Below are 526,196 nucleotides of genomic sequence, written 5' to 3' on the forward strand. Positions count from 1 at the left end.
CCACCCCATGTTCCTTCCAGCCCTGCAGAGCCACATGTATTTTCCTAAAGCCACCATGTTATTCCATGTATTTCTGCCTTTGTACACGTGGCCCTCTTTGTTTTGGCAGGCCACCTTCAAAACGGAGCATGAGGGAATTCCCTGGCGGTCCAGTGGTAAGGACTACGCGCTTTCACTGCCGAGGGCCCGGGTTCAATCCCTGGTCAGGGAACTAAGATGCTGTAAGCCTCTCAGCGTGGCCTGGAAAAAAAAAAAAAAAAAAAGACCCCAAACTGAACATGAATCAACCATCTACCTTTGAAGTCTTCCTTGAGTCACACCACCCCTCCTAATGGATAATTGCTTCTTTCTTTGTGTGCCTTATAACACTCAATTTATATATTTATTATAGCACGTAATACAATTTATGTACTTGAAAGTCTGCCTCCTTCACTAGAGAGTAAGTAGGTGCTCAATAATTGCTGAGTGAGTCATTTGAGAGTTGCACAAACCAGTCTTGGAAGTGACTTGGAAACAGAGACTAGTCCCTTTATTAAACTTTCATCAACTGTCTGGCCTCTGAGTGTGTTTCTGCAGGTTCCTGACAGATTAACCCTGAGTGGCAGAGGAGGGTAAAATCAATATACTAGCATGTAAAGTTTGGGAAAAAGAATCTCCAGTAAACTCATTACTCTAACACAACTACTATTATCTCTGGCCAATTTCTTGATCAATTCTTCCAGACTTGTTTATGATTACATCACAAACATTTCATGTTACTACGTAGTCTTTGTATCAATCATTTGGAGAATGTCCTTAGGACAGATTCCCAGAAGTCGGGGTGTTTGGTCAAAAAGTATGAACATTTTTATGGGTCTTGCTACACATTGCCAAACGGCTTTTTGAAAAGTTGCGTCAGTTAACATCATCTCCCTGGAGATCTCTCCTCAGTTTTGGGGAAAGGGGAACTTTAGGCCAAGCGGGTGAACACCTAGCAGGTTTGCCACTTCCATTGGTACATTCATCCAGCAAAATGCCTTGGAGGAACTAATACATAAGTGATGGTGTTGGCTAAGTAGTGACTACACGGTAAAAACAGCATACGTGCATAGCACTTTGTTCCTCCCTGTCATAGAGAAGAGGGTCCTGTTGTGGATAAAGAAAGTGTACCCTCAGCAATTCTCTGGAAATAGAAATAGCCTCTAAACTAGGTTGTGTGGGCCCCCAGATTGCTCTTGCGGCTATAGCAAAAGATGAGTATGGCTGGGTGTCATCAGGACTGGAAGTAGAGAGGCTTTGCTGTAAGTAGTTCTTGAGGCCTCCTTCCTTCTCGCTAGATTTGCAGACATAAGGTCCACGCAGAAATAGATTGCTAATCACCTGGGCCTTGGGACTCTGTTTCCACAGCAGGCCCACCATTGCTAACAACTGTGGTAAAGTCTGGCACTTCTATGGATGCTTTCAGGGCAGGGCCTGCCTGCTGAGAAAACTTCTTGCCTTGTAAAGTCCAAACACCAGGGTGGGAGAAACTGGTCTGCAGTTCCAACAATTCTAACCCAGGGCCTAGTGCCCTCTGACTGCTCTGAGCTCCAAAGTGACCTTTCTTCTCCCCAAGAAAGTTGAGTTCCTAAGTACAGCTGAGCTCAGCCAGGGTGAGCTAAAGCCACAGACCCCAGGGAACAGGGAGGGAAGAAGCTCCTCTTTTCTCTCTATAAACAGCCTGCTTCAACTATGGAATAGCCTGGTTCACAGTCACTTCCACTGGACCTTGGTATGTGTCTTGGGCCCAAACCAGAGAAATTCTCCAAGGAATAACAAAAAGAGAAAAGCAATCATTCATTATCACCAAGGAAGTAAATCTCACTACTGATTGAGACAAATATTCCTTAAGGTCTCTTATGGAGCCACCCCTTTGCTAAGCTCTGGGGTTGCAGAGTACCTGATTTTTAGAAGTTCATAGCCTAAGAGGGAGCACAGAGACCACATGGTAAACCACTGTGAGCTGGAATACTCAGGGAGGTTTCCAGAAGTGAGAAGATCTGGATGGGAGAGGTGGGAGGGTGACAGAATCTAAAAGGAGAAGACATGGTTCAAGGTCTGGATCTTTCATTTACTGGCTATGAGATCTTGGGCAAGTCACATAATCTCTGACATTGCCCTAAGGATTAAATGAGATAATACATATAGCTGAGGAACAGGGCCAGGAAAAGTGAAGCAAAACACGCCCCCCCCCCACCCCGCCACACACACACTGTTGGGAGCCTGGCTTCAGGGTAGGGTCCATGAGGGAGCAGCCAGTGCAGGCCTTCTTTCCCTGGTATTCCCCAAGCTAGTCACTCACCATGCTTTGGGCTGGCTTCTGTTACCTGGGCCAGGCAGTCAATGACACTGAGATGTGGAGGAGGGAAACAGATGCCCTAGCAGCCCCCCGCTACCACCCATTATGTTTAGGGGCCAAGCCTGGGAATGTATGCCACTTCCCTCTAGGCAGATTTACTCCAGTAGCACCTGTCAAGTCTCTAGTGCTAGTGGCTGCAACCAGAGATCAGAGAATGGCCTTTTACCTTGATGGTGAGGGAAGGAGAGAGGATAAGAATCAAGGCAGAATTTCCCCATTTATCCATGGCAGAAGAGCCCCTGATGCAAGCCTTCTGGGTGGTGGCAGATGGCTCAGGCTGAAGACAGGTCATCCTGACCTCTAGTAGAATGTGTTCTCCTGCTCAGCCTCTTTATCTCCCTGTCAGCTCCATCAGAGCTGAGCTTTCTAGACCTTCTGTCTGGGTGGTCCTTCCCCACACCCCTCTCCCCCTTTCTCAGACACATTTAACTATTTAAAAAGCAGCATACCAAGACCTGGCTTATGTACCTTCTTAGGGGTAGGGATGCCTGTGGATTAAAAAAAGTCTACTCTTTGCAATTCTCTGGAAATAGGAACAGCTTCTAAACTAGGCTGTGCAGACCCCTAGATCACTCTTGGGAACCAGCTAGAGTTTTCCCTGACGCTTTCCACTGCAGATGGGAGTGGGCTAGCAAAAGTAATGTGGTGAAGAACTGGGAAGTTCAGCCTCTCGCCTTGGAAAAAGCTTGGAGGGCAGTCTTGGCGGTCAATCCCCTTACAGGCTCAGGGAGCTCCTGCTGGCAGGTAGGGGAGATGGGTTACTGGGGGAGGAGTTCTTGCACCAGTAGCCATCAAACTGTGTGTCTGATCTGGCAAGCTCCCAAAACCCAAAACCCTCAACACCTCCCCAGAGTCCTCCTTGATTTGGCATTAAAGGCCCCCTTCCCCCTCTCCTCCACTTCCCTCATGCAGCGTCACTGGGAGAGAGAGGCAGGGCAGATTCTGTCAATTCTTTTGCCTGCCTGGCTCTTCTGGCTTCTGTCCCATGGGGAGGTAGCTGGCCAGTGGACATTCAGTTGCTCACTACATTTCAAACCTCTGTAGATGCTGCCAAAAGGAAACAAAAGCTGTCCCTGCCTTCTGGCAGACAAATAGAGCAAAGAGAAGAGAAATCAAAGCACCTTGGGCACTCAGCCCGTTCTGGAGTTGTTGGAGACAATAGCAGCAGTGTCCTGAGCTGGGGGCTGCTCCCAGCTGGGACTCAAACTCAGCAAGGTCTTCCCCTGGGGGACTTTTACCTTGTCTTCTTTTTCTTTCTTTTTTAAACTCTTTATTTATTTATTTTTGGCTGCATTGGGTCTTCGTTGCTGCATGCCGGCTTTCTCTAGTTGCAGTAAGTGGGGGCTACTCTTCATTGCGGTGCACGGGCTTCTCACTGTGGTGGCTTCTCTTTGTTGTGGAGCATGGGCTATAGGTGCGCGGGCTTCAGCAATTGTGGCACGTGGGCTCAGTAGTTGTGGATCGTGGGCTTAGTTGCTCCGCAGCATGTGGGATCTTCCTGGACCAGGGCACGAACCCGTGTGCCCTGCACTGGCAGGCAGATTCTTAACCAGTGCACCACCAGGGAAGCCCACCCTGTGTTTTCTCCAGCTCCCTCCTTTCCTTGGAGCAGGAGTTGCTCGTGGGCTTGTGCAAGGGAAGGTAGAGCAGAGGCTTTTCCTCTACTTTACTGTCAGGGGTTCCAAGAGCTCAGTGGGGAAGATCAGAAAGGGGTATGGGAAGGCTCTGGGAGTTTAATCAATCCCTTCTCTTCCCCTACCCCACCCCACCTCCAAATCCACCCACCTTTATCCCCTTTCTGCGGTCAAGGAGCAGTCTTCTGGCCTCTTGGGCCACCTGGACCCCAAGGGTCAGAAAGCTCTGAGAGGGGACAAAACCTGAGAAAGTCACTTAAAAGTCACCCAGTCCAACTTTTCCATTTTGCAGATGTAGAAACTTAGGGACAGAGAGAGACAGTGATTTGGCCAAAGCCAATCAACATTCCACAGGGCAGGTCTTCTTCCATCGAGGCCAGAACTGTCTCTAGCATCATCGGAGTCCCACAAATTTAATATCACCTCCAAAGGGGATCATCTTGGGCACTACCACAGCTCTTTATTCCCACCTCCCTTGCAGTCCTATCAATGTCAACCACTCTGCTGGGCCATTTCAGCTCCTGTCTGATTAGGACAAACTTTCAGGAACCCTGTCCTGACCAGTGGGAGGAATGTGGAGCTCTAGAGCAACCAAGAAGGCTGGCGGAGGTGGAGATCCCCCAGGGTAGGAATGCTCATCTAGTCTCTGACAAGTTCAATAAAAGCAACTAAGTAAGATTCAGGCAAGATCACTCAAATGAACTTGAGAGACTTCAGATTTTTGAAGCAATGTAGAAACCAGTATTTCAAATCATTCTTTATAATTACAGCCACCCACAGTGAGCACATCAAGAGAAACGTTTCCCTTGATAATTCTAGGAGGTGAAATCTCACCCCAGGAACCACTTTCATCTTCCACCAAACACCTGCAGGCTGTAAAAGCAATGTAGGGAGAGGCAAGAGCAGAGTGTGTGTGTTTGGGAGCGGGGGTGGCGAAGGCAAGGTGCACAGGGCTCCAGAAGAGCTGTGAGTGCTGAAATCTCACTTCTCAATGATCTGAAACAGGAGAGTCTGTAATTAGGGTATAAAGGAGTGCAGTTGGAGAAGCCTCAGAAAGAATTTCAAACGATGATATAGGTTGCTGGCTCTTCCTTACCACACTGGGCAGACCTCACTAGGAGGAGGTGAGAAGGGGTCTGGCTTCTCTCAAACCATGGCTTTCTTTTATTGTTCTTTCCTCCACTAAAACCTGTGGGGATAGGCTTGTTGGCTAGGCAGGGGCTGCCTCCTGATTGCTTTAGGGTCTCCAAGGTATAATAGTTGAGCTGGAGAAACTGACCCGAGACTGGAAGGATAGGAAGTAAATGGCAGGGGTTAGAGGGTGAGGCTGGCGGTGGCGTGGTGTCAGGGGCCAGGAATCTGTGTGGTAGGTATGGGAGCAGAGCAGTCAAGTCCTGGACTGAGGTTCAGGGGCCAGGCTGCCCAAATTGACAGCTGTAGAGGGAACATCATATGCAGAGGTCGCAACGGCAGCAGCTAGGCCTATGGGTCTAGAAAGCCTGATTAGGGTCAGGGAATGAAGTACCCCCAGGTCCTTTCAGGTGGGAGATGCTTTTACGGACTAGGCTGGGCCAGCCAGTCAGAAAGTGGCCCTCCTAGGAACTTCACCACTGGACAGCTACTGCCCCTGCCTGATAACCTCAGTGTACAAGAGCTAGGCCACTGTTCCGCACGCCAGCTCCAGATGGTCTCTACAACATGAACACACACTGTGTATCTCTGGAGCCCATTTGATGTGGAGCTTGGGACTACTCCCTAAGTCTCCAGCATGCCTTTGGGAGCCCTTCTTTTATTGGGAAATAAATACAGAGTCAAACAGGTGGGCCAGCCAACATCTGTAGTTCTGGGGGCCAAGAGGAAGGAGTCTGACTTGCTCAGAACTCAGATCTCCATGAGCTGGTCATTCCCCACGATCACCTCATTCACTCGTTTGGCTATAAAAGAAAAAGAAAAGATTGTTTAAGAAATGGCAGCAAAATATGTCATTTCAAACCCAATTACTTCTAATTCTGTGTTCATAAACATTCATTCCTCTCCTATGTGGCTCTGCTCTTTAGAAGCTCTTGGGAATACAACTTGTCGAAAGGACTTTGGAAGAGACAGCATCTTCCCACACAGGAGGAGGGGACTGACTCTCTATGCACCTGGCTTTCAGGAGACTTCACATAGGAGGGGGACCGGAACTGAGTCATAAAGAATGATGTTTTTTTAGAAAGTATATCAAAGGGAAGGCATTCCAGGCTGTTAGAACAATGTGAGCAAAGACATAAAGATGTAAGAAAGAGGAATGCCAAAAACTGTGGTGTGGCCAGAGGATAGGGAATGGGGGAAAACAGTGAGAAGAAAAGAGACTAAATAGTTAAATGGAGATATTCAAAGGAGAAAGGGAGATGCTTCATATGTCACATGTAAATAATACCACATACTCGACAGGGTTATTGTGAGGATTCAATGAGTTAAAGAATCATTGAGTGTTTGACAAATAGTGGTCATCATTATTTTTATAAAGTCCAAACTCATAAGGCCCTCTATGACCTGACCTTTGCCTACGTCTCCAGCTTTATCTTCCATCACTCTCCATTTGTACCTAGAAGCCATGTTATTTTACAGCTCTAGACCTTAGTACGTGCTGTTCCCTCTGCCTAGAATGACTTTCTTTCCCTCCCTACTCACCCTAAATGCCCTAATCAAGCACCTCCACTACATGATGCCTTCCCTTCCAAACTGTCCATTTCCTGCTCTCTGAAAACACTCCACCTGATGTGTATCTCTATCTCTACTTCACTGTAAGAATCTTGAGGGCAGGGGCAGTGGATTTATGATCACACCTTAGTGTCTAGCACAGCTACTGGCACATGAAAGATTTCAGAGGTTTGGGGTAATGACAGGGATAGGGTATGGTTATGTAAGTGGAGAGCTAAAGTTGCAAGGGAGTGAAGGTTGGTGGAGAAGGTCAGGGAATGGTGAAGCTGAGGGGCTGGATGGTTCAGCGATGAATATGTTTAAGTTGTCCAAGATGTTTCGAAAAAGAGAGGGAGGAAAGGGGAAGACTGTGAACCCTCAATATATTTAGGCGAGTGCCCTGGGAGCTTACCAATGATGGGGTGAAAGCTAAGAAGAGGGTTAGCTTTCAAGGAGTAAGAGCTATAGAAAGGAGGCAGTGAACCAATGGTCTGGAAGGGGTAGGGGAAACCAGGAGCATGCTGTCTGCTTGTTCCCTGGAGGTATGGAGCAGATGTAGGAGGCAGGAGAGCTTTCAGTGCTCTATTGGCTCAGACAGAAAAGGCTGACCACCTGGCTGAAAATGGATTCCTTCTGGGTTAGCTTGGATTCTAAAGGTCCAACACCTTTCTTGCCACACATGGGGGCTTGAGAGTGACCCTGATAGGTGAGGCAGAAACTCTGACTTTCCTGAGGCTCTACTTCAGCCTCAGAAGGGTTTGGTGCAGCAAAATGAAGATCGTTAACGACGGGACCAAGTTTGATAGTAAGAGATGTTTTGCTCTGTTCATACTGCCCACAGCCTGGAGCCTACTTCTGCTCTGTCAGTAGAAAGGGGGTTTCTGACTGAAGCTTTGGAGACATTGAGATTTCAGACATGTCCTCTGTTCTATCCACCTTTCCAGTTTTGTTTCTTGCTATATCTCCCTTATACACTATACTCTAGATTTTCCAAATGATTTTCAATTCCCAACATATCAGATTGTTTTTTGCCGTCAGGTGCCTGTTTACATGGTTCCCCTCTGCTTGAGAGGTTCTTCCCTTTTGTATATTTGGTAAATAGCCAACAATTTTAAGATTTAGCCTAAATTCTCTCCTTTGAGATGGTGTTCCTGATCCTTGTGCCAGGAACTGACCAATTCCTCTCTTCTGTCCATAATTAACCCTGACAGTCTTCTACCATCATACCCGTGAAACTTTACTGCACTTATTTCTTTACTCATCTGAGTCTCTATAATAGACTGTGAGCAGCTGGACAGCAAGAGGCAAGTCTTACTCATCTTTACACCCCTAGTCTCCCAGAGCCTGGAAGATAGGCGGTAATTGTTTGTTGAAGGTGTGTGTGTTCTGGGGGTTATGTGAGGGTAGAGAAGTGGGAAAAGGAGCATGTATGGAGGAGAAGGCCTCCAATCCCCTTGTCAAAGACAATATAACTGACACATCTGGTGCATTACAGCAAAGGTCCTAGTGGGTCTAGAGCATCTTCGGGCCTATTTCTCTAATGTTCTCCAGTAGGAAGAGAAACCAAGGTCTAGGCCTTTCACAGAGTTTCTTGTTTCAGCATTGTATTTGACAGAGGCAATCTCATGTGAGAAGAAAAGGTGAGAGTGCAGAATAGGAGAGCTCTGAGCCATAGAGATTTGAATTCTATTGGTAATTTGACTTTGAGCAAATTATTTAATGTCTTTGGGCTTCAGTTTCCTCACAAAGTTGTGGGGATTCAAAAAGATAATTGATGTAAAGAGGCTTGATAAGTATTAAATGGAAGTTACAGGATGTGGCTGGGTCTGGCCTGTGTACTCCTGCCCTAGGAGGTGTTCTTTTTATACTTCATAGCCATCTGCTTCCTTCAGTGAGAGGAATGGGAGGGAGGCCCAGACACTGCTCAGGCTGCTAAATTCCCTAGGGCTGGGGCCAGTCCTGGAGTGTGACTGTCAATCAGGCTCTACCTTGAGGTAAGACTGACCAGAAAAGAACAAAGGAAACGCTTCTCTGGCTAGCTTCCCGGGCACCTCCAAAAGCTCCTCTTTGCCCTTTACCCCCCTGTAGCCATCAGTTAGCCACATCATCTCATAACCAGACTCTGACATTTGCTATTCCTTCACCCAGTCTCTTCCTAGTTTCCAGGGACACTGGAATGTTCTGAAGACATTGCCAGTTTCATTAACACTTCTTGGTCCTCAGTGCTCCAGACCAGAGGGGTTAATGAGGGGTTAGACTGAGGCAAACAACACCTTCTTCTGCTCTGTTAGGCTCCAAATAAATACCTGAACCATCTCTGGTTTGCTCACTGGGACTCAGGGGAGGAAGACTATCTGGCATTTTTGGGGAAGATGTATTTTTATGGAGATTCTGTAAGGTGGAGGAAACCTGAAGGGGAAAAACAAGCAGTACAAGTTCCGCTTGGCCAGGGCTGGAAGCAGGCTCCAATAAACACACTGGAAAAGTTCTGGGCTGGAATCAGGTCGGGAAAGATCCTAAAGCGAAGAGTACAAGCGAGGAAAGTAAGTTGGGAAAAAAACCAGTGAGGTAGAAGGGAATGACAAGTCACAAATGAAAAGCTGCACTGTTGGGAAGCTGGGGAGGACTCCTGCTAGCCAGGACTTGACCTATGTACCCATCAGGTCTACTTTCACAGCCAAAGGACTGATCACTGTGGGATCAGGGAAGAGATCCAAGTTCTCTCACTGACAGTAATAAAAGACACAGATGAAATGTCCAATTAGTTTCCCAGGTTTTGACTTTGTTGGCTGTGGCTTTTCAGTTGGCTTGAGCAGGAGGTCAAACTTGGTTGCCAGGACTTTTGCCAGAGATAATCTCATTAACTGAGCATGCTGGGTGGGGTGAGTAAAGCCAGAATTGTTAGAAAACGCCTTGTTCTCCTGGTAGTGCTAAAAAAGGGCAGAGGGGCCTATGTTGGGTTATGATAGTCCCATTTTTGGTGTAGAAGACTGCTATGGATGTGGTGGCTCTGTGGCATGCAAATGACTGGGATTTGGAGAGGGGACGGCATTGCTTCTGAGGATGAATGTTTTTTCCTGAAATCCCTCCATGGGAGGAAGACTGCCTGGGGACTTACTTTGCCATCTCCTGACTCTTTGCTAGTGAGGACCTGAGTTGATGTTTGTCTGGGTCATCCGTAGTTAACAGGTCTTGATTGCTGCACTGATGGTTTGGAATTTGCATTCTCAATGTAGCTCAGCCTCAAAGAAAAGTGATAGTGGGGACTTCCCTGGTGGTCCAGTGGGTAAGACTCCACGCTCCCAATGCGGGGGGCCTGGATTTGATCCCTGGTCAGGGAACTAGATCCCGCATGCATGCCGCAACTAAGAGCTTGCATGCCGCAACTAAGAAGTCCGCGTGCCGCAACTAAGAAGCTCACATATGGCAACTATGAGCCTGCATGCTGCAACTAAAGATCCCTCATGCTGCAACGAAGATCCTGTGTGCAGCAACTAAGACCTGGCGCAGCCAAAATAAATAAGTAAATAAATATTAAAAAAAAAAAAAGATAAGTGATAGTGGGAACAGGTGACTGGCCAGGAGTACCTGTGGCAGGAAGGCACTGACTACTGTGCTGGATGCATTGGTCTCTCTAGCATAGAGGACAGAGCAAGAAATGTTGGGGTTCTCCAGTTTAAAGTCCAGATGACTTCCCTGGCCATCTCTCCTTCAGGACCGTTAAGGAGAGGGCATGTACTTAGAGCCAGAAAGCCCAGGAGACGCTGCAGCCTGTGACATCCTAGGGGTTTGGCTGGCACATCCCTATGCTCCCTGATGGGAGATGTGCCTCAATACTGGCATTCAGTTGACATTCATGCATTCTGCACACAGAATGAAGAGGGCTCCTTGCAAAGTAAAAGAAAGGAGCACCAATACTTTGCTGGAAGTGGGGAGAAGAACAAGCAGAAACTGTGAGCTTCCAGGTTCCAGCAAACAAGAAAGGAGGGACACCCTAGGGCAGTGGCAAATGGAGTTCACTCATTCAAATATGCCAGTAAAAACAACAAAAGGAAGCAGCTCCTGGCTCCAGGAGGGACTGAAAGAAGAAAAGCACTAGGGGATGTTTCTAGTTTTTGCTGAGCAGGAGATAATTTACAAAGACAAAGAGGCAAGAAGGAGGTGGAAGAAACATGGTGTGGGGCCATAAACCCAAATAGGAGAGAACAAAGCAGGACAGAGAAATGCAATGAGGAGACAGGGGAGGGGATGGGATAAGAAAGCAGCCCCACAGACCAGCTGAGCGGCTGCTTTGGAGCTCTGGGGATCCCTTCCAAGGCCTTCCATGGAATTAGAGAAAAGGCTGGTGTTCTGAATCCTATCTTTAAGAAACAACCAACAGGCCTCAGATGCTCAAAAAACAAGCTTCTCTGCAAGCCAAGGGTAGGCCTGGGTGAAGTGGTATGCTGAGCAGGGGAAAGAACTAAGACCTGACGTTCCTGAGGAGAGTAAGAGCCATAATATGGAGGCCGAATATATTTTTCCTATTGGTCCGAGAAAGATGGACTAAAGGGAGAAAAAGGGTATCAGTGACCAAATTCTGCTAGGCAAGCCAGGAATGGCTTCTTCTTCTGATCTTTTTGGAGGCTGTCAATAGTTCAGGCTGAAGACCCAGTTTTGTCATGTACTAGCTATGACCTTGGGTAAATTTCAACTTTTCAAAGTCTCAGTTTCCACTTCACCAAATGGGTCAATAATGAATCCCTACCTTAGATGGCTGTTATGAGAATCCAATAAGACAATGCATGTGAGAACATTTTAAAGCTGTAAACAATAGCTGTAGGCCAGTGGCACTCTAGGCGGGCAGGGCCATCCATGCCTCCTGTGCTGGAGTTCAAGCTGGTGTCTCACCCCTCTCACCTAAGCTCATACTCTCAGCTGGTACGGGATCACAGCAGAAAGTACCAATAGCTGGGGCACCGCTGTTGACCAACACTCCTGCTCAAAGGTTCTTGGTGAGACACTGGGTGGAGTCTGTCTCCTACTAACTGAACTAAAAATGCCAGCCTTCCCTGAAGCTAGGGCAGGGGTATAGGATCTAGGTCTTGACCTGTTAATGCAGCCACCACAAACCTTGGGCTGGGCCACCACACAAAAAAGCAGGAACCAGAGAGAATCCACCTGCTGGGTGGCTGGAGTAGCACTGCCAGCTGTGATAACCAGTGTTGAGCAAGGATGGCAGCTGTGTCCTCACCAGAATGATCTGGAGTGTAAATCTTGGCTGTAACCCATTTTCTAAGCTTGATTCTGCAACTATCTTAGAGCTGTGAGCTACCTACCTTTACAATGAATTCTTTATCATCTTAAATCAGCCAGAGTTATTAGTTTATGATGCTTATAACAAAGAACCTTATTGGTAAACTAGTGACACCCAGGAAAGGCCTCTTAGAAATGACAATTCTCACACGTAGAAGAAGAAAGCACTTGAAATGTGAGAAGAAAGGCAATGAAGAGGAGAGTTGCATCTAGTCTCAAGTGAAGAAAAAGGTTGAAGCGTGGTTTCAGGCCAAGGCCACATCTCCCCAGTTCATTTATCGGTGTTGCATGTGGTTCTTTCATCAGCGTAAGTTTAGAAGAGAAGCCAGAAGAGATTTCATGATAACTGCAACTATCTCACAAATGCCTTTCTTGGAACCCGAACTCTCTGCCCTGAAATGCCTCCAAATTCCCTTTATGGATCCAAAATTCATTCACTCATCTCTCCCCTTCCCACTATCTATGATAAACCAGGACCTGTTCTGAGAGCTAGGGATACATATTGAAATAAGTCAATCCTTGGCCTGAGGATCTCAGTCTAGTAGGGAAGGTAGATTCATAAATAATAGCCATAACTTGTGTATGTACTTTAATAAAGGTATTGACAAAGGAGCAGAGGAGGAAGGAATGCTCATTTTGACTGTAGGGAATCATGGGAAGAGTCAGGGAAGGTTCTATAGAGAAAGCACTTGGGCAGAGTCATCAAGAATTCCAGAGAGGGGGCATGTGCAAAGGCATGGAGAGACACAAGAGCATCATGGTGTGTATATGGAGCTCTAAGTCCCCTGGTATGCTCCAGAAGCTGTGTGTACTCCTCAAAACATTTAACTGTATTTAATTCTCACAACAATCCTCCAAGATAGGTATTATTGTCTCAATTTTTCTAGTTTCAAAAATCTGAGGCCAAGAAATTAAAAACTTAACCTGGTGCACATCCAGTGAGTTGCAGAGCTGAGATCTGAACCCAGGTCTGTTTGAGTCTAAAGCTCACAAGGGAAGTATACAACTTTAAAAAGGGAAGGAGAAAAAACTGAAGAAGGCCTCTACTTACTGGGAGAAGGAAAATGATGTGGCTTACACCAATTCAGAATTGGTGGGTTTAGTTACTTCAGCAACTCCCCTATCCCATCCTATTTTAGGTTTAGGAATAAACTGAAAAGGAATGAGCCATCCTTACTGATCTTGAGCTTTGTCTACTTTCTGGTTAAAAATACCCAGCCAAATTATGGACCATTCAAATTTGACCAGCCCAGCAGGGAAATCCTGATGTCTGCATGTCTCTCAAGCACCATACAGTCTTTCTACAGCTACAGTGCAGAGCTAGCTAACAGTAAAGCTCACAGCATCATTGCTAAGCAGTTGAGGATGGCTCTGAGAAAATGGCTTCTGAAGAAGCTGCTAACCTTCTTCCAGGCCAAGAATCTATGGGACTCTCTCTCTTAACTATCAGGTCAGATGAGGTACTCAAGGACTGTAGGAGGCCAGAGCTAGTTTGTTGGATCACTGGCCCTTCTCTCTTATGCCTAACAGCCACTGTAGAGTATTGGTGCCAATCTGGGTCATCAGATCTTTCTGTTATGTTTTCAATTTTTTGGTAGTAAGGCTGCATAAATATATATGAGCTTATCTAACAAGATAAATTCTTAAAAATGGAACTGTAAAGTCAAAGTTAAAAAATTTGACAGTGATGCCAATCCCCTCCTAAGATAGCTTTATCAATCTATGTTCTCACCTGAAGTGTATGCATATGCTTGTTCCCCAATACTCACCAGCACTGAGCATTATCTGTGCTACTGTGATATGTAAGAAATGGCACCTGTGATTGTAATTTGGTTTCTGGTTTACCTTTGGCTTCAATCCTCTGGCTGCTTCCAATTAGGCAGTTCTTGATGTCTGCTCCCTTCTCGATTACAGCATTGTTGCAGATGACGCTGCCCTGGATGTTGCTTCTGTAACACAGTAACCAAGTTAGGGAGTGTCCATGGCTCTCATCACTATCCTTGTCACTATAGGTTGGGGGTTCTGGCTCCTCCATATGCCAGGACTAGCTGGCCAGTCCAGTTAATGGCTACAAGCTTATCATTAGAAGACAGAATGGCTCAGCTGGGCCAGGAGAGGACTGGGCTTTAGAGAAGACCAGAGTTTGTATATACTCATAATGATATTCCCCCAAAGCCTGAAAAAAGCAACCAGTCTGCCTTCAGTTCTTTAGGCACCCCAGACTGGGAGGTCTAAATTCCACCCAATCTCTCTTCCTTTGGTCTGGGGGTGGAAGCTGGCCCTGATCCCTGGGCTGATCCATTGCTCCTGTTTCTCATCTGGGAATATATACCAAATTTCACTGGAGGCTCAGATCCCATGAATCTTCCCAGGAGATCAGCTATGGAAACAGTGAGTGCCCCACAGCTCTCATCATAGACCCTGGTTAATCAAAACCATACTCGTTTAGGAAAAAAAGGATGCTTTTTAAACCAACTCCATAAAAGATTACTCATAAAAGCCACAATCTCAAGAGTAGCTCCACTGGCTCTTAGCATTTGAATGTGTTTAAAAAGCATCTTCTTGGCTTCTGAGGACTGGTGGGTGGGTGGGGGAAAAGTCCTTTTGAAAATCTTCACTAGCATTTATTGCATACCTACCTCAGGCCAGGTACTGTGCTAAATATTCTATATACATTACAGGAGTGACCTACAAATCTAGCCATTTCATCAGTAAAATCATGTGGGACATTCCTAAATCATTCTGGAAGTACCATTTTTACCTCTGATGCAGTAAAAATAACCAAATTTTACAGATGAGGTAACAGATTAAGAGAAGTTAAACCATTTACCTAAAACCACATAACTGCCAAGTAGTAATTTCAAAACTAAGTCTGCCTGACTCCAGAATTCATACATTTAATCATAATGCCATACCAAGAAATTAAGGGGGGACTTCCTTGGTGGTACAGTGGTTAAGACTCCACACTCCCAATGCAGGGGGCCTGGGTTCGATTCCTGGTCAGGGAACCAGATCCCACATCATGCCACAACTAAGAGTTTGCATGCCACAACTAAGGAGCCAGCAAGCCGCAACTAAGGAGCCCTGGCACAACCAAATAAATTAATAAGGTTTAAAAAAAAGAAAAAAAAAAAGAAAGAAATTAAGGGGAGAAAAGGCTAGAGGAAGTCTGGGACTGCCTAGTTTTTTTTTTTTTTTTAAATTAATTAATTTAATTTTGTCTGTGTTGGGTCTTCTTTGCTGCACGCAGGCTTTCTCTAGTTGTGACGAGTGGGGGCTACCCTTGGTTATGGTGCACAGGCTTCCCACTGCGGTGGCTTCTCTCGTTGCAGAGCACGGGCTCTAGGCGCACGGGCTTCAGTAGTTGTGGCACGTGGGCTCAGTAGTGTGGCTCGCGGGCTCTAGAGCACAGACTCAGTAGTTGTGGCGCACGGGCTTAGTTGCTCTGCGGCATGTGGGATCTTCCCGGACCAGGGCTCGAACCCGTGTCCCCTGCATTGGCAGGTGGATTCTTAACCACTGAGCCACCAGGGAAGCCCTGCCTAGTTGTTTTTTTGACCCAAGATGGCTCTGTGGAAGGAGCTCCATCCTAACAAGGGAATATTTAATACCCTAAAGAGTCAGAAGTGGGAGCTGGAGGGGAGAAAAAGGTGAGTAGGAAGGCTGTGAGTATACATTTAAACAAAACAAAACACCAACTAAAATAAAAAATCCTCGGGCTTCCCTGGTGGCGCAGTGGTTGAGAGTCCGCCTGCCGATGCAGGGGACACGGGTTCGTGTCCTGGTCCGGGAAGATCCCACATGCCGCGGAGCGGCTACGCCCGTGAGCCATGGCTGCTGAGCCTGCACGTCCGGAGCCTGTGCTCCACAACGGGAGAGCCCACAACAGTGAGAGGCCCGCGTACCACACACACACACAAAAAAAAATCCTCAAGCAACCCAGGAGGCATGGGAGATGGAAAAGAGGCCATTCCAAGGACTAAAACTATCATGCACAGGCCATTAAAAAAAAAGATTCTTCCTTGGGACTCCCATGGTGGTCCAGTGGTAAAGAATCCACCTTCCAATGCAGGGGATGCGGGTTCAATCCCTGGTCGGGGAACTGAGATCCCACATGCCGCGGGGCAACTAAGCACGTGCACCACAACTACTGAGCCTGAGTGCCTCAACTAGAGAGCCGCATGCCGCAAACTACAGAGCCCACGCGCTCTGGAGCCCACGCACCACAACTACAGAGAGAAAACCTGCACACCACAACTAGAGAGAAGCCCACACGCCGCAACAAAAGATCCCATGTACCGCAACTAAGACCTGACGCAGCCAAAAAATAAATAAAATAAAATAAAATAAATATTAAAAAGAAAAAGATTCTTCCCAAATGCCAAAACTTTAGTAAACTGCCAAAAAGGAATTTTAGCACTTTATGGCATTCCAGAGCCTTCTTTATCTCTATTCTTCTAGAAGGTTAAAGCTTGTTGGAAAGCAGCAAAAGGCCAAAGCCACAGCATCTCTGTGGTGTGGGCTAGAGATGGGTAGAAACAGTTATAGGTTTTTTTTGGCTGCATCATGCGGCATGTGGGATCCCAGTTCCCTGACCAGGGATCGAACCCATGCCCCCTGCAGTGGAAGTGTGGAGTCTCAACCACTGGACCACCAGGGAAGTCCTAGTATTAGTTTGTTTTTTGGCTCAGACTCAGGATACACTCAGTGGGTGGGCATTAAGGGACCTTCCAGCACTTTCCAATTTGCCCTCTGCCTGAGAAAAAGCAGTCCAGTCAGCGGTTAGGGTGACTCCTGCTCCTAGGGGAAAATTCACCCCAAGAGAAGAGTAAGGAAGTATAGAAAGCCTCAGACACAGAGGCTTCTGAGACATAGCAGGCTTACAACTGGCTACTAGTTTGTCACTGAAAAGTCTCATTTCTTTTTTCAAAGTGGGAGAAAGGAGATGTTTCCTACTCAGTAGTTTAAGAGTAGTAGCATGCTCTGGAGTTAGGCTAGGGGTAAACATAGTCAGCAAACAAGAAACCGCCAACAGGAACTCCAGCAGCCATAATTAGAGAGTACTAAATGGCTATTTTGGAATCTGGGACACAAGTTGGAACCATTTCTGGAAGGAAGAATCTGGAATGACTGAGGTCAGATTTCTATAGCAATGGATAGCCTGGGTTCTCCTTATGTTTAACAGGTTTGATTAAGGTCTCAGGAACCTCCCATATTGCTTTATTGCTTGTCTCATCCAGTTTGTGTGTAACTCCCTCTGAGACAAATAAACCACCACTAGAAATTCTGCAGATGTGATAGGGAAAAAGTGGGTTGATTGATGGGAAGCTGGGGGCTCTTCTGAAGCTCTTGTTCAGTAGTGGATCTGTGAAAGGCTTTGAGACGACAAAATGCTTAGTGAGTGTGAAATCTTTTCTACCACTTGTTTCTTCAACTGTTTCCCATGATCACTGTTGCAGTCACAAGTCACCTAGCAAGGCTGAGGTACTTTGGAAAAATTTTAAGCCAATTTAGCTTTCCTCTTGTCCAGGAAGAACTCCAACGTTAAGGATTTTACAGGTAGTATGTGTGTTTGCTCAGGCTGGAGGGGAAGGACAGACACTACCATATCAAACAAGCCCTCCTCCAGGTCGCCAATCCACAGTAAAGACTTTGCCTTTTCTCCTCAGTTCTTAAAGCAGGAGGGGAGGTGACTTCCTATACAGCTCATGAAAAGACCTGGCCCCAGTGCCAGAACTACAGTTTCTGAATCCTACTTTTAACTCTCAGCTTGGTATAAGGACTCTGCTGTGCCGATGCCTGGCTGTGTTCTCTAACAAGCTGCTCAGAGATGGCTAAGATTAATGGGCTTTTGGTCCTCACTTCTTGGTAGTGTCAAATTTTAAGCAAAGCTGCAGGCCTTGAGAAATTACCCCAAGAACCCTAATGCTTCAGTGGAGAGGAGGCCATGAGAAAAACAGATGCCTATTGTAAGATCACTGTCAAGATACCGTAACATATGACAGGAGGAAGAAGCCCTCACCTGGGAAGCAGGAGTGCCTCCAAATTCTCATTCCTCCTCTGGCTTTAGTTAGGACTTTCTTCAGTTTATTCCAGGAGAGAAGGGAACTCACATAAATCTAATGTTTAATACAGCTCAGTCACTACACAAAGCACTTTATATTCATTATGTAACTTAATCCTTTCAGCAAACCTGCAGCAATGGTGGTATTTATTCTAATTTTTACAAAGAAAAGTGGGGCTCACAGAAGTTAAGCAATGTGCCCAAGCCTACACAGTGGTAAGTGACTCTCCATGGTTTCACGGGCTTCTGCCTCAGCTGCTGACTGGCAGTGTTTGGTAAAGAGCCATGAAACTTCTTAGTTAACTCTGGGGACAGGCAGGTTCTTCTCTGGGGATTAGCTGGCAGGCTTTCTAAACTTACCCATAATCTTGGGGGAGAAAAGAGTAAGGAACTGGAGATACACGTAGCTTTTTTAGGCATGTGACTAAAGGTCTGCTTTAGGCCAACCCACTGCTTCAGCCCAAAGATTATGGCTGAGTTGCCTGTATCTCTCCAGATGCCAGAGCTCCTAATGGCCCAGGAGGCCCTGGTCCAGGTGTTCCTCTAGTTGAAAAACATTTTTTTTTTTTTTGCGGTACGCGGGCCTCTCACTGTTGTGGCCTCTCCCGTTGTGGAGCACAGGCTCCGGACGCGCAGCCTCAGCGGCCATGGCCCACAGGCCCAGCTGCTCCGTCATGTATTATTTTTAATGAGATATTTCAGGCATATGGAAAAGTCCAGAGAATATACAGAACACCTGTGTACCCACCAAAAAACAATACAAAAATAAAGTATTTTTCTTTATTTCACATTTCCCTCCTTCTCCTCCCAGAGGTAACTACTATTTGACTCTGGTATTTATTGTTCTTAAGCATTTTTACTACATATATTAGTAGATAATATATAGTATTCTTTTTCAAAGTTTAAAAATTTTATATAAATGCTATCATTCTCTATGTATCCTTCTGCAACTTGCTTTTTTCCCCTTCAACATCACATTTGTGAGATTTATCCAGGTTAATTCATGTAATGAGATACAATACTTGAAAAAACATCTGACTTTCTTCCTGTCTCTGGTCACTCTTGCTCTTGGGTCCTCTAGATTAAAATGTACTGGCTCCAGTGAGCAGGCTGAACATTTCTTCCTTTTAGTTCTATGTGCTTCCCTTTACTATATAAAGGTTTAGTAGTGAAAAATGTCTTCCTCCTCAGAAATCTAATTATATTCCCTAAGCAGAGGCTAAGAAAAAGGGCTCGGGGGGAATAAAAGTAAAGATGTAGCAATATTATTTTTAAAAATTTATTATTATTATTTTTGGCTGTGCTGCGTGTGGCTTGCGGGATCTTAGTTACCCGACCAGGGATTGAACCCAGGCCCACGGCAGTGGAAGTGTGGAGTCCTAACAACTGGAAAGCCAGGGAATTCCCAAGATGTAACAATCTTAAAAGAAATAAGCTGTAGTAGTCTAAGAAGATGGGCTTAGTGGAGCGGCTGGGCCCGTGAGCCATGGCCACTGAGCCTACGCGTCTGGAGCCTGCACGTCCGGAGCCTGTGCTCCGCAACAGGAGAGGCCACAACAGTGAGAGGCCTGCGTACCGCAAAAAAAAAGAAGATGGGCTTAGTGCAAATGGTTCCAAGTAGGGAATGAATCAAAAGTCCGAAGGAGCCCCTTAAGTCCAGGGGATCTTGCCAAAGTTTTATAATTTGGTTTTTTTAAAAGTGTGACTGAAGAAACATGGACAGAATTCTTTGAACAATTATGATCTTTTTTCAACTCTAACTGCCACAGACTTAATTTTATGTTTAAGGGAGTTCACTTTTATACTCAGCCTACCCATTTGTCAGTATTTTGTTTCATTACTTACTTGGCTATATTATGTCTTCGAGTAGAGTTTTCCAGAGGGTTCATGGGTGACAAATCTCCTGAGCCTTGGAGTATTTCTGATGATTTTATATTTCAACCATATAGGATTCTTAGGTCACAACTGTTTTCCTTCCAAATTTTCTAAATGTTGTTTCACTGTCTTCTGGCCTTAAATGTTGTCACAGAAAAGTATGAGGCCAGCCTGGTTTTCTCTCTTCTATGTGCCTTGATGTTTTTTTCTTTCAGTTCTATGTGCCTTGAGATTTTGCAAAAGTGGTGTTTGCCACTTCTCCTTTGGATCGTCCATGCCCCTATTCCTTATGCTGGTCAAATCTTGGTGTTCTCTTTGGATCTGACCTAAATTTCATTGTGTCTGGCAGATATTCTTTAGTCTGTGTATAGGTACATGGCAGTTATCTAGTTTTATTACAGATGAAGCTTCCTCTTCTGGTTTTGTTTGTTTTCATTTTGGTGAGTTTGAAGGAGTAAAGCACTTACTTCATGACTTTTTCTAGAAGTTGACAGGGCTCTTTTGACAGATAGTCAGTTACAGTAGGAGGGCTTAAATTAGGGATCTTTATTTTTCATTCAGTAAATACTTACAAGGTATCTAGTATATAAAAAGTACAGTACTGGGGGGACTTCTCTGGTGGTCCAGTGGTAAAGAATCCGCCTTCCAATGCAGGGGATGCGGGTTCAATCCCTGGTCGGGGAACTAATATCCCACATGTTGTGGGGCAACTAGGCCTGCATGCCGCAACTACTGAGCTCACGTGCCTCAATGAGAGAGCCCACGTGCCGCAAACTACAGAGTCCACGTGCCCTGAAGCCCACACACCACAACTAGAGAGAGAAAACCTGCATCCACGACTAGAGAGAGGCCTGCACGCCACCGCAACTAGAAAGAGGCCTGCGCATCGAGGCAACGACAGATCCTGTGTGCTGCAACTAAGACTCGATGCAGCCAAAAAAAAAATACAGTATTGGGAGTTAAGGGCTACAAAGACATATGAGGAATATTTCTGTGTTCAAGGAATTTACAGTCTAGTTGAGGAAAAAAGAAAGATGCAGTAAGTGTCACATGAGCATAAGTAAAGTGATGGGCGCACAGGGAACAGAGAGGTGGGAGAGATAATTTCTGGCTAGGAAAATTCAAGAAAACTGCATGAAGCAGTTAGAATACATATCGGACCTTGGAAGATGGGTAGGATTTCTACAGGTAAAGATCTCTAAAGAGAGGCAATTCAGGCACAGTGAATGTCAGGGATAAAGGGGAGTGGAAAAGTAAGGGGCTCAGTGTGTAGGGCAGTGAGTTGAGTGTCGGTAAAGAGGACACTCAGGGTAACAATGAGAAGCAGCAATACTGTATCTTGTTTGGCTTTGAGGGCTGCACTTGCTGCCTGCAGAAAGCACGGAAAATCCAGGTGAAATCCTGGTTCCCCAGCCTGCCTGCCTGTGAAGGTGCTACCCTAGACTGCCGCTTGGGTCATTCACCTTGGACTAGGAGGAAATGCAGGAGATGTCAATCAGGACCAGAGGACCAAAGATGCAGAACACAGGATTGACACTGAAGCCTCGACAATGAAGTTTTCACTACCCTTTCGATTGCTGAACATCAGCTGTCATAGAAATTGGAAGTGGTAGAAAATCAGAAAGACAGGCAGGAGGCTTCTCTGCATGATCTTGCCTACACCTTCCCCAAGTCGGTCCTATTAGCATCCTTTAAGCCCTGAGGACCTTGGGCGGGTGTCCAAGCCGCTATCCAGAAAGTCTTAGCAGCTCACCAATGCTGGCAGAGACAAGCAGACTAAGAATATGAGAAACTCCTTTCTAGACAAATTCATGCTCCTACTGTGCCATTTAGTCCAGATGTAATAGCATCAGGGTAATCAAGTCTCACATGACTGCAATTTAATCACCTTTCCTAAATTTACTATAAGTAATTAAAACTAAATGACCCGGGGCTTCCCTGGTGGCACAGTGGTTAAGAATCCGCCTGCCAATGCAGGAGACACGGGTTCAAGCCCTGGTCCGGGAAGATCCCACATGCTGCGGAGCAACTAAGCCCTCAAGCCACAATTACTGAGCCTGTGTGCCACAACTACTGAGGTCCACACGCCTAGAGTCCGTGCTCCCAACAAGAGAAGTCACCACAACGAGAAGCCTGCGCACCACAATGAAGAAGAGTAGCCCCTGCTCTCCGCAACCAGAGAAAAGCCCGCGCGCAGCAATGAAGACCCAATGCAGCCAAAAATAAAATTAAAAAAATAAAATAAAAAACAAAACTAAACTAAACTAAATGACCCAAAAATAATGGGAAAAATTTCATATGGGATGCAAGATGTCTCATCTTATCACCAGAAGCTAACTTGCAGGGTTGGGTAGTCTCTAATGGCCTTCCTAGTCATTAGTCCCATGTGGGCTGCCTATAGCTTCACCTAAACTTTTTTAGTTGGAAAAACAGCAGCAGCCACCATCTAAACCTTTACTGTTTCCCCAGCTAGAAATCTTATTAGGCTGTCCAAGATTATACCTCCCCCAAAACAGCAATTGACTCTGGGATATTATGCTAGGTCTTTCTATGAACTTCTCTCATATAAATAAGCTGGAGTTCCTTACAGAGCCTTAGTTTCCTTACCAAGTCTGCTCATGTCAATTCAGGACACTAACAGTGGGCTTCAGAGAGCTGCTCCTTTGTCTGTCCACCCACAGGAGGGGAGGGAGAGGTTACCAATTAGAGCAAACAAGAAAGTTATGGCACTGTCTTCCTTGGAAGGTCTGAGGCAAGATGAGACAGAGTGGAAGTTACAAAGCCTCATGAGCTACTCTAGAACTAGGTGATCAAATGGATAAAGGCGAGTGTAGTTCTGGTTTTTAAGAGAATGGTGACATCTATCAGTCTTACGCAGGAGTCTGGAATGGGATATGGAGTAGCACAGGAACAATAAGAAAAAAGTCTGGATTGCCACGATTTATTCATCGTAAAAATGCAGAAATTGAGCTGGATGGTTTCTAAGGCCCCATCTCATTCTAACATTCCAGGACCCAGTGTTGGAGCTAGATCATGAGAAACATGAGAAACTCTGAAGTTGAAACTTTATTCTAAAACTGAATCAAGAAGAAATAGATAACTCGAACAGACCAATCACTAGAAATGAAATAGAATCTGTAATAAAAAAAAAGCTCCCTACAAACAAAAGTCCAGGACTAGATGGCTTCACTGGGAAATTGTACCAAATGTACAAAGCAGAACTTAAACCGATCCTTCTCAACTTCTTCCAAAAGACTGAAACTTTATTCTAAAGGTAATGGGGATTCTTCAAAAGTTTTTGAATAGAACATGGATATGATCAGAGATATTCTTTAGGATGACAATACTGGCAATATGTCACCTCAGTGAGATGAGATAAAGTACTGAAGAAGATGATAATGATAACAGCTAACATTCTCTGTGCCAAGCACTGCTCTCAGTGCTTTACGTCTATTAACTCACTTAGTATTCCCAATAAACCTATGAGGCAACCCAGTTTTTACCCTATTTTGTAATGAGAAAATCAGGCTCAAAGAGGTAAAGCCAATCCCCTAAGTGACTAGTAAGTGACAGACCCAGGATTCAGTCTGGCAGTCTGACCCCAAAGCTCATGCTCTAATCAATAGGACCAATGCTGGAAGGGTGGATTTGGAAGAGAAAGAAAAATGGAGAAAGGAAAATAAGTTAGAGTTCAGGAAGAGGTCTCTGGGTCTGACCTCTTTTCCGAACCTTTACTCACAAACTGGCTACCAGCTACCTCCACACACCGGGATGTCCTACAGGTACTTCCAATCCCATGTGCCCCGCACAAGCCTTATCTCCCCACAGATCTGCTCCTCCCTCACCCTTCCTCATCTCAGTGAGCACACCACCATCTACCCTGTTTTCCCAACTAGAAACCTGGGCTTCACCGACCAACTGTCCTCTCCCTTGCCCCTTACATTCCTTCCTTGCTCGTTCCTTGTCAGTCTCCTTAGATTCCTTTTCTTATGTCTAAAATTACTGATGTTCTCCAAGGTTTTGTCTTGGTTTCTTTTCTTTCAATGCCACACACTATTCCTGGGTGGTCTCAGCTGTATCCATGGATTCGGTTACCACCTCCATGCCCACCGCCCCCAACCTGTACTTCAAGCACAGGCTTCTTTCCCGAACTCCAGTCCTATAGAGCAAGTGCTGCATGTCAGGCCGCCTGCCACGAGCTCAACTTGTCACAGATGGAACGTGTCATTTCTCTGCTTCCCACCCTGCAAATCTTGCTTCTTCTCCACTGATTTCTATCTTAGTGACTGGCACACCAGAAACCTTATTGCTCCAGCAAGAAATCTAAGAATTTTCCTTAATTTCTCTCTCTTTCACCTCACATACCCAGGCAGTCATCATGCTTTATAGTTTTTACCACCCTGTTACTTCTCCTCTCCATCTCCACTGCTACTGCGTTAGTTAAGGACCTCTTCCATTTCACCAGGATTATTTCAGTAGTCTTCCTGCTTCCGTATTTACCCTCTACAGATCGTCCTTCTCACCACAGCCAAAATGATCTTCATAAAATGGGAAGTTAATCATGCTATTCCTTTTCTTTAAACTCTTAAATTACCACTACCCATTAAACACCTTAGAGGATAGTCCATGATTTGGCTTTTGTCCATTTATATGGCCTTGTCTCCTGTCATATCCATTTCTTTCTGAATTCTATATTGTGGTCATTATGAATTGCTTACCATTCTTTCACGTAACAAATATTTATTGAGTTCCCGTAGGCTTTCAGGATATAACAGTGAAACGGAAAGATAAGGTACTTACCATTCTCAAACTAACATCTTCTTGTGATAGACAGGTAAACAAGATAAGGCAAGACAGTGATAACGTTATAATGAAGAAAATAAGATGTAACAGGGAGTGCTGGGACAGGTTATTTCTGAGAGGATAGTGAGCAGAGCCTCTTTTTAAGTGGTGAAATCTGAGCTAACATCAAAATGAGGAGCTGTTTCTGAAATAAGATATGCTCTCTCACACTTTATATTCTTGATGTCTCTAGAACATTCCTTTCTCCAGCCTGGGGGGCTCTACTCATTTTTCAAGATTCAGTTCAAGGATCATTTCCTTAATTAAGTCTTCTCTGACCCTTTCCTCTTCTGTGACCATACAGATTTCTATCACAGCACTTGTAGCTTCTTGTTGCATATAGCTTATGAGTTCCTTGAGGGAAGAGATTGAGCCTTACGTAGTTTTCTGTCTTCAGTTGCCTACTACATTCTTCAGCATAGAGTGAGTCCTTAAGTGTTTGATGAAAGGGTGAAATACTTGAGACAGGTTTCTATTATCAGTGCTGTGCTGGAGCCAGCTCGTCCTGCTTGGGAGAGCTGACTGGTAGCGTCTCTTCCCAACTCAGTGTTCACTGATATCACTGGTCATAGGGGGAAACTTTGTATCATGGGAATTGGCAAATGCTACAAATCAGGCCACTTATTTTTTCCTTTGGAGAACTGGTTGTTAACAATTTATCAGCACACCACTGGTAGCAGTGTACCAGAAAAATTTCTGGCATTTTTTTTTTTTTGCAATTAAAGTTATACATGCATGAAGTTTAAAGCAAATTGTTCTGACAGTTTTATTACGAAAAATAGTAGTCCCCTGTTCCCTCAACTCATTTCCTTCTTCCCAGAGACAACTCTTTGACTTCTTTTTGCTGAGTATTTCAGTATTTACTTCCATGTCTATAGATAATAGCATGCTTATATTACATCTTAATTTTTCAGTTTTAAGCATTGTCAATAGACTTCCCACAATGGAAGATGAAGATTTAGCTTTCCTTTCTCCCCACCACTGCTCCTTTTTTCCCTTCCTACCCTTCATCCTTTTAATATAGCTATAGCATAATTTTGGTCAATGCTCAGTGTTTATTATGACTATGTTAATTCTATTTCATAGTTGAGCCACATAGCAAACTCTGATGCCTTCTCCTTTCTTGTACAACTTTTTAAAAAACAGAGTTAATAACTGTTTTGTTTTTGTTAGTGTTCTATGTTATTACTAATTCAAACCTAACTTTTAGCCAGTTGTCTAAATTTTTCAAGATGTTTATATGTATCTGGCATTTTATCAGTTTCTTCTTCCTAAATAAGTGTTTCCTGGATTCCACTCTGGACTAACTGCTCCCTTTATGCTTCATGCATAGCAGTCACCCTTGGATCTGCCTTCACCATCACCCCATGGATTCTTTTTGCCTTATTTTGAGTTGGATCTCTTGTTTCTCATCTATCTCCTTTTGGTTTTTCATTTTGGTGGGACACAACTTTTCATGTCTGAAAATGTCTTTATTCTACTGTCACACTTCATTAACACTTACCTTCAGTACGGAATTCTAGGTTGAAATTAATTTTCCTTCAGAATTTTGAAGGCATTGTTCTATTATCTTCTAGTTTTCATTGTTGCTACTGGTAAGTCCAAAGCCATTCCGGTTCCTGATTAGTTGTATATGACCTATTATTTTCTCTTTGTAAGTTGGTAGCATGCTTTGTCTCTGAGGTTCTGAAGTTTCACAATGATGTGGGTTTATTTTTAGCATTGGGCTGGACCCTTAGTAGGCCCTTTCATTCTGTAAATTTGTATCTTTCAGTTCTGGGACATTTTCTTTTTTTTTTTTAATTTTACTTATTATTTTTGGCTGCATTGGGTCTTCATTGCTGCGTGTGGGCTTTCTCTAGTTGCGGCAAGTGGGGGCTACTCTTTGTTACAGTGCGTGGGCTTCTCATTGTGGTGGCTTCTCTAGTTGTGGACCACGGGCTCTAGGTGCATGGGCTTCAGTAGTTGTGGCATGTGGGTTCAGTAGTTGTGGCTCACAGGTTCTAGAATGCAGGTTCAGTAGTTGTGGTGCACAGGCTTAGTTGCTCCACGGCATGTGGGATCTTCCCGGACCAGGGCTCGAACCTGTGTCCCCTGCGTTGGCAGACAGATTCTTAACCACTGCGCCACAGGGAAGCCCTGGGATATTTTCTTATATTATTTCTTAAACAATTTCCTTCTCTGATTTCTCAGCTCTCTTTTTATGGAACTGGTATTCAGATGTTAGACATCCTAGACTAGTCCTCTAATTTTCTATCATTTCTCTTCTATGTCCCATCTCTTTATATTTTTGTTCTACTTTTTGTGAAATTTCAAATTTACCTTCCAATTCTTTTATTGAGGTTTTCCTTTTTGTTATCATATATATTTTTTTTGCAACACGCGGGCCTCTCACTGTTGTGGCCTCTCCCGTTGTGGAGCACAAGCTCCAGACACGCAGGCTCAGTGGCCATGGCTCACGGGCCCAGCCGCTCCACGGCATGTGGGATCCTCCTGGACCGGGGCACGAACCCGTGTCCCCTGCATTGGCAGGCGGACTCTCAACCACTGTGCCACCAGGGAAGCCCTGTTATCATATTTTAAATTTCCTAGAGTTTTTTTTTTGTTCTTTGAAATGACAGGTTGTTTGAAAGCATCTTTCTCTCCCTGCAGAGTCTCTATCTCTTTTTAAGTTGCTTTTTTCTATCTGTTTGATTTGGTCTCTATCTTTCATGATAGAGGCTTTCTTTAGATCTCTGGTAATCTTTGATTATCTCTTCATATTTAGGAAAGGATTCTAAAACAGCACGTGAATGGAATTTGCCATCCATAATTTTCACTATAGCGTGATTTGACTGGGCTGTTAGAAATCTCTCATGTAAATAAATTCAGGTTCTTCTTCTTGGGCTGGTCAAATTCACCAGAAAAGATTCTTTCAAACTCCTGACAGAAGGCTCTAGGCCTCTTTGCCAGGGTTCTGGGAGTTGTCAGGAAGTAGGCTTAGGGGAGGACAGGTCTTGGTGGCCAATATCCCCAATGGTCTCCAACTTTCCTGGTTTTTTATTACGGTACTTTTCATTTCCACCCTGTCTACTGTCTTCCATCAGCCACTCTTCCTAAAGAGCAAAGGCTTAACCTTTAGTTCTATCCCTATGTACTGCCTCTCCCCAAAATGCTTCGCTTAATCCCTCAAGGGCAGCTGTGAGAGGTAGTTCAGCTTTCACTGGCCTCAGTCTTCCCCTATCCTTCTCTCCTATCAGTTCCCGGACAGAGAAATCAACAGACGTCAGAGCTAGAATCTATCTCAGGCTGATCTAGCTTAGTGGTGTTTTTTTGTTTTTGTTTTTGGCTGCGCTACACAGCTTGTAGGATCTTAGTTCCCTGACCAGGGATTGAACCTGGGCCCCGGGAGCAAAAGCACAGAGTTCTAACCACTGGACCACCAGGGAATTCCCTAGCCTAGTGGTTTTTAAAATTTGTTTTATAGATCAGTTTTCACATTCTATAGGAAGGATAAGTGCTCCTTCCCCACTGTATTCCAAACAACTGTGCCTTTACCAGTTTTAAATAATGAGTTTCTGCTTAAGATTTATCTTAAGAAAAAGTTTCCTTTCTAAAAAGTCTGAAAACCATTTGTAATATCTTTCCTCTCTTCTACCACTAATGTTTGCATTTTATACAAGGAAAAAACCTGAGGTCCATACAGAGGAAGAATCTTATTAAGCATGATTCAAGTCTTACTCCAAGTTCAGGCTGTTCATAAACTAAGATTTTAGGGCATTCTAAAGCATCTTAAAATGGGGAAAGATTCTCTATAACTTGTAACAGAGAAGCTCTCCCTCAAAAGTGGAAAGTGGCTTATATGCCCAGTCCTCCTAGGCCTCTGCTTTCTTCAGGGCTGCTGTGGGATACTGAGATAGGGGAAGGTGACCCTTAGACAGTGGTACAGTGTCATTCCAGTCCTGCCAGTGGCTCACTACTGTGGCCATCCCATCATGTAGAATATCAAAGCAAGAGAAGGCAGCTTCTCCCAGGACTACAATTGTCATAAGTATGAGAAGACTGATGGAAATGCTTTCAGAGACCATATTAAATATTATGGAGCCAAAACCAAGGCCTAGGCACTATTCCTTTTTTCATCCTTTCCCCTTTCTTCCTCTCCCCAAGCTGATGCCTCTCCTAGGCTGGATTGGCCTCCAAAGCCTCCCAGAGATACCAGGGGCCTTGCCTCAAGTGCGTACAAGGGGAAACATACCCTTCCTCCACGGTAACTGAGTTCATGAGAAGGGAACAGGTGACAGTCACTCTATCTCTTATGACACAGGATGAACCAATGACTGAGTGCTTAATGGATGACTTCTCTCCAACCTGTGTATCTGGCCCAATGAGGCTGTCAACTCCAACCTGCAAAAGGCAAATATAAATATAAAAACTTGTCCACCCATCTCAACCAACTGCAAACCAACCCTCCAGATCCCTTGAGCTGGGTCTAATGGGATCTTTCCCTACAGACACTTTAGCAAGAGGGATCATCATCAGTATTTCTCAGGGCCACAAGGTCACATAATATCTCTGAGACCAACTCAAACTTACACACTCATGTACTTGTGTATATAGACGTGCTCTCCTGAAGACAGTGCTCAAATCAGGGTAAGAAGAGGGATAGAGATGGAAAGCTCCTGTGTCTGAGTCCAAAGACTATATAACGGACCTTCCTTACAGGGTTTGTGTGGCTGGGCTCAGCACCTGTCCAGGCAATCTTCTTGAGTGCCTGGGCTGGAAGGTAAGATTTTATAACCAGAACTCAGTTTGGGATTTCCCTGGGGCCAATGAGGTTCAGGGCTTGACCTGAGGAGAAGCTGGGAGAAGCTGGTTTGGGGAGAAGCCCCAAACCAGCTTCTCAAGGACAAGCCTCAGTGTACCCAGACACTGTCCCATAACTGCCCTGTCCAAGCTAGCACTTACCAGGTGTTTGCTGACAATCTGGGCTGATGAATGGACCAGTGATTCTTCCGGACAGATAACGGGTAGCAATTTGGACACCTTGAGGAAAGAGGTTTGGTCACTAAAGACAGACCAGAAAACACCTGAAAGCACCTTAAGTAGAACCCTGTGTCCAGCAGAGATGTGGGGAGTTTTCAGCCACAGCTTCCTGTCTGGATGAGGCAGGCTGATGCATTTCCCCGAGGACAGGGATTGTTTACAAAGCAGCTTCTAGATAATCTTATCCTCAGTTTCTAGCTGAGACTCTCTTCCCTGAAAGTAATGCCACCTCCCTCAGCTGGGAGGCTGTGAGACAAGCCTTTGAGATACCCAGGCAGCACTTGGGAGAGGAGGCCTAAAGAGATCAAGGAGCTTCCTGAGGCCTGACCACAGTCATCCTAGGTTCCTGCTCACCTCCTGGACCACAGTGGCCATGCATGAGGTGAGGATGGGAGTAATGTTAGACAACTCCACAATCAGGACAGACCCTGAGAAGGCATCCATGTTCTTCACCAGGCAAAATAAAATGCTGAAGGGGAAATTCACACTATTCTCTTTCCAGTATGAGAAAACTGAAAACGTTATGGGTATGGAATGTTTTATCTCTGGACCCATTAGGAAGGCACAGATAGTGTGTCTATCTGTGATTCTCCAGCATGGGCAGAATGCTGGTCAGAGCACTGTGTGTGGTAGAAACACTAGCTGAGGGAGGCCTTGCTAGACTGGCTACAATGGAGATGTGAAGGCTAATCCCTCAGTTCCTATCCCTGGGATCTCCGCTATTACACTTCAGCCAAGGCCATTCAGGCCTGTCTGATGCACAGCCCCTGCTGACACTTCAGAGGATACTTCTTGGGCCTCAGGTTATCTGTGGACTTGCTTTCAGACCAGTCGGACAGACTCTAGTCATAGAATTGAAGAAAGAGAACTAAAAGTCAAATTAAGGAAGCTTTCTATACCTTTAACCCTAAATTGGGGCTAACTTTACCCAGGACTGCCCTGAGCAAACATGGGAGTAGTTGTGGTTTCTCATAAACTCTCTAGCTTGGATTCCCTTGGATTTAACCAATCCAGGTTGAGGCCAGATTGAGGTCTGGGGCTGGGACCACATCTACCACATGGTGTGGGTCCTGAAGAGTCTTGAGTCAGGTTTTCTTCAGGGATTCAATACCAATCCCAGTGTTCCCTTCCTCCTGTGCCTGCTACACAATAAAGAGCTCCTGCACACACTCGGCCTCTCACTGTCCCCCTTTTTCACCCCTTGCCTTAACTAAAACCTGGCCTGCCTTTAGGGCACTGCTTCCCCTTCAATAGAAGCTACTCATTCTTCATATCTCACAAACCTCAGGATTAAAAGGGTGGATTGGCAAGACTCCTCATGCTCTAATGCTGTTTTCCAGACACTTCTCTCTCATGGACATTCCTTCCTTGATGCTTTGCCATCTGGCTACTCTATACTCTGCTCCTTTGCCTCCTTAAGAAAGCTTCCTCTGTGTGCCTATGTTTACGTCATCACAGTAATGATTACACAGTATTTATCTGCTTGTTTATGAAGTGCTGTAGATATGCCCATGCTGAGCAGAACAGAAGAAAGCTGTTCAACCCACAGGCCAGAAGTTAAGCCTTCTTGGAGATCTTGGCCTTTCTTTGGAGCCACAGAGGCTCTGCCTCTATGGACCAGACCCCTCACTTCCCCTTTTGTTGTACTTGGGTACCCCAATGGTTTCTCCTGACATGCCAGGTACCTTTTGAATGAGAGGGATTCTGAACAAGTCACTGTGTATCTAATGAAGAAATAAGACAAAAGGCTCAGTCTGTTCCTGGGACAGGAACTCCCACGATTTCCCTTCTAAATCCATCCTCTCACCTGTCTGTTGGCTTCCATGTAGAGTCCTAGGGTGCTCACTCGAGAGCAGAGCCCCTCTTTCATGATGTGGACGTAACAGCGCACCTGTGACCTGGACAAATCTTCCCAGCTGTCTCCTTGACAGGCATTCCAGCAGGCATCATAGGGAGCAAAGGTCAGCGTATTGGCTTCTTTTATAAAACTGTAAATATCTTCAAAACAAATACCCAAACCGAGCAAGTACACGAGAGACATGACAGAGAGGATACAGAATCAGTCAAGTTTTGAAAGAGGGTACAGCTCAAACCTCTTCCCTCGCAATGCACCCATGCAGCATGGACCCTGGGGAAATTCCACTAAAACCTGAAAGCCTAAGTCAAATTAAAAGAGGCAATGTGCTTTCCTGTACATCTGAAATACCGTATGATATAAAAATGCTTAAAAAGAGGTCCTATAAGCAAGTTTGACTGACAATCAAGCACTACTACGGAAAATAAAATAGATGATTCTTGTACACCATGGGGTAGCAGAAGCAACTGTCCAGGCTTTAGTGACCAGCCATGTTGGCTTTGTGCTGCTAGCCTCCATTATCATATCAGATAGTTGTGCTATGAGAGAAATAGCACAGGACTTGGGCTTCAGTTTTTCAACTCGTACAACAATCATTTGAAATCTTTTATTTTATGGTAAGAAAACTGGGGCTCAGAAGACTAAATAACCTGCCTTAGGTCATAGAGCTAATAAATGGCAGAGCAAAATTTCAAACCCAGGTCTGAGATGCTAAGCCCTGATATCTTAACCATCATGTTATACTGTCTCCATTTATTCCTTTGATAAGTACATTTTTTGGAACATCTACTATGAGCCCAGGACTGGGCCAGGGACCAGGCAAGGATATGAGAGCAAACAAGACTGACCTCGTCCCTACATCCTGGAAAGGTGATAGTCTGTTGGCTCTGGTTGGACTGTCATTATACAGCCCTTCACCTTTCTTCCCTTGACAGGAGAGGCTGAGTTTAGTCAGGAGTGGGGCTCCCAGAGCCTAGAGAATAGGGGAACTGAGAAGTGGTGCGCAGAGTTCAAAGTCAAAAAGGTCTAGAGAGGGACACAGCCAAACCAGAGCTGTTAACCAGAGAATGGACCTGAGGCATGATTAGCCTGTCCCTGAAGAGCACAGTGACAGGATTTGCTTGAGCAAGCCCACCCAGAGCTCAGGGAGTGGCGTCAGCTAGCCTGTCCTAACTGTTGGCTAGATGAAAACCTGCTGCCTTGAGACAGGCATCTTGGGCTGGACTAAGTTGCCCAGCCATTCTTCCAAAGGTATTGTTACCCCTACCTTACTGCACCAACTCAAGCACTGACCTAAGGACTTCAGCTCCTTTTTCTTTAGATCCTCTTCTTTTTCCTCTTGTCCTTGTTGTGATGAAGCTGAGGAGAACTGTTTTCTTACTAGGTATGGAATCAGTTCACTCCGGATGGAAGTGATTGACCTAGGAAGAAAGAGTGGTCAAATATAAGAAATCTGACTATCTGGATCCAATCAGAATCAAAAACTGTGCATCCAAGGAAAAGCTAAATTCCTTCCTGTCATGCCACCTTGGGACTGATAGAGATTAGAAATGACAAGGATTTGGCAGTTCTGGAGAAGCAGAGGACCTACATTCTCTCTCAGCTTCAGGCTGGAGGTGGGAGGGTAGTGTACTGAGTCTGAGACGCCCTTTCCCTGATCTATGCAGAAAATAGTCTTTTACAAGACTTATCTACAAAGTGTGTGCCTGCATGTTTGTATGTGTGTGCACGTGTGTGTATCTTAACATGGTGCTTTGACTATTAACTGGCAATAACCCATGAGAAGGTAGAATGCTCTGGCCTTTTGAAAAAAAGTTACTTAAAAAAACATAAAACATTTTCTGTAAAGGTCTTGCATATTTTCTGTAAGATTAATCTGGAGTATCTTAGTTTTTTTGTTGTTATAAATGGTGCCTTTTAAATAATTATTTTCCTCTTCTTTTTGGTCAATACAAACTCAATTCACTGTATTTTGATCTTGTAGCCAATTGCCTTGATAAACAATCTTAATACTGATATTTTATCTGTAGATTCTGGCAATCATACCAACTATGTAAACAACAATTTCCTTTCTTCCTTTCTAATCCTTATTTTTCATTATCTTACCATATTGGCTAAGACCTCCAATACACTAACGCTGAATAGAAGTACTAATAGTCATCCTTTTTTTTTTTTAACTTCATAACTCCATTCATTTTATTCACTTGACCGCTGTATGAACAGATACACCTGAAATTTAAAACAAGAGCTTATACAGAGACCTGTTCTTTTTATAGGCATTAGCTCAGAATATATGTGGTTAAGATGACATAGAAAAAAGTTTAAATGTGAATTTAGGACTGAGTTAAGGAGGTGCATACTCAGTCTCATATCTGGACATGCTTCAGATACCTCCTTAATGTCTATCTCCAAGACTGAAATGACTCTGTACCTCTTTGAAGACAACAGACCATTCTATCATCTCTTCATTGATGACCAGGCCTTGACCATATGGAATATTGGTGACAAACTCTCCTACTTTAACCAGCAGCCCAAGACCAGCAGGAAAATTCACAGCACTCTGGATATCCTATCATGTTACACGGTTCTGTTTTTCATCTAAGGATATGTGGTCTCCAGCACTGTTGGTAAATTGGACTTTCCTCAAAAACGGATGCAGTTCCAGATGCCATCAGGTGATCAATGCGGGTCCTGCTTCTGGAGGGCATTTATCTTTCTTCACCATCTCTGCTTCAGATACCAGAGGAACTGCTCGCCTTTCAAATCATCAGATACAAATAGCGCCACCCAGGTCCAGCCAAAATGCAGCAATAACCACATCATTCCTTGAGCCAGGGAGCTGTCCGTAGTGGCCATCTGATAGAGTGATGGGAACTGGTCTTTAACACTCAGGATGGGATCAAAAGGACCATACGTGACCTGTGGGCTTCTGTAGAGCTCCAGAACTGTTCCAATCTCGGCTGAAAATGCCAATGCAGTTCCTGTAACAATGGCCACAGATTTTCTCTGTCCCTGGCAGTTGTAGTTAGGGAGAGTCTGATTTCCTCCAGAGAGCCAAAACAGGGCACTTTCCAAGGTCCTTTGGTCACTGGGAAAGGCATTGTAGAGGTTGAAACCCAAGGACAGATTGGGGAGCAGATGGGAGTCCTTATTGATTTCCTCAATGGCCAAGAGAAATGCCGGGACGTATTGGTAGTTCTTCCAAAGCCACCTGGTCACACAGAAATCCACGGGTGAGGACAGGCGAAACTTGAGGCTGGTTTCAACTCAAACTTGAACTCCAGAGATAACTTGTCTTTAAGTTCATCCAGGGCTTTGAAGACTCTAAGACCTTAGAGCAGGGTTTCCAAACCCGGGCACTATAGATAATGCTTTGTCACGGGTGCTGTTCAGTGCGGTGTAAGCCGTCCAGCAGCATCCGTGGCCTCCACACACTAGATGCCACTAGCAGCCCCTCCCATTTGTAACAACAGAAACAATGCCTCCGCAGGTGACTAAAAGCCCCCTGGGGGCAAAGTCACACCAGTGAAAGGATGGGGAGAGGGGGAACTCTGAGGAGGGGACGGCAGCACCCAGAGCTAGGAGGAAACCGAGGCTCCAGGCCAACCAGTGGGGTGAGCCTGAGGCCCCAGGGCTGGAAACATGGCTCGCGGGAAAGGGGGAGGAATGCCGGAGCCTGTGATGGGGGTGCCCCAGACCCACACCCTTCCCTAGACTCCTACGGGAGCCCCGGGACTGCCCACCGCTCAGAGTCCTGACCCTCGCACTGAGGCCTAACGTACCATGTGAACCCAGCCCCCCGTGGAGAAAACTTTACACAGCGCAGTGAGCCACCCCGCGAGTCCTCCAGTCATCCTTACTTATTCTTGATTTTAAAGGGAATTCTTCTATTTTATCATTTACTGAACTTTTTTTTTTTTTTTTTTTTTTTTTTGCGGTACGCGGGCCTCTCACTGTTGTGGCCTCTCCCGTTGCGGAGCACAGGCTCCGGACGCGCAGGCTCAGCGGCCATGGCCCACGAGACCAGCCGCTCCGCGGCATGTGGGATCTTCCCGGACCGGGGCACGAACCCGTGTCCCCTGCATCGGCAGGCGGACTCTCAACCACTGCGCCACCAGGGAAGTCCCTATTTTATCATTTAGACTGATGATTGTTACAGTTTTTTTTCCCTATCATCAAAGCCACCATTTATTGACTGTCCTCTGTGTAGATATTGGGCTTCATGCTTTATAGCCAATACCTGGCACATGTTATTGGTTTTATAAATACCCTTTATCAGGTTAAGGAACTTCTCTTTTATTCCTAACTTGCTAAGAGCTTTCATCAATTAATGGGTACTGACTTTTACTAAAAAATTTTTTTTTCTTGCATCTATGGAGCTCACTGTATTTTTTTTCTCCTTTATTCTGTTATGGTAATGGATTAAAACATTTTCTGACACTAACAGGTTGAATAACACTTTTCAAAGACTATATACACAATTTCTACTCTACACTCCCTCACAGTAGAGGAATTACAGGTGATTCTTCTATTTTTATGCAAATTATCAGATTTTACAACTTTAGGCTCTTTTTTAAGTTTCTTGTCTTTCATTTTCTCACAGCTTCTACGGTACTACTCTCCTAGTTTGATTCAGACTTCGCAAATTTAAAATTCATTCTGATGACTAAGTATTTCCCACACAGATTTCAACTTCCCTTCTACTTAAGAGTGGGCTCCCTCACATTATAACAGTTGTATTTATTTACCAATGGCTATCAAAGAATTTCCACAACAAAGTTAACTTCAATTTACTTTCATGAAATCAGATCAGTCTAGGACACCACTTACAGAAAGAAAATCAGACCAAAGATCAATGTGTAGAAGAACCTCCAGAAGGCAAAAACATTCCTGTACTATATCATTCAGATACAAGCAGTAAGCAACCTTGGTCAAGAGCTTCGGAGCTCTCTTTCATTTGGCCTCGTTGGGTCCCTGGAGGCATGGTGCTTCCTCATGGGTATCGAGCCAGGATGCTGGGTCTAAATGACCAAGAATCTGTAACGGGGAAGAAGGAACCTGATCCTTAGTACAATGAGTATGCTTCTGATTCATACTTAGCAAAGGAAATGAAAGACTACCATATGATTTTTAGTTTTCTCTCTCATACTGTGATCTTGTTAGAATTTTAAATCACTAGTTAATTAATTTAGCATTTAATAAGACTGTAGTAATATGCCAGTCACTGTTCTGTGCCTTGGAAATATACTGTTTCTGCTCTCAAAGAATTCATAATCCAGTGGAAAGTAGCCTGATTATGGATTTAAGGAGAAGAGTAGGAGATGAGGTTGATTAAGGAGGCAATGGAGCCAGATCATGAAAGCCTTCTGTGGCAGTCTAGACAGTTTGGACTGAGACAAGCCAGTGGTTAGTTTTTAAGCAGGAAAGCGACATGATCAGTTTTATTTCTTAGGAAGGTAATTCTGGTAACAGTGAAAATAGGCTTGGAATAAGGAGAATGAACACAGAGAGACCAGTTACAAGACTCTGAAAGATGAGATAATGTGGGCTGAGAGAGGGGTTAATGTATAAGCAGCCCTATAAACCTGACTGCTGCTTCATACTTCCTACCCTCTCTCTCAGCCCCTATTCAAAGAAGCTCTGCAGGCTGACACAGGACCACACAGATGGAGTGTAGGTAGGAAGGCAAGACAGAGGTGGAGGCTGAGGAGGGTAAGCAAAATTAGGAACCCTGGAGCTACACAGTTCATGGTTTTTGTCATTTTTAAAAGATCAAGTCAAACATCTTTGAAGAATTCTGTGTAAGCTGGAAGCTCTTGTATTGAATTTCAATGTGCTTTTTCTACTGATCCTTTGATGGAGATTAAAAATTTCCATATAAATTCAAAGAATGAAATAACACTCTTAGCTTTTTTCTCCCCTTTTAATGCTCCTAACCAGTGTGGGTAGCAAATGTTCCTTGGCCCCCTCTGGTGGAAAACAAGTCAGTTCCCTTTGAAGAAATGACAAAGCATAGACAGCTGGGGGATTTCAGAGCCATGATATTTACACTATAGGCCAAACAGAACTGTCACTGCAAGAGGCAAGCAAACAAGCCTTGGCACACAGCCCTTTTAGGCAGAACCCTTTAAGGAAACCAGACAAGGATCTGAGGAGAGGACCTGAAGCAGTCCTGCCAGGTCCCACCTGCCTCTGCTGGGGCTCAGCAATCAGGTCAATTCTCATAATGCGGTTGGCCTAGCAGCACAATGGAGGACAAAATTACTCTTCCTGCATTGTACTCAAACTAGACGTAGCTCAAAGCTGTGCCAAGAAGTGGGACAGGCCACTGTGACCCACTGTGAGCATCCTGACCTTGGGGCTGAAGACCAGCAGCTGGATCCACTGCTCTGGGCCTCGGCAACCTCACTTTCTCCCTTCCCTCTCATACACAGCCTTCCCAGAAACACCTGCCTCATGTCATAAAATTATAAGCTCCTAAGAAATAAGAAATCACAAAGGAGAACAACAGATTTGACTATCAGATGCAAACAAATAACCCCACCAAGTGAAAAAGACAAAATAATTGTTACATACAGGACAAAAGATTAATATTTTTAATAGGTAAATAGATATAAATGTTCAAAAAAATATAAAAATATTTTAAAGAAATAAATATTAAAAAAAAGATGCAGGGCTTCCCTGGTGGCGCAGTGGTTGAGAGTCCGCCTGCCGATGCAGGGGACATGGGTTTGTGCCCCGGTCCAGGAAGATCCCACATGCCGCGGAGCGGCTGGGCCCGTGGGCCATGGCCGCTGAGCCTGCGCGTCCGGAGCCTGTGCTCCACAACGGGAGAGGCCACAACAGTGAGAGGCCCGCGTACCACACACACACACACACACACACACAAATAAATAAATAAAAATTTAAAAAGATTCAATTTCTCTCACAAATTAGCAGATTTAAAATAATTCTCATTAGTGATAAGGGTGTTTCTCATACAATGTATAAACTGGTAAAATTTTTTCTGAAAAGTAACTGGCAATACATAACAAAGGTCTTGAAGACATTCATATTATTTTATCCTATAATTCTATTTCTATAAATCTATCTTAAGGAAAATACATCATGCTCAATAAATATTTGCTGAATAAACAAAATAATTAGACAATAAAAAAGGATCTTTGAACAAAAAGGTATTCTTCTTAATGTTAAAAAATAGAGAACGACCAAATATCCAACAATGGAAGAAACAATCAAACACATATATAATAGAATAGCATACAGGCAAAACTCTGATCATAAAGAATTTTTTAATGACACAGGAAAATGCTCATGAAATAATACTGAATAAAGAAAGCAGAAAGCAGAGAGGGCAGACAGCAGAAGCAAGAACTACAATCCTGCAGTCTGTGGAACAAAAACCATATTCACAGAAAGACAGACAAGATGAAAAGGCAGAGGGCTATGTATCAGATGAAGGAACAAGATAAAACCCCAGAAAAACAACTAAATGAAGTGGAGATAGGCAACCTTCCAGAAAAAGAATTCAGAATAATGATAGTGAAGATGATCCAGGACCTCGGAGAAAGAATGGAGGCAAAGATTGAGAAGATGCAAGAAATGTTTAACAAAGACCTAGAAGAATTAAAGAACAAACAAACAGAGATGAACAATACAATAACCGAAATGAAAAATACACTAGAAGGAATCAATAGCAGAATAACTGAGGCAGAAGAACGGATAAGTGACCTTTAAGACAGAATGGTGGAATTCACTACCGCGGAACAGAATAAAGAAAAAAGAATGAAAAGAAATGAAGACAGCCCAAGAGACCTCTGGGACAACATTAAGTGCAACAATATTTGCATTATAGGGGTCCCAGAAGGAGAAGAGAGAGAGAAAGGACCCAAGAAAATATCTGAAGAGATTATAGTCAAAAACTTCCCTAACACGGGAAAGGAAATAGCCACCCAAGTCCAGGAAGTGCAGAGAGTCCCAGGCAGGATAAACCCAAGGAGAAATACGCTGAGACACATAGTAATCAAATTGACAAAAATTAAAGACAAAGAAAAATTACTGAAAGCAACAAGGGAAAAACGACAAATAACATACAAGGGAACTCCCATAAGGTTAACAGCTAATTTCTCAGCAGAAACTCTACAAGCCAGAAGGGAGTGGCATGACATATTTAAAGTGATGAAAGGGAAGAACCTACAACCAAGATTACTCTACCTGGCAAGTATCTCATTCAGATTTGATGGAGAAATCAAAAGCTTTACTGACAAGCAAAAGTTAAGAGAATTCAGCACCACCAAACCAGCTGTACAACAAATGCTAAAGGAACTTCTCTAAGTGGGAAACACAAGAGAAGAAAAGGACCTACAAAAACAAACCCAAAACAATTAAGAAAATGGTAGCAGGGACATACATATTGATAATTACCTTAAATGTGAATGGATTAAATGCTCCAACCAAAAGACACAGGCTTGCTGAATGGATACAAAAACAAGACCCATATATATGCTGTCTACAAGAGACCCACTTCGGACCTAGGGACACATACAGACTGAAAGTGAGGGGATGGAAAAAGATACTCCATGCAAACGGAAATCAAAGAAAGCTGGAGTAGAATACTCATATCAGATAAAATAGACTTTAAAATAAAGAATGTTACAAGAGACAAGGAAGGACACTACATAATGATCAAGGATCAATCCAAGAAGAAGGTATAACAATTATAAATATATATGCACCCAACACAGGAGCACCTCAATACATAAGGCAAATGCTAACAGCTATGAAAGAGGAAATCAACAGTAACACAGTAATAGTGGGGGACTTGAACACCTCGCTTACACCAATGGACAGATCATCCAGACAGAAAATTAGTACGGAAACACAAGCTTTAAATGACACAAGAGACCAGATAGATTTAGTTGATATTTATAGGACATTCCATCCCAAAACAGCAGATTACACTTTTTTCTCAAGTGCGCATGGAACATTCTCCAGGATAGATCACATCTTGGGTCACAAATCAAGCCTCAGTAAATTTAAGAAAATTGAAATCATATCAAGCATCTTTTCTGACCACAATGCTATGAGATTAGAAATGAATTACAGGGAAAAAAACATAAAAAACACAAACACATGGAGGCTAACCAATACGTTACTAAATAACCAAGAGATCACTGAAGAAATCAAAAAATACCTAGAGACAAATGACAACGAAAACATGACGATCCAGAACCTATGGGATGCAGCAAAAGCAGTTCTAAGAGGGAAGTTTATAGCAATGCAATCCTACCTCAAGAAACAAGAAAGATCTCAAATAAACAATCTAACCTTACACCTAAAGGAACCAGAGAAAGAAGAACAAACAAAACCCCAAGTTAGTAGAAGGCAAGAAATCATAAACATCAGAGCAGAAATAAATGAAAAAGAAATGTAGGAAACAATAGCAAAGATCAATAAAACTAAAAGCTGTTTCTTTGAGAAGATAAACAAAATTGATAAACCATTAGCCAGACTCATCAAGAAAAAGAGGGAGAGGACTCAGATCAATAAAATTAGAAATGAAAAAGGAGAAGTTACAACAGACACTGCAGAAACACAAAGCATCCTAAGAGGCTAATACAAGCAACTATATGCCAATAAAATGGACAACCTGGAAGAAATGGACAAATTCTTAGAAAGGTATAACCTTCCAAGACTGAATCGGGAAGAAATAGAAAATATGAACACACCAATCACAATTAGTGAAATTGAAACTGTGATTAAAAATCTTCCAACAAACGAAAGTCCAGGACCAGATTGCTTCTCAGGTGAATTCTATCAAACATTTAGAGAAGAGCTAACACCAATCCTTCTCAAACTCTTCCAAAAAACTGCAGAGGAAGGAACACTCCCAAACTCATTCTATGAGGCCACCATCACTCTGATATGAAAACCAGACAAAAATACTACAAAAAAAAGAAAATTACAGACCAATATCACTGATGAATATAGATGCAAAAATCCTCAACAAAATTCTAGCAAACAGAATCCAACATTGCTTTAAAAGGATCATACACCATGATCAAGTGGGATTTATCCCAGGGATGCAAGGATTCTTCAATATACACAAATCAATCAGTGTGATACACCATATTAACAAATTGAAGAAGAAAAACTATATGATCATCTCAATAGATGCAGAAAAAGCTTTTAACAAAATTCAACACCGATTTATGATAAAAACTCTCCAGAAAGTGGGCATAGAGGGAACCTACCTCAACATAATAAAGGCCATATACGACAAACCCACAGCAAACATCATTCTCAATGGTGAAAAACTTAAAACATTTCCTCTAAGATCAGGAACAAGACAAGAATGTCCACTCTCGCCACTATTATTCAACATAGTTTTGGAAATCCTAGCCACAGCAAACAGAGAAGAAAAAGAAATAAAAGGAATACAAATTGGAAAAGAAGTAAAACTGTCACTGTTTGCAGATGACATGACAGTATACATAGAGAATCCTAAAGATGCCACCAGAAAACTACTAGAGCTAATCAATGAATTTGGTAAAGTCGCAGGATACAAAATTAATGCACAGACATCTCTTGAATTCCTATACACTAATGATGAAAAAACTGAAAGAGAAATTGAGGAAACACTTCCATTTACCACTGCAACAAAAAGAATAAAATACCTAGGAATAAACCTACCTAGGGAGACAAAAGACCTGTGTGTATAAAACTATAAGACACTGATGAAAGAAATTAAAGATGATACCAACAGATGGAGAGATATACCCTGTTCTTGGATTGGAAGAATCAATATTGTGAAAATGACTATACTACCCAAAGCAATCTACAGATTCAATGCAATCCCTATCAAATTACCAATGGCATTTTTTACAGAACTGGAACAAAAAAATCTTAAAATCTGTATGGAGACACAAAAGACCCCAAACAGCCAAAGCAGTCTTGAAGGAAAAAAACAGAGCTGGAGGCATCAGACTCCCTGACTTCAGAGTATACTACAAAGCTACAGTAATCAAGACAATATGGTACTGGCACAAAAACAGAAATATAGATCAATGGAAGAGGATAGAAAGCCCAGAGATAAACCCACGCACCTATGGTCAACTAATCTATGACAAAGGAGGCAAGGATATACAATGGACAAAAGACAGTCTCTTCAATAAGTGGTGCTGGGAAAACTGGACAGCTACATGTAAAAGAATGAAATTAGGGGCCTCCCTGGTGGCGCAGTGGTTGAGAGTCCGCCTGCCGATGCAGGGGATACGGGTTCGTGCCCCGGTCTGGGAGGATCCCATATGCCGCGGGGCGGCTGGGCCCGTGAGCCATGGCTGCTGAGCCTGCGCGTCCGGAGCCTGTGCTCCGCAGCGGGAGAGGCCACAACAGTGAGAGGCCCGCGTATCACAAAAAAAAAAAAAAAAAAAAAAAAAAAAAAAGAATGAAATTAGGACACTCCTTAACACCATACACAAAAATAAACTCAAAATGGATTAGAGACCTAAATGTAAGACCGGACACCATAAAACTCTTAGAAGAAAACATAGGAAGAACACTCTTTGACATAAATCACAGCAAGATCTTTTTTGATCCACCTCGTAGAGTAATGGAAATAAAAACAAAAATAAACAAATGGGACCTAATGAATCTTCTAAGCTTTTGCACAGCAAAGGAAACCATAAACAAGACGAAAAGACAACCTTCAGAATGGGAGAAAGTATTTGCAAACGAATCAACGGACAAAGGATTAATATCCGAAATACATAAACAGCTCATGCAGCTCAATATTAAAAAAACAAACAACCCAATCAAAAAATGGGCGGAAGACCTACATAGCCATTTCTCTAAAGAAGACATACAGACAGCCAAGAAGCACATGAAAAGCTGCTCAACATCACTAATTTTTAGAGAAATGCAAATCAAAACTGCAATGAGGTATCACTCACACCAGTTAGAATGGGCATCATCAGAAAATCTACAAACAACAAATGCCGGAGAGGGTGTGGAGAAAAGGGAACCCTCTTGCACTGTTGGTGGGAATGTAAATTGATACAGACACTATGGAGAACAGTATGGAGGTCCCTTAAAAAAGAAAAATAGAATTACCATATAATCCAGCAATCCCACCACTGGGCATATACCCTGAGAAAACCATAATTCAAAGACACATGCACCCCAGTGTTCACTGCAGCACTATTTACAATAGCCAGGTCATGGAAGCAACCTAAATGTCGATCGACAGATGAATGGATAAAGAAGATGTGGTACATATATACAATGGAATATTACTCAGCCATAAAAAGGAACGAAATTGGGTCATTTGTAGAGACATGGATGGATCTAGAGACTGTCATACAGAGTGAAGTAAGTCAGAAAGAGAAAAACAAATATCGTATATTAATGCAGATATGTGGAACCTAGAAAAATGGTACAGATGAACCAGTTTGCAGGGCAGAAATAAGAGACACAGATGTAGAGAACAAACGTATGGACACCAAGAGAGGAAAGTGACTCGTGGGGGTGGGGATGGTGGTGTGATGAATTGAGAGACTGGGATTGACATGTATACACTAATATGTATAAAATGGATAAGTAATAAGAACCTGCTGTATAAAAAAATAAAATTCAAAAATTCAAAAAAAACAAAGCAGAAAGCAGTTATTTCTACAGCACAATTTGAAGTGTGTATATGTATATATAAAAATAAGTAAAATGATGGAAAGAAATACACTAAAATGTTCACAATTATCTCACAGTAGTAGAATTATGGGTAGTATTTTAAAAATATTTTTTGAATCTTCCAAATTCCACAGTCATAGGCCATTCTTCCCTTACTTTCTGTGGCATCACTCTCTTGATCTGTTCCTATTTCTGATACCTCTTTCTCTGTTTCCCCTGAAATATTTGGTGTTTCTCAGGATTGTTCTTTTTGCCTGTATTTTTCTCGTGCTATTCGTCTCCCTGAGATAGATCACTTGGTGGCTTCTTTGCAGCTCATTCCCAAATGTAGACCCATAGCCAAGACCTCTCTTCTTTAGTTTAGTCTCACATTTTCAACTGCCTGATGGACTCTGCCACCATTTAGATGACCCATAGGTACCTTAAACACAATGTCTAAAACTGAACCCATCATCTTTCTCCCAAACATACTTCCCCCCCCAACCCCAAACACTGATTACCTTGCTTAGTGATATGGAGATTCATTTAGTCACCCAAGCCAGATATGTGGTAATCATCTTGACTCCTCCTCCTTCCTCCACTCCTCATATACAGCCAGTCACCAAACACTGCTGATTTTTATCCGCCAAATCTTTCAAAACTGTCAACTCTCCACCTCTACCGCTACTGCCTAGTATAAGCCACTATCATTTGCCTGGATTCATTCAGCTGCTTTTAATTGGTTTCTCTTCCTCCAGTCTTACCTCTTGAAATCTATCCTTTATATTACAGACAGAACACCCTTTCTAAAGCACAAGCTGAACATGTCTCTTTTTCCTTCAATCCACCCTCTGTGTTGCAGGCACAGTGATTTTTCTAAAGTATAAATCTGGTCTTATCTTCTTAAATTTATTTAATGCTCAAGATAGTGGTTACTTTTGTGTGTTGGGGGGATAGTTGCTTGAAGGGAGCGTCTGGAAACTGGGTAATGTTCTATTTTTTGACTTGAATAGTAGTTACAAGGGAGTGTTAACTTTGTGAAAATTTATGGAGCCATAAGACTGCTCTCAAATATCATCTCTCCTTGGAAGGCTTTCATAACACTTGTAGGTTTCCGTACTCTCAGAGCAAAGACAATTATATGTATTTTTTTAACATCTTTATTAGAATATAATTGCTTTACAATGGTGTGTCAGTTTCTGCTTTATAACAAAGTGAATCAGTTATATATATACATATGTCCCCATATCTCTTCCCTCTTGCATCTCCCTCCCTCCCACCCTCCCTATCCCACCCCTCTAGGTGGTCACAAAGCACCGAGCTGATCTCCCTGTGCTATGCGGCTGCTTCCCACTAGCTATCTATTTTACATTTGGTAGTGTATACATGTCCATGCCACTCTCTCACTTTGTCCCAGCTTACCCTTCCCCCTCCCCGTATCCTCAAGTCCATTCTCTAGTAGGTCTGTATGTATTGTTTTTGAATCCATATCATGTGCGAGTTCCATGCTAGGAAATTAATACACATATCTCAAATTCTTACAGCTATCCTCATGGTAGGTATTATGGTCCTCATTTTATAAGTGAGGAAATCAAGGCTTAGAAAGGTTAGTTATCTTGCTTAAGGTTAACACAGCTTTTATAACTGGGAGAGTGGAAACTTACTCCACATCTATCTCAAAGCCTATGACTCTCTCCACTATACTATATTAACTAGTATCCCATGTTTTCTGCAACCACAGCACTTTCTACAGGATTTAAAATTTTCTGCTTACTGTCTCTCTATCAGTAAACATTTTGTCAGTGCTAAATAAATATTTATTTGAATAAACGAATGAGTGACTGTGTGAATGATTGAGTGTAATCCCTCTAGGCCAGACAGCTGGCAATAATTTTTCCTTCGGATTTTTGGAGATAGGAAGCAGAGCTTTCCTGATTTGGAAATGTAATGAACTCTAAATACGTTTCTGTATTATTAATATTACTAGCATTAAAAATCCAACGTTTGAAAAAACACATGTTTTAGTTTAATTCTGCTTAAATCTGTTATTTTTAGCATTTTGCCTTGATCTGTGATCAGGTCCTCCTCGTGGCTTTAAGTTTTCAGGGGAAGTCTAAAAATTATGTCCACGGCAAATGGAAAAATTTAGCTACTTTTGCATTCTGGCTTTTCTGTCTTTGTAAGCAAATCAAAAGAGACTTAAAATTCTCTAAATGTCTTCCATTTCAAGTCAGTCTTTCAAAATATTAGTTAGCAAAGAGGTAGAACAGAAAACCTACTTTTATAGGGCCTGGAACTCAAGTCTGCAGAGGAGAATACTAAGGGCTTAGGTTTTCTTGCCTCTTCTCTCAGCAGAGCTGTAATTGGGAAGAAAAGGTGACTGCTGCGTTAACCCTATGCTTTATTTTCAGTTTTTTTTTCCTTCAAAGAAAACAGATATAATCTGGAAGAGTAAACAGGGAATTGTTTTAGATTAAAAGATACTGACTTTAGAATCAAGTATTTGGTATACAGTATTCTGTGATATCCTTTTCCCCTTTTTAACAAAAATACTAAAAGCTTCTATAAGAATAAATTTTCAGTGTTGGTGCATATGTCTTGAGAAAGAAAAACAGGTTCAGATCCTACAGGCTGGAGAGACTGCTTAGGCTTACAGCAATTCAACTAACATTTTATTCATTTGAATTTATTCACTGAGTACCCAAAATGTGCCAGGCATATTCTAGACAGTGGGGATATGACAGCGAAACAAAACAGGTAAATCCATGCCTTCATATGAAGTTGATGGTTTGGCTGCCTTTATATTTACTGAGCATCTACTGTGTGTCACAAGATGAATCAGAGTTGGTTTTTGTCCTCAAGGGGTTCAAAAAAGTAGAAAAAACAGACATGCAAATTCAGTTTAATAGGATGCATGTAATAATTGAAGATTATACAAGATCAGAAGAGAGAATGATCTCATGCCTAATGGAGATAAGCACAGAATACTATGGTAGCACAGAGCAAGGTATTCTAAGGGGGGTGAAGGGAAAAAAAATTGAGAAAAAACTTCCTAAAGGAGTAATATCTAGGTAAGCTTTAATGGATATTTAAGAATTTGTCAGAGAAGGAAGAAAGAAGGCAAGCATACCAGTTAAGCATTATACTTATAGGGAAATTATTTTTAAATCCTCACCAAACTAAATACATCTTTTCTTCTGGCTTTAGACTTTCTGGTTCCATATGATTCTTCTTCCTAGGAGTGCTTTAATTATAAATATTATGCTAGTTTAAAAGTCTTCTTTAAAAAGGTTATCTTTCCTACCATAATCTGGCCCATGGTCGCCTATGATAGCTTAGGCAAGGCTCAGCTGGGGGGCTTATATTTAAGTTAACTATAAGTCAATACAATGTGTTGCTAGGCCTTTGTCCCTTTTTCAGCAGCAAGTTATTTCCAGAACTCCCAGAGATCAAAATGAGTGTAACCAAGAAGTCCAGAGGAGACTACCCTAGTTTAATCTTGGTAGCATCTACATCTTCAGATGTCAGTACACAGCTACCACATAATAGCTCTGGTTAGAAGGTTATGTAAACCACAAATTCTTAGCTTAATTTTGTTCTGTTATTTAAGTAAAGGATACTTCATGCAATCTCTAGGACATCTAAGGACAAGAAACCAAGTAGAGCTAAGTCATGGATGCTTGAACTGAACAGTAAGGAACCAAGGTTCCTGCCTATCTCCCATGGTCTCTCATCTCTGTTTCTTTTCTCTGCTTTCCTACGCCGACTCACGGGTTTCTAGCCAGTCTATAATGTCATCTCGCGTGTGGCTTTAATTATCACCCTGATTCTGACCTTGTAACATGGTTGCCTATCCTCAATTCCTGACTTTAGTTTGTGGGGCCCATCTGTACTCCTCTGCATCCCTGTGTAGCTAAGACTAGGAAGCTGTGACTATTCTCTTATCCCCCCAGGTATGTGTGCAGGTGTGTGTGTCTGTAACACAGAGACATCTGAGATACGTGGTAGATGTTGCTAGCAATCAATTCATCAACAGTGGCTGATTTTGTCGGGGTGCTGACTGTATGACATTGAGCAAATGACTTTAAGCCTCATTTCCCTCTTCTATAAATATGAAGATAATACCTAAATGAGAGAACTATTTTAAGGACTGAATGAAGTGTGAAAAGTACCCAGAATAGTATCTGGTACATAGTTGGTGCTCTGAAGGCCAAACCCTAAGACTGTATGTCCTACACAGATGGATTGGGTTCAAACACTACAAGAGGTTAATTATAACTTTCGGTTTTTCTGAACAGGAAGGAAGTATTCAGCTTTAATTCTTCCTTTTAAGAAGATTAATTTCCTCTAGGTCTCTTAAATAGCTAGCAGGTCTAGCAGGTTAGGAAAAGGGAGAGAAAGACAATGTTTTCTGGGTTTCTGTGGTAAAGGAAACCAGGACTAATTCTGGTATGAACTGCCTGTCTCTCCGGGCTTCAGCTCAGAGAGCCAGCATATTGCTTCAGTTCTCTACAGGACCACTCTCCTTTTGGAGCAACTCCTGCTAAGCCAAACAAAAAGTTCCTAAGAGGCCAGCTTCCTTAGGCTTAGATCAGATAACACTGTAAAAGAGGAGAAACTTTTAGCTCACCACTCAGCATCAAGAGCATCACAGTGACAATACTCAGTCTAAGCTCTGCTCTGGCTCTGGACATAAAATCCAAGACTTTTTTTTTTTTTTTTTTGCGGTACGCGGGCCTCTCACTGTTTTGGCCTCTCCCGTTGCGGAGCACAGGCTCCGGACGCGCAGGCTCAGCGGCCATGGCTCACGGGTCCAGCCACTCCGCGGCATGTGGGATCTTCCCAGACCGGGGCACGAACCCACGTCCCCTGCATCGGCAGGTGGACTCCCAACCACTGCGCCACCAGGGAAGCCCAATCCAAGACATTTTTGAATTAAAATTTTCAAGACAGTCTTTGGAACATCCATCTGTCATACTGCATTCAGAAATGGATAAAAAGACCTTCTAAAGCATATATATGTATATCTTCTTATTTCTTTAAAACAAAAAATAGAATATTACACTGAAAATACACGCTAATACTGCAACTTGCTTTTTTTAGTAAATATATCTTGGAAATCTTTCCATTATCACCACACAGAGTTATACTTCATTCTTTTTAACAGTTGCACAATAATATAATTAATTACCCTGTTTAAATTGTTATAACTTTTCCCTGTTATGAAGGATGTTGCAAAGAACATTTTGCAATGAATATTTCCATACTCTTAAGTAAATATTTCTGTGGGATAGATTCTTCGGGGAGGAAGTGCTTAGTCAAAGAGTATATAATTTTAAGTTTTGATAGGTATCATCAACTACCCTACAAAAAGTTTATGTAAAACAGTGTAAGAAAATTTCCCCTCAGCTTTACTAGCTTCATCACAAAATTTAAAAACCTTTGCCATACAATAAAGACAGTATTCTAAAACTGTTTAACATGCATTTTTATTTATAAGAGTAGGCATCTTTTCATATGTGTACTAGCTTTTTCTATGAACCAACTACCTATAACTTTTACCCATTTTTCTCTTGAGTCATTAGTCTTTTCCTTATTGATTTTAAAGTGCTCTTTGTAATGTGAGGAAACTAGTGTTTGGGCTATCCTGGTATTGCAAATATCCCCTCCCCCCACTTTTGTTGTTTACTTTTACACTATGTTTATTCGGTTTTGTTTTCCCCCCACAATACAGAATTTAAAAACTTGTTATTAGTCAAACTTACCAATCCTCTTTTTTTTTTAATGGCTTCTAAGATTTATTTGATACTTAGAAAGCTTGAGTTAGTTCTAAGATCACATACTGATGAAGCTAAGTGCCTTAATGCACATGTAGACTAGCAGACATTCAGCAAAAGATATCAGCATCCAAGCCGAACAGTGGCATCCCTAAGGAAACTCCTGCCTCATCCTTATTACCCCAGGCACTACTCCTGGGCCCATGCATTACTTCAACTGGTAAATGTTGGGACGTGGTAATGCTAGTCACCAAATAATGACGCAGTCAGATTTGCAATTTAGAAAGTCCTCTGGTAGTTTTGTGGAGGATGGATTAAAAGGGGAGAGCCTGGAGGCAGAAGACTACCAAGGAGAATGCTATATTAAGCCAGCTGAGAAATGATGGATTGTTAGCTAAAAATCAATATTGAGATACATTACCTTATTAATTTCTGCCCAGTTTTAGTGATGGATTTTGCCACTAAAGTTAATCTGAACCACTGATGTCAGTTCAGCTCAAACACCATTCAATCCCTCCCTCCCTCCCACTGCTGCTGGAACATCTTCCAGCCGTCATGACACTCCTGCTGCCTGAGGTGCCCTTTTCCCATTTATTAAGCCTGGGGATCTCTGGCTTTTTTTTTTTTTTTTTTTTCCTCTTGTTTCATAATGTAATTTTCTCAAGGTTACAGAGACAATGGCCTATAAGACTTTGTATTCATCTTGGTATCCTCAGCCCCCAACACAGCAGTTAGAATATATTTAGGTATATATTAAATGTCTGTTGCTTTGAATTTTTTTTTTTTTTTTTGCGGTACGCGGGCCTCTCCCTGTTGTGGCCTCTCCCGTTGTGGAGCACAGGCTCCGGACGCACAGGCTCAGTGGCCATGGCTCACGGGCCTAGCCGCTCCGCAGCACGTGGGATCTTCCCAGACCGGGGCACAAACCCGTGTCCCCTGTATCGGCAGGTGGACTCTCAACCACTGTGCCACCAGGGAAGCCCCTGTTGCTTTGAATTTTAAAAAATTGTGGTAAGTCCAATTCATTTTTTAAACTCTTAAAATCAATTTTTTTGGTAAATTTAACTTACATATAATAAAATGTACCTACTTTAAACATACAGTTCAATGAGTTTTGTCAAATGTATACTACTGTAATCACTACTGCAAATCAAGATATAGAGTACTTCCATCATTCCCCCCAAATTCCCTTGTGCTTCTAGTATACTATTATGCAACTCTACTATACTCTCATACTACTTAGCACATTTTATTGTAATAATTTAACCTGTCCCTCTCTCTCTAAACTGTGAGCAACTTGAAGGCAGAAACTCCATCTTTTTATCTTTAGCATCTAGCAACACAGTAGGTGATCAATTAAAAGTTCTTACTATGCACCAACTACTGCTCTAGGCTCTTTACAAGTATTTTTCACAACCACCATGTGTCAGGTACAATGTGTCCCAGATGAGGAAAGTGGGGTACAGAAAGGTAGACACCTGTCCAGGGTCACAAAGCTCACTTACTAAACTTCTCTTGTCAAAGACAGTATAAGTTTTCTTTTCTCCACAGCTTTCCCTATAGCTTTTCTACTTAGTCAACTGCAGAAATACTCGTCTCTTCTCTAACTATTGATGTACAAAATTACTTCTGCTGTCTAAACTGTCACCACATCTCCTTTCCTTCCATTCACCAAGCATATACTGAATGCCTTACCAATCCAGGTAGGTATCTAGTGTCAAGGAATTTGGGTGGAAGACATTAACATGTAGACAACTAGAAAAATATACAGGGCAGAATGTTAATTTTCATAGGTGAAACAAAGGATTGCTAAAGCAGTCCTTTCTTGAAGCTATGTCTCCTAGGTTTACTTTTTCCTTTCCATCCCTAAAGGAGTCCTCATAGTCAGATTACTATAAATGCCTCTTACTTACCTTGAAAGAGTCTCTTTCCCATTCGGAATAGTCTATGTTCCCCTGCCAGGTTGAATCGTTGCTCATTCCATATGGGACTATTCTGTTTAAAGACCTGTAACTCCCTGCTCAGCTGTTAAGGCCTTGTACACACTGCTCCCACCAACCTGTTCAATCCCATCTCTCAAAGCTTTGAGACATAACCTCCACTATTCCAGCCAGGAATAAAGAATCTCCCTCAAGTACCATTCTAATTTGTCCTGCTGTGCCTTTATACTTTTCCTAATTCTATATTGAAATTTACCAATTTTCAATATAATGCCTTTAATCCCAACAACTCGAAGAGGTAAAGGGTAGATGGGGCGAAGAAGAGATAAGGGTCTCTTTAACAGACCTTGAGATGGGGAGGTAGTGGAGCTGAGGCTCTGTATAATTCTTTATCACAGCAAGCTCTGGGAAAGCCCCATTTGGCAGAGCTTCTGGGCTGGAGCCACAGAATCACCAAATTTAGGCTTGTCCTCAAGGAACACCACTGTACTACACTTGTCAGGTGTGGGAGCTGCTAACTGGTGGTGGCCAAATGAGCTACAGCAGCCAGGATGAGGCTAGCTTTGTTGCAAAACAGTCTGCATATCCAGACACCAAAAGCTACAATCCCATTTGATAGTGTTAAGGAAGTACTGTTAGATTTTTTTTTAAAGTGTGATAGTAATATTGAGGTATTTGTTTATGTTTTAGGGATATATACTGAAATATTTATAGATAATTACAACTGAAATAATTACAGACGAAATTATATCATAATGACTTGCTTTAAAATAATCCGGTGTGACACTAGCAAGATTGGCGGTAGCAAATATAAAAAAAGATTGGCCATGAATTGGTGACTATTGAAGCTGTGTGATGGATACATGGGAGTTCATTACATCACTTTCTCTACTTTTGTATTTGTGTGAAATTTGCCATAGGAAAATAATTTTTAAAAAAATCATGATCTCTACCACTATTGTATCCCCTCTCAGCCTGTCAAGGGCAGGACCTATTTCACAGGACTTCATTTTCATTTGGGCATAAAAAATAAACCCTTTAGGGACTTCCCTGGTGGCGCAATGGCTAAGACTCTGCGCTCCCAATGCAGGGGGCCCGGGTTCCATCCCTGGTCAGGGAACTAGATCCCACATGCATGCCGCAACTAAGAGTTCACGTGCCACAGCTAAGGAGCCCTCCTGCCACAACTAAGGAGTGGGTGAGCTGCAACTAAGGAGCCCACGAGCTGAAACTAAGACCCAGAGCAACCAAATAAATACAAAATAAACAAATAAATAAATAAATAATAAACCTTTAATGGCAAAGAGTTAACTTCATTTTTATAGTATGGATAGCCTACACTGGTATGTGGAAAACGGGTCCTGGATCACTCTAATCCTGGTAGCAATTTCCTTGCTATTTAAAAAGCAAAGTCTCTACAATCCACTGTGGAGCTAAGGCTGTAAGTTCCATGAGGGCAGGGTCCATGTCTGCTTATTCACCATGGATCCCACAGTTGATCTAGCACAATGCCTGCCTCCTAACAGGTGCTTAATAAATATGTGTTGATTGAATGAAAAACAGAATAATAAATCAGAGGGGAGCAGGGCAATACTGTCCTGGTGGAAAAAATAGAGAAACAATAATCCCTGGGAAAGCTTTCTAGGAGTCCAGATGATCTGTTTCACCATTGGCTCTACATGGGCCTTTCTGTAGTGGTTTAGCAGGTGTTGTAGGCAGGTGAGGGTTAGGATGCTGCAAGAAATATTATACTGGGCATGGAGGAACAATTCCTCTTCCCCTTAATATTCCTGTATATATCCCCTTAATATTCCTGACTTTAAGTGCATGCTTAGCACTTAAACTCAGGTTCTCAGACTCCCTTCCCCAGCTGGTCTGAGGGAACTTGCTGCTGCAGTACCAGCCTGATTGCTTTCCAGTCTACCAGTACTATTCAAGGCAGAAACTTATCCAGCAGCCATCAAGGAAGACTAGCTGCTCCTCTTCTTAACCATGCAGTTATTAAATCTTTTCCTTCCTGTTCCTCTGAGGACTCTAGTTGAATTTCCTATCAAAAATCCTTGAGATCAACCACAAAAGGAAGTTTTCTCTCTGGAAATCCACGTCCTATGATCTGCCAGACACAGTCTCTGGGAAGTATTTAAGGCCCACAGTTCTGTTATCAAAGCAAAATCAGGGAAAGTACCAAATTTTGTTTCTCTGCATTTATGAAACTTTATTCGATGTGAAGGACTTTTCCAAAATTGGAGGAAAACTTGCTCTTCTTTCTTTCCTCCTCTTGGGTAAGTGTCTGGCCCTTTGCTAAGAGGGCCCATCTATAGGATAATTGCCTAGGGAAAGGACATTTGCTTGCAGACAAATAGCACCAGAGCTGAGGAGCTCACCCTTGCAGAAGGAAGGAAGAAGAGCCTGAAACTGCAGAGAGATGCTTCATAAGATACTATTAGTTTTATAAAAATAAATTACTGGTTTATCATAGCACAGGTCCCCAAAATACAAGCAGGAGACTCTGGTACAGATGAAATAACAGTATGCTGTAACATGAATTCATTTCTATAACAAACTGTGTTATTTATATAACTGGTTATTGTCAAGGTTTAAAACTGTTAATTAAGTCATAGGGTAGCTTAAGTGCTGTAGGTTTGACTCTATGCCCCTCCTTCTTACTTATTTTCCATTAGGAAGTCCACAACGTATTTTTTCAAGCAGTAGAGATGGGCGTCCACAAGGCCTGTGTGGAAACGTATTCTAGGGTGCCTGCGAAAAGAATAAGAGAGAAGAGGGTCACATGAGTTCTATCCTATTATTAGGTAGTAGGCATTAGAAAGTTAATAAGGGTGAGAGCCATGCTGCCTACACCCCACTCTGGGAAGACCAAGAAGGTGGATATCGGCTCTGATCCTACCACAGAAAAGGTTTTCTCTTTATATAAGCCCTATCTCACACTTTATGAGGTCTTCAGGCTGCCAAAGACATTGAAAATTTGTGAGCCATCAAATCATTGACAAGTCATTCTTCTATTTTACTACAAATTCCTACCCACAATTCTTGTAACTAACATTTTCCTGCTTCTACTCCAACTGCCCCACTTCCTGCAGGCCATACTCTAGCCATGCTTTCCTCTAGTATTTGGCATGTATTACTCCATGTTCATAGAAGATGAAGTAAAATTCTATGAATACTTTCTAAGTCCTGACTCTTAATTATTCATTAGGGCTCTCCTCAGGTATACTCCCTCTAGAAAACCTTCCCTGACAACCCAAATTTGTGTTCCCACAACACTTGGTGCCCACCTCTACTAGATAACTTACCATACAGTAAAGTAACAGCTTACTTACTTATGCTCTTTCCCACTAGACTAATAAAAGTTCCCTGAGGGCAGAGATTTATTTTTATAGTCTTAGCACTTAGCGTTGTACCTCACACAGAATAAATATTTAATAGATAGTTGTTGAATAGACAAATACATGAATAAATTAGGTCAAATTAAGGCATTTGCCTAGTTGCTATTTAGTCTGCCATCTTTGGTTTCAGCCTTAAGAAATGTCATGCTTATAATATAATGTTCAAGGTCATTTTATTTAATAAAATAAATAAAAGATAGCTGAAGGAGAGGAGGGGAGGAGTAGGGTGGAAAAATGGCAATTCCAGTCATAGCTGCCTGGTTGTCATCTTTCTTCTACTCTTGTGTTACTCTGCTTTGACTGGCTCATAGTCTTAAGGAAAATTATTCTCATGGGATCTAGATACCCTAGAAGTAATTTATCAAATAGATTAAGGTACACCACCCTGGGCTTCCACTCTTTTGGAAGAAGGGGGAACAAAATGCTTCCAAAAGAGCAAGAGAAGAGTCAGATTTCGGATCTCACACCCATAACCTACACAATCTCACTAAGCCAATTAATGTATACAATGAGGATGAAGAAGAAAGTAGAAGATACATCCCAATTCTAACTTCCTGAGAGTATTAAGTTCTAAGAAATTCTTCAGGAAATAGAATTTTGCAAATGTGAATGTGGCTACTTGCCTTGTGGTGCCTGGGTTTCATCTGAAGTTCACACCCTGATAATTCTATCCCTTGATCTAACCAATCTGGAAAGTTGAACTCTCCTGTTCAGTTCCTTGGTTTACAAATTCCTTGAATCATTCAACATACTCTACTTAAATTATTTCGTCCTTGCAACTACCTCATGAAGTAGATATATTACTCTCATATTTATAGCTGAAGTCAACTTGTATCATATACCCGGGAAAGGAATAACTTAAAAGTTTGGGGCTTCCCTGGTGGCGCAGTGGTTGAGAGTCTGCCTGCCGATGCAGGGGACATGGGTTCGTGTCCTGGTCCGGGAAGATCCCACATGCGGCAGAGCGGCTAGGCCCGTGAGCCATGGCCGCTGAGCCTGCGCGTCCGGAGCCTGTGCCCCGCAATGGGAGAGGCCACAACAGTGAGAGGCCCACGTACCGCAAAAAAAAAAAAAAAAAAAGTTTGAGTAATCATCTAAACTGTTACCAATCCCTAGCTCATATGGCACTAACATTCATACAGCATTTTACAGTTTATAAACTATTTTTCAGCTTTTTACTCTCATCACATAAAGTAGGTAAAACCAGAAAGTTCTTGCATTAAAAAAAATTTCCAAAAATTTACCTGGTATAATCAAAGCTAGAGATTTAGCTACAAATCTGGAATACAATGAAGGAACAGAGACGGGCAATTCAGAGATTTTTTTTCTTTCGCATTAAATTTGTATTGAATGTGAATCTTGGGACTGGGAGATCAATGCCATTTAAGTTGCCAAAAAAGTTGTTTCCTTATTTTATTTTTTCCCATTTATTTATTTATTTTTTAAATAAATTTTATTTATTTTATTTTTGGCTGTGTTGGGTCTTTGTTGCTATGTGCGGGCTTTTCTCTGGTTGTGGCGAGTGGGGGCTACTCTTCGTTGCGGTGCGTGAGCTTCTCATTGTGTTGCCTTCTCTTGTTGTGGGGCATGGGCTCTAGGCATGCAGGCTTCAGTAGTTGTGGCATGTGGGCTCAGTAGTTGTGGATCGCGGGCTCTAGAGCACAGGTTCAGTAGTTGTGGCGCACGGGCCTAGTTGCTCCGAGGCATGTGGGATCTTCCTGGAACAGGGCTTGAACTCATGTCGCCTGCAATGGCAGGCAGATTCTTAACCACTGCACCACCAGGGAAGCCCCCATTTAATTGTTTTTAAATGGTATTAGAAATAAGAATTGATATTTTAAAAGAAAACAAAATAAACAATACCAAAAAACCTCAAAGAGGCACCGGCAAGATCTGGGTAACTGGTTGATTGCTCTGGGCCAGGAAGATGTTTTGGATTTGTATAAAATAAAGTAAGAAATCAGTAAATGGAAATGATAAGACATTTAGAAATAGTTATAATTTTATGTTCAAAAAAATAATTTAAAACAAGTTGCCAACCATAGAAAAAGCTTATTACAATAAAAATAATCTATATATATGAAAAATTTGTGGGAATCCTTTCAGTGATGAAAACTCAGAGGAATGGTATAAAATTTTTAATCTTCAAAGTCTATAGGATCTTTGAAAAGCTTCCTAAGAAGCTTTTTCTTCTCTTCATCTAACATAAAAAGAATTTTAAAAATGCTTTCAAAAAGGTCTATTATAAAAAAAGGAGAGTGGAGAAGAAAAGATCTTAGAAAAGCAGAACAAATAATGGACAAAAATTTAAAAGTCTAGAAAACCTAGGACAATATAAGCCATTAGGATTATTTTTATAGACCTATTTTAAAAATAGTAAGTTGTATATTTTAGAATTTTAATTTGTAATGTTTAAAATTTAAGGGAAATCAAGCATCTTTTTATGCTCTTAAAAACAGGAATACCAATTTTTTTTTCTTTTTTTTTTTGTGGTACGCAGGCCTCTCACTGTTGTGGCCTCTCCCGTTGTGGAGCACAGGCTCCGGACATGCAGGCTCAGCAGCCATGGCTCACGGGCCCAGCCGCTCTGCGGCATGTGGGATCTTCCTGGACCGGGGCACGAACCCGTGTCCCCTACATCGGCAGGCGGACTCTCAACCACTGCACCACCAGGGAAGCCCAGGAATACCAATTTTTAAAGCAAGGAACAAAACCAATAGGTATTAATTATAACAATTATTAATAATATTATTTTAGAATAAATGAGGAATGTATACATGAAATAAATATTGGGAAAGATGCAAGGATAAGCATTTACTGTTTAACTGCAAAGACCAATGGCTTTTAAAGTATCTTCATAAAAGTCCTTAGCTGGTCTGTATAATTTACTATTTTAACCATTTTCAAGTGTACAGTTCTGTGGCATTAACTACATTCACATTGTAATGCAACTGTTACCAACAGCCATCTCCAGCACTTTTTCATCTTTCCCAGTTGAAATTCTGTACCCATTAAATACTAACTCCCCATTCCCTTCTTCCTCCTAGCCCCTTGCAACCACCATTCTACTTTATGTCTTTATGATTCTGACTACCCTAGGAATCTCATATAAGGAGAAGCATACAATATTTGTTTGTCCGTGTGACTGGCTTATTTCACTTAACATAACATCTTTACAATTTATCTATATTGGAGCATGTGTCAAAATTTCCTTCCTTTTGAACTCTGGATAATATTTCATTGTATGTATGTACCACATTTTCTTTATCAATTCATCTGTTTATGGATACTTGAGTTGCTTCCACTTTTTGGTTATTGTGAATAATGCTGCTATGAACATGAGTGTACAAATATCAATTTAAGTCTCTGCTTTCACACACACATTTCTTAAATTTTTATCATGGAAAATTTCAAACATACACAAAATAAGAGAAAAACATAATAAATTCCCATGTGCACATCAAGTAGTTTCAACAATTATCAACATTTTCTAATCTTTAAAAATTTTTTGCTGTAGTATTTATTATGGGTTAAACTGTGTCCCCCCAAAAGATGTTGAAGTCCTAACCTATAGTACCTGTGAATATGACCTTATTTGGAAATATGACGTCTGTAGATGATCAAGTTAAGGTTAGGTCATTAGAGTGCCCCTAATACAGTATGACTAGTACAGTATCCTTAAAAAGGGGAAATCTGAACACAGAGACAGACATGCTTAGAGTGAAGACAATATAAAGACACGAGGAGAATGCTATCTATAAGCCAAGGATGCCTGAGGTTACCAGAAGTTAGGAGAGACGGGTGGAACAGATTCTCCCTCATAGACCTCAGAAGGAACCAACCCTGCCAATACCTTGATTTCAGATTTCTAGCCTCAAGAACTCTTAAGACAACAAACTTCTGTTGTTCTAGGCCACCCAGTTTATGGCGCTTTGTTACAGCAAACTAATATAGTATTTTAAAGCATATTCCAGACATAATGTCATTTTACCGTGAATATTGCAGTATGTGTAGTATGCAGTTCCAACTGATAAGGACTCTGAAATATAATCACTACGTCATTATTACACCTAATAAAATTATCAACGACTTCATAATGTCATCTAATATCCAATCCAAATTCAAATTTGTCTTTTCAGTTAGTCTGTCTGAATCAGGATTCAATCAAAGCCTCACAATGTATTTGGCAATTTCATTTTTAAAAAGTTTCCCTTCCTGGGACTTCCCTAGTGGCACAGTGGTTAAGAATCCGCCTGCCAATGCAGAGGACATGGGTTTGAGTCCTGGTCTGAGAAGATCCCACATGCCACGGAGCAACTAAGTCCGTGAGCCACAACTACTGAGCCTGTGCTCTAGAGCCTGCTTGCCTAGAGCCTGTGCTCCGCAACAAGAGAAGCCACTGCAATGAGAAGCCCGCGCACCACAATGAAGAGTAGCCCCTGCTTGCCGCAACTAGAGAAAGCCTGCGTGTAGCAACTAAGACCCAACGCAGCCAAAAAAAAAAAAAAGTTCCCCTTCCTTATTCCCCTGACAAGCCATATGATTAGAGAGAGCAGATTACCTGTCTTGTAGAACACTCTGTTCCAAATTTGGCTGGTTGCTTTGTTGGAGTGTCTTTTTTAAACAGCTTTATTGATGTATAATTTATATACCATAAAACTCACCTGTTTTAGGTGTACAATTGAACGAGTTTTAGAAAATTTACAGAGCTGTACAACTATCACCACAATCCAGTTATAGAACATTTCTATCACCTAAATAAAATCTCACATGACTGTTTGCAACCAATAAATCCCCTCACTCTCAGTTTCAGACAATCACTAATCTGCCTCCTATCTCTATAGATTTGCTTTTTCTGTTTTTTAAAAAATTATTATAGGGACTTCCCCGGTGGGACAGTGGGTAAGACTCCACACTCCCAGTGCAGGGGGCCCAGGTTCGATCCCTGGTTGGGGAACTAGATCTGCATATGTGCTGCAACTAAGAGTCTGCATGCCACAAATAAAAGATCCCACATGCCTCAATGAAGATCTGTATGCTGCGACTAAGACCCAGCTCAGCCAAAATAAATAAATAAATATTTTAAAAAATTATTAGTCATTCTAGTGGGTGTAAAATAGCATCTCGTTGTTTAAATCTACATTTCTTTAGTGACTAACAATATTGAGAATCTTTTTATATTCTTATTAGCCATCTGTATATTTTCTTTGGTGAAGTGTCCATTAAAATCTTTTGCTTATTTTGAAATTGGGTTGTTTATCATCTCCTTGAATTCTAACAGTCCTTATGTTTTTATTTTCTTAATGGTGTCTTTTGAGGTTTGAATGGTGACTTTAATTTTGAGGATATAAAATTTATCAATCCTTCTTTTATGAATTATGTTATTGGTGTTTTAACTAAGAATTCTTTCCCTAACTCAATTTCACAAAGATTTTTTTCTAAAACTTTTACAGTTTTAGCTCTTATATTAGGTCTGTAATCCATTTTCATTTTTGTGTATGGAGAGAGGTTAGGGTCTAAATTAATTTTTTTGCATGTGAATATCAAATTGTCCCAGCACCATTTGTGTAAAATACTATCCTTTGCTCATTAAGTTGCTTTGACATCTCTGGTGAAATTCAATTGACCATAAATGTAAGGGTATATTTTTGCACTCTCAATTCTGTCCCACTGCTTTGTATGTCTATCCTTATGCCAGTACCATACTGTCTTGATTACTATAGCTTTATAGCAAGTTTTGAATTGGAGAAGTATGAGTTCTTCAACTTTTTTGTTCTTTTTCAAAAGTGTTTTAGTTATTCTGGGTCCTCTGAATTTGCACATAACATTTAGGATCAACTGGTCAATTTCTACAAAAACTTTACCGGGATTCTGATGGGTTTGTGTTGAATCTAAAGATCAGTTTGGGGAGAAATGCCATCTTAACAATATTGAGTTGGGATTAACATATACACACTGCTATACATAAAATAGATAACCAATAAGGACCTACTGTACAGCACAGGGAACTATACTACATATATATAACTGAATTACTGTGCTGTACACCTGAAACTAAAATTAACTATACGTCAATAAAAAAATAAAAAATAAAAATATTAACCTTAAAAGAAAAAAAAACCCAATATTGAGTCTTCCAATCCAGAAACACTGGAATGTGTTTCCATATACTTAAACTTTATTTCTCTTGCCTTTTGCCTCACTGCAGCCGAGAAAGCAAGATGGTTCACCAGCAGCTCTACTGGAGCCATCCAAAAAAATTTGGCCGGGGTTCTCGCTCTTGCCGCATCTGCTCAAACCGGCACAGTACGATCCAGAAATATGGCCTCAATATGTGCCGCCAGTGTTTCCTCCAGTACATGAAGGACATCAGCTTCATTAAGTTGGACTAAGTGAACTTCCTTGAATGGGTCATCCAGCACATCTACCTTATGCAGAAACAATGCTAGCTCTTTGTATATAAAATAAAAAATTTAAAACTTCAAAAAAAAAAAACCCCACACTTTATTTCTCTCAGCATGGTTTTGTAATTTTCAGTATTATGTCTTGATCTTCTATTAAATTTATTCCTAAGTATTTTATTCATTTTGATGCTATTATAAATGGAATTGTTTTCTTATAACTTCATTTTTATTGTCCATTGACAGTATGTAGGAATATAATTGACTTTTGTACATTGATCTTGTATCCTACAACCTTGCTGAACTCTTATTAATGCCAGTAGTTTTGTGGATTCCTTAAGATTTTCTACATATAGGATCATGCTGTCTACAGATAAAGGTAGTTGTACTTCTTCCTTTCCAATCTGAATGCCATTTATGTCTTTTTCTTGCCTGAATGAACTGGCTATAATGTTAAATAGAAAAAGCCAGAGAGGCCATTCTTGCTTTGTTCCCATCTTAAGGGAAAACATTCAGTCCTTCACTATTAAATATGACATTATTTAAGTTTTTTGTATTCTCTAAGTTTTTTGTAGATACCCTTTATCAGGCTGAGGCAGTTCCCTTCAATTCCTAGTTTGTTGAAAGTTTTTTTTTTTCTAATTTATTTTATTTTTGGCTGCGTTGGATCTTCATTGCTACGCACAGGCTTTCTCTAGTTGTGGCAAGTGGGGGCTACTCTTTGTTGCGGTGCATGGGCTTCTCATTGCAGTGGCTTCTCTTGTTGCAGAGCACAGGCTCTAGGCGTGTGGGGTTCAGTAGTTGTGGCATGTGGGCTCAGTAGTTGTGGCACATGGGCTGAGTTGCTCCACGGCATGTGGGATCTTCCCAGACCAGGGCTCGAACCCATGTTCCTTGCGCTGGCAGGCAGATTCTTAACCACTGGGCCAACAGGGAAGCCTTCTTGAGAGGTTTCATCATGAATGGGTGGTGAATTTTTAAAAATGTTTTTTTCTGTGTCTATTGAGATAATCATGTAGTTTTTAATCTTTTATTCTATTAACATAGTATATTAATTGTTTTTCAGATATTAAACCAATCTTGCACCCTTAGGATAAATCTCACTTAGGCATGGTTGCTGGATTCATTTTGCTAATATTTTCTTGAAGATTTTTTCACCTATATTCATAAAGGATATTGGTCTTGTGTTTTCTTTATCTAGCTTTGGTATCAAAGAGTTATACTGGTCTCATATAATACGTTGGGAAGTATTCCTTCTTTCATTTTCTGGAAGACTTTGTGAAGAGTTGGTATTATTTCTTTTTTAACTGTCTGATAGAATTCACTAAAGAAGCCATTCTTACATTTTGAAGCCTCAAAGACGTTTCTTTGTTGAAAGATTTTAAATTACTAAGTTGATTTCATTAATTGCTCTAGGTTTACTCAGGTTTTCTACTTCTTCTTGAGTCAGTCAAGATGTATAGCACATGATCCTTGTGGTTCAGACTATAGCACACTGATTAACCCAGGACTCTCCTATGCTCTCAACTCACATCTGTTCTCAGTATATTGCTATGTGTAAGCTTTTTTTTTTTTTGGCTGCGCCATGAAGCTTGTGGGATCTCAGTTCCCCAACTAGGGATCGAACCCAGGTCTCTGAAGTGAAAGTGGCGAGTTCTAACCACTGGACCACCACGGAATTCCCTGTGTGTGAACTTTAACCCAATACTCTAATTGATTCTAGTTACTTAAGGGAAGGAAGGACTGGAACCAGCATCTGCTGAATAGTTATTATGTGCCAGGCATTTTGCAATGTGCTTTCACATCTTCACAACATCTCCATCTTCCTTTTACAGATTAGGAAAACACAGACTCAGAGAGGTTAAGTAAGTTTCCTAGGTCACAGAGGTAGACAGTAGTAGAACTGGGATTGAAATGTAGGTATTTGTGACTCTAAGGCTTTTCTATTACCTCATAAGGTCTCTCAAGCAACTTCTTTCTTTTCTCCATACATAATCCTAGGAGTTCTATATAGATGAAGCCCTGTTCCAGTCTCACATCTAAATCCAAGGCAAGAAAGGTAGAATGCCTGGCTGTAATTTTTTTTAAAATCCCTGCTTTTGTACTTGTTCCCTTGCTGAATACCCTATTTAGGAGTTCATCAACCACTAGTACCATTCAAGAAGGAATTTGCTAAGGAATGGGGTTCTAAGTGTTGACCTAAGACAAGCCTAGAGGAACTCTATCATTCTGCTTCCAAGTTTCTAAGCAGATGTTAAGAAATGCTATCAAAGACGTAGCTGCCTGTTTTGGGCAAATTACTTTTAAATGTCAAGGAATTCAAAGACCAAGCTGTACCTGTGTTCGTTTCAATATTTACTTACCCAAGTTTTCTCCTCATATTAACAACTCGAAGTACTGTGTGTGAGGGACAAAGTTTTAAGATCTCCAGAGAAGCTGGAAGAAAGACTGCCACATGGACACTAGTCCTCAGGATTATGCAGAACTGAAGACTCAAGATTTTTCTGAGAGCTTTGCTTTAACTCAAAGAAAACTGAACACAGAGTTATGTGTACCACCAACATTGTACAAAACAAAACAATGTAAAATTACAGAGCTAGGGAATAAAAAAGCAGCTCAGAAAGGCAGCCCAGAAAGAAAGAAATATACCCATTAAAGAGAAGATAAATACTGAAAAAAAAAACCCCAGCCAAACCCCCAAAACCAAGTAATTACTATGGTTAAAATCATACCAGTTTTCTCCCTAGCAGAATAAACTTAAGAATTTAAATGCCCAAATCTCTTAATAACTCTAAAAAAAGGTCTGAGTTCCTTTAGTTAATAAGATCTATTAACCCCCATGCCCAACCCCAAAGATCTTAAGGGATTCAGATGCTCATTTCCTTCAAATCTATAGAATTGAGACAAAACTCCCTCCCCAGAATCATCATGTGTGCAGGAGAAACTGAGTTGTTTTTATCCTGCTCATTGCATAAGTTATAGCAAAGGCCAACTGGGAGTTCTATTCCCTGACGTGCTCATAGTACAACGCTCATTACCTAGAAGAATGAGTAGAAAAAGGCAGATAGGTAAAGAAACAGATTATGGTAACTGCATGTTTAAAAGTGAAATTCATCTAGATACTTCATGTGGACACCTTATTAGACTTCCAGCACTGCTATGAATGGGACTGCAAGGATTTCTAGCCTAGTGGGAGAACTGGCATATATGCTGAGACAGTCCACAACAACCTAGTGAAGAAAGAAAGCCTCCACTAACCTAAACTGAGTATGTCCTAATAGTTTATATGGCTATACAGAATGGCTTTTTCCAAACCAAACTGAGTCCAAACTTGGGGACAGGAGAATAGCAAGGAATGGGAACAGAATGACGAAAATTCAATTGGACAAAAACTCAAAATACAGAAGAAACTTAACTCTAACATACGCTTCTCTTTGCATAAATATAAATGTTGACAGGTGAAGGAAATGTCATGGATGCCTCCTGAATTCAGATGCCAGGAGATCTGAAACTTGAAACAATGATTCATAAGAACCAGAAGCAACAATTCCAAAGAGGATAAAAGCCTCCTATGACAACTTAGCCATCTTGAAGTGTTCAATGCAACAACATAAACAACTTCTCTCTTTGAAGACCTTCAGACAATCACCTTCTATTTTGTTTGGCAATCTTAAACATGTTCCAACAAAGAAGCATCTTCTCTCCCACTAGAAGAGCCAGAGCTAATTCCCTACTGCCTAATCATTACAATTTAAAAGAAACTAGAGACGAAGGTGTGCTTGAAACCACCAAGGTTGCTCATAAGTAGAGGAAAGAGAGTGATCTATGAAGCATGGCTACTTACTAGTTATCTATAATTCTAATGAGACAGATTTTGGAGTAAGCACCTATTACATAACTACCTGGTAGCTGTTTTATAGGAAGGCACCTGCCATACCACCCCAAATGCCTGATCTTGTTGACACTGTAAGTCGCAGGAATGACAAATTCTTGATTGTTACCTGAAAGAAAAGCAGGAGTTAGCCAGGTGAAAGGGGTGGAGAAAATGAGATGGGCACTCTGGGCAGAGAAAATAGTACATGCCAAGACTCTGAGGTAGACTGGTGAGTATGAGGAACTAAAGTCACCCAGGACCGCTAAAACACAGAAAACAAGACGGGGAGAGGCACAAGATGAGGCTGGAGAGGTTTCAGGCCATGTTAAGGATTTCTGTTTTTATTCTAATCTTGAGACTAATGACCACTTGTATTCTGTGATATCACTGGCTTAATAGTGAGCTAAGTCAAAGTTGAAAGGCAGCTTGGTGTAGTAAAAAGAGCACTGGACTAAGAGCCAGGATTCTAGTTCTGGCTTCATCACTTAAATATGGCATAATCTTTCTTGATGTCAGTTTCTTTGTTATAAAATGGAATACTGTGCTTCATAGAGTCTGAGAGTTTTCTGGAGCTGCTTCGGGAACTGCTACAGGAACCTGAATCAGAATAAATCCCTGTTCTATGTTTCATATCTCAGGCTTCTATGTAAGATTTTTTTTTTTTTTTTTTTTTGCGGTACGCGGGCCTCTCACTGTTGTGGCCTCTCCCGTTGCGGAGCACAGGCTCCGGACGCGCAGGCTCAGCGGCCATGGCTCATGGGCCCAGCCGCTCCGTGGCATGTGGGATCTTCCCAGACTGGGGCATGAACCCGTGTCCCCTGCATCGGCAGGCGGACGCTCAACCACTGTGCCACCAGGGAAGCCCAACAGTTTTTGTTTTTTTAAAGTTTATTTTATTTATTTATTTTTGGCTGCATTGGGTCTTTGTTGCTGTGCGCAGGCATTCTCTAGTTGTGGTGAGCGGGGGCTACTCTTCATTGCGGTGCGCGGGCTTCTCATTGTGGTGGCTTCTCTTGTTGTGGAGCACGGGCTTTAGGCAGGCGGGCTTCAGTAGTTGTGGCATGTGGGCTCAGAAGTTGTGGCTCACGGGCTCCAGAGAGCAGGCTCGGTAGTTGTGGCACACGGGCTTAGTTGCTCTGTGGCATGTAGGATCTCCCCAGACTAGGGCTCGAACACGTGTCCCCTGCATTGGCAGGCGGATTCTTAACCACTGTGCCACCAGGGAAGCCCAGTAAACGGTTTTTCGATTTTGTTTTTGAAGGCATTACCCCCAAGGACAAAGATTAGGAGAGGAGAGTACAGTAACAAAATTTTAGAAACTGTAAAGAAGGATAGTGGTCAGAGATTTAGCATATCTAAGAAAGCTGAATCCTAAACCAGCCATAAGGAAAGCTGATTTGTACTGCAGAAGCCCTGAAATGATCAGGAATTGGTAGCACAGCTTTTAACCACCTAGAAAGGAGATTGGAAGACTTTTCTCTGAACTCTGTCGCCAGTCAAAAAAAAAAAAAGACTTAAGAATACTGACATGGGGGTTCTCTTATAAATAACCCTATCTATCGTAAACAAAACCCTCAGAATGGGACAAAATATTTGCAAACAAAGCAACCAACAAGTGATTAATCTCCAAAATATACAAGCAGCTCATGTAGCTCAATATCAAAAAGAAAAAAATAACCCAATCAAAAAATGGACAGAATATCTAAATAGACATTTCTCCAAAGAAGACATACAGATGGCCAAAAGGCACATGAAAAGATGCTCAACATCACTAATTATTAGAGAAATGCAAATGAAACTACAATGAGGTATCACCTCACACCGGTCAGAATGGCCATCATCAAAGAAATCTACAGGACTTCCCTGGTGGCACAGTGGTTGAGAGTCCACCTGCCGATGCAGGGGACACGTGGTTCATGCCCCGGTCCGGGAAGATCCCACATGCCGTGGAGCAGCTAGGCCCATGAGGCATGGCCACTGAGCCTGCGCGTCCGGAGCCTGTGCTCCGCAATGGGAGAGGCCACAACAGTGAGAGGCCCGCGTACTGAAAAAAAAATCTACAAACAATATAGATGCTGAAGAGGGTGTGGAGAAAAGGGAACCCGCCTACACTGTTGGTGGCAATGTAAATTGGTATAGCCACTATGGAGAAGAGTACAGAGGTTCCTTAAAAAACTAAAAATAGGGGACTTCCCTGGTGGCACAGTGGTTAAGAATCCGCCTGCCAATGCAGGGGACACGGGTTCGAGCCCTGTTCCAGGAGGATCCCACATGCCGCTGAGCAGTGAAGCCCGTGCACCACAGCTGCTGAGCCTGTGCTCTAGATCACGCAAGCAACAACTATTGAGCCCCTGTACCACAACTGCTGAAGCCTGCGTGCGTAGAGCCTGTGCTCTGCAACAAGAGAAGCCACCACAATGAGAAGCCCATGCACCACAACGAAGAGTAACCCCTGCTCGCCACAACTAGAGAAAGCCCATGTGCAGCAACGAAGACCGAACGCAGCCAAAAAAATAAAAACAAACAAACAAATGAACAAAAAACTAAAAATAGAACTACCATATGCCCCAGCAATCCCACTCCTGGGCATATACTGGAGAAAACCATAATTCGAAAAGATACATGCACCCCAATGTTCACTGCAGCACTATTTACTATAGCCAGGACATGGAAGCAACCTAAATGTCCATCAACAGAGGAATGGATAAAGAAGATGTGGTACATATATACAATGAAATATTACTCAGCCATAAAAAAGAACAAAATAATCCCATTTGCAGCAACATGGATGGACCTAGAGATTGTCATACTGAGCGAATAAGTCAGACACAGAAAGACAAATATCATATGATATTGCTTATATGTGAAATCTGAAAGAAAGGGTACTAGTGAACTTATTTACAAAACAGAAGTAAAGTAGAAAACAAACTTATGGTTACCAGGGGATAAGGGGGGTAGGATAAATTGGGACATCGTGATTGACATATACACACTACTATATATAAAATAGATAACTAATAAGAACCTACTGTATAGCACAGGGAGGTCTACTCAATACTCTGTAATGGCCTATATGGGAAAAGAATCTTAAAAAAAAAAAAGAGTGGATTATGCATATGTATAACTGATTCACTTGGAGGTACACCTGAAACTAACACAACATTGTAAATCAACTATACACCAGTAAAAATTTAAAAATAAATAAATAAATAACCCTATCTGTGTCACTTTATAGATGTAAGAGTTAAAAGTATAGAACAGTTAAAGTTTCAGCGCCTATACTGGACAAGACACCTTGGGAAAGGCTCCTCCCCCCTCCCCTCAAAGAACTGCAAAGTGGAGAAGTACTCTAGGAGCTACAGCTGGTAAGTAGCAGTGGGGATACTAATATAGATAAACAGCATGTATTTCAAGACTTTCCACACCATCAGGAAAATAATCAAGAATGTGAACCCATTTTTCATCAGCTGTAGTCCCAGAAATAGAGATCTGGCCATGATCTTTGAGGCTCTGACTTAAGTTTCTGTCTTTTTTCCAAGACGAACGTGTGAACATTTTATTCCATTTTAAAAGATATTGTTGAGAAGCTTGTTTTAATATTTTCATTACCCTTCCAGTAATAAAACCCTTGACTAGTATTCAAAAGAAAACAACATAACATTGGAGAAAAGCTACATGATTTTCTTATTAAATATTTGGCACAAATACCTTTACTTATGAGTTATTAAAAACACATGTCGTTCAGAAATAAAATGGGAATTTTAGAGCTGAGCAGTGGGGGCGGGCTTTAAAGAACAACTAAGCCAATTTCAGCTGGGGAAACTGAGGCTTAGACAAGCAAAGTGATTTGCTCAGCGTCATACAGCTTTTGTCTCAAGACTAAATTCTAAATTCTCTGGACTTCAATTTCTAGTACCATGCTCTTTCTATCAGTAACATTCTTTTCCACTACATATAGTGCCTTTCCAAGTCAGTAATGCATCAATTCGACATGTGGCAAAGGTGTTGTGCTTTCTCCAAATCCACTGAGGTAGTACGAAGTTGAGCCCAGTGGAGTGAAGTCACCAGTACTGTCTGATGACAGAGGGAGAATGCCTCTGTACCTGACCATAGGCTCAGCAGGACTCCTATTCCAAGTGTCTTACACTATCTCACTTTCCAGGACCAAATATGCCTGAAGACCAACAAAACAGAACACTCTCTTTGCAATCAAGCAAATACTCCCTCCTCTGCTGGAAACAGAGAAAACAGACGGGATGTACATTCCATCATCACTGTCCTTTTCTCCTACAACCAATACGTATAAAAGTAAGAAAACTATAAAACAAGAGGTTTCTGGCTCTCTATATACACAAACGCCTTTTCCAAGATAACTTTGGTGACTTCCCAATAGGAACTAGCCCCCACCTTTGGAAATTCAGTTTGAAAAGAAAGACAGGAAGTATTGTATTCTGATATTCAAAAAGTGCTTGAAAATCTGAATCTAATTAACTATCCCACCATCTCACTGAGGCGAGGAGGAGCCATAGGAATAGTGCCATAGGAATGGGAGGAACATTTTTACTGCTCATTTATCCAGCCAGCTGCCCTATTACAGCTATACACCAAAGACCCTGAATCACTGGGGGGTAGATTACAAGTTAGAAGAATGGAATGGAGAGAAAAAAATCTGCCAACAATCAAATGTGCAACCTGGTCTTAGGAAACTGGTAGAAGATCTGGCCTTAATGGCCCCAGCATTTATCCAAGGCCCTGAGCTCAATAGGTATGAAGGAACAATATACCTCCATCTGCTCTTCATTTTCACCTTACCTCTTGGCTGTGTCCACCTTCTTTGATCATATCATGCTCAAACCTTGCTCTCTTTGGCAGGGACCACTGGGACTATGGTATTTACTAACGGTTCACCACATGGAGCAATAAACTAGTTACCAGGGAGGGTAAAGAGAAAGCAGGAGACAATCTCCACCTTCTAGCTGTAATTATAGGAACACATGACTCTGGCTTCTAAGAACTTTATGTCTAAACCTGCCAAATCTAATGTTGCATAAACATCAGTGCTTGATGGATGCATAAATGAGTCAGGTCCCTTGTTTCACATAATAATAGATGACCACAAGTAGTTCTTTCTGCATTCCAAAGGACAAAATCCTTTACCCTTTGGAATTTTGTCAACCTAGCAATGCAACACTGCATTTCTTTTTAGGTCTTATACCTTAAATCTATCCTGCGTACTGCTGTCAGACTACCTTTTCAGAATCCTGAATTATAAATATTATTTCTCTCCTCAAAATGTCTTTAATAATTCCCCAGTATTCAAGGCCCTCTATTTTTTTTTTTTTTTTTTCGGTACACGGGCCTCTCACTGTTGTGGCCTCTCCCGTTGCGGAGCACAGGCTCCGGACACGCAGGCCCAGCAGCCATGGTTCACGGGCCTACCTGCTCTGTGGCATGTGGGATCCTCCCGGACCGGGGCACGAACCCATGTCCCCTGTATCGGCAGGCAGACTCTCAACCACTGAGCCACCAGGGAAGCCCAAGGCCCTCTATTTTTTTAAAAAAATAATTAATTTATTTATTTTTGGCCACATTGGGTCTTTGTTGCTGCACGCGGGCTTTCTCTAGTTGTGGTGAGCGGGGGCTACTCTTAGTTGTGGTGCGCGGGCTTCTCATTTGTGGTGGCTTCTCTTGTTGTGGAGCACAGGCTCTAGGTGCATGGGCTTCAGTAGTTGTGGCACGTGGGCTCCAGTAGTTGTGGCATGCGGGCTCAGTAGTTGTGGCTCGTGGGCTCTAGAGCGCAGGCTCAGTAGCTGTGGCGCATGGGCTTAGTAGCTCCGCGCATGTGGGATCTTCCCGGACCAGGGCTTGAACTCGTGTCCCCTGCACTGGCAGGCGGATTCTTAACCACTGTGCCACCAGGGAAGCCCAAGGCCCTCTATTTTTGTACCAACTTAACTTCCCAGCCTTATCTCCTAGTGCTCCCCAGTAGGGATCTTCCATTTGGGCTAAACTGTTCCTAAACAAGTCTTGCATACCCTGCCTCCACACCTTTGCTCAGAGCATTCTCCCCACACAGGATTCAGCTTCCCATGTCCCTTTCCATATCAGATCCAAATCCATCCTTCAAGTCCAAATTATTCTATTACATTTTCCTGACCACCTCAGCCCCTAGGGTTTGATGCTTCCCCTGAGTTCTTAGAACACTGTTGGCCATAATTGTTCAGAATCTGATATTGTTTGCTATTATTCGTTAGGCTTTTATATGCATAATCTTATATTCCACCAAGGCTAATGAACTCTTTGAGATAGTCTCCTGCCTCCTTAAATACCAAAACAGTGGTTTAACAAGAGGAGGAAACTCAATAAACATTTGCCGGTTGAACACTGTGTTCCTGAAAAGTAGAAAGCATAAACTAACAGAAAAGGACCAGATCTGTCACTAACTAGATAATGATATGGAATAAACCCCTTTTCCTTTGGCTTTCAGTATCATTATTTGAAATATAGGGGACTGGACCAAACGACCTTCTAGATGTGACAGTTTATGATTCTAAAATATCTATAAATAAGATCATATTTTCAATACATTAAGAGATACTCTTTCATTGCATCTTTATGTTGAGGTCTTCTAAAATATAAAGAAACCCTCCTCTGTTTCCTAAAATTTGATTTTGATAAATGGTTTAGGAGAAAAAAAATCTGTAACAAACCCCTTGCTTCTTTTTTCACAGAAAGAATTCCAGATCCAGTCAGCTATATCCTGACTGCTGTAAGAAACAAGCTGTGTTAACAAGGTCCCATCATAGATACTCTTTATAGAGAGGGAGAGGAAAACAAACAAACAAAAACAACAACAACAAAAAAACCCCAACTCTAGTGGGGCTGGTAAACTACAGCCTGCCAGTTGGATGACCCTGCTGCCTGTTTTTGTAGATAAAGTTTTACTGGAACACAGTCATGCTCATCTGTTACATATCTATGGATGCTTTTGTGCTGTAACAGTGGTGTTGAATAAATGCAACAAACACCAGATGGTCTGCAAAGTCTAAAATATTTACTACTTACCCCTTACAGAAAAAGTTGGCCAATCCTTGTTCTATACCTCAACATTCATCACAGAGTGCCAAAGCCCTAGATTACAGCTCAATTATAGCTCAATTATAGCTGGAAATCACTAGGTGATTTCCAACTTATTCATTCAACAAATATTTACTGAGATTTCTTATTACTAACTAATCTTCATTTATTTCCTCATCTGTAAAATGGCATATAATAGTATCTACTTCATAGGGTTATTGTAAAAATGCCTTTAACACAATGCCAGGCACAAAATTTGAAAAACCATAGCTGCTATTGTCATCATAATCATCATCATCATCACCATAATCATCATCACTACCACCACCACCATCACCACTACCATCACCATCCTTTCCTGATGCTGTAAGAAAAGTAGGCTCTCTCTGATGGCCATGACCACCTAAGTGAAAGGAGAGAATCCTAGCATCTCTGTGGCTTGACTTCATACTTAGGAAAGAGCTATATGTTGACAGCACTCAGACTGCAATCACAAGAATACAGGAAATGTCCTTTTGATATGAAATGGCAGTTGACCCTATAGGCTTCTGACACCAGAAATAACAGACACTCAATATCTTTTCCAGAGTTTATCAGGAAGACAAATATGATTTGAATTTATGAACACCTCTCTTGAGGACTTAGAGCTTGCTTGTAGTCCCAAACTCAAGCGACATTAAAAAACAATGTGAGGGCTTCCCTGGTGGCGCAGTGGTTGAGAGTCCGCCTGCCGATGCAGGGGACGCGGGTTCATGCCCCGGTCCGGGAAGATCCCACATGCCGCGGAGCGGCTGGGCCCGTGAGCCATGGCGCCTGGGCCTGCGCGTCCGGAGCCTGTGCTCCACAACGGGAGAGGCCACAGCAGTGAGAGGCCCGCGTACCGCAAAAAAACCCCAAAAACAAAAAACAATGTGAAATTAAATGAGTCCACTGACTTATCACTACCTTCCAAATCAACCACCTATCCAGATTTGGTAACAAACAAATTTTCTCACTTTTTGTGAGAACTATGATTTTTTAAAAAGTCCAACAGCCTGAAATACGTATGTAGTTTTTTCTAATTCAATCCAACAAGCAAATGTTGGATTGAAATGGGTGTCTACTTTTCCCTATTACAGTGTTGGTCATGTCTCTCTAACATGCATAGAAGTTGTCTGAGGAAATAAGTATGCTCTATGTTCTTTTTAGGATCCTTCAAAATTCTGGATAGGAATCCTAAGTGATTCACTGGTGGAATAAAAGATGATTTAAAATCAAGTGCCAACATCAACTGATAAATAATGGATAACTCAAATGTGATATATCCAAACAATGAAATATTATTCAACAATAAAAAGGAATGAAGTACTGACATAAGCGATAACACAGATGAACCTTCAAAACATTAGGCTAAGTGAAAGAAGCCAGTCACAAAAGGTCACATATTGTATGATTACATTTCTATGAAATGTTCAGAATAGGCAAATATATATATATATATATATATACAAAAAGTAGATTAGTGCTTGCCTAGGGCAGGAGGGGAGAACTGGGGAGAAATTGGGAGTACCTTAATGGGTACCAGGTTTCTTTTGGGGGTAGTAAAAATGCTTTAAAAATGGACTGTGGTGATGGTTGCAAAACTCTGTGAACATATTAAAAACCATGGAATTGCACATTTTAAATGGGTAATTTTATGTTGTGTGAATTATACTTCAATAAAGCTGTTATAAAAAAAGGGAAAATCAAATGCTAGGACTTCTGTCTTTCATCTAAGATTTATAAAGCTGGAAAGAGAGTTGCTCTCATTCTAACAACAACAACAAAGAATAAACTACAAAATCATAACTTTTCTTGAGCTCATCACAGGGCAACCAAGTAGTGAGAAATCTAAGGAAAGACAAGAGACTCCAAGGAGAGATGAGATATCAACACTGGCTCACATATGGCACAGCACGGAAGGAAGACAGGGCTACCATACAAGTAGATAAGAAGAATTCAGTTGAAATTCTTAAAGTGGGCTTCCCTGGTGGCACAGTGGTTAAGAATCTGCCTGCCAATGCAGGGAACACAGGTTCAAGCCCTGGTCTGGGAAGATCTCACATGCCATGGAGCAACTAAGCCCGTGCACCACAACTACTGAGCCTGCATGCCTAAAGCCCGTGCTCCACAACAAGAGAAGTCAAAACAATGAGAAGCCTGCGCACCACAACAAAGAGTAGCCCCCGCTCGCCGCAACTAGAGAAAAGCCCTCATGCAGCAGTGAAGACCCAATGCAGCCAAAAATTAAAAAAGAAATAAAATAAATTTATATAAAAAAATTCTTAACATGTTTCTTCTTTGTTTCTTTTCCCCCTCCCTCCCTTCTCTCTCTCCGCCCCACCCCTTCTTTCTTTTTTAGCTGTGTCACGCATTATGTGGGACCTTAGTTCCCCGACCAGGGATCAAACATGCGCCCCCTGCATTGGAAGTGCGAAGTCTTCACCACTGGACCGCCAGGGAAGTTCCAAAATTCTTAACCCATTTCTAAAGGCTGAGTGGTAACTAGCCTGAGAGGATACCAACCCAGAGACCATAGACACATGAGGTATTTGTACTTACTTTTCTCAAAGACACAGAACTGTGTACTACAAAGAGTAAAGTTTACTGTAGGTAAATGATACCTCAATAAACCCAACTTAAAAAAAAAAAAAATCTAGTGCCAGGTAATTAGAAACAACCTAAATGCCCAGCAATACTAGATATGGTTAATAAATGATATATATTCATATGACAGATCATTATACAGCTATTGGAAACCATGTTAAAAAACCAAGAAGACTGTGGTAGTCAGGATAATGGCCCCTCAAAGATGTCAACATCCTAATCCCTGGAACCTGTGAACATGTTACCTTATATGGCAAAAGGGAATCTGCAGATGTGATTAAGTTAAGGATCTTGAGATGGGTGGATTATCCTAGATTATCCTGGTGGCCTGGTGGACTCGATGTAATTACAAGGGTCCTTATTAGAGGAAGACAGTCAGCTAAGTACTTTCTAACTGATACGTCATTTAGTTCTCCAGAATCACCCAACCCGGAATGCTCAAATGTCAACATATTAGGCCTGACTGCAACACCACAAAACTAGTGGGCTGCCATTTGATTTATTTGGTCCTGCAAACATATCTATGGTGTTGGGCAGATGTTGCCTCCGTTAGCTGGAACCCTCTCCTTCTGCTATGAACATGACCTGTAGCCCCTGGAGAATGAGAATCAGAGTTCCAAGCAGCAGTTTCAGGTGCTGGATCCACTTTCATCACTGCTTCCATTTATTCCTAGGGAGCTGGAAAATTCCTTTGCACTCTGATAAACCAAATAACTATCCCTTTATCAAATATTTATAGAGCAGCACTATAGGGCCACAAACTGGTAAATTGAAAGGAGTGTCTAGTACAGTGGTTTTCAACATTGGTACATTAGAATCACCCAAGGAACTTTAAAAAAACGCTCATCCTATGCCAGACTATTTAAATAAGAACCTCTAGGGTACATCAACATTTTAAAATATGCTCCCCAGGGTTGAGAACTGTTGGCCTTGTGAGAAAGACAGACAAGGAATCAATGCTTACAGGAATGTGAGGCTGGAAAGACTCTAATTGAATGGATATACATTTTTTGGTACATTCTCAGTCAGGAGTTATAAGAGGCACAAATGTTATTAGATACCATTCATCACAGTTTTTATACATGCAGAGGCCAGTGCAACAGGTGTGCTTTCAGAGAAAAAAACCATCCAGGAAGTTTTATTCTACAACTGAAAGAATGATCACTCCAAAAGTGAGAAAGTTTGCTTTATCAGGCAAGGCAAACCACAGGGAAAACCATGTTACTGTGTGTTGAAGACTGGATTCTCTAGAAGTGATGATGAGACAGAATTTAGGGAGCAAGATGTTTATAAGGGATCAACACCTGAGTAAGGAAGGGGAGGAAGCAAGATTGGGTGGAGGAAAAACTGAGATGTAGGTTCTACAAAGCCTTGGCCAATCCAGCAGAGTTCTGAAGCAAGTATTGCCTGTCAGAATGGCCGAGCCTTTACACCTCTTCCTCATTCAGTCACAGGATGCAGGCTGCACCAGCGAGGGCATAACCTCAGCCAATGTGATTCTGTACAGATGAGATAGATCCTGAAGTTGGTGACAGCTAGAGGCTGTCTGTGGACTACACTCCCTATTGCTAAGTAATGAGTCCTTCCTTCAAGGGGGACCTAGGCAGCTTATCTCAACGTTTATCGTTTGGCACTATAACAATGGACACCATGGGCGAAGAGGTAATTCTTCTTCTCAGGAATTTTTTCTAACCCAGGCCTCTCTCTCTCTCTCTCTCTAGGAACACAAGAAAGAAAAATTAGGACTATTTGTTGACAATATTTAAACAACAAAAGCCCTTGAAGTTTAGTAAGACCATAGGATGACTGTCCATTGTCCTTATGTTTTGGATTGAACTAGTGGTTTGTCCAAGGTCTCAGCAAAGGCATCCAGCTGAGGCAGGATGCATCCCACATGCAGCCACTGATGTTCCCTACTTCAAGGATATGTGGGGAGCAAACTGAGGTTGAAAGGAAAGGAACTATATCCTATTTGAACACCCCTCCTCCTCCCCAGATGTCTTTCAACTTCATTGTTTCTAAGAAACCTCTTGATTCAAAGCCTAGAGATTTAGGATTTTATTGGTAATCTATAATTGTATAACAAATTACCTCAAACTCAGAGGCTTAAAATAACAAACGTTTGTTATCTCACAGTTTCTGGAATTGGGGAGTGGTTTAGCTTGGTGGTTCTGACTCAGGTTCTCTCATGAGGTTGCAGCCAAGCTGTTGGTCGGGACTGCAGTCATCTCAAGGCTCTACTGGAGAAGAATCTGCTTTCAACATGGCTGTTAACAGGTCTCAGAATACCTGCTTCCAAGCTCATTCATATGGTTGCTGGCAGTCCTCAGTTCCTAACCATATGGCTTCTCCATAGCCTACCTGAATGTCCTCATGACATGGCAGCTAGCTTTCCTTTTCCTAGAGCTGTGTCATAACGCAGCAGCTGACTTCCCCAGAGTAAGTGATTCAAGAGAGAGCAAGAGAGCATGAGTGGGCACCAAAGACAGAAGCTGCAGTCTTTTTATAACCTAATTTTGGCAGTGACATCCCATCACTTCTACCACACTCTATTCACTAGAAGCAAGTTCCTAAGTCCAGCTCATGCTCAAGGGGAGTTTTCTTCAGAGGAAATGTATCAAAGAATTTATAAATATATCTTTAAAATTACAACAAAATTAAAACAGAATAGAAAGGTTTGGAGTTCAGTTAGGTTTGTTTTTGCAATCGGGTAAGAAAGAAATAAACAATCCAACAAAAGCCATTAGCCATGTCCACTGCAGAAAGTGTTTTAATTCAGCAAGAGTAAAGACTCTCCCCAGCTGCAATACTCCCCAGCAGGCATCTACGTCTACTAAACCAGGAACGCCACTTCCCAAAAGCAAGAGCAAAGTCAAATACAGTAAATCCCCTACATGCGAACGAGTTCCATTCCAAGAGCATAAAGATTTGTCATCTTTATGAAGATGACAAATTCATAAGTCCAATTTGTTCAAGTCCAACAAAGTTAGCCTAGGTACCCAACTAACACAATTGGCTATATAGTACTGTACTGTAATAGGTTTATAATACTTTTCACACAAATAATACATAAAAAACAAACACAAAAAACAAAGAAAACTTTTAAAATCTTACAGTACAGTACCTTGAAAAGTATAGTAGTGCAGTACAACAGCTGGTGTACAGGGGCTGGCATCGAGTGAACAGGCAAGAAGTTACTGACTGGAGGAGGGAGAGGAGGTGGTGGTGGAGCTGAAGGATCATCAGCAACAGGAGACAGAGGGCAAGGTGCAATTTCACTCACGCCTGACGCTGATGGAATGCACGTTTGCATCTTTGAAAGTTCGAAACTTGAAGGTTCATATGTAGGGGACTTACTGTACAGAAATGTCTTCATTCACTGGACTGTATCTTTAGAAATAACACTACCCTGAATCCTCCTCACTTTAGGTCCTTAGGCTTAATCAACAAGGTAGTACATGTTTTTCTTGTTTTTAATACTTTTTAAATTGGAGGGCTTCCCTGGTGGTGCAGTGGTTGAGAGTCCGCCTGCCAATGCAGGGGACATGGGTTCGTGCCCCAGTCTGGGAGGATCCCATATGCCGTGGAGCGGCTGGGCCCGTGGGCCATGGCCGCTGAGCCTGCGCGTCCGGAGCCTGTGCTCCGCAAGGGGAGAGGCCACAACAGTGAGAGGCCTGTGTACCACAAAAAAAAAAAAAAAAAAAAGGAGGAAAATTTAAAATACAGAAAAGTACAAAGAAAAAAAATAATCATCATCCATACTTTCACGTTCCAGAATTAATTATTACTGTCTCAGCAGAGATGTTTTATTTCTTTGTTTCTGTTTTAACATAAATATCCCATTTGTTTTATGACTACCATGGCTTCTCTATCACTAAATTCTTTATTTTGATCGAATTCTTGGCTGCCTTCATTGTCAAGAAGTTTTATTTTGTCCCCCCCCACCAAGAAGGACTCATAGGTGCCACATTCTTGATTCCTTTCATGTTTGAGAATGTCTTCCCATTTATATTTGAATGATACCTTCACTATTAATAATATTCGTGAGGTCCACTTTCTTTTTCTGAAAACACAGATTGTGTTCCTCTGCTTTGCAATGTAGTGAAGAAACTGGGGATATGCTTAATTTTTACTCTCATATAAGTGATTAGCTTTTTGTCTCTGGACGCTTGAAGAACTCTTTTTTTTTTTTTTTTTTGTGGTACGCAGGCCTCTCACTGTTGTGGCCTCTCCCGTTGCGGAGCACACGCTCCGGACGCGCAAGCTCAGCGGCCATGGCTCACGGGCCCAGCCGCTCCGTGGCATGTGGGATCTTCCCGGACCGGGGCACGAACCCATGTCCCCTGCATCGGCAGGCAGACTCTCAACCACTGCGCCACCAGGGAAGCCCTTGAAGAATTCTTTATCTAGGGATAAGTTTAGTAAGTTTACTAGGATACAACTGGCCAAATTTTCATAGAACACAATAACAATATACTCTCAAAATCTGTCGATTTTTCACTTGATTCAGAAAATTTTATTATATCTTATTTTTAATTAAAAAATTAAAATTTAAGTTAAATATGCATATAAAGAGATAAATAGTCTCTCAAGGTTTACAATGAAAAATTTCAGTCTTCCATTCCCTTTCTTTCCCATTTTCTGTCCCCCAGAAGCACACCATTTCAATTCTTTTAGTGAATCCATTTAGTATTTCTACTCATATTTCTAATAACATTCTAATATTGATATTTCTTCATTTTCCAATTCCGACATTATCTGTTGATTTCCCACTATGGAAGATGAGGATTTAGCTTCCTTTCATCACCAGCCTGCCTCCACTACATACACCTGTACTTCTTGTATTCTCTGCCTTTCTAATATAATTGTTTCATTATTTTGGTTAGCTTAATAATCAATGTTTAAGTTATTATGACTTCAGCTTTAGGTATTAGCTATTAACTATGAAAGAGGAAGTTTATCTCTCTTTTCTTCCCTCATACTTCCAACAGACTAAACTTCCCTCCCATTATTCCAAAGTAATTGTATCATAATTTTGGCTAGATAGTCAGTGATTACATTATTATGCATATATAACATTAGTTACACCTGAGCCATTTAGTAACTAATGGTTTTTTTTCCTGAACGTTTTTTTTTCTTGGCTGCGCCATGCAGCTTGCAGGATCTTAGTTCCCCGACCAGGGATGATTGGACCTGTGTCCCTTGCAGTGGAAGCTCGGAGTCCTAACCACTGGACCGCCAGGGAAGTCCCTCCTGCACATTTTTGTTCTTTGCCTTGGCATTACTTGTCTTTTCATTTCTTAGTTTTCTAGATACTTATCAATAATTCAACTCCAAATTAAGTGCTCAAAACTCCTCTCAAAATGTCGACGCACATCAAGTATTCTATCATTTTCATCAGAAGAAATATGAACATGTTGAAGAAAATTTTCTCAAATCTTCCTGACTTATTCCAATCTGGTCTGGTTGCCATCTATCCCATATACACAGGTGTTATCCTGGAATCTCCCTTCATCATTATCCTAGGGATTCTTTTTCCTATACCCTATGTCTTTCTCTTTCTAAGTGTATGCCAGGGTTTTGGTGTTCTATATCCTCTTGTAGCTTCCTGAAACAGATGCATGGAAAGCAAATGCCTGAAAGGTTCTTACTCTACTCTCATACTTGATAGTTTGACTAGATATAGATTTAAGAATTCTGAAAGCATTCTTCCCTTATTTTATAGTTTCTAGGGTTGCTGTTAAGAAACTGAAAGTTATTTTAATTCCTTTATATATGATATCCCCCCTCTTCTCTGGAAGCTTGCAGAATTTTCTCTTTGGTATCAGGGCTATAACATTTCACAATAACTTGCTATGTTTCTTTTCATGCATTTTGCTGCACACTTTCCTTTCAGTCTAGAAACCCAGCTTCTTTCATTCTGAGAAATGTTTTTTGTAACAGTTCACTGATGATTTCTTCCCTCTTCATTTTCTCTGTTTTTTCCTTCTGGAACTCCTAATATTCAAATATTGGACCTCCTTGGCTGCTCCTTTAATCTACTTATCATTTCTCTATTTTCCATCAATTTGTTGTTTTATTCTGCTTTGTGAAAAATTTTTCCAAAAAAATTTCCTAACTTTTCTATTAAATTTTTCATTTTAATATCAGCACTACGTGTTCTCTAAATATTCCTTTTTAAATATAGCATCCTGCTTTTGGGTTCATGAATGCAATATTCTCTCATCTCTCAATGAGGGCAAGGATTTTAGTGTGCTTTGTTCACTGCTGTGTCCCTAGGTCCTACAACGGTGGCCCTCAGATGCTCAAATATTAATAATAAATGTTACCTTTTTGAAGTTTTTTTCTCTCTGCATAATTTCTGTTTCCTTCAAGTTGATATTTTTCCTATTATTGTTTTTTTTCCCCCACCTGTTTATTTGTTCTGGCCTCTAAATCTGGTAATCCTTGCTTTTTTTGGGTCCAACTTCTAAGACTGGCACAATAAATATGTGATTGGGAGCACTGAACATGTGGTGGACTTTGTCAACTTTGAAATTCAATGTAGTTAGAGCCAAGAAGTATGTTATCTGCTGGGAACTCCCTGACGACTATATCTTTAGGTCTCTCCTTTTGGACTCTGCTACCACAGAGAAGAATCTTCTAATGTGCTTGTTTGACATGTATAAGCCCAGCTGCTAGTATTTAGGAGCCAAGTGGAAGAAGGAAGCTGAGGACCTCAGAACACACATTCACTTAATCCCCACTTTCCGCATGGTACCTCCAACCTTATCTATGCCTGGTGCCCCAACCCAGAGATCCTCTATTTTACCCTCTTCTGAGAATAAATCTCCAGTCTCTTACTAGAGTTGTGAGGTCTGGGGGAGGAAATCTAAGGATCTACTTTTTAGACAAACTTTGAAGTAATCCTGTTTTTAGCCTACTACTAGATGTACTTGGTGCTGTTGAATCTTAATTCTTTTGAGAGTTTTATAGTGCAAATCAGCTTGCATCTCAGCTTGCCCCACTTCTGGCTTAGCATTCAGCTTTCTCAGGTATGCTAAATTGTCCTGCTTTTCTGCTTCCCAATTTCTGGTGTTGCTATTTCCTTTTTCATTTTCTTTAGCCTTCTGGATTTACACCCTTCTAAAATCCCTTTACTGTTGTCTTAGTGGGGTTTCAGAAGTCATATTTACCCAATCCTTACAAGTTTATATTAAAATCCTTAAATTAAATTGCTTTACCAAGAATCCCTTATATCTTTGAATGCATCTTTTGGTCACATGATCAGTTCTCTATTTCAGAGACGTTAACTATATTGAATCATCTTTGTCTTTTATTTCTATTAGATTTTAATTTCAATTATTTCCATTTTCATCTAAATTACTGAAAATCTTAAACTTTTCCTCTATGTATATAATTTGATTTTCAGTGGTGTCAGTTCTGCTCTTTGCTATTTTTAAATTAATTAATTAATTAATTCTGTAATTAAGTTATTTGGTCCCCAATTTATTTTCTTAGTTCTATAATATCTTCTTTTATCTCATTTTGTTGTTTTTATCATCTCATCACTGAACTCTTATTTATGAAATTCATATTCTACTGAGTTGTTTTGCAGTGGTAGAATTGTATATTTGTAAGGAAATTCTTTCTATTCATTGAGTTATGTTTTTCTCAGGGCAGGTTTTTGTTTTTTTGCAAGGCATTTTTCTTGCTTTCATTTTTGCTATATATTTGCACAGCTGACACACTGATTCTTTTGGTCTTGTTCATGCTTGTTTTATTTATTTTGATATATTATAGATGAATTCTTATCTCTCATCCTCATGTATCTGAGACTGGCTACCATGTGAGTGCTGGTTATTTTGTATTCTGTGTACTTTTCTATGGCTTCAGGGAATGATGTGAGTGGGAGGGACGGAAAGGGTATAAGGAACTCACCAAGGTACTGTAGAGTCGTTGTCCAATTATTTCTCTTTCCTGAGATTCTGTTAAATATTCTTGTTTCATTCCACATACGTAAGGGGTTACCCCATTCCTATGGAAGGACAGTCTCCAGCTTCACATTATTTCACCTATTCATTTTTTTAGGATTACATCTTTTGTTTCTGTTAAAGAGTCAACCTCATTGTTCATTTTCCCTGCTGCACCATTTACTCCCTAGCAGTTGTTCCCATTGCTTCTCAGCCAGAAGAAGATAAATGTACAGACATGTACTCAGTTTGCTTCTTTCCAGACCTGGAGCTATTAGTGAGAACTTGCAGGGTTTCATTAACACATCAGTATGGCTTCTGGGGAGTGGTGATAGGGTGGAGTTGGGAGCCTACTGTTATTCCCTTCTGTTCCTCACCAGAATCTTGTTTCTTTCCTTGGCCACCAATTTTTAAGCTTTATTATGTTTGATTATCTTACTGTGTTTGCTACTGTTGAAATTTCTCCAATTTTTAAAATTAATTTATTTTTCACATTTAATTAGAAACTAGTAGTAGGAAGCTCTGTGATGCAATCTGAAGCATCCACTTTAATCCACAAGTGTTTCTTTGCAAGGCTCTAATATAGAACTCTTATCCATAGGGGTAATTGGGCCAACTGAAGCTAGAGTTTAATTTCATTTTCATTAAAATATATACTCTGAAATATGTCTCCTACCTCTGTTGTGCTGGATAGCAAAACAAACAAACAAACAAACAGGAAAAAACCCACCAACCAGTAAGACATTTTTCTTTCCCAATTTACTCCTCTTACATTCATTTCATCCAGGCTCCAAACATTTATTAAGCATTCCTATGTACTGGCATCAGGCAGTAAAGCTCTGAGTATAGTGGCTTCTGAGAAAGCAGTCAATAAAATGCTGATTGAAGAAAATGTGACGAGGTTGCCTAGGTGCAGCCATTAGGATGGCCACTGTCAAAAATATAGAAAATAACAAGCTTTGATGAGGATATGAAGAAATTATGTCGTCATCACGGTTGGTGTGATTGTAAAATGGAAAACAGTATGGAGGTTCCTCAAAAAAAAAAAAAAAAAAGGAACTATCAAATAATCCAGCAATCCCACCTCTGGATATATATCCAGAAGAATTCAAAGCAGGATCTCAAAGGGATATCTGCACATCCATGTTCACTGCAGCATTATTCACAATAGCCAAGAGGTGGAAGCAACCCAAATGTCCACTGATAGATGAACAGATAGAGAAAATGTGGTGTATACACACAATGGAATTTATGCAGCCTTAAAAGGAAGGAAATTCTGACACATGATACAATGTGGATAAACCTTGAGGATATTATACTAATTAAGTGAAATAAGCCAGTGACAAAAAGACAAATAGTGCATGATTCCACTTATAAATGGTACGTCAAGTAGTCAAATTCAGAAAAACAGAAAGTCAAATGGTGGTTACCAGGGCCTGGGGAGAGCAGATAAGGGAGAGTTGTTGTTTAATGGATACAGAGCTTCAGGTTTGCAAGATGAAAAAGTTCTGGAGATCTGCTTAACAACAATGTCAACATACTTTTAACACTACTGAACTGTACACTTAAATATGGTTAAGGTGGTAAATTTTATGTTGTGTGTTTATCACAATTAAAAAAAAAAAAGAAGTTCTATAACACTGTCGGAAAGACAGTCCTGTTCCCTGTTCTCTCCACAGCTGCTCTGCCCCGCTCCTATGCAGGATTTGATTCTACCTTGGCAGGAAAAGACACAGGGAAAAGCTAACCTTGTGTGGCGAAGAAAAGCCTCCATTCTATCTCATGGGAAAACATTCACATACTTTTGTCAATTTCACACAGTTTAATCTAGTTTTCATTCCCTCTTTCCCATCCACTGGGTGGCTTTATTTTGTTTTAAGACAAGGAGAATTGCCAAAAAGAAAAACCCCAGGGCTTACTTCTGCAGGACGGATCCCTTAATGACCAGCTCCTCATCCAAGTCTGCTTCATTAGCCATGAAGAGCAGCCTCTTTCCTGTGCTGTCCACTCCAATGAAGTCACGCTGCTCCACTGAATCACACACAAAAAAGGAAAATCAAACAAAGCCATTTGCCCCACCTGTATGACTAAGTCAGGGGAGAGGGCACCTGCTCACATTGCTTTTAGAACCAAATACAGGAGTGAGTGCTATGTAACACATACTCACCACAATGTTTAAAACATGGGCAGTCAAAGTTTTTTTGTATTGCTCTAAAGGATATTATTAGGTTAACTGGTGAAGCCTGAATAAAGTCTGTAGATTAAAGTATGGTACCAATGCAATTTTCTGTTTTAAGAGAGTGTGGGGTGTGGGGGAAAGATACACATTGATGTATTAAAGGCAAAGGGAATCATATCTGCAATTTATTCTCATAAATAGCTCAGAAAAATAATAGTTACATATATAATATGTTATATATTCATTAGATACACATGGAATATATAAGAGGGAAAGCGGGAGAATACTACAGCAAATGTTAACATTTGGGGAATCTGGGTAAAGGATATTTGCGATCTTTATACTACTCCTGTAACCTTCTGTAAATGTAAAATTGTGTCAAAAATTAAAAGTTAAGGAGGTGATGGATATGTTAATTAGTTTGATTGTGGTAATCATTTCACAACATCTACATATGATGTCAAAACATCATGTTGTATACCTTAAATACAGAATTTTTATTTGTCAAAACTAAATAAGTAGGGGACTTCCCTGGTGGCGCAGTGGTTAAGAATCCGCCTGCCAATGCAGGAGACATGGTTTCAAGCCCTGGTCTGGGAAGATCCCACATGCCGTGGAGCAACTAAGCCCATGAGCCACAACTACTAGCCCGAGTGCCACAACTACTGAAGCCTCCGTGCCTAGAGCCTGTGCTCCGCAACAAGAGAAGCCACCGCAATGAGAAGCCCGCGGACCGCAACTAAGAGTGGCCCCCGCTCACTGCAACTAGAGAAAGCCCGCATGCAGCAACTAAGACTCAACACAGCGAAAAATAAAAATAATAAATAAATTAAAAAAAACTAAACCAGTATATATCAAAAAAATTAAAAGTTAAAAAAAAAAAAGAGGGCCAGTCAAGATACTGCTTAGCCAAATTAAGTAGATGAACCACAAGCCCACTGCATGGCACAGAAAGAAATTGCAACTGTTTCTCTGTAAATAATAACCTAGGTTTGCTCACTGTGAAAATGGGAATAGCATTTAAGGGCATCCACATTTAACCAACATTAACTATATGTCTACTATGCACTAGATTTTGTGCTGTGTATGGGAGCACTGAAAGAAAATAAGGCAGATATTTACTAGATGTGGAGAGTTCTCTGGTAGACAATGATCTTATAGGATGCCATATTATTGCTGTCTTCTGTGTTAGATATTTCTTTTCCCCAACAAGATTACAAACTGTTCAAAGGCAGACTTAGGATTCCTTTAGATCTCCCACAACATCTAGTGTAGTGTTGAACATTTAATAAAATCTGCTACTAACATCCATACAGTATCTATTTATAGCTTACAAAAACATTTTCACATAGAGGCAGCATAGCATAACGATTAAGAAGAGAGCCTCTGAAGCTAGACCACCTGGGTATGAATCCCACTTATTAGTTGTATCTCTTTGAGGAAGATAATAAACTTCCATTCCTCAGTTTCACCTGTAAAATGGGGATAACAGTGCCTACGCCTACCTCACAGGATTTTTAGGAGAACTAAATGAGTTAATATTTGTAAAGCACTATTTAGTGCTATTAACTAAAACATTAAATAAAATGTTTAAGTTTAAAAAATTAAACAAAATACATGCTCTCATTTGATCTTCACAACAATCAAATAAAGCAATGATTTAATACCTATTTGAAAGGGAGAAACTAAAAGGTGAGCTCTAGGAAAAATGGTATCTCTAAAGATGAATTTTTCTACCTCCTATTGACAGACAATGGCTACTATACAACTGAACATGCTTCCCTGTTGGCTGCAGCTGCCTATATACCTAAAACCAAATGCTTTACTCAAGTGTATAATGTGTTTAGCTCAGGTTCTTGAAAGCATCCATTCCTTCAGATGGTCTCTGGTTATCTCATAGGCAGTGTTTTAATCTGAATAGGGAGAAACTATCATAAAAAATTACATGTTGTTTTTTTCTAATTACCAAGATAAGTGAACACCAAAGAAGGAAGGGTAAATAATGCCAATTTGAAGGTAAGTTTTACAGAGAATTTCAATTGAAACTAAATTTTGCAGAGAATTTCAAATGTCACACAGCAACTCTGACATATATCAATTCATCCATTACATGGAAACTTGAGAATATAACAAAGTCTGCAAAGCTCTGATTACGAGCCAACATTTCAAAAGGAAATAACACAGAGATGTTATTTTTGGATATATTTGGAGTGCTTACCCTATCCAACTCCTTAGGCCCACAAAAAACCTTGAATTACTGAATGTCCTGGGAGCAATAATTTCCAACAAGTCAATTTTTCAGCTATGTTGCACTTCAGTCACATTTCCCTCACTCTCAGGCCCCCCTCCTGGTATTTACTTCTTTGTAGCTACCATAGTAACTGGGACCTCAGAATATGATACAAATTATAGAAACTTGGACAGGTTTCTTTCTGTTCTGCTTTAACAAGGTGAATTCCACTTGGGAAGCAGAGCAAGAACATTAGAATGTCCATCCTAAGAGAAAGATTACACAAATAAGGTTAAGAAGGCAGTTAAAACTATGAACTTCCATCTTAAAAAATTCTGTCATAATCAACTATTCATATATTTTTCCAGTTGTTTTTTACTTCTCTGTCTCCTCTACAGTCATTTACTTATTCATTCATTCATTCAACTAATAAATATATTTGTGCACCACCCCAGTGACAGGCATTATGTTTGGAGTGGGGAATTCCATCTCATTTTATGAGGCCAGCATGATTCTGATGCTAAAACCAAACAAAGATATGACAAAGGAAAAGTACAGGCAAAATAAAACATTAGCAAATCAAAACTAACAGTCTATGTAGTAGATTTAAAAGGGTTACAAATTTGTTGTAGCTTTGCCCATCAAGATATAGGGTCGAGAATGTAAGATGGTAGCCACTGTGGAAAACAGTATGGTGGTTCCTCAAAAAATTAAAAACAGAATTACCATATGATCCAACAATTCCACTTCTGGGTATATAACCAAAATAACTGAAAGCAAGGTCTTGACGAGATATTTTTACACCCATGTCCTTAGCAACATTACTCAAAATAGCTAAACTGTAGAAGCAACCCAAATGTCCATCTATGAATTAAACAGATAAGCAAGATGTGGTATATACACATAAGAGAATATTATTCAGCCTTAAAAAGGAAGGAAATCCTGAAATATGCTACAACATAGATAAACCTTGAGGACACTATACTAAGGGAAACAAACCAGTGACAAAAGGACAAATACTGTGTGATTCTACTTACATAAGGTACTGAAAGTACCCAAAATCATACAGACAAAAAACAGATGGTATTTGCCAGGGGCTGGGAGGAGGGGGAAATGGGGATTTATATTTAATGGTTATAAAGTTTCAGTTTTACAAGATGAGAAGAGTTATGGAGATGGGTGCACAAAATTATAAATGTATTTATTACCACTGAACTATGTTTAAAAAGAGATGGTAAATTTTGTTATGTGTTTTTTACCACAACAAAAAAATTTGAAGAAAAAAAAAGTGCCCCCAGGGAAAACAAAAAAGAAGTAAGGTTAGTAAGGTTAATTCCCTATCCTTTATATCTAGGCTGGCCTAGCGACTAGCTTTGACTAACAGGAGTGCGGACGAAATGACACAGTGTGAGTTCTGAGTTTAGGCCTCAAGAGACCTTGTAGCTTCTTTCTTATTCTCTTAGAACCTGCTGCTGCTGCTGCCATGTGAACAAGCCTGGGCTAGCCTCCTGTATGATAAGAGACTAAATGGAAAGAGAAACTCAGCTGTCACAGCTAAGGCCCTAGACATACTAGTGAGTTCAGCTGTGGCAGGCTGGCTCTAAGAATGATAACTGCTTCCTGGCATGCACACCCTTCTGTATCCCCTCCCCTTGAGTATGGGCTGGCCTGGCTACTTGCTTCTACCAACAAAAAGTGGCAAAAGTAATCAGATGTTACTTTTGTGATTAGGTTACATAAGTTCATAACTTATGTGCTGCTAGAAGATTCTCACCCTTTCTCCTTGGAGAAAGGAGAGTCTATTTAATAAATGGAGGAAGGAAAAAGAGACATCTATATGGAAAACAAGATTAAACTGGATGCCAACCTCACACCATATACAAGACACAATTCTATTTGGATCAAGGAATTATGTGTCAAGCATAAATCTTTAAAATTCTTATTAGAAAATATGTTAAGGACTTCCCTGGTGGCACAGTGGTTAAGAATCCACCTGCCAATGCAGGGGACACGGGTTCGAGCCCTGGTCCGGGAAGATCCCACATGCTGCGGAGCAGCTAAGCCCATGTGCCACAACTATGGAGGCCTCCGCTCTAGAGCCCGCAAGCCACAATTACTGAGCCCACGTGCCACAACTACTGAAGCCTGTGCACCTAGAGCCCATGCTCTGCAACAAGAGAAGCCACTGCAGTGAGAAGCCCGTGCACCACAACAAAGACCCAATGCAGCCAAAAATAATTAATTAATTAATTAATTAAAAATAAAGAAAAAAGAAAACATAAGTTAACTTTGTTCAGAACTTGCAGTAGGGAGTTCAAGACACAAAAGATGCTTTTAAAATTTTGGTAAATTTGATTATATTAAAGTTAAGAATTTTTGTTCATAAGACGTTTTAAAGAAAGTGAGAGGGGCTTCCCTGGTGGCGCAGTGGTTGGGAGTCCGCCTGCCGAAGCAGGGGACGTGGGTTCGTGCCCCGGTCCGGGAGGATCCCACATGCCGCGGAGCGGCTGGGCCCGTGAGCCATGGCCGCTGAGCCTGCGCTCCACAATGGGAGAGGCCACAACAGTGAGAGGCCCGCGTACCGCAAAAAAAATTTTCCCATTTTCTTTTGGGAAACTATATTTGCAGTATATCCAACTGACAAATGAGTGGTAAGAAACAAATCAGTAAGAAATGTGCAAATAACTCATTGAAAACTAGGCAAAATATATAAACAGGCATTTCACAGAAGAGAAAATAAATACGACCAGTGAACAAATACTCAACCTCGAGAGACCAAGGGAATGTACACAAAGATCACAATGAGATAAGATACCATTTTACTTCTGCTCAACTGACGCAAAGAATCTGACAACGCCGAGTGCTGGAGAGTAGATGGAGCAATGAATTCTTTTAAATCTCTGGTAGTTGAGGAAACTGACATAACCACTTTGGAAAAGAGTAAAACTGTTTACCATTACCCCCAAAATTGAACATTCATATATTCTACGACCCAGCAATTCTATTAAGAAACTCTTACATGTGCCCATTAAACAATATGTACATAAATGTTCATAACAGCACTGGTGACAATAGCAAAAATTTGGAATCAATCTAAACCCCCATTGCTTGAAAAGTGAATAAATAAACTGTAGTGTACTTATACAGTGCAATTTTGTATAGCGCTCAAAATGAAGAAACTGTAGCTGCCCGTAATATAATATTGGAAAAAGTTAAGTCCCACTAGATTACATCCATCATGCTATCTTTTTAAATAAAATTAGAAGCAACTAAAAAATATATCAGGACTTCCCTGGTGGCACAGTGGTTAAGAATCCGCCTGCCAGTGCAGGGGACACAGTTCAATCCCTGGTCCAGGAAGATCCCACATGCCACAGAGCAACTAAGCCCATGCGCCACAGCTACTGAGCCTGTGCTCTAGAGCCTGTGAGCCACAACTACTGAGCTGGCGTGCCACAAATACTAAAGCCCACGTGCCTAGAGCTCGTGCTCTGCAACAAGAGAAACCACTGCAATGAGAAGTCCGTGCACCACAACGAAGAGTAGAGCCCCCGCTCGCTGTAACTAGAGAAAGCCTGCACACAGCAACAAGGACCCAATGCAGCCAAAAATAAATAAATAAAAAATTTAAAATACATACATATCAATATATATTTTTAGAATACATAAAGCTGAGATAAAGGAAAGCCAAAAAAAAGATAAATAAGATTCAGTAAGGTGTTGATAATTACCTTAGATGGGGACAATAGTGAGTTGGGAGGGGGTAAGATCCCATTGGTAGACGTTTTAAAGTTTGAGTTGAGTGGTGGGTTAAAAAAAAAAAAGAAAAAAGATTAGTATTTTCATTTTCTTTGGATATATACCCAGGGGTGGAACTGGTGAATCATATGGTAGTTTTATTTTTAGCTTTCTGAGGAACCTCCATGCTGTTTTCCACAGTGGCTACACCAGTTTACATTCCCACCAGCAGTGTACAAAGTTTCCCCTTTCTTCACAGCCTTGCTAACGCTTGTTATTTGTGATGACAGCCACTCTGATAGATGTGAGGTAACATCTCATTGTGGTTTTGATTTGCATTTCTGAAAAGATACATGCACCCCAATGCTCATAGCAGTATTATTTATAACAGCTAAGATACAGAAGCAACCTAAGTGTCCATCAAATGAATAGATAAAGAAGATGTAGTATATATATATATATATATATATATATATATGCACACACACACACAATGGAATACTAATCAGCCACAAAAAAGAATGAAAATTTTGCCATTTGTAACAACATGGAGGGACCTGGAATATTATGCTTACTTAGTGAACTAAGTCAGATGAGAAACACAAACACTGTATGTTACCACTTACATGTGGAACTTAAAAAGAAATAGACTAACAGATATAGACAACAAACTAGTGGTTACCAGTGGGGAGAGGGAAGGTGGAGGGGCAAGATAGGGGTAGGGGATTAAGAAGTACGAAGAACTATGTATAAAATAAGTAAGCTGAAAGGATATATTGTACAGCACATGGAATATAGCCAATATTTTAAAATAACTATAAATGGAGTATAATCTTTAAAAATTGTGAATCACCATGTTGTATGCTTGAAACTTATATAATATTGTAAACCAACTATACCTCACTGCAATTAAAACAGGCAAACAAAATAGAGAATTACAGTTGAAGAGAACATGAAATGTATTAATAAAAGTTCACTTAATTTTTTTAAAGGTAATTAATCTGAGAAAAAATTTTTAGAACTGAGGACTTGAATTTTCAGATTGAAAGGCCCATTAGCATCCAACACAGGGGATGACATTAAACTATACTAAGGCATATCAATGTGAAATTTTAGAAGTTTAGAAATAATAAGATCCTATAAGCTTCTAGAAAGGAAAAAAAATGGTCTCATACAAAAAGAATCAAGAATCACAATGGTGTTGGATTTAATAGAAAAGCTAAAAGATAGTGAAATAATACTTTCAAAATTTTGAGGGGACAGGATTTCCAAGGGAAGTTTATACCCAGCCACCCCCCGCAAAAAAAGTGGATATAAACTAAGAAAGAGGAAAATATGAGGTTCAAGATATGAGAGTGAAGGGTGAACCTAAAATGACAGTTACACAGCAGAGCAACTAGTCCAGAATCTAGGAGAGAGATCTTTAAGAATTTGAAATTGAGGGAAACAGTGTGTTGGAAAGTAATGAGAGGAAATTCACACAACTGGGGTTAAGGCTGAATTAGTAATAAATACATAGAAAACAAAGCAAATGAAAAAACGAGGGCTTTCCAGGTGGCGCAGTGGTTGAGAGTCCGCCTGCCGATGCAGGGGACACGGGTTCGTGCCCCGGTCCGGGAAGATCCCACATGCCGCAGAGCGGCTGGGCCCGTGAGCCATGGCCGCTGAGCCTGCGCGTCCGGAGCCTGCGCTCCGCAACGGGGGAGGCCACAACAGTGAGAGGCCCCCGTAACGCAAAAGAAAAAAAAAAAAAAAAGAAAAAACGAGACAATTTTTAGGAAAATAAAAGGAAGAAAGAGAAAAGTAATGACATACTACAGGTTCAGCTGTGAATACCATTTACACATTCAAAATAATGTAAACATCAAATATTCAGTTAATCAACACTACAATATAAGTAACTATATTAGGAAGCTGAGGAGACTGGAAGTTTGCATATGTGTGGTGGGGGCAGAAGGTGTGGTAAAATAGAACTAAATCTTTCACTTTCATAGTAGGAAGTAAATAGATAATTCCAAAAACTAAAAATATCAAGACATAACAAACAAAAGCATGTTATTTGAGAGGTGGGGTTAAATGTGAAAAAAAATTAGCTAAAAATGTTGAAAGTGGCCGCCCTCTGAGTGAGGTGAGGAGAGACAAGATGGGGGTTGCTATTTATTATAATATACCTTGGAGAATTACATCACTTTTAAAATTATGGGCATATAAAACATTGATAGAAATTAAAACTAAATTAAAGAAAAAAAGAAGTAGAAAGCCCAGGCTATGGAGTTAGAAGGCACGGGTTCAAGTTCTGATTCTACCACTTAGCACTGATGTGATATTGAACAACTATCCACAAAGTGCTATTAGGCCATAGATGGATATAAAAGTTGGTGAATAACAAAACTACCTAGCCCCATTCATTGGATTTTACCTTATGAGCAAATCTTGATTATTTATGCTTCTCATATAGGACTTAGCATAGATTTTATACATAGTATGTCCTAAATTCAATGACTACATCAAAATTTAATGCATTTGTTAGTCAGGGATCTGATTTCATACCAACTACCCAATCTGTACCTAAGTAAATTGCTCAACTCCTTTTTTTCAAATATCATGTCTTTAAAACATATTTCCCTGTAACTAAGACATTAAACTGTTCCCTGTATTTTGTACATGCTCCTATTATTGTACTTGTCACATTGTGATACACAATTTCTAGCATATTTGAACTTATTTCTGTATACTGTTTCCTCAATCACAAGAATTTCAGTTTTGAGTATGCAGGGATTTCAAGTCACTTCTGTTGGATATAATTAGGGAAAAAAAGGGGGAGGGGGCAGTGAGAATAGGATTGAGAAGAGAAAAAAGATAAGTAGAAGCCTAAGCAGGAATAGAAGGTTTTTGCTTTTTTTTTTTTTTTTTTTTTGCAGTAGAGCTTTGAGAAAAATCAAGGAAGCTGAAGCAAAAGAAATATAGGCTCAGAACTGCCTGCCAGCATTTGTTAATACAGAGGGAGCTAAGCTGATTGAGAGGTGACAACCAAGTGACAGCTTTCACTTGTGAGATTCTGAAGCACTTTGATATATACTAATTCTAGTCTGAACCAAAGCTGTATATAACTCTGAGAACTAGGAAGGAGTTTGAGAAATACTACAGTGAACTGGATACGTTAAAAAACAATTTCCTAGAACTTTTTCCATTTCATATATCCCAAGAGACATGGTGGAACTATAGAGATAATAGTCAATAATTTGTGTCATAAAATCATAGTAGCATTAAACATTTGCACACAGGAATGTCCAGGAAAAAAATAGCCCCTTAGTAAACATGTTAATCTGTAATTAAGCAAAATAAACACACTATGTTCTCACTGAAATTGAGAAAGAAGGAAATCTTGGATTTTCTAACAAGCAAGGGATGGTAAGTGGAAATTAATTATCTTTACACAACTGGTTGGTTGAATCCATATTGCGAAACCCGGATACGAAGGGCCAACTATAGTGTCAAGTAGCAGATCACATGCTTTACAAACATCTCATTTAATTCTCACACAAAAATCCCCAAAGGATTCAGTCTCATTTTACAGCTAAAGATAATGAAGTTCAGGTCAGTTAGACAATTTGTCCAAGACCACACAGTTTTTGAGTGTTGAAGCCCACACAGTCTGAACTCCAGAACCTGTGCTTTTAACAACCATGCTACAGCAGTAGCTGTTTAATTTAAAAATCTTGAAAACATTTCTAAACACAAATTAATAGGCAATGGGAATTCCCTGTCCAGTGTTTAGGACTACATGCTTCCACTGCAGGGGCCACGGGTTCAATCCCTGGTCGGGGAACTAAGATCCCACAAGCTGCGTGGTGTGGCAAAAAAAAAGAAAAGAAAAGAAAAAAAAAATTAATAGGCAATGTAGTGTCAGTGTGCTAAACCTATATTGCTGAAACTCGGGCTCTTATAATACCCACTCATGAATCTAACTACAGCTCAGACTCAAATTTTTAGGATTTAAACATCTAGGGCTTGAATTTACTTTCTCTTACCTCGGGGGCAAAAAGACCTACCTTTATAGGCAGGCCCTTCAACCCATTCAGTAATATCTACTTACTGGTCACCACCGGCCATAACTGAGCCAGACGCTGGGGATAAAGTGAACAAACTGGACATGACCCCTATTCTCACTGAGCTTATAGTCCAGTAGAGGAGAGAGTAAGTAAGAGAGTAGGGCTGCCATACGTAGGCAAACAAGGGGCTATAATTTCATATTAGAGGGTCAAGGAAGACCTCTCTCAGCAAATAACTTGAAGGCTAAGCTGGATTTAGAGTGCATGTGTTGTGGGTAAGGGGAGAGCATTTCTGGTAGAGAACATCATGTGTAAAGGCTTGTAGTAGGAAAAAAAAAAACAGTCCAAAAAATCCAAACATAAGTTTGATCCTGCCCTCCTCAGTAGCTACAGCTCCTACAAATCTGAGAAGGAAGTAGCAACAGGGCGAACGATGGCTCCTGACACATCTAGCCATTAGGCATTCTCCAATAAGCCAGTAAGAACACAGTTTGGGAAACTTGGACCTAAGGGATCTAGACTATATTGAACAGTATCTGAGAACGAGAGAACTGCAGGCTGTTCTGGCACGTAAGAGCAGCTAAGAGGCAGGCCAAATACACAATGAGAAATTTAGGATTCTTTTAAAAAAATGCTTATCACTGAAATGCATAGCATTCCATGGTAAGAATTTAAAACTCAGTCATTTAGGTGAAACTTAGCCGTCAAACATAACAAAATACAGATATTGAGAGGAGTTCAAAATTTCATGTTAAGAATGAAAAATCTTTCTATACGCAAATCTGATTATGACATTTTCTTGTTTAAAATTCCTCAAACAACTCCCCACTGTTTTGGGGATAAAGTTCAAACTCTTTAGTCTAATCCCTGTATTCTCTCCAGTACCATTTCCTGCTTCCCTGACCTCCATACTCACACTATAACCATACAGCGAGTTACCAGTATACATCATACCTTTTCAAAGAGAATAGAAGAGCCAACATAAAGTAACTTCCACTAACCACGTTGTGACAACTTAGGCATCAAAACATTTTAAACTGAATAGATAGATAATAGTTACAGTTAATTTAAAATAAAATTGTGAAAAGCTACACATTTATAATGATACTTAAGAGATAAAGGCTAATGTGTAACATAATAAAAAGTTATAATACCAAGAAGAGTAACTATAGTAGGGTATTTGATTTCCTAAAATTGTTATAAGTAGAGGAGTATGAAAAAAAGAAAACATTAATATTTGTAAAATATACATATGTTTATAAAGTCTGGATACACAGTTGTTTTTATCTGTATAGGTAGAAAAGGCTGAATACAGGGAATTGTAAGCAAACCAGACCTCACAGAAGTAGAAACTATGTCAAGAACAAAAGGACTGATCCACATGAGAAGCATACATTATAACAAGGTAGAAAGAGGATTCAACAATTGATCTGCACCAGTGATTGCTTTAGCACAAAAAGCAACTAGAAAGAAGTTTCAATGCTATAATCCAAAATTACAAGTTAACCAAATGCCCTGAAGAAGAGAGCTAGAAGTACAAACTACATTACTCAAATCCTAGGAATGAACATTCTAGGTGGCTCTATTAATAATAGTCAGATACTAATAAGCCATACATAGCTTCTAATAATTGCAACAGACTGCGTCAATATATAATGACAGGACAATGGGTTACATAATTCTGACTAAGAAAAACCTAAAGAACACATCATTCCAGGGAAAAACTCCAGGGAAAAAATACATCATTCCAGGAAAAACTAAAGCCTATATAAAAAGTATGATCTAACAAAGCTTTTTGGTCGTAAGTTCAGTTTTGGTTTTTTTTAGTATTTATTCAGTTGCACCAGGTCTTGGTTGCAGCATGTAGAGTCCTTAGTTGCTGCTCGCTGGCTCCTTAGTTGTGGCATGTGGGCTCTTTAGTTGTGGCATGCGAACTCTTAGTTGTGGCATGCATGTGGGATCTAGCTCCCTGACCAGGGATCGAACCCGGGCCCCCTGCATTGGGAGCACAGAGTCTTAACCACTGTGCCACCAGGGAAGTCCCATGAGTTCAGTTATTAAAAGTAGCCCAGTCATAGAATCAGTGACTCAGGTTTGAAATACTCTGGGAAAAGCAATCATGAACTATGCCTTAACTAAAAATCAATAAGAAGTCAGTAAGCCAAATTCTATAACCCTGGCTGGACCAGAGTATTATTCCTTTTCTTTTTGGACTGGTAAGATTACTATAACCCTCTGAAGATTAAAAAAAAAATAACCCACTACTAGAATTCTAGGAAATATCAAGATAAGTATGTTGTAATCCTAAGAAGACAAAGCATGGTTAATGACTATTTGTTTATTGGCTGTTCAGGGTGATTGGTGTATTCAGAAAAATCAACCATACTAAATTTGTAATAATAATTTTAGTTGCTTAAAGATATCTAATTTAATTTGTAATCAAATTTTAGTTATTTTTTAAACATTGATTTTAGATTTTTTGGTTTCTTAGTATATGTATTCAATTATTTGAGTTTTAAACACAATGCAAACAGTTCTGAGTGCTCCTCTCTGCAGACAAAAGCCTCTTGGATGGTACAGAATCTAATCAATAGTTATAAGCCTCTTCAGGGCTTCCCTGGTGGCGCAGTGGTTGAGAGTCTGCCTGCCGATGCAGGGGATACGGGTTCGTACCCCGGTCCGGGAAGATCCCACATGCCGCGGAGAGGCTGGGCGCGTGAGCCATGGCCACTGAGCCTGCGCGTCCGGAGCCTGTGCTCCGCAACGGGAGAGGCCACAACAGTGAGAGGGCCGCGTACCACACACACACAAAAAAAAAATAGTTATAAGCCTCTTCAAATCAGGGACTGTGTCTTATTTGACGTTGTCATCAACCTCTAGCACAGTAGAGTCAGTTCTCAATAAATGTTTCTTAAGTGAAAGCATGAATGATAATAATAATTATAAGAACCCAACAAACAAATAAATCAAACTCTAGTCTCCTTACCTGCTTTTTTTCCCCCCTTTTGACCTGGAACTGGTTCTAAGCCATCTTGACCTTTTCTCATTAACATGGCAAGTGATGCATCATGAGCTCTGAACAGGTCCACTACCTCATGTAAGGCAACATCTGTTATCAGATCACAGCTCAGGACCAGTACATCTGTCTGTCAAATGGAGAAGGGGAAAAGTCAATATCACAAAGGACAATGGATCACACAAATCATCACAGGATAAACTTACAATGTCTTCAAAGAACACAAACTGCACACTTGCCCTCAAACCTTTTTATAGCAGTAGCACAGGTAAAATAAATGGGGTCATTCTAATTGAGCTGTGTTGGGGGAGGGTCTGGAATTCCTACCTCCCCTTTGTGTACGCCTTACTGCTGCTGTCCCTGAGGCACCTCTGGAATCCTGGGCTCTAATGTACAGAGTATGAAAACCACCACATTGTCTATTTCTGTGAGTATGGAGTTAATGATCTTAAATTTATACATCCCTTTACAGTTCAAAAAGCACTTTGGCAAAGTTTGATGATTCAATATCGTTATGAAATACTTTATTTTAAAGCAGTCACTTTGATTGGAAGATTAGGATTGATACATATACATTATTGATACTATGTATAAAATAGATAACTAATGAGAACATACTGTATAGCACAGGGAACTCTACTTAATGCAATGTGGTGACCTAAATGGGAAGGAAATCCAAAAAAGAGGGGATATATGTATATGTATAGCTGATTCATTTTACTGTACAGTAGAAACTAACACAACATTGTAATGCAACTATACTCCCATAAAAATTAATTTAAAAAAACTTAAAGTCACTTTTCTACAATACTAGGAAATAAATAACACATGAATATATTATAATGTGCCCTTCTTTGGGAAATCAGTCTAGCTAATAAACAATTATAATACAACCTCAGGTATGTATAAAAGCACTCATTTAATCCTCATAACAGTACAGGTTCTGCTATTTTAAAAAGTCTGAAAAACACTGGAGTAAATTATTCCAGATTTAAGAATAAAGTAAATATCTACATGGAAACTTCTGTAAGTAGCTCCAACTTTTCTAAGATTTTAATTTAAAATCAAGATTCCTGGGCTTCCCTGGTGGCACAGTGGTTGAGAGGCTGCCTGCCAATGCAGGGGACACGGGTTCGTGCCCTGGTCCGGGAAGATCCCACATGCCGCGGAGCGGCTGGGCCCGTGAGCCATGGCCGCTGAGCCTGCGTGTCCGGAGGCTGTGCTCCGCAACGGGAGAGGCCACAACAGTGAGAGGCCCGCATACCACAAAAAAACAAAAAACAAAAAATCAAGATTCCTGCTTTGGGGGAAAATATAGATAATTTCAACTTACATTCTAGGAAAGCAAAGAATCATACTTGCTCAGGAAGTAACTCAACCATCAGAATGCCTTATCTTACTGCCTGCAATTTCTTATGCCGAATACAGAATCTGTACCAGAACCGTCATTTCTTTTTCTACATATAACTCATTATTTATAGCTTAAACAATTCCTTTTGAAGGCCTCTTAAGTTTAAGAAGTTCAAATTTGGATTTTTTTCTACTCTTCTACTTAAAGCTCTCTTAATTTTTTCTGGATCTTACCTGAGCTAAAAAAAAAAAAGTTCCTATAAACATCTTCTTCTTAGGAAAAAAAAATTCCTTAAGTCTGCAGCTCAACCATCCAGGAACTGTCAAACATTAACAGATCAGCCCACATACATGCAAGCTAAGGAAGAAATAGCTTGCAGAATCCTACTTCTTGTTAACAATGCTTAGAAGGGAGGAAGTATGGACCATTTACTAAAGACATGTCACTTACAGCAGTACAGAAGTTGCCCCATTTCTTTATAATGAAAATGACAGTTTGTTGAAGAAAAAAAATCCTTTCTATTTTTCTAAGTTTCTTTAATAAGATGACTGATTTCTGCAAGCTGACTGTTCCACAATAAATTTAATTATTAAGTGTACTCCAGAGTGAAGAAAACGACCCCAATGCAGATGCCTCTCAAGTGGTGACAATGTTGTCTTGGAATATAAATGCTGTTATCATTCAATATCTGCAAAAAATAAATCTGTCAGCATAGTGAAGGTCAAACAAGTCCTGCATAATTGTGAACAGTCTGCAGCCTCATTTACCTCTTTGCTTTTAGATGACTTTTTGCTAAGCTGAATGCAAAATCCCCAAGGAGCACAAGGAACAGAGCCCTCCCCTGTGTCTGGTTGCCATCTGTTCTCAGCGTGAGAAGAAAGGCTTCAGTCTGAAAGGGCAGGGCCTTGGATACAGATGGAGGTGCTATTCCATCAGGCCCTCTTCCTGCCTCTGCTCCCAGAGAATGCACCACTCTCACTGAGACCAAACACATTCCTGTCTTCTCTGCAACTCCACTTCCAAAGGAAGGTCTCTGCTGACAAACTGTACTTTGTTTCCAAAGCTAGAAATCCTGGAAGAAGAAACTAAAGTCTAAAAGGAAAATGAAATCATCCTTTCATCTTCGTAATGCTATCTATTTTTCTTTACATTTTAATAAAAGTTGTAACAGGAAGAAAATAAATGACTATTGTTTTTATTTTTATTCTAAAAATGCAAAGCCCACTCTAGAAATGCAAATGTTCTTCTACTAACTGGAGCCCAGAGAAAGAAAGTGGAAAAACTGTTAAGAGCCAGAAGTATTTCTGATCATGTGTGATCACAAACCATGAATAAACATAGACTGTTTGGACTGTGAAGCAACTGTATATCTTAACTTGAAAGTTCCTGGGACACACCAACCCTCAGCTGCCTTGTGTTTTGGGTGACCAGTTCTTTTCTAACACCACAGTATGCCTCATCTTCTGCAGAGACCAACTGGCATCTCCACAGACCTCCCTATTCACTATTCTAACAGTCCTCAGTGAGCTTTATCCCAAGCCTGCTCCTCTAGAGGAACCAGGGCAATGTCAAGGGCAAAAAGCACAGCTCTAAAGGACAGCAAATGTGTGCATTTTCCACCAAGTGGAAACATACAAGGTCTTCAAGGGAAAGTAGAAGATAGCACTTTAGTATTCAAGATACCCAGGAATTCAAAATTCAAACTGCTGCCAATTAGTCTTGGCTAAAGCAGACAAATAAAGTTTAGAAAACCCAATTACCAAGCCATGGCAAAGTCCAGAAATCTGTCATTATAAGAACATTTTCAATCAAGCCAAAACCATTGAGTAAAACTAGAAGAAAAAAACAAAACCGGATGTATGTGTGTGTGGTGGTAATGGTGGGGTAGGAGGTAGGGGGAGCTATGGGGACTAGCCTCTTTTCTTTTCCTGGAAGCTGTTCCATGACAGATTGTTATAAATAACACAATCTGGCAAACAATTTCCTACAGAAAGGAGAAAGAAAAACACACTTACTCCCCTGGAAAAAAACTGTCAGAGCAAGGTAACTACCATGCGTTTACCCACTCAGCACTTCCACAAACAATGGCTATGATCCAAATCACCACCCTACACTCCACCCCTGCCCATTCAGAACTAATGAATTCAGCTACTTGGTGTGACTGTGAATGGTCACAATTTACATTACCTATGTGGCCCAATCCCAATCCAGTCCCCAAGAGTAGTTTGGTGCTTTAATAATTACTAATGGCTAACTACAACGGAGACCTCACTATGCTCAATTTTGGTTGAAATACTTGGAAAAGATTCCCAGTCTGCAGTCCCCAAAGTGTTCAGCAAAGGGCCAACTGCCACTTTGTTTTTACTAAGGTCTGACCAGCAGGTGCAGGAAGGAATGACCAACTTAGTGTGTAAATAAGAAATGTGATAATCCTTAGGCTTAGAACGAAATATCCTTCCTCTGCTCCTTAGCTTATAGTGTCACCACCATCCAGGATCGGAAGACAGAAAGCTGGCCATAGCCTAGGGTTGAAGTCTTCTCTTTCCTACCCAGTACCCCTTCCTCACATCTCCTACCCAATACCCCTTCCTCACATCTCACTGGTCCCAAGTCCTCCTCTTTTATTTCCACTGCACTGTCTTAGTTCAGGCCTCAAAATATTTTTCCAGTCTTTTTTTTTTTATAAGTTAAAAAAATATATACTTATTTATTTATTTTTGGCTGTGTTGGGTCTTCGTTGCTGCGTGCGGGCTTTCTCTGGTTGTGGCAAGCGGGGGCTATTCTTTGTTGAGGTGTGCAGGCTTCTCATTGTGGTGGCTTCTCTTGTTGAGGAGCATGGGCTCTAGGCACGCGGGCTTCAGTAGTTGTGGCTTGCGGGCTCTAGAGCGCACGCTCAGTAGCTGTGGCGCACAGGCTTAGTTGCTCCGCGGCATGTGGGATATTCCCGGACCAGGGCTTGAACCCATGTCCCCTGCATTGGCAGGCGGATTCTTAACCACTGCGCCACCAGGGAAGCCCTTTTCCAGTCTCTTATCTGGTCTCTCTCACAGCAGTTTTCCCATATTCTAATCCATACTCCAATTTCCACTGCTTATTTAATTTTTCTGCTTAAAGACACCCTAAAATAGTGTTGTCCAAACCAAAAAAAAAAAAAAAAAAAAGATAAACACTTATCCACTTATTCCCACTTAAAAATATTTATTTAAAAACACACAAATCGGGACTTCCCTGGTGGCACGGTGGATAAGAATCCATCTGCCAATGCAGGGACTCAGGTTTGAGCCCTGGTCCGGGAAGATCCCACATGCCACGGAGCAACTAAGTCCACGCGCTGCAACTACTGAGCCTGTGCTCTGGAGCCCGTGAGCCACAACTACTGAGCCCATGTGCTGCAACTACTGAAGCCCGCACGCCTAGAACCTGTCTGTGCTCCACAACAAGAGAAGCCACCACAATGAGAAGCCCACGCACCACAACGAAGAGTAGTGCCCACTCACCACAACTAGAGAAAGCCCACACGCAGCAATGACGACCCAATGCAGCCAAAAATTAAAAATGAAAAAAAACCCAAAACACACAAATCACTATAAATGATATAATATGCTCTTTCTATAACATATATAAAAATAGATTTAAAAGAAGAGATAAAATTAAAAAGAACTAGATATTCTAATTTATTTATTTATTTATAGATATTCTAATATTTACCTCTGGAACTCCATCCTGCACACCTTCTGGCTTTGAGAACACTCCATTTTGGAGATCATTACTCCACAGGATTGAGTTCAAATTGCTTAGCATGACATTAAGGGTCTTCAAAATATGACTCCACCTACCTAATTCAGCCTTCTTTCTCACAATCCTCCCTCCACATAGTTAACGTTAATTTGTTAGAGTAAACTGCCAAGAATGCATTCCCTAGTCTCTCTTTCCACCCCACCACACATTCATCAATCAAGATTCTGGTCTTGTCACAGTTATCAGAAAGGGAAGAGCCAATATATTATCTCATCTAGAGATGAAGTCTTTTCTGATCCATTGACTGACCTTAAATCACTAAACTGGATTACAATTTTTTTCCCACCTAGACTTTGAGCTTCATAAGGAGCTCTTTTACCTTTGTATCCCCAGAGTTCAACCTGGTACAGGCAAACAAAAGCATCAGTAAATGTTGGCACACTTCCTGTTACCTCCTTGTCCTTGTTTAAATTTGACTCAAAGATTGAAGACCTAAATGTAAGACCGGACACTATAAACCTCTTAGAGGAAAACATAGGAAAAACACTCTGTGACATAAACCACAGCAAGATCTTTTTGACCCACCTCCTAGAGTAAGCAAAATAAAAACAAAAAATAAACAAATGGGACCTAATTAAACTTAAAAGCTTTTGCACAGCAAAAGAAACCATAAACAAGACAAAAAGACAACCCTCAGAATGGGAGAATATATTTGCAAAACGAAGCTACAGACAAAGGATTAATCTCCAAAATATACAAACAGCTCGTGGAGCTCAATGTCAAAAAAACAAACAACCGGGCTTCCCTGGTGGCGCAGTGGTTGAGAATCTGCCTGCCAATGCAGGGGACACGGGTTCGAGCCCTGGTCTGGGAGGATCCCACATTCCGCAGAGCAACTGAGCCCGTGAGCCACAGCTACTGAGCCTGCTCGTCTGGAGCCTGTGCTCCGCAACAAGAGAGGCCGCGATGGTGAGAGGCCCACCCACCGCGATGAAGAGTGGCCCCCGCTTGCCCCAACTAGAGAAAGCCCTCGCACAGAAACGAAGACCCAACACAGCAAAAATTAATTAATTAATTAATAAACTCCTGCCCCCAACATCTTCTTAAAAAAAAACAACAACCCAATGAAAAAATGGGCGGAAGACCTAAATTGACATTTCACCGAAGAAGACATACAGATGGCCAAGAGGAACATGAAAAGGGGATCAACATCAATAATTATTAAAGAAATGCAAATCAAAACTACAATGAGGTATCACCTCATGCTGGTCAGAATGGCCATCATCAGAAAATCTACAAACGACAAATGCTGGAGAGGGTGTGGAGAAAAGGGAACCCTTTTGCACTGTTGGTGGGAATCTAAATTGATACCACCACTGTGGAGAACAGTATGGAAGTTCCTTAAAAAACTAAAAAGAGAACTATCATACGACCCAGCAATCCCACTACTGGGCATATACCCTGAGAAAACCATAATTCAAAAGGACACATGTACCCCAGTGTTCACTGCAGCACTATTTACAACAGCCAGGACATGGAAACAACCTAAATGTCCAACGACAGATGAATGGATAAAGAAGATGTGGTACATGTATACAATGGAATATTACTCAGCCATAAAAAGGAACAAAATTGGGTCATTTGTAGAGACATGGATGGACCTAGAGTCTGTCATACAGAGGGAAGTAAGCCAGAAAGAGAAAAACAAATATCGTATATTAACGTATATATGTGGAATCTAGAAAAATGGTACAGATGAACCTACTTGCAGGGCAGGAATAGAGACACAGATGTAGAGAACAGACATGTGGACATAGCGGGGAAGGGGAGGGTGTGATGAACTGGGAGATCAGGATTGACATATATACAATACCATGTGTGAAATAGATAGCTAGGTGGAACATGCTATAAAGCACAGGAAGCTCAGCTTGGTGATCTGTGACAACCTAGATAGGTGGGACGGAGGTGGGGTGGGGTGGGAGGGAGGTCCAAGAGGAAGGGGATATAGGTATACATATAGCTGATTCATTTGATTGTACAGCAGAAACTAACACAACATTGTAAAGCAATTATACTTCAATTTAAAAAAATCAACAAGAAATCAGTATCTAAAACATATAAGGAACTCTGGCAAATTCAAGTTTTGCTTTTAGAACTTTCCAGAATTTTTTTCTGAATATATTTGATCCATGGTTGGTTGAATCTGTGGATGTAGAACCCACAGGTATGGAGGGCCAAAAGTGGATGTTGTAACTTGCATGAACGTTGAAAACATGCTAAATGAAAGAAGACAGACGTGAAAGTCCACATACTGGATGATTCTATCATATGAAATGTCCAGAACAGGGAAATCTACAGAGACAGAAAGTAGATTAGTGGTTGTTTAAGGTGAACAGGGAGTGCGGGGTGGGGGTTGGGGGGGAGAGTAATAGTGAAACGGTTGGGGCTTCTTTCTGAGGTGTTGAAAATGTTCTAAAATTGAGTATGACGATGGTTACACGCATTTGTGAATATACTAAGAGCCAGTGTGTTGTACATTCAAATGGGTGAATTGTATGATATGTGAATTATATTTCAACAAATATACATTTTTGTTTAAATAAACAAAAAAAATCCTTTTTTTTTTTTTTAAACTTTTGGCTGCGTTGGGTCTTCGTTGCTGCGAGTGGGCTTTCTCTACTTGTGGCGAACGGGGGCTACTCTTCATTGCGGTGCGCGGGCTTATCATTGCAGTGGCTTCTCTTGTTTTTGGAGCATGGGCTCTAGGTGTGCAGGCTTCAGTAGTTGTGGCTCGCGGGCTCTAGAGCGCAGCCTCAGTAGTTGTGGTGCATGGGCTTAGTTGCTCCACAGCATGTGGCATCTTCCCGGACCATGGATCGAACCTGTATCCCCTGCATTGGCAAGTGGATTCTTAACCACTGTGCCACCAGGGAAGTCCCAAAAAATCCAATTTTAGATGTTTAGAAACATCAGACTTTCTGACAGAGCTGAGTACCCTTTGTAGATACTGTGACCGTTTGGAGTTAGGACAGGGATCACAGAGGTAATTTGGCAGCTTCCTAAAGCAATGAGGCAGGGGACGAACCTGCTGCCTCCAAAGAAGAAAAGACAGAGATATTTCAAAGGAAAGAAATAAGATGCTGCTGTCCTGGACAGCATGGCTAGAGGGTGATATGCTACACTTATAATTTTAAAATGTAGGTTCAATACTTATAGTCATAATATTTTTAGTTGATTCACCTTCCTACATTAAGTTTTTCCTCTTCAGTACAGAATAGAAGAATTCTACTCATCTTTCCTGTGTGAAGCTAAGAACTAACTGAAAATGTGTTAATTTCTGTTAAATGAGTTCTACATAAAAATGCTGGTCACTTCTCTTCCAGGATTTAGATATCTGTAATTTAATTTTAATCTCCAAATGCACTGATAGTAATAGAGAAATAACAAAAGCTTTTTGTTCTCTCAAATCAAACCTTTGCTTTGAAATAATTTATTATTCTGAATTTATATTAAATAATTTCATTCTTTTTCTTCATGTCACACACAAATACTTCACAGGATAAATGCATCATTGCCTCATTTCAGACCACAGAGTATGCTCTTACATTACATATTTTCTGCCTGTAACATGAATATTAATTTTTATTTATTTATTTATTTATTTTTAGCTGTGTTGGGTCTTCGTTTCTGTGTGAGGGCTTTCTCTAGCTGTGGCAAGCGGGGGCCACTCTTCATCGTGGTGCGCAGGCCTCTCACTATCACGGCCTCTCTTGTTGCGGGGCACAGGCTCCAGATGTGCAGGCTCAGTAGCTGTGGCTCACGGGCCTAGTTGCTCCGCGGCATGTGGGATCTTCCCAGACCAGGGCTCGAACCCGTGTCCCCTGCACTGGCAGGCAGATTCTCAACCACTGTGCCACCAGGGACGCCCTTGAATATTAATTTTATCCTGAAGTATATGACATAGAAATAGTGTCTAGTTTACTTAGAAACCAGAAAGCTTGGAAGAAGATCAGCAGAGGGCTGTGAAAGAGGGGAGTTTATAACAATATGAGAAACAGACAATTAACTAGTTAAAAAAAAAAGAAACTAAAATCAAGGTTGTATCACCCCCCAAAAGTAACTTCTAAGATTAGATATGTTTATTTTTCCTATTAATTCCACATGTGACTTTGATAAGTCATTCCCTCTTTGGGCCTCAGTTTCCTCATCTATAAGATGAGAGGGCTGCACCAACTCTGAAGTCCTTCATGGCATAAAACGGTATGATTACAAGGGTCAAGCTATGCTCAGTTCTTTATCTAGAGCTATGCTCTGGGTTCAGTGGCATTAATGATGGTGGTGACCCTAAAGTCCTGAGTTTCTAATCCACTTTGGGAATCATGATGAAAGATTAAATCATGTTAAGTATAATTTTTTTTTTATATTTTATTTATTTATTTGGTTGTGCCCTGTCAGTTGCGGCAGATGGGCTCCTTGTGGCATGCATGTAGGATCTAGCTCCCTGACCAGGGATTGAACCCAGGCCCCCTGCATTGGGAGCATGGAGTCTTAACCACTGCGCCACCAGGGAAGTCCCTAAGTATAATTTTGAGGCTCAGCACATTTAATTAAACTTGAATTCTTTCTGCACGACATGGGGAATATAGTAAATATTTTATAATACCTATAATAGAGTATAACCTTTAAAAATTGTGAATCACTGTATTGTACACCTGTAACATATACTATTTATATCAACTATATTTCAATTAAAAATAAATTAAAATAAATAAATAAACTTGAATTAATTCAAAAGTAATAATCCATGTATGGCATGTATGGCAATTCTCAGTTAAGTCAGTTAGGCACAAAAATCCAGAATCAGGTAACCATTCTGGTTAAAGAGAATGCAACAATCCAAGTTAATTCATTAAAGGATGTGTCTCTGAACACCTTTTTAGCAACAGTCTGACTAACCACATACTTTTAGAATTCCAATCCATAAAGATTCCAGTTCAGAAACTAGTTACACTCTACCTGCTACTGTCAGTTCAACTGGTTCTCTAAGGCTATGCTATCTCTAAGTTGATGGCAAAGACAAGTAACTTAAAATCGGACAGCATTTTACCATTTACAAAGCTCTTACATATACTTTATTTCATTTAATTCTAAATTCATGTAATTCTAAAATATCAATATAGTTAAACTCATTTTATAGACAAAAAAATAGGCTCAGAAACACTATGTGATCTGCCCCTTTGCCATCACATTGCCTTCCAAAATACACACACACACACACACACACACACACACACACACACACACACACACACACACACCCTAACAATAATAGTGGTGCTAAACAAATCTGTGTCCTCTTTATACATACCCATGTTACATTTAAGTTTGGTCAGGCATCTTATTATTTAAAACTAAATCATACTTAATGAAAAACTAGAAGATAGGTTGTATTTCAAAATAATATGTATGATACTTGAAAACTGTAAAGTACTGTATGATTATAAGACTTTGCTTTTATTGAAATTAATAAATCTGTGATCATTTTGCAATGTATAAAAATATCAATCATTATGTTGTACAACCTGAAACTAATATAATATTGTAAGTCCATTAATTATACTTCAATAAAAAATTAATACATCTCTTATAATAATGACCTCCAGATCACAGAATGTAAATAACACCACTGTGACTTGCACTGTTCAGACCACATTTTTGAACATCACATTCTGAAAGAGACACTGACGAATCAGAGAGGTCAGAGGAAGTTACAGGGATGCTGACGGGTCTGTAAATTATGGGAACTAGCAATCCTTAAACAGGAGAAGAGAAGAACTTGGGGACCCAATAACTCAAAGGCTGCCACTGGAAGAGGAAGATCGTGTGTTTTGATTGCTCAAGGACAGAATATGATCAAAAAGTAGAAATTTAAGAGGAGCACTGATGAGGGACTTCCCTGGCAGTCCAGTGGTTAAGACTCTGTGCTTCCACTACAGGAGGCACAGGTTTGATCCCTGGTCAGGGAACTAAGATCCCGCATGCCACATGGTGTGGCCAAAAAAACAAAACAAAACAAAACAAAAAAGAAGCAGTGATGAGTTCAACATTATAAAAAACATTCTGATATCTAGAAGCTCATGAAAAATACCCATTGGAGGTTTTCAAACACAGCCTAGCATAACCTCCATGGGAATACATTCTTGTGGAGGGTAAAAGATTAGATTAGATGTCTAATTCTAAGGTCCTAACAGTCTATCACTCTTGATTATAAAAGAACCGAAGGAATTGTTTAGGACGTTTTCTCTGTCCTTCATACTGTCCTCCAACCAAAGGGCCCAGAGATGGAGTAAGTAAACTCCTTACTCATTATCATTTCCAGGCCATTTCTCTCACTCCATTACCCCAGTTCATGACATGAAGCACATGACAACAGACAAAATCACCTACTGCTCCTTGTTGCAGTCAGCTACAGAACTCCCTTGTCACCCTTCTCCTTCTTTAGAGATGGTGAAAGTTTTAAGTAAAGATGATAGATTGAAGAGGCACAACTATATTTCCCTTTCCCAAGAGATCAATGGAATAATAGTAATAGGATATTTTAAATGGGCATAAATGCACACAAACAGGAAAAATAGGAGAGAATACAACACTGAAAACAATGACTCCTAAGTCAGTCGTAGGAAAGCTGAGAACCAACTCAGTTTATAGCAGACTCCCCAAAAGGCTCAGAAACTGATATGAGTAGAAAGCTGGGAAGGGAGGGGTTAAAATAAAAAGGCCCTTTGAAAGATCCCTCTTTTCTACTCTGTGCAACCCAACTACTGCACAGGTCCCACCGCTGTAGATGGCTGAAGAGAATAAAATAGAGGATATCTGGACTGGGGAAGAAGCATAATCACAGCTGGCAGTAGGGAGAGGGGATGGACCTTAGAGAAAAGGGGGGATTAAAAAAAAAAAAAGAATACAGGGCTTCCCTGGTGGCACAGTGGTTGAGAGTCTGCCTGCTGATGCAGGGGACACAGGTTCGTGCCCCGGTCCGGGAAGATGCCACATGTTGCAGAGCGGCTGGGCCCATAAGCCATGGCCGCTGGGCCTGCGTGTCCGGAGCCTGTGCTCCACAATGGGAGAGGCCACAACAGCGAGAGGCCCGCGTACCACCAAAAAAAAAAAAAAAAAAAAGAATACATACAGGATTCTGAGACACCCACTTCCCCTCCCTGCCCTGACCCTCATTCATTTCCTAGAATGCCAGCAGAAAGAGAAAAAACCTAAAGATACAGATGTAAGAGATTCCCCTGAAAGAGCCCAACCACATTACCATATCACCCCTTACAGTGAAGCTCATAGTCGACATGCTCCACCCATACACAAAATTTGAGCAAAAAGATAAAAAAATGGAAAATATGAGAGAAAACATAAGAAAATTAGAGTACCAGTCTAAGAGATCCATTATCAGAATAGTAAGTTTCCAGAAAAAAAAAAACAGAAAAAAATAGGTAAGAATCATCAACAAAATGATTTTTTAAAGTTCCCCTAAACTGAAGGACATGAATATCCAAGTTGAAAGGTTTCACTGAGTGGAGGATTCACATGGATAAAACAGATTCACATGAAAGTACATCATCATGAAATTTCAGAACACTTGGGACAAAGAGAAGATGATACAAATTTCCAGAGAAAAAGGTGATCAGATTCAAAAGATTAGTAATTACAAAAGACTTAACAACACTGGAAGGTAAAAACAATGGATCAATGCCTTCAAAATTCTTAAGGATCAGCTTTTCAACTGAGAATTCTATACCTTATCAAACTATCAATCAAGTATGAGGGTAGAATAAAGAGATTTTCCAGGCATGCAAGGTCTCAAAAAATTTAGCTCCCAAACAAATTTTGTCAGGAAGCTCTAGTATGTTTTTCAGAAAAACAAGGGAGTAAATCAAGAAAAAGGAAAATATGGATTCCAGGAAATTGAAGAAAAGAGGCAAAGTAAATCCTCATGATGGTGAAGGGAGATGACAGAATGATAACTACACACACACCAGGCATGGAAGGCAATCACTACTACTCTGGGAGAGACTTCTTTAGGAAGATGAAATTGACAGAACAGCTGAGGAGTCTAAATATCTTGAAAGACGATTAGAAAACCAGTAAAAAGTTGGGGTTAATCAATAAGTTCACAGAAAACTAAGCATAGGAGAGACAAGCTATGATTATTACCTTGAAGGGAAAAAAATGGTGTGGCAAAGGAAAAAAATTGTAGATCACCACAAGGCTCAGCAGTTTACATGGTCAAACTACACAGTCAAACACTAAATACTGATCTTCCAAAATTACAATATAACTATATTAGAAGGAGCAAAATCCTCATCTGTCATAGTAGGGAATCATAAGTAGTGTCTAAAACAGAAAGTAACCATTTAAGCATGTTATTTAGAGATACAAAGGTAAAAAGCAAAATAATTAGATAAAAGAAGAGAATGTGATTACCTTTATGGTAAAGACTATGGGGAGAGGGCGACAGGGGACTAAAATTTTTAGGGACAAACTTTGAACTGCTGAACTCTTTAAATGATGTGTACACATAACTTTGATAAATATTCATTAAGATTTAAAAAAACTGCTTTAGAACTATCTTCCTCTGTTTCATTCCTTCTTTTATTACCTCAGTAATGTCAACATCCTTATGTTAGGGTTCCTTGACCTCACTTCTGATTATTTTTTGCTCCACCTCACTCAACCATTTTGTCATACTCTATTCCTTGGCATTACCAATAACTGCACTATCTCCAAAGTCTCATTTTAAAATATCCTATTAATTCATAAAACACATATTGAACCCTTAATATGACCAGGTACTATTTTAGGGGCTAAAGACATAGCAGTGGACAAAACAAAAATCCCTGTCCTCACTGAGCTTACATCCTATTCTTTGACCACCACCTTCTCCTATTTTTCCAACTCACTTACTTTGGTACTCTGAATCCAGCAATTCTGATTCTAACAGGATCCTTGATTCATTCACTACACTGATTTTTCACATCCTCGTTCCCCTGCTGACCTCACTTACACAGCTTATGGTGATCAATCACTATAATTACTCCCTTATATACATCTTTGCCTTCCTCGCCACTCTATACCTTGTACTCATCTGGCAAAGCTCCAATGTTGGATAAATCCCAGCTCTTTGCCTACTTTACACCTGAATCCAAGAAGCTGAACACAGGTGGAAAAAACTCATAACAGTATTTGCTAGACTTATTTTATTTATTTTATTTTTAAATTTATTTATTTATTTAATTTTTGGTTGCATTGGGTCTTCGTTGCTGTGCGTGGGCTTTCTCTAATTGCTGCGAGCGGGGGCTTCTCTCGTTGCGGTGGCTTCTCTTGTTGGGGAGCACGGGCTCTAGGCATGCGGGCTTCGGTAGTTGTGGCTCGCGGGCTCTAGAGCACAGGCTCAGTAGTTGTGGCGCACGGGCTTAGTTGCTCCGTGGCATGTGGGATCTTCCCGCACCAGGGCTCGAACCCGTGTCCCCTGCATTGGCAGGTAGATTCTTAACCACTGCGCCACCAGGGAAGTCCCGACATTGGCTTTAAATACTATTTAATTTGTTCATGATCCCCAGGTTTGTATGTCGAGCCCTGACTTTTTCATTATTATTGTATTTGTTATGGTGATCAGTGATCAGTAATCTTTGATGTTACTTTTGTAATTTTTCGGGGGTGCTATGAACTGCACCCATTAAGACTGCAAACAACAGATAAATGCTGTGTGTCTTCTGACTGCTTTACCAACTGGTCGCCCTCCCCTACCTCGGACTTCCCTAAGACACAACAATATTGAAATTAGGTCAATTAATTAATAACCGTACAATGGCCTCTAAGTGTTCAAATGAAAGGCAGAGCCGCATGTTTCTCACTTGAAATCAAAAGCTAGAAATGATTAAGCTTAGTGAGGAAGGCACGTCGAGAAGTGAGACAGACCGAAAGCTGGACTCTTGTGCCACAGTCAACTTGTGAATGCAAAGGAAAAGTTCTTAAAGGAAATTAAAAGTACTAATCCAGTGAACACACGAATAAGAAAGTGAAACAGCCTTACTGCTGATATGGAGAAAGTTTTAGTGATCTGGATAGAAGATCAACCAGCCACAACATTCCCTTAAGCCAAAGCCTAAGCCAGAGCAAGGCCCTTACTCTCTTCAATTCTATGAAGGCTGAGAGAGGGGAGGAAGCTGCAGAAGAAATGTTTGAAGCTAACAGAGGTTCATTCATGGGGTCTAAGGAAAGAAGCCATCTCCATAACACCAAAGTGCAAGGTGAAGCAGCAAGTTATCCAGAAGATCTAGCTAAGATAATCAGTGAAGGTGGCTACACTAAACAACAAATTTTCAATGTAGGTGAAATAGCCTTATATTGGAAGAAGATGCCATCTAGGACGTTCATAGCTAGAGAGGAGAAGTCAATGTCTGGCTTCAAAGCTTCAAAGGACAGGCTGACACTCTTGTTAGGGGCTAATGCAGCTTTAAGTTGAAGCCAATGCTCATCTACCATTCCAGAAATCCTAGAGCCCTTCAGAATTATGTTAAATCTACTCTGCCTATGCTCTACAAATGGAACAACAAAGCCTGGATGACAACACATCAGTTTACAACATGGTTTACTGAATATTTTAAGCCAACTGTTGAGATCTACTGCTCAGAAAAAAAAAAAAAAGATTCATTTCAGAATATTACTGCCCACTGATAATACACCTGGTCACCCAAGAGCTCTGATGGAAGTGTACGAGATTAATGTTGTTCTCATGCCTGTTAACACAACATCCATTCTGAAGCCCATGGGTCAAGGAGTCATTTTGACCTTATTATTTAAGAAATACATTTCATAAGGCTATAGCTGCCATAGACAGTGATTCCTCTGATGGACTTAAGCAAAGTAAATTGAAAACCTGGAAAGGATTCACTATGTTAGATGCCATTAAGAACATTCGTGATTCATGGGAAGAGGTCAAAATATCAATATTAACAGGAGTTTGGAAGAAACTGATTCCAACCTTCTCGGATGACTTTGAGGGGTTCAAGACTTCAGTGGAGAAAGTAACTGCAGGTATAGTGGAAATAGCAAGAGAACTAAGTGGAGCCTGAAGATGTGACTGAATAGCTGCAACCTCATGATAAAACTTTAATGGATGAGGAGTTGCTTCTTACAGATGAGCAAAGAAAATGGTTTCTGGAAATGGACTCTACTCCTGGTGGAGATGCTGTGAAGATTGTTGAAATGACAACAAAGGTTCAGAATATTACACAAACTTGGTTGATAAAGCAGCAGCACAGTTTGAGAGGACTGACTCTAATTTTGAAAGAAGTCCTACTGTGGGTAAAATGCTGTCAAGTAGCACTGCATGCAACAGAAAAATTGCTAGTGAAAGGAAAAGTCAATCAATGCGGCAAACTTCACTGTTGTCTTATTTTAAGAAATTGCCGCAGTGACTCCACCCTTCAGCAACTATCACTCTGATTGGTCAGTAGCCACCAACATCAAGGCAAGACCCTCCACCAGCAAAGATTACCACTTGCTGAAGGCTCAGATGATGGTTAGCATTTTTTAGCAATAAAGTACTTTTAAAATTAAGGTATGTACATTGTGTTGTTTTTTTTTTTTAACATTTTTAATTTCTTTAATGTTGTATCTATTTTATTTATTTATTTTTGGCTGCACTGGGTCTTCATTGCTGCATTCAGGCTTTCTCTAGTTGCGGCGAGCGGGGGCTACTCTTCATTGCGGTGCACGGGCTTCTCATTGCGGTGGCTTCTCTTGTTGTGGAGCACGGGCTCTAGGCACGCAGGCTTCAGTAGTTGTGGCACATGGGCTCAGTAGCTGTGGCGCACGGGCTTAGTTGCTCTACAGCATGTGGGATCTTCCAGGATCAGGGCTCGAACCCATGTTCCCTGCATTGGCAGGCAGATTCTTAACCACTGTGCCACCAGGGAAGCCCCTGTATATTGTTTTTTAAGACATAATACTATTGCACATTTAATAGACTACAGTATAGTGTAAACATAACTTTTATGTGTACTGGGAAACCAAAAACTTCATGTAATTCACTTCATTGCAATATTCAGTTTATTGTAGTAGTCTGGAACCGAACCCTCTGAGGTATGCCCGTACAGTTTTATTTTCCATTAAGCAGCTGAAGTAATCTTTTAAAAGCATAAACCACATGATGTCACTCAATATCCCCCAAAGTTTCCCAACAGAGAATAAAATCTAAGTTCCAAATTCTTACTACAGTCTATAAGATCCTTTATGATATGGTTCTTACCCAACTCTCAGGCCTCATATGCTACCATTCAACTACTTAATTACTGTGCTCCAGTCACACTAGTCTTGCTGCTTTTCAAACATACTAAACTTATTCCTACCTCAGGGTCTTTGCTATTCTCTCTGCGAGGAAAGATCTTCTTATGGCTCACTACCCTACATCATTATGGTTTCTTCTCAAATATTATCTCCTGTCTAAAAGAGCTCTCCTTCCTCCACCACTTTTTTTTAATTGAAGTATAATTGATTTACAATGTTGTGTTAATTTCTGATGTACAGAAAAGTGCCTCAGTTATACACATAACTGAGTGTACACATATATACATTCTTGTTTATATTCTTTTCCATTATGGTTTATCCCAGGATATTGAATATAGTTCCCTGTGCTATACAGTAGGACCTTGTTGTTTATCCATTTTATATGTAATAGTTTGCACCTACTAACCCCGAATTGCCAGTCCATCCCTCCCCCACCCTCCATCCCCCTTGGTAACCACAAGTCTGTTCTCTATGTCTGTGAGTCTGTTTCTGTTTCATAGATAGGTTCATTTGTGTCGTATTTTAGATTCCACATACAAGTTTGAAATATATGTTTGCTATATGTCTTTCTCCTTCTGACTTACTTCACTTAGTATGATAATCTCTAGTTGCATCCATGTTGTTGCAAATGGCATTATTTTGTTCTTTTTTATGGCTGAGTAGTATTCCATTGTATATATGTACCACATCTTATTTACCCATTCATCTGCTGATGGACATTTAGGTTGTTTCCATGTCTTGGCTATTGTTTCCTCTGCCACTCTTTATCCCCTTATCAGACTTCTTAAAAGAAAATATTTATTTATTTATTTGGCTGTGCTGGGTCTTAGTTGCGGCATGCGGGATCTTCGTTGCCGTGTGCAGGATCTTTTAGTTGCAGCATGTGGGATCGTTAGTTGCAGCATTCAGGTTCTTTTTAGTTGCGGCATGCGGGACCTTCAGTTGTAGCATGCGCACTCTTAGTTGCGGCATGTGGGATCTAGTTCCCTGACCAGCCCGGGCCCCCTGCATTGGGAGTGCGGAGTCTTAGCCACTGGACCACCAGGGAAGTCCCCTGACTTTATTTTTCTTCTTAGCACTTGTTATCACCTGAAATTATTTATTTATTGTTTCCTTATTTATTATATCTCTTTCTCTCCTTAAAAAGTAACTCCATGAGGGCAGGGATCTTGTTTATCTGGTTTACCACTGTATTTCTAGAATAGCACCTGGCATATAGCAGGTGTTCAATACATATTTGTGAATAAATGAAAAATACGAATATTTTATAGATGAATTAAATGCAAACTTGGAATGGACTTGTAATGTCATCAAAGGTGACATAGCTAGTAAGTGATGGAACAAGAATTAGAATCCAGGTCTACCTGTTTTTGTGAAAGTCTGTATTCTTTTCACTATGCCATCCTACCTCTTCAATAAAATAAAAGAAAATAATCCTCCCTCTGGGATAACCTGCTTGGGGTAGAGGGCCAGTCATGTCAGTAAACATAAGGCTTGGTGGGAACTTACAGATGTAGATAAAGTGAACACCAGACAGCCAATGTTATGATCCCTCCGGTCTACAATCACTGAATCTCATCCACTCACGCTTAGACTCACATAAACATCTGTGTCTATATGAAAGGAGTAAGAAGCTTGTTCCAAGTGTTTACAAAGAGCTTACCTCCATCTGTCATTCATTAAAAACAAATATTGAGGGGCTTCCCTGGTGGTGCACTAGTTAAGAATCTGCCTGCCAATGCCTGGGACAGGGGTTCAATCCCTGGCCCAGCAAGATCCCACATGCCGCGGAACAACTAAGCTCGTTCACCACAACTACTGAGCCTGCACTCTAGAGCCTGAGAGCCACAACTACTGAGTCTGCGCTCTAGAGCCCACGAGCCACAACTACTGAAGCCCATGTGCCTAGAGTCCGTACTCCACAACAAGAGAAGCCACCACAGTGAGAAGCGCAACGCACCACAACGAAGAGTAGCCCCCGCCTCCTGGAACTAGAGAAAGCCCACGTGCAGCAACAAAGACACAATGCAGACCCAACGCAGCCAAAAATAAATAAATAAATTTATTTAAAAAACCCCAAAACCAAACAAATATTGAACATCTTCTCTATGAGAGGCCCAGATATGGTTCTTATTCCGCAGTCTAGTGCAGGGAGATGATGATTTAACAGATAATTTAAATCCTCTGTGTGATTACAGAAAAATGGTGCTAATCCAGTCTTAGAAAGCTAGGGAAAGCTTGCTGGAGCAGATGATACCCAAGGTAAGAGCTGAAAAAAGGTTGGGTAGCTACAGGCTTCTTCAAATGAACTCTCTGGTCATGATGACAGAATGCTTACTGACTTCCCACAAATTGTACATAAGGGTCCATTTCACTGGTCAGGCTATGGTGTTACCTTATCATTCAGAGCAGGATAGGTGGCCCAACCAAGAGTTTCAAAAAACCTAAGCTATGTGGGCTGCTTGTCACCCAAAGGTAAAGAGAGTTTGTGATGACAGCCTGGGCTTTCTATCATAATCCTAATGATCACATTTCCCCCCTACCCTACAGCCCTCATTCCATGAAAGCTTCCCTACAGAAGGAAAGAGACTCAAAGGAATCAAGCTCACACAGAACTTGCAAGTTTTCTGGCTACCAAATGTGGTATAGGGCTGTAGAAATCCCATCCCACAGACCAGAGTTCCAACAAGGGTAAGATGAAAGCACTTCAAGCTTGTGGACACATATACTAGATTAGTACAGTCAAGAGAAAAGCTCCATCGAGATTTCCCGGAGGGGGTATGGGAAATGGAAGAAAAGGTTCAAAAATTCCGTCATCTAACTTTTTAACTTCTTTCTGTCGTAACTCCTGGGGTTTTCTCTATGCCACCAGCAGGCTCAACGGAGGCATCATCGAGGATACACTGAGCCCCTCCCGGGCAACCACAGCCTACCAAAGCAGTCATAAGAAGGAAAGTTACCACTTAAAAAAGTCTTCAAGCAAGTTGAGGCCAAGTTCTCAGATCTTCCCCTGACCAAAGTGTACTCATTTTTTTCAAGCAGATAGAAATCTGCCAAAAACAAATCCTTGGGCAAAATGAAAGGTTCCAGGAAAGAATGACAGAGATTTGTAATTTGATAAAGACATCAAGCACTCAACTGAAAACAACTTGCACCTAGCTTTTTGAACACCTAAAAATAGCACATATGCTCAATCTTTCTAATAAGCTGTCTCTCCAATGGGGATTTCATCAGCATAGTTTGTTCTTTGTTGTAGCATGTTAGCTGTTTTATAAGACATGTGACAATAGTTTTTTTCTACATCAAAGGACTTAAATAACTAAACCTCTAACTAATGTGTTGGTATCATTATCCCTATTTCCTTCACTGTGAAACTGAGGCAGGGGGTAAATGAGGTCTGCCTGACACCAAAGAAAGATTCCTGTCTAGATTTGATAGAAAATTATCAGCTCCACAATCCCTAAGTTAAGAGAAGCCATGAGACCTGCAATATAAGATAAGTGCTTTAAACACAGGCTACAGAACTCCATTATAGATTTAGTCTGCTGAGGCCTCTTAAATATACTTCACCAACCTGTTCCCAAAACATGTATCTAAGGCATACACTGTTTCTAAAGCACAAAAATGGCGCCATTGGCCACTTACTTCAGACAATCAGAGGAGCATCTAATGTAAGTTAGGCTCAATGTCCAAGGAATCAGCCAGCTTTGCTTTATGTGCTGACCACAGACTGCATCCTTACTTCCTGCACAAGAGATAAGAGATCTTGTTGCTCAAGAAGAGCCAGCTTTCTTGCTCATATGGTCTAGACAGGATAGAAAGTCTCCCTACAACATTGGATCTCCCTCCACTTAGAAAAAGGTATCATCGAGCAAAAGCAGCACTCTTGGAAGACAATGATACAACATAGTTCCTTGAGTCTTGTCAGGAGATTTGCTAATTTTTAAATGTTTTACACAAAAGTATTTATTTAAGAGTTCTAGGGCTTCCCTGGTGGTGCAGTGGTGAGGAATCTGCCTGCCAATGCAGGGGACACGGGTTTGAGCCCTGGTCCGGGAAGATCCCACGTGCCGCGGAGCAACTGAGCCCATGTGCCACAACTACTGATCCTGCACTCTAGAGCCCATGTGCCACAACTACTGAAGCCCAGGTGCCTAGAGCCCGTGCTCTGCAACAAGAGAAGCCACCCCAATGAGAAGCCTGTGCACCGCAACAAAGAGTAGCCCCCGCTCGCCACAACTAGAGAAAGCCCACACACACAGCAACGAAGGCCCAATGCAAAAAAAAAAAAAAAAAAAAAAAAAAAATATATATATATATATATATATATATAGTTCTACATATACTAAGAACCACTGAATTGCATACTTTGAAAGAGTTCTATATATAAAAGCCCATATATAAAAATAACTACCAACCGCACAGACCCAAAAAGAAGAGGAAAATATAATTTTGAAAAATACCAGACCAACTAAACCTCTTCTAAAGCCAAGAGTCTAGAGTTAGAGTAGACTATAAGGACTACTGATACTTGTCTTTTGGAGGCAACATGATTGAGTAAAAAAAGCATAGGCATTTGAAATTCATAAATGCATCTCAAAGTCCAGGACTGGGTTCTAGCTCTCGCTCAGCACCTAACCAGGTGTGGGATTTGGGGCAGGTTCTTTAAGCTCTCTGAGTATTAGGTTTCTCAACTGCAAAACAGAGTAATACCATCTACCTTTCAAGGTGGCTGTGGGGATCAGAAACCCAGGCCAGACACGCACAGTAACTATGAAAGCTCTCCCTTGCGATCTTCAGAGCAAACGTTCTAGGTAGCTCCAAGGAAAATAAAATTTACATCCTCATATTTAGCTAATAAATTAACTCCCTACTTTAGAGTAGTCTCTAAGAACAGAAGCTAAGGTTCTGAAGTAAATTAACTAATTTCTCAAATGTACTCATTTATAAAGCTTTAGCCAATTTAACTATCCTCAAAAGTGCTCAAATGGCTACAGATAGAGATCTTGTGTGAATAATCAGCTGTTACTGCAAAGCAGGTCACTGTTGCTTTTCGATTTTTTTTTTAATTAATTAATTTATTTATTTATTTATGGCTGCGTTGGGTCTTCGTTGCTGCGCATGGGCTTTTCTCTAGTTGCGGCGAGTGGGGGCTACTCTTCATTGCGGCGTGCTGGCTTCTCTTGTTGCGGAGCACAGGCTCTAGGTGCGTGGGCTTCAATAATTGTGGCTCGCGGCTCTAGAGCTCGTAGTTGTGGCACATGGTCTCAGTTGCTCCACGGCATGTGGGCTCTTCCCGGACCAGGGCTCGAACCTGTGTCCCCTGCACTGGCAGGCGGATTCCTAACCACTGCGCAACTAGGGAAGTCCCTCGATTTCATTTTTCATCTGCTTTTCTGTTCTCTCCCATTATTATTCAACTTTTAAAAAAATGATCAAATTAACCTTAAATGGATATAATTCAGGCTGCCACCCAGAGAGACAAAAGAATACCAGTTATTTAATTGGCATGTTTTCTTCTTTAGTATATTTCAAAAAAATATATAGACTTGGGTATAAGTTTTAAAGGTATATGCTTAATACTGGATGAGGCCTTCAGATCACACAATTTGGAGCTAAAAATACCCCCATATCTCAGTTTTATAGTAATTCTTCAACAAAATCTACCAACATTTTCATGTTTTTTTCTGGAGCTATTCTATCTCCTTCACACAAGTAATATCTATCCCTCCGCATCACCCCACCATCACAAATTCCTATTTTTCCACAATACTCCATTAGAAAGTGATATTCATGAAGCATTCCCTCTTCGATAAGCAGATCCAAGTAGTGTTTCCTGATACTCCTCTAGAGGGCGCATAGTACTCTTCTAACTCTTTACCATGTCCCTAACCCACTCCACTACTGCACTCTTGAATAAAAAGTCAGTTTCCACTGAGATAAGTGCCATCTGACTGTACCTAGCAGACAGGATCCTATTAATCCCTCGATTACTCAATGCACTTACCAAGACTTTGGCACCTAATGCACAGTCTTTCTTTCCACCGGAACTTTAGGCAAGTTATTCAACCTCTTTGAGCCCTACTTTTCTCATCTGTAAAATGGGAATAAAGATTCAGTTTTATATATATATATTATATTATATATATATATACATATTCTTAAGATTCTTTTCCATTATGGGTTATTACAAGATATTGAAAAAAACATAAGAAGAAAAAAATGATTCAGGAAAAGTACATTTTAGCTATTAGGGGTCTTTTGTGGTTCCATATGAATTTTAGGATTTTTTTTCTATTTCTGTAAAAAATGCCATTGGATCTTTGACAGAGATAGCATTGAATCTGTACGTTGCTTTGGGTAGTGTGGACATTTTAACAATATTAATTTTTCTAATCCAAAAACATGGGATATCTTTCCAAACAACAAAAAAAAGGGGGGATAAAGATAGCATCTACCTCAGAGTATAGTTGGAAGATTAAATGAAACAATGCATATAAAGTGTTCAGCACAGAGACTTCTGGTGTTGGAAAATGGACTAGGAACCCAAAAATGGTTATAAACACCTAAGAATTTTGGATAAGACAATAACAAAAAATTACTCCAAATGTATTCAAACTTATGAGAAAGAATAGGAAAATACCAAGTGCCAGGACTGAAGAAGGAAATGAAAACTAATTTGAAATCTTGGCTGCCCTAACTGGGGTTTTAAAGTGTTACATTGGGCCAAAAGATGTAGCTTGAAGCTGGTATGAAACCTGGGAGTTTGAACTGAGACCCTGCATAAATGGGACCTCAGTGAAAGGGTAAACTCTGGAGGAAAAAAAAAAAAATCTACCTATAGCACAGGTAGTCATCAAAGACGTTTGTCTGTTTGGTCTTGCAACAAAAAATTCTGAGAGAATATTTCTCACCTAGAATTCTATACAAAGGTAAGTTATCATTCAAGAGTAAGGATGGAATAAAACATTTTCAAACATGCGAGTTCTCAAAATATTTAACTTCTATGCTCTCTTTAAAAAGCCAATAAGGACTGGGTTCCTTCAAAATGAGGGAGTAAACCAAGAAAGAGGAAAACGTGAGATCTAGGAACCAGGGCATCCAATACAGGAGAGAGAAGGGAATTCACAGAATGATGGTGAAGAGAAGTCCCAGGATGATAGATCTGCCGCAGGCTAGAGAGCAACCAGTAGAAATCTAAAGAGAGAATGGATGGCTTCCAGGAGGGTTGTCTCAAAGGAAAAACAAAAGTGATTGACAGAATACCTGATGTGTTTAAACATATTGATATATTTATGTTCCTTTTAAAGGATCTGAGGATGAATGAGCAATAGAAACAGAAAACTAAGCAACTTTAAAAGTGAGGCAATTAATAACTAAGAAAAACAAAACATTGTATTTTAAAAAAAAGTAGGAGCTTGGAAAAGTTGATAGAACTTTTCTTCTATATCTTGATTGTGGTGGTGGTTATACCACCACAGTACATTTATCAAAACTCAGTATAGGGACTTCCCTGGTGGTGCAGTGGTTAAGAATCCGCCTGCCGATGTAGGAGACACAGGCTAGAGCCCTGGTCTGGGAAGATCCCACATGCCGCAGAGCAAGTAAGCCTGTGCGCCACAACTACTGAGCCTGTGCTCTAGAGCCTGCAAGAAGCCACAACTACTGAGCCCTTGTGCCACAACTACTGAAGCCTGTGTGCCTAGAGCCTGTGCTCTGCAACGAGAGGCCACCACAATGAGAAGCTCACACACCGCAACAAAAAGTAGCCCCTGCTCACCGCAACTAGAGAGAGCCCGCGTGCAGCAATGAAGACCCAATGCAGCCAAAAATAAATAAATAAATAAAATAAATTTATTAAAAACAAACAAAAAAACAAAACAACTCAGTATACTACACGCACACTACTATATATAAGATAGATAACCAACAGGGACCTACAGTGTAGCGCAGGGAACTCTACTTGGTATTCTGTGATATCCTATATGGGGGGTGGGGGAGTCTGAAGGGGAAAGGATATATGTGTGTGTGTGACTGGGTCACTTTGCTGTACACCTGAAGGTAACACAATATTATGGATCAACCATACTCCAATAAAATTTTTTAAAAATTAAAAAAAACCTCAGTATACCAAAAAGGGTGAATTTTATGTATGTAACTTATACCTCCATAAACCTGATTTAAAAAAAAATCAAACTGTACAATTTAAAATGGGTGTATTTTATTGTATACAAATTATAACTCAATAAAGTTGATTTTTTAAAAGGGGAATATAATACTCGTACACTATAAGGCTCAGCTATAAATAAGCCCTCATAATTGATTTAATAAAAATTATGATGCTACTGTATTTGGTAGATTAGGAAAGGGGGAGCTTGCATATGTACATAGAGAGGGGCAGACAAAGTGTTAAATGAGTCAAATCCTTACTTTCCATACTAGAAATTCAATAGATATTATCTAAAAATTAAAGAAAAGGACTTCCCTGGTGGCGCAGTGGTTAAGAATCCGCCTGCCAATGCAGGGGACACGGGTTCAAGCCCTGGTCCGGGAAGATCCCACATTCCGTGGAGCAACGAAGCCCGTGCGCCACAACTACAGAGCCTGCACTCTGGAGTCCTCGAACCACAACTACTGAGACCGTATGCTGCAACTACTGAAGCCTGCACGCCTAGAGCCTGTGCTCTGCAACGAGAGAAGCCAACGCAATGAGAAGCCCACACACCACAATAAAGAGTAGCCCCCACTAGCCGCAACTAGAGAAAGCCCGTGCGCAGCAATGAAGATCCAACACAGCCAAAAAATAATAATTAATTATTCTGTTTAATTAATTTATTTTTTGTTTTAGTTTATTTTTGGCTGTGTTGGGTCTTCACTGCTGCACGTGGCCTTTCTCTAGTTGCAGGGAGCGGGGGCTACTCTTCGCTGCGGTGCGCGGGCTTCTCATGGCGGTGGCTTCTCTCGTTGCAGAGCATGGGCTCTAGGCACACAGGCTCAGTAGTTGTGGCACACGGGCTTAGTTGCTCCGCAGCATGTGGGATCTTCCCGGACCAGGGCTTGAACCCGTGTCGCCTGCATTGGCAGGCGGATTCTTAACCACCGCGCCACCAGGGAAGCCCAATAATTAATTAATTTTAAAAAATAAAAATTAAAGGAAATAGTAGTATAAATATGATACTTAAAAATATTGAGGACAGGACTTCCCTGGTAACGTGGTGGTTAAGAATCTGCCTGCCAATGCAGGGGACACGGGTTCAAGGCCTGGTCCGGGAAGATCCCACATGCCGCGGAGCAGCTAAGCCCGAGCACCACAACTACTGAGCCTGTGCTCTAGAGCCCGTAAGCCACAACTACTGAAGCCCGCGTGCCTAGAGCCTGTGCTCCACAACAAGAGAAGCCACCACAATGAGAAGCCCGCGCACAGCAAGGACAAGTAGCCCCCGCTCGCCACAACTAGAGAACACCTGCACGCAGCAACGAAGACCAAACACAGCCAAAAATAAATAAATTTATTTAAAAAAATATTGAGGACATTATCAGAAGGAAGAAAAGGAGTTGAAAGCAGTTGCTTCTGAAGAGCAAAAATAAGGAACGAGGAATGATAGTGCAGGAGACGCTTGTCCTTCACTCTAAGTCTTGTAGAACTATTTGATTCTTTAAGTTATATATGTATTATTTACATATACAGTATATATACTAATAAAAAGAGCATACTAATAAAAAACACAATCTGGGAACAAATCTAACAAAAGATAAATAAGATTTTTATGAAGGATATTACAAAACTTTGAGATATACTTAAAAAGACTGAAATAAACAGAGATATTCTAAGTGAATTAGAGCCTGAAATGTGAGAAGCAAGACTAAACTTTTACATGAGATTATAAGAAAATATCTTTAAGACCTTAAAATAAGGAAGAATTTCTAAAGCAAGGCACAGAAATCACAAACCATAAAAGAAAAACTGAAAAATCAATTACAATAAAATTTAAAAGCTTCTATTTTTCCTAGAGCCCAGATTTTAGTCCATAAACATCATGTTCCACAAAAAGAAACCAGGGCTCTTTTTTTTTTAACCACTTTTTTGAGGTATGACTGACATCATAATCAAAATCAAGGCTTTTTAAAGAAATGTCTGATTTCAGATCTGAATATAATGAAATATGAAGTATACATACGAAGTATTACTGCCAAAAGACTTGAAACTGAATCTAATCAACAGTTAGAGCCAAACTCCAGTTTACAAGAAAATACTGAAAAAGAGAAACAAGTTAGCCAGTGTCAACTGCAATATTATTTACAATTGCCAAGATATGGAACAACCTGTGTCCACTGACAGATGAATGGATAAAGAAAATGTGGTATATGAATACAACAGAATATTATTCAGCCATAAAAAAGAGTGAAATCTTGCCATGTGCAATAACATGGATGGACCTCAAAGGCATTATGCTAAGTGAAATAAGTCAAACAGAGAAAGACAAACACTATATGATCTCACTTATACACAGAATATTAAAACAACAAAAACAAAGCCAAGCTCACAGATACAGAGAACAGACTAGTAGATGCCGGAGGTAGGGGGCGGGAGGTAGGAGAAATAGGTGAAGGGAGTCAAAAGGTACACACTTCTAGTTATAAAATAAGTAAGTCACGGAGATGCAATGTACAGCATGGTGACCAGTTAATGATACTGTACTGCACACTTTTTAAAGTTGCTAAGAGAGTAGACCTTAAAAGTTCTCATCACAAGGAGAAAAAATTCTGTAACTACATATGGTGATGAATGTTAGCTAGACTTACTGTGGTGATCATTTCACAATATATACAAATATCAAATCATTATAACTGTATACCTGAAACTAATATTGCATGTCAATTATACCTCAATAAAAAAATAAAACAAAATATCGATTAAAAATTAGTTAAATGACATCAATAGAAAGCAATCAGACATACTGGAGACGTGGGAGACTCTACAGGACAAATACTTGTTTTATTTGATAGGTCAATGGCATAAGAAAAAAAAGGAGGTGGAGGGGAGACTGTTCTAGAGTAAAAGAGACTAAAAAGACATAACCAAATATAATATGTGGACCTTTAAAAACAGTACCATTGCAATAACAACACTAGAAAGCATCTACTAGTAAATTCAACAAAAGATGTGTAAGACATTTTTATAGGAAATTATTAAACTTTATTTAAAAACACAAAAATAGCTTTAATAAAGAGAGACATATTATGTTCGAGGAATAGAAAGACTCAGTATCAAAAAATGCCAACTCTCCCAAATTAATCTGAAAATCACTGTAATTCCAATCAAACACTAAGATAAGATTTTTCACGGCTGATACTAAAATTCATACGTCAAAGGTGAAGAGTGGCCAAGACAACTTTAAAGAAAAATTATAATAAGGTGAGGTAGAGGGGAGTCATCCTACTAGACAGAATTTCTATAAAGCTATGGTAATTAACACAATAGGATATCAGTGAAGGAAAAGACAACTGGACTAGTGGAACAGAACAGAAAGCTTAGAAATAGTCCCACGTATACGTGGAGCTTGGTATAAGTCGGGGAAGAAAAGATTATTCAATAAATTGTGCTGGGATAACCAACTCTTCATTTGGGAAAAAGATAAAAATAGATATCTATTTCATGTCATATGTAAATATATATACTAATTTAAAAATCCAAATATGAAAAGTAAAATTGTAAAGTTTTAGATGGCAGGAGTCTATCTTTAATACTTTAAGTAAGACACAAAGAGCACCAACCATAAAGGAAAAGATTGATCTAGGTCACCACACAAAAAAAGTTAAGACTTCTGTATGACAAAAGATACTATAAACAAAGAGAAAAGAGGGGTAACACTGGGGGGAAAGTTGCAACCCATATAATCAGCAAAGGATGAGTATACAGAGCATAGAGAGTATATACTACAAATTAGCAAGAAAAAGACAAACAACCCAAACAAAAAGTGGGCAAATGATATGAACAGGAAATTCACTGAAAAGGAAAAGAGTCAATATACTTAGCAAAAAATTCTCAAGTAATCAAGAAAATGCAAAACTAAACCAACAGTGAGGGGAATTCCCTGGCGGTCCAGTGGTTAGCACTTGGTGCGCTCACTGCCAGGGGCCTGGGTTCAATCCCTGGTTGGGGAAGTAAGACCCCACAAGCCGCGTATCATGGCCAAAAAACAAAAACGAAAACAAACAAACAAAAAACCCCCAACACTGAGGTACCATTTCACACCCATATTACTGAAAACGTAAAAATCTTAGAACATCAGTTGTTAGTGAAGACAGGGAGAAATCAGAACTGTTCATTTATACTACTGGTGGGAATGTAGACTAGTATGACTACTTTGGAGAACAATTTGCCAGTATCCAGTAAACTTGGAGATGCACATAACTTACAACCCACACATCACTTCAGGTGTCTACCTTCACAACAAGAATGCAAATAAACCAGTGCAAGGATGTTCATTGTAGCACTATACATAGCAAAAGAAATGAAAGCAAACTAGCTATCCCACAGAAGAAGAATGAATGTATAAACTCTCACCCAGGACTCAGATCCAATCTGGAGGGACTGGCTCTGGGAGGAAAGCTTGTGCCAAGATCATGCCAGAAAGAAGAGAAGGAAGGGCTTCGTCCGTTAAGTCCTTAGCCAAATCTCATTCTTCCTAGCCTCAGTTTTCTCCTCTCTCCAGTGGGTACAAATGCTGACCTTGCCCATACCCTTGATCAATCCAAACATGTCTTCTCCATACCTAGACACCTGAGCAATGGTGAAAGGGGGGGAAAAAAAAAAGGAAATCCCCCCAACAATTGTGCTAACTGAATTAACTATAAATTTATATTCTTCAACATCAGCTACACCCCTGATGTTGCCACTAGACCTCTTTCTCAGTGTCTCTGGTCAGCTCTCTCCCATTTTCCAGTAGCAATTCTAAAGCTTCATTACTCACAAGTCCCAATCCCATCACCTTCCTCTTTCTACATTCTCAACAGACAACTATGCCTCCTACTTCATCAAAAATATAGAGGCCTCAGGAGCGAATTATTTTAATTCCTGCTCTCCTTCCTGATCTGCATTTGAGCCTTTTCTTCCCTCCTGTCCTCTCATTTCAGTGGAAGATGTAAGCCTTCTTCCTGCCCAAAACTGTATCTTAACTCCTTCTTGTCTCCTTGGGAAACTTATCCATCATTTATCTCCTTTCTTCTGTACTTTTCCACTGTCTCTTTTGCTCTCTTATAAAAATGTTCAAGTTGCTTCCATCCTAAACTGAAACACCCTCAAAGTATAAGAAACTAATAACATTGGCTAATAAGGAGAACTGGATGGCTGGTAGATAGGGAAGAAAGGAAAACATTTCTCCATAAACCTTTTTATATTTAAAATTTTTTTTTTTTTTTTGCGGTACGCGGGCCTCTCACTGCTCTGGCCTCTCCCACCGTGGAGCACAGGCCCCAGACGTGTAGGCCCAGAGGCCATGGCCCACCGGCCCAGCCACTCCGTGGCATGTGGGATCCTCCCAGACCGGAGTACGAATCCATGTCCCCTGCATCGGCACGTGGACTCTCAACCACTGCGCCACCAGGGAAGTCCTATATTTTTAAAATTTTTGAACCACATGTATTAGTTATTATTTATCTATTATTTTAAAACATCCATGATCATGAGTGTCTCTCTTTCAGAGGGTTCTCTTCTTCTAGCTGTCTGTTCAGTATTGGTGTTTCCTAAGGCCCTCTGGACTCCATCTTTTATTTACTCTACTTATTCTTGTGGGAAAGATGGTTCACATTCATAGCTTCAGCTATCACTTATAAGCTGATGACTCTTAGACCTGTATCTCTAGCTCAGATCTTCTTCCTGAACTCTACATAAGTTTATCAACTACCTGCTAGATATCCTACTTGAATCTAATTCTTAACAGGTCTGAAGCCAAACTCTTATTTTTTTATCCATCAATCTATTCAGTCATTCAGTCAGTCAGTCATCATTCATTTATCCATTCAAAAATATTTAAATTTTGACCAGTAATAAGTGCCAAATTCTGTGCTGGGCACTGTAGATTCTACAGTGAAGGTAAGTTTCCAACCACCTAGATCCTTATGGCCTTTAATATTTGAAGTGGCTGGTTTAATCCTTTACTATCCTTCAGTTTCTCTCATCTGAAACAAGAAAATTGTTCCCTCGGACTCTAATTCTATCCCAATCTATCAAGAGATAGGAAGAAAGGGAAACAGATAACAGGAATTACAATACAGTTTTATATAAAAAGTTATATAATAAGGATAAACACAGGGGTGCTTAGGGAACAATTAGATGGGGCAATTAATTTTAACTTGGAGGCTAAGGAAGGCTTCAGAGGCAATCAAAGTTTTAGCCAAATCCTGAAAGATGAGTAAGACATCTCTTGTGACCCATCTCGCATTCTGTGGGTCCATCTTTTTATTCCAGACATTTCTCTTGCATCAGCTATGTAACCTGACAGCATTTCAGTTCGTGCACCAGTCATCTCTCATTTTCTGTCCTGAAATTTCTAGCAACCACCATGTGGGATACTTGTGGGAACCCACTCAGCCATTCTGGCACACATACAAACCTTAAAGTGTGAGGAAATTTATACCCATGGGGCAACCTTTGACCAATGGGTAAAGGAAGCTAGTGAATAAATACTCCTCTTTTCCAAGTCTTGGGCAATTACTCTAAGGTACATTCCACATGGCCCCTGAGAAGGTCTCCAGAGCTAAGCTTCAGTTGCCCACAGTGGTAACCAAGTCCATAACACACACTTAGATGGCCATTCCCTTTTTCCCTATATCACTCTTTAAATCCCACTCCTGTTCCTTAGAATCACTTCTCAAAATAAACTACCCATACCCATACCCTTATCTCAGGCTCTGCTTTTGGGGGGAAATCCAGGTTAAGGAAGATCAGGAATTAGTTATTTAGGTATGGATAGAGGAAACTGAACATGTTCCAGGTGGATGTACAAGTATCCAAATTTGTGGAATTGCAAAGGCAGAGTATATTTAGTAAGCTAAATGTAGTTACACATCATATTACCCCTATAAATTTATTCCTTGTCCTGCAGTCTCTAACTTTGTGAATGTTACCACCATCCGTCCAGTTGCTCTTGCTAGAAACCTGGAAGTCACACTTGACCACTCCTTCTTTTCCTCCCACATCCAGTTAATCAGCCTTAAAGGTGTCCTAAATATTCTCCAATTTGTTCCCTTCTCTCTATTACCACTGCCATTGACTTGGTTTGGTCCTTCCTCATTTCTTACCAGGCTACTGCAAGAGTCTCCCAGGGTCTCTCTGGCACAGTATGGTAGTTAAGAGCATGGGCTTTGAAGTAAATGACTAAGGTTCAATCACTAACTCTTCCATTAAACTCTCCTAAGACAGTCCCCTTATCTATTCTCAGTAAGGTCTGAAGGGGCTGGTGTAGTCCTGGCCCTATGAATTCTCGAAATTAACGAACCAATACTCACTTTCAACATGAAGTCTTGCACTGAGGAGAAATCACTGGGAAAAGAATCCAAACTGGGCAGCACAGGGATAATCAGCGCAAAGGAAAGAGAAAGGCCAGATAAAATGGAGATAAGAAGCAGAGGAGAAAGATCTCAAAAGAGGGGGCTCTAGAGCTATGAAGCTAGAAAACCTATGCTGACAACACAGCCTTCCCTTCTAAAAATTTAGGAAAACTAATTTCAGGTTAAAATTAGTAATAGAAAAGGATTACAGTCAAATCCTATACAAGGTTATTGTTGAAAAATATAACAATAAAAGTTAGAATAACATTTCTACCATAAAAGCAGATGTCAGAAAGACATGCTCAAAAGACAGATTAAATTCATAGCCTAAGATTTCAAAATTATCTAAAATAAGAAAATGACAGAAAATTGAAAGAACAACATAAATCTGAATTAGAAAAGTTAGAAATGAAATGACAGAACTCAAGAATGAATTAGAAATAAAAGAAAAAAAACATTTCAGAAATAACAGCTAAACTAGGAAGAACACAAGAATGAATAAAACGCAGTTCTTAATGCCTTAAGGCAGGAGTCCTGGTCCATGGTCTGTTAGGACCAGGCCGCATAGCAGGAGGTGAGCAGCGGGCGGGCAAGCGAGCGAGCGAAGCTTCATCTGTATTTATAGCTGCTCCCCATTGCTCGCATTACCACCTGAGTGCCACCTCCTGTCAGATCAGCAGCAGCATTAGATTCTCATAGGAGCATAAACCCTACTGTGAACTGTGCATGCGAGGCATCTAGGTTGTGTGCTCCTTATGAGAATCTAATGCCTGATGATCTGAGGTGGAACTGAAGCGGTGATGCTAAGCTAGGGAGCACTGGGGAGCGGCTGCAAATACAGATTATCATTAGCAGAGAGGTTTGACTGCCCAGAGACCATAATAAATCAATTGCTTGCAGACTCATATCAAAACCCTACCAGTTGAACCTAGTTGCAGGGCAGGAATAAAGAGGTAGACATAGAAAATGGACTTGAGGACATGGGGTGGGAGGGCGAAGCTGGGGCAAAGTGAGAGCAGCATCAACATATATACACTACCGAATGTAAAACAGTTGGCTGGTGGGAAGCAGCAACATAGCACAGGGAGATCAGCTCGGTGCTTTGTGACCACCTAAAGGGGTGGGATAGGGAGGGTGGGATAGGGAGGGTGGGAGGGAGAGCAAGAGGGAGGGGATATGGGGACATGTGTATACACATGGCTTATTCACTTTGTTGTGTGACAGAAACTAACATAGTATTGTGAAGCAACTATACTCCAATAAAGATCTATTAAAAAAATAGATAATAACAAGGTCCTACTGTATAGCACAGGGAATTATACTCAATATCCTGTAATAAACCACAATGGAAAAGAAAAGGAAAAAAAAAAAAACCCTATCAGTTAGTGGCAAGTGAAAATAAGCTCAGGGCTCCCATGATTCTGCATTACGGTGAGCTGTATAACTATTTCATTGTATATCACAATGTAATAATAATAATAGAAATAAAGTGCACAATAAATGTAATGCGCTTGAATCATCCTGAAACCACATCCCCCACTCCCCCACCCCTGGTCCATGGAAAAACTGTCTTCCACGAAACTGGTCCCTGGTGCCAAAAAGATTGGGGACCGCTGCCTTAAGGGAAACAGAATGTAAAAAAGGAAGAAAATCCTAAAAAAAAAAAAAATTTTTAAGATAAAAAGGATTTGAGGCAAAGTAGCAGAAAGAGAAGATAAGCAACAAAGATCCAGCATACACATAAGAGTCCCAAAGACTAAAACCAAAGCAATGTAACAGAACGAATGCCTAAAACTGTAATTCTAAAAAACCTCTCTGAAGTAATAAAAAAGGCAGAAACTTCACAGGGAAAGGACATACTACATATCTAGAAAATATGATTCATAACATCAACGGGACGTATTATGTAGTAAAACCACAAGATTTTAAAGAAAAATAAAAACTCCTTTGGGAGCCTAGACAAAAGGACCAATTCACTCATAAGGGAAAGAAAAGCAGATTTTCACTTGGACTGTTTTGACAGCAACACTTTACAATAGAAGATAATGAAAGAATTCGTTTAAGATATTTAAGGAAAAAATGTGAGTCAAGGATATTATATCCCCATAAATTGGCTTATGAATACAAAGGCTGCAGATAATCTGTTGAGCACTGATATCATGACCACTTCTTAAGGAATCTACTAGTAATAAGCTTCAGACATCCAAACGACCAGAGAGGCAAGGACTAGGGACTGGTGGTAATGATCATTAACAGCTGCTAACACCAAAAAAAGACAATCAGAAAATGATTTGCCTCAAGATAGAAGACACCACCACCTACAAAAGCATCTTGCCAAAAAAATTCAAACTGGAATTTAATTTAGCATCTAGGTCCAACTACCAATTTATAGAAAATACAGAGAGAGGAGTACTTTTTAAATGACACCACACTGCTTCCCTGGTGGCGCAGTGGTTAAGAATCCACCTGCCAATGCAGGGGACACAGGTTTGAGCCCTGGTCCAGGAAGATCCCACATGCCTTGGAGCAGCTAAGCCCATGCACCACAACTACTGAGCCCACATGCCACAACTATTAAAGCCCACGCACCTAGAGCCCGTGCTCTGCAACAAGAGAAGCCACCGCAATGAGAAGCCTGTGCACTCCAACGAAGAGCCGCTCCCACTCGCTGCAGCTAGAGAAAGCCCTGCGCAGCAACAAAGACCCAATGCAGCCATAAATAAATAAATAAATAAATAAATGTATTTAAAAAAAAAAAAGACGACACCACAGGGTCACAATCAGCAAAATGCAGACTGTGGGAAACTCTACAAGAAAAATACCCAGTTCCTTCAACATATAAATGATAAGGGGGGGAAAAGAAAAAAGAGAGATGGAGGGGAAATCTATATATTAAAAGAGATATTTTAATCAATTATAATGTGTAGTCCTTATTTGCTTCCTGATTTAAATAAACACACTAAAAAGATTTAAAAATTCTATTTATGAGGCAACTAGAAACTCATATCTGATTGGATACTTGATGATACTAATGAATTATTAATTTCTTTTTTTAGGTGGTATAATGGCATTATACTTTTATTTTTATTTTTTAAAAAGCCCTCATATAGCAATGTTCTGAAATATTTACAGATGAAATAACATGATGTCTGAGATTTCCTTCAAAAGAACATGAGAGAGAGCAAGTTGGGTGGGAATACAGATGAAATAAGATTTGCCATGGGTTGATAACTGTTGAAGCTGGGTAACAGATACATAGGCAATGTTCCATGTACTTTTGTACATGTTTGAAATTTTCCATAATAAAAAGTTTTAAAAAGTGCTTGCTTTGGCAGCATATATACTGAAATCGGATCGAAACAGAGAAGATTAGTACGGTCCCTGCACAAGGATGACATGTAAATTCATGAAGCATTTCATATTAAAAAAAAAAAGTTAAAAAAAATAACTGGTCCACAATTGGTATTTAATAAATAACAATTTTTTTTTTTTTTTTTTTTTTTTTGCAGTACGCGGGCCTCTCACTGTTGTGGCCTCTCCCCGTTGTGGAGCACAGGCTCTGGACGCGCAGGCTCAGCGGCCATGGCTCACGGGCCTAGCCGCTCCGCGGCATGTGGGATCTTCCCGGACCGGGGCATGAATCCCTGTCCCCGGCATCGGCAGGCGGACTCTCAACCACTGCGCCACCAGGGAAGCCCCTTAAATAACAATTATAATCATTATTATTAGTTGACTGAACAAATATTTGCCGAATGAATGAGTTCAGACATAGGTAAGACTGAATCATTCATCAGCAAATATGAAACACAATTATGAAGAAAATATAAAATCTAAGAACTTTTATATTATCAGCACCAGTTATAAGAATGAAGCTCACTCACCCAGGGCCTGGGAGAATGAATGAGCCAATAATCTCTCTTGATAAGTCAGGGAAAGAGGTTTGGGCAGCTGAAACAAAAAGTGAAAAGCCAGTAAATCAGCAAAAATGTGGGATGAGATAAGGCAAAATGAAGTAGAAAACAGTGCCAGAAGAATAAAACCAAATGAAATATGTTGAAAAACCATAACGTAGCAGATATGATGTCCAGCTCCAATATTCTATAAGTACGCACAACAGAAGTTTCCACATACAAGTAGGACTGCAATACATTTGGCAAATGCAAGGCAAATGACAAAGATGATAAACGAAAACAATAAAACATATTTTAAACAAAGAAGCCACATAAAGCGAATATACTACTGTGGTCTTTCTCTGAGCAAAGCAGAAGCCACATGGGATAACCTCACAGTTATATTTGGGGAACTCAATCTGGAGGAAGTAGGTAAAGATAAAAGAACCAAAAGCAAATAAACTCGAAACTCACAAAGGGAATATTCTTATCTTACCTAAAATCTTATTGAAAAAGAGTCTCCAAATGTTTAGGAAGCTGCTTTGTGGGCACAGGGGAAGAGAAATAAATGGCTCAAAGTAGCACTACTTTTAAACCATGGCACAACCTGTGGGTACAACTTTCTCCCTTAAGGAGATACCTGTCGTCCCTCAGCAAACACTAACAAACTGCCTCCTCAGGCTGTCTCACTTTTTTAACTGTTTATACGTATTTCCACTGTGCTTCCTACAAGCTCATGTTGATCCCAATCAGACGGTTCTGAATTTTGGCTCAGGTTTTACTTTGTTCTTAATGGCTATTCAGGCGTCTATTTATGTTTCTCCACAGGTTAGCTTTGCTGCCTTCTGTTCCAGGTTGGAATGCAAGCTGATGTGAAGCCAGGATTTCAGGTGCCATTGGTATAGGAGAAACCAAGTGGAGATAGCAAAGAGAGCAGAGACTTGCTAGCCAAAGTCACAGCTTGAGAAGAAAGCTCAGAGGTAGGACTGTATATAAAGGATGCCGGGTAAATGATGTGAAAACAAAGGGGTAAGGGAGGAATAGAAATTAGACTGTGCAGAATGACTTAATGAGGATTCTGATCCTAGGTATAAGGAGAGCCCTAAAATAAGTAAGTGATCAAAACCATAAGAAGAGGTAGTGACTTGGGAGTAAAATGTCCTTTTGGCAGTTACTTTACCCTTCATCTCATGCCCTCTCCTATTTATTAATAGTTGCCCCTAGGGCTTCCCTGGTGGCGCAGCGGTTGAGAGTCTGCCTGCCGATGCAGGGGACACGGGTTCGTGCCCCGGTCTGGGAAGGTCCCGCATGCCGCGGAGCAACTGGGCCCGTGAGCCAAAATTACTGAGCCTGCGCGTCTGGAGCCTGTGCTCCGCAACAGGAGAGGCCGCGATAGTGAGAGGCCCGCGCACCGCGATGAAGAGTGGCCCCCGCTCTCCACAACTAGAGAAAGCCCTCGCACAGAAACGAAGACCCAACACAGCCAAAAATAAATAAATAGATAAAAGCAAACTGTCAACAAGTAAAAATAAACACTATTAAAAAAAAAAAAAAAAAAAAAAAAAAAAAAAAAAATAGTTGCCCCTATTATTTCTCAAGGCTCTAAGAGTTATAGGAACTTATTTGCATGAAACTCCCAGGATCTCCAGTTCTAGGCTAGGGCAAAAATAACATTTCTAAGATTTATAGATTAGGGAGCAGAGAGTTTAGTTTATACCTCCATACTAAATTGTTAGACAGTAACTAAAACAGCTCCTGGGAAGACCACTAAACACCCTTAGCTTCTTGGTAAACCTGGCGTCTATCCCTGTGAAAGAACAGAGTTCTCATGACCCTAGTGAAATTCCCCATATCTTCCCTAAAGAAATAAGCAGTTGCACTAAAGAAAGCAACACACCCAACATTATGGTATTAGAAATCCCCACTGTAATCAGAAGCACCAAAGCCTACTTGAGCGGAAGCAGAGAAAGACAAAAAGGAGGCCAAAAAGTGAAAGGAAATGCCTATATACATTGTACTGGAGGCCCTGGCCAGGGCAATAAGACAATAAAAAGAAATAAAAGGCATTAAGATTAGAAAGGAAGATATATTATAATACTGTTTTTATTTGCAGGCAACATGATGATGTATATAGAAAATCCTAAAGAATCTACAATTTAAGAAAGTCATAGGGCACAAGGTCAATATGCAAAAAAACAGTTGTATGGCTATATACAAGCAATAAACAATTAGAAAATAGAATAAAAAATACTAGTTACAATATCATTACATTGAAATGAAATAAGAATAAAATTACTGAAAGATGTTCAGAACCTCTATACTGAAAATTATAAAAACATTACTGAGAGAAATTACAGAAAATCTAAATAAACAGATATTCAAGGATTGGAAGATTCAATATGAAGATGTCAATTCTCCCCAAATTGACCTACAGATTCAATGCAATTCCAATCAAAATCCCAGAAAGCTTTTTTTGTAAAAACTGGCAAACTAATTCTAAAATTTATATGGAAATGCAAAGGACCTAGAATAACCAAGGCAATTTTAAGGAAAAGGAAATCCAAAGGACCTAGAATAGCCAAGGCAATCTTCAGGAAAAGGAACAAAGTTGGGAGATTTATAGTACCTGATTTCTAGAACTACTTTATAAAGTTAAAAATAATCAAGACTTTATTAAATGTGGTACGGGAAGTAGAGACAAAAAGACCAATGGAACAAAGTAGAGAGAACAGAAACAGCACACACAGGGACTCCCCTGGTGACGGAGTGATTAAGAATCCACCTGCCAATGCAGGGGACACAAGTTCAATCCCTAGTCCGGGAAGATCTCACATGCTGCAGAGCAACTAAGCCCATGCACCATAACTACTGAGCCTGTGTTCTAGAGCCCACGAGCCACAACTACTGAGCCTGTGGGCCACAACTACTGAAGCCTGCTTGCCTAGAGCCCCTGCTCTGCAACAAGAGAAGCCACCTCAATGAGAAGCTCACACACCGCAACGAAGACCAAAAAACGCAGCCAAAAATAAATAAATATAAATAAATCTAAAAAAAGAAAAAAGAAATAGCACACACATAATCAGTCAATTGATTTTCAACTAAGGCTTCAGAGCAATTCAATGGGGAAAGGCAGGTCTTTTTAACAAATGATGTTGGAACAACTGAATATCCATACAGAAAAAAGTAAACCTTTATACTTTTACTTTTAGAAGTAAATACAAAAGAATATCTTTATAAGCTTGGGGTAAGCAAAGATTTCTTAGGACACAAAAAGTACTAACCATAAAAGAAAAAATCAGTAATCTGGATTTCATCAACATTTAAAACTTCTGGTCATCAAAGTCACCATTAAAAATGTAAAAAGGCAAGCCACAGACTGGCAGAAAATATTCACAACACATATCTGACAAAAGGCTTGCATCTATAATATATATAAAAATTTCTATGATCAATAATAACAAGGCAAACAACTCAAAAAAAAGGCAAATGCCTTGAACAGACATTCCATGAAGATATACAAATGGTTAATAATCACATGAAAAGGTGATCAGTATCATTATTATCAAGGAAATGCAAATTAAAACCACAATGAGGGCTTCCTTGGTGGCACAGTGGTTAAGAATCCGCCTGTCAATGCGGGGGACTCGGGTTCGAGCCCTGGTCCAGGAAGATCCCACATACCACAGAGCAACTAAGCTCCTGCGCCACAACTACTGAGCCTGCGCTCTAGAGCCCGTGAACCACAACTACTGAGCCCACATGCCACAACTACTGAAGTCCGTGCTCTGCAACAAGAGAAGCCACAGCAAAGCGAAGCCCGTGCACTGCAACAAAGAGTAGCCCCCACTCGCCGCCACTAAAGAAAGCCTACATGCAGCAACGAAGACCCAACGCAGCCAAAAATAAATAAATAAATAAATAAATAAACAAAATATCATTAAAAAAAGAATAAACATAGTTATTAAAAAAAAACCCACAATCAGATAGTGGTACATAACACACACTAGAATGGTTAAAATTAAAAAGACTGACAATACCAAGTGTTGATGAAGATGTGAGGCAAGTGCAATTCTTATACATTGCTGATGAAGTGTAAAATGTACAATCACTTAGAAAACTATTTGGCAGTTTGCAATAAAGTAAGCCCTATAACCTATAATATTTTTACAAAAAGACCTGCAGAACAATGTTCATAACTGCTTTATTCATAATATCTAAAAATTAGAAACAATCCAAATGACCATCAACAGAAAAATGGGTAAATAGTGGTATATTTATTCAATGGAATACTACTCAGCAATAAACAAGAACAAATTAGTTATACCTGCAATCATATGAATGAATTTGAAAAATATTATGTTGAACAAAAGAAACCAGAATAAAATTATATGATTTCATTTATACCTAGTTCATGAACAAGCAAAATTAATATATGGTGATAGGGCTTCCCTGTTGGTGCAGTGGTTAAGAATCCGCCTGCCAAGGCAGGGGACATGGGTTTGATCCCCGGTCCAGGAAGATCCCACATGCTGTGGAGCAACTAAGCCCGTGCACCACAACTACTGAGCCTGCGCTCTAGAGCCCGCACGTCTAGAGCCCGCGCTCCGCAGCAAGAGAAGCCACCTCCATGAGGAGCCCGCCCACAGGGACGAAGACCCAACGCAGCTAACAAAAAATAAATAATAAAGATAAATAAATTTAAAAATATATATATAGTGATAGAAATCAGAACAGCAGTTGACTCTAAAGGTGCAGGATTGACTAAAATAAAGCACAAAGGAACTTTGAGAGGTGATGAAAATGTTCTAGATTTGGATAATGATAACCTGGGTATATATAATTGTCAAAACTCATTGAACTATATAATTAATACCTGTGTATTCTACTGTGTGTAAATTATTCCCCAATAAAGGGAAGGAAAGGCCGTGTACATATCTGCATTAATTTTTTGTTCTTTAGTGCATAGGTAGGTTGAAAATAATAATACGTCTGTTTGCAGTCACTAGAAATAGTAGGAGAAATTTTGCCCCCCAACACAAGTAAGATAGCAACATTGTCACACAGAATGAATTTTTTCCAAAGGACATCAATTTGAGAACAACTGACAGTGGATCTTTCTCAGTTTACGGGCCACAGGCCACTGGGGAGACTGTACCCTCATAACCATAGACCCGTGTTAATTTTTTTTTTTTTTTTTTTTTTTGTGGTACGCGGGCCTCTCACTGCTGTGGCCTCTCCCGTTGCAGAGCACAGGCTCCGGACCCGCAGGCTCAGCGGCCATGGCTCACGGGCCCAGCAGCTCCGCAGCATGTGGGATCTTCCCAGACCGGGGCACGAACCCGTGTCCCCTGCATCGGCAGGCGGACTCTCAACCACTGCGCCACCAGGGAAGCCCCCGTGTTAATTTCTTAATCAAAGGAGACTGAATATTCAAATATTATCATGTGGGGGAGCTGAAATTTTTGAAAGTTTCTTCGTACTTCTTTCCAGTTGATCTCTCATCTGCAGAGTCAACTACTGGTCTGATTTCTATTACTATATATTAGTTTTGCTTATTCAGGAACTTTATATAAATGGAATCTTTTTTTTTTTTTTTTTTTTGCGGTACGCGGGCCTCTCACTGTTGTGGCCTCTCCCATTGCGGAGCACAGGCTCCGGACGCGCAGGCTCAGCGGCCATGGCTCACGGGCCCAGCCGCTCCACGGCATGTGGGATCCTCCCGGACCAGGGCACGAACCCGTGTCCCCTGCATTGGCAGGCGGACTCTCAACCACTGCGCCACCAGGGAAGCCCCTAAATGGAATCTTTTGAAGTATATTTGAAGTATATCTTTTTTATAAACATGTAGTATGACTGAAAAATATTGGAAACTAGTGACTGTAACAACTGTCTAAATCTTCACTAGTAACCAAACTGAAAAGCAGTTGAAACATGGGCAAGAAAGTATGTGATGCAAGAATATGTTTTTTAAAAAACACTGTAGGGAGTTCCCTGGCGGTGCAGTGGTTAAGAATCCACCTGCCAAGACAGGGGACATGGGTTAGATCCCCAGTTCTGGAAGATCCCACATGCCGCGGAGCAACTAAGCCCGTGCACCACAACTACTGAGCCTGCGCTCTAGAGCCCAAGGGCCACAGCTACTGAGCCCACATGCCTAAAGCCCACGCTCCGCAACAAGAGAAGCCACTGCAATGAAAAGCCCTCGCACCGCAACGAAGAGTAGACCTCGCTCACCACAACTAGAGAAAAGCCTGCGCGCAGCAGCAAAGACCCAACGGAGCCAAAATAAATAAATAAATAAAACAAAATAAAAAATAAAATATTAAGAACAAAAAGCACTGTAAACTGCAATGCATTGGGAAAACATACAGAAACACACAGATGATATTTATCTTCAATGAACAATAAAAATCAAGAAATAGTTTTTCACCTTAAGTTTCTGATATATGTGGCGCAGAGAATCTGCAGTTCCCATGTCAGCTTCATCAGGAATACACACAATATCTAGCTTCATTTTCATCTTGAAGTCTGCACATAGAGCCTTTTGGACATCCCTGGTTGTAATGACAATGACTTCTATAGCATGAAAGAAAAAAAGAAGGAAAAATGCAAAAACTCTCATTCATTTAGACAATGGTTACACTTTTTCAATTAGATTTGGTCTGTTTCTAGATTTAGTAATAACAGCTAATATTATTGAGACTTTTCAAAGTATTTTATGTGCATTCTCTCAGCTAATTCTTACAGCAATCTCATTTTACAAATGAGAAAACTTGGAGTAAAAGAAATGTTCAGGGTACTAAAACTAGTAAACGAGATCTAAGATAAAACTCGCGTCTGTATGATTAGAGCCCACACTTTAACTAATACATTACACACCACTTCTTCCTGATGTAAAGAATTTAGAAGAGCATTTATCAAAGCATATACAAATAGGATCACATTTTAACTCTTCATTAACTCCAAAGAAAGAGCTATCACCACTCTCCATCAGACAGCCGTTAGTGCTTCACTGAGGATCACAATGAACCCAGTAACAGGCAGTTTCCATGTAATAGATGCCTTCACCTTATCCATGTAGCTATCAATTAATGACAGAAAACTTGGGGTTTTGTCATGGATCTTTGGCAGGGTAATGTAATCCACTGCAATATAACATGTGTTGCTGATATCTGAAGATCAGATTTTAGCATCTCTAAAGTATAACAATTTCCACTACTTGTTCCATGATAGTGCTAAATTATCTCTCCCTTTCACTATAATCATTCTCTTTTCTATTTTCTTCCCTTCTTTCTTCCTCTTTCTTTTTCAAATCATTTAACCTTTCTTCTTTCCTTCTCTCTTTCTTCCTTTCCCCATTTGGCTTTCTTTCAGTCACTAACTCACTCATTCAACCAATAAGTACAAATACATTTAATATATAAAGGATAAATAGGCACTGAGAATTCAGAAATGAACTAAACATGGTCCCTATTCTTAAGAAATGTAACATGGAAAAATCAGACATGGAAATGATTAAGGAAGGCTTCATGGAAGGGATCGCCTCTGAGGCAGGCCATGATGAATTCAAGTCCAACAAAAATTTCTTTAGTACATACTGTACATAAAATGCTGATGTTACAAAGATGAATTAGACACAGTACCTGCTCTCAGGGAGATCAGTCTCCCATGCCACTAACTACAGCATAAAGCAGGCCTTGAGAGGTACTGAGATAGAAAAACAAAGTGTGATGAAAGCATAGAGGATGATTATGCTCTGATTAAAACTGTTTGTGATTTAAACTCTTTGTGATTTCAAAGAGAAGGTGACACTTCCATAGGTTGGAGAGGACATTTTAGGTAGAGTGAAGGGAGTAACTATAAATACGGGACAGTCAGTCTCATAATTGGACCAGGACTCTTCTGTATGGAGAGAGACTAATGCTAAGCAGGGCCCTGTTAACTTCCCTAAAATCACAAACAATATGAACAGAGTGAACATAGAGTTTACTGTTCAACTAAAGAATCCAATGTTTAGGAGACATTCTCCAAATTCTGATTGAGCCTCACTGAGAAGGAATTTTCTATATACCACAAAAGGCCATCACCAAGCATAAATAAAGATATATAGCAAAAGTAAAAAGAAAAAAAAAGTTATAAATGACAAATCCATAAGAACTTAATAAAGGGAAGTAGTATATTTAAAAGTGTATTAAGATGTGTCCTTCACCTGTGAGACTGAGATCTAAAAAGAAAATCTTTTCTAAAACACATCTCTTTGGGACTTCCCTGGTGGCTCAGTGGTTAAGACTCCACGCTCCCAATGCAGGGGCCCCAGGTTCCACTACTGATCAGGGAACTAGATCCCACATGCATGCCGCAACTAAGAGTTCACATTCGCATGCCACAACTAAGGAGCCTGTGAGCCACAACTAAGACCCAGCACAACCGAATAACTATTTTTATTTTATTTTATTAAAATAAATATTTTAAAAAATGTTTAGTTAAAAAAATAAAACACATCTCTTAACGTCAGTGTCATACAGACTACTGCAAAGAAGTGTTCATGGGTCTGTCTCAAGAAGGTATGAGTGGAATAAACACTGGATCACAACTCTGGGGCCCAGGATCTGGCACCACTTCCATCTGGTATTCTGATTTGCTATATCTAACTATAGGACACCTCAAACTCATTGTGGCCAAAGCCAAACTCATTGTCTTCACTCAAACCTGTTCCTTGGGAAGCAACCTAAATGTCTATCAACAGAGGAATGGATAAAGAAGATGTGGTACATACATACAATGGAATATTACTCAGCCATAAATAGGAACGAAATTGTGCCATTTGCAGAGACGTGGATAGACCTAGAGACTGTCATATAGAGTGAAGTAAGTCAGAAAGAGAAAAACAAATGTCGTATAATATCGCTTATATGTGGAATCTAGAAAAATGATACAGATGAACTTACGCGTAAAGCAGAAATAGAGACACAGATGTAGAGAACAAACGTATGGATACCAAGGGGGGAAGTGGGGGTGGGATGAATTGGGAAATTGGGATTGACATACATACACTACTATGCATAAAATAGAAAACTAATGAGAACCTACTGTATAGCACAGGGAACTCTACTCAGTGCTCTGTGGTGACCTAAATGGGAAGGAAATCCAAAAAAAGAGGGGATATATGTATACATACAGCTGATTCACTTTGCTGTACAGCAGAAACTAACACAACATTGTAAAGCAACTATATTCCAATAAAAATTAATTTAAAAAAATAAAAGTCACCTGAAATGAAAAACAAAAAAACAAAAAACCTGTTCCTTGTCCCATATTCCCTTTCCTATTATTGGCATCACCATCCACCCAGTTACCCAAGCAAAAAGTAGAAGGAACTCTTCCCATTCTTTCTGCTACCCATCCCCATTAATCAACAACTTTTTCAGATGGTCCTTCTTCTCCATCCTTAGTGCTAATGCTTTAGCTCAGACCCTCTTCATTGCTAGTGTGGACTTTTGTAACAATCTCCTAATTCATCTCCCTGCTTATAGTCTTAACTCCTCCACACTGATCCTTCATGAAGCTTCCAAAGCAATTTTTAAAAAAATCTGAGTTGTCAAATTTATCACCATAAAGTTGTTCACAATATTTACTTATTATCTTTTTTGTTTGTTTTTTTGGCTGCACTGCATGGCTGTGGGATCTCAGTTCCCAGACCAGGGATTGAACCTGGGCCACAGCAGTGAAAGCACCAAATCCTAACCATTAGACCACCAGGTAACTCCCCTGCTCATTATCTTTTTAATGTCTATAGGATCTGTAGTGATGTCCCCTCTCTCATTCCTGTTATTAGTAATTTGTGTTTTCTCTCCTTTTTCTGATCAGTCTAACTAAAGATTTAATAATTTTATTGATTTTTTTCAAAAAACCCCCCATCTTCTGGTTTTACTGATTTTCTCTAACACTTTTGGTTTCTATTTCATTTATTTCTGCTCTTATTATTTTTATCTCCTTCTTTCTTCTTATTTGGGTTTCATTTGCTCTTTTTCCAGCTTGTCAAAGTAGAAGCTTAGATGATAATTTGAGACATTTTTTTCTTTTCTAACAGAGTGCTTAATGCTAAAAAATTTTCTCTAATCATTGCTTTAGCTATATCCCTCAAATTTTAATACACTGGATTTTCATTTTCAGTAAGTTCAAAATATTTTCTAATTTCCCTTCTGGTCAGATGGCCAAAAAGCACATGAAAAGATGCTCAACATCACTAATTATTAGAGAAATGCAAATCAAAACTACAATGAGGTATCACCACATGCTGGTCAGAATGGCCATCATCAAAAAATCTAGGGCTTCCCTGGTGGTGCAGTGGTTGAGAATCTGCCTGCCAATGCAGGGGACACGGGTTGAAGCCCTGGTCTGGGAGGATCCCACATGCTGCAGAGCAATTAGGCCCGTGAGCCACAATTACTGAGCCTGCGCGTCTGGAGCCTGTGCTTCGCAACAAGAGAGGCCGCGATAGTGAGAGGCCCGCGCACCACGATGAACAGTGGCCCCTGCTTGCCATAACTAGAAAAAGCCCTCGCACAGAAACGAAGACCCAACACAGCCATAAATTAATTAATTAATTAATTAAATTTTTAAAAAATTAAAAAAAAAAATCTACAAACAATAGATGCTGGAGAGGGTGTGGAGAAAAGGGAACCCTCCTACACTGGTGATGGGAATGTAAATTGATACAGCCACTATGGAGAACAGTATGGAAGTTCCCTAAAAAACTAAAAATAGAACTATTATATGACCCAGCAATCCCACTCCTAGGCATATACTCAGAGAAAACAATAATTTGAAAAGGTACATGCACCCCAATGTTCACTGCAGCACTGTGTACAACAGCCAGGACATGGAAGCAACCTAAATGTCCATCAACAGAGGAATGGATAAAGAAGATGTGGTACATATATACAATGGAATATTACTCAGCCATAAAAAAGAACAAAATAATGCCATTTGCAGCAACATGGATGGACCTAGAGATTGTCATACTGAGTGAAGTCAGACACAGAAAGACAAATATCATATGATATCGCTTATATGTGGAATCTAAAAAAAGGGTACAAATGAACTTAGTTATGAAACAGAAGCAGAGTCACAGATGTAGAAAACCAAGGGGATGGGGGGGTAAAATTGGGAGATTGGGTTTGACATAGACACACTACTATATATAAAATAGATAACTAATAAGAACCTACTGTATAACACAGGGAACTCCTCAATTCTCTATAATGGCCTATACGGGAAAAGAATCTAAAAAAAAGAGTGGATATATGTATAACTGATTCACTTTGCTGTACACCTGAAACTAACACACATTGTAAATCAACTATACTACAATAAAAAATTTTTTTTAAATTTCCCTTGTGGTTTCTTCTTTGGGTTATGTAGAAATATGTGGTTTAATTTCCAAATACTTAGGGATTCTCTTGATACCTCTCTGTTATTGATTTCTAATTTAACTCTACTGTGGTCAGAGAATATATTTTGTATGATTTTAATCTTTATAAATTTATTGAGACATGTTTTATTTTTAAAAATATGGTCAATTTTGGGGCTTCCCTGGTGGCGCAGTGGTTGAGAGTCCGCCTGCCGATGCAGGGGACACGGGTTCGTGCCCCGGTCCGGGAAGATCCCACATGCCGCGGAGCGGCTGGGCCCGTGAGCCATGGCCGCTGAGCCTGCGCGTCCGGAGCCTGTGCTCCGCAACGGGAGAGGCCACAACAGTGAGAGGCCCGCGTATCGCAAAAAAAAAAAAAAAAAAAATATGGTCAATTTTGGTAAAGGTTCTTAGCACTTGAAAAGGATGTGCATTCTCCTTTACTGGGTGGAATGTCTATAAATGTCAATGTTCTATAAATGTCAATGTCTACAGTTTGACCTATAAAGGTCAAACTGTAGAAAATCCTAAGGAATCTACAAGAAGCTACAAGAATTAATAATAAGTGTATTTAGCAAAGTTACAGGATGCAAGGTCAGCATAAAGAAATTGTATTTTTGTGTACTAGCAACAAACTTCTGGAAACTGGAATAATTACCATTTATGATGACATCAAAAACATCAACTACTTAGAAATAAATCTAACAAAATATGTGTAAGTCCTATACACCAAAAACTATAAAACACTGTTGAGAGAAATTACAAAAGACCTAAATAAATGGAGAGATATACCATGCTCCTGGATCAGAAGACTCAATATTATTACGCTGTGAATTCTCTTCCTACCAATCTATGGATTCAATTCAATCTCAATCAAAATCAAAGCAACCCTATTTGTAGAAACTGATAAGCTGATTCTAAAATTTATATAAAGATGCAAAGGACTTAGAATAGTTAAAACACTAATTTAACCATATTAAACCTCGGTTTAAGCCTTTCACTGGTTCCCCACTGCTTTCAGGAAAAAAATCTAAATTCATCAGCATGCAATACAAGGCCCTTCATAGCATGATCCTTGTTTATTTCTCTCATTACATCTACTCCTCCCCCCTTACACTTGATATTACAGCCAAATAAAATGAAAAGTAGCTGCCAGAACATGCTGTGTTGATCATGACTCTATCTCTGCATACATTATTACTTCTGTATGGAATGCTCTCTCCACACTGGTAGGCCTGGTAATCTATTTTTCAAGACTCAATTCAAGGGTCAGCTACTCTGTAAGCCTTCTCTGAATCCCTCAAGTAGAAACAGCAACTTCCTTATAACAAGCACTTATAATGTGCCTCTGTTATAACATTTATCACATTACACAACGATAATCTGTTTACATGTGTATCTTTCCAATAGACTTTAAGGTTCTAGAAATGAGGGTCTGAGTTAATATTTTCAATTCTGTACCCTAGTGCTTAATATATTACCTGGCACATACAGGTTCTCAGTAAGTACTGACTATGAGGCACTTGTATTCCTCATATCATGTTCTGACATCCTTCCAGGGTTCATCTTAGATCACTGTGGAGACTAGCTCTAAAAAAGTAACACTTAGCACTATCTTCTCAACATTTTTCACACAGCAATAGAGTACTCCTGAGTTCCTAATTTAAAGAGGCCAGTCTCCAGCCAACATTGAGTCCTAGTCTTCTTCCATTTGTCCTGTCTCACCCTCATAAAACTGACAAATCACTGGGATCAAACACCCTAAAAGTTTTATGAATACATCTCATTGCCATAACTCACCTTCAAATCCAACACGTTCAAGTAGATTCAATGGGTACCAAATTAAAGGTTTGTTCCCAACTGGAAGCAGAGGTTTGGGAATACCGGAAGTCAGGTCTGTCATCCGAGATCCCCCTCCAACTGCCATCACTACTGCTTGAAATTCCATTTTTACAAACTGCAATCACAGAGAAAAACAAGAGAAAAAGAAGTAACAAAAATCAAAGCACATACAGTATTAATCCTATTTTTAGTTAGGTTATTGATATCCACTTATGACAAATACATCATTTCCAACTCCAATAACCAGAATAAGAAAGACTCCTTAGCTGCAGTCTAAACATCACATTTACCCTATTCTCTTACTCACGGATATATACTCTCAGCTCCAGCCTGGGGAGATGGGCTGGAGGAGGGATATGAATTAAGAAAAAAAAAAAATCTGGCCCTGGTTCTTGAGTTGCTCACAATTAAGTGAAGACAAATAGAGTAAATTACAATATATTATCATTAATGCCATGGCAGGGATACAGCTAAGATGCAGTAGGCATGTATAGTGACGGTAACACCTAAGTCTTCCTAGAAAAGATGGAAGGTTTTACAGAAAAGTAATGCTTGAGCTGACTCTTAAAGGAGTAGGAGTTTACCAAGTTGGCTTCTGATATGTGAGTTCATATTCCTTGAAAAAAATTTTAAACTTCTGACTAGAATTAACAGCACAAATACAAGCACATTAGATCTCTGAGAAGTGTGAAATGAGTTAAGATTCTTCTAATAATCCAGTCATTTGCCCCCATTTTCTCATTACCCCCAACTAGAAAGACATCACTATAAACACAAAGGTAGGCTTGTATCTTAACCTAGATTTGCAGAGCCCAATTGCAGAGACAAATCAAATTAACTCCTTTTTTTTTCACACTCAAGGTAATAAATGAACCTGTCTGACATTCAAAAAAATCTCTTTACAGCAGCTACCACAGAAGAGAGGCACAATAAAAGATCATAAATCAAAACCTCAACAAAATACTAGCAAACAGAATCCAACAGCACATTAAAAGGATCATACACCATGATCAAGTGGGGTTTATCTCAGGAATGCAAGGATTCTTCAGTATACGCAAATCAATGAATGTGATAAGCCATATTAACAAATTAAAGGAGAAAAACCATATGATCATATCAATAGATACAGAAAAAGCTTTTGACAAAATTCAACACCCATTTATGATAAAAACCCTCCAGAAAGTAGGCATAGAGGGAACTTACCTCAACATAATAAAGGCCGTATATGACAAACCCACAGCCAACATCATCCTTAATGGTGAGAAACTGAAATCATTTCCACTAAGATCAGGAACAAGACACGATTGCCCACTCTCACCACTATTATTCAACATAGTTTTGGAAATTTTAGCCACAGCAATCAGAGAAGAAAAAGAAATAAAAGGAATCCAACTCGGAAAAGAAGAAGTAAAACTGTCACTGTTTGCAGATGACATGACGCTATACATAGAGAATCCTAAAGATGCTACCAGAAAACTACTAGAGCTAATCAATAAATTTGGTAAAGTAGCAGGATAGAAAATTAATGCAAAGAAATCTCTTGCATTTCTATACACAAATGATGAAAAAGCTGAAAGAGAAATTAAGGAAACACTCCCATTTACCATTACAACAAAAAGAATAAAATACCTAGGAATAAACCTACCTAAGGAAAAGTAAGACCTGTATGCAGAAGACTATAAGACACTGATGAAAGAAATTAAAGATGATACAAACAGATGGAGAGATATACCATGTTCTTGGATTAGAAGAATCAACATTGTGAAAATGACTATACTACCCAAAGCAACATACAGATTCAATGCAATCCCTATCTAACTACCAATGGCATTTTTCACAGAACTAGAAGAAAATATTTCACAATTTGTATGGAAACACAAAAGATCCCGAATAGCCAAAGCAATCTTGAGAAAGAAAAACGGAGCTGGAGGAATCAGGCTCCCTGACTTCAGACTATACTACAAACCTACAGTAATGAAGACAGTATGGTACTGGCACAAAAACAGAAATATAGATCAATGGAACAGCATAGAAAGCCCAGAGATAAACCCACGCACATATGGTCATCTTATTTTTGATAAAGGAGGCAAGAATATACAGTGGAGAAAAGACAGCCTCTTCAATAAGTGGTGCTGGGGGACTGGACAGCTACATGTAGAAGAATGAAATTAGAACACTCCCTAACACCATACACAAAAATAAACTCAAAATGGATTAAAGACCTAAATGTAAGGCCAGACACTATCAAACTCTTAGAGGAAAATATAGGCAGAACACTCTATGACATAAATCACAGCAAGATCCTTTTTGACCCACCTCCTAGAGAAGTGGAAATAGAAACAAAAATAAACAAATGGGACCTAATGAAACTTAAAAGCTTTTGCACAGCAAAGGAAACCATAAAATAGACGAAAAGACAACCCTCAGAATGGGAGAAAATATTTGCAAATGAAGAAACTGACAAAGGATTAATCTCCAAAATATACAAGCAGCTCATGCAGCTCAATATCAAAAAAAGAAACAACCCAATCCAAAAATGGGCAGAAGACCTAAACAGACATTTCTCCAAAGAAGATATACAGATTGCCAACAAACACATGAAAGGATGCTCAACATCACTAATCATCAGAGAAATGCAAATCAAAACTCTAATGAGATATCACCTCACACCAGTCAGAATGGCCATCATCAAAAAATCTACAAACAGTAAATGCTGGAGAGGGTGTGAAGAAAAGGGTACCCTCTTTGCACTGTTGGTGGGAATGTAAATTGATACAGCCACTATGGAGAACAGTACGGAGGTTCCTTAAAAAACTAAAAATAGAACTACCATACGACCCAGCAATCCCACTACTGGGCATATATCTTGAGAAAACCATCATTCAAAAAGAGTCATGCACCACAATGTTCATTGCAGCTCTACCTACAATAGCCAGGACATGGAAGCAACCTAAGTGTCCATCGACAGATGAATGGATAAAGAAGATGTGGCACATATATACAGTGGAATATTACTCAGCCATAAAAAGAAATGAAATTGAGTTATTTGTAGTGAGGTGGATGGACCTAGAGTCTGTCATACAGAGTGAAGTAAGTCAGAAAGAGAAAAACAAATACCGTATGCTAACACATATATATAGAAGCTTTAAAAAAAGGTTCTAAAGAACCTAGGGGCAGGACAGGAATAAACACACAGATGCAGAGAATGTAGTTGACACGGGGAGGAGGAAGGGTAAGCTGGGACGAAGTGAGAGAGTGGCATGGACTATATACACTACCAAATGTAAAATAGATAGCTAGTGGGAAGCAACTGCATAGCACAAGGAGATCAGCTCGGTGCTTTGTGTCCACCTAGAGGGGTGGGATAGGGAGGGTGAGAGGGAGATATAAGAGGGAGGAATATGGGGATATATGTATATGTATAGCTGATTCACTTTGTTATACAGCAGAAACTAACACACCATTGTAAAGCAATTATACTCAGATAAAGACGTTAAAAAAATCACAAATCCTTATTGATTTAAAATAAAAGTACTCTTTGACTTACAACCAATGATGTAACCTTTTAAAAACAAGTGTGAAATTCAATGTTTAGAAAAAAAAATTATTTAGCACCAAACTGGCAAATAATGTTGCACCTTTACCATAATTGTGATCAGTCCTGTGCTCCTCACGTCAGTATCTAATCTACAACACTCACACCCTATACACCCAAGCACAAAGTGAAGGCTCTTGCACAACATCCACAACTTAAAGATGTGGTAATTTCAATTCCAGCAGGCACTGCCTCAAGATTGGAATTTAACTTCAATCTGGCACTGTATAACTCCCATAACATCTGATGTTATGTTGAAAAGAGCTCTGGACCCTTAAGGGTCAAAAGACCTGAGTCTGAGTTCTGGTTCTGCCACTCACAGGTGAGGTAACAAGGGGCCTGACATTTAAAACTCTCAGCGTCCTCAGTTTCTAGAAGGGAGACTGGTGGTTAAGTTCACAGGCCCTCAAGCTAGACTGCCTGGGTCTGAATTCTAGTTCTACCATGAATTAGCTGTGTGATCCAGGGCAAGCTACATAACTTCACCTCAGTCTTCTTAATTTTCTAAGATGAGAATAATTACAGTTTCTAATTCACAGAGATTTATAAATATTAAATGAGTTAATCTATGTAAAGCACACATAATAATGTCAATCCCATGACAAGCATTATGTGTTTGATATTCGACAGGTCATGGAAGCCTTCTGTGCCAGCTGAACCATAATTCTGGTCCCTGTATTGCTATTCTTGCTTCTTAGGTTGCCTTTCTCCTGTGCCTAGCATTTAATCACCTATTAGACTTTTAAGACTCAGTTCAAGAACCACCTTGCCTAAAAAGCCATTCTTATCCGTTCCCACCCTTCTGGAGACGTAACTCTTTTCTCCTTAAGTGCTTCCACTCTACTATGTACAGATCATCTCTACCTTTACAGGCTGTATTGCGCATTTATTTAAACGTCTATTTCTTATGAGTTCCTTGACTGTCACTGCTGTATCCCCAGTACTTGACACAACTCCTGTCAGATGCGAGGCACTCAATCAGTGCTCTGTGGAATGAGCATCTGTGAACCTCACAACCCCGTGGTAAGACTCAAGCTCAAACATTAGAACCCAGGTCACTAGGTTCACAGAGGTTCCTGCTCTCAGTGAGGCTCTGGGTGATAATCATGAACATAACCATCCATGATACCAGGCAGCCTGTCAAATGTCTCTGTCACTACCACGACTCTGGGTGATGGGAATCAAGGCAAAGACGCGTTAGCCACTCAAGGTTTAAAGGGGGTGCTCATGGCATGCCAGACCTGCCTCCGTCAGAGCACACACTGCCTTCTCCCTTTGTAAACTGGTAAGATAAAACACCGTATCATAACTGACCTCTCAGCCAGACCTTATTGTATTTCACTGTCTTGCACCTAAACAACCAAAAACAGAATAAATGAACGAAGGACTTAAGTGTAAAGGACTAGGCACTGTGCTCAGGGCGTCTGGTCCTGGGTCTGGTGCTCACTCGCTGTGACTTCTAGCAGATCCTCCCCTCCCTGAAACTCAGTTTCCCCATCTGTTGCACGAGGTGGCTGGCTCGGATTCTCCCCGAGCTTCCGTCTAGTTCGGGCACTTGGCTCTGCGGCCGGGTCGGGCAGGCACTCGAGCTGGCGACTCAGACTCTGCACCCCCGCCAGCCGCTCAGGCCCTCCTTAACCAGGCTCGAGGAGCCCGCCTCCCTCCGGTGCAGCGAAGCCCGGCGGCCTCCACCGCGCGGCTCACCCCGCCAGCCAGCTCGTGCGCAGCCTGGCAGCGCACCAGCCGCAGCTTTACCTCAGGTCCCCGCTCGCCACAACCACTCACTCTGGTGGTTCCCCACGCCGCCGCCGACTGACAGCCCAAAAGCGCAGGCGCGCGATGGCCGGGCAGATCGATGGGACGAGCTGGGCAGGCCCGCGGAGGAGGAACGAGCACCGAGTGATAGATGCCGGCCAAGAAGGGCACGGCGGGGAGGAGGGGAGGAGGCGAGGAGGCGGGGCCGCCTGAGCCTTTTCGTTCATTCACACATCACCAAGGCCCACTGAGCGTCCCTCACAGGGCAGGAGAACTAGTCACAACCTCTTCCTTCAGGCAGTTCTCCTTCTAGGACCTGGCCTCAACTGCCACTCTGCGAAAAGAGAGCTCTTTGGGAGCTGCGGTTTGGGGCTAGCCAGTGGAGAACTCACCAAGGATTGCCAACGTTTTCTATGTCCAGTGAGGTCTAATGTGGCGACTCAGCGTTGGCTTTCTGAACCAGACTATTATGGTATGGAAAACATCCACTTGTAGCCATCAAAACAGTTGGTCGGGGGTGTGGGATTTGGGAAGATCTCATTGAGATGGTGACACTGAGCAGTGGCTTGGAGAGAGTGAGTCAAATGTGTATCTTGGGTAAGAGCCTTCCCAGAAGATTAGCCAGCAAGTGCAAAGGCCCTGAAGAGAGATGGCAAGTTCAAAGAACAGCAAGGAGACCAATATGGCTAAAGCAAAGTAAGCCAGGGTGAGAGTGGATAATGGCAGAGGAGGCTAGAGAGGCAATGGGGGAGAGGGTGAAGAATTCAGTTCCTGTGGGTCTTGTAGGCCATTGTGAGGACCTTGAATTATGCAGCGGAGCAGCGATATAACAGTTTTTAAAAGTATCACTTTGGTTGCTGTGTTGAAAACAGACTCCCTGGAAGCAGGGGCAACTGCACGAAAGAACCCAAACACCTGAGTCTAGACTCCAACAGTTGTGAGAGATAATAATAAAATAATTTTTTTGTTTTAAGCAGTACATTTTGACACAGATTGTTAAGCTACATTATCTGATTTTTTTTTTTTTTTCCTTTGCTTTGCTGCGTGGCTTGCGGGGATCTTACCAGGGATTGAAGCCAGGCCAGGGCAGTGAAAACACTGAGTCCTAACCACAGGACCACCAGGGAATTCCCTAAACTACATTAGATAGCAGGAACAATGGTCGTTCTCTCACACACACATTCCTGCAATTTCCTAATCTTTTGGAAGCTTCCTCTTTTTCTCTCCATCTCTTAAATCTTGAGTTGCCTTAGCTCCCTGCCATTTAGGAGGCAGAGTCTAATTTCTGCAATAAAAATAAACGAGTTTGACTTCATTCAACAATATTTATTGCGTGCCTAATATGTGCCAACCAATATCTTAGATGCTAGATGCTGGGGATACAGCAATCAATGAGAAAGATAGGACTTGTAATTTTCCCCAGACTTTCAGCCAGAAGAATAGGAGCTCAGCTTAGAACTTACTAAGAAAAAGTCCTGAGCCACATCCATAAAACCAGCCTATCCCTGCCCTGCCTCTCCTTCACTTTAGAATGCTGGTGATGAGTTATTGGAAAATTATTTGTTTTAACTCAAAACACTGAGTTGGTAAAAGGGAGCCGAGCCGTGAAGTGATTGATTTGGCCACAAGAGACCTGAAACTTGACTACCCTTTCCTTCTGCAGCAAGATTCTCTCTCTCCTTGGTATTAGCCCAAGCAAGCAGAAGCCTTGGGAATTATAGCATGGTTTTGAGGTAAGAACTAGTTATGAAGTAAGAACAGCATTCAACTTCATGTCTGTCATTCTTTTTTTTAAATTTAATTTTATTTATTTTTTATACAGTATGTTCTTATTAGTTATCTTTTTTATACATGTTAGTGTATACATGTCAATCCCAATCTCCCAATTCATCCCACCACAACCCACACACACTTTCCCCCCTTGGTGTCCATATGTTTGTTCTCTACGTCTGTGTCTCTATTTCTTCCTTGCAAACCAGTTCATCTGTACCATTTTACTAGATTCCACATATATGCGTTAATATATGATATTTGTTTTTCTCTTTCTGACTTACTTCACTCTGTATGACAGTCTCTAGGTCCATCCACGTCTCTACAAATGACCCAGTTTCGTTCCTTTTTATGGCTGAATAATACTCCATTGCGTATATGTACCACATCTTCTTTATCCATTCATCTATCGATGGACATTTAGGTTGCTTCCATGCCCTGGCTATTGTAAATAGTGCTTCAGTGAACATTGGGGTGCATGTGTCTTTTTGAATTACGGTTTTCTCTGGGTGTATGCCCAGTAGTGGGATTGCGGGGTCATGTGGTAATTCTATTTTTAGCTTTTTAAGGAACCTCCATACTGTTCTCCATAGTGGCTGTATCAATTTACATTCCCACCAACAGTGCAAGAGGGTTCTGTCATCCATTTTAAATGCTCATGTTTATTTTTTTTTATTTATTTATTTTTTTTGTGGTACGCGGGCCTCTCACTGTTGTGGCCTCTCCCGCTGCGGAGCACAGGCTCCGGACGCGCAGGCTCAGCGGCCATGGCTCGCGGGCCCAGCCGCTCCGCGGCATGTGGGATCTTCCCGGACCGGGGCACGAACCCGTGTCTCCTGCATCGGCAGGCGGACTCTCAACCACTGCGCCACCAAGGAAGCCCAAATGCTCATGTTTAAACTAGCAAATGTTTTCAGGGAGCTAGAGGACTTTCTCCTCTAGTTGAGGAAAGTCGTTGAGGGATTACTTCAGTTTAAACTCACTTTAAATTATTCCCTTAGGGCAGCAGTTCTCAAACGTTTTGGTCCCTGGACCCTTTACACTCTAAAAAATTATTGGGTGTAAAGCAACTATACTCCAATAAAAATTAGTTGAAAAACATTATTGGGGGCTTCCCTGGTGGCACAGTGGTTAAGAATCGTCTGCCAATGCAGGGGACACAGGTTTGAACCCTGGTCCGGGAAGATCCCACATGCCACGGAGCAACTAAGCCCATGCACCACAACTACTGAGCCTGTGCTCTAGAGCCCATGAGCCACAACTACTGAACCCTCATGCTGCAACTACTGAAGCCCACACGCCTAGAGCCCGTGCTCTGCAACAAGAGAAACCACCGCAATGAGAAGCCCATGCACTACAAGGAAGAGTAGCCCCTGCTCACCACAAATAGAGAAAGCCCGCGCTCAGCAACGAAGACCCAATGCAGCCAAAAATAAATAAATAAAATAAATTTCTAAAAAAAAAAAATGATTGGGAACCCCAAAGAACTTTTGTTTGTATAGATTATATCTGTTGATATCTACCATATTAAAAATTCAAACTGCGAAATTTTAAAAACAGTAATTCATAAAAATTGAAACAATTAAACCTATTACATGGTAACAGTAAAATTTTAATGAAAACATAACTATGTTTCCAAAGCAAAAAAATTAGTGAGAACAATGCAATGGTTTCATTCATCTTTTTGCATGTCTCATTAATGTCTGGCTTAATAGAGAACAGCTGAATTTTCTCATCAGTTGTGATACGTTGTTTTGGGTGATGAAAACCTGACCTCACACAGATACATCGTTGGAAAAGGGAAAGATATTTTAATAGCCTTTGTCAGATAACGTGGGTATTCTTCGATACTACACACCAAACTCAATAAGTGGTAGTTTGTTAAAGATCAGTTGCGATGTAGAATCATTTATATCAATGACCATTTTGTACTCTGTTATAATACTTGCACTCTGAATGGGCATTTTACCCATGCATGATTTTGCAACTTGATGCATTGATCATTTGTAAAATACTGGTTCACTAGGTTATGTAGATCTTCCCAATGTTGACTCATTATACAATATTTTTAAAGTCACATTTGTTAATATCACCACCAATCTCATCAGAAAAGTCCTTAAGAATGTTGGCAAGCTTGTGATGACAAATACAAGTTTCCCAGACTTCTGATTTTCTCTTGAAAGCTCCAATATTATCATTGTTAGTGGTTTTCCTTGAAGTGAGTGGCTTACTTCACTCTTTTTTTTTTTTTTTTGCGGTACGCGGGCCTCTCACTGTTGTGGCCTCTCCCCGTTTGGGAGCACAGGCTCCAGATGCGCAGGCTCAGCGGCCACGGCTCACGGGCCCAGTGGCTCCGCCGCATGTGGGATCTTCCCAGACCGGGGCACGAACCCGTGTCCCCTGCATCGGCAGGCGGACTCTCAACCACTGCGCCACCAGGGAAGCCCACTTACTCATTTTGATAATTTTTTGTCCACAGTTTGTCAGTTTTTCTTTCAAGTAAATATAGTGTTTTGTGAAAAAAGCAGTAGTTCAAAAATCAAACAATGGCCCAAGTGCCTTTCTGGAGACAATGATCATACTTCTTTCATATATGCACAGAAGTTTTATGTGTGTACTTCTTGTTTCATCACATAGAATATTAAAGGACAAAGATTTAATAAAATTATTTTATTGCCTCATCAAAGACATTAAGTGAAACTTACTTTGTTTTATTTTTTTAATTTTTATTTTTATTTCAAGTGTGTGGCAGTGAAGAATACAGTGACTATTAATACAGTTTGGTATCTCTGATTTGATTGATGCTAAAGCACCAGCAGTTTTATCCACCACTGCTTTTGTACCATCAGTGCAAATATCAGTGCAGTGAAAGAGGCAAGTAATGAGGCAGATAGTATTTAGTATTATTATAAAAATAGCCTTGGGGCTTCCCTGGTGGCGCAGTGGTTGAGAGTCCGCCTGCCGATGCAGGGGACACGGGTTCGTGCCCCGGTCCGGGAGGATCCCACATGCCGCGGAGCGGCTGGGCCCATGAGCCATGGCCGCTGAGCCTGCGCGTCCGGAGCATGTGCTCCGCAACGGGAGAGGCCACAACAGTGAGAGGCCCGCGTACCGCAAAAAAAAAGAAAAAAAAAATCCTTGACCTGATAGATCCCCTGAAAGGGTCTTGGGGACTCGCTGAGGTCCACGGAGCTTACTTTAAGAACTGCTGCCTCATGGACTTCTTGCTGGCTCCCACTGCTTCTAGTCCTTACATTATGGCACTCACCACAAAGGATTGTCATCTCCTTTTTTATGTCTTCTGTATCACACTGGGAGCTCCCTGAGGACAAAGGCTGTATCTTATTTACTTCTCTCTCCACAGATCCTAGCACAGGATCTGGGACATGCTAAGTAATAATATTAAACAAATTAGAAATTTCTCAGAAATTTCCCCTTGTCCTCCCGTTTGGTGGTAGGAAAGCTGGGCTGAGGGCCTGGGTCACTGACAACATCTCTTCTTCGAAACACTTCTTTTCACTAAGTCAATCTACATTATAAGCCCTCATGCCTAGCCTCATTCTTATTATTTACTTTTAATTATTAATTACATAGGAAGTATTTAATAAATGCTTATTGAATACAGGCTATTCCCTATAATGTTTGTTTCCTGTTCACATTTCTTCCCTAAGGGACATTTATGTGTATGTGTTTGTATGTGGTGGGGAAACAGTTTAAGAAGGTCAAGCTCTAAAGTTCTCTTTAAACTATGGGAGACAAAAGAAACCTTTCAAAAGTTGGGCCTTGGCTCAGAAATACTCTTCCCACGGTCTGCAAGAGATCTCTCTTTGGGAATTTACTGGCCACATCACAATATTCATCTACTCCATCTGGCTGAGGACTTGTCAGTGGGGCAGGGGATTATTATTTTTAGAGTGCTGAGTGAAAGATAAAAGTGAAAAGAGAAACTCTACTTTGGCAACCAATTGCAGGTCCCAAAATATTTGTGTTTTATTTTTGTACATAAGCCCAGCAGTTTCCTAATAGATTCATGACAAGTTAGAGAGCAAATGATGCTCCACTGTTTACATAAAGAGCTTGGAAAGAAACTTCATTAACTAGGAATTCAATCTTTCCTTTCAAGCACACAGAATTTTCATTGTTGGTGGTTTTGAAGGTCAGAATCTGGACATTTATGCTCTAAACTGATGGGCCAACTTTAAAAATAAGTGATTTAATCAATTTTTAAATTTTCTTCCTTTACTGAAAAACTTTTCAGATGGCTGATTTTCCTTGTTTTTAAATTGGAAAGTATGGTTTATTGGCCACAGTTCATTTATTTATTGAACAACTATTTATTGAGTGACTACTATGTGCCAAGAATAGTTTTAGGCTCTTAGGATATATTAGTGAACAAAAAAGGAGCCAGCCTTCATTGTAGCAGGGAGAGGCAGCATAAATTATAAGGAAGTTTAAATAATAAATGAGTAAACTGTACCATATACTAAAAGGTGATAAGTACTTTGGGAATACAAAGAAGTTAGGCAGGGAGGAGGGACAGGGAGAGGGAGAACACCATATTGACAGCATAAAGTCTTAGAATTTTATAGAGGTTATTGAAATTTGTGATCTATGTCTCATTTAAATCTTTCCACAACTTAAAAAAATATTTTATTTATTTATTTATTTGGTTGTGCCAGGTCTTAGTTGTGGCTTGAGGGTTCCTTAGTTGCAGCCTGAGGGCTCCTTAGTTGTGGCTCACCAGCTTAGTTGTGGCATGCAATCTCTTAGTTGCGACATGCATGTGGTATCTAGTTCCCCGACCAGGGATCAAACCCAGGCCCCCTGCATTGGGAGCACAGAGTCTTAACCACTGCGCCATCAGGGAAATCCCTTTCCACAGCTTTCTATCTAATAAATTTAGAAATAGATACAAAAGGAACAGGTGACATCAGTAAAAATGGTGAAGTTCTTCCAAAAATTCTCTCCTCCATAAAAGCAAATTGTCAGAATCAACTTGGATCATGTTGGATGTGCATCCATGAATGAACAATCATGTTACTTTTTAAAGTCTGTTGGTAATTAGTCACTGCACATCTCTTATTCAGTTCACTCACAGACAGCAAAGAATGTAGCTGTGTTGCTTCCTTGTCTTCCAGTGATAAACCCATGTGACATTAAAAAAAAAAAAGGATAATTGAGAATTGGCCAACAAAATGAAAGTGCAGCAAATAAATGAGAAGTGATAATGCTGCAAGTGAAATTCAAATTGAGCATAAATGGAGTCGTATCATGGGGAAGTTAACACTTCTGTCTTGAAAGAGTATAGATATGCAGCCAGAAGGACTTAGTGAGGGCAAGCTTATCCACATAAATGAGGAAAGTGGCTGTGACAAAAAGGATGAAGTTGTCCCAGAGGAAGTGATGTCAGCAACAACTTCACATGAAAGGAATTCTCAGAGAGATTTCATGAGATTGAAAGTACAAAGAATAAAATGTTGGAAGGTGATCCAAACTTAGAAAGGAGTATGACCATTCACCAAGACTTAAGAGTAGATGCCTGCTCCATATTACAAGACAAGAAAAAAGAGGCAAGCACTATTCAAACTACTCTTGATAGGCGTTTTACAAAGAAAGAAATTTAATTCTTAAATCTTCTAAATGCTTTAGATTTCAATGTACTAAATAAATATTAGTTTTACTAGTTTTTCGTTTCCTTGTACATTTATAATTGTAGGAGAGTTTTTAATGTTTTAACAAAACATTTGTCATGGAAGAGTGGTAATTTCCTCCATTGATTATTATTATTTTTTAAAGTTATTTATTTATTTGTTTGTTTATTTACTTTTGGCTGCATTGGGTCTTCGTTGCTGTGTGTGGGCTTTCTCTAGTTACGGTGAGCGGGGGCTACTCTTTGTTGCGGTGTGCGGGCTTCTCATTGAGGTGGCTTCTCTTGTTGCAGACCACAGGCTCTAGGTGCGCGGGCTTCAGTAGTTGCAGCATGTGGGCTCGGTAGTTGTGGCTCACAGGCTCTAGAGCGCAGGCTCAGCAGTTGCAGCGCACGGGCTTTGTTGCTCCGTGGCCTGTTGGATCTTCCTGACCAGGGATCAAACCTGTGTCCCCTGCATTGACAGGTGGATTCTTAACCACTGCGGCATCAGGGAAGCCCCTCCCCTCACTTGATTATTAAGATCTCTTTGCATGGTTTCAAAGTGCAGGATCATTTTTACAGCCTGGCACTACTGTGCAAAACGAAGATTTCTTATATATTAAAATTTAGCATACAGTGATGATAAGCACGTGAAAACGCAGCATTTCAAAGCAATGGTAAAGGATAGATACTTCACAAAAGGAAGCTGAGGGACTTCCCTGGTGGTCCAATGGGTAAGACTCTGCGCTCCCAATGCAGGGGGTCTGGGTTTGATCCCTGGTCAGGGAACTAGATCCCACATGCATGCCACAACTAAGGGTTTGCATGCCACAGTGAGAAGTGTGCATGCCACAACGAAGATCCCACGTGCCACAACTAAGACCCGGTGCAGCCTAACTAAATAAATATTTTTTTAAAATTACTGTTAAAAAAAAAAAAAGGAAGCTGAGGAAACTGGCAAAGGATTTAGAAAACCTGTGGCTGTTGTCTGCTGTCCATGGTCAACATGTGGTTAAGCCAGGATATGAATATAGACAAGCTAACTCCAGAGAATGTGCTCCTAACTAGTATACTACATTGCCTTCCTGTGGTGTGTATCCAATATATGGTTTCTTCCATAAAGAAAAAGAATTTTAATTCATAAAAATTTAAAATTTTGTATATTAGGAAAGAACATATATGAAATTAAATGGCAAAGCACAGACTGGAAAAACATATTTATAACACCTGACACAACAAGGGGGTTAATATACAGGACATAGTGCCTTAGTTAACATGTCAGCAGGCTTTGGAGCTGGCAGACAACCATCCAAATTTTAGCTTCATCACTTACTACTTACGTGACCCTGGGCAAGTTACTAATTAATCTTTGCTCTAGGTTTCTCATCTGGAAATGGGCATAATAATAGTACTTACTTCATAGAGTTGCTGAGAAGATAAAACAAGATAACATATGTATAGCATCTAGCACAGTGCTTTGCTGTGCTTATATTAGTACTATGCAAAGATTATTATAAATCAATAAGAATAATGAAAACAATAGAAAAATGGACAAAAATACATAAAGAGCAGTTCATGAAGAAGAAATTGTTCAATATAGTAAATAACCAAAGCAATGCAAATTAAAATAAAAATCATATAATTTTTCTGCACAGTAAATTAAATGCCCAAGGTTGGTAAGAGTTTAGGAAATAGATAATAAAGGGAGTGAAAACTGATACATCCTTTCTAGAGGGCAATTTGGCAGATTGATGAAGTGATTTTAGGAACTTAGTCTAAGAAAATAAAAAGGTAATCAAGGATATATGCATGAGGATTTTTTTTGTTTTTTTTCTTAGTTCATTTATTTATTTGTTTATGGCTGCGTTGGGTCTTCATTGCTATGCACGGGCTTTCTCTAGTTGCGGTGTGTGGGCTTCTCATTGAGGTGGCTTCTCTTGTTGCAGAGCATGGGCTCTAGGCGCACGGGCTTCAGTAGTTGTGGCTCGTGGGCTCAGTAGTTGTGGCTCGTGGGCTCAGTAGTTGTGGTTCGTGGGCTCTAGAGCGCAGGCTCAGTAGTTGTGGCGCATGGGCTTAGTTGCTCCGTGGCATGTGGGATCTTCCTGGACCAGGGCTCAAACCCATGTCCCTTGCATTGGCAGGCGGATTCTTAACCACTGCTCCACCAGGGAAGTACCTGCATGAGAATGTTTATTATAACATTTGTAATTTTCAATACGAAAATTTGTAAACAACCTTAATGTCCATCTGTAGAGGGTTTTAAATGAATAAAAGTTATGAAATTCCTTACAATGTAATACAATGCAGCCAATAAAAATAATGGTTAAAATGAGTATCCGCCTTGTTCCAGTGACCATTATTTCCTGCTTGGATTCCTCCTTGCCTCCAGTTTCTCTCCCTGTCAACTCATTCTTTACGCAGCTGCCAAAGGCAAATCTAATCATGTCACTCCCTTGCTTAACCCTCTCGTGGCTGCTCAATGTAAAACCCTCCAAGAGCCTCCAAGGCTGGAGTCTTAATCTCTTTCTTCCCTTCACACTCCAGTTAAAATGTTTCTCAGCTGGCCTTTGTACCGTTCTTCTCCCTAAGGATTTAGCATTTCTCTGAGCCACTTTGGTTAGAATCATCCTGTTCTGACTTTTAATGAAACCTTTCATTTCTCCTTTGGAGCGCTTACGTAAATGTTATTAAATGTTGTTTATGCCATTATCTGTTTAATATATGTCTTTTCCATTAAAGGTTAAATCCCGAGAGGGCCAAAATGATCTGTTTAGCCACCGTTTTACCCATTGCACCTAGTGTGGTGCCTGACATAGCTGTTCCATGCAGTCACTGAATGAATGAATGAAGAGCAAGCTACAAAATATACAGTGGAGCTCCAATTTGGTAAAAGAGGGACCAAAGACTCGTGTGGCCGGTACCAGACAGAAACGGACTACCTCCTGGAGGCGCGTGCTGGCCACGCCCTTCCCTGAAGAGGAGAGAAGGGGGAAGGCGCGCCCGGGCGGGCGGGACAAGGCGGTGGGAGGTTGGCGGGAAAGCCGAGGTGCGGGGGAGTCGCGGCCTCTGGGGCTCTTGCGCCTCCAGCTCCCTGGGCGGAAACGGGCTGCCGGAGGAGGGGGCACGTCTCCTGTGGACCACCCAAGGCGCAGGGCTCGGGGAGCCGTAAGGCGAGTGCTGACGGCGAGGCTCATCTGGAGAGTCAGACTCCGAATTACGAGGAGGCAGTCTTCAGGGTGCGCACAGCCCCAGCGGAGGGGCTCAAAGCCAAGGCCGAATTTCCCACCAGGGCAGCGTCAGGGCGCTCCCTAGAGGACGGCGTGGAGAAGCGATGGGAGATCGCGACTTCTGGGGGGGGGGGGAGGGGGGACTATCCGCACGGATGCTCTTCTAGACTGCACCTTAGCTGTGTGGTACCTGGAGGCGGCGTGGAGGGGGGGGGGTGGTGGCAGTGCCGCTGCCTCCGCTTCTGTCACATCCTGATTTGGGTGTCTCTCAGCCATTGCAAGGCTCTGTCCTCTAGGAGGTCAGATTTTTCTGCCCACCTGGTTACTGAAGGTGGACTCCCATCCTCTAAATCACCACACTCATTCCGAAAGATGCCAGTCCAGCTTTCTTTCCCCCTTCTGGGCAGAGGACGCCTTATTTCCCTGCTTAGCTCCAGATTTCATCTCTGCCATTGAGAAGCCCCACCACTCCCACGTTGACACACATCTCCTTTGCTCCCAGCAGGACCCTGAATTCCTGGAACAGTCTTCTTTAACATCCCTCGGGAGCCCAATAAATGCACTCTGAAGGAATGAATTCATCCATTTTATTCAACTTTCCCATGGACGAGAGCTTCTTTGATGGAGTATCACAGAGGCCCTTAAGGGAGGGAGGGCTGGGGCAGGGACGTGCATAAAGCCTAGGAGGAGGTTTAAAGTCTAGGCTTTATTTTAGAGTTGGGTAAAGAGGAGCTATTGAAGATTTCAGAGAGGACATAACTGGCCTTAGCCTGTGCAAAGTCTTGGGGGTAAGACAGCAGACAGGGAGTCAGGCTGGAGGTGATGCAGAAGTGATGAATACGGGGTGGCAGTGGTAGTAAAGATTTAATGTTGAATACATGTATGTTCTGAGCCAGGGATGGTGGTGGCACTTTGTCAGTTGAGACGTAGTTGGAGAAAGAAAGTCAGAACTCACACCTTGGGGTTGGAGGGAGAGGAGGAAAAGACCAATATGTGAGGGAGAGGGTGTTCAGCAGTTTCTTCATTCTTGGTTCAGGTGACCAAGGAGGATGGCTATCATTCCCTATCCATCCCTGGAGCCTTGTTTGGGGAGGAGCCTCCATCCTCCCCTCTCCCCCTGAGTTTTTAGCTTTGAGTCCAGGCTGAAACCAGAGAAGAACAGGACAGAAAAAAAATGAGCTGAAAACTGAAGCAAAGTCCACGGGGTGGGGAGCTAGAAGGCCCCCTTCAAGTAGCTCAGGCCTGGCAGCTTGTGCTGGGCTTGTGGAAGATTCCTCTCACAGATGCGAAATAATGCTGGAAGCAACCCGAGCGTGTAGGGCTTGAGGGTCTGTGGGGCTGGGCCACCAGTGTCAACCCACTGCTCCCCTCCAACTGCACCGAAGGGCGGAGTGCGCTGGCTTCCTGGGTGAGGCCGAGTGGGACCCTCGCAGGAGCAGTCCTGCCGGCCCGCGGCTGCCCCCTGGCGCCGACTCACTCCTCCCAAGGGCTCATGTCGGTGTCGATGGCCACACAGTTGTATGCAGCGTAGCGGAGCTTCTCCTCACACACCTTGGCACTGCAGGGGGCAGGGAGCTGATCAGCGCTAGGTGTAGAGGTCCCTCCTTCACAACCAGGGGCTTTGTGGCTCCCATTTGTGCACCCAGTACCTGAAGCCCTCCTCCACCCTAAGATGTCACCCTTCCCCCAACCCCCGCCCCCCCACTCCCCAGGCTGGAACCTAGGAAACCCACCTGGCATAGTGCGGTAGGAAGAGGGTGCTGGAGCAGGTGGAAGACTCAGGCAGCGCATCTGTGGTCTCATAGCTGGGGGCATGGAGGGACCAAAGATCAGAAAGTATTGCAGGGGCACAGGGCAGGGGTCTGACACGTGAATATGTTTGTGGGGCAGGGCAGAAGGCCAGCCACAGCCTCTCTCGACTGGACCTCCCCTCCCCATCCGCACTCACCCCAGCTTGTCCGGGTAGATGTAGATCCGAGCTGGCAGACGGCTGCGGCCTGTGACAAAGCGCAGGAAGCGGCTCCGGTCCTCTAGATGGAGGAGAAGGAAATCAGTGCCCGTGTGCTGATGGTGGAAGAAGTTCTTCAGCTTCCGCCCTGTCTCTGTATCCCAGGAGTGGAGTCCGAACCCAGACATTACTCTGCCCTTTCCACTGACCGTTGGTGAAGTTGTTCAGTGCCTCCCAGAAATACTGCACCCGTGTGTCAGATGGCTCGAAGTCCTCAAACCGGGCTGGTGGGGACAAAACCAGATGGAAGTAATTCTTAGGTCCTTAAGCCCCACCCCGGGACTGCGCTGCCCTGCCCTGCCCCACACTCACTGAGCTTGCGCAGAGCATCCACAGTGACCTCTGGGTCCCCGCACACCTTCTTCTCCAACTCTTGCCATGTTAGCAAGTCCAGCACAGCCTGTGGCACCACCTTCAGCAGACCTGCTTGCATGGCTGACACCTGCGGAGGAGGGACAGGGCCTGGCTGGGGAAGAGGGCACAACTCCCAGCTCAGTGTGTGGTGGGGACCTTTGGCCTCCACTCATGGAGACAATGTGTCTCTGTACTTCACTGATCAGCAGGGATGTGGGGCAGAGGGATGGTGGGGGCCGGAATTCTTGGGACTGGGTTCTGGTGGCCTATCAGGCTGGGCTCTGGCTATAACGAGCCCAAAGCTCTCTGTTCCACTGGCCTCTGGGTAGTACCTGCTCCTTGCTCTCCTCTAGCCGTGCCTTCTGCACCAGTTGGATGAAACGGGAACGGTCCTCAAATCCCACCACGATGCCCGCACCCCCAGGGATCAGCTCCACCACCTGCTGGTCACTCAGCACTGTGGTGAACGTTAGCTCCTTTCCAAATTTGAACTCAAATGTCTCCTTGTCCATTCCTTCCATCACTTCCAGGAGCTTTACCTGGGGGTTGAAGAGAGGCAGGAAGGTCATCTTTTCATTGTGGAGACAGCCCTTGTTTTTCCTCAAGCTCACAGGGAAGCAGGAGAGGCAGCCAGCCAAGGCAGTCCTCACGCAGGCAATGAGGGCAGTGAGGGAGTTAGTACAAGGGCTGTGAAAGCATCAAGATGATGCCTAACCGGGCTTGGAGATCAGGGAAGGTGTCCTGGAGGAAGTGGCAGCTAAGCTGAGACCCAAATGATGGCTGGGAATTGGCTGGGCCACCAGGAAGTCAGGAGAGAGAACATCTTGGAAAAAGGTGGAAAGAGCAAAAGGCATTAGGAATCTGTCTGGCTGGAGCCTGATCATGAACCAGGTGTCCAGAGATACAGGGGTCATGTAAGGCCTTTCCAGACTCTGCATTTTGTCCTAAGCCCAGAGTGGATTTACTGAAGGGTTTAAACAGGGAGAGTGAAATGAATTACTCTGGATGCTGGAGATCAGATGGGTAAGAATGGAGACAGGGACACTGACAACTTTTGCAGTCAGTGGTTGGGTCAGAAGTGAAAGTGGCTGAACCAGAGGGAAAGTAGTGAGATGGAAGAAGTGGACAGATTCCAGAGGCAGATGTGACAGAATGTGGGAGGTGAGCGAGAAGGAGGAGTGCAGAATGACCCTGAAAGGGCTTGGCGTGGGGAGGGGTGGGTGGTGGTGCCACTGTGAGACAGGGAGCCCTGGAGGGCAGTAGACTGGGGACAGGATGAAGAGTGTGTTGATCCTGAGGTGCCATCTTGGGACAGACGTCCAGCAGGTAAATGCATACGTAGCCCCAGGCTTAGGAGAGAGGTTGGGGCTAGAGGTAAGGAAGTAGGGGTCATGAGAATAGTGACCGTAGTTGAAGCTACTGGAGTACATGGGATTGGAGAGGGAGCACGTATGTGGTAAGAGAAGGTTCAGGACAGCCCTGGGGAGCAGCAACCTTGGGGGCTGGGCAGAGGAAACACTGGTTCTAGGCCCTAACTCACCAGCACAGAGTCCACAGCTGGGAAGTCCTTGCTCCAGCTCACCTCCTCACCAGAGAGCTGCTTCCACACGAAACCAGGCAGAGCCAGGACCTGTGAGACAAATACTACTGTCTTCTCACCCTGAGCTGCCCAGGTTTGGCTGGCTCTTCTTCCTTCCAAGAGCCAGGATTAATCTGGTGGGGTGCAGAATAGGCTACTCACCAGGAACTCCTTACCCCGAAGAGCAGCCCCCATCAGCTGTCCGATCCACTCGTACTTGGCAAAGTCTCGGCAGGAGGGGTTGGGCACATACATATCCCGGGCCTCACCCGTGCCATTGCCCTGTCCCCGAGACAGAGCTGTCAGCACGGCATGGGATGGACCCTACTTTGTTGCCCCGGATGACTCAGAGACTTCTCTGAACACCTTCCACTGGGGGCCCTGAATGATCCCTCTGAATAGACAATGGCTCCTCCTTCCCTGCCTGTCCAGAGGCTGCCCCAGGCAACTCAGTCTCTCCTCTGCCCCCTCTCTAGCTTAGCCCGGTACCTGGGAGGTTCGCAGAGACAGAACAGCAGAAACAATTTGGGAGATAGGGATGGGAGATTACCTGGTTGGCCGTTCGGACAAAGAAGGGCAGAGGCACAGGAGTGTCCGCCGAGCTAGGGCACAGCTCTTCTGACATGTCTGCCAGGCTATCCCGGAAACCACCCCCTGAAATGACAGATAGATGCCCTCAGCTGGGGCACACAAGAGCCTCAGCCCCCATAATGGGGTAATAAGCAAGTCCCCTATCTGGTTAGCTGGTGATCTCAGAAGCCTCTACCACTCGAATAGGGCTGGACCCTTGTTATCGTCCCTCAGGGCCTCACCTTGGTCAATGATGCCTTCTGCAATGAATTTACACTCCCACCACTGGTCATAGCGCATGGGCCACCTGTAAGTAGGAGTGGGTCTCTGTCACCACACTGGGCCAAGGCTCAGAATGATGCACCTGCCCAGAGTCCAACCAGGAGTAGGGGCTACAGAGGGGTAATGGTGAGGGGACCAGAGGCAGTGCGTGGGTGTACACGTGTACATGTATACCCTGAGCAGGTCCCTCGCCCCCATGCCATACCTGTAGTCCAGGGGCTTTTCATACTTGTCAGAGGGCTTGAGGCCTTCATAAACCTGGGGACAGGGGAAAGGGGAGGGAGTTGTGGGAAAGTCTGCGTCAAGACCTGGCCCCACTCTTGCCCAAAGGCCTTGCTCAGGTCCCTGTTGGCCCACCCCCCAGGCCCCTTACTGACCCTCCCTCAGTCTGACCCCAGGTGGTCCAAACCTGGGTGAAGACAGCGTTCTTGCAGGCAGGGTCCCTTAAGGGGCAGGCGCGGTGTTCCATGGCGAGGCGCCGGTTGATGTACAGGCGTGGCATGAAGCTGGGCTTGCTGCTCTCCGAGTCACGCAGGCACTGGGCCACCAGGCCTGGCCGCTGGCGTGACAGCAGCAGGAACTGCTTCACTTGCTGGGGAGGAGAGGTGGTCAGACCAGGACCATCAGGCAGTCAGCCTCTGTCCAGGCCCTGGAACCTTTCTCTATTCCTGGACCTAATCCCATGGTTCCTGTTCAAGCCTAGTCCATCCCTGGTCCTTGCTTCCAGTCTCTCCCTTCGTCTGGCCACGAGGGAGAGCTTTCTAAAACAAAAAATTCAACTTTGTCATTTCCTTACATAAAACCTTTCCAGTGGCTCCACTGACCAGGAACAAAGTCTGGCCCCAGGGCCCTCTGCTACCAGGGCCTGCTTCCTATCCACCTTCTCCCAGCCTCATCCCCATGTCATACTCACATCTACGGGCAGGCTTCTCTCATGTCATTTTGAGCTGCTGGTAACTCCCAGTGTCCACCTTTTATGCAACCTGCCCTGTCCATGCTGTAACCTCTCCTCCCCGAGCTCTGTATATTTCACATGCTCTCTGGGGAATACCACCCCAAACACGAAATTTTGACTATTCGTGTCTGGCTTTCTTCCTATGTTCCCAGAGCCCAGCAAAAGCCCAGGCCTAGAGTAGATCTAAGAACTCTCTGATGAAGAGTGAACAACTGCCTGGGCAGAAAGGGGGTGCCCAGTGCCAAGACCAGCACTGCATGTGTCAGGCTCACCTTAATCTCACTGAAGGTGCCCAGCGTGTGGTCCCAGGCAGGTACCAGGTGGTGCAGGACGCTGTCTAGGATCTTTATGAATCTGGGGTGGGTGGGTAAAGATAACTGCAGCTAAAGAGTTTGGTATGGATGCAAGACCCCCTCACTCCCCAACTCACAGGGACAGGAGAAGGCAGGGCCCAGGGACTGCTCTGCCTCTTGAAGTGGAACAGCTTACAGTGTAAGACCTTGGGGGCCTCTTCCACACAGACATACAAGGCTCAGGATGGGGGACAAGGAAGGGCCTGACTGGCCCAGGGCCACAGCCACCTCTGCAGGAGAACAGCTCTGCGGTATAGCACTTCCGGATCAGTGCCTTCCAGGCGTGGATATCGCACCAGACTGGTGGGCTGGAACAGGTCTGCATTCAGCCCTAGTTCCCGCTGTCTAGATGACTTGATCTTGACCCCTCGAAGACGCACATCAATCCCATCATCTGGAGGAAGGAGTTAGAGTGAGATCACTTACTGCACCTGCTGCCTTTTGGCCCTCAGACCTGAGAAAGGCCCCTTAATGCTCAGCCTTTTGTTACCCCTAGCCCCTAGAAACTTGGAACCTTTGGGATCCCCTCCTATAACCTGATTCTGATTATTATATTCTGTGCTAGTTCCTGTGTCCACCACTATAGTTTGGGGATGCCTGAGGGTCCCAACTCCGTTCCCCTTCCAGGTGAGCCCAAGCACTTCTATGGCTTTAAGGCAGCCCTCTTACCCAGCACCTTCCACCTGGCTTGGGCCCCAAAGCTTCAGATCCTAGAGTTAGTTCAGCTATCACCTTTACCTCAACTCCAAGCCCATTTCCTTCTCTCCACACTCACTGCCAGCTAACCCCCATCTACACACTGGGCTCCCTTTCCCTCCTTAGGGCCTTAAGCCCCACCTCGGCACTCGACGATGCGGATCTCGATGACTGGGAGGTGGACGGTCATGTCCTCCAGGACACAGACATCCCCGATCAGGGTCCTGAGAGGATGAACGTGAGGCACTTTGGAGACCCCTTGTCTTCAGGGATTGCTGAGGTCTCGTTCAAACTTTTGCTTCCGACGTGGGCCAGATCCTACTGCTAGGATCATGTCCCACCTCCCACCCCAGGCCAGTTCACTCACTCGTCAATGCTCACATCACTCAGCTTCTTCAGGTTGTCCCCTTCACCCCCATAGATCACCACCCGCTTAGGCATAAAGTTGTCATCTGTGGTATCCACCGTGAGTAGTAGCTTCCTGAGGGTTAAGAGTGTGCACGTGGGTCTTTTACACTCACAGGCATGTGGCTCACCCACCCTGTCCTACTCAGAGCCCACTCACTTCACAATGGTGCCCTTTTTCATGGTAAGCCGTACCCAGTGCTGGCACTGGGACCCATCGCTCTCCCAGTAGGTGTCCGCATTGCTGTCTGTCAGGCAGGACACATTGAACTCCTCCTGGGGAGGGGCAGAGAGGTGGAATCAGTGTTTACCCCCACTCCCTGCACTGGAGGTGTGGGGGTGTGCTTTGGGCCAGGGAGCAAGAGAGAAAGTACAGTGGAGCTGGGTTAGAAGCATATCTGGTATGGGTGGAGGTGTCTAGGGATTCCTACATGACTTCCACGATGGGGGGATGGACTGAGTATGGCCTGTGGGGATTCAGATTTGGCCCTGGCCTAGAGGTGAGAGTTCTGGATCTAGCAAGATGTGACTACATCTTGCTTGGGGTGGGAGGAGTCCCAGCACACACCGTGTAGGAGGAAACGTCTATGCTCTCCACATACTGCTTCACGCTACCCAGGTTCTCATCCTCCTTGCCCAGGTGGTCGTACAAGAAGTGGATCAGGTCCTCGTCGCACTCGTAGGTCCACGTCGGGGGCACATAGCTAAGCAACCCCAAGTCCCTAATTAGGTCGGGCCCAGACCTGGAGCTCCTTCCTCCCCATCCCATCCCAGCTCACTCACAGTAGCCTTTGTACAGCTTCTGTGTATGCCTCGGCCGGCTGAGGCCTTGATCCCAGGCGATGCGAGTATGTCAGGTCCACCACCTGTTCCCATCTGTGCGCACAGAATGGGGGACGGGATGCGGAGACATCAGCGAGCAGCAGGAGACCCTGGAGCCTTCTCCAGAGCTCTAGCTCCTCTAAACTGCGCCTCCAGAAGCCCCACCCCAGCTCCCTTCAGGTCCCGCCCCTTTCTACTGTAAACCCTGCCTCTGCTCCAGATCCCACCACCCGGGCTTTGCCACACTAGGGCACAGCAGTCTGACAGCAAGCCCCGCCCCTCCCAGTGCAGGACCTGAGCACCGGGCGGTAGTCCACTCCAAAGAGCTGCTGCTGCCGTTGGAGGTGGTCTGGAGTGTCGATGGGTACGAGCCGGGCCCCGCCTTCTGCCGGGCGGCACACCAGCAGCCAGCCTTCGTCCAGCCCGCAGTCGCCCAGGTGTTCCGCCAGCTGCTCCTGCCGGGACGCGCCAGACGGGGACAGCCATCAGGGAACTGCCGGCGGCAAGCCCTGCCCAGCCCATGGCAAAGGGCACCGAACGCTTTGTCAGCTCAATATGGGGGAGGGGAGGGGAACAGCCAAGGGCTTCCCTGGTCCCGGGCCTTTTGCACCTTGGTCAGCTTCACCCAGAGCCCGTGGCCGTTGCACAGCTCCTCGCCCGTGGTGCGCACGCAGGCGCCGCGCCGGAGCTCGATGCTGTCGCGGGCGGCGCGGAGGGGCCCGGAGCCGGTACAGGTGGCCGGGCCCGTGGCTCCCACACGCAGCCCCGGGCCCTCCGCCTCCCACACTGGCAACAGCACGCGCGACGGTCCCGCCGGGTCCTTGTAAAGCTTGTAAAGCACCTCGCGCGGCACGAAAGCTAGCGCCGCCGGCAACGGCCGCCCAGCGCGGAGGCTCTTCGCTGCCTCCGCCAGGAAGCGCACGCGGCCCAGCAGCTGCCGCGGGGACTCTAGCGCCGCGCCCGGGCCCGGACCCGCCATAGCGTGGTGGCCCAGGGAAGCCCAGGGGCGATCCGGCCCTAGGAGCTTCGGCCGGGAAGGCTGACGAAGCTTCCCACCACCTTCAGCCCCGCCTTCGGCCAGCCTTCGCCGTAAGTTCTGGACTAAACGCCCCTCACTTTCCCGCCGTATTGTCCTGTGTACTCGGATACTTAATCCTGTTATCTGTTTCTGAGCCTCCCGCTCAGCCAACCAGACCCAAGTTCAGTAGTAGTTTCTACCTGATCAATCTACCCACTCCAATCCCATTGCTACTACCATTTAATCCCCACTGCTACTACCCCATTCAAGCCACCATCCATCCTATCTAGCCCGGAAAGTTGCAACAGCTATTTCTCAGATCCTCCGGCCTTCTGTTTTGCCTCCGTGCCCCGAGTGAGTCACACTACAACCAGAAGAATCTTTAAAAATCTGTTAGATATCCTCTCAGGCTCCCCATCCTAGGGGCAGTGTGACTAAAATGTTTGGGAAAATAACCCCCTCCCCAGCTCGGCTGCTGACAGGAGTCTTGAGTCACTTAGGCTTGATCCTGGTGGTTACTCCTAATCCCAGGACACTGGTGATCACTATCCAGTTTCTCCCAGTAATCCTGAACCAAACGAGAGGAAAGGCCGATGTGGTTAGGGAGGAGGCAAAAAAACATGGACAGAAGCTGCTGGTGAAGTATAATCATGGAGGAAAAGGCAACTTGGTCCCGCCCCGTTTCTTTTAAAAGTTTACTGAGCTATAACTCACATCATGTAATTCACACATTTAAAGTGTACTACTCACTGGTTTTTGATATATTACATTAATTTAAAAAAACAGTGGAAAATATATATAACAAAATTTGCAATCTTAACCGTTTTTTAAATGTATAATTGTCTATTTCAAATACTTTTCATCACCCCAAACAAGAAACTCTGTACCCTTTAAGCAATGACTCCTCATTGCCCTCACTCCCCAGTCCCTGGTAAACTCTACTCTACTTTCTGCCTCTATGAATTTGCCTATTATAGATATTTCATATAAGTGGAACCATACAGTATTTGTCCTTTTGCGTCTGTCTTATTTAACTTAGCATGTTACAACAATGTTGTAGCATGTATCAGAATAATTTATTTTTATGGCTGAGTAATATTCCATTGTGTGTATATATATATATATATATATATACACACTACATTTTGTTTATCCATTCCTTGATGGACACTTGGGTGGAAAGTTTGTTTTGATATAGTTTTCAAATAATTGAAGTTATCAAGAAATAAAATGATCCCATGTAATTATGACAGTTTTCCATTTTTTTCTCCTTAATAAGTTGGGAACACAGTGCCTCTCTTCCTTTCTCTCCAAGCTATCTGTACGCTATTACACTACTACAAGATAAAGTGAACAAATGCACTTAACGAAGGCCTGCATGACCTGGACTCTGTAGACAGCTCCAGCCTCTTTAATTCCACCAGTTTGATCTTGTTTCCCATTAAGCCATTTGCTCTTTTTCGTCTTCTCTTTACACATGCCATTCGCTCTGCTTGGAATACCCCCACTGCTTTCCCCAGTTAAATGGAGCCCTTGCTACTTGCTTCTAGCGCTTTCCCTTTAAAACATTTCCTATTGAGGGCTTCCCTGGTGGCGCAGTGGTTGAGAGTCCGCCTGCCGATGCAGGGGACACAGGTTCGTGCCCCGGTCTGGGAAGATCCCATATGCCGTAGAGCGGCTAGGCCCGTGAGCCATGGACGCTGAGCCTGTGCTCCGCAACGGCAGAGGCCGCAACAGTGAGAGGCCCGCGTACCACAAAAAAACATTTACTATTGTGATTGCTGACTTCTCTGTTTCCACATCAGTCTGTAGCTCCTTAAAGGAAGGAAATATCTTGTTCTCCACTGTAATCTCTACACCTATTGTAGTGCCCACCTCTTCCTAGGTAATATAAGTATTTAATTATTTCAGTTCCCTGTACAACTTGGTTCCATAATTCACCATATGCCTGGTTTGGCCAGGCATAAAATTGTTAAAATCGTGAAGAGTGGGAGTGAAAGTGAGACCTGGGACGAGTTTCCAGGATTCCCAGGCCATCAGAGGAGAGCAAATTCCTCACGTCACTTGAAGTGTAGTTACAGCGAAGTTCTTTTGTGGGGGGAGGGGTAGGGAGGTGTTTGTTGTTGCGTCGCTACAGAGGACTTTACGGTGAAGAGACCTAGGAGGTCCTACGGGCAGCAGCCGGGGCAGCCCGGGAGCCGTTGCTGGAGTCTGATCATGTGACTTTCAATATGGCGACAGCCTTGGCTCCTTCCAGGAAGGGGCGGAGCCTGGGCAGGGGGCAGGCTCAGAATTAGGTTACAGCGGGGGCTGTGCTCGCGTTTACAGACAACTTATCATGGAGGCGAACGAGTGTGGGTGAGTTCTCTGTGCCACCATGCAGTGTGGCCATACGGGCTTCTGACCTGAGTCTTTCAACTCAGGAATCTGTCCCTATACCCCTCTTCCCCAACCCCGGAGAACCCAAGTCTCTGGAATCCGAAATCCTCCAACCATGGATTCCTGAGATGTTCATCCCAGGGACAGCCTAGCTGGACTGCGTACCCCAGACCTTTATTTAGGAGATGCCCTCTGGACTTTCTAATCCTCAACTAAGATCCCTTTTCGGACTGTCATCTCTGATCCCCCCCATGACCATCCCCCAGCCTGGAGATCTTCCAGCCCCAAAACCAGCCCACTGGTACCCTTGTTCCTGAGATTTTTTGGTCCAAAGACCCCCCAAACTCTCCTAACTGGACTTTCGTCCCCTTCCCCCACCCCCTCCCAGGCCCTCCAGTGGCTTTGAGCCTGGGGAAGCTGCGACTATGTGTAGGGTAGAGGCCCCGGCACCGGCCCTTCTAGTCCTGTTCACCACCTGATAGAGGGGAGGCGGAATCGGCGGGGAGCCACAGCTTGGTAGCTGGTCTGGAGAAGACAGATAGCTGTGCTGGACTGTATCCTCCTTTAGAACCCGAGCCCTGCCCAACCCCCAGCCTAGTTTACGGACACCTACCCTACCCGCTCCTGATCTCCAGACCTCAGGGTTTTCCGGAGCTGAAGAATGACACCTTCCTGCGAGCAGCCTGGGGAGAACAAACAGACTACACTCCTGTTTGGTGCATGCGGCAGGCAGGCCGCTACTTACCAGGTCAGGGTCAGGGCCTCGGAGTCTAGGTAAAACTCTGGAGGGTGAAAAGTTTTTGAGGGGCAGAGGAGGGCTCTGGAGGTTCCTCAAGGCTGAGCCCTGCTTTCCCTTTTTTGTCTGCAGAGTTTAGGGAAACTCGGGCTGCCCAGGACTTTTTCAGCACCTGTCGCTCCCCAGAGACCTGCTGTGAACTTACTCTGCAGGTGAGGGGTCCACAAAAGAGGAAGAGATTTATGCTCTCAGCTTGCCACCTAGCAATCTGTCTTCTGTTCCCTATAGCCACTGCGTCGCTTCCCTCTGGATGCTGCCATCATCTTCTCCGACATCCTTGTTGTACCCCAGGTACCTGCTCAAATCTGATTCTTTAATGGGTAACAAAGGGAAAAGACAGTCAAGGCTCAAGATAAGCACTTATCCTTATGGGACAGAGGGGGAAAACAGGCTGGAAGAGATGGAGTTTGGCTGAGTTTTATTCTCCTTTTCCTCCTTCCTGGCATGGGTTGAACAGATCTCCTCCTCCTGGAGTTACAGGTTGGGAACCTGGACGTTTTCTCCCCCACCAGGCACTGGGCATGGAGGTGACCATGGTGCCTGGCAAAGGGCCCAGCTTCCCAGAGCCATTAAGAGAAGAGCGGGATTTACAGCGCCTCCGGGATCCAACTACAGTGGCCTCTGAGCTGGGCTATGTGTTCCAGGCCATTACCCTCACTCGACAACGTCTGGCTGGGCGTGTGCCACTGATTGGCTTTGCTGGTGCCCCGGTAATATGGAACAGGGCAGGGACTTGGGCTTGGAGGAATTACTCTGGCAGGTCTGGGTGCAGACAAGGGAAGGAAGTGTCTATCTGGCTTCTGCCTTTTGCAGTGGACTCTCATGACATATATGGTTGAGGGTGGCGGCTCAAGCACCATGGCTCAGGCCAAACGCTGGCTTTACCAGAGACCGCAAGCCAGTCACCAGCTGCTTCGCATCCTCACTGATGCTCTTGTCCCATATCTGGTGGGACAAGTGGCTGCTGGTGCCCAGGTAAGTCCTGAGGGAGAGACAAATAGGCTGGGGTTTCATCTTTATTTATTTATTTTTGGCTGCGTTGGGTCTTTGTTGCTGCGCACGGGCTTTCTCTAGTTGTGGCAAGCGGGGGCTACTCTTTGTTGGGGTGCCTGGGCTTCTCATTGTGGTGGCTTCTTTTGTTGCAGAGCATGGGCTCTGGGCACGCGGGCTTCAGTAGTTGTGGCATGCAGGCTCAGTAGTTGCGGCTCGCGGGCTCTAGAGTACAGGCTCAGTAGTTGTGGTGCACGGGCTTAGTTGCTCCGCGGCATGTGGGATCTTCCCGGACCAGGGCTCGAACCCGTGTCTCCTGTATTGGCAGGCGGATTCTTAACCACTTCACCACCAGGGAAGCCCTGGGGTTTAGTGTTTAAGGACCAGAAACAATACAGTTCCTTATACCTGTGAGGGTAGGTGTCTCAGTACCAGGCACAAAAGAAGCTTGGCATGAAATGATCTGGCTGGAGCAGCTAAGCCCAGACACTGGCAGGGGGGCTTAATGCTCTGTGTATTCAAAGACCAAACCTAGCACTGGGATCTGGAGAAGGCAGAACTTTTTGACTGGAACTGGGCTTATAGACTTAGGCAGTCTCAGGGGTTGAAGTCACTTGGGGAAAACTGAAGGAAAACTGAGGCACATTCTGTATGTGGGGCCCGAGATACTTCCTCTTTGTGTGTTATGCATTTCTTTTCTAACTATAGGCATTGCAGCTCTTTGAGTCCCATGCAGGGCATCTTGGCCCACAACTCTTCAGTAAATTTGCACTGCCCTACATCCGTGATGTGGCCAAGCGAGTGAAAGCCGGGCTGCAGGAGGCAGGCCTGGCACCAGTGCCCATGGTAAGGATGGGGATCAGATGAGTGAAGGTGGGCCCGTGGAACTATCAGGTTAAGTCCTGCATGGACCGAAGTGACCACTGGGGGGCAGAAGCACAGCTGAGCTATATTAGGAGGCATAGCAAAGCCCTTGGCAGCCTGAGATTTGCCCTTTCCCCCAGATCATCTTTGCTAAGGACGGACATTTTGCGCTGGAGGAGCTGGCCCAGGCTGGCTATGAGGTGGTTGGGCTTGACTGGACAGTGGCCCCAGAGAAAGCCCGGTGAGTGATGGAAGGTGCGGTGGAGGGGATGCAACTGCCATATGTGCAGTTACCAGAACAGGGCACTGACTCTACTTCCAGGGACTGCGTGGGAAAGACGGTGACCCTGCAGGGCAACCTGGACCCCTGTGCCTTATATGCATCTGAGGTAACAACCAGGTCCCTGTGTGTGTCTGTGTTTGTTTCTGTGCACTCCCATGGTTCTGGATATGGTTGTGTTTATTACTATGTGTGTGCTTCTATTATCTGTTTATCCCTCCCCTCTATTCCACTTATACCATGTGAACTCTAGGAAGGCAGGAGTTTCTTCTCATTGATTTTGTTCATTTGTGTTTTCTTAGTGCCTGGCCCATACTAGGCACCTGATAAAGTTTTTTGAATGACTGTATGAGTAACACTGAGTAGAAGCACGCCTACATGTATGTGTGTCACTATTGTGTATAGGGAGGACAGAGGTGTGCTGGCCCCCCCTGTAGCCAGTGCCCTGTTGGTCCCCCCAGGAGGAGATTGGGCGGTTGGTGCAGCAGATGCTGAGTGACTTTGGGCCACAGCGCTACATTGCCAACCTGGGCCACGGACTTTACCCTGACATGGACCCAGAACGTGTGGGAGCCTTTGTGGATGCCGTGCACAAACACTCACGCCTGCTTCGACAGAATTGAGCATAATCCTTTTCTCTGAAGTACCACTAACACAGATGATTGTTTGCGGGAGAATAAAAGTTCCAGAGTTGGAGTCTTGCGTGTGGTTTTGTTTGTGAAAGATCTGTGCCCTTATCCTCAGTTCCTTCTTAGCCTCTTCCTTCCCTGGGCCTCTTTCTGCATCCTCTCCCACAAGCCATGGGACCTCGGGTATCAGTGAATATGTATGTAGGACTTAATGTCAGGACCTTTACCACCATTTTGCTCTCAGATCTCCAAGCCCCAGAGCTACATGGGGCTGTGCAGATCTTCCTAGGAGCTAGAGCTGTGACATTTGCAGGGAAATGGGGTCCCTATAGCATATGAGGCCAAATTGACAGGGCTTTGTTTCTGGGGAGGGAAGGGTGTATAGATCAGAGTGGGTCACAGAAATGGCTAGAATACTTCAGAAAGGCCTGTTGAGGAAGATGGAGTCTAGGTGAGCAGGGAGAAGCTGAGAGGCCTTCAGCTTTGACACCAAAACTTGGGAAGACATCAAGACTCGGTTAAGTTGCTTAGGATTAGAGCCTTAGACTTGCATCACTAAGGCAAGAAGCCTTCTGAAGCCAATAGGCCCCATGGTACTCAGGGTTGCCCTGCATTCTTTTCTGCGCATACCCTCTAATTTTCTCAGTATCTTGCTGTTTCCGCTTTTCATGGTGGTACCTACTTCCTGGGATCAGGCTCTGACAGGCCTATGAGCTCTGGAGAGGGGTGTGGTGCAGTAGGAAGTTCTTCATTTGTCATTCCACATCTTAGACCATTAGGAACCCACTGTGCTATATAGCCTAACCAGCTCCCTGTCCCAGCCAGGTGATGGAGAAGAGAGAAGGGCCCCATTTATTGAAAGAACACAATTTCTGATTTTAGAAAAATGATCTTTTCTGTGATCCATGATTTATTCATAGAAAAGCACTGTGAGGTCACACACTTGCTAAAAAACGGCAATTGTGATACAGAAATGGGAGTGGCATTGTCTTTTTTTTTTTAAACCAACCTACTGGGCTGAGAGGTTGTTGGGCCCATAGCTGGACGGTGAGACTTTGGTAGCCACAAACAGCAAATGCAACTTACTGGTTAGTGTGGAGAAAAAAAACGCGACACAAACAGTTTGTCAAAGACAGGAAAGTAAAGCAGACAAAGAGGTCCTTAGTTCACGCTCTAACTACCACCCCTTCCCTGTCACACCCCACCCCCTACTCGGGAACTAAAACATGAAACAGTAACCACCAAGACACTGGCATCTAAATGACTCTTCCAAATGCCTGTGCTACCTCCTATTACAATTCCAGGCTGAGCAGAGGGGTCAGGAAGGTAGCAGGAACATGATACACTGTGGAGGTCAGCCAGGGCTAAGACAGGGGTTGCCTACTAGAGCTAGAAACTAGTCAGAAAGGAAAAGGCCAAATGCATTCCAGCCGCAGCCTCCAAACCAATGGCCAATGGGACTGTGACAGAGGCAGGCAGAGGAAGCTTGAGGTAGAAAGGCAGGGGAAGAAAGCAAGTACAGGGTAAGAAGAGAAATGTGGCGCTGAAGGAGCCACTCAGGGCAGAGGGAGACTAGTGCTTAGAAGCTTGTTTGGTGAGACAATGGTGAATAAAGGAGGCACAGAGATGAGGAACATGTTTGGCTGGTGAGAGAATAAGAGAAATGGGGACGAGAGATCTGGCAAAAGAGAAGGGACACATTCAGGCAGATCCTCAAACATGAATTCACAGACAAACCTACATGTGGAAATATACACAGTTACACACAGACACAGACATGTTTATACACATGCACTTATATGTGCCCAGATACACAAACACTACACATGCATCGACAAACATCAACACACACACACACACACACACAGATATGTATTTTTATATGTTCACAAATGTGTATACCCTCACACAGAAACCCACCATCCAGTACACAGACATGTCTTCACACGGACACAAACCTGACACAGATACACATAAAAATACATGTGCACATGCAGGCAGGCATGCACAGATATATCTATGCGCACAGATGCACGTATGTAGCCATCCAGATCCACACACACACACGTGTAATTAGAGATGAAACCAGATGCTGTCTAACACAAAGGTGACCAGAGAAGATGAACCTTATGAGCCCAGTGGCCTCCCAGACCTTCACCTCCTGCCCTTGTTTCTCAGGAGCTCGGCAGGCCCCCCGAGAGAGAGGCTGTGTGAGGCAGGAGCAAGAGCTTCTGTGTCCTCATGGCTTCATGAGGTGAAAGTCTAAGTCAAGACCGGGCCCTGCCCCTCACCCATCACTGGGCTGTCAATGCCCATCTGCAGGCCGGGGTTTCTGCATAGACTAGACTTGGGGTTTACTCTAATGGCCATTTTTCTCTCTGCCACCCCCACTCTTCCACTGCCAATAGCATATCCTCTGCAAGGGAAACCTGAGAAACGGTTGTGAATCTCCTCAGAAAACAAGCCTATCTTCCCACCCACAGCTACCCATCAGATTAGAACCAGAATTATAAATAGTTACAATTTTACAATGTAATTGGCAACACATATACTATAGTATTTACAGTACCATAAATGCTTCTGTTTCTCTGGTTAAGCAATCCCTGAGACGGAACAGTGTTCTGTGTTTGCCAAGGAGGGCCAACGCTCAGGACACGCAGGATAGCGGGGCGTGAGGTGGCATGTGTGGGGTTTCTGATCGGTCTGCAGGGCCCAGCTCCTCCAGGAACAGTGGGCTGTTGTGAGAACCTTGACAAGGCATGTTGGCTAGAGTTGGACTCTCCCCATGCTTAGCCCTGTGGTCCTCTGGCTTCAGCCACAGGTGCTCAGAGTCCTCTCAGGGTGGACAAATGTTTGTGTCCTTGGCCTGACCGGATGGTACCTGGGAGCGCAGGATGCCCCAGCAGCGAGCTAACTGCTCTCTCAGCCAAAGCGCTCTCGCACCAGCAGCATCAGCTTCTTCTTGCCTTTGTAGATTTGTTTGAGGTTGTCAATGAACTGGGCAAACTGCAGGTGGCCGTCCTGCGGCAGCAGGAAGGTCTCCCGGGCCTTGCTCAGAAACTCAATGAACTCTCCATAGTGGCGAGGGCTGATGTGTGTCAGGCGCGAGTGTGTGGTGTTGATATAGGCATTGATGGTGGCATCCAGCAGCTGGCGCAGGGGAGCTTTGTCAGTGGACATAAGCTTTCCCGAGCTGCGGCGGCCTGGGATGCCGGCCAGGCCAGGTGCAGTGACCGTGCAGCGCCGTAGGATGTCCGAAAGCACTGTGGCACAGTGCACGCTCTTCACCACCAGGGGAATCAGGGCCGCCAGCTCATTCTTGCCCAGGGAGTGGCTGAGGGCACACGCCCAGAGCACATCGTTGATGGCCGGGTGCGTGTCCTGGTTGTAGGCCAGGTTGAGATGGCTCATGGCCAGCGAGGCCAGCTTGAAGGCACGTAGCGGGTAGCCACGGAGCTCCATGTAGCGGGCGATGGTGAACAGCTGTGAGTGAGTCATGCCGCCGGCAGCAGCATCGATGGCAATCTGGTAGGCTGCTTCAAAGGCGATGTGGTCCTTCTCACAGAGGGTAAGGGCCGACAGGGCGCAGCTCTGTGGATCCTTCATAGCACACTGCAGGGCCAGCGTGCGAGCACAGCTAGCCAGCTCCTCCCGCTGTGGATAGTCAAGACTGAGGCGCAGGATAGTGGTGTGGGATACGGCTGTGGCAGCCACGATGCTGGTAGCCTCGGTGGGGGTGAAGAGTGTGTACCAGCTCTGCAGGATGCTCACCAGGGCCTGCACACCTGTCAGGGAGAGCCTGAGCTCAGCCATGGCCATCCGGGTCCTGATCCACGTCTGCCCAGACTACCATTAGGGGTCAGAACTTGGCCTGCAGAGAGGAGTTCTCCCTCCTTCTCAGCAGCCTTGAGAGGATCTGAGGCAACCAGGGCAAGGGGGAACAACCCAGATGCCCAGACCCTGTTTGGGGTCTCTTCCCATCCCTTCCTTCCCCAGGTGAGAGTGTTGAAGGTTTCTGCAGGTGTTCTAAGCCCCTCACAAGGATGGAGCAACAGAGCCTGTGGTTTGCCTGCCCCAAGGCAGGAGTCGCAGATCTGCCTGGGGGTTCTAGCTGAAGTGGGGCCTCTCAGGGTAGAGTCTTGTGCTGGGGCTTTGGGCTCTAGATGGGGTCCCGAGCCTCCAAGTTGTTTGGGGTTTCTTAGAATCATGGACAGGGACTGGGACCAAACCACTGGGCCAACTACCTCCCAAGGCTACATACACTTGAGTACTTGTGGCTGAAAATTCACTCTCTCAGAATGTCTCTGATCAGAGGGTCAAAGTGCTGCTGACATCAGGGTATGGTCCAAGCAGTGAGGGCAGAGTTTGGTCAGGCTGAACAGAGGCCATGTTCTCCTACCAGCAGCCTCATCCTTTCCTAGCCATCAGTAATAGGAATATGAGAGCTCTAAAGATTCATCGTCCTGTCCCAAGAGTAGGGCCTAGGAATCCTTTCCCCTGGGGGTACAGGGAGCTGGGAGACTCACCCACTTCTGTAGCACATGTCACCAACCACCGCACCATCTCCCGGCGCCTCCAGTTAAGGGTTGATAAGGTCATCCTCATCACCTGGGCAAAAAAGCAGCCTTCCCAGTTGGCTAAGCATAACTGCTATAACCTCCCCCTCCCCACTCCCCCTTGCCATTCATTTATGCAACAAATATTTATTGGTGCCTTAAACAGCCATCTCTCCCCTGATAACTACAGATGGGTTTGTTTAATTTCTGCCCCACCCCTGCTACCAATCAGATAGAACACTCCTCTGATGACCTGTAATGAATAAAGCCCTTATTCCCACACCTTGCTTGACTTGGAGGAATGGGGGTGGGGTAGGGAGAAGATGGGGACCCTGTGGAGCCTAAGGCTACACTGCTTAACTGGCCTTAACTTCAAAACAGAGGCCAATGTTGAGTCCTTACCTTGTGTCTAGCCTAGAAGCTGTGTCCTGGGGACAGAGAAAGAACCAGTCCTGGCCCATGCCCACTCCAGTCCCCGTGGGATCTTATCTTCTACCAGTTGCCACTAGGCCAGAAGTCTAAAGAGGGGATGGCCCGCTTGTCCTCCATACCTGTAACCCCAGCTCCAGGGCCACGTTGAGCAGGGTGCTGTCTGTACTACTGTCCGTGGGTGTAGCAATCTTGAATGCATCTTGGGCCAGTTTGAAGATGAGGGAGGAAGAATGGATGTGCTTCTGTATTGCTTCCAGGATTGTGCGGAGCCTCAGAGTGTCTCCTACAGGTGCCGAGAGAAGGGGCAGGGACAAGGTCTTCTTTAAAGCTTCCCTGAACAGTCAGCTGATCACAACAGGCACTGGTTGAACTGGCGGCTATTAATGCACTGAGTGCTTCTGAAGGCCACCATCTCTTCTGGGTGGTCAAGCTCTGTCTCCACTGAACCCACTGGAGGCTCCTTCCTTCCCCAGGCACCCACATGAATTCACCTCTCTCCACCTTTTCATCTGCCTCTACCCCTCACCCTCTTTTCCCTCAGGATCTTTAGGTACCAGAAGTCATTTTCTCGAACACCTGAATTTTGAGAGCTACTTATATAGGAGAAGGAAGCCACACTATTGCCAAAAAAGTATGCCAGTCCATAGTTTGCTCCTCAGTACAGCTCCCTGGAGCAAAAAGGAGCTGGGCCACCACTTCCTATCCAGTAGGCAAGTATGAGTGCACAGAGTTAAGGAATACATTGCAGGAATGCCATGTGTACCATATGACGTGAAGGTCACTGTATAATGGCAGTAGGGTATATGAAAGATTGGTGTATCTTCTGAGGGGGTAAAATGTGAAGTAAAGATAGAACAAAAAGTAGGTCTTATGTTTTACCAAGAGGTGCAGTGGTAAGAGTATACAGACTTTGGAGTAAAATACATTGGGAAGTGAACCTAGTTCAGCCGTTTACCAGATCAGTTACTTCATGGAAGTAATGGAAACAATAACCTTTTAAGGTTGTTGGGGGAATTATAAAAAATTTGTGTATAGTTAATATTCTATGATTCTACTTTTATATAAAAAAGATAAGTAAGAGTCTGTGTGTGTACAGCATGTGTGTGCACACATATATGAACAGGAAATACCTGGGAGTATTTATTATAACACTGTCTTAGTAGTAGTAGTTATCTTTGGGTGTCAGGATTGAGAGATTACCTTTTTTTCTTCTATCATCTTTAAAAACAATTAAAACATTTAATAGACTGTTTTTTTTTTTTTGGCCGCACCGCGTGGCTTGTGGGATCTTAGTTCCCTGAGCAGGGATTGAACCTGGGCCCTTGTCAGTGAGAGCATGGAGTCCTAACCACTGGACCACCAGGGAATTCCCCACAAGTTTGGTCTCTATATCTGTGAGTCTGTTTCTTTTCTGTTATATTCACTAGTTTGTTGTATTTTTTTAGATTTCACATAAAAGTGCTATCATACAATATTTGTCTTTCTCTGTCTGACTTAATTTACTTAGCAGAACACCCTCCAAGTCCATCCATGTTGTTGCAAATGGCAAAATTTTGTTCTTTTTTATGGCTGAGCAGTATTCCATTGTATATCTATCTATACCATCTCTTCCTTTTTTTTTTTAACATCTTTATTGGAGTATAATTGCTTTACATTGTTGTGTTAGCTTCAGCTGTATAACAAAGTAAATCAGCTATACATATACATATATCCCCATATCCCCTCCCTCTTGGGTCTCCCTCCCACCCTCCCTATCCCACCCCTCTAGGTGGTGTACCATCTCTTCTTTATCCATTCATCTGTTGATGGACACTTAGGTTGCTTCCATTTCTTGGCTAATGTAAATGATGCTGCTATGAACACTGGGGTACATGTATCTTTTTGAATTAGTGTTTTAATATTTTTTGGATATATACCCAGGAGTGGAATTGCTGGGTCATATTGTATTTCTATTTTTAGTTTTCTGAGAACCCTCCATATCATTTTCCACAGTGGTTGCACCAATTTACATTTCCACCAACAGTGTACGAGGGTTCCTTTTCCACATCCTCGCCAACCTTTGTTATTTGTGTTCTTTTTGAGGACAGCCATTCTGACAGGTGTGAGGTGATTATCTCATTGTGGTTTTAATTTGCATTTCTCTGATGATTAATGATATTGAGCATCTTTTTATGTGCCTGTTGAGCATTCCAAATAGACATCTGGAAAAATGTCTATTCAGGTCCTCTGCCCACCTTTTAAATCAGGTTGTTTTGTTTTTTTGATGTTAGGTTATATGAGCTGTTTATATATTTTGGATTTAACCCCTTATTGGTCATATTATTTGCAAATATTTTCTCCCATTCAGTAGGTTGTCTTTTCATTTTGTTGATGGCTTCTTTTGCTGTGCAAGAAGCGTTAAGTTTAATTAGGTCCCATTTGTTTATTTTTGCTTTTATTTCCTTTGCTTTAGGATACAGATCCAAAAAAACATTGCTACGATTTATGTCAGAGTGTTTTCTTCAAGGAGTTTTATGGTTTCTGGTCTTACATTTAGGTCTTTGATTCATTTTGAGTTTATTTTTGTATATAGGGTTAGAGAATATTCTAATTTCATTCTTTTACTTGTAGCTCTCCAGTTTTCCCAGCACCATTTATTGAAGGGTAGCTCATTTCTTTTTATTGGTAAATAATATCCCATTGTATGGATCTACCTCAGTCTGTTTATCCATTCACCTACTGCAGGGCATCTTGGTTGCTTCCAGTTTTTGGCAATTACAAATAAAGCTGCTATAAACATTTGTGTGCTGGTTTTTGTGTGGACGTAAGTTTCCAACTCATTTGGGTAAATACTGAGGAACATGATTGTTGAATCATATGGTTAGACTATGTGCAGCTTTGTGAAAAAACTGCCAAACTGTCTTCCAAAGTGGCTGGACCTTTTGCATTCCCACCAGGAATGAATGAGTCCCTGCTGCTCCACATCCTCACTCGTGTTTGGTGTTGTCAGTGTTTTGGATTTTAGCCATTCTAATAGGTATGTAGTGGTATCTAGCTTTTGTTTTAATTTGCATTCCCCAAATGACATATCATGCTGAATATCTTTTTATGTGCTTGTTTGCCATCTATATATCTTGTTTGGTAAGGCATCAGTTCAGGTCTTTAGTGCATTTTAAAATTCAGTTGTTTGTTTTCCTTATTGTTGAGTTTTAAGAGTTATTTGTGTATTTGGGATACAAGTCCTTTATTAGATATTGTTTTGCAAATATATTCTCCCAGTCTGTGGCTTGTCTTTTCAGTGTTTTTCACATAAGTTTTAAACTTTAATTACGTCCTACTTATCAATGTTTTTTTTCATGGATTGTAATTTTGGTGTTGTATCTAAAAAGTTATTGCTGGGAATTCCCTGGCGGTCCAGTGGTTAGGACTCCACGCTTCCACTGCAGGGGGCCCAGGTTCGATCCCTGGTCCCGGAACTAAGATCCCATAAGCTGCACAGCGTGGCCAAAAAAAAAGTTATTGCCAAACCCAAGGTCACCTAGATTTTCTCCTGTGTTATCTTCTAGAAGTTTTATAATTTTGTATTTTACCTTTATGTCTGATATATTTTGAATTAATTTTTGTGAAAGGTGTAAAGTCAGTGTCTATATTCATTTTTTAAAATGTGGATGTACAGTTCTTCCAGTACCATTTGTTGAAAAGACTGTCCTTTTCTCCTCTGTCAAAGATCAGTTGACTATATTTGTGTGGGTCTATTTCTGAGCTCTATATTTTGTTCCATTGAACTATTTGTCTATTCTTTTGCCAATACCACACAATTTGATTACTGTAGCTTTATATTGTCTTGAAGTCAGATGGTGTTAGTTCTCCAACTTTGTTCTTCAATATTGTATTGGCTATTCTAGGTCTTTTGCTTTCCCATACAAAGAGTTTATCGATATCCACAAAATAAAATGCTAGGATTTTGGTTGAGACTGTACTACTGAATTTATAGATCAAGTTAGGAAGCACTGACATAATAACAGTATTGAGTCTTCCTATTTATGGACATGGAATATCTATTCATTTAGATCTTCTTTGATTTCTTTCCTCAAAGTTTTATCATTTTCCTCATATAGATCTTGTACATATTCTGTTAGATTTTTCTTAGTACTTTTTTGAGGGGTCCTAATGTAAATGGTATTGTGGTTTTTAACTTAAAATTCCAACTGTTCATTGCTGGTATATAGGAAAGCAATTGACTTTTGTATATTACCCTTGTATCCTGCAACCTTACCATAATCAGTCATTAGTTCCAGTTTGTTCTTGATTCTTTGGGATTTAACACAGACAATCAAATCATCTGCAAACAAAGACAGTTTTATTTCTTCCTTTCCAACCTATTCCTTTCTTGTCTTATTTCATTAGCTAGGACTTCCCGTATAATGTTGAATGGGAGTGGTGAGAGGTGATATTCTTGTCCTATTTCTGATCTTCAGGGGAAAGCATCTATGTTCTCTCCATTAAGTACGATGGTAGCTGGAGGTTCTTCCTAGATGTTCGTTATAAAGTTGAATCAGTTCTCCTCTATTCCTAATTTGCTGAGAGGTTTTGTTTTGTTTTGTTTTAAATCATGAATAGGTGTTGGCCTTTGTTAATGTTTTTTTCCTGTGTCTATTAGTATAATCATATGATCTTTCTTCTTTAGCCTGTGGATGTGATGGATTACATTAATTGATTTTCAAGTGCTGAATCAGCCTTGCATTCCTGGAATAAATCCCACTTGGTCATGGTGTATAATTCTTTTCACACTTTGTTGGATTCAGTTTGCTAATATTTTGTTGAGGATTTTTTGCATTTATGTCCATGAGTGATATTAGTCTGTAGTTCTCCTTTTCTGTACTGTCTTTATCTGGTTTTGGTATTAGGTAATGCTGGCCTCGTAGGATGAGTTAGGAAGTGTTCTCTCTGCTTCTATTTTCTGGAAGAGACTGCAGAGAGTTGGTATCATTTTTTTCAAGTATTTGATAGAACTCACCAGTGAAATCATCTGGGCCAAGTGCTTTCTGTTTGGAAGATTACTGACTCAATTTCTTTAACAGATATAGGCCTAGATTTATTTATTTATTATTTATTTCTCCATGTGTGAGTTTTGGTAGATTGTGTTTTTCAAGGAATTGGTCCGTTTTATCATCTAAGACATCAAATTTTAGAGAATACGGTTTTTCATAATATTCCTTATCTTTTTAACATCCATGGATCAAAAATGATGGCCCCTCTTTTCATTTAAGATATTAGTAATTTATGTCATCTTTTTTTGTTTGTTTTTGTTTTTTGGCTAGCCTGGCTAGAGGTTTATCAGTTTTATTGATCTTTAGAAAGAACCAGCTTTTGCTTTCTTTGATTTTCTCATGTTTTCCTATTTTCAGTTTCATTGATTTCTGCTCTAATTTTTATTATCTTTTTTTTTTTCTGCCAGCTTTGCTCTTCTTTCTCTAGTTTTCTAAGGTGGAAGCTTATTTTATTTTATTCCCCCTCACCTTCATTGAGACATAATTGACATATAATATTGTGTTAGTTTAAGGTGTATAATGTGACTTGATATATTTATTGCAAATGATTACCACGATAAGGTTAGTTAACATATTCATCACCTCACAGTTACCTTTTTCTTTCTTTTCATTGAGGCAAGAACATTTAAGATCTACTCTTTTAGCAAATTTCAAGTATACAATACAGTTAACTATAGTCACCATGTTAACTATAGTTACCATATTAGATCCCTGGAACTAATTCATATAACTGGATGTATCCTTTGACCAACATCACCCCATTTCTCCCACCCCCTAACCCCTGTCAACCACCAATCTACTCTCTGTTTCTATAGTTCAGCTTTTTTTAGATTCTCACATATGTGAGATCATACATTTGTCATTCTCTGACTTATTTCACTTAGCATAATGCCCTCAAAGTTGCAAATGACTGGATTTCCTTTTTATGTTTGAATAATATTCCATTGTGTGTGTATGTTTGTATGTACATGTCTGTATATATACTACATTTTCTTTATCCATTCATCTGTCAACAGACACTTACATTGTTTCCAAATCTTGGCTATTGTGAATAATGCTGCAATGCAATTAACATGGGAGTGCAGATATCTCTTTGAGATAGTGATTTCATTTCCTTTGGCTATATGCCCAGATGCGGGACTGCTGGACCATACATGGTATTTCTATTCTTTAATTTTTTGAGAAACCTCTATACTGTTTTCCAGAGTGGCTATACCAATTTACATTCCCACCAACAGTGCACTCCACATCTCTTATCTTTTTGATAATAGCCATTCTAACAGGTGTGAGGTAATAGATTATTGGTTGCAAATATTCCTTTTCTAACATTTGCATTTAACGCTATAAAATTTCCCTCCAAGCACTGCTTTCACTGCATCCTACGTTTCTGATTAGTTGTATTTTAACTTTCATTTAGTTCAAAATATTTAAAAATTTCTCAAGACATCATCTTGATCCATGTGTTACTTAGAAGTGTGTTGTTTAAGCTCCATATTTTGGGGGATTTTTTTCAGTTATCCTTCTGTTCTTAATTTCTAGTTTAATTCCACTGTGACCTCAGAGTATACTTTGTATGATTTCTATTCTTCTAAATTAATTGAGGTGTGTTTTATGGTCCAGAATGTGGTCTATCTTGGTGAACATTCCATGTGAGCTTGAAAAGAATGTGTATTCTATTGTTGTTTGAGGAAGTATTTTACCAATGTTAATTAGATCCAGTTAATTGATGGTGCTGTTCAGTTCAAGTATACCTTACTGATTTTCTGCCTGCCTGATCTATCAATTACTGATAGAGGTATTGTGAATTCTCAGTGGATTTGTCCATTTCTCCTTGCAGTTCTATCAGTTTTTTGCCTCACATATTTTGATGCTTTGTTGTTAGATGCATATACATTAAGGATTATTATGATTTCTTGGAGAACTGACCCCTTTATCATTATGTAATGCCCCTCTTTTAAAAATTAATTAATTAATTAATCAATTAATTTTTGGCTGCATTGGGTCTCGTTGCTGTGCATGGGCTTTCTCTAGTTGCGGCACGTGGGGGCAACTCTTCGTTGCGGTGCACGGGCTTCTCATTGCGGTGGCTTCTCTTGTTGTGGAGCATGGACTCTAGGCACACGGGCCTCAGTAGTTGTGGCTCGCGGGCTCTAGAGTTCAGGCTCAGTAGTTGTGATGCATAGGCTTAGCTGCTCCGCGGCATGTGGGATCTTCCCAGACCAGGGCTCAAACCCGTGTCCCCTGCATTGGCAGGTGGATTCTTAACCACTGCGCCACCAGGGAAGCCCTGTAATGCCCCTCTTTATCCCTAATAATTTCCCATGTACTGAAGTCTGCTTTGTTTGATTAACATAGGCATTCCAGCTTTCTCTTGATTTGTGTTGACATGGTATACCTTTCTCCATACTTTACTTAGTTGTTGTTGAAGGAATCTGACTGTGGTTAAGAAACAGTTTTTAAGATGAAAATAACAAACTGCCTCAACTAGTATGCATGCTTTCCTGAGAGAATATCTTTTCCAGACTCTTCCTGCTTTCAGTGCAGTTGGTTTGATAGTGAGTCTCCAAAGTATGGAAAGTGGGGGCCAGAGTGTTGACAACACCTCATATATGTGGTTTATTTGTTTAAGCCCTTGCCTCTGTTTTTAGTTCAAAATATATGGAAAGGTAAAGCATACAAACTCAGTCACAGAAGAGTTAAATATCTGCCTAAAGGTACAGGATATAAATGAAGCCCAGTGCTGTTCAGTGTTTGTACTTAGGGTGTATTTGCTTGTTTTAACACTGCCTATCTATTAATTGTGGTTATATATATATATATATATATATATATATATATATATATATATATATATATATATATATATATATAAAAAATAAAACTTGCTATTTTAACTATTTTAAAGTGTACAATTGAGTGGTGTTAATCATATTCACCACTGTGAAATATCATTCATTGTGTAAATACCAGCACCATCTATTTCCAAAATATTTTTATCATCTTAAACAGAAACTCTGTACTCATTAAGCAGTAACTCACCATTGTTTCTCCCTTTAGCCCCTGGTAACTTCTATTCTCTATCTTTATTAATTTGTCTATCCTAGACCTATATGTGGAACATACAGTAATTATTTGTTTTGTGTCTGAATGATTTCATTTAGCATAATGTCTTCAAGGTTACCCCATGCTGTAGCATGTTATCAGAACATTTTTTTAATGACTTAATAATAATATTCCATTGTATGTATATGCCATATTTTGTTTATCCATTCATATGCTGATGGACACTTGGGTTGTTTCCAACTTTTGGCTATTGTGAATAATGCTGCAATGAACACTGGTGTATAAAGTACCTGTTTTGAGTCCTTGTTTTCAATTCTTTTGGGCATATACCTAGGAGTGGAATTACTGGATCATATGTTAATTCTATTTAAAAATTTCAGGAATCATCACACTATTTTCCACAGCAGCTGAATCACTTTACATTCCCCCCAGCAATGTAAAGGGATTTCAATTTCTCCACATCCTCACCATAGGACTCCACACTTCCACTGCAGGGGGACCTGGGTTCAGTCCTTCGGGAACTGAGATCCCATAGGCCGTGCTGCGTGGCCAAAAAAAAGCCATTCTAGTGGGTGTGAAGTGGTATCTCACTGTGGTCTTGATTTGCCTTTCCCTAATGACTAATGATGTTGAGGTTTTTTTTCATGTGCTTATAAGCCATTTGTGTATCTTCTCTGGAGAACTGTCTCTTCAAGTCTTTTGCCCACTTTAAAATTCAGTTGTTTATCATTTTGTTGTTGAGTTGTAGTTCTTTATATATTCTGTATGTTAAGCCTTTATCAGATATACAATTTATAAATATTTTCTCCCATCCTTTAAGTTGTCTTTTCACTTTCTTGATAATGTCCTTTTTTTTTTTTTTTTTTGCGGTACGCGGGCTTCTCACTGTTGTGGCCTCTCCCGTTGCGGCGCACAGGCTCCGGACGCACAGGCTCAGCGGCCATGGCTCACTGGCGCAGCCGCTCCGCGGCATGTGGGATCCTCCCAGACCGGGGCACGAACCCGTGTCCCCTGCATCGGCAGGTGGACTCTCAACCACTTGCGCCACCAGGGAAGCCCGATAATGTCCTTTGATGAACAAAAGTTTTTAATTTTGATGAGGTCCAATTTATTCTTTTCTTTTGCTGCTCATGCTTTTGGTATCATAATCTAAGACTCTATTGCCATATCCAAGGTCATGAAGATTTACTCCTATGTTTTCTCTTATAAAATTTATGACTTTAGCTCTTATATTTAGGTCATCAATTCCTTTCCTTACTTTCACTCTATCTGTGTCTTTATATTTAAACTGGGTTTCTTGTAGACAACATATAGTTGGGTCTTTTTTTTTTTTTAATCCACTGTCAGTCTGTCTGTTTTTTTTTTTTTCCCACCCGGCCGAACCATGTGGCTTGCAGGATCTTAGTTCCCCAACCAGGGATCAAACCTGGGCCCCCTGCAGTGGAAGCATGGAGTCCTAACCACCGGACCACCAGGGAATTAACTTTTTCTTTTCCAGTCTGTCTTTTTTTTTTTTTTTTAATCTCAAAATTTCCTTTTATTTTTTTCCCCATAAACAAGAAGGCAAAAAATTCTACTGTAAATTCTTGGGGGAGGAAGCAATCATTCTCTTTTGGGATACAAAATTTATTAAAATTATGCTGACATGGAAAATTGAGTAATTGCTAGCAAGTGGCATTGGTGATAAATACTTCATAAGTATCCTTACAGATAGCCATGTAAATGCAGTAGGTCAACCATCGTTTCTATTATAGACTAGTGTTTGTTGATTAATCACTAGGTATATGTCATTAAAATAAGCTGAGAGGGATTATTACCACAAAGAAACTTACAATAAATCAAGAAAATTGAAATAATTTTTACTATGTAAGTTCTCCGGTCTGTCTTTTAATTGGTGTATTTAGACCATTTAAAAGAGATTTATAATGATTATTGATATATTTGGATTAATATCTACCATATTTGTAACTGTTTTTAATTCACTGCACTTGTTTCTTTCTTTTAAAAAAAAACAAACTTTCCTCTTTTCTGCCTTCTCTGTTTTAAACTGAGCATTTTACATAATTCAATTTTCTTTTCTCACGATTCTAATTCTTCAAAAAATTACTTTAGTGTTTGCCCTAGAGTGGCAGTATACATTTACAACTAATCTAAGTCCATTTTCAAATAACCATACCACTTCACAAGGTACCTTATAATAGTATTCCCAATTCTTCCCTCTGTCTATAACATCATTGCTTTCATTTATCTTTAAGCTATAGTAATCAAATACATTGCTATTATTATTTTGAACAAGCAGTTATCTATTAGTTCAATTAAGAATTTTTTTAAAAACCCAAAGGATTTATTTTACCTTTATTTATTCCTTCTCTAACACTCTTCCTTTCTTCACAAAGATTTGAGTTTCAGCTCTATATCATTTTTCTTCCCTGTGAAGGATTTCTTGCAACTTATTGTCTATAGCCTCTGTCTGAGACAGTCTTTATTTCTCCTTTACTTTTTTTTTGTGTGTGTGCGGTACGTGGGCCTCTCACTGTTGTGGCCTCTCCCGTTGCGGAGCACAGGCTCCAGACATGCAGGCTCAGCGGCCATGGCTCACGGGCCTAGCTGCTCCGCGGCATGTGGGATCTTCCCAGACCGGGGCATGAACCTGTGTCCCCTGCTTCGGCAGGCGGACTCTCAACCACTGCGCCACCAGGGAAGCCCTCTCCTTTACTTTTGAAGGCTAATTTATTTGGATACTGAATTCTAGGTTGGTGGTTTTTTCTTGCAACATTTTAAATATTTCACTTCACTCCCTCTTGCTTGCATGGTTTATAAAGTGAAGTTGATGTAATTCTTATCCTTGTTTCTCTATAGGTAAGGTTGTATTGTTCTCTGTCTTCTTTCAAGATTTTCTCCTGGTTTTTGATTTTCTGCAGTTTGAATAGGACATGGGTAGGAGAAAACTTTTTGGTATTCATCCTACTTGATGTTCTCTGAGCTTCCTGGATCTGTGTTCTGGTTTCTGTCACTAATTTTGGAAAATTCTCAGCCATTATTACTTCAAATATTTCCTCTGCTCTTTTCTTTCTTCTCCTTTGGGTATCGCAGAATATACTGCATATGTTATTGGGTTGGTCAAAAAGTTCATTCAGGTTTTTCCATAACATCTTATTTGGCCAACCCAAAATATATCTTTTGTAATTGTCTTACAGCTCTCAGATATTCTGTTCTGGGTTCCCCCACCCCCAATCTTTTTTAATTTTTGCATTTTAATTTGAGATGTTTCTTTTTACATTTATAATTTAAAATTTTGGAAATATTCACATGGTTCAATGTTGAAAAGGTACAAAAGGTAAATAATGAAAAATTTTTCCTCCCCCTTACCTCTGACCCACATTCATCCAATTCTAACTCAGTACACAACCAATAGTTTTTGTTTTACCTTCTAGGATATTCTATGCATAAAAAGGAAATACTTTACTTCCTCTCCTTTAAAAAAAATCCACAAATGGTAGCATAGTATATACAGATTTACATGTCACTTTTTCCCTACATATCAGTATATCTTAGAGATTATTCCACATCAGTACATAAAGAGATTCTTGTTCTTTTAAATGGCTGCATAGTATCCCATTTATGTACGTATAGGTCCACAACTGCTTATTCAAAACCCCTGGGTTTGGAATGCATTTGGAATTCTTATTTTTAAAGTTATATACAGATAATTTGTGCATATATTATATATAATACAGGAGGTCTGAGGCAGCATCCCATAATTAAACACATTACTATTTGTGCAGTGAAAGTATGAATATTCACACTAGGTAGGATAAATAGCAAAATTAGTATTGTAGTTTTTTGATACAGTAACAAACTGATGAATGAAATAGTGTGATACAGACCATAAATACTTGGTACTCTTTTATTTCTAAGGAAAAAATTCAATAAAACCTCAAACCAAGCTAAGTATCTGTACATATGTATACAGTAAATACTTCTTCCATCTGGTTTCTTGAGGATCTTGGACAAAAGGCTTCATCTGCACTGCTATTATTGTCATCAAAGATTAGAGTTGGATATTTAATGATGGGCCAGGATAGAGATTAATGATGAAGCAACTACAATAGATGGCCTTAAAAAAGGTGTACTTCTAGGGTAATGTGTCTCATTAACATAGATTTCTATATAAGCAGTCTCTTCCAATTAAGTAAGCAGCAATAATCCCTTTTTCACTGATAAATGCATGTTATTCAAGGCCAATTAACTGCTCATACATTTCCCCCATACTGTCTATGGAGATTATTTTTCATCTGTGTTACATCTCATCATTGTCATCATTACTAACCTCATGCTTATTTGGGTTAACACTATTTTAGCAATTTTTCTATCTTGCAAGGAATGTACAACAGGTATATAACTTATAATATTCAGTATTTTTTTGATGTCAGCTTGTTCTAACTCAGTGCTTCTACAATCTTAGTTGGCATAAAAGTCATCTGAAGAATTTTTTAAAGCATAAGATTCTTGGGCTATACCCACAGAGATTTTGATTCAGTAGGTCTAGAGTTAGTTGGGTCTGGGAATTTGCATTTCTAACAAGCTTCCAAGTCATGTTTGTTTTTTTGTTTTTGTTTTTGGCTGCATTGGGTCTTTGTTGCTGCACACGGGCTTTCTCTAGTTGCAGCGACCGGGCGCTACTCTTTGTTGCTATGCATAGGCTTCTCATTGCAGTGGCTTCTCTTGTTGCGGAGCGCGGGTTCTAGGCGCATGGGTTTCAGTAGTTGCAGCATGTGGGCTCAACAGTTGTGGCATGTGGGCCCTAGAATGCACAGGCTTCAGTAGTTGCAGCACGTGGGCTTAGTTGCTCTGCGGCATGTGGTTATCTTCCCGGACCAGGGATCGAACCCGTGTCCCCTGCACTGGCAGGTGGATTCCTAACCATTACGCCATGAGGGAAGCCCCTCCAAGTCATGTTTTATGTATTTATTTATTTATTTAGGCTGTGTTGGGTCTTCGTTGCTGTGCACAGGCTTTCTCTAGTTGTGGCGAGTGGGGGCTACTCCTCATTGCGGTGCGCGGGCTTCTCATTGTAGGGGCTTCTCTTGTTGCTAGGGGCTTCTCTTGTCGCAGAGCACAGACTCTAGGTGCATGGGCTTCAGTAGCTGTGGCACACGGGCTCAGTAGTTGTGGCTCGCGGGCTCTAGAGTGCAGGCTCAGTACCTGTGGCACACAGGCTTCATTGCTCTGCGGCATGTGGGATCTACCCGGACCAGGGCTCGAACCTGTGTCCCCTGCATTGGCAGGCGGATTCTTAACCACTGCGCCACCAGGGAAGTCCCCCAAGTCATGTTTATGCTGCTTGTCTGCTGACCACACTTTGAGTAGCAAGGTTGGTGACTTTAGACTTTTAGCCTATTAACTTTTAGTGTTAAGTAATAACACTATATATCTTCTCATTAGTGACACAAAACCCTTCAATATCTTCATATACAACTTCACTTTAAAAGCCAAAGTCTCTGAAAAATATTTATCAAGTATCAGCAACTGTGTAAATGGCAAAATTAAGGTATACCTGAACAAGCTTCTACAATAACTCTCTTAGAAAGACTTGGGAGTTACCGGCTGCAAGTATCTAGTATGAAAACAAATAAATATTTACATTTGCTCTTCCCTGGGAGTAAAATTTCTTGGTCACAAGAAGTTCATGAGGCATGTGTGTGGAACAGTGGTCCAGGAATGAGTATAGTTTTCTTCCATTCCAGCTTGTGTGCAATAAGCTCATGCCATTGGTACAGATTATTAAGCCAGAAATTATCTCTTTGATTACCCATGCTTTTTTGTTTACATACTAATAAATAAATCGTGAACAATTTTTTTTTTTTTGGCTGCGTCGCATGGCTTGTGTGATCTTAGTTCCCTGACTAGGGATCGAACCTGGGCCCATGGCAATGAAAGCACGGAGTCCTAACCACTGGACTGCCAGGGAATTCCCTGAACGACTTTGAACCATTGTGGATGTTGGCTTTTTCTAGCTTTACCTGTCTGCTGCATTGGCACATCCCAGAACTTGCAACCTGTGCTTAGAGTCCTTAAAACCTCGTTTGCTCATCAATCATTGTTAATTTTTTTTTCTTTTTAAGAAAACAGAACAGAACAAAGCTGTTTCATCCACCGTATATACACGTTTGAGACTAAGGTTTTCATTAAAAATTACCTTAACAAACTGTCAATATAATTTTCATCTTCTTCATGAAAAGAAGCTATTTCATCATAGTTGTCCAGATATTTTATACCGTGATGCTTCTGAAATTTCTGCAGCCAATCTCCTTTTTTTTTAGAAAAAAAAATTATTTATGTATTTGGCTGCACTGGGTCTTAGTTGCGGCATGAGGGATCTTTGTTGCGGCACGCGGGATCTTTAGTTGCTGCATGTGGGATCTAGTTCCCTGACCAGGGATTGAACCTGACCCCCCTGCATTGGGAATGTGGAGTCTTAGCCACTGGACAGCCAGGGAAGTCCCATGCAGCCAATCTTCTGATATTCTCTACTCATAAAGGTTCAGTCTTCCATGGCATAATCTAGCTTGTTTCATGAACAACAAACCAGTCAGTGGCATATTCACATTGCTTCATTGTTGAATCCATTCAATCATGGTCATGTCAATATCTTCATTTTTGCCCTCTGAAAAATTTCTATTCTTCATTAGTTCTGGTCATTGTTGTCCCTGTAAAACTTCAACTCTTTGTCCTTCTATTATTTCAAGTCATATGTGGTGTTAATTCCCATACCTTATTCTTTAGTAAGATGTCTCATAGACATACCTGATCAAACTTCGCACTAACTCTATTTTCTGTGCTATTGTTAATGACAGATGCTTCCTTTGCTTCTTATTCTTACCCACAGGAGTATCTTCAATTTTCTGGGCATTTTTTACAGGGCAATTAAACTCAAACTGACAAAATAACAACCATCTAAATGAAAAAGGCAAACAATATTAGTGAACAGCAGAGATGTCTGTGACTGGTAAGAGTGTTGAGAAGCAACTAATGCCTCATATCAGCTGAGGCCAGGTTTTGCTGTCAACTTAGAAAAAAGTTTGGATTTTCAAAGTTTTTCAGGTTTGTGAATTCCATGTTAAGAGATTTTGGAGCTAAAGTAATATATTTAATCAGTCTCCTATTGATGGCTATTTAGAATGTTTCAAGTATTTTGCAGTTGCAAACAAGGTTGGAGTGAATAACTTTGTACAGATACCATTTCACATTTGTATAAATATATTTGTAAGATAAAATCCTGGAAGTGAAATTGCTGGGTCAAAGGACATGTACATTGTAATTTTGAGATATGCCAAATTGCCCTCCACAAAGGATTACCGACCTATACTTCCACTCTACACCTTTCCAAACACAATGTTTTATCAAAATGTTTTCTTTTATTTTGAAATAGTTTCAAACTCAAAGAGAAGTTTCAAGAATACTACAAGCATCATAATTTTCTTCCCCCCGAACCATCTGAAAGTAAGTAACTGACTTGATACACAATCACTCCTTGGACTCTGCAGTCTATTTCTGGCAAACAAGGACACTCTTCTACATACCTGCCACATAACTATCAAAATCAGGAAATGTATATTGATGTATTACTACCACCAAAGGAGACATGACAAACTAAATGCAACACGTGATCTTGTATAAACACATATAAAGATTTTTTTTTTTAACATTTTTTTTTTTATTAGTTTCTGCTTTATAACAAAGTGAATCAGTCATACATATACATCTGTTCCCACATCCCCTCCCTCATGCATCTCCCTCCCTCCCACCCTCCCCATCCCACCCCTCCAGGCGGTCACAAAGCACCGAGCTGATCTCCCTGTGCTCTGCGGCTGCTTCCCACTATCTATCTACCTTACGTTTGGTAGTGTAACATATAAAGATTTTATACAAGATCGTGTGTTACGTTTAGTTTGTCATGTCTCTTCAGTCTTTTGACAATTTGGAAAAATTTCTGAGTCTTCCCTTGACATTCATAACCTTGACACCTTTGCACATTAGACTGGTTATTTTGTAGAATGTTCTTCAATACGGGCATGCCTAATGTTTCCTCATGATTAGATGAAGGTTTGCATTTTTGGTGTAATATAAAAGAAGTGATACTGAATTCTTATTCCTTCCTGTTAGGTAATATATCATTGTGACTTGACCCGTTACTGATGACATATCCATTGCCCCAAAGTTTCCTTGGGACCCTTGGTAATGCCTTCTTCCCTTCCATCCTAACCTGTCCCAGCTCCCATTCTCAGGAAACTGCTGATCATCTTTCTGTCACCATAGTGTGCATTTCTAGAATTTTACACAAATGGAATAATACAATAGGCACTGTTTTTTCTTTGGTCTGGCTTCTTTCACTCAGCATAATTATTTTGAGATTCATCCATGTTGCAGTATGTATCACTAGTTCATTCCTTTTTATTACTGAGTAGTATTCTATTGTATGGTTATATCACAGTTTTTATCCATTCACCTGCTGATGGATATTGAGATTGTTTCCAGTTTTTGGTTAAAAATAAAGCTACTATGAACGTTCATGTTGAAGTCTTTGTATGGATATATGCTTTCATTTCTTTTGGGTAATACCTATGAGTGGAATGGAAGGATCATATGCGCAGGTGTCTATTTAACTTTTTAAGAAACTGCCAAATGGTTTACCAAAGTGGTTGTACAGCTTATGTTTCTACCTGCAATGTACAAGAGCTCCAGTTGCTCTTCATCCTTGCCAGTCTTTCCTACAGTCAGTCTTCACTACAGCTGCTTTTTGTTTTTTAAATTTTAGCCTTTCTCTTATTGTGGTTTTAATTTGCATTTCCCCAAGGACTAATGATATTGAGCATGTTCATGTGCTTACTTCTCAGAAGAATATCTTCTTTGGTGGAGTGTCTGTTCAGATATTTTTCCATTTAAAAAAATGGATTGTTCATTTTCTTATTATTGAGTTTTGAGAGTTCTTTACATATTCCGGATGCAAGTCCTTTATGAAATATGTGATTTGCAAATATTTCTCCCCCTCTGTGGCTTATCTTTTCATTCTCAATAGTAACTTTCACAGAGCAGAAGTTCTTAATTTGGTAAGTCCAATTTATCAATTTTTTTCTCTTATGGATTGTGCTTTTAGTGTTGTATCTAAGAAATCTTTGCCTAACTAAAAATGAAAATGATTTTGTCCTGTGTTTTTTTCTAAAAGTTTTATAGTTTTAGCTTTTACATTTAGGTCCTTGATCCATCATGAGCTAATTTTTGTATATGTTTTACCACTTTTTGAAAGACCTTCATTTCTTCAACTGAATTGGCTTTGCCCCTTTACTGAAATAGATTTGCCACATATATGTGGATCTGTTTTGGGACTTTATTTTCTTTCACTGATCTATTTGTGTATCTTTACATCAATAACCCTTTGCTGATTACTACACCTTTATAATAAGTCTCGAAATCAGGTGGTGTTAGTCGTCCCACTTTATTTTTCTTTCACAAAGTTGTTTCTGGCTGCTCTAGGTCCTTTGAATTTCCATACAAATTTCAGAATCAGATTATCGATTTCTACTCCAAAAAGCCTGTTAGGATTTTGATTTGGATAGCACTGAATCTATATATCAAATTGTAGAGAATCAACATCTTAATAATACTGTCTTCCAATCCATGAGTGCAGTATGTCCCATTTATTTAGGTTTTCTTTAATTTCTCTCAGCAATGTTTTACGATTTTCATTGTATATGATTTTCTTGCACATATTTTGCTAGGTTTATTCTCAAGTATTTCATGTTTTCTTGATGTTATAATGATAATTTTAAAAATTTCAGTTTCTGATTGTTTGTTGCTGGTATATTGAAATACCATTGATTTTTGTATATTGATCTTATACCCTGAAACATTGCTAAATCTATTATTAGTTCTAATAGCTTTTTGTAGACTCCATAGGATTTTCTACATAGACAATCAATGTCATCAGAGAATAAAGACAGTTTTACTTCTGCCTTTCTAATCTGGATAGCTTTTACTTCTTTTTAGTGTTTTATTGTACTGGCTAAAATCATTGGTATGATATTGAAATAGAAGAGGTGAAAGTAAACATCTTTGCCTTGTTCTTGATGTTAGGGAGAAAACATTCAATCTTTTACCATTAAGTATAAGGGTAGCTGTATCACAGATGCCCTTTATCATGTTGAAGAAATTCCCTTCTATTCCTAGTTTGTTGAGGGTTTTAATTGTTTCTATTAGGAATAAATGTTGGATTTTATCAGGTCCTTTTTCCATATTACTGAGATGATCATATAGATATTCTTCTTTACTCTATTAGTGTGGTGAAATACAGTGATTGATTTTTGAATGTTAAACCATCCTTGCATTCTTGGGGGGTAAACCCTACTTATTACAATATATTATCCTTTTTATACGTTATTGGATTCAATCTGTTACAATTTTTATTAAGAATTTTTGCACCTATGCTCATGAGAGATATTATTCTGAGTTTTCTTTTTTCTTTTTTTTTTTTTTGCGGTACGCAGGCCTCTCACGGTTGTGGCCGCTCCCATTGTGGAGCACAGGCTCTGGACGCGCAGGCTCAGCGGCCATGGCTCATGGGCCCAGCTGCTCCGCGGCATGTGGGATCCTCCCGGACTGGGGCACAAACCCGTGTCCCCTGCATCGGCAAGCAGACTCTCAACCACTGCGCCACCAGGGAAGCCCTGAGTTTTCTTTTTCACAATAGTTTTTTGTCTGATTTTGGTGTGAGGATGATGCTGATTTTATAGACTGAGCTGGGAAATACTTCCTCCTCTTCAATTTTCTGCAAGAGTTTATACAGAATTGTTATGTTTTCCTTAAATGTTTGGTAGAATTTACCATTTAGTCCTGGATTTTCTTTCTTTTCTTTCAAAGGTTTTTATTTACCAATTCAATTTCTTTGAAATTCATTTCTATTTATTCTTTCCTTTTTACTGTGATAAAATATACATAATAAAATTTACCATTTTAACCATTTAAGGGTACAATTCAGTGACATTAAAGACATTCACATTGTTGTGCAACCATCACCACTATTTCCAGAACTTTCTCATCATCCCAAATTTGTAGAGAGATACTTTGAAACTATGTAAATATCCTGTTCCTCATCAAATGTTCAACCACTAGCTTAGCATCTATTGCTATTTCTTCACTGTGGCTATTCTAGGTAACTCATATAAGTGGAATCATACAATGTTTGTCTTTTTGTGTCTGGTTTATTTCACTTAGCATAATGTTTTCAAGGCTCATCCATGTTGTAGCATATATCAGAATTTCATTCCTTTTTATGGCTAAATAATATTCCATTGTGTGCATATACTCCATTTTGTTTATCCATTCACCTGTTGATGGATACTTGAGTTATTTCCAACTTTTGGCTACTGTGAATAGTGCTGCTATTAATATTGGTGTACAAATAATCTGTTTAAGTCCATGTTTTCAATTCTTTTGGGTATATACCTAGCTAATTCTTATTTATTTTTGAGTGAACTTTGGTAGTTTACGTCTGTGAAGAAATTAGTCTATTTCATTATGTTGTTTAATTTATTAGCATAAAGTTATTCATAATATTCCCTTATTAACATTTTAATGCCTTTAGAATTTGTTGTGATGTCACTTTTCCCATTCTTGATATTGGTAATTTTTGTCTTCTCATTTTTTCTTCATCAGTCTGGACATAGATTTCAATTTTATTTATCTTTTCAAAGAAACAGCTTTTTGTCTCATTGATTTTGTCTGTTTTTCTATAGTTTATTTCACTGATTTCTGTTCTGATCTCTATTATTTCCTTTCTTTTGCTTACTTTAGGTTTCATTTGCTCTTCCTTTTCTGGCTTCTTAAGGCAGAATCTGAGATCACTGATTTGAAACTTTTCTTCTTCTCAAATATAGGTATTAAGTGCTAAAAATTTCCTGCTAAGTAAAGCTTTAGATCCAATCCACAAATTTTTATATGTTGTGCTTTTTCATTCAGTTTACAATATTTTCTAATTTTCTTGTATTATTTTCCCTTTGTCCAATGAGTTATATGGAAGTGTGTGGTTTAATTTCCAAAACTTCGGTGGATTTTCCATATATCTTTTTATTACTGATTTCTAATTCAACTGTGGTTGTCTGGAAAAGATTTTTATTTCACCTTTGTTTTTGAAAGATATTTTCACTGGTATAGAGTTCTAGGTCAAAAGTTTTTTTTAAAAGCACTTTAAAGATTTTTCCCCACTGTCTTCTGGCTTACACTGCCTCTAATGAGAAACCTGCTCTCATACTTATCTTTTGTCCTTCTTATGTAATGTGTATTTTTTCCCTCTAGTTGCTTTTAAGTAAGATTTTCCCTTTTATCACTGGTTTTAAGCAATTTGATTATGATGTGCCTTGGTATAATTTTCTCCATATTTCTTGTGCTTAAGGTCATTGAGCATCCTGGATTTGCAGTCATCCTTATCCTGCTTGGAATCTGACACTCCATGCCAGGCCACTGCCACCCCCACTTCCAACATGGATGACTATTGTCATATTTATTACTTTTGCCAATAAGATTTGTGAAAAATGTTATCTCAGGGTAATTTTAATTTGTATTTCTCCAGTGAGGCCAGGCATTTTAATTGTTTAAAAGTCATCTGTATCTTCTTTTCTGTAGGCTTGCCTGATCATATTTTGTTCAATTTTTGTATTGGTTTTTTGATCATTTTTATATTGATTTATCTGTATCTTTTATCTTTTCTACAATGAGCATGCATTTTTTTGCAATAAGAAGACACAACAAAAAGTAATTTTAAATTTAAAAAGTGCTTTTAAAAACTCATGTAGTTTCCTGGTATTGGAAAAATATTCATAGTCCATGGTAGCTAGTATTTTATTATAACTTCTCAGGGGCTTATTTTCACTTCTCTTTGTGATTAAACCTACATAACTAACATGGAGTGTGTGAACTTAAAAGCCTGAGTCACTCTGGACTGCCTATCTTTTGACCAGGGGCCCTAGAAAAATCATAAACTCTCGTATCTGTAAAGAGATCTGGAGCTCCATCACTTCAGTAGATCTTCCAATGGCCCTGGGAAGCTGACAGGTCATTGACAATGATCCCCATTTTATAGATTTTTAAACCAGAGGCTTAGAAAGGTAAAGTGACTTTATCATATGGAAGGTTAGATTTAGAAGTTACCTTAAATATGATCTCATTCTCTGTACTCAGAGTCCTACAATTAGTAACTACAGCAAAACTTTGGCTTGGACTCATGTGTTCATTCTAATAGCAGTAATCAAAGTGAGGATCCCTATCACTATAAGTGCTTAGGGGAGGACAGATAGCTTCTCTTGTTCAGGAGACAGCAGGCTAAGCCTTTGATAGGCCATGACTGGGCAGGCATACTGGGGGTGCTGGAGCCTTAGGTCTTTCTATGCTCACCTTTGGCAGCAGTCAGCATGGTGGAGGCCAGTTCACACTGCTGTGATTCCAAGTGTCCAAGCGTGAACCAGCGAGGGTAACGGCTGGGCACCACAGATACCATATGGTGAGGGTGGGAAGTGTCGCCTGCAGAAGTTGAGTTTTCTAGAACAGGTAACCTAGAAGACCCAGGGAGAGTCATAAGCTATCACCCAGACCCTTGCCATTTGGAGCCACCTTAGGGCAGCTTGTTCTTTGCTGGGGAGGAATTGGGCAGGAAAGGGTTAATGAAGAACTTTGAAGGTTTTGAAACCTGTGGTACCGTACTTTATATGAGGTGAGTGCCTGGGCACTTGTAGAACTCAAGCTGAATAGTTCTTACTGCAGATGGATTTGAAAGACAGTTCAAAAACCATAAGATTATTTTTAAAAGCATAAGAAATATATGCCAAGTAATCCTCAGCAGTCCTTTTTGGTTGAGCTGAGGAGCTTTCTCAGCCTTATAGCCTAACTAAAATTCTTCTTCTGTATGTTCTGCTGCATCCTAGAGGTCCACCTGCCTGAACCAAGAATCCTATTCTAGTTTGGAAACAGGATGCCCATAGCTCATTGTTCTCAAGTCTTGATATAGAAAGACTTACTTCTACTTCCCCAGATGTATCTGGTGACCTATGCCTGGGAACCATTTCTCAGTTAGGTATGGAAAGGCTCAAACCCCTTGTGAAGCTGCCAAACTGGGCCCAGAACAAAAGAGACTCAGGCCTTGGGTGATCCATATCTGTTAAAAATTCAGAGACTTCCTCAGACAGTTCACTGAGAATGCAGCCAGGGAGCAAGTGCGTCACCAGCAAGGCATCCCAGATAGGAATCCTAGATCATATGAAAATATCTGAAACATTTTAGGGCAGGCTGATGGCAGGTCCAATAGAATAGAGAAAGAGTGAAGAGAAGAAAGTGTGACAAACAAAGAAAAAGAACATATGAGACTTCTGGTTTAGTGGAGGCATTTGGGCTAGGAAAGGGCTACCCACCTCATGGCACGTAAGGCTAATTTATAGGACAGGTCTGGATCATGAGGCAGTAGAGCTGAGAACAAATACTTGGCAAAGGTATGCATGGGAACACTCTCTCGGTGGATGACTTCTCCCAGACCACTGAAGGGGCCTCCTGCAGGAAGAAGATAAGCCAGCCAGTTATTTATCTGTATGCTTTTATTTGTCTGCCTGGACTTGAGCCTTAGGATCCCATATGTGTTTGCTAGCCATAAGAACCTTCACTATACTTTAACGTCAAAAATGTTGCTATACCTGTGCTCTGTTAGAGAGGGGAACCCAGAGTCACAGGCCTAAGACTCGGTGACAATAGCCCCTTCTCTACTTACCTTCCAGGAGTAAGATGCACTGCTTCTGCAGTGTTTGCACTAGCTCATCATCCAGCTGCAGCTCCTGGAGTCGACTCAGGAGCTGCTCCTCATTACGGCACACCTTGTCCTGTGCGTAGAGGCCTTCAGGCATCACCCTCTGTTGACCCATCCCCATCAGAGCAACTTCCATGGCCAATGACAGGTAGGACTCACTGCTGTCTGGGCAGCCTGCAGCCACAGGCACATGCTGGTACACAGGAGCTCTGCTTTCATTCATGTCTGAGGACAACAGGGCACCGGATTCAGTAGGTCAGGCCCCATGGATTTTTCTGCCTCTCTTCCCCCCACACTTTGGAATACAGCTTGGTCAAGAGCTAACACAGGGAAGCTGAGTCAAACACCAGAACAGTAAGACAAGTATACTGAAAAAAGGTTATTTTACAGGGTTACAAAGTTTCCTAACTCCTTCCTAATGCATTATCTGGCTAGGCCAGCTGGGGAAGAATACAATCATACTAATCTTTTGCTAGAATGTTATGTAATACTATAATTATCTATTTTTGTGTCTGTCTCTTCACGAGAATGTAAGAACCTTAAAGGAAAGATACTTTATCTTACTGCCTGAGGCACCTCCAGGGCCTGGTATGTGGATGGAGCTAAGTGTATGTCTATGGTAAATAAACCCCAAGTACAACTTCGGGTTTTCAAGATGTAAGTGTCACTGTGCAGATGAAACAGACCAAAGATGATGAGTCTTTTTTTTTTTTTTTTTGCTGTATGTGGGCCTCTCACTGTTGGGGCCTCTCCCGTTGCGGAGCACAGGCTCCAGACGCGCAGGCTCAGCGGCCATGGCTCATGGGCCCAGCCGCTCCACGGCATGTGGGATCTTCCCGGACCGGGGCACGAACCCATGTCCCCTGCATCAGTAGGCGGACGTTCAACCACTGCGCCATCAGGGAAGCCCCGATGAGTCCTTTTTCAGGGGATCAGAGGGAAGATAGGGTAGCCCCTACCTTGCACTGGGGCCACCCCTTGTATCTCTACGCACAGAAATCCAAATCCATCCAGTTAAACTATTACTTTTGTGACATTTGCAACTTTTATGTTATTATTACTTTATATGTTCCACCTTTGGGTTCAAAGTTTCAGCAGGAGAGCACAGGTTTAAAAGCCAGAGTCCTAATTTCTTTCCTTTCCCCTTCCTCCATCTGGTAAATATTTATGGAAGACTATTAAATGCGAGTTATTGCCCTAAGTGCTAGGATCACAATGATAAGTCATAATTTCTGCTTTCAGGGACCTGACAGTCTAGTAAGAGATACTTACTTGTAAACAAATTGTAATGCAGTGTGCTAAATACCGTAACAGATGTATGTATACAATACAGTGATAGCATAAAGGAAAGAAGAATCAGTTCTGTCTCAAGTCCTTGCTACTTTGAGACTTTATTAAATTACTTCCCTTTTATTTCCGTTTTGTAAATTTGGTACAAAACCACCATAAAGGAGAATGTTCAAGGGGAACATGAGAGTATTACACAAGGTATATACACTGCTGATGGAAGTTTTTGCCCCCTTCCAGACTCTGAGGACTACTTGGCCTCTGACTCCTCAAATCCCCCTAGCCCTTCTTATTCCCCTTGGATTACTCTTTAGGCATTCACACGGTAGGGAAGTGAGAGGAGCAAAGGAAGACTGAGGCTGGCACAGTAAAATGGGTGAGTAGGACAGGGCCAGTCCACAGAGTGGGAAAGGAAGGTGGGAAAGAGAGCAATCCCAAGAAAACCTCTCAGGGGAGGTCCAGTTTGGATAAGAGACCAAAAGGCTGCAAGAGGGGTAAAACAGCCTCTGTCATGGAGGAGAAGAGAGCTCCCAAGGGCAGTTTCGGCTTGCCTTGGGCTGACTCCTGTACCTGACACTTCCAGATAGCCATCATCATTCAGGCGGCAGGCCTCAGTCAAAGTGAGAAACAGGCAGCCAATGGGATCCAGGGGGTGGCCCACCCAGCCTTCTAGGTTTGTGATCGTTGTGGTTCCTCTCTGCAACAGTTCTGGAAACAAGCAGGTCAAGGTTTCAGAGAGTGATAGAGACACACTGCTCTCTGTCCCTGCCTGGTCTCTCCATTAGTCTCTTCACCAGTCTCTTTCAGACATTGGCCCTGAAACTCAAAGTAAAGCTTCCCTCACTGTCTTGCTTTGGGTTGATGAGACTGGTCACAAGCTCATCAGCCAGCTCTGAGGCATGTGGTATGTATTTAGGCTGCCTGCTGACAGCACACATATGTAGACACAGCTTTACAGATCTTCTCATACCAGATCTTAGTGGATTCAACTGTCCTGTGAGAGAGGCAGGCCAGCATTATTATTCCCATTTTACAGATAAGAAAACTGATATTCATAGAGGTAAAGTGAGGCACTCCACACAGCACGTAGAATGACCTAGAATCCCCTATCCCCTGTAACACCAGGAAACTTAATGAAAATTAAGTACTAGGCCTTGCAGCCCCTGAAGATCCTCATCAGCCTCAGCCTAAGGAGTTAAGATGGCTCTTGATCACTATACCTTTCTTCTGATGCTTGTAGATTTCCAGCTGCCGTTGCTGCTGCAATCTCAGAGTATTGATAATGGCCACTGTGAGTCTGAGGGCCTCTTTTGGGTAACCATGGGAACGCAGGGCATCAACCCGAGCACAGGCTGTAGGCACATGCTCTACCAGATGAGAAGAAAATATTTTGATTGAGTTATATTTTCAATTCAGGAAAATTCATGCTTGACAAAGGGAGACTGTATTCAGTTCAGTTCCTCAAATTCAACCTGACATCTACTGTGTACCAGAAATTGTATTTTATCTTTTAGGGATAGAAAGTTGAATAAGTCACACGTACTACCTCCAAGGAGATACCCTGCAGCCTCAGTGTAGTGGTTTGGTGTAGAAAGGGACAAAGAACTAGGATAATAAAATGTTGTACCTCTTTGTGAACATGTACTACAGGAATGCAATGTAGCAACAAACTGCCTTTATAGAGGGAAAGGCCTCATTTGTTTATTAATCCTATGCTTCCTGAGAACCTATTAAATGCCAGGTAGCATGCTGGGCAAAGCAACTACAAAGATGAATAAGAAATGGTCACTTTCCTCAAAGTGCTCACAAATGATACATAAACAGATCATTATAAAACAGTTGAAAAGAAACGGCATGATAGAAATATACACAGAAAGAAAATAATATTTGAGCTATATCCTTTGTAGGGCAAGTAATATTTTAAATATGTAGACAAGCAGGGAAAGGCATTCCTGGTTGCCTTCATATATAACATATAAACAGAGGCATATAAGTAAAAGCATAAAAAGTATTCTAGATAACATCTTCAGAGTACAGCAAATAGTTCTGTGTGGAGTTAAGTTATGTGGCTAGAGATAGCCTGGAAAGGTAGAGTCTGGGATGTTAAGAGCTTTGGATGCCATACTAAGGAGTTTGGATTTACCTTACGTATAACAAATGACTACCAAAGGCTTATAAATGGGGAAGTGATTATAATGAGATTTACGGTTTATTTTGTGATTTCTTTTAAGATAACATTAAAAATTATACAAATAATTACAGAAAATTTGAAAATACAGATAAAATAGAAAATAAAGATTGGAGATGACCATTATTTCTAGTTTCATATTTCATTTTATGAAAAAAATATATATCCAGACTTTTCTATTTAATTTTAATAAAAATGGGATATTTTAATTATTGTTTTGTAACTAGGTTTTTCCACTTAATAACGTACTGTAAATATTTTCCCATATCATTAAATACACTTCTATAACATTAAAAATGATTACATATCATTCCACTGAATATGCATACTATCCATTAAGTCAATCAATCCCCTACTATTGGACATTTAGATTGCTTCCAATTTTTCTCATCTGTACATTATACATCCATGCTCTAATAAACCCCATAACTTTATGCATATTTTTAGTTAATTATAGCTCAGGATAAATTCCTAGAGGTAGAATTCCTGGATCAAGGGCTATGAATGTATTTTAAAGGCTTTTGATAAATGTTGTTGAAATGTTGTAAGCATTTACATTCCTACCAGTAGTATATGAGATTACCTCTCCTACATGTAACCTCTCCTCTACCAAAACCTAATTATCTTTGTTTATAAAATTTCTGACTATTTGCAATCAAAACATGATAATTCAGTGTTGTTTTGATTTGCATCTTTGTTTATTAATGAGGTTATATTTTTTCTCATGCTTGTTATATATATGTTTTAGAAGTGTTAGATCAGAGAAGAAGAAATATAGTCAAAGGGAATTTCAGGTGGATTCAGCAAGATCTTGTGAAAGACAAAGATATGGGGTGAGGGATGGAGGTAGGGAATTGGGAGATGATAATAAAAATGTACGCTATTGTAGTAAGACTCAGAAAATGCGTATTTTTAAAAAGTGTCTAGTTTGGAATGGGCATTCTGTAATAGTCAAGAATAGATTGACAGAGGCTAGAGGAGGGTTTAAACTCACAATGGAACAGCTCTATTCTGTTATGATGACGGAAGGAATGAGGAAAGGAAGACAGCTTGGTGACAAATGCAGATAGTGCCTTAGCTACTAGTACAGAGTAATTTAAGTTTCAAAGTTCATGCCTTTTCAGCAAAATATGTAATTTCAGAGTAGATTACAATGTTGCTCAGTAACTGCTGACTAAGAGAGCCTGTGAACTAATGTCTAATGATTTTGTTAGTACTCTCTCAGATTTACTAACTCCGTTCCCCTCCCCAAACTTAGGGAACAATATAAATCCCTCTATTTGAGGTTACTGTACCTCATTTGTACACATGCAAATCGCGCAGGCTACACATAAATACCCTGAGGCCCTAGTCAAGGCCCCAGAAGATCTGTATGAAGACTGTCCAAAGTGTAGTTGTGTTGCTGGTACCTATGCAGATGGCTCACTCAAGCTTGGCATGAGGTGAGAGTGGGCTCTGAAATTCTGAGAGTAGGACAGGTACACTTACCAAGCCACAGTGGCTGGCCTTGGGAATTAAAGAGTAGTCTCTCACTTTCCTGCTGGCAGGCAGGAGCTATATATACATCACTGCTGATTATTCGCTGTAAGTGGCTGTCCTGCCAATGCAATTCACGGCCCTCGATGGCTCTAGTGAACACTGTCCGTCTTGGTCTGGATAAAGAATCTGGGGAAAGAAAGAAATGCAGCAGTTCAATGATGGGTAATCTGAAGCTCTAGCTCCTGTGTCTTCTTCAGGGTGGGAGGAATGGCAGAAGAATAGTGTATAGTTAGTGACAGCAGTCACTCTGCCATCTGTCTGGGTGTTCATTGTGTTGCTTCTTTATTGGATAGCTTTTAGTGTGTCTGTGCCCTCTATGGGAAGAACCTTTCTACATAGATCTATGGCTGAAGACCAATTTCTCCTAGGACCCAGAGCCACATGAAAGAGAGGAGGGACAGTGGTGCTCAGCTGCTCAATTATGAGGATACAAACTGCTTCTATAGAAGCCAGAGGAACAGAGAAGCAGCTAGGTAATGTCCCTGGCCAACTCATAACCTGTTTCTTTTACAGCATGACCCACATCAGACTAAGTACTTCTGTGACATTGATATAAAAGCTGAAAAAGAGCTGAAGCCCTGTGTATTCTGGTATCTTTATCACACTAGTGTCTGCGAGCTTACAACCTTGTTCTCCCATAAGAAAAACTGATGCTGACAAAAGACTAAATTGTTTTCTCACTGGAGCCCTACCATGCCATCTCTCTTCAGGAAAAGGGCTGCAGGGAAACAGTAGACAAAGTAAGCTCAATTCTTCAGGGTGGTATGTAGGAAGACCAAATGGAAGATACAATCATAAAATGTGGATATAGAAGGACTCATGGAAGTGACATTTAAGGAAATAAAAACATAAAACGATCATTTAACTGACTCTCTGCCAGACTAAAAACAGTTGAAACTATTTTGGGATCAAGAACTGAAATACAGATATTTCCAGAGATGCCCAAATGAGTTGTGAATCTACTGATCCTGTGCAAAAATATTGGGAGGGAAAGTCAGAGGATTCAGACTGAACATGAAAGAAATGAACATATTCATCTACTAAGCAAAAGTCCTTGGAATCTGGTCATCTCTTCAGAAACTGGTATATTCCATAGAGTGCAGGCTCAGAGGATTAAATCAGAATAGCACTGACAATATTTACTGAAATTGCTTCTCCTTCATGTCACCCCTCAGTTGAAGCACAACAACCCTTCTACTGGCTGCAGTCGGAGCCCCTCTCCTGCTAAACTGAGAATCCACCGTGGGTCTGCTCAGCCCACAGTGGGGATTAGGCTCCCAATATGTTTTGTATTTCATGAAGTCAGCAAATAATGACTGCCTACTACATGGCAGGTACTGTTCTAGGTATTGAGGATATAAGAAGTCCTTGGCTTCATGGACCTTTATATTCAAATGGGGAGAGACAGTTAAATGAATGTATAGTATAGTAAATATATAAGATGGTTATGAGTGCTAAGGAAGGGACTAAAGCAAAGTTAGGGAGAAAGGCAAGTTGGTATTGGGTGGGGGTTATTGTCTTGTATAGCATGGTTTTTAATAAGGTAACATTTGAACAGAGAACTGAAGGAACTGAAGAGCAAGCCTCAGATATAACTAAGGGAAGAGCATCCTAGGCAAAAGGAACAGCAAGTGCTACTGGTGGGAACAGATTTGGAGTGTTTGAGGGTAGTGAGGAGGCCAGTGTACCTAGAATGGAGTAAATAAGCAGGAAAGTCATAAGAGATGAGGTCAGAGAGATACTAGGAAACCAGACCATGGAGGGCCTTCTGGGCCATGAGGCAAAGATGAGAAGCCACTGGAGGTCTTTGAGCCATTGAAGGTATATGATCTGATATGCATTTTAAAAGGACAACTGGCAGAAGTATTGAGAATAGACTTTACGATGAAAGCAGTTAGGAGGCCACTGCAATAATTTGTGAAAGATGATGGTAATCTGTTCAGAGTAATAAGCAGTGGAGGTGATGAGAGTAAATGAACCCTGGATATATTCTGAAGGTAAAGGTAATAGGATTTGCTCATGGATTAGATCTGGGATGAGAAAGACAAGAATCAAGGATGACTCCAAGGTTTTTAAGATAGACTTGTCATATATGCAGACAGGGAAGACTGCAGGAGGAGCAGGTTTGGGTGGGGCTAGAGGGGTAAGAAATCCTACTGATATCCTATTAATATCTAAGCTGAAACATCAAAAAGGTAGATGAACATGTAAATCTGGAGTTGAGAGGAAAAGTCTGGGCAAGAGATATAAATCTGGATGTTATTAGTATATAGATGATTATTAAAACAATGCAATTACCAGTGGAGTAAATATAGAAAGAGAAGTGGTTTGATAACTGAGCCCTGGGTACTCTAGCATTTTAGGTTGAGAAGTGGTGGGGAGACAGTAAAGGAGATTGAGAAGGAGGGGCCAATGAAGAGGAGAACCAAGAGAGTAGTGTCTTGGAAATAAGGTGTTTGAAGGAGAGAGTGATCGATTGTGACAAATACTGATGATAGGTCAAGTAAGATTCTGACTGAGAACTAGATTTAGCAATGGTTAGCGTTAGTGACCAGTCCAAGAGATGTTTCAGTACTGAAGGGATGAAAGCCTGACTGGAATGAGTTGAAGAGAGAATAAGAGCAGAAGAAGTAGAGAAGATAAATATAAAATATTCTTTTGTTTTGAGCATTTTTCTTAATTCTACCACTTATTTCTACTACCTCAGAGAAACAAGGTGGTAGACAGAGAGTCATGTGTGGTCAACAAGAATGTTTTTTGCTTTGTTTTGTTTTGGGATGAAAGATAAAACAATGTGCTTGTATACTCAGAGGAATAATCCACAAAAATCTATGACGCAGGAGAGAGTAGAGATAGTTCCTGGGGTGATGTCCTAGATAAAAGGAATAAGATTTCAAGAACAAGTGGAGGGTTTGGACTTAGAGAGAAGCACAAACAAAAACAGCAGAAGAGGCAGAGTAGATGGCTATAGACAGAAGCAGATGTGGTGATAGAGTTTTGGAAATTCTCTTCTGATTGCTTCTATATTCTCAGTGAACAGGAAGCAAGTCTTCAGGATGAAAGTGAGGATGGGGAGAAAGTACAGAAAGTTTTAAGGAAAAGATGGTGTGAAATAGTAATTTAGAAGACTGAAAGAAGGCATAGACTAGGGAAATGTAGTTGATGTCTGGACAATACTATGGACCCACTTGAGATTAGTGGTCATAAACTTAAGATAAGGCCAGTTATCATAGTCATGTTTCTCTCCACCACGTTCAGCTGTGTGGGTGTGAGCACTGAGTAACTAGAAAGTTAAACTGAACTACTAAGGTTAGGGTTTTGCTATGTGAGTGTAACTAAGGGAACGAGGGGGTTGAGTATGTATGCAAGGTAGTGATTATAATGATGCACCAAGGAATCTAGTCGGGATAAGAAGGAAAATGAGGCTACCACAAGAATGAAAAAGTGATAGGATCAAAATTCCTAGTGGATCAAAGAATTACTGGAACTGGAATACCAGAGAAAATAACCTAGTAAGACTGGTGGTGCTAATTAGAGCTTCTTGAAATTGCGATTGTGAAGAAGGTGTAGTTATTGGTAATGACAAGCTTTAGGGTATGATCTTGGGGTTGCATAGCTAAGTTATGATAGAAGATAGACTATTAAAAGAGAGGAGGTCAAAGAACTGAAAGACTAGAATACTGAAAGTACCATCTATGTGGCTATTTAAATGATCAAGAATCATGACAGAAGTAGAGGCAGAGAGTAGTGTTAGTGAGCCAGTAACCAAAAATCTTCAAGGAATGAGGGGGATTGCCCCAGAGGTCAAACGACCAAAACCTGGAGGGCAGCAGACAGCATATTTTAACAGCACTGACTTTAAAGCTGGGGGGTATTTTAGGAAGGAGGGTAGGACAATGATGTAGAAATGGCAGTGAAGAATAAGCAGGATGCCTATTGCTCCATCAGGCCCAAAGGTAAAGAGATGTGAGAGATAAATCAGCCAAAGCTTGAGAAGACCTAAGAGGAAACAACATCCTCAAATAAGAACCAGTAACAACGAATAACCAGTATACTGTGACAAGGAAGAAACTGCCAGACTGGAGGCACGTGTTTATACACATGTGACTCTCTCTATGCCAAACCAAAGTTAATACTGAAAGGATAGATTCCTGTGTTGTGGAGGTTAGATGAATGCCAGCAAGGGGTAGCTTCAAGTGGCAAAGTTGTAGGCTTTTCATCTCTCATTATCTTGGTTGCCTTAAATACACTGATAATCAATTATGGTACAGTAGATGAAGACCAAGCAAGAACAATAATTTAAGTGATTTCCTCCTAGAGGTTAAAAATATCAGTAGATTTATCACTTAAAATAAAAGGGAGGACATGTAAAATCAATGTCTGATAAAATCTACCAATAAAGGATCCCCATGGGCTAAAGAGCAATCAGTTGCCAACAGCAAATGGCCTGAGTTAGATGAACTAAAGCTGATGTGAATGTTGATGTCCAGTGATACCTGGTCAGTGGGCCCAAAAGGCAGAGGGTACAATATCACTGTACTGGATTTGTCTTAAAATGGAGCAAGAGTCCTAGCCATATCTCGGAATGATGACCCCCTCCTATAAATCTGCTGTATCAAAATTTGAGGAAAACAGAGAAAAGTAAGTAAGAAAGGCAATTGTCAGGACATTTTTTTAAGTTGTTTTTTTTTTTTTCTCCCAGGTCTTCTATCATTCCCTTGAGGTAGGTCTTCTGAGCTAAAACCAACCCCAACTGAGGCCAAGATCCATTAGTCATGAAAAACTTGAAGGGTAAAGAGGATTCATGAAGAGGGCTCTAGGAATTTATGCTGGGCACTGTAAGGACACTCTAGATGTGGAAAAGGACAGCATCCTCAGTGTCAAAGATACAAGCTTACCCTTATTTAAGGTTTGGCATTTCAAGACAAACAAAAGAACAGGCTTTTCTTATTTAGGATGACAATTCTGACAGTCCAAAAGTTGTCCAGCTACCTTTGTTCTCAGGCTTTACCCTCCGACCTTTTAGAGTTCCAGGCATGAAGACGCTAAAATGATATCTGGCTCACCTGAACGGTGACTGGCATTCTGGGGAAGTGCGTTGGTGATGTTGGGCAGCTCATGACCATAGTTCCCATCCTCCAGGGGACAGACATCCAGGTCATTCCACTTCTGCAGTTGCTGCAGCCAACAGGATTTTTCCTCCAATTTGCAATGTGGATTTAAAATGATGCACACCCATAACGCCCCTGGAAAAGAAAGCAACCCACATTCTTGACATCTCTCCTTTGATGTATGTCTAAGCCTTAATTTTTCAGTTTACTCTTTTCTTCCATTTTTTGTTGGTAGGAAAAGTTTCCAAAATATCAGCTTTTCTCAATATAAAAAACCAAATCTGAAAAAAACCAGCCCCAGAATCAAATCTGCTAAAGTTTTCAGAAATGCTTATTTTTCCTTCCCGAAGTTTTCTTAAAGCAGAGTGACTATATTGATATCTGGATATATGCCTGTGATGATGAACAAGACAGATCTGGGCTTGAATTCTGAGCTCAGATCTGCAGTCCAACAAACATTTATTGAGAGAGTTCTTGTTGAAGACCTTGTATTGGAGAATAAGATCCTATTCCTACCCTTGAGGAGCTGTCCAATGGGGGAGATAGATAAATAAACACAGTGTCATTTGAATATGATAATTGTTAGATAAAGATATATTCAGGGTACAATAATAGCACAGAGGAAGGGCATTTAGCATAAGAAGGAAGGTGCTCAGAAAAGGATTCAATTTTAGTTGACCTTGGACTTTCTGAGCTTCAAATCCCTCAACTGTAGAACTGAGATCATAATGTAAAGGGCCTAGCATATTATTTGGCACAGAGTGTAATTTAGTATTTCCCTTTTCCAGGGAAAATCGTTTATTTGTACTTGGATTTTGATAATGTTGATCAGCTGTGATGCCTTAAAACTATCACATTCTTGGATCTTCTCTGTCACTATAGCAGAGTATCACATATTCCACATAACCAATGAGTACTGTTTCTTTGACCACATCACCCTTCTTTGCAAGCAAACCTGCTTCTTATTTTCAAAGTTGGCTATGTGGCTGAGACAGAAATATTCTCAATCTCAAGTTAACAATAAGCCTGGCTGCAGAGTGTCTTAAGTTAAACATCCTTTGGGATGGTGTTACATATATAGACGGCAGTATATTCAGACACTATTTCAAGGCCCCTCAAAGTCAAATGGGAATGTTTTAAAAGACCATTTAAGCCTCAATTTCAGGTACTAACTAGAGATGATGAAAATTCATTTCTATTGGCTCAGTTCAGTTTTTCAAATCCACAATGAAAAAGAAACTACACTACGTAATATAATAGTATTATATAATGATGGTTCTTAAGGGGATTATAGTTAGGAGTCCCTCAAAAAATAATTATACTAAAGCATAGTAAACGCTATTATAACCACATATAAAGTGCTATGAGAATATGTATGATGGAACAATTAACTCTGTAAGTGGGGTCAGGAAAAGTTATAACATTTGAGTTTGGCCTTGAAGAATAAACATGAGTTAATTCTAGTTAAAAAATGGCTAATTAAATACATATGTTCATCATCAGTCCCTCTTGATACTTCACTAAAATGAAAGTAGAGGGATAAAAACAGGCATAAACTCACACAGACACAGAGAATGGGAGAGATGAAAGAGAAGAGTCATAAAATTTGGGAATCTGGAAAGCATGTGGATGAGAGATAGCTGACATAGCAGAAGAAAGTTGAAAACTCCATCAGCAGTTAAGAAAGCCCAGCAGCAGACTGATTCATGCTGCAGAGCCCCGCTGAAAGTGGGGCCGAAATATAGTGGAACAGGTTAGAAGTTTGTCAAAGGTCTCAGGATCACAGACTTCCTCCTCTATTCAAGGTAGCTCAGTGCCTGTTCACTCCCTCTCCTGGAAGAAAACCAGAGCTTTACTCACTGGCAAGATAGATTCAGAGAGGCTCTGGATTGGGAATACTGTGTACAACTGAGGGTGGGGTTTCCATGCGAAAAACTGAGGGAGTAAGAAAAATATACATATTGTACAAATGGACACCCTCACCCCCACCATCAAACCCTTTCCCTATTTGGTTCTGAGAAAACTGTGACAGGCTTATAATCCAGACATGGTGTTCATGTCCTAGTGTTTTGTGGAAGGTAGAACTTGTGAGTAAAAAAATTAGCTGAGGAAATATCTAAGCAAAGTGTTGAAGGAGCAGCCTGGTTTCTCTTGACTGCTTATAGTAAAATGCAAGAAGAAAGAAATTATTTAAAGACAGAACTGTGAATCAAAAAGGAAGCAGAACTTAAAGATGTGGAACATGCTCAGCCTATCCACATTGAAAAGAATGAGAAAGCCTGTTTGGGAAAGAATATAACGGTGTGACCCTTAGAGAGGTAAATCTTCATTTTTTATTGTAGGAATAAAAAGAGAATACCTAGAATTTAAAAAATCAAGAAAGAACAGTTATTTAGAAATGTGGAGGCATGTTAGAAAAAGCAGCTAAACGAATTAAAAATTGCTCTTTCTGAGAAGTAGGAACTGACAATGTGAAGGAATATGGCATAGGAATATTGTTTTTTATTATAAAGTTTGTAGAACTCTTTGACATTTTAACCTGTATACATGTATTACTTCATTTTGAAAGAAGAATGAGAGATAAATAGGAGTGGTTTGGGCAGAGAGATTGAGGGAGGGTATAGACCCAAACAGGAGAAAGGACATAAGCGAAGGCAAAGACGTTCTTATGAATCATTTTAGTCTCTTTGGATATTTAGTCTATTGGATGTTTTTTCCTTTTGGTAGAAAATTTTTGTAATCTAGCATGTTAGCTTTTAGTACTATTGGGACTGTGAGTTCCTACCAATTACAGTGTCCTTTCTGAACACCAGGTGGCAGGAAATCCCTAATATATAGGAGGTAAAGGAGGTGAAAAATTTCTAACTGTGTGACAGTAAGAAAGATGCACAAATATTCAGATCATAGAAATTACTTTCTCTACTTTTAGAATTTAAGAATCCTAAAGGCCTGTATAAACCTCAAGAAAAAAATTTTTTTCTTCACATTGTAGTCCTTTCCTATGGTGTCTGTGTTACACTGTTTGCTGGTTCTTGTAAAATTAATGTAGGGATAGGGTCCCACCCACCAACAAACAAAAAAGATAAGAAAACCTCATCATTTAAGATGTGGGAAGAGGAGCGCTAAGAACAGAATTTTAAGGAAGCACCAATATTTAAGTTGTGAGCAGAGAAGAAGGAGGAATAAGCAAAAGAGATTAAGAAAGATAAGAGAGATGGAAGAACCAGGAGAAATTAGTGACCCACAAGCCAATTAGCAATGTCCAATGAGGCAGAGTGTCAGTATTAGTAACAAACATTTACTTTACAGTTTAAGATGTGCTTTTTGTTTATAGTGAAGTAAAAGATTTTCACATTTAATCTTCATAAGTATAACGAGAACCAAAGAGAGGCCATTAAACTTGGCCTTATGAATGGCAAAATCAATAGGATAACAGGAACAGAAAACAGATTGGGTGAGTTGAGAGAGGCTTAAGAGGTACAAAAAAAAACAGGGAACTAACTACAGTCATCACGGAGTTACTATTTCCCAGGCACTGAAATATTAAAAAGGGGATCCCTAGAAAGTGAGTACTTTCACCTGTAAGTTTAAAATGAGTTTTCTGTTTTATTAAGTCATTATGGATTTGTTTTAAAAAAAACTCGAGATTGCTGCATCTCTAAGAAAGAGACAAGGCAAAAAATCCTGCAGGTGCCTACATGTAATAGGCATGTAGGGACTGTGTTACCACGATCCAAAAGCAGATTTTCCAGCAACTTAAAAAAAGCATCACCTGAGGATACGGGGAGGGGGAAGGGTAAGCTGGGACAAAGTGAGAGAGTGTCATGGACATATATACACTACCAAATGTAAAATAGATACCTAGCGGGAAGCAGCCGCATAGCACAGGGAGATCAGCTCGGGGCTTTGTGACCACCTAGAGCGGTGGGATAGGGAGGGTGAGAGGGAGGGAGACGCAAGAGGGAAGAGATATGGGGACATATGTATATGTATAGCTGATTCACTTCGTTATAAAACAGAAACTAACACACCACTGTAAAGCAATTATACTCCAATAAAGATGTTTTTTAAAAAAAGCATCAAAAACTCTAACCAAGTGTAGGTACTATGGAAGTTAAAATTTTACATAATTATTATATATTAAATATAATAATAAACAATAGTGACAAGTTATTTCTTTTTATGGGCTACGCATTATAATAGGCACTTTATATATATTATCTTATTCAGTCTTCCAACTGTGCGGGTCAGCAGGTCTTGGATTGGGTGTAGAAGGTAGAAAACAGAGGGAACCTAGGATGACTCAGATTTTCTTCTAGAGCAGCTAGATCCATCTCACAACCCTGTACTGAGATGGGGAAAATCAGGCTTTGGCGGGAAAAATAAGAGTTCTGTGATGGTCATGTTAAGTTTGAGATGTTTCTTAGACACGGTGGGAAGCTGGACACTGAGCCTACAGCCCAAGAGAAAGGTCAGGGCTAGAGACATAAACTTGTGACTTGCCTACATCTAGATTATATTTAAAGCCATGGGACTGAATATAATCACTTAGGTACAGAATGTAGACAGGGCAGTGGGTACTGCAGAATACTCAATATTTAGAAAGGTTGAGGAAAGGAAGAGGAGCCTACAAAGCAATCTGACAGAAAGTAGCCAGAATGTGGGAGGAAACCCAGGAGGGTGTGGGGTTATGGAAGCTAAGAGAATACGTTTCAAGACGGGTATGGTCAATTTTATTGAAAACTGCTAAGAGGTCAAGTAAAATAACAACAGAGAAGTGGTCACTGCAATATGGAAGTCACTGGTGACTGTAGCAAGAGCTACTTGTCAGTAGAATGGCAGCAATGAGCAATGGAAGCTCAATTGCAGTGGGCTCCAGAGAGAGAATGGAGGTAAGCAAATGGAAAGAGTGACTGCAGACAAGGTTTTCAAGAAATGTTGTTTTGTGGGATAGGGAGGGTGGGAGGGAGGCTCAAGAAGAAGGGGATATGGGGATATATGTATACGTATAGCTGATTCACTCTGGTTTTTTTTTTAACATCTTTATTGGAGTATAATTGCGTTACAATGGTGTGTTACTTTCTGCTTTATAACAAAGTGAATCAGCTATACACATACATATATCCCCATATCCTCTCCCTCTTGCGTCCCCCTCCCCTCCTCCCTATCCCACCCACACTTCCAGGTGGTCACAAAGCACCGAGCTGATCTCCCGGTGCTATGAGGCTGCTTCCCACTAGCTATCTATTTTATTTTATTTATTTATATTTTACATCTTTATTAGAGCATAATTGCTCTATAATGGTGTGACAGTTTCTGCTTTATAACAAAGTGAATCAGTTATACATATACCTATGTCCCCATATCTCTTCCCTCTTGCGTCTCCCTCCCTCCCACCCTCCCTATCCCACCGCTCTAGGTGGTCACAAAGCCCCGAGCTGATCTCCCTGTGCTATGCGGCTGCTTCCCACTAGCTAGCTATTTTACACTTGGTAGTGTATATACGTCCATACCACTCTCTCACTTTGTCCCAGTTTACCCTTCCCCCTCCCCATATCCTCAAGTCTATTCTCTAGTTAGGTCTGCGTCTTTATTCCCGTCTTGCCCCTAGGTTCTTCATGACCATTCTTTTTTTTAAGATTCCATATATATGTGTTAGCATACAGTATTTGTTCTTCTCTTTCTGACTTACTTCACTCCGTATGACAGACTCTAGGTCCAACCACCTCACTACAAATAACTCATTTCATTTTTTTATGGCTGAGTAATATTCCATTGTATATATGTGCCACATCTTCTTTATCCATTCATCTGTCGATGGACACTTAGGTTGCTTCCATGTCCTGGCTATTGTAAACAGAGCTGCAACGAACATTGTGGTACATGACTCTTTTTGAATTATGGTTTTCTCAGGGTATATGCCCAGTAGTGGGATTGCTGGGTCATATGGTAGTTCTATTTTTAGTTTTTTAAGGAACCTCCATACTGTTCTCCACAGTGGCTGTATCAATTTACATTCCCACCAACAGTGCAAGAGGGTTCCCTTTCCTCTACACCCTCTCCAGCATTTATTATTTGTAGATTTTTGATGATGGCCATTCTGACAGGTGTGAGATGATATCTCATTGTAGTTTTGATTTGCATTTCTCTAATGATTAATGATGTTGAGCATTCTTTCATGTGTTTGTTGGCAATCTGTATATCTTCTTTGGAAAAATGTCTATTTAGGTCTTCTGCCCATTTCTGGATTGGGTTGTTTGTTTTTTTGATACAGAGCTGCATGAGCTGCTTGTAAATTTTGGAGATTAATCCTTTGTCAGTTGCTTCATTTGCAAATATTTTCTCCCAATCTGAGGGTTGTCTTTTCATCTTGTTTATGGTTTTCTTTGCTGTGCAAAAGCTTTTAAGTTTCATTAGGTCCCATTTATTTATTTTTCGTTTTATTTCCATTTCTCTAGGAGGTGGGTCAAAAAGGATCTTGCTGTGATATATGTCATAGAGTGTTCTGCCTATGTTTTCCTCTAAGAGTTTGATAGTGTCTGGCCTTACATTTAGGTCTTTAATCAATTTTGAGTTTATTTTTGTGTATGGTGTTAGGGAGTGTTTTAATTTCATTGTTTTACATGTAGCTGTCCAGATTTCCCAGCACCACTTATTGAAGAGGCTGTCTTTTCTCCACTGTATATTCTTGCCTCCTTTATCAAAGATAAGGTGACCATATGTGCATGAGTTTATCTCTGGGCTTTCTATGCTGTTCCATTGATCTATATTTCTGTTTTTGTGCCAGTACTATACTGTCTTAATTACTGTAGCTTTGTAGTATAGTCTGAAGTCAGGGAGCCTGATTCCTCCAGCTCCGTTTTTCGTTCTCAAGATTGTTTTGGCTATTCGGAGTCTTTTGTGTTTCCATATAAATTGTGAAATTTTTTTCTAGTTCTGTGAAAAATGCCAGTGGTAGTTTGATAGGGCTTGCATTGAATCTGTAGATTGCTTTGGGTAGTAAGGTCACTTTCACAATGTTGATTCTTCCAATCCAAGAACATGGTATTAGCTCTCCATCTATTTGTATCATCTTTAATTTCTTTCATCAGTGTCTTATAATTTTCTGCATACAGGTCTTTTGTCTCCTTAGGTAGGTTTATTCCTAGGTATTTTATTCTTTTTGTTGCAGTGGTAAATGGGAGTGTTTTCTTAAATTCACTTTCAGATTTTTCATCATTAGTGTATAGGAGTGCCAGAGATTTCTGTGCATTAATTTTGTATCCTGCTACTTTACCAAATTCATTGATTAGCTCTAGAAGTTTTCTGGTAGCAACTTTAGGATTCTCTATGTATAGTATCATGTCATCCGCAAACAGTGACAGCTTTACTTCTTCTTTTCCAATTTGGATTTCTTTTATTTCTTTTTCTTCTCTGATTGCTGTGGCTAAAACTTCCAAAACTATGTTGAATAAGAGTGGTGAGAGTGGATAATCTTGTCTTGTTCCTGATCTTAGAGGAAATGGTTTCAGTTTTTCACCATTGAGGACGATGTTGGCTGTGGGTTTGTCATATATGGCCTTTATTATGTTGAGGTAATTTCTCTCTATGCTTACTTTCTGAAGGGTTTTTATCATAAATGGGTGTTGAATTTTGTCAAAAGCTTTTTCTGCATCTATTGAGATGATCATATGGTTTTTCTCCTTCAATTTGTTAATATGGTTTATCCCAATGATTGATCTGCATATATTGAAGAATCCTTGCATTCCTGAGATAAACCCCACTTGATCATGGTTTATGATCCTTTTAATGTGCTGTTGGATTCTGTTTGCTAGTATTTTGTTGAGGATCTTTGCATCTATGTTCATCAGTGATATTGGCCTGTAGTTTTCTTTCTTTGTGACATCTTTGTCTGGTTTTGGTATCAGGGTTTTGGTGGCCTTGTAGAATGAGTTTGGGAGTGTTCCTCACTCTGCTCTATTTTGGAAGAGTTTGAGAGGGATAGGTGTTAGCTCTTCTCTAAATGTTTGATAGAATTCGCCTGTGAAGCCATCTGGTCCTGGGCTTTTGTTTGTTGGAAGATTTCTAATCACAGTCTCAATTTCAGTGTTTGTGATTGGTCTGTTTATATTTTCTATTTCTTCCTGGTTCAGTCTCGGAAAGTTCTGCTTTTCTAAGAATTTGTCAATTTCTTCCAGGTTGTCCATTTTATTGGCATATTGTTGCTTGTAGTAATCTCTCATGATCCTTGAATTTCTGCAGTGTCACTTGTTACTTCTCCTTTTTCATTTCAAATTCTATTGATTTGAGTCTTCTCCCTTTTTTTCTTGATGAGTCTGGCTAGTGGTTTACCAATTTTGTTTATCTTCTCAAAGAAGCAGCTTTTAGTTTTATTGATCTTTGCTATCATTTCCTGCATTTCTTTTTCATTTATTTCTGATCTGATCTTTATGATTTCTTTCCTTCTGCTAACTTTGGGTTTTTTGTTGTTGTTGTTGTTGTTCTTCCTCTAATTGCTTTAGGTGTAAGGTTAGGTTGTTTATTTGAGATGTTCTTGTTTCTTTTTTTTTTTTTTGCGGTATGCAGGCCTCTCACGGTTGTGGCCTCTCCCGTTGTGGAGTACTGGCTCCGGACGCGCAGGCTCAGCGGCCATGGCTCACGAGCACAGCCGCTCTGCGGCATGTGGGATCTTCCTGGACTGGGGCACGAACCCGTGTCCCCTGCTTCGGCAGGCGGACTCTTAACTGCTGCACCATGAGGGAAGCCCCTTGTTTCTTAAGGTAGGATTGTATTGCTATAAACTTCCCTCTTAGAACTGCTTTTGCTGCATCCCATAGGTTTTGGGTCTTCGTGTTTTCATTGTCATTTGTTTCTAGGTATTTTTTGATTTCCTCTTTGATTTCTTCAGTTATCTCTTGGTTATTAAGTAGTGTATTGTTTACCCTCCATGTGTTTGTATTTTTTACAGACTTTTTCCTGTAATTGATATCTAGTCTCATAGCATTGTGGTTGGAAAAGGTACTTGATACGATTTCAATATTCTTAAATTTATCAAGGCTTGATTTGTGACCCAAGATATGATCTATCCCGAAGAATGTTCTATGAGCACTTGAGAAGAAAGTGTATTCTGTTGTTTTTGGATGGAATATCCTATAAATATCAATTAAGTCCATGTTGTTTGATGTATCATTTAAAGCTTTTGTTACCTTATGTGTTTTCATTTTGGATGATCTGTCCATTGGTGAAAGTGGGGTGTTAAAGTCCCCTACTATGATTGTGTTACTGTTGATTTCCCCATTTATGGCTGTTAGCTTTTGCCTTATGTATTGAGGTGCTCCTATGTTGGGTGCATAAATATTTACAACTGTTATATCTTCTTCTTGGATTGATCTCTTGATCATTATGTAGTGTCCTTCTTTGTCTCTTTCCATAGTCTTTATTTTCAAGTCTATTTTGTCTGACATGAGAATTGCTACTCCAGCTTTCTTTTGACTTCCATTTGCATGGAATATCTTTTTCCATCCCCTCACTTTCAGTCTGCATGTGTCCCTAAGTCTGAAGTGGGTCTCTTGTAGACAACATATATACGGGTCTTGTTTTTGTATCCATTCAGCCAGTCTATGTCTTTTGGTGGGAGCATTTAATCCATTTATATTTAAGGTAATCGATATGTATGTTCCTATTACTATTTTCTTAATTGTTTTGGGTTTCTTATTGTAGGTCTTTTCCTTCTCTTGTGTGTCCTGCCTAGAGAAGTTCCGTTAGCATTTGTTGTAAAGCTGGTTTGGTGGTGGTGAATTGTCTTAGGTTTGCTTGTCTGTAAAGGTTTTAATTTCTCTGTCAACGCTGAATGAGATTCTTACTGGGTAGAGTAACCTTGGTTGTAGGTTTTTCCCTTTTCTCACTTTAAATATGTCTTGCCACTCCCTTCCGGCTTGCAGAGTTTCTGCTGAAAGATCAGCTGTTAACTTTATGGGGATTCCTTTGTATGTTATTTTTCCCTTGCTGCTTTTAATATTTTTTCTTTGTATTTAATTTTTGATTGTTTGATTAATATGTGTCTTGGAGTGTTTCTCCTTGGATTTATCCTGTATGGGCCTCTCTGTGCTTCCTGGACCTGATTAACTATGTCCTTTCCCATATTAGGGAAGCTTTCAACTATAATCTTTTCAAATATTTTCTCAGTCCCTTTCTTTTTCTCTTCTTCTTCTGGGACCCCTATAATTCGAATGTTGGTGCTTTTAATGTTGTCCCAGAGGTCTCCGAGACTGTCTTCTTTTCATTCTTTTTTCTTTATTCTGCTCTGCAGTAGTTACTTCCACTATTTTATCTTCCAGGTCACTTATCCCTTCTTCTGTCTCAGTTATCCTGCTATTGATTCTTTCTAGAGAATTTTTATTTTCATTTATTGTGTTGTTCATCATTGTTTGTTCGCTCTTTATCTCTTCTAGGTCCTTGTTAAATGTTTCTTGTATTTTCTCCATTCTATTTCCAAGATTTTTGATCATGTTTACTATCATTACTTTGAATTCCTTTTCAGGTAGACCATGTATTTCCTCTTCATTTGTTTGGTCTGGTGGGTTTTTACCTTGGTCCTTCATCTGCTGTGCATTTCTCTGTCTTCTCATTTTGCTTAACTTACTGTGTTTGGGGTCTCCTTTTTGCAGGCTGCAGGTTCGTAGTTCCCGTTGTTTTTGGTGTCTGCCCCCAGTGGCTAAGGTTGTGTAAGTGGGTTGTGTAGGCCTCCTGGTGGAGGGGACTAGTGCTTGTGTTCTGGCGGATGAGGCTGGATCTTGTCTTTCTGGTGGGCAGGACCACGTCCCGTGGTGTGTTTGGGGTGTCTGTGACCTTATTATGATTTTAGGCAGCCTCTCTGCTAATTTTAGGCAGCCTCTCTGTGGGGTTGTGTTCCTGTGTTGCTAGTTGTTTTGCATAGGGTGTCCAGCACTGTAGCTTGCTGGTTGTTGAGTGGAGCTAGGTATTAGCGTTGAGATGGAGATCTCTGGGAGAGCTTTCTCTGTTTGATATTACATGGAGCCAGGGGGTCTCTGGTGGACCAATGTCCTGACCTTGGCTCTCCCACCTCAGAGGCGCAGGCCTGACACCCGGCCCAAGAACCAAGACCCTGTCAGCCACACGGCCTTACTACATGTGATATATTCTGATATTTTCTATTCTTCCAACCTCACGATTGATAACGCTTGGGGGAAAGAATGATATTCTGTTCAAAAGTCAGGTCAAAAGCTTATCCACGCATTGATTTCTCAATCCAGGATCTTGATAAATAACCACCAAGCCTTTAAAATCCTTGATAGGTCTGTCTCACTGAATGGTCTTGATCTCATTACTTTCTTTTTTGAGCTAATGGTTGAAAATGGGGATAGCTTGTAAAACTGGTAAAATATTGACTTTGATGCTTCCTTATCAATATATACACTCTACATGAAGATTCTTGGGGAAACAGAAGGCTGCTGGGTACTGGTACAGACGGGTAACAGTGCCTCAGGAAGTGATGGAATGACTGCAGGCACCAAGAGTGAGATCACAAAACAAGTTTGTGCTGCCTCCTGATGACACCTGATTCACAGGTGCTCAATAAATGGCCGTTACTTTCACTAGTCTGTAAATTCACTGGGTGCTCCTTGGTTTCTTTCTTGAACAGCCACAATGGGAGTCTGCACGCTCTGCGGTCTGCACGCTCTGCAGTCTTCACACAACCAGAGAAGCGGGGTGACTGCACCCCCTGTGCCACATCCACGTGGCAATCTACATCTTTTAGACCCCCCAGCCCCGCCCAGAGACCTTCCACAAGGCTCTAACCCAGGCCTTAGCCGGGCCCTGAGAGACAAGGCTGTGAGGGTGCCCACCTGGAGTAGAAACCCAGATTGGGCACCGCGCTTCCTGGGACCCAGGCAGCCGTTGTCCTCGGGTTGGAGGAACTGCGCGCAGCTTGGTTCACTTTGTTATACAGCGGAAACTAACAAAACATTGTAAAGCAATTATACTCCAATAAAGATGTTAAAAAAAAAAGAAGAAAGTGTTGTTTTGAATGGAAGAAGAGAAATGGGGCAGTAATTAGAGGGGGATGGGACCATCAAAGGCACTTTTTTTTTTGAGACGGAAACTATCAGAGCATATTTGTATGCTGATGGAACTGATCCAGTATTGAGGGAGAAATTAATGACGCCAGAGAAGGGAGTAACTGAGGAGCAAAATTCTTGAGAAAAGGAAATGGCATAGGAACCAGAGCAAGTATGTAAGGAGTGGCCTTTTATGGCAGCAGAGATACTTTATAGATTTTAAAAGAAGATTTCTAAAAGCATATGTGGGGGCTTCCCTGGTGGCGCAGTGGTTGAGAGTCCGCCTGCTGATGCAGGGGACACGGGTTTGTGCCCTGGTCTGGGAAGATCCCACATGCCGCGGAGCGGCTGGGCCCGTGAGCCATGGTCACTGAGCCTGCGTGTCCGGAGCCTGTGCTCCGCAACAGGAGAGGCCACAACAGTGAGAGGCCCACGTACCGCAAAAAAAAAAAAAAAAAAAAAAAAAAAAAAAAAGCTTACGTGTACAGTCATGGAGAGATGAGAAAACTTCATGTCTGATTGCTTCTGTTATCTCTGGTTCAGGAACTGAAGGTAGTGAGCCCACTCCTCTAAATTCCTACAATCCCTGTCGAGGCCCTCCCCAGAGGAGCAGGCCTTGTTACCAGTAAGGAACCCGCAGAGTAGTCAAGGGAAGCATGAATGCACTTGCTCTAGTGTCTGACCCAATAAGGCTTCTCTTAGTGCAGTGTTTTTCAAAATGTGGTCTCTGGAACCGTGGCATCAGCATCCTCAGGGAATTGGTTAGAAATGCAAATTATCAGGTCCTACTCCAACCTATGTAATCAGAAACACTGTGGACAGGGCCCAGCAATCTGTTTAAACAAGTACTCCAGGTGATTTTGAGAAGTTTGGGAACCACTGTCTTTGCAGAATGCTGAGAGTTTCTTGGAAGGTTGATATAGCAATTTCATAGATATGAAAATATCACAATCAAGAGCTTTTCATAATGAACCTAAGTATATGACAAAAGCATTAAAAGCACTGGGATCTAGCTCTGCTTACTTCCTCTTACCTACCTTTGCCCCAAAGGCCAAGCCCAAATCCACAAAACAATCCCATGACTGTCACAGAAATTATTCCCAAGAGATTCAGGCCTCAGATGAAACTGACTCTCTGAAGGCTAATTTCAAATTCTTAAGAAACATGCACTTTGGGGGAAAATAGTACATAACAAGGTGAAATTGAGGGAGATGTTGCAGAAGGATGTTTGATTTGGATTCAGACAGATTGGGGTTCCGGTGTTAGAGCCACCACTTACTAGTGTATGACCTTGAACAAGTAACTTTTTGGAGCTCATTTGTCTCCCCTAAGCTGATATGTTACCCTAGAAGGAAGTCCATGCCTACAATTCCTTTTGAGGAAAGAGTATAAGAAGCTGTTCCCAACTTGCCATGCACTGTGACCCTGGTCACAACTGGTTGGACCGGTAACTTTAGACTAATAGTTCAACATTCCTGTACTTCAGAAAGTGTGATTGTGTCAGAGAGACAGTTTTCTATAATTCTTTATTTTATTCTGTATCCAGAAGTAACCAGAGCTGTCTCTGTTTCTTTGCAACAAACACACAATTACCTCATAGGTTTGTTATGAGAATTACATGAAACAGTGTGTCTACAATCTTTAACACAGTGTCTGGCACATAACGCTCAATAATGTAGCTCTTCCTTATTAATGAGAACTCCAAAGCCATTAGTGCCCCAGGTGATATCAAGAAGCCTTAGCACCCAAATCAAAACCCCACACTCAGTAGCCCCAAAGTAACCAAGTATAGTCCCAGAGTCATTAAGCCTCATTCCCCATGGCTTTTAGCCCTAAGACTATAATGTATATGCTTCGGGGGAATTCGCTAAAATCCTAAACTGTAGTTTTTTTCTTGTGCTATTTTGTATGAGTGGAAAGTTTGTCGTTGCTTTCTGGGCTGGAGGGAGTATGGAGAAGATATAATAGAACTTTTAGAATATGTCATATGGAAGTTTTCCAGTATAACCCCAGAGTGGGGCCATGACTGGATAGTGAGTTCAGAGTATGGAGGATTCTGCAAACAGGGGGAGGAGCTGAGTATTAGCCCTGAAAAACTGGCCTTGGAACAGGGGAATGATAAAGAGAAATAATGACTAAAGAAGATGGCCTTGATGAGAAGAATCTAGAACAGAGAAGCCATTCAGGAGGCCACAGGTCTAATTTAATCTAAAAGTCCCAAGGCCCTCAACCAGATCAGTGCTGATGGGAAGTAAAAAGTGTGAATGGACACTAAATTGCATTCTGAAGGTCAAGGAATCAAATTAATTTGATGACTGGATGTAGGGAATGAATAAAAAATGAGTGCTTGACAACAAGTTTGGTAGAGTAAGAAATGGTGGTGCCAATGCCAGGTTCAGGGGAATCTCTTTTCATAGAAGCCCTGATTTCATTTTTGGGTTTCTCAAGTTTGAGGTGATCAGGAGATTTTTTTCAGTAGAAATGGTCATAGGGCAGCTGCTAATATGAGACTGGAACTCAGATAAGTGGAAAGAAGAGGAGGATGAGATCACCATAAAGGAAACTCTGAAGCCATGCTATTGAAAAAAAAAAAAGAGTTCTCAAAGGAGTATAGAGAAAGAATAGAAGTCCAAGGCCCAAGTCTTGGAAACTGCCTTATGTCTAAGAGGTTTGTCTGGGGGTGATAAAGAAAAGCAGACCCAGGGAAAGCAAGAAAAGTGAGTTTGGTAAGTATCTGGAGAGTCAGGCTAATGCCATGGAACAGAAGCCAAGGCAAAAGGCTTTCTCTCACCAAAGGCTTCTATGTGGTAACATCTGGAACAGAATGCAGAACAGAATGCAAAGCACAATGCTGTGGAAGAAACACAAGTGAGTTCAGAATTACTCTGGGTAGCCTCTGTAGAGCCTAAATCTTCTGCCAATTGGGCTAAAGTTCACTTAGCAAGATCCATGTAATGACTGATGGCAAGTGTTCACTAACACTATTGCCACGGGGCAAGCTGATAGGATAGACACAGCACTTCTCTGAGATATGCAGACTTACCTAGCTCATCCCAGAGCTGCCTGCACTTATCTGTCATGGTTGTTCCTTGCTGCCTCCAGAGTGTGAGTCGTGGGTCAGCCATAAACTGCTCAGTTATTAGCGTCAGCATTCTGGCTCCATTGGAATCTCTCATCCGCAGCATCTCTCGAACCTGACACATAAGGAGGGGCAAGAGTTGGCGACTGCACATCATAACAAAGTAGGAGGAGAAAGAAGGGGAGGAGGGGGAGGAGAAGATGAAGTAACTAAGCACAGCATATCCAAAGAGCCAAAAAGAAGGCCTCTTGTTCTGTATGTAAGTTCTTTGCATGTATCAAGAAAGCCTGCTGTGGGCAATGAGATACCACTTCACACTCACAAGGATGGCTAGAATCAAAAAGCCATATAATAAGTGTTGGCAAGGATATAGAGAAATCAGAACCCTCATACATTGTTTGGCGGGAATGTAGAATGATGTAGCCACTCTGGAAATCAGTCTAGAAATTCCTCAAATGATTAAACACAGAGCTACCATATGGCCTATCAATTCCACTCCTAGAGAGAAATGAAAATATATATGTCCACACAGAAACATTGTACAAGAATGTTTATAGCAGCATTATTTAAAATAGCTAAAAAATGGAAACAATCCAAATGCCCATCAACAGACAAATGGATAAACAAAAAGTGTGGTATCCATATAATGGAGTATTACTTAGCCATAAAAAGGAATGAAGTACTGACACATGCTACAGCATGGAGGTATGTTTTTAAATACTTTAAAATACTATTCCAGGAGAAAGAAGCCAGTCCAGAATAGGGAAATCTATAGAGACAGAAAGTAGATTACTGGTTGCTTAGGGCTGGGGGAGTGGGGCATGGGGAATAGGGGAGTGATAGGTAAAGAGTATGGGGTTTCTTTTTAAGATAATGAAAATGTTCTAAAGTTGACTGTGGTGATATCTGTACATATCTGTGAATATATTAAAAACCATTGAATTGTACACTTTTTAAAATGGGTGAATTTTATGCTATGTGATTTATATTTCACTAAAGCTGTTGCGGAAAAAAAAAAAAAAGAGAGAGAAAGCCTTCTGTGAGAGTCCCCAGTTCCAAAATACTAAGACTCTTTAAAGCCTCATGGGGCAGCCTTGGGTTCAAAGCAGAGGGAAGGTAGCTTCATTACTAATCCCCCCAGGAATGCTAACTCAGAGAGCTGAGCAGAAGGAAGAGGACTGCCAGGGTGAGGCAGCAGGGGTCCCTGGATGCAACCTGCTCAAGTCTGCTCTGCTCAGCTCCCCTCCCCACAGTTAGTTTTCAAGCATTTAGTACAGGTAGGTCAAGTGAGTTAGCTACAATGCATGAAGCCAGAAGTGTGGTAAGCCCAGTTTACTTAAGAAAAAAAAAAAACTTTTCATATCTTACCTTGGCAAACATTGAATTGAGTTGCTTTCCAGAGCCATAGTAACCTCCCTGGGAGAGAAAGAGCTTCACTTGTTCTTTCACCTGTTCCTCGTCCAAATGCCAACAGTTCTCATCATCAATGCTGGCCCCAGCTGTGGGATCAGGGGCACCTGTGAGGAATGGGAATGATGAAATGAATCCCTTGAGTTCCTACCCTACACATTCAGCAGGAGGGGCCCTCTGTGAATATATTCAGAAACAGACGGGTATTCTGCCTTAATCTGGGCTTTGTCAATTGTGTGGGCCTAAATAAATGTAAGAGAGCTAATGCTAGTTTCCTGTTCACTAAACTCTCAGTTGTATCCTCTTCCAAAGTCTACAAATACCATCCTGGGGGAAAAAGCCCAGAAGGAAATACAGAAACATGAAAATAGTGATGTATTTTTTTTTTCCCTAAGAGAATGATATTTTTTTTTCTTTTTTGTTTTTCTATGAAGTTCAAATAAGCCTTAAAGCACACATATTATTTTAAAATTAAAAAATACTTTCTTAGAAAATAAAACATTCTCTTTTTAAAGTTCACTATAAAACTGTAGCTTCTCAAGTGGTGTCAACACGTCTACATTTCTAGAAACTTGCCCCTGGGGACTTCCCTGGTGGCCCAGTGGTTAAGAATCCGCCTGCCAATGCAGGGGACACGGGTTCGAGCCCTGGTCCAGGAAGATCCCACATGCCACGGTACATGGGCCTCTCACTGCTGTGGCCTTCTCCCGTTGCGGAGCACAGGCTCCGGACGTGCAGGCTCAGCGGCCAAGGCTCATGGGCCCAGCCGCTCCGCGGCATGTGGGATCCTCCCGGACCTGGGCACGAAACCGTGCCCCTGCATCGGCAGGCGGACTCTCAACCACTGCGCCACCAGGGAAGCCCGGTTGTTTCTTTTTTTGATATTGAGCTGCATGAGCTGCGTCTAAATTTTGGAGATTAATCTTTGTTAGTTGCTTCATTTGCAAATATTTTCTCCCATTCTGAGGGTTGTCTTTTTATCTTGTTTATGGTTTCCTTTGCTGTGCAAAAGCTTTTAAATTTCATTAGGTCCCATTTGTTTATTTTTGGTTTTATTTCCATTTCTCTAGGAGGTGGGTCAAAAAGGATCTTGCTGTAATTTATGTCCAGAATGTTCTGCCTATGTTTTCTTCTAAGAGTTTGATAGTGTCTGGCCTTACATTTAGGTCTTTAATCAATTTTGAGTTTATTTTTGTGTATGGTGTTTGGGAGTGTTCTAATTTCATTGTTTTACATGTAGCTGTCCAGTTTTCCCAGCACCACTTACTGAAGAGGCTGTCTTTTCTCCACTGTATATTCTTGCCTCCTTTATCAAAAAAAAGGTGACCGTTTGTGCGTGGGTTTATCTCTGGGCTTTCTATCCTGTTCCATTGATCTATATTTCTGTTTTTGTGCCAGTACCATACTGTCTTGATTAATGTAGCTTTGTAGTGTAGTCTGAAGTCCAGGAACCTGAATTCACCAGCTCCATTTTTCTTTCTCAAGATTGCTTGTGGGGGGAGCTTCAAAAGAGTAAGACGTGGAGATCACCTTCCTCCCCACAAATACATCAGAAATACATCTACATGTGGAACAAGTCCTACAGAACACCTACTGAACGCTGGCAGAAGACTTCAGAACTCCCAAAGGGCAAGAAACTCCCCAGGTACCTGGGTAGGGCCAAAGAAAAAAGGAAAAACAGAGACAAAAGAATAGGGATGGGACCTGCACCAGTGGGAGGGAGTTGTAAAGGAGGAAAGGTTTCCAGACACTTGGAAGCCCCTTTGTGGGTGGAGAATGCGGGTGGCAGAGAGGGGAAGCTTCGGAGCCATGGAGGAGAGCGCAGCAACAGGGGTGTGGAGGGCAAAGTGGAGAGATTCCCACACAGAGGATAGGTGCCGACCAGCACTCACCAGCCTGAGAGGCTTGTCTGCTCACCCGCTGGGGCGGACGGGCACTGGGAGCTGAGGCTCAGGCTTCAGAGGTCGGATCCCAGGGAGAGGACTGGGGTTGGCTGGGTGAACACAGTCTGAAGGGGGCTAGTGCGCCACAGCTATGTGGGAGGAAGTCCAGGAAAACGTCTGGAGCTGTGGAAGAGGCTAGACACTTTTTCTTGCCTCTTTGTTTCCTGTTGCACGAGGAGAGGGGATTAAGAGTGCTGCTTAAAGGAGCTCTAGAGATGGGCGCGAACCATGGCTATCAGCACGGACCCCAGAGACGGGCATGAGACGCTAAGGCTGCTGCTGCAGCCACCAAGAAGCCTGTGTGCAAGCACAGGTCACTATCCACACCTCCCCTCCTGGGAGCCTGTGCAGTCCACCACTGCCAGGGGGTCCCATGATCCAGGGACAACTTCCCTGGGAGAACACATGGCGCGGCTCAGGCTGTTGCAATATCATGATGGCCTCCGCTACCGCAGGCTGGCCCCGGATCTGTACCCCTCCCTCCCCCAAGCCTGAGTGAGCCAGAGCCCCCGAATCAGCTGCTCCTTTAACCCCATCCTGTCTGAGCGAAGAACAGACGCCTTCAGGCGGCCTACACGCAGAGGCGGGTCCAAATCCGAAGCTGAACCCCAGGAGCTGTGCGAACAAAGAAGAGAAAGGGAAATTTCTCCCAGCAACCTCAGGAGCAGCGGATGAAATCTCCACAATCAACTTGATGTACCGTGCATCTGTGGAATACCTGAATAGACAACGAATCATCCCAAATTGAGGAGGTGGACACTGGGAGCAATGATATATATATACATTTTCCCCCTTTTCTCTTTTTGTGAGTGTGTATGGGTCTGCTTCTGTGTGTGATTTTGTCTGTATAGCTTTGCTTTTACCATTTGTCCTAGGGTTCTGTCTGTCTGTTGTGTTTTTTTTTTTTTTTAGTACAGTTTATAGTGCTTGTTATCATTGGTGGATTTGTTTTTTGGTTTGGTGGCTCTCTTCTTTCTTTCTTTTTCTTATTACTTAAAAAATTGTTTTTAATAATTATTTTTTATTTTAATGACTTTATTTAATTTTATTTTACCTTATTTTACTTTATTTTATTTTATCTTCTTCTTTCTTTCTTTCTTTTTTTTTCTCCCTTTTATTCTGAGCTGTGTGGATGACAGGCTCTTGGTGCTCCACCAGGTGTCAGGGCTGTGTCTCTAAGGTGGGAGAGCCAAGTTCAGGACACTGGTTCACAAGAGACCTCCCAGCTCCACACAATATCAAACGGTGAAAATCTCCCGGAGATCTCCATCTCAACACCAACACCCAGCTCCACTCAACGACCAGCAAGCTAAACTGCTGGACACCCTAAGCCAAACAACTAGCAAGACAGGAAAACAATCCCATCCATTAGCACAGAGGCTGCCTAAAATCATAATAAGCTCACAGACACCCCAAAACACACCACAGGAAGTGGACCTGCCCACCAGAAAGCCAAGATCCAGCCTCATCCACCAGAACACAGGCACTAGTCCCCTCCACCAGGAAGCCTACACAACCCACTGCACCAACCTTAGCCACTGGGGACAGACACCAAAAACAATGGGAACTACGAACCTGAAGCCTGCAAAAAGGAGACCCCAAACACAGTAAGTTAAGCAAAATGAGAAGACAGAAGAACACACATCAGATGAAGGAGCAAGGCACAATCCCACCAGACCTAACAAATGAAGAGGAAATAGACAGTCTACCCGAAAAAGAATTCAGAATAATGATAGTAAAGATGACCCAAAATCTTGGAAATAGAATACAGAAAATACAAGAAACGTTTATCAAGGACCTAGAAGAACTAAAGGGCAAACAAACAGTGATGAACAACACAATAAATGAAATTAAAAATTGTCTCAAAGGGATCAATAGCAGAACAACTGAGGCAGAAGAATGGATAAGTGACCTGGAAGATATAATAGTGGAAATAACTACCGCAGAGCAGAATAAAGAAAAAAGAATGAAAAGAATTGAGGACAGTCTTGGAGACCTCTGGGACAATATTAAACATACAAACATTCGAATTATAGGGGTCACAGAAGAAGAAGAGAAAAAGAAAGGGACTGAGAAAATATTTGAAGAGATTATAGTTGAAAACTTCCCCAATATGGGAAAGGAAATAGTTAATCAAGTCCAGGAAGCACACAGAGTCCCATACAGAATAAATCCAAGGAGAAACACGCCAAGACACATATTAATCAAACAATCAAAAATTAAATACAAAGAAAAAATATTAAAAGCAGCAAGGGAAAAACAACAACACATAAGGGAATCCCCATAAGGTTAATAGCTGATATTTCAGCAGAAACTCTACAAGCCAGAAGGGAGTGGCAAGACATATTAAAGTGATGAAGGAGAAAAACCTACAATCAAGATTTCTCTACCCAGCAAGGATCTCATTCAGATTTGATGGAGAAATTAAAACCTTTACAGACAAGCAAAAGCTAAAAGGATTCAGCACAGCCAAACCAGCTTTACAACAAATGCTAAAGAAACTTTTCTAGGCAGGAAACATAAGAGAAGGAAAAGATCTACAATAACAAACCCAAAACAATTAAGAAAATGGTAATAGGAACATACATATCAATAATTACCTTAAATGTAAATGGATTAAATGCTCCAACCAAAAGACACAGACTGGCTGAATGGATACAAAAACAAGACCCATATATCTGCTGTCTACAAGAGACCCACTTCAGACCTAGGGACACATACAGACTGAAAGTGAGGGGATGGAAAAAGATATTCCATGCAAATGGAAATCAAAAGAAAGCTGGAGTAACAATTCTCATATCAGACAAAATAGACTTTAAAACAAAGACTATTACAAGAGACAAAGAAGGACATTACATAATGATCAAGGGATCAATCCAAGAAGAAGATATAACAGTTGTAAATATTTATGCACCCAACATAGGAGCACCTCAATACAAAAGGCAAATACTAACAGCCATAAAAGGGGAAATTGACAGTAACACAATCATAGTAGGGGACTTTAACACCCCACTTTCACCAATGGACATATCATCCAAAATGAAAATACATAAGGTAACACAAGCTTTAAATGATACATTAAACAAGATGGACTTAATTAATATTTATAGGAAATTCCATCCAAAAAAAACAGAACACACTTTCTTCTCAAGTGCTGATGAAACATTCTCCAGGATAGATCATATCTTGGGCCACAAATAAGCCTTGGTAAATTTAAGAAAAATGAAATCATATCAAGTATCTTTTCCGACCACAATGTTATGAGACTAGATATCAATTACAGGAAAAAATCTGTAAAAAATTACTAACACATGGAGGCTAAACAATACATTACTTAATAACCAAGAGATCACTGAAGAAATCGAAGAGGAAATCAAAAAATACCTAGAAACAAATGACAATGAAAACACGACGACCCAAAACCTATGGGATGCAGCAAAAGCAGTTCTAAGAGGGAAGTTTATAGCAATGAAATCCTACCTTAAGAAACAAGAAACATCTCAAATAAACAACCTAACCTTACACCTAAAGCAATTAGAGAAAGAAGAACAAAAAACCCCCAAAATTAGCAGAAGGAAAGAAATTATAAAGATCAGATCCCAAATAAATGAAAAAGAAATGAAGGAAACGATAGCAAAGATCAATAAAACTAAAAGCTGGTTCTTTGAGAAGATAAACAAAATTGGTAAACCATTAGCCAGACTCATCAAGAAAACAAGGGAGAAGACTCAAATCAATAGAATTAGAAATGAAAAAGGAGAAGTAACAACTGACACTGCAGAAATACAAAGGATCATGAGAGATTACTACAAGCAACAATATGCCAATAAAATGGACAACCTGGAAGAAATGGACAAATTCTTAGAAAAGCACACCCTTCCAAGACTGAACCAGGAAGAAACAGAAAATATGAACAGACCAATCACAAGCACTGAAATTGAAATTGTGGTTAAAAATCTTCCAACAAACAAAAGCCCAGGACCAGATGGCTTCACAGGCGAATTCTATAAGACATTTAGAGAAGAGCTAACACCCATCCTTCTCAAACTCTTCCAAAATAGAGCAGAGGGAGGAACACTCCCAAACTCATTCTACGAGGCCACCATCACCCTGATACCAATACCACACAAAGATGTCACAAAGAAAGAAAACTACAGGCCAATATCACTGATGAACATAGATGCAAAGATCCTCAACAAAATACTAGCAAACAGAATCCAGCAGCACATTAAAAGGATCATACACCATGATCAAGTGGGGTTTATCCCAGGAATGCAAAGATTCTTCAATATATGCAGATCAATCATTGGGATAAACCATATTAACAAATTGAAGGAGAAAAACCATATGATCATCTCAATAGATGCAGAGAAAGCTTTCGACAAAATTCAACACCCATTTATGATAAAAACCCTGCAGAGGGAACTTTCCTCAACATAATAAAGGCCATATATGACAAACCCACAGCCAACATCGTCCTCAATGGTGAAAAAGTGAAAGCATTTCCACTAAGATCAGGAACAAGACAAGGTTGCCCACTCTCACCACTATTATTCAACATAGTTTTGGAAGTTTTAGCCAGAGCAATCAGAGAAGAAAAAGACATAAAAGGAATCCAAATGGGAAAAGAAGAAGTAAAGCTGTCACTGTTTGCAGATGACATGATACTATACACAGAGAATCCTAGAGATGCTACCAGAAAACTCCTAGAGCTAATCAATGAATTTGGTAAAGTAGCAGCATAGAAAATTAATGCACAGAAATCTCTTGCATTCCTGTCCACTAATGATGAAAAATCTGACAGTGAACTTAAGAAAACACTCCCATTTACCACTGCAACAAAAAGAATAAAATATCTAGGAATAAACCTACCTAAGGAGACAAAGACCTGTATGCAGAAAATTATAAGACACTGATGAAAGAAATTAAAGATGATACAAATAGATGGAGAGATACACTGTGTTCTTGGACTGGAAGAGCCAACATTGTGAAAATAACTCTACTACCCAAAGCAATCTACAGATTCAATGCAATCCCTATCAAACTACCACTGGCATTTTTCACAGAACTAGAACCAAAAATTTCACAATTTATATGGAAACACAAAAGACCCCGAATAGCCAAAACAATCTTGAGAAAGAAAAATGGAGCTGGAGGAATCAGGTTCCCTGACTTCAGACTATACTACAAAGCTACAGTAATCAAGACAGTATGGTACTGGCACAAAAACAGAAATATAGATCAATGGAACAGCATAGAAAGCCCAGCGATAAACCCACGCACATATAGTCACCTTATCTTTGATAACGAGGTAAGAATATACAGTGGAGAAAAGACAGTCTCTTCAGTAAGTGGTGCTGGGAAAACTGGACAGCTACAGTAAAAGAATGAAATTAGAACATTCCCTAACCCCATACACAAAAATAAACTCAAAATGGATTAAAGACCTAAATGTAAGGCTGGACACAATCAAATTCTTAGAGGAAAACATAGGCAGAACACTCTCTGACATAAATCACAGCAAGATCCTTTTTGACCCACCTCCTAGAGAAATGGAAATAAAACCAAAAATAAAATAATGGGACCTAATGAAACTCAAAAGCTTTTGCACAGCAAAGGAAAACATAAACAAGACAAAAAGATAACCCTCAGAATGGGAGAAAATATTTGCAAATGAATCAATGGGCAAAGGATTAATCTCCAAAATATACAAACAGCTCATGAAGCTCAATATTAAAAAAAGAAAAAACCCAATCCAAAAATGGGCAGAAGACCTAAACAGACATTTCTCTAAAGAAGATATACAGATTGCCAACAAACACATGAAAGAATGCTCAACATCATTAATCATTAGAGAAATGCAAATCAAAACTACAATGAGATATCATCTCACACCGGTCAGAATGGCCATTATCAAAAAATCTACACAACATTAAATCCTGGAGAGGGTGTGGAGAAAAGGGAACCCTCTTGCACTGTTGGTAGGAATGTAAATTGATACAGCCACTATGGAGAACAGTATGGAGGCTCCTTAAAAATCTAAAAATAGAATTACCATATGACCCAGCAATCCCACTACCGGGCATATACCCTGAGAAAACCATAATTCAAAAAGAGTCATGTACCACAATGTTCACTGCAGCTCTATTTACAATAGCCATGACATGGAAGCAACCTAAGTGTCCATCGACAGATGAATGGATAAAGAAGATGTGGCACATATATACAATGGAATATTACTCAGCCATAAAAAGAAACGAAATTGAGTTATTTGTAGTGAGGTGGTTGGACCTAGAGTCTGTCATACAGAGTGAAGTAAGTCAGAAAGAGAAAAACAAATACCGTATGCTAACACGGTATATATATATATATATATATATATATATATATATATATATATATATATATATATGGAATCTAAAAAAAAAAAAAAAAAAGGTCATGAAGAACCTCGAGGCAAGACGGGAATAAAGACGCAGACCTACTAGAGAATGGACTTGAGGATATGGGGAGGGGGAAGGGTAAGCTGTGACAATGTGAGAGAGTGGCACGGACATATATACACTACCAAACATAAAATAGCTAGCTAGTGGGAAGCAGCCGCATAGCACAGGGAGATCAGCTTGGTGCTTTGTGACCACCTAGAGGGGTGGGATAGGGAGGGTGGGAGGGAGGGAGACGCAAGAGGGAAGAGATACGGGGACATAGGTATATGTATAACTGATTCACTTTGTTATAAAGCAGAAACTAACATACCACTGTTAAGCAATTATACTCCAATAAAGATGTTAAAGATATATATTTGTTTAAAAAAAAAGATCGCTTTGGGTATTCGGAAGACCTGTTGCATTTTCTTTTACGTTGGAATTGTGCACTTCTCATATATTCCCAACTAAATTGAAGTTTTTAAAGACTAGTGTACAGATTCATTTTTATACCTCACAGTGCCTGGATCATTACAGCACTGAGTTAATATTTATAGAATGAAGAAACGTTTGTTCTATTGACCACCTTGATTTAAGCTCCAGGTGGGCAAATAATATATCCTATACTTCTTCTGTAAACTGAAAGTGGCAAAGAAAAACAAACACACTCCTTATCCTTAAATATTTGTTAATAACAGCCATTTATTGAATGCTTCCTCCATGCCAGAGTCTAAGCACTTTTTATACACATCCCCACTAGAATGTATGCTCCTTGAGGGCATAAATTGTTTTATTTCCTGGTATATTTGCAACATGTGAACAGTGCCTGTCACACAGTAGATGCTCAATGAATATCTGTTGAGTATATTCCAATGAACTTTCCTAACAACTCTATGAGGTGGTATTATTATCCTAATTTTAAAGCGAAAACAACTAAAGCTTATACACGTAAGTAATATAACAGATGGAAAGTATATGAGTTAGAATCTATGTGTTGGTCTCTCTTCAAAGTCTTGTTCTTCACTACAAAGCTATACTTTGGCCTCTAGTCTCATATTGCTGTGATCTACCACCTGGTTTCAGGCCCTGAATGTAAGCTGGATGGTGTGTCTGAAAATAGCCAAATCCTTTCTTGGTTTATTCTACCACACAGAATATAGGGTAAGTCAGAATAATGCATTTTCTGCACAGTGAGAATAACAAGAGTTCTCACCAGTACAGTGATTCTCAAATGTTAATCACTTGGGGTTTATTGTTAAAAACGCAGATTACAGAGTCTCACTTCTGATTCTAGTTTTCACGAGCTCTAAGAGATGGAACTGAGATAAAATAAGATAAACTAGGTATAAACCAAGGACTAGGCCTCTGAGTACCTTGCTGATGAGGAAAGAATAGCAATGATGCTCCGAAAGCAAGGGGCAGAGATGGTTTGAATACCAATTCTTACCCTTGGGTGGTTCAACTAGAAAAAGAAAAATCAGGAGCAGGACCCAGTCTCCCAGGGGAGCTGGCCTTAGTCAACAGATTGGAGGTGTGGAGTGACACCCCCTCTAAGGATTTGAAGGGGTATGGAGCAAACTGGTGAATCTTTGGGGCCCAGCTGGTGGTAGTAGCAGCAGCTGTGGAAGAAATCAGGCGCAGTTTATTAATACCTAGTGTGCACACGATGGAAAACTTCTGGGATAGCGCAATTACTGCTGGAATACCAGGAGGGGATTTTGAAAACGAGAGCTCAAAACTATAATAACAGCAAGCAGTGATTAGGCCCCTACTATGTGCCAGGCACGGCATTGGGTACCTTACATTAGGCTAGGATAAGGCAAAGCCTAGAGAGTTATTAACAGTAAAATTTCACCGAAAACTTCAAAAGGGTTTATCTGATAGCAAAGAAAGGAAGGTAAACTGTGTAAATGTTTTCTGGTCTATAAGGAACCCAGGAGACAAGAAACTGAGCTGCCAAAATGGGTGCTTGCAGAAAAAAAAAAGGGAGTAAGTCAGTATTTGAGACATCCAGGTAACAGTCTATATGGAGTTGGTGTGGCTGTTGAAGAAATCAAAGTCATGGGAGTTCCCTGGTGGTCCAGTGGAAGACTCGGGCTCTCACTGCTGAGGGCCTCTGTTGGATCCCTGGTCTGGGAACTAAGATCCTGCAGGCCTTGAGGCATGGCCGGAAAAAACCCAAAAGGCCCGAGAAGGATTTTCTAAGACATTTCCGTTTATTCAGTATTTATTGAGAGCCTCCTATGTGCCAGGGGCCTATGCCAAACACCGGATAGACAGTGTTAAATAAGCAGATATAGTCCCTGTCCTTGTGGAGCTGATAGACTAGTTGGGAAAAGGGATGTCAAGCAAATAATCACCCAGGTACATATCTGTGTGTAAAGAAAGGTCAAATAAGTTTTCCCCGAGAAAGTGACATTTAAGTGAATAATTGAGGAATGAATAAGAGTTAGCCTGGTAGAGAGTGAAGGAAATACTGTGTGTATTTTTTGCTCAAAAAAGCATGAAGCCAGAAATCATTGTGGTAATTAAGTACATCTATAACAAGGGGGAGAGGATAGGAAGAGTATTCCAAGGAGAGGGAGTATCATGTGAAAATGAAGGCAAAAGCCAGATCATGCATGGTTTTGTAGGCCGTATGAAATTTGGATTTTACCCTAAGTGCAACAGGAGGCCATTGAAGGATTTTAAACAAGAAGTGATATGACAAAACCTGTAGTTATAGAAAAGTTACTTTGGATGGCTGTGTGGAGAATGGAATAGAAGGGAGCAACAGTGGATATGGAAAGATCAGTTAGAAGGCTGTAGTAGCAATTTAGGTGGGAGATTATAGTGGTTTTATTTAGGGTGATGACAGTATCAACAGAGAGAAGTGGAAAATGATGAAAGATACTTGAGAGGTAAAACTAACAGGTCTTGCACTGGAATGCATGTGGATTATGAGAAAAAAAGTGTTCTATCATGATCCAGTGGCTAGATGGTGGTGCTATTTATTGTGCAAATTTGAGGAAGAAGATAAATTCATGTTTGGATATATTGATTTGGGAATGTCTTTGATATAGAATAGTCAGTTGGATATAGGAGAAGTAAATCTGTGAGTCATAATACATAGATGACATTAAGGTAAAGGAGGTAGCTGAGATTGCCTGCAGAGATCATATAGAATAAGAGGAGAAAATTTAAGATTAATTTTTAAGAAATAGCAACATTAAAGGTCAGATAGCAGAGAAGGGTACAGCATTTAGAAATGAACGAATAAGAGCAAAGATAATTTTAACTAGATAAACCAGGCCTGGAGTTCACAACCAGCTTCTCCAGCTCTCTCACTAACTCCCAGGCAAAATCTTAAAAAAAAAATGATCCTTTGGTTAAAAACAAAAGATAAAAATAGCCCTATATGTGTTCACTGGTTAGAACATTTTAGTCTTTTTATAAAAAGAGATGAGTATGAAACTAATTACCCTCAGTAGTGGTAAAGTGGACTTGGTCAGTATAAATGATACTTTGACATTTTCGTATGAAAATTTCCACAGGATTATAAGACAAACGGTAACAAGTGAAGATAAAATAAAAGGATGTTTTTATAAATAATTATTAAACAAACTATCATGTGGGTTGAGGCTCCAAGTTAGCATTAAGACTGTAACATTGAGACCTGTCCTGAGGGAACTGTTAAGTCTGTGGAATCAATTTTTCTTTCATTCTTAAACATCCTTTTTTAAATTATAAAAACAATACATGCTTATCATAGAAAATATACTAAAGAATAAAGAAAATAAAAATCCACTCATAGTGCCTCCAGCCATAAGTTCCCTTGTTAATATCATGGTGTATTTTCTTCCCATCTTTTTGTTCTGTACATACACATATGTGTATACAAATATGCATGCATACACACACACAGCTTTTTTAATTAAATTTAAAATTTTTAATTGAAATATGAATTATGAAAAGTGCACAAATCTTAATTGTAAAGCTTGATGAATTATCACATAGTGATTATAATAACCATCACTGAAATCAAGAAAATAGAATACTACCAGCAGCCTAGAAGCCCCTTTGCAAACACCATCTCCCTTCCTCTTCTCCCATATTAACCACTAACCTGACTTCTAACACTAGGGACTTGTTTTTGAACTTTACATAAATGGAATCATATAACATTTATTCTTTTGTGTCTGGCTTATTTCACTCAACATCATGTTCGTAAGATTCACTCATATTATTATGTTTAGCAAAACAACTTATTTTCATTGATATATAGTATTCCATTACATGAATATATTAATTTATTAAGCCATTCTACTACTGATAGACATTTGGATTGTTTCTATTTCAGGCTCTCACAAATTATGCTATTCATTTCCATTGGGTAGACATCTAGGAGAAGAATTTCTGGGTCGTAAGGTACACATAGATTCAACTTGAGTTAGATGATACCCAATAGTTTCCCAAAGTGACTGTAACAATTTACACTCCTACCTGCAATATATTATTTCCAGTTGCTCAATATCCTCACCAATACTTGATACTGATAGTTTAAAAAATTTAGCCATTCTGGTGGCTATGTAGTGGAATCTCACTGTGGTTTTAATTTGCATTTCCCTAATTACTAATTAGTTAAAGTGCCTTTTAACATGTTTATTAGCCACTTGGATATCCTTTTTGCCAAGTGTGTCTCTGTCCATTTTACTATTTGTAGGGGTTCTTAAGGTATTTAGGATACAAGCCCTTTGTCAGCTGTATGTATTGTAAATATCTTCTCCCACTATTTGTGTGCCTTTTTAGTCTCTTAATGGTGCCTTTTGATAAACGGAAGTTTAAAAATTTTAATGTAGTTCAATTTATCAATCTTCTCCTACTTAAATTTTTTTTACCTCAAGAACATGACAATATTTTTTCGTATTATCTCCTATATGCTTTATTGTTTTACTTTTCACATTTATGTCTGCAATTCATTGGCAATTAATTTTTCTGTATCGCATGAGGTAGGAATCAAGTTTTTTTTTTCCCCAGAATGAACTTCCAATTGATCCAGCCTTATTTATTCAAAAGATTCTTCTTTTCCCATTGCTGGGCATTTAGTGGAATCCTTTCACTTTGGAAACTCACACGTTTTTGTTCTAGAAAACATTCTTTAATGATTTTATTGATGAATTCCTTACCTCTGTTTTCTATTTCTGGAATCCCTATTTTTCAAACATCGGAATTCCAGGACTCATTCCTTAATTTTTAACAGCCTTTTTTCATCCTATTTTTCATCTCTTCATCTTCTTTTTTTTTAAAAAATCTCTTTGTCTTTCTGCTCTACTCTATAGGAACTTTCCTTACCTTTATTTTCCATCACTTAGTTTTATAACTTTTTTGCCATTATATTTGTAATATTCATTAGTTCTTTCTGTTCTGTGAATTTCTTTTTATAGTATCCAGTTTTTATTTCATGGTTACAATATCTTCTTCTATTCCTATGATGATATTAATAATAATTTTTCAAGGTTTTCTTCTCTCTGCATAGTCTCTATTTCTCCCAACTTGCTGTTCTATGTTTGTTAGTTTTGGTCTGTATCTTCCACAATATTCAACATTGTTGACCATTTACTTCTTAAAACTCAATTTTATACTTAAAACTCAATTTTATAGTTACTTGCTAGCTTCTCCTCATTTCTCATTCTACTTTGCTAATTCCTACACTGGCCCCTGTTTCATCACCTGTATATGCATGAATACAACAAATAATAAGGATTTGTTGTATTCATTCAACAAATCCTTATTATTTTCCAGGTACCATGCTTGGTGATGGAGACTCAGAAATTTGTAAGACATGGTTCCTGACCTAACTCCTCAAGTTATCATAATTTTCTCTTGGTATCCAAACTCTGTATGGATAAACAGCAACTGAAGCCCTGGCCTGGATGCTATATGCCAGAGAATCTCTGGGTATGGAGTTACCAGAGAACATCACAAACAGAGCATGGAGCAGTGCTAGATGAAGAGGTGGAAAGATAGTCCAAATTGAATCACCAATCCAAAGGGGACAAGGCAAAGTCTAGCTAAAACCACTTACAGGGACTAATAAAAGTTTTCAGGGACATGAGGAGCAGAGCAATACCTGGATCCATTCCTGGGATTAAAAGCAGGTAGCTAGGGCTTCCCTGGTGGCGTAGTGGTTAAGAATCCGCCTGCCAATGCAGGGAACATGAGTTCGAGCCCTGGTCTGGGAAGATCCCACATGCCATGGAGTGACTAAGCCCGTGCGCCACAACTACTGAGACTGCACTCTAGAGCCCATGAGCCACAACTACTGAGCCCGTGTGCCACAACTACTGAAGCCCACGCGCCTAGAGCCCTGCTCTACAACAAGAGAAGCCACCGCAATGAGAAGCCCACTCACCACAACAAAGAGTAGCCCCCGCTCACCACAACTAGAGAAAGCCCACATGCAGCAACGAAGACCCAACGCAGCCAAAATTAAATAAATTAAAAAAAAAAAAAGCAGGTAGCTAGCAGTTTTAGAAATTTTATTCCTGTTTTTTAAAGTCTGTTTTGGTGAAGAGTAGGGCTTGAGAGAGAGGAGACGGAAGATGTTCTAGGTGTTTATAGATTTAGCAGGGAACAGAAACAGGACTTCAAAGATCATCTCTATGCTAATAACTCCAAAATTCTGACTTTTGTCCTCAGTTCCAGACCAATACCCAATTTTGTTTCAGAAATCTTCACCTAAGTGTTCTACAAGCACCTCAAACTTAAACTGAATTAGTCTTCCTCCTAAATTTATCCCTCCCCTTACGTTCCCTAAGTGAATGCCAACAGTAAACTGAATTCCTCTTCCTTCTAAATTTATTCCTCCCCTTACGTTCCCTAAGTGAATGGCAACATTATTGTCAAATCCAGCCATTGTAGCTGGACATTCTGGAACTGAGTTTTTTCTCATCTTCCTCTTCTTCACTCCCCACCCATCCTACACACCTGGATGTTGAATCCAGTCCATGTTGCCTCTAAGATATCTCCATTCCTCGCCCTCACCATTTTCAGTATCATTGCCTATATCAGCACTGGTTATTAGAAATATATTAAGAAAGACCTTGTGGAATACTAGGGAACCTGGGGTACAAAGCTAGTATTAGTCTGGAATAAACACAGGTACAGAAGTAGTAGTTCCTGGGGAAGGTTGAGAATAACATCTCAAGTTCACTGTGGCAACTTAGACTAATTTCAGACATATAATAAGATGCTGAGATGAGAGGTATAACGAGGAATAAAGATTGCTTCAGCACAGTGGTAAAGGGGAAAGAGGGTTGCTTTGGTGACAGTGGTGATGAACAAGGCAGGTGCAATACAGGTACTCAACCAAGATGGTTAGTTAAAGAAAAATGCAAGAGAGCTTGGATATAGGCAAAAATTCTGAGAAAGAGCTAGTGGGAATGATGCATGAAAGTAGGCCATAACCCAGCTGTGGTGTTACAGACCTGGAGCTGAACTCAGGTCCCTAAGAACTCTAGACTTAAGGAGGCCAGAGAAATAGAACAGCCTCCCTATGTGGGATAAGAAGATACATATATATATATATATATCTTTATATCTTTATATCTATATATATATCTATATATCTATATCTATATCTATATATATATATAAAGTTACTCTTTAACAGTGTCTCTCAAATAGAGCTCAGTTACCATGTAAACACTACAACTTTGAGGATAAAACAACAGAAGATTATTTCGGCTAGTTAGCAAGAGTTCCTGGAAGCCTGTCTGACTGTCCTTATTTCTGAGGAGTGGTGAGGCTATGTGTAGGACTTGATTAGCTCTATTGGGCAACTGGGAAAAGCAGGCCCTTTGGCACATACTATAGTATTATACAGGACATTCATCTGGCCTCACTGCCTTGTTCACACTAATACCAAAGTTTCTTCTAAAAATAGAGAGGTAGTATAGAGAAGCATTAAAAACCTGAGTTCTGAAATCAGGTGAAACTAGGTTATAAATAATTTCCTTATTTATAAAATGGAAATGGTTATAATACCTACCTCACAGGGTAGTTTTGAAAACTAAGTGAATTAACATATATAAACATGTATAAAGTCTCTTGCATGATGCCTGGCACATAGTAGGACCTAACCAACAAAATGAAAAATTGGCTCATATAGCTCCTCTTCTCAAAATTCTTCAACAGTTTCCTGTGATTAAATATCTACAACCTGGCTTCATAATAAAGGCAAGCATTTATTTCAGACTTAGCTGTCTTTTCTACTAGATTATAAGCTATTTGAAGGCGGGAACCATGTCTGTTTTATGCTCTCAACAATCAGTGCTACCACTTGCACAGTGTAGGTACTCAACATATACTTGTTGAATGAGTAAGTGAACATAATATCTTTCTCCATCCATAAACCCTCCCATTATATAGCTCATAAACACAATGCTAGCAGATGCTCTTTGGAATAACCCTGATGCTATGCAGGTTCCTGAAATGTTAAGGAATTCTCATATCCATTTCAGTTCACTGAATGGCACTAATTATTTTATGCTTTCTCTCACTCCTGAATATCCCAGGCTCCTGGGGCAGGGATTGTATGGACAAATGAAGTCCATAAACTAGATCAATATGTAACTCTAACATTCTCTGTCCGTTTTTGCCAAACCTTTATGAGGTGGACAATTGGATTGCTTTAAGAAACAGAGTTAATAAATAGTTTGGATAGAATGAACTGATTAAGGTTGAGTGATTACAATGGCAAATGTATCCCAATCTCTAATCATGCAATAAAGCAACAAAATATATTTTTAGCAACAAAACTGTTGTACAATTACCGTTTACTTGGTTGATTTCGGAGTTGGAGGATAGAATCTCATCTGCCAGCTTCTGTGCAGTAGGAAGAACTTCAGTGTGGTGTGCCGTGATTAAATACTGAATAAACTTTTGTAGCTGGTCCCTATTCATCTGGAAAAGGGTTTCTGAGATAGGAAGACGCAGTTTGACTTGGTCTGGTTTACGGATCCTGTAGAGTGAGAGCGCTACCACATGGGCACAGTAGAATATGTCTTTGTTCCCACAGCCACAAGCCACTGAAGTGATTTTGCATCGATCAAAACTGATGGCAACTTTATAAGTCACTGCTGGTTCAGAAGTAGTGGCCGGCTCAGTTACTGTGCCACTGAGATGGAAGCCTAAGGAAACAAAAAAGACATGTTTAGAGATTCTGTAGTAAGAAACCTGAAGGTTTTCATTTTGCATTTAAATTCATACATTCAGAAACTATGTGCTGAGTATCTCCTATGTACACAGTAGGCTCTGTCAAAGGTCAATGAAACCCAGGTATTGCTTCCTTTTTTAAAAATATCTATCTATCTATCTATCTATCTGTTTTGGCTGCGCCGGGTCTTAGTTGAGGTATGTGGGCTCTTAGTTGCGGCTTGCACGCTTCTTAGTGGCGGCTTGCAGGCTTCTTAGTTGCAGCACGTGGACTCTTAGTGGCGGCACGCACGTGGGGTCTAGTTCCCCGGCCGGGGGTCGGACCCGGGCCCCCTGCATTGGAAGTATGGCGTCTTACCCACTGGACCACCAGGTAAGTCCCCCCAGGTATTGCTCTTAAGAAACACACAATCTAGAAAAAGAGTCTTTACCCTGGAGTCCATGAACCTCCAGAACTAATAAGAAAACTTTTGTTTGTACATATGTACATTCTTCTGGGGGGACATTTCATACCTTTTATCATAGTCTCAAAAAGATTATTCAAGAACCTTGAATAAGTTAAGAACCTCGGTAGTAGATTTTGAGCTCTTTGTGGCCAAAGACAAGTCTACAAATAACGTCAGTACAATCTAGAGTAAGGTGAGCGTTATAAATGAGAGAAACCAAAAGAATGCCAGGAGGAAGGACAAGGAAGATAAGGGCAACATTTCTTCCTCAAAACAAACACTTCCAAAATGGTAACCACGTGGAATACCTAAAAGGCAAGAAGCCTCATAAGACGTATTTCAAAGCAGAGAGCTTGGTGCAGTGATACTATGCAGTGTTAACCTCCACTCACTAGCACACAGCACCAATAATTTTGAAATGTAGAGAGAATACATTTTTAAGTTACAACTAAATTGAAAAAAGTTAAATTCAATAGAAAATTCATTCTATACTGTTTATCCTTTAAATATGATTCTTCTTTGACAAAATATGTATTCAAACAATCATTCAGTCATTCAACAAAAGTTTAATAAGACTTTAAGTAACAAAACTTTTTTTTAAGTATCCCTGTTAGCCTAGGGATGCTAACACGAAAAGGAGAGGAATATCAAATATTCGTGAAGCACCTATTATGTAGCAGAACTGTGTTGGGTGCATTTAATAATTTGTCATAACAACCTTATGAAGTTGGTATTATTTTCCTTAGTTTAAAGGTATGTAAACTGAGGCTCAGAGGTGAAGGAATTTGCCCAAGGGCCCTCAGCTGGAAAGCGATAGACCTAGGATTTGGAACCAGGTCTGACTGACTCCAAAGTTTATTTTCTTTTATTTATACTACACTACTTCTGAAAATGCCATGACAAAGTCCTTATCCTCAAAAACCACAGACAAATAAATGATTACAATATAATATACCAAATGGTATAGTAGAGACAGGAACAAAGGTGAAGCTAATTTCATAGATTTTCTTGTTTTACTGCACTCCACACGGTGAATAGGAAAGCAATTTAAAATAACCTTATATTTGTTGGAGAAATATTTGCCAAATAATAAAAGGTGCATATGTTAGTTTCAGAGCTACCATCGTGACCTGGCGGAATTAAAAAATAAGGAGAAAAAACATTCCAAAATTCAAGTTTCAGATAATTATGGCTAATTAAAGTAAGAATAAGTCCTAAATTTATAAGCATACCCATAAAATCTAGCAAAATTAAGATTACTAAAGGCACATTTAGGACCAATCCAAAGAAAGGTGCACATTACTGAAAAAGTTAATATTAATTTCCAGAGTAAGGAAAATATCAAAATTAATTTGCTAACTTCATAGCTTTCAGGTATATTTTTAAAACTTCACAGAGGCTTTTTCTCAGTTAAACTTAGTTGCAGACTTAAAAATACTGATTGTCATTTGTTCAAAGCAAAGTAGAAAAGTTATATTCAAATGTGATTAAGTATGGCTAAAGACTGCCTTCACTTTAGAACTAAGGAAGAGAACCTTCTGCAGAGTTGAGAAGTAACTCTTCTCCAGATTTCTATCCCCTGGACATAGCCAGTAGAATAACACAACAGAGAGCACACTACACTACGAATTAGGCAGCCACGATCTGTTATTTACTATGTAGTTTTGGGCGACTCATTTTACAACTTTGAGCCTAAGCTTCCTCCTTAATAAGGTGGGGATAATAATACTTGCTCTACCTAGCTCTTAAAAGTGCTTTGTCAAACTGTAAATGTTCTACAGATTTATTATTCATGCTTTTATGCAGTTTTTGTTAATGGGTCTTCATGTCAAGGGAATGAGACAACTTCCCCAGTGGCCAAGTTTCACAGTGGTTGAAAATCAGGTGCTAAGAAAGTACATTTTTTATTTCCCTCAGGCCCTCAGGAGTATTTAGTATATTCTTGAGAAATGACTGATGAAAAGAGACCACATGGAAGGACTACTTTATTTTTTTATTTTTATTTTTAATTAATTAATTAATTAATTAATTTTTGGCTGTGTTGGGTCTTCTGTTGCTGCGCACGGGCTTTCTCTAGTTGCAGTGAGCCGGGGGCTATTCTTCGTTGTGGTGCATGGGCTTCTCATTGCAGTGGCTTCTCTTGTTGTGGAGCACGGGCTCTAGGCGCACGGGCTTCAGTAGTTGTGGCACGTGGGCTCAGTAGTTGTGGCTCGCGGGCTCTAGAGTGCAGGTTCAGTAGTTGTGGCGCATGGACTTAGTTGCTCCGTGGCATGTGGGATCTTCCCAGACCAGGGCTAGGATCCACGTCCCCTGCATTGGCAGGCAGATTCCTAACCACTGCACCACCAGGGAAGTCCCTAGAAGGACTACTTTAAAATTTCAAATAAGGTAATGATGCCAATGTGGGAAAACCTTAGGTTCCAAGCCTCTGAATCTAAAAGTTGAGTATAAACATTTCTACTTGTTTGGGGGCACTTGGCCTGTAGCACAGTCTCTGAACCCAATTCTCTCATTCCCTTCCTGCATGAAAATGAATAAGAATATTGGTTAGAGTTGGGACAGAAACTATGGGTATCTTATTAAGATGTAAGCCGCATGAGGGCAGGGCTTTCTCTGTATACTGCTCATTACTGTGAAAAAGCAAAGTCACTATGGCTGCACTATGAAAACAGATTGGGGCTTCACTGGTGGCACAGTGGTTGAGAATCTGCCTGCCAATGCAGGGGACACGGGTTCGAGCCCTGGTCTGGGAAGATCCCACATGCCGCGGAGCAACTGGGCCCGTGAGCCACAACTACTGAGCCTGCGCGTCTGGAGCCTGTCCTCCACAACAAGAGAGGCCGCGACAGTGAGAGGCCCGCGCACCGCGATGAAGAGTGGTCCCCACTCGCCGCAACTAGAGAACGCCTTCGCACAGAAACAAGACCCCACACAGCCAAAAATAAATAAATAAATAAATAAATTTATGGAAAAAAAACAAACAAAAAACAGATTGGACCTCGGCCTCCATATTTTTAGGATAAGAGGCTGGCCTAGAAGACCTCCAAGGTTCTATCTAGCACAGATATATTATGATTTCATAGTAACTATCACTAAATCTTATTATCTTTTCTAGAACCAGAGTACTTTTGGGATTTAAAGAGTATATAATAATAGCGAACCTTTATGAGTGCCTCCTATGTGTTCGGCTCTGTTCTAAGTACTTTACATGCATTAACTCATTAAATTTTCACAATTTTTATGAATTTGATAGGTATAATGGTAAGCTTTATGTGTCAATTTGACTAGGCTACAGAACCCAGTTATTCAATCAAATACTAATTAATCTGGGTGTTGCTGTGGAGGTGTTTTGTAGATGTGATTAACATCTACAATCAGCTGACTTTAACTAAAGGAAATTATCCTTAATAATGTGGGTGGGTCTTGTTCAATCAGCTGAAAGGCCTTATAGGCAAAACTGAGGTTTCTCTGTGAAAGAAGAAATTTTGCCTTAAGACTGTAGCATCAGATCCTGACCAAGAATTTCCAGCCTGATGGCCTGGAAACGTATACTATATATGTATATACAGTTATCTCCTACTGATTCTGTTTCTCTGGAAAACCCTGACTGGTTACTATTATTATTCCCATTTTATGTATGAGGAAACAAGCACAGAGAGGTTAAGTAACTTGCTCAAGGTCATTCTGCTACTAAGTGGCAAAGCCAAGATTCACAGCCAGGCAGTCTGGCTCAAAAGCCCATACTCTTTAACTATTACATTATACTGCCTCTGTATAATACTGTGTTGTATGGCAATCAATACCACATTTATATAAACTGTAAAACAACTATAAAACTAGAAACATTATTAGGAAATAACTTCTATGTTTACTGAAATTCTACAATTTCAGTTTTTATAGCATTGGTAATGGTTTGAACTTCTAGGTTAATCTGGAATTAGAGACAAAATGTTGAATATCAATTTAGATTCCATCTGCCTCCACAGCAGGTCAATGTTAAAACAACTGAGAAACTTTCTGCAAATTATTTTGCAGAAGCTAGTTAGACATGGCTCCCTAGAGGCTTTGATTAAGGTCCACGAAGCTCTTGGGAACATGTTCATTTGAGTTGGATAAATCTTTGGGCTCCATCAGCTGTATTAACACTGGTATAGCTCATGCTCCAGGCCTAAGCCCACTTGAAAGGCAGAAGGTTCTTGTTGGCTCCGTGGAAGTTTCCTTGCTGGGAGTTCCTTTTTCCCTTATTATAATCTAGTAACACTTTTTTCAAGATTAATTACTCCTGAGAATAAAGCTACATAGAGGTTCAATGTACTATTTCTTTCCCATTGCAAACCTAACTGCCATCAATAATCTGCTGATTTAAGCAAAGATGTAGAAGCCTAATTTTAAAAAATTTCTATTGAATCAGCATGTATTTATTGAATACCCACTGTGTGCTCTTTTTACCTTTTAACTCTTTTATTTGGACATTTTCAAACAAAGAAGTAGAGAGACCGCTGTATAATGAGTCCTCTACATCCATCACTCAGCTTCAACAATTATCAATACAAAGATAAACTTGTTTAACCTTTACCCTCTCCCAGCTCCTTCCCTGTCCTCCTCAATTTATTATATTGAAGTAAATCCCATAAATATCCTTTCATCAGTAAATACCTCGGTATACATTTCTAAAAGACAAGAACTTAATTTTTTTGTGTGTGTGTGCCACCCCGTGTGGCATGTGGGATCCTAGTTCCCCAACCAGGGATCAAAAACCTGCTCCCCCTGCATTGAAAGCACAGAGTCTTAACCACTGGACCGCCAGGGAAGTCCCACAAGAACTGAAAATTAATAATTCCTTAATATCAAATATCCAGTATTCAGATTTCCACAACTGACTTCAAAAACAAAACAGAGCAAAAAACAGGAAAGGTTTGTTCAAATCAGAATACAAACAAGGTCCAGATATTACATTTGGTTGATAATGTCTCTTAAGCTACAAGTTCCTTCTCCTTCCTCTTCCCCTTCAATTATTTACTGAAAAATAATAGTTAGCTCTAGAGAGACTTGACCAGATTCAGGGTTTTGGTAAACTTACTTCACAGGTTGTGTTGCATACTTTCTATTACATCACATCAGGAGACACATCATGCCCGATAATCTTTCTTCCTGTGCTGTTAGAATTCAGCACTGGGTTCAGGTGTTGTTAGCCTGCTCCATCCATTATAAAGTTCCTTGTCAACTTTTCACCTAATAGTTTTAGTAGTCATTGATGATCATTGCCTTGATCTATTGATATTATTTCACTTGGGTGGCTTTACTTTAAAAAATAAATTTGACTCTCTCACATCCTCTGACTCTTAACACCCTAAACTGTAAAATAAGGAAAAAAACATAAAATGGCTAGCTTAGTGCCTGGAACATGGTGGGCTTTTAACAAAAAAAGTGACAGAAACAACCACAAAAATTGCTTAGAACTCATGGGGAAAACAACTACTTTATAGACAAAGTTTTCCTGAATATCAGCTTTGTGATGATCCTTCATTCACATTTTCTTAAAATATAAAAAGAAAACACATATATTGTGAAATCATCCTGCTTATCAAAATGCCCAAAAGACTTTAAAACAGTCTCTTTTTATCAGTTGTAAGTCTTGAAATGATTAAGATAATGGATGGACTGGTGGGAGAGGGAGTAGGCAGGCACATAGGGAAGCAACATGTGCTTGCTTCACTAGTGGCTCCCGTAGGCCGTAAAGGTCAAATGCCCATATTTCCTTCCTCCTTACAGCATGTCTTTTGGTACAAAGCAGTCAGGGATGGTGGGTCTAGTAGAGACCTGGCTTTTTGAAGAAACGGTCAGTCAATCAGGCAGCTGCTCCCCTTGTGGCCCTATCAACTTCATACACAGGGGGAAAAAAAACCTCAAGTGCTTTAACACTGAGTGAGCCCTGAATGCACCATATACTTTCAAGGAGTTCCTGTTTAGTTTTGCAAGCACTGCATCCCTCCAACCAACCCCCAAATCACAAAGCTAGCTTTGCCCTGAGAAAAAGATTTGAAAAAATTTCAACTTCCTGTTCTGTGGCTGAGGCACCTTTCCTACCTGGCCTCTACACTGTTTAGAAATTTTAGAATAAAATTGTACTGCAGCCCCTTCTCCACTACATACCACAATGGCTCTGATGTCTCGGCTTCCAGGAAAAAAATGACCTTCTATAAATGCCTGCTATGAGGTAAGCCCCTACCAGAATGTTATCCTGTAAGTGTGCCATGTTTTCCTTGCCTTCAACATGCTCCAAGTACCATTTAGGAGTGGAGAAAGATTCAAAAAGTGTGCAGAAATGGCCTCATAGGCCCCTAATAACTGAGTTCTTTGCAGGCAGTCCTTGCTACAGCTTGTCATGCTTAAATGTGCAACAAGAGCTCTGAGAACTTCATGATTAGCAAGAAATTGTTAAAAATCCAGGAGTGGGGACTTCCCTGGTGGTGCAGTGGTTAAGAATCCACCTGCCAGTGCAGGGAACATGGGTTTGATCCCTGGTCCGGGAAGATCCCACGTGCTGCGGAGCAACTAAGCCCGTGCACCACAACTACTGAGCCCGAGTGCTGCAACTAGTGAAACCTGTATGCCTAGAGCCCATGTTCTTCAACAAGAGAAGCCACCGCTATAAGAAGCCCACACACCGCAACAAAGAGTAGCCCCCACTTGCCGCAACTAGAGAAAGCACACGCACAGCAACAAAGACCCAACGCAGCCCCCCAAAAAAATCCAGGAGTGCTCATGGCTTAAGAGTTCTTATTCTCCTGCCTTCTAAACTAAATGGTGGCACAAGAGGAAATGGAAAAGACTGAAAGTGTTTACTTAACATTTCTTTTCCAGCATCAGTGCTGGGGAATCCAGAGCGTGGGCTGGACCCAACCTTGGACTAAACAGAAAGTACCAAGGACCAGTTTTATACTTGAGGAAAATATAAATAAAATGTCTCTTTCCCAAATAAGGAAATCCTATGTTCTTCATGGCTTTGCTCAAATATCACCTCCATATGAAACTATCTGGTGCCTCAGTTGCTAAACTGAATCATGTTTTTTGGTTTTTTACATTGGAGTATAGTTGATTAACAATGTTGTGACAGTTTCAGGTGTACAACAAAGTGATAAACTGAATCATGTTAAATGAAGAAACTTTAACATTTGTGCCTATGGAGCTTACAGTTTAGTTCACAAGAGAGCATTTTACCCAGAATCAACTGATAAAGGACCGAAGAGATAATAATTTCACAGATGAAGAATAGGCTCAGAGATGTTATGCAATTTGCAGCTTGTAATCATTTACACGATTATAGTCATGATAACAGAAATTAAAATGACCATAAATTCACATTCTGAAACATTTTAGGCTGTAAAGACTAGGAAAAATAAACTTGTGAAGAGTTTCCTTCAAATTAATATACTTCCTGAATACAGTCAAATTGCTTCTTTTGATTTAAAAAGAACAAAAATAAATAACTTTTAATCACTAACAGTTTTTGAGCACTTACCATGTGTTCTTTTACAAACATTGCATCATTTAATCCTCACCACAATGTTATGTGTTTAGTACTATTATCCCCATTTTTTGTGAAGAAACTGAAGCTTAGAGAAAGTATTCAATTTGCCTAAGTTTACACAGCCTGTAAGTGGCAGAGCTAGAATTTGAACCCAGGCATTCCGGCTTCAGAGTCTAAGCTCCTAACAACCACATTTTATTGCTATTATAGTGTTTCCCAAACACCAACTTCATTTTCCTGGCTTAGGAAAATCAGAGTGATGTTTGGTACTGCTCCGTAAACTTTTTTTTGTAAAAATTAGGACATTGCTAAATCATACTAGTTCAATTTTCATCCTTTGTTTACATACAGTCAGCTACTATGATACTAAGTTACCAAACTGATAGAAAAATGGAATCCTAACAGGGACAAACGGCAGAGAATGTGCAAAATGTATTCAAAAATGTATTCAATCTGGTAACCCAAAAGTTACAGCACGTCTTCCCCTTACAGACTACAAGAAATTTGAAGAGCCAAAACACATAAAGATGTTAATTTCTCTCTTTTTAAAAAGTATCTTAAGGTTAATTCATTCATTAAACTAATAACTATTTAAGATCTACTATGTTAGGTCCCAAGGATACATCTGTGAAAAGGCCAAATGATCCCTGACTTTATGGTATTTATAGTGTAGCTGGGGAGACAGATATTAAACAACTAAGTCCACAGAAAATTATTTAATTTTAATTGTTAAGAAGTACAGAATGACAGAATAGTATATAATATGGAAGACCTGACCTGGTTTAGCATTTTGAGCAGAATTTTATAGAATAAATCAGAATTAACTAGGTGAAAGGATAGGGAATGCAGAGTAGTGGTAAAGAGGACTCCAGGTAGAAAACAAAAAGTACATATGCAGAGGGGAAAAGAAGGCTATGCAGAGGTGCTAAGGCCAAGAGGAATATGGAATGTTCAAAGAACGGAAAGAAGACCAGCAACTGGAAAGCCAACAGGGAGGGGGGTAAAGGGGCATACAATGAGGCTGGAGAAGCAGGCAGGGGCCATGGCTCTGGGATGCATCCTAGCTCCTGCCTCTGCTCCATATCCAAGAGGGTCACTAAATCCTGTGGATTCTGCCTCCTAAGTATCTCTCCATTCGAGCGCCTCTCCTTTAACTCCGCTAACACTGCCTCAGCCCAAGTTCATAATAATCTCCTGCTTGGATTAACTAATCTTCCTGCCCGCACGTCTTATTCCCTCTACCCACCTTCCATAACATCAGCAGAATGATCTTCCTAAAACAAAATCATGTCATTCCTACTAAACTGTGACCTATTCATTTCACAGTCTTGGTATCTAACACAGAGTCTGGCATAGAAAAAACATTTATAAAAATGTTTGCTTAAAATCTTTCAAATGGTTCCTCACTGATTATAGGGTAAAGTTCAAACTTATGATGTGGCCTCTTTATATCTCTTCAGACTTGCTTCCTGCCACTTCTCAAAGCACTAAACACACTAAACTACTTGCAGATTCTTGACTATGCAGTGTTTTCTTAGCCTCTATGTCCCCATACCAGGTGTGATCTTCTCACCTCCTTATCCTTAATTCTCAACTCAAGTGATACCTACACTGGGGAATCTTCCCTGATCTCCCTGGAGAATTAAATGCTTCTTCTTGAGTTCTCAATTTTTATCAGTCATATCTCTCTTACAGCACTTGACATCAGTTTAATTAATAGTTTTTATATTTGGCTTTTCCCTTTAGATTGTGAACTCCTTGAAAGCAGAGGTTATGTCTTTTTCACCTCTATATTTTCATTTCAGGCACATTTTAAGGGTTTCATAAGTATTTGTTTATGGATGAATGAATAAATGAACACTAAACTGAATCTTTAATTTATATATCCACATTCATGATTCACAGAGAAGTAAGCATGTTTATAAAATTCTTGATTTTATGATTTAAAAAAAAATCAGCCAATAATTAAACAATTTTGCTGGGATGGTGAGCAAAGTAACAAGCTAATAACAGTGAAACATAAGATTATTTTCCATAATTCATATTTATGCCTCAAATGGACAGCTGTTATGCTTCCACCAATTTTCGAACCCTTTTTAAAAATATAAAATATGAGCAATTTATTAATTAACAATTACTGGATATTTACTATGTGCCAGAGAGTGTTCTAAGTATTGATACTTTCCATGTATTAACTAATTAAACCCTCACAACAGCTCTACAAGATAGGTTTATTTATTAGTCACCTTTTTCAGATGAGGAAACTGAGGCTCAGAGATGTAAAGGAACTTGTCTAAGAGCACACATTCTGTAAAAGGTTGAGTTGGGATTTGTACCAGGCAGAGCCTGCACTCTTAACTACTACAATATATGGAATATGACCATGCAGTTTAAATTATGTACACAAAATTTTATAAAAGTAATTAGCAAGCACAGTTCTATAAAGATGCACTAATGACAAGTCAGTAAACTCTGATGTTTGCCTGGTTTCCTGGGCAATTGTTCAAGGCAACTGAAACTGACAAGTGCTCTGTGATGCTCTCACAGTTGGAATGAAGATAGGTTTACGAATTTATCTGTACAAGACAATGTCTCAGCACAGTGAGTGAATCATCTGAAAGCTCTAAAGGAAAGCACTTCTCAGTACAGCCCTCTGACACCATTCAAAGTCTTTTGTGTTTCCAAGTGCAAGAAAGCCTCTAGTAAAGCTTGGGCAATTAAAACCACTTTGCTCATTGCTCTTTTGATTCACCAGACCCTTGAGCAGGTGCTAATGCATGAAAATGAATGTAGTTTCAGCCAATGGCAGGGAAAAGGAGAGCTGTGGTTTACAAAAAGAATGATTTTTCTTATAGTCAGTTTAAGAGTATATACACACACAGATATACAAACTAGGTAACTCCTTTGAATGAGAACGCTTTCCTCTTGAATAAATTTGGTTTTGATGAAACTATATAGTATAAATTAGACTTTCTCACTTAATTCTTGTCTCCTAGAAGGCCAAAGCAGTATACCAGCAGCCACTCATTTTCCTTTCTGTCACCTAGCAAAATGGTAGTCACACAAAGGCTTAAAACAGTGCAAGTGACATCCTCAAAATAACTAATTTCCCTTCTAGAAAACCTTACTCAAAAGCTGGGTAACTACTGCCTAAACAAGAGCACTGGAATGGCTCTGTGGACTCACACTATTATATACAGAGCTAAAGAATCAGGGTGCTTGAGTTCTAATTCCAATACCCCTCAATTCCTCTTTGCCTCAGTTTCTTAATTATGCAAATAGACATTATAATACTTATATGCCTACCAGATTCATGTGAAAGTAATTTGTAAAGAACACATTTCCCAGAGAAATGTGTTTGCTATCATTCAATAGTGATCCCAACTGGCCAGAGCCAGCACCTATATAAGTTCACAAGAAGCAGATGGCGCCCACAGACTGGGTGAGGGTGCAAGAGATTGCAAAGTGAGGAGCAGTATTGTTATTCGGGAATACAAATGATGCTGCCCTATTACCCTGAGAGCTATTTGGTTTGTTTGTATTAGAGAGGTCACCCTAAGCTTCTCAGAGCAGCTGAGTAAGCTGGAGGGCCCTTCTTGTGGCCATCTGCTCCCCTCCCAGACTCCTCTGGCAAATCAAGAGGTTTTCCTTGTATTAACCTCTGAAGAGCAGCCACAGGCCCTTCTCAGCATCAGCTTCAGCAGGCAATGGTCTCCACTCTCCATCTGTCCCAGCAACACAGTTAAAGAACAATGAGGCTTCCCAAGCCCAGGTATTCACTTAGAGATACCCGTGCATTACCTAGTTTTCCAGTACTCTTTTACTTGGATCTCTATTAAGGGGATTGATTAGGTGTATATTTTAAAAGATTAAATTATTTTTCTTTTGTTATTTTAGAAACATTTTATTTAGAAAAAATGGGAATGATTTGTCTGGAAGATTCATTTACAAATCTAATATGCCTAAAACATAATCACTTTAAAAATGATAAATTCATGATAAATTCATTCCCCCTACCCCAACCACTCTGTGGAGCAGAAGACTTATAGAACAAGTTGTCTTGTATATTGATGGACAATCAATCTATTCAGAACTGCAGATCAGATGCGCTCCTCAGTTCACAGATTGGGAAAAAATACTACACCCTTTAAGCAGTTATCCGCAGAAACAATGTGTACATATACAAGGTACACATGTTGCCAAAAGGGATGTTATAGGCTAATAATTACCACGTGGGTTATTGATTTGAATAGAGAAAAGGGCAATATACAATTGTAAAATGATTTCAGAAATTACCTTACTCCATTTAGTAGTCTACATCAATGGGGGAAAATAAAAATGAAACAATAAATTGTTTTTCAAAAGGAAAAGGAGGGATTTCCCTGGTGCTCCAGCTGTTAAGACTCCACACTCCAATGCAGGGGGCCCGGGTTTGATTCCTGGTCAGGGAACTGGATCCTGCATGCCGCAACTAAAAGATCTTGCATGCCGCAACGAAGATCCCGCGTGCCGCAAATGGAGACCCGGCACAGCCAAATAAATAAATATATTTAAAAAAAAAACAAAACACAAAAAGAAAAGGATACCCATAGGTGTTTTTGATCAACCACAATATTGAGTGATGAACTGTTTATTTTTGAGAGTCTTCAAAAGAGTATTCAGATTTATATTAAAGCATTAAAAATTACCCAGATATCCTTTTCCAAGAGGAAAAACTTCTGGCTACTTCTTTGAGACTGTATACACTGAATCAAGTCATCAGAATATACTGAAATTATACTAAAATGAGGTAATATATAGCACTTAGAATAGTGTCTGCCATACCATAAATACTCAAAAAATGTTATTATGTTAGTATTCCGACTATAACTGTAGTTAACTCCTTTATTCCAATATCTAAAGACCCCTTCATTTTGAGCTGAGCCTTAACCTCAAATGATTTAAAGAAAATGCCTATGCATAAATATCATTTGAACTGTAATCAAATTCTTACAGCAATCAAAAGACTAATTTTCAGGCAATCTTAATCCTCATTTTTATTAAACTCCATGACATTTTATTTCCAACATGGCCTTTTTAATATGGAGATGAATGCATATCCCACACAACATTCTTTATTTAAAGGTTTCATGTGCTAGTAAGAACACCATTCCTAACGTTTACGATATTTTGGTCAAGGCCTCATATTACCCTCTAGCTTTATTCTTTTGTTCCATCTTGCGACTTGACCTGTGTGGGGCAGCAAGAATGTCAAAACAAATTCAATTAGGACAATGCTTTTCATTTTGTTTAGAAACCGGAGAAAAGCATTTTTCCACATTCTACAGTAACCTGATTCCATTACAAACACCAATCAAATAGAAGACATTCTCATTAGGTCTTCACTCAGTGTTCTAAATGCATTCACATCATCCACTGGATCCAAGGAGCAGTTCTCCATTGGAAAAATCTCTAGCGTCAGCAACTCTTCTGAATCAAAATTACATTCTTACTGTACAATCCCATCAGTTGGCCAGCATTTCCTTGCGCCCACTGTTCTTTCATTTTTTAATTTTTAAAAATTTATTTATTTATTATATTTATTTTTGGCTGCGTTGGGTCTTTGTTGCTGCGCGCGGGCTTTCTCTAGTTGCAGTGAGCAGGAGCTACTCTTCGTTGCGGTGAATGGGCTTCTCATTGCAGTGGCTTCTCTTGTTGCAGAGCACGGGCTCTAGGCACCCGGGCTTCAGTAGTTGTGGCACACAGGCTCAGTAGTTGTGGCTTGCGGGCTCTAGAGTGCAGGCTCAGTAGTTGTGGTGCACAGGCTTAGTTGCTCCGCGGCATGTGGGATCTTCCCGGACCAGGGCTCCAACCCGTGTCTCCTGCATTGGCAGGAGGATTCTTAACCAATGCGCCACCAGGGAAGTCCCATCCCCACTGTTCTCATATGACTTTTAACTCCTTTGCTGCTCCAACCCCAAAGGCAGAGAACAAAACTCCTAACCAGAATGTTCCTCCTCGTGTATACTTCTTTAGAAAGATTCCCTGAATCACCTTTGGAATATCTAAATTGTGAATTGTGCATTTATGGGTTCTTATGCTCTGTGTGATGTAATTTATTTTTCTCTTCTTTAAACTGAGTTTAAATTTGTTTATAAAAGTCATGATCTGAGCTAAAGTCCAATGTATTCTGGCTTAGTCTCAGAATTATAGCACATTAGAACTCAGAAGGTATAGACATCAAGGAAAAGAAAAGCTTCCTTCTGTGAGTCAGCAAACTTGCTTACTGAGAAGCCTGTAGGAGAAACAAAAAAGCTAGATGAAATTTTCTCCCATATAACCCAGGTCTATATTCAAGAGTTCCTCTGTGGTTCATGTCAGGATTCTCAAAACCAAGAATACAGTGAAGAAGAGGGCTGTAGAATGTTTTTGTAGGCATGGAAGTGCAGACTCCTGGAAGATGAATAGAAATACTCTTAACTGAGAGGTAGCTAAAAGAGAAAAATCTAGACGGTCCACAAAGACTAACAGCCAAAGAAGTTTCTTTGGCTCAAAGGTCTAAGACCGTACAGTGGAATCCCAGTCTACACCAAAACATTATGCCAGGTAAAATATTTGATTTTTTCTCATGCAAAACTGAAGGGAAAAAGAAAAACAATCAGGTTGTTATCTAGGGAAATAGTGCTAAAATTTAATGATCATTTGAGGCAATGAATGCTGAAAGGGATAAACCTCAGATCAGCAGGGTTATTATCATATTTGTGATGGCGGCCACAGTGAGCTATTTTTCTTATTTTTCATACTCTGATGAAGAAAAAAATTTTCAACCTCAGGATGAATATAATATTCCAACGGCAATTCTAAGTGATAGAATAACTGATTCATTGATTCATTCATCAAACTTTATTTAAGCTCTTAAATGTGCAGGTACTAGGCTGGGTACCAAGAATACTAAGATAAAAAGGTACAGTGTCTAGTGGGAGAGCAGACAAGTAAACATTTATAATTGAGAAAGAAAATGTTATGACAAAGATCACTAAGTGATATTAAAGGAAAACAGAGCAGGAACAACTAGTCCAGGCTGAGGGACTGGGGTTCAGGAAAGACTTCCAGGCAGTAGTGACATTTGAGTTAAATCTGGAAAGGTGAAAAGGTGGTGGACAGGTAGCTAAGATCTACATTACCTGACATGCAATATGAGAAGTGCTATAGAGTGAGATGGAAACACAGGGGTGAAACAACCAATCTAGACTGAAGCGGGGGCCAGAAAAGGGATTCCAGAAGTGGGCAAAGGAGGCAGAATGTCATATGCAGAAGCAAACCAGCAATGTGGGATGGCCTGGCAGCAAGAAGTATAGTATGTGAGATGCAGTAATATAGTGATTGTATTAGTTTCCTATTGCTGCTGTAACAAATTACCATAAACTTGGTGGCTTAAGACAACACAGATTTATTATCTTACAGTTCTGGAAGTCAGAAGTCCAAAACAGGTCTCGCTAGGTTAAAATCAAAGTGTCTGCAGGACTTCCCTGGTGGTCCAGTGGTTAAGATTCTGCGCTTCCACTGTAGGGGTCATGGATTCGATCACTGGCTGGGAAACTAAGATCCCACGTGCCACTTGGTGAGGCCAAAAAAAAGTGTCTGCAAGGCTGCATCCCTTCTGGAGCCTCTAGGGGAAAATCCATTTTCTTGCCTTTTCCAGCTTTTCCTTGGCTCGTGGCCTCTTTCTCCATCTTTAGCATTAGTAATGGCTGTACCTCCACTGTGTCAATATGACGCTGTATCTCCTGCTTCCCTCTTTCACTTATGAGGACCACTGTGATTGCACTGGGACTACCTGGATAATCCAGGATAATCTTCCCATCTCAAGGTCAGCTGATGAGTAAATTTAATCCCCTCTGTAATCTTAATTCCTCTTTACCACTGGTGACTGAGAGGTGGTCATCTTTGGAAGGCTATTATTCTGCCTAACACAATGATTAAGAGTGTACATGCCAGAGTCATACTGCCTGGGTTCATGTTCTAGCATCTTTATTAATAGTTGTGTGACCCTGAGTAAGTTACATTACTTCTCTGTACTTCAGTTTCCTTATCTGTAAAAAGGGATAATAATATTAACTACTTTATTTTGTTGTAGTGAGGTATAAATGGGTTAATATGTGTGTGGGTAAAGGGTTAACAAAACTCCCTTTCTTCATGAGACTTTGACCTTTGATTAAAATTTTAACTATGTTCCCTGAAGACCTGAAAAAGGTAAAATGTCAACTATGTTCCTAAGCAACATTATGGTTAAAAATGACACCTGATTGGTTAGAACTGGAAGAATTATAAATACCTAATTGTATGCCAAATCTCTGGGCTCCCTGGAGTGGTGACTCTTGTAACTTGGCACAACCTTTATGGGAACCCTGAACACGATGCCTATGGAACTGCTATAAGAGATACTGACTCCTTGGGGACATGAGCCTTTTAAGTCAGGGCACCTCCTAGACCTGTCCAATGTGGATCTCATTTCTTTATACTTGAGCATCACCTAGAGGAATGAGGGCAAATAATAGTTCCTGAACTGCTGTACAGACAGCTCTATAAACTGCTACAAGCTCTCACTGAAGAAGAATGCCTGATGCTGTCTTGCTTGCAAGCTTTGGATCCTATCCTATATATTTCATTTTCTTTCAAATTGTGTTGAAATACACATAACATTGGATCTTAGGCATTTTTAAAAAATAGATCTTTATTGGAGTATAATTGCTTCACAATACTGTGTTAGTTTCTCTTGTACAACAAAGCGAATCAGCCACATGCATACATATATCTCCATATCCCCTCCCTCTTGAGCCTCCTTCACACCCTCCCTATCCCACTCCTTTAGGTCATCACAAAGCACCGAGCTGATCTCCCTGTGCTATGCTGCTGCTTCCCATTTGCTATTTTACATTTGATAGTGTGTATATGTTGACGCTACTTTCACTTCGCCCCAGCTTCTCCCCCCAACCCCGTGTCCTCAAGTCTATTCTCTAAGTCTACGTCTTTATTCCAGCCCTGACACTAGATTCATCAGTACCATTTTAAAATTTTTATTTATTTATTTATTGACTGCCTTGGGTCTTCGTTGCTGTGCAGGTTTTCTCTAGGTGCAGAGAGCAGGGGCTACTCTTCATTGTGATGCGCAGGCTTCTTGTTGTGGTGGCTTCTCTTCTTGTGAAGCATGGGCTCTAGGCGCGTGGGCTTCAGTAGTTGTGGCAAGTGGGCTCAGTAGTTGTGGCTCACGGGCTCTAGAGCGCAGGCTCAGTAGTTGTGGCGCACGGGCTTAGTTGCTCCGTGGCATGTGGGATCTTCCCGGACCAGGGCTCGAACCTGTGTGCCCTGCATTGGCAGGTGGATTCTTTTTTTTTTAAACCAATCTATTGACTTTTTAAAAATTTGTTTATCTTATTTTTTAAATTTTTGGCTAGGTTGGTTCTTTGATGCGGTGCGCAGGCTTCTTGTTGCGGTGGCTTCTCTTGTTGCTGAGCACGGGCTTCAGTAGTCGTGGCACGTGGGCTCAGTAGTTGTGGCTCACAGGCTCAGTAGTTGTAGCACATGGGCTTAGATGCTCCGCAGCATGTGGCATCTTCCCAGACCAGGGGTCAAACCCGTGTCCCCTCCATTGGCAGGAGGATTCTTAACCACTGCGTCACCAGGGAAGTCCCTGGCAGGTGGATTTTTAACCACTGCGCCACCAGGGAAGTCCCCATAAGTACCATTTTTTTCTTTTTAGATTCCATATATATGCATTAACATACAGTATTTGTTTTTCTCTTTCTGACTTACTTCACTCTGTATGACAGACTCTAGGTCCACCCACCTCACTACAAATAACTCAATTTCGTTTCTTTTTATGGCTGAGTAATATTCCATTGTATATATGTGCCCCATCTTCTTTTATCCATTCATCTGTCGACGGACATTTAGGTTGCTTCCATGTCCTGGCTATTGTAAATAGTGTTGCAATGAACATTGTGGTACATATGACCCAGCAATCCCACTACTGGGCATATGCCCTGAGAAAACCATAATTCAAAAAGAGACACATACCATCTTAGCCGTTTTTAAGTGTGCAGTTTAATGGTATTAAATACATTTACATTGCTGTGCAGACATCACCACCATCCATCCTTATAACTTGTTACATCTTGTAAAATTGAAACTCTATACTTATTATACAATAAATCTCCACTCTTCCCTCCCCCAAGCCCCTGGCAACTGCCATTGTGTTTTGTGTCTCTATGATCTTAACTACTCTAAGTATCTCATATAAATGGAATCAAACAGTATTTGTCTTTTGGCGACTGGCTTATTTCACTTAGCATAATGTCCTCAAGGTTCATTCATATTACAGCATATTGTAGAATTTTCTTCCTTTTTAAGGCTGAATAACATTCCATTTTATGTATTACCACATTTTGCTTATCCATTTATCCATCAATGATACTTGGGTTGCTTTTGCTTTTTTTTTGGCCTTGCCCTGTGTTATGCAGGATCTCAGTTCCCTGACCAGGGATCGAACCCATGCCCCCTGCAATGGAAGCACAAAGTCTTAACCACTGGACAGCCAAGGAAGTCCCACTTATGCATTTTAGCTATTGTGAATGATGCTGCTATGAACAAGGGTGAACAAATATCTCTTGGAGACCCTACTTTCAATTCTTTTGGGTATATACCGAGATGTGGAATTGCTGGGCCATATGGTAATTCTATTTTTAATTTTTTAAATGAAATTCAATACTATTTTCCAGAGTGGCTGTACCATTATACATTCCTACCAGCAGTATACGAGTGTTCCAATTTCTCCACATCCTTGTTAACACTTGTTTTTTTTTTGTTTTTTTTTTAATAATAGCCATCCTACTGGGTGTGAGGTGGTATCTCATTAGAGTTTTGATTTGCATTCATTTCCCTAATGATTAGTGATGTTGAGCATCTTTTCATATGCTTATTAGCTATTTGTATATCTTCTTTGGAGAAATGTCTATCAAGTCCTTAGCACATTTTTTAATCAAGTTGTTTGGTCTTTTGTTGTTGAGTTTTAGGAGTTCTTTATATATTCTGGGTATTAATTCCTTATCAGATATATGATTTGCAAATATTTTCTCCCATTCTGTGCATTGCCTTTTTACTTTGTGGATAGTGTCTTTTGATGTACAAAATTTTTAATTTTTACGAAATCCAATTTCTTTTATTACCTGTGCCTTTGGTGTCACATCCAAGAAATCACTGCCATATACAATGCCATGAAGCTTTTGTCGTATGACTTCTTCTAAGAGTTTTACTGTTTTAGGTCTTACATTTAGGTCCTTTGATCCATTTTGAGTCAAATTTTGTATATGGTATTAGGTAAGAGCCCAATTTCCTTCTTTTGCAAGTGGACATCCATTTTTCCCAGCACCAATTGTTGAAAAGACTGTCCTTTACCCATTGAATGGTCTTGGCACCCCTGTCAAAAATCGTTTGATCATACATGCGAAGGTTTATTTCTGGGATCTATACTCTATTCCATTGGTCTGCATGTTTGTCTTTATGCCAATACCACACTATTTTGACTCATGTAGCTTTACAGGTAAGTTTTGAAATGTCCTATATACTTCTGAGTAGATTAATGTCAAGTGTAGCCTATTACAGTCTTTTTTCTTTTTTCTTTTTTTTTTTTTTTGCCTATTACAGTCTTGAGTCTGAATGTTTAACTGAACCTAAGAAGACACCCTTCTCTGGCTGATGTGGCAAAGTGTTAAGCTCTTAGAAAGGTGCTGCTACATGGTATGTGCTATATTAAGTGTTAGCTATTTTATTATTATATATAAATCCTTAAAATAATGACTGGCACAATCCTGACATTTGTTGAAAAAATACTGCTATTAGTAGTAGTATCACCACCACCTCCACCACCTATTCTTCTATAATGGTGGCCTCTACATGGGACTTTGAGCAGTTTTGTATGGCTGCAGGATACAGTGTAAAGAAGAGGATGGAGAGACGTGTCTGAAGAGGTAAGGAGGGATGAGACTATAAAGGAAACAGGTAAAGAGTGTTGATTCTTTTCTGAAAACAAGGAAGAGCCATTAAAGGATTATTTTTATTATATTTTTTAATAAATTTATTTCTGGCTGCGTTGGGTGTTCGTTGCTGTGCACGGGCTTTCTCTAGCTGCAGGAAGCAGGGGTTACTCTTCGTTGCAGTGCACGGGCTTCTCATCGCGGTGGCTTCTCTTGTTGCAGAGCACGGGCTCTAGGCATGCCGGCTCAGTAGTTGTGGCCTGCAGGTTCTAGAGCGTAGGGTCAGTAGTTGTGGTGCATGGGCTTAGTTGCTCCACGGCATGTGGGATCCTTTCGGACCAGGGCTCGAACCCGTGTCCCCTGCATTGGCAGGTGGATTCTTAACCACTGTGCCACCAGGGAAGCCCTAAAAGATTATTTTAATAAGACAATATCATGATCAGATTTATGTTTTAGGAAGATCATTCTGGTAGGAATGTGGAGGATGAATTGAAAGAGAGGCTGGAACAGAAGCAGAGAGGAGGCTGTTAAAGTTACTTATAGAAGAGAAGCGATGGGGAGAACTAGGATAGTGTCAAGTAATTTCAATGGTTACTTTTTGCTGGAACACCCAAAAGGATTATCTCTAAAAATCTTCTAGGCTCCAGATCTACATTTGCAACTGCCTGCTGAACATCTCCTAAGGAAGTCACTTAAACTTAACATGTTCCAAACTGAACTCATCATCTCTCCCCCCAGAATTATACTCCTCTGATTTCCCAGACCCTATTAAAGAAAACATCCTGGTTATTCAGTGTTGAACTCTGGTCGAATATTCTACAACTTGTTCTCTTCCTTGCCTCCTACATACAAAGTTTACAAAGTTCTCTAAAAATGGTTCTATAATCTATCTATTCATTCACTCTGTCAAGCAAACAGACAATCAAATAACATCTTCCGAACAATGTGCTCAAGTTGAGCAATAAAGATGCAAAATTAGACACAGTCCTTGAATATATTATAATGTAAAAAAAAAGAGAGACATATAAATAGATAATTATAATACATGGTAAAAAACTCCTATGATAGAAATGAGAAAAAGTTATAGAAAAATAGTAAAGGGAATGGCAAATATACAAGTTGCATGCCATTTCCTTTTTTAATCCTTACAACCACTTTAGTGGTTCAGGCCTGCATTACTGCTTATCTAGATTACTACCTCCAATAGTCTCTAAACTAGTCTCTTTTCTCCAAACTAACCAACACTTAGGCACAAGTAGAGGTGGCTGTGGTATGATGGAAAGTATATTACGCTTTAAATCAAAAGCTATGTATTTAAGTCTGGGTCCTGCCACTCACTAGCTGGGTTATCTTAGGCAAGCCCTAATCAGAGAGCTACGCCTTCCATCATACTGTCCTATTAAATGATACTAATCTATTTACTTCACTGGATTACACTAAGGCATAAGTAAAGTGTAACACAGAGTACATCTGGTTAAAAATAAGCTGAGCTGGAGCAACATCCTAGAAGGAGCAAAACCCCAGACACCAAAATCTCAACCACAGAAGTTAGAGGCTTCAGTCCACTCTAAGTATCCACATGTATCAACACCTGGAGGAATAGTTTAAATAAAGATTTTATGAGGACAACTTAAAAATTAGTTAAGTAAATTCTGCAACACAGAAAACTAAATGTCCAGATAAAACCCCTTGGTTTAGAATAACTAATGATAAAATTCAATCTGTAATCATGATAAAAACTGTAAGCAAATAGGAAGACATGGGAACTTCCTTAATCTGATAAAGGGTATCAATAAAAACTTGCATTAAACATCAAACTAAATGCTGAAAGTTTGTTGTTGGTGGTGATGGTTATTTTTAAAAGATAGTTGAACAAGAAAGGGATACTACTAGCACCATTTTTATTTGATTTTGTGCTGGAGGTCCCAACCAGTGCAGAAAGGCAGGGAAAATAAAAGTATAATGATTAGAAAGAAAAACAAAAACAAAAAGCTCCCATTATTTGTAGAGGATATGACTGTGGAGGTAGAAAATCCAAAAGAACCTACAAAAAATTAATTAATGAATTTAAGGTTACTGGATAGCAATTTAATACACAAAAATCAGTTGTATTTTGATAAAGCAGCAATTAGAAAGTGCAATTGTAAAATACCATTTACAACAGCATAAAAATTTCAAATATTTAGAAATAAATCTAACTAAAGATATAGATAAAGCTGTCAGAAAAACTATAAAAACATTATTGAGAAAGTAATAATCATGAAAAACACTGATAAATCAGACTTTGTCAAATTTTCTGCTCTACAAAAGACACTAAGAAAATGAACAGGCAAGACACAGACAAGGAGAAAATATCTGACAAACACATCTGCTAAAGGGCTTGTATCCAGAATCTATAGAGAACTCCTAAAACACAGTTTAAAAAAAACCCACAGGGCTTCCCTGGTGGCGCAGTGGTTGCGAGTACCCCTGCCGATGCAGGGCACACGGGTTCGTGCCCTGGTCCGGGGGGATCCCGCATGCTGCGGGGCGGCTGGGCCCGTGGGCCTTGGCCGCTGAGCCTGCGCTTCCGGAGCCTGTGCTCCGCCAACGGGAGAGGCCACGGCAGTGAGAGGCCCGCGTACCACACACACACACACACACAAAAACCCCACACAACCCAACTTTTACAATGGGCAAAGGAGGGACTTCCCTGATGGTCCAGCAGTTAAGACTCCGCGCTCTCAATGCAGGTGGCCTGGGTTCAATCCCTGGTCAGGGAACTAGATCCCACAGGCCACAGCAAAGATCCCGCAAGTGGCAACTGAGACCCAGCGCAGCCAAATAAATAAAATTTTTAAAAATGGGCAAAAGATTTGAACAGCTACTTCACGAAGGAAGACATAGAAATGACTAATGAACACACGAAAAAGTGCTCAACATCACTGGTCATTAGAGAAATGTAAATTAAACCCATAATGAGATACCACAACACACTTACTAGAATGGCTAAAATTAGAAAGACTGACATCACAAAATGTCAGCCAAGAAGTGAGCAACTTTGATATAATGCTAGTGAGAATAACCATAAATAAACTGATGAATTCCAAAATAATAATTACTTACATCTCTGTATACTTTGACCCAACAATTGCACTCCTAGGTATTTAGCCAAGAGAAATTTTAAAAAACGTTCACATGCCCTTGTATTAAAATGTTCATAGCAGCTACAGTCACAACAGTAAAAAATTTGAAAAAACTCAAATATTATTCAAAGAATAATGGATAAATTGTGGCATATTCATACAATCAAATACCACTTGGCATTAAAAAGGAATGAACTACCGATACGCACAATAATATAACAAATCTCACAAATATAATGCTCAACATCGACACATGTTACATAATCCCATTTATATGATGTTCTAGAACAGGGAAACTAATCTAAGGTGAAAAATATTAAAATGCTGGTTGCCTCTTGGCAGGTGGGGAAATTGACAAAAAGCCACCTGAGAGAAGTTTTTGGAGACTTGAAAATATGCTATATCATGATATCTGTGGATTATACTACAGTATTACTATATTTAACAATATGAATGAATCTCATAAATGTAATGCTGAGTAAAGTAAGTTAGACAAAAAGTATACTGCATGAGTACACTTATATAAAGTTTAAAAAAACATGCAAATTTAAACTGTAGTATTTAGGGTTATATGCTTAAGTGGGAAAACAAAGAAAATCAAGAAACTGATTACCATTAAATCCAGGGTAGTAGTTATATTGGTGTGGAGGGTGGAGATAGTGACTGAGAGGCAGCATAAGTGAGACAGGGTGCTGACAATATTCTATTTCTTGTTCTGGTAGTGGTTAAATGGATGTTTGCTTTGAAATAAAACACTGAGCGATACAAAATAAAACCATGGTAAAATACTATGTTTTAACTAAACAGAGGATAGCAGCTGATTTTTTCAAGTTTCTCTATAATAATCTCATTTTCAATTTGTAAAACTGCAAAACATTTTTTATTTACAAGAAGATGTGCATGTATATCAATGTAAGTAATAAGTAGCAAATAAATAGTATAAATAATAATAGAAACCCAGGAAAAATTAACTTTAAAAATATTATGAAGACCATCTTGAAGACAGGAAGAAAAAGCAGTTTAGGACTCTTTTCGTTGAAAGTGACAGACATTCAACTCAAACTGCTTAAACAAAAAAGGGAATGTCTTCACTCATTTAACCAGGAAGTTCAAGTGGGTGACTCCAACTATAGGTATGGGTGGATGCAGTGATTCAGATGATGTCATGAAAAAAATCTGTCTTGACTCTGCTTTCATGATGGCAAAAATGGATCATTCTCACCAACATAAAAACCTGATGTAATTTTCCCCATCTTTAAAAACAAAAGCACCTCCTATTGACTCTACTTTCCCTGCTATCCACCATCCCATTTCTTTGCTCCCTTTGGAGCAAGACTAGAGTTGTTTATAGTATCCAATTCTTTTCCTTCCACGCTTTCTGAATCCATTCCAATCAGGGGCCCCCACCTCTCCAGTGAAAAAAATGACTTCATCTAAGTCATCAATGACCTCCACATTGCTAAATTAAATAGGCATTTCTCAGCCCTTATCTCACATTTGACACAATTAACAGCTTCCTAATCCTTGATATGCTTTCTTCATGGGCTTCCAGGACCCCACACTGTCTTGGTTTTCCTTTTGTCTTATTGAGCCACCCCCCTTTAATATTCTTTGCTGACTCCTCTTCTTGTCCCCAATTCTTTTTTTTTTTTTTGCGGTACGTGGGCCTCTCACTGTTGTGTCCTCTCCCGTTGTGGAGCACAGCCTCCGGACGCGCAGGCTCAGCGGCCATGGCTCACAGGCCCAGCCGCTCCACGGCATGTGGGATCTTCCCAGACCGGGACACGAACCCGTGTCCCCTGCATCGGCAGGCGGACTCTCAACCACTGCGCCACCAGGGAAGCCCCCCAATTCTTAATGTTAGAATGTTCCAGGGCTCAGTCCATGGTCCTTTTCTCTAGTTAGACTTACTCCCTTGGTTATTTCAATTAGTGCCTTTGCTTTAAATAACATCTATATGCCAATGACTTTCAAATTTGTATCTCAGATAAAGACTTCTTTCCCAAACTCCAGATTCGTACATCCAACTCCCTACTTGGAGGTCCACATAAACACCTGGAGGTCTTAATAAACATCTCAGACTTAACAAATCCAAAATTTGTTTCCCCTGTAGCCTTCCCATCGCAATTGATGGCAAACTTCATCCTTCCAATTGCTCAGGCCAAAAACCTTGCAAGTCATCCTTGATTTCCACATCCTACATCCAATCCATCAGGAAATCATACTTGTTCTACTTATAAAATATTTCTAAAACTTGACCATTTCTCAACATTTCCACTATTTCTACTCTGGTCCAAGCCTGGATTATTTCACTAGCCTTCTAACAGGTCTACCTGTTCTACCTTTCCACTCCTTCTTCAAATCTATTCTCCATACAGCAGTCAGAGAGGTCCTTTAAAAATCTGTCTGACCTTGACACTCCTCTACTCAGAAACTTCCAATGGTTTCCCATTTCATTCAAAGCTGAGATTCCTATAATGGTCTACACAGGCTCTCTGTGATCTGGATCCCACCTACTTCTCCGACTTCTTTTTTTACTACTCTGCTGCAGTCCTTGATGCTCTTCAAACATTAGGCACGGTCCTACCATAAAGCCTTTGTTTTAGCCGTTCCCTCCAAATATCTGCTTGGCTAATATCCTTCCCTTCTTTAAGTCTCCTCAAATGTTACCTTCTCAATGAGGTCTACCAGATCACCCCATTAAATACTGAAAATGTTCCATCTCCCCACTGCTATCCCAGCACTCCAAATTCCTTCAAACCCTATTCTACTGTTCCTTTTTTCTATAGCACTTACTTTCTAACACACTATGCAATTTACTTATTATGCATAAATAATTGTCTCCCTCTGCTACAGTGTAAGCCACCACAAGAGAAGGGACCTTTACTTTATTCATTAATGTATTTTACGTGCCTATAATGCTTGGCATTAAAAAAATATTTGTTAACTGTAGAATAAATACCCATTGGCTGCTTTAGACTTGTGGAACCCTTATGATTAACACTACCAGTCAAAAGCACATGCATTTGATTGAATCCTGAATCAGTCATCCTAGTCAGGAGGTGGGGTATTCAACCAGCCGGGCCTCTCACGTACCCTCATGTGTGGTAAGAAGGGAAGTGGTCAACCCTCTCTGAACCACATGGAATGATTTCCTCACAAGAATGAAGGACGGCATTACCAGAAGACAAGGTAAGGGAAAGCATGTTGGGCAGGCAAAAAAGCACAACTGGAGGGATGTATAGTATTGTAGTTAAGGGTGGTTAAGGGACAGACTCTGGAATCAGGAAGCCTAAATTGTATTCCAGCCTTGCTACTTGCTAGCTATGGGACCCTGGGCAAATTATTTATGCTTCTGCGCCTCAGTTTCTTCATCTGTAAAATGGGGAACAAAACTAATAACTACCTCATAGAGTTGTTATAAGTATTAAATTAGTTATTTCTCTTTTTTGTTTTGGCCACACTGCACGGCTTGTGGAAACTTAGTTCCCCAACCAGGGATTGAACTCGTGCCCTCAGCAGTGAGAGGGTGGAGTCCTAACCACTGGACCACCAGGGAATTCCCTTAAATTAGTTTTAATGCATATAAAAACACTTAGTAGAGGGCCTGACATATAGTAAGCACCATGGAAATGTTAGCCATTATTATCGGTGGTGTTGTTATTATTGATTGGAGCAAAGTATTCCTCATCACAACAACTGAATCATAGCAGCTGAGGCTTGGTGAGACACAACAAAGAATAAGAACTGCAAGGTGGCTTGCTTAATTAATCATCTTATCAGGGTGGCTTGCTTAATCATCCACACACTCACAAAATATATACTTTGTGTCTGGCACTTGGCCAGTCCTAGCCTTTAAGGAGTGCACAGTCTACTCTAGGGAGACATCTAGCAAATAAAACCAATAAAGTTTCATAGGTGCTATTTTAGCTCCATTCTTCCTACTTTCATCTTTCTGGTCTAAGAACCCAAGTTGGAGACTAAACCGTTAGAAGTCAGATATGTCTTCTGCATTAAATCATTATTTAACATTCTCTAAATTTTAAAAAAATTTATTTATTTTTTATTTTTAAAATTTTGGCTGCACGGGGTCTTCATTGCTGCGTGTGGGCTTTCTCTAGTTGTGGCGAGCGGGGGCTACTCTTCGTTGTGGTGCACGGGCTTCTCATTGCAGTGGCTTCTCTAGTTGCAGAGCACGGGCTCTAGGCACGTGGGCTTCAGTAGTTGTGGTATGCAGGCTCAGTAGTTGTGGCCCATGGGCTTAGTTGCTCTGCGGCACATGGGATCTTCCCGGGCCAGGGATCGAACCCATGTCCCCTGCATTGGCAGGAGGATTCTTAACCACTGTGCCACCAGGGAAGCCCCTAAATTTTTAATAATCATCTTAATGCTAGTCTAGGGGCACCTCTTGACCCTGTAGCGGGGGCTACTCTTAGTTACGGTGCACAGGCTTCTCACCGCGGTGGCTTCTCTCGTCGCGGAGCGTGGGCTCTAGGTGCACAGGCTTCAGTAGTTGCAGCACGTGGGCTCAGTAGTTGCGGCACGTGGGCCCTAGAGCGCTTGGGCTTCAGTAGTTGTGGTGTGAGGGCTCAACAGTTGGGGCGTATGGGATCAATAGTTGTGGCTTGTGGGCTAAGCTGCTCCATGGCATGTGGGATCCCTGTGGACTTTCTTATGATCAGCTCTGGGGTACCAGAAGATGACTAGGAGTCTTGAAGTTGTAAGAAGATCATGGATAAACCTCATATTTCACTCAGACACTAATGGATCACTACATCACCGTTTGAAATGTCAGACTGAATGAACGAAATAGGTGGTTATTTTTTATTTGATTACCTTGAAAGATTAAAAGTTCCCTGTCATTGAGATACTAAAGAAAATGTGACCACCTATTTTATTAATTCCAATCATTCATTTGCATGCAAGATCCAATACTTAGTGTTAAAAATATAGTGATGAATACAGTATAATCCCTAGCATTGATCTCACTGTCTAGTATTTGAAGGGGATATAGTAAGTTTAGATTAGTAAATGAGATTTTGAATCATATGATAAAGCTCAATTTTTCATTCATTCATTCATTTTTTTTTTTAATATTTTGGCTGCACTGGGTCTTCATTGCGGCGCGCGGGCTCTTCATTGTGGCATGTGGGCTTAGTTGCCCCGTGGCAATGTGGAATCTTAGTTCCCTGACCAGGGATCAAACCCATGGCTCCTGCATTGGAAGGTGGATTCTTTTTTTTCTTTCTTTTTTTTTTTTTTTTTTTGCGGTATGCGGGCCTCTCACCACCGCGGCCTCTCCCACTGCGAAGGACAGGCTCCGGACGCGCAGGCCCAGCAGCCATGGCCCATGGGCTCAGCCGCTCTGCGGCATGTGGGATCCTCCCGGACCGCGGCACGAACCCGTGTCCCCCGCATCGGCAGGCGGACTCCCAACCACTGCGCCACCAGGGAAGCCCGGAAGGTGGATTCTTAACCACTGGACAACCAGGAAGTCCCCATTCATTCATTTAAATTACATTATTGACTGTCTACTCTGTGCCAGGCACTGTGGGAATGCAGTAGTGAAGAAGACAAGAACAATTTCTCCTCATAGCATTAATTCTGATACGGATGGTCTAAATGATGTCTAAGATTTCTTCTAAATATGGAGTTCTTTTAGTCCCCTGTAAATCAGGGGTGATAAATGACAGTCAAACTGGAGACTAAACTGATGGCTACTACCCACAACTATAGGTTGGGAAGAGGTTAAGAGGTATATAGAAGAGAAAAAAGAAGAAAAAAGGCAAGGCAGAAATAAAAGAAAGGAACTAACACAATAAGTACTTGCACTGTTATTTTTATTTTCATCTAACGAATGAAAAAACTAAGGTTTACAGAGATTAAAGAACTTTCTTGGGGTCGCACAGTTAGTAAGTGGCAGGACGAGAATGTGAATTTAGTCTAGCACTGTTTCCTCTCCATCTTATAGACATAGAAGTAAAAAATTTAAAGTAAAGGGGAGAAGAAGGACATTAGGGAAAGCAAGCTAGAAGGAGTTCTGGATGATGGATGGCCACTCAGAAGTAGAATAAACTCAAGCCCTTGTTGAATTAGTAATCAAAAAACTCTCAGCAAACAAAAGTCCAGGACTGGACATCTTCACAGCAGAAGTTTACCAAATATATAAAGAAGAGCTAATACTTATCCTTCTCAAATTATTCCAAAAAAATTGAAGAGGAGGGAACACTCCCAAGTACATTCTTCGTGGCCACCATTAGCCTGATACCAAAACCAGACAGACACTCCAAAAGAAAAGAAAATTACAGGCCAATATCTCTGATGAATATAGACACCAAAATCATCAACAAAATATTAGCAAACCAAGTTCAACAATTGTTTTATATAAAACAATCATATACCATGATTAAGTGGGATTTGTTCCAGGATGGTTCAATAACCACAAATCAATCAACGTGATACACCATATTAACAAAAGGAAGGATAAAAATCACATGATCATCCCAACAGATGCAGAAACAGCATTTGACAAAATTCGATATTCATTCATGACAAAAACTCTCATCAAAGTTGGTTTAGAAGGAATATATCTCAACACAGTAAAGGCCATTTATGACAAACCCACCACTAACATCATATTCAATGGTGGAAAGCTGAAAGCTTTTCCCCTAAAAACAGGAATAAGGTAAGGATGCCCACTCTTGCCCTTTCTATTTAACATAGTATTGGAAGTCCCAGCCACAGCAATCAGATAAGAAAAAGAAATAAAAGGCATCCACATTGGAAGGGAAGAAGTAAAACTGTCACTATTTGCAGATGACATGGTACTATATATAAAACCCTAAAGTCTCCATCTAAAGACTGTTAGAAGTAATAAATGAATTCAGTAAAGTCACAGGACACAAGATTAATATGTAGAAATCTGTTGCATTTCTATATGCTAATAATGAACTATCACAAAGAGAAAGCAAGGAGATAATCCCATTCAAAATCACATCAAAAAGAATAAAATACCTAGGGACAAACTTAACCAAGGAAGTGAAAGACCTATACTCTGAAAACTATAAAACATTTATGAAGAAAACTGAAGATAATAACAAAGAAATGGAAAGATATTCCTTGCTCTTGGGTTAGGAAAATTAATATTGTTAAAATGTCCATACTACCCAAAACACTCTACAGATTTAATGAAATCTCTATCAAAATACCCATGACATTTTTCACAGAACTAGAACAAATCATCCTAAAATTTATATGGAGCCACAGAAGACCCTGAATTGCCAAAGCAATCTTGAGAAAAAAGAACAAAACTGGAGGTATCACACTCCCTGTCTTCAGGGACTATATTACAAAACTATGGTAATCAAAACAGTATGGTACTGGCACAAAAACAGACACATAGAACAATGGAACAGAATAGAGAGCCCAGAGATAAACCCAGACACCAATGTTCAATTAATCTGTGATAAAGGAGACAAGAATTCACGATAGGGAAAAGACAGTCTCTTCAATAAGTGGTGCTGGAAAAACTGGATAGCTACATGTAAAAGAATGAAATTAGAACATTTTCTTATACCATATACAAAAATAAACTCAGAATGGATTAAAGACCTAAATGTAAGACCAGAAGCCATATAACTCCTAGGAGAAAACATAGGCAGAACACTCTTTGACATAACCCATAGCAATATTTTTTTTGGATCTGTCTTCCCAGGCAAAAAAGACAAAAGCAAAAATGAACAAATGGGACCTGATTAAACTTAAAAACTTTTGCACAGCAAAGGAAACCATAACAAAATAAAAAGACAAGCTACTGAATGGGAGAAAATGTTTGCAAATGATACAACTGATAAGGGTTAATATCCAACATATATAAACAGCTCAGACATCTCAACATCAAAACAGAAAAACAACCCAATTAAAAAAGGAACAGAAGACCTGAATACCAATTTTTCCAAAGAAGACATACAGATGGCCAAAAGGCACATGAAAAGACACTCAACATCATTAATCATCAGGGAAATGCACATCAAAACCACAGTGAGATATCCCCTTACACCTGTCAGAATGGCTATCATCAAAAGACCACAAATAACAAATGTTGGCGAGGATGTAGAGAAAAGAGAACCCTAATAACACTGTTAGTGGGAATGTAAATTGGTGCAGCCACTGTGGAAAACAGGATCCTCAAAAAACTAAAAACAGGGCTTCCCTGGTGGCACAGTGGTTGAGAGTACGCCTGCCGATGCAGGGGACACGGGTTCGTGCCCCGGTCCGGGAAGATCCCACATGCTGTGGAGTGGCTGGGCCCATGAGCCATGGCCGCTGGGCCTGCGTGTCCGGAGCCTGTGCTCCTCAACAGGAGAGGCCACAACGGTGAGAGGCCCACGTACCGCAAAAAAAAACCCTAAAAACAGAACTACCATATGATCCAGTAACTCCACTCCTGGGCATATATCCAAAGAAAACAAAAACACTAATTCAAAAAGATACACGCACCCCAATGTTTATAGCAGCATTACGTACAATAGCCAAGATACAGAAGAAACCTAAGTGTCCATCAGTAGGTGAATGGATAAAGAAGATGTGGTAAATATATACAATAGAATATTACTCAGCCATAAAGAAGAATGAAATTTTGCCATCTGCAACAACATGGATGGACCTGGAAGGTATTATGCTTAGTGAAATAAGTCAGATATAGAAAGAAAAATATCATATATTGTCACTTACATGTGGAATCTAAACAATAAAACAAATGAATGAAAATAACAAAACAGAAACAGACTCACACATATAGAAAACAAACCAGTGGTTACCATGGGGAGAGGGAAAAGGGAAGGGGCAAGATAGGAGTAGGGGATTAAGAGGTACAAACAAATGTGTATAAAATAAATAAGCTACACGGATATATGGTACAGCACAGGGAATATAGTCAATATTTTATAATAATTTTAAATGGAGTATAATTTATAAAATATAGAATCACTATGTTGTATACTGGAAACTAACATAGTATTGTAAATCAACTACACTTCATTAAAAATAAACAAAAAACAAAAACTCAAGCCCTTGCTAAAGAACTGGCATGCTGCATATCAAACATACTCTACCCTGGATCCTAATTAAGGCAGCTCTGCTTTTTTGTTCAGCCAGGTTGGACTATACCTTAAGACTAGGCCCAGGGTACTTCCAGGGTGGTCCAGTGGTTAAGATTCCACGCTTCTGCTGCAGGGGGCACAAGTTTGATTCCTGGTCAAGGGAACTAAGATCCCACATGCCGCATGCATGACTAGCCCTCATTTAGCGTCATCATATCTATGACTAAAATTTACTAAACTTTCTCCACATCTAAGTAGCTGTTCCTTTGAATAGGATAAAAAAAAAAAAGATCAGAATACTTAATTTAAGAAAATACATTGACCACATCTAAGTCCCCCAAATAGGTTGGTTTGCTGAAAATCACTACTCTAATTGCATTTCAAGAATGTGGTGTTGGATAAAATGCATATTCCTAGGGCTCTTTTCAGATACACTGACTCAAAATCTCTTGGCCTGGGGCCTATAGTCTGCATTTTAAATAAGCCTTTCAAGTGGTTCTGATACAGTCTAAAATATGCCGACGACTAGGACTCTAAAGGAAAGATTATAAAACCATGTTACCATCTGACTATCCAGTATTTTCTCAGGAGGCCATGTATCTTAATTGGACAGCAAGTCTTTACAAGATGGATAAAATGGAGCACTTGATAAGGTGATAGAAATATAAGAGCTCCCTTAAACTGAGTGCCTTTATGAGCTAGATACCTATCTATTTTCTTACAACAACCCCATAATAATTAGTATCATTTTCCATATGAATATCTTTTTTTTTTTTTTTTTTTTGCGGTACGCGGGCCTCTCACTGTTGTGGCCTCTCCCCTTGCGGAGCACAGGCTCCGGACGCGCAGGCCCAGCAGCCATGGCTCACGGGCCCAGCCGCTCCGCGGCATGTGGGATCTTCCCGGACCGGGGCACGAACCCGCGTCCGCTGCATCGGCAGGCGGACTCTCAACCACTGCATCACCAGGGAAGCCCCCATATGAATATCTTGAGGTTCACTGAACTAAGTGACTTTCCCAAGGCCACATAAATTGTAAATAGGAGGGCCTGGATCAAACCCAAGGACACCTTTCAAAATTCTTCTTCTAGAAAGTCCATCCTTTCCCCACTACAACCCTGTGTCTCTAACCAAATGTATAATACATGTAGTGGGAGTAAACAATGAAAAGACAAAAGGTTGGGGGTAATGGCCAGAGACCATGATTATTAAAACCTTAAGATTTCAAAGGATGAGTTAAATATAATGGAGATGGAAGTGGATAACTAAAATGGAATGAATTAGAGGTGAAAGTACTGGTGTCTGCGACATCAAAGAAGACCAAGTATAGGATAGTGATGAGTATTGTAACGGGTAAAATAATGCCCCCCTCCCCCAAATAATGCCCATTTCCTAATCCCTGGAACCTGCGACTATGCCTTACATGGCATAAGGGACTGTGTAAATGTGATTAAGTTAAGAACCTTGAAATGGGGAGATTATCCAGGTGTGCCCAATGTAATCACAAGGGTCCTTAAAAAAGTAAAGAGAGGGCTTCCCTGGTGGCGCAGTGGTTGAGAGTCCGCCTGCCGATGCAGGGGACACGGGTTCGTGCCCCGGTCTGGGAAGATCCCACATGCCGCGGAGCGGCTGGGCCCGTGAGCCATGGCCGCTGGGCCTGTGCGTCCGGAGCCTGTGCTCCGCAACGGGAGAGGCCACAACAGTGAGAGGCCCACATAACGCAAAAAAAAAAAAAAAAAAAAAAAAAGTAAAGAGTGAAACAGAAGAGGACAGAAAGGGAGATGTGACTATGGAAAAAAGGTCAGAGAGATGCAATGCTGCTGGCTCCAAAAATGGAGGAAGTAAGCCAAGGAATACCGGTAGTCTCTGGAAGCTGGAGCTTCTAGCTCTGCTTCTGCAACTAACTGTAGCAATATGATTCTGGGCCAGCTACCTCACCTCATCTCCTCTTTCTTTTCTACTCATTTTACAAACTGGCTTAGTTTTTGCTGAAACGTGGAGTCCAATTTGTAGATTAGTCTTTCAGTTCTGTATATATTTGGTGCTAATATATTTCAACAATATTTTAAACAAGCTATTCTCTTAATCTCAAAGAAACAGTGAGTTATAAAACCACTTAAAGATAGAAAACATGCTCTATCCTCTGCAAATGTTTCCATATTTATATCTGAATCACTTTGCTGTACATCTGAAACAGTGTACTTGTACATTTGTACATCTAAATCAACTATACTTCAATTTTAAAAAAAGGAAAAGCACATTTTAAAAAAGAAAAAAATAATATCAGCTTGCTGTAACATTTAAATAACATGGAAGCTTATAAAATAATAAACTAAGAATAAAAGCCAAAAAAAAGTAACTCAGCATCCTTTGTTTTCCCCCAAATTACAACACTTTTAAAGTGCATTGAAAAATATTTAATCTAGTATTCAACTCCTCCCTTATATTTCTCAGATAGAGTAAAGGCACTATGAAAACTGAATTACTTTCACAAACAGAAGACAACTAGTTTATTTGACTTGAATGCTACAAGGTCACTTTTCCAAAATGAACTGATATAAAAATTATATCTCCAGTATGACTGATTTAAACTTTAAAAAATCATGGACTTACGGTTCCTTTTTCAATAAAATAAAACTGTTAAATAATAATTGAAGAATAAAGAATTTGCTCAAGGTAGAAAGACTTCTATAGATAAGACTGGATATCAATTAATGCCAAATTATTAACACAGAGGACTATTTTTCTACGTTAGGTGATTTTCATAATACTAAACACTTGTTTTAGTACACTCTTACAGCTACTGCAGAACAAGGGAACAAGAAAGTTTTTTTCACAGTAAGAAGTAAATTATATGATAATTACCTAAAAATATGTTGGTATACCTTTCAGTATATCTTTTCAAGGTCTTCAATATTTTAATCAAGGGAGACTGTATGAACTCATTTTATTATTAATCTGAAATGAATTTTTTAAATATCATGTGTAAAATTCAGGAGATCTGATTTCTTATCCAAGCTTTGCCACTAATTAACTGAGTAATCTCAGAAAAGTCAAAAATTGAGTTCCCTCGCCAATAAGAAAGGTCACAACTAAGTTTGAGGATAGTCTCTTTAATTTCCTCTCTTTGTATTTTCAACTCCGTAGAGGAGAAGAGAGAATTATGCCAACATGTGGATCCTACTCAACTATCACTTTTCATTAATCTTTGATTAATTAAAAAAACAGTGACTCACCCAGAATTAGTAGGTCAGTAAGTATTCATTTAGTATTTACTCCTTTCTCTAAAGTTTTTGACTTCCACAGGAAGTGCTTCAAGAGCTGCCAAGGGAGGTGCAGGAAAGTTCCCTGTTTCAACCAGAGCAGATCTTATTTTACTGATATTACATACTAGGGTCCCATATAATATGCTATCTTTTAAAAAAAAGGGTTCTATTACTAATAAAAAGTAGTTGGTGTAATGAAAAAAACAGATTCTGAAGTCAAAGTGGCCTGAGTGTGGATCCTGACTCCTCTAATTTTGACTGAGTAAATTTGAAATTTTAGGACTACTCTACTGTCCAGAACTGGACATTTCTAAAAAACTGAAGTATAGTTGATTTACAATGTTGTGTTAGTTTTAGGTGTATAGCAAAGTGATTCAGTTTTACATATATATATATATATATATATATATATATATATATATACACACACACACACACACATATATATATATTTCTTTTTCACATTTTTTTCCATTATAGATTATTACAAGACATTGAATTTATTTTTTCCCTGTGCTATACAGTAGGTCCTTGTTGTTTATCTATTTTATGTATAGTAGTATGTATATGTTAATCCCAAACTTCTAACTTATCCCTCCCTCCTTTCCTTTGGTAACCATAAGTTTGTTTTCAATGTCTGTGAATCTGTTTTCTGTTTTGTAAATATGTTCATTTGTATCATTTTTTTTAAGATTCCACATGTAAGTGATATCATATTTGTCTTTCTCTGTCTGACTTCACTTAGTATAATAATCTCTAGGTCCATCAATGTTGCTGGAAATGGCATTATTTCATTCTTTTTTATGGCTGAGTAATATTCCATGGTGTATATATACCACATCTTCTTTATCCATTCATCTGTTGATGGACATTTAGGTTGCTTGCATGTCTTGGCTATTGTAAACAGTGCTGCTATGAACATTGGGGTATATGTATTTTTTCAAATTAGAGTTTTTGTCTTTTCCAGACATATGCCCAGGAATGGGATTGCTGGATCATATGGTAACTCTATTTTTAGTTTTTTAAGGAACCTCCATACTGTTTTCCATAGTGGTTGCACCAATTTACATTCCCACTAACAGTGTAGGAGGGTTCCCTTTTCTCCACACCCTCTTCAGCACTTATTATTTGTAGACTTTTTGATGACAGCCATTCTGACCGGTGTGAGGTGATACCTCATTGTGGCTTTGATTTGCTTTTCTCTAATAATTAGCGATGATGAGCATATTTTCATGTGCCTGTTGGCCATCTGAATGTCTTCTTTGGAGAAATGTCTGTTTAGGTCTTCTGCCTAATTTTTTTTTTTTTTTTGCGGTACGCGGGCCTCTCACCATCACGGCCCCTCCCGTTGCAGAGCACAGGCTCTGGACGCGCAGGCTCAGCAGCCATGGCTCACGGCATGTGGGATCTGCGGCATGTGGGATCCTCCCGGACCGGGGCACAAACCCGTGTCCCCTGCATCGGCAGGCAGACTCTCAACCACTGCGCCACCAGGGAAGCCCCTGCCTAATTTTTGATTGGGTTGTTTGTTTTTTTGATATTGAGCTGTATGAGCTGTTTGTATCTTTTGTAAATTAAGCCCTTGTTGATCACATCGTTTGCAAATATTTTCTCCCATTCCAAAAGTTGTCTTGTTTTGTTTATGGTTTCCTTTGTTGTACAAAAGCATTTAAGTTTAATTAGGTCTCATTTGTTTATTTTTGCTTTTGTTTCCATTACTCTAGGACACAGATCCAAAAAAATATTGCTGTGACTTATGTCAAAGAGTGTCCTGCCTATGGTTTCCTCTAGGAGTTCTATAGTATATCTGGTCTTACATTTAGGTCTTTAATCCATTTTGAGTTTATTTTGTGTATGGTGTGAGCAAATGTTCTCATTTCATTCTCTTACTTGTAGCTGTCCAGTTTTCCTAGCACCGCTTAGTGCAGAGACTGTCTTTACTCCATTGTATATTCTTGCCTCCTTTGTCATAGATTAATTGACCAAAAGTGCGTGGGTTTGTTTCTGGGCTTTCTATCCTGTTCCATTGATCCAAGTGTCTGTTTTTGTGCTGTGCCATAGTGTTTTGATTATTGTAGCTTTGTAGTATAGTCTGAAGTCGGCGCATGATCAGGACTGGACATTTTAATTTAGCCTTATCCTCAGTGTTCTCATCTATAAGATGGAAATAAGAACCACCTCAGAGGATTACTGTGAGGATTAAAGAACAAAATACGTAATGCAAGTATACAGATACCTTAACACAACTGTCTTTCAAAAAATGTAAGTTAATAACATTCCTAACTTTTAAGTTTATTTTTAATAGCTTTACTGAGGTATAACTGACCTATAGTAAAATGCTCATATTTAAAGGGTACAATTAGATAAGTTTTGACACATGTAAGTATCTGTGAAACCATCACCACAATCAAGATATGAACATATCCATTACCCTCAAAATTTCTTCATGCGTCTTTGTAGTACCGAACTTATGTTCCTCCTTACCTCTCTGTGGATTGCAGGTAAACACTGATCTGTTTTCTGTCACTGTATATTAGCTTGTATTTCCCAGAATTTTACATAAATGGAGCCACTACGGTATGTATTCTTTTTTTGTCTGGTCTACTTTGCTCAGCATAGTTACTTAGAGATTCATCCATGTATGTATCAACAGCAAGGTTCATTCCTTTATATTGCTGACTAGTACTCCGTTGTATGGAAATACCACACTTTTGTTTATCCATTTATCTGTTGAGAGACGTTTGGGTTATTTCTAGTCTTCAGTTATTACAAATAAAACTGCTCTGAATGTTGCGTGGCAGTTTTTGTATGGATATATACTTTCATTTCTCTTGGGTAATACCTAGAAGAAAAATGGTTATATAATACAGTAGATGTCTAAGTTTTTAAAGAAATAGACCTTATTTTTTAGAGCAGTTTTAGGTTCACAGCAAAACGGAGCAGAAAGTACAGAAATTTCTCCTATACACCCTACCTCACATATGAAAGCTTCCCCCACTATTAAAATCCTTCCCCCACTATTAAAATTACCAGAGTGGTAATTTGTTACAACTGATGAGCCTACACTGATACATTATACCTAAAGCCCACAGTTCATATTAGGGTTCACTCTTGTGTTGTACATTCTATGTGTTTTGACAAATGTGTAATGACATGTATCCACATTATAGCATCATACTATAGTATAACATAGTATCATACTACTATTTTCAGAGTAGTTTCACTCCCTGAAAATCCTCTGTGTTCTGCCTGTTCATCCCACCCTCCCCCCCAATGCCTGATTATTTTACTGTCTTCATAGATTTGTCTTTTCCAGAATGTCATATACCTGGAATTACATAGTATGCAGTCTTTTCAGATTGGTTTCTTTCTCTTAAAATATGCATTCAATATTTTGCAAATATTTTCTCCCAGTCTGTGGCTCACCTTCTTATTCTTTTTACAGTGTATTTCAAAAAGCAGAAGTTTTTAATTTTAATGAAGAACAGTTTATCAATTCTTTCTTTCATGAATTGTTCTTTTGGTGTTCTATCTAACAAGTCATCACCACACCTGAGGTCCCCTAGGTTTTCTACTACATTATCTTCTAGGGTTTTTATAGTTTTCCACTTTACACTGAGGTCTATGATCCATTTTGAGTTAATTTTTGTGAGGGGTGTAATATCCATGTTAGTTTTTTTTGTTTTATTTTGTTTGTTTGTTTGTTTGCATATGGATGTCCAGTTGTTTCAGCACCATTTGTTGAAAAGACTATTTTGCACCACTCTATTGACTTTGCTCCTTTGTCAAAGATCAGTTGACTATATTTGTGGGAGTCTATTTCTAGGCTCTCTATCCTGTTCCACTGATCTGTCTATATACTTTAACCAATTCTACACTGTCTTAACATTGTAGCTTTATAATAAGTGTTGCTGTTGAGTGGTGTCACTCTCCCAACTTTGTTCTTTTTCATTATTGTGTTGGCTGTTCTAGGTCTTTTGCTTTTCCATATAAACTTTATAAACAGTTCATCAATGCCCACAAAATAACTTAATGAGATTTTGATTAGGATTGTGTTGAATCTTAGATCAAGTTGTAAAGAACTGACATCTTGACAATATTGATTCTTCCCATCAATGAACATGGAATATCACCCCATTAATTTAGTTCTACTTTGATTTCTTTCATCAGAATTGTATAGTTGTCCTCATATAGATCTCCTACATATTTTGTTATATTTAAATCTAAGTATTTCATTTTTTTGAGTGCTAATGGAAATGGTACTTTGTTTTTAGTTTCAAATTCCAACTGTTCATTGCTGGTATACACGTTCAATGATCAACTTTGGTTATTAATCTTGTATCCTGCAACCTTGCTGCAACTGCTTATTAGTTACAGGAGTTTTTTTTTTTCTAATTGACTCTTTCAGATTTTCTAAGTAGATGATCATGTCACCTCTGAACAAAGACAGTTTTACTTCTCCTTCCCAACTGTATAGCTTTTTTTTTTTTTTTCCTATTCTTGTCTTATTACATTAGCTAGGACTTCCAGTGAAATTTTGGAAAGGAGTTATTTTTAAAAAAAACTGCCAAACTGTTTTCCAAAGTGGTTGTATTTTATATTCTCACCAGCAAAATATAAGAGTCCCATGTTCTTGCCAGCAACTGGTATAGTCAGGCTTTCTAATTTCAGTCATTCTAATAGGTGTGTAGTGGTATCTCACTGTGATTTTAATTTTCATTTCTCAAATAACTTATAAACTTGAGCATCTTTTGATGTGCATATTTGCAATCCATATATCTTCACTGGTGAAGTATCTACTCAAAATTTTGCCTCTTTTATAATTGGGTAGTTTGTTTTCTCATAGTGAGTTTGAGTGTTCTTTCTATTATCTGGATACAAGTCCTTGATTAGGTATGCAATTTGCAAATATTTTCTCCCAGTATGTGGATTGTTTTCATTCTCTTTATCATGTCTTTCAAAGTGCACAAGTTTCTAATTTTGATAAAGTCCAATTTAACACTATATTCTTTTATAGATCATGATTTTGTTGATGTACTGAAGAAATCTTTGCCTAATTCAAGGTTGAAAGATTTTCCCTGAGAGTGACATCAGCATCATGGTAGCATAAGATGTTTCTCCTTCTTGTTCCCCCTTTTAACAAGAAAAAGTCAGCATCCATCCACAAATAAAGGTACCTCTGGGAGTTGTGAGATCCAACATCATATCCCAAGGGACCTAGAAGGAGTCTTGCCTACCTGTGCATCAGGTAACAGGCAGACAGAACTCAATAAGGAGTTCTGCAAACTGGTCCCAGATCCTCTTATTTACAGCTGGGGAAAACCCAAAGAGTGCTAATGTGGAAGTCACCCACAGATAAAAAAATGTTTGCAGAGTCCAGACTTCCTGAGGGGAGATTTTAGCACTACACTGGAGCAAAAACAAAACAAACCAAGCCAAAAACAAATTTGGATGCAACAGAGAGAGTAATTAGAACTTTGCCAGTGTTATTACTCTCCCAAGGCGATACAGTAGGGGGAAGGGACAGTGATGAGTGAGTGCTTAGCTACTCTAGCTGTGCAGACACTGCTGGAGAAACCTGTTTCTCTTCAGCAGTACCCAGACTATTGAGGTTGGACCTCCATGTCTGGGGGTAGGGAGGAGACTAGGAAAGAGGCAGTTAAGAATATCAAAGGGCATAAAAGGGACATGGTTCCTGCTATCTGCCCACCCATGGGCTACTGGGAGAACCTCACCTAATGATCTCCCCACCTGGCCCACAGGCACCCCAACATCCCAAGTGCTAAACCCACAGCCCCCATCTCCGCAGTTAGCTCCTTCTGCACATTCCCAAATGAGAGCCCAGTGAGAGTGAGATCCAGTGGAATGGACTCAGATAATGAGACCAGGGTCTGTGCGCAAGAGAAACCACAAACTTAAGCTGTAGCACCACCTTCTGGAAAATAAAAGAGAGGTTTCCAGTAATTGGCTTTGTGAGCTGTAAAAATCAGAGAAGACATAAAAGCTTAAGAATTCTGCCACAAGAATGAGCAAGAAGTGTGAAACAGGTGTACCCATTCAAGGTCGGAGAAAGCCCCAGATACAACAGGACCAACAAACAGTATATCCCACCTGAAGGCAACTAGTAAAGATTTGAGGAGGTGTCTGCTACTCCAAATGGGAAAGCAGCAACAAAACTCCAAGGAACCTGAAGAATCAAGGAAACATGTCATCACCAAAAGACAACAATAATCCTGCAATAAATGAATACAAAGATACAGAATTCTTCAATCTAAATCATAAAAAATTCAAAATAGTTGTTTTGAGGAAACTCAACTTGCTACAAGAAAACACAGAAAGATAATTCAATGAAGTCAGGAAAACAATACCTAAACAAAATGAGAAACTTAACAAAGAGATAGAAATCATAAAAAAGAAACAAACAGAAATTCTGGAGCTGAAGAATCCAATGAATGCAATGAAAAACTCAATAGAGAGAATCTACAGCAGAATAGACCAAAAAGAAAATAAAAATAAGTGATCTAGAGGATAGTCAGAAGGGAACAACAGAAAAAAAGAGGAAAGAAAGCCTATGTGATCCATATGACACCAACAATGTTCAGTTATTAGAATAACTGGAGTACCAAAAGGAGAAATGGGGACAGAATGTTTATTTAAAGAAATAATAGCTGAGAACTTCCCAAATTTGAGGAGAAAATTGGACAACTAGGTTCACTATCTCAATGCAAAACAACTTTCTTCAATATACATTATGAAACTGTCAAAAAACAAACACAAAAAGAGAATCCTAAAAGCAGCAAAGGGAAAGAAGACTGTAACATACAAAGGAATAACCATTAGAACATCAAATGATTTCTCAGCAGAAACTTTACAGGCCAGGAGAGAATGGAATGACATATTCAAAATAATTGAAAGAAAAAAATTGCCAGCCAAGAATACTCTATCCAGCAAAGTTATCATTCAGAAATGAAGGAGAAATAAAGACTTCCTGAGACAAACAAAAGCTGAGGGACTTCATCAGCAATAGACTTGCCTTGCAAGAAATGCTGAAAGGAGTTCTTCAAGCTGAAATGAAAAAACACTAATTAAAAACATACAAAAATACACAACAAAATGGTAAAGGTAAATAAAGAGTCAGATTTAGAATACTAACTGTAATAGGATGGTATGTCAGCTACTTAACAACATAAAGTTTAAAGGAAAAGAGTTTTTAAAATAACTATAGCTACTATAATTTATTAAGGAATACACAATACAGAAAGAGGTAAATTGTGATACCAAAAATATAAAAGGGGCGAGTATAAGGGGGGAGCATTTATATGTGATCAAAGTTACATTGCTATCAGCTTTAAATGGACTCTTTTATCTATCAGATGTTTTATGTAAGCCTCATGGTAACCACAAAACAAAAACCTAGAGTAGATTCACAAAAGATAAAGAAAGGGAAATCAGAATATACCACCATGGAAAATCACAAATTTACTAAAGTAGGCACAAAACAGAGAGAAAAAAAAAGTAACAATAGAACTACAAAACAGCCAGAAAGCAATTAATAAGATGGTATTAGTAAGTACTTACATATCAATAACTACCCTAAATGTAAACAGATTGAATTCACCAACCAAAAGGCACAGAGTGGCTGGATGGATAAAATACAAGACCCAACTATATGCTACCTATGAGGGACTCAGTTCAACTATAAGGACACATATAGGCTTAAAATGAAAGTGAAAAATTATTCCACGCAAGTAGAAACCAAAAGAAAGCAGGGGTAGCTATACTTAAATAAGACAAAACAGACTTTGAGCCAGAAAAGGTAAGAGGAGACAAAGAAGTTCATCGTATAAGGATATAGGGGTCAATTCATCAAGAAGATGTAACAATCATAAATACATACACACTCAACATTGGAATATCTAAATATGTTAAGCAAATACTAACAGATCTAAAGGGAAAGACAGACAACAATACAATAATACCAGGGGACTTCAGTACCTTACTTTCAGCAAAGAGTAGATCATCCAGGCAGAAAATCAACAAGGAAACACTGAACTTGAATGATACATTAGACCAAATGGACCAAACAGCATTTATAGAACATTCTATCAAAAGCAGCAGAATACAGGGACTTCCCCAGTGGTCCAGTGGTTAAGACTCGGCACTCTCAATGCAGGGGGCACAGGTTCAATCCACGGTTGGGGAACAAGATCCTGCATGCCTCATGGCACGGCCAAAAAAAAACCAAAGCAGCGGAATACACATTAAGTGCATACAGAACATTCTCCAGGACAATCATGATAGGACACAAAACAAATTTTGCTTTGCAAATTTTAGAAGATTGAAATCATTCTGACCACAATGTCATGGAACTAGAAATCGATATCAAAAAGAAAGTTAGAAAATTTACAAGTATGTACAAACTACCTTACTCCTAAACAACCAATGGGTCAAAAGAGAAATAAAAATATAACTTGAAACAAATGAAAATGAAAGTATACACCAAAACTTATAAAATGCTGCAAAAGCAGTTCTTAGAGTGAATTTTACAGTGATAAAATACATGTATTAAGAAAATAGAATGATCTCAAGGAAAAAACCTAACTTTATACCTCAAGGAACAAGAAAAAAAATGAAGCCCAAAGTTAACAGAAGGAAGGAAATAAAGATCAGAGTGGAAATAAATGAAATGAAACTAGAAAAATAACAGAAAAGATCAAAGAAACTAAGAGCTTAAAAAAAAAGATAAACAAAATTGACAAACCTTTAGCTAGACTCACTAAGAAAAAAAGACTCAAATAAATAGAATCAGAAATGAACGAGGAGGCATTACAGCCCATACCACACAAATACACAGGATCATTACAGACTACTGTGAATAATTATATGCCAACAAATTGGATAGCTTAGAAGAAATAGATAAACTTATAGAAACACAACCCACAGACTGAATCATGAAGAAATAGAAAATGTGAACAGATCAACAATGAGTAAGGTGATTAAATCACTAATCAAAAACCTCCCAACACAGAAAAGCCCAGGATCAGATAGCTTCACTGGTTAGTTCTACCAAACATTTAAAGAAGAATTAGTGCCAACCCTTCTCAAACTCTTCCAAAAAACTGAAGAGGAGGGAACATTCCCAATCTCATTTTGCAAGCCCAGCATCATCCTGATACCAAACCCAGATAAGAACACTACAAGAAAAGAAACTACAGATCAATTTCCCTGATGAATACAGATATAAAAATTCTCAACAAAATATTAGCAAACCAAATCTGACAACACGTTAAAAGGATCATACACCATCACCAGTGCCTAGTATTTATCTCCAGGATGCAAGGATGGTTCAATATATGCAAATCAATATGTGTAATAAACCAAATTAATAGAATGTAGATAAAAATCACTTAATCATCTCAATAGATGCAGAAAAAACATTTGACAAAGTACAACATCCTTTCATGATAAAAAGCCTCAGCAAGTTGGGTATAGAAGGAACACACTGCAATATAATAAAGGCCAAATATGAAAAACCCATAGCTAACATCATACTTAGTGATCACAGGTTGAAAGGTTTCTCTCTAATATCAGGAACAAGATAAGGGTGCCTGCTCACTTTCACCACCCTTATTCATCATGGTACTGGAAGTCTTAGCTGTAGCAATAAAACAGGATTTTTTTTTAAGAAATCATCCAAATTGGAAAGGAAGAAATAAAATTGCTGTTGTTTGCAGATGCTATGATCTTATAGAAAGAAAATCCTAAAGATTCAATCAAAAAGCTGTTGGAGGGGGCTTCCCTGGTGGTGCAGTGGTTGAGAGTCCGCCTGCCGATGCAAGGGACACGGGTTCGTGCCCCGGTCCAGGAAGATCCCACATGTCACGGAGCAGCTGGGCCTGTGAGCCATGGCCGCTGAGCCTGCACGTCCGGAGCCTGTGCTCCGCAACGGGAGAGGCCACAACAGTGAGATGACTGCGTACCGCAAAAAAAAAAAAAAAAAAGCTGTTGGAATTAATCAACAAATTCAGTAAAGTTGCAAAGTCAATGCACAGAAATCAGGTGCATTTCTATACATTAACAATGAAATACCTGAAAAAGAAATAAAGAATAATAACCCATTCACAAGAGTATCAAAAACAATAAAATACTTAGGAATAAATTTAACCAAGTAGTTGAAAGACCTATACAATGAAAACTAAAAGACTCTGATTAAATAAATTGAAAACACAAACAAATGAAAAGATATCCTGTGTTCATGGATCAGAAGTATTAGTATTGTTAAATTTCCATTCTACTCAAAGTCATCTATAGGTTCATGCAATGCATATCAAAATTCCAATGGCATTTTTCACATAAATAGAACAAACAATACTAAAATTTGTACAGAACCATAAAAGATCCCCCAAATAACCAAAGCAATCCTAAGAAAGAAGAACAAAACTGGAGGCATCACATTTCCTGATTCCAAACTTGACTACAAAACTATAGTAATTAAATCAGTAGGGTGCTGACATTAGAAAAACAAAAACAAAACAAAAAACCCTAGACCAATGGAACAGAATAGAGAGCCCATAAATAAACAACTGCATATATGGTCAATTAATATTTGACAACAGAGCCAAGAGCACTCAATGGGGAAACGACAGTGTCTTCAATTAATGTTGCTGGAAAAACTGAATAACTACATACAGAAAAATGAAACTGGATCCTTATCTTACACCACTCACAAAAGCTAACTCAAAATGGAGTTAAATGACTTAAATGTACAACTGGAGACCATAAAACTCCTAGAGGAAAAATAGGGAAGGTGTTCCTTGACATTGGTCTTAGCAATGAATTTTTGGATATGACACCAAAAGCACAAGCAACAAAAGCAAAAATCAACAAGTGGGATTATATCAAACTAGTAAACTTCTGCACAGCAAAAGAAACAGTCAACAAAATGAAAAGGCAACCTATAGAATGGAAGAAATTATTTGCAAACCATAGATTGGATGAGGCATTAATATCCAAAATATATAAAGAATTCACACAACTCAACAACAACACCACCACAAATAATCTGATTAAATAATGGGCAGAGGAACTGAACAGACATTTTTCCAAAGAAGATATCCAAATGTCCAGAAGGTAAATGAAAAGATGTTATAATCACTTTTTTGTTATAATCACTAGTTTGTTTTACTTATTAGATTCCACATATAAATGATATACAGTGTTTGTCTTCCTCTGACTTATTTCACCTAACATAATACCCTCCAAGTCTATCCATGTAGTGGCAAAAGGCAAAATTTCATTCTTTTTTATGGCTGCTTAGTATTCCATTGTGTGTGTGTGTGTGTGTATACATACATACGCACATACATACCACATCTTTATTCATCATCTGTTGATGGACACTTGGTTGCTTCCATATTTTGGCAATTGTAAATAATGCTACTATGAACACTGGGGTGCATATATCTTTTTGAATTAGTGTTTTTGTTTTTTTCTATGCAAAAGGTTTTAAGTTTAATTAGGTCCCATTTACTTATTTTTGCTTTTATTTCCTTTGCTTTAGGAGACATCTGAAAAAATATTGCTACAGCTTATGTCAAAGAGTGTTCTGCCTATTTTTTCTTCACGAGGTTTTACGGTTTCCAAGCTTACATTTAGGTCTTTAATCCACTGTGAGTTTATTTTTTGTATATGGTGTTAGAAAATACTCTAATTTCATTTTTTTACATGTAGCTGTCCATTTTCCCAGCACCACTTATTGAAGAGACTGTCTCATCCCTATTGTATATTCTTGTCTCCTTTGTTACAGATTAATTGACCATAGGTGCATGGGTTTATTTCTGGGCTCTCTATTCTGTTCCATTGGTCTATGTGCCTGTTTTTGTGCCAGTACCATATATATATGATTATTTTAAGTTAGTGATCTTTTAATTTCAAATGCATTTTAATGACCCTGCATTTGTACTCTCCTCCCCTCACAATTACTGCTTTTGATATCATATTTTACATCAAATTATTTTATGTATCCCCTAACTGCTTATTGTAGATATAGATGAGCTTTTTCCTTTTGTAATTTTCATGTTTCTATTTGTGGCCTTTTTTTTTTTGTTTTCTTTTTGCTTAGAGAAGTTTCTTTAACATTTCTTGTAAAGCTGGTTCAGTGGTTCTGAACTCTTTTAGCTTTCACTTGTCTGTAAAGCTTTTGATTTCTCCATCAAATCCAAACAAGAGTCTTGCCATGTAGCGTATTCTTGGTTGTAGGTTTTTCCCTTTCTTCACTTTAAATATATTGTGCTACTCCTTTCTTGCCTGTGGTTTCTGCTGGAAAGTCAGCTCATGGCCTTATGGGACCTCCCTTGTACGCTTCTTGTTGCTCTTCCCTTGCTGCTTTTAACATTCTCTCTTCAACTTTAATTTTTGACATTTTAATGACAATGTATCTTGATGTGGTCCTCTTTGGGTTAATCCTGTATGGTACTCTGTGCTTTCTGGACTTGGATGTCTGTTTCCTGAGTTAGGGAATTCTTCAGCTATTACGTCTTCAGTTATGCTCTCAGCCCCTTTCTCTCTTCTCCTTCTGGACCGCCATGATGTGAATATCAGTGCACTTGTTTTCCCAGAGATCTGTCCTCATTTCTTTTCATTCTTTTTTCTGATCAGCATCAGTGATTTCTACTACTCTGTCTTCCAACTCACTGATCTGATCCTCTGTATCATTTAGTCTACTGTTGATTCCTTCTAATGTACTTTTCCTTTCAGTTATTGCATTCATCACCTCTGTTTGGTTGTTCTTTATATTTTCTCTTTGTTAAAAACTTCTAACCTCTTGCTCTGTGCATCCATTCTTCTCCTCTTTATGATCACTATCCTTAACTCTTTCTCAGGTAGACTGCCTATGTCCACTCCATTGAGTTCTTCTTCTGGGGTTTTATTTTGTTCCTTTGTTTGGAAAATGTTCCTCTTTCACCTCATTTTGCCTAACTTGCTGTTTCTGTTTTCACCTGATAGGTTAATTATGTTTCCCAACCTTGGAAAAGTAGCCTTTTGTAGGACAGGTCCTATGCATCCCAGCAGTGCACTCCCCTCTCTTCACCAGAGCTATATGCTCTAGGGGTTCTCCCTATGAGGGCTGCATGGGTCTTTCTGTTGTGGTGGGCTGACTATGTGGGCAGTCTGGCAGCCTTTGTTAGACCCTAGTCCAGTCAGTTGCTAGGTCCTGCCTTGTGTGGAGGCTGCTGGCCACTGACAGGTGGGACCAGGTCACTAGGTGGCTGACTGTGGAACCCCAGGCAGCCCCAGGGCTAGTGCTGAGTTATTGGTGGGCAGAGTCAGGGTCCAGGAGAGCCTGGGGCTACTGCCTGTCCACCGGTGGGTGAAGCTAGATCCTGGGGCTAGTGCTGGCCAGCTGGCAGGAAGAGCCGGGTCTTGGGGTCTGGTGGCAGGGCTCAGGGGTCTCAGACCTGATGTCAGATCACTGATGGGTGGTGCTGGTTACTGACAAAGTTAGTTGGCTGTGGGGCCCTTGGTGTTTTGAAGCTTGCATTGACTTGCTAGAAGGTGGGACTAGGGCCCCACTGGCCCCAAGGCAGGATCTGTCCTGCCAGTGGGTGGACTGGGTCCACATGCTGTGGGGCTGTAGTTTTCTTGTGGCTGGTATATGCCTACTGGTGGGCAGAGCTGGGCCTGAGGCTACAGCAGGGTTGCTGGTGGGCAGGGCTGGAGCCCAGCCAGTCCCAGGGGAGGGTCTGGTCTGCTAGTGGGCAGACTGGGTCCACAGACTGTGGTTTTCTTGTGGCTGGTGTCTGCCCCTGCTAGGTGAGGCTTGTCCTGATGCTAAAGCAAGCTCCCTGCAGGGTAAGGCTAGGGGCCAGGGATTCTGAGGTTGGTGCCTGCCCACTGGTATGTGGGGCCCGGTCCTCAAAACTCTGGGGAGCAAGCCTGTGTCCAGAAGTAGCTGAGGGCTCAGAGGGTTTTAAGGCAGCCTGTCTGTGGATAGGTGGGGCTGTGTCCATGCCCAGTGAGTTGCTTGGCCTGAGATGTCCCAGCACGAGTGCCTACAGACCTCTGGGTCAGGGTGGGGCTAGGCCCTGGTACTAATAAGCTAGAGGGAGGATTCCAAAATGGTACTTGCTCATACCAGTGTCCACAGTGTAGAAGGATCTCCCCAAAATGGCTGCCACCAGTGTCTTTGTCCCCACGGTGAGCTGCAGTTGCCTTCTGCCTCTCTGGGAGACTCTCCAAGATCAGCAGGTTGGGCCTGACCCAGGCTTCTAGCAAGTTATCACTACTGCCCTGGGTCCCAGAGCATGTGAGATTTTGTATGCACTCTTTGTGAAGTCTTTTCCCCCCAGACCCCTGAAACTCTAAGCCCTGCTGGCCTTCAAAGCCAAATGTTCTGGGGGCTTCTCTTCCTACTGCAGTAACCCCAGGCTGGGGAGACCAATGTGGGGCTTAGACCTCTCACTCCTTTGGGAGAATCTCTGCAATTGTAATTATCCTCCCATCTGTGGGTCACCTACTTGGGGGTATGGGACTTGACTATATAACAAAACTGCCCCTCCTACCCATCTTGTTGTAGTTCCTTCTTTGTACCTTTAATTGTAGATCTTTTCTGGTAAGTTCCAATCTTTTTCATCAATGGTTGTTCTGCAAACAGTTGTGATTTTGGTGTGCCTGTAAGAGGAGATGAGCTCAGGGTCTCTCTACTACACCATCTTGGGCCACAGCCCTTTGATCTACTTTTATATCTTTACACCAACACCACACTTTTTTTTTTTTTTAATTTTTGGCTGCATTGGATCTTCGTTGCTGTGCGTGGGCTTTCTCTAGTTGCGGGGGGGGCTACTCTTCATTGCGGTGTGCAGGCTTCTTATTGCAGTGGCATCTCTTGTTGCGGAGCATGGGCTCTAGGTGCGCAGGCTTCAGTAGTTGTGGCATGTGGGCTCAGGAGTTGTGGCTGGTGGGCTCTAGAACGCAGGCTCAGTATTTGTGGCACATGGGTTTAGTTGCTCCGTGGCATGTAGGATCTTGCCGGACCAAGGCTTGAACCCGTGTTCCCTGCATTGGCAGGCGGATTCTTTTTTTTTTTTTAACATCTTGATTGGAGTATAATTGCTTTACAATGGTGTGTTAGTTTCTGCTTTATATAACAAAGTGAATCAGTTATACATATACATATGTCCCCATTACTCTTCCCTCTTGCATCTCCCTCCCTCCCACCCTCCCTATCCCACCTCTCTAGGTGGTCACAAAGCACCGAGCTGATCTCCCTGTGCTATGTGGCTGCTTCTCACTAGCTATCTATTTTACGTTTGGTAGTGTATATATGTCCATGCCACTCTCTCACTTTGTCCCACCTTACCTTTCCCCCTCCCCGTAACCAACACCCTCAAAAGAGACCCTGTACCTATTAGAGCCAGTCCCAATCTCTCCTGCCTCCATCTTCTAGCAACCACGAATCCATTTTCTGTCTCTGTGGATTTGCCTATTCTTGACACTTCATATAAATGAAATCATACAATATGTGGCTTTTTGTGTCTTTCACTTGGAATAATGTTTTCAAGGTTCATCCTTGTTTTAATATGTAATAATACTTCATTCCTTTTTAAAAGCTGAAGTAAAATTCACATAACATACAATTCATCATTTTAAAGTGGACAGTTCAGTGGCATTAAGTACATTCACAATGTTCTTCAACCACCCCCGCTACCTATTTCCAAAACTTTTTATCATACCAAACAGAAACTCCGTACCCATTAAATAATCACTCACCATTTCTCATTCCCCCCGACTACTGGTCATCTCTATTCTACTTTCTGTCTTCAGAAATTATCTATTTTAGATACCTCAAATAAGTGGAAATCATACAATATCTATCCTTTTGTGTCTGGCATAATAATTTCAATTAGCATAATGTTTTCAATGTTCATCCATATTGTAGCATTTATCAATACTCCATTACTTTTTTTTTTTTTTTTTTTTTGCTGTACGTGGGCCTCTCACTGTTGTGGCCTCTCCCATTGCGGAGCACAGGCTCCGGATGCGCAGGCTCAACGGCCATGGCTCACGGGCCCAACCGCTCCGCGGCATGTGGGATCTTCCCAGACCGGGGCACGAACCCGTGTCCCCTGCATCGGCAGGCGGACTCTCAACCACTGCGCCACCAGGGAAGCCCTCCATTACTTTTTATGTATAAATAATATTTGATTGCATGAATATACAATATTTTGTTTATCCATTCAACAGGTGATGGATATTTGGGTTGTTTCCACCTTTTGGTTATTGTGAACTATGCTGCCACGAACACTGACGTACAAGTATTTGATTCCCTGTTTTCAATTCTTTTGGGTAAATACTTAGGAGTGGAACTGCTGGTTGTATGGCAAGTCTATGTTTAACATTTTTGAGAAACAACCAAACTGTTCTCCATACCAGATGCATCATTTTATAATCTCACCAGCGATGTATTAATATTCTAATTTCTCCATATACTCACCAACACTTATATTTCCATTACTATTATTATTATTACCATCCTAGTGGGTGTGCAGTGGTATCTCATTGTGGTTTTTATTTGCATTTACCTAATGGCTAACAATGTTGAGCATCTTTTCATGTGCTTACTGACCATTTGTATATCTTTGGACAAATGTCTATTCAAATCCTTTGTCCATTCTAAAATTAGGTTGTTTTGATATATTGTATAACACAGGGAATATAGCGAATATTTTATAATAACCATAAATGGAACATAAAATATTATGAATCACTATATTGTACACCTGTAAATATAATACTGTACATCAACCATACCTGTAAATGTAATACTGTACATCAATAATACTTCAATAAAAAAATGAAACAAAATAAATAAAATTAGATTGTTTCTTGGTTTGTTGTTTTGAGTTATAGGAGTTCTTTATATATTCTGAATATTAAGCCTTTATCAGATGTATGATTTGTAAATATTCTCTCCCATTATACGGATTGTGTTTTCATTTACGGTATCCACTTCATTCCTTTTATTGCTAAATAATATTCCAGTATTTTTTTGCCTTATTTTGTTTATTTATTCATCAGTTGATGGGCATTAGGGTGGCTTCTACTTTGGGGCTATTATGAACAATTATGCTATTAACATCCATGTACAAGGTCTTGTGTGTACACGTGTTTTCAATTTTCTTCAGTATTGCTATAGATTGAATGTTTGTGTTCACCCAAAATTTTTACTGGTATGATTTTTAACTATAAATTCATCTTCCTCATTAGGGCTATTTCTTCTCCTTAGCACTTATCACCTCATTTACTCTTATTTATTATCTATCTCTCCCCAGTAGAATGTGTGCTCCATGAGTACAGGGTTGCTTTGTCGTTTTTTTAAAAATCTCTTTCGTTCTCTGCTATATTCTTAGCACATAGTAAGTGCTAAATATACTAATTAATTAAATTATAAATAGGTACAAATATGTGAATACTTTATCATGTTTTCTCATGTCTTTCAGATGCCCAAGCATTTATATATTGAAATATATCATCTTCTTATAAATTATCTTTGTTTTACATATTGTTGGGATATTATACTTATTTTTCAGAAATTATGTGATAAGTAGTTTATATTATCTATGAATTCAGTTTTAAAAGAATAAAGGGAGCCTTATAAAATATGTGTCATAAATGGGCATACTGGATGTGACAGGTTGAGAATAACTGACTCAGTCACATCAATTAGTGAGAGAAATATACAAGGGGCAGTAGGCCATTGCTCTGGAAGTTCTTTGAAAGAACTGCTCTCCCCACATTTCTAAAAATATCCATCTATAAAATATCTGCAAGTATTGTGGGACAGGATGAGCTACAGAGAGGAAGAAATTATAAGGACCATCAGCATCTTGAAGTTATAGATGGGATCCAAGAGAATTCATACCTTGTTTTCAGGATGTCAGTCAAGGGTGGTGTTAATTATGGAGAATTTTCACCTTAATAATGGAAAAACATTCAAAAGCCACTATACATCCTTGAAGTAAAGATACAGGTAGAATGTTGGCACCCCAGGACTGGGGCTTCCCTTGATTGGTATATCTGTACTCCTAGGTACAGAGGAAAAGACTCAAGCAATCAGTGTACTGTTTCTCTAGGCTATCCTGGATGTGGTGGTGAGCAAGTGCAGAGTCATGAAAGTTCAGAGTATCATATGATGCCAGTTTCATTGAAGAAATCAACCTAAATAATTATCCTTCTGCATGAAGGTTGAGGAGAAGACCATTCATGGGGCAGGAGAACTGCATGAAAAGCACTATTATGAGAGTAACCAGTTTGCCTGGTAGAAGTTCGGTTTTTTACCTATTGTCTCATATAATTGTAAGGAAGGTGGAATCGCTATATTAGTATAAAACAAAATAGACTTTAAGACAAGGAGTATTACTAGAGATAAAGAGGGACATTTTTACAATGACAAAAAGGATCAATACAGCAGGAGATAAAAAAAATCATAAATGTATATGTACCTAATAATAGTACTCCAAAGTATATGAAGCAAAAACTGACAGAATTGAAAGAAGATGTGGGCAAATCAAAAAATTTAGTTTGATATTTCAATACTTTTAAATCAATAACTGGTAGAAAAAGAATGCATAGTTCTGCTCTCTTTTCAACTGACAACTGGTTAAGTATTGTACAAAGCACGTTTGTACTCCATGACTTTTCTTTTTGTAGCCAAACATATTCATCCTGTATCATTCTGTTCAGTGAAGTTCTGTATACTACAGCAATGAGTTTTACTGCTTCCATGACTTACAAAATTAGAAATAAGGAACTATTTTCTTTTTCTTTTTAAATAAATTTATTTATTTAATTATTTATTTTTGGCTGTGTTGGGTCTTCGTTGCGCGTGAGCTTTCTCTAGTTGCGGCGAGCGGGGACTACTCTTCGTTGCAGTGTGTGGGCTTCTCACTGTGCTGGCTTCTCTTTGTTGTGGAGCACAGGTTCTAGGCGTGCTGGCTTCAGTGGTTGTGGCATGTGGGCTCAGTAGTTGTAGCTCACGGGCTCTAGAGTGCAGGCTCAGTAGTTGTGGCGCACGGGCTTAGTTGCTCCGCGGCATGTGGGATCTTCCTGGACCAGGGCTGGAACCCGTGTCCCCTGCATTGGCAGGCGGATTCTTAACCACTGCACCACCAGGGAAGTCCCAGGAACTAGTTTCAATTCCTCATATCTTTCTCCAAGAGAGCATAGATTTTAATCTATACCTGGCACTTGAGCTATCAGTATGGTCATTAGTTTTTTACCCGGAGAAGCACCTTAAGAACCATCTCCTTTCTCCTCCTTACTAGTAAATGCTTATTTAATGACACAGGTATAGAGTCTGAAGCTGAAAGTATAGATAGTAGGCTCTAATGAAAAAAGCAAACAAAACAAAACCACTTCAAGATTTACTGACAAAGCTTCTCTTCAGTAATGTTAAACTGCAGAATAAACATCTCTGACAAGGCCAGAATACAACTCAAGGCATGAAGGTATGGTAGAAAAACCACTGAACAAATAGTCTAACCTCTGAATATAATAAGCAGTGTCCTTGGGGACTTAAATAAATAAATACATATATACATACTTGGTTATCTCCTAGCTTTGACTGTTTAGGACTATTAAAAAAAAAAAAAAGGATGACACTATTCATTGCGGTCAGCAAGGGTATACTGCTTGGCAACATAAAGAATTCCAAGGGATAAGTTAGAACACTATGTTACATTTGCTCCTCACCCTGGTTCACATCCCCCTTTGTATGGGAGAGTTTGCAAAATATGTACAAAACACCAAAGAACCAGGAATTCCCCAGCGGTCCAGTGGTTAAGACTCTGTGCTTTCACTGCCTAGGTCCCGGATTCAATCTCTGGTAGGGGAACTAAGGTACCACAAGCCACGTGGCTCGCCCCAAAAAACAAAAACAAAAAAAAGCAACATAAAATAACTTTATTTTGAGGAGTTATATTTAGTATAGTTAAGAGTATTTACAATTAAATAAGCCAAAGATAATACATTTAATCAAAACATTTGAATCACTGAGGAAATTCAAGTCATTTAATTAAGTAGTTAGAGATCCATAGGAAAGGTCTATGCAGAAGGCAGGCTGTGTTTTATTTGCATGAGGGCCAAAGGAAGCTCAAAAGAAAGGAAAATGGATGTTTATAAGTTTGATAACTAATCCTCATGACTAAGATCCTAATCAGAAGGAGAATGATACAAAAGAATGTGCATGGGGTGGGAAGGTGAAGGTTGGGCAATAATTGAAGTGAGAAATGTAGTCACCGTTTGTACTAATCACTGGTTTTGAAACTGTCTTTCAACTGCTAGAGGATCATTAGCAGATAATTCAGAGTATCATAGAGGGATTAAATCCCATAAAACTTTCCCTGGTTATATGACTGTCCACTTCAATTCACCTTATAAAAGTAACTTAGAGATCCCATTCTCAATCACCTCCTACACAAGTTTAACCAATAGGGTTGTGTTGTATGAGTGCATACTGGCATAGAGACTGGTCACTGTAACTGAAGTAGCCTGGTTTAAATTCAGCAGAGATCACAGAAAGCACTCAGTAGCTTTCATAGAAGAGAGTGGTAGCTCAATCTAAACCAACTTGTATGAAAAAGCACATGCAAATCATTTAGGACAGACACTTTTTGAGCGCTGTATCTAAGAACAGGTCATACAGGGGCAACGGTAGGAGTGCTGGCTGAAGGTAGAGGAGAGTAGTATTCAAACGCTGGTTGAGGGACCATTCTTATTAATCACAAGAGACAGGTAGATATGTGCAATGGACTTTGAGTCAATACTACTCACAAAAGCAAGTATTTTAAAATGTCTAAGATTACTACAAATGTATTTTAAGGGATGGTTCAGCTCATCAGCTTATCCAACTATATAGTCTCCCTGCACAACAACAAAATAATTCATTTGCCTTCACAAACTATGAAACTGAGAGCTTATATCAAACATTTTTATGTGAATGAGAAGTATGAAGTGCTCTACAGGGGGCTCCCAGCTACCATCAATTTGTAAATCGCACTGTTATATGTTGCTTGGCAAAAAAAAAAAACCCACTAGTAATATATTTGTTCAAATACTCAGGTTACTATCCTCCTTTGCCTGCACTTGCAGCATTAAATCTCTTCAAATTCTTGTTGTAAATCTATATAACCAATGATTTTAAAGTTTTAAATCAATATCCCTCTTACGATACTGCCTGTGAAGATTTATTTATATTAAATGCGTTAAAGTACAACTAACCCCACAGGTATTGCCATTAAGAAATAAATTTTAGTCAAAGATGATTTTATTCCTTAAAAACATTTTGTGGCTATAACACTGCTAAGTATTCCGGTAATTTGTAGATGATACTTAATTTGATACTAACATCCTAATTCAGTATAAGAAAAATTTAAAACTCAGGCAAAATATTACTGATTTTCTTGAATTAATGAATTAATCACTTAAATATCTACTGAGCACAACTATGTGCTAGGCACTATTTTAGGTACATAGTATAATATAGTAGTAAATAAGACAGTGTCCTGCCCTCATGGAGCTCATAGTATAATAGAGAGGGACAGGCAATAAATGAACAGACAAATAAAATAATTTCCTCCTGTAATAAGTTCTATAAAAGAAACAATGTGCTCTACATTCAGGGTTATACAGAGCGGAGGAGAGCAGAGTAACCTCTTTAGATAGTTGAAGAACAGCCTAAGGAGATGACATTTTAACTGAAACTAGAAGAAAAGTAGCAATAGGTTCACAACAAAGCCACTCAAGGACTTTAAACCGGGAAATGACGTGATTCTTCAGCATCTATCATAACCTGAGAAAATCTGAATCTGGAGTTAAGACCATTTTCTCCTACCCATTTTTTTTCTCCGAGTTCATAGTCCTCCTTACTTCACCAGCACCCTAAACCCCTGTTCTTATCCCAAATCTTATAATAATGCACACTGGATCACAGGAGTCCCTGAGAAATGATTACATAATCCACCATTTATGCTCCTGTATTTGAGCACAGAAGATAAGCACTCAGGCCCACCCTTTCAGTTACTGCACTTTACTCTTTTCTAAACATTAAAATTCAGTTTTCACTCAGAACCTCAAAACTTTTGGTTTTCTCATTTTTAGCTGATAATCTCACCTCCTATTTCCCAGAGAAGTTAGAAGCTAACAGTCATTTCCTACTGCTCTAAGCACAAAATTAACTTTATCACATCCATCCTTTTCTATTCCCCTAAGCTCTCCTTTGCACAACCATCCTTTTAGTTTACCAAACTGATAAAACTCCAACTCTAGATGAATCTAATTGCTTGCCCTTTCTAAATCCACTCAGAGTTGCTGAACATTGCCGTCAAAAATCACACAACTGTGCAAATTAACACTGAAATACTAATTATAGCTACAACCTCAAATAATCTGTCAATTCTGTCTCATACCATTCTATGTTTTCCATATCCAGCTTTCTATCCTACTCCCCCGGGGCTGTTTCAAACACTCTCCACCATCCTCAAACCTCCAACCTCCCACATCCTATCTCACTTGTGACAAATGACATTACCTCACACTTCACAAAGAAACAGGAGTCGCCAGCTTTCTCCTTCTAAGCTTATAAGTTTTCTCCATCTGCAGCCCTCCTTTTCATTTTTCTTTTTATTAAGATAGATGTTTCTCTTCCTAGCTAAAGCCAACCCTTCCACCTCTGTCATGAATCCTATCACCTTTTACCTTAACCCTTGGGATTATTTCCTCTCATATAGTCAGCTATCCGTGTTCACTGGCTTCTGCTCAACAGTCTCTTCTGTAGGCTCTTATTCCTCTGCCTATCCCTTTACTATTCCTCTGTCCTAAGTTGTCTTCTCCTCTTAACCTCTCTCTCATGATCCCATGGTTTCATTTACCAAACTCATATAACCAACTTCATCACCACTTGGATTTTCCATAGAGACTTAAACTTACAGAGACAGACTTAGTCTTAAAACATTTTTTTCTTCATCCCAAACTTGTTTATCCATTCAATTTGTTTATAGGTAGGAATCATTCTTGATCCCTTTTTCCCTTATTTCCATTATCCAATCAGTCAGCATGTCAAATCTCTCTCAAATCTGACCTCTTCTCTCCATTCTCATTGCCAATAACCTAGTCCAGGCAGACATTATTTCTTGCTTGGATTATTGCACTGTCTCCTAACTGGTCTCCTTGCCTCTGGTCTTGCTTCCCTCTATACTACCAACCTCCCTTTCTAAAAGAAAAATGTGACAACAGTCTCTTTCAAAACCTCTTTCCCTTAAGACAAAATCCAAAATCCTTAAAGTGACAGTTGCAAATGCCTGACATTTCCCTAGCATCTTCTCATATCATTCCCTCCCTAAAACTCAATGCCCCAGCTTACCTAATATTTTTCAGTTCCCTGAACACCCTACTCTTTATCTTGCTTCCAGGTCATCACATAAGCTATTTCTTCTCTTGGAAAATTCTCTCTCTCTCACCCCTTTCCCTGGGTAACTTGGGCTAATTCTTCAAGTCACGGCTAAATGTCACTTCCTTTGAAAAGCTATACCAGAGTCCTAAATAGAGATAGTTGTCTCTATTATGTGCTTTCATTGCATCCTGCACTTCCACTACCATGGTACTCCTATCACACCACTAGCACTAGACTAGTAGGTCCATAAGGGCAAAGACTCTGTCCTGTTCATGGTTGTACTGATATCTGCTTACATGGTAGATATCATAAATTTTTGTTATATAGGTGAAAAAAATAAATGAAAAAGTACCCATGTCCCTACCCAATCTAGTTCAAAATTAGTACTTGAAATCTAGATCCCATCTCCTCCCATTCCCTAAATGATGATGCTCCATCAATTATATCCCCTCTCATATGGTAACTTTACTCTTGCTGTTTCAATTGGCTCTTTCTTCTATCTAGAAACAGGCTCAAGACTCTTAACGTAAGCTCCCACCTCAAGAATCTAGAAAAAGTAGAGCAAAATAAACCCCCAAAAAACAGAAGGAAGGAAATAATAAAGATAAAAGCCGAATGAATGAAACTGAAAGCAGAAAAATCAGTAAGAAAAAAAGCTGGTTCACTGAGAAGATCAAAAGAATTGACAAATCCCTAGCAAGACTGACAAAGAAAAAACAGAGAAGACACAATACCAGTATAAGGAGTGAAACAGGTGCTTTCACTACAGACCATGCAAACATCGAAAGGATAATAAGGGAATACTATGAGCAACTCTACGTACATATATTTGACAACATGGATGAAATAAAACCAACTCCTTGAAAAGCACAAACTGCTATCCAGTATGAAACAGATAACTAAAATGACCCTATAATTGTTAAGAAAATTGGATTCTTAATTTTAAAACTCCCAGACAGAAATCTTTATGCCCAGAAGTTTTTACTGGGGAATGCTACCAAATATTTAAAAATGAATTAACATCAATTCTACACAATCTATTATGGAAGATGTAAGAGAAGGGAACACTTTACACATCATCTTACTAAGCTAGTATTATCCTGATACCAAAACCAAAGACAGTACCAAAAAAGGAAACTAAAACCCAATATCTCTTGTATCTATGTCACAGAAATCCTCAACAAAACATGAGCACATAGAATTCTGCACTATATAAGAAGAATTATACACCATGACCAAGAAGAGTTAATTCCAGAGATGCAAAACTGATTCAATATTTGAAAATGATTCAATATCTGAAAATCAATTAATGTGATCCACCATATTAACAGGCCAAAAAAAAATCACACAATCATTATCAATTGATGAAGAAAATGTATTTGACAAAATGCAACACAGATTCATGATAAAAACTCTTGGGAAAAAAGTAGCAACAAAGGAGAAATTCCTCAATAAAATAGAGCATCTACAAAAACCCTATGTCTTGGGACTTCCCTGGTGGTCTAGTGGTTAAAAATCTGCCTTCCAATGCAGGGGATGCAGGTTCAATCCTGGTCGGGGAACTAAGATCCCACATGCTGCAGGGCAACTAAGCCCACACACAACAACTAGAGAAGCCCAAGAGTTGCAACAAAGACCCAGCGCAGACAAAATAAATAAATAGATAAAAATAAAAACCCTACAGCTAACATTATACTTAATAGTGACAGATTGAATGCTTTCCCCTAAGACAGGGAACAAGGAGAGATGTCAGCTCTCATCACTCTTATTCTACAAAGTAATGGTGAATAAATAAGCTCAGCAATGTCACATAACACGTGATAAATATTAAAAAATCAACTGTATTTCTCTAAACTAGCAATGAACAATAAAAACTTAAAATATAGTATTGATTAAAATTAAAGAAAGAAAGAGGTTCAAGATGGCAGAGTAGAAATACGTGCACTCACTCCCTCTTGCAAGAGCACGGGAATCACAAACTGACTGCTGAACAATCATCGACAGAAAGACACTGGAACTCACCAAAAAAGATACCCCACATCCAAAGACAAAGGAGAAGCCACAATGAGACGAGAGGAGGGGCTCAATCACAATGAAATCAAATCCCATAACCGCTGCATGGGTGACTCACAAACTGGAGAACAATTATACCACAGAAGTCCACCCACTGGAGTGAACGTGCTGAGCCCTACGTCAGGCTTCCCAACCTGGGGGTCTGGCAATGGGAGGAGGAATTCCCAGATAATCAGACTTTGAAGGCTAGTAGGATTTGACTGCAGAACTTTGACAGGACTGGAGGAAACAGAGACTCCACTCTTGGAGGGCACACACAAAGTAGTGTGTGCATCAAGACTCAGGGGAAGGAGCAGTGACCCCAGGGGAGACTGAACCAGACCTACCTGCTAGTGTTGGGAGGGTCTCCTGCAGAGGCAGGGGGTGGCTGTGGCTCACCGAGGAGACAAGGACACTGGCAGCAGGAGTTCTGGGAAGTACTCCTTGGCGTGAGTCCTCCCAGAGTCTGCCATTAGCCCCACCAAAGAGCCAGGTAGGCTCCAGTGTTGGGTCGCCTCAGGCCAAAAACCAACAGGGAGGGAACCCAGCCCCATTCATCAGCAGACAAGCAGATTAAAGTTTTACTGAGCTCTGCCCACCAGAGCAACACCGAGCTCTATCCACCACCAGTCCCTCCCATCAGGAAGCTTGCACAAGCCTCTTAGATAGCCTCATTCACCAGAGGGCAGACAGCAGAAGCAAGAAGAAATACAGTTCTGCAACCTGTGAAACGAAAACCACATTCACAGAAAGACAGACAAAATGAAACGGCAGAGGACTATGTACCAGATGAAGGAAGAAGATAAAACCCCAGAAAAACAACTAAATGAAGTGGAAATAGGCAAACTTCCAGAAAAAGAATTCAGAATAATGATAGTGAAGATGATCCAGGACCTCGGGAAAAGAATGGAGGCAAAGATCGAGAAGATGCAAGAAATGTTTAACAAAGACCTAGAAGAATTAAAGAGTAAACACCTAGAAGAATTAAGGAACAAACAGAGATGAACAATATAATAACTGAAATGAAAATTACACTAGAAGGAATTAGTAGCAGAACAACTGAGGCAGAAGAATGGATAAGTGACCTGGAATACAGAATGGTTGAATTCACTGCTGTGGAACAAAAAAAGAAAAAAGAATGAAAAGAAATGAAGACAGCTTAAGAGACTTCTGGAACAACATTAAATGCATCAACATTCACATTATAGGGGTCCCAGACAGAGAAGACAGAGAGAAAGGACCCAAGAAAATTCTTGAAGTGATTATAGTTGAAAACTTCACTAATATGGGAAAGGAAATAGCCACCCAAGTCCAGGAAGTGCAGAGAGTCCCAGGCAGGATAAACCCAAGGAGAAACACGATGAGACAAACAGTAATCAAACTGACAATAATTAAAGAAAAAGAAAAATTATTAAAAGGAAGGGAAAAACTACAGATAACATACAAGGGAACTCCCATAAGGATAACAGCTGATGTCTCAGCAGAAACTCTACAAGCCAGAAGAGAGTGTCACAATATATTTAAAGTGATGAAAGGGGAGAACCTCCAACCAAGATTACTCTACCCAGCAAGGATCTCATTCAGATTCGACCAAGAAATCAAACGCTCTACATACAAGCAAAAGCTAAGAGAATTCAGCACTACCAAACAAGCTCCATAACAAACGCTAAAGGAACTTCTCTAAGTGGGAAACACAAGAGAAAAAAAGGACCTACAAAAACAAACCAAAAACAATTAAGAAAATGGTAATAGGAACATACATATCAATAATCACCTTAAATGGGAATGGATTAAATGCTCCAACCAAGAGACACAGGCTCACTGCTGAATGGATATAAAAACAAGACCCATATATAGGGCTTCCCTGGTGGCACAGTGCTTAAGAATCCGCCTGCAACTGCAGGGGACACGGGTTCGAGCCCTGGTCTGGGAAGATCCCAAATGCTGCGGAGTAACTAAGCCCGTGCAACACAACTACTGAGCCTGTGCTCTAGAGCCTGTGAGCCACAACTACTGAAGCCCGTGTGCCTAGAGCCTGTGCTCTGTAACAACAGAAGCCACCGCAATGAGAAGCGTGGCACACCACAATGAAGAGTAGCCCCCAATCGCCACAACTAAAGAAAGCCTGAGCACAGCAACAAAGACCTAATGCAGCCAAAAATAAATTTAAAAAAAAAAAGACCCGTATATATGTTGTCTACAAGAGACCCATTTCAGACCTAGGGAAACATAGAGACTGAAAGTGAGGGGATGGAAAAAGATATTCCATGCAAATGGAAATCAAAAGAGAGCTGAGTAGCAATACTCATATAAGATAAAATAGACTTTAAAATAATGTTACAAGAGACAAGGAAGGACACTACATAATAATCAAGGGATAAATCCAATAAGAAGATATAACAATTATAAATATATATGCACCCAACATAGGAGCACCTCAATAGATAAGGCAAATGCTAACAGCTATAAAAGAGAAAATCAACAGTAACACAGTAATAGTGGGGGACTTGAACACCTCACTTACACCAATGGACAGAGCATCCAGACAGAAAATTAATAAGGAAACACAAGCTTTAAATGACTCAGCAGATCAGATAGATTTAATTGATATTTATAGGACATTCCATCCGAAAACAGCAGATTACACTTTCTTCTCAAGTGTGCATGGAACATTCTCCAGGATAGATCACATCTTGGGTCACAAATCAAGCTTTGGTAAATTTAAGAAAATTGAAATCATATCAAGCATCTTTTCCAACTACAACACTATGAGATTAGAAATAAATTACAGGGAAAAAAACATAAAAAACACAAACACACGCAGGCTAAACAATACATTACTAAATAACCAAAAGATCACTGAATAAATCAAAGAGGAAATCAAAAAATACCTAGAGACAAATGACAATGAAAACACAACGATCCAAAACCTATGGGAGGCAACAAAAGCAGTTTTAAGAGGGAAGTTTATAGCAATACAATCCTACCTCAAGAAACAAGAAAAACCTCAAATAAACAATCTAACTTTACACCTAAAGGAACTAGAGAAATAAAAACAAACAAAACCCAAAGTTAGTAGAAGGAAAGAAATCATAAAGATCAGAGTAGAAAAAATGAAATAGAAACAAAGAAAACAATAGCAAAGATCAATAAAGCTAAAAGCTGGTTCTTTGAGAAGATAACCAAAATTGTTAAACCTTTAGCCAGACCAAAGAAAAAGAGGGAGAGGACTCAAATGAATAAAATTAGAAATGAAAGAGGAGTGACAACGGACACCTCAGAAATACAAAGCATCATAAGGGACTACTACAAGCAACTCTATGCCAATAAAATGGACAACCTGGAAGAAATGGACAAATTCTTACAAAGGTATAACCTTCCAAGACTGAACCAGGAAGAAACAGAAAATATAAGCAAACCAATCACAAGTAACGAAATTGAAACTGTGATTAAAAATCTTCCAACAAACAAAAGTCCAGGACCAGACTGCTTCACAGGTGAATTCTATCAAACATTTAGAGAAGAGCTAACACTGATCCTTCTCAAACTCTTCCAAAAAATTGCAGAGAAAGATACACTCCCAAACTCATTCTATGAGGCCACCATCACCCTGATACCAAAACCAAACAGAGAGAGTACAAAAAAAAATTACAGACCAATATCACTGATGAATACAGATGCAAAAATCCTCAACAAAATTCTAGCAAACAGAATCCAACAATGCATTAAAAGGATCATACACCATGATAAAGTGGGATTTATCCCAAGGATGTAAGGATTCTTCAATATATGCAAATCAATGTGATATACCATATTAACAAACTGAAGAATAAAAACCATATGATCATCTCAATAGATGCAGAGAAAGTTTTTGACAAAATTCAACACCCATTTATAATAAAAACTCTCCAGAAAGTGGGCATAGAGGGAACCTACCTCAACATAATAAAGGCCATATATGACAAACCCACAGCAAACATCATTCTCAATGGTGAAAAACTGAAAGCATTTCCTCGAAGATCAGAAGCAAGACAAGAATGTCCACTCTCACCATTATTCAACATAGTTTTGGAAGTCTTAGCCATGGCAATCCGGGAAGAAAAAGAAATAAAAGGAATACAAATTGGAAAAGAAGAAGTAAAACTGTTACTCTTTGCATTTGACATGATACTATACAAAGAGAATCCTAAAGATGCCACCAGAAAACTACTAGAGCTAATCAATGCATTTCATAAAGTTGCAGGATACAAAATTAATGCACAGAAATCTCTTGCATTCCTATACACTAACAATGAAAGATCAGAAAGAGAAACTAAGGAAACACTCCCATTTACCAATGCAACAAAAAGAATAAAATACCTAGGAATAAACCTACCTAAGGAGGTAAAAGACCTGTACTCAGAAAACTATAAGACACTGTTGAAAGAAATCAAAGATGACACAGATGGAGACATATACCATGTTCTTGGATTGGAAGAATCAATATTGTGAAAATGACTATACTACCCAAAGCAATCTACAGATTCAATGCAATCCCTATCAAATTACCAATGGCATTTTTTACAGGACTAGAACAAAAAATTCTTAAAATTTGTATGGAGACACAAAAGACCCCGAATAGCCAAAGCAAACTTGAGGGAAAAAAACGCAGCTGGAGGAATCATGCTCCCTGACTTCACACTATACTACAAAGCTACAGTAACCAAGATAATATGGTACTGGCACAAAAACAGAAATATAGATCAATGGAACTGGATAGAAAGCCCAGAGATAAATGCACACACCTATGATCAACTAATCTATGACGAAGGAGGCTAGGATAAACAATGGAGAAAAGACAGTGTCTTCAATAAGTGGTGCTGGGAAAACTGGACAGCTACAGGTAAAAGAATGAAATTAGAACACTCCCTAACACCATACACAAAAATAAACTCAAAATGGATTAAAGACCTAAATGTAAGACCAGACACTATAAAACTCTTAGAGGAAAGCATAGGAAGAACACTCTTTGACATAAATCACAGCAAGATATTTTTTGACCCACCTCGTAGAGTAATGGAAATAAAAACAAAAATAAACAAATGGGACCTAATGAAACTTAAAAGCTTTTGCACAGCAAAGGAAACTATAAACAAGACGAAAAGACAACCCTCAGAATGGGAGAACATATTTGCAAATGAATCAATGGACAAAGGATTAATCTCCAAAATGTATAAACAGCTCATGCAGCTCAATATTAAAAAACAAAGAACCCAATCAAAAAATGGGCAGAAGATCTAAATAGACATCTCTCCAAAAAAGACATACAGATGGCCAAGAGACACATGGAAAGCTGCTCAACATCACTAATTATTAGAGAAATGCAAATCAAAACTACAATGAGGTATCATCTCACACCGGTTAGTATGGGCATCATCAGAAAATCTACAAACAACAAATGCTGGAGAGGGTGTGGAGAAAAGGGAACCCTCTTGCACTGTTGATGGGAATGTAAACTGATGCAGCCACTATGGAGAACAGTATGGAGGTTCCTTAAAAAGACTAAGAATAGAATTACCATGTAAGGCAGCAATCCCACTACTGGGCATATACCCAGAGGAAACCATAACTTAAAAAGACACATGTTGGGCTTCCCTGGTGGCGCAGTGTTTGGGAGTCCGCCTGCCGATGCAGGGGACAAGGGTTCGTGCCCCGGTCTGGGAGGATCCCACATGCCACGAAGTGGCTGGGCCCGTGAGCCATGGCTGCTGAGCCTGTGCGTCCGGAGCCTGCGCTCCGCAACGGGAGAGGCCACAACAGTGAAGAGGCCCGCAAACCGCTAAAAAAAAAAAAAAAAAAAAAAAAAAAAAGACTCATGAACCCCATTGTTCATTGCAGCACTATTTACAATAGCCAGGTCGTGGAAGCAACCTAAATGCCCATTGACAGACGAATGGATAAAGAAGATGTGGCACATACATACAATGGAGTATTACTTAGCCATAAAAAGGAACGAAATTGGGTCATTTGTAGAGATGTGGATGGACCTAGAGACTGTCATACAGAGTGAAATAAGTCAGAAATAGTAAAATAAATATCGTATAATAACACATATATGTGGAATCTCGAAAAATGGTACAGATGAAGCGGTGTGCAAGGCAGAAATACAGACACAGATGTAGAGAACAAACATATGGACACCAAGGGGGGAAAGTTGGGGGGTGGGGGGGTTGATGGTGGGATGAATTGGGAGATTGGGACTGACACATATACATTAACATGTATAAAATAGATAACTAGTAAGAACCTGCTCTATAAGAAAAATAAAATTCAAGAAAGGAAGAAAAGAAAGAAAGAAAGAAAGAGAGACATACTTAGGTGTAAATCTAATAAAACATATGCAGGACTTGCATTCTGAAAACTACAAGTCATTGATGAAGGAAAACACAAAAGACCTAAATAAATGGAGGGAGATTCCACGTTCATGGACTGGAAGACTCAACACGGTAAAGATTTCAATTCTCCCTAAACGCAGTTACTGTAAATCCCATAAAAGTCCCAGCAAGATTTTTTATGGATATAGACAAAGTTATTCTAAACTTTTAATGTAAAGGCAAAGGAACTAGAATAGTTAAAACAAATTTTTCAAAGAAGAATAAATTGGGAAGAAACAGTCTATCCTATTTTAAGACGTTATATAGCTATAGTAATCCAGATGGTGTGGTATTAGAGAGATAGACACATAAAATCAATGGAACAGAATAGAGAAGCCAGAAATAGACCCACACAAATATGACCAACTGATATTTATTTGTATACTTTAAAATTCACAGTTTACATTAAGGTTCAGTCTTTGAGTTGTACAGGTCTGTGAGTTTGACAACTGCATCATGTCATATATGTATCATTACAGTATCATAAAGAGTAGTTTCGCTGCCCTAAATATACCCTGTGCTCCAGTAATTCACCCTTTCCTCCCCAGCCACCACCACGCCCCAAGCCCCTGATAAGCACTGATTTTTTTTTTTTTTACCATCTCTATAGATTTGCCTTTCCAGAATGTCATGTATTTGGAATCATACAGTCTATAGCCTTTTCAGACTGGCCCTTTCACTCAACAATAAGCATTTAAGGTTCCTCCATGTCTTTTCATGGCTTGATAGCTCATTTCATTTTTATACTGAATAAGAGTCCATTGTATGGATATACCAAAGTTTATTTATCCACTCACCTTCTGAAGGACATCTTGGTTACTTCCAAAATTTGGCAATTATGAAAAAAACTGCTATAAGCATTCCTCTACTCGCTTTTATGTGGACATAAGTTTTCAACTCATTTGAATAAATACCTAGGAAAACAGTAGCTGGATTGTATGATAAAGCTATGTTTTGCTTTGTAAAAAAATTTTCCAACGTTGTTGGAAGTGCATTCGCATCAGCAATGAATGAGAGTTCCTGTTGCTCCACATCCTCATCAGCATTTGTTGCTGTCAGTGTTTTGGATGTTAGCTATACTAATAGGTGTGCTGTAGTATCTCATTGTTGCTTTAATTTGCAGTTGCCTATGGCATATGATGTTGAGCATCTTTTCATATGCTTGTTTTTCATTTGCATATCTTCTTTGATGAGGTATCTGTTCAGATCCTTCGCCCATTTTTTAATTGGGTTGTCTGTTTTCTTACTGTTCACTTTCAAGAGTTCTTTGTATTTTTTGGATAATAGTCCTTTATCAGATATATCTTTTGCGAATATCTTCTCCAAGTCTGTGGTTTATCTAGTCATTCTCTTAACAGTGTCTTTCACAAAACAGAAGATTTTAATTTAAGGAAATCCATCTTATCAATTTTTTTCTTTCATAGATCATGCTTTTGGTGTGATAACTAAAAACTCATTGCCAAACCCAAGGTTACCTACATTTTCTGTTATGTAACTTCTAGGAGTTTTATAGTTTTGCATTTTACGTTTAGGTCTATGATCCACTTGGGTTTAGTTTTTGTGAAAGGTGTAAGGTCATTGTCTATATCCATTTCTTTCATGTGAACGTCCAGGTTTTCCAGCACCAATTGTTGAAAAGACTATCCTTTTTCTATTGAATTGCTTTTGCTCCTTTGTCAAAGATCAGCTGAGTATATTTCTGTGAGTCTATTTTTGAGCTCTCTCTTCTGTTCCACTGATCTGTTTGTCTATTCTTTTGCCAATATCAAACTTTTTAAAAAAATTTTTGTTTAAAGTTCTTTTTTTGATGTGGACCATTTCTTTAGTCTTTTATTGAATCTGTTACAATATTGCTTCTGTTTTCTTTTTTTCTTTAATGTCTTGGTTTTTTGGTCACAAGGCATGTGGGATCTTAGCTCCCCAACCAGGGATCGAATCTGCACCCCCTGCATTGGAAGGCGAAGTCTTAACCTTTGGACCACCAGGAAAGTCCCCCAAACTGTCTTGATTACTGTAGCTTTATAGTATGTCTTAAGTCAGGTAGTGTCAGTCCTCTAACTAAAGATTTCTGGATCTTTTGCCTTTCCATATAAACTTTAGAATCAGGTTGTCAACATCCACAAAGCAACTTGCTGGGATTTTGACTGGGCTTGTACTGAATCTAGACAAAGTTGGAAAGAATTAACATCTTAACTATACTGAGTCTTCTTATCCATGAACATGAAATCTCTCTTCATTTATTTAGTTCTTCTTTGATTTCCTTCTTTAGAATTTTGTAATTTTCCTCATATAGATCTTGTAAATATTTTCTTAGATTTATGCCTAAGTCTTTCTTTCTTTTTTCCTTCTTTCCTCCCTCTTTCTTTCTTTCTTTCTTTTTCTTTCTTTCCTTCTGTTTCTTTCTCTCTTTCTTTCCTAATGTAAATAGTGTTGTATTTTTTATTTCAATCCAATTGCTCATTGCTGGTCTAGAGGAAAAAAACTGACTTTTGTATATTAACCTTGTTTTCTTCAATATCGCTCTCATCCTAACTTATTTTTCACAAAGGTGCAAAAGCAATTCAATGGGGGAAAGAAAGTCTTTTTAACAAATGATAGGTTTGGATATCGACAGGCAAAAAATAATAATAATAAACTTCGGCTTAAACTTCAAACCTTATACAAAAATTAACTCAAAATGGATCATGGACTTAAATGCTGAATGTAAAACTATAAAACTTTTAGAAAAAAATAAAATCTTCAGGATTGAGAGCTAGGCAAAGAGTTCTTAGGGCAATCCATAAAAGGAAAAATTGTAAATTGGACTTAATCAAAATTATAACCTTTGCTCTATGAAAGAACCTGTTAATAGGATAAAAAGAAAAGCTACAGATTAGGAGAAAATATTGCAAATCACACAGCCAACAAAGGACTAGTATTTAGAATATATTTTTTAAAAACTCTTAAACCTCAACTGTTAAAAAAAATCCAATTATCAACTGGGAAAAAGACATGAACAGATATTTCAGCAAAAATATCTGAATATTTTCCATACCCAGATGGAAAATAAGCACATTAAAAGATGTTCAACATCACGTGCCATAAGGGAAATGCAAATTAAAACTGCAATGAGATATCATTACATACCTATCAGACTGGGTGAAACAAAAACTGGCAATACCACCAAATGCTGGTGAGGCTGTGGAGAAAATGGATCACCTGTTAAGTTGTTGGTGGGACTGTAAAATGGTACAGTTTGGCAGATTCTCTAAAAACTAAACATGCAACCACCATGTCCAGAATGATCTAGCAATTGCACTCCTAGGCATTTATCCTAGGGAAATAAAAACTTAGGTTCACACAAAAACCTGTCTATGAATGTTCAGAGAAGCTTTATTCATAATAGCTAGGAATTAGAAATAATTCAGATGTCCTTCAATGGACGAATAGTTAAACTTTAGTATATTTATCCATACCATGTAGCATCCATGCCATGTTTAGTATGTATATCCATACTGTCAAACACAACAATAATTTTAGTAATAATTAATAAATGCAACAACTTGGATGAATTTTCAGAGAATTATGCTGAGTTACATATTATGTTATTCCTTTTATATAATATTCCTGAAATAATGAAATTATAGGAACGGAGAATAGATCAGTGGTTGCCAGGGATTAAGAATGTTGCTTGGAAAGGGATATGGGAAGGAAGTGAGTGTGGCTATAAAAGGACAATATGCAGGATCCTTGTGGTGATAGAAATGTTTTGAATTTTGACTGTCTCAATGTCAATATCCTGGTTTTGATATTGTACTATAGTTTTGCAAGGTTTACTACTGGGGGAAATTAGGTAAAGGACATAGGGGGTTTCTTTATATTATTGTTTACAAGTGTATGCCAATTTATAATCATCTCAAAGTAAAAAGTTTCATTAAAAACTTATATAATGCTTACAAAGTGAGGAATATATATTTCTGACTTTGGTGAGCTGATGAGTTCACAGGCCAGAAGGTAAGACAAGTATTCAAGTAAAAAATCACAATGCATTATGATAGTAATAATAGCTATATCCATTTACTATGCACCAGACACTGTCATAAACCCTTTATATATATTAACTCATTTTGTCTTCATATCAATCCTATGAGGTATTATGATTTATGATTATTATTATCTTATGGATGAACAAACTAAAGTAGAGAGATATTTGGTGAGTTATACAAGGTCACACAACTTGCAGCTAACTAGTGCTATAGAAGTTATATACAATGTATGGAGAGAACACAGAGATTAGAATAACCCACTATATCCAAAGAGACAAAGGTTGATGCAGAAAGTTTCATAGAACTGAATTTTGATGGATATTAAGGAGTTTATCTGGAAATTCTAACCGAAGGAATCAACATATGCAAGTTTCAGTGATGTGAGATAAGAAGATGCCACTGAGGAGAAGTCATTTCGTTTCTAAGGATCTCAGTTTTCTCCCTCATAAAATAAGTAGTTTGGACTGTGTTATATCTAAAGTCCCTTCTAGCTCATACAGGCTATGATTCTATGCTGCTAGTGTACAAAGTTAAATTATTGGGGCCATTTAGGTACAGTCCTGTCTCTATGCAATACTAGAATAACTTATGTGAAATGTGTCACTGTGCCCAAGAAACAAGGATAGCTATTACCAATTATAAATGAAATACCACTGTGGCACAAGTTTAAAAGGCTTTGGAGTTAGCTGGGGAAACCAAACCACCATTTACAATATTGTTTCTATGGGAAAATAACTTTCAAACTAAATATGGCATATAAAGCAATTGTTTAAAAATTGTGCATGCTCTGTTCAAATGTATTCTAAAATGTCTCTTCAGAAGAAAGAAAGGGATGGGTCCTTTAAAAAAATTAGAATCAGGCTTGGAGGGAGCTGTAGGTCTTAGAGAAAAGTTAATGAATAATCTTTTGTGTCTGATGCCAATAAGCTTTTGTAACAGTTCCAGCCTTCAAAGGACAGGAAGCAGCAGAAAAGAATTCAAGAAAGAATTTCCACAGGAAGGGTGGGAGGGAGGCACAAGAGGGAGGGGATATGGGGATATATGTATATGTATAGCTGATTCACTTTGTTATACAGCAGAAACTAACACAACAATGTAAAGCAATTATACTCCAATAAAGATGTTAAAAAAAAATCAAAGCGACATAAAGCAAACATGGAAAAAAAAAGAAAGAAAGAATTTCCATACAGACTGGAAAAAGTGGCAGAAGGTAATCTCAGGAAAACAGTGTATATGTAAATAAAATCATTTCCTTTCTTTTTGGTTTAAAATGGAAAGAGCAGGATGCTGAAAGATGAGGGGAAGCAAGCAAAACCTGAGGTACGGTAGCAGGAAAGAAACAGCCTCTAGTGGGACCCACTAGTAGAAGATCAACTAAGAGCAGTACTTTTTCTTAGCTTTTCATCCCTACGAGTGAGAAGAAAAGTAAGAATTCTTGTTAAACCAGAGTAAAGCCAAGGTTAAGTCACAGGAGTGGAAGTTTTCTGATGATGAAGTACACAAGTATGCTGAGATGTTTTATTCAACTGTGCCCTGAACTGTATGTTTTAAACTGAAGTCCCAGGTTTACACTGACTATTCCACAATAATTATTTACATTTATAATTTAGGACACTTTTCTAAACTTGAAATCCTTATATTCAACTGCCTACCTGATGTCGCCACTTAGATGCCTCACAGGCACATCATACTTCACAAATCTGTACTACTGTGCCTTCTGCTAACCCTAATTCCTGGCACAGGTTCCCTCCAAATCTGCTCCTTCTCCATTCTTCTCCACCTCAAGAAGTGGCACCACCTGCAGCCACTATGGAAAACAGTATGGAGGTTCCTTAAAAAACTAAAAACGCAGTTACCATATGATCCAGCAATCCCACTCCTGGGCATATATCCAGAAAAGAAGAAAACTCTAATTCAAAAAAATACATGCGGGCTTCCCTGGTGGCGCAGTGGTTGAGAGTCCGCCTGCCGATGCAGGGGACACGGGTTCGTGCCCCGGTCTGGGAAGATCCCACATGCCGCGGAGCGGCTGGGCCCGTGAGCCATGGCCACTGAGCCTGCGCGTCCGGAGACTGTGCTCCACAAGGGGAGAGGCCACAACAGTGAGAGGCCCGCGTACCGCAAAAAAAAAAAAAAAAAAAAAATTACATGCACCCCAATGTTCATAGCAGCACTATTTACAATAGCTAAAACACGAAAGCAACCTAAATGTCCATCAACATTTAGATATGGTATACACACACACACACACACACACACACACACAATGGGATATTACTCAACTGTAAAAAAGAATGAAATAACGCCATCTGCAGCAACATGGATGGACCTTGAGATGATCACACTAAGTGAAGTAAGTCAGACAGAGAAAGACAAATACCATATGATATCATTTGCATGTGGAATCTTAAAAAATGATACAAATGAACTTATCTACAAAACAGAAGTAGACTCACAGACATAGAAAACAAACTTATGGTTACCAAAGGGGAAAGGGGGAGATAAATTAGGAGTTTGGGATTAACAGATACACACTACTATATATAAAATAGATAATCAACAAGGACCTGCTGTATAGCACAGGGAACTATATTCAATATCTTGTTATAACCTATGATGGAAAAGAACCTGAAAAAGAATATATATATATATATATATGTATATAAAAAACACTTTGCATACCTGAAACTAACACAACATTGTAAATCAACTATACTTCAATAAAAATAATAGTAATAAAATAAAAATACTGTATATAAAAATAAAGAAGGAGGTATTATATAAGGGTCTACAGAGCCATGCCTTACATGAATAATATAGAGAGGAAAGTTCAGTTGGAGTATTTCTTTAAATGCTGTATTAGTATCTTACATCTAAAGTAAACTTTAAACACTCTATAGGAGAAATTCTAAGTAAATGTTAGTACTTTCTAAGATCCACTTTTAATAAGTTTGAAACTAGCCATGTTTTTAAAGGGAGACACTTTAAGCAATAAAAGTATTAGCAAAAGGCAAAATAATCTAGGTAATATAAATTGTGGCATTGAGGTGGGCACACCTTCATTATGATATTAGTGCTCCTCTGAGTTTCTCCCTTGACAGTAAAATACTAACAAATGAAATAATCTATCAAAGAGGTTTTATGTGAAACTCCTAGGCATATAATAGATGAATAAGAGAAACCTTTTTACCAATACCTTCAGCTAAAATAGTACATAGAGAGGGGATGAAAAGAAAAGATAAATCAAAATTCCATTTATTAGCAATATATAAAAACACAGCTATCATATTACTCATAACTGCCTGAATCCACTCTATTCTTATTTCAGAACAATATGGCATTGGTATTTTCTAACTTTAAAAATTAAGGATATATAATGAATATCATTGATGTCTTCCTTTACTAACCTGAAATTCCAGTACCCTCTTTCTATAATAAGAAACAACCTAGGCAATGAATATTAAAGCAGCAAATACTGAAAACAACTGGAAATTTTTAAAACTAGTCTCAGTCATAGTTTCATAATCTTACTTATAAAATTTCTGAACACAGTTGCTAACCAGAAAAAATTGCTATCTTTTTGATTTTCATCTGATCTGTTTTCCTGCCCAACCTCTTTTGGAGGTATGAAATAGCAAACTGTAAACAACAGAAGGGAGGTGAAAGGAAATCAGAAACAAATTACCTGGTTAATCCATACACTGAATGATCACTCCATGAATGCATAATTAAGAACTAATTGTGATATATATTATCTTTATACTAAAAAAAGTCCCCTTATTACTCTAATTTTTTTCTTCTTTTTAAAAATTTATTTTATTGAAGTATAGTTGATTTACAATATTGTGCTAATTTCTGCTGTAGAGCAAAGTGATTCAGTTACATATAAATGCACTACATTTGCTTAAAATTAAAACAACGTTTGCCTCACAAACTTTATAGCTTGCTATTCACGTTCTCAGGTGGCAACAACTGATTGGCTAAGACTAAGTCATGCCCTTCATCCTAGCTGCCAGGGGAATGAAAGAAGAGGAAGAATCCAGCTCTTTTCGCTTCTGAAGTGGATTCTGAGTTATTCTCTCCAACTAAAACTTTACATATTTGGATTTCCCTCTAAAGTGGACAGCTGGACAGCTAAAATAATTCTGAAAAATGTCCTTCATAAGGAAGTATGTGTCTGGGGGTTGGGGGAGTAGATGTGTTCAAAGAACAGTGAGAGGATCTATTTCACTGGATACTTGCTGGGGAGCAAAAAAGTCGAAAAAGGTGATGTGTAATTGTAAGGTGCTTCTTGAAAAGAGTAGTATTTGAGAAACTGTTATGATTTAGATAGAGAAGAAAGGTGAGGGGATTTCTAGCAGGAGACTATGAGAGGATAAGGCAGGAATGAGGATAGTGCATTTTCAGCAAAAAAGGGAAATCAACCTTTGGTAATTCCTATAATAATTCCTATAATTCCTATAATAATTCCTTTCTGCTCTTAACTCCAACATACATCCAACATATAACATAAATCTGACTTCTTCTCTTTGGTCAAATTATGACGATCCCAGTCCAAGCCACGTATATCAGAAAATAGTCCCAGTTTAATATGCCCTTTACAGCCTACACAGTCTTCTATGATCATAGAATACTAGTGTATTTCTGGTTTACCCTTACTCTTAGGGTGTAGCTCTTCAGGTCAAAAGCCAAGGGTGTTTACCAGGGCCTCTCCTCCTTGGCATCCCTTCAATTTTTGTTCTTTTAGCACCATGAGACCGCTGAAAGCTCTATTCAGCTTCTCAGTCTCTTTGCCATTGACTTTAGAAAAGAGCAATCACCTTGAGTGGCCCCAAACGTTGGGCTCACCTCCCTTGGCTTCTTTCTTCTACCAGATCTTTTACCTCATAAATGCTCACTGCCTTGGTTTTTTATTTTCTTTCTTTTTTTTTTTTTTACTGTACGCGGGCCTCTCACTGTTGTGGCCTCTCCCGTTGCGGAGCACAGGCTCCGGACACGCAGGCCCAGCAGCCATGGCTCACGGGCCCAGCCGCTCCGCAGCATGTGGGATCTTCCTGGACCGGGGCACGAACCCGTGTCCCCTGCATCGGCAGGCGGACTCTCAACCACTGCGCCACCAGGGAAGCCCTTTCTTTTTTTTTTTTAATTTATTCTTTTTTTTTAAATTTGCATTTGTCTGGTGACCTTTGAGATGGAACATTTTTAAAATTTTATTTATTTACTTTTGGCTGCACTGGGTCTTTGTTGCTGCGCTCGGGCTTTTTCTAGCTGCGGTGAACAGGGACTACTCTTCATTGCGGTGCATGGGTTTCTCTTGTTGTGGAGCATGGGCTCTAGGCGCACAGGCTTCAATAGTTGTGGCGCGCGGGCTCAGTAGCTGTAGCTAGTGGGCTCTAGAGCACAGGCTCAGTAGTTGTGGCACACAGGTTTTGTTGCTCCACGGCATGTGGGATCTTCCCGGATGAGGGCTAGAACCCATGTCCCCTGCAGTGGCAGGCGGATTCTTAACCACTGCACCACCAGGGAAGCCCTGCCTTGGTATTTTCTGATGCTTTCAAAGATTTCTAAAGAAAAAATATTTTGTCCTGTGTGGAGTTTTCATTTTAGTAGGAAAAGAATGGCAATAAAAATAATGAATAAGTAAACTGCAGTATGTTAGAAGATCGTAGGTGCTACACAAAGAAAAACAAAGGAAAAAGAATATTAGGGTTGGGGATAAAAAATAATTGGAAGGTAAGTTATTATTTTAAATACAGTAGACAGGACTCCCCTGGTGGCACAGTGGTTAAGAATCCGTCTGTCAATGCAGGGAACATGAGTTCAAGCCCTGGTCCGGGAAGATCCCACATGCTGTGGAGCAACTAAGCCCGTGCGCCGCAACTACTGAGCCTGCGCTCTAGAGCCCATGAGCCACAACTACTGAAGCCCACGCACCTAGAGCCCGTGCTCCACAACAAGAGAAGCCACCGCAATGAGAAGCCCATGCACCACAACAAAGAGCAGCCCCCGCTCTCCGCAACTAGAGAAAAGACCACGTGCAGCAACGAAGACCCAATGCAGCCAAAAATAAATAAATTAATTAATAAAAAAAATAAATATGGTAGACAGGGTAAGCCTACCTACCTCATTTAAAGGATAACAATTAAGCAAAGACTTGAAGGAAGTGAGGAAGTTAGCTGTGTGGATATCTGAGACAAAAAATTTACAAGCAGAGGGAACGGACAATATAAAGACCCAAAGACAGGAATATGCATAACATGTTCAAAGAATAGTAAGGAGGCCATTGTGGTTGGTGCAGAATGAGCTGGTGGGGCAGTAGCAAGAGAGAAGTCACACAGGTAATGACATGGAGGAGATGACAGGTTAGGTAGGGCCTTGTAAACCACTGAATGGAACTTGGCACACAAAATACTCTGAATGAAATGAGGGGCCTTTGCAGAGACCTTAGCAGAAGAGTGACATGACATTCTGGATTCTGTGTTGCGAATAGACTACAGAAAGGCAGGGGTAGAGACAGTTACATAGCTATAATAGTAATTCAGGTGAGAGATCATGCTGGCTTGGATTAGGGTGCTAATAGTGGAAATAATGAGAAGCAGTTACTCCAATGTTACAGTTTACTTTCTTCCCGATCTCATTTTTAGGAAATTACCTGAACATAAACCCCCACAAATATGAAACATGTATAAGGTTATTGATTCAGCATTATTTCTAATATCAAAGGAATGGAGACATCCCTTGGGTCCAGCAAAAGATGTAGAACAATTTTTTCCATGTTCCTCCCATGTGTCTTTGCAATGTGACTGTGCCACTCCTCCCATCAAGAGGATGAGTCTGCTCTCTTCCCATTTAGATCTAGGAAGGCCTCATGACTTGCTTTAACCAACCAAAGGCAGCATAAATGACACTGGGCCAGTTTTAGGGCTGGCCTTAAGAGGTATTATAGCTTCTGCTTTTGCTCTCTTGGAAAGCTGCCCTGACAATCATGTAAGGAAGTCAGTAGAGCCTATTGGAGGATGACAGGCCATATGGAAGAGAATCACAACACCCCATACTTAGCTAGCACTAACTTTCAGACACGTTAGTGAAGCCATCTTAGACCATCTGCCCCAGCAGATCCTGTTAAGTGAATGCGGGTGCATGAATGATCCCAGGTAAAAATAGCAGTGGAACCACCCAGCCAAGCCAGGAAACATAGGAATAATCCGTGTTGTTTTAAGTCATTAACCTTTTTTTTTCATTAACTTTTGAAGTAGTTTATGATGCAGCAAAAGGTAACAAACAATAGGAGACTAGTAGGATAAACTAGTATAATATAGTCACAGAATGGAGTACAATGTAACCATAAAAAAGAATGAGGACTATCATTCTTTACTGACATGGAATGATTTGCAGCTTTTATATTATATAAGTAAGTGAAAAACATCAAGGAACATACAGTGTTTACAACACCATAGTATTTACATGTACCCTATATATAAGAAATAAAGGGAGCTTTGCAAAAACACTAGAAGAATAAAACCTGAAATTAATAAAGATGGTTACCTAGCAGTACGTTAGTGTTGGGCTAGGAAGTATGGCATAGAGGGGAAAGAGATGTGAATTAGATATCCGAGTATACAATTTTATAAAATTTTCACTTTGAACCATATAAATGTCTTAGATATTCAAAAATAAAATTAAATTTGATAAAAAGCAAACATGAAAACTTTAAACAAAAGGACCTATCTATATATCCAATACATAACATAAGTAACTTCTATTTTCTTATTTTATTTTTTTAATAAATAAATTTATTTATTTATTTATCTATTTATTTATTTTTGGCTGTGTTGGTCTTTGTTGCTGCATGTGGGCTTTCTCTAATTGCGATGAGTGGGGGTTACTCTGTTGTGGTGCACAGGCTTCTCATTGCGGTGGCTTCTCTTGTTGTGGAGCACAGGCTTTAGGCATGCAGGCTCAGTAGCGGTGGCACGTGGGCTCAGTAGTTGTGGCTCACAGGCTCTAGAGCACAGGCTCAGTAGTTGTGGCACACGGGCTTAGTTGCTCTGTGGCATGTGGGATCTTCCCAGACCAGGGCTCGAACCCATGTCCCCTGCATTGGCAGGCAGATTCTTAACCACTGTGCCACCAGGGAAGTCCCATAAGTAACTTTTAAACATGAATTCCTTCTATTTATCCGTAGTAGGATATAAATTAAAGAAATAACTGTATGGAAATCTTCACACAGTAATTTTATTGTTGGAAGTAATATTGGTACAAAAAATTTAAAACCTCTTTATGTATACTGGAGATAAAGTAAGCAAGTAAACATATTAATGTTATTGAGAACCAAGCTTTTCTGTGAAACAGAAAAAGATAAAATGTAAAATTAGAGAAATTAAAGAAAAAACCTATAATATTAAATATGATTTAGAAATATCAATGTGAATTCATTATTTTAAAACTTATTTCCCAGTGTACTGAAAAGGCCTAGAAAAAATGATGTCACAGAGGCAACAAGCATATAAAGCACCTAGATCTTTGCTTCTAAAAACCATTTCTCACCAAAAGTAACCAGAGTTCCGTGGTGAATTCCAGGTCTAGGCAGGGAAGGTGCCAATTTTTTTCTGGGTCATTTTTTATTGCCTGAAATCAAGGAGGCACTCAAAGACAAGTCTTAAAAGAAGACAAGAGCCAGCTGGAAAGGACTTCCATTAGCCAAATAAAGGACAATTTGAATATCAAAAAGAAAAATGACTATGACTGTAAAATATTTTTTAAAACCTATGTGTCAGAGCCTAGGAGGCGGAGCCAATATGTCAGTGTGGGAAGACGCAGAGTTAGCGTCTCCCCACAACTAGGGGGCCTGCTGGCTGCTGATGGGGGACTCTGACGCCCAAGGAGACGGGAGGAACTCCAAAGTGAACCAGTAGGATGTAGGGGGACCGAGCGGGGAGGAGAAGTGGAGGCCAGACAGCATCGGCACCTCTGAGGCCAGGGAAATCAGGAAAGGCAGGCGGGAGGGACTCTCCGGGAACAGCGGGAAAGGAGCGGAGGGCGACTGCCCCGCCCACTCAGGCTCAGGGAGCCTGCTGAGCTCCCAGGCTGATCCCCTGCCCTCCAAAGCCCCTCCAGACTGCGTGGGTCCTGAGGGACATAGGAGGGAGGCCAGGGAGATCATGAGAGGCAGGCAGTAGGGACCATCCAGGAGGAGTGGGAGAGGAGCAGAGAACAACTGCCCTGCCCAATTGGGCCCAGGAAGCCTGCTGGGCTCCCAGGTGAGGTCCCCTGCCCTCTGAGACCAGGGGTGGGGGGCACGCCGGGGCCCCTTCTGTTCCTTGAGCCTAAGCTCCACCCCCCACAGCCTCGAGGGCCTTTTCCAGCCATGTGGGTCCTGAGCATTGGCCCTGCCCACTGCCCAAACCTTTCCCTTATTTAGGCCCCACCCTCCACAGTCAAGGCCTTCTCCCCCCCCCCTTTTTTTTCTTTTCCCTGCTCTTCTTTTTTACTATTGTGGTACTGATGTACCTTCCAGTTGCTGATTCATCTATATTTTTATTTTTATAGTCTTCCTAACTTACCTATTAGTTTCCTAGTGTAATTTTATTTTTTACTTTGTTATTTTTAAAAATTTATTTATTTATTTTTGCCACCCCAGGCGGCTTGAGGGATCTTGGTTCATGAGACCGGGATCAGGCTCAAGCTCCTGTGGTGGGAGCTCTGAGTCCGAACCACTGGACTAACAGAGAACCTCAGACCCCAGGGAATATTCATCGGAGTGAGGTCTCATGGAGTTCCTCATCTCAGCACCAAGACCCAGCTCTACCCAACAGGCTACAAACCCCAGTGTTGGAAGCCTCAGGCCAAACAACAAGTAAGACAGGAACACAATCCCACTCATAAAAAAAAAAGAGAGAGAGGGCAAAAAAAGGTCACAGATGAAGGAGCAAGGTAAAAACCTACAAGACCAAATAAATGAAGAGGAAATAGACAACCTACCTGAAAAAGAATTCAGAGTAATGATAGTAAAGATGATCCAGAATCTCAGAAATAGAATGGAGGCATAGAATGAGAAAATACAAGAAATGTTTAACAAAGATCTAGAAGAACTAAAGAACAAACAGAGATGAACACCACAATAACTGAAATGAAAAATACACTAGAAGGAATCAATAACAGAATAATGGAGGCAGATAACGAATAAGTGAGCTGGAAGACAAAATGGTCGAAATAACTGCTGAACAGCAGAATAAAAAGAAAAAAGAATTGAAGACAATCTCAGAGACTTTTGGTACAACACTAAACACACCAACATTCGAATTATAGGGATCCCAGGAGAAGAAGAGGAAAAGAAAGGCTCTGAGAAAATATTTGAAGAGATTATAGTTGAAAACTTCCCTAACATGGGAAGGTAAATAGTCACCCAAGTCCAGGAAAAACCCTAGAAAAAATGCACCAAGACACATATTAATCAAATTAACAAAAATTAAATTCAAAGAAAAAATATTAAAAGCAGCAAGGGAAAAACAAAAAAATAACATACAAAGGAATCCCAATAAGGTTATCAGCTGATTTTTCAGTGGAAACTCAGCAGCCCAGAAGGGAGTGGCAGGATATACTTAAGGTGATGAAAGAGAAAAACCTACAACCAAGATTATGCTATCTACCAAGGATCTCATTCAGATTTGATGGAGAAATCAAAAGCTTTTCAGACAAGCAAAAGCCAAGAGAAATCAGCACCACCAAACCAGCTTTACAACAAACACTAAAGAAACTTCTCTAAGTGGGAAACACAAGAGAAGAAAAAGACCCACAAAAACAAACCCAAAACAATTAAGAAAATGGTAATAGGAACATACATATCGATAATAACCTTGAACGTAAATGGATTAAATGCCCCAACCAAAGGACACAGACTGGCTGAATGAATACAAAAACAAGACCCATATATATGCTGTCTACAAGAGACCCACTTCAGACCTAGGGACACACACAGACTGAAAGTGAAGGGATGGAAAAAGATATTCCATGCAAATGGAAATCAAAAGGAAGCTGGAGTAGCAATATTCATATCAGATAAAACAGACTTTAAAATAAAGACTGTTACAAGAGATAAGGAGGGACACTACATAATGACCAAAGGATGAATCCAAGAAGAAGATAGAACAATTTTAAATGTTTATGCACCCAACATAGGTGCACGTCAATACATAAGGCAAATGCTAACAACCATGAAAGGAGAAATCAACAGTAACACAATAATAGTAGGGGACTTTAATACCCCACTTTCACCAATGTACAGATCATCCAGACAGAAAATTAATAAGGAAACACAAGCTTTAAATGACACAATAGACCAGATAGGTCTAACTGATATTTATAGAACATTCCACCCAAAAGCGGCAGAATACAATTTCTTCTCAAGTGCACATGGCACATTCTCCAGGAGAGATCACAGCTTGGGTCACAAATCAAGCCTCAAAAAATTTAAGAAACTTGAAATCATATTAAGCATTTTTTCTGACCACAGCTATAAGACTGGAAATCAATTACAGGATAAAAACTGTAAAAAACACAAATACATGAAGGCTAAACAGTGAGCTACTAAATAATCAAGAGATCACTGAAAAAAATCAAAGAAAAACTTTAAAAATACATAGAAACAAATGACAACAAAAACATGATGACCCAAAACCTATGGGACGCAGCAAAAGCAGTTCTAAGACAGAAGTTTATAGCAATACAATCTCACCTCAAGAAACAAGAAAAATCTCAAATAAACAATCTAACCCTACACTTAAAACAACTAGAGAAAGAAGAACAAAGAAAACTGAAAATCAGTAGAAGGAAAGAAATCATAAAGATCAGAGCAGAAATAAATGAAATATAGAAACGAAGAAAACAATAGCAAAGATCAATAAAACTAAAAGTTGGTTCTTTGAGAAGATAAACAAAATTGATAAACCTTTGGCCAGACTCATCAAGAAAAACAGGAAGAGGACTCAAATCAATAAAATTAGAAATGAAAAAGGAGAAGTGACAACGGACACTGCAGAAATACAAAGCATCATAAGAGACTACTACGAGCAACTAAATGCCAATAGAATTGGCAACCATGAAGAAATGGACAAATTCTTGGAAAGGTACAACTTTCCAGACTGAACCAGGAAGAATTAGAAAATATAAACAGAACTATCACAAGTAATGAAATTGAAACTGTAATTAAAAATCTTCCAACAAACAAAAGTCCAGGACCAGATGGCTTCACAGACGAATTCTATCAAACATTTAGAGAAGAGCTAACACCCATCCTTCTCAAACTCTTCCAAAAATTGCAGAGGGAGAAACACTCCCAAATTCATTCTACGAAGCCACCATCACCCTGATACCAAAAGCAGAAAAAGATATCACAAAAAAGAAAAGTACAGAACAATATCACTGATGAACATAGATGCAAAAATCCTGAACAAAATACTAGCAAACAGAATCCAACAGCACGTTAAAAGGATCATACACCATGATCAAGTGGGATTTGTCCCAGGGATGCAAGAATTCTTCAATATATGCAAATCAACCAATGTGATACACCACATTAACAAATTAAGGAATAAAAACCATATGATCATCTGAGCAGATGCAGAAAAATCTTTTGACAAAATTCAACACCCATTTATGATAAAAATTCTCCAGAAAATGGGCATAGAGGGAAGCTACCTCAACATAAAAAAGGCCATATATGACAAACCCACATCAAGCATCATACTCAATGCTGAAAAACTGAAAGCATTTCCACTAAGATCAGGAACAAGACAAGGATGTCCACTCTCACCACCCTTATTCAACATAGTTTTGGAAGTCCTAGCCACAGCAATCAGAGAAAAAAAAGAAATAAAAGGAATCCAAATTGGAAAAGAAGAAGTAAAACTGTCACTGTTTGCTGATGACATGATATTATACATAGAAAATCCTAAAGATGCCACCAGAAAACTACTAGAACTAATCAATGAATCTGGTAAAGTTGCAGGATACAAAATTAATGCACAGAAATCTCTTGCATTCCTATACACCAAAAAAGAAAAATCAGAAAAATTAAGGAAACACTCCCATTTACCATTGCAACAAAAAGAATAAAACACCTAGGAATAAACCTACCTAAGGAGACAAAACACCTGTATGCAGAAAACTATAAGACACTGATGAAAGAAATTAAAGATGATACAGCAGATGGAGAGATATAACATGTCCTTGGATTGGAAGAATCAACATTGTGAAAATGACTATACTATCCAAAGCAATCTACAGATTCAGTGCAATCCTTATCAAACTACCAATGGCATTCTTCACAGAATTAGAACGAAAAATTCAATCTGATTAAAAAATGGGCAAGGGCTCTTTATAGACATTTTTCCAAAGACACACAAACAGATGACAGGTACATGAAATGGTGTTCAATATCACTAATCATCAGGGAAATACAAATCAAAACCACAATGAGACCTGTTAGAATGGCTATTAACAAAGAGACAGGAAATAACAAGTGTTGGTGAGGATGCAGAGAAAAAGGAACCCTTGTGCACTGCCGGTGGGAATGTAAATTGGTGCAGCCGCCATGAAAAACAGTAGAGAAGTTCCTCAAAAAGTTTAAAATAGAACTACCATACAATCCAGCTATTCCACTTCTGGGTATACATCCAAAGAAGACAAAACCACTATCTCAAAGATAGCTCCCATGTTCACTGCAGCACTACTCACAATAGCCAACACATTGATATAACTAAGTGTCCGTTAATGGATGAATGGATAAAGATGTGATACACACACACACACACACACAATGGAACATTATTCAGTTATAAAAAGAAGGAAATCCTGCCATTTGCAACAACATGGATGGAGCTTGAGGGCATTATGCTAGGTAAATAACTCAGGGGAAAACAAATATTGTATGATTATATGTGTAATCTAAAAGAAACCAAATCTCAAAGATACAGAGACCAGACTGGTGGTTGCCAGAGGCAGGGGGTAAGGGGAATGGGTGAAATGGGTGAAGGTGGTCAAAGGGTATAAACTTCCAGTTATAAGATAAATAAGTCCTGGGAATGTAATGTATAGCATGGTAACTATAGTTAACAAAATTGTATTGTACATTTGAAAGCTGCTAAGAGAGTAAACCTTAAAGTTCTCATCAGAAGAAAAAAAAATTTTAACTATCTGTGGTGATGGATTTTAACAAATTATTCTAGTTACTCATTTGGCAATATATACATATTTCAAATCATTATGTTATAAATCTAAAACTAATACAATATTATATATATATATCAACTGTCTCAAATGAGTGTCTTATAGACAACAAAAAATTACCGTATAATTCAGCAATTACACTTCTCAAAGTGGTATCTGTATACCCACGTTCATAGAAGCATTATTCACAACAGCTAAAACATGGAAGCACCTCAAGTGTCTACCGACCAATAAATAGATAAGCAAAATGTGGTCTGTGTCCATATATATTATATTATATTGTATTATATATGTATATATATATATGCACACACACCCACACACATACATACACACACACAATGGAATATTATTCAACTTTAAAAAAGAAGGAAAGACTGCAATGTGCTACAACATGGATGAGGCTTGAGGACATAATGCTAAGTAAAATGAGTCATAAAAAGATAAATACTGGGGCTTCCCTGGTGGCGCAGTGGTTGAGAGTCCGCCTGCCGACGCAGGGGACACGGGTTCGTGCCCCGGTCTGGGAAGATCCCACATGCCACGGAGTGGCTAGGCCCGTGAGCCATGGCCGCTGAGCCTGCGCGTCCGGAGCCTGCCCCGCAACGGGAGAGACCACAACAGTGAGAGGCCCGCGTACCAAAAAAAAAAAAAGATAAATACTGTGTATTTTCACTTATATGAGGTACTTAGAGCAGTCAAAATCATAGAGACAAAAAGTAGAACTGTGGTTGCCAGGGGCTAGGGAGGTGGGTGGAATGGGGGTCTTTGTTCAATGTGTACAGAGTTTCAGTTTTACAAACTGAAAAGATTTAATGAACGCGTATGGTGGTGATGGTTGCATAAAATCATGAATATATTTAATACCATTGAACTGTATAGTTTAAAATGGTTAAGATGGTATATTTTGTTATGTGTATTTTACCACAATAAAAATTTTATTTTACAAAAGGAGAAATTAAGACAGTCACAGATAAACAAAACCAAAATTCACTGTTAGCAAATCTTCCCAATAAGACATAGTAAAGGAAGCCCTTCAGACTGAAATGAAAGGACACTAGACATTAATTCAAATTATCACAAAGATAAAGAACACTGATAAAGGTAACTGCCTAGGTAAATATAAAAGGCACCATAAATGGATTTTTGCTTATGTCTTGTATTGTTCAGATGGCAATACTACCCAAATTGATCTACACAGTCATCACAATCCCTGCCAAACCCCAGCTGTCATTTTTGGAGAAATTAACTAATTCTAAAATTCATACAGAAATTCAAAGCACCCCCAATAGCCAATACAATCTTAAGAAAAAAAAATTGGAGAACACACATTTCTCAATTTCAAAATTTACTATTTGGCTACAGTAATCAAGACAGTATGATATTAGCATAAAGAGATAGATAGATAGATAGATAGATAGATAGATAGATAGATAGATAGATATGGAATAGAGTTGAGAGCATAGAAATAAACCCTTACATTTATGGTAAATTGGTTTTCAACAAGGCTGCTAAGACCATTCAATGTAGAAAAAGAAGTCTTTTTTACAAATGGCACTGGAAAAACTGGATATCCACATGCAAAAGAATGAAGTTGAACTATGCCCTCATACCATACACAAAAAGGAACTCAAAGTAGACCATACACTTAAAAGCAAGAGCCAAAGCTAAAACATTATTTTTTTAAATTGAAGTATAGTTGGCTTATAATTTTGTGTTAGTTTCAGGTGTATAGCAAAGTGATTCAGTTACTTATTTTTTTCAAATTATTTTCCATTATAGGTTATTACAAGATATTGAATATAGTTCCCTGTCCTATACAGTAAATCCTTATTGCTTACCTATATTATGTAGAGTAGTTTTTATCTGTTAATCCCATACTTCTAATTTAACTCTCCCCCTTCCCCCTTTGATAACCATAAATTTGTTTTCTATGTCTTTGAGTCTTTAAAACTACAACATTCTTAAAGGAAAACATGGGAGTAAGTCTCTGTGACCCTGGGTTAGGCAATGTTTTCTTAGACATGTATGACACCAAGAACAAAAGCAACAAAAGAAAGAATAGGTAAATGGACTTCAACAAAATTAAAATCTTCTTGGCTTCAAAGCATACTATTAAGAAAATAAAAAGGCAACACACAGAATGGGAGAATTTTTTGTAAATCATATAAGGGATAAAGGACTGGTACACAGAATACATAAAGAAATCTTACAGCTCAACAATAAAAACACAACTCAATGTTAAAAATGGGCAAAAGATTTGACTAGATGTTTCTCCAAAGAAGATATACAAATATTTAATTAGCACATGGAAAGATGTTCAAGATCATTAGCCATTGGAAAAATGCACATCAAAATCACAATAAGATACCACTTTCACCCCTACTAGGATAACTAAAATTAAAAGAGAGCCAAAAGTAAGTGATAACAAGCATGTGGAGAAACTGGAACGCTGAAGGAAACGTAAAATAGTGCAGCTAAGATCCAGAAGCAGGCAGTTTCTGAAAATGTTAAACATAGAGTTACCATACTGACCCAGCAATTCCACTCCTAGGTATCTACCCAAGAGAAATAAAAACATATGTTAAGGGACTTCCCTGGTGGCACAGTGGTTAAGAATCTGCCTCCCAAAGCAGGGGACATGGGCTCGAGCTCTGGTCCAGGAAGATCACACATGCTGTGGAACAACTAAGCCCGTGCCCACAACTACTGAAACCAGCATGCCTAGAGCCTGTGCTCTGCAAAAAGAAAAGCCACGCAATGAGAAGCCTGTCCACGACAACAAAGAGTAGCCCTTGCTCACCACAACTAGAGAAAGCCCGCACACAGCAACGAAGACCCAACACAGTCAAAAATAATTAATTTAAAAAAACCATGTTAACATAAAAACTTTTTTTAACATCTTTATTGGAGTATAATTGCTTCACAATGGCGTGTTAGTTTCTGCTTTATAACAAAGTGAATCAGTTATACATATACATATATTCCCATATCGCTTCCCTCTTGCGCCTCCCTCCCTCCCACCTTCCCTATCCCACCGCTCTAGGTGGTCACAAACCAGCTAGCTGATCTCCCTGTGCTATGCGGCTACTTTCCACTAGCTATCTATTTTACGTTTGGTAGTGTATATGCCACTCTCTCACTTTGTCACAGCTTACCCTTCCCCCTCCCCATATCCTCAAGTCCATACTCTAGTAGGTCTGTGTCTTTATTCCCATCTTACCCCTAGGTTCTTCATGACTTTTTTTTTCTTACATTCCATATATATGTGTTAGCATACGGTATTTGTTTTTCTCTTTCTGACTTATTTCACTCTGTATGACAGACTCGAGATCCATCCACCTCACTACAAATAACTCAATTTCGTTTCCTTTTATGGCTGAGTAATATTCCATTGTATATATGTGCCACATCTTCTTTATCCATTCATCTGTTGATGGACACTTAGGTTGCTTCCATGTCCTGGCTATTGTAAATAGAGCTGCAGTGAACATTTTGGTACAGGACTCTTTTTGAATTACAGTTTTGTCAGGGTATATGCCCAGTAGTGGGATTGCTGGGTCGTATGGTAGTTCTATTTTTAGTTTTTTAAGGAACCTCCATACTGTTCTCCATAGCGGCTGTATCAATTTACATTCCCACCAAAAACTTTTATATGAGCATTATTCATAAAAGCCAAGAAATGGATACAAGTTAAATGTCCATCAACTGATGAGTGGATAAACAAATGTGATAAATCCATATAATGGAACACTATTTGGCAATAAAAAGAAGTGAAGTTCTGCTACAAAATGAATGAACCTTGAAAACAGTGTACCAGCTTAAAGAAATCAGTCACAAAGAAACACATATTGTATCATTCCATATATATGACATGCCTAGAAAAGGCAAATCCACAGAGACACATATTAGATCAGTGGTGGCCTGAGGGGGAGTATTGGGAGTAACTGCTAATAAGCACAGAGTTTCTCTTTTGGATGATGAAAATGTTCTAAAATTAATGGTGGGACTTCCCTGGTGGTGCAGTGGTTAAGAATCCACCTACCAATGCAGGGGACACGGGTTCGAGCCCTGGTCCAGAAAGACCCCACATGCCACGGAGCAACTAAGCCCGTGTGCCACAACTACCGAGCCCGCATGCCACAACTACTGAAGCCTGTGGGCCTAGAGCCCATGGTCTGCAACAAGAGAAGCCACTGCAATGAGAAGCCCACGCACCACAACTAAGAGTAGCCCCTGCTCGCCACAACGAGAGAAAGCCTGCACACAGCAACAAAGACCGAAAACAGCCAAAAATAAATAAAAATAAAAATAAATAAGTAAATAAACAAATAAATAAAATTAACGGTGATAGCTGTGCATCTGTGAATATACTAAAAGCCACTAAATTATACACTTTTTATTGATAAAAAGGTAACTTTTATGACATTTGAATTATATCTCAAGAAAGCTGTTATTTTTATAAAAAGAAAGAAAGAGAGAAAGAATCTTAATGAGACCCAGAGGAACAAAGAAAAGGATGAGCGTAGATTTCTTGACAGAAAGAGTACACGCCCCATCTCCTAGAGAAATGGAAATAAAAACAAAGATAAACAAATGGGACCTAATGAAACTTCAAAGCTTTTGCACAGCAAAGGAAACCATAAAGAAGACCAAAAGACAACCCTCAGAATGGGAGAAAATATTTGCAAATGAAGCAACTGACAAAGGATTAATCTCCAAAATTTATAAACAGCTCATGCAGCTCAATAGCAAAAAAACAAACAACCCAATCCAAAAATGGGCAGAAGACTTAAATAGGCATTTCTCCAAAGAAGATATACAGACTGCCAACAAACACATGAAAGAATGCTCAACATCATTAATCATTAGAGAAATGCAAATCAAAACTACAATGAGATATCATCTCACACCAGTCAGAATGGCCATCATCAAGAAATCTAGAAACAATAAATGCTGGAGAGGGTGTGGAGAAAAGGGAACACTCTTGCACTGCTGGCGGGAATGTGAATTGGTACAGCCACTATGGAGAACAGTATGGAGGTTCCTTAAAAAACTAAAAATAGAACTACCATATGACCCAGCAATCCCACTACTAGGCATATACCCTGAGAAAACCATAATTCAAAAAGAGACATGTACCAAAATGCTCATTGCAGCTCTACTCACAATAGCCCGGAGCTGGAAACAACCTAAGTGTCCATCATCGGATGAATGGATAAAGAAGATGTGGCACATATATACAATGGAATATTACTCAGCCATAAAAAGAAACGAAACTGAGCTATTTGTAATGAGGTGGATAGACCTAGAGTCTGTCATACAGAGTGAAGTAAGTCAGAAAGAGAAAGACAAATACCGTATGCTAACACATATATATGGAATTAAAAAAAAAATGTCATGAAGAACCTAGGGGTAAAACGGGAATAAAGACACAGACCTACTTGAGAATGGACTTGAGGATATGGGGAGGGGGAAGGGTAAGCTGTGACAAAGTGAAAGAGAGGCATGGACATATAAACACTACCAAACGTAAGGTAGATAGATAGTGGGAAGCAGCCGCAGAGCACAGGGAGATCAGCTCGGTGCTTTGTGACCACCTGGAGGGGTGGGATGGGGAGGGTGGGAGGGAGGGAGATGCATGAGGGAAGGGATGTGGGAACAGATGTATATGTATGACTGATTCACTTTGTTATAAAGCAGAAACTAATAAAAAGAAAAAAAAGAGTACACGCCAGAAGAGAATGAAGAAACATCTTTATAGTACTGGAAGTAAAAATAAATAAATAAATAAACTTAGAATTATATACCCAACAAAAATAGTCTTTCAAAAATAAAAGTGAAATAGTTTTTCAGACTTACAAAAGCTGAAACAATTAATCAACAGCAGAAATTTTAAATGAAGTTCTGCAGGCAGAAGGAAAATTATATCAGATGGAAACCTGCATTTACATACAAAAAATGAAGCATACTGGAAACTGTAACAATGTAGATAAACTAAAGGCTTAATTTTTTCTTTAAATCTCCTGAAAAATATAATTGACTGTTCAAAGAAAAAATAATAACAATGTATTATAAAGTTTATATTGTATGTAAAAGTAAACTGTATGAAAACAATAGCACAAGGCTGGTAGGGGAGAAATGGAAGTATACTGTGGTAAGGTTCTAATACTATAAGTGACTAACTTTAGTACTACTTGAATGTAGATTGTGTTAAATTAAAAGTATAACCATATGCTGGCAAACTACAGCTCACAGACCAAATCTGCCTGCCACCTGTTTTGTAAATAAACTTTTATTATAATACAGCCACAGTCATTCATTTACATATTGTCTCTGGCTGCTTTTGTGCAACAATGGCAGTGTAAAATAGTTGTGACAGTGATAGTACAGTCTGCCTGGACCTTTACAGAAAATATTTACTACCTGGATCTTTACAGAAAAAGTTTGCTGACTCTTGGTATACATTAGACATCCTCAAACAAGCACAAAACAAGTTATAGCTAATATGCCAACAAAAAAGATAAAATGAAATCATAAAAGATATTCAAACCAAAAAGAAGCCTGAAAATTAAGAAAAAGAGAACAAAATACAGATGGGACAAGGAGAAAACAAATAGTATTTGATACATTTAATCACAACCATATCAATAATCTTCAAAAATGGTCTAAACATTTCAATAAAAAGGAAGAGATTATCAGGATGGATTAAAAAGCAAGACACAGATTGGTTCAGGATGGAGGAGTAGAAAACGTGCTCTCACTTCATGTTGTGAGAACACCAGAATCACAACTAACTGCTGAACAATCATTGACAGTAAGATACTGGAACTCACCAAAAAAAAATACCCCACATCCAAAGACAAAGGAGAAGCCACAATGAGACGGTAGGAGGGGCACAATCACAATAAAATCAAATCCCATAACTGCTGGGTGGGTGACTCACAAACTGGAGAACAATTATACCACAGAAGTCCACCTACTAGAGTGAAGGTTCTGAGCCCCACATCAGGCTTCCGAACCTGGGAGTCCGGCACCGGGAGGAGGAATTCCTAGAGAACCAGACTTTGAAGGCTAGCAGGATTTGATTGCAAATGGACAGGACTGGGGGAAACAGAGACTCCACTCTTGGAGGGCACACAGAAAGTAGTATGTGCATCAGGACCCAAGGGAAGGAGCAGTGACGCCAGGGGAGACTGAACCAGACCTACCAGCTAGTGTTGGAGGGTCTCCTGCAGAGGTGGGGGGTGGCTCTGTCCCACCATGAGGACAAGGACACTGGAAGCAGAAGTTCTGGGAAGTACTCCTTGGCGTGAGCCATCCCAGAGTCCGCCATTAGACCCACCAAAGAGCCCGGGTAGGCTCCAGTGTTGGGTCGCATCAGGCCAAAAAAAAAAACAGGGAGGGAACCCAGCCCCACCCATCAGCAGTCAAGTGGATTAAAGTTTTACTGAGCTCTGACCACCAGAGCAACAGCCAGCTCTACCCACCACCAGACCCTCCCATCAGAAAACTTGCACAAGCCTCTTAGAAAGCCTCATCCACCAGAGGGCTGACAGCAGAAGCAAGAAGAACTACAATACTGCAGCCTGTGGAACAAAAACCACATTCACAGAAAGATAGACAAGACGAAAAGGCAGAAGGCTATGTTCCAGATGAAGGAACAAGATAAAACCACAGAAAAAACAACTAAATGAAGTGGAGATAGGCAACCTTCCAGAAAAAGAATTCAGAATAATGACAGTGAAGATGATGCAGGACCTTGGAAAAAGAATGGAGGCAAACATTGAAAACATGCAAGAAATGTTTAACAAATACCTAGAAGAATTAAGAACAAACAGAGATGAACAATACAATAACTGAAATGAAAACTACACTAGAAGGAATCAATAGCAGAATAACTGAGGCAGAAGAACGGATAAGTGACCTGGAAGACAGAAAGGTGGAATTCACTGCTGCGGAACGGAATAAAGAAAAAAGAATGAAAAGAAATGAAGACAGCCTAAGAGACCTCTGGGACAACATTAAACGCAACAACATTCACATTATAGAGGTCCCAGAAGGAGAAGAGAGAGAGAAAGGACCTGAGAAAATTTTTGAAGAGATTATAGTTGAAAACTTCCCTAACATGGAAAAGGAAATAGCCACCCAAGTCCAGGTAGCGCAGAGTCCCATAAAGGATAAACCCAAGGAGAAACACGCCAAGACACATAGTAATAAGATTGGCAAAAATTAAAGACAAAGAAAAATTATTGAGAGCAGCAGGAGAAAAACGACAAATAACATACAAGGGAACTCCCATAAGGTTAACAGCTGATTTCTCAGCAGAAACTCTACAAGCCAGAAGGGAGTGGCATGATAACTTAAAGTGATGAAAGGAAAGAACCTACAACCAAGATTACTCTACCCGGCAAGAATCTCATTCAGATATGACGGAGAAATCAAAAGCTTTACAGACAAGCAAAACTAAGAGAATTCAGCACCACCAAACCAGCTCTACAACAAATGCTAAAGGAACTTCTCTAAGTGGGAAACACAAGAGAAGAAAAGGACCTACAAAACCAAACCCAAAACAATTAAGAAAATGGTAACAGGAACATACATATCAATAATTACCTTAAACGTGAATGGATTAAAAGCTCCAACCAAAAGACACAGGCTTGCTGAATGGATACAAAAACAAGACCCATATATATACTATCTACAAGAGACCCACTTCAGACCTAGGGACACACACAGACTGAAAGTGAGGGGATGGAAAAAGATATTCCATGCAAATGGAAATCAAAAGAAAGCTGGAGCAGCAATACTCATATCAGATAAAATAGACATTAAAATAAACAATGTTACCAGAGACCAGGAAGGACACTACATAATGATCAAGGGATCAATCCAATAAGAAAATATAACAATTATAAATATATATGCACCCAACACAGGAGGACCTCAATATATAAGGCAACTGCTAACAGATATAAAAGAGGAAGTCAACAGTAACACAATAATACTGGGGGAATTTAACACCTCACTTACACCAATGGACAGATCATCCAAACAGAAAATTCAAAAGGAAACACAAGCTTTAAATGACACAATAGCCTAGACAGATTTAATTGATATTTATAGGACATGCCACCCAAAAACAGATTACACTTTCTCCTCAAGTGCGCATGGAACATTCTCCAGGATAGATCACATCTTGGGACATAAATCAAGCCTCAGTAAATTTAAGAAAATTGAAATCATATCAAGCATCTTTTCTGACCACAACGCTATGAGATTAGAAATCAATTACAGGAAAAAAACGTAAAAAACATACACACATGGAGGCTAAACAATACGTTACTAAATAACCAAGAGATCACTGAAGAAATCAAAGAGGAAATCAAAAAATACCTACAGACAAATGACAATGAAAACATGACGATCCAAAACATATGGGAGGCAGTTCTAACAGGGAAGTTTATAGCTATACAAGCCTACCTCAAGAATCAAGAAAAATCTCAAATAAAAAATCTAACCTAACACCTAAAGGAACTAGAAAGAAGAACAAACAAAACCCAAAGTTAGTAGAAGGAAAGAAATCATAAAGATCAGAGCAGAAATAAATGAAATAGAAACACAGAAAACAATAGCAAAGATCAATAAAACTAAAAGCTGGTTCTTTGAGAAGATAAACAAAATTGATAAACCATTACTCAGACTCATCGAGAAAAAGAGGGAGAGGACTCAAATCAATAAAATTAGAAATGAAAAAGGGGAAGTTACAATAGACACTGCAGAAATACAAAGCATCCCAAGAGACTGCTACAAGCAACTCTGTGCCAATAAAATGGACAACCTGGAAGAAATGGACAAATTCTTACAAAGGTATAACCTTCCAAGACTGAGCCAGGAAGAAATAGAAAATATGAAGAGACCAATCACAAGTAACGAAATTGAAAATGTGATTAAAAATCTTCCAACAAACAAAAGTCCAGGACCAGACTGCTTCACAGGTGAATTCTATCATTTAGAGAAGAGCTAACACTGATCCTTCTCAAACTCTTCCAAAAAATTGCAGAGAAAGGTACACTCCCAAACTCATTCTATGAGGCCACCATCACCCTGATACAAAACCAAACAATACTACAAAAAAAGAAAATTACAGACCAATATCACAGATGAATATAGATGCAAAAATCCTCAACAAAATACTAGCAAACAGAATCCAATAACACATTAAAAGGATCATACACCATCAACAAGTGGGATTTATCCCAGTGATGCAAGGTTCTTCAATATACGCAAATTAAGCAATGTGATACACCATATTAACAAATAGAAGAAAAACCATATGATCATCCCAATACATGCAGTAAAAGCTTTCGACAAAAGTCAACACTCATTTATGATAAAAACTCTCCAGGAAGTGGGCATGGAGGGACCCTACCTCAACATTATAAAGGCCATATACGACAAACCCACAGCAAACATCATTCTCAATGGTGAAAAACTGAAAGCATTTCCTCGATGATCAGGAACAAGACAAGCATGTCCACTCTCGCCACTATTATTCAGCATAGTTTTGGAAGTCCTAGCCATGGCAATCAGAGAAGAAAAGAAAAGGAATACAAATTGGAAAAGGAGTAAAACTGTCACTGTTTGCAGATGACATGATACTATACATAGAGAATCCTAAAAATGCCACCAGAAAACTACTAGAGCTAATCAATGCATTTCGTAAAGTTGCAGGATACAAAATTAATGCACAGAAATCTCTTGCATTCCTATACACTAACAACGAAAGGTCATAAAGAGAAACTAAGGAAACACTCCCATTTACCATTACAACAAAAAGAATAAAATACATAGGAAAAACCTACCTAGAGAGAGAAAAGACCCGTATGCAGAAAACTACAAGACACTGATCAAAGAATTTAAAGATGATACCAACAGATGGAGAGATATACCATGTTCTTGGATTGGAAGAATCAATATTGTGAAAATGACTATACTACCCAAAGCAATCTACAGATTCAATGCAATCCCTATCAAATTACCAATGGCATTTTTTACAAAACTTAAACAAAAAATCTTAAAATTTGTATGGAGACACAAAAGACCCCAAATAGCCAAAGCAGTCTTCAGGGAAAAAAATTGAGCTGGAGGAATCAGGCTCCCTGACTTCAGACTATACTACAAAGCTACAGTAATCAAGACAATATGGTACAGGCACAAAAACAGAAACATAGATCAATGGAACAAGATAGAAAGCCCAGAGATAAACCCACGCACCTATGGTCAACTAATCTATGACAAAGGAGGCAAGGATATACAATGGACAAAAGACAGTCTCTTCAATAAGTGGTGCTGGGAAACTGGACAGCTACATGTAAAAGAATGAAATTAGAACACTCCCTAACACCATACACAAAAATAAACTCAAAATGGATTAGAGACCTAAATGTAAAACTGGACACTATAAAACTCTTAGAGGAAAACATAGGAAAAACACTCTTTGACATAAATCACAGCAAGATATTTTTTGATCCACCTCCTAGAGTAATGGAAATAAAAACAAAAATAAACACATGGGACCTAATGAAACTCAAAAGCTTTTGCACAGCAAAGGAAACCATAAACAAGATGAAAAGACACCCCTCAGAATGGGAGAAAATATTTGCAAATGAATCAATGGACAAAGGATTAATCTCCAAAATATATAAACAGCTCATGCAGCTCAATATTAAAAAAGCAAACAACCCAATCCAAAAATGGGAAGAAGACCTAAATAGACATTTCTCTAAAGAAGACATACAGATGGCCAAGAAGCACGTGAAAAGCTGCTCAACATCACTAATTATTAGAGAAATGCAAATCAAAACTACAATGAGGTATCACCTCACACCAGTTAGAATGGGCATCATCAGAAAATCTACAAACAACAAATGCTGGAGAGGGTGTAGAGAAAAGGGAACCCTCCTGCACTGTTGGTGGGAACGTAAATTGATACATCCACTATGGAAAACAGTATGGAGTTTCCTAAAAAATCTAAAAATAGAATTATCATATGATCCAGCAATCCCACTAGTGGGCATATACCCAGAGAAAACCATAATTCAGAATGACACATGCACCCCAATGTTCATTGCAGCAGTATTTACAATAACCAGGTTATGGGAGCATCCTAAATGCCCATCGACAGATGAATGGATAAAGAAGATGTAGTACATATATACAATGGAATATTACTCAGCCATAAAAAGCAACGAAATTGGGTCATTTGTAGAGACGTGGATGGACCCAGAGACTATCATACAGAGTGAAGTAAGTCAGAAAGAGAAAAACAAATATCGCATATTAATGCATATATGTGGAACCTAGAAAAATGGTACAGATGAACCGGTTTGCAGGGCAGAAATTGAGACAAAGATGTAGAGAACAAACATATGGACACCAAGGGGGAAAGTGCCGGGGGCTTGGGTGGTGGTATAATGATTTGGGAGATTGGGATTGACATGTATACACTGATGTGTATAAAATGGATGACTAATAAGAATTTTTTTTTTAAAAAAAGGCAAGACCCAACGATATGCTGCTTACAAGAACCATTTAAAATACAAAGAGATAAATAGGTTTAAAAAAATTTTCAGGGTTGGTTCTGGAGAGTATACTTCACTCTGTCTCTCCTATTGAAAGCCTTAAAACCCAGACTGGGGCTTCCCTGGTGGCGCAATGGTTGAGAGTCCGCCTGCCGATGCAGGGGACACGGGTTTGTGCCCCAGTCCGGGAAGATCCCACATGCCGCGGAGTGGCTAGGCCCGTGAGCAATGGCCGCTGGGCCTGCACGTCCAGAGCCTGTGCTCCGCAACAGGAGAGGCCACAACAGTGAGAAGCCCGCGTACAGCAAAAAAAAAAAAAAAAAAAAAACCTAGACTGAATGCATGAAGTAGTATTTGAGGATTGTGAGAAGTCATTATTAGCAGGCAGGTTGGGGAAGACAAGAATTCAAAGTTATCCTTTTTTTTTCTCTAGTATCCTATAGCCTGAGTTCAACACATCAAAAAACCTAGCAGTGAGTACTGGGGTACACAGAGCTCCAAGAGAAGTTCTCTTGTTCTGGCTGAAAGTGGTAAAGGAAACTCCTAATGCTCAGACACTGAGTGCGAAAATCCCTAATTTTTTCTTTTTATTCCTCCATTCTCTCACCCCAACTCCCAGGCAATTCTACAGTGATGGTAGTAAAGGCAGCAGGAACAACACCGGTGGTAATGGGAATCATTAGAAGCTAAAACTTTAAAGAAAGGATCTTCTTCTGTATTTGGTGAAGCTGTGGTTCTAAGAGGGTGAGACTAACTCCCACTGTTTTTCTCCTTTCTCTGTTCTCATACTGCTTGGTCCTGGATACGGAAGTATACAGCAGAATACTGTGTATAATGTCACTAGGCTAACTAGTGCCCCAAACTTCTGGCTGGAGAACGAAAAGAGGAGCACTAGATAACCAGAAAGTACTAGGAAGAATAAAGAGATGGAGAAACTCAGGAGAGCAACCCCATAAAGTTGTTTATGAACTCACGGGCTCAGCCCAAGCAAAAAAGGTATAGACCTGATTCCATGCAGCATACAAAAGACTTTGAGAACTGAACTAACAAACAGAACACTGCCCAAGTCCCAGGTGGTCACTGAGTGGCACACATACTGGCTTTAAAAATGAAACTGACATTGGAATCACTGTCAAATGATTCCTGAGAATCCTGGTTGGAATTTGAGGCCTGAACATAACTAGGTTAGGCTACCAACATTCTCCATAAGATTTAAACAAGATCCAACTGACTCTAAGAAACTCACTTTAAATATAAGGATACATACAGAAAGATTAAAAGTAAAAGAACAGAAAATAGATATACTACGTAAATACTAATCAAAATAAACCTGGCATGGCTATAGTAACCTAAGACAAAATAGACTTTGGACAAAGAAAATACTACAATAATGAAGAATATTCTGTAGTAATAAAAGAGTAAACTCACCAAGAAAATAACAATCCTACGTGTCTATTCACCAAACAACAGTGCTTCAAAATACAAGCAAAAAAATGAAGAGATATATACAAATTCACAATTATAATCAGAGACTTCTACATTCTTCTATCAGTAACAAGTAGAACTAGTAGAGAGAATGGGCAAGGATATAGACAACTGAACAACACTATCAACCAACCAGATGGAATTAAGATTTATAAAATACCACCCAACAACAGCAAAACACATTCTTTTCAAATGCATGTGGAAAGAAAGATAATTCATATCCAAGGTCATAAAACAAAACTTAACAATTTTTTAAAGAATTAAATGATACAAGGAATTCCCTGCCAGTCCAGTGACTAGGACTTGGCACTCTCACTGCTGGGGCCCTGGGTTTGATCCCTGGTCAGGGAACTAAGATCCTGCAAGCTGCACGGCACGGCCAAAAAAAAAAGAATTAAATTATACAAAGTATGTTTTTGGATCATGATGGATTAAATTAGAAATAAATAACAGAAAAATAAGGAAAATCTCCAAACTCTTGGCAAGTTTGAAAACAGAAAAACAATAGAGAAAAATCAACAAATCCAAAAGCTGATTCTCTGGAAGATTTTTTAAAAAGGGTAAATCTCTACCATGACCGATAAAGAAAAAAAAGAAGACACAAATTACCAACTTCAGGAATAATAAAGGAGATTATCACCACAGACCACGCAGACATTAAAAGGATAATAAAGAATAACTAGGGATAATTCTATACACACAAGTTCAACAAATTTGCTTAAACAAATAAATCTCACAAAAATTCAAACTACCAAAACCCTCCAAAGAGTAAGTCACCACAATAGTCCTATATTATTAAATAAATTGAATGTGCAGTTAAAAATCTTCTGAATAAAAGAGGACCCTTCAAGATGGCGGAGGAGTAAGACATGGAGATCACCTTCCTCCCCACAAATACATCAGAAATACATCTACATGTGGAACAACTCCTACAGAACACCTACTGAACACTGGCAGAAGACATCAGATTTCCCAAAAGGCAAGAAACTCCCCACGTACCTGGGAAAGGAAAAAGAAAAAAAAAAGAGAGAGACTAAAGAATAGGGATGGGACCTGCACCTCTGGGAGGGAGCTGTGAAGGAGGAAGTTTCCACACACTAGAAAAGGAAGCCCCTTCACTGGTGGAGATGGCGGGTGGGCGGAGAGGAAGCTTCAGAGCTACGGAGGAGAGCACAACAATAGGGGTGCAGAGGGCAAAGGAGAGAGATTCCCGCACAGAGGATCAGTGCCGACCAGCACTCACCGGCCGGAGAGGCTTATCTGCTCACCCGCCGGGGTGGGTGGGGGCTGGGCACTGAGGCTCAGGCTTCGGAGTTCAGATCCCAGGGAGAGGACTGGGGTTGGCTGTGTGAACACGCCTGAAGGGGGCTAGTGTACCACAGCTAGCAGGGAGGGAGTCCAGGAAAAAGTCTGGACCTGCCTAAGAGGCAAGAGACCATTGTTGTGGGGTGCGCAAGAAGAGGGGATTCAGAGCACCACCTAAACGAGCTCCAGAGATGGGCGCTAGCTGCGGCTATCAGCGCGGACCCCAGAGACGGGCATGAGATGCTAAGGCTGCTGCTGCAGCCACCAAGAAGCCTGTGTGCAAGCACAGGTCACTATCCATACCTCCCCTCCCGGTAACCTGTACAGCCCGCCACTGCAGGGTCCCGTGATCCAGGGACAACTTCCCTGGGAGAACACACGGCACGCCTCAGGTTGGTGCAATGTCATGCTGGCCTCTGCCGCTGCAGGCTCGCCCCGCATTCCAAACCCCTCCCTCCCCCTGCCTGAGGGAGCCAGAGCCCCCGAATCAGTTGCTCCTTTAACCCCGTCCCTCCTGTCTGAGTGATGAACAGATGCCCTTAGGCGACCTACACACAGAGGTGGGGCCAAATCCAAAGCTGAACCCCAGGAGCTGTGCGAACGAAGAATAGAAAGGGAAATTTCTCCCAGCAGTCTCAGAAGCAGAGGATGAAATCTCCACAATCAGCTTGATGTACCCTGCAACTCTGGAATACCTGAACAGACAATGAATCATCCCAAAATTGAGGCGGTGAACTTTGGGAACAACTATAGACTTGGGGTTTGATTTCTGCATTTAATTTGCTTCTGGCTTTATGTTTATCTTAGTTTTGTATTTAGAGTTTATTATCATTGGTAGATTTGTTTATTGATTTGGTTGCTCTCTTCCTCTTTTTTTTTAATATATAGATATATATATACTTTTTTTCCTTTTTCTCTTTTTGTGAGTGTGTATGTGCATGCTTCTTCGTGTCGTTTTGTCTGTATAGCTTTGCTTTTACTATTTGTCCTAGGGTTCTGACTGTCCGTTTTTTGTTTTAGTATGGTTTTTAGTGCTTGTTATCATTGGTGGATTTGTTTATTGATTTGGTTGCTCTCTTCTTTCTTTCTGTTTTTTCTTCTTTTTTAATTAATTTTCAATTTTTTTATTTTTAATAATTTAAAAAAATTTGTTATCTTAATAACTTTATTTTATTTTATTATTTTCTTTCTTTCTTTCATTTTTTTCCTCCCTTTTCTTCTGAGCCGTGTGGCAGACAGGGTGTTGGTGCTCCGGCAGGGTGTCAGGCCTGCGCCTCTAGGGTGGGAGAGCCGAGTTCAGGACATCGGTCCACCAGTGACCTCCCAGCTCCACATAATATCAAACAGCGAAAGCTTTCTCAGAAATCTCCATCTCAACACAAAGACCCAGCTCCACTCAACGACCAGCAAGCTACAGTGCTGGACACCCTATGCCAAACAACTAGCAACACAGGAACGCAACCTCACCCATTAGCAGAGAGGCTGCCTAAAATCATAATAAGGGCAAAGACACCCCAAAACACACCACCGGACATGGTCCTGCCCACCAGAAAGACAAGATCTAGCCTCATCCATCAGAACACAGGCACTAGTCCCCTCCACCAGGAAGCCTACACAACCCACTGAACCAACCTTAGCCACTGGGGACAGACACCAAAAACAATGGGAACTACGAACCTGCAGCCTGCAAAAAGGAGACCCCAAACATAGTAAGTTAAGCAAAATGAGAAGACAGAGAAACACACAGCAGATGAAGGAGCAAGGTAAAAACCCACCAGACCAAACAAATGAAGAGGAAATAGGCAGTCTACCTGAAAAAGAATTCAGAGTAATGATAGTAAACATGATCCAAAATCTTGGAAATAGAATGGAGAAAATACAAGAAACGTCTAACACAGACTTAGAGGAACTAAAGAGCAAACAAACAACGATGAACAACAAAATTAATGAAATTAAAGATTCTCTAGAAGGAATCAATAGCAGAATAATTAAGGCAGAAGAATGGATAAGTGACCTGGAAGATAAAGTATTGGAAATCACTACTGCAGAGCAGAATAAAGAAAAACGAATGAAAAGATTGAGAACAGTCTTAGAGATCTCTGGGACAATATTAAATGCACCAACATTCAAATTATAGGGGTCCCAGAAGAAGAAGAGAAAAAGAAAGGGACTGAGAAAATATTTGAAGAGATTATAGTTGAAAACTTCCCTAATATGGGAAAGGAAATAGTCAATCAAGTCCAGGAAGTGCAGAGAGTCCCATACAGGATAAATCCAAGGAGAAACATGCCAAAACACATATTAATCAAACTATCAAAAATTAAATACAAAGAAAAAATATTAAAAGCAGCAAGGGAAAAATGACAAATAGCATACAAGGGAATCCCCATAAGGTTAACAGCTGATCTTTCAGCAGAAACTCTGCAAGCCAGAAGGGAGTGGCAGGACATATTTAAGGTGATGGAAGGGAAAAACCTACGATCAAGATTACTGTACCCAGCAGGGATCTCATTCAGATTTGATGGAGAAATTAAAACCTTTACAGACAAGCAAAAGCTAAGAGAATTCAGCACCACCAAATCAGCTTTGCAATAAATGCTAAAGGAACTTCTCTAAGCAGGAAACAAGAGAAGGAAAAGACCTACAATAACAAACCCAAAACAATTAAGAAAATGGTAACAGGAACATACATATCGATAATTACCTTAAATGTAAATGGATCAAATGCTCCAACCAAAAGACATAGGCTGGCTGAAGGGATACAAAAACAAGACCCATATATATGTTGTCTACAAGAGACCCACTTCAGACCTAAGGACACATACAGACTGAAAATGAGGGAATGGAAAAAGATATTCCATGCAAATGGAAATCAAAAGAAAGCTGGAGTAGCAATTCTCACATCAGGCAAAATAGACTTTAAAATAAAGACCACTAAAAGAGACAAAAAAGGACACTACTTAATGATCAAGGGATCAATCCAAGAAGAAAATATAACAATTGTAAATATTTATGCACCCAACATAGGAGCACCTCAATATTTAAGGCAAATGCTAACAGCCATAAAAGAGGAAATTGACAGTAACACAATCACAGTAGGGGACTTCATCCCCTCACTTTCACCAATGGACAGATCATCCAAAATGAAAATAAATAAGGAAATATAAGCTTTAAATGATATTTTAAACAAGATGGATATAATTGATATTTATAGGATGTTCCGTCCAAAAACAAGGGAATACACTTTCTTCTCAAGTGCTCATGGAACATTCTCCAAGACAGATCATATCTTGGGTCACAAACCAAGCTGTGGTAAATTTAATAAAATTGAAATCGTATCAAGCATCTTTTCCGGCCACAACACTATGAGACTAGGTATCAATTACAGGAAAACATCCGTAAAAAATACAAACACATGGAGGCTGAACAATACACTACTTAATAAGCAAGAGATCACTGAACAAATCAAAGAGGAAATCAAAAAATACCCAGAAACAAATGACAATGAAAACACAACAACCCAAAACCTATGGGATGCAGCAAAAGCAGTTCTTAGAGGGAAGTTTATAACAATACAATCCTACCTCAAGAAACAAGAAACATCTCAACTAAACAACCTAACCTTACACCTAAAGCAATTAGAGAAAGAAGAACAAAAAAACCCCAAAGTTAGCAGAAGGAAAGAAATCATGAAGGCCAGATCAGAAATAAATGAAAAAGAAGTGAAGGAAACGATAGCAAAGATAGGTAAAACTAAAAGCTGGTTCTTTGAGAAGATAAACAAAATTGATAAACCATTAGCCAGACTCATCAAGAAAAAAAGGGAGAGGACTCAAATCAGTAGAATTAGAAATGAAAAAGGAGAAGTAACAACTGACACTGCAGAAATACAAAGGATCATGAGAGATTACTACAAGCAACTATATGCCAATAATATGGACAACCTGGAAGAAATGGACAAATTGGTAGAAAAGCACAACTTCCAAGACTGAATCAGGAAGAAATAGAAAATATAAACAGACCAATCACAAGCACTGAAATTGAGACTGTGATTTAAAATCTTCCAACAAACAAAAGCCCAGGACCAGACGGCTTCACAGGCAAATTCTATCAAACATTTAGAGAACAGCTAACACCTATCCTTCTCAAACTCTTCCAAATTATAGCAGAGGGAGGAACACTCCCAAACTCATTCTATGAGGCCATCATCACCCTGATACAAAAAACAGACAAAGAAAGAAAACTACAGGCCAATATCACTGATGAGCATAGATGCAGAAATCCTCAACTAAATGCCAGCAAACAGAATCCAACAGCACATTAAAAGGATCATATACCATGATGAAGTGGGATTTACCCCAGGAATGCAAGGATTCTTCAATATATGCAAATCAATCAATGTGATACACCATATTAACAAATTGAAGGATAAAAACCATATGATCATCTCAATAGATGCAGAAAAAACTTCTGACAAAATTTAACACCCATTTATGATAAAAACCCTCCAGAAAGTAGGCATAGAGGAAATTTACCTCAACATAATAAAGGCCATTTATGACAAACCCACAGCCAACATCATTCTCAATGGTGAAAAACTGAAACCATTTCCACTAAGATCAGGAATGAGATAAGGTTATCCACTCTCACCACTATTATTCAACATAGTATTGGAAGTTCTAGCCACAGCAATCAGAGAAGAAAATGAAATAAAAGGAATCCAAAACGGAAAAGAAGAAGTAAAGCTGTCACTATTTGCAGATGACATGATACTATACATACAGAATCCCAAAGATGCTACTAGAAAACTACTAGAGCTAATCAATGAATTTGGTAAAGTAGCAGGATATAAAATTAATGCACAGAAATCTAGGGGCAGGATGGGAATAAAAACGCAGAGTTACTACAGAATGGACTTGAGGACACGGGGCGGGGAAGGGTAAGCTGGGACGAAGTGCAAGAGTGGCATGGACTTACATATACTACCAAATGTAAAATAGATAGCTAGTGGGAAGCAGCTGCATAGCACAGGGAAATCAGCTCGGTGCTCTGTGACCACCTAGAGGGGTGGGATAGGGAGGGTGGGAGGGAGACGCAAGAGGGAGGAGATATGGGGATATATGTATATGTATAGCTGCTTCACTCTGTTATAAAGCAGAAACTAACACACCATTGTAAACCAATTATACTCCAAGAAAGATATTTTTTTTAAATCTTCTGAAAAATGAATTTCCAAGAACAGATGGTTCCACAGGCAAATTCTTCCAAACATTCAAAGAAGAAATAACACCAGTTTTATATAATTTCCTCCAGAAAATAGAAAAGGGGGGAATACTTCCAAACTCATTTTATGAGGCCAGCACTATTTGGTACTAAAGGCAAACAAAATCAGAGAAAGGAAGGAAGGGAGGAAAGTAAGAAAAAGGGAGGAAGGGAAGTAAACTATGGACCAATATCCCTCATGAACACAGACACAAACCTTCCCATCAAAATGTTAGTATATTGAATACAGAAGAATAATATACCACAACAAAGTGGGCTTTATCCTGGGAATGCATGGCTGGTTCAATATTTGAAATTCAATCTATGTAATCCACTGTATTAACAATCTAGACTCCTTTAAACGATCATATCAACTGATATAGAAAAAAAAGCATTTGACAAAATATAACATCCATTCATGACAAAACAATAGAAAAAAAAAACTCTTAGCAAACCAGGAATAGAAGGAAATTTCCTCAACCTGATAAAGGGTATTATCTACAAAAATCCTCCAGCTAGAATCATACTAAATGATGAAAGATTTAAAGCCTTCCTCCTAAAATCCAGAACAAGGCAAGAATGTATACTCTTACCATCAGAATGGAAAATCTTAACTGGTATAACATGGTAAGAAAAAGTGATAAAAAGCATACATATTGGAAAGGGCTAACAAGCACATGAAAAGATCCTCAACACCATTAATCATCAGGAAAATGTAAATCAAAACCATAATGAGCTATCACCTCACACCTGTCAAAATGGCTATTATCAAAAAGACAACAAATAGGGCTTCCCTGGTGGCGCAGTGGTTAAGAATGCGCCTGCCAATCCAGGGAACACAGGTTCAATTCCTGGCCCAGTAAGATCCCACATGCTGTGGAGCAACTAAGCCCGTGTGCCACAACTATGGAGCCTGTGCTCTAGAGCCCTCAAGCCACAACTATTGAGCCCACGTGCCACAACTACTGGAGCCTGCACACAACTACTGAAGCCCACGCGCCTAGAGCCCATGCTCTGCAACGAGAAGCCACTGCAATGAGAAGCCTGTACACCACAACGAAGAGTAGCCCCCGCTTGCTGCAACTAGAGAAAAGCCCACGCATGGCAACAAAGACCCAAAGCAGCCAAAAATAAAATAAAATAAAATAAATTTTTTAAAAAAGACAACAAATAAGAAGTGTTAGCTAGGATGTGGAGAAAAGGGAACCCTCATGCACTACTGATGGGAATGTAAATGGGTGCAGCCACTATGGAAAAGAGTATGGAGATTCCTCCAAAAATTAAAAATAGAACTACCATGTGATCCAGCAATTCCTCTCCTGTTATTTATCCAAAGAAAACAGAAACACTAGAACACTTAGAAAAGATTTATGCACCCCTGTGTTCATCTCAGTATTATTTACAATAGCCAAGATATGGAAGCAACCCAAGGGCCCATCAGTAGATGAATGGATAAAGAAGATGTGGTGTGTGTGTATATATATATATATAATGTATATTATATATATAATAGAATATTACTCATTCATAAATAAGAATGAAATCTTGCCATCTGCAACAACATGGATGGACCTAGTGAAATGCTAAGTGAAATAAGTCAGACAGTGGAAGACAAATACTGTATGATTTCACTTACATGTGGAATCTAAAAAACAAAATGAATGAACAATTTTAACAAAACAGAAACAGAGTTACAGACACAGAGAACAAACAGGTGGTTACCTGGGACAGTGGAGAGAAGTGAGGGAAATTAAGACCTACAAACTTACAGTAGCAAAATAAATGAGTTTCAAGTATGAAATGTACAGTGTGGGGAATATAGTCAGTAACTAAGTACCAATATTATCTTTGTAGGGTGACATATCGTAACTAGACTTATCATAGTGATAATTTTGAAATGTATAGAAAAAAATCACTATGTTGTGTAACAGGGACTAACATAGTGTTGTAGGTCAATTATACTTCAAAAAGAAACAAACATATATACATACAAACTCGTAGAAACAAAAATCAGACTTTTAGTTACCAGAGGCAGGGAATGTCATGAGGGGGAACTGGATGAAGCCAGTCAAAACATACAAAATTACAGTTATAAGATAAGTAAGTGTTAGGGATGTGATGTACAACACGATAAATATAGTTAACACTGCTGTGTGTTATATACGAAAGTTGTTAAGAGAGTAAATCCTAAGAGTTCTCATCACAAAAAATTTTTTTTCTATTTCTTTAATTTTATATCTATATAAGATGATGATCACTAAACTTATTGTGATAATCATTTCATAATGTATGTAAGTCAAATCATTGTGCTGTACACCTTAAACTTATCCAGTGCTGTATGTCAATTATATCTCAATAAAACTGGAAGAAAAAAACCATATATATTGGAAAGGAAGAAATAAAACCATTCAAAGATGACATGATTGTCTATATAGAAGCTCCCAAAGAATTTACCAAAAAAAACTCCTAGAACTAATGAGTACTGGGCTGGCCAAAAAGTTCCTTCGGTTTTTAAGTAAAAATAAAAGACACATTTTTCTTTTTCACCAAGAACTTTATTCAACAACGTATTCACCATTTTGTTCCATTACCTTCTGCCATTTTTCAGGCAACTTCATAAGTCCATCTTCCCAAAACCTTTTATCTTTTTGAGCAAAGAACTGTTCCAGGTGCCTTTTACAGTCTTCCAGGGAACTGAAATTTTTTTCACTAAGAGAATTTTGGAAAGACCAAAATAAATGGAAATCTAAAGGTGCAACGTCTGGTGAATACGGCAGATGAATCAGAATTTCCCAGCCAAGCTGTAACAGTTTTTGCCTGATCATCAAAAAACATGCGGTCTTGCGTTATCCTGATGGAAGATTATGCGTTTTCTGTTGACTAATTCTGGACGCTTTTCATTGAGTGCTGCTTTCAGTTGGTCTAATTAGGAGCAGTACTTGTTGGAATGAATCGTTTGGTTTTCCGGAAGGAGCTCATAATAGAGGATTCCCTTCCAATCCCACCATATACACAACATCACCTTCTTTGGCTGAAGACCATCCTTTGGTGTGGTTTGTGGTGGTTCATTTTGCTTGCCACATGATCTCTTCCGTTCCACATTCTTGTACAGTATCCACTTTTCATCGCCCGTCACACTTTGTTTTAAAAGCAGAACGTTTTCATTACGTTTAAGTAGAGAATCGCATGTGGAAACACAGTCAAAAAGGTTTTTTTCACTTAACTTATGTGGAACCCAAACATCAAAGTGATTAACATAACCAAGCTGCTGCAAATGATTTTCAACGCTTGATTTGGATATTTTGAGTATGTCGGCTATCTCCCGTGTGGTATAATGTTGATTGTTCTCAATTAATCTCTTGATTTGATCCCTATCAACTTCAACTGGTCTACCCAACCATGGAGCATCGTCCAGCAAGAAATCTCCAGCACAAAACTTCGCAAACCACTTTTGACACATTCGATCAGTCACAGCACCTTCTCCATATACTGCACAAATCTTTTTTTGCTTTTCAGTTACGTTTTTACCTTTCTTGAAATAATAAAGCATAATATGCCGAAAATGTTGCTCGTTTTCCTCCATCTTCAATATTAAAATGGCTACACAAAAATTCACCAACTAAGCGCCACTAGAGCCATCTAACAGAAAAAACCAAACAAACATTTTGGCCAACCCAATACCTTTAGCAAAGACTTGGATACAGGTCAACATACAAAAATCAATCAAATTTCTTTATACTAGCAAACAAATGGAAAATAAAATTTTTTTAATATCCAATTATATTGGGACATCCCTGGTGATGTAATGGTTAAGAATCTGCCTGCCAATGCAGGGCACATGGGTTCAAGCCCTGGTCCAGGAAGATCCCACATGCTGCAGAGCAACTAAGCCGATGCACCACAACTACTAAGCCTGTGCTCTAGAGCCCATGAGTGACAACTACTGAGCCGGCGTGCCACAACTACTGAAGCCCACACGCCTAGAGCCCATGCTCCACAACAAGAGAAGCCACCACAATGAAAAGCCCATGCACCGCAATGAGGAGTGGCCCCCGCTCACTGTAGCTAGAGAAAGCCCCCGCGCAGCAACGAAGACCCAATGCAGCCAAAAATAAATAAATAAATTTATTTTTAAAAATATCCAGTTATAAGAACTTCAAAAAAGTAAAATATGTGGATAAGCCTAACAAAACATGTACAGAATCTGGGGACTTCCCTGGTGGTGCAGTGGTTAAGAATCCGCCTGCCAATGCAGAGGATATGGGTTCAAGCCCTGGTCTGGGAAGATCCCACGTGCTGTGGAGCAACTAAGCCCATGCACCACAACTACTGAGCCTGTGCTCTAGAGCCCGTGAACCACAACTACTGAGCCCACGTGACACAACTACTGAAGCCCACGCACCTAGAGCCCATGCTTCACAACAACAGAAGCCACTGCAATGAGAAGCCCGTGCACCGCAAAGAAGAGTAGCCCCCACTCGGTGCAACTAGAGAAAGCCCATGCGCAGCAATGAAGAACCAACACAGCAAGAAAGAAAGAAAGAAAGAGAGGAAGGAAGGAAGGGAGGAAGGGAGGGAGGGAGGGAGGGAGGAAGGGAGGGAGGGAGGGAGGGAGGAAGGGAGGGAGGGAGGGAGGGAGGAAGGGAGGGAGGGAGGGAGGGAGGAAGGAAGGAAGGAAGGAAGGAAGGAAGGAAGGGAGAAAGAAAGAAAAAACATGTACAGAATCTGTATGCTGAAAACCACAAAAGAGTGATGAAAGAAATCCAGGAAGATCTAAATTAATAGAGATACTGTGTTCACAGACCAAAGATTCAACACAGTAAAGATTTCAAATTTCCCAAAATTGATATACAGGCTTAATACAATACACATCAAAATACTAGCAAATTTTAAAAAAAATATATATTGATTCAAAGAGGAACTGGAGTGGTTAAAACAATTCTGAAAGATAAGAATAAAGTTAGAAGAATCACACTAAGTGATTTTAAGACTTACTATAAAGCTACAGTAATAGACTGTGTGGTAATAGTAAAGGGATTGACACATAAATCAATGAAACAGAATAGAGTCTTGAAATAGACCCACACAAATATGACCAACTGATTTTGACAAAGATGCAAAAGCAATTCAATGGAGAAAAGACAGTCTTTTCAACATACAGGGTTGGACACTGAACATCTACCCCCCAAAAAAACAAAAAGAACCATAACCTAAACCTCATATTTTGTACAAAAATTAACTCAAAATGGATTACAGAGTAAATGTAAAATGTAAAAATAGAAAATATTTAGAATACAACATAGGAGAAAATCTTTGTGACCTGGAGTTAGGCAAAGTTTGGTTTTTTTTTTTTAATTGAAGTATAGTTGATTTACAATGTTGGGTTAATTTCTACTGTATAGCAAAGTGACTCAGTTATACACATATATACATTCTTATTTATATTCTTTTCCATTATAGTTTATCCCCAATATTGAATATTGTTCCCTGTGCTAAACAGTAGGACTCTGTTGTTTACCCATTCTATGTGAAAGGGTTTTTAGACATGTCAGTAAAAGCACAATCCACAAAAGAAAAAACTGATAAGTTGGACTTTATTAATATTAAAAACCTTTACTCTACCAAAGATGCTGTTAAAAGGATGAAAAAACAGGCAAAAGACTGGGAGAAGATACCTGCAAAGTACATATCCAATAACGGATTTGTATCCAGAATACATAATGAACTGTCAAAACTCAAAATAAGAAAACAAAGAGCCCAATTTAAAACTACGCAAAAGATTTGAACACCTCTCCAAAGAGAACATGCAAATGACAAGTAAGCACATGAAAAGATGTTCAACATCATTAGCCCTTAGAGAAATGCAAATTAAAACAGTAATGAGATATACACTTATGAGAATGGCTAATGACAAAACAAGTAAACAAAAAGCAAAACAAGAAAAAGAAAAAAAATACTGACAATACCAAGTTCTGGAGAGGATGCAGAACAACTGGGATTTTCATTCATTGCTGGTGGGAATGCAAAATGGTACAGGCATTCCAGAAGAGCATTTGGCAGTTTCTTATGAACCTATACCCACCATGTTACCCAGAAATCCTACTCCTGGGGGGGATTTCTCCCTAGAGAATGAAAACTTATGTTACACAAAAACCTGATTATCAGTGTTTATAGCAGTTCTGTTCACAACTGTCAAAAACAACTCAAACTGGAAACAACTCAAATGCCCTTTACACCAGGTGAATGGATAAACAATTTGTGGTACATCCATACAAAGATATTACTCAGCAACAAGGAGGAAGAAACAAAAGATACATGCAACAATTTAGGGGAATATCAAAGGTATTATACTGAGTAAAAGAAGCCTGTCTAGAAAAGTTACATACTGTATAGTTCCATTTATATGAGATTCTCTCAAAGACAAAATTATAATGATGGAGAACAGCAGTGGTTTCCAGGCGATAAATGTGTGACTATAAAGGGATGACATCAGGGAGATTTTTAGGGTAATAGAATTGTTCTGTATCCGATTATGGTACTGGTTACACAAATCTATACATGTGTTAAAATTCATAGAACTGTATACATCAAAAGAAAGAAGAGTCCATTTTTTTTACTATGTGATTTTTTAAAATACTTTTCTAAAGTTGAGGGACAAAAAAGAAGAGGAAGACGAGCAAAAGAGACTGAGAAGGAAATACCAATGAAGTAGGAGAAAAACTAAGAGAGTGTGGTATCCTGGAAACCTTGTGAAGAAAATCAAGGATGAGGGAGTAATCTATATCAAATATTACTGATAATCAAGTTAGACAAGGAATGAGAAATGACAATTAGCAATGTAGAGGTCATCAGTGAATTTGATGAGAACAGATTTGGAATAGAATGGTCAACACTGGCTGAAATGGGTTTAAGAGAAAATGGGAAGAGAAAAATTGGGATCAACAAGTAAACAGGATAGGAAAGAAATAGAACAATAGTTGACAGAATTTAGTAGAGTTAAGAGAAGATAATTTTTTAAAAAGCAAGAAATAAAAGTATGTTTATATGCTAATGGGAATATCCAATAGAGAATGAAAAGTTGATGTAGTCCAAATTATTTTGCATACAGCTTTTTTTCAGCACTTATACTCTAACTAATTGTTTACACACACACACACACACACACACACACACACACACACACACTCCATATGGTAACCATAAAATCTGGAAACATAGGGAAATATACCTTTCACAAGGGCTTCCTGGATCTTAAAAACATGTATATATATAAAATAAAAGTATCTATGCTTCCAGACTTTATGGATATCATACACACACAGTTGCAAATATTCACAGTAATAGTGACTATAAGCTCCTTAAGGACAAATATTATATCTTACTCATTTTTTTAGACCTAGTGCCTATGAAACAGAGTCAGTATTCAATTAAAAATATTTGCTGAATGGTTATAGTACATAATAAGTCAGTCAGATTAAAAAAAAAAAAAAGAATTCAACTCTATGGGCCAGCTCTACAATAAATCAACTTATTTTCCTATGAATATCCAATACAGCACTAAGTAACTCCCTGAGTTTCCTGATCAATCTGACCCACATGACTATCCTCAGTCCTACACTACCCACATGTATTAATTATGAACTTTAGACAAATTCTTCTGAGTTTTCATTGCTATAAAATATAGTCCTTTTATTATAAACGTTCCATAGTTTCCTAACGTCCCAATGGGCACAAACGACAAGTTCTAAATAACAAATGACATCACCTTTAATAAAAATACATTATCAACCTCAAAAAGGGCTAAATATTATACCTAAAAACCTATATTTTGAAAGTGGGAAATCCTAATTCAAAACGTAACTAGATGTAGATACCAGTTTAAATGAAATGTCATATTAATTCAAGAAACAATTTTCCTATATAAAACCCCCTGCAATTACCACAAAGAAAAGGAGAAAAATATATAGGTATACATATTTCAACTTGCCAGGTTCACTAGAAAATGTACAATTACCATCATAGGAGAGGTTTCTGCTTTGCAGAACTCTACTGTGCATTCAAAAACAGTTCTAAGAAAGGCTTCTAATCTCTTCCATTGTTAGTCAAGTGGTTTATACATGCAGGAAAAAAAAATGAAAATGAGCTAGATATATATAATATGGGAAGGAAAAAAATAAGGAAAGAAATCACCTCAACAACCCTTACTTTTCTCCTTTCCAAAAATCCCTTCTTATCATTACCCCCTTTTCTCATTCCTCCCTCCCAAAAGAAAAAAGAAGCCAGGATCCTTGCCAAACCCCACAAAAACCCTTAGGCCTCTCTGAAGCATGCAAATGTAATTTTCTACCCAGACAACACACTCCCTTTTTAATGAACTCCAAAAACAATCTGTGAATGCCCACAGAAGAGAAAAGAGGAAAATTGCAATGAAAGAAAATAAAAACAGAGATGTGGGGGAGGGTCAAGATGGATATGGCAAGTCCAGAGTTTAAATAGACATAAAAGATAATGAAGGTGAAGGGACTGTAATCAAATAAAATGGTCTGCAGTCTGTCATTTCATACAAATTAGAGTCAGAGAAATATATGAATATTCACTTGAATAAAAATCATTCATTATAGGAGTGGTCCTTCAAGTAAAAGGATCCCTGTCAAGGCCCAATGTGCTCTTTGTTCCATTTTGTAACTAAAAAACAAAAACAAAAACAATTGTGTATAGATGAAAAAGAAAAAAAAAATTCTACATATGCACCCACCTCTGAAATAGTCAAGAGCAGGAGCAAATTTCTTCATGATATAGCCAAATACTATGTCAAAATTAGATATTCAAAGAACGTTAATAAATGACAAGAGACACTTCACTCAGTCACATGATTCAGGATCCCTGCAGATGCACATTATGATTCAGATTTGAACAGCAAACAGAGTAGGCCACAGGGTAGGGTGGGAGGACTTGAAGAAAAACGTAATGTAGGAAAGGTCGTCAAAATGAAAACTGTCTTCTTGCCTCAAAATTTGAAGAGAAGTTTTATTGGAAAAAAATAGCTTTAAACCAATTTAGGCTGAAATAATTACAACATTTTACAGTCTAACCTCTTAATGATGAATAGAATTCTTCTCCCTGCTTAAGGATCAAATTGGTTGGGCTCTACACTTGTCTGGCACCATGCTGTGGGCTATTTCCTTTAATATATAACCAATCAAAGATGTATTCAAGCTTTTGTGAGATCCAAAGCTTTGCTAACTGCATATCCTAGAGCATCATGAGGTTCTCTAAAAGGAAGCAGACAAAGCGATATACAGTGATAGCCTCCCTTGGATAAGTAATGTTGAGTAGACCCGCGTTTCTCAAAGGTAGACATTGAAACCTTTTATAATACACCAAATAGACACTTTTTCTTGTAATCTTTATAGAACTTGTCCTATAATAGTTATACTAATTTTTTTCTCCCTTCAATTTATATCAACACACTACAAGGTCACAGCTGCTTAGGGGAGTGACAAAAGAAAACAAACTCTTCAAAATACATAACTGTTAAAAACACAATAATCTATAAGTACTTACTGAAAACTAACACTGCTTTATCAGGCTTAATCATAAATGTCATCAACTAAATATACAATTTAGTATAAATCTTTATAAGGCATACATAAACACTATAACATTGTTATATTTATGATTCATTGGTGAAAGTAATTTTACATGTTATATAGCAATATCTATATAAATATGAGATTGATTATACAGCTTTTTAAAACCTTCCTAACAAAATGTATTAAAGTAACCAAATTAAATCAATAATTTAAGAATAAAAGAACATGAAAAACAGTACTATATGAATTAAATCTTGCTTTCATTTATTTATAACAAGTGTATCATCCAGGGCACCCACATGAGAGTACAGAAAATAAACAGAGTTAAACATTTGTTTACATTGAAAAATGACATGTATCTTTGTAATAAATCTATTCAAGTCTATCACAGTCTTTACAAAACAATATTTTGTTCATTTTCCCATATAAATCATTTTAAAGCACAAATTAATGACATAATAACTTTTAGACTACCATAGAAAAGCTGCCATAAAGAAGATATACAAATGACCAACAAGCTCATGAGAAGACGTTTAACATCATCGATCATTAAGAAAATGTAAATCAAAACCACAGTGAGATAACACTTCATACCCACTACGATAGCTATAATCAAAACAAAGGAAGATAACAAGTGACGAGAGGATGTGGAGAAATAGGAAACCCTGTACATCGTTGGTGGGAATATAAAATGGTGTGGCTGCTGTAGAAAACAATTTGGCAGTTCCTTAAAAGGTTGAAAACAATCACCATATGACCCAGCGATTCCACTCCTAAGTATATATCCAAGAGAAATGAAAACATATTTCCATCCAGAAGCTTGTACAAAAATGCTTATATCAGCATTATTCATAATGGCTGAAAGGTGGAAACAACCCGATGTCCATAAACTGATGAGTAGATAAATTGTGGTATATCCATATGGTGTAATATTATTCAGCCATAAAAAGGCACAATGCTACAATCTGGACGAACCTTGTAAACATTAAGAGAAAGGAGCCAGACACAAAAGGTCACATATCGTATGATTCCACTTATATGAAATATCCAGAGTGAGCAAATCCACAAAGAACAGATTAGAGGTTTCCAGAGGATGGGGGAGATGAGTTAATCAGTACAGGGTATTCTTCTGGGTTCATGAAAAAGTTCCGAAAACAAGAGTAAGGTGGTGGTTGCACACACTGTGGATGCATCAAATGCCACTAAACTGTATCCTTTAGAATGGGTACTTATGTTGTGTGAATTTCATGTCAATTTTTAAAAAGGGAAAGCTTCTATATTTTTAAAAATTAGGACTTAAAATAGTATAGAAATATTATATGTTATGTGAGGAAAAGGAACAGAGAAAGTGGACAGTAAAATAAGATCATTAACTACTGTAAAGGTAATTGTGAGATTCAAAGGATACCATTTACAACTGACAAACCACAAAGTAAAAGGTTAAGTTAAAAAAAGATGATTGTGGTCATGGTAAAAGGTATAAACATAAAAATAATCACTAGAACAAAAAAACAGAGCTTTCCATATACCAAAAGAAATCTTAAAAGAATAACAAAGTCATAGGAAAAACTCCCAGCAAATATAATACAGCAGTAATTAAAATATAAAATAATCATAAAACAGCACTGAGACCAAACATTTTAGTTACATCAATAAATGGAAATGGGCTTAATTCATTTATTGAAAGAGAAAGGTTTTCAATTGAGTCATAATAAAATCTAAATCTATGTTATATACATCTAAAACACAGAGATTTAGAAATACTGAAAATAAAGGAATAAGCAAAGATATAACAGGCAAATGGAAAAAATAAAAAGCAATCCTGATATCAGATAAAGCAGAATTTGGTGAAAATGATTAAATGAAACAAAGAAGAATATTTTATAATGTTAAAAGCCAAAATTAAAAGGAAGACATAACAGATCTCTATATCTACCCAGCAAAAAAGACAAAAACCACCCATATAAAGCAGAAACACCAGAAGATAAAATAAGAAATTGATAGAAACCACTACTAGTGGAAAGCTTTAATAGCACTCTTAGTAAAAGACAAGTGAAGTGGACAAAAAACAAGAATGGATATAGAAAAATGTAACAATATAATCAATAAGATCTTATGGAGATATTGATATAAATAAAACACTACACTCTAATAATAGAGAATATATCTTCTTTTCAAGTGCTCATGGAATGTTCACAAAAAGTGATCAGAAAACATCAGCAAATTCCATAAAGTAGCAATATTAAAAACAACATGCTCTGATAAAGCAAGATAATTAAAGAAACAAAAAGTCCCTTTGACCTAAAAATGAAAAGGCCTTCTGTTAAAAAACTCTTGAGTGAAAGGCGAAATACAAAAAGAAATTAGAGGATTTTGAAAAATAACAACAAAACACTACATATCAAAATCTATGGGATCCATTTAAAGCACTGTTCAAAAGAAAAAAATTCATAGCATTGAACACCTATATCAATAAGAATAATGAAAATTAATTAAATTCCCATATCAAAAAGCTAGAAAAAGAACAAAAACTAAACAGAAAGAAAACACAGTAAATAATAAAGATGAAAGCAGAAATTAATAAGGTAGAGAACAGAAATTAGTTATTGAAATTAATAAATTAAAATCCTGGCTCTTTGAAAAAAATTAACAAAATAGACTAGGTAAGAAAAAACTCCATTATAAGAGCAACAAAAAAAGCAAAATACTCAGAATAAACTTAAGAAATGCATAAAGAAACCCATAAAACACTACAGAAAGAACAAAAGTGCTTGTTCAAAGATGTATCTCATTCTTAGGATATCTTAACATCACCAAGATTTTAGTGCTCCCTAAATTAACATAATTTAATGCAACCCAAATAAAAATACCAAGCTTTTTTTCTGGAGCTAGATAAGTTGATATTATAGTTCATATGGAAAAACAGACACAAAAGAATAGCTAAGAAAACACTGAAAAAGGAAAGCTATGAGCAGAAATTACTACCAGATACAAAACTTGCAAAGTCTTTAAAAGTAAAGCAGCGTAGTACCAGCACACGAGTACACAGAAAGACCAATGGAATAAAACAGCACGTCCAGAAACTGACTCAATTCGCAAGTATGCGATAAAGGCGATACTACAAATCACAAGGACAAAGTTGGACTTTTTAATAAATGGTGTTGGGACAACTGAAAAAAAGATTAGATCCACTCTTCATACCATATACAAGAATAAACTTCAAATAGATCAGAGATCTAAATGTAAAAGAGTGAAACTATGTAAGTACTAGAAAAAAACATGTGTAGGTTTCTCTATATAATGCAGATGTAGGGAGAAGTTACAACTCAAAATCCAGATGAATAAAAGAAAATATTGTTAAATTTGACTACATAAAAATGAAAACATTTTTGCATGGTTCCAAACATCATAAAATCAAAAGACAAATGACACTTCTAATAAAAATCAATTTAATTTTCTCTACCTATTCTTCACTCCTCTCCTAGGTTCCTGGTACATAGTAAGCACTTAATAAATAATGATAAATGAAATTATCATTACCATCCAGCTTAGATCCCTTGGTCCATTATTTTAATTGCTCTTTTGTCAATATCCTAAAACCTGTTCCTCAACTACCTTTATTTGACAGCTACCTGGCAAAACCTTAATCCTAGAACTATTCGCCTTCTCCATACCTGATTGAGAGACACTGATGAGTAAAAAATCACACATTTAGATTGACTGGTGCTACTGAAAATTCAGGTTCATCAATTCTATTTGAGCTCACAATATTGTCAGGCATTCTTACTATGTTTTCTTCATCAGCTTCTTCTCCTATTCTCAGCATCAAACTTCATCCTCTTTCTTCAAAATGCCACTTGTTATCTACACTTGGATGCCGCATAGATATTTCAAATTCAACATGTTAAAGACTAAATTCAACATCTTTCCCACCCAGCACTTCCCTCAACTATCCAAATACTTTCTCTCCCTTCTCCAGCCCCCTTACCTTGGTAATGGCACCACCATAAGGCCAGAAACCTGGCAGTCATCCTTGTCTCCATCTGCTGCCTTACCAGCAACCCTCCCAGTATCAGATCAATCATCAAATCATGTTCATTACATTCCATGTACGTGTAGAATCCAGCCACTTTTTTCATGGGTTCCATGAGCCTAGATAAATATTATTTTCTAACAGCTTATAGTTTTTCAAAACTCACCTCCCTGGGCTTCCCTGGTGGCACAGTGGTTGGGAGTCCGCCTGCCGATGCAGGGGACACGGGTTCGTGCCCCGGTCCGGGAAGATCCCACATGCCGCGGAGCGGCTAGGCCCGTGTGCCATGGCTGCTGAGCCTGCGCGTCCGGAGCCTGTTCTCCGCAACGGGAGAGGCCACAACAGTGAGAGGCCCATGTACCGCAAAAAAACCCCACAAAAACCCACCTCCCTGCCTCCACTCTTACCCTAATTCTAATTCTTTCTCCAAACTGCAGTTAGCTTTCTAATTGGCTTAAGACTCTTACAAGGCCCTCTTTGATCTGACCCTAGCCAAACTCTTCAACTTTACTAAATTTCTTTCAGTCTCAAACATGTCACTCTCTCACCTCTAGGACTTTGCAAACACTATTCTCTCTACTTGAGATACTTTCCTTATACTTCTTAATCTGGTTAACTCTTATTCAAACTTCAGGTTTCAAACACAACATCACTTACTCTGGGCTCTATCTTATTTCTCAGAATAGTTAAGAGCCTGATGTCATTTGTTTCCTGCCCTGTAGTGTCCCTGCCCTCAAGGAACTTACAATGTAATGTAAATAAACACATAAGAAAGGAGTCTTTTTTTTTTTTCTGTATGTGGGAGTCACAGAGAAGGTGACATCTAGATAGTTTTAAAGAATGAAGAGAGGTCTGGCAGAATGATGAGGATACTACGCCCTCTCTTCCCCCCAAAATACATACACAGGGAGGGAAAGATGTGAGAGGATGGTATCCAAACAGATATATGAACATGTACATGTGCAGGGCATGAGGAAGAAGTGAAGGAGGGAGGTCAGGGACAAGTAATTCTGTATTATAGTGGCATCAAGTACAAGAGTGTGTGAGACAGCATTCAGTATTTCCCAAGGGTGGTCTGCAGACCATCTGCTCCAGAATAACCAGGCATTAGATTTAATCAATCAGAATCTCTGGAATTGGGTGCCCAGTAATATGCAATTGTGGGTAATAACCCAAGAGATCTTATGCACATCAACGTTTAAGAATTGTAGGTAATAATTTTTTTTAATAGAGAGAAACTGACCTTTATCCTAAAAAGGGTCACTTAAGTAGTTTAACTTTTTATATAAAGAAAGCTGGAAGATTTGTTTAGTGATTAGAGTTTAGCAAAATACCTTGAGACTCAATGATAGATAACACACTCCATCCCTGGTTACCAGGGAGAATTAATTGGCTTAAACAAACCAAGACTTTCTGGGAGGAACTCCATAAGAGGCCTTTTGCATTTGGATGGTAGGGGAAAAATTGCTTAATTCATGGGGGATTCTCATAAAAAGACATTGATTGTGGGTTCTGCATTGAGAGGGTACTCAAACTCAGCTAGGCACTTCTCTGTGACAACAGAGTCTCATAAAAGAATGGATTGTGTTGTATGCCTGAAAGGATTGGGAACTAAAAGTGTATAAAGAGGGATACTGTAAGTCAAGGAGCACTGAGACAGTAAATTTTCCATGGAATCATCATCATTTGAAAGGAGCTTACCAGCTTTTGCCAGTGAAATTTTGCTGTTTGGGGACCAGCAGCACCAGATGATGGAAATGACTATTTGACACCTGTACCACCTAGCAACAAAGAGCAACAATAATACCAGACTGAGAGTCACCAAGATTCCTCCCTGCTTAGAAATGGGAATCAGATACACCTTCTGTTTAGAATGAACAAACCCTTTGAAGCTTTCAGACAATACAGTGGAAAGGGAAATGCCTGTATTTCAGATATTATGTGGGAAAGGGTGATATTCTGCTAAATATAGCATATAGGGACTTGGGTTGGCTTTAATTTGTTAGAGAATAAGACACAGACTGCATTTTCACTTTGAGTTTTACGAAGCAGATCACACCAGTTGTATGTAAAAGATTTAGCAGAGTCTGGATCACTGCAATTAACCAATAAATGGTAGTCATTGTGGTGGTTATTATTTTAGAGGAAGAGAGAAACAAAGGTGGTTATAACATTTACAGTCTGAATATTAGGGAGAATGATCACAAACAGGGAAATTAGGAGAAAGATCAGAGTTTGTGGGGAATAACTGGCTTAACACACACACACGCTGAGTTTGGGGTAGAATAAAGGCATCCAAATAGAGACGTTCACTTGCTTAAGATGCAACTTCCTATCATTTCTGCTGGTTGAAATCTTGTCCTTCCTCTACCTCGTTTTACCTTCCAGCTTCCTTTCTGCCCCTACACCTTTGCAATTATGCTCGCCTTCTTCAATCCTGTAGTACATTTGTATTTCTGCTATTACTTATTACATTCTATTTTATATCATAATTATTTTTCTACATATACGTCTTGTCAACTAGACTGTGAGTTCCTTGAGAGCAGTGAGAGATTAAAGTCAGGTAGATTGTTTTTGTTTTTCCCAAAGAATCTTGCTGGTGGTTGGTACTTTACAAATCTATCAGCAGCAATCAAGGGAAGCACTCAGCACTCTGTGTGCTCTAGATACAACACCTAAACTTCCACATCACTGTTCACAGGATGAACAGAAGGAACCAAGGATTCTGTGTGATCCTAGCAAGATTCCTGATCCTCGCATTGTTCAACACTCACAACTTCCACTAATTGCCTTGAGACCTTCAAGACTAATCTCATAATGCCCTTTATGCCCCACCACTCCAAGGAGTCCAGAGCTCCTAGGTCATCCCTCAATGCCCAGATTCTAATCCCTATAGGTCTCTACGAGCAATGAGACAATTCTCCACATGCCTCAGCACCACTTATTCCCCTTCCCTGCTCTATTTTTCTCCACAGTGTTTACAACCACCTGACTATTTAACTGTGTCCTGACTCTTTTTTTTTTTTTTTTTTTTTTTTGGCGGTACGCGGGCCTCTCCCGTTGCGGAGAACAGGCTCCAGACGCGCAGGCTCAGCAGCCATGGCTCACGGGCCTAGCCGCTCCGCAGCATGTGGGATCTTCCCGGACCGGGGCACGAACCCATGTCCCCTCCATCGGCAGGTGAACTCTCAACCACTGGGCCGCCAGGGAAGCCCTGTGTCCTGACTCTTAAATGTAAATTCCATGAGTGCAGAGATTTTTTTTGGTCTGTTTTGTTCATTGCTGTAACTCCAGAACCTAGAATAGTACCTGGTTCCTGGTAGGGCTCAATGGATATGTGCAGAATAAATAAATGGATACATATTTGTTAATTCAGTCAACAAATATTTCAGTGCCTATAATACACCTTTAGGATACATTAATGAACAAGAAAGGCATGGTCCCAATCCTCATGAAGATTACAGTTTAGGTGAAAAGACGACATTAAACAAATACTACATAATTATGCATAATTCTGAGCCCGTGAGCCATGGCCGCTGAGCCTGTGTGTCCGGAGCCTGTGCTCCGCAATGGGAGAGGCCACAACAGTGAGAGGCCCGCGTACCGAAGAAAAAAAAAAAAAGCATAATTATGAGAAATGCTCTGAAGGATAGGATATGTAATAAGGAGAATTAATCTAGTGGAATATGAAGGGGGGTTCCAAGCTAGATCCTGAAGAAATATATTTAAGCAAAGACTAAAAAATAGGTAGGAATTAGGTGAGTAAAGAAGAGCAAAAGAGGATTACAAATAAAAAGAATGTGCCAGGGCTTCCCTGGTGGCGCAGTGGTTAAGAATCTGCCTGCCAGTGCAGGGGACATGGGTTCAAGCCCTGGTCCAGGAAGATCCCACATGCCGCGGAGCAACTAAGCCTATGCACCACAACTACTGAGCCTGCGCTCTAGAGCCTGCGAGCCACAACTACTGAGCCCACGTGCCACAACTACTGAAGCCCACGCGCCTAGAGCCCATACTCCGCAACAAAAGAAACCACCACAATGAGAAGCCCGCACACCGCAACGAAGAGTAGCCCCCGCTCTCCGCAACTAGAGAGAGCCCACGCACAGCAACGAAGACCCAGCACAGCCAAACAAACAAATAAATAAATTAAATAAACCTATAAAAAAAAAAAGAATGTGCCAAGACCCTAAAAAGGAACATAGGTGTTTATTTAGCAGCTTTATTGAGAAAAAATTAACATGCAATAAACTGTACCTATTTAAAGTGTACAATAGGTTACGTCTGACATATTAAGTTTGACATAAGTTTTGACATACATACATGAAACCATCATCACAATTAAGATAATAAACATATCCATCTCCGCCTTGGCACATAATCTGTAATTACTCAACTAATATTTATTGGTACCTAACCATGTGTCAGGCCCTGAGTATACACTGGTATATGATCTCTGCCCTTTGGTACTTAAAGTTCAATAGGTATCTGGTTCAAGGAAGCAAAAGAAAGCCAGTGTAACAATGTCTGGGAAAGTAGGCAGAGGCCATACTTGCAAGGCCTCACAGACCGTATTTTGATCTTAATACAAAGAGTAATGGGAAGCAAGCAGGCAGGGACTCAGTCCATGCTGGACTTGAACAGGAAGGCTTAAGAATGTTCTAAGTAGGGCAGTGACATGATCACATTTGTCTTTTCAGAAAGATCATGCTGACAAAAATGTGAAGAATAAGTAAGTGAAAGTCAAGAGTAGCTTCTGGAGGAACCAGTTAGGCAAGTGCAACAGTCCTGGCCAGACATGATGGTAGTTTGGCCAAGAGTAGTGGTAGCAGAAAGGATAAGTTTTAGACTGATTCAAGAGATTTAGGAAGCAGGACCATCAGGACTTAGTGGTGAATTAGATATGATAGGTAAGGAAAATGGAGGAGTCAAGGATGATTCTCAGTTTTCTGGCTAAACAATTAGTTGGATGTGATGTCACTACCAAGACAGAGGACTCTAGAGGAAGAAGACTTTGACAGAAACAGTGAGTTCAGTCTTGGACATAGTGAGGTTGACGATCTAAAGAGATACGTAAGTGGACATACCCAGAAGGCAGTTAATTATACCAAGGTTGGATAGAATAGAAACAGACTGCAAAGGTGACTGAGAAAGGGTGACTAGGCAAAGAAAAGAAATAAAAGGCATTCAAGCTGGGAGGCAAGAAGTAAAACTACTATCTCTATTTAGAGATGGAATGATCTTATATATAGAAAATCCTAAGGAACCTACACAAAAACTATTAGAGATAAATAAACAAGTTCAGCAAGGTTACAAGATCAATACACAAAAATCAATTGTACTTATATGCACTTGTACTGAACAATGAGATTTTAAAAAGCAATCAAAGATATAAAACCTTACCATTACCCCAGGAAGTTTTCTCATGCCCCTTACCACTCAATCCCCTCCAGAGGTAACCAGTGTTCTGATTTTTTTTTAATGATTGATTAGTTTTGCCTATTTTAGAACTTCCTATAATAAAATCAAACAACATGGATAAAGAAGGTGTGGCACATATATACAATGGAATATTACTCAGCCATAAAAAGAAATGAAATTGAGTTATTTGTAGTGAGGTGGATGAACCTAGAGTCTGTCATACAGAGTGAAGTAAGTCAGAAACAGAAAAACAAATACCGTATGCTAACATATGGAATCTAAGAGAAAAAAAAAAAAAGGTCATGAAGAACCTAGGGGTAAGATGGGAATAAAGACACAGATCTACTAGAGAATGGACTTGAGGATATGGGGAGGGGAAAGGGTAAGCTGTGACAAAGTGAGAGAGTGGCATGGACATATATACACTACCAAACGTAAAACAGATAGGTAGTGGGAAACAGCCGCATAGCACAGGGAGATCAGCTCGGTGCTTTGTGACCACCTAGAGGGGTGGGATAGGGAGGGTGGGAGGGAGGGAGGGAGACGCAAGAGGGAGGGGATATGGGAACATATGTATATGTATAACTGATTCACTTTGTTATAAAGCAGAAACTAACACATCATTGTAAAGCAATTATACTCCAATAAAGATGTTAATAAATAAATAAATAATAAAATCAAACAACATGCACTCTTTTGAGTGAGGCTCTTTCACATAGCATAATATTTTTGAGATGTACTCACGTTGTTGCACATATCAGTAGTTTGCTCTTTTTAAAAAAAATTATTGTCACACAAAGCTGACTTTATTTTTTTTTATTGGAGTATAGTTGCTTTACACTGCTGTGTCAGTTTCTGTACAGCAAAGTGAATCAGCCATACATACACATATATCCCCTCTTTTTTAGATTCCCTTCCCATTTAGGTCACCACAGAGCACTAAGCAGAGTTCCCTGTGCTATATAGTAGATTCTCATTAGTTATCTATTTTATACATAGTAGTGTATATATGTCAATCCCAATCTCCCAGTTCATCCCACCCCCCAGTTTGCTCCATTTTATTGCTGAGTAGTAGTCCATTGTATGAATATAATAGTTTATTTAGCCATCCTTCTGTTCATGCACAACAAGGCTGTTTCCAGTTTGGGGCTATTACAACTAAAGCTGCCATGAACATTATTGTACATGGTTTTGTTGACATCTTTTTTTTTTTTTTTTGGCTGCACCGGGTCTTAGTTGCGGCATGCAGGATCTTCATCACTGCATGTGGGATCTTTAGTTGTGGCAAGCAGACTCTTAGTTGTAGCACACAGACTCTTAGTTGGGGCATGTGGACTCTTAGTTGCAGCATGCATGAGGGATCTAGTTCCCCGACCATGGATCGAACCCGGGCCCCGTGCATTGGTAGTGTGGAGTCTTACCCACTGGACCACCAGGCAACTCCCTTTGTTGACATTTTTGAAATGTGCTTTCATTTATTTTGAGTAAATACTTGAGTGGAATTTCTGATCACAGGGTAGGTGTATCTGTAGACCGTTGTCCAACGTGGTTATACAATTTTATATTCCCAAAAATAATGTGTAAGACTTCTGATTGCTCCACATCCTTACCCATATTTGGCTTTTTAATTTTAGCCATTCTGGTGGGAATGTAGTAATACTATCTCATTGTGGTTTTAATTTACACTTCCCTGATGACTAATAATGTTGAGTGCTTTTTATTGTGCTTATTAGTCATTTGTATAGCATAATCTTCGTGATGTGTTTGTTTACATCTTTTGCCCATATTATATTGGGTTGCTTGTCTTATTACTGAATTGCAAGAGTTCTTTATATATCTCAATACCAATCTTCAGTCAACATATGTTTGGCAAATATTATCCCAGGTGACAAGTATTTATGGACTGAGTTGCTTATAGTTTTTAAGTAATGTTACAGAACTTCTCTCTTTGAAATCAAATAGATTTGGATTTAAATCCTGGCTTTACCTATAACTAGCTGTGGGAATTTGAGCAAGGCATTTAACTTTTGGGGCATTTTTTTCCATCTGTAAAACAGAGACACCACTTACCTTTATAGGGTTGTTGTGATGACTTAGACAATGGATTTAGACATATCTGGCATATAAAAGGTTTTCAATAAATGTTAGTTCCATTCTTCTCTGATTTTAGTTCTATGATAATATGGCAATTGCTACCTTAAATAGCTGAACTGCAATTCTTACACTGTAAAACTCTATAAAAATTTGAATTTTCACAATGGTAAAAATCATTGCAATAGTGGAAACCATAAAGAATTAGGGCTCCTGGGAAGAGAGTAATGTATCTTTCTTTTATTCTAGTTCAGTAACATATTCAAAATAAGGCTGAACCTAAAAGTAGCTAAATCAAATGAAATTCATCTGGAGGTAAAATTGAAAAGAATAAGGTGAAAAATTCAAATTGTGTTGTGCTAAGTCATCTGTTATAGCATGTGGAAAATTTAAATAACATGCTATTGCAAATACAATTGTACTAAATCCCATCTACACCAGAGTTAGTTGTATTTCATCTCTTACAGAAATTCACATAAAAATAGGTTTAACCCAAAAACATTTTTACAGAATAACTTCAACATAATAATGTTTATGTAAAAGTTGTGCTAATAACTTCCTATAAATAAGCTAATTCAGTTCTAGTAATTACTATAATTGTTATTATACAGTACAGAACTTGCTTTATTTTTCCTATATTTATTTGTTGCTATAAAAAATTTCAGGTTCTGGATCTAAATTCTGCCCCTTTGGTTTACTAGTCAAGCAAGTTAACTCTTCTAAATCTCATTCCTCTCATTTGTAAAATGGAGATGGTAATATTATCTATCTTATATTACTGCTATGAGGATTAAGTAAGTGTATAAAGCCCTTAGCACAGAATACTTTTAGCACATAGTAAGTGATCAATAATATTAGTTATTTGTTATTGTTGTTTACTGTGTTATTGTTTATTATGTCTTACTTGCAAGACATAAATCTTTCCAAACAGTAAATCCACAATGGTCTGTGAAAATGAAAATACTGGGAAGCATGGCACTGAAATGAGCTCTTCAATTCATCTCCCACTCCCACTTCCAGCCCTATGCCACTGCCTTAAACTAGCCACTTCTCTCACTTTTTCTGTCTATTACAATAGCCTTCTACATCCATTCTTTATTCTCACCAATCCATTCTCCACACTGAGGTAAGAATGATCTATCTCAAGATCAAATCTGGCCATGTCACCACCCTTGTTATTAAAAAGGTTGTATGGCTTCCCATCTATCTACAGCAGAAGCCATAAACTGATAGCCTACAGGTTGAGTAAAAAATAAAGATGAAGGGTTTTTTCCCCCCCACACACAGGTGCTTTGAAAATATGATTTCATATTAAAAATATGGATATGTAACTTCTCTTCAAAAAATTAGAAAATTCAGCAACACTAGGCCCAAATTTCCACATAGAAAACTGTGCTGGAGCAGAGGACAGGACACCTAGATAAGACAGGGCATATGTGATTTGTGATTTCCAGTTTACCACAGTCCTTATCCACTTCAATTCATTCAAGTACCTTACCTGCCTGGCTCCCCATAAACAACTGAATTTGTGCTACCTGCTTTACAGGATACATTCTAAACTCCTTAGAAAGACAGACCCTTGATGTTCTGGGTTCAAGTTAAATTTCAATTTCCATCATCTCTTTTATGCTTTCCCTTTATACATGTGCTATAGTCAACACTTCTCAAAAACACCACATTGTTTCACACATTCTTTTACCTTCCTTGTAAGCTGTACATTTAGTTCCTTCTGCTTGGAATGTCCTTCCCACACTTGTTTCCCCAGGAAACGAATGCTTCTACTCCTCGAAATGAGATAATGGTAGCACAGAGGCGGGCATATAGTAACCTCTCATTAAATATCCTTACAACATTTCTAAGAGGTAAGTATTATGACCCTATATTACAGACAAGGATGTTGTTGCCTAAATAAAGTAAGTAACTTAATCAAGACCAAGGAGCTAGTGACACATTTGGAATTTCTTTTTCCACTGTTGATAGGATTTTTTTTAATCCAACTGTTTTTTCTTAATTGAAGTATAGTTGATTTATAATGTTGTGTTACTTTCTAGTGTATAGCGAAGTGATTGAGTTATACACATATATGTATTCTTTTTCATATTCTTTCCCATTATGGATTATTACAGGATGTTAAATATAGTTCCCTGTGCCATACAGTAGGACCTTGTTATCTATTTTACATATAGTAGTTTTTTGGTTTTTTTTTTTGCGGTACGCGGGCCTCTCACTGCTGTGGCCTCTCCCGTTGCAGAGCACAGGATCCGGACGCACAAGCTCAGCGGCCATGGCTCACGGGCCCAGCCACGCCACGGCATGTGGGATCCTCCCGGACCAGGGCACGAACCCACGTCCCCTGCATCGGCAGGCGGACTCTCAACCACTGCACCACCAGGGAAGCCCCGTTTTTGTTTTTTTAATATTTATTTATTGATTTGGCTGCGCCAGGTCTTACTGCGGCACACGGGATCTTCGTTACCGTGTGCGGGATTTCCTTGTGGCGTGCAGGATCTTCGTTGAGACACACAGGATCTTTAGCTGCTCATGCGAGACCTAGTTCCCTGACAAGGGATCGAACCTGGGCCCCCTCCATTGGGAGCACAGAGTCTTAACCACTGGACCACCAGGGAAGTCTCTACATATAGTAGTTTGTATCTTTAATCCCATAATCCTAATTTATCCCTTCTCCCTGCTTTCCCCTTTGGCAAACACAAGCCTGTTCTCTATTTCTGTGAGTCTGTTTCATTTTCATAGATAAGTTCATTTGTGTCCTATATTAGTTTCCACATAAAAGTGATATCACATGGTATCTGTCTTTCTCTTTCTGACTTATTTCACTTAGTATGATAATCTCTAGGTCCACCCAAGTAGTTGCAAATGGCACTATTTCAGTCTTTTTATGGCTGAGTAGTATTCCATTGTGTGTGTGTGTGTGTGTGTGTGTGTGTGTGTGTGTGTGTGTGTATGCCACATCTTCTTTATCGATTCATCTATCGATGGACATGTAGGTTGCTTCCATGTCTTGGCTGTTGTAAATAGTGCTGCTATGAACACTTGGGGTACTTGTATCTTTTTGAATTAGAGTTTTCTCTAGATATATGCACAGGATTGGGATTGCTGGATCATATGGAAACTGTATTTTTAGTTTTTTGAGGACCCTCCATACTGCTTTCCAGAGTGGCTGCACCAATTTACATTCCTACAGCAGTATAGGAGGGTACCCTTTATTCCATGCCCTCTGCAGCATTTGTTATTCGTAGATTTTGTAATAATGGCCATTCTGATCAGTGTGAGGTGGTACCTCATTATAGTTTTGATTTCTATTTCTCTAATAATTAGCGTTCTTGAGCATCATTTCATGTGGTCATTGGTCATCTCTATGTCTTCTTTGGAGAAATATCCATTTAGGTCTGCCCATTTTTGATTGGGTTGTTTGCTTTTCTGTTATTGAGCTGTATGAGCTATTTGCATATTTTGGAAGTTAAGCCCTTGTCAGTCACATCAATTGCAAATACTTTTTCCCATCCCATAGGTTGTCTTTTCATTTTCTTTATGGTTTCCTTTACTGTGCAAAAGCTTGTAAGTTTGGTTAGGTCTCATTTGTTTATTTTGCTCTGTTGTTGGAAAAGTTGTCTGGAAGGATGTTCAGATGACTTTTACCTTTTTTTGCTGTACTTTTATATTTTCTTGTAATTAATTAGTATGTAATTTTTTAAAAAACAAAGCTATTTTAAGAAATAATTCTTTTTGAATCCTCAAGAGTAAAGGGATTAATCATAATCCCTCCCACCTCACTCAAAAACATACCAAATCACATTTAGGAAGTAAATATTTAAGTCCTAAGAATAGGTAACTACATAAATTAGAAGACACTTTTAATTTTAAAAAGACATGTTAGGGCTTCCCTGGTGGCACAGTGGTTGAGAGTCCGCCTGCCGATGCAGGGGACACGGGTTCGTGCCCCGGTCCGGGAATATCCCACATGCCGCGGAGCGGCTGGGCCCGTGAGCTATGGCCGCTGAGCCTGCGCATCTGGAGCCTGTGCTCCGCAATGTGAGGGCACAACGATGAGAGGCCCGCGTACAGCAATAAATAAATAAATAAATAAATAAAAAGACATGTTATATGCTCAGTGTCCCTGAAATAATTTCTTATTAAGTTACAAATGACTAGAGAATTGCCAATATTTATAGCACAGTACTGAACTTACATTATTTCACATGATTACTGAAAAGTAATTACATTTATCTCATAATACAGCAATCATTTTCTTCAGAGATCATATATATTTCACATCCACTATAGATTCTTTTTTTTTTTTTTTTTTTTTTTTTTTTTGTGGTACGCGGGCCTCTCACTGTTGTGGCCTCTCCACTTGCAGAGCATAGGCTCCGGATGCGCAGGCTCAGCAGCCATGGCTCATGGGTCTAGCCGCTCCGCGGCATGTGGGATCTTCCCGGACCGGGGCACGAACCCGTGTCCCCTGCATCGGCAGGCGGACTCTCAACCACTGTGCCACCAGGGAAGCCCTTAGATTCATTTTTTTTTTTTTAAAAAGACACATTTAACAGTGTGTAGGGAATTCCCAGGTGGCGCAGTGGTTAAGATTCCACCTGCCATTAACAGCTGATCTTTTAGCAGCAACTCTGCAAGCCAGAAGGGAGTGGCAGGATATATTTAAAGTGATGAAAGGGAAAAACCTACAACCAAGATTACTCTACCCAGCAAGGATCTCTTTCAGTTTTCATGGAGAAATTAAAACCTTTACAGACAAGCAAAAGCTAAGAGAATTCAGCACCACTGAATCAGCTTTGCAACAAATGCAAGAGGAACTTCTCCAGGCAGGAAACACAAGAGAAGGAAAAGACCTACAATAACAAACCCAAAACAATTAAGAAAATGGTAATAGGAACATACATAGTGATAATTACCTTATGTAAATGGATTAAATGCTCCAACCAAAAGACACAGACTGCCTGATGGATACAAAAACAAGACCTGTATATAGGCTGTCTACAAGAGACCCACTTCAGACCTAGGGAAACATACACACTGAAAGTGAGGGAATGGAAAAAGATATTCCATGCAAACATAAATCAAAGGAAAGCTGGAGTAGCAATTCTCACATCAGACAAAATAGACTTTAAACTAAAGACTATTACAAGAGACAATGAAGGACACTACATAATGATCAAGGGATCAATCCAAGAAGAAGATATAAAAATTGTAAATATTTATGCACCCAACATAGGAGCACCTCAACACATAAGGCAAATGCTAACAGCCATGAAAGGGGAAATCGACAGTAACACAATCATAGTAGGAGACTTTAACATCCCACTTTCACCAATGGACAGATCATCCAAAATGAAAACAAATAAGGAGATACAAGTTTTAAATGATACATTAAACAAGATGGACTTAACTGATATCTATATGACATTCCATCCAAAAACAAGGGAATACACTTTCTTCTCAAGTGCTCATGGAACATTCTCCAGGATAGATCATATCTTCGGTCACAAAGTAAACCTTGGTAAATTCAAGAAACTTGAAATCGTAGCAAGTATCTTTCGATCACAATGTTATGAGACTAGATATCAATTACAGGAAAAAATCTGGAAAAAATCCAAACACATGGAGACTAAACAATACACTACTTAATAACGAAGTGATCACTGAAGAAATCAAAGAGGAAATCAAAAAATACCTAGAAACAACTGACAATGAAAACACAATGACCGGGCTTCCCTGGTGGCGCAGTGGTTGAGAGTCCGCCTGCCGATGCAGGGGACACGGGTTCGTGCCCCGGTCTGGGAAGAGCCCACATGCCGCGGAGCGGCTAGGCCCGTGAGCCATGGCCGCTGAGCCTGCGCGTCCGGAGCCTGTGCTCCACAACAGGAGAGGCCACAACAGTGGGAGGCCCGCGTACCTCAAAAAAAAAAAAAAAAAAAAAAAACACAATGACCAAAACCTATGGGATGCAGCAAAAGCAGTTCTTAGAGGGAAGTTTATAGCAATACAATCCTACCTCAAGAAACAAGAAACATCTCAACTAAACAACCTAAACTTACACCTAAAGCAATTAGAGAAAGAAGAACAAAAAAAACCCAAAGTTAGCAGAAGGAAAGAAATCATAAAGGTCAGATCAGAAATAAATGAAAAAGAAAAAAAGGAAATGATAGCAAAGATCAGCAAAACTAAAAGCTGGTTCTTTGAGAAGATAAACAAAATTGATAAACCATTAGCCAGACTCATCAAGAAAAAAAAAGAAGACTCAAATCAGTAGAATTAGAAATGAAAAAGGAGAAGTAACAACTGACACTGCAGAAATACAAAGGATCATGAGAGATACTACAAGCAACTATATGCCAACAAAATGGACAACCTGGAAGAAATGGACAAATTGGTAGAAAAGCACAACCTTCCAAGACTGAACCAGTTAGAAATAGAAAATATAAACAGACCAATCACAAGCACTGAAATTGAGACTGTGATTAAAAATCTTCCAACAAACAAAAGCCCAAGACCAGACGGCTTCACAGGCAAATTCTATCAAACATCTAGAGGAGAGTTAATACCTTGCCTTCTCAAACTCTTCCAAAATATAGCAGAGGGAGGAACACTCCCAAACTCATTCTATGAGGCCATCATCACCCTGATACAAAAAACAGACAAAGATGTCACAAAGAAAGAAAACTACAGGTCAATATCACTGATGAACATAGATGCAAAATCCTCAACAAAATACTAGCAAACAGAATCCAACAGCACATTAAAAGGATCATACACCGTGATCAAGTGGGATTTATGACAGGAATGCAAGGATTCTTCAAAATACGTAAATCAATCAATCTGATAAACCATATTAACAAACTGAAGGATAAAAACCATATGATCATCTCAATAGATGCAGAAAAAGCTTTCAACAAAAATCAACACCGAATTATGATAAAAACCCTCCTGAAAGTAGACATAGAGGCAATTTACCTCAATATAATAAAGCCCATTTATGACAAACCCACAGCCAACATCGTTCTCAATGGTGAAAAACTGAAACCATTTCCGCTAAGATCAGGAACGAGACAAGGTTGTCCACTCTCACCACTATTATTCAACATAGTTTTAGTCACAGTGATCAGAGAAGAAAAAGAAATAAAAAGAATCAAAATTGGAAAAGATGAAGTAAAGCTGTCACTGTTTGCAGATGACATGATACTATACATAGAGAATCCTAAAGATGTTACCAGAAAACTACAAGAGTTAATCAATGAATTCGGTAAAGTAGCAGGATACAACATTAATGCACAGAAATCTCTTGCGTTCCTATACACTAATGATGAAAAAATCTGAAAGAGAAATTAAGGAAACACTCCCATTTACCATTGCAACAAAAAGAATATAACACCTAGGAATAAACCAACCTAGGGAGACAAAAGACCTGTATGCAGAAAACAAGAAGACACTGATGAAAGAAATTAATGATGATACAAACAGATGGAGAGATATACCATGTTCTTGGATTAGAAGAATCAACACTGTGAAAATGACTATACTCCCCAAAGCAATCTACAGATTCAATGCAATCCCTATCAAACTACCACTGGCATTTTTCACAGAACTAGAACAAAAAATTTCACAATTTGCATGGGAACAGAAAAGACCCTAAATAAGCAAAGCAATCTTGAGAAAGAAAAATGGAGCTGGAGGAATCAGGCTCCCTGACTTCAGACTATACTACAAAGCTACAGTAATCAAGATAGTATGGTACTGGCACAAAAACAGAAATATAGATCAGTGGAACAGGATAGAAAACCCAGAGATAAACCCACACACATATGGTCACCTTATTTTTGATAAAGGAGGCAAGAATATACACTGGAGAAAAGACAGCCTCTTCAATAAGTGGTGCTGGGAAAATTGGACAGCTACATGTAAAAGAATGAAATTAGAACACTACCTAACACCATACACAAAAATAAACTCAAAATGGATTAAAGACCTAAATGTAAGGCCAGACACTATCAAACTCTTAGAGGAAAACATAGGGAGAACGCTCTATGACATACATCACAGCAAGATCCTTTTTGACCCACCTCCTAGAGAAATGGAAATAAAAACAAAAATAAACAAATGGGACCTAATGAAACTTCAAAGCTTTTGCACAGCAAAGGAGAACATAAATAAGACGAAAAGACAACCCTCAGAATGGGAGAAAATATTTGCAAATGAAGCAACTGATAAAGATTAATCTCCCAAATTTACAAGCAGCTCATGCAGCTCAGTATCAAAAAAAACAAACAACCCAATCCAAAAATGGGCAGAAGACCTAAATAGACATTTCTCCAAAGAAGATATACAGATTGCCAACAAACACATGAAAGAATGCTCAACATCACTAATCATTAGAGAAATGCAAATCAAAACTACAATGAGGTATCACCTCACACCAGTCAGAATGGCCATCATCAAAAAATCTACAAACAATAAATGCTGGAGAGGGTGTGGAGAAAAGGGAACCCTCTTGCATTGTTGGTGGGAATGTAAACTGATACAGCCACTATGGAGAACAGTATGGAGGTTCCCTAAAAAACTAAAAGTAGAAGCACCATACGTCCCAGCAATCCCACTACTGGGCATATACCCTGAGAAAACCATGATTCAAAAAGAGTCATGTACCACAACGTTCATTGCAGCTCTGTTTACAATAGCCAGGACATGGAAGCAACCTAAGTGTCCATCGACAGATGAATGGATAAAGAAGATGTGGCACACTGTTGGTGGGAATGTAAATTGATACAGCCACTATGGAGAACAGTATGGAGGTTCCTTAAAAAACTACAAATAGAACTACCATATGACCCAGCAATCCCACTACTGGGCATATACCCTGAGAAAACCATAATTCAAAAAGAGTCATGTACCAAAATGTTCACTGAAGCTCTATTTACAATAGCCAGGACATGGAAGCAACCTAAATGTCCATCAACAGACGAGTGGATAAAGAAGATGTGGCACATATATACAATGGAATATTACTCAGCCATAAAAGGAAACGAAATTGAGTTATTTGTAGTGAGGTGGATGGACCTAGAGTCTGTCATACAGAGTGAAGTAAGTCAGAAAGAGAAGAACAAATACCGTATGCTAACACATATATATGGAATCTAAAAAAAAAAAAATGATCATGAAGAACCTAGGGGCAGGATGGGAATAAAGACACAGATCTTCTAGAGAATGGACTTGCAGATACGGGGAGAGGGAAGGGTAAGCTGGGACAAAATGAGAGAGTGGGGGCTTCCCTGGTTGGGCAGTGGTTGAGAGTCCACCTGCCGATGCAGGGGACACGGGTTCGTGCCCTGGTCCGGGAAGATCCCACATGCCACGGAGCGGCTGGGCCCGTGAGCCATGGCCGCTGAGCCTGCGCGTCCAGAGCCTGTGCTCTGCAACGGGAGAGGCCACAACAGTGAGAGGCCTATGTACCGCCAAAAAAAAAAAAATTGAGGGAGTGGCATGGACATGTATACACTACCAAACGTAAAATAGATACCTAGTGGGAAGTGGCCGCATTGTACAGGGAGATCAGCTCGGTGCTTTGTGACCACCTGGGGGGGGGGGATAGGGAGGGTGGGAGGGAGGGAGATGCAAGATGGAAGAGATATGGGGACATATGTATATGTATAACTTATTCACTTTGTTGTAAAGCAGAAACTAACACACCATTGAAAAGCAATTATACTGCAATAAAGATGTTTAAAAATAAAATGAAATTAAAAAATAAAAGATACATGCACCCCCCCCCAAAAAAATAGATGTTGCACATATATACAATGGAATATTACTCAGCCATAAAAAGGCATGAGATTGTGTTAACTTAGTGAGGTGGATGGACCTAGAGTCTGTCATACAGAGTGAAGTCAGAAAGAGAAAAACACCATATGCTAACACATATATATGGAATCTAAAAGAAAAAAAAAAGGTCATGAGGGACCTAGAGGCAAGAAGGGAATAAAGACTCAGACGTAGAGAATGGACTTGAGGACACGGGGAGGGGGGAGGGTAAGCTGGGACAAAGTAAGAGAGTGACATGGACATATATACACTACCAAATGTAAAATAGATAGCTAGTGGGAAGCACCTGCATAGCACAGGGAGATCAGCTCGGTGCTTTGTGACCACCTAGAGGGGTAGGATAGGGAGGATGGAAGGGAGACGCAAGGGGGAGGAGATATAGGGATATATGTATATGTATGGCTGATTCACTTTGTTGTAAAGCAGAAACTAACACACCATTGTAAAGCAATTATACTCCAATAAAAATGTTAAAAAAATAAAAAATAAAAGATTCCGCCTGCCAATGCAGGGAACACAGGTTCAAGCCCTGGTCCGGGAAGATTCCACATGCCACAGAGCAACTAAGCCCATGTGCCACAACTACTGAGATTGCACTCTAGAGCCCGTGAGCCAAAACTACTGAGCCCACGGATTGCAACTATTGAAGCCCACGTGCCTAGAGCCCGTGCTCAGCAACAATAAAATCCACTGCAATGAGAAGCCTGCGCACTGCAATGAAGAGTAGCCCCCACTCACCGCAGCTAGACAAAGTCCGAGTGCAGCAAGGAAGACCCAGTGCAGTGAAAAAAAAAACAAACAAACAAAGAACATTGTGTAGAACTAAGAAATTTCAACACAAGGATTTATTCAAACAATTAACTGCTATATCAGTTATTGAAAAATACTGCCAACAGAACAACTTCTATATGTTGGCTTCCAGAATGGCCTATGTTCCTCCATATACATTTTCATTTCCCTAAAATCAAGCTTTCCTTAAAAAAATCAATAAAACGTCAAATACCCTCCTCCACTGTCTTTTCAGTGAGCTCCAGTACTATACCACAGCAACTAAGACTCAAAAAAATTAATTTTATACTGAAAAAAATTATTGTATGGTATTTCTTTGTTCTAAGGTCAGAAAGTCAATTGCATTTGAATTGTCTACAATGGCATGTATCTGACCAAGATTAATTTAAAACAGATGTCTTTGAAACCAAAGTCCATTCAACAGTTTCACAGCCTATCAACCTTGTGAAAGCCTCTCTTGCTGCAGCTCTGCTGACTATTACACTTCTTTCAGAAATAGTTCAGTCTATTTTTATAAGATAGAAGGTCATATTATTATATTCCATAACCCCATAAGGATCACAAAAGTACAAAGGAGATAAAGCATGATCTAAGGGGCTTCCTGAGAGTGAACATTAACCAATACTATCAAGAAAAATGCTGAGGAATATTATATGCTGTATGAAACATTATATCACTGTAATCAGTTTTTTAAATTATGAATAATTCAACAAATATACTTTTAAAGAAATTTAACCAACTGCTTAGCAAATTATTTTAAGAAAATTTTTACAAAATTATTAGGAATTACAGTTGTTTTTATAACACAAAAAAGGTAAAAGATATTTAAATGAGGCTGTTCAAGTAAGAGTTTACCTTTTTCACTCACCTGCTGCTTTAAAGAATCATAAATTTCATTATATGGATTTTTCAGCCTAAAAATTCTTTTTAAAATCTGCCCAAATTCATAATATCCAAAAATGCAGGGGGACAGCTTTTCATATTATAAGAATGCTTACAGGTGTGTACACAGATGTAATGTTCAAATTAAAGGAAAGATGATCCATTCAATGCTGAATCCAAAATGTAACCCAAAGGGTTGTAAAAATGAACAAACAGGATTGTTTGGGGGCTACCCTATACTTTGTTTTGACCATACTTGTTGAGTGAATATTAATAGTTGTACTTTCCTCTCAAAAAATTTAATCTGCCCAAAAAAGGAGATAAAATGCCAACCTCAGTTGTAATAAATAGCATATATGTTCATTAAAAGCAACATTATAATAACTGAAGAACCCAGTGCCAAATTAGTACTACAAATATATTCTTAGTGGAGTGAGCTAAAATGAATATGTTCTTTTAAAAAATGATATATTTTACTTTGCAGACAACTGAAAAAATTTCTAACTTACAGTTCTGTAGCAAATATACCACATATGACCTTAGACAAGTCACAACTAATGTCAATACAGAACTTTATACTTCAACAAGCACTTCAGATATATTACCTCCTGCAGCTGAACTCTGGGAGAAAATATTCTGCCATAAAAGGAGCTATGAAGATTGTTGCACACTTTTTTCTCCCACAGCATGTCCTTATGATCTTCCCAGAACCTCTAGGATCACAGGGTTTGGAGCAGTTAGCAAATGAACTGCATATTTAGATTACAACCATCATATAAATCACTCTTTTTTTTTGGCTGGGCCGTGAAGCTTGCAGGATCTAAGTTCCCCAACCAGGGATCGAACCCAGGCCCCGGCAGTGAAAGCGCAGAGTCCTAACCACTGGACTGCCAGGGAATTCCCGTAAATCACTCTTAAAATGAGTTTTATAAACCACTCATCAGTAACACTTCTAAATGTTCGGCCTCTTTTCTTCCTTCTACGGCTTTCTAACAAATTCCATAATGTAATGAAAACTGAAACTAACTAAATTGCTACTGGTAAATCATAAAGACAATTATAAATAAGGTGAAGAAAATCAACAATATATTCCCCATTTATGAAGTCACCTGTTTCTTTCTTTCTTTTTAAATTTATTTATTTATTTATTTATTTATTTGCTTACTTATTTATTTATTTATTTTGGCTGCATTGGGTCTTCATTACTGCACACAGGCTTTCTCTAGCTGCAGCGAACAGGGTCTACTCTTTGCTGTGGTGCATGGGCTTCTCATTGCAGTGGCTTCTCTTGTTGCCAAGCACGGGCTCTAGGCACGTAGGCTTCAGTAGTTGCAGCACCTGGGCTCAGTATATGCCGCTCACGGGCCCTAGAGCACAGGCTCAGTAGTTGTGGCGCACGGGCTTAGTTGCTCCGCGGCATGTGGGATCTTCCCAGACCAGAGCTCGAACCCGTGTACCCTGAATTGGCAGGCGGATTCTTAACCACTGCGCCACCAGGGAAGCCCTGTTTCTCTGTCTGTACTGCAAAGTGAATTATTTCCTTCATTTAAATTATAACTATCACTAATTTCAAACATTTTATACTACTGGCGAAAAAGTTAATCTTGTAAGAATACATAATAGGGGGACTTCCCTGGTGGTCCAGTGGCTAAGACTCTGAGCTCCCAATGCAGGGGACCGGGTTCAATCCCTGGTCAAGGAACTAGATCCCACACGTTGCAACTAAAAAGATCCTGCACATGGCAACAAAACTCCCGTGTGCCGCAACTAAGACCCGGGGCAGCCAAATAAATAAATAAATAAATAATTTTTTTTTAAAAAAAAAAGAGGGCTTTGACCCTGTCCTGTCTGAGCGAAGAACAGACGCCCTCCGGCGACCTACACGCAGAGGCGGAGCCAAATCCAAAGCTGAGACCCAGGAGCTGTGAGAACAAAGAAGAGAAAGGGAAACCTCTCCCAGCAGCCTCAGAAGCAGCGGATTAAAGCTCCATAATCAACTTGATATACCCTACATCTGTGGAATACATGAATAGACAACAAATCATCCCAAATTGAGGAGCCAGGAGTCAGTGCTGTGCCTCTGAGGTGGGAGAGCCAACCTCAGGACACTGGTCCACAAGAGACCTCCCAGCTCCACACAATATCAAACGGCGAAAATCTTCCAGAGATCTCCATCTCAACACCAGCACCCAGCTTCACTCAACGACCAGCAAGCTACAGTGCTGGACACCCTATGCCAAACAACTAGCAAGACAGGAACACAACGCCACCCATTAGCAGAGAGGTGGCCTAAAATCATAAAAAGTCCGCAGACACCCCAAAACACACCACCAGACGTGGATCTGCCCACCAGAAAGACAAGATCCAGCCTCATCCACCAGAACACAGGCACTAGTCCCCTCCACCAGGAAGCCTACACAACCCACTAAACCAACCTTAGCCACTGGGGACAGACACCAAAAACAACGGGAACTACGAACCTGCAGCCTGCAAAAAGGAGACCCCAAACACAGTAACATAAGCAAAATGAGAAGACAGAAAAACACACAGCAGGAGAAGGAGCAAGATAAAAACCCACCAGACCTAACAAATGAAGAGGTAATAGGCAGTCTACCTGAAAAAGAATTCAGAATAATGATGGTAAAGATGATCCAAGATTCTATTTCCCAGATCCAAAATCTTGGAAACAGAATAGACAAAATGCAAGAAACCGTTAACAAGGACCTAGAAGAACTAAAGATGAATCAAGCATCAATTAAAAACACAATAAATGAAATAAAAAATACTCTAGATGGGATCAATAGCAGAATAACTGAGGCAGAAGAACGGATAAGTGAGGTGGAAGATAAAATAGTGGAAATAACTGCTGCAGAGCAAAATAAAGAAAAAAGAATGAAAAGAACAGAGGGCAGTCTCAGAGACCTCTGGGACAACATTAAATGCACCAACATTCGAATTATAGGGGTTCCAGAAGAAGAAGAGAAAAAGAAAGGGACTGAGAAAATATTTGAAGAGATTATAGTTGAAAACTTCCCTAATATGGGAAAAGAAATAGTTAATCAAGTCCAGGAGGCACAGAGAGTCCCATACAGAATAAATCCAAGGAGAAATACGCCAAGACACATATTAATCAAACTGTCAAAAATTAAACACAAAGAAATCATATTAAAAGCAGCAAGGCAAAAACAACAAGTAACACACAAGGGAATCCCCATCAGGATAACAGCTGATCTCTCAGCAGAAACTCTACAAGCCAGAAGGGAGTGGCAGGACATAATTAAAGTGATGAAGGAGAAAAACCTGCAACCAAGACTACTCTACCCAGCAAGGATCTCATTCAGATTTGATGGAGAAATTAAAACGTTTACAGACAAGCAAAAGCTGAGAGAGTTCAGCACCACCAAACCAGCTTTACAACAAATGCTAAAGGAACTTCTCTAGGCAAGAAACACAACAGAAGGAAAAGACCTACAATAACGAACCCAAAACAATTAAGAAAATGGGAATAGGAACATACATATCGATAATTACCTTAAATGTAAATGGACTAAATGCTCCCACCAAAAGACACAGATTGGCTGAATGGATACAAAAACAAGACCCATATATATGCTGTCTACAAGAGACCCACTTCAGACCTAGAGACACATACAGACTGAAAGTAAGGGGATGGAAAAAGATATTCCATGCAAATGGAAACCAAAAGAAAGCTGGAGTAGCAATTCTCATATCAGACAAAATAGACTTTAAAATAAAGACTACTAGAAGAGACAAAGAAGGACACTACATAATGATCAAGGGATCGATCCAAGAAGAAGATATAACAATTGTAAATATTTATGCACCAAACATAGGAGCACCTCAATACATAACGCAAATACTAACAGCCATAAAAGGAGAAATCGACAGTAACACAATCATAGTAGGGGACTTTAACACCCCACTTTCACCAATGGACAGATCATCCAAAATGAAAATAAATAAGGAAACACAAGCTTTAAATGATACATTAAACAAGATGGACTTAATTGATATTTATAGGACATTCCATCCAAAAACAACAGAAGACACATTTTTCTCAAGTGCTCATGGAACATTCTCCAGGATAGATCATATCTTGGGTCACAAATCAAGCCTTGGTAAATTTAAGAAAATTGAAATTGTATGAAGTATCTTTTCCGACCACATTGCTATGAGACTAGATATCAATTACAGGAAAAGAGCTGTAAAAAATACAAACACATGGAGGCTAAACAATACACTACTTAATAACGAAGTGATCACTGAAGAAATCAAAGAGGAAATTAAAAAATACCTAGAAACAAATGACAATGGAGACACGACGACCCAAAACCTATGGGATGCAGCAAAAGCAGTTCTAAGAGGGAAGTTTATAGCAATACAATCCCACCTTAAGAAACAGGAAACATCTCGAATAAACAACCTAACCTTGCACCTAAAGCAATTAGAGAAAGAAGAACAAAAACATCCCAAAGTTAGCAGAAGGAAAGAAATCATAAAAATCAGATCAGAAATAAATGAAAAAGAAATGAAGGAAATGATAGCAAAGATCAATAAAACTAAAAGCTGCTTCTTTGAGAAGATAAACAAAATTGATAAACCATTAGCCAGACTCATCAAGAAAAAAAGGGAGAAGACTCAAATCAGTAGAATTAGAAATGAAAAAGGAGAAGTAACAACTGACACTGCAGAAATACAAAAGATCATGAGAGATTACTATACGCAACTCTATGCCAATAAAATGGACAACCTGGAAGAAATGGACAAATTCTTAGAAATGCACAACCTGCCAAGACTGAATCAGGAAGAAATAGAAAATATGAACAGACCAATCACAAGCACTGAAATTGAAACTGTGATAAAAAATCTTCCAACAAACAAAAGCCCAGGACCAGATGGCTTCACAGGCGAATTCTATCAAGCATTTAGAGAAGAGCTAACACCTATCCTTCTCAAACTCTTCCAAAATATAGCAGAGGGAGGAACACTCCCAAACTCATTCTACGAGGCCACCATCACCTTGATACCAAAACCAGACAAGGATGTCACAAAGGAAGAAAACTACAGGCCAATATCACTGATGAACATAGATGCAAAAATCCTCAACAAAATACTAGCAAACAGAATCCAACAGCACATTAAAAGGATCATACACCATGATCAAGTGGGGTTTATTCCAGGAATGCAAGGATTCTTCAATATACGCAAATCAATCAACGTGATACACCATATTAACAAATTGAAGGAGAAAAACCATATGATCATCTCAATAGATGCAGAGAAAGCTTTCGACAAAATTCAACACCCATTTATGATAAAAACCCTGCAGAAAGTAGGCATAGAGGGAACTTTCCTCAACATAATAAAGGCCATATATGACAAACCCACAGCCAGCATCGTCCTCAATGGTGAAAAACTGAAACCATTTCCACTAAGATCAGGAACAAGACAAGGTTGCCCACTCTCACCACTATTATTCAACATAGTTTTGGAAGTTTTAGCCACAGCAATCAGAGAAGAAAAGGAAATAAAAGGAATACAAATTGGAAAAGAAGAAGTAAAGCTGTCACTGTTTGCAGATGACATGATACTATACATAGAGAATCCTAAAGATGCTACCAGAAAACTACTAGATCTAATCAATGAATTTGGTAAAGTTGCAGGATACAAAATTAATGCACAGAAATCTCTGGCATTCCTATATACTAATGATGAAAAATCTGAAAGTGAAATCAAGGAAACACTCCCATTTACCATTGCAACAAAAAGAATAAAATATCTAGGAATAAACCTACCTAAGGAGACAAAAGACCTGTATGCAGGAAGTTATAAGACACTGATGAAAGAAATTAAAGATGATACAAATAGATGGAGAGATGTACCATGTTCTTGGATTGGAAGAATCAACATTGTGAAAATGACTCTACTACCCAAAGCAATTTACAGATTCAATGCAATCCCTATCAAACTACCACTGGCATTTTTCACAGAACTAGAGCAAAAAATTTCACAATTTGTATGGAAACACAAAAGACCCCAAATAGCCAAAGCAATCTTGGGAACGAAAAATGGAGCTGGAGGAATCAGGCTCCCTGACTTCAGACTATACTACAAAGCTACAGTAATCAAGACAGTATGGTACTGGCACAAAAACAGAAAGATAGATCAATGGAACAGGATAGAAAGCCCAGAGATAAACCCACGGACATATGGTCACCTTATCTTTGATAAAGGAGGCAGGAATGTACAGTGGAGAAAGGACAGTCTCTTCAATAAGTGGTGCTGGGAAAACTGGATAGGGACATGTAAAAGTATGAGATTAGATCATTCCCTAACACCATACACAAAAATAAGCTCAAAATGGATTAAAGACCTAAATGTAAGGCCAGACACTATCAAACTCTTAGAGTAAAACATAGGCAGAACACTCTATGACATAAATCACAGCAAGATCCTTTTTGACCCACCTCCTAGAGAAATGGAAATAAAGACAAAAATAAACACATGGGACCTAATGAAACTTAAAAGCTTTTGCACAGCAAAGGAAACCATAAACAAGACCAAAAGACAACCCTCAGAATGGGAGAAAATATTTGCAAATGAAGCAACTGACAAAGGATTAATCTCCAAAATTTATAAGCAGCTCATGCAGCTCAATAACAAAAAAACAAACAGCCCAATCCAAAAATGGGCAGAAGACCTAAATAGACATTTCTCCACAGAAGATATACAGACTGCCAACAAACACATGAAAGGATGCTCAACATCTTTACTCATTAGAGAAATGCAAATCAAAACTACAATGAGATATCATCTCACACCAGTCAGAATGGCCATCATCAAAAAATCTAGAAACAATAAATGCTGGAGAGGGTGTGGAAAAAAGGGAACACTCTTGCACTGCTGGTGGGAATGTGAATTGGTACAGCCACTGTGGAGAACGGTATGGAGGTTCCTTAAGAAACTACAAATAGAACTACCATATGACCCAGCAATCCCACTACTGGGCATATACCCTGAGAACACCATAATTCAAAAAGAGACATGTACCAAAATGTTCATAGCAGCCCTATTTACAATAGCCCAGAGATGGAAACAACCTAAGTGTCCATCATCGGACGAATGGGTAAAGAAGATGTGGCACATATATACCATGGAATATTACTCAGCCATAAAAAGAAATGAAATTGAGCTATTTGTAATGAGGTGGATGGACCTAGAGTCTGTCATACAGAGTGAAGTAAGTCAGAAAGAGAAAGACAAATACTGTATGCTGACACATATATATGGAATTTAAGAAAAAAAAATGTCATGAAGAACATAGGGGTAAGACAGGAATAAAGACACAGACCTACTAGAGAATGGACTTGAGGATATGGGGAGGGGGAAGGGTAAGCTGTGACAAAGTGAAAGAGCGGCATGGACATATATACACTACCAAACGTAAGGTAGATAGCTAGTGGGAAGCAGCCGCATAGCACAGGGAGATCAGCTCGGTGCTTTGTGACCGCCTGTAGGGGTGGGATAGGGAGGGTGGGAGGGAGACGCAAAAGGGAGGGGATATGGGAACATATGTATATGTATAACTGATTAAATTTGTTATAAAGCAAAAATATAAATAAATAAATAAATAAAATAAAATAAAAAATAAAAAATAAAAATAATTAAAAAAAAAAGAGGGACTTCCCTGGTGGGGCAGTGGTTAATAATCTGCCTGCCAATGCAGTGGACACGGGTTCAAGCCCTGGTCCAGGAACATCCCAGATGACGCAGAGCAATGAAGCCCATGCACCACAACTACTCAGCCTGCGCTCTGGAGCGTGCGAGCCACAGCTGCTGGGCCTGCGTGCCGCAACTACTGAGTCCTGTGTGCCTGGAGCCTATGATCCGCAATGGGAGAGGCTGCTGCAGTGAGAAGGGTAGCCCCTGCTCACCGCAACTAGAGAAGGCCCTCGCGCAGCAACGAAGACCCAATGTGGAAAAAATAAATTAAAAAGGAAAAAGGAATACAAAATAGATCCATGATATATTAATTTAATATACTAGGCTCAACAATAGATTTACTGTTCTAGTACAGCAGCAGCTAGTTTTTTTTTAAGGCTATGCATTAAAGATGTGATATAATGTATAAGGCAAGAATGGGTGCTATTAAAAGCAATAAAGATTTGTCACAGTCTATATATAAAATCTATGCCTGAATTTTCTTATTTATGGACAAGAAAGGAAAAATAATTTCAGTATATAATGTTTTCACTTAATTGATTTGTTTAGCCCTTCTCAATCACTATTTTGGACTTAAGTTATTCATTTTATTTTTCACTATGCATAATTGAATATGGCATAATGATTAAGATTTTGGACAGAGGTACCAGACTGCCTTGGTTCTAACCTCAGCTCTGCCACTTAACTAGTTGTGTGACCTTGGACAAATTCTTACGTGGGAATCATGTCTTCATCCGTAAAATCAGAATAATAAAATACACACCTCAAAAAGACTATTGTAAGAATGAAATAAGTTAAAACATGTTAAACACTTAGCACAATGCTAACATAATAAATGTTCACTATATATGTATTAGCTATTACTATTATTGTTGCCACTGTTATGCAAAATAAGTGATATATTATTGGTATACTAAATAACAATATTTACAAAGCTTTAAAAATCATAAGACTATAAGTTTATACAACCAAGAAAGACATAATTTTTTTAAAACTCAAAACTTGAGTTTGTCATTTGAATAATAACCAAGTATCATTTAAAATAAATGATACTTGGTTATTATATAAATGATATTTGGTTATTATTATTGAGGGACTTCCCTGGTGGCACAGTGGTTAAGACTCCGTGCTCCCAATGGAGGGGGCCCGGGTTCAATCCCTGGTCAGGGAACTAGATCCTACATGCATGCCACAACTAAGGAGCCTGTGAGCTGCAACTAAGGAGACCACCTGCTGCAACTAAGGAACCCACATGCTGCCACCAAGGGAGCCAGTGAGCCGCAACTAAGACCCAGCACGACCAAATAAATAAATAAATAAACAAATAAATTTTTTAAATAAATAAATAAAATAAAATAAATGATGAGTTATACATGTTTGTACTATTGATAATTTAACCTTTAAAATGAACATGAAATAAAACTAAAATATTGGTTTTGATGAAGCCAGCTAATAACTGGGTTTGGAGTACCAAAGTGAATTTATTTAATCCATGGAGGTTGGGAATCTGAGAAACTTGAAGTGGAGTTTGGAGAAGGTGCAGGTTTAGGTGACGACAAAATCAAGGGTATGATTATGGGGATAAGAGCTTACAGTCTATTAATATTTGTCGGGAACAGACGCAGTCCTAATCCTATCCCCTTGCTCTTGTACAAGAATTGAGAAGAAATGGACAAAGATGACAAATTAGGCAACAGTCTCTCATCAACCACAGATAGCTGTTGATATTAACATCCTTTTAATCAAATCAGGATCTTTACAAGCAAAAATCAAATGAAAGTAGATCTTGTAGATGAGAATTTTACAGAATTAAGAGGAGAAATAGCAGGACCTCCAGACACACCATAAGAAGGAGGAAGATATCAACTAGAGATTAAAATACCAGAAACATATCCATTTAATCCCCCTAAGATCCAGTTTATCACTAAAATATGGCATCCTAATATTAGTTCCATCACAGGGGCTATTTGTTTGGATATCCTGAAAGATCAATGGGCAGCAGCAATGACTCTCCGCACGGTATTATTGTCATTGTAAGCAACTGGCAGCTGCAGAACCAGATGATCCACAAGATGCAGTAGTAGCAAATCAGTACAAACAAAATTCCGAAATGTTCAAATAGACACCTCAACTTTGGGCACATGTGTATGCTGGAGCACCAGTTTCTAGTCCAGAATACACCAAAAAAATACAAAATCTATGTGCTATCGGCTTTGATAGGAATGCGGTAATAGTGGCCTTGTCTTCAGAATCATGAGATGTAGAGACTGCAACAGAATTGCTTCTGAGTAGTAACTGAGACATAGAGCTGCTGATATAGTCAAGCTTGCCCCTTCTTGAGGAGCATCAACATCTGTTATTTTTAGGATTCTGCAGAGATTTCTTTTAAACTGGCATTCTTGCCTAATGATGTTTTCTAGGCACCACTGGAGACTGAAAAAAAACCCTGCTCTGTAAATAAAGCTAATTAAACGTCTGTAAATTTAAAAAGGGGAAATACTTTAATTTTTTTCTTACTTAATAGTGTAGAAATTCTTTGAGCTAAGTTAAAACCATGGAAAGAACATGCTACTTTAGTGTTTAGCAGTGTACCAAGACTAGCAAGAGTTTGCTTCAGGATTTCGTTGAATAATTAAGATAATATTTTGAGTGTGTCAGGGCTATTCAAATTATTGGTGTTGCATCACAGCTACCTTAACTGTTTTTAACATGGATCCTCTGTGGCTGTGAATTTACTTGCATGCTTGTACCTGACTTCTTAGGATGGGTAGCTGAAAAGACCACCATTTTAAGCATTTGAGAATTCTTAAATATGAGATTATTCAGAATTGAAGATGGTGACCTATTCAGAGCCTTTTTGTCCTTGTCAACAGCCTGGAACACTATATCTGTTTTTCCTCTCTTACCACACACAGCTAATATTCTAATAGTAAATTTCTCTAAATCTGTGGGGAAATGTGCTGAGGAACAGTATCCCTTGCTCCATTTTTAGGTCATCCATTTGGAATGTTCTGTCACAATTCTTCACTCTTAAAACTTTCGTATATAAGCAATAATGTAAAACTAGAGCTGCCAATTTTGTTTCTCTTGCAAAAACACTAAATACTTGATGTTGCAGTATTCCCAGATTTAATGAAAGAACCCAGCTTAATTTTTCAGTGAATTTAACATCTTTCTATTTTTAAACTGATGAAATTTTTCTTTGACACCTTGCAAGGATGAAATCAACTGTTTGGAGCTTCCCTGGTGGCGCAGTGGTTGAGTCCGCCTGCCGATGCAGGGGACACAGGTTCGTGCCCCCATCCGGGAAGATCCCACACGCTGCAGAGAGGCTGGGCCCGTGAGCCATGGCTGCTGAGCCTGCGCGTCCGGAGCCTGTGCTCTGCAACGGGAGAGGCCACAACAGTGAGAGGCCCGCGTACCGCAAAAAAAAAAAACCAACTCTTTGCAGTTTTTTTGTTTGTATGTTTTTTGTTTGTTTTTTGTTTTTTTGTGGTACGCAGGCCTCTCCTGTTGCAGAGAACAGGCTCGGGATGCGCAGGCTCAGTGGCCATGGCTCACGGGCCCAGCCGCTCCACGGCATGTGGGATCTTCCCAGACGGGGGCATGAACCCGTGTCCCCTACATCGGCAGGCGGACTCGCAACCACCACGCCACCAGGGAAGCCCCTGTTTGCAGTTTTTTAAGCCTAAGTTTGGCTTTATAAGAGATTGCTTTATTAGATCCTTTTTTTTTTTTTTTTTGGCGGTAATATGAGATAGTACATGACTATGTACCTTCTCTTGTACATAGTCAGACTTTCTAAACATTTCATTCTAAGTTCAAAAGTTTGAAAATTATTAGTTTTGCAAGCTCAAACACTAATGTGACCATTTTATGAAGGGTGAAATGGATTTGTGTAGGCTGTTCTATACATAGAAACACAGTTCTTAATAAATATTTCAGGGCCAATGCAAAAATAACAAAAATGTAATGGAATCAGAATGAATTAAAGTAAGGCTGTATATTGAAAGTCTTATTATAAAAGGCTTGCTTTCTTCAAGCGTTACTTATCCTAAATTATAATGGTGAAGTGTTTGGAAAATAGTTTTGAACCATAAATTCAGCATAATTTCATTTGACTTCTCAATAATCTTAGAAGCAATAAAAGAACCATTATTAAATATATTGTAATGTTAAGACGTGGCGGTTCTTCCAAAAACTTGTAAGGCTTTCCTAATGAATAATAAACTCTTGTAGTTGATTTTATTGCATACTAAACGCAAGTTGCTGGGTTTTTCCCCTATATGTTTGCTTAAGTATAAATTTCTTTATACAATCACCTCCTTTTGTTGTAGTTTAGTTACTTTCTAAAGATGCCAAAGGAAAGAGGATTTTTCTTATTTATATTAAATAGCTAAAACCATGTACTTTTCTTTATATTTTTGAAGGGTGGAATTGTGTGAAAATGTGGACAGTTTTGTTCCATTGTTGGTTGGAATTTTATTGTTTTTTTAGTGGCAGATGGCTTGGTAATATTAGTAATATTTGGATTATTTTAAATATCAAACACCTCTACCCAGTTTACTATTTGCCTATATTATCAGGGTATATTTAATTGTCCTGTGGTTTGACAAATAAGAGAGAAAGAACTGAGAAGTTACTAAGGGTCAAGCATTATATACTTTGCTCTTGGAGGCAGCTATACCTTGCCTATGACTTTTATGCATATTAGCCCCTTAGGGTTTATGCATCTAACTACAATTCAATATCCCCAATGCCCAGGAAATTGAAAAGTACAAATTTTCATTTCAAAAATTTACCTCATTTACATTTAATGTGATAATCTCTTTCTTTTTCTGGTACATTTCCTACTGTCACCTTCTGTTGTTCTGTTTGTTTGTTTTTTCCTATTTTTCTACAGGTAGATTTATTTGCCAAACATAGAAATAAAGGCAATTGCTTTTTTCTGTGGTCTTCAAAAAAAAAAAAACACTAAAATATTAAAAATGACTCAATTATTCAAATAACTTTGGAGATTTGAAATGTTAAGCTAAGAAACAAAAAATATTCTATTAAACAGCTCAAAGTAAATAGGTAATATGGAAGCACTCATTATTAAATAAAGTTCATATGAGATTAAATATCATTATTTATTCCTTTTATTTTGAAATTATCTCAAATTTGCAAAATAGGTGCAAGTACAATTCAAATAATTTTTTGGAGGGAGAAATATTTCCTAATTTTTTTCCAACTTCATTGAAGTATGATTGACAAATAAAAATTGTATATATTTAGGTTGTACAACATGATTTTTTAAGTTATACAATGTGATGATTTAATATACGTATACATTGTGAAATGCTTCCCACAATCAAGTTAATTAACATATCCATCACTTCACATAGTACCATTTGTGCCTGTGTGTGTATGTGTATGTATGGTAAGGACACTTAAGATGTACTCTCTTAGCAAATTCCAGTATACAATACAGTATTATTAACTATAATCATTATGCTATATATTAGATCCTTAAAACTTATTCATCTTACAACTGAAAGTTTGTACCCCTTGACCAACATCTCCCTGCTCCCTCACTCCCTAGCCCCTGACAACCACCATTCTACTCTCCGGTTCTATGAGTCTGACGTTTTTAGATTCCCAAATAATCTATGGGCCATCTAAGTTGCTGGGCTCTAACACTCCCTTTTAGGCTGCTGCCACTTGGTGCTGCTACATTCCCTCTTTCCCTGTCTAACTTCCTTTTCTCTCTTGCTTCACGAAGGTTTGGACTGAATTTTTCAGGAAAGTAAGGCAGAAGAGAGAAAAGGTTAAGGGTTCAGAGACTAGAGAGAAGAGGAAAGAGGAAGAGCAAGTATTTTATTATATCTTACGATTAGCTATTTTGCTATACTACGACTCCTTATGCTCACAAAACCTATCTTGAAAATAGAAAATAAATAGTACAGAAAAATAATAGGAAAGAAAAAAGAATATGATACCAAGAAAGAAAAAAACATTTTTCTTAAATGTACTTAATCTTTGTTCTTACTTTATTTTATGCTTCCACCAATTAAGAGTTGTCACAGATTATAACAAGGCTATGAACTATGGCCAATCCCTTTTTCTCATCTTGTAATTGAAAAAAACCACATCACATACCCAGGGAATTTAAGGTATTTAAGTTTGAAGGCTATGCAGAACAGCAACAGCAATAGCGAAATTCCTATAATCCTACAATCCCTACAACCCAAACTGTAAAATCAATAATGGTTAAAGTTAGAGAAGGATATGCAAAATATACCTTTAATGGCAAAATATTTCCCAGTTCTGAACTTGTTAAATGAGAAATGGGAGCCAGAGGATATTCTCCATCACTTTTCTATAAGGTAATTCAGGGAGATTGAGTAATCAGTTGCCACTTGATACCAAATGGTAACCAGCTCTATATACACCTTTATATTACTTCTCCCTCATTTCCTGTCTCACTCCCTTTACTTTCACTCTTGCTTCCCTAGGATTGCATTCTCTAATAACATAATTTAATAGCACGTTAAAAAGCCTTTCCAGGGCTTCCCTGGTGGCGCAGTGGTTGAGAGTCCGCCTGCCAATGCAGGGGACACGGGTTCGTGCCCCGGTCCGGGAAGATCCCACATGCCGCAGAGCTGCTGGGCCCGTGAGCCATGGCCGCTGAGCCTGCGCATCCGGAGCCTGTGCTCTGCAACGGGAGAGGCCACAACAGTGAGAGGCCCATGTACAGCAGAAAAAAAAAAAAAAAAGCCTTTCCAAGTTCAATGAAAAGCAGGAAATCTCCCTTAGTCCAATACATTCTATGGCACAAACAACACTGAGTTTTGTGACTTGCAAAAATAAGGACCACAGGTTCCAGATTGGAAAGGAAGAAGAAAAATTATCTCTATTGACAGAACTAATAAATGAGTTCAACAAAGTTACAGGTACAAGATCAATACACGAAAATCAATTGTATTTAAATACAGTAGAAATGAACTGTCTGGAAATGAAATTCAGAAAATAATTCCATTTATGATATTATATAAATGAATACTTAGGAGTAGTCAACCAAACAAGTAGAGAATTTGTACTTAGAAAACTACAAAATATTGTTGAAAGAAATTAAAGAGGATGTAATAAATAGGAAAATACCCCAAGATATTGTTAAAATGGTATGATAGGCAAAATAATGCCCCCCCCAAAAAAAGTCCATGTCCTGACTCTCTGAACTTGGCAAAAGAGACTTTGCAGATGTAATTAAATCAAGGTTCTTGCGATACAGAGATTCCCTGGATTATCTGAATGAGCCCAATGTAATCACAGGGTCCTTTATAAAAGGGAGGCAAGGGGACCTGGTGGCACAGTGGTTAAGAATCCGCCTGTCAATGCAGGGGACACAGGTTTGAGCCCTGGTCCAGCAAGATCCCACATGCCATGGAACAACTAAGTCCATGTGTCACAACTACTGAGCCTCCTCTCTAGAGCCAGTAAGCTGCAACTACTGAGCCCATGTGCCGTAACTACTGAAGCCCGCACACCCTAGAGCCCGTGAGCCACAACTACTGAGCCCACTAGCTGCAACTACTGAAGCCCGTGGGCCCTGGAGCCTGTGCTCTGCAAGAAGAGAAGCCACCACAATGAGAAGCACTCACACTGCAATGAAGAGTATCCCCGCTCACCACAACTAGACAAAGCCCACGTGCAGCAACAAAGACCCAACACAGCCAAAAATTAATTAATTAATTAATTAATTAATTTTTAAAAAAGAGGGAGGCAAGGGGCTTAAAGTCAGAGAGAGAAAATGTGACAATGGAAGCAGATGTTGGAGTGATAGGCTATGAAAATGGAGGAAGGAGCCATGAGACACAAAATGTAGATGTGGCTTCTAGAAGCTGGAAAAAGGCATGGAAAGAGATTTTCCCCTAGAACCTCCAGATGGAACAAAGCTCTGCCAACAACTTGAGTTTTTCCCAGAAAGACCCATTTCAGATTTCTGACTACCAGAACTATAAGATATTAAATATGTGTTGTTTTAAGCCACCAAGTTCATGGTGCTTGTTACAGCAGCAATAGAAAACTAATACAAATGGCAATACTGATTTGTACAAATTAACCTACAAATTCAATGCAATCCCTATCAAAATCCCAGCTGGCTTTTTTGCAAAAATTGACAAGCTGATCCTAAAATTCGTACAGAAACTCAAGGGAACCAGAATAGCCAAAACAATCTTGAAAAAGAAGAACAACAGTAATCAAAACAATATGGTACTGGCATAAAAACAGACCTACAGACCAATGGAAATCAAAAGCCCAGAAAATCAAAAACCCATGCATATATGGTCAACTAACATTGATATCTGACAAGGGAGCCAAGAAAACTCAATGGGAAAAATAGTCTATATTTACTGATAGTTTCTTCAATAAATGGTGTTGGGAAAACTGGATATCCACATGCAAAAGAAAAACTGAACCCCTATCTTATACCACTCACAAAAATTAACTCAGAAAGAATTAAACTTAAGAATCTGCCTGCCGGGCTTCCCTGGTGGCGCAGTGGTTGAGAGTCCGCCTGCCAATGCAGGGGACACGGGTTCGTGCCCCGGTCCAGGAAGATCCCATATGCCGCGGAGCGGCTGGGCCCGTGAGCCATGGCCGCTGGGCCTGCGCGTCCAGAGCCTGTGCTCCGCAACGGGAGAGGCCACAACAGTGAGAGGCCCGCGTACCACACACACACACACACACACAAAATAAATGTAATTTAAAAAAAAAAAAAAAAAAAAAAGAATCTGCCTGCCAATGCAGGGAACACAGGTTTGAGCCTTGGTCCGGGAAGATCCCACATGCCGCAGAGCAACTAAACCTGTGCGCCACAACTACCGAGCCTGTGCTCTAGAGCCTGGGAGCCACAACTACTAAGCCCACGTGCCACAACTACTAAAGCCTGCATGCCTAGAGCCCGTGCTCTGCAACATAAGGAGCCACTGCAATGAGAAGCCAGCACACCACAATGAAGAGTAGCCCATGCTTGCCGCAACTAGAGAAAGCCCACGCACAGCAATGAAGACCCATCGCAGCCAAAAATAAATAAATAAATTTTTTAATTAAAAAAAAAAAGAATTAAACTCAAGACCTAAAACTGTAAAACTCCCAGAAGAAAATATAGGGGAAAGGCTCCTTGACCTGAGTCTTGGCAATGATTTTTTGGATATGACACCAAAAGCACAAGCAACAAAAGCAAAATTAAACAAGTGGGACTATACCAAACTAAAAACGTTCTGTACAGCTAAAGAAATAATCAACAAAATGAAAAGGCAAACTATGGAATGGGAGAAAATATTTGCAAACCATATATTGGATAAGGGGTTAATATCCAAAATGTGTAAGGAACTAATACAACTCAGTAGCAAAAATACAAACAATCTGATTAAAAAATGGGTGGAGGACTAGAATAAACATTTTTCTAAAGAAGACATATAAATGGCCAACAAGTACATGAAAACGTGTTCAATGTCATCAGGGAAATGCAAATCAAAACCACAATGAGATATCACCTCCCACCTGTTAGAATGGCTATTATCAAAAAAAGAGATAACAAATGCTGTCCAGGATGTGGAGAAAAGGGAACCATGGTGCATTGTTGGCAGGAATGTAAACTGGTATAGCCACTATGGGAAAACAATATGAAAGTTCCTCAAAAAATTAAAATCTGAACTACCATATGATCCAGCAATCCCACTTCTGGGTACATATTTAAAGGAGTGAAATCACTATCTCGAAGAGATATCAGCACTCCCATGTTTACTGTAGCATTATTTATAATAGCCAAGACATGGAAACAACCTAAGTGTCCATCAAGGGATGAAAAGATAAAGAAAATGTGTGTGTGTGTGTGTGTGTGTGTGTGTGTGTGTGTATTATTCAGTTAAAAAACGAAGGAGGGCCTCCCTAGTGGCGCAGTGGTTGAGAGTCCGCCTGCCAATGCAGGGGACACGGGTTCATGCCCCGGTCCGGGAAGATCCCACACGCTGCGGAGTGGCTGGGCTGGTGAGCCATGGCCGCTGAGCCTGCGCGTCCGGAGCCTGTGCTCCGCAACGGGAGAGGCCACAACAGTGAGAGGCCCACGTACCGCAAAAAAAAAAAAAAGAAGTAAATCCTGCCATTTGTGACACCATGGACGGACCTTGAGGGCATTATGCTAAGTGAAATAAGTCAGACAGAAAAAGAAAAATACTGTATGATCTCATTTATATGTGGAATCTAAAAACATCAAACTCATAGAAACAGAGAATAGAATGGTGGTTGCCAAGGGTTGAGTGGTGGGGGAAAAGGGGATATGTCAGTCAAACTTTCATTTATAAGGTGAGTAAGTTGCAGGAATCTAATGTGCAGCATGATGACTATAGTTAACAATACTGTACTATATACTTGAAAGTTGCACGTACCACAATGTTCATTGCAGCTCTATTTACAATAGCCAGGACACGGAAGCAACCTAATTGTCCATCAACAGATGAATGGATAAAGAAGATCTGGTACATATGTACATTAGAATATTACTCAGCCATAAAAAAAAAACAAAATTGAGTTATTTATAGTGAGGTGGATGGACCTAGAGTCCGTCATACAGAGTAAAGTAAGTCAGAAAGAGAAAAATACCATACGCTAACACCTATACATGGAATCTAAAAAAAAAAAAAGGTCATGAGGAACCTAGGGGCAGGACATTCTCTACACAGACGTAGAGAATGGACTTGAGGACACGGGGAGGGGCAAGGGTAAGCTGAGACGAAGTGAGAGAGTGGCATGGACATATATACACTACCAAATGTAAAATAGATAGCTAGTGGGAAGTAGCCACATAGCACAGGGAGATCAGCTCGGTGCTTTGTGACCACCTAGAGTGGTGGGATAGGGAGAGTGAGAGGGAAACGCAAGAGGGAGGGGATATGGGGATATATGTGTATGTATAGCTGATTCACTTTGTTATAAAGCAGAAACTAACACACCATTGTAAAGCAATTACACTCCAATAAAGATGTAAAAAAAAAAAGTTGCTGTGAGGAAGGGCTTTAACGTTCTCACCATAAAAACAACAAAATGGTAATTATGTGAGGTGAAGGATGTGTTAACTAACCTTATTGTGGTAAACACTACACAATATATACATGTATCAAATCATCACATCGTATACCTTAAACTTGTATAATGTTATATGTCAATTATCTCAGTAAAGCTGGGAAAAGAAAGAAATAAAAGAACAAAGTTCAAAACTCACACTTTCCAATTTAACACTTTCCAATTTCAAAACTTACTACAGAGCAATACAAATCAAAGTAGTATGATATTAGTGTTAGGACACACATATAGATCGATCGAACATAACTGAGAGTCCAGAAATAAATTTAATTAATTTTCAATTAACTTTCAACAAGAGTGCCAAGACCATTCACTGGGGAAAGAATAGTCATTTAAACAAATTATGCTGGGACAACTGGATAGTGACATGCAAAAGAATGAAGTTGAAGATATTTCTGATACCATATACAAAAATCAACTCAAAACAGAACATAGAAGTAGAAGAGCTAAAACTATAAAACTCAAAGAAGAAAACATAGGAGTACATCTTCATGTTGTTGTGCTAGGCCATGTTTTCTTAGAAATGTTATCAAGAAAACAAGCAACAAAGAAAAAAATAAACTGTACTTCATCAAAACTAAAAACTTTTGTGCTTCAAAGGATATGACCGATAAAGTGAAAAGACAGTCCACAAAGTGTAAGAATATGTTTGCAAATCATAAACATGATAAGAGACTACTATCTAGAATAAATAAAGAACACTTTCAGCTCAGCAATAAAAAGACAAGCCAACTTAAAAATGGGCAAAGGATATGAATAGTCATTTCTCCAAAGAAGATATACAAATGACAAATAAGCACATGAAAAGATGCTCAATATCATTAGTCATCAGAGAATTGCAAATCAAAATCAACCATAATGAAATACTTCTTCACTCCCACTAGGATGGCAATAATAAAAAAGATAGATAATAACAATTGTTGGCAAGCATGCAGAGAAACTGAAATCCTTATACATTGCTGGGGGGATTATAAAATGGTGTAGCCACTTTGGAAAATAGTTTGGCAATTCCTCAAAAAGTTAAACATAGAGTTATCAGATGACCCAACAATTCTATTCCCAAAAGAAATGAAAACATGTCCACACGAAAGTCTGTACATGAATGTTCATCGCAGCATTATTCGTAACCAAAAGGGAAACTACACAGAAGTCCAACAACTAAGGAATGGATAAACAAAATGTAGTATATACATACAATGGAGTATTATTCAGCCATAACAAGGAATGGAGTACTGATGTGTGCAACAACACAGATGAACCTTGAAAAATTATGCTAAATGAAAGAAGCCAGTCACAAAAGATTACATGTTATATGATTCCATTTATTTGAAATGTCCAGAATAGGCATAGAGACAGAAATTAGTGGTTGCTTAGGGTTAGAGGGGATGATAGGATTGGGTAGTGCTATTAAAGGGTATAGAGTTTCTTTTTTTATTTTTTAAGATTTATTATTTATTTATTTATTTTATTTATTTTGGTTGCGTCAGGTCTTAGTTGCGGCATGGAGGATCTTTGTTGAGGCATGTGGGATCTTTCCTTGCAGTGTGCGGGCTCTTCACTGTGGCACGCAGGCTTCTCTCTAGCTGTGGCGTGCAGGTTTTCTTCTCTAGTTGTGGCGTGCAGGCTCCAGGGTGCGTGGGCTCTGTAGTTGTGGCACACGGGTTCCAGAGCGCATGGGCTCTGTAGTTTGCAGCACGCAGGCTCTCTAGTTGAGGCGCGCAACCTCAGCAGTTGTGGCTTGCAGGCTTAGTTGCCCCGCAACATGTGGGATCTTAGTTCCCTGACCAGGGATCAAACCCGAGTCCCCTGCATTGTAAGGCAGATTCTTTACCACTGGACCATCAGGGAAGTCCCCAAGGGTTTCTTTTAAGATGATAAAAATGTTCTAAAACTGACTGTGGGGCTTCCCTGGAGGCGCAGTGGTTGAGAGTCCGCCTGCCGATGCAGGGGACACGGGTTCGTGCCCCGGTCCGGGAGGATCCCACATGCCGCAGAGCGGCTGGGCCCGTGAGCCATGGCCACTAAGCCTGCGCGTCCGGAGCCTGTGCTCCGCAACAGGAGAAGCCACAACAGTGAGAGGCCCGCATACCAAAAAAAAAAAAAAATGAAGGAAAAAATCCATAAGATTTTGGATAAGTAACTTCTTTTGTTGCTAATTATCCTGATGATATATTGATAATATTTGCAAAGGACAACACAAGAGGTGACAATCTACAAACCTCTGCAATTAGCATTCCCATAATGTATCAAAGAAACATTAATAAAGCAGATTCAACAAGGTTCTATTTGATCTTTAAAACCCACATAATAGATCTGATTTTAATGTCATATAAATATAATGTGCTACGTTAGCAACATATGGTGTTTATGAAATTAAGCAGATTTACCAACACAAAGAAAAGTAACATCAGGAAGTAGATGACATTTAGCATCAAGGTTATCACTGGAGCATCTCTTGATACTCCCCCTTGCCCAATGTTGACAGTAAATGAACAAGTATAGTGGCCAAGACCTAAAAAGGGCATGGTAACTAGGCTCAGACTCCTCAGTCATGACAGTCACCCCATCTGGTAAGCCACCTAGACAGGAAGAGATGCTAGCCAAGAATCTAGACTGGAAATTAGTGGAGGGAGACAGTAAATATCAGTTGTTATCTGGAGACTAGCTGTAGTGGAAGAGGTTGTAATTCATCTGCTAATCTCACTCTTGTAAATTCCCCACATTTTATAAGAGACCAAACAGAATGTTGGAGAATTTGTTCCCACATGGGGTGAAATTACTATATGAAATGAATCCAAGAGGCACAAGGAATACAGTGACCAGATACTCTCTTCAAGACCAAGGCATTCATTCCTCTAACTGCCAGGAGAGTTGGCTGCTAGCAGCTCACAGCCAAGTCCTCCTCCACAAACTGCCCTCAACCAAAGTATCATGGGTTGCGTTCTCTGAAAGCACACACAGAGGGAATTTGGGATGCAAGATGCTTATTAGAAATCAATACCTGTGAAGGAAAGGCAACAGAAGCAGGACTGAGAAGAGGAAGAAGTCAAACTGTAATGCAGGCCTGACAACCAGGTACAGTTCCCTGGAGCAATACAGCCTGTCAAAAATAGCTAGACCTTTATACCCCCACCTTGCTCAGCCGTTTGCAAGCTGCCCCTAGAAGACTGTGACCTCAGGTGAAGCAGCTCTCTGTAGCTGAGGCAGACCCTGAACCAGGTGACAGTTGAAAGCCATCTGCTTAAAAGCACTTTCTGCAACTGGGAAGAACTGTGTAGTTCCATCTCTTCCACAGAAAGAAACTACCCCACCCAAGGTTACACTGTCAGGTCAGCCCACATCTAACTCCAGACAGCTCTGAAGTGTCATCCAAGCTCTAGAGTTCCCAAAAGGACTGACTAAAATCTCTGTTGCAACTGCATCAGTTCAATCTCTCTGCCCTCCTAATCTTGCTTCCCTCGCTCCATTACAAGTATTGTTCCTCAATAAACCTTCTGCAGGCAAATCTCCATCTCAGAGTCTATTTCCCAGGAAACATAACCTAAAAAATCTGATTCCATAGGAAAAGTCAATAAAGAGGTAGCTATGATCTACTCTATTCAGTAACCTCATAGGATATTATTTCAGCTAGTGCAAATCATTAAAACTTAGCTGTCTATGGCACAATAATGTCAAGCCATAATTCTGTTAAAACAAAAAAAAGGAACTTAGCAGCATTTAGATAAGTAGCAAAACAGAATAAATATATAAAAGATGACAAAATTGAAATATTCCGTAGAAATAGCAAATAGTAGATCTGTGTTAACTTATAAGAAAATAAAGTAACTATCCTATTCATAAACTGAAATGGGTAGAATAAAAATGGTTAATGAATCACATCCACCCATATTATACACATCAAGGCCCAAAGGCAATAGAGGAACTTATTGCAGGATTTTTATCAAATAAAGCAGATTCTTCTGCATAAATTAGTGGTTCCTGAACTTATTTGAGTTATGGATCCCTTTGAGTATCAAATGAAAGTTATATACTGTCTTTTCTGAAAAATGTCCAAACACATTTGTAAAATCTGAAAATAATCTCAGGAGTTCCTGGATCCCTGAAAGCCATTTACAGGTGCCAGGTTAAAAACCCCTTAACTAAATCACGTTTATAAAGGTAAAATGACATCTGTCCAACACATGTTAACTTGAAAGACAAAGATGCTGACCAAAATGCAGCTGAATAAATCATATTGTCTTTAACTTATTTTAATTACATTATTATATAAGGAATAGGTAAATAGGTTCTCACTATAAAATAATTAAAACAATACAGATTAAATTTCCTCTTGGTCACCCCTATTCCCCTTCTTCTTCACAGAGATTATTTATCAGTTTGATGTAAATCCTTTCAGACTTTTCCAGTGCTTTTTCGAAAACGTACTACCTATTAAAATGTGGAGAATCATTTTGGACACACCATGTTAAGAACTAGCATTTAAAAAGAACAAAGGACGACGTTGGCTGTGGGTTTATCATATACGGCCTTTATTATGTTGAGGAAAGTTCCCTCTATGCCTACTTTCTCCAGGGTTGTTATCATAAATGGGTGTTGAATTTTGTCAAAAGCTTTCTCTGCATCTATTGAGATGATCATATGGTTTTTCTCCTTCAATTTGTTAATATGGTGTATCACACTGATTTGCGTATATTGAAGAATCCTTGCATTCCTGGAATAAACCCCACTTGATCATGGTGTATGATCCTTTTAATGTGCTGTTGGATTCTGTTTGTTAGTATTTTGTTGAGGATTTTTGCATCTATGTTCATCAGTGATATTGGCCTGTAGTTTTCTTTCTTTGTGACATCCTTGTCTGGTTTTGGTATCAGGGTGATGGTGGCCTCGTAGAATGAGTTTGGCAGTGTTCCTACCTCTGTTATATTTTGTGGTTTTTTTGTTTTTTGTTTTTTATTTTTACAACTTTACTGGAGTATAATTGCTTCACAATGGTGTATTAGTTTCTGCTTTATAACAAAGTGAATCAGTTATACATATACATCTGTTCCCATATCCCTTCCCTCTTGCATCTCCCTCCCTCCCACCCTCCCTATCCCACCCCTCCAGTCCGTCACAAAGCACCAAGCTGATCTCCCTGTGCTATGCGGCTGCTTCCCACTAGCTATCTACCTTACGTTTGGTAGTGTATATATGTCCATGCCTCTCTCTCGCTTTGTCACAGCTTACCCTTCCCCCTCCCCACATCCTCAAGTCCAGTCCGACACAAAGCACCAAGCTGATCTACCTGTGCTATGCGGCTGCTTCCCACTAGCTATCTACCTTACGTTTGGTAGTGTATATATGTCCATGCCTCTCTCTCGCTTTGTCACAGCTTACCCTTCCCCCTCCCCATATGCTCAAGTCCATTCTCAAGTCGGTCTGTGTCTTTATTCCTGTTTTACCCCTACATTCTTCATGACATTTTTTTTTCTTAAATTCCATATATATGTGTTAGCATACAGTATTTGTCTTTCTCTTTCTGACTTATTTCACCCTGTATGACAGACTCTAGGTCTATACACCTCATTACAAATAGCTCAATTTCGTTTCTTTTTATGGCTGAGTAATATTCCATTCTATATATGTACCACATCTTCTTTATCCATTCATCGGATGATGGACACTTAGGTTGTTTCCATCTCCGGGCTATTGTAAGTAGAGCTGCAATGAACATTTTGGTACATGACTCTTTTTGAATTATGGTTTTCTCAGGGTATATGTCCAGTAGTGGGATTGCTGGGTCATATGGTAGTTCTATTTGTAGTTTTTTAAGGAACCTCCATACTGTTCTCCATAGTGGCTGTACCAATTCACCTACCCACCAGCAGTGCAAGAGTGTTCCCTTGTGCTTCCCTGGTGGCGCAGTGGTTGAGAGTCCGCCTGCCGATGCCGGGGATGCAGGTTCGTGCCCCAAATCGGGAGGATCCCACGTGCCACAGAGCGGCTGGGCCCATGAGCCATGGTTGCTGAGCCTGCGCATCCGGAGCCTGTGCTCCACAACAGGAGAGGCCACAGCAGTGGGAGGCCCGCGTACTGCAAAAATAAAAAAATAAAAATAAATTTAAAAAAAAAGAGTGTTCCCTTTTCTGCACATCCTCTCAGGCATTTATTGTTTCTAGATTTTTTGATGATGGACATTCTGACTGGTGTGAGATGATATCTCATTGTAGTTTTGATTTGCATTTCTCTAATGATTAATGATGTTGAGCATTCTTTCATGTGTTTGTTGGCAATCTGTATATCACCTTTGGAGAAATGTCTATTTAGGTCTCTGCCCATTTTTGGATTGGGTTACTTGTTTTTTTGCTATTGAGCTGCATGAGCTGCTTATAAATTTTGGAGAGTAATCCTTTGTCAGTTGCTTCATTTGCAAAGATTTTCTCCCATTCAGAGGGTTGTCTTTCGGTCTTGTTTATGGTTTCCTTTGCTGTGCAAAAGCTTTTAGGTTTCATTAGGTCCCATTTGTTTATTTTTGTTTTTATTTCCATTTCTCTAAGAGCTGGGTCAAAAAGGATCTTGCTGTGATTTATGTCATAGAGTGTTCTGCCTATGTTTTACTCTAAGAGTTTGATAGTGTCTGGCCTTACATTTAGGTCTTTAATCCATTTTGAGCTTATTTTTGTGTATGGGGTTAAGGAGTGATCTAATCTCATACTTTTACATGTACCTGTCCAGTTTTCCCAGTACCACTTATTCAAGAGGCTGACCTTTCTCCACTGTACATTCCTGCCTCCTTTATCAAAGATAAGGTGACCATATGTGCATGGGTTTATCTCTGGGCTTTCTCTCCTGTTCCATTGATCTATCTTTCTGTTTCTGTGCCATACTGTCTTGATTACTGTAGCTTTGCAGTATGGTCTGAAGTCAGGGAGCCTGACTCCTCCAGCTTCGTTTTTCTCTCTCAAGATTGCTTTGGCTATTCGAGGTCTTTTGTGTTTCCATACAAATTGTGAAATTTTTCGTTCTAGTTCTCTGAAAAATGCCAGTGGTCGTTTGATAGGGATTGCATTAAATCTGTAGATTGCTTTGGGTAGTAGAGTCATTTTCACAATGTTGATTCTTCCAATCCAGGAACATGGTATATCTCTCCATCTATTTGTATCACCTTTAATTTCTTTCATCAGTGTCTTATAATTTTCTGCATACAGGTCTTTTGTCTCCTTAGGTAGGTTTATTCCTAGATATTTTATTCTTTTTGTTGCAATGGTAAATGGGAGTGTTTTCTTGAGTTCACTTTCAGATTTTTCATCATTAGTGTACAGGAATGCCAGAGATTTCTGTGCATTAATTTTGTATCATGCTACTTTACCAAATTCATTGATTAGCTCTAGTAGTTTTCTGGTAGCATCTTTAGGATTCTCTATGTAGAGTATCATGTCATCTGCAAAGAGTGACAGCTTTACTTCTTCTTTTCCGATTTGAATTCCTTTTATTTGCTTTTCTTCTCTGATTGCTGTGGCTAAAACTTCCAAAACTCTGTTGAATAAGAGTGGTGAGTGCGGGCAACCTTGTCTTGTTCCTGATCTTTGTGGATATGCTTTCAGTTTTTCCATAAAAGGGGAAACCGACAGTAACACATTCATAGTAGGGGACTTTAACACCCCACTCTCACCAATGGACAGATCATCCAAAATGAAAATAAATAAGGAAACACAAGCTTTAAATGATACATTAAACAAAGTGGACTTAATTGATATTTATAGGACATTCCATCCAAAAACAACAGAATACACATTTTTCTCAAGTGCTCATGGAACATTCTCCAGGATAGATCATATCTTGGGACACAAATCAAGCCTTGGTAAATTTAAGAAAATTGAAATTGTATCAAGTATCTTTTCCGATCACAATGCTATGAGACTAGATATCAATTACAGGAAAAGATCTGTAAAAAGTACAAACACATGGAGGCTAAACAATACACTACTTAATAACGAAGTGATCACTGAAGAAATCAAAGAGGAAATTAAAAAATACTTAGAAACAAATGACAATGGAGACATGACGACCCAAAACCTATGGGATGCAGCAAAAGCAGTTCTAAGAGGGAAGTTTATAGCAATACAATCCCACCTTAAGAAACAGGAAACATCTCGAGTAACAACCTGACCTTGCACCTAAAGCAATTAGAGAAAGAAGAACAAAAACATCCCAAAGTTAGCAGAAGGAAAGAAATCATAAAAATCAGATCAGAAATAAATGAAAAAGAAATGAAGAAAATGATAGCAAAGATCAATAAAACTAAAAGTTGGTTCTTTGAGAATATAAACAAAATTGATAAACCATTAGCCAGACTCATCAAGAAAAAAAGGGAGAAGACTCAAATCAATAGAATTAGAAATGAAAAAGGAGAAGTAACAACTGACACTGCAGAAATACAAAAGATCATGAGAGATTACTACAAGCAACTCTATGCCAATAAAATGGACAACCTGGAAGAAATGGACAAATTCTTAGAAATGCACAACCTGCCAAGACTGACTCAGGAAGAAATAGAAAATATGAACAGACCAATCACAAGCACTGAAATTGAAACTGTGATTAAAAAACTCCAACAAACAAAAGCCCAGGACCAGATGGCTTCACAAGCAAATTCTATCAAACATTTAGAGAAGAGCTAACACCTTTCCTTCTCAAACTCTTCCAAAATATAGCAGAGGGAGGAACACTCCCAAACTCATTCTACAAGGCCACCATCCCCTTGACACAAAAACCAGACAAGGATGTCACGAAGAAAGAAAACTACAGGCCAATATCACTGATGAACACAGATGCAAAAATCCTCAACAAAATACTAACAAACAGAATCCAACAGCACATTAAAAGGATCATACATCATGATCAAGTGGGGTTTATTCCAGGAATGCAAGGATTCTTCAATATACCGAAATCAATCAACGTGATACACCATATTAACAAACTGAAGGAGAAAAACCATATGATCATCTCAATAGATGCAGAGAAAGCTTTCGACAAAATTCAACACCCATTTACGATAAAAACCCTGGAGAAAGTAGGCATAGAGGGAACTTTCCTCAACATAATAAAGGCCATATATGACAAACCCACAGCCAAAATCGTCCTCAATGGTGAAAAACTGAAACCATTTCCTATACATTTCCTATACATTCTGGCATTCCTATACACTAATGATGAAAAATCTGAAAGTGAAATCAAGAAAACACTCCCATTTACCATTGCAACAAAAAGAATAAAATATCTAGGAATAAACCTACCTAAGGAGACAAAAGACCTGTATGCAGAAAATTATAAGACACTGATGTAAGACATTAAAAATGATACAAATAGATGGAGAGATATACCATGTTCCTGGATTGGAAGAATCAACATTGTGAAAATGACTCTACTACCCAAAGCAATCTACAGATTTAATGCAATCCCTATCAAACGACCACTGGCATTTTTCAGAGAACTAGAACGAAAAGTTTCACAATTTGTATGGAAACACAAAAGACCTCGAATAGCCAAAGCAATCTTGAGAGAGAAAAACGAAGCTGGAGGAATCAGGCTCCCTGACTTCAGACTATACTACAAAGCTACAGTAATCAAGACAGTGTGGTACTGGCACAAAAACAGAAAGATAGATCAATGGAACAGGATAGAGAGCCCAGAGATAAATCCACACACATATGGTCACCTTATCTTTGATAAAGGAGGCAGGAATGTACAGTGGAGAAAGGACAGCCTCTTAAATAAGTGGTGCTGGGAAAACTGGACAGGGACATGCAAAAGTATGAGATTAGAACACTCCCTAACACCATACACAAAAATAAGCTCAAAATGGATTAAAGACCTAAATGTAAGGCCAGACACTATCAAACTCTTAGAGTAAAACATAGGCAGAACACTCTATGACATAAATCACAGCAAGATCCTTTTTGACCCAGCTCTTAGAGAAATGGAAATAAAAACAAAAATAAACAAATGGGACCTAATGAAACCTAAAAGCTTTTGCACAGCAAAGGAAACCATAAACAAGACCGAAAGACAACCCTCTGAATGGGAGAAAATCTTTGCAAATGAAGCAACTGACAAAGGATTACTCTCCAAAATTTACAAGCAGCTCATGCAGCTCAATAACAAAAAAACAAACAACCCAATCCAAAATGGGCAGAGGACCTATATAGACATTTCTCCAAAGAAGATATACAGATTGCCAACAAACACATGAAAGAATGTTCAACATCATTAATCATTAGAGAAATGTAAATCAAAACTACAATGAGATATCATCTCACACCAGTCAGAATGGCCATCATCAAAAAATCTAGAAACAATAAATGCTGGAGAGGATGTGGAGAAAAGGGAACACTCTTGCACTGCTGGTAGGAATGTGAATTGGTACAGCCACTATGGAGAACAGTATGGAGGTTCCTTAAAAAACTACAAATAGGGCCTCCCTGGTGGCGCAGTGGTTGAGAGTCCGCCTGCTGATGCAGGGGATACGGGTTCGTGCCCCGGTCTGGGAGGATCCCATATGCCGCGGAGCGGCTGGGCCCGTGAGCCATGGCCGCTGAGCCTGCGCATCCGGAGCCTGTGCTCCGCAACGGGAGAGGCCACAACAGTGAGAGGCCCGCGTACCGCAAAAAAAAAAAAAAAAAAAAAAAAAAAAAAAAAAAAAAAAAAAAAAACTACAAATAGAACTACCATATGACCCAGCAATCCCATTACTGGGCAAATACCCTGAGAAAACCATAATTCAAAAAGACTCACGTACCAAAATGTTCATTGCAGCTCTATTTACCATAGCCAGGAGGTGGAAACAACCGAAGTGTCTATCATCGGATGAATGGATAAAGATGTGGCACATATATACAATGGAATATTACTCAGCCATAAAAAGAAATGAAATTGAGTTATTTGTAGTGAGGTGGATAGACCAGAGTCTGTCATACAGAGTGAAGTAGGTGAGAAAGAGAAAGACAAATACTGTATGCTAACACATATATATGGAATCTAAGAAAAAAACAATGTCATGAAGAACCTAGGGGTAAGACAGGGATAAAGACACAGACCTACTAGAGAATGGACTTGAGGATATGGGGAGGGGAAAGGGTAAGCTGTGACAAAGTGAGAGAGTGGCATGGACATATATACACTACCAAACGTAAAATAGATAGGTAGTGGGAAGCAGCCGCATAGCACAGGGAGATCAGCTCGGTGCTTTGTGACCACCTAGAGGGGTGGGATAGGGAGGGTGGGAGGGAGGGAGACGCAAGAGGGAAGAGATATGGGAACATATGTATATGTATAACTGATTCACTTTGTTATAAAGCAGAAACTAACACACCATTGTAAAGCAATTACACTCCAATAAAGATGTAATAATTAATTAATTAATTAATTAATTAATTAATAATTTTAAAATGATAAAAAATAAAAAGGACAAAGGATAGGGACCTCCCTGGTGGTGCAGTGGTTAAGAATCCACTACTAATGCAGGGAACACAGGTTCAAGCCCTGGTCCGGGAAGATCCCACATGCCACGGAGCAACTAAGCCCGTGTGCCACAACTACTGAGCTCACGTGCCACAACTACTGAAGCCCACACGCCTATAGCCCATGCTCTGCAACAAGAGAAGCCACCGCAATGAGAAGCCCGCGCACCGCAACAAAGAGCAGCCCGTGCTCGCCGCAACTAGAGAAAGCCCGTGCACAGCAACAAAGACCCAACAGAGCCAAAAATAAATTAATAAAATAAATAAATTTATTTTTTAAAATTACTCAAATAAATAAATAAATAAATAAAAAGAACAAAGGATAGATATTAGTGGTTTTCCTAATAGCAAATGCAGTGCTGCTAAGATTAATGACTTTTTCATATAACTCTTTCCTATAACCACTCTATCCATTTTTTTCAATTTGACCCACAAGTTCCAAATCTGGTTTGGAAAAAGCTAGTGTATAAATCAATCAATAGAGCAATTCAATCAACATCTACTAAGCATATTCCATGTAAATCACTGTGCTAAGTACTATGGAATAATGGATCCCAAACATTTAAACCTGGAGAGCTTGTCAAAGAAACAGATTCCTGAGCCCCATTCCAATTTTAGTCAACTAGAAATTACAAGGGTGGAGCCCCAGAATGTATTTTACCAAAGTTCCTCAAGTGATGTGATTAAAATAAAGCAGCACTGTTGGGAATCACTATTATGAAAATCATAGAAATTAAAAAGATAATGGTTTCAATTCATTTCCACAAAGACCTCTTAAAAGTCCATTATGAATTCTACTAGGTATTGTGCTGGATGCTGAATGTATTGTAGGATACAGTCCTTGCCCTACAAGTGCTTACAGACTGGAAGAGAAAATCATACCTAATAATAAATAATTATAACACAAGCTGAAAGTAGAAAGTGCTGTCTGTCCCCTAACTAAAATGTATGCTCCATGAGAGCGGGAACTCTGTTTTATTCACTGCCATATCTCCAAGCGTCTAGACAAGAGCCTAACACATAATATGTACTTAAAAAACAATTGCTGAATAATGCATAGGACTAAACTGGAAGGTTTAATTTCAACTAAGTAGATAAGGAAAAGGCACTTTTAAGAACAGATGTATAGACCGTTAAGAGGCAGGGAAGGTTAAAACAAAGAGAATTAATATTCATAGTACTACCCTACAATGTGTAAGAAATTCCAAGTTGACTTTGAATACATTATCTCATTTAACTATGATATAAACATTCTGAGATGGTACTGTGTCTCCATTTTAGAGATAAAGAAACTGAGGCACAGAAGGGTTAAGTAACTTGTCATCCAAGGTTACACAGCTAGAAAGTAGCAGAACTGAAATTTGAACCCCAGTCTCTAATAATAAGGCTTAGGAATTTAGACCTCATTTCCTAAGAAAAAGAAGGTCTTTGAAGTTTTTTTTTCCTATTTGGAATATTTGCTTTTTTAATAACAGCTTTATTGTGATGTAATTCATATATCACAAAACTCACTCTTTTAAAGTGTACAATTCAGTGGTATTTAGTATATTCACAGATTTGTGCAATCATCACCATTATCTAATATTAGAACATTTCATCACCCAAAAAGGAAACCCCATACCCATTAGCAATTACTTTCCCTACCGCCAGGTCCTGAAAACCACGAATCTACTTTCTGTCTTTAGGATTTGCCTATTCTGGACATTTCATATAAACTGAATCATATGACATGTAGCCTTTTGTAAAACTTTTTTCTTGTGGTAAAATATAAACAAGATGTACTCTTTACCCATTTTAAGCATACAGTTCAGTGGCATTAAGTACATTCACACTGCTGTGCAACCGTCACCATTATCCATCTCTAGAACTTTTTTTTTTAATAAATTTATTTATTTTATTTTATTTATTTTTGGCTGCGTTGGGTCTTCGTTGCTGCGCACAGGCTTTCTCTAGTTGCGGCGAGCAGGGGCTACTCTTCGTTGCGGTGTGCGGACTTCTCATTGCGGTGTCTTCTCTTGTTGCGAAGCACGGGCTCTAGGTGCGCGGGCTTCAGTAGTTGTGGCACGCGGGCTCAGTAGTTGTGGCTCACGGGCTCTAGAACGCAGGCTCAGAAGTTTTGGCACATGGGCTTAGCTGCTCCGCAGCATGTGGGATCTTCCCGGACCAGGGATCAAACTTGTGTCCCCTGCATTGACAGGAGGATTCTTAACCACTGCACCACCAGGGAAGTCCCTAGAACTTTTTCATTATCCCATAATAAAACTCTGTGTACCCCTTAAATAATAACTTTCCATTCCCCTCTCCCCCCAGCCTCTGGTAACCTCTATTTTACTTTCTGTCTCTTATGAATTTGCCTATTTTAGGTAGCTCATATAAGTGGAATCATATAATTTTTGACCTTTTGTGTCTGGCTTACTTCACTTAGCATAATGTCCTCAAGGTTCATCCATGTTGTACCATGTATCAGAATTTCCTTCCTTTTTAAGGCTGAATAATAGTAAATTGTATGTATATACTAAATTTTGTCTATCCATTCATCTGTCGTTGGACACTTGGGTTGCTTGCGCCTTTTGGCAATTGTGACTACTGCTGCTATAATGTGGGTGTACAAATATCTGTTCGAGTTCCTGCTTTCAATTCTTTTGGCCACAGACCCAGAAGTGGAATTGCTGGATCCAATAATTTTACGTTTAGTTTTTTGAGGCACTACCATAACATTTTCCACAGAAGCTGCACCATTTTATATGCCCATTAGTGATGCACAAGGGTTCCAATTTCTCCATATCCTTACCAACACTTGTTATTTTCTGGGGTTTTTTTCTTTATAACAGTCATCCTAATGGATATGAAGTGATATCCCATTGTGGTTTTTTGCACTTTCCTAATGATTAGTGAGTGATGTTGAGCATCTTTTCACGTGCTTATTGGCCATTTGCATACCTTCTTTGTAGAAGTGTTTATTGAAGTCCTTTGACCATTTTTTAATCAGGTTGTTTGCTTTTTGTTGTTGAGTTGTAGGAGTTCTTTACATATTCTGAACATTAATCCCTTATCAGACATATTCATTTTGAGTGGCTATTAGGTATCCATTTAGAAATATCTAGCAGGCAAATATACATGCTGATCTTGAATTCAAGAGGGAGAAACAACGATGTACACTTAACAGTCATAGTATTTGCACAGTGACATTTATAAAGTACTTTCATGTATATTAGTTTCTTTAGAATCTCACAAAAATCCTAACACTTGTACAGATGAGAAATCTCAGGCAGATCTCCAGACTACAATATCCCAAGATTAAGCTTATTTGGAAGTGCTTCAGGGATCAAAGGGAAGAAGCTGGCCAAGCTGCCTGAGTTTTGGGCCCCATCCCAATTCCCAAAACATCTCAAATTTTTCTGCTGTAAAAACTGGAATATCATGTAAGATTTCATTTGAAAATAAGTAGAGTTGCTTGAAACAAATTTGAAACCATTACATTATATGATACTAACTTATGTTCTTTTTTTGTGTGTGTGCGGTACGCGGGCCTCTCACTGTTGTGGCCTCTCCCGTTGCAAAGCACAGGCTCCGGACGCGCAGGCTCAGTGGCCATGGCTCATGGGCCCAGCCGCTCCGCGGCATGTGGGATCTTCCCAGACCGGGGCACGAACCCGTGTCCGCTGCATTGGCAGGCGGACTCTCAACCACTGCGCCACCAGGGAAGCCCCTAACTTATGTTCTTAAAATAGTTATTGAAGCTGTAGAAATAAATAAGATTGCTTAATTAGAAAACTTGGGGCAAGAAGATAATCCTACTTTTGTGGGGTAAGAGAATAAAGAAGGAAGGTAGAAGGAAAACCAGAATGGTGAAGTAAAACAAAAATCTAGCAAGAAACATTTCAACAGGAAGGTTCAGAAGACTACAGAAAGTGCTATACAGAGGTCATGAAGGATGAGGACTGGAAAAAGGATACCATGTCTGGCAATCATGAGGTCATTGGTGACCTTTAAGAGATCAATTTTAATACAGTGAGTGAAAGCAGAAGTCAGACTGAAAAGGCTTCAGAGGTGGCAAGAAGGTTAAAGAAGGAAAGGTAACAAATATGGAATACTCTCAACAATTTTCATACAAGAATAATAGTGAATGAATATTTACATAATACCTGATAAGTGCTAGGCCCTGTTCTAAATACTTAACATGTTAATTAATTTATAGTCAAAACAATTCTTTTTGAGTATAAAACAAATGGACCATCATTCTGGTCCATTTATAGTTGAGGAAACTGAGACATAGTGAGGAGCCAGAATTCTGAGGCTACCTGCTGCATAGTCCCTGCATATATGTGATAATATATAATATAATCACATATATATCATATGTCATATTATATAATATATAATATGTAATAATACAACATATAGTAGATAAATGCAAATATACATGACAGTAAAGAGTACAATAATATTGAGAGTATAATCTATAAAAAACTGAATCACTGTGTTGTACACCTGAAACAACATAAAATTCTAAATCATCTATACTTTAATTAAAAATAAAAATAATATAATATTGAGTGAGAGAAGAGATTAGCAAAAGTATTTTTTCAGAAGAACCATAACATGGGGAAGGATTTTATACCACTAACATCAATGTATGTTGGTGATGCTTGACAGTCATGTCCGTTTACCAGGTGTTGACAGACTTAAGCAAAATAAAAACAGGCTGACTTCCTGAATGTATTAATGTGGCAGGCTTCCATTCAATAAAACCATGAATGAATAGGAAAAGATGTAACTATCTCCAAAGGCTTTCAAAGGCATAATACATTCTCCTGTTGCTTACAGAATGCAAGATAATGAATGGATGGATGGACCAAAATCTATTTTACTGATTAGCTCTATCATATACTTGTACCTTAAAAAAGCAACAATTTTTTTAAAAAAAGAAAAAAAGGATCCTATGAAGATATAACAAAGTTATTCTAAAGACAGAAATCTATAAAATTTATTCTGAAAAAAAAAATATCTGGCAGTATTTTTGTCATCTTCCTGCCTGCCAATGTTACCCCTTTGAATCAACTATGGGCTAGAGTATTATAGGGCAGAGAAATGCCAATATAGAAAGAATTTCATGAAGGGTCAATCTAACTTGTAAGCAATAAATAGTGTTTTCAATCTAATATTGCAATATTAGACATAATTTTTAAATATCTTATAATTAGAATATTAAAATAGAACAATTTATCCAGCTGTCCTCATTTCTCCAATCACTTTCTACCCTTTGCCTCCACAGTAACTACCTCTATTATTACAGAACACTGTGTTAAGTGCTATTTTAACGTGTATCCTATACTAAACTGTATACTCCTTTAATTTATATTCTATTTTGCACAGAATAGTTAAAAATGTTAAATATAAGTTTTATAAATGAATGGAGTAATGAACAAACATGAATAAAATTATATGTTGGCATTACATTTATATAAGTGTCTTTTGATGGTAAGAATTTATACACTTTTGCATAAGACCTTTCCAAAACACAGCACACATTTTAAGTAGTAAGAGAATAATTTTCCTTGAGATCCATTAATAAACCTAAAGATAGATAAAAGAAAATAGACTGAAGTAGAAAAGAAAGTTGATGTAGTCCATAGCATTTGTGTAATAAATATTACACAATGTTTTGACTGCCTACGATAAGTTTTAAAACACTGACAACACTAATAGAGGTGATCATTTTTCTAGAACAGTGTTTTCAAACCTTGGCTGCACATAAAACAACCTAGGAACTTTTTTTAAATTCTGAAGTTCAGTCCTCATTCTCAACAGATTCTTATTTAATTAATTCGGGGTGAGTCTTTGGCACTATTTTTTTTTAAATCTCCCCAGGTGATTTTAATGTGAAGCCAAGATTGGAACCCACCACTCTTTCCTTTAAAATCAATTTGTGAGGCATAATTTACATTCAATAAAATATACCAATTTTAAGTATACAATTAAGTTTTGACAAATGAATACAGCCATGTAACCACTACCATAATCACAACATAGAACATTTCCATTACCCAAAAAAGTTTCCTCATGCCCCACTGATTTACTTTCTGTCACTATAGCTTAAGGCTTTCTAAAATTTCATGTATATGGAATTGTATTGTATGTTTTCTTTTTGGTCTGGCTTCTTTTATTTAGCATAATGCTTTTAAGAATCATCCATGTTTTAGGCCATCAGTTTGTTCTTTTTTATTGCTGAATAGTATTCCACTATATGCATATACAACAATTTCTTTATCTATTCACCCATTTCATAGACATATGGGTTGTTTCCAGTTTAGGGCTATTCTGAATAAGGCTGTTCTGAATATTCAAGTACAAATCTTTATATGAACATATGTTTTCATTTCTTTAAAGTAAATACCTAGGAATAGGTTGCTGAATCTTATGGTTAAGTGTATGATTAACTTTATAAGAAACTGTTTTCTGGGAATTCCCTGGTGGCGCAGTGGTTAAGAATCCGCCTGCCAATGCAAGGGACACGGGTTCAATCCCTGCTCCAGGAAGATCCCACATGCCACAGAGTAACTAAGCCCTTGCGCCACAACTACTGAGCCTCCACTCTAGAGCCTGTGAGCCACAACTACTGAAGCTCACGCACCTAGAGCCAGTGCTCCGCAACAAGAGAAGCCACCGCAATGGCCTGCACACCGCAACAGTGAGTAGCCCCTGCTTGCTGCAACCAGAGAAAAGCCCGCGCACAGCAACAAAGACCCAACGCAGCCAAATAATAAAATAAATAAATTTTTTTTAAAAAAGAAAGAAACTTTTCACAGTGGCTATATCATTTTGCATTTCCACAAGCAATGTAAGAGAGTTCTAGCTGCTCCACATCCTTGTCAGTACTTGGTAGTGTCAGTCTTTTATTTTACACATTCTAGTGTGTGTATAGTATTTCCCTAAGGACTAAATAAATATAAAAACAACTGTTCTTAAGGTAAGAAAACCACTAGGGAGAGGGTACTTCATCTTTTGATTCAACAATGTATTTTTAAAGAAGGTAACTATGTTATACTGCCTTGCTTACCACATGCATCACTCCATTATAATGAGAAAGAAGCAAAGGACCAAAAAAGCTTTTCAAAAGCAGGTTCCAGAGAATTTCTTAGGGTCAAGTACCCACTCAGTTTACAACTTCCCACCTACATACAGATGGCGACATAACGCAGTTCTAGAAGCATAGGCTTCAGTGCCCAACTTGGGTTTGTATTCTAAGGTAGGGAAAAACAAAGTATTTTGGAATGATTTCCACCCAAAATAAGTAAACAATTATTTACTGAGCTTTACACAAAACAAGTGGCTAAATGTTCAATGAATGAACCAAGAACTAGTTAATAATAACCTTCGGGCTTCCCTGGTGGCGCAGTGGTTGAAAGTCCGCCTGCCAATGCAGGGGACACAGGTTCGCGCCCTGGTCCAGGAAGATCCTACATGCCGCGGAGCAGCTGGGCCCGTGAGCCATGGCCACTGGGCCTGCGCGTCCGGAGCCTGTGCTCCGCAATGGGGAGAGGCCACAACAGTGAGAGGCCCACGTACCGCCAAAAAAAAAAAAAAAAAAGTATATATATATATATATATATATAATAATAACCTTCAATGGTATTTTTTAATCTATATGTTTTAAAAATCAAAAACATGCAGAAATTACATCTTTATTTTATTTCTATATCTTGCCAGTATATCTCCTAGGCTCCAGTTACATATAAATCAAGGAAGAGAGATTTCCATACTACATAAATATTTTTTAAATTATACAACAGTTTACTCATTCATTCAATAAGCATGTACTGAGTACCAATTTACAGCATATCACATTATACATTCTAAGAGGGAGGACAATATTTCTCAATACTGAGAACCAAAAATTAATCAGTTGGCTACATGTGATTATGAAAAGTATCAGAGTAATTTAGCATATGATAATATAATGCTAAAGCTAATGTTAAAATGAGTGTGATTTCCTTGGCATACCAGCTCCATGACAGGCTAAAAGTGGCCAAGAAGCATGCTGCCTATATGAGGGAAGAAATAAGCCTATAAATAAACCACAAGGTAGAAAATTCACATGAAAGTAATCTGGAATGGACTGCAGTCTATTTCTAATATCAAACACAATTCCGAATCATATTAACTTGGGGTTTGTAAAAAGGTTAAGACATGGTTCATATGCTTTCAGAGTTACCTATTTCTTTTTTTTATCTTTATTTTATTTCTTTACAAATTAAAGATGCATTGAAAAATAAACCAATAAAGAGAAATAAGAGGTCCAGAGCAGGGGCATCCCAGGCTGGGAGCAGGTGAGCCTGGCCACCATCAAGGCTAGCCCTTGTCCTGTCCTAGCCAGTTCGGGCTGGAAGATAACTGTCAGCCACTCTGTCAATACCAAAGCCCAGGCAGGAGAGACCTGCTCCAGGCACCTCTGCCTCTCTCCTCAAGAACCTCCAGCTTGGAGAAGCAGTGTTTCCAGTAGGAGCTCAGAGTGGGAAATGGGCTGGCTCTGTGAGGTATTGCAAGTTGATGATCAGACTCCCTACAGAAACATTCAGTGTTGGGGCCTCTCCAGCTGGAAAGAAGGCTGGTATCTCTCCCAGATCTTAATTTATTTTGTAACTCAGTTCCCAGACTTATTCATCTCTGACAATGCATTTCTATCCATGGGGTGATCACCAGTCATTGCAGGAGAGAGAAAGAAGAGTGGAAGCAGAGAGGGAAAGCTAATCAACCACTCTGATGTTGCTGCTGACTTCCAGGCCCAAGAAGGACTGATCATTTTTCTCTCCACCACTTATGGTCTATACCCCAGCTCTTGTGCATGTGTACGTTTTACCCCTAATATAGGAAGCTGCTGCTAACAGAGAGCTAAATTAGCAGGCCCTCCCCCTGTATTAATCCTGGGATCCCCACTCCTTCCTGCCTGCCCCTCTCTTCTTGAAGGCTGGTCCAAAGGGGGCACATAAAATTGCCAGGGTCTGAGTGCCTCCAAATTCCCCAACACCAAATCACATAAAGTGAACTGAGAAACTACATGCATTACCACAGGAAAAGCAAGATAAAGTGATGGGATTAGGGGCACCTTCCATCAGTAGGACATGACAGAGTGGTAGGATACTTCAGCCCAGAAAAGAAAGTATCTCCTTAAACTTCCCCCTCCCCGCAAAGAGACTGAGGTCAGCTTACATGACTTACAAGATATGCAACTGTCCAGATTTCTCTGCTCTCCTGGGGTACTTTCTGGAAGCTGGCCTAGGACCCTATTCTGTTTACCCACTTGCTCTAGCTCAGTAGCTGCCGAACTTCCTTGTACGTATGACAGAGAAAGTCCATACAAGGTGCCCCCCAGCTCAGGCTCTTGTTTTCCACCAGGATGAGCTTGTACAGCATCTCCAGCTTGTTCTCCTGTTTCTCCATGATAAGCTTCAAGCACTGTGATCTCTATGCCCTTAAGCTATCAGCGAGGTCTCATACCTTCTTGTACAGTGGATTATGCAGAACTGGCAGAACACTCAAGCCACTGGTGATCTGACTATAGGAGGAGATGCTGAAGAGGCTCTGGACAACTGAGGGTTACGTATTTCTATACACGAGTTATAAATGGTATGCATGAAAAGAATCCCACAGTAATCTGTTCATCCATGCATGTATATCCTGAGTGCTATATTGCACAGTCATCATTTTTTATAAAGAAGGATGACAGGTTTAACCTTTAAATGACCACTTATTTGTCAAAAAGTCCCACATGTATTAAAAATATTAAATAATCAATCTGCAAATTGAATCAATTAAATTGAAATAATGCTTACCTAATAAAGTGAATGTGGTGATTTCTAATTTAAGCTATATCCAACATATAAAAGTTTAAAATTCACATGAAACTCTGTTATGCAACAAAAAACAAGCATGAGATGCTGTTATGAGTTGAATTGTGTCCTCCAAAATTGGTATGTTGAAGTCCTAACCCCCAGTACCTCAGAACGTGACGTATTTTTTGGAAATAGGGTCGTTGCACATGTAATTAGGTAAAACGAGCTCATACTGGAGCAGTGTAGGCCCCCTAATCCAATAATCCATGTCCTTATAAAATGGCCATGTGAAGACAGAGATACATAAGAAGAACGCCTGTGACAAAGAAGGCAGAGATTGGAGTTATGCAGTTGTATACCAAGGAATGCCAAAGACTCCTGGCAAACCACCAGAAGCTAGCAAGAGGCAAGGAAGGATTTCCCTATTGGTTTCAGAGGGAGCATGACCCTGCCGATACCCTGATTTCAGACTTCCAGCCTCCAGAACTGTGAGACAGTAAATTTCTGTTGTTTTAAGCCACCCAGTTTGTGGCAGTTTGTTACAGCAGCCATAGGAAACTAATACAGCATTTTCAGTATTTCTCTTATACATTAATTTACTGACATATTAATGTCTTGATTTTTAAAAATTATTTTCTAAAATAATACAGTAAATGTGACTTTTTGGGGTATAGCGCTATACATTTTAACACGTGTGTGTATACATATAGCCATCAACCATAAGATACTGACGGTTAATGTCTTGATTTTTTTTTAATATTTGTTTGATTTATTTATTTATTTATTTATTTACTTACTTACTTACTTACTTATCTGGCTGCACCGGGTCTTAGTTTCAGCACGTGGGACTTTTAGTTGTGGCATGCGGATCTTCTTAGTTGTGGCATGCGGGATCTTTAGTTGTGGCATGTGGGACCTAGTTCCCTGACCAGGGATCGAACCTAGGCCCCCTGCATTGGGAACACAGAGTCTTAGTCACTGGACCACCAGGGAAGTCTCAGTGTCTTGATTTTTAATAGTCATTACAGAAACAAGAGCAAAGAAATTGTTTCACGTAGGCTTAAGTAAATTTCCAGGCCTTTCACTTCAAAATTTAGACTTTGTATTCACACTTCAATAATATATTTTTTTAATTCCTAAAATAAAGATAACCTCTAAAAGTCCACTATCTTTAGTTTATTCATTATCTTTAAAATCTAAAGCTCTATTCCTTGAGAAAGTCACTTTCAATAAGAATTCATCTGAAGTTTTGAAGAAACTGATAAATCACCATTCTTCACATAAAACAGACAGTCAACATAAAAGATACACACTGTTGCAACCTTCATACCACTTACTGTTATCAGCTTATTATATGTGCAAGTATGGAGTTTTCCCCATGTCTTCTAACACTGCATTCATTATAAAAATTCATGTCTCTCTCTCTTAGTTTTAGAATACTGAGAAGTCTGTTTTTAAACTTCTAAACATTCACTATTCAACAAACTTTTTTTACCAAAGTATACTTAATTTACAATGTTATGTTAGTTTCAAGTGTACAGCAAAGCAATTCAGTTATACACACAAACATATATATTCTTTTTCATATTCTCTTCCATTATAGGTTATTACAAGATATTGTATATAGTTCCCTGTGCTATACAGGAGGTCCTCGTTGTCTACCTACTTTATATACAGTAGTCTGTATATGTTAACCCCAAACTCCTAATTTATCTCTCCCCTCCACCCCCACTATCCCTTTTGGTAACCGTAAGTTTGTTTTCTATGTCTGTGAGTCTATTTCGGTTTTGTAAATAAGTTCATTTGTATCATTTTTTCAGATTCCACATATAAGTGAAATCATATGATATTGTCTTTCTCTGTCTGACTTCACTTAGTATGATAATCTCTAGGTCCATCCATGTTGCTGCAAATGGCATTATTTCATTCTTTTTTATGGCTGAGTAATATTCCATTGTATATATGTACCACATCTTTATTCATTCCTCTGTCAATGGACATTTAGGTTGCTTCCATGTCTTGGCTATTGTAAAAGGTGCTGCTATGGACACTGGGGGCATGTATCTTTTCATATTAGAGTTCTCTCTGGATATATGCCCAGGAGTGGGATTGCTGGATCATATGGCAGCTCTATTTTTAGTTTTTTAAGGAACCTCCATACTGTTCTCCATAGTGACTGCACCAATTTACATTCCCACCAACAGTGTAAGAGGGTCCCTTTCTCTTCAGAGCCTCTCTAGCATTTATTATTTGTAGACTTTTTAATTATGGCCATTCTGACTGGTGTGAGGTGATACCTCATTGTAGCTTTCATTTGCATTTCTCTAATAATTACAGATATTGAGCATCTTTTCATGTGCCTGTTGGCCATCTGTATGTCTTCTTTGGAGAAATGTTTGTTTAGGTCTTCTGCCCATTTTTTGACTGGGCTTTTTGTTTTTTTGATATTAAGCTGTACGAGCTGTTTGTATATTTTGGAAATTAACAAACATTTACTAAATATTAAGATGTGTGTGTGAGGCACTGTGGTGGAGGAGGAAGGAGAGAATTCATTGATCAAAAAAAATAAAAGAGCAATGTGATTTTAAAACTTGGTAAGTTTCTACTCTAAAAAATGTTACCACTTATCCCTTAAAGGTATGCAGCTGCTTTCCCTGCTGGAATATCTCACATATAAGTAAGTCATTTTTCCCCACATGGAAATTTTGTTATGATTTTATATCTATTCTAACTTACACACAATGCTATAAAGCTTTTTAGATGAGGATATCTTTTGTTCCCCTAAATAATAGAGAGTAAAAACAAATTACATATAAAAATCAATATCTGTAATACTTGTTACTGCTGCATTTCACAAAAGTTTGTACTATAGAAAAATTTCATAGATGTTTATTGATAATATATACATGCTCATAATTATAAACTTACTAGTTAACGTTTAAGCTATGGATAACTTCCTGAAATGGACCTTTTTATTATTATCGACTTTGTAATTACACTTCTTCCACATAAAGTAGTACTTAGCATTGTAGCTCTAGTCTTGAAGACTATCCACATACAAATTATGTGTTTATTAGAAAACATGTAGGCTAAAAATATGGGGCTCAACTGTCAGAATCTATGGTAATTTCTGGATATTTATATAATTAAGATATACCAGCACTGAAGGACCCTGTATGCCTTTATCCAATTTTTGAAAATCTAAATATTCAAATAAATATAATATTTCTGCATACAAGAGAAAAACTGTTAATGCTTCTTTTCCCTCAATCAATTCAGATTTCCCTGAGAAGACACAAACCTCCTTTAAGTTTTACCAAACACAGAGAATTCCATTTAAAATATGATGGATAGCAAAAAAGGGTCAACATCTTTAAATTATTAGTAAATTATAGTTGTACCATTCTTATACCATCTGCAGATTCCTGAGTAAGTATTTTCCCAAGGTTTATACTACCACTATTTCCATGGGCTTCTTAAACAGGTTAAAAATGCAGATGCTTAAAACACCTGAACTCTATTACCCTCATACTGATATCAGAAAAGTCTATTCACAGAGCTTCAAACTTACAGACGTCCATGAAAACACTAATTTACAATATTCCCCTTTTAAAAGGAACAATACTTCTGATTCAGTACTGTCATGGAAAAGAAATGTATCCTTTGAGCATAACAACCTAGTCCTCCCATTTGCTTGCATCAAGCTGGGAAAGTTTTAGTTCTGATACAAAATCTGATGTTTTCTACAGAGCATTTGCTTTTCAACCAGTCCATGACTCCCTATTACCAGATTCCATGTGGAAAGTAATCAGAAGTTACCGAATTTAATATACCTACACTTTGTACAAGTTTTTGTTGTTGTCTAATTTTTTTCCTTCAAATTTTTTATTCTGTGTTGTGCTGTTTTATTTTTAAATTTATTTATTTATTTTAAGGTATTCTTGTTTTCCTTATTTAAATCCCCTTATGAATCTTTTCTTTAAAAGATGTTGTTATAGAAATACCCTAACATCCCTTCCTTCCTAAAGTATCAGCCTTTAGTAACTTCCCAATTCTGAGGTTACAACTATGGCTTGGACACAGTAAGGAAATATGTAGAATTTTTATTAATACCACTGAGTAATTATATTGAGTTTGAAGTGAAGTTATAAAGTGAAGAACATGATTACCATCTTGCTACATACAAATCACTTTTTCACTCATCTCTTGGCAATACTTTTATAAAACCTATCATCTAGATTAAGTCACATACTCACATTTTAGGTTTAAGAGATGAGGGATGGGTCTCTAACTTTACATATTAAAAGATGGTTCATGCCAAGATACAGAACTCAGAAAGATAGAGAATGGAATATCCTTCTCTTCCACACTTACTAGCATAAATTAAAGTCAGAAAAATAAAGATTACACAGCTCATGGTTCTCAAATAGCACTACTTAAAAGTGATTAATTCATTCTCATACCTTCATCTATGAAATCCAAAGTAAGAATCAGAAAATATGCTTAAATATGTCCTTTCTCCAGTCCCTAAAACTATCATACAAGAGCTCATCACCCTAATAAGCATGCCAACTATCTTATTATAAAAGAAAAATATCTGATTTAAACATGACCTGGATCACCCACAAAATGTGATTTCATTTGTAACTTGACATTATAGTCACTTTCAAAATATATACCTCTTTAAAACTCTTCCTCTCTCTCATCTGCCCCCTCAAAGTTTGAAAATTCTTTCAAACCCAATAATTCTTACTATAAAATGACCACTTAAATTGACACTTTTCAATTCAAAATATTTTAAACAAGAATCTTAAAAGTTAACTGATAGAAACTCATACAAAGAATAAGGTCTACAGACGAATAAAGAAACGCCTATATTCATTTGTATGTTTTCAGTATTGAAGCTGTACACCTTAATTATCTGATTATTCAATTAATTATTTCAAAAATACACACAAACACACAAAGGACTAGCCTCAAATAAACAAAACTTTCTCAACTCACTGTCACTATATTCTGACACAGGATAAATTTAGATAAATTTACACTTCACATTTGCAAAACAAATTGTGGTATATGTTGTTTTAAAAAGAAACAGAGTTCAGTGACTCTCAATAATCAGAAGTAGACTACCTTATATGAAACACCACAATGTACTACTCTTAAAATGAAAAGAAAATTTCAAATATGTCAGTTTTACCTGGGGAGAAGACAGCTAGATGTCTAGAGTTCCTGTGTATGTGTGTTCCTGTGCTTGTTTAATTCTAAAAACAACATCTCTCCAACTCCTTTCAAAAATCAATATTTTTTCAATAAATATGAGCATATGCTGTACAATAAAACGCATAAAGATAAGATGCACTTCCAAAATGCTATAACAGTCCAAATAGAAAAAAAAAATCAGTGTTTTAATTTCCCACATAGCAAGTCAATGTTAAACAATGTCATTTTTCCCCCTTTCTTCCTAACCATTCCACAAATCAGGACTACTGTATTTGTATATTTAATAAGATGAACAAACTGACTAGAAGCTCTGGAGGAGTACAAGAGAAAGAAATTCTTTTCATTTTCACACAAACAAAAAGATAAAACAAAAGCAAATTTGAAGACTTGTTAAATGAGAAGCATTTGAAAAACCCAATGTGACCAGCTTTTGATTTACCCCAGTCTGACAAGGAAGATAGACCCCACCCCCACTCCAGATTGTGCCTTTTTTTTTCCTTGGGTGGGAGTGTGGAAAAGAGAAGCTGTCACATTTCCATCTTCGGTTATTGTTAAGTCCACAGCCTAGATTCCCAAGTATCACTGGTCCAGGGGGGGAAATATTAAAGCAGGTAATTAAAATTGTCTGAAATGCACAGTATTTTGTTGATTTTTTCCATTTTTAAAGTTAATTATACCCAGCTTCAATCTGCGAAGACTAGATTGACAGCCTGTCCCTCAAACATTCCCTGCAAGACCGCTTGCTCCAGATTCACTAACAATTCTCTCCTCTCTAAACTTAAATTAGAAAAACGCATTTCAGAAATTATTACATCCAGAAAGCCATACCTCCCCATCCTTCTTGCCTTGGCCTGGGGTGTAGAACGAAGAGTAAAAAAGAGATCTATTCAATCTTCAAACAAAAAGAAAAGCGGGTACAGGGCTGGTGGAGGAAAGAGCAGCAGTGGACCTGAACGAAACGTTAAGAAAAGTTTTTTATGTGACTAGTTTGTCCTTTCACGGGAGAACAGGAGTTGGGCAGAAAGCCGGGGTCTTGGCCCAGGGCTTGTGCAAAGAGAAGGCACCTGCGGAAGAGGAAGCCGGGGACCCGAGAGGAGTCAAGCGAGCACCTACCGACTTGCAGCACATTCTCCACGGAGCCGCTGTCCAGCAGACGGATGCCCCGGCGGAACGGCAGCCCCTCGCCACCACCGCCGCCGGCGGCTCCTGCCCCTGAGCCCAGTCCGGGGGACGCCCCCGCCGCGGCGGCCCCGGGGGCGGAGCCGGCCGGAGCGGCGGCCCCGGGGGGTGGTGGCGGCCCCTCTTCGGCCGGCGAAGCCCCCGCGGCGCCGCCAGCCGAGCCGGCGCCAGGGCCGCCGCGGTACTGGAAGCTGGAGTACATGCAGATCTCCCGCTCATTCCGCGGAAAGGACCAGTAGACGATGCGGCGCTGCACGGGCTCCGGGATCCGCTCGAAGCGCTCCTCCACCCGCTCGTACGCCCACTTTTCCGCAACCGTCTTGGCGGCACAGTCCAGTAAGGACTCGGGCTGCAGGTGGGGGCGGGCCCCCAGGGGCAGGCAGCTGCCGCCGACGCCCCCCACCCCGCCGCCGGCCGCCCCGGGCGAACCGCGAGGGTGGTGAGCCTGCGGACTGGGCCACGAGCACAGGCGCTTGGCCGGAGAGACCGGCGGTGGAGAGAGCAGCTCCTCTCGCTCACCTCCTTCCGCCATTGCTGGGGACTGACTGACTGACTGAGGCGGAGGCAGCGGCGGCAGCGGCGGCTGCACCGGCTGCGGCGGAGACCCTGGCCACGGCCACGCGCCCCGCGCAAGCGCCCAGCTGCGGCGCCGGGGTGGGGGCGGGGGGGGCGGGGCGAGCAAACCCGCGAGCCTGCCGGCCTGAGTGTGGAGCCTAGGCCGGTCCGGTGCGCGCGCCGCGAGGGCCGACGGGGGCGGACTGAGGAAGAGAGAGAGGCGGCGCGCGCCGTCCGGGCCGCCGCGAGCGCGAGGAGGGACGGGAGCGAGCGCGGGCCGGCGGCGCGCTCCAGGCGCAGACGGCCCAGAACGCGCACCGAACGCTCGCCCCGGGCCGACCTCCACCTAGAGGCCAGCCAAGGGCGAGGAGCGCCGGACCCTCGCCAGCTCGCTCACCTCCAACCCACCTGCGGCCTGGAGGGAGAGGAGTGGACTGTGCGGCCAAGTGCAACGGCCGGGCGCGAGCCACGCGAGGAGCCGCCGCGAAGTGCTCGGCTTGCGGAGCGGAGGAAGAGAGAAAACTCAAAATCGGGGTCCTCTGTAGATTGACCAGACGCGCGACGGTCACAGCGGAGCGAAAGATGTGGCAGAAAGACGCTAGGAAGACACTAGAAAAAAATCGAAAAGTTCCAGTGATGAAAACTCCTCACACCACAGCAATGTAGAATAAAGTCGGCGGTCCCCTCCGGAGCCGGGCAAAGTCGCACCAGCCCCCGACTGGACAATGGGGCGTCAATATCTCACCGCCACGGCGGCTGCAGCGTTTGTGGATATTGAAGGGTTTTAGCACCTTGCATCCTAGTGGGGAAAAAAAAACTTTTCGGTGTGGTTTCTGGTAGAGTTCTCTGATCCCCTGCCTCCCGTCTAAATTAGGTCTTTTATGTTTTCCTCACTTGGCTCAGTCTTTCTACACCTTCATGTTAATTATAACAAGTTGCACACATATTTTTATATATTTGTGTAACGTCTGACTGCCCAACTGACTGTAAACACTATGAGAGCTAAGATCATGTCTATTTTCTTCTCGATAATTTATCCTCTGCCTGACATACGGCAACTTCACCACTAACTCCTCAATAAACAAAACTGAGTTGTAAGCAACAGTATGTTGCTCAGTCAGGAAAATTTATTATTTCAGATTTGCTGACAAACTAATGTCTAAAACGTTAAAATGTTCCAACAACTGTCTTGAGAGTTCCTTTAGTTGCGTTCTCCCTTCAAAATGAGCGAGTTCTAGAGTGTAGTATAAAATAAGGATAAGGGAGTAAATTACTGGAGATGGACATGGGCCAAAGTAGTTTGCTTTTGCTGTAATCTCAGAATTAAAGAGCATAGGCAATAGAGTCAGAATTGGGTGTGAATCACCCTTGCTACTTGCGTGATGCTAATCGTGACTCAAGTCATTTGTAAAAGTGAGCTAGTAATAATGCCTATACATATAATTTATTAGAAGTAATTCAAATCTAGTGCTTATTCATTGTAGTAGATAATAAATATGTTTATATCTGTTAATTGATTTATATCTGTAAATATCTAAATGGATTATTGTGAAGTAGCATAATCCCTACTACCCCTTAAATCTGGTACCACAATTATAGACTTTCATGGCACCCAATCTTTTCTTTCCTAGAACTTATCAGAGTTTATTTGGGACATGAGTATTCCTTTAATGCCTTTCTCTCTGATTAGATTATGAGCTATGTAAGGGCAGAAAATATTTCTATATAAAGGCCTGTCCCAACACTCACCAAATGCATGCACATGGAAGATGCTCAAAAAACATTTGCTTTCTGAATCAATGAATATGTTACTGTGATTTACTCAACTGCTGGAAAATATAGTTAATAGAGGTTGGGATATATGAGGAAATGTTACTAAGCATATTTACCAAGAGTCAAGTTTGATTCTTACAAGTTTGATTTAACTAGGTGATTTTTCCTTATTTGGAAGACATAAAACTTTATAGAAAAGCACAAAGAATAGCACAATCTATGCCCATATACTCACCACTCAGAATTAATAATTATTACTTAATATATCAGAAGTCCACTTTAACCACCTCCATATAGCATCACTGGGAGCAAGTACAACCTGAGTTTGGAGTCCATTTTTAAATTATGTGTGTGTACATATGTAACATTGTTTTGTGTATATTTCATTTAATTAAATGTTATTACAGCTGCCTACCATCACATTGCTAACTTTCTTTTTCCTGTGCATACTGACACACAAAGATCTAATTCCTTTAAGTGCTGTAAAATATTCCACCTTAAGAATATATCACATTTGGGTATCCCTGGTGGTGCAGTGGTTAAGAATCCCCCTGCCAATGCAGGGGACACAGATTCGAGCCCTCATCTGGGAAGATCCCCCATGCCGTGGAGCAGCTAAGCCTGTTCGCCACAACTCCTGAGCCTGCACTCTGGAGCCCTAAAGCCACAACTACTGAGCCCATGTGCCACAACTACTGAAGCCTGAGTGCCTAGAGCCTGTGCTCTGCAACAAAAGAAGCCACTGCAATGAAAGGCCCATGCACTGCAATGAAGAGCAGCCCCAGCTCGCCGCAGCTAGAGAGAGCCCGCACGCAGCAACAAAGGCCCAAAAGAGCCAAAAATAAATAAATAAATAAAATATATTTATTAAAAAAAAAAAAAAAAGGACAGCTTCAAGATGGCGGAGGAGTAAGACGTGGAGATCAACTTCCTCCTCACAAATACATCAAAAATACATCTACAGGGCTTCCCTGGTGGAGCAGTGGTTGAGAGTCCGCCTGCCGATGCAGGGGACACGGGTTCATGCCCCGGTCCGGGAAGATCCCACATGCCGCGGAGCGGCTGGGCCCGTGAGCCATGGCTGCTGAGCCTGCTCATCCGGAGCCTGTGCTCCGCAACGGGAGAGGCCACAACAGTGAGAAGCCCGCGTACCGCAAAAAAAAAAAAAAAAAAAAAAAAAAATCTACATGTGGAACAGTTCCTACAGAACACCTACAGAACGCTAGCAGAAGACCTCAGATTTCCCAAAAGATGCCCTCAGGCGACCTCCACGCAGAGGTGGGGCCAAATCCAAAGCTGAACACCAGAAGCTGTGCTAACAAAGAAGAGAAAGGGAAATCTCTCCATGCAGCCTCAGGAGCAGTGGATTAAACCTCTACAATCAAACTGATGTACCCTGCATCTGTGGAATACCTGAATAGACAGCAAATCATTCCAAAATTGAGGCGTTGGACTTTGGGATCAACTGTACACTTGGGGTTTGCTTTCTGCATCTAATTTGTTTCTGGTTGTATGTTTATCTTAGTTTAGTATTTAAAGATTATTATCACTGGTAGATTTGTTTATTGATTTGATTACTCTCTTCCTTCTTTTGTTAATATATATATATTTTTTTCCTTTTTCTCCTTTTGTGAGTGTGTATGTGTATGCTTCTTTGTATGATTTTGTCTGTAAAGCTTTGCTTTTACCCTTTGTCCTAGGGTTCTGTTTGTCTGGGGTTTTTTTTGTTTTGGGGGTTTTTTTTAGTATAGTTTTTAGCACTTGTTTAGTTTGGTTGCTCTTTCTTTCTTTTTTATTACTTTTTTTTTTTTTTTTAGATGTTGGGGGTAGGAGTTTATTAATTAATTTTTATTTTTGCTGTGTTGGGTCTTCGTTTCTGTGCGAGGGCTTCCCCTAGTTGTGGCAAGCGGGGACCACTCTTCATCGCGGTGCACGGGCCTCTCACTATCGCGGCCTCTCCTGTTGCGGAGCACAGGCTCCAGACGCGCAGGCTCAGCAGTTGTGGCTCACGGGCCCAGTTGCTCCGCGGCATGTGGGATCTTCCCAGACCAGGGCTTGAACCCGTGTCCCCTGCATCGGCAGGCAGACTTCCAACCACTGCGCCACCAGGAAGCCCTCTTTTTTATTACTTTTTTTAAAATAATTTTTTGAAATTTTTTATTTTAATAAGTTTATTTTATTTTATTTTATTTTATTTATTGTTTTTCTCCCTGTTCTTCTGAGCCAGGTGACTGACAGAGTCTTGGTGCTACAACTAGGTGTCAGGCCTGAGCCTCTGAGGTGGGAGAGCCGAGTTTAGGACATTGGTCCACCAGAGACTTCACAGCCCCATGTAATATCAAATGGCGAAAGCTCTCTCAGAGAGCTCCATCTCAATGCTAAGACCCAGCTCCACTCAATGACCAGCAAGCTACAGTGCTGGATACCTTATGCCAAACAACCAGCACACAGGAACACAACCCCACCCATTAGCAGAGAGGCTGCCTAAAATCATTATAAGTTCACAGACACTTCAAAACACACCACTGGATGCCATACGGCCCACCAGAAGACAAAATCCAGCCTCAACCACCAGAACACAAGCACCAGTCCCTTCCACCAGGAAACCTACACAACACACTGAACCAACCACAGCCACTGGGGGCAGACACCAAAAACAATGGGAACTACGAACCTGCAGCCTGCAAAAAGGAGACCCCAAACACAGTAAGTTAGGCAAAATGAGAAGACAGAGAAATACACAGCAGCTGAAGGAGCAAGGTAAAAACCCACCAGTCCAAACAAATGAAGAGGAAATTGGCAGTCTACCTGAAAAGGAATTCAGAGTAATGATAGTAAACATGATCCAAAACCTTAAAATAGAATGGAGAAAATACAAGAAACGTTTAACAAGGACCTAGAAGAACTAAAGAGCAAACAAACAATGATGAAAAACACAATAAATGAAATTAAAAATTCTCTAGAAGGAATCAATAGCAGAATAACTGAGACAGAAGAAGTGATAAGTGACCTGGAAGATAAGATAATGGAAATAAGTACTGCAGAGCAAAATAAAGAAAAAAGAATGAAAAGAATTGAGGGCAGTCTCAGAGACCTCTGGGACAACATTAACTGCAGAAACACTCGAATTATATAGGTACCAGAAGACAAAGAGAAAATAAAGGGTCTGAGAAAATATTTGCAGAGATTATAGTTGTAAACCTCCCTAATATGGGAAAGGAAATAGTCAATCAAGTCCAGGAAGCACAGAGAGTCCCATACTGGAAAAATCCAAGGAGAAACAGGCCAAAACACATATTAATCAAACTATCAAAAATTAAATACAAATAAAAAATATTAAAAGCAGCAAGAGAAAAACAACAAACAACATACAAGGGAATCCCCATAAGATTAACAGGTGATCGTTCAGCAGAAGCTCTGCAAGCCGGAAGAGAGTGGCAGGACATATATAAAGTGATGAAAGAGAAAAACCTACAACAAAGATTACTCTACCCAGCAAAGATCACATTCAATTTCAACGGAGAAATTAAAACCTTTACAGACAAGCAAAAGCTCAGAGAATTCAGCACCACCACACCAGCTTTACAACAAATCCTAAAGGAACTTCTCTAGGCACAAAATACAAAAGAAAGAAAAGGCCTACAATAAAAAACCCAAAACAATTAAGAAAACCGTAATAGGAACATACATATTGATAACTACCTTAAATGTAAATGGATTAAATGCTCCAACCAAGAGACATAGACTGGCTGAATGGATACAAAAACAAGACCCGTATATATGCTGTCTACAAGAGACCACTTCAGACCTAGGGACACATACAGACTGAAAGTGAGGGGATGGAAAAAGATATTCCATGCAAATGGAAATCAAAAGAAAGCTGGAGTAGCAATTCTCATATCAGACAAAATAGACTTTAAAATAAAGACTATTACAAGAGACAATGAAGGACACTACGTAATGATCAAAGGAGGAATCCAAGAAGAAGATATAACAATTGTAAATATATATGCACCCAACATAGGTGCACCTCAATACTTAAGACAAATGCTAACAGCCATAAAAGGGGAAATCGACAGTAACACAATCACAGTAGGGGACTTTAACACGCCACTTTCACCAATGGACAGATCACCCAAAATGAAAATAAATAAGGAAACATAAGATTTAAATGATATTTTAAACAAGATGGACTTAATTGATACTTACAGGTCATTCCATTCAAAAACAACAGAATACACTTTCTTCTCAAGTGCCCATGGAACATTCTCCAGATAGAACATATCTTGGGTTACAAATCAATCCTCGGTAAATTTAAGAGACTTGAAATCATATCAAGTATCTTTTCCCACCACAACACTCTGACACTAGGTATCAATTACAGGAAAAGATCTGTAAAAAATAAAAACACATGGAGGGTAAACAATACACTACTAAACAAGCAAGAGATCACTGAAGAAATCAGAGGAAATCAAAAAATACTTAGAAACAAATGACAATGAAAACACGAAAACCCAAATCCTATAGGATGCAGCAAGAGCAGTTCTAAGAGGGAAGTTCATAGCAATACAATCCTACCTTAAGAAACAAGAAACATCTCAAATAAACAACCTAACCTTACACCTAAAGCAATTAGAGAAAGAAGAACAAAAAACCCCTAAAGTTAGCAGTAGGAAAGAAATCATAAAGCTCAGATTAGAAATAAATGAAAAAGAAATGAAGGAAATGATAGCAAAGATCAGTAAAATTAAAAGCTGGTTCTTTGAGAAGATAAACAAAATTGGTAAATCACTAGCCAGACTCATCAAGAAAAAAAGGGAGAAGACTCAAATCAATAGAATTAGAAATGAAAAAGGAGAAGTAACAACCGACACTGCAGAAATTCAAGGATCATGAGAGATTACTACAAGCAACTATATGCCAATAAAGTGGACAACCTGGAAGAAATGGACAAATTCTTAGAAAAGCACAACCTCCTGAGACTGAACCAGGAAGAAATAGAAAATATAAACAGACCAATCACAAGCACTGAAATCGAACCTGTGATTAAAAATCTTCCAACAAACAAAAGCCCAGGACCAGACGGCTTCACAGGCAAATTCTATCAAACATTTAGAGAACAGCTAACACCTATCCTTCTCAAACTCTTCCAAAATATAGCAGAGGGAGGAACACTCCCAGACTCATTCTATGAAGCCACCCTCATGCTGATATGAAAACCAGACAAAGACGTCACAAAAAAAGAAAACTGCAGCCAATATCACTGATGAACATAGATGCAAAAATCCTCAACAAAATGCTAGCAAACAGAATCCAACAGGACATTAAAAGGATCATACACCGTGATCAAGTGGGGTTTATCCCAGGAATGCGACTCTTCAGTATATGCAAAGCAATCAACGTGATACACCATATTAACAAACTGAAGGAGAAAAACCGTACGATCATCTCAATAGATGCAAAAACAGCTTTTGACAAAATTCAACACCCATTTTAAAAAAAACCCTCCAGAAAGTAGGCATAGAGGGAACTTACTTCAACATAATAAAGGCCATATATGACAAACCCACAGCCAACATCATTCTAGATAGTGAAAAACTGAAACCATTTCCACTAAGATCAGGAACAAGACAAGGTTGCCCACTCTCACCACTATTATTCAACATAGTTTTGGAAGTTTTAGCCACAGCAGGTGGAGAAGAAAAAGAAATATAAGGAATCCAAATCGGAAAAGAAGTAAAACTGTCGCTGTATGCATATGACATGATACTATGCATAGAGATTCCCAAAGATGCTACCAGAAAGCTACTAGAGTTAATCAATGACTTTGGTAAAGTAGCAGGATACAAAATTAATGCACAGAAATCTCTGGCATTCCTATACACTAATGATGAAAAATCTGAAATAGAAACTAAGGAAACACTCCCATTTACCACTGCAACAAAAAAGAATAAATACCTAGGAATAAACCTACCTAAGGAGACAAAAGACCTGTATGCAAAAACTATAAGACACTGATAAAAGAAATTAAAGATGATACAAACAGATGGAGAGGTATACCATGTTCTTGGATTGGAAGAATCAACATTGTGAAAATGACTATGCTACCCAAAGCAATCTACAGATTCAGTGCAATCCCTATCAAACTACCAAACTACTAGTTTCACAGAACTAGAACAAAAAATTTCACAATTTGTATGGAAAAACAGTAGACCCCGAATAGCAAAAGCAATCTTGAGAAAGAAAAACAGAGCTGGAGGAATCAGGCTCCCTGACTTCAGACTATACTACAAAGCTACAGTAATCAAGACAGTATGGTACTGGCACAAAAACAGAAAGATAGATCAATGGAACAGGATAGAAAGCCCAGAGATAAACCACACGCATATTGTCACCTTATTTTTGATAAAGGAGGCAAGAATATACAGTGGAGAAAAGACAACCTCTTCAACAAGTGGTGTTGGGGAAACTGGACAGGTACATGTAAAAGTATGAGATTAGGACACTCCCTAACACCATACACAAAAATAAACTCAAAATGGATTAAAGACCTAAATGTAAGGCCAGATACTATAAAACTCTTAGAGGAAAACATAGGCAGAACACTCTATGACATACATCACAGCAAGATCCTTTTTGACCCACTGCCTAGAGAAATGGAAATAAAAACAAAAACAAACAAATGGGACCTAATGAAACTTAAAAGCTTTTGCACAGCAAAAGAAACCATAAACAAGACCAAAAGACAACCCTCAGAATGGGAGAAAATATTTGCAAACGAAGCAACTGACAAAGTATTAATCTCAAAAATATACAGACAGCTCATGCAGCTCAATATCAAAAAAACAAACAACCCAATCCATAAATGGGCAGAAGATCTAAATAGACATTTCTTCAAAGAAGATATACAGATTGCCAACAAACACATGAAAGGATGCTCAACGTCACTAATCATTAGAGAAATGCAAATCAAAACTACAATGAGGTATCACCTCACACCAGTCAGAATGGTCATCATCAAAACATCTAGAAACAATAAATGCTGGAGAGGGTGTGGAGTAAAGGGAACTCTCTTGCACTGTTGGTGGAAATGTAAACTGATACAACCACTATGGAGACCAGTATGGAGGTTCCTTTAAAAACTAAAATTAGAACTACCATACAGCCCAGCAAGCCCACTACTGGGCATATACCCTGAGGAAACCATGATTCAAAAAGAGTCATGTACCAATATGTTCATTGAAGCTCTATTTACAATAGCCAGGACATGGAAGCAACCTAAGTGTCCATCAGCAGATGAATGGATAAAGAAGATGTGGCATATATATACAATAGAATATTACTCAGCCATAAAAAGAAAAGAAATTGAGCTATTTGTAGTGAGGTGGATAGACTTAGAGTCTGTCATACAGAGTTAAGTAAGTCAGAAAGAGAAAGACAAATACCATATGCTAACACGTATATATGGAATTTAAGAAGAAAAAAAATGTCATGAAGTACCTAGGGGTAAGACAGGAATAAAGACACAGACCTACTAGAGAATGGACTTGAGGATATGGGGAGGGGAAAGGGTAAGCTGTGACAAAGCAAAAGAGAGGCATGGACATATATACACTACCAAACGTAAGGTAGATAGCTAGTGGGAAGCAGCCGCATAGCACAGGGAGATCACCTTGGTGCTTTGTGACCGCCTGGAAGGGTGGGATAGGGACGGTGGGAGGGAGACGCAAGAGGGAGGGGATATGGGAACATATGTATATGTATAACTGATTCATTTTGTTATAAAGCAGAAACTAACACACCATTGTTAAGAAATTATACTCCAATAAAGATGTAAAAAATTAAAAAATAATAAAATAAAAAAATAAAATAGCACTCCCTCTTGCGCCAAGATGGGGGAGATATGGGGGAAAAATAACGAAAGGAAACTGAGTTATTTGTAGTGAGATGGATGGACCTAGAGTCTGTCATACAGAGTGAAGTAAGTCAGAAAGAGAAAAACAAATACCGTAAACGAACACATATATATGGAATCTAAAAAAAAAAGGTCATGAGGAACCCTGGGGCAAGATGGGAATAAAGACACAGACCTACTAGAGAATGGACTTGAGGATACGGGGAGGGGGAAGGGTAAGCTGGGACAAAGTGAGAGAGTGGCATGGACATATATACACTACCAAACGTAAAATAGCAAGTGGGAGAGGAGCTCAGTGCTTTGTGACCACCTAGAGCGGTGGGATAGGGAGGGTGGGATGGAGGGAGACGCAAGAAGGAAGACATATGGGGACATATGTATATGTATAACTGATTCACTTTGTTACAAAGCAGAAACTAACACACAATTGTAAAGCAATTATACTGCAATAAAGATGTTTAAAAAGAAAAAAATTTCCCCTTGTGTTTAGTGCTGTTGTATCTTATTCCTTTAGAACCGCTCTCCTATCCCAAAGTATAAATATAAGTGTCTCTTACAAAAAGGTAACTTCTATAATCCAAAACCACAATATTTGTTGTTCAAACTGTTCCAGGTTTGGTCAGTGGGAGCTTTTTCCCTGTTTTAAAGAGACAATTGTCAAAGCTGTTTCTTTCCTACTGTTGATATTAATAAATTTTTTTTCACACGTCAAAAAAAAAAAAAGAACCTAGGGGCAGTACAGTAATAAAGACGCAGACTTACTAGAGAATGGACTTGAGGATATGGGGAGGGGGAAGGGTAAGCTGGGCCAAAGTGAGAGAGTGGCATGGACATATATACACTACTAAATATAAAATCGATAGCTAATGGAAAGCAGCCGCATAGCACAGGGAGATCAGCTCGGTGCTCTGTGTCCCCCCTAGAAGGGTGGGATAGGGAAGGTGGGAGGGAGGGAGAGGCAAGAGGGAAGAGATATGGGGATATATATATATGAATAGCTGATTCACTTTGTTAAACAGCAGAAACTAACACACCATTGTAAAGCAATTATACTCCAATAAAGATGTTAAAAAAAAAAAAAAGCAACAAGGGAAAAATGACAAATAACATACAAAGGAACTCCTATAAGGTTAACAGCTGATTTCTCAACAGAAACTCTACAAGCCAGAAAGGAGTGGCACAATATATTTAAAGTGATGAAAGAGAAGAACCTATAAACAAGACTATTCTACCCAGCAAGGATCTCATTCAGATTCGACAGAGACATAAAAAGCTTTACAGACAAGAAAAAGCTAAGAGAATTCAGCACCACCAAACCAGCTGTAAAACAAAGGCTAAAGGAACTTCTCAAAGTGGGAAACACAAGAGAAGAAAAGGACCTACACAAACAAACCCAAAACAATTAAGAAAATGGTAGTAGGAACAAACATATAGATAATTACCTTAAATGTGAATGGACTAAATGCTCCAACCAAAAGACACAGGCTCGCTGAATGGGTACAAAAACAAGACCCATATATATGCTGTCTACAAGAGACCCACTTCAGACCTAGGGACACATACAGACTGAAAGTGAGGGGATAGGAAAAGATACTCCATGCAAACAGAAATCAAAAGAAAGCTGGAGTAGAATACTCATATCAGATAAAATAGACTTTAAAATAAAGAATGTTACAAGAGACAAAGAAGGACACTACATAATGATCAAGGGATCAATCCAAAAAGAAGATATAACAATTATAAACATATATGTACCCAACATAGGAGCACCTCAATACATAAGGCAAATGCTAACAGCTATAAAAGAGGAAATTGACAGTAACACAGTAATAGTGGGGGACTTTAACACCTCACTTACACCAATGGACAGATCATCCAGACAGAAAATTAGTAAGGAAACACAAGCTTTAAATGACACAAGAGACCAGATAGATTTAATTGATAGTTATAAGACATTCCATCCCAAAACAGCAGATTACGCTTTCTTCTCAAGTGCACATGGAACATTCTCTAGGATAGATCACATCTTGGGTCACAACTCAAGCCTCAGTAAATTTAAGAAAATTGAAATAATACCAAACACCTTTTCCAACCACAACACTATGAGATTAGAAATAAATTACAGGGGAAAAACTGTAAAAAACACAAACACATGGAGGCTAAACCATATGTTACTAAATAACCAAGAGATCACTGAAGAAATCAAAGAGAAAATAAAAAAAATACCTAGAGACAAATGACAATGAAACACAATGATCCAAAACCTATGCGATGCAGCAAAAGCAGTTCTAAGAGGGAAGTTTATAGCAATGCAATCCTACCTCAAGAAAAAAGAAAAATCTCAAATAAAGCAGTCTAACCTTACACCTAAAGGAACTAGAGAAAGAAGAACAAACAGAACCCAAAGTTAGTAGAAGGAAAGAAATCATAAAGATCAGAGCAGAAATAAATGAAATAGAAACAAAGAAAACAATAGCAAAGATCAATAAAACTAAAAGCTGGTTCTTTGAGAAGATAAACAAAATTTATAAACCTTTAGCCAGACTCATCAAGAAAAAGAGGGAGAGCACTCAAATCAACCAAATGAAAAAGGAGAAGTTTCAATGGACACTGCAGAAATACAAGGCATCATAAGAGACTGCTACAAGCAACTCTATGCCGATAAAATGGAAAACCTGGAAGAAATGGACAAATTCTTAGAAAGGTATAACCTTCAAAGACTGAACCAGGAAGAAGAAAATATGAACAGACCAATCACAACTAATGAAATTGAAACTGTGATTAAAAATCTTCCAACAGGGCTTCCCTGGTGGCACAGTGGTTGAGAGTCCGCCTGCCGATGCAGGGGACACGGGTTCGTGCCCTGGTCCGGGAAGATCCCACACACCGCAGAGCGGCTGGGCCCGTGAGCCATGGCCGCTGAGCGTCTGGAGCCTGTGCTCCGCAACGGGAGAGGCCACAACAGTGAGAGGCCCGCGTACCGAAAAAAAAAAAAAATGGGTGGAAGACCTAAATAGACATTTCCCCAAAGAAGACGTACAGATGGCCAAGAAGCACATGAAAAGCTGCTCAACATCATTAATTATTAGAGAAATGCAAATCAAAACTACAATGAGGTATCATCTCTCACTGGTTAGAATGGGCATCATGAGAAAATCTACAAACAACAAATATTGGAGAGGGTGGGGAGAAAAGGGAACCCTCTTGCACTTTTGGTGGGAATGTAAGTTGATACAGCCACTATGGAGAACAGTATGGAGGTTCCTTAAAAAACTAAAAATAGAACTACCATATGACCTAGCAATCCATTACTGGGCATATACCCAGAGAAAACCATAATTTAAAAAGACACATGCACCCCAATGTTCATTACAGCACTATTTACAATAGCCAGGTCATGGAAGCAACCTAAATGCCCATTGACAGACGAATGGATAAAGAAGATGTGGTACATATATACAGTGGAGTATTACTCAGCCATAAAAAGAAACGAAACTGAGTTATCTGTAGTGAGGTGGGTGGACCTAGAGACTGTCACATGGAGTGAAGTAAGTCATAAAGAGAAAAACAAATATCGTATATTAACGCATATATGTGGAATGTAGAAAAATGGTACAGATGAACCAGTTTGCAAGGCAGAAATACAGACACAGATGTAGAGAACAAACATATGGACACTAAGGGGAGTGGTGGTGGTGTGATGAATTGGGAGATTGGGATTGACATATATACACTAATATGTATAAAATAGATAACTAATAAGAACCTGCTCTATAAAATATATATAAATAAAAAATAAAGGTGGCACTAATTTCCTCCATCCATCCCCACCCCCACAACACACACACATGCATACTAAGGATACATGGGCATACAGCATTTTCAGAAGCTTCCACATGGCCTTTCCTACTAGAGTAACTCTTATCCAGCAGGCCAAGGACCCAATGTGGGGTTTACACCAACTGCCAATTATATCAACTCCAATTACACATTTGAGGACCAGGGAGATGACTAGAAATGCCTGGATGAGTTCTTATCTCCTGTGGACCCACTGCAGTGTGGAACTTGTCCAGGATTCCACTGATTACCTGACACCCATATGTCCCCACTCTAACATGGAGATCATGATGATACCTCAGGTCTCTGGGTATCAATATGAATTCAAACTCTGTGTCCAAAATTCCTCAATACATCTGGTTATTCCTCTTTTCCCAGTATACAGTTATTCAAATAAATGTTCATAGGTCTCTTTAAAGAATGAGTTGGGGGAATCATTATCGCATATATCTGCTGTGATGTGGCAGGGTCCTTCTTCCTGAGAACTCAGTCACCTTTCAGTTCATAGGTTCCAGGTCTAAAAAGTGGCTCAGGCCTAAAACTTGGGCAAAAGATTATTACTTTTAATTGAAGTGATTTCAACCTGTTTTTGTACTTAATTTTATATTCATAATTTTGTGTTATTTTTCTTAAAGGGAGCCCCCAAGATTGCACAGGCTCCTGGCCACACAAAACTTAGGTCTGCACCTGTTCCTGAAAAGGAATAAGGAATAATCACTGGAACCATATACAAAAAGAGATCAAGAACAAGATGGTCTAGACCCAAGTCAATGAGCTCCTAGCCCAGGGCTTCTGATATAACCATGTCTAGCAATTGAATGGGTCCTGAGATCTGGAACATAGGTGAACATACGGGTGGATTAAAGGAGCCCCCAGCCACGCAGATATATAGGAAGTGAGCCAAGCAGACAGTCACCTTGTTAAAGTCAGATCAGTTAGTTTAGTTAAGATTCTGCTACAAGTTAAAATGATAATAATACGGACTGGCTTTTATTGAGCACTTTCTATGTGCCACACAATATATCAATACTAAGCATTCACTATGTTATCTCATAGATCAACCAGATTAACCCTATTTCAGCTATGACAGATGAGGAAACAAGTTTGAAGAGGCTGACCTGTCCAAGATCACATTGGTGCATTATAACTCAAAGCCACATGACTGACTCCAAGCTTTTGCCTTTACTCACCATGTACCGCCTCCAAAAAATTCTGTGGAAAAATCTGTTGTGATATCTCAAAGAGCATAAAAGACTTTTACTCAATTTCCCCTGCTTTGCAGCAACACTTACATCACCTCAACCACACTGTTATTTAAAATTCCACTGCAATTTGAATAATGATGGAGCCATTGCTGTTGTTTAGAAGCCAATCCAAGAGGCCTCTAAGATGAGAATCAACACCGTTAGCGAAGTACTATGCCCAGTTTTCACCTATTCACTTCAAGTTCAGTTTTCACAGGCTCGTAGTGGCATTGCGTCTTCAGAAATCTCCATAGTCTGTGTAACAGTGAAGGCTATCTTTGCTGAAAAGGCAGCCTGAAAATGCTGCCCAGCAGGTGAGGACAGAATGCAGGTCAAGGAGGGATCCAGGGATGAGAGAGAAAGGAAGGAGAGATCATATCAAAGAACCCAGAGACAGTCCTTTGTCCAGGAAAAACAAGGATGCTGGCTTCTTCCTATCTCTTGTCTCTTCCCTTCTGCATGGTATGATTATTAACCAAAAGTTTTAGATCCCATATCTCTTTTCTTCTGATCATTCAGCCAAAAGCTCCTGCAGTGTATAGCTGTGTTCCTGCTTTGGACTACCAGTGTAACTTCTATTGTTACCAAGGTGTTACTGAACACAAATTCATGTGCCCAATGCACAGTGAGGCCAAACAAACCAAAATATTGGAGTTTAGAGCAGAGAAAGGTTTACTGTAGTGCCAAGCAAGGAGAACAGGTTGCTGATGCTCAAAAACCCAGATGGTTTTTGGGGAAATTTTTTTATAGGCAAAATTTGGAGTGAGGGTTACAGGGTGTATGACTTTCTTCTGATTGGTTGGTGATGAGGTAACAGGACAGTGCTCCAGGAATCATGCTCAGCCTGAAGTTGCCATCCTCCACCTGGGTGGGGGACTTTTAGTTCCTGCAGAAGAACTCAAAAATACTGTTATTTATATCTCTTAAGGAGGAACCAGGATCCTGCTTTTTTTTTTTTTTTTTTTGCGGTACGCGGGCTTCTCACTGTTGTGGCCTCTCCCGCTGCAGAGCACAGGCTCCAGACGCGCAGGCCCAGCGGCCATGGCTCACGGGCCCAGCCGCTCCGCGGCATGTGGGATCCTCCCAGACCGGGGCACGAACCCATGTCCCCTGCATCGGCAGGCGGACTCTCAACCACTGCGCCACCAGGGAAGCCCTGGGATCCTGCTTTAATTACTGCACTATAGTTTCTTTTTTTTTTTTTTTTTTAATATTTATTTATTTATTTATTTGGCTGCTGTGCTGGGTCCTAGTTGTAGCATACGGGATCTTCTTTGCCACTTGTGGGATCTTCTTTTCAGCATGCAGGATCTTTAGCTGCAGCATGCGGGATCTTTAGTTGCAGCATGCAGGATTAGTTCCGTGACCAGGGATAGAACCCAGGGCCCCTGTACTGGGAACATGGAGTCCTAACCACTGGACCTCCAGGGAAGTCCCTAAAATATTTTTTAACTTGGTTAATTCTCTGATCTATTCTCACTGTAGCCATTCCAAATCTTCTTCATCAAGACTCTATTTGCCATTCTCATGAGTTATCCACCTATTCTACCAAAAACAATAGGCCATTGGGCTAGTTTCCTCCATCTGTCCTCCTTTCATCTCTAAAGATTACAGCATTCTGCTTTCCTTTCATCCTGCTTCCTACCAAGGTTAAGCTCTTTGCCTATGTCCTCAAACCTACCTTCTCTAGGTTCTTTAGGATCTTCCAGCCACAATTTTCCCCTATTTTTCAGGTGTTTCAGATGTTTCAATTTCTCTCTCTCCCCTGGGTCTTTTCACTCTGCCTTTCAATTATGTACAAAATCTCTTATTCTAAGGGAACAGTAGCCTTCGTTTGGCTCCTCAGTCATTCCTAACTCCTGTTATATTTCACACTCTCTTTTCATTATCACACTTTTTTAATAGATGTGATATACTTAAAAGTCTCGGGACTTCCCTGGTGGTGCAGTGGTTAAGAATCTGCCTGCCAATGCAAGGGACACAGGTTTGATCCCTGGTCTGGGAAGATACCACCTGCTACCCAGTAACTAAGCCCGTGAGCCACAATTACTGAGCCGGCGCTCTAGAACCTGCAAGCCCAACTACTGATCCTGCGTGCCGTAACTACTGAGCCCACATGCGACAACTACTGAAGCCCTTGCGCCTAGAGCCTGTGCTCTGCAACAAGAGAAGCCATCGCAACAAGAAGCCCACACACTGCAATGAAGAGTAGCCCCCGCTCACCACAACTAGAGAAAGCCTGCGTGCAGCAACGAAGACCCAACACAGCCAAAAATAAACTTTTTAAAATAATAATAATAAAAAAGTCTATATCTCCTCACCACTATTTCCTTAATACCCTACAGTCCAGGCATTAAGGAAAACTGGCAGCACCAAGTACTTCCGAAACTAGGGATAAAGGAGAGTTGGATAAAAGCTGTTTGAGAAGTGATTACTTCCCTAGATCTTCTCCCAAATTCCATGAGAATGCATAACTGTTCCTCCTTTGCCATAGCAAAAGCCTGGAGGCTGATTTTTCTGGAGAAGATATGATGAGGATCTCTGGATTGGGGGATGCCAGGCGCAGTTAAGAGCTTGGGTACCCTGCAAAAACAAGGAGATCAGATGACCATATGTTTTGTATACTAAATGCTGAGACTCCTCTAGTCCATCCCCCACACTGCTCCCAGAACATTGGTGACCACTGGACCTCTAGTCCTCAGACAGGAAATGCAACACTCTTCTCTGGGTAATCTGACTATCCCAAGAGAAAGACCTAAATACACTAACATCAGGGGTTTCCCCAACAAATGGCTTGTCCAGATCTGTCCACAGGGAGACTCAAAGTCAATAAGCCCCACCTCACGCTCAAGCTTCCAATCAGCTCTTCAACTTGTAATCATGAGCAGACAACCAAGAATTATCATATCTCCAAAGAAAGCCTCTAACATGAAAGACATAAATCAAAACAACCAAATACACCTAGAGAAAAAACATCTCTCAGAAAATAAGGTCTTTGCATAGAGAAGAAAATTCCTCAGAGAGAAGAGAAAATAACACATCCATAAAACAAGAATAAGATGTCATTAATAAACAAATCAATAAAAGGAGGATTCAGGGGAGGGGGGAACCTCTTGGGGGTGGAGGAAGTCAAAAGTTACAAAGTTCTGTAGTTATAAAACAAATAGGTCATGGGGATGTGATGTACAGCATGGTGATTATAGTTAATAACACTGTATTGCATATTTGAAAGTTGCTAAGAATAAATCTTAAAAGTTCTCATTACAAGAAAAAAAATTCTATAACTATGTATGGTGATGGATGTCAACTAGACTTATTGTGTTGATCATTTTGCAATATATACAAATATTGAATATACCTAAAACTAATATAATGTTGTATGTCGATTATACCTCAATTGAAAAAAAGAAAGAAAAGAAAAACCTCTTGGAAATTAAATACATGATAGCCAAAATCCAAATATTAATAGATAAATTTAAAGAAATCTCTTAAAAATAGTGCAAAATGAGTTAGAGATGAAAAGTAGGAGAGAGAAGATCATAAGATCAGATGACCAGTCCAAAAGGTACAACATCAGAATAATAGACATCTCAGAAAAAGCAGAGGGTAGGGAATCATTAATAAAATGACTCAAGAAAATTTCCCAGAATTGAGGTACATGAATATCTAGATTTGAAAAAGCCATGGTAAATAGTTTTATGTGACTGGAGCATGAGAGGGTTAGTACCACCTGGTAAAGGACGATTTAAGTCATTCCAAGGAGCTAAAATTCTATCTTGAAGGTGCTTAGGAGCCAGCAGAGATTTTTAAGTAGGAAATGACTAGATTGTATCAATATATTAAGTGGGGGAAAGGTGGTAATAAGATGAACAGTGGTGTGGAGAGGAGAGAGAATAATAGCAATGAGAACAGTTCCAAAGCTATTTTAAATGGTTAGGAGAGGAACACTGAAGCAGATTTAAGAGCTATTTAGGAGGTGGACTAGGCAGACTTGGAGCAATAAAGAAAATTTAATGGAGAATAAAGTAGGAAATGTTTTCCAGGGGAATTCCCTGGCAATCCAGTGGTTAAGGCTCTGTGCTTTCACTGCCGAGGTCCTGGGTTCCATCCCTGGTCAGGAAACTAAGATCCTAAAAGCTGCGCAGTGTAGCTTAAAAAAAATGTTTTCCGGGTTTCTAAATTGAATTTCATAGTAAAAGTTAAAGTCAATAACCAAAATAGAAAATTCAGGAGTAGGAAATTTAAAGGAAAGGATGACAAGTTCATGTAGGAACATATTAAGCTTGAGGTGCTTATGAGACATCCAGGCATAAATGGACAAGAGAGAATTTGGTTAGGGTAAGAACTGGGGTCTTATGGAAGAAATGGGATCACCCAGAGCAAGTACATGGGGAGCGGAGCAGACAGGGAGAAACTAGAATGAAACCAAGTGATCACCAACAACTAAGGGGTGGACACACAGGGAGAAGCAAGCAAAGGAGAGTGGAGCCACACAAGAAGCAGAGAATGGGATCATACAAGCCAAATGGAGAATGAAAATGAAGAAGGAAAGGCAAAACAAACAAACAGGCATTGAAGAGGTAACATAGGATAAAGATAGAAAAAAATTGGATTTGATTATTAAGAGATTCAGTTGCAATATTGTCGTGGGCCGTACACCAGATTTTAGTTTATTAAGGATTGAATGAGGGGAAGGAATGAGGACCTGTAAACACAAGTTACTGTAATACAAGGCATTGTGTATATAGTATTAGAAGATAAAAGTATGTTCTATCTGCCATTGGTTTGCTGCTCACAGTCAACTGTCTGCATGGTAGCTGCCTACCTTCAGACTGCTGACCTGCAAGCTACCCAGACAACGCTGCCCATGTCCCAAGCTCCAGTGGTCCTCCTCTTGCCCATTCAATAGGAGAGAACACTCTGTTTCCAAAGACCAAGCTCAGCAGAGCTGATGGACCCCTAGTATGCAGGACTTTCTTCCATTCAGCCCTCTGCTTTCCAGAACACACAGGCACTCCAGAAGGTGTTGGAAAGGGCTGGATTAAATTATGGTCAGACTTTCCCCACACCTGCAACCACTACTGCCACTACTCTCCAGGGCTTATCAATCGGTTTAGGCCCCTGGGCCAGACTCCTTCATTCATGATGTTTTTCTCTCAGAAGCTCTATGAACTTCCCTCCAATCCTGTCCTGCAGATAGATATGTATATGCCAGAACTCAAACATGAGCTGAGTTCAAGTTCTTTCCCAGAAGATTTCTGGATTTGTAGCAAACCACTGAATTCGGCTGGAAACATTTTTCAATGTCTTCAAATGTCCCAAGGCAGATAAGAGGCTGGAGATAGGTGGGAAATGTAGAGAAAAATAATAATAACTAACATAAATTGAGTTCTTACTATGCATCAGTAAGGTGCTAAATTTTTATATGTATTTTACAGATGAGGAAACTGATTTGGAAGCTAAATAACTTGCCCAAAGTAACATGGTTGGTAAATGACAGAGATATTATGTGAACCTATGCAGTGTTAGTCGAGAGTTCTTGCTAGATTAAGGACAAAGAATTAAGCACTGAATAAAACAGCAAGTACATTGTCTCTGCACCAAATTATCCTTTTCGAATTGGAAGTTCAGTTTAATTAAAGGACTAAAAAGTAAATAAAGGAAATGTCAAGGAAGCATAAGAGCCAAATACATAGGTATTAAAAATAGAAATAAACATCAGTTATGATGATAGATGCGAGCAATTAAAATTTGACACTGAAGGACTAAGACTGATCCATTTCAAGCTGCTAATTTGGACACAAGAATTCAATTTCCTCTCTATCAGTCAGAGTCCAGTAAGGAAACAGAAACCACACGAGTAATTAGAACAGGGAAAATTTAATACTTTACTAACTAATAACCTTTTACTAGTTAGTAAAAGGTTAACTATTAAAAGGGTAAAAGAGGACTTAAGGGGTACACAAGTCGCAAAGTACAAAAAGCAGTTATTATCTCTAAGGCTGAGAAAGAACAAAGACCATAGAAGAGTCCCACTCCTAAGCTAAGACTCAGACCTTTTTGGAGAGGATCTGGCTGCCGCAGGAACATGAGGCCTGCAGGCGGTGAAAGAACTTGCTGAAAGTAGCAGACCAGAGCTGGTTCATAGGACTGGCCCAGTAGATGGCGGAGAAACTTGCCAAACTATGCAAGTGGGCTGAATCTGGTCTACAGGAGTGACCAGCTAGGTGGTGGAAAAACTTGCTGTAGGGTATAGGTTGGTTGTAGCTGGCCAGTGGGAGCAGCCTGCTGGGTGGGAAGAGAAATATGCTGAGGATGCAGGTCATAGCTGGTCCATGAGGACTGCTGAAATGAGCACTACCAGCCCTCCTCATGTGGTCAAAAACCAGCTCACTGGAACCAGGAAATGAAGTCTCTATCTCCCATGGCCTTGCAGTGTCCCTCCAGAACTCTCTGTTGACAAAGGCTAATATCAAGCCAACAGACAAAGTAGAAATGCTCATAGAGTCCAGTGTCAAAAACAGGACAAAGAAGAGTGCATTTGGATCTGAGAAGAAACAAATTAATAACTGGCACAGTTCATCCCTTTGATTTCCACATGCACCCTTCTTCCCACATTCAAACTTCCATACAACAATAAAGCAACAGCTATTCTTTTTTAAGATTCATTATTTATTTATTTATTTTTGGGTGCATCAGATCTTAGTTGAGGCACGCAGGATCTTCGCTGAGGCAGGTGGGATCTTTTGTTGTGGTGCACGGGCTTCTCTGTAGATGTGGCGTGCAGGTTTTCTCTCTCTAGTTGTGGCGCCTAGGCTCCAGGGTGCTGTGGGCTCTGTAGTTGCGGTACACGAGTTCCAGAGCACATGAGCTCTGTAGTTTGCAGCACATGGGCTCTAGTTGACGTGCGTGAGCTCAGTATATGTGGCGTATGGGCCTAGTTGCCCCGTGGCATGTGGGATCCTAGTTCCCCCAACCAGGGATCAAACCGCATTCCTTGCATTTTAGGGCAGGTTCTTTACCGCTGGACCACCAGGGAAGACCCAACAGCTATTCTTCATACAAGTGGAATTCTCACCTTCTCCCCAAAATAAGGAGACACATAGTTTAAACAGTCGTATCCATTATTGGCTAGATTAATTACTCCTCAAATTCAGTCACAGTTTCACTGAATATTCTGCTACCTAAAGACACAATCGTAAAGTTAACCTCCAGCAACGTGTGTAGAAAATAATAAAGAGAGGAATAAAGAATAATAAATTAGTTAAATATACAAATAAATATGCACATAATAAGTAAAAGAGAAAATAGGCAAAGCTACCACAATCTTCATTTCGAAAGTTGGTCATGAGGCCATAGTTGATATCTATGACTTCCTTCTTCCACTAACCACACTAACCATTCCAGTCTTTTATGTGGTAGGGTGATCTGAACCTTCATTCTGGAAGCCTCAATAGTCCAGCCCTTTTTTGATTGCTATAGTTTTCCATAACTTTTACTTGGGTGTGGAAGTATTAAGAGTAGCCCCAGGGAATACCCTGGTTTCAGAATCATTTTTATCGCTCCACTGTGTAGCAACAACTTGATTTACCGATGGTAATCAGGGAGCAATCATCCAGTGGAGCAATTCTTTTACCTGCCTGCTGGTTCAGTGACATAAGAAGCCCAAATAGCCAAATGGAGTTTCACCTTCTAATTCAATGGAACTATTGTATTTGTATTCCCCATCAGGAACAAAGATCTCCAAACCAACAGAGCTCAAAGCAGCTGAAAGAGGAGGCAAAAACCCTGTTAGTGGATTATTAGGTATTAATTGTGAGAGGAGCCACTCCCACTTCCACCCCTTTATTTCTAGATTCTGGTTATGAAGGAGACAGCACCACATAATGGTCTCTGATTCAAAGCATATACTGCATATGCTAGAAGACAGAATCCCATTCTTTCATGATGGTGTCTCCCAACCTGAAAATCCAGTCATTTGCCAAAGTCCATCCAACTTCTGCAGAGGCCAAGAAGTATATTAAATGCAGGTGTGATAGGTATCAGCATCCCAGCATGTTTCAAGTCTTTGATTGTGGCACTCATATCTACAGTTTCTACAGGGATGCAGTTTGCTTCTTGTTTGCTAATTTGGTAGAGAGGGTTAGCCTTTCTACCACAATGACTCTCATAAACATGTTTATTCCAATTCAGGAACTGGGGAAATAACCATAGGATGTATCTATGGACCAACTGGTCCCACCTTAAATTAGGCCAAGACTCCATCTATCACCTACCACAATAGCTCTCACTGTGAGCTGCGGTGTCATTTTGGATCCCCAGTAATTAGCATCAATTCAGAGTCAGTGTCCATTAACATCTGAAAGGTCTGGATATTCCTTTTTTTTCCAGTGCACACCCACTCAAGCAAATGGATAAAGGTCCCTTTGGAGAAGGCCTGGAGGAAGATTTATGATGTATTCATGCAGCAATGCTGCAGAATCATTCCTGAAGGGAAAGAACCCTCCCATTCAATTAAGGGGCTCTACATTTGTGCACTGGCTTAAGGTTGGAAACTGGACAAGAGGCCATGACTCTCCATTGTGGTAACTCAGAGTCAGGTTTTGACCACCGGACATAGACCAGGCTGTTCATCTATTTCACTCCAAGGGACATCATGATCAATTAACCACAACCAAAGGTCCCTATGAGCCAAAGCATTCTTATTACAGATAAGCATTCTTATTACTGCTCCCCTTTATAGTAAACGCACCTACCTTGTCTTTTATGGTTAAGTGCTGTCACTTGACCTTTGCTACTTGAGAGCCCATATCATTTCTGGTGAAGTCAGGGAGTTCTCTCAATGGCAGTATCTTACATGGTCATACATTTCCCACAAAGGAAAGTAACCACAGACCTCTCTAATTTATTTCTCAATGCCTTAGTATTTCTCTTCTCACTAATTTCTCAATGCCTTAGTGACAGGAGTGCCTTCCAGGCCTTTTCAGGAATTATAGTGGGGGGATGAGTATGCAGTTTGCACATGATAAATCCACTCCAACCTACTAATCTCCTAAAGTCTTTGGATTCCCTTCTTTATTTCATGCCATTGAAGCTCTGGTGTCTTACCCTCATTAAACACAGGCCACCAATGAATCAAAATTTTAGTCCACCAATCCATTGAGCTATTAGAGACACTTTCATTTGCATAAATTAACACATTAAACTTGGAATCTTAAAAAGAATCTGCAGAAGAAAATATATGTATAACTGAATCACTTTGCTGTACACCTGATACATTATAAATCAACTATACTTCTATATATATAAAATTTAGAAAAACAAAAGCAAAAAACCCCCCAAAACCTGGAATCTCTAGCAAGCAGCCCCATATCAATTAATTCCTCCTGATCTAGTTACATTTTGCTTTCTTTGGCCTGATACCCTTTGAATCTACTCTTACACATGTTCCCAGGCATTTGTTACATTATATATATTAGCTAAACCTTGTAATAATTCATTTGATGCATTAGCTACTCCTTTCTGGATCATATTGTAAACCAGACTCCCTAGAGCAGACTGAGATTTGATCCTACTTATTGTTCTAGCAGCAGCCAAGTATGATTGTGGTGGTTCTCACGGAAGATGCGTATCCCCTTGCAAGGCATCTGTCCCTGGTCACATTATTGCCAGGTTTTCAAACAAAACTAGGCTAGTTACCTCAGAGTCCTGTTATTTGGAGGTGATGGATATGTTTATGACATTAACTGTAGCAATGGTTTCATGGATATATACTCATTTCCAAACTCATCAAGTTGTATACATTAAATATGTACAGCGTTCTGTATGTCAATCTCAATAAAGAGGATTAAACTCAATAAAGAGGCTTAAAAAAAGAAAAAAATTTTAATTAAGAAAAAATAATTTCATTACCTAAGGCTTTGCCCACCCCTCTACCAGAGGAAGAAGGGGATGGTAGGAGGCTGATCATTACTCAGGAAATTCTCTCTGGTCCTTCCTTCTGGGCTGCTACCACCACCTAAAGCAGATCAGCAGCACGAAGCAGTCTCTCACTGCCATTAATATATGCTACCGGGCCTCCCTGGTGGCGCAGTGGTTGAGAGTCCGCCTGCCGATGCAGGGGATACGGGTTCGTGCCCCGGTCTGGGAGGATCCCATATGCCGCGGAGCGGCTGGGCCCGTGAGCCGTGGCTGCTGGGCCTGCGCGTCCGGAGCCTGTGCTCCGCAACGGGAGAGGCCACAGCAGTGAGAGGCCCGCGTACCACAAAAAAAAAAAAAAAAAAAAAAAAAAAAATATATATATATGCTACCCACTCTTGACACTTGTTCCCATCAGTGTTCGTCACACTTTCCCAAATCAATATGACTTTTTATTTTTTTTAATATTTATTTATTTATTTGGCCTCACTGGGCAGCTTGTGGGATCTTAGTTCCCCGACCAGAGATGGAACCCATGCCCCCTGCAGTGGAAGCGCAGAGTCCTAACCACTCGATCACCAGGGAATTCCCAATATGACTTTTTTAAATGCTGAAAATATAAGGGGACATGGAATTTATTTGAGTAGAGGGAACCCAATAGGTTTAAATTTGTCTCAGTTGCCCTGTTGAGGAAGAACACTCTGATTTTGGACTGATGGCTAAAATTTGGGGGAGAGGAGTTTAAAGAAAAGACAACTATTAAAATTCACTCACAATCATGTTTAGTGATAAGCAGCAGTTGCTTTAGGTCCAAATAGAAATGGAGAAATAGTGCTATGGGAGAAGTAGTATTAGAAACATAATCGAGTCATGTGAAATTTCTAGGAATGATCATGTATTTTCAGTAGGCTTGGGCTAAAGTGAGAGATCTGAAGAGGGGAAAATAGACAAGTAACATATTCATCAGAGAATATATCAAAAAATTTTGGAATAAAAGTACATCTGTAATCTGTGAATTGAATATGTTCATACCTTCTTTTTGGCTAATGTTACACTCTATGAATTACACATTAGAGGATACATATTTTCTGGGCACCTTAACCCCATGTTCTTTAGTTTCCTGCATCTACCTATAACTAAATTATGAATTAGTTTTCCTTCTTATATTCCAACCACAACTCTCTCACTTTTACCCATGCAGATGTCCTTTCAACATGTTACCTATATGGCAAGTGGAGTGTTGACTATGAGGACATCAGAATTCCTTACTAAAAAATATCTAGCCAGCTAATTCCTTTGTAGTTACCTCAGATGCAGTTTGCTTGTGGCCACAAGTTCCATGAGAATGAATATTTTTAAATATAGGTTGAATACATGTTCAGACCTAGAAATAAAATTACTCTTTCCTCCTAGGAACATCCTTCAGTTGATAGGCCCTGCCACTCACCAGTGATGTTCACTTTGGTTAATTAGAAATACTAAAATAACATGGGAATAATTTTGCTAGCCTAAAAGAGCATGAATAAATTATATAAAAGCCATGAGTAAACAGAACATTCACATTAACTTTTCACAATGGTTCCCATCTCAACTTCACAGACTTAAAAAGTCTTCGAAGTTCAATGTGATAGAAAGTCAGAATAAAACTGAAATGGGCCCAACCACATTTCAGATATATAACTAGTTCTTGTGCAACAGATGACATGCTGCAGGGGTAAGAAATGAGTTTTCCTGAAATGTACTTTGGCCATGCTATTATGTGTACTTAAATAGAAATAAGGGGTAAACTTTTGACCAACGATGCAGTGTGACCTTGGAATAAATTTTTTTAATACAGTGACCCATTTCAGAGGCTCTGTTGGTGGTAGTGATGGGGAACAATAGTGAACTACCCTTCTCTCAGGTATCAGAAAGACACAGAGTGTAGTGGTTCTTGCCAGAATGAATGATATCACAATAGGAGAGACGAGAACTCCTCTGATATGCTGTTTCTCTCCTCCTCTAAGGCGGACAGTCATGCTCCAGCCAGAGCTGCCCCTAGGGAGTTCAGGGTACTGGAAAAAAAATTTTTACAGGGCCTCTGCCTATGGAAACTATTTATTTCACCCAAAGCCATCATGTCAGCACCATTCTGGTGACCCAATTGCATGCAATCCCATGAAAGAATACCTTGCTGGCAAGCCACAGACCACCTTCCTGGAAATGGGACTCAGCCATGGGAGCCTGAAACAACCCCACAGCATGAATTCCACAGTTCCTCAGAATATCTGATTACTTCCATGAGTGTGATAGGAATAAATAATTAGAAAATGAGATTTAAAATAATTTTCAGTAGCATCAAAAAACATGAAATATTTAGGTATAAATTTAACAAAGTATGCGCAAAACCTGCACACTAAAAACTACAAAACAGGGCTTCCCTGGTGGCGCAGTGGTTGAAAGGCTGCCTGCTGATGCAGGGGACACGGGTTCGTGCCCCGGTCCAGGAAGATCCCACATGCCGCGGAGCGGCTAGGCCCGTGAGCCATGGCCGCTGAGCCTGCGCGTCGGGAGCCTGTGCTCCGCAACGGGAGAGGGCACAACAGGGAGAGGCCTGCGTACCGCCAAAAAAAACCAAAAACCAAAAAACAAAACACTACAAAACATTTCGGAGAGAAATTAAAGCAGAGTTAAATAAATGGAGAGATATAATCATGTTCATGGATCAGAAGACTCAGTGTTGTTAAGATGCCAATTCTCCCCAAACTGGTCTATAGATTCAATCAGTTTAGGAAGGGTTTTTGTTGTTCTTGTTCTTGTTTAGAAATTGAGAATAAGTTTCATAAATATATATGAAATGTAAAGGACCTAGACTGGACCAAACAATCCTGAAAAATGAAACAAGCTGGGGGACTTATACTACCTGACTTCAAGAACGACTATAAGACTACAGTGTTAAGACAGCATGGTGCTGGCAATATAGACATATATGAATATGTATGGATAGACATATGGATCAATGGAACTGAATGGAGAACCCATAAATTGAGTCAAGGCACTGAAGCAATCCATTAGGAAAAGGAAATCCTTTCAACAAATAGTGCTAGAACAGATAAATATCCATATAAAGAAAATGAATCTCAACCCCTACCTCACACCACACACAAAAATTAATTTGTGACAGCCTTAAATGTAAAACCTAAAACTAAAAACTTTTAGAAAAAAAATTAGGAGACATGGGAGTAGGCAAATTTTCTTAGACATGACACAGAAAGCAATAATCATAAAAGAAAAAAGTGATGAGACTTCATCAAAATTTAAGACATCTATTCATCAAAAAATATTAAGAAAATAATAATCAAGCCACAGACTGAAAGAATATATTCATAAAACATGTATCTGACAAAGGACTTATATTCAAAATACATAAAGAATTCCTAAAATTAATATTAATAAATATGCAAAATATTTGAGCAGATTCTTCAGAAAGGAAGTTATATGAAATGCCAATATGCACATGTAAAAGTGCTCAACATCAGCACTCACTAAGAAAATGCAAATTTAAACCACTATGAAATACAACTAACACCCACTACAATGGCTGAAAATTTCAAAAACTGGTCTCACCAAATGTTGTAAAGGTTATGGAAAAAACAGAACTCTCATACATTGTTGGTGGGAATATAAAATGGAACACTTTGGGAAAATGTTTGGCAGTTTCTCATAAAGTCAGACATAAACCTATCCTTTATTCAGAAAATTCACTCCTAAGTAGTTAGCCAAGAGAAATAAAAATACATATCCACAAAAAGACTTGTACAAGAATGTTTATAGCAGCTTTATTTGTGACAGCATAAAACAGCAAACAACCCAAATGTCCTTCAGTGGTTGAATGGATAAACAGATGTGGCATATTCTTACAATTAAATAATTACTCAGAATAAACAACAAAGTCCTACTGTATAGCACAGGGAACTATATTCAATATCCTGTGATAAACCATAGTGGAAAAGAGTATAAAAAAGAATGTGTATATAGGTATAACTGAATCACTTTGATGTACAGCAGAAATTAACACAACTTTGTCAATTAACTATACTTCAATTTTTTAAATTGCTCAGAAATATGAAGAAACAAACTACTGATATATACACCAGCATGGATAAATCTCACAAACATAATGCTAAGCAAAACAAGCTATACACAAAAGAGTACATACTGTATGATTCCATTTGTAAGAAGTTCTGGAATAGGCAAAACTAATTTAAAGTGAAAATAATCAGAACGGTGGTTCCCTCTGGGGGACAGAGGGAGGGACTGATGGAGAAAAGAGAGGATAGAGATTTTGGGGGAGATTGAAACATTCTATATTATTATAGGAGTGTGAGTTATACAGGTGTATGTGTCAAAATTATGTAATTAACTTTTTTGCATGTCAATATTTGTAAATCTCGCCTTAAAAATAACTGCAAAAAGCAAAATAGTCAAACAACAATGGGAAGTGAGTGGGTGGAAGCAAAGATGAAACAGGATTGGTAGAATGTTAATAATAGTTGAAGCTGGTGATAGTTATATTGAGCTCATTATACGATTCTGTTTACATTGTATATACTTAAAAATTTTCATAATAAAAAGTTTTAAAAATTAGCTGGGCCTGTCTCATTTCCTGATAAGACCCCTGGTAGTCCATCAAAAAGCTCATTTCTCACTATCTAAAGATGATTTCAAACCTCCTCCTCCAAACTTCCACCTGCCCTGTCCCCTAGTCACCTCCCACCACTGAACCTACAGCTTCAACAGAATCTGTATCCACGCCTTTCTCTTTCCCTCCTGTTCCAAAGAAAGGGGTGGCATTTTTTCTCTCCAATGTCAGTCCCTCTTCCTGGGCCCTAGAGCCCTGTCCCCACCACCATGCCACTTTCTCAGAGATCTTGTGCCTTTGATTACCACTTTCTCCTCTATCTTCTGAGCTGGCTCCTTCCTGTCAACATTCAACCACACTCAAGTCTCTCCTCTCCTAAAAAAAAGCAAAACATAAAACCTTATCTCCAAAAAGGGAACACTCTTGCACTGTTGGTGGGAATGTAAATTGATACAGCCACTATGGAGAACAGTATGGAGTTTCCTTAAAAAACTAACAATAGCACTACCATATGACCCAGCAATCCCACTACTGGGCATATACCCTGAGAAAACCATAATTCAAAAAGAGTCACGTACCAAAATGTTTATTGCAGCTCTATTTACAATAGCCAAGACATGGAAGCAACCTAAGTATCCATCAACAGATGAATGGATAAAGAAGATGTGGCACATATATACAATGGAATATTACTCAGCCATAAAAAGAAATGAAATTGAGTTATTTGTAGTGAGGTGGATGGACTTAGAGTCTGTCATATAGAGTGAAGTAAGTCAGAAAGAGTAAAGCAAATACCGTATGCTAACACATATATATGGAATCTAAGAAAAAAAAAGAAAGGTCATGAAGAACCTAGGGACAAGACGGGAATAAAGACACAGACCTACTAGAGAATGGACTTGAGGATATGGGGAGGGGGAAGGGTAAGCTGTGACAAAGTGAGGGAGTGGCATGGACATATATACGCTACCAAAGGTAAAATAGATAGCTAGTGGGAAGCACCTGCATAGCACAGGGAGATCAGCTCGGTGCTTTGTGACCACCTAGAGGGGTGGGATAGGGAGGGTGGGAGGGAGGGAGATGCAAGAGGGAGGGGATATGGGAACATATGTATATGTATAACTGATTCACTTTATTATAAGGCAGAAACTAACACACCATTGTAAAGCAATTATACTCCAATAAAGATGTTAAAAACAAAAAACCTTATCTCCACATTTCCCCCTAACTACTGCCTTTTTCCCTCCTCCTCCAGAAACAAATTTCTTGAAAGAGTTGTGACACTTACTGTCTCAACTTCTTCCATTTCCCTCACTCTTTGGCCCACTTCAGTCTGTCTTCCATCTCTACCACTTCATTGAAATGGCTCTTACTAAGACCACCAATGACCTCCATGTCACTAAAACAAAAGGATATTTTTCAGTCCTTATCTTGCTTGGACACTCAGCAGCATTTGATATCCCCTTTTTATCAAAAACCCTCTCAAAGTTTCTGTGACACCATATTCCCTAGCCTAAGTCTCATCTGCTAACCTCTGTCTTCTACCAGAACACTATATGCTGGAGTTTCTAAGGTCAGTGTCTTAGACCTCTCTCAACTCATTGCACCTCTCCTGGGTGATCTCATTTGCTCCCAACTATATGCTGAGATCACCCAAATGGATATAACCAGCCTGCATCTCCCTTCATACTCCAAAACCATATATTCGACTCTCTACTTTATAGTTCTCCTGGGTGTACCACAGGCATCTGAAATTCTGCATGTCCAAAGTTGAACTCTTGATTTTCCTCCCATACCTGCTTCCCTCAGGACTCCCTGTTTCAATATCTGGCACCACTTTCCACACAACAGCTTAAGCCAGAGGTCTGGGCAACCTTGACTTTTACCTTACCACTCACATCCAATAAAACACCAAATAGTGGAGATTCTACCTTTTAAATATCTCTCAAATCTTTGTTATCTCTGGTTCATCCCAGTCCAAGACACCACCCCTTCTTCTTAGGCTCCAGCAATTGTCTTCGGTCTCACAGTCCTCCAGCCCTTCCTACACACAACAGCCAGAGTGGTAGGTAATTCTACATTTATGTTTGATGATTTTCCCCACTCCTCCCCAGTCTGCTTAAAAACATGCAGTATCTTCCAACTGCCCTAACGGTAAAGTGAAAAATATTTAGCATTGGCCTTCCCTGGTGGCGCAGTGGTTAAGAATCTGCCTGCCAGTGCAGGGGACATGGGTTCGAGCCCTGGTCCGGGAAGATCCCACATGCCACGGAGCAACTAAGCCCATGCGCCACAACTACTGAGCCTGTGTGCCACAACTACTGAAGCCTGTGAGCCTAGAGCCCGTGCTCCACCACAAAAGAAGCCACCGCAATGAGAAGCCTGGGCACAGCAACAAAGAGTAGCCCCCACTCGCCGCAACTAGAGAGCACAACTAGAGAAAGCCCATGCACAGCAACGAAGACCCAATGCAGCCAAAAATAAATAAATAAATAAATTTATTTATTTTAAAAAAATACTTAGCATGGCCTATAAAGCCCTGAGCGTTCCGTCTTTGCTTACCTCTACAGCCTGGTCTCACGTCTCTCCCCTTCAGTCTCTATCTTCCAGCCACACCAAGACAAGTGTGGCAGCTGAATCCTCCAGGAAGTAGATGCTGAGATGTAGTCAGGATGGCGAAATATTTGTTGGGGATTAAAACCTATGAAAAGAAAAAGGAGGAAGCAGGATTGGGCAGGGGTAGCCATGAGGGCCACAATACAGATCTGTCACAATCTTTGCCAGTACATGGGGAGCTCTGGAGCAAAGGCTGCACATTACAGGACCCCACATTGGATGGAAATGGCCAGGCTTTTACACCGCAGTCTTAGTCACTGGCTGGAGCTACCAGAGAAGATGGTAACCCCCTCTCACAAGCTGAGGTGGAACTGAAGGAGTTAACAGCTGTAGGTTGTCAATTGACCTTATTCTTAACAGTCCCTTTTTGAAGGCGGAGCAGCCATTTCAGCATCTGCCACCAGGAAGCATATAACCAAAGTCCCCACTGAAGCCTAGGGGATTAGGGACAATTCCCAAGGAAGTGGCATTTAAATTGAGGCCTAGGAATTCCCTGGTGGTACAGTGGTTAGGACACAGCACTTTCAGTGCCAGGGGCCCAGGTTTGATCCCTGGTCTGGGAAGTAAGATCCTGCAAGCCACGCGTAGAGACCTAAATAAATAAACAAACAAACAAAAAATGAAGGCCTGTTGGATAGATTAAAATTGGCCTGGGAAGCGTGAGAGTATTCCAGATCGAAGGCCAGTATGTGGGAAGCCTCTGTGTGGCAAGGGTGTTGGATCTTTGAAGGAAATGAAAAAAGATCCTTGTGGCTGAGAACAACGTGTTGAGCACAATGTTGGCTTCCAGCACACACTCAGGAAATGGATCTTTTTCAAACTGAAGGTGTATAAGACTTTCTTGAGAACCTCTAATTAAAAATGCAGATCCCTGATCCTCACCTAGAGAGTCTGATGTAGCAGGTCTGGTGCACAGCCCATTACCTGTATTTCAATAAGCACTTCCCCCTGGGGATTCCAAAGTCAGTTGTTCACAAGACACACTTTGAGGACTGTGATAAACAGTAGCTGTTATTAATATCTTTTTACTTTTTTTGTTTTTGGCCATGCTGCACGGCTTGTGGGATCTTAGTTCCCTAACCAGGGACTGAACCCATGCCCTCAGCAGTGAAAGCATGGGGTCCTAACCACTGGACCTCCAGGGAATTCCTTATTATCTCTTTACTTGCCTGTCTCCCACAGACTGTGAGTTCCTCTCAGAGAGTTTCCTAGCACTGGGCATAAAATATGCACGTGATAAATATTTAAGGAATGAGTAAATGGTAAATAAAAATTGAGGCAGAGGGCTTCCCTGGTGGCGAAGTGGTTAAGAATCTGCGTGCCAATGTAGGGGACATGTGTTCGAGCCCTGGTCCAGGAAGATCCCACATGCCACAGGGCAACTAAGCCAAAACTACTGAAGCCTGCACGCCTAGAGCCTGTGCTCCACAACAAGAGAAGCCACCACAATGAGAAGACCGAGCACCACATTGAAGACCCAACGCAGACAAAAATAAATAAATTAAATAAATAAATTAAATTAAAAATAAAAATGGAGGCAGGGCCATGTAATAAAAATGGGATACCTAAAAGCACCTTGTAAACTATAAATAAAATGTACTATACTGTAAACAGTGACTTTTAAACTTTTTTGGCCATGTCCCACAGTGAGAAATATATTTTACATTGCGACCCACACACACACACACACACACACACACACACATATAAACATAAAACAACAGATTCACTTACCAGTAGTACCTTTATTGCATGTGAAGCATTCTGATATTTTCTATTCTATCCTTTTTCAAAAAATATGTCGTTTTAATGACCCATTCATGGGTCTTGTGCAGTTTAAAAAACAATGAGTAAAGTGCTGTCATTATCCCTTGACCTACTCTGTCCCCACTCCCCCAGCTACGATTTGGCCTTGCTAAATTAGCAACAAGTACCCACGATTTCTATGAACTTAATTCTCGAGTCTGGTACATGCTGCTTCTTCTGACTCAAAAGACCTTTATCCCCTTCCTTACTTGGGTAATTCCCATTTATTCTATCCTGTCTTGTGGCCTGGGAAGCCTCCCCTCTCCTGGGCTAAGAGAGCATAGTGCTCCTATCTCTGTCGCTTTGTATGGAAATTATCTGTTTACCTGTCCATATCGTTTAGCAGACTGTAAATACTTAGAAGTCAAGGACTGGGCAAAATGGGCAATCAAAAAATGCTTCTCGGGCTTCCCTGGTGGTGCAGTTGTTGAGAGTCCACCTGCCGAAGCTGGGGACACGGGTTTGTTCCCCGGTCCGGGAAGATCCCACATGCCGCGGAGCGGCTAGGCCCGTGAGCCATGGCCACTGAGCCTGCGCGTCCGGAGCCTGTGCTCCGCAACGGGAGAGGCCACAACAGTGTGAGGCCCACGTACCGCAAAAAAAAAAAAAAAAAAAATGCTTCTCAAATACTTGAATAAAATCTAAAGAGTTGTTATGTGCTATTTTGAGAGGGAAAGTCTGGGTGCTGAAGGGGTTAAGGGGAGGCATGAGCTAAATGATATAATTATGTTGTTAAATACATGAAACTTCTGTAAACAAACCAGAAAAAAACTCACATTTTCAGATCCTTCCAAACTCAATGATTCACTAAAACCATTCACTATTTTAGTCAAGTTTTAGGTCAAACAGAGTGCAGGTTCTTGCTGTGGGGTTTTCGTACAGGGCCTAAATATTTAAGAGTTTTAAACATAAATAATAATAGAAATATTGATTCATTGAGAAGTGATAAAGGCTTTGGTGCTCGAATCAAACCGAATGGTCAAACTCAAAGATGTAACCTCAAAGTGTCCTGTATCATGGCCATAAATGAGACAGACACAGCCCTCAGAGGGGGTAGAGTGGCTTTGCTACTGAGCACACCTAAAGGCACCTTGGCTAATGTCCATATATACAAAGTGAGGAATTGAAATTACAAGGTCTTGTCTTTTCTTCACTCCTAGGGTTACTTCTGTTAGTTGAATTTACATATACTGTATTTTGGAGACAGTGTTAACAAAATCCAGTAACATTTCAAAGATGCCTGTGTTGCTTTTATAAACTGCTTAGTCTTTGTAAAGACAAAGTGTTTTTGTCATTTCTTAGTGTGCTTCACTTTAAGCATTTCTACTTAAAGAGGCTCTTGTCACTTTTCCCTCCACTCTCTGCCCCTGGAGTCTTTCTTCTGTCTTGTATTCCCCCTCTTCTCCTAAGTAATCAGAAACCAAAAGGATCTTTGAAATGCAGCTCTCTGACAGCTGAAAGGGGTAAGGGACTACTTTGGATCATACTTCGTAAAGGAGGATGCCAGAGAGCGAGGCTCAGCCCTTGACTCCTGGGAGCTGGGGTTGGTGTTCAGCAGAGGTGGCAGCAATGCAGGGCTCTGAGGGCAAAATGAAGCATGGTTACTTGTGAAATGTTTGCTGTGCAGTTGCATTCTCTTCTTCTAATGTACTGACAAACCCAAATTTAGTGCTTACAGTCTTTGTTTTTTCTATTAAGATTTGAAAAGGGCCAAATACTGGTAAGGTCACTGGTAAGCTATATATTCACTATATGCACTTGTATAACCTTGCTTTCATTCTGAGGGCATGTGATCTAACACTGAGCCTCCTGCTTGTTCCTACTTGTTCATGCTTAATATAGTTAGAATTAAGAGAACTGTCATAATATTTATGTAAATGCTATATTTTAAATGTACAACACTTATAATACTATGCCTATTATGACCTTTTGTCTTTTAAGATTTTGCTTTTAACATCCAGAAACCCTTGTCAGTCATATAAAGAACATTAGTAGAAGTCAAGGAAAGAAAAAAATTACTCTGTCTCACCACTGCAACAAATGAAAACTCTCTTCATTTTCCCATGTTCCCTTCAAGTCCTTGCCTGTATATTTATCAGGTATTTCACCTGCAAATGACTAAACAATAAAGGAGTTGTTGATAAGTCTAGTTTCATATGAGGCTTGACCCAGCAGCTTGAACTAAGTCACCAAGTAAGTACCAAGTTTCTTTCAACTACACTATTCTGCCTAACACTGTGTTGCTTTATCCTCAGGCTCCATATGGTGACCTTAGCAAGCTCCAGGCCCTCCCAGTGTGGTAGCAAAATAGCTGCAGAAGTTCTAGATCCCACATCCTCACACCTCATCAAGCCCTAGCAAATGGGCTCCAATTGGGTTACCTGCCCAACCCTGAGCCAAGCACTATTGCCAGCGAGGTGATGTTCAGACTGGCCTGAATTATCAGGACCCAACACATGGCTGAGAACTGGTGAGAAGTGGTTTCCTTCAAAACAAAACATATGTGCTCTTAGGAAAAAGAAAAAATGGATGCTAAGCAGCATAAACAATATATGCCTGTTACCATGTGCAAACGATTTGTTTTATCATTAAAATAACCGTTTGGATGTGATTTTAGTTTCTGCTTTTTAAACACAATTTTCTATAGAATTATATCTCAATATGTTGGACTAGTAGTAGGCATACGTTTAATGCTGTTAAACTTATGCCATTTTTAGTGATTCTGTCATCATTTAAACTTGCATGTGAAATATGCTTGATGCTAATGAAAAATCAAACAAGTCATTCAAATAATATGAGCATGTAAAATGGATCATCCATGGAAGCTGCTGTATCATAACAATGACCAAAACACGTCTTTGGTGTGGCCAACAATTTAAGGCCAAGACTGTAAGTGAATATTTATTCGCTGATTTATTCATTCATTCAACAGACATTCAGCAAGTGCTCATGTTTGCCAGCGTGTGCTAGAGTGGGGAATACAAAGATGAATCAATTCTGGTCCCTGACCTCACTGAACACATTTTTTTGGCAGCCTTTTTCCCCAAACCTCATTCTGAGTTTCATAATCTTGTTTTCTGTATATTTTACTTTGATGTAGCAAAATTTAGTAACAACATCAAACTTTATATCTCTGATAAGTTTCTTCCCTGGGGTGGCCTGGACATCATTTCTATCTTCTTCAGAATGACCATCAAGCCACAGGACTGCAGTGTCTGACTACAAAACAGATTCTTGCATATCTGCTTATGCGCTTCCAGAACTTAGTTATTAGCTATTATATTAGTTATAGTTATATATATATATATATATTATATTAGTTATTAGCTATATTAGTTATTATAATAATTCCTAGAGATCTAAATGAAGATTTGACTAAATGGAGACAGGTACCATACTCCTGGATGTCAGTCCTTCCCCAATTAATGTATTGTTAAGTGCAATTCTAATCAGTCATCATATTAATTTTTAAATTATAACATGATTTAAAGATAATTTGACTATCTTCTGCAGGAATATAAAATAAAAAATGAGTGATGGTTACCCCTTCACAGAAACCTTAAATGTGGTAAAAACTTTAATTAATACAGTGATAAGTCTCCCTTTCAGAAGAATTTCAAATAATTATGTAAATGCAAATCCCAACTTTAGGACATATAGCTTAATTCCTGCCCTTTCTGCTCTGAAAGTGGACTATACTTACTGACCCTCTATAAAAGGACAGGACAGGGAAAGGGAAAAATAGTAACTTTGTAGTGGAGAAAACTGGCAAACATGACATTAACTAAGTGATGAAACTTAACATCATCGGAGATGTCATATGAGTGTCATTTACCCTGATAGAGTATGATGAGAAGGGCACTTTACTTCTGTGCTACTCTTTCCAAAAGCCCATAAGCCCAGTCTAATCTTGAGAAAAACATCAGACAAACCCAGATTGCGGGACATTCTACAGAATAATTAGCTAGTATTCCTCAAGACCATCAAGGTCATGAGAAACAAAGAAATACTGAGAAACTATCACAGACCAGAGAGATTGAAGAAACATAGCAACTAAATGCTATGTGGTACCCTGGATTGGACCTGGAACAGAAAAAGGACATTAATGGAAAAACTGGTGAAAATCAAAGTCTAGCATTTAGTTAACCATAATGTACCAATGTTAGTTTCTTAATTTTGACAAATGTACCAAAGTAATGTAAGATTTTGACAGTGAGGGAAACTGGGTGGAAGGGTATGTGGGAACTTCCTGTACTCCCTTTGTAACTTTTCTGTAAATCTAAAATTATTCCAAAATAAACGTTTATTTTTTTTTAAAAAAAACAGCATGATGTTGGCATAATTACATGAAAATAGAGCAATGGGATTGAAGATATTGCCTAGAAAGAGACTTAGTATATAAGAATACAAGAAAAAGGAGTTATTATAAATTATAATAATGTATAGATTAATCAACAAATAAGGTTGAGCCACAGTTATTCAACAATTTGAACTAAATCAAATTTGACCTTTACTTCCATATTCATCTATGAATAATCTATAAATATTTATTGAGCACCACTCATATGCCAGGGATTATGTTAGGTATTAACACTGCCCCTGTTCTCAAGGTTTTTACAATTTAGTGGGAAATGAAACATGGAATAGTAATTATAAATGTAATTATTATAAAGAGGAAATACTGAGTGCTTGAAAAGTGTTCCTAACCTAGCCTAAGGCATCAAGAAATTCTTCTCTGGGGCAGTGACATTTAGGCTGACATCTGAAGACCAGAAATTGGCCAAGTAACAAGGGAATGAAGAGTATTCTAGGAAGAGAGAACAACCCACGTAAAGACCTGAGATGTATGAGATGACCTAAGGAGAAAGGTTAGTGTGGCAAGAAAAAACAAGAGCTGAGAAAATAGTCCTAAGGTATCCTAACATTAGAGGATGAATAGTGGAGGAAGGGCCAGCCTTGGGACAGAGAAGAAACCGTCAAGATGTACAAGGAAGAGATGTACATCTCTTCAAAAAGAATGGCAACATGGAAGCCAGGAACAAAAATAGTTATATGCTGCTAAAGGTTGAAGTGTCCCTTGGATTTAGTAACACCAGGTTATTGCTAATCTTAAATAAGAGCATTGAAATGACAGGAATGAAAGCCAGATTAAGTGGTCTGAAAGGGCAACAGATAAGACTTCTGTTTTAAAGATGGCAAAATGGTCACTCACATCAGTGTCCTAAAAATATAGGACAATATTTTCACCCAGACTCTGAAAATTCTATTGGTGAGGGGAGCACTAGCATCCTTGAAAGGCTCTGTATTGTCCATTCTCTACAAGTCAGAAATGACAGTGCGTGATGCTGTCATTGAAATGGGCTCCCTGAATTCAATGTGTGATAAGAGTGGCAGAGACCAAGTGGAGCACTTAACTGTCAGAGATAAGGTAGCGCTCACTCTCTCTCTCTCCCTCTCTGGTGTGCATGGGGGCAGGGGAAGGACACATGGACATGTGTGCATGTGCAAACACAACCAGAGCAGTGCACTTTTATTGGCAGAGACGGTTACACCTTCAGTATCTTGCCTTAAGTCTGTGTCAACTCTCCAAATCTCTGTCATAATCTATACTGTAAAGACTTTGATCATATCTCTTTTCCATATCACCTAATCAACTTCCATAGATAGTTGATTCACTGCCTTGATAACGTCTTGCTGACTGTACCTAATGAACAGGAAGTTGCTTATCAAATACATTGGATGCTTTTATAAGACACATGAGTGCCAGAAGGTGGGAAATAAACATAAAAATTCAGGAGACTGTTAACGTTGACGAATTTTCATGAGGTCTAGTGGTCTGAGGCATGTAAACGGTAAGTTCTCCAAGATGAAATGGAGAGCAGAAGAGGGGAGACCATTATTCTCTGGAGATAATTACAGCAGATATGTGGGCAGACTTGAGAGCCATAGTAGCTTCCCAGGGAGCTCTTGAAAGCTATCTGTTTCTGCTTCACCGCTGCGGGCTAAGACAATTTTTAGAAGCTTCTCAGGTTATTGAGAATTATAGCATCTTCCTAGTAAGCTCTTGAGAACTACTCAATTATTGATGTTTCAAGGTGAGATTTTGGTGGCATTTTCCTGATTTTTTTTAATTAACAGCTTTACTGAAGGATAATGGATATATAAAATGTGGCCCCACTTTCCTGATCTTTGATAGTGGTTTCTCCAACCTTTACTCCCCTGCTTTTCTAATGGTTGTATAAGCCCCTAATTCATATATTAAACCTTTCATACCTGGAAAACATAGAATGGTTCCTGTTTTCTGATACAGCTCCTATTTCCCGACTTACACAGGAATCTTTAACTTCACCAGATTTCCAAGTGGTTGTACCAGTTTACTGTGCTATTGACTATTTCAGTTTCCTCCTTTATGAATCAGCCATTCTTCTTATTATTTGTCCACTTTTCCGAGTTTTATGTGATGGTTAGTTTTATATGTCAACTTGGCTAGGCTATAGCACCCAGTTTTTAAATCAAACACTAATCTAGATATTGCTGTGAAGATATTTCGTAGATGTAGTTAACATCTACAACTAGTTGACTTTAAGTAAAGGAGGTTACACCCACTAATGTGGGAGTAACATATATGGGGGACGGGAGGGAAGAGAGAGAATCTCCCCTATTGGTTCTGTGTTTCTAGTGAACCCTGATTGATACAGATTTTGGTACTAGGAAGTGGGATGCTGCTGTAACAAATACGTAAAATTGTGGACATGGCTTTGGAACGGGGTAATGGGTAGAGGCCAGAAGAATTTTGATGCACATGATAGAAAAAGCCTAGATTGCCATGAAGAGACTGTTTTAGAAATACAGAGGTTAAGGTACTTCTGGTGAGGTCTCAGATAGAAATGAGGAACCTGTTATTAGACCCTGGAAGAAAGGCAATCCTAGTTATAAAATGGCAGATAACTTAGCTGAATTGTGTTTTACTGTTGGGTGGAAAGTAGAAATTGTAAACAATGAACTTGGATATTTAGCTCAAGAGATTTCCAAGAAAAAGTGTGGAAGGTGTGACCTGATTTCTCCTTGCTGCTTACAGTAAAATGTAAGCAGAAAGAAATAAATTGAGGAAAGAACTATTAAACAAAAAGGAACAAACACTTGATGATTTGGGAAATTTTTCAGCATATTCAGATAACATGTACACTCTGGAAACAGAGCCAAGGTTGTAGCTGGACACACTGCTGTGGATGAGGTTAGATGTGTGACTTACAGATCAAATCAACCACCTCAGCAGAATCCAGGAATACAGATGGGTTACCCATGAGGGATCTGTGGAGAACCCTCTTGTGTAATGGCATGGATACCCTTGACATACACAGAAGACGAACAAAGGTTTTTGAGAATGTCATATCAACAGAAGTACTGCCAACCTGGACTGAAGGGGGCAGAGACAGAATGAAATGCAAGAAGGCTGTCAGACTTCAGGGGTTCTACAGGCAGGAAATGAGCTGCCAGAATTACTCAGCTGCAAATATGTGCTATCCTTCGAGTAAAAGGAAGAATGATTCCAAGGACAGTACCTTGAACACAGAGGGAGAGGCCAGAGAGATGCACCCAGAAGCAGGAGCTGAAGAGACCTCCTTTGGCTCAGAGAGCAGACAGAGCCACAAATAACGATTCTCAGGCCTCGAAAACTAATGGAAATTGCCCTGCTAGTTTTTGAACTTGCTTGAGATCAGTGACTTGTTTATTCTTTCAGTTTTCTCCTTTACGGAACAGGAGTGTCTATCCTATGCCTGTCCCACCCTTGTATTTGGAAACAGGAAGCTTGTTTTCTAGCTTCACAGGTCCACAGACGGAGAGGAATTTTGTCCCATGGTGAAGCATACCCAGAGTTCGACCCATACCTGATTTAGATGATTAAGACGATGAGACGTGAGACTTAGAGTTGATGCTGGAAAGAGTTAAGACTTTTGGGGATGTTGGGACGGGATAAAGGTATTTTGCACATGGCACAGATGTGAATTTGGGGGTTCAAAGAGCAGACTGTACTGGGTTGAATAGTGTCCTTCAAAAATCCATGTCCAGGGACTTCCCTGGTGGCGCAGTGGTTAAGAATCCACCTGCCAAGATTGGTTCAAGATGGCAGCATAGAAGGACATGCTCTCACTCCCTTTTTCGAGGGCACTGGAATCACAACTAACTGCTGAGCAATCATCGGCAGGAAGACACTGGAACTCACCAAAAAAGATACCCCACATCCAAAGACAAAGGAGAAGCTGCAATGAGACGTTAGGAGGGGTGTTATCCAATAAAAACAAATTCCATAACTGCTGGGTGGGTGACTCACAAACTGGAGAACACTTACACCACAGAAGTCCACCTACTGGAGTGAAGGTTCTGAGCCACACGTCAGGCTTAGTAACCTGGGGGTCTGGCAATGGGAGGAGGAATTCCTAGAGAATCAGACTTTGAAGGCTAGTGGGATTTGATTGAAGAACTTCAGCAGGACTGGGGGAAACAGAGACTCCACTCCTGGAGGGCACACACACAAAGTAGTGTGTGCATCGGGATGCAGGGGAAGGAACAGTGACCCCATAGGAGACTGAACCAGACCTACCTGCTAGTGTTGGAAGGTCTCCTGCAGAGGTAGAGGCAGCTATGGCTCACCAAGGGACAAGGACACTGGCAGCAGAAGTTCTGGGAAGTACTCCTTGGCATGAGCCCTCCCAGAGTCCACCACTAGCCCCACCAAAGAGCCCAGGTAGGCTCCAGCGTTGGGTCACGTCAGGCCAAACAACGAACAGGGAGGGAACCCAGCCCCACCCATCAGCAGAGAAGCGGATTAAAGTTTTATTGAGCTCTGACCACCAGAGCAACAACCAGCTCTACCCACCACCAGTCCCTCCAATCAGGAAACTTCCACAAGCCTCTTAGATAGCCTCATCCACCAGAGGGCACACAGCAGAAACAAGAAGAGCTACAGTCCTCCAGCCTGTGGAACAAAAACCACATTCATAGAAAGATAGACAAGATGAAAAGGCACAGAGCTATGTACCAGATGAAGGGACAAGATAAAACCCCAGAAAAACAACTAAATGAAGTGGAGATAGGCAATCATCCAGAAAAAGAATTCAGAATAATGATAGTGAAGATGATCCAGGACCTCGGAAAAAGAATGGAGGCAAAGATCGAGAAGATGCAAGAAATGTTTAACAAAGATCAAGAAGAATTAAAGAACAAACAAACAGAGATGAACAATACAATAACTGAAATGAAAATTACACCAGAAGGAATCAATAGCAGAATAACTGAGTCAGAAGAACGAATAAGTGACCTGGAAGACAGAATGGTGGAATTCACTGCTGCGGAACAGAATAAAGAAAAAAGAATGAAAAGAAATGAAGACAGCTAAGAGACCTCTGGGGCAACATTAAACACAACAACATTCACATTATAGAGGTCCCAGAAGGAGAAGAGAGAGAGAAAGGACCAGAGAAAATATTTGAAGAGATTATAGTTGAAAACTTCCCTAACATGGGAAAAGAAATAGCCACCCAAGTCCAGGAGACGCAGAGAGTCCCATACACGATAAACCCAAGAGGAAACACGCCGAGACACATAGTAATCAAATTGGCAAAAATTAAAGACAAAGAAAAATTATTGAAAGCAGCAAGGGAAAAATGACAAATAATATACAAGGGAACTCCCATAAGGTTAACAGTTGATTTCTCAGCAGAAACTCTACAAGCCAGAAGGGAGTGGCATGATATACTTAAAGGGATGAAAGGGAAGAACCTACAACCAGGATTACTCTACCCAGCAAGTATCTCATTCAGATTCAATGCAGAAATCAAAAGCTTTACAGACAAGCAAAAGCTAAGAGAATTCAGTACCACAAAACCAGCTCTACAACAAATGCTAAAGGAACTTCTCTAAGTGGGAAACACAAGAGAAGAAAAGGACATACAAAAACAAACACAAAACAATTAAGAAAATGATAATGGGAACATACATATTGATAATTACCTTAAACGTGAATGGATTAAATGCTCCAACCAAAAGACACAGGCTTGCTGAATGGATACAAAAACAAGACCCATATATATGCTGTCTACAAGAGACCCACTTCAGACCTAGGGACACATACAGACTGAAAGTGAGGGGATGGAAAAAGATATTCCACGCAAATGGAAACCAAAAGAAAGCTGGAGTAGCAATACTCATGTCAGATAAAATAGACTTTAAAATAAAGACTGTTACAAGAGACAAGGAAGGACACTACATAATGATCAAGGGATCAATCCAAGAAGAAGATACAACAATTATAAATATATATGCACCCAACACAGGAGCACCTCAATACATAAGGCAACTGCTAACAGCTATAAAAGGGGATATTGACAGTAACACAATAATAGTGGGGGACTTTAACACCTCACTTACACCAATGGACAGATCATCCAAAATGAAAATACATAAGGAAACAGAAGCTTAAAATGACACAATAGACCAGAAAGATTGAATTGATATTTATAGGACATTCCATCCAAAAACAGCAGATTACACTTTCTTCTCAAGTGCTCATGGAACATTCTCCAGGATAGATCACACCTTGGGTCACAAATCAAGCCTCAGTAAATTTAAGAAAATTGAAATCATATCAAGCATCTTTTCTGACCACAACACTATGAGATTAGAAATCAATTATGGGGAAAAAAACTGTAAAAAACACAAACACATGGAAGCTAAACAATATGTTACTAAATAACCAAGAGGTCACTGAAGAAATCAAAGAGGAAATCAAAAAATACCTAGAGACAAATGACAATGGAAACACAATGATCTAAAACCTATGGGATGCAGCAAAAGCAGTTCTAAGAGGGAAGTTTATAGCTATACAAGCCTATCTCAAGAAACAAGAAACAATCTAATGTTACACCTAAAGGAACTAGAGAAAAAAGAGCAAACAAAACCCAAAGTTAGCAGAAGGAAAGAAATCATAAAGATCAGAGCAGAAATAAATGAAATAGAAACAAAGAAAACAATAGCAAAAATCAATAAAACTAAAAGCTGGTTCTTTGAGAAGATAAACAAAATTGATAGACCATTAACCAGACTTATCAAGAAAAAGAGGGAGGGCTTCCCTGGTGGCACAGAGGTTGAGAGTCCACCTGCCGATTCAGGGGACGCAGGTTCGTGCCCCAGTATGGGAGGATCCCACATGCTGCGGAGTGGCTGGGCCCATGAGCCATGGCCACTGAGCCTGCACGTCCAGAGCCTGTGCTCCGCAATGGGAGAGGCCACAACAGTGAGAGGCCTGCTTACCGCAAAAAAAAAAAAAAAAAAAGGAAAAGAAAAAAAAAAGAAAAAGAGGGAGGGGACTCAAATCAATAAAACTTGAAATGAAAAGGAGAAGTTACAACAGAAATACAAAGGATCATGAGAGATTACTATAAGCAACTATATGCCAATGTGATATATATGTTATCACAATATATGATCACAGTATATCAATGTGATACACTATATTAACAAAGTGAAGAATAAAAACCATATGATCATCTCAATAGATGCAGAAAAAGCTTTTGACAAAATTCAACACCCATTTATGATGAAAACTCTCCAGAAAGTGGGCATAGAGGGAACCTACCTCAACATAATAAAGGCCATATGTGACAAACCCAAGCCAACATCATACTCAATGGTGAAAAACTGAAAGCATTTCCTCTAAGATCAGGAACAAGACAAGGATGTCCATTCTCACATTATTCAACATAGTTTTGGAAGTCCTAACCACGGCAATCTGGGAAGAAAAAGAAATAAAAGGAATACAAATTGGAAAAGAAGAAAACTGTCACTGTTTGCAGATGGCATGATACTATACATAGAGAATCCTAAAGATGCCACCAGAAAACTACTAGAGCTAATCAATGAATATGGTAAAGTAGCAGGATACAAAATTAATGCACAGAAGTCTCTTGCATTCCTATACACTAATGATGGAAAATCTGAAAGAGAAATTAAGGAAACACTCCCATTTACCACTGCAACAAAAAGAGTAAAATACCTAGGAATAAATCTATCTAGGCAGACAAAAGTTTTCTGTATGCAGAAAACTATAAGACACTGATGAAAGAAATTAAAGATGATACCAACAGATGGAGAGATGCACCATGTTCTTGGTTTGGAAGAATCAATATTGTGAAAATGACTATACTACCCAAAGCAATCTACAGATTCAATGCAATCCCATTCAAATTACCCATGGCATTTTTTACAAAACTAGAACAAAAATCTTAAAATTTGTATGGAGACAAAAAAGACCCCGAATAGCCAAAGCAGTCTTGAGGGAAAAAAATGGAGCTGGAGGAATCAGACTCCTTGACTTCAGACTATACTAAAAAGCTACAGAAATCAAGACAATATGGTACCGGCACAAAAACAGAAATATAGATCAATGGAACAGGATAGAAAGCCCAAAGATAAACCCACGCACTTATGGTCAACTAATCTATGACAAAGGAGGCAAGGATACACAATGGAGAAAAGACAGTCTCTTCTGTCTTTTGGTGCTGGGAAAACTGGACAGCTACAGGTAAAAGAATGAAATTAGAACACTCCCTAACACCATACACAAAAATAAATTCAAAATCGATTAGAGACCTAAATGTAAGACCGGGCACTATAACACTCTTAGAGGAAAACATAGGAAGAACACTCTTTGACATAAATCACAGCAAAATCTTTTTTGACCCACCTCTAGAGTAATGGAAATAAAAAAAAAAAAAACAAATGTGACCTAATGAAACTTAAAAGCTTTTGCACAGCAAAGGAAACCATAAACAAGACGAAAAGACAACTCTCAGAATGGGAGAAAATATTTTCAAATGAATCATCGGACAAAGGATTAATCTCCAAAATATATAAACGGCTCCTGCAGCTCAATATTAAAAAAACAAACAACCCAATCCAAAAACGGGCAGAAGACCTAAATAGACATTTCTCCAAAGAAGACATACAGGTGGCCAGGAAGCACTTGAAAAGCTGCTCAACATCACTAATTATTAGAGAAATGCAAATCATAACTACAGTGAGGTATCACCTCACACCAGTTAGAATCAGCATCATCAGAAAATCTACAAACGAATGCTGGAGAGGGTGTGGAGAAAAGGGAACCCTCTTGCACTGTTGGTGGGAATGTAAATTGATACATCCACTATAGAGAACAGTATGGAAGTTACTTAAAGAGCTAAAAATGGAATTACCATATGATCCAGCAATCCCACTACTGGGCATATACCCAGAGAAAACCATAATTCAAAAATACACATGCACCCCACTGTTCATTGCAGCACTATTTACAATAGCCAGGTCATGGAAGCAACCTAAATGCCCATCGACAGACGAATGGATAAAGAAGATGTGGTACATATATACAATGGAATATTACTCAGCCATAAAAAGGAACGAAATTGGGTCATTTGTAGTGACATGGATGGATCTAGAGACTATCATACAGAGTGAAGTAAGTCAGAAAGAGAAAAACAAATATTGTATATTAACGCACATATGTGGAACCTAGAAAATGGTACAGATGAACTGGTTTGCAGAGCAGAATTTGCGACACAGATGTAGAGAACAAAGTATGGACACCAAGGTGGGAAAGTGGCAGGGGGTGGGGGTGGGGGTGTGATGAATTTGGAGATTGGAATTGACATGTATACACCGACGTGTATAGAATGGATGACTTATAAGAAAATAAATAAATAAACATTTTTTTTAAAAAGAGAAAAAAGAATCCACCTGCCAATGCAGGGGACACAGGTTCGATCACTGGCCCAGGAAGATCCCACATGCCGCAGAGCAACTAAGCCCATGCACAACAACTACTGAACCTGCGCTCTAGAGCCCACGAGCCACAACTAGAGAAAGCCCATGCGCAGCAATGAAGACCCAAGGCAGCCAAAAATAAATAAATAAATAAATAAATACTCCATGTCTGCCAGAACCTAAGAATGTGACCTTATTTGGAGGAAGGGTCATTGCTGACGCAGTCAAGTTAAGATGGAGTCATACTAGATCAGGGTGGCCCCAAAAATAATGATTAGTGTCCTAAGAAGCCCATGTTAAGACACAGACAGAGACACAAGGAAGAAGAACACGTAAAAACAAAGGCAGAGATTAGAGTTATGCAGCTATAAGCCAAGAAATGCCAAGGATTGCTGGCAACCACCAGAAGCTGGGAAAGAGGCATGGAACAATTCTCCCTTAGAGCCTCCAGAAGGAACCAGAGCTGCTGACACCTTGATTTGGACCTCTAGCCTCCAGAACTATGGGGGTATATTTCTGTTGTTTTAAGCCACTCAGTTTGTGGTAATTTGTTACAGCATGCCTAAGAAACGAATACAGCAGCCTTTAGGTATTGATTGGTACTTTATCATTATATTCTAAATACATATCTTTTATTGGATACCAGGTCACAAATAATTTCTTCCAATTTGCCACTTAGATTTTCACTTTGTCTATGATGGCATTGACCTACATAATTTTTGACATAAAAGATATAAACATTTTCCTTCATGTTTTGTGCTTTTTGTGTCCTGTTTAAGAAATCCTTCTTACCCTGAAATAATGAAGATATTCTCCCCTATTTTCTTCAATAAGTTTTTATGAATGGTATGAGATAGAATTGTAAATTTTTTCAGTCAATTGCTCCAGCACCATTTACTAAACAGTCTGTCTCTTCTCCACTGATATGTAATTCCATCTCTATCATATATCACATTCCATATATTCAGGAGTCTATTTTTGATCTCTCTCTTCTGTTCCATGGATCTATTTGTCTATCCTTGTACCAATAACACATCAACTACTGTAACTTTATAGCAGTGGTTCTCAACTAAGGGTGATTTTACCTCCCAGGGGACATTTGGCAAATCAGGAGACATTTTTGGCTGTCATAATGGGGGTTGGAGGTACTACTGGCATCTAAGGGTAGAAGCTAGAAATGCTGCTAAACACCCTTCAATGCACAGACCAGTCCCCACAACAAGGAATTATCCCACCCCACATGTCAGTGGCACTGAGGTAGAGAGACCCTGTTTTATAGAAGACTTGGTATCTGATAGGACACTGCATTGTCTCACTGAAACCTCAAAATAATTCTATGCAATAGATACTACCACTATCTTTACTTTACAGACGAGAAATCTGAGGCTCTGAGGTTGAGTGAAGGTCCTAGATCACACATTTGTCAGTAATTGCTGGAACCTGGATATAAACTTTAGTAAAACTCCCTAAAATAAGATAGTTCTCATCCTGTTCTAAGACAGGACTTCCAAATCCCAGCAGGTTTTCCACTGATTGACTGATTTTATCAGAAAACTCACTGTACACCCTTTATGCGCCAGCCTGGGTTGAATGGTGGGAACACCCAGCAAATAAACCAGAGCCCCTGCCCTTGTAGAGTTCAGAGTCTAGTGGGGAGATAAACATGGGAACAGACAATCTCTCCTAAAATGCTGCTGCAGAGGGTAACCATCACCTCAGTTTCCTATCAAGAAATAGTGCTTTCAAAGTGTTCAAGGATACTTGTGATCCTATGTACTCACAAATTTTGTTTAAATCCAAATTTTAATCCATGATGGAAAGGGTTTGCTAAGCAAAGTTCAACTTTAACCCAGCCCTTGTTCAAGTTACTGCAAATTCCAAATATACTTATCAAGTGGAATTTTACTGTTATGGGTATGTAAATGTAGGGCAAAGACTGTATACAAAAATTGGACAGCAATAAAGACCAACAATTAAATCTTTTATTTTGGTGGGAATGTAAATTGGTACAGCCACTATAGGAAACAGTATGGAGGCTCCTTAAAAAAACTAAAAATAGAGCTACCATACGATCCAGCAATCCCACTCCTGGGCATATATCCAAAGAAAACCGTAGTTCAAAAAGATACATGCAAATTGATAGAGCCACTATGGAGAACAGTATGGAGGTTCCTTAAAAAACTAAAAATAGAACTACCATATGACCCAGCAATCCCACTCTTGGGCATATACCCTGAGAAAACCGAAATTCAAAAAGAGTCATGTACACAATGTTCATTGCAGCACTATTTACAATAGCCAAGACATGGAAGCAACCTAAGTGTCCATCATCCGATGAATGGATAAAGAAGATGTGGCACATATATACAATGGAATATTACTCAGCCATAAAAAAGGAAATTGAGTTATTTATAGTGAGGTGGATGGACCTAGAGTCTGTCATACAGAGTGAAGTAAGTCAGAAAGAGAAAAACAAATACCGTATGCTAACACATATATATGGAATCTAAGAAAAAAAAAGAAAAAAGAAGGTCATGAAGAACCTAGGGGTAAACGGGAATAAAGACACAGACCTACTAGAGCATGGACTTGAGGATATGGGGAGGGAGAAGGGTAAGCTGTGACAAAGTGAGAGAGTGGCATGGACATATATACACTACCAAACATAAAATATATAGCTAGTGGGAAGCAGCTGCATAGCACAGGGAGATCAGCTAGGTGGTTTGTGACCACCTAGAGGGGTGGCATAGGGAGGGTGGGAGGGAGGGAGATGCAAGAGGGAAGAGATATGGGAACATATGTATATGTATAAATGATTCACTTTGCTATAAAGCAGAAACTAACACACCATTGTAAAGCAATTATACTCCAATAAAGATGTTTAAATAAAAAAAAAGCTTCCCTGGTGGCACAGTGGTTGAGAGTCCGCCTGCCGATGCAGGGGACACGGGTTCGTGCCCCTGTCTGGGAGGATCCCACATGCCGCAGAGTGGCTAGGCCCGTGAGCCATGGCCGCCGAGCCTGTGCGTCCGGAGCGTGTGCTCCGCAATGGGAGAGGCCACAACAGTGAGAGGCCCGTGTACTGCAAAAAAAAAAAAAGGGCTTCCCTGGTGGCGCAGTGGTTGAGAGTCTGCCTGCTGATGCAGGGGACACGGGTTTGTGCCCCGGTCCGGGAAGATCCCACATGCCACGGGGCGGCTGGGCCCATGAGCCATGGCGGCTGAGCCTGCGCGTCCGGAGCCTGTGCTCCGCAGCGGGAGAGGCCACAGCAGTGAGAGGTCCGCGTACCACACACACACACAAAAAAAGATGTGGTACATATATACAGTGGAATATTACTCAGCCATAAAAAAGAATGAAATAATGCCATTTGCAGCAACATGGATGAACCTAGAGATTAATATACTAAGTGAAGTCAGACAGAGAAAGACAAATATCATATGATATCACTTATATGTGGAATCCAAAAAATGATACAAATGATCTTATTTATAAAACAGAAACAGACTCACAGACTTCTAAAAGAAACTTATGATTACCAAAGGGGAAAGGTCAGGGGGAGGGATAAATTAAGAGTTTGGGATTAACATATACACACTACTATATATAAAATAGATAATCAACAAGGACTTACTGTATATCACAGGGAACTCTACTCAATGTTCTATAATTACCCATATAGGAAAAGAATCTGGAAAAGAATAGATATATGTATATGTATAACTTTGCTGTACACCTGAAACTAACACAACATCATGAATCAACTATACTCCAATATAAAATAAAAACTAAACATAAATAAATAAAAATAAAATTGGAAAGGATTCTTCACAAAAAAAATCTCTTCTTTTGTTTAGAGAGAAAATGTTTGTCAGTTGTACCTGAATTAATACAATAATCATAGCAGGGAATCCGTGATAAAACAGAAGAATGAAAGTTAGCACCATTTAACCTTCCTCCCTGCCCACCCCAGCCTTTCAGAAGTTTGAAAAGAAGCCCTGCAGGGTCATTAAATTCTCTCTGTGGTAGCAGGATGGATGTGTTGGTCTCAAACCATCCATAATAGATGGGTTCTAGTCTAGCCTTAGAAATCTACTCATATGGTGATTGTTCCACAGCCTCCCTCGGCAGTTCTTAAGTGTTCTTAGAATTTTAATATTTATTAAATCCAAACCTCATCAACTTATTTCCGAAGCCCAGAGAATGGCAGGCAAGATCTGTTGTAATTGATTTGTCACCTGTCCTTCCCTTGCCAGCTTCTCATTTTACTTGCCAGGCACTTTCCACCGTCAAACTATTTCCTTCCTGTCCTGATTGCCAAACTTTCTTCTACTTAGTCCTACATCACCCCTACCCTCATCTCCTCCCATTCATGCCCAGCCTCTCCTTTTCTGAGTGCTAGATTCTCAGTCTCCTTTAGACCTAGTTCTTGGAGCACTCCTGATTCCAGTTGCTGAATTTTGCAACTTTTCAATTACCTTTTTATTTTTTCTGAACAGTAATGCTTTAGGCATAGATTAATTCTATCTTATTGTGGATTACTGTAGCTGGCTAAAGGAAATTGATGCCTATTTTGTAATGTTACTTTTATGAGAAATAATTTAGCTTTAAATTTTTTTACCCAGTGATGCTCACATTACCTATTTAGCCATTTTCACACCATGTTTAGCTATGTATTTCTTATGTACTTAAGTGGATTGGGTAATGCCTTCCTGACAAAGAAAAATTCCCTTAGTATGGTTTGGCTGAAGTTTTGTTGAAGAGTCATAGCAATTCAATTTTTAATGTTCCTACTCCAAGCATTCATCCAACAGATACTTATTAAGCATTCCAAGCACTGGGCCTTTAGGATGAATCAGACTCAGCCTGTCTTCCTGGAGCTCCCCTCCAGTGGCATGCCAGGCATTTTGACTAATAATTACGGTAGGAGATAATGACTGTTCTAAGTGTCCTGGGAGCACAATGGAAGACCGGCTTGGTCACATACATTTTCTGAGCGACTTCAGTCTGACTGGCAGGCACTAGGCTGAGCTGAGAGGGAGGTGGGTACAAAGATGAATCACATATGGTCCCCACCCTCAGGAGTCACAGTCTAGTGGGAGAGACTGAATGGGGTAAGATGCCTTGAGGCTTACAAAGAGGAAATGGCTAGGCTGAGTCTTGAAGGATAAGAAGATATAGGGCAGAGGTGGAGGAGGGAACTCGTCCAGGCAGGGTAACAGCCTGAATAAAAACACAGAGGCACAAAACCTCAGGACCTGTGAAAAGAACCACATGCCTTTTGTTATTCGTGGAGGGTAAAGGACAGACCGGGAGTGCTAAGAGATGAGACCAAAGAGGGAAACAGAAGTCTAGAATGGGATTAAATATTATAACCAAGGAGGTGGTGCTATAGACAGGTTTGTGTTTTAGAAAAGTCACTCAGCCTATGAGGTGGAGGGTGGATTTATGGCTTGGGCAAATGGTTAGACTTGGTGCCATTTACTGAGCAAGAGAACATTGAAGGAGAAGATGGGAGAGTAATGGAGGGGATATGAAAAGTTCAGTTTGGGGTATATTGAATTTGAAGTGTCTCTGAGACATCAGAGGGGAAATATTTAGCAGGAACTTGAATACATGAAGTGGCAGATCTGGAGAGAGGTCAGAATTGGGAAAGATTTGTGAGTCATCAGCATATAGGTACAGTTAAAAGCAGGATAAGTGATAAATCAAATATGCCCAGACATTAAAATATTAATGGATAAAAAGGAATGTCAATTTCTTTGTGACAATCTTCTGGTCAATAAAGTGAGTAACCTAAATTACGATCATTTTTTTCTCCATGGTATTGAATGAAGATTTATTTCATTTTTCATTCCATTTGAGTTTTTAAAATGCACTTAGAAAGGGGTGATGGAGGTAGAGGCTGGGGCACAATTTTACAGTGAAGAAACCTGTCAAACACTGACGCAGCTAGGCGATCAAGGTTAACATCATCAGTGATAAGTCATGTTAAAAACATGTACCCTTGATATGATGTGATGAGAATGGCACTTCACCTTTGTGGTCTTTCTCCCCACAACCTATGACTTCACTCTAACCATGAGAAAACATCAGGCAAACCCAAACTGAGAGATATCCTGCAAGAAAACCTGGTGAGTGCTTCTCAAAACTGTCAAAGTCATCAAGGACGGGAAAGTATGAGAAACTGCCACAGGCCAGGATAGGCTACGGGGACATGATGACTAAATGTAACGTAATATCCTGGATGGGATCATGGAACATAAAAAGGGCTTTGGGGGAAAATAGATGAAAGCCAAATAAAGTGTTTTAGTTAATAGTAATGTACCAATGTTGGTTAGTTCGTTGTAAAAAATGCACCATGGTGACATAGGATGTTAACAGTAGGGGAAACTGGGTGAAGGTCTACAAAAAGTCTCTGTACAATCCTTGCAAATTTTCTGCAAATCTAAAACTATTGCAAAACAAAAAGTGTATTTTTTAAATGCAGTCAGTAAGCATGTTTTCCTTGAATTAGCTTTGAGGCAAAAAAGATTTTTCTCCATGGGTGTAGAGTGAGAAAAGCCATGAACAGAGAATTGCCCCTGGGGAAAACCAACATGTACATGGCAACCAGAGAAAGGAGAAAAGACAAGAACCATTACTGAGGTCAGGAGAGTAATGTTTAGGAGAGTGTCAGTAGGATCCAATGCCAAGAAGTCTAATAAGGTAAGGACTTAAATGTCCACAAGGAAATAGAATAAAAAGCCCAGAAAGAGACCAACGCCTAAATGGAAACTTAATATATAGCAAGGTGGCCTTACAAATCAGTGGGGAAAATGATGGATTATTCAACAAATATTTTGGGAGCAATTAGTTACCCATATGGGGGGGAAAGTAGATCCCTATCAATGTTAGGTAGATCAGACTTGATACGAAAAAAAAGTATATAAACCTTTTAGAAGAAACTATGGGAGAATATTTTTGGGGACTTCCCTGGTAGCACAGTGATTAAGAATCTGACCGCCAATGCAGGGGACACAGGTTAGATCCCTGGGCCAGGAAGATCCCACATGCTGTGGAGCAACTAAGCCCATGTGCCACAACTACTGAGCCCATGCACTGCAACTACTGAAGCCCCCACGCCTAGAGCCCTGCTCTGCAACAAGTGAAGCCACTGCAATGAGAAGCCCATGCACCTCAGTGAAGAGTAGCCCCTGATCGCCACAACTACAGAAAGCCCACACAGCAATGAAAACCCAATGCAGCCCCCCCAAAAAAAGGGGGGGTCAATCTAGAATATTTTTGACCTCAGGGTACAGTAAGAGTTCTTTTTTTTTTTTTTTGCGGTACGCGGGCCTCTCACTGTTGTGGCCTCTCCCGCTGCGGAGCACAGGCTCCGGACGCGCAGGCTCAGCAGCCATGGCTCACGGGCCTAGCCGCTCCTCGGCATATGGGATCCTCCCAGACCGGGGCACGAACCCGCATCCCCTGCATCGGCAGGCGGACTCTCAACCACTGCGCCACCAGGGAGGCCCAAGAGTTCTTAAATAAGATTCCAAAAGTTCTAACCACAAAATAAAAGATGAATAAATCTGAAAATTAAAATGTAAATTAAAACAAGAGTGAAATATGTTAACATACCATTGTCAGGGAGGGGAAAATTTCCCCCTACTCCTCTTGGTTCTTTTGACTCGTCTAATAATTAAATTGACCCAAGACAAATTAACCAGAGAAAAAAATTAATTTTTTATATACAGAGGTCTCATAAGTATAGGACCCAAAGACATGACCAAAGAAGGCAACTTTTATACCTTTTAGACAAAAAACAAAAACAAACAAACAGAAAAAAAATAAATTTGTGAAAAGTTGACAAGACAAAGAAGTTTGGTCTTGGGGTAGTAATTTAGTAAAGAAGTAACAAGCTTTGTTTATACAGCCTTCTTGGCTCTAAATTCTCTATCGCTGATGATAAGGATTTCTCTCTACCTCCTGGTACAGGGTGGGTACCTTTCACCTGGGAGATTTACTTTCTGTTTGTAGGGGTACAAAGGAGGGTCAGAGTGTCCTTCTTCTTTTTTTAAATTTATTTATTTATTTATTTATTTATTTATTTATTTATTGTGGCTGCACTGGGTCTTCATTGCGGTGCATGAGCTTCTCTAGCTGCAGTATGTGGGCTCTCTAGTTGCAGTGTGTGGGATCCTAGCTCCCTGACCAGGGACTGAACCTGGGCCCCCTGCATTGGGAGTGTGGAGTCTTAACAACTGGACCATCAGGGAAGTCCCCCAGAGTGTCCTTTTTGCATCAGCTGTTTCTTAAGTAATTCAATTTAATTTAAAATAATCATTATGCCAAAGTGGCATATTTGGGGGTGGCCTGCCCTGAACCTCATCATCATCAAATTGACTAAAATCTGAAGGTCTATCAAGAGCAAGTTTTGGAGAAGATGTGGAGAAATTGGAACTCTCATACATTTCTCTAGAGAGTAAAAACTCATAAAACCATCTAGAAGAACAATCTGACAATATCTAGTAAAAGTTAAGATATATATACCTCTGGTCAAGCAACTATACTCTTAGATATATATGCAAAATAAAATTGCATATATAGGTACATGTGAGATATAAATAAAAGAAGTCAAGACTATTCCTTGATGCATTATTCATGACAGTAGAACATTGCAAATGATTTAAGTGATAATCAGGAGACTGGATAAATATAGTATTTTTATCAAATATGTGACAGATGTTAAAATTGAACTGTTTTAGTCTCATTCCAAAGTGAAATGCAGAATCACCATACAGGACTTGCAAAAAAGATTTTTGAAAACCAGTCACAATTCTTTACTTTGTACCACATTGAGGGTAACAAAAGGCTTGGGAATTGGAGATGGAAAGAGGAGAGGTACGGAAGTCATGTTAGAATGGACCTGTGCTCTAGGAGTTGGTCTGGGCAAAGAATGCACGTGTGAGCCATACTTTTTCATATTCTTTTCCATTATGGTTTATTACAGAATAATGACTATAGTTCCCTGTGCTATACAGTAGGACATTATTGTTCATCTGTTTTATATATAGTACTTTGTATCTGCTAATCCCAAACTCCTAATTTATCCGCCCCAACCCCCTTTCCCCTTTGGTAACCATAAGTTTGTTTTCTATGTCTGTGAGTCTGTTTCTATTTTGTAAATAAGTTCATTTGTATCATATTTTAGATTCCACATATAAGTAATATCATATGGCATTTGTCTTTCTCTGTCTGACTTACTTCACTTAGTATGATAATCTCTAGGTCCATCCATGTTGCTGCAGATGGCATTATTTCATTCTTTTTTATGGCTGAGTAATATTCCATTGTATATATACCACATCTTCTTTATCCATTCATCTGTCAATGGACATTTAGGTTGCTTCCATGTCTTGGCTGTTGTAAATAGTGCTGCTATGAACATTGGGGTGCACATATCTTTTTGAATTATAGTTTTCTCCAGATATATATTTTCTCCAGGAGTGGGATTGCTGGATTGTATGGCAACTCTATTTTTAGTTTTTTAAGGAATCTTCATATTGTTTTTCATAGTGACTGCACCAACTTACATTCCCACCAACAGTGTAGGAGGGTTCCCTTTTCTCCACACCCTCTCCAACATTTATTATTTGTAGACTTTTTAAATTATGACCATCCTGACTGGTGTGAAGTGGTACCTCATTGTAGTTTTGATTTGCATTTCTCTAATAATTAGCAGTGTTGAACTGCTTTTCATGTGCCCATGGGCCATCTGTATGTCTTTGGAGAAATGTCTGTTTAGGTCTTCTGCCCATTTTTTGATTGGGCTGTTTGTTTTTCTGTTATTGAGTTGTATGAGCTGTTTATATATTTTGGAAATTAAGCCCTTGTTGGTTGCATCATTTGCAAACATTTTCTCCCACTCTGTAGGTTGTCTTTTCATTTTGTTTATGGTTTCCTTTGCTGTGCAAAAGCTTATAAGTTTGATTAGGTCCCATTTGTTTATTTTTGCTTTTATTTCTATTGCCTTGGGAGACCGACCTAAGAAAACATTGCTGTGACTTATGTCAGAGAATGTATTACTTATGTTCTCTTCTAGGGGTTTTATGGTGTCATGTCTTATATTTAAGTCTTTCAGCCATTTTGAGTTTATTTTTGGTGTGAGGGAGTGTTCTAACTTCATTGATTTACATGCGGCTGTCCAGAATTGAGAAAGATGTTTTTGCCCACATCAGAGAAATGCCAGTGACAGATCTCCATTATGGGCAGGTGAGACTCCAAAGAACTCACCAAAGCACCGCATGACACAGATTCAAATGCCTTCCGAGACTGTGTTTTGTAACTAAAGAGACCAGAACACTTTTCACTACCCAAGAGTGATCAGAAAAGTTAGGGGGCCCACCCTAAATTTTATCTAGGAGCAAGGGAAGAAGTAACTCTGTAGAATAAATTTAAGGGGTCAGTGGAAAACAAAAAAAGCTGCTTTAACGTGACCTCCGAAATGTTGTGCTTGTTCAAAGTATTAGTTACATTTGTGTATTTTTTATCTTTTTTATTTATTTTTGGCTGTGTTGGGTCTTAGTTGCAGCACACGGGATCTTCGTTGCGGCAGGAACTTTCATTGCCACGCGCGGGGCTACTCTCTAGTTGTGGCGTGTGGGTTTTCTCTCCCTAGTTGTGGTGTGTGGGCTCTGAAGTTTACAGCACGCGGGCTCTCTACTTGAGGCGCGTGGGCTCAGTAGTTGTGGCATGTGGGCTTAGTTGCCCCATGGTATGTGGGATCTTAGTTCCCCAGCCAGGGATCGAACCCACGTCCCCTGCATTGGAAGGTGGATCCTTGACCACTGGACCACTGGGGAAGTCCCTAGTTACATTTGGAATGATGCTACACAGCAGTAAAATGACTAAAGCAGAGGATGTACACCGATGTAAATAAATCTCAAACCTAGAATGTTGGATGAAAAAAGTCGCAGAAGGATAAGTATAGTATGATACCACTTACATAAAGTTTGAATATATGTAAAATAATACCATACATTACTTTGGTATACTTATGTAGTAAGATTATAAAAATATACACCTGGTTGGTTACCTCCGGAAAAGAGCAGGAAGATTGGAGGAAGAAAGGGATACAAGAGGGCTTCACGTATTGTAATAATTCACTTCTTTAACTGGATAGTGGAACACATGGAAGATCATTATTTTATTTTCTATTGTCTTTTGCATGCAGTGATATTTCATAATTTGTTAAAGTTGGGAAGAAAGGACCTTTTGAAATAGACTGTTAAATTGGGGTAGTTGGCCTTAGTAAGAGCAGTGTCAATAGGAGGGGGAGCAAAGGCTGAATGCAGTGGTGAGAAGTGAAGGGGTGGTACCATTTGAGATGAGTCTTAAAGATGTGCAAGGCCCCAACCTGTATTTCCAGCCTCCAGCCAAGCTAAACAGGTCACTATGCCCAAGACATAGCTCACTTGCTCCCTAAACTAAATATTTGCTTACATCAGTCCTGCTCCCAGGGATTAACAATTGTAGCTACCATTTGTGACAGCCTACTGCAATCCTGGCCACTATGTATAGAACACCTACTATGTGCCAGTAACTTTACAGATACTATTCTATTTAATCCTGACAACAGACTTATGAAGTAGATATTGTTATTCTCATTTTACAAATGAGAAAGTTGAGTTTAAATGTAATATTCCAGGTCACTCAGGAAACGGTAAAGCTGAGATTTAAATCCATGTTCATCTGAACTTAAAACATGTCTTTCCATTATAGCAGTCTGTCCTACCTTCCCACTCTGGCCCCACTGCACTCAGCTTCCACTCCTTGACCCAGCTCAGATGTCAACTCCATTTTCTGATTCAGTTATTCATTCATTCAAACGTTAATTGATTAGAGGAAAACATAGTCAGAATACTCTATGACGTAAATCACAACAAGAAACTTTTTTTAACATCTTTATTGGAGTAAAATTGCTTTACAATGGTCTTAGTTTCTGCTTTATAACAAAGTGAATGAGTTATACATGTACATAGGTTCCCATATCTCTTCCCTCTTGCGTCTCCCTCCCTCCCACCCTCCTTATCCCACCCTTCTAGGTGGTCACAAACCACCGAGCTGATCTCCCTGTGCTATGCGGCTGCTTCCCACTAGCTATCTATTTTACATTTGATAGTGTATATATGTCCATGTCACTCTCTCACTTTGTCACAGCTTACCCTTCCCCCTCCCCATATCCTCAAGTCCATTCTCTAGTAGGTCTGTGTCTTTATTCCCATCTTACCCCTAGGTTCTTCATGACCTTTTTTTTCTTCTTAGATTCCATATATATGTGTTAGCATACGGTATTTGTTTTTCTCTTTCTGACTTACTTCACTCTGTATGACAGACTCTAGTTTCATCCACCTCACTACAAATAACTCAATTTCATTTCTTTTTATGGCTGAGTAATATTCCATGGTATATATGTGCCACATCTTCTTTATCGATTCATCTGTTGATGGAAACTTAGGTTACTTCCAGCTCCTGGCTATTGTAAATAGAGCTGCAATGAACATTTTGGTACATGACACTTTTTGAATTATGGTTTTCTCAGGGTATATGCTCAGTAGTGGGATTGCTGAGTCGTATGGTAATTCTATTTTGAGTTTTTTCAGGAACCTCCATACTGTTCTCCATAGTGGCTGTATCAATTTGCATTCCCACCAGCAGTGCAAGAGTGTTCCCTTTTCTCCACACTCTCTCCAGCATTTATTGTTTCTAGATTTTTTGATGATGGCCATTCTGACCAGTGTGAGATGATATCTCATTGTAGTTTTGATTTGCATTTCTCTAATGATTAATGATGTTGAGCATTCTTTCATGTGTTTGTTGGCAATCTGTATATCTTTTTTGGAGAAATGTCTATTTAGGTCTTCAGCGCATTTTTGGATTGGGTTGCTTGTTTTTTTGTTATTGAGCTGCTTGTAAATTTTGGAGCTTAATCCTTGTCAGTTGCTTCATTTGCAAATATTTTCTCCCATTCTGAGGGTTGTGTTTTGGTCTTATTTATGGTTTCCTTTGCTGTGCAAAAGCTTTTAAGTTTCATTAGGTCCCATTTGTTCATTTTTGGATTTATTTCCATTTCTCTAGGAGGTGGGTCAAAAAGGATCTTGCTGTGATTTATGTCATAGAGTGTTCTGCCTATGTTTTCCTCTAAGAGTTTGATAGTGTCTGGCCTTACATTTAGGTCTTTAATCCATTTTGAGTTTATTTTTGTATATGGTGTTAGGGAGTGTTCTAATTTCATACTTTTACATGTAACTGTCCAGTTTTCCCAGCACCACTTATTGAAGAGACTGTCTTTTCTCCACTGTATATTCTTGCCTCCTTTATCAAAGATAAGGTGTCCATATGTGCATGGGTTTATCTCTGGGCTTTCTATCCTGTTCCATTGATCTATATTTCTGTTTTTGTGCCAGTACCATATTGTCTTGATTACTGTAGCTTTGTAGCATATTCTGAAGTCAGGGAGCCTGACTGCTCCAGCTCTATTTTTCATTCTCAAGATTGCTTTGCCTCTTCGGGGTCTTTTGTGTTTCCATGCAATTGTGAAATTTTTTCTTCTAGTTCTGTGAAAAATGCCTTTGGTAGTTTGATAGGGATGGCATTGAATCTGTAGATTGCTTTGGGTAGTATAGTCATTTTCACAATGTTGATTCTTCCAATCCAAGAACATGGTATATCTCTCCATCTGTTTGTATCATCTTTAATTCCTTTCATTATTGTCTTCTAATTTTCTTCGTACAGGTCTTTTGTCTCCTTAGGTAGGTTTATTCCTAGATATTTTATTCTTTTTGTTGCAATGGTAAATGGGAGTGTTTTCTTGATTTCGCTTTCAGATTTTTCATCATTAGTGTATAGGAATGCCAGAAATTTCTGTGCATTAATTTTGTATCCTGCTACTTTACCAAATTCATTGATTAGCTCTAGGAGTTTTCTGGTAGCATCTCTAGGATTCTCTATGTATAGTATCATGTCATCTGCAAACAGTGACAGCTTTACTTCTTCTTTTCTGATTTGGATTCCTTTTATTTCTTTTTCTTCTCTGCCTGCTGTGGCTAAAACTTCCAAAACTATGTTGAATAATAGTGGTGAGAGTGGGCAACCTTGTCTTGTTCCTGATCTTAGTGGAAATGCTTTCACTTTTTCACCATTGAAGACAATGTTGGCTGTGGGTTTTTCATATATGGCCTTTATTATGTTGAGGAAAGTTCCCTCTATGCCTACCTTCCACAGGGTTTTTGTCATAAATGGGTGTTGAATTTTGTCAAAAGCTTTCTCTGCATCTACTGAGATGATCATATGGTTTTTCTCCTTCAATTTGTTAATATGGTGTATCATGTTGATTGATTTGCATATATTGAAGAATCCTTGCATTCCTGGAATAAACCCCACTTGATCATGGTGTATGATCCTTTTAATTTGCTGTTGGATTCTGTTTGCTAGTATTTTGTTGAGGATTTTTGCATCTATATTCATCAGTGATATTGGCCTGTAGTTTTCTTTCTTTGTGACAAGCAAGATCCTTTTTGACCCACCTCCTAGAGAAATGGAAATAAAAACAAAAACAAACAAATGGGACCTAATGAAACTTAAAAGCTTTTCACAGCAAAGGAAACCATAAACAAGATGAAAAGACAACGCTCAGAATGGGAGAAAGTATTTGCAAATGAAGCAACTGACCAAGGATTAATCTCCAAAATCTACAAGCAGCTCATGCAGCTCAATAACAAAAAAACAAACAACCCAATCCAAATATGTGCCAAAGACCTAAATAGACATTTCTCCAAAGAAGATATACAGATTGCCAACAAACACATGAAAGGATGCTCAACATCACTAATCATTACAGAAATGCAAATTAAAACTACAATGAGGTATCACGTCACACTGGTCAGAATGGCCATCATCAAAAAATCTAGAAACAATAAATGCTGGAGAGGGTGTGGAGAAAAGGGAACCCTCTTGCACTGTTGGTGGGAATGTAAATTGATACAGCCACTATGGAGAACAGTATGGAGGTTCCTTAGAAAACTAAAAATAAAACTACCATACGACCCAGCAATCCCACTACTGGGCATATACCCTGAGAAAACCATAATTCAAAAAGAGTCATGTACCACAGTGTTCATTGCAGCTCTATTTACAGTAACCAGGACATGGAAGCAACCTAAGTGTCCATCGACAGATGAATGGATAAGGAAGATGTGGCACATACATACAATGGAATATTACTCAGCCATAAAAAGAAACAAAATTGAGTTATTTTTAGCGAGGTGGTTGGACCTAGAGCCTGTCATATAGAGTGAAGTAAGTCAGAAAGAGAAAAACAAATACTGTATGCTAACACATATATATGGAATCTAAAAAAAAACGGGGGGTCTGATGAACCTAGGGGCAGGACCGGAATAAAGATGCAGATGTAGAGAATGGACTTGAGGAGGGGGAAGGGTAAGCTGTGACAAAGTGAGAGAGTGGCATGGACATATATACACTCCCAAATGTACAATAGATAGGTAGTGGGAAGCAGCTGCATAGCACAGGGAGATCAGCTCGGTGCTTTGTGTCCACCTAGAGGGGTGGGATAGGGAGGATGGGAGGGAGACGCAAGAGGGAAGAGATATGGGGATATATGTATATGTATAGCTGATTCGCTTTGTTATAAAGCAGAAACTAACACACCACTGTAAAGCAATTATACTCCAGTAAAGATGTTAAAAATAAACAAACAAACAAATATTAATTGGGGGTGTAACCAAAGGTATTGGTGCTCCATCCATATGCCCTGGCTCAGCCCAGAGGCACCTGCAGCTTCTGAAGACTATGGATGCCTTATGCTACACACACTGGCATCTCTTGGCCTGAAGGCTTTATCTTGCTGCAGGAGGACTCGGCCCATGTGGGAAGCAGGCTGAGGTGATAGGGAATTAGCACCCTCAGGAGCAATCCTCAACCAGTGCGGGGTGGCAGTTGGTGGAAAATACCCCAGCTTCCTCATCCTTTGATGGGACAATTCGGAGGTACCTTCTACACATTCCCTCAGAGGGCACCCAGCAGGATGGAGCCCTAGTTGCCCATAGCTGTAACCATCTTGTGAATGAAAGTTTATTGGCTTTCTTACCTTTTCTGTCTCACTTTCCTACCCCCTCACCATACTTCTTGGGATTACCCTCAAATAAGCTCCTTGTGCTTTCTCAGGGGCTACTTAGGGGAGCACAGACTAAGACAGAGGGTCTTCCTTGTGCAGCATCAGCAAAGCCTTCCTTCAAGCCCAGGCACAGTTTGTGCTCCCTCCTTCCACCTGCTTTGCTCCAACTCCTGGAGGCTTCTTCATACTATCCTGAAGCCTTTCTAATTGCAGGTCTGCCTGGCCCACTTTGAACAGCTCAGAGCTGATGCCCTGTTCTTCCTTGTCTTCCTTGCTCACAGCACACCAGAACTGCTCATTGCATGTCTGCTGAATGGGCTGAATGGTTGGAAGTCCTTCTTACGTTTGATCTGACTAATCCTCATCACCTCCCAGGAAACCTTGTATTACCCATTAGCTGAGAACTATATACAGGTCAAATCAAGATACATAAAGTTGTAACAGTGTCAGAATAAATTCTTCTTCAGTGTGAACCAGAAATCAGCTACAAAAACAAATCCAATAATTTATTACATTTAGATATTTAAATTTTGACAGTTTTCCTTTAAAAAAAAAACACTGTTTATGCTGGGTGTTTTGATTTAGGCTGTGAAGATAAACTGAGGTAATTGTTTTTTAATTTCTGCTTATTAATAAAATGCAAATGCACTGCTTGAAATGAAGGCAAGCTGGCTAGTCCAGAACCAGAGATATCTGAAGAGAAACACGTCTTTCTGCTTTCCGTGAGGTGCCCTTATGAAACGATATAAAATGGTAGATAAGAGTGCAGATTTTGAAGCCAGCCTGCTTCTGTTTCAATCTGCTTCCACCACTTACAGCCATGTGATCTGGAACCATTTACCCAATCCATCTATTTATTAGTTGCCTCAATTATAAATTAGAGTTGATAATAGTACTTATCTCACAAGGTTGCTGTTATTGAGATGGGGATGGGATGATAATCTTGCTGTTGTTTTTGGCTCATCCCTGCAGGCTTCTCACTGCCTTCTTCCTCCTGCTCCAGCAGACAGCACCCTACTCCATGCCTGTCATTCCTGCACTTCCCTCCCCCTCCCCCTACCCAGCCACTTCCTCAACCTCATGTCCCTTCCCTCTCTACCTGGGCTTAGCCCAAGATCTCTCTCCATTGTGGTCCCTCCCACCTCTCTCACTTCCTTCTCCCTACCTCATCTTTCTCCTCTAATTGAGGACATAGGGATATAGGAGAGGTATATTTGTAGGTCTCAGAATGGAAGTTCAAGAGGGTACAATGGAATGATGGAGAAGTGAGGCAAGGAAGAAGGGCTGGGTCAGTGGAGGGGATGTATAGAACAGGTGAGAGGAGGGTCAGAAAGGCAGGGGTACACCAGTGAATGGGATTCATCCTGAGAGTCTCTTGAAAGAGGAAGAATTAACCCTGACTCTTTTCTCCCCAGGGCAGTGCTATTCTCGTCCTACCCTAGGACCTTAGGTGAATCCCTCATTCTAAGTGTCTGGAAGAAGTAATTGAACCAAAGTCATCTGTCTTTCTCACAGATAAAGGTGCCAAGTCTGCCACTTTGAAGAGAAGGTCCCCTAGTTTCCAGCCTTCCCCAATCTTGCAGCATCACCTTGGCTGTATCTGGGAAGTGGGAGATAAGAGTACTCTGCTTCTTATCTATAGAACACTGGCTCTCTGGCTGTAGACCTAATTTAGATTACAATCTCCTAGAACCATGTCTAGCAGTGCCACATAGGAAAAAGCATAAACTGTGGTGTCAGATAGACATAGGTTCTATTTTCAGCTCTGCCACTCACCAGTCACATGAGTTTGAGCAAGTCATTAACCTCTCTGAGCCTCAGTGTCCTCATGGGGATTGAAGTCCCCACCTCACAGATTATAGGGAGAATTAAGTGAGGTGATGTGTGAAAGCCTCACAACTGTGAGGGCTGAGACTGGGCCAATTTGTTCATCATTTGTAGTTCAATGCCTGGCACAGAGTGTGCCCTCAATAAATACTTGTTATAATTGAATGAATGAGTAGGTACCTAAAAAACCGTAGCCAGGTATCCCTTTGTCTGGACTGATTCTGGCTGATTGCAATGATACTCTGCCCTGACACAGTCCAAAAAAACCTCACTGCATCGAATCCTGAGATGGTGGCACACCAGTCTAATGTGCCTGGGAGACTGCATCATGTCTCACAGGTTAAAGGGGGCTTGTGTGAAACAAAAGTTTCAATAATATTGATTGTGCCGCTGAGGAGTTTAATATAGTGCTTCTCAAACCTTAACGTGCCTCCAAGTCACCTAGGGCTCTTGTTAAAATGCAGGTTCTGCCTGCCATCTTTCTGTGCCATCATAATGGTGCACATGAATGGCCTGGCTGATATTCTCAAGAGCATCAACAATGCCAAAAAGAGAGGCAAATGCTAGGTTCTTATTAGGTTTTGCTCCAAAGCCATCAACCAGTTTCTAGCTGTGATGATGAAGCGTGGTTATATTGGCCAATTTGAAATCACTGATGATCACAAGGCTGGGAAAATTGTCGTGAACCTCACAGGTTACACAAGTGTGGAGATCAGTCCCATATTTGATATACAGCTCAAAGATCTAGAAAAATGGCAGAATAACCTGCTCCCATCCAGTCAGTTTGGTTTCATTATACTGATAACCTTAGCCGGCAGCATGAACCACGAAGAAGCGAGACGAAAACACATGGGAGGGGAAATCTTGGGATTCTTTTTCTAGGGATGTAATACATACAATGCAAATAAAATGCCTCAGTGGGGAAAAAAAAAGCAGGTTCTGAGTCAGTAGTTCCAAGTGAAGGTCTGACAAGCTCCCAGGTGATGCTGAGACTGCTGGCTTGGGGAACCTCATTTTGAGTAGCTGGGGTCTAATACAGGGGTGAACAAACTTTTTCTGTAGGGGGCCAGACAGTAAATATTGTAGCTTTGTGAACTGTATGATTCCTGCTGCAACTGCTTAACTCTGCCAGTACAGAAAAAGAGCAGCCATAGACAACATGCAAATAAATAGGCATGATAGTGTTCCGATAAAACTGTATTTACAAAAACCTGGGACAGACTGGATTTGGCCTGTGGGCTGTAGTTTACCTACCCTTTATTTAATATAGTTAAAATCAGCATATCATTCTTGTAATAGACAACAGTGAGCTTGTCACCTGAGCGCCCAATAATTCCCTCTTATGTGGTAACTTCCCCTTCCTCCAGATCTACCTCCCCCTCCCCACAATCTATATGAGGCCAGGAGCGGAGCACCCACTACCAGGCTCTCATCACGGGACTCTGACTCCAGACTCCAGCAGATTGGTTCAGGGTGGTGGCACAACTCCAAGGGGCATCTTTCACATTCTATTCCACAGAATGTTGTGCTCCAGGGCTGCCCTTTACATAGAAAACAAGGTGAAGGCCTCCTTAAGCTGTGAACTTGGCTGAACTGGGTACCTGACTAAAGTGGACTACTCATGGCCTTTCCTTAAGATTCTAGAATTAGGTCTAGGAGATTCCTGTTTTAGTCTGTCTATCTGTTCTCTTAAATAGGAGGATACATACGTGGAGATGGAGCTTCTTTTTTTTTTTTTAACTCTGTTTATTGGAATACAGAGAAAGTTAGTAGAGAGAAAGAATGAAGCATATATTCAGAGAGAAACAATGGTGAGAGCTGGTGAGAGGGGCTTCCTGGGTTTTCAGTAGCACTGCAATCACCGGCTCCAGGTCATCCCTGAGTTCCAGCTGCATCCTTGCCCTTGGGTTCTAGGAGAGGACATTATATAAATTCATTTTGCTTTTGCTTAAATCCAGTAGAACTCTGTTGCATACAAACTACAGTCTTAATAGCATTAGCAAGTAACAAAAAAGTTCTTCAGTAGAATTCAAATTTTGTAGGATTTTTTTTAAATCAATGTATAGATTGTTGCAAGAACACATTTTTTAACATCTTTATTGGAGTATAATTGCTTTACAATGGTGTGTTAGTTTCTGCTTCATAACAAAGTGAATCAGTTATACATATACATATGTTCCCATATCTCTTCCCTCTTGCATCTCCCTCCCTCTCACCCTCCCTATCCCACCCCTCTAGGTGGTCACAAACCACCAAGCTGATCTCCCTGTGCTATGTGCTGCTTCCCACTAGCTATCTATTTTACGTTTGGTAGTGTATATATGTCCATGCCACTCTCTCACTTTGTCACAGCTTACTCTTCCCCCTCACCATATCTTCAAGTCCATTCTCTAGTAGGTCTGTATCTTTATTCCCATCTTACCCCTAGGTTCTTCATGAGCTTTTTTTTCCCCTTAGATTCCATAGATATGTGTTAGCATATGGTATTTGTTTTTCTCTTTCTGACTTACTTCACTCTGTATGACAGACTCTAGGTCCATCCACCTCACTATAAATAACTCAATTTCGTTTCTTTTTATGGATGAGTAATATTCCATTGTATATATGTGCCACATCTTCTTTATCCATTCATCTGTTGATGGACACTTAGGTTGCTTCCATCTTCTAGCTATTGTAAATAGAGCTGCAATGAACATTTTGGTATATGACTCTTTTTGAATTATGGTTTTCTCAGGGTATATGCTCAGTAGTGGGATTGCTGGGTCATATGGTAATTCTCTTTTTACTTTTTTAAGGAGCCTCCATACTGTTCTCCATAGTGGCTGTATCAATTTACATTCCTACCAGCAGTGCAAGAGTGTTCCCTTTTCTCCACACCCTCTCCAGCATTTATTGTTTGTAGATTTTTTGATGATGGCCATTCTGACCGGTGTGAGATGATATCGCATTGTAGTTTTGATTTGCATTTCTGTAATAATTAATGATGTTGAGCAAGAGCACATATTTTTGTTTGAAACTGGATCTTCCTGACAATAGAGTATGTGGTATTTCATAAATATTAAAATACATCCATATTCTAATGATCCACATAGTAATACGTCATTTTGTCACTTGTATAATAATTCTTGGTCCCTTGCTTTGGTTAGGGTTCAGCGGCAGAGAAAACTATTCACTTGGACAGAAAGGGATTTAGTACAAGGTATTAAATGGCTTACAATGTTGCTAGATGGGCTAAGGAAACAGACTCCAGGCTGATCATCATGGGTGAGTTCTCCAATGCACCTGGCAGAACTGGGCTGTGAAGGAGGCTGCTGCTCCTACCAAAACAGGAGACCCACCTGCTGAATCAGGGAGTAACCGCTCATAGGCACTAGCTCTGGAATCCTGCCACCTCTTCCATACCAGGAAGTTACCTGCCAAATTAGGGAGCCATCATCTCTGCTTCCAGGTCCAGATCAAACTGCTTCCCTCTAAACCATCAGAACAAGCAACACAGATGTCTCACACTCTCCCTCCTAACTGTTCATTTTCAGGTTCCTGGTGAATGCATTTGAATGAAGGAACCTTTGTCTCATTCAGAACCCTAGCAGCAAAGGGGTCTGGGAAAGGTAGTTTTAAACTTTTCAGTCTCTTCATTCCAGGAAGACACACTGTAATGAGACTGGAACAGATGATGAATGAGCCAGTCCACAGAATTAGCCACACCCCTAATTGACCACACAGTTGTAAAACAAAAATTATATTTTTGTGAAGAAAATGTAAATATGAGCAAACAATAACACAGTAGTTCACTGCACTTGTTAGACTGATGCTACATAATTCAGACTTCCTCTCTTTTTGCCAGATAGCATTATTAGTTGTGTATTCTTGCCTACTTAGGCAACTGAAACAGCTTGTAACATCTCAATCATTATGATGAGTGAAGAGATTTATTCACTCATTCACTTATTCAACAAATATTTTTGAATGCCTGCTGTGTGCCAGCCATTGCTTTTGTGCTGCAGCTATAACAGGGAACAATGAATGTTACATCCTACTAGGTCAAGATTCCCTTTGAAAATTCCCTCTGTCTCTGTGAGACTGAAAGGATCCTGGGGGTTCTGCTGACATAGGCAAAAACAAAGCAGTTGCAATGGTTAATGACCCTTAAGTACTTGGCCTTTTAAACCCAAAAGGTGCAAACATTTGATCAAAGCATGCAGTAACATGTAAGTCAACTTTATTGACATAAAAACTGTGTAAAAAAATCTACAGTAGAGATTTTTTTAAATTAATTAATTAGGTTGTGCCGGGTCTTAGTTGCAACAGGTGGGCTCCTTAGCTGTGGCTCACTGGCTACTTAGTTGCAGCTCACGGCTCCTTAGTTGTGGCATGTGAACTCTTAGTTGCGGCATGCACGTGAGATCCAGTTCCCTGACCAGGGATCGAACCTGGGCCCCCTGCATTGGGAGCGCAGACTCTTTAACCACTGTGCCACCAGGGAAGTCCCTAGAGATTTATTTTTTTAAAAAAAAAACCTCTCTTGACCAAAATTTCATCATGATTTGAAGATCCTTAAGAATTTTGCCGTGTCTGCTTTACTTTTATGCCAACTAATCTTTGGTAGTGTGTAATGGAAGAGCAAATATAATTAGTCTTTCCTTATATTGAAATCACACAGATAAATGCAGTCTTTAAGGGTTAAGTATTTTTGCTGACTTGTTTGCATTTTTTCTCCCATTCATAAGGATGAAAAGGTATATATATAAAGTGAAATGCAGAGAATATGTAACAGGAAGTTTCAGGCACCTATTAGAATCATTACTGATGTCATTATTGATTGATGCCAAACCAGAAAAAAAAAGAAAACAAACAACAAAGGTGTTCATGAATTTGCTGATTCATTCATCCAGTAAGTAATCATTAAAAACCTATTATATTAGTTATCTATTGTTGTGTTACAAATTTCCCCAGAACTTAGATGCTTGAACCAATAATAATCATATATTATCTCTCATAGGGAGCAACTTGTTGCAGTGGTTCCGTCTTAGACTCTCTCATAAGGTTATAGTCAGATGCCGGTCAGAGCTGCATCTATCTGAAGCCTTGACCAGGGCTGGAGGATCTACTTTCAAGGTGCCTTCCTCCCATGACTGATAACTTAGTGCTGACTATTGGTGGTAGACCTCAGTTCCCCTCCACGTGGGCCTTACCACAGTGTTTCTTGAGTGACCTCACAGCATGCCCTGGCTCCCCCTGAGCAAGTGATCCAAGAGCAAGAAAGCACCAGGATGAAGCCATATTCTTTCTATAACCTCAGAAGTCATATACTGTCACTTCTACCACATTCTATTTGTTAGAAGCAAGTCACTAAGTCTGGTCCACATTCAAGAGGAGGAAAATTAGACTTCTGCCTTGAAAGGGGAGTGTCAAAGCATTTGTGGACATATTTTAAAACCACCACACCTATTATGTGCAAATACTAGAACACCATGTGTATAAAACAGACATGACCCTCATAGAATTTACAGACAAGAGGAGGAGAGAGGCTTTAATTTAATGAGCACACAAATAATTGCAAAATTACAACTGTGATAAGCTCTGTGAAGGAAAAGTACACAATGTGATGAGAGAGAATAATAGGGGAGCCTGGGGTGTCCTGAAAGAGGGATGTTTTAGTCAAGATCTGAAGGACAAATAAGAGAGGGCAGAGAGGGACTTCTCTGGTGGTCCAGTGGTTAAGACTCTGTGGTTCCACTGCAGAGAGTGTGGGTTCGATCCCTGGTCGGGAACTACGATCCTGCATGCCATGCCGCGAGGCCAAAAAAAAAAAGAGAGAGAGAGAAAGAGAGCAGAGAGAAGGGCATGTTCCCCTGTGAGAAGAGAAGAACATGAGAGGATGGAGGATCTAAATGGTGGCTGCAGTGTCTGGAGCAGAGAGAGCAATGAAGTGAGAGGAGGGTGGTGAGAGAGGCAGGGACCGACCTACCATGAGTTGGGCTCTGGGTCTGAGTGGCTGTTCCACATGAACCTGGGTGTAGATGCCCTGAGTCGTCTAACCTCCCTCCGTGTGCTGCACCCCCATATGAAGCTGCAGGGGCCACAGTACTGTATTATTGCCAAATCACCACAAGAAGGCTCCCAACTATGCTCAGCCGGTGTGTACTTCTTTCACCAAGGAATTCTCAGGACGAATCCGATCCAAAAGGGTCACCCTACCTTTGGAACTCTCCTTCTCACCTATTCTCTATATCCCCTCAACTGATCCAGCACTCCTTCCTGGCCTTGCTCCCCAATTAATCCTTTGTATCTTCTTGAACTTCCATTCTGAAACCTATAAACTCCCTTAGATTCCCAAGTTTTTCTTAGACTGGAACCTCTACCTTCTGCCTAACTAAAGCCTGGTAGTCCCTTGGGAATACCACATCTCTCCCTCTCTCTCTCTCTCCCCCCCCCAACCCTTGCCTGCTGCCAAAGCTTCCTCTCTAATTGATCACCTACTGAAAATTGGAAAGTGAAATCAGTGTCCTTCTCACCACCATGTACAACTTCCAGACCTTTACTACTTCTCCCTCTTGTAAAAGAAAACTTATGTGCTTTTGAAGTTTCACCTCATCCAGGTTTACCACCACCTTCTCCTCCCCACAAAACTATCATTTTCCATCCTCTGAAGACTTTGGCATATGATTCAAGACTTCCTCTTATTTACAACTCCTATTACCCTTCTGGGTAGTTCCAGTACCCACACAGCTAAACCTTCAAATGTCCTGGGCTCTCAGTTTCCTTGACTTCCTCACTGTCAATGACTATTTTCTCCATTCCTTCTCAGCCTCCCATGTCCATGGTTACATATGGACCTTGTCATCATCAGAATCCAATCACAGCCTAAATAACTTGTTCAAACATCTCATTTTTGAGAGGGCAAACGTCACAAGACCCTCTCATTCCAGCTTATTTATTTAAGAATCCCCATGGAAGCCATTCTTGGCCTTATCAGAACCTCCAACTTATTAGCTTTGCTCCATTCTGTCCATCAGCACCCTCCTTGTTCCATCTTTGTGATCATTCTCTTGTAAATACCCTTGACCTCCCTACCCCTTTCTCCTGGCTGGGAAAAAAAAATCTATCCTCATGGGCTCTCGAACCTAGTTTCTACCTCTCTTGCTTTCTCAGAAAGCTTACTCTTTCTATTATCCCCTTCTCCGACCTCCATGCCATCTCACACATCTTTAACTTCTCCCTCTGTAGCAGAGACTGCCAGCTGTTCATCAAACCCATTACTCCCCCTTCCTGGGCACACAGCTAGACTAAATTTCCCAACCTCTCTGGCAGTTAGGTATGGAGTATGGCTCCGTGTGACTGATGTTGTCTGTGCTGAAGTGATAGCTGCAACTTCCAGGCCAGACCCATAAAAACATCCCTTGAATATCATTCATGCTCTTTTCCCTTTCATGGCTTGATGCAAACAAGCTTGGAACCATAGAAGTCTTGTTCAAGGTGGGTGAGCAACAAGATGTAGGAGTTCATGGTCCTGAATTACAGTCTGGAGTAAATATGATGCTTTAGATTTTAAGTTTTCAAGACATAAACTTCTGAGATAGCCTCATCCTCCAGAGGGCACACAGCAGAAGCAAGAAGAGCTACAATCCTGCAGCCTGTGGAACAAAAACCACATTCACAGAAATATAGACAAGATGGAAAGGCAGAGGGCTATGTACCAGATGAAGGAACAAGATGAAACCCGAGAAAAACAACTAAATGAAGTGGAGATAGGCAACCTTCCAGAAAAAGAATTCAGAATAATGATAGTGAAGATGATCCAGGACCTCGGAAAAAGAATGGAGGCAAAGATCGAGAAGATGCAAGAAATGTTTGACAAAGACCTAGAAGAATTAAAGAACCAACAAACAGAGATGAACAATACAATAACTGAAATGAAAATTACACTAGAAGGAATCAATAGCAGAATAACTGAGTCAGAAGAACGGATAAGTGATCTGGAAGACAGAATGGTGGAATTCACTGCTGCAGAACAGAATAAAGAAAAAAGAATGAAAAGAAATGAAGACAGCCTAAGAGACCTCTGGGACAACATTAAACACAACAACATTGGCATTATAGGGGTCCCAGAAGGAGAAGAGGGAGAGAAAGGACCAGAGAAAATATTTGAAGAGATTATAGTTGAAAACTTCCCTATCATGGGAAACGAAATAGCCACCCAAATCCAGGAGGCGCAGAGAGTCCCATACAGGATAAACCCAAGGTGAAACACACTGAGACACATAGTAATCAAATTGGCAAAAATTAAAGACAAAGAAAAATTATTGAAAGCAGCGAGGGAAAAATGACAAATAACATACAAGGGAACTCCCATAAGGTTAACAGCTGATTTCTCAGCAGAAACTCTACAAGCCAGAAGGGAGTGGCATGATATACTTAAAGGGATGAAAGGGAAGAACCTACAACCAGGATTACTCTACCTGGCAAGGATCTCATTCAGATTTGATGCAGAAATCAAAAGCTTTACAGACAAGCAAAAGCTAAGAGAATTCAGTACCACAAAACCAGCTCTACAACAAATGCTAAAGGAACTTCTCTAAGTGGGAAACACAAGAGAAGAAAAGGACATACAAAAACAAACACAAAACAATTAAGAAAATGATAATATGAACATACATATCGATAATTACCTGAAACGTGAATGGATTAAATGCTCCAACCAAAAGACACAGGCTTGCTGAATGGATACAAAAACAAGACCCATATATATGCTGTCTACAAGAGACCCACTTCAGACGTAGGGACACATACAGACTGAAAGTGAGAGGATGGAAAAAGATATTCCACGCAAATGGAAACCAAAAGAAAGCTGGAGTAGCAATACTCATGTCAGATAAAATAGACTTTAAAATAAAGACTGTTACAAGAGACAAGGAAGGACACTACATAATGATCAAGGGATCAATCCAAGAAGAAGATACAACAATTATAAATATATATGCACCCAACATAGGAGCACCTCAATACCTAAGGCAACTGCTAACAGCTATAAAAGGGGATATCGACAGTAACACAATAATAGTGGGAGACTTAACACCTCACTTACCCCAATGGACAGACCATCCCAAATGAAAATACATAAGGAAACATAAGCTTAAAATGACACAATAGACCAGAAAGATTTAATTGATATTTATAGAACATTCCATCCAAAAACAGCAGATTACAATTTCTTCTCAAGTGCACACGGAACATTCTCCAGGATAGATCACATCTTGGGTCACAAATCAAGCCTCAGTAAATTTAAGAAAATTGAAATCATATCAAGCATCTTTTCTGACCACAACGCTATGAGATTAGAAATCAATTACAGGGGAAAAAACGTAAAAAACACAAACACATGGAGGCTAAACAATACATTACTAAATAACCAAGAGATCACTGAAGAAATCAAAGACGAAATCACAAAATACCTAGAAACAAATGACAATGAAAACACGATGATCCAAAACCTATGGGATGCAGCAAAAGCAGTCAAGCAATCAAGACAATATGGTACTGGCACAAAAACAGAAACACAGATCAATGGAACAAGATAGAAGAGCATCGGCAGGTGGACTCTCAACCACTGCACCACCAGGGAAGCCCTGTTGGAAGATTTTTTTTTTTTTTTTTTTTTTGCGGTATGCGGGCCTCTCACTGTTGTGGCCTCTCCCCCTGCAGAGCACAGGCTCCGGATGCGCAGGCTCAGTGGCCATGGCTCACGGGCCCAGCCGCTCCGCGGCATATGGGATCCTCCCGGACCGGGGCACGAACCCGTATCCCCTGCTTCGGCAGGCGGACTCAACCACTGCGCCACCAGGGAGGCCCTGTTGGAAGATTTTTAATCAAAGTTTCAAATTCATTACTTGTGATTGGTCTGTTCATATTTTTTATTTCTTCCTGGTTCAGTCTTGGAAGCTTATACCTTTCTAAGAATTTGTCCATTTCTTCCAGGTTGTCCATTTTATTGGCATAGAGTTGCTTGTAGTAATCTCTTAGGATGCTTCATATTTCTGTGGTCTCTCTTCTAACTTCTGCTTTTTCATTTCTAATTTTATTGATTTGAGCTCTCTCCCTCTTTTTCTTGATGAGTCTCCCTAATGGTTTATCAATTTTGTTTATCATCTCAAAAAATCAACTTTTAGTTTTATTGATCTTTACTATTGTTTTCCTTGTTTCTATTTCATTTATTTTGGCTCTTCGAACAAGATAGAAAGCCCAGAGATAAACCCACGCACCTATGGTCAACTAATCTATGACAAAGGAGGCAAGGATATACAATGGAGAAAAGACAGCCTCTTCAATAAGTGGTGCTGGGAAAACTGGACAGCTACATGTAAAAGAATGAAATTAGAACACTCCCTAACACCATACACAAAAATAAACTCAAAATGGATTCGAGACCTAAATGTAAGACTGGGCACTATAAAACTCTTAGAGGAAAACATAGGAAGAACACTCTTTGACATACATCACAGCAATATATTTTTTTGATCCACCTCCTAGAGTAATGGAAATAAAAACAAGAATAAACAAATGGGACCTAATGAAACTTAAAAGCTTTTGCACAGCAAGGGAAACCATAAACAAGACGAAAAGACAACCCTCAGAATGGGAGAAAATATTTGCAAATGAATCATCGGACAAAGGATTAATCTCCAAAATATATAAACAGCTCATGCAGCTCAATATTAAAAAAACAAACAACCCAATCCAAAAATGGGCAGAAGACCTAAATAGACATTTCTCCAAAGAAGACATACAGATGGCCAGGAAGCACATGAAAAGCTGCTCAACATCACTAATTATTAGAGAAATGCAAATCAAAACTACAATGAGGTATCACCTCACACCAGTTAGAATCGGCATCATCAGAAGATCTACAAACAACAAATGCAGGAGAGGGTGTGGAGAAAAGGGAACACTCTTGCACTGTTGGTGGGAATGTAAACTGATACAGCCACTATGGAGAACAGTATGGAGGTTCCTTAAAGAACTAAAAATGGAATTACCATATGATCCAGCAATCCCGCTACTGGACATATACCCAGAGAAAACCATAATTCAAAAAGACACATAAACCCCAATGTTCATTGCAGCACTATTTACAATAGCCAGGTCATGGAAGCAACCTAAATGTCCATCGACAGATGAATGGATAAAGAAGATGTGGTACATATATACAATGGAATATTACTCAGCTATGAAAGGGAACGAAATTGGGTCATTTGTTGAGACCCGGATGGATCTAGAGACTGCCATACAGAGTGAAGTAAGTCAGAAAGAGAAAAACAAATATCGTGTATTAACGCATATATGTGGAACCTAGAAAAATGGTACAGATGAACCAGTTTGCAGGGCAGAAATTGAGACACAGACGTAGAGAGCAAACGTATGGACACCAAGGGGGGAAAGCGGCGGGGTGTGTGTGTGTGTGTGTGTGATGAATTGGGTGATTGGAATTGACATGTATACACTGATGTGTATAAAATGGATGACTAATAAGAACCTGCTGTATAAAATAAATAAATAAAATAAAATTCAAAAAACAAAACTCCTTAAAGCTTGTATTATCAATAAAACGTATCACATTCCATGAACTCTGACAAGGAGTGGGGAAGAAGCAAAAAAAAGAAAAAAAAGATATAAATTTCTATCATGTTTGAGCCATTATGTGTAATTGGGAAGGTTTATCTGGCAGCTAGTTATCTTAACTAATACATCCTTTACTGAATTGTTTCCATCAGAACTCAAAAGGCTAGGATCCTCTCATTAAAATAGGAAATCCCTCCCTTGATCCAATACCCCTTCCACCTACTACCCTATCTCTCTTCTCCCCTCAACAGCCAAGTTTTGTCAAGAATTATCTTCTCATACTTTCTCAATTTTCTGCATTCTACTCATTTTTAAAAAAAATTATTTTATTTATTTTATTTATTTTTGGCTGCTTTGGGTCTTCATTGTTGCGTGCGGTCGCAGCAAGCAGGGGCTACCCTTCATTGTGGTGCACAGGCTTCTCATTGCAGTGGCTTCTCTTGTTACGGAGCACGGGCTCTAGAAGCACAGGGTTCAGTAGTTGTGGCACATGGGCTCAGTAAGTGTGGCTCGCGGGCTCTAGAGCACAGGCTCAGTAGTTGTGATGCATGGGCTTAGTTGCTCTGCAGCATGTGGGATCTTCCTGGACCAGGGCTTGAACCCATGTCCCCTGCATTGGCGGGCGGGTTCTTAACCACTGCGCCACCAGGGAAGCCCTCTACTCACTTTTTGATAGTCTTCAACCTGGCTTCTACCCACACCACTTCACAAAAATTTCTCTCACCAAGGTCACTAATAACCTCCACATTGCCAAGCCCTATGGACACATTCCAGGGTCCATCTTACTAGATGTCTCAGCAGTATGACTCAGTTGGTCATCCCTTCCTTCCTGAAACACTTTCTCTTACTTTCTGTGGCACCACACTCTTCTGGATGATCTCTCACCTCTGCACCTACTCCTTCTCTTTCTCCATTGCCGACTCATTTTCCCTGACCGGGACTGTAAATATTTTTATTGCATTTCCCTTCTCACTCAACCTTCTCTCTCTACACAATTTCATCCACACCCATATCTTTAATAACTAGCTATATATCAATAATTCAAATTTATGTTTCCAACCTAGACTTCCCCTCTGAGCTCTGAACACTCTGTCTACTTGATGTTTTCTACTTACTCATTTCATGACATTGAAGACAGAACAAAAGTCCAGGGCCAGAGAAGTGGGAGTGAATGCTGGTGTGTCCAAATCAAACAGGAGGGACAGGTTGGACTGGGAGTGGAGAGGTCGGAGAAGTAGAGAATACACTGTTTTATAGTCCCTGGAGCATGCAGCCTGGATGGTTCAGTCTCTTTTAAGGGACTAATGAAGCAGAGACACAGTAACAGGTATTTTGCTTCATCCTTCGCCTGTAATGCCCTTCCTCTAGATCAGAGAACTGATTCACCCTGCAGGTTAGGCTTGCAAATTCCGAAAAAATATTTAAATAAGAGAGAATGTGCTTTTTAACCAGACATTGGGGAAAATGTTTTAAATACATGAAATTCTTTTTTGTTGGGTTAAGAACATAAACTTGTATATAATTTTATTTGTTCAAGATTATTATATTTTAGGGACTTCCTGGCAGTCCAGTGGTTAAGACTCTGCACTTGCACTGCAAGGGACATGGGTTCAACCTCTGGCCAGGGAATTAAGATCCCACATGCTGTGCAGTGCAGCCAAAAAAAAAAAAAAAAGATTATTTTATTTTACATATTATGTTTTAAATCATTTTAAATTCAGAACATAAATTACAAATTCACTAATTTAAATTATTTTTAAATATAAAAAATGGAGCCCACAAACTGCAGAACTTTAAGAACAAAGTATTGTTTGCCAGTCAGAAAAAGCCAGCAAAATTTGCAAATATAAGAATACGGTGTCACTTGGCAACCACCCTGAGTCCTCCTGCCTGCTGGGGTTACTCTTTAATATCCAAATAAAGATTATTCGAGCCACTGCCCCACAGAATGTAGAAGTCTGTGGCAATGTTCTGTATATTCCTTGGGAAGAACTCATGTTCTCCTTATCACTGATTGTCCTGTTCTCCAGTTCACAAAGGCTTCTTTATTTTGCTCAAGTTTCTTTCTTGGACATGGCCTTCCCATCTTTTCATTTCTTCTCACTGTTCCAGTCTCTCCAAGTTGTCCAGGCCAATTCCCCCAGGCTGCCCCCAAACTCCAAATTCCCCTCACTTCTTACTTTCTATGGCAGAACAATTTTTCCGTCTTCATCTCATCTCTTCTGCCCTCCTCTCTCCCTGACCATTCCTCTTCCCTCCCCCGAGAATCACACATTGTTTTCCTCAACCAAAAGAACCACCTATCTGTGCCATGAAATGCTATCTATCTCCTGAAAGTGAAAATGAGCCATGATTCTTTTTCTGAAGAGCAATTTCTTCCCACTCCACAGAGAAAATCATTCCTTTAACATCAACATCTGCCTCTGTGCCTCAGCATATACTGTTCCCTCTGCCTGGAACAGCCTCCACACTCCTCCCAACCCCCTTCATGGCCCACACATCCTACCCAACTTCAAGTCTCACTCAAGCATCACCATCCCCAGCACTTGGTACATGTTTACTGACTGAATAAATACATTCATTATGTCTTCTCAACTGTCAAATACAAACAGCATTCGTTTCTAGAAAAGATCTTCAAGAAAAATAGAGCAAGACTGACTCAGACTTAATCTAATGGATCTCATATTCTGAGTTACTATTGCCATCAGTTTCTGATTCTGCTGCTGTATTTCTAGAACTTGCATTGGCTCCTCCAAGTAGAAGGTTAGCCAAGACTGGAACATGCCGCTCTTTCCTCCCTCATGTTCCTTTGCTCCTTTAATTGATGTATTTCCAGAAGGAATGGAAATGGCTTTTGCTGGAGTATGCTGCTCGTCAGAAACCCAGCTGCCTCTCTGTGGTCTGTATACAATTTTCAAAATCTTTCTGGCATGTTGACATTTGGTCAACATTTGGGGTTTGCATTTCTGCCTCTGAAAGTGGAATAGCTGCAACAGTGGCTATTAGCTAATAACACAGTTCTTCCATTTCTTACAAATTCTTCTCCAGATAAGTTTGGAAAAGGGCTGCTTTCACATTGTAAGTAAGAGGCCAATTTAGAAGAAAGGAATGCAAACATTCATTCAGACTCAGTCTTTTTTTTTTTTTAATTGGGGTATAGTTGTTTTACAATGTTGTGTCAGATTCACTCTTAAGGTTGAGACAGATAACTATGCAACATGACAGTAATATTTTGATAATCACTTATTGTGTTGTTGGTTCTATTTACCTATAGCATTCCTATATACATTGCAGGTTAGCAAAGCAAATGTATCATTGGCCCCAGTCTTCTGCAAAATGTCCTATCATTAACTCATAATATATTGGGTGTTCTGTTGTTTCCCTTTCCAATACTTTTATTAAAATTATTATTTATTATTATTATTTTTTTGCTGTACGCGGGCTTCTCACTGCTGTGGCCTCTCCCGCTCTCCCGTTGCGGAGCACAGGCTCGGGACACGCCGGCTCAGCGGCCATGGCTCACGGGCCCAGCCGCTCCGCGACATGTGGGATCCTCCCAGACCGGGGCACGAACCCGTGTCCCCTGCATCGGCAGGCGGACCCTCAACCACTGCGCCACCAGGGAAGCCCCTAAAATTATTTTGAATTGTTATAACAAAGCTTATTATTTCTTGTTCCTGAAAACGTTTCATCTATCCGTGCAAGACACAGAGACTTATGCCGTTTTTTTTTCTCACACAGGTTTTATCATCTGGTCATAATCTGACTTTAAAAGAGGTTTGTTCAAACTTGACTATTGAGCAAACAGGAGAGTAAAACAAGGTAGTGATTACTACATGGGCTTTGGAATCAATAAACCCCTCTACATACTGGCTGTGACTTTGGACAAGTCATTTCAATTTTATGAACTCTAGGATGCTACTTTATAAAATGGGAGGCTACATAATAACTAACGATTTCAACTAAGGATTGTAAGAATGAAATGATTTTAGACTTGTGACACAGCAAGCATAGAGCCTGAAACACAGCAAGTGCTTAAACAGGAGTTACTACTCTACTACTACTACTGTTATTATTATTGTGCCTTTAGGAGCTGAAAAATTCCCACTTTCCCCTCAAGGTTCCTTGCCTGTTTTGATCAGTGGTGTCCCAGGAAAAAGTGTAAGCAGTAAATAATCTACTTTCATACATGATTTGTTCATAAAATCTTGCATAAAAATCAAATGTGTGGGGCTTCCCTGGTGGCGCAGTGGTTGAGAGTCCGCCTGCCGATGCAGGGGACACGGGTTCATGCCCCGGTCCGGGAAGATCCCACATGCCGCGGAGCGGCTGGGCCCGTGAGCCATGGCCGCTGAGCCTGTGCGTCCGGAGCCTGTGCTCTGCAGGGGGAGAGGCCACAACAGTGAGAGGCCCACGTAACGCAAAAAAAAAAAAAAAAATCAAATGTGTGAAAATTTAACTTTCTATTTATCAAGGAAGAGAAAGACATTTATTCTTAATGTGCAAATATATATGTGTATAAATATATATAAAATCTCAAATTTCATATCTGATGATATATTTCCAGCATTTTTTAACCTATTCTTTAATTATTTTTCCATCCAAATCAACACAAAATGAACTGAGTTACATTCTCATCCAAATGAGAATAAAGTCAGCACTTCCAGCTTAACTGAATGGTAACCATTTTATCTCAATTGCAATATGTTTATATTTTATCACCACTACCAGCAATTTCATTTTTCAATTTTCCACCTATTTATATAAAATACCAATAAAATACATAAAAAATTCAAAGTTGGACAAATATTACTGAACCAGCAAAAATGGAAAGACCAAACTGTTGCTTGGTGTTGCATGATGGATCAAAACGTTCACTTATCAGCAAATGTGCAAACATTCAAAATGCTTTATTTAGAGGTATCAAAGTGTAATGTACAAAAGTACAGATTGTAAGTAAGAACTACCCCTACTGCACTTTTGACAATCTTTCTAAAGTTAATGCCACTAACGATTTTTTGCAACAATTATTCACCTGAGGATATTAATGGGCAATTCTTTTTAATGATGCTGATGTAAGGGAGCAGAGGAGACTTCTGGGCAGAGAATGCTAGGAAGAGCAAGAACACCATGTCCATAGCCATGAAAGACTTTTAATGTGTGTAGCCAGCACTAGTACATGAGGTGGGTGGCCATCTGAATGTAAACGGGAACTATATATTTCATGTGTCAGTGTTTGCAAATGTCTTGTCTGGACTGGAGCTTTTTGTCTCTTTCTCAGAAAAACTTTCAGTTTGGAAATGTTTTTATACCAGAATGCCTCGCGGCCAAAAAACCAAAAAGCATGGAACAGAAGCAGTGTTGTGGTAAATTCAGTAAAGACTTTAAAAAAAATACATTAAAAAAAAAAGAAAAAGAAAACGAGTACTTCAACAGACAATTGTCCATGAAGGTTCACAGCAGCACCATTCACAATAGCCAAAAAGGTGAATGAATGGATTTTTAGAATTGTGGTATATCCATACCATGGAATATAATTTATCCATAAAAACAAATGAAGCACTGATACATGCTACAACTTGGATGAACCTCAAAAGCATGCAAAATGAAATAAGCCAGACAGAAACTAGCACACACTGCATGGTTCATTTTATATGAAATATCCAGAATGGGAAATCTATAAAGACATTAAAGCAAATTAGTAGTTGCCAGGGGCTGGAAGAGAGGAGGAATGGGGAGGGATTGCTCAATGGGTGTCTTCTGGAGTGATAAAAAAGTTTGAAACTAGAGAGAGGTGGTTGTCTACAACATTGTGAATGCACTAAATGACACCGAAAGGGACACTACAAAATGGTTAATTGTACGTTATATGAATTTCATCCCCATTTTATAAAATGAAAGAAAAGTAACAAAACAGTACCCATAAACAAAAAAGTAATGAAATTATTCCTTCTCTTATACAAATGGATAGAGAGCATTCTGTGTTTCAATTATATGCATATTTTTATTCTTTTATTTCAGAGACATACAGTACTTGAAAGAAACTGCAATGATCCAATACTACTAAATAGTTACATATAAATCTTCCTTTTGCTGAGTTGTTGGGGGGGTTGGGATTGTAGTGAAGTCTGAGGAGGAGAGTAAGATCTGTATAAAGCCTTTTTGTACTGGTAAGTCTCTGTCTCCTCAAAGAGATGTCACATTTCTTTATTTTCTATAAAGCAACTTCCTAATGGGCATGTAGGAAACTTAACCTGTGTAACCTTTGTGGGGTTACATGAAGATTCCAGGGCCAAAGTGTCCAGAAGTCCCCTCTGGTCATCAGTGATCAGTCCCTTGCCCATATGGCTTGTCTCTGTGAAGGCACAGCTCACAAGCCCTCTCAGATCTGCTGCTTCCTGCCCTGCTTGGGGTACAGGACTCTGCCTAGGCCCATAGTCTTGGGATGACCACACAGCCACGCCCTCAGAGTCCTGCCACCTCTGGAGGGGAGGGTAGAGGCCCTTTTACTTGGGGAAAACACAGGCCTCTCCTTCCTCCACACCAACAGAATCTCTTTTTAGTTTGAGGGACACCTCTCTTTCCTCCAGCCTTATTCTCCTCAATGAAAAGAGAAGCTAGGAAGGTTTGTCCCAAACCTTTCCCAAAGCATCAAAGCACAAAGCCTGCCATCTTTTGAATGAGAAAAGAAAAAAAGAAAATTATTTTGCACATTTTCTTCAATATCCTTTACAAATTATTGAGCCCTTCTCTCTAGAGAGTGTCATACATGTCACCTCTGATGTGCTCTAGGGTACGCATGATAACTGCATGCCTATTACAATGGTTTATGCTCAGTCAGGATGCTGGGAAAGTGTCTATTCACCATGGTCCCAGTGCTCCCACTCCCCACTCACAAACAGAAACCCAGGAGAGATAGTCTTCTAAGGTATATGGGTCTTGGGAAAACAGATCTGGATTCAAATCCCAACCCTGCCACCGACTGACTGCATGACCTTGGACAAAGTAGTTGATGCTTATAAGCCTTTCATTTTTTCACCTGAAAAGCAGATACATCAGGAATTAGTCAATTTCACTCATAATCCATTTTTGTCTCCCTCTAGCATGCCTTCTGTACCACAGAGATAACTACATTTCCCAAATGTCCTTGCAGCTAGGGTTCTGGATGAGAATTGGGTTCCATTAATTAATGCAGTTACATAAAATGGAAATCAACTTAGGCTTTTGGCTGTTTTCAAGGTTATGGTAACATGGAGTTTTACCACAGCACTATTCCAGTTCCAGTCTGCATAGTGGGGGTCAAAAAATAGTAGCAGCAAAGGTGATAACTGGACTACATGTTCCAATGTCCAGTCATCAGCTTGATGAGTTAAACAGCCATTGTGGCAACAGCTACAGCAGCTTCCTGATCCTCAGAATACATCTACAATTATATGTTCTCAAGCTCAATGATTCCAGTGACAGCCTTCTGATTCCCCACCTACCTTATTGTGACAGAGTAACTTCCATGGCAAGTCACTTCTTCAGTATTCTGAGGATCATTCCTTGAGGCTTATCCTAGATTTTTCTCATCCTACAGGTGCTCTTTTGTAAGCATCTAATTCCCCACATTGAATTCCTTTTTGTTCCTTTTGAATGGTTTCTGTTTCCTATACTGAACCTCATTGGCTTTTTTGAGGATTTAAAGAGATAAAGCATTTAAAGCAATCAGCCCAGTGCCTGGCACATGGAGAGCGGTCAAAAAATGATAGCAATTATTATTATTACAACACTGCTGTCTTCCACAGCAGCTGTACCATTTTATATGCCCACCACCAATGTATGAAGGTTCCAATTTTTTCCATACCCTCATCAACACTTGCTATTTTCCATTTTTAAAACTATTATAGCCATCCTAGGAGATGTAAAGTGGTATCCCACTGTGATTTTGATTTGCATTTCCCTAATGACTAATGATACTGAGCAGGTTTGGAGAAATGTCTATTCAAATCCTTTGCCCGTTACTAATATAATATTGTAAATCAACTATACTTATACTTCAATTAAAAAAATAATAATGTAATGGGAATTCCCTGGTGGTCCAGTGGTTAGGGCTTGGGCTTCCACTGCCATGGGCCCAGGTTCAATCCTTGGTCAGGGAACTATGATCCCACAAGCCACGCAGTGCCGCCAAATAAAAATAAATAAATAATAAAAAATAATAATGTAAAACTGAACCAAACCCCCAATAAATTTGAATAGGCTAGGAAATAAAGTGCATCACCCTAAAAAATAAATTAAAAAAAAATTTAAGCCCTATGAATATATTTAGATTTCTTCCACACACAAAGAAATCCTTTGCCCATTTAAAAAATTGGGTTATTTGTCTTTTTGTTCTTGAGTTATGAGTTCTTTATTTATTCTGGACATTAGACTCATCAGATATATTATTTGCAAATATTTTCTCCATTTTGTGGCTGTCTTTTCACTTTCTTGGGAATGTAATTTGAATCACAAAAATTTTTAATTTTGATGAAGTCCAATTTATCTGGGGTTTTTTCCTTTTGTTGCTTGAGCTTTTGGTGTCATATCCAATAAACCATTGCCTCATCCAACATCAAGAATATTTATACTATGTTTTATTCTAAGAGTTTTACATTTAGGTCTTTGATCCATTTTGAGGGGTTTTTTTTTTTTGCGATAAGCGGGCCTCTCACTGTTGTAGCCTCTCCCGTTGCAGAGCACAGGCTCCGGACGCGCAGGCTCAGCGGCCATGGCTCACGGGCCCAGCCGCTCCGCGGCATGTGGGATATTCCCGGGCCGGGGCACGAACCCTTGTCCCCTGCATCGGCAGGCGGACTCTCAACCACTGCACCACCAGGGAAGCCCGAGTTAATTTTTTATATGGTGAGAGTTAGGGGTCCAGTTTATTCTTTTGCTGTTGACGTTCAATTGCCCCAGCATCATTTACTGAAAAAACTATTTTTTTCCCCACTGAATAGTCTTGGCATCCTTGTCAAAAATCAATTGACCACAGGTGTATGGGTTTTTTGAGGGCTCTCAATTCTATTTCATTGATCTATTCCAGTAGTCTTTCTTTTCATGACAGTAGATCATTGTCATTGAGCTCCGGGGTGAGAATGCTGAATTTGAATCCTGGCTCTACTACTTACTTGCTGTACAACTTTAGGCAATTACTTAACCTCTCAGAGCCTCAATTTTCACATCCGTAAATGGCGTTAATAATAGTATCTATTACAAGGGGAGGTTGTTAACAATAACCATGATAACGCTCATAAAGCACTTAGTTCTGGAACATAATAAACACTCAAAAGTATTATTATTGGGCTTCCCTGGTGGCGCAGTGGTTGAGAGTCCGCCTGCCGATGCAGGGGACACGGGCTCGTGCCCCGGTCCGGGAAGATCCCACATGCGCGGAGCGGCTGGGCCCGTGAGCCATGGCCACTCAGCCTGCGCGTCCGGAGCCTGTGCTCCGCAACGGAAGAGGCCACAACAGTGAGAGGCCTGCGTACCGCAAAAAAAAAAAAAAAAAAAGTATTATTATTATTTCACCATACTGTTTGTGTTAGGCAGGAATAGAAACACGCTTCTCTGGAAACACGTGAAGGGAACTGTGTAATAGGTATGGTATTTCAGTTTGCTTAGATTGAGTACCTGATACATGCAATAAAATACAGAAGATTCCAAAATAGTAAGGAATAGCCTGGGGCACTTTCTGCCTTTGTTGAAATTGTGGATGGCTTACTTGGTCCTTAAAATGTGTTTAAAAAAGGGACCTCAGAGGCTGCTGCATCTAGATGGAGTGATATATGAAGATAAGTGATTCCTACAGACTCTGTATCTGGGTCAGACCTACAGGGCTGACACTCAAAATGGCTTTGGGCTGTTCACCTATTGGTCAGTCCAGTCATGTGGTACAGCTACGACTCTAGCCACAAGGTGGACACCTTAGGCTGGATTCTCCCAGAAGGTACAGCCTGAGATTACCGTTCAGGGGCAAGTAGTTCACTATAGGAAGTAATCCCAGGGACCAAAGGGGGTGACTAGGATTAGGGAAACACAGAAGGGAAAGCTAATTCAAGGGTTCATACTTGAGTTGATCACAGCTGTGGAAACTGGGGCTTGATCCTGCTGGAACCTTCTGAAGAATTGTGAAAACCACCTCAAAATTGTCTGCCCATAGGCCAGAGGAGGGGAGAATTTATCCTTCAACTCCTATCCTGTTGGGTCAAGGGTTTTCTCATGAGTTGTTAGTACCCTCACACTTCCAGAAGCACCAGTGTGAGTGCCAGGTGGTTCCTACAGAAGCCTGAGAAGGAAAGAGAGATGCCTGGAGGAGATTAGGTGAGGTGCTGTTACATGACACATGTGCGAAGCTGCTTCCCCAGCAATAATGGTGTCAAAACAGGACCAAGAGGATATGAGGTGAGCACAAGAGATAGCCAACACAGTGAGTGAATCAGCCACTAGCTGGCCTTCAGCATGGGATTAATTGTTGTCTTTTCATGGTGGTTGACTTCATCTGCTGGCAGGGGCAAGAAAGAGCTAGAATAGAGTCCTAAGGAAACACATCTCTGTTCTTTATCTTGTGCTGAGCTCTCTCTCCAAACTGAGGACCAAGTACAGTCAGCCCCCCAAAAGCCACGGGTTCCATATCTGTGGAATTGGAGGGCTGACTGTACTCTGCCATTTTATATAAGGGACTTAAGCATCCATGGATTTTGGTACACACAGGGGAGGGGGGGTGTCCTGGAACTAATCCCCCACAGATAATGAGGGACATCCATACGTGACTTCCCCTGATTACAAAGGCTGGCTTTATTTTTACTTTTTTGGCTGCACCATGCGGCATGCAGGATCCTAGTTCCCCAACCAGGAATCAAATCCACGCCACCCTGCAGTGGAAGCGTGGAGTGTCAATCACTAAACTGCCAGGGAAGCCCCTGGCATTTTAAAATAGCAAAGGAAAAATAATTGTAGACTCCTAGAAGAGTTGAGTCATGAATATAGAGGTGTCACAGTGAGGGGTGTGGTGCAGAGATTGAGAGGGAGAAATAGTATTCATTGGGGAAAATGATGAGGGCTTCAAGCAGAAGGTGGCATTTGGGG

General features: G+C 40.0%; 6 protein-coding genes and 2 pseudogenes across 10 annotated transcripts; 4 read left to right on the forward strand and 4 right to left on the reverse strand.

The window, feature by feature from the left end:
* Positions 1–5,721: 5,721 nt before the first annotated feature.
* On the reverse strand, positions 5,722–154,102 carry EIF2B3 (eukaryotic translation initiation factor 2B subunit gamma). Its single transcript, XM_079698740.1, has 12 exons — positions 154,065–154,102; positions 148,673–148,829; positions 141,890–142,035; positions 98,545–98,704; positions 85,279–85,390; positions 54,694–54,783; positions 32,940–33,067; positions 31,599–31,789; positions 29,714–29,791; positions 29,004–29,152; positions 13,834–13,937; positions 5,722–5,945 (listed from the first exon to the last, which is right to left on the reverse strand). The coding sequence occupies exons 2-12, from the start codon at positions 148,818–148,820 to the stop codon at positions 5,893–5,895; spliced, it is 1,359 nt and encodes a 452-aa protein (XP_079554866.1). The 5' UTR covers positions 148,821–148,829; positions 154,065–154,102; the 3' UTR covers positions 5,722–5,892.
* Positions 34,318–37,871, reverse strand: LOC307048454 (vomeronasal type-2 receptor 26-like; the record flags this gene model as incomplete). Its single annotated transcript, XM_079697537.1, is given in 4 exon segments — positions 34,318–34,376; positions 34,379–34,857; positions 35,027–35,151; positions 37,833–37,871. Coding segments are annotated over 4 exon segments (702 nt in total).
* LOC307068098 (small ribosomal subunit protein uS14-like) lies at positions 61,652–61,822 on the forward strand (the record flags this gene model as incomplete). Its single annotated transcript, XM_079725759.1, has 1 exon — positions 61,652–61,822. The coding sequence occupies one exon, from the start codon at positions 61,652–61,654 to the stop codon at positions 61,820–61,822; it is 171 nt and encodes a 56-aa protein (XP_079581885.1).
* An 11,930-nt stretch (positions 154,103–166,032) lies between the features above and the next one.
* Positions 166,033–173,708, reverse strand: HECTD3 (HECT domain E3 ubiquitin protein ligase 3). The gene is made up of 21 exons (XM_079728439.1): positions 173,325–173,708; positions 173,009–173,169; positions 172,676–172,768; positions 172,461–172,596; positions 172,053–172,168; positions 171,855–171,968; positions 171,629–171,711; positions 171,020–171,185; positions 170,711–170,792; positions 169,893–170,075; positions 169,689–169,741; positions 169,444–169,508; positions 169,182–169,285; positions 168,794–168,913; positions 168,593–168,682; positions 167,385–167,591; positions 167,011–167,140; positions 166,848–166,922; positions 166,639–166,720; positions 166,424–166,495; positions 166,033–166,248 (listed from the first exon to the last, which is right to left on the reverse strand). The coding sequence occupies exons 1-21, from the start codon at positions 173,691–173,693 to the stop codon at positions 166,164–166,166; spliced, it is 2,586 nt and encodes an 861-aa protein (XP_079584565.1). The 5' UTR covers positions 173,694–173,708; the 3' UTR covers positions 166,033–166,163.
* Positions 173,709–176,762: 3,054 nt separating this feature from the next.
* UROD (uroporphyrinogen decarboxylase) lies at positions 176,763–179,737 on the forward strand. 3 transcript variants are annotated; one of them, XM_079696421.1, is made up of 9 exons: positions 176,763–176,859; positions 176,980–177,059; positions 177,136–177,198; positions 177,420–177,617; positions 177,721–177,882; positions 178,606–178,743; positions 178,902–179,002; positions 179,084–179,150; positions 179,503–179,737. In XM_079696421.1, the coding sequence occupies exons 1-9, from the start codon at positions 176,832–176,834 to the stop codon at positions 179,662–179,664; spliced, it is 999 nt and encodes a 332-aa protein (XP_079552547.1). In that variant the 5' UTR covers positions 176,763–176,831; the 3' UTR covers positions 179,665–179,737. The 3 variants fall into 3 exon arrangements, with proteins under 3 accessions (XP_079552547.1, XP_079552548.1, XP_079552549.1); XM_079696423.1 differs by having other exon boundaries at positions 176,801–176,885; XM_079696422.1 differs by lacking the exon at positions 177,721–177,882.
* Positions 179,738–182,592: 2,855 nt separating this feature from the next.
* ZSWIM5 (zinc finger SWIM-type containing 5) lies at positions 182,593–437,896 on the reverse strand (the record flags this gene model as incomplete). Its single annotated transcript, XM_079698739.1, has 14 exons — positions 182,593–183,455; positions 184,197–184,278; positions 184,778–184,941; positions 206,198–206,355; positions 207,208–207,343; positions 207,558–207,818; positions 209,451–209,588; positions 210,101–210,247; positions 212,557–212,733; positions 217,674–217,853; positions 232,821–232,971; positions 234,225–234,373; positions 251,448–251,804; positions 437,299–437,896. 14 exons carry the CDS (start codon positions 437,894–437,896, stop codon positions 182,593–182,595), a joined length of 3,561 nt encoding a protein of 1,186 aa, XP_079554865.1.
* On the forward strand, positions 400,509–400,803 carry LOC307048459 (ubiquitin-conjugating enzyme E2 K-like; annotated as a pseudogene). The gene has a single exon. The product of its transcript is annotated as a ubiquitin-conjugating enzyme E2 K-like (transcript).
* A 66,055-nt stretch (positions 437,897–503,951) lies between the features above and the next one.
* On the forward strand, positions 503,952–504,353 carry LOC307049216 (small ribosomal subunit protein uS8-like; annotated as a pseudogene). Its single transcript has one exon. The product of its transcript is annotated as a small ribosomal subunit protein uS8-like (transcript).
* The last annotated feature ends 21,843 nt before the right edge of the window (positions 504,354–526,196 follow it).

The sequence above is a fragment of the Hyperoodon ampullatus genome (genome assembly GCF_949752795.1).
Source record: "Hyperoodon ampullatus genome assembly, chromosome: 2".
In the NCBI taxonomy this organism is placed as follows: domain Eukaryota; kingdom Metazoa; phylum Chordata; class Mammalia; order Artiodactyla; family Ziphiidae; genus Hyperoodon; species Hyperoodon ampullatus.

Coding starts and splice junctions, on each gene's coding strand:
- EIF2B3 (XM_079698740.1), bottom strand. CDS start 148,820: ATGGAATTTCAAGCAGTAGTGATGGCAGTTGGAGGGGGATCTCGGATG. Junction 85,391..98,544: donor AAAGGGGGGAAAAAAAGCAG/GTAAGGAGACTA, acceptor TGTGTGATTCAG/TGGAGCAGCGTGACTTCATT. Junction 29,153..29,713: donor AGATTGTCAGCAAACACCTG/GTAAGTGCTAGC, acceptor TGCCTTTTGCAG/GTTGGAGTTGACAGCCTCAT.
- HECTD3 (XM_079728439.1), bottom strand. CDS start 173,693: ATGGCGGGTCCGGGCCCGGGCGCGGCGCTAGAGTCCCCGCGGCAGCTG. Junction 168,683..168,793: donor TTCGGGGTAAGGAGTTCCTG/GTGAGTAGCCTA, acceptor TTTGTCTCACAG/GTCCTGGCTCTGCCTGGTTT. Junction 166,496..166,638: donor ATCTACCCGGACAAGCTGGG/GTGAGTGCGGAT, acceptor CCATGCCCCCAG/CTATGAGACCACAGATGCGC.
- UROD (XM_079696421.1), top strand. CDS start 176,832: ATGCGGCAGGCAGGCCGCTACTTACCAG. Junction 178,744..178,901: donor GCCTGGCACCAGTGCCCATG/GTAAGGATGGGG, acceptor CCTTTCCCCCAG/ATCATCTTTGCTAAGGACGG. Junction 179,151..179,502: donor GTGCCTTATATGCATCTGAG/GTAACAACCAGG, acceptor TGGTCCCCCCAG/GAGGAGATTGGGCGGTTGGT.